Below are 501,373 nucleotides of genomic sequence, written 5' to 3'. Positions count from 1 at the left end.
CAGAAGCTGCATTATGTGAGGGAATGCACTATTTCATCCAGTCACAAATATCTGTAATAAGAGCAGCAGGGATATAAAACATTCCTGGCAATATACGTTCTTTTCATTTTTCTTCCAAGGTTCCCTCACAACGTTTTAGCAAGGCTTACAGCAGGCCTGGGCAAAATTCAACCCATGGGCCAAATCTGGCCCACCAAACCACCAGATCCGGCTCGCGGATGCAGTGGGGAGCCAAGCGGGTGCGGGGCCGTTTCTCTTTTAAAACTGTGAGCCAGCAAGGGGGGTGGAGGGGAAGGCTTCAGACGCTGCTCCCACCCCCAGCACAATCCCATTGGCCATATTCTGGCCAGAAACTGACCAATGGGAGCTGATTGTTTGAATAACAGGCAGCACATGAAGCACCACACCCTCCTCGCCTCTGGCTCATAGCTATTCACAGCCTGTGTGGGGGTGTGACAGTCTCCCTGCCTGCCTGCGAAGTGTGCTGGGCTGCCACTCAGGAGTCACTCAGGTACATTTCCTGGCCAGAATCTGCCTCTGCCACCCCAGCCCCTCCCTTCTCCTATCCTCTGCCCCCTGTTCCTGCCCCCTACTCCACATACCCAAACCTTCTGCCCCCCTCCTGCATCCATATTTGCAAGAGCTCTCAGGGGTCAGAATCCTGCTGTCCCTTATTTGTCCACTCAGCCACTTATCTGAATTAAAGTAACTTAAAATCATTTAATGAGTAGCTGGCCAGTCCAGTGCCCCAGATCACAACCCCCTCCTTAACCCAAACTACCTCCCTGACCCCAGTCTCCCGCCTGCACACCAATCCCTTACCCGAAGCTTCCTTCTGCACCCAACCTCCATCCCAGAGCCCACACTTCCTTCATTAATATAATGGAAGAGTGTGGCCCTCGACCATTTTCCAAAATCTTGGCATGGTCCCCATAAAAAATTATTGCCTATACCAGGTTTACAGGATAAACTGCTCTCCCTTTGGTGGCAATGCTTTCTGGAATATGTTTTGTCTGCCCCAAGATCATCTAGAACAGTGATGGGCAACCTAGGCTAGTGAGTGAGCTTCATGAGAGGCCTTCCTTCATCTCAGTGGGCCACAAGTGTGTTGTAACCAAGACAGTCTCCCAGGATTGGTTAGTTTTGTTAATTGCACTTGCATACCTAGAATTTGTGGGGTGTGCCGATGGAACTGCAGCAGTGCTTTGATTGGATGCCAAGGGATCATTTGGCTTTCACAGTCAATGTTTTGTGCATTCAGCATGCACCTCACTTCATGCATGTGTCACTTTAGTAATACCAGTAAGAAAAAAAATATGTGGATGAAAACCAGCAGAATCTGGCAACCCTCCACATGGGCATTATTAAACAAAATGCCTCTTGGGCCACAAATAGAACCCCAATGGGCTACATATAGCCTGTGGGACACAGGGTGCCCACCACTGATATAGAACTACACAGCACTTCACATGCAAGTCGTTTTAATTTCCCCTTTAAAATGTTCTGAGGGACTCAAATATATTCTGCTTTGCACTTCATATTTGACCAGCACCACTCAATCACAACAGTGACATCTTGTGCCAACTTTGCACAAGTATAAAAATTCCCTCTGTCATTAGTGAAGAATTTCCCTTTCTGAGGGTAAATTCCCTTTCTTGAGTAAAAATTTCAAAAATGCCTAAGTGACTGAGATCTGGTCTATATTTAAAACATAGGTCAACCTAACTACATTGCTGTGCAATATAGTTAGGTCAACCTAATCCTCACGGTAGACTCAGCTAGCTTAACCAAAGAATTCTGGGATCAACCTAGTCATTGTCTCTTCAGGGAGTGGATCTACTATAGTGATGGGCAAACTCCTTCCATTGCTGTAGTAAGTGCCTACACTAGAGCAGCAAAGACTTATCCTTAGGAACCTAAGACCTTGTTTCCACACAGATTGTGCGGCCTTAACTAGACAGGTATAAAGTCGTACAAGTGCTTAGACTGGTAAAGCTCAAGGGAAGAGAATAAGCTGTATCAATATGAGAGCATATATATGTATAAATGTGTCCACTCTACAGGTTGTTCCAATGTAACTATTTCAGTTTTTCTTAAAAGTATCAGAATCTGTACAGAATCTGTGAGTTGAACTTCCACTTTCAATAAGAAAAAAAAAAGTAGGTTGCTCTAAGATCTTGTCTGTAATACAAAGTTTTGTTGGCAAAAGTTATGCCACTTTAATTAAAGTGTTTTAATTGAACTACTGGTGCATGTCCATACTATGCTCTGGGAGTTGGCAGAGTGCATCCACACTAGCCTCTTGCATTGAGACAGAGAGAGTGCCCATGAGTAGCTAGTCCACTGTGCAATTGGTCACAGCAGAGTGTTTGGGAAGGGTTTGCAGTGCCTCATGGAGCAGGTACAACATCACATCATGTAGGCTTCTCAGTCCCATTGTTCCACATAGTATAAATTGTCAGCTGCTTTTCCGCTGATGTGAGATGGGAGGGCAGAAAAGAAGACTGTGACGGGGGGGTCGGGGTGGCAGTGGGAGAGAGGGACAAACAGAATGGGTGCTGAGGGGAGTGAGTATGTTGGTATGGTCTTTCTTTAAGTACAGACAACAGGCTGACCAACAATCTCTACCCCTCGGTCCGGAAGAGCAAGCCTGTTCCATTTACCTGCCTCCCTAGGATTCTGTGATTCCCTCCCAAGTTCTCCCATAGCCTCTGCCCAGAAAAGAATTCTCAGCAGCTTTGTGAGCTCTCCATGCTGAGTTTCAGAGGGGTGGCCATGTTAGTCTGTAACTGAAAAAAAAAATTAAAAAACAGCGAATAGTCCTGCAGCTCCTTAGAGACTAACAAAAAATGTAGATGTTATCAAGAGCTTTCGTGGGCACAACCCATTTATCTGAAGAAGTGGGCTGTGCTCACGAAAGCTCATGATACCATCTATGTTTTTTGTTAGTCTCTAAGGGTATGTCTACACTACCACCCTAGTTCGAACTAGGGTGGTTAATGTAGGCAACTGGAGTTGCAAATGAAGCCCGGGATTTGAATTTCCCGGGCGTCATTTGCATGTTGCCGGGCGCCTCCATTTTTAAATGTCTGCTAGTTCGGACTCCGTGCCCGCGGCTACACGCGGCACGAACTAGGTAGTTCGGATTAGGCTTCCTATTCCGAACTACTGTTACTCCTCATGGAACGAGGTGTACCGGTAGTTCAGAATAGGAAGCCTAATCCGAACTACCTAGTTCGTGCCGCGTGTAGCCGCGGGCACGGAGTCCGAACTAGCGGACATTTAAAAATGGCGGCACCCGGCAACATGCAAATGAAGCCCGGGAAATTCAAATCCCGGGCTTCATTTGCAACTCCGGTTGCCTACATTCACCACCCTAGTTTGAACTAGAGTGGTAGTGTAGACATACCCTAAGGTGTTACAGTACCAGTCTTTTTTTAAATTTCGCCATGCAGAGAAATGTCAAAGTAGCAAAGCAGTTCCTCCCTTTCATGCTCCGCACCATCCCACAGCAGCAGTCTGCCTATTGCCACATTGACGAGTTGCTCTTTACTGCTAGACCAGAGCAGAAAATCGGGCACAGCTGCCAGAATTTCTCCGAGCTTTGAAAAGGAAGGAGTGCATGCCTGCAGGGCAGCCAAAATCAAACCAGTGAGCAGTGTGGTCACAGCAAGCATTGTGGGATACTGGGGGAAGTAAGTTATCTACTATATATTTGAGAATATTTGCCTGGCTGTTTGTTCAAGAACTCCTCTGAAATGGTAAGAGAACCTTTGGAGCTTAGTGCATGAACCTCTATCACTTGAGCTAAAAATCAGCTGGCTCTCAGCTAAGGCTGTAGAGCACACTCGTTCTTTTGCTCTGTAAGTCATCTAAATGCCACTACATGGGGCAGTTAATCCTGTGGGTTAAACTAGGACCACCAAATGTATTATACAGTTTCCTCTTATAATTTAAAACAAATTACATTAAATTTAAATTTAATTTAAGGCTTGGTTGTGCCAGGAAAATGGGATGTACCTGGAATTGAATTGCTTTTCATAAAACCATACAGAAAAGAGACAGAATCACCAGGCAGTCCTGTCCCCCCATCCCCTCCCGCTTTCTGGGACTACCCTAGCCCAGAGCCTCCCACCTTCCAGGAACCTTTTAGAGAGGGTGAGGAGGAGGGGGCTGAAGCTCCCCTCTCCAAATTCATATGGGTACATTGCTGACTGTTCTCATTTGTCAGGAAGCGAGGGGAAACTGACCAGTTTGCTGCATTTCTCACTGTGGCTGAGGAGTGCAGGAGGCAGATGAATCGGGACCTGCCCCTGCTAGGGGATATGCACCCCTCCCCTGGCTGTGCTTGCTGAAGCTGCAGCTGCCACAGACACACTTCTCACCTGGCCCCACGCTGCTGCAGTTAGGGCTAGCCTGACCTCCAAACCCCTCATCTCCAGCCCCACCCCAGAGCAATGATTTAAATGAAGCGTGTACATTTCATTTTATTTCCCAAAAAACTAAAATTAATTGAGTTATGGACCCAAGCAACAGTAGTAAATCATCTAGAACTGATATAATGAACAGCAGCATCTATATTGACACTTTATTTCTTTAACCATGCTGCAAAAAGTTTTATGCCTCTCCATAGGGTGGCTTTATTTTGTTGGAAAAACACCAGTTTTCTGCCAAAAGTAGCTTTCTGAGGCTATATCTACACAGCAGCCTTTTGCCGGCAGAGAGTATGCTAATGAAGCGCTCATTAGCATTTGTCATGCTGTCATTTGCATATTCTCTGCCGATGCTTTTTGCGCAAGAGGTTGTTGCGCAAAAACAAGCCGTGTAGACCAGTCCATTTTACGCAAAAAACCCACAACCTTTTGTGCAAGATCCTTATGCCTTAAAAAAGGAGGCATAAGGATCTTGCGCAAAAGGGGGGAGGTTGCGCAAAACAGACCCATCTACACAGCTTGTTTTTGCGCAAAAAGCATTGGCAGAGAATATGAAAATGACAGCACTGCCAGCAAAAGGCTGCAGTGTAGACATAGCCTGAGGTATACTCTTCTACTATTTTGTCAGCAACAGGCAGCTTTGCCAACAAAACTTTGTAGTATAGACAAGGTGTAAGTCAGGTGCACCTTGTCTACCAGCTGTACACACAGAGCCCTGGTCTACACTAGGAATAATAACTCCCCTTATTTTGAAATAACAAGCGGAGCATCCACACTACCAAGCCTATTATTTCAAAATAAGGAGCTAGTTATTTCAAAATAATAACTCCTGCTTTCCACAAGAATAACGTTTATTTTGAAATAGTTATTTCAAAATAGCAGTAGTGTGGACACTCCACAGTTGCTATTTAGAAATTACTACTCCCCAGGGCCATTCAAAGTAATTAGTCCCCAGTGCTTTCTGGGGCTCTAAGTCGAGGTAGCACATCCACATTAAGGCTATGTCTAGACTGCAAGCCTCTTTCGAAAGAGGCTCTTTCGAAAGATACTTTCGAAAGAGCCTCTTTCGAAAGAGAGCGTCTAGACTGCACGTTGAACTTTCGAAAAAGCGGCTTGCTTTTTCGAAAGAAAGCATCCAGTGAGTCTGGATGCTCTCTTTCGAAGAAGCCCTATTTACATTCAAGAACGCCTTCTTTCGAAAGAGGAACTTTCGAAAGAAGGCGTTCTTCCTCGTAAATTGAGGTTTACCTCCATCGAAAGAAAAGCCGCGTTCTTTCGATTTAATTTCGAAAGAACGCGGCTGCAGTCTAGACGCAGGTGAGGTTTTTTCGAAAAAAGGCTACTTTTTTCGAAAAAACCCCTGAGTCTGGACACAGCCTAAGGGAGCCTGTCTTCACTAATTTCAAGGCTTCCCTGTAGTGTGGACACGCTATTTCAAAATAGTTATTTCAGCAGTTATTATTTTGAAAAAGTTATTTCAAAGTAATTTCCCAGTATAGACATGCCCATAGTTATACCAGTATACTTTGTGGACACTCGTAGTCTCATGTAAGAGTGGGCCTTTGCTGAGTCAGCTTCAGTCCCTTCCTAAGAGATATAAACTACCTGTCCACATGAAAGGTTATACCAGTATAACCTGATGATTCATACCTTAACTTATATCCCCCCACCCCAAGAAAAAAATCCCCACCTTTTCCAGGTAGAGAATGCTTGAAGGAGCTTTTGACAATTTTACCCTTGCCCATAAATTGCACAGATTAAGCTAAAGGTATTTTACACCAGTATAGTTCAACCTGAGTGAAACTTTGTGTGGACACTTTTAATTTGCTATAAATATAGCTTATATCAATTTCATAAAGTGACACAAGAGTCTCTTTAAACCCACTGAAATTTAAACCAATGTACTTTTGAATAAAGACAACTTTTATTAGTCGTATGGTCATTTGAAGACCAAACAGTGACATATTGTGGATTCAAAAGAGAAAAAGTATGTTGATAGCACTAAAAAATACACCCCTAAACCACGAATGAAACTTAGGGTATCTGTACACAGCAATTATACGCTCATGGCTGGCCAATGGAAGTTGACTTGGGCTCATGGGGTTTGAGCTAAGGAGCTGTTTAACTGTGCTGTAAATGCTTAGATACAGGGCTGGCATGCAGGCTCTCAGACCCTGCAATGTAAGAACATCCCAGAGCTCAGGCTGTAGCCAGAGCCCAAACATCTACATGGCACTTAAACAGTCTCTTGGCCCAAACCCCATGAGGCCCAGTCAGCTGGCATGGTCCAGCCGTGGGTGTCTAATTGCAGTGTAGACATACCGATAGACTACCTCAAGAGCCCAGATGGTGCCTGGCCAGTTAGCACAAGCAGAGGCAACTTTATAGTTATTAAACATAACTGACTTTGGAGCTGGGCAGGAATCCAGAGACTTAGCATCTGGGTGCTGTAATTGCCCAAAGCAGTATAACATAATGGAATACTCCACCCTGGCCTCTTTTATTTGTTTTGTATTATGAATTATTTAAAACAAAACATGTTCCTAATCATCTGGCCTTCTCTATATATTTTACAATCCCTTTCTCACCCAGTTGAGGGACATTTTGTAGGGAAGACGGTGGGAGATAAGTTTGAGAAAAAACAAAACTTAATGTCTACTTTAGGAACTTGTTATTACATTTCTTCTACGTTTATTTACTGATAACTGTGGGCCTGATCCAAAGCCCACTAAGTTAATGAGAAGACTCTTTGGATTAGCCCCTAACTGCAGTATATGGAAAATACTTATTACATTAGTCCAATGAGATAGGGGCGTATTTGTTACAGAAATATGGGTTTCCAGTACTGTGCAATTAGGAAAGTACTCTATAGTTAAAAGTCTGTCATTTGCTAAGATCTCTTTTTTTAGTTATTATACAAGTGAATTCATTAAAAATAAAGCTCAGTACACAATCCAAAGAGAAGAGGTAAGGTAATAATTAAGAGAATTGTGCAAACTCTTCACCTGCCTGTAGCAAAAGTATAGTTTGCAAGCAGCTATGTATTAAAAGGTTTGCCAGGCTACTTTCCCCCCATGAATAAACAAGTTCTTGACTAGGTGAGAAACTCATACCTCCTTTGGATCAACTCTCTCTCTATAAGTTACACCCTCTGGGGAGGAAGTGGGGAAATCAGCAGTTGGAGCAAGAGGCAAAGAAGGCCATGGTTGCTTCCACTCCCAAACCTGGAGAGCCAGCAATCCCTCATCAGAAGAAAGAAAAAAATACAGAGGATGGAAAATACCTTCAGTGACTTTTAAATACCAGCACCAACTGTTTGTCAACTATGACACCCCTCTCCCTCCCCCCAGAACACACACACACACACACACACACACACACACACACACACAGAGAGAGAGAGAGAGAGAGAGAGAGAGAGAGAGAGACTGAATCTATTTTTGAGTAGCAGACAGACCAGAAGAAGGGTGTATTGGGACACCAGTGGGGCATGCTGGTTGAGGCACCTGAACAGAGAGGCATGGAGGAGGATGACTGGGGGTGTTAAAAAAGACTACCCACCACGTTATGTATTTGTGTTACTTTGTTTGCATGTTGCCTATAGATTACTGGCTAATGTCTTGTCTATGTAGATCATAAGCTCTACAGGACAGGGTCTGCATCTTTCTAGGATTTTGTACAGTGCCTGGCACAGTGGGGCTTCAACTGTGATTGGGCCTTTGGGCACTACTGCAATATGCTAACAATAATGTACCCAAGTGACCCTCAGAGTGCCATGGAGAAATTGAAACATTTGTGCCTAATGTTTTTTTTTCTGGACATTACCACTTTAAAGTAATGATGTAGTGGCAGCATACTTAGCCCCTGAGGTGTGAAGAGGCTCCTTATATCACTCTCTATTGCCCCACCGCCCATCTCAGGACAATAGCTGCAATAGCATTGAAGAGAGCCACAGAAATGATTGCCATAAAACACCCTAACAAACCAACCAGCCAAAACAAAAAGACACCAAGGGAAGGAGTAAAATGGGGAAATGAAGGTGTTGGGGGCACAAAGAGAGGGTCAAAGAAGAATCCCTTCTTTTCAGCAAAGAAAAAAGAATACTAAAGATCTCTTTCTTGTTGCTGCCCCTATTTTCTAAGCATAGAAGAGCCCAAAGATAAATAATTATTTTAAGGAAACAACCATAGTATCATATAATTATTCAGCCAAATCCTGGCCCTGGATTATAGGGAGGTACGTAAGTCCTAAACAACTTCCTAAATTGGCTGTGCAGGGGTTGGCCAGTCCCTAGTACAGGATCTGTGAGGGGTCTGCTGGTAGAAGCTATGGATCTGTTTGGGGGCTGGAGAAGCCCAGCAAAGGCCCCCCCTCCCTCCGATTCCCTCTACCTAGCTATTTAGATGGGCCTCTGGACATCAAGCTCACAGGTATGGTGACATGTATTCCTGCACACTGAGAGGTAGGGAAGTGCTATTTAACAGACTGGGAACTGGTGCACAGTGAGGTTTTATGACTTCTCCAAGATCACACAGAAAATCTGAGAATTGAACCCTGGTCTCCATGAATCTTACTCCCATGCCTTACCCAGGCAATACCATTCAGAACCTTGATTCCATCTCTGTTTTACGCTAGGCTATGGCGGGTGCAGCAGTCCCTTCAGCCCTGCATTAACCCTCTCCATAGTGTGGGGAGAAAAGAGGGCTGGTGTGGGTTGTGTGCAGTACCTGGGGGCTCTTTTCTCTCCCAACTACACCACTTTCCTCATGTAAATACTATGTTAGCCCAGCTGCTCACTCTCTCCCCTCCCCTATCTGAAATGTACTGCCTCCCATCTCATGTGGGCACCAGACCATCTTGCCAAAGAGTATATCAATAGAAAGGGCTATTTAGCTGTGTTTGTGCAAGAGCTGGTAGAGCACTGGGTATGCTTCACTGACATCAGGGGTGGCTGGTGAGGGAAGGTGCATGTCTCTCATATCTTTAAGAACACAGGACTGATCAGAAAGCTACAAGCAGGCAGGGACTTTTTTCCTGATTAATAGGATTAGCAGGTTGACATTGGTGATGTTGAAATGCCAACAGTGAACCTGGGGAGCCTACTCCTTACTCCCCTGGTCATGAGTCATCACTAGCCACTTGGACAGCACCAAAGAAAGATTCAGCTATCTGCTCGGCAGGTGCATAAAGACAGTTGAATGTGCTTTTGGTAGACTACTTACCAGACTGGATCTCAGTTAAAAAAAAAAAATCCCAATGGTTATGACTATCTGCCGCATCTTGCATAAAATCTGGAAGAAAGGATGGAGAAATTGCTGCAAGGGTGGAGGGAGAACAGCTGTCTGTTGAGTTTGAAGAGCCAGATACAAGGGCTATCAAAAGAGCTCAATGCAAAGCTATACAATTCAGGGAGATCTTGGAAGACCAATTTAACAGTGAGCCAAAGTAATGCGTTGTGATGGACTGTGCTCCAAATGCCCCTGCATTTTGGGGGCCTTTAGACATTTGGTGGGATTAGTGCACACCTATGAACATAACATTGCCAATGCACCTATTAATGTTATAGTGCTTACTATGCATTTATGAATGCTACAGTACATTTGTCACTGATCCTACAGGTTGTGTCTCAGTGTACAATATCACTACTTTCACTGTCACCAGGCATTACGCACCATATGTTGGAAACCAATAAAGATTAATTACTTCCTAAATAATTGAGTTCTAGTGACAAAAACAACTCACAAATTCTGTGCAAGTTAAAAGCAAATACATTAAAATCTTAATAAATGTATGGAACAGAGTGTAAAGAGGGGAAAGGAACATTCATATGTTCAGACGTTCCAGGGTACATAAACAAACTGCTCTGCATAGTCCCCCTACCTAACTCTAAAGAGGAATGAAATATAGATAACTTCTCTTGTTGTGCCACTACCTCTTCCATGTCTAGTACAAGTAAATTAATGACAAGTCAATATCTGTATCCTGCTAAGTTGAGAGCACCATTATTATAACGGGAAATCAATGTACACACTTACCAAAGGTTCCCGTCCCAGCATTGGGCTCACCCACACAACTGCTTCTGACTGGACTGCAATGGATTCTCCAACAGGTCCTATCTTACAGCTTAGAGGTCACATCTCCTCTACTGTCCTCCTCTTCCCCCTCCTCTTTGCTGTTCCAGCCAGGTGCCTGTGACTTGGGCTTCTCAGACATATCCATGGATGTGTGCAGGATAGTGGTGGTGTCTCCCCAAAGTATGGCATGCAACAGTTAGTGAAAGCAGCAGGCCTGCAGCTCCGCACTGGATTGATTGTTGGATTCTCTGGACTTCTGATATGCCAGCTGCAGTTCCTTAAATTTTATGTGACACTGCTGCTGATCCTGTAAACCCCCCCCCCCCCCCACACACACACACAAACACACACACAATTTGCTTATAGATGTTGATGTCCCTACATCTGGTCTGTAGCTGTGCTTGCACAGCCTCTTCTCTCCACAGGCCCAAGCGAGCCAATATTTCCTATCTACTCCAGGCATATCTGGTGTGTCTGGCCAGCATGGTCAGCTGTGCACTACAGTGTGGAGCCACTACAGGTGTGCTCATCAAGATGCACTATCACAAAAAGGCATTTAAAAAATCTGCAAGTTTTTAAATATGTGGGGGGGAGGGCTTCTCAGTGACTCCTGTGCACTGATGTTAACAACTGTGACCAGAGCAGTCACAGATATTGTAGAACAGCTTCTGGAGGACAATTAGACCATAAGTAACATAGTGTCTACACTCGCTCTTTGTCGATCAGTACAGTACAACAGCCATGGTTCAATATTGTTCGGGAAGGTGGTGTCTCTATGTCAGTGTAATGAAAAGCTTTTATCAATAGGAGCCAAATTTAAGCAAAAGTTGATGCAAAGTTGTACACATCAGTCTAGCTTTGTAGTGTAGCCCAGGCCTTCGCTGTGGAGGTCAGCTCCCTGACATTAATTAATAGTTTTTTCAACGCAAGTTTTACAACAGGTTGAGCAGTGAAAAGTAAAACTTTTAACACAGTTGGCTCAAAACAATCCCATGTGGCAAAACTACTCTGGCCTATCTGAAAAGGCAACTTAGTACTGCCCAAAACAGTGGAAGTTCACATGCGCTTGGGTTAGAGAGAGGTCTGCTCAAGTGCATGTAATTTGTCTACAGAAAAAGATACAAAAGCTACTTTTAAAAAAATATGTTGCCATCTATAGCAGACTGGGAGGTGTTACGAATATAATGCCACATACTGACCTAAATACTGCTGAGAGATAATAGCTATTAACAGACAACAGTGAAGGGGAAAAATAATCCCTTCATTTGTGAGTTCAGATCATTTCTCCTAATTCCTTATGCTGGATGTTTCCATCTGTGCATTGTATTATTGACCTGAATTTTGCCAGTTCTTTTTGGCTGGAGTTATGTTTTATTTGCATTAGGTATTAAAAAAGACTCCAGAAAATGTAACAGTAGTCTCTGGAGTGAGTAGATATGGATCCCAAGGATATGACTGTTTCACAACAATGACTCATGGCAGGGGATTGGATGCAGGAAATAAAGACCAGTCTTTTCCTAGCACTCCTGGGTCCCATATTTATTAAACAACCCTTATGCCAGAAGAGAACAGAGACAATCATCCCAAAACACTGTCACTAATTAACTGTATTTAAAACAAAATAACAACCAACCAAACCACCCTCCCCCCAAAGTTTTGAAAAAGCCCTGTGTTTCCACAGAACATTCTGCTTTGATCATTTTTGTCAAATAGGAAGTGGCTTATCTCTCCTTTCCAGAAACAAGTTCTGGTATAGAAGAGCTCCAGAAACTTGTCAGTCTGTCCAGGAAAAAATATTGAATTAGCAACCAATGCCAGAAAATTATCTGAACCCTCAGGAAGAGAGAGGGTCTTTTTTTAAAAAATCAATTCATTTGGCCTTGCAGCCTCATTTGGCCTTGCAGCCTCTATCTGATTTTTGATGCTCAGCTCAAATTCATGGATCTGATGGGTGTATTTTCAAAACCTAATGACAGTACCCTTAACGATATACCATCTTCTTTCTAGAGGTTCCTTTTTTAACTGCCAAATAAGCATTTATCCTACTAATATAAAAGGCATCATAGTTTATTTTGTTAATTTGTTATTAAAATTTAACAGAGTAGATATGATTTCTAGTAGATGGAGGACAAGGCACAGCTTTGACCCTGGTTATGATTTTGTTTAACCCCCTTCAGAGAAGCACAGTCACTGTGCTTTAATATACAGCCTGTCACCACCAAACCTGTTAGTGTACATTATGGACTAATAATACTAATTATATTGTCAAACAATTCAAACTGGGTAACAATACAGGCTCCTCTGAAATGAGATGTGCTGTAGGTAATGAAACCCACTTTTCTTTATACAGTCACAAAACCCTGATTGTGCAATCTGATGTTAAAATAAATAATGGGTCAGATTTCCCCCTCCTACAGGAAAACACAAGGAGGGAGAAAATCTCCAGGTGTTTCTCCCTGTAGAGTTTCTTCTAAATTCTTCTGGGGGGGAGAGGTGGGAGAGTACTCCCTCTAGACAGGAGAGCCCCTAATCTTAGGACGGGTGCACACACATCTGTGAAAATTTAACACAGCTCAAGAAATTTCTGCTGGCTAGGGAGGGGGAAGATGTACGTCTCTGTGGCCTAGCAACCTATCACTTGTGGATCCCTGACATGCAGAATGGCCTCTAAGGGGTCTAGAGCATGTGGAAGGTGAGATGGGCAGGAGAGGGGGCAACGGCTAGGGAGACTACCCACATGCCTCTCCATGAAGGAGGTGTGTGGTTGATGTTCTGAGGGGCCCCTCTGCTCATGGAGCTGAGGAAATGTAAGAATTCAATCCACAGCTCAGTCTTCAGTAGAATGTTAGTTTCCTGCAAGCCTTGTACAGTATTACAAGGCTCTATGATGACAATGAATCTAGCCCATCAAGAGCAGCAAGCTTAAGAAGTTGGGGCCATGACTTCCAACCAGCTCATTTTGTTAAGTGAGCTCTCTCTCTCTCTCTCTCTCTTTGTAAACAAAATTCTGATGAAGCCAGTGGAACTCTGTCTTTAATGGGTCTGGATGGTAGTGGAATCACTTATACTATGAGACCTGAAATTGGGAACAGCTTTGTGACTCTTGCAAATGCAGGGTTATAGAAGTTGAAAGAGTCGTGCAGATGGTTTCTTTAGTCTGTCTCTGTGCTAACAGCAGTAGTATTGGTTACATGAAGGCAGGCAAATGCAAGGAGCCAAAGGAGGAGGAATCAAAACACCACAGGGTAGGGAGACTGACAGGAGGAAGGGTGTGAGCAGGCCCATTGATGGAGGTGTGTGTGCAAAGGAGACAGTTGACATGTAGCCCAACGTCAGCATCTGGAGCCCCAAACCCTATAAATTGCTGCCAGAGCGCCATGCTGCACACTATGGGCAGTGCTCAGGGATGGGGAGTTGCCACGCTCTGGGCGGCACTGAGGGCTGTGGTTCCCAGTATTTTTGAATTTTGCCATTAGCGGTGGTGCCAGAAATGCATCCCCAGTAGCCTCCCCAGGAATTGAAATTGTGAGGGGGGTTGAATTTACAAGGGGGGTGTCAGGGCCATTGAAGGTGAAGGTGGGCTGTATGGCACCATAGTTCATAAAACTGGGGGTGTGTTGGGGAAATTCAGGGGGGTATACGCCCCATGGAGGGGAGGGAGGAGGGAAATCCCTGGCATCCACCATAAATGGCAAGGGTTTCTTGTACACTGATGAGGAAAAAAAATGTCCTAGCCAGGTTGTCGGCTGGTATACATCTATAACTTCAGTGGCGGTAAACCAGTTTGCACCAGCTGTGGACCTGCCCTCACATGTCCTTTCTAAAAGGGATGCTACACTGATAGCTTGATTGGTGTTCCCTATTGTGCCAAGGGACTGAAAGGGAGCTGTTGGATGTTTTCTCATTCTCCTGGTTTTGATACAATTTACTGACAGTCTGTATGCTATTTACAAACATGAATTATTTTGTACTTTTCTGCTGCAACGCTGCCATCTGCTGGAAAAAAACATCAAACTTTAACTTTGCCCAGGGAGCCCTTAGGTTATAGGAATAGCCTACCCTACATCTTTTACATTTCTGTGGGACATTTAGATATAGAAGTAAACTTTGCATGATTTTCTCTCCTGTGTTCATAACAGACCTTGGTACATCCTAAAGGTACATTCACAATGGGCCTGATTCCACTCTCACTTATACTGGTGTAACATCACTGATATCATTAGCATGATTCTGATTACACGAGAGTAAGTGAAAGCAGATTCAGGTCTAGAGAAATCCATATAGAATTCAAATATCTTTCACACAAAAGCTGAATGGCTAAGTCAGTCATGCCAGGACTCAAATCTGTGGTTTGAGAGAGGTTACATACGTCACACCTGATAGCCAGTGAGCCATCCCCACTCCTATAAAGCTAGTACAGTAGTTGTAATTTGGTGACTAGTCTTGCCATAGAAATGTCATTTTGGTAATAGAAAGATAATCATGGAAACTACAATGAAACTAAGGAAACTTTCTGACTGTTCATCGAAACTGTAAGAAGATGGAACAGTGCTAAATACTGGGCAAATACATTAGCTTATATCTAAAGCACTTTACTGTACATTAAAAAAATCCTAGAATACAAAGGAGAACAGTTAGTTCATTCTAGTTACTCTCTGCCATTTCAGATATACAGTGAACAACCATTCTTATTAGCCAGAGCATGATGTACTGTAGAGTATGGGCACAATCTCCTCCCATGGTTGTAAATCAGGTATAACCACTGTAGCCAGTGCAGTTGCACAGTTCTAATACTGGTATTATAAGGTCCTACGTTTACTTAAATGCTGACCCCTGTTGTTGATTCCCTCATTATTAGTCTGTTGGAAATGATTGCTAGACATGAACATGCTTTTATCTGCACTATATTGTATCATGTGAAGCTCTCTTTTATTGCCTTCGATCTTTTTCATTCTTTTTATTTCTTTGAAGAAATGCAGGATTATTATCCTAAACATTAGCCAGCTGGCATGCTGGGGGTTCCTTTGCTGCATTCAGGGGTTTCTCTTTTTCTAATCCTCTCTTTATGGATAATCCTTTTGCTACATTCTAATGATTCTTGGCTGTGGAATGTGTATTGTTATTACTACCTGTTGACTGGAAATTCACTTTATTTAGTGTAGGTGGTGCTAATTGTTTGCTAATGAAAATCTCACAGAGATCAGGATTATGTTGGTCTTCATGTTTACTGTGCTTCCCTCCTACAGCCAGTCTTTTTAGATTTCTTCATTATTTTTTACTTTTAAATATTAAGTCTAATTCTACATTTGGGGCCCAAACCTGCAAGGTGCTGTGTGCTTCCAAGAAGCATTGGGTGCACTCAACTCCCATTTAAAGTCAGTAAAAATGGCAGGATTTGGTATTTTGTAAGCTGGAGATTGTGTGCATGCAAGTGTATGGGCACAAACACAATGAATTACTTCAATACAAATACAGGCAGTCCCCGGGTTACATGGATCCGACTTACATCGGATCCCTACTTACAAACGGGGTGAGGCAACCCCGTACTAGCTGCTTCCCCCCAGCAAACCAGGGAGACGCGAAGCTAGCGCCCCCCCTCCCCCAGCAGACCAGGGAGACGCGGAGCGGCTTTTCTCAGCAGACATCTCAGCTTGAGAATAAAGGACTGAGGGAAGTGAGGTGTGGGAGAATAAAACTGAGCTCTGTTTGGCTAGAGATTCCCCTACAATATGTACCAGTTCCGACTTACATACAAATTCAACTTAAGAACAAACCTACAGTCCCTATCTTGTACGTAACCCGGGGACTGCCTGTATAGCCTCTGTGGTAATAAACATGGTGACTATTTAATTGCAGAAAGCAAAAGGACATCACAAGGTCCTTTTTAAGGTGGCATTCATTTTCTCTCCTTAAAAAAGTTTAAGTTTTTTCAGTTACAGACTATCCATTTGAATCTTTTTAATTTCCTGTCCTATTTACTTGAAACCGCAGATGGAATTTAGGTAGGAATATTGTAATTTCCTAAATTGGCATTTGGTCAGCATTCTTTGGCTAACTTTTCTACACTTACATAAATTATTTGTATTCCACTAAATGCCTAGAACCTTCAGTCAAAATCCAGACCCCATTACTCTGAGCATTATGTACACATGCATTCACAAGGCAGTCCCGGTTCTAAAGAGTTTACATTCTAAATAGACAAGACAGATCAACAGAAAGAGGCAGATGAAAAGCAACATCAATGCCAAAATACAGAATTTGTTAGTTACATTTCCCTTAGTCCCTGACCCCCATTAATTTTTTCAAACCAAACACACTCCCACACTCATTATATCATGTGGGGCAGCCAGCCTCTTTTCACCCAGTTCATTTAATGAAAAATGCTGCAGGTGCAGTCTGGTGAAAAATCCCAACACTCCAAAATATTTTTATATACACATATCAGGATCTCTAAAGAAAGTGTCAGGATTTTGGTTTGGTAAAATGAAGGTGAGACCCAAGGCAATTATCTCCACATAAAAGCCTCTGTGAATGGGGTCCATTGCAATTTGAACATATCCTTAAACAAATATGTAAGGACTCCTTGCTCCCTTTCATTATCATACATCAGTGTGCACAGAAGGGAAGAGTTTTGCCTCTGCAGAAGCTATTCTGTGGCTAATCAATGAGGCCCCAATTCCAGGCTGCTGGATAAGAGGATAAAAGGGAGCAGGATGAAGTTGTGTGAGCTCCTTTGGATTCTTTCCTACTTCCATTAACCTGAGAGAGAATGTAGAGGAAGCAAATATTATGTGAGGCTGTATTAATGTGTCCTGGATTTTCCCTCTGGAGAAACCAAGGTAGAGGAACCTGTGGAAGGAGGTGTGGTGTTTGGGGCCTGGCAGAGAGATGTCGAAATTGGCACTTCTGCATGGAGAATCCATGTGGATATTAGGATCCATGAGTTTATAGGATTGAGCTCTGGCTTCTTCTGCAAAGGGTAAACCTCACCCTGTGATGGTACATTCCTCAGAAACACCAGATCATCCCAATAGTGGAGAAAATTAGAGCCCCGAATAATTAATTTTAATTAGAATTAAGCCTGAATTAAACCCATGAGTCTAGATACCTCCAAACTCTGCAGAAGCTCAGATCTGGATCTGAATACTGTGACTCAGGTTCATTTCCAATTTTACAAATACACTTCATACAGTATATTAGGTATTTTCAGGTGATGCAGAATTCTGTGGCATCAACAACCTCTCAAAAATGCGGCACCATGTCATGAGCTACTAGCACAACTTTTACAACTTCCGCAAAAGCATCTGTGCCAGTGTAGACGCTCTCTTGCGCAAGAAAGCTCCGATGGCCATTTTAGCCATCGGGCTTTCTTGTGCAAGAAATTAACGTTGCTGTCTACACTGGTCCTCTTGCGCAAGAATACTTGTGCAAGAGGGCTTATCCCTGAGCAGGAGTATCAGAGTACTTGTGCAAGAATCACTTATTTTGTACATTACAAAGTCAGTGTTCTTGAGCAAATACTCGCAGCCAGTGTAGACAGGCGGCAAGATTTTGCACAAAAGCAGTCACTTTTGTGCAAAATCATGCCAATCTAGACGCAGCCTCTAAGTATTTGCTTAATACTGAAATGCTGTAAGTGATTATTCCTTCATCAGACTGTAGACCTTTAGAAAGTCCTTTTGACAACTGACTCCGTAAGTACAGAGTGCTATGGTACCTTGCTATATTTTATTCAGCTGATCTGTCCATAATGAAAATATAAATGTCTTTAATTTTATTTTTGCCAGCTGCCATTGCCAATTCTGCAGGATGAATTGCTCCTGTATGTGGCGGATGGCGCCAGGCCAGTCATGTGCAACCATATCATTCATTTACTCATTTAGGTTTAAACCTAGCAACATATTGGCACTAGCTTTTGAGAACTCTGTGAAGGTTTCATCCCCTGAACGAGCAAACGGCTGAAGGGGATTGGCATAATGGGATGTGTTTTAGAAGTAAAATCCAATAGACAGGCCAGTGAGAATGCAGCATTCTGTGGCTTGCTAGACCACTTGAGATTAATAGAATTTCTTGGAACCTTGCGTGGAGATTTGGTTATTTTTCCCCTTAAAATTCACCAACTAAGTTTTTCTTGTTGTTATAGCATAGTTTTAATTCTACTGAACTCTGCACCGGCATTTTATAGACTAGAAATGGACAAAGCTCTCACTGACCTAACAGTGCTGGTATGGGGCTGTGCACCAGTATGCCAGCACTCCAGAGAGAGCTGAAGTAACACGTAAAACAAGGGCAGAGTTAGATTTTGCTGCATGGATTTGCTAAGGGAGATTGTAGTGGGAAAGCAAAAGAGACTGAAGGGCCCTGTGTTGACAAGTAGCTATAGGATCAATTCAAAGCTAATTTTCCCATAATTTAATACCACTGAAATTTAGTTTAGTGGAAAAAACTAAGAGGCCAGATCTTTCTCCACTGAGGGAGCTTTATAACAGATTTTAGAAGAAGCAGGGGGTAAATCTTAGGTAGTTAAAGATATCTGCCCAGAGCAGTGCAGCTATAACCAAGAAAAGATTTTTAAGAGATTCAGGAAATTTTACTTGTTACATGGTCAGGATCTAAAAACAACTGCATCACAACTAACAATAAGTATTTCTCCAGGTTCTAACTTCTATATATTCTGATAAAAACAGAACTAGTAAGACCATATGTAACTGCACTATATGGTGACTTCCGTTATTACACCTCATAAGAAGAAAAAAGAAAAGAAAAAAACCTTTTCTATTAAGATACTTGGCTTAGTTGCAATTCTTAGTTCACTCAATTGTTTGTTCAACTCTGGTAAATTGGTCATTATTAAATGAACTTGTACTGCAAAGCAACAACTCCACTATGTCATGCCATACCGGAAGCTATTCGTGGGACATACTTGTGTAACAAGCCACTCTATCCCTAGCATCTGCCCTAGGGTCTGTCTCTGTTTCAGTCATTGGCCAGTTCCCAGAGCTGTCAGGTCACTGCAGTGACCCAGCCTATAGCTCAGTCCAAAGTTATGGACTCAGTTATGTTGGAGCATAAACCAAATAGTCCAGTAAAGACAAACACTGTCCTCCTCTTATGTCCAGCTTCTAGCCATCCAGGGCTCTAATCTGACCCACCATCCTCTTTTTGTCAGCAGGGGTTGCTGTACCCCCTCACTAAGTGGCAGCATCAACAGTCTCTAAGACCTCATCTTAACAGCACAGGTCGCTGCAACCAATCACAGGATGTGAGCATCCATCCATCCTTGCTGATGAGTTCCTGGCCCTGGGAACCCTAAACAATTGGGCTATCACCTCACTCACCCCCACAGCCCAAACCATCCTGTCCTCTTCCTTGACTGCCAGTGCTCCAGCTGCCCTCCCGCTCTTTATAGAGCATTGATATCCATGTCTCCTTTCTTCCTTGTTCAGCCCTTTCTACTGAGTGACAGACAGATCTTTTTTTCCCTATAGTCCTGCTTTTAGTCACCTGCCCCTTTGTCACCCATCTTGTCCATCTTCTCCATCTCCCCAACTATACGTATACAATAATGGGGACTAATTTAGCTAAAACCACTCAAGAGAGAGATCTTGGAATAACTGTGGATAGTTCTCTGAAAACATCCACTCAATGTGCAGGATCAGTCCAAAAAGCAAACAGAATGTTAGGAATAATTTTAAAAAGGGACGGAGAATAAGACAGACAATATTTTAATGCCTCTGTATAAATCCATAATATGCTCACATCTTGAATACTGTCTGCAGATGTGGTCACCTCATCTCAAAAAAGCTATCTTGGCATTAGAAAAAGTTCAGAAAAGGGCAACTAAAATTATTAGGGCTTGGGTGGCTACCAGATGAGGAGAGATTAATAAAACTGAGACATTTCAGCTTAAAAAGAGGAGGCAAATGGGGGGATATGACAGAGGTCCATAAAATCAAGACTTGTGTGGAGAAAGTGGATAAGGAAAAATTATTTACTTGCTCCCATAACACAAGAACAAGGGTAAACAAATGAAATTAATAGGTAGCAGGTGTAAACCAAACAAAGGAAGTATTTCATCGCACAACGCACAGTCAATCTCTGGACCTTCTGGATGTTGTGAAGACCAGGACTTTAACAGGGTTCAAAAAAGAACTAGATACATTCATCTAGGTCCATCAATGCCTATTAGCCAGGATGAGTAGGAATGGTGTCCCTAACCTCTTGTTTGTCAGAGGCTGGAAATGGATGACAGGAGAGGGATCACATGATGATTACCTATTGTGTTCCCCGCCCTCTGGGGCATCTGGCATTGGCCACTGTTGGAAGACAGGATACTGAGCTAGATGAACCTTTGGTCTGACCCAATATGGCCATTCTTATGTTCTTATGTACCTGGGAAGACAGGCTAAGTCTGGGACTGAGACAGCTGAGACCCAGCTCTTATAAAGTGCCAGCACAATTTGTGACAACTTTTTTAACTTTACAATTATGTTTCTGCAGGTGAAACATTTGTGTATTATAGTTTTGGTGATGTTGCTGTAAAGGGATTGTCTTTGATTGCCTCCAGCCTTTAAAAGGTAAACTCCACTGCAATTTATCTTCCAAACACACTAAACATTCAAAGCTGAATGTATCTCCTTTTCAATCTAAGCATATTTCCATGGATGTGAGTACTTGGATCAGTGGCTTTCCTTCTTGTAGAAACAAAGCTTCAAGTCTCTTATTTGGATGTATGCTCCTTAACCACTTCCTTTTTATTTATATGATAATGTATGTCTCTATGCTATCATGGGAAATTAGTTACTTTATTTTGGTGAAGGCAGAATCTTGTTAGGCATCCCTGGAAATTCTGAATCTTCCTTTAGAAGACCACCTGGTGTTGTCATATGCTCTATAAGATGCAATATAAGTCTGTCAAGGTAAATCATATAATCTCTATAATTCTCCAGTGGTCTCCTCTTCACAAATGTTACTATTTTTGCAGGGGGAGTCTCAGTGGAGAAACTATGACTGAAATTCTTTAGTGTTCCAATGATGCATCTGACTGGATTTAACATGACTCTTTCTTTTTCTAGATCTTTGGAGTATTACACAGATCAGTATCATGTTCTTCCATGGTAGTTCCAGACATCAATATCTCACTCATAATGGCTGCAACCCCATAAAGGCTTCCATAGGTTTAATCTCCTTTCCTTTAAGCACTTCTTAAGGTGGATGAATGAATGCCAAGAAGTAAAAGCAGGGGAAGCTGTAGTTCTGTGACATTAAACACAATTAGCAATTAATGTTCTCCAGTTTTATCTGCCAGTATCCTGATCTGGTATCCAGATCCGACAGACTTGGAGCTGCCCTGTAATAATTTTTGAAGACTGTAGGCTGACTGAGCGATTGGGATATTTACTGAATGAAAGGGGACTCTCTCCAGAGAAAGGGAAGTTCTTTGGAGAACCAGACTGGGACAGAGACTCAGGTGCCTAAGGAAGACAGCCTAGGAAAGCCTAACATCAGGGGATGGAAAGCTTATAGGCAAGATAGCGATGCAGACTGCTTATTGTATAATTTTTTTTCAATGCTTTGTTCCTCTCTTATTTGAAGAACGTTCTGATGTCACCATATACCACTATCACATTCCTGAAGGGAAAAACACAGCTGCCAGAACTTAGTCAGACCTGCTTGGTGAGCACAGTCAATTCTCAGAGTACTGTACCCCAGGGCTCTCTCTCAGGGTGGAGGAATTGTGGAATTCCACCCCAGAATAGGTAAAGGAATGAAGTCTGACCCCTGAGAAGGTACAGGGAGACCAGGAAGGAGACTGAGGCACAGCTAGCTCTGTAACTATGACATTAGATGCTAAAAATCTGGACAGAAATCAGTTTATTCACAACTGCATCAAACACAGGCACCTGGGAATGCTTTTGCTTGATTACCTTGATCAGGTTTTTCAGGGATCCAAGCAGTTACAGCTCTTATTGGTCTGGTGGAAAGCAACATAGAATTTTAGACATTTTGCATGCTGCATATATAATGGCTCACAAAACAATGAAAAACAAGACTTATTGCTGGTCTCCTCTGATGATTTTTTAAACCCTTTTATTAGCAATCATGGACATGATTCAGCAAGATTTACACCCCAGTGAGTTTCCATCTGGAGTCAATTGAAAGTTGTGAACGTAATGAAGGATTTTTTTTATGTATGGAGTGTTGTGCAGTTGCTTAGGTGTGTTATGGGTTGTGGGGTGGGATTATTTGGTGTTGGTCTTCACATGATGAATTTGATGGTCCTGCTCTTTTATGGAAAATGCTATGTTCCTTCCTGCCAAGCTAGATAAGATGTTTTTGCATGTGCCAGCTAAGTGAGGGCAGAGAGCTTAGCATCAAATCCGAGATCAAAGATAGTTCTGTGCTTAAGGCACTGGCCTGGGCATCAGTAGTCTTAGGTTCAAGCTTGGTCAAAATGCTCTGTTTCGGTGTATCTTGGCTCCCCTGCTATGAAATGGAGATACTGGTCTTCTCTGTCTAGTTTATAAACTCTTTGGGGCAGGTACTCTCCTGCTGTGTGTTCTGACAGGGCCTAGCATTGCCTGATCCCAGTGGAGTCCTCTGGACACCACTGTAGTGCAGTCCTCTGGATACCACTGTAGTGCAAATAATAGCAATGAGCTGCAACTTGAGTGGAAACATTTTAAAAGTGAAAGGCCCAACAACACAGTTGTGTCTCACACTCTGTGAAGGCAAAATGCAGGACAATGTAGCACTTTAAAGACTAACAAGATGGTTTATTAGATGATGAGCTTTCGTGGGCCAGACCCACTTCCTCAGATCAAATAGTGGAAGAAAATAGTCACAACCATATATACCAAAGGATACAATTAAAAAAATGAACACATATGAAAAGGACAAATCACATTTCAGAACAGGAAGTGGATGCAGAGAGGGGGGGGGAGGAAGGAAGGTAAGTGTCTGTGAATTGATATTAGAGGTGGGGAGAGTGAGATGTTTGTGAGTTAATGGTATTAGAGGTGATAATTGGGGAAGCTATCTTGGTAATGGGTAAGATAGTTCGAGTATTTGTTCATTCCTTTTTGGAGAGTGTCGAATTTTAACATGAATGACAGTTCAGAGGATTCCCTTTCAAGTGCAGATGTAAAAGGTCTTTGTAGCAGAATGCAGGTGGTTAAGTCATTGAGAGAGTGTCCTTTCTGGTTAAAATGGCAAGAAACTGTTTTTTCTTTGTGATCTTGTCTGATATCTGTTTTGTGGGCATTAATCCTTTGGCGAAGTGTCTGAGATGTTTGTCCAATGTACATAGCAGACGGACACTTTTGGCACAGGATAGCATAGATTATATTTCTGGATGCACAGGAATATGTGTTCTTGATCTTATAACTCACTTGGTTAGGTCCAATAATGGTATCAGCAGAATGAATATGTGGACAAAGCTGGCAACGGGGTTTGTTGCAAGGGAAGGTACCAGGGTTGGTATTAGTGTGGTATGTCCTGTGGTTGTTGGTAAGAATCATCTTCAGGTTAGGTGGTTGTCTATAGGAGACTATGCTCATCATCTAATAAACCATCTTGTTAGTCTTTAAAGTGCTATATTGTCCTGCATTTTGCTTCAGCTACCCCAGACTAACACGGCTACATTTCTATCTCTGTGAAGGCAGAGTGCAGTACTGTCCTCAACATGTTTACAGCTTGGCTGAACAACCAAACACATGCCAGTTCTACAGAAGGTTCAACTAGATTGGTCCCTTCTGGTCTTGGAATCTATGAAACCAAACTAAGTGGGAGCAGAGGATGTGCTTTCTAATGCCATTGGCTAGAAACATAGACAAAGCTAAATGTAGTGGGGCAGGAAATAAAATCTGGCTAATTTTGAAATACCTTTTAATCACCTAGCTGCCTTTCCTACATTAATGCAAAGGCTTCTGAATGGAGCAATTTTTGCTTCCCATTATAGTAATCTTCTTGCTATTAAATGCTCTTTTTTCCCCTTCTCTACTTCTGACCTAAATGACTGATGTGGAGACACATGACTGGCTTGGTGAAATCAGGCACTTAGCAACACTAAGACCAGATGCCCACTGAATAGAATGCCAAAGAAAAAGACTGGCATTCTCCATGTTTTGGAAAGATGATTGGATCTGCCGATTCCATGGCAACCTGGTTTGCAGGAACTTGAAGAGCATTGTCACGGTCCATAGAATGCTGCATCCAGTAGCAAAGCCTTTGGATGCTGAGTCTAATAACTGCAGTATATAGTCCAGCCATCACTACTGCAGAGCTGCAGTAGTCTATACGAAAAGCTAGTTTATTTGCCTCTGTTTTAACAATGGTGACAGTCACTCTTTACTGTGTGCTGCCCATGATCAGCATTTTGTGAGAGCAAACAGGCCATGTTATATAGTTTATACTTGTTCTATCCGTTCTCATTCCTTCTGCACAAGGTTTTGGGCATGCAGACTACAACACAAAATTACATTAGATTGCAGATCAGTCACACATGAGTGCACATGGACTCTCCCAAGCATTGCTTATCTTGCGATTTTATCACAAGTCTCATAACAATTGGTATTTTACTAGGAGTCCCGTCTTCTGGAGCCAAAACTTAGCATTCCTCCTGGGGGACCTGGCATTGGCCACTGTCAGAAGACTGGATGCTTGGATAGATGGACCTTTGGTCTAACGCAGCATGGCTGTTCTTATGCTCTTAAGACATTAGATGAGAGTCTCAACTTTCATTTAAATACAGTGGTAGGTCAAGATTAGAATGTACCCAAGTGTACGCTAATGAACCAAAACCATATGGTAAATAAAATGATTCCAAATTTAATATTTTTTAAAATTGATTAATTGTTAAGGAAGCATCGTGATTTTTTGGGGCCTGGCTCATGATTTTTGGAAATGAGAGGTAGGCGATACTTTACGCTGAAGACAAAGTTTAGAATTCCACACACAGACATTTTTTTTTTCTGATTTGGCATCTTTACTTCTCAGGGAAAAGAAGAAACATTTTATCACTTATCAGCCACTACTACTAGTCACTCAATAGTGGTAATAACTTATCTGACTAAATGTTCTGTTCAATCTTTGGAGTCGTGTGGTACAGAGATCTGTCTGCAAGTACAGTAACTTGGCTGGGAAAACCGACTCATTTGACAAAGTACTGAATAAGAGAGAAGATGGTAGCAACGTTTAGTCTCCCATGACCTGGGTGGATTTTTATCAATGATCTAGAAAGATGTATTAGGAATCCATTCCCCAGCCCGATGCACATTATTATACTTACTTTACTGAAAGAGGGAGGAACGATTAAGTAATTTTTCCAAGACTATGCATTAATTTGAGATTCAAACCCAGAAGTTTGACTCCTAATCCTTTGCTCTCAAATTGATAATAGAATCACAGATATCAGAGTTGAAAGGAACCTCAAGAAGTCATCAAGTCCAGCCCCCTGTGCTGGAAGGACCAAGTAAATCTATATAACCTTTGACAGATGTTTGTCCAACCTGTATTTCAAAACTTACAATGATGGGATTTCCACAACCTCCCTTGAAAGCCCATAGAGTTAGAAAATTTTTCCTAATATCTAACCTAGATCTCTCTTGGTTCAGCTTACGCCCTCTATTTTTTGTCTTACCTTCAGCTGACATAGAGAACAATTGATCAGCAGCCTCTTTATAACAGCCCTGAACATATTTGAAGACTGTTATCAAGTTCTCCCTCCATCTTTTCTCAAGATTGAACAGACCCAGTTATTTCAGCCTTTGCTCACAGGTTAGGTTTTCTAAAGATTTTACCACTTTTTCTTGCTCTCTTCTGCACTCTGTCCAATGTATCTGCATCTTTCCCATAGGCTACGTCTAAACTGGCATGATTTTCCGCAAATGCTTTTAACGGAAAACTTTTCCGTTAAAAGCATTTGCGGAAAAGAGCGTCTAGATTGGCACGGACGCTTTTCTGCAACAGCACTTTTTGCAGAAAAGCATCCGTGCAAATCTAGACGCGGTTTTGCGCAAGAAAGCCCCGATCGCCATTTTCACGATCGGGGCTTTTTTGCGCAAAACAATACCGCATTGTCTACACTAGCCCTCTTGTTGCAAATGCTTTTGCGCAAGAGGGCTTTTGCCTGAACGGGAGCAGCATAGTATTTCCACAAGAACACTGACAATCTTACATGAGATTGTCAGTGTTCTTGCGGAAATTCAAGCGGCCAGGGTAGACAGCTGGCAAGTTTTTCTGCAAAAGCAGCTGCTTTTGCGGAAAAACTTGCGAGTCTAAACGCAGCCATAGTGTGGCACACAGAACTGTACACAGTTTGCCTTTATCTAGTCATCTGGGACCTTGTCCGTCCTCTATGGGTTCATGAAGATAATTGGTAATGGTTCCAAGATTACTTCAATTGGTTCCTTAAACATCCTGGGATGAATTTAATCGGCTTGAACACATCTAACTTATCTAAATGTTCTTTAATTTGTTCTTTCCCTGCTTGGGTGATGAGTGAGATAGGATGGTTCAAGCACTGGACTGGGACTTAGGAAATCTGCTATATACTTCTTGCATGGCCTGGGCCAGTCTCTCAGTAATATTTCATTTCCTCAAGGTGCTCAGATTGTTTGAGTGATACTTGCATTCTATAGTCATGTCTGGTTGTAAGCACTCTAATCACACAAACCCAAACACCCGTGTCCCATCCCTACCACAAAGCCACATCTCTGTTCTGCCCCTTCTTAGATGCCCCATCCCCACTCAGTCCATCACCACTTCCTCCGTCACTTGCTTTCCCACATCCTTGCTCACTTTCACGAGACTGGGGCAGGAGGGTGGTGGTGCTGGAGGGGTGTGGGTTCAGCCAGGGCTGGGGCAGAGGGCATTGGAGTGTGGGAGGGAGGTCTGGGCTGAGCCTGCGGCAGGAAGTTGGCATACAGAGAGAGCGCAGGTCTGGGAGGGAGTCTGGATGTCGGAGGGGGCTCAGGGCTGAGGGAGGGGGTTGGGATGCAGGCGAGAGGTGACGGGTACAAGGTCTGGGAAGTGGTTTGCAGAAGTAACTGGCATGTTAAGTTCTTAGGCTCATGACAGCCAGGTGTCTCCACATGCTGCCCCTGGCTACAGGCACAGCTTCCGCTGCTCCCACCCAGTTCCCAGACAAAGGGAGCGGTGGAGTTAGCACCTGTGGTGGGGCCTGGGGAAACCCTCTGGCTGCCCCTGCAGCTAGGAGCCAGACATGCTGGCTGCTTCCGGGAGCTTTGCCGAGCCAGAGCAGGCTGCCTTAGTCCTGCTGCACCGCCAACTGGACTTCTGGCCTAAAATCTCCCGGATGGTTTCTTTTTAAATCTATATACTTTATTTAGTCTGCAGAAGAGAAGAGTGAGGGGGGTTTGATAGCAGCCTTCAACTTCCTGAAGGGAGGTTCCAAAGGGGATCGAGCTGGACTGCTCTCAGTGGTGGCAGATGTCCAGCTCTTAGGCTCAGGACAGCCAGGTGTCTCCACATGCTGCCCTTGGCTACAGGCACTCCTCTGCTGCTCCCACCCAGTTCCCAGCCAAAGGGAGCTGTGGAGTTAGCACTGAGCAGACTGAGGCCAATTCCGGTAGACTCCTGGCCACTCTGGGAGGATTGGCAAACCTGAAGTCATACTGGCCATATACATATCTTGAAAGATAGATTACTCCTGGAAATACCACAAAGATCAGGGCTAGATGGTGGTGAGTTGTAGTTGGCAGAATTTAGAACTCAAAAATAAATAAAAACAAAAGGTCAAATCACATAGTTTGGCTAATGCAGCAGTTTCCTCTGAAACTGCCTAAAACTTGACAGCAAATGTATTACGTACTGAAGGTCAGGACTAAAATGGATTGGCAAAGATATGCCGAGGCACCTTGCACTATGCCAGGCATACCCAAAGCTGGAAGCTCTCTCTTCAGTAAACATTATAATGTCACTCATTGCAATGAAAGGAGAAACCAAAATTGCAGTCGAGTGGCTCTACAATGGGATGATTACAATACAGAGCAAACTATTTCTAGCAACAAAGGCCCCGAGCATATTAATTCATTCAGCTAGTTGCATTGTGTATAATTCTTGCTTACACTTGCTGTCATGCATTGGAGTTAAAATTTACACTCCTATTGATGTGAGCAGATATTTTATATAGACTATTTTGTTAGCCATTTTGCTTCATAATCATTAATCAAATTCCTAAAGCAGCATCATAAGGGGAACGGAGATTTATTTGCATTATTAAGATATTCTAACAGTGTATTTGTGTGTGGTAACAGTTCTGCTAAAATACGGCCCTCTTGTTTTATGACAAGTTACAATTTTCTTGTAATACTAAACTGCAGTTCATCTCAATAATTATGCTAAATTAAGTAGTCGTGCATGTATAGGAATAAACAGTTTTAAAATGCATTAAAATAAAGCTAAGAATGTAATTTAATCTCTCTAAAGCCAAATAATGTCAGAACTGGGACTGCTGCTCAGTCCTTCACTCATCCTGTTAGGCTTACATATAGAAACCCCACTTTCTCCAGGCCTCCTGGATTTTGAACATATATTTTAAAAGATGCTGAGCAACGTTAACCATTAATGACTTCATGAAAAACTAAGGACACTCAGCACCTCACAGGAGAGGTTAAATATCCTTGGGGGATGAGCTGTAGTATCTCAGCAGTTCATAGACAAGCCCACAGAGTGAATTTAAGGCAGAATTGGGCAAATACAGCACGTGGGCTGCAGCCCACCAAGCCACCAGATCAGGCCCTTGGATGCAGCAAGGAGCCTCATGCAGGCTGCCTGCCCGCCCCCTACACACTGGTGAGTAAAGTAGCTGCCACAGGGCCCTGTTTAAACAGGTGAACAGCTGGAGCCTGGGGGAAGGAAGAGAGGCTTCATGGCTGGGAACTAGGTGGAAGCAGTTTCTGGCCAATGGGAGCTGTCTGTTGTCAACAGGCAGCTTGTGAAGCACCTTCTCCCCCTCCCTTAGGCTCATAGCTATTCAAAGACCATGTGGCCCCCACAGCCAGTGCAGGGGTGGGGTAGACAGGGAGCCTGCCTGAGAAGGCTGCTGACTGGGAATTAAGCAGGTAAGTCTCATGGCCATAACCTGCCTCTGGCATTCCAACCCTTTGCCCTCCCAAATAACACAAACTTTCTGTCCTCCTCCTGTACTCATATCCTCTCTCAGATCCTGCACCCCAATCCCCTGCCCCATGTCACAGCTCAAATCCCTGCACCCCAGTCTCCTGCCTACAGTCACAACCCAAACCCAGCACTCCTTCCTGCACCCCAAGCCCTTGCCCCAGGACACAACCGCCTCCTTCAGCCAAACTCCCCACATCTCCTCCTGTACCCCAATCCCTTACTGCAAGCTCCCTTCTGTACCCAACCACCATCTCAGACCTCGCACCTTCTCCATTAATATCATGGAACAGTGTGGCCCTTGACCACTTTCCAAGTTCTTGGAGTGGCTCCCCATCAAAAATTATTGCCCATCCTGCTTTAAGATGAACTGTAAAAGGAAAATTTTTATTAAGTCTCCTACTACCAATTCTCAAGGATCCAAAAGTCATGAGTCAGACTTCCCAAAATCCTGAGAATTGGGGTTCTTTTCCTTTGCCTTCTGGTTTAGTAAACTCTAGGTTTAAGAAAAGCAAGAAATATCATGGAAGTGCAAACATTACATAGTCTTTGGCATTTTTGAGTAGCAGCTGGAGTAAGAGGTTTCTTACTCCTCATTTGAAGGGAAAGGGGCATCAAATTTCACACAAGAAAAGCTTTTCACAAGTATCTGCCAGGTCCGATTATACTAATGTTAACAAAAACATGCAAAAAGCAAAGGTCAAAGTACAAACTTTAGACAAAGCTAGACAACTATATGCATATGGCAATACCTAAATAATGGCCTGATTTATCAAAGGTGCAAGTAAGTTTCACCAACTTAAGACCCTTTTAAAGTCCCATATAAGCTGTTCCACTATAAAGCAGCTATGAGATGCTGTGGCTAGCAAAGCTATATATGCAAATAGAAACTAGTTATCTTTTATGTCCTTCAATGGGTGATCTGAGCCCTTGTAATTCATAGCCATGTGTTTCACCACAGGATTTGCCCCCACTGCAAAATCATGCTTCAGAATCTCAGCTTTTATATGTAAAAGAAAAAACATTTCTCCCTTGCGTGGTTATAGAGATAACTTTGTGTACCTGAACTGAGTGTCAAGTAACTCAAGGGGTATTGCCTACCTGATGCTGCAGAAAGGCTGGAAAGGAAAGTTTTCTGTTTGTAATTGGAGCTTCTGAGATGCATTGTCCCTATGTGTATTCCATAGTGAGTATGCAGGTGCTCCACATGCCTGACTCTGCAAAAATTTGGCAAGCATCATCTGCTGGTCTTTGCCCTGGCTCTCCTAGTACTCTGCAGCAAGGGTATAACAGGGAGGGTGGACTGACCATCTCTTTTGTTCCAGCTCTACTGTGACTCTTGCCACGATCCAAAAATCATGGGGATTAAGGGCATGTAATGAAATACAGATAAAAACCACACATCTGCAATGGCCCCTAGCTGAACTCCAGGTACAAAGGTAAATAACTTTACTTTCTTCTTGGAGAGGGAAGATAGCCACCAAGGTTTCTTGAGAGACTGGGCTCTTGGAGTTTGGGAGCCCAAATCTCTCATACAAACCCCCCTTCACTATTCTTACTATTATGGACTTGCCCAGAGGCCTCCATTGGGATTTGGGCCCCATGAATTGATCTAAACAGATAAGTATTATTGGCATTGTACAGATGGGGAACTGAGACAGAGAGTAAATGATTTGTGAAAAGTTACCCAGAAAGTCTGTGACAAAGCCAAGTACTAAAACCATCTCTCAAATCCTGTTCCAGCATCTTAATCACAAGACCAACCTTCCTTACTGGTGGCAGAAAACGACCTTACATTTAGAGGGAAACAGCTTCTGGGGGTATATGGACCTCACCAGTCTCCTCAACATACACCCCTTCTCCCCAGTGTACGGACTGTGCTGGGGTGGGAAGCTCTTGCTAGTCTTGACTCCTCTCTGCACTGGCTAGAACTCTCATCCCTGGCAACAGGGCTGCACAGGGAAGCAAAAATAATAGCGCTTTGGGGTGTGTTTTTGTTAAGAAGACCCATGGGATGCAAGGAATGTGTGTCCACTTCACAGCTTGCCCATCCCCCCATAGCAAGGATCCCATACCAGTGAAGGGGCCAAGAAGCATGATGGAGGTTATGAATAGTATGATAGTGCATGGAGCCCTAGTGAAGGATCAGGGTTCACTGGATTAGGCATTGTGCAAACACAGAACAAAATGATGATCTGTCTTATATAGCCTAAATTCGGGTGTAATTGTAGTATGGGTGGGTAAATCAACACTAGCTTTCATTGAACTAGTGAAGGTACAATAAAAGGGAGGTCATGTTGGCACTGAGGATACATATTCAGGTTGCTGGCACATGCCATCACATCTTCCCATTGTTACACACACCACAACTACATCCTAATATGTGGTGTAGACATACCTGAAGTATAAGGCAGGAAACAACAGATGCAAGTGCACAGCATGTTAAGGAGCAGTCACAAGATGCCTAACCAGATCTAGGAGAGACCTGTACACAAAGTATTCTCTTACCTAGTCTCTGGACTGATGTATGCAGCATTGGACTGTAAAAGCTATTAGACTGGGATAATGGATCAAAAGCCAGAACATTGTTATCTTACAGTGTTTTTGAAAGGTGTCATGAAATCTTTAAATGAGGCACTATCACAACAGTCACTTAACAAAAAAAAAGAGGTTAAAGTAGTTTCGGTTACTGAACCTGCTGCTAAATCCTTTGTGAATGATTGTGGTTTTGCAACCATTTATATTTAAAATGGTTTCTATTTGCTGTTGCTGTGAGGAGGACCAATACTTCTTAATGACTTCTAACAATGGGAGGTACAAAAACTCTGACAAGTGTTTTTTTAAAAAACATAGTCTCTTTAAATATCTACCAACAATAGGCAGAAGGAATCTTCGTATATTATCTGAAGGTCAGAATTTCTAGGATTGGACACACCAACCTCCAGCATCATATTCTTTGGCAGGTCTGAGCCTCAAAGCCCGAGATAATGTTTGTAATGCAAATGGTAACAGACGCTTACCTGTAGTAGATCTGCTGCAAGCCACTTAATAAACAGCATGAACTATTCTAATAAACATGTTTTCTTTTTACTTCTTCAAAAAAAGGAAATGGTTTCCCTAGAAACCATTTTTTCTGGTAAATAAAAAAGTCACTCTTCTTAGTTGGATTTGCCTAATACTGCTGAAAATGCTTTAATAGGCATCAAAACATAATGATAGGCTATGTGCTTCTGACTGTAGCTATGGAAAGGAAACATTTATAAAAAAAGGAAACATGACAAATACCAACAACAACAAAAAAACCACCTAAAAGGGAACATTTCTCCAAGATGTCTTCTTTCAGGAGGAAAAGCAGAGCAGCAGACTGTAGGTTCTTTCAGTCACAATAGTCAAGCCTGCTAAGGGGCAACTGTTCCATGGCCTGGCAATCTGAAAGGGCCTGGGACTCTCAGCCATCGCAACTACTGCTGCAGCAGCTGGAGTCCTGGCCCTCTTAAATTGCCACTGGAGCACCGTGTGGTGCACTCAGGAGATGCTAACGGGCTGGCGGGAGGAGAGGGGATGGCAGTTCCAAGCGGCACTGAGGGCTGGCTGACCCCACCCCACCCCTTCTACCAGAGGCTCTGCTTCTTCCACAAGCACAGAGCAGCCAGCCCCCAGTGCCCAGGGGCCTGGCAAGTCTTTCTACCCCCTGATAATAGAGAAGTTATGACTGTCATTTTTAACTCTGTATCAGAACTACTAAAATAGGCACTTGCTGATTAAAAAGGATTGTAATCATTTAATTCTGACTGTAAAAAAAGCATGTAGATGTCCTCTTTGGAATATTTCTCTCCTCGGTGCCTGGTCTGACTCCCACTGAAGTCAATAGGAGTTTTGCCACTGTTTCAGTGAGAGCAAGCTCAGCCCTTAAAATCTGAGAAGTGAGAACTCTGGATCCCACAGAGAACTATACAAAGCCAATGATATTTGCATTTAGTGTGATCTTGTAAAATAACGGGAGGAGTTATTTCTGGGGCTACTTGATTTATCCAAAAGCAGTTTATATAATGCTTTTGGTCTATTTTCATTATCCAGCAACAGAAATATCATAAAAGATCAGACCCTAAATTATTTCAGCACCATAATTGGCACCTGACAGGATGTGCTTTCTGAGGTTTGTCCAACTGAGTCTGAAGCAAGGCTGACAAACCTGTTTTGACCCCTTGCTTTGTGAACCAGAATCCTAGAGGATGTCAGAAGGAGCACACAATTTGGGGATCTCTTTGCTAGCCAGTTTTCGCTGCAGAGCCATTTTTCACATGTCCTAAAAATAACAATTGAAGGCATTGTTAGAAATGGTTAGTTTTTGAAATGCGGTACTGTACTTTAATAGCAAAGATTGAACAAAAAAGATTTAGAAATGGACTTCATGATTCTATTTCTCCTCCTAAGATTCTCTATTAAATATCAGAGGAAAATGGGAGCCCCATTCTGTACTTTCTGTTAACAAACAGAAAGTGAAGCTTTAGATCAGCTTCAGACCATCTCCGTGCTGCCTAGATTCTGGGCTGGCCTGGTGAGGCCATTAGTGTAAATTAGAGGAGTGCCCAGGTTTTCTCAGATTTCTGGCAGCTTTGTAAAGCATTATGTTGTGTTGCTGTACAGACTTCCTCTCCTGTCCCGGCACACCTTCTTCTGGGGTTGCCAACTTTGTAATCATGCAAAACCAAACACTCTTCCCTTCCCCTTCTCCCTCCGGTCTCTCCAGCACTCACTCCCTTCCCTACTCTCACTCACTTTCATCAAGCTGCGGCAGAGGATTGGGACGTGAAAGCACCTCTGAACTGTGAGTCTCCACTGACCAAGGACAACAATTGTGAGTGGGTTGTGGTGGAGGGAAAAGTGAGGGACATGTTAAAGAAACATTTCTTTGTTGGACTGTGGTTTATATATATATGTTCTAGTAGGCCAAGATATTTTTAAATGCATTATTCACCCAGCTTGTTATCTTGAGAGATCATTATCTTGGAATTTCTGTAGTAAACATTATAATATTTACAGAAGAACAGCCATACTGGGTCAGACAAAAGGTCCATCTAGCCCAGTATCCTGTCTTCTGACAGTGCAATGCCAGGTGCTTCAGAGAAAAAGGAAATGAACACAACAGGCAATGATCCAGTGATCCATCCCCTGTTGTCCAGGCCCGGCTTCTCACAGAGACTAGAGACACTCCTTTCATCTCTGCCCATTCTGGCTAATAGCCATTAATGGACCTGTTCTCCATGACCTTATCTAATAATTTTTTTAACTTTGTTCATAGTTTCGGTTTTCACGGCATCCTCTGGCAAAGAGTTCCACAGGTTGACTGCATGTTGTGTAAAGAAATACTTCGTTTTGGTTTTTAAAAAATCTGCTGATTTTTAATTTCATTGGGTGACTCCTAATTCTTGTATGTGAAGGATTAAACAACATTTTCTAATTCACTTTCTTCACACAAATTAAGATTTTATAGACCTCTGTCATATCTCCACTCAGTAGTCTCTCTTCCAAGCTGAAAAATCCCAGTCATTTTAATCTTTCCTCCTGTTACATACCCCTAATCCTTTTAGTTGCCCTTCTCTGTACTTTTTCCAATTTCAATATATTTTGGAGTATTGGATAACCTGTCTTCAAACACTATTCAAGATGTGAGTGTATCCTGGATTTATACACTGGCTTTATGATATTTTCTTTCTTATCTATCCCTTTCCTAATGGGATCCCTTTCCCATTAGCTTTTTTCACTGCTGCTGCACACTGAGTGAATATTTTCAGAGAACCATCCATAATGACTCCAACATCTCTTTTTTGTGAGTAGTGACAGCTAATTTAGACCACAACATTTTGTATGTATAGTTGAGATTGTATTTTCCAATGTACTCTGATGCTCCCCACTAAATTCAACACACATACCCCCAATACACACACTAATTTCAATTCCTGGGGAAAACACTGCTGGAAAGAGACCTCTTGAAGTCCTGTCTTTGAGAACAGTATCAGCATTTATCCTGGGTGAATTTTGATTCATTTCATATCTTTACTCAGCTTTTAATGTGTTGGCTCTCCAGATTATGAGATTCAGGAAGAGATTTGCTGCAGTTAAAAATGACTGAACTTTGGGGGGACATGATCCAAAGCAATGACTAATAGAGTTACATTTTTCTCATTTGTTTTTTCCTAAGATGCAGCCTTTCTAGGGGCTATTTGAGGCATTCTATAGATTTGGAGAGCTGTTTCCCTAGATGGCATGGGTGTCATTTTGGATAGGAGCTCCAGATACCATCTAAACTGTCTAACGTTGTATTTTTCCCTTTTACATTGTCACAAGGGGGTGGAGACTTTTCATATGTCCAGGTTCTGCAATCAATTAAAACCTAGCTGCCATTACTAGGAGTTTCCAGTCACATTGCAGACCATCCCATTCAGGAGGAAGGAGAACATCCTTCTTCCATAATTGTTCAGTTGTCTCTTTCATTGCCATTCTCTGACATAGAATTTAGACTAGGTCAGTAACCTAGTCAATTACTAAGGAGGCAACAGTTAGTTACACTAGAGAGGCATTTGCACCAGGGGCAATTCCACTGAATTCAGGGTTAAAACTAACAGTAAGACATTTCATCCTGAGGATGAGCAAAATTCAGTGTACATTTGGTAAAACAGTGTAGATGATTGAAGACAGAAGGTCATCCACATGGCTGTTGTGTTTGGAGCATTTGAACAATTAATTTTTGTAAGTCTACTGAATTATAAGAAGATTATGTGCTGAATAGTGTAGTTATATTGGGCACCTGCTGAATAGGCAGCATGAATGTTAAAGCACTTCATGGCAGCAAAGCATAAATCTGTTGCTTATTACTGTGTTAGGAGGGTATTGTAGTAGAAAAACATACTACAGCCAACAGCATTCCTGAGAAGTAACGGCCCCATTTTGTCAAACTGACAGGTTTGGGGGAGTAGTTTGACTGCAGCAGACCCCCTTGAATATCTTGCTTGGCACAGGAAAGAGGTGCAGAGAGAAATGAACTTTATTCAACATATGAGACTCATTGTGTCTCCTTCTCAAACCTCCCCCCTGTTTAACTATTATGTAAACCATTCTTCATAATAAGCAATATTCCTTTCCACCCTCACCACAGAGAAGCAACTGTAGTTATAAATTCTTATAACCCAATTTACCTCTGAAATATTCCTATACCGCCATGTGGTTGGCCCATATTTGCCTAGTAGCACAATCTATTATACATAATCATAGAAATATAGACCTGAAAGGGACCTTGAGAAGTTATCACTTTTAGCCCCCTATGCTGAGGCAGGACCAAGTAAACATAAGCCATCCCTGACAACTGTTTGTCCAATTTGTCCTTAAAAACTTCCAGTGATGGGGATTCCACAATCTCCCTTAGAAACTTAGTGCAGAGTTTAACCACCTTTATAGTTTCCCTAATATCTAACCTAAATCTCTTTGGATGCTGATTAAGCCCATTACTTCTGCTACCTGCAGTGGACATGGAGAGCAACTGATCTTGATCACTGTCCTCTTTATAAATAGCCCTTAACACATTTGAAGAGTTATCAAGAGCCTGTTCAGCCTTCTTTTTTCAAGACTTAAATGGTAAGTTTTAATTTTTCTAATAGTTTAGGTTTTCTAAACCTTTTACCATTTTTGCTGCTTTCCTCTGGACTCTGCAGTTTATTCACATCTTTCCTGAAGTATGGCACCCAGAACTGCACACTGCACTACAGTTGAGGCCTCACCACGCTGAGTATAGAGGTCAAAGGTCTTCCATGGCTTACCTGTGGCACTGCAGAATATCAGCCTGGATCATATTTGTTGACTAATCCACCGTAAACCACAGATCCTACCACCTAGCCAGTTATTTCTCATTTTGTAGTTGTGCATTTGATTTTTCCTCAAATACAAAATGGGAAATAACTGGGTAGGGAGTAGTGGAGAAGATCCCAAACTGAATACAAGTCAACAAATAGGATGTAGTTGCGAAAAAGTGTCATATCATTCTGGCGTATATTAACAGGAGTGTCAAATGGGACACTGAAAGACCATGAGCTATATTCTGTTCTCAATCACAGCAGTGTAAATTTGGAGTAACTCCACTAAAGTGAAAGTTTGGATTTATGCTAATGTAACTGAAAACAGAATTTGTCATCCTATATTTCCTATTATAGAGCCCAGTCCCATTAATGGGAATTGGAGCATTCGGCACCAAGGAGAATCAATAGGGATGATTAATAACAGCCAACATAGAGCAGAATTAAGGATACTATAAAGACCTTTGCACTGATTTGTTGTTGTTGTTGTTATCATTGTTCTTGTGTCTTCAAAACTGACCTTAAAGTAACAGGTGAAGGATTTCCCCTGCAACACATTCTAACAGGTGAGAATTTAGACACCTGTAGAATAAAATCTTTGATAAGAAGTTTAAATCAACATAGGTTTGGCTAATGAACAGCAGTTAGGAAGTATAATGATTACTTAAGCTAAACTATTTCCTGTGAAGCTCACTCTGCTGCTAAAATGACTCACTACAACATAAATCCACAGTGGGGAGGACCTAACTTAACGACAATTACAATGAATCATGTGACTTCTACAAACAATTTACTCTGTGGGAAAGTCCCTATCTTGCAACTACCAGTCTTTCATTGAGCCTTGTTTTATTTTTCTTTGTCACAGCAGGGGCAACATTTTCCTTTCAGTTACACGGGTGAAATCCTGCCTGTGTAAATGTGGAGAATTGGGCCCCAGGAAAGGAAACAGATGTTATTCCTTTGGAGTCCAGAAAAGGGCACTGTGCATTGATGTGTGGGGGTGGGGAATAAGGGAGTTTATACCAGATAGTTTCTAAATTCTGTGTAACACTGATGTGTGAGAAGACTGCTGGCTGGAGATTGAGTAAAAAGAGAAAAAGTGAACTTATTCAACTGGATTAACCCAGGATGGAATTAAAAGGCTGAGAGCAGAGATGGCTTTTTATTCACTGACCACAGTGAGTTAGTGCCTCCCTTAGGAAGGGACAGTTTGCTTCTCTGTCAAAGTGAGATTTAACAGTTAGTACATTCCTAGGGGTGCCATATGATCAGAAATTAATTTGATATATATGCAACTGTCATTTAGTTTGACTTCTTTTACCCAAGCACAACAGGGCTTTGTTTGAAATCAGTCACTTGTCCAGTCCAGTGGATCCACGTCAGTGGGTTCAGTATGTTACAGTTATGGCAGAAATTAGCATATAAAATTTTCTCTTCCAAAATTAATTGGATCCCATTATACTGGAGCTATTTAATTATTATTGACACAGGAATGTGGTGCTCACAAATATTAATTACAGCACCTAGCCCATAACATGTACATTCCATGCCTGTATTGCCATTAACTAGCTAGTTTTAGTACTAACATTCCAGCTTTCCAAAATATTACAGTAAATATTTGTGCTGTGGTGTTCTGTGCACATCAGAGAAATAGGTGTAATCACTGTAGGGAAGAAATGAACAGGTCAGCTTACTGAGCATCCAAAGTTCTATGTCTCAGTTTTATAGGTTTAGTAAGAGTAAGGAAAATATGATACATTTCAACAGAGCCTCTTCCTCTGAAACTATAGTACAGGTCATCATCCTAATCCTAGTAATCATTACTCCTAGTATTCTTGTCTTATCTGAAAGAGTGTCCTCATCTTGAATTTACATTTTATAATTTGAAGAGCAACTTCCAATTTAGAGGATCTTAGCATTAAAAGACTGTTTTGGTGAAACATGACGATTTGGTGACATTGAAACATGTAATGAATTCATGTCAGTTTTGTTGAAATCTTTCACCTGAGGGAGAGGAGGAACAAACAAACCTAATATTCCGGGGGGGGGGGGGGGGTGCTGTTTTTTGCATTTTCAAGAGAGATATTTTTTTTTACTCAAAATTGTTTAAATATTTCCTTTAACACTATTTAAAATTGTTTTTTACAAAAGTTAAATGCTGTAAATCAATGAGAGACTTTTCTGGGTTAAACTAAATGTTTTGTTTGGCCCATAACTATTTTTTTCTATTTCTCAGAACTGACAGCAAACTGAAAAACTATGTTTGCACAATTCTGTGCAGCTCTGCTCCTACCACTGTGGCAATAAGTGAGACCGGGGGGGGGGGGGGCTCTCTTTTGACCCTTTTTTATTCATTTCTCAGACTAGCTGTTGGGAAGTAAAAGGCAAATTGGAATTTTAACCCATGAATGATGCTACTCTTTCTATGATACAGCAGTCTAGAACTGTTGGATCAGGTCAGAATGGAAGGGAAAAGTACCTAACAAATAGCAAGAAAAGTGTTGGCATTAAAAATGTGGGTGATTGTCAGTTTCCCAGATTAAGATTCCATATCATGCCAGGAATAGGAGTATGAAAAGAAATATCATTAATGTGTCAAAAGAATTATTAGTTATTCTACTTTTTAGGAAAATACGCCAGCAGTTGTTAAAACACAAGAAACAAGTTCGCATATGGACACCAGAACTAACATCAGACTGCTAATAGTTTGAGTGAGGACCATATTCTTTGATGATGAGCACATTATAAGAATTTGCATAGATATACCACTTCTAACTGATATAGCCTAGAGGCAGAAACATTTACCAGTAGAAATAGGCCAAAATAAGAGTGATTTATTCAACATTTCCCCTAAATTTGGGGGTGGCGCTGAATAAAAAGGGACCATAATTCTAATATTTGCAACTATGATAAACTAGTCTGTAACTGTTGGTGTCAGTCTCATTCAGAAAGTGGGTTTAGGTACAAGGAGGACAAGAAGCTTCATGGGGACACATCTATACTGCAGGGCAAAAGTTGAATTAAGATATGTCACTTCAGTTACGTCAATTGTGTAGCTGAAGTCGAAATAGCTTATTTTGGCTTTTGGCGCTGTGTACACAGTGGAATGGAAGGAACAACACTCTTCCTCTGACTTCCCTTACTCCTCGTGAAATGAGGGTTACAGGAGTAAGACGTCCTCCTTAACAAAATTATTTCAAAACAACAGCTTGCTGTGTAGATGTGCACTGTGTTATTTTGAAATAACAGCAGTGCTGCCATGCAGACATACCCTACACAGCAGCTCATGGCCCCACCCTTGCTCTGTCTCTTCCCTCATTACCCTCAGTACTCCACCCCTATCACTCAGCTGTTGGGTATGTAAAAAATGATGAGACTGTGACCATGTGTTCTGGCACACCTGTAGGGGATACAAGATGGAAAATTCAGGAACATCCACTCAGCAGCATACAGGCAAAATGTAAAGCCATGTGTGCAGAGACATTAATATTAATCCTATAATTTCTAGCAAGAGAAGGCAGCGAGGACAATTCTGTGGTTTCACATGATGTATCTCTTCCATTGAACAGCCTCATACCTAGGAAATGGCTGTTTCCTAGGTAGGGTAAATCTTGATATGGAATACTGAGTACCAAATGTTGTTTTACCAAGAAAGACCCATTTTGAGGGTATCATAGCCAATACTGAGGTTTGATTTTATATAGTTTCATTATTCTTGGCCGGCTGAACAACCTCTGCCTATCCATCCCCTGTACTCCTCCCAGAGGAATATATTATTCCTTTGAATTTCTACCATAATAAAAAGAAGCACCCTAACACACATTACATAACTCATTGTTTATGTGCACGCTGTCTTGAAAGTCTATAGGGTACCACATTTATGTTATTGTTTCAAGGCCAGTATAGTCAGAAATCTTTGAATACAAAGAAATAAAGCCAGTGCCTCTGAAATTCTTTGCTATAGTCAGTGCCAAATCTATTTAAAGGGAAGACTATGCAATTAAGGGCTTGTCTTCATTAAAGTGGCTTTGTATTCTCTACATAATTCAAATTGAGAGAGTCATTTCAATGTAAAATTCAGGTAGAGAAAAAGGCACAGTAATTTCTACCTCTCCGTAGTTAATTGAGGTCAAGTCCAGATGGGTAGTATAAGATTGATCTCTACTAGCTACATGTAAAAACAACATGTACTTCTTTATCATGGAGACTGTGTCTACACTTGCACGATCTTGCAAAAAGTGGCCGTTCTTGCGCAAAAACTTGCTGCCTGTCTATACTGGCCGCATGTTCTTGCGCAAGTAAACTGACATTCTAATGTATGAAATCAGGGCTTCTTGCACCAGAACTCTGATGCTCCCACTCAGAATAAGCTCTTTTGCGCAACTGTTCTTGCGCAAGAGGCCAGTGTAGACAGACAACATGAATTCCTTGTGCAAGAAAGCCCTATGGTTAAAATGGCCATCAGAACTTTCTTGCTCAAGAGAGCGTCTACACTGGCAAGGATGCTCTTGAGCAAAAGCACATCTCTTGCCAAAAGCACATGCCAGTGTAGACGCTCTCTTGTGCAACTACTTTAACACAAGAACTTGTGCACTAAAGAGTTTTTGCGCATGATCACGCCAGTGTAGACGTAGCCTAGGATTTTACATCAAGCTAGCTAATTTGGTACAACCCCACTTCCATCCTCTCCCCTTTTGCAGTGAAGACAAAATTTTGATTATCATATTACAACTTTCAGGAGCATAATACGGACCAGGACTTCAGTCAGTGAGGTTAAGGGCAAACTGAGTTCAGCTACTTGTGGCAAAAGTATACTGGAGTGACGCTTCAACAACAATGGAGCGGCACCATGCTTACCAGGATATGTCTTTTTCTGCATTGACTGAAAAGTTACGCTCAGCGTCGTGCTGAGTAACTTGACTCTTCAGTTATGTTTAACTCTCTCTGCCATTGAAGCTATCCCACTTTGGATAAATACTTAAATGGTCATTGGGACGGAGAGAGGGTGAGAATCATAGGCACCATGCTCTACGGCTGGAGCATCCACTGGAAAAAATGGTGGAAAAGTGGCCCCTCCCTGCTGGCCCCTACACGGAGTAGCCATGGCTAGGGGAAAGGGGTCGCCTTCTTGCTCTCTCCAGTAGGAAGCCATCCAGGTATGCCTGAGCCCCACCCCCCTGAGCCTTTCCAGCCCTGAGTACCCTCCTGCACCCCAAAGCCCTCATCCTCAGCCCTACCCCAAAGCCCAGAGCCTGTATCCCTTCCTGCACCCCAACTCCTAGTTCAGAGCCCTCACACCCTTGTACCTCAACTCTCTGCCCCAGACCTAAGCCCTTTCCTTCACTTAGAACCTCTTGGCCTGACTCCTGCCACATGAACTTGTTTACGTGCACCAATGTGAAAATGGTGTGTTTTGCATATCACTTCCACATTGGTGCGCATAAGAGAATTCATTCCACTTAAGAGTGGGAAAAATTAGTAGGAGCACTGCCTGCTGTCATATTTGCAAGATAAAAGGCTCTTGACAAGATGTGGCATTTCGTTGAGCCCTGAAGCAATTAATGTATTTTTGTGGAAGGCATAGATCATGTTTTCTTCTACTGTAGACAATGTAGACAAGAAGGAAACCATTCATATTTCACAGTGCTGGGACAGTGCTTTTCCTGTAGCAGCAAAGAAAGAAAGGACAGACTGAGGATGCATTACCAGGAAGAGTTGTTTAAAGGACCTCAGGAGCAAGATGAGTTGGACTGGCTGAGACAAGAACACTGTAACCATGATAGAAAAAATATCTAGAAATCAGACAGATCATGCCTGACTAGACCATAGTGGTGGATTTTTGAAAAGTAGATGTTTCCATGTTAATACACAGGACTTGAGCCTGAGCATCTCATGTAATCATTCACAACCTGAACCAAGCCAGTGTAAAACGCTGCCAGACCAGGATAACAACACTTTACATCCACTTTGCACAGGTGTAAATAACTATTCATGTTAAATAGGTTCATGTTTTAACCCTAAACACTAATAAAATATTTAAGTTCTTTTATGTAGTTCAAACACCTCCCTCCAGCAATTTTCATCTCCCCAACAAGCTTTTGTAAAATAACAATCACAGCACTGTCATTATTAACTTCCAGCATTTGGGCCAGATTTGTCAGTCTGTATTCAGGGAGAGGTCATAGAATCAGAGAATTCTCGAGGGTCCTTCCAATTCTAGAGTCATCAAGTCCAGTCTCCTGCCCTCATGGCAGGATCATGCACCATCTAGGTCATCCCTGATATGTGTTTTTTTAACGTGTTCTTAAAAATCTCCAAAGATGGAGATCCCACAATCTCCCTAGAAAATGTATTCCAGTGCTTAGCCAGCCTGACAGTTAGGAAGTTTTTCCTGATGTCCAACCTAAATTTCCCTTCCTGTTAAAGTTAATGAGAATCTTGCTGGCAAAAGGACTATGGGACTGTGTCCACATTCTCTCTTCCTAGTTTTTGGAACAGAAGGCTGGTTTGCTTCGGGAGCAGTGCACACTTGGCTTGTGGGGATTCATAATTTAACTTTATATAAGCATGGCTCTCAGTGATTCATGTTATTTGACTAAAGGAATCTGCATGCTCCAATTTGAGGGGATGTGGTAGGGAGTGTGTGGATGCATGAAACAAAATGGATTATGAATTTGAAAATTGCCAATTATGTTGCATCACACAGCTCAGAGCACTGGCACAATGATAAACCACCATCCAGATTTTTCAGCTTAAATGGCTTTACATTCAAACAAGCAAATTAACCATAAAATAAAGGGGGGGGGGGAATATTCGAAGAAAGAATAAACTGCAGATAATAAGTACCAATCTGGTGTTGAATGCAGCCCAAGATACCAATTGTTTTAAGTCACGACAAAGACAGCTGAATGCTCATCTTGTGGATACAGAGCATGGATGATTGCTTGCCATGAGTATCTTCTCTCACAAATAACAGTTTTTTCGCTCTTAATTTTCTGCTAAATTGGAAGCTAACTGCTTCCCACATTGTCATTGGAACACCTGCAGCTGTGCTGGATTGCTGCGCACCATTTCTTTTAGGTAAAACAGCACTCCGCTTCCTTCAGCTCATCATTATGCTGATGTCTTCCTTTCATTGCACTGCAGCACTAATGATTCAGGCAGGCTGGTCAGTCATTAAGTGACAAGCAAATGATACCGTATGCAACGTGTGACTAATCGGTCTGAACAAATGAAATCACAGACTTGCTTTTCCCATCATTCATTTCACAAACAGTAGCAATGTGGTGCACAGCAGGTAGTTCAGTTAAAACCAGCCTTGTAAAACAAATTTCGTGCAGCCGTTTAAGTGCATTGTGATGGTCTGATGCTTCAGCTTGGAGGCTGTGCCCAAGGGAATTAAAGATTTGGGCAGAGGGAAATGGGGAGGAGAAGAAACCCTCAGTGCATACATTACAGTAATTGAAGGTTTGGTGTCTTATTGGTAAGTTTTTCGTTTGCATGGATCTCAGAAATGACTATTGGATTAGCAAGCCCAAAACATACAGAACGTACACAGAGCTCATCAGGAAAGAAGAAGCAACACTTTAAACCGAGGTCTCTGAATGTGCATATTTAATATTGAGGTATAAAGACAGATTTGGTTAATCAAACTGTTGCAAATATTTCCTGGATGTTAGCATTGATTAAACATACAAAACTTAACTTATCTGCTCTTCTACACCTAAAACCCTCAATCCACTGGTTTTAATGAAGTGGTTTTCCTTGCAAAAAAAGCCAAAAACAGTATTAAAATAATAAATGTAATAGATTTACATTTATTGAAATCAGAGTTTCGCAAAACAATTCCATCATTGTTAGAACATTATAAATACTGACAGAGGCAGTGGTTATCCAAAACCATGGTCTGATTGGCCACCTGGGCTGCTTTGGTGATGCCCCAGCTATGCCCAACTGGGACCACATGGCCAAGGAGATCAGTTCAATATGTTAAAAAGAGCTTAACAGATATTTTGAAGCAAAAGAGTGGGGAGAGCTAGAGACTATTTAACATGTTTATCAGTTACCTGGAGAAAAAGAAAGGTGATCTCTCTCAGAGGTCACAAAGTCTAGGGAAGTGGTAAAAAAAGACAACTCAAGAAGGATGTTGGTAAACTGGAGAAGATTTGGAGAAGAGCCATGAGAATGATTAGAGGATTGGGAAACATGCCTTATAGTGATAGACTATAGGAGCTCAATCTATTTTTCTTATCAAAGAGACGGCAAAGGGGGTGACTTGATCTTAGTTTTTTAGCACCTCCATGGGGAACAAATATTTGATAATGCACTCTTCATCTAGCAGCCAAACATATCACAAAATCAAACGGATTGAATTTAAATCCAGGTTGATATATACTAGCAATATGGTGCATATTTTTAAACAGTGAAGGTAACTAACCATTGCAACAATTTGCCAAGAGTTGTGGTGGATTCTTCATCTCTGGGAATGCTCTAGTTTAAACGGAAATTAATTCAGGGAAGTATTAAGGCCTGTGTGATGGAAGAGATCAGATTAGATGATCACAGTGGTCCCTTCTGACTTTTGCTATTAGATTCTAGATTATATAAACCCCTTAGGCAGTGCACTAATAAGCTACTTATGCTTTTTTCAGAAAACTGAAGGTGCCTTTTCTCAAGAAATTGCCTTTGGTCTCAGTATTAGAATCTGGTTAGTAGAAAGGACCAAATCAGTATGGCTTAGTCTAAAGTCTCTCCAGTACTTAATTTCTACATAATGTACAGGTAGACTCTCATCGCTGAAAGACACAAAAGAAATCCCTGTGCCCATTAGGTTACTGACAGTTAATGTAGAGGGCAGCTTGTGGGGGCAGGAGCTGAGGAGAGGGCAGATGGAGGTGGAGAGAAGAAGCAGCTGAAGGCTTGATCCTGCAAAGTACTAAGCACTCTGTCCTTGCTCCAGCAAAACACTTAGCAAGTGCTAAATTTTAAGCATATGTATAGTTCCATGGAAATTAGCAGAGCTGCAGTTACTCAGCACCTATGAAATTTAGGTAACTTAAGTGCCTACATAAACATATAGGAGCCTGGCAGCCAGGTTTGAAAGTGTTAACATTAATTTATTGTTTTCCCTGTATGGCTTTTGATGATCTTGAAGCTAAAGCTTTGCAAAACCTCCCTGTCCGGAGCAAATAGGGATGCTACAAAATGTGTTTCAGTTTTTTGTTTTGTTAAGGTTGTAAGCAGTTGGGGTAGAAAAGAAAATGGGTGCATCTACACTGCAGGGTTTAACTCAAAATAAGCTACGCACATTGAGCTACACCACTTGCAAATAGCTTATTTCGAAATAGGGAGCGTCTACCCAGCACTTATTCTGAAATAGAGCACTCTTCCTCCAACTTCCCTCACTCCTCGTACAATGAGGGTTACAGGAGTCGGAGTAAGAAGCCCTCCAGCTTGACAGCATTTTAACATTATTTCAAAATAACTGCCTGCTGTGTAGACACGGAGTAAGTTATTTTGAAATAATGTTGGTGTAGATATACCCAAAGAGATTTTGCCTATTTCTATTGAAGGGTTAGTTTCTGTAACATACTCTAACATGGGATTTCATATTTATACTGTTTATTTCCTCTGCCAAAGAAAAACAAGCACTGTAATGGTCAAAATACTATGGTTTTATATGGGACTATTTTGCATGCCCTGTACTGTATTTGACTCTTGATCTTAACATGCTTTTCCATTCCAGCACTTATTCAGGCCAATGCGTGGGGCAGGGAGGAAGGTGAAGAGTACAAACACATCCCCCATGGTCTGCCATGGTCCCCCAGGGGACCGATTCCAGCCAAGCTAGGACAGCGCGCTATACCAGCCTCCTTCTCCAGTGCTTCGGCCAGCTGGGGAAAGGCAGAAATGGTGAGCTACACCAGCCTCCCACCCTCGTGCTCCAGCCAGCTGGGGAAAAGCAGGGGTTGATTCCCCCCTTTCTCCCCCTCCATCAGGATGCAAAACTTGGACTGTTCTGTGCTGATGCAGCTACAGCCAGCCCTCCTCACTCAAAGTAAGGAACGGTCCCTGTGCTGATCTCAGTGAAGGGCAGTGCGCAAGAATACACCCCCCTCCCACTCACACGCCAACGCTTGACTTGGACCATCCTGTAGTTTGCACAGACATAACACAGGCAGCAGGCTTGGGCTTTTTAAAGATAGTTGTTGTTTACAATTAATAATTTTGCAGTACAATGCAGGATGTCCTTACACAGACTAAATAAGGAGCTACAGAAAACTATACATGCGTATCATGTCTGCTTTCCAAAGACTGAGCTCTTGGGGAGAGCGGTTTTGGAATGAGTATTAGGGATAGACTCTGTGAGCACCTGGGTCACTAGGCATGAAAGATGACATTTCACATGCTGTGCACCAGGTTGGGCTGTACAGCACAAAAACCTGTTAGCCACTGCAGCAGCTCACAACACTGTTTCAGAGTCATGCAGGGGGGAAGGGCAGGAAAACATACATCAAGGTTCATTAAATGGCGAAACTTGGTATTTACAACACAGGCACAGAGCAATTTATAACCAGCCACATCACTTAGAGCCGGGGCCCCATTCTCCTCCTCTTCACCTCACCAAGTCAGTGGATTTACACTGCTGATGACTTACTGCAGGGAGAGGACTTCTGGCCAGGTTTCCTTTATGAGCCTGCTTTGAAGAAATTCTGATTAGTCCTAGCTACCCCAGGAGTCAAAGGGAGTGACAGGTGCATCACACCTCTGAAAGACAAGCTCTTTATGAAGCTCTCTATGCTTCACCCATTCAATTTTGGGACACATTGCCAAGCTGCATCAAGGAGCCCTACAACCCATTTCCCCACTGTTGAGCACCTTGTTTTAGTAAGGGTGTGCACAATGCCACCAACTTCCATGGGCTGTATTTTATACCCTCTTTGCACACGATTGCACGTGTGTAAGTGGCAACACAAGGTGCCAGAAATGCAGATTTGGACCTGCTGCATGCAACAGCCATGTGCTCTGTTGTGAGAAAGGAGGATTTTGCACCTCTGGTTGCTAAGAAGTTTAACAATTATTAATAAAAACTACTATATCATACACTTCTATAGCCTCTTTCATCCCAGAGGAGAGTTACATCTTTACAAACTACATATACACGTAAGTCATGGAAAGGCAGCATGTCTTGGGGCAGAATGAAGTCAATGTCACATCAACACTACACAACAGTTTAGGTCAGGAAGTAGAGGAGAGTAACCATGTGAAACTGAATAGGGAATTTAGAGAGGCAGAATATTAATCTTTAGCTATTAAACAGACCAGATGGATGAGTTAATATCACAGGTTACCTCACCTTGTCTCTAATATTTTGGGACTGACATGTCTTCAGCTACATTGCATACTAAAATTAGCTCTCAGGCCCGTACGCAGGAGGGATACAAAGGGTATGAATGCACCCCTCCATGGTCAAAATTCAAAATGATCTGGACAAACTAGAGAAATGATCTGAAGTAAATAGGAAGAAGTTTAATAAGGACAAATGCAAAGTACTCCACTTAGGAAGAAACAATCAGTTTCACACATACAGAATGGGCAGTGATAGTCTAGGAAGGAGTATTGCAGAAAGGGACCTAACTGGGCTTGTTTAGTTTAGAAAAGAGAAAACTGAGAGGGGGCACAATAGCGGTTTTCAAGTATTCAAAAGGGTATTACAAGGAGAAGGGAGAAAAATTGTTCTCGGCCTCTGATGATAGGACAAGAAGCAATGGGCTTATTAAATTGCAGCAAGGGAGATTTAGATGGGACATTAGGAAAAACTTCCTAATTGTCAGGATGGTTAAAAACTGGAATAAATTGGCTAGGGAGGTTGTGGAATCTCTGTCACTGGACATGTTTAAGAGCAGGTTAGACAGACAACTATCAGGGATGATCTAGACCAGTGGTCCCCAACCTTTTGGGGCTGCTGGGCACCCGGGGGCAGGACCACTCACAGGCTGTGCGTCTGGGGGCGGGGCCACGCATGCGCTGCGCGGCCGGGGGCGGCACTGGCATGTGCCGCAACCCCGGGCGGAGGCTGCCCAGGCGTCCGGGGCCAGCACCGGCATGTGCCACAGCCCTGGGTCAGGGGCCGCCCATGTGCCAGGCGTCCGGGGCCAGCACCGGCATGTGCCACAGCCCTGGGTCAGGGGACGCCCATGCGCCAGGCGCCCGGGGGCAGGGCTGGCCCAGCTTGCTCCACAGGTGCATATAAATGGCCCAGCAGACACCATGGCGCCAGTGGGCACTTCATTGGGGACCACTGATCTAGACAGTGCTTGGTCTTGCCACAAGGGCAGAGGACTGGACTCGACTTCTCGAGGTCCCTCCCAGTTCTAGAATTCTGTGATTCTATGATCCCCCATGGTCCAAATTCAGGCTGAGCTGGGGCAACACGTTGCCCCAGATTCCCTCCCCGGTGCTCTGGCTGCCCAGGGGAAGGCTGGTGTTCATTCCCCTTATTTTTTGAGGGTTACAGGATCTTTTGAAACAGGGCATTTCTGTCGAAAGGTCCCCGTCTTGACTGTGGTTTTTTTTTCGAAAAGTGGCTTTTCGAAAAAAAGCCGCAGCCACCATTATGCAAATGAAGTGTGGGAAATTCAAATCCCAGCTTTATTTTTAATTTCGATATGTCTAATTTACATCCCTTTATCGAAAAAGGAATGTAGTTTAGACATACCCTCATAGTATTAAGCTTAACCGGCATGTTATATTTTGCTTAGTAACTTCCTTCACAGGTGATAAGTGACTACAAGTGATGGCAGACACTAAGTCCTACTTTGTATACTTAATAAAATCACTTTTGTTGATTAATAAACCCAGTATAAATAATTGCTGCCTGGGGGTGGTACACAGCTGTGCATCTCTCTCTTTCACTGATAAAGAGAGTGAACAATTTATGAGCTTTCTCTGTATAAACTTTATGAAGAGTAAGATGGATTTATCTGGGGTTCTGGTCCCATTGGGGTTGGGGGCTGTTTCAAGTCCCTTTGACTAAGCCTTCCCAGGGCTGAGCTGATCTCAGTATCTGTGTTGCCCTGCGACCCCAACTCTTTGCCAGCACTGGAGGAAACCAGAGGGTGTGGTTCACCAGGAAAGGGTGGTGGGGCACCCCAAAGGGCAGGTAGGCAGGCTCAGTGGTATTTCAGCACATAAAGTGACAGGCTCAAGAGGATCTCTGTAACCAACCCTTGCACAGGACAACAAAGGGTGTGTTGGAATTTTTGTTTTAAACAAAAAGATTTCAAACTTACGATCAGTATTCAGACATTTCCAGGAGCCTTCTGATTCATTCTCTCTCCTTTGAAAACTACTGGCATTTAAAACTAGAAATACAAAGGAAGATGCCCTCACTGCTTTCACTCAGAGAAGAACTTATTTGTATAAACCTTTTGTGGTTTAATTACAGGCCATTCTCACAATAAGTCCAAGATACATTCCAAAAAACTTGGACTTATAGAGAAACAACTTAATGCAGGGAATTTTTTTCCTGCAGCTGACATCCATTTCTGCAAATTGGTAGAGTTTTTTTTTGCGGGGCGGGGGGGGGGGGGGGGAGGGGAAAGGTGTTGTGCAACTTAAGAGCGGGGAATGGGAGGACTTTAGTGAGGAACAGTTGTATATCGGGTCAACCTATAGCAGAGACACGCTGAACTCCCATCTTTTAGCTATTTTTTTTTCCTTTGGTTAAGAAGTCTCCTCATTGGTGTGTGATCTTTCTATCTATGCATATTAGATTTGGAGAGTGAGGTAACCTCAGGGCTGTCCTTACCCATATGCAGAATATGTAGCTATGTAAGGTACCCCAAAATGTTGGGCACCATTGGAGTTTCATGTCCACCCTCTTCTTAACCCTGTTCTGTGTCTATGCTTTCTCCGAAGAGCATCTAGTTAATTTAAAAGTGAAAAGCCTGCCAGACCTATTAGCAGAACATTGAACCTGTGAAAGAGCCATTCAGGTGGTAATGAAACCATTTAACAGGCATTTGCCAAATCCAAGTATATACTGTCAGTTTCTAAATTGACTGTGTTAGTCTATAGGACCTCAGTTTAAAATTTGCTTTAAAAGGGCATGTTGCTGAAGAACATAAAATCACATCTCTCAAAAAAAATCACCCCCCTAGGAGTGCCATCTGGGGGCACCAGTTTAATAGTAAGGATGGTCCTGGGTAACTTGCAACAATTTCATAATTCAGGGAAGTAAAATATCAGCCACACTGTTTTTCCAGTTCGCAACAAATACAACATAACACATTTTTGGCTTCTGAGTTTTCAGTTTAGACCAATATTTTCTAGGAAAGACCTGCAGAAATCAAGCAGCTAAAATAAATACATCAAGCTGAAAAATCTCCAACCTTTGCTATGCCACTATTACTGGTCATTTAGCATTATCCCTGCAACCCTTCCAATTGCTTTTGGATTAAAATATAATTCTATTATTGCTTATTATTTAACACTGACAATGTCCTCAGCAGGTGCTGTGCAAGACACAAAGACAGTCTTTGCCCTGCAGAGTATATGAACTAGAAGGTTGAAAGAGAAAATAGGACACACTGGGAAATCAGGAGCAAGGAATACCAAGTTATTTTCTTGTGATTATGAACTCACAGTTTGTGGGCATTATCTAATAAGTGCATTTTAGGAGGGATTTGAATGTGGTGCATTTATATTACAGTTTTTAGTAGAATTACTAATGGCCCAATCATGCAAACCTTACCTGGACACGAGTAAGTCTATCTAAGTCAAAGGGAGTATTTTTCCTGAAAAAAGACTGAAAAGTCAAGCCCTAAATATGAGTATTTTTGAGAAAGAAATAATGGAGAACACCTACTACTATCTTCTATTCGCTCTTCATGCATCACAGTGGTTCTAGGGGGGGCCACATTAAATGTAACCTGTGAAGTGGGGAGAAAGGTAAATTGGTTTGTGTGACCTCTGCTTCTTCGTAATATACAGCCTCTTCCCGACTTATGAACTGGTTACGGACCAAGGAATTGGTCCTAACTCGGTTCATTTGTAAATCAGACCCCATAGAGTTACACATGACCGTGCTATTCGTAAGCGCAGATCGTGTTCGTAACGGGGTCTGCCATTTACAACAGCTTTGGTCGTAACTGCGAATGGTCGTAAGTCGACCGTTCGCAACTCGGGGACTGGTTGTTTAAGGGCAGCATGAAGATACTGTAGCACGTAATACTGGTAGGGACCTCACGAATCATTGAATCTAGTCCCCTGTCATAATCTGGTTCATAAATTTATCCTGTGGAACTGATACCATAAGTGAGAGGAAGACAAGAAATGGAAAACTCAGTAACTGGAGCCACAAGAAATTAACAGATCTGATTAATGCTTTGATTGGTTTGGTTCTGTTCATACCTACTTAATACAAATGTCTAGGATACACTTGACATCATGCTTCTTTGCTGAGGCTACATCTATACTGCAGCCTTCTTCCGCAAAAGCTTATGCAAATGAAGCATAGAGTAGAATATCGCCTCGCTTCATTTGCATAATTAATTAGCTGCTGTTTCTGCGCAAGAATCTTTTGCGCAAAAAGGAGCTGTGTAGATTGCTCCCTTTTGCGCAAAAAACCCCTCTTGTGCAAGAGCCATTCTTCCTCATTTTTTGCTGGTCTGAGCTTTTATTTACTGAGCCACAGGCCTCCAAAGCGTTTTGAACATTCAGCTTCAATATTCAATCCTTAATGCGTGTGCAAAAAAATGCAAGTCTCCCTGCTGGTAGCTCAAAGGGAGACTTCACTTACCTTTTCAAACCCCCTCCTTTACCACTATTCTTTGCGTTCCCCTCATCTCCCTCCTGTACTCACATTCCCCCCTTCTCCCTAAACTTTTCATGCACTCCCATCCTCCTTTTCCCTATATATCTGCTCCTGCCCCAGCACCGCACCTACACCTCTCCTTTCCCAACTTCCCTCTAGAACTCTTCCACCTGTCTTCAGCTCCTCACATTTGCCTGTTCCCTCAGAGTACTGGCAGGCCCCTACTATAGAGTCATAACCATTTTTCCCTGGTGAAACCTTGGCTTCAGTCTTATTGACAAAAATGGAAATTTTGGCAACCAACTTTCCTGAGGCAGCGTAATTTCCACGTGCAGAGACTTCAGGAAGTGGTGGCCATAGTGCCTCGCTTTAGGCCATTAAGACTATGGGTGATGGCAGTCATATAGAAAAAAGACCAACTACAAAATGAGAGGCAAGAATAAAGAAATCATGTGAAACTCCAAATATCACAAGACATTGTTTATATTCCTCACAGGCTTCCTCAAGGCCTGCCAGGGCTGAGTACCAGGAACTCTGGGATAGGTATCTAGAGTACAATGCAACTTCAGTGGTACAGCATAACACAAGTGTGGCTATGGAGCAAAGCAGATTGAAAACCATGGGAAGCATGAAGACACTGCAACACTGGTCCTTACACAGATGCTAAACTATCAGTTCAACTTACAGCACAGATCTCTAGAGTAAACACAATCCCAGCTACAGTCTAATGCAATATAAGTAATGTAATATTATGAATCAGACACTAAGTGGAATTGCCCTTTCTCCCTGGGTGCATGTCCCATTTTCTCTGTCTTTAGTCAAAAAGAAAGTTAATCCTAGTAATTTCAGATCACTGGTTTAAAGAGAAAATAATCTGTAGAATGAATACTCTTAGTCCAGGTCTACACTGGCAGAGAAGATTGATGCAAGATATGCAAATCCAGATATGTGAATTACATAGCTGAAGTCGATGTACCTTGCATCAATTTTCTGGGGTGGCCCCACAGTGAGAGGTCAACGGGAGAAATTCTCCCATCGACTTCCCTTATTCCTTGTGACAGCGAGGAATACCAGTGCCAATGGCAGTGACCTGAGTGTTCAAATTAGTGGGTCTTTACTAGATCTGATAAATTGAACCCCGGAAGATTGATCACCAGAGCAGAGATCGTCCAGAAAGCCTACCTGGCTTTGTACTTGCTACTGCTCTATTTTCTGAATTCTACCACATTACAGGAGTCTCAAAAACACTTGTTTGATTTAGTTCTTTTTAAAATATATATCAATCACAATGGCCTGAAATTCACAATGGAAGTGACAGCTTTAGTTTCAAATCAGCTAATCGCTAAAATGAAATATCCAAATTGTAAATAACAGATCTATGATTTTACATGACATGCTACAAAACCTATACGCAGTGAGTACAGCCAGTCCCTGACTTATGAACGAGTAATGTATCAAACAGTAGGACATAACTTGATCAGTTCGTAAGTCAGATTACATTCACTTACGTATGGCCGCGCTGTTCGTAAGTGCAGATTTCGTTCATAACTCGGGTACTGGATGTATACGAAGCTGGTCGTAAATACGAACGGTCGTAAGTCGATGCGTTCGTAACTCAGGGACCAGCTGTATGTGACTTTTACAGTATATCTATACTACAGAGAAGATTGAAGCTGCCGCTGTCGATCTTCCAGAGCTCAAATTAGCGGGTCTAGTGAAGATACACTAATTCAAACTGAGAGAGGTGCTCCGGTCAATGCCAGTAGTCCTGCTTCCACGATGAGTAAGGGAAGTCGAAGGGAGAGTGTTCCCTCTTTGACTTCCTGCAGTGAGGATAGTGCCAAAAGTTGAGTTAATGTACTTCAACTTCAGCTATGCCATTAATGTAGCTGAAGTTGTGTATCTTAAATGGACCTTATCCCGTAGTGTGGATATAACTTTAGAGAGCAGTGGGTTGTTATTTTTGCTATATTAAACACAGAAAATAAATTAGACAGGCCACTTCAGTATTTGTCACAACTAAATCTCTGCTTCATAGTTGCAACAGGCAGAAGGGTCAAGGTACAATTATAAACAGAGAGCTCCCTCCAAAAAATAAAGATTAGATCATGGTTTACTTCTCTTTCCAAAATTTGTGTTCTTTCCTCCCCCCAAAAAATCCTTCTTTTTTTCTCTTCTTGAATCCTGTCCTGACACCCTTTAATTAACACTCTTTTTTTGGTTGGCATTACGTACTGTAGGTTGCTGGCATGACTAGATTCCTACCCCTGCAGTGTTATTAGGCACCCTGTGGAGCACAAACAAAAAGCCCCAGAGCGCCTGACCCAACTATTTTCCTATGAATAGAACACCCTTTCTTTATTAAGATAAAGGAGGCATGAGAGTGCCTGTGTGTTGTTTGGATAAAGGGGAGATATACATGTAGGCATAAATATAGTGTGTGTTTTAAGGCACGTTTCTGAATACAGTATATTGCAGATTTAGGGCGACCATATTTCTTAATGTTAAAATGGGACAGCTTGAAGCTTGCAAGAGCTGCCCTTCTTATGCCAGCCTGGGCTAGAGTAGCTTGCCAAGCCCCAGCCAAGCACTGTGCCACTCGTGGCTGGGACTGGGGCTAAATCAGAATTTTCAGCTAGCCTAGCACTGGCTTCCTGCTGGCATCCACTAAGTGGGTGCAGCAGCATCTCCTCCCAGTGAGGTACCTGTAATATAGCAGTTTCTGGGGGCATTGCTGAGAAAGTCAAAACAGGGCCAATTTATGAGAAACAGGGTTCTGTACAACCCAAGACTCTGGGTCCTTCACTATGAGGCACCAAACCAGACACACAGAGAACTTCTGTTTGCCACACTGGCCTGTAAAAGTCCCACAAGCAATTCCCTCAAACACTCCAGCTTTCCCTGTGCCACAATCAGAACTGCACCTTACACTGATGAGAGGTTATGAAACTCAATCTCACCAAACCTGAACAAGTTCTACAGATCCCAAAGGACCAGCCACTACTCACTAGGTGGGCTACACCTGCTGCTGTCTCTCAGAAGCACACATTTAAATTTTAAAATACCAGTACAGAGCCAATACTCATAACATCACATACAAAAATCATACAGGCATATGAATAGCATGAACAGAATCAGCAAAGCATAAACTTTCAATAGATACCTCACATGGCCCACTTTGCACAGAATTTGGGGCAAACATACCACAGTGGGTGCAACAACGATCGTCATGTTCCTCTTAACAATCCAGTAATATCACAGTACCCTCTGCTGTCTGTACTTGTGCTGTCTAGAATTCCTCAGGAGGGCAGGGGGATCCAGCCATCAGTGAGGACAAAAAGGTCAGTACTGTATCCCAACACATCCCCAACCACATTAACGGACGAGAGATGCAAAGAGGAGAATAAACTTTCCCTAGACTTACCCCCCAAATGACCCTCAAAGGAAAATTGATCTAAAAAGATCATGTGACATGAATTAAAAATATTTGCAAAAAAGGCTTTGTCTACTCTTAACACGTACACAGCCATAGCTAGTATCAGACAAGGCGAAAAACCTCATACTCCCTACTAACATTATTATCTCCTACAGACACAGCTAGAGTGCTTTGAGCAGTGTAGTTAGCATTGTTCACAGAGGTGATGTCTGGCATATGCTGCATCTACACTTGTGGGCTATGCCAGCATAGGCTCTGTAGGGTAGATACTGCTGTATCTTTGGCTGTATCTGCTTATTTGCCCTCCAGAAACCATTTAGGGCAGGGGTGGGGAATTTCAGGCCTGGAGGCCAGATGTAGCCCCCAGCTTGCCTTGATCTGGCCCCCGAGGCTCAGGGCTTCCCTCCTAGCATTGGGGAACCTGTGCCTCCTAAGGGACTGGAGCACACAAAATCTACTAGGCTCTGGTGTGCGAGGGGAATGCAGGGAGTGTCTTTCTCCTTCTCAGTCATGGGCCACGTCAGTGAGGGTTTGGGGTTTGTTTGTTTTTTTTTAGCTTCTCACTTGTGCGAGGCCCCTGACTGATTTTTCCATGGGTCAGCGGCTCCCTACCCAAAAAAGGTTTCCCACCCCTGATTTAGGGCCAAATAGTATCAGTATTGCACTGACCTACATTGAGGGCTATGTAGAACTATCCAGCCCCAGAGAGACAGCCCATGGAAGGACTGTGCCATCAACTGAACGGGGAACAGAATCACACCTGTTCTCTGCTGGCAGCTGAGCCTTTCAAAGCACTTAACTCTTCTAACACTGTAGCTAAGAAATCAAGATAAGTGAGCTTCGTTAAAACTCCTAATTTAGCCCTCAAGGAAACGGGAAAGATGAAAATGCTGGCTTGGCAACATGCAAATCCTTTTCAAAGACACAGCTGGGCCAGGTGGGTGTCAGGAAGAGCATCTGGGCAAGAAAACACATTAACAAGAGATGCTGGGGGTGGAGATAGAGAAGCAAGAGATGCTGGAAGGAGCAAGGCAGCTAATGATTCAAGAGGGGGAGAGCAGCAAAGCTGCTCCATTATTCAATCACTCTGTAATGTTCTGCTAGCTCCCCTTTCTCTTTATAGCAGTGAGACTGCTGCTCGGGTACCGCTACTGATCATAGCTGTGGCGGTATGGTATAGGGAGAAAGGACAGCTTTGGAACAGGTGGACTGGAACCTGCCTACATTTGATACTCCATAATCAACATCTTAATTCTACTTGGCATTTAGTCAGCCAGGGCAGATCCCATATCACTGGTGTAGCGTTAACTGGCAGATGTGCCCTACAGTAAGTCAGGATGGAGAAATGGCTTATTTTGCAAGCTAAGTTTTGTTCTCTGGGATTACACAGGCTTCCACTTTATTTTCATATACATTCTGCAATTTGGTGGCTGGCCCCTGTAAATGAAGCATATGCAGCTCCCATGTACCAGAATAAACACTCTCTGTTTGGCCAGTTAAGAGTGTTATGTAAGCCTAGGTGCAAACAAAAGACATCCTTGGAGCCTGGAGGAGCTCATCTCTGGGGAGCTGCTGAGAGCTCTCTACCTCTTCCTGGAAAGAGAGAGGTGCTATCAGGAAGCCAGGGGATGGACAAGCCAGTTGCTCTACTTCCTGAGCCAGAGCACCTTGGCCAGAAAAGGATGAAAGCTGAGAGCAGCAGCAAGAGATACCAACTGGCTTTTAGAGACAGAGACCCAGAGACTTGTATTATTGATATATTAAATACCAGGGCTTGTATTTAATATATTAATGGATTATTGTGTAGGGATCTGTCACATGCATGGACTTTTATTTTCTAATAAATTAACCCCACAAGGGTTTGCACTCAGAAAGTTGCTTTCAACTATCTTTGGGGACTCTGGAGAAGGGAAAATTAGGCATGCATGATGGTCAGGCTGTAGCAAGTGAAGGGTGCTCCAGCCAGAGCAGCCCTATGACACTCTGTTAAAGATGTTGAGGGGAAAAAAACACAGGTGAAATCCTGATGCACTGAAGGAAGTGGGCATTCTATGGTTGAATTCAACGGAGCCAAGATTTCACCCTATATTTTGAACTGTTAACATCAACATTTTTTAACTGTTCAAATTAAGTGACTGGTGAAAACTTAGGGGCTGCGTCTAGACTAGCATGATTTTCCGCAAATGCTTTTAAGGGAAAAGTTTTTCCGTTAAAAGCATTTGTGGAAAAGAGCGTCTAGATTGGCACGGACGCTTTTGCGCAAAAGCACTTTTTGCAGAAAAGCGTCCGTGCCAATCTAGACACAGTTTTGCGCAAGAAAGCCCTGATCGCCATTTTCGCCATCAGGGCTTTTTTGTGCAAAACGGTTCTCAGTTGTCTACACTGGCCCTCTTGCGCAAAAGCATTTGCGCAAGAGGGCTTTTTCCCGAACGGGAGAGTCATTGTATTTGCGGAAGAACACTGACAATCTTACATTAGATTGTCAGTGTTCTTGCGCAAATTCAAAGCGGCCAGTGTAGACAGCTGGCAAGTTTTTCCGCAAAAGCAGTCGCTTTTGCAGAAAATCATGCCAGTCTAGATGAAGCCAGGTGGTTTAATTGATCATTCTTCTTTATTTTTAAGATAGCTAACTGCATTAGCAACATACACTGCTATAAACATCATGAAGATAATTTCGTGTGCGATATGTTCTCTTTTGGAACACTTAGAATGTCAGTTACTTTGTTTACTGTGGGTGGTTTTTTTTTAGCTCTGCTCCCCCACTATCTCACAGCTGCAGTTAGTGACCACAGTTTAACTGAGCAGCACTTCCCCTACTACTATGACATCTGCTGAGATGGTATGGCATGAGAGCTGCACTGTAACAGTTCTCTCCACAGAACTGTAGGCTGTAAAGTGCATTAGTTGTGTGAATTACACAACAACAGCTCCTGGGTTCATGCAGTGACATCCTCCTGTACGTCGTTGTGAGAACTTTATCCTCTATTACCATACCACAGTATCAGATTCAGACTGAGAATTACTGAACAAAAATATAAGATGTTATGAAGAGGAGAAGCATAACAGTTAAGTAGCAGATAATGGTTAGAACTAGACCACTACCTATAGGAAGGTTTAGGCTCTAAAAATGGCTCCTGTGTAATTCTTGGAGAGGACGAATAATCCAGTGTTTAACACACCAGACTAAGTCAGGAAAGTGAGGTTCACTTCCTGGCTCTGCCACACACTTTGGGGATGACATTGAGCAAGTCTTTTTATTTGTGTTTGACCCAGAAGATAAAATGAGGATAACACTTCTGTCCTTTCTGTCTTTATACAATGAGGGTTGCTAGGCAGGAATGGTCTTGTTATATGTATATACAGCACTGAGCACAATGGGACTCTCACGATTGGGACCCCAGGGATTAGATATTTTAATCCAGTCAATGGAGAAAGAGAAAAGAAAGGGGGGAGGAGAGAGATTTTCTAAACTTTAGTAGTAAAAAAGGAAAGGTGCGCTTAGGGAAGTTAGTCACAGAAAGTACCAAGGTTTGTGGTGTCTTCTCCTGCCAGAATCTCATTTGATGTCTTGTGTAGGGCAAGTTAATAAAGGGCATCATTCTCCCTCACCTCTCAGGCCCATACCATTAGTAGAGCAGTAATCTATTGTCCAGTGATGCTCTTAGGACCAGCTGCCCTTGTGATCTTATTCAGAAATGGGAAGCCTTGCAGTATTATGAATCCCTTCATGGGATTAGAAGCCAGAAGGCGACTAACATCTAAAGTAGGAGGCAGAACATCTCATCCTAGGCAAAGCTTTCAGGCTTTGTGGGCATCTTTGGACTCCATTTACAAAGGGACTTAAGAGCTTAACTGCCACTTTAGGCACCTGAGTCCCAGATTTAGGCATTACTGATATGTTCAGCTGCCACTTATAGGTGCCTAAACTCACCCTGTACCGAGGTGTTTCAAGTTCTCTAGCTGCCTATGTTGGTGCCTCAGGATATGTACACTGCTGCCTTTTGGGTACCCCTGACGCCTCACTGCTGTCTGAGAGTCAGGGAAAGATAAGCAGGGACCACAGGGCCTCTGTGATAGGTGTGTAGCCGCGCTACACGGGGTTCGAACCAGCGGGGATTTAAAAATGGCGGCTCCCCGCTTATGCAAATGAAGCCCAGGGAAATTCAAATCCCGGGCTTCATTTGCCCGTTCGGTATGCATACATTACCCCGCTAGTTCGAACTAGCAGGGGTAGTGTAGACATACCCTGAGGCATGGGGAGTCACTGGGCCCTGCACTTCCATCCACAGTCAGATGTGACTCTCAGGCCACAGGTAGAACAGAAGCTTTATCCGTTGACAGAGATACAGTGTAGAACAGATTTGTCAGCACAGTAATCAAAAGAAGTCAACACAATCCACCTTGAGGAGAGGGGGCTAAGAGCCAACTGTTCTGCCCCCATCTAGAACCAAAGAGCTGGAAAAGACCTCAGAAGGTCATCAAGTCCAGCCCCCTGCCCAAGGCAGGACCAATCCCAACTAATTCAACCCAGCAAGGGCTTTGTCAAGCCGAGACTTAAACACCTCTAGGGATGGAGATTCCACCACCTCCCTAGGTAACCCATTCCAGTACTTCGCCACCCTCCTACTGAAATAGTTTTTCCTAATGTCCAACCTAGACCTCCCCCACTGTAACTTGAGAGCATTACTCCTTGTTCTGCCATCCATCACTATTGTGAACAGCCCTTCTCCATCCTCTTTGGAACCTCCCTTCAGGAAGTTGAAGGCTGCTATCAAATCCCCCCTCACTCTTCTCTTCTGCAGACTAAACAAACCCAAATCCCTCATAGGTCATGCACTCCAGCCCCCTAATCATTTTGGTCGCCCTCCGCTGGACCCTCTCCAGTGCGCCCACATCCTTTCTATAGTGGGGGGGGCCAGAACTGGACACAACATTCTATAGGTGGCCTCACCAGAGCCGAATAAAGGGGAATAATCACTTCTCTGGATCTGCTGGCAATGCTCCTCCTAATGCACCCCAATATTGCATTAGCCTACTAGGCTACAAGCAGGGGCGGCCCATGCCTATAGGCAAACTCAGCAGCCACCTAGGTGCAAGGTGTATGGGGCGCCAACTTCCCTGTCACTTCCCCTTCCCGTAATGCCTGGTGTCGGCCCCGGAGGATGAGCGCGGGGATTTGGCCTCCGGGGAGGCACGCGCCAGCTTCCCCTGTGCTGCGGGAGGGGGTTTGGCCCTGGGGGAGGTGGCACGCAGGGGTTCCCTGTGACGTGGGGGGGGTGTCAGCCCCAGGGGAGGCACACGCTGGCTTCCCCTGCGCAACGGGGAGCGGGGGGGTTCGGCCCTGGGAGAGGCTTGTGCCGGCTTCCCTTGCGGGGGGGGGGGGAATCCTGGAGGGGGAGAGGGTGCAGGGGACTCTCTCCCCCCACTGGCACCCCACTTCCTTCTCCCCAGCCACAGAACTCCATCCCCAGCCCACCACAGAACTCTACCCCCAGCCCCCCTCTCCCCAGCGATGTTGTGGTAATGGCAGTTAAAGCAGGATAGCGTAATGGACTATTTTTGTTTTGTAATAATAAAAATTATAATTAACATTTGTAATGCATTTTTATTTGAAATCGTACTGAAATACCGTCTAACTGTCGTGTACAATTCTATTCTGAAAATTTCGTGTTTCTATTTTAATCTGATCTCAGAAACATTAGTTGGACGGTCAAACCGAATAATTATGCCTGTTTAAATAAATATGCTTAAAAAACATTACATAGAAAATAGGGGCAAAATGTTTCCCAGTTTACCAAAAACCTCAGTCTATATCTGCCCTTGGGGTTGCGGGGGGAGCCCGCCTATTGTATGGTTTGCCTAGGGCGCCAGTTGCTGGCAGCTAGTCTAGGGCCGCCCCTGGCTACAAGAGTACACTGCTGACTCATATCCAGCTTTTCATCCACTGTAATCCCCAGGTCTTTTTCTGCAGAACTGCTACTTAGCCATTCAGTCCCCAGCCTGTAATAATGCTTGGGATTCTTCCGTCCCAAGTGCAGGACTCTACACTGTACTTGCTGAACCCTATCAGATTTCTTTTGGCCCAATCTTTTAATCTGTCCAGGTCACTCTAGACCCTATCCCTGCCCGCATATTCACCTCTCCACCAGCTTAGTGTCATCTGCAAACTTGCTGAGGGTGCAATCCATCCCCTCATTCAGGTCATTAATAAAGATGTTGAACAAAACCAATCCAAGAACAGATCCTTGGGGCATGCCGCTAGAAACCGACTGCCAACCTGACATCGAGCTGTTGATCACTACCCATTGGGCCCGACAGTCTAGCCAGCTTTCTATCCATCTTACAGTCCATTTATCCAATCCATACTCTCTTAACTTGCTGTCAAGAATATTGTGGGAGACCGTATCAAAAGCTTTGCTAAAATCAAGTTAGATCACATCCACTGACTTTTCCATATCTACAGAGCCAGTTACCTCATCATAGAAGCTAATCAGATTGGTCAGGCACGACTTGCCCTTCATGAATCCATGTTGACTATTCCTGATCACTTTCCCCTCTTCTAAGTGCTTCAAAATGGATTCCTTGAGGATCCTCTCCATGATTTTTCTGGGAACTGAGATAAGGCAGATTGGTTTGTAGTTCCTTGGATCGTCCTTCTTCCCTTTTTTAAAGATGGGCACTACATTTGCCTTTTTCCAGTCATCCGGGATCTCTCCCGATATCCATGAGTTTTCAAAGATAATGGCCAAAGGCTCCACAATGACACTTGCCAACTCCCTCCGAACCCTCAGATGCATGGGGATAGCAAGTGATGGAGAGGAGGAGAATAGAGAGAGCAGGGCTTCAAGGAAGGGGTGGGGCTTTGGGGGAAGGATAGATCTTGGCTTATTCTGACATTTAAAAAGTGATCTTGGGTGTAAAAAGGTTGGAGACCACTGTCATAGGAGAACATCTGCTCTGTAAAAAGTGCCCTAGTAATAAGCACAGTAGCCACTAGATGGTGCTGTAAGATTCCTATTGCACAGGTGAAAGTTGCACATTTTAACTTTGAAATTTTCCCTTCTGCTTTCTACTCTCAAAACTAGAGAGGACAGAAAAATATCACTCCAATTAGTACACCTTAGTACACTCTTCTCCATGCAAAACTCACCAAATCAAGATAGGATGCTCCGTCTTATCCCCCTCTAGACCCACTACATTTAGGAACACCTTTTGTGAACATTTTTTTTTAAATGTCTTAGTATGTAAAGCACATTTTTATTACAAATACATTTGTATTATAGCCTTTCTGTAGTAACAGTACTTTCTGTTTTAGGCAAGAAACTGGTCACTTATATTCAAGGTACATTTGAGTGGCAATACAGTATGTGATATTTCTGTAGCTCCTTACATATGAATATCTTAAAGCACATGTTCATTAACTGAGTCTCAAATCCCCCACCTCCCATAAAGTAATATTATCTTTTAGACCGTAAAATCTCCAGGAAAGGGTCTAGTTTAACTTGGACTGCACTAGGTACATCATCATTTCATGCCCATTCTCCAGATGAGAAGACCAAGAGACATACCTAAAATGGCATAGGAAGTCTGTGAAAAAGCTGACTGGAGACCCCCGGTCTCCAGATTCCTGCTGCGATTTAAAAAAAAAAAAAAACCTTAAAAAACAACCAGGGTCTTGTAGCACCTTAGAGATTAACCAAAAAATTCTGTCAAACTCCACCTCGCTTTTACGCAGATCCCTGTTTTTATAAAACACCAACAGTTGAGTGAAGTAAAGTGCTACCAGCTGTAGGACTGCCATGTGATTAGGACAAATGAGAGAATTTGAACACAGAGTGAAATATCAGACAAAGAACAAATGAAGATTTGACTTCATCCTCTTTATCAATAATCATTAGTGGTTCCAGCCAATCTTTCTCCTATATTTCCTGGGACTGAAAGAAATAGGAATTCACCTCTTCTGAGGTCCAGTCATAACAGCTACAGTTGAGTGTTCTTTCAGAACATAAAATTCTATTCCATGGGGGAAAAGAAGTTATCTTCTGCCTGATCACGGACATATCACAAAGGACTAGAAATACTAGTGTCACTGAAGTGTGGCATTGTGCAGGGCTGGGAAACAGGGAACCAGCCAGCAGACTCTGGCAGAGCTGCAGGAGGGGCAGCAGAATGGAGGCAGCCTTAGAATAAAGACGCACAGTGACCACCTGTTCAGCTGGGCTCCAGGAGAGTCAGGGAACACAGGTTTCTCCTCTGCCCCGAACCTCCCACTGGCCAGTGTGGCTGTGTGCCCAGACCAGTAGGGATGCTGTCCCAGCCCCTCCCCTTCCCACCATAGTGAATCTGTCTCCTTAGTTTCTAGCACGACACTGTCGCCTCACCTTCCCAGTAGGCAGGGTAAAGAGCAAGATGTCCAGAGACCACAAGTCAACAGAAGGGCTGCAGGGTCCTCCGCTCAGCACTGCTGGGCCTGTCGATCCCAAGAGAGAGCAGAGTCAGGGTTTGTGCAGTGCCCCAACCCCATTGCCCAACAATCGCCTGTGCCAGCTTACCCATGCACTGCAGGGCCCACAGATGGTGTTCATTCAGAAAGGGACATGTTCTCATCAGGCAGCTTGTGAGGCCCTCCTGTGGCCAGCCACTGTAAGAGCCACCCAGGTCCCACCACAGGCTGAATCAGGTCTTGGGCAGCACTCGCCAAATTAGTGGGGGAAAAGCAGCTGCCCACTTCCTCCCCCCAGGGCCGGATTAAGGCATGGGCTAGCCGGGCAGCCACTCAGGGTGCCAAACTATGAGGGGCTCCTGATGGCAGCTGTAAGGGGTGTGCAGTGCCCCTTATAGCTGCCACCAGGTGCCGCGCTCCCGGCTCCCGGGCTGCAGCAGCTCCCAGAGGCCACCCTGTAGCGGATGTCCGGGGCAGGGGCACCGTTAACCCCTGCAGCGCCGGCCAGCAGTGCCCTCCCCCCCGTGGCCACGGGGCCCTGCATGGCCAGGCTCGGCCCGCCCCGGGCGGCCCTGGGCTGCGCTCCAGAGGCACTAGCTGGGCTGGGCCAGGCACGTGCGTCCTGCTGCCGCCAGCTCCGCACGCCCTCCCCTACGTGCTGGGCGGGGCCGCGCATGTGCCCTCCCCAAACCCGGGGCGCAATTGAACTGTCTGCCCAGGCCGCCAGAATGGCTTGGTCCGGCCCTGCCTCCCCCTCACTGCAGAGTAGTAGAGCCCAACTCCCACCCCACCAGATGCGCCTGGTGGGGAAATGCTCTCCCCACCCACAGAGAGGAATTTGCTCCTGCCAGTCAGCACTGACTCAGACCTGGCAGCAGGGCAGAAGAGAAGCTGCCCATTGCCCCAGAGCATGTCACTGACTCGGCGCAAGGGCAGGTCAGACTGCCTCTCCCAGGAATTTGTACCTTCACGCCTCAGTGCACAATGCCCAGGTTATGGAGATAACGTGGAGGAGGAGAAAGGAGAAGCATCCCCAGAGCCCCACCAAGCATGGTAGTGGGGCCATAGGCCTGACATTTTGTATTTCCAAATTTAGTGCTTTTAATTACGTACCTTCTGCATGTCCAGTCTGCACAATCTGGTGGCATGCAATGGAAAACATGCTCTATTTTCTTTTATAAGAAATGTTAGAAGAATTTTTTTCCAAATGTCATTTGCTACATTTGGGTTCAAGGAGTTTGGCTAGAATGGGTGAGCAGAGAGAAGAGGGAGGCAGTTGAGAGAGGATGGAGCAAGGGGGCAGGGCTTGGGTGGAGCAAAGGTGGAGAATGGGTAGAGTCACAGGTTCTGGAGCTTGCCTCCTCAAGGAGCAACTTTATCTACTACATGGGTCCCAATATGGAGAGGGGGACTTGAGGAGGAGGGAAGGATGCTGTTCAAGCCTTGACTACCATGGAAACAGTATCCAAGAGACAGGGAATGCCAGAACTTCGTTGTCAAAGCAACAGTATCCAATGACACAAAGCTGTTGGAGCTTGTGTATTTGGGGAATACCAGCTAGGTTACAAGAGATGCTGGATCTTGCTTACCATGGCAACACAATAATAGAACATAAGACCATGCTGGTCAGACCAAAGGTATCCTGTCTTCTAGCAGTGGTCAATGCCAAGTGTTTCTGAGGAAATGACCAGTCCAGGTAATCAAGTTATCCCTCCCCTGATGCCCATTTCCAATTTCTGAGAAACAGAGGCTAGGGAAATCATACCTGCCCATCCTGGTTAACATGGATAGATGTACTCTCCAAAAATTTAGGGTGATTTTTAATCCTATTAGTCTCTCGACCTTCACAGCAATCTCTGGCAAGATAAGAAAGGCTCCCAACAAGGTCCCCAGTTCCTAATAAATTGTAACCCCCTCCTCTCTACATCCATGATTTAAGACCCTGCAGTTCTGCCTGTCTAACTGACCTGTGCATGGAATTGGAAGCATTTCAGAGAATGCTACCGTGAAGGTCTCAGATTTCAGTGTCTTACCTAGGCCTCCAGGACCTCTCTTACCTCTCCCTATGTCATTAGTATGTACCTGTACCACAGCCATTGGATCCTCCCCCTCTACACATAAGTCTGGCTACTAGTATTGGGATATCCTCAACCTTCACAATGGGATTTTTCTAACCCTGCCTCGTTTTCTCCCCCACCCAGGGAGAGCATACACTCCTCTGAATTTTCCCATCTTTCTGCGAGTGGTCAACTGCAGTGTTGCCAGTTTAGTCATCGGTTGGAATTCTGAACTGAGATGGAAACATTAATACACGATTTAAAAGCACATACAGTATAAAATACAAATGCCTGAAAATGCATACGTTTGAAATGTATGACAAAAGACTAGCTTCCTCACACAGCTGTTGCTTTTTATGGCAATGTCGGCACATTCATTTCAGTCATGTTAACCAACCTAATAATTTCAAATTATGATTTATAGGAAAGGTCTGAGTGACTGCTAGCGATAAGCCATAGGTGGCAGGAAGGCTACAGGACCTTCTCTGCTGAGGTGTCCAGCAGACAGACCTGTTTCCCCCAAGGAGATCAGTTTTGGCAGCTAACTTGTTTCTGTGCGGTAACTCCAAGTCACACTTCCCCTTCTCACGAAGGCTTGTGGAAGCCCCTCAGCTACCAGCATGGAGGTTGACATGGTTCTCCAGAGCCCAACAGGGTTAATGAGGAAGAACAGCTTCTGAATGTGGCTTCAAATACAGGCTGATCTCCAGTTAGTAATTTGAACTGATGAATCAGGCCCATATGCAGCGGGGTACAAAGGGTGTGAGCGCACCCCTCCATGGATTCCCAAGTAAGCATCCTCCAGCCAGACGGTGGAAGACAGGAGTGGCGTGAGTGTGCTGCCTGAGCCTCCCTCCCCCATACTTCAACTGGCTGGAGGAAGGCTGGGGCTGATTTCCCTCAGGAAGGGGGAAAATCAGCCCAGCCTTCCCCGAGCCTGCTGAAGCATGGGGGAGAGAGTCTTGGGAAGCGCACTGTTCCTACCTTCCCCCGGCTGTCTGGAGCACGCTTACTTGGGGGACCTTGGATGGGGCACTTGCACCCTCGCAGTCCACATTTACAAAAAAAGCACACACCTCGCACAGAAATTCCTGCATACAGGCCTGGAAAGACACATCAGCTGCATCTGTGACAACCCACACCATAGACACATTCAATGCTTGTAAACTGAACCCCAAACAAATGGCTTCTTGTGACTTAACAGCTTCCCTCAGGCTGCACCGTGTCCCTCGAGCCGCAATATCCTGAAATGGAGGGAGGCTTCAGTCACTTGATTGTATCATCCAGGCAACACTGTCCTGCAAGGGAAGGTAGCCACGATGGTGTCAGAGAGAGGGCTTTGAATTTTTTAACCAATGGATATTTTTCCAGGAATTACTAGGAGGAGGTGGGATCCACCTAACAAACAGAGGGAAGATCATCTTTGCAGGCAGGCTTGCTAACCTAGAGAAGAGGCCTTTAAACTAGGTTATCTGAGGGTGGTGACCTAAACACTGAGGTAAGTAAGGAATTGGAATACTGGGAGGAAACATAAGGAGAAGGGGACAATAGGGGAAGGCTCCTGATTCATACTGAGAAAGTAGGGCAATTAACTAGTTATCTTGGGTGCCTGTATATGAACAGAAGAATAAGAATTGGAAGTCTGGCCACAGTTAAGGAACTATGATGTGATTGGAACAACAGAGACTTGATAGGGTAACTCACATGACTGGAGCATTGTCATGGATGGGTATAAGGAAGGACAGGCATGGGAGAAAAGGTGGAAGAGTTGCACTGTATGTAAGAGAGCAATAGGATTGTTCAGTGCTCCAATATGAAACTGGAGAAAAACCTGTTGAGAGGCCTTGGATTAAGATCTGAGTGCGAGCAACAAGAGTGATGTGGTGGTGTGCATCAGGATGATGAGGTAGACAAGTCTTTCTTCAGACAACTAACAGAAGCTTACAGATCACAGGCCCTAGTTCTCATGGGGGACTTCAATCACCCTGGCATCTGCTGGAAGAACAACACAGCTGTGCATAGACAAATGTAGGTTTGTGAAGAGCATTGAGGACAGCTTCCTTGTGCAAATACTGACAGGCGTCATGCTCCTCTTGACTTGCTTCTCACAAGCAGGGAAGAATTGGTAGGGAAAATAGAAAGTGGATGGCAGTCTGGGCAGAAGAGACCATGAGATGGTCGAATTTAGAATCTTGACAAAAGGAAGAAAGGATGCAGCAAAATTCAGACCCTGGATTTCATAAAGGCAGATTTTGATTCCCTCAGCGAACTGATGGGCAGGACCCTGAGAGGCCAATAGGAGGGAGAAAGGAGTCAAGGAGAGATGGCTATATTTTAAAAGAGATGGCTATATTTTAAAAAAGCCTTATTGAGGGCACAGTAACAAACCATTCAAATGTGAAGAAAGAATAGCAAATATGGCAAGGGACCAGCTTGGCTTAACAGAGAAATTTTGGTGAGCTTAATCACAAAAAAGAAGCGTACAAGAAGTGGAAATTTTGAGAGATGACTAGGGAGGGTCATAAAAACATTGCTTTGGCACATCTTAATATGAAATGGGCAAGTTCTCTGTCTGGCACAGAACCATTTGTCATCCTAGGTCCCGTTGCAGACACTATCCTTTTGTTCCGTGTTTGTGCAGCACTTAGCACAGTGGGGTCCTTGTCCAGGACTATTGCTCCTAGGTACCGCAGTGATACAAATAAATTAGTAGTAATATCATCTTCTCAGTACTTCATGCATGCTTGGTGTTGCCAAACCCAGCCAGTTGTAGAATATTGTGCATCACCAAGTTCAGCTGCATTTACATCTCCTCCTCTGCCCACATGGAAATCAATGCTCACACATTTGATTCAGGACAGCTGGCAACATATTGGTAGAATAGTCTCATCTGAGACAAACAGGCAATAGCATCACTGGGTCACAGAGGCAGTAAATGATTATGTTGGTTGCAGAAAAAAATATCATGAAGCCAAACACATTGGTGGATATAGTACTGTTTGTACGGGTAAATGGCTTCAGGCCATCCTGACTCTCGTGAAGAGGAGTGAAGAACAGAAAAGTTCTTACCAATGATTTATAAGTCTCTCACAATGCTGCCATCTGGGCAGCTCTCCTCTCCCTATAGCTTCTCAGAAGTGGATCAGCATTTTGACTCTGCACAATGTAGCCAGGCTCATGCTGAGCCCTTTTGCCACTAGTTAAGTTATTCTCATGCTGTCAAACTTGCATAACATGATTACCAATGTATTCCAGAGACAAACAAACAACTATGTGCATTAGACCAAGGAAAAACAGCTCTATGATAATGATTCCACTTAATATTTGACTCTTGGTTCATGAGCCTTTTAGGGTAGGTGGAACTGTAGGAGGTGGGACTTGGCATCACCTGGCCTAGAGAGACTCTCTCCATGAGTAAGAGAGCAAAAGAGTAGTTCAGCATCCACCCTGCTTCTCTTGCTTCCTTAAGACTGCCAGTAAGGATAACTTCTGTTACTTGGTTAAAAGTCTCAGAGGGATAGCTGTGTTAGTCTGCAACTGAAAACACTTAAAAAAACAACAAATGGTCCTGCAGCACCTTAGAGGCTAACAAAAAATGTGGATGGTATCATGAGCTTTCATGGACACAACCTGCTTCTTCAGGATTGGGTCCATGAAAGCTCGTGATGCTTTCTACATTTTTTGTTAGTCTCTCAGGGCACGTCTACACAGTAGGGCTAAAGCTGAAATAAGCTATGCAACTTGAGCTATGTCAATTGTGTAGCTGAAGTTGAAATAGCTTCTTTTGGCACTGTCTCCACAGCAGGAAGACTGAGAAAGAGCACTCTTCCTCTGACTTCCCTTAGTCCTCATGAAATGAGGGTTACAGGAGTCAGAGTATAAGAAGTCCTCCAGCTCAACATTATTTTGACATGTCAAAATAAACTGCTTGTAGTGCAGACAGGGACTATGTTATTTCTGAATAACTTCAATTATTCTGACATAACACTGCGGCGTAGATGTACCCTAAGGTGCTGCAGGACCAGTCATTGTTTTTTTAAATTTTGTCTGTTACATGGATTCAGCTCATTCCATATAATCCAAGTAGCTGTTAGATAATAACTTCAGTCCTATTACCAGAACCTGAGTTTGTTCCCTGGAGACAGAAGGATCTGTATGCCATCATGATGGCCCTGAATTATTCCATACCTAACTTTCCATCTGTACTTTCAGGACAGTACTAAAGGGTGGATCTCAAACTATTGTTAACATGAGCAGGGATCTGGCTATCTATGATGAGTGGGAAGCCATTGGTATACTACTTCCTAGACATCCAAAATTGTGGAAGAGACTAAGCAGCAGAATGAGGAATTTCTAAAGCAGTCATACTCAGAACTCAGAGGCTCAGGAATTAAATTAGTAATCAACATTATCCAAAAGAGCCACAGTAGTGTGAAGTCACTGTTTCATTATTACAGTCCTATTCTTATTTAAACAGTATAACAGGGGAAATAATTTAAACTTTTTATATAATTCTCACACAGCAAAATGACTAACCAAATATTATTTTACCAGATACACTAGTTAACATAGTAAATGCATCCTGATTGATTAATAACTTAGATCAATTAATAATTAAATCAGTATTTTAATATCACATGCTGCAAAGAGCTACAGGAGACATATTAAAGAAGCCACTTGCGGCTCATAAGGTTAAATCGGAGTATCACCATTCTACAAGGTACAAGGATTTAGGTTTCCAGGGGTCTTAATCTGATTCATTTCATGAGCACTAGATTTGGTTAAAATATAAATCAGAAGAAAAGTTAGTTTTTGATTGGAAGGACTTTAAACCCTATAAATAAACAGTCAGTGCAAGTAATGCCGGGGGGGACGACCACGCTGCTGTATGAAAGAGGAAATTGAACAAGTGTTTGGCGACACAGAGGCCATGCACTGCCAGCCAGAGAGGAACAATGACTAACACTTGATGCTCTGTGTATTTGAGATCAGCATTTGTCTCTGCTTTATTCTAGCATTTATTTTTGTCCACCTTATAATTGGTTTACTGAGCAGGCATCAGAGAACCAGCCATGCCTAATATCTATCAGTCAAATTTAGGAGAAACACAATCTGGAGTCTAGTCTTAGCTCTGCGTGAGCTTGGCCAAATCAGTTTGCCTCCACTTCATGGGGCAGGTCTAGGCTTGCAGTAGTAGATAGATACTCAGCTAGCATGGGTATTAATAGCAATATAAACTATGAGGCACTGCTTGGGTGAGTGGAGTAGGCAGACATTCCAGAATATACTGCATGTGGTTTTCTACAAGACCAAGTAGTTCCTTTCGTGTCTCCACTGTGGAAAAAATCCTGCAGCCTCCCCCATGTCAGAGCCTTTCCCCACTGCAGTGAAAGACTAGCAGCCAGGAAAGGCAACAGAGAAATGCTCTGGCAACTTCTCGACATCTTTAACTACCATGTACAGCAACACATTACAGCGTGGACTCAGCCTGCTTCTCTCTGTCACATGCAGCTACACAAGCAGAGACATAACTTCTTCATAAGTGATGAGCTTTCGTGGGCCAGACCCACTTCCTCAGATCAAATAGTGGAAGAAAATTGTCACAACCATGTATACCAAAGGATACAATTAACAAAAAATGAACACATATGAAAAGGACAAATCAAATTTCAGAACAGAAGGGGATGGGGGGAGGTAAATGTCTGTGAGCTAATGATATTAGAGGTGATAATTGGGGAAGCTATCTTTGTAATGGGTAAGATAATTAGTGTCTTTATTCAAACTTAGGTGTAAAGTGTCGAATTTAAGCATGAATGACAGTTCAGAGGATTCTCTTTCAAGTGTAGTCTAAAAGGCCTTTGAAGCAGGATGCAGGTAATCAAGTCATTGAGACAATGTCCTTTCTGGTTGAAATGGCAAGAAACTGTTTTTTCTTTGTGATCCTATCTGATATCTGTTTTGTGGGCATTGATCCTTTGGCGAAGTGTCTGAGACGTTTGTCCAATGTACATAGCAGACGGACACTTTCGGCACATGATAGCATAAATTATATTTCTGGATGCGCAGGAATATGTGTTCTTGATCTTATAACTCACTTGGTTAGGTCCAATAATGGTATCAGCAGAGTGAATATGTGAACAAAGCTGGCAACGGGGTTTGTTGCAAGGGAAGGTACCAGGGTTGATATTAGTGTGGTATGTCCTGTGGTTGTTGGTAAGAACATAAGAACAGCCGTACTGGGTCAGACCAAAGGTCCTTCTAGCCCAGTATCCTGTCTGCTGACAGTGGCCAGCACCAGGTGCCCCAGAGAGGGTGGACCGAAGACAATGATTAAGCGATTTGTCTCCAGCCTCTCTCCATCTCTCTCCAGCCTCTGACGAACAGAGGCCAAGGACACCATTTTATCCCCTGGCTAATAGCCTTTTATGGACCTAACCTTCATGAAATTATCTAGCTTCTCTTTAAACTCTATTATAGTCCTAGCCTTCACAGCCTCCTCTGGCAAGGAGTTCCACAGGTTGACTACACGCTGTGTGAAGAAGAACTTTCTTTTATTAGTTTTAAAACTGCTACCCATTAATTTCATTTGGTAAGAATCATCTTGAGGTTAGAACTTAAACATTTGAACTATCTCACCCATTACCAAGATAGTTTCTCCAGTTATCACCTCTAATACCATTAACTCACATACATCCCACTCTCCCTACCTCTAATATCATCAATTCACAGACACTTATCTTCCTTCCTTCTCCCCTCCCTCCGCATCCTCCTCCTGTTCTGCAATGTGATTTGTCCTTGTCATATTTGTTCATTTTTTTTAATTGTATCCTTTGGTATATATGGTTATGACTACTTTCTTCCACTATTTGATCTGAGGAAGTGGGTCTGGCCCACGAAAGCTCATCATCTATTAAACCATCTTGTTAGTCTTTAAAGTGCTACATTGTCCTGCATTTTGCTTGAGGTTAGGTGATTGTCTATAGGGCTGTGTCTAGACTACATGCCTCTGTCGGCAGAGGCATGTAGATTAGACAGATCAGCAAAGGCAAATGAAGCCGCGATTTAAATGATTGCGGCTTCATTTACATTTACATGGCTGCCGCACTGAGCCGACAAACAGCTGATCAGCTGTTTGTCGGCTCGCCGCTAGTCTGGACGTTCCCCCTGTCGACATCAAAGCCCTTTGTCGGCAGCCCCGTTATTCCTCGTGGAATGAGGTTTACCGGGACTGCCGACAAAGGGCTTTGATGTCGACAGGGGGAACGTCCAGACTAGCGGCGAGCTGACAAACAGCTGATCAGCTGTTTGTCAGCTCAGCGCGGCAGCCATGTAAATGTAAATGAAGCCGCGATCATTTAAATCGCGGCTTCATTTACCTTTGCTGAACAAACAAATCTACATGCCTCTGCCGACAGAGGCATGTAGTGTAGACGTACCCTAAGAGACTATGGGACTGTCTCACAGAGCCTCTTGGAGTTTAGTATCCTGTTCCAGTATAGACTGTAGTTTATTGATAATGTGTTGGACAGGTTTAAGTTGGGGGTTGTAGGTGATGACAAGTGGTGTTCTATTGTTGGTTTTCTTGGGTCTGTCTTGAAGTAGATGGTTTCTAGGTATTCGTCTGGCTCTTTCAATTTGCTTTTTTATTTCTCTGGGTGGGTAGTTGAGGTTTATTTGTCCTTTTCATATGTGTTCATTTTTTTAATTGTATCCTTTGGTATATATGGTTGTGACAATTTTCTTTCACTATTTGATCTGAGGAAGTGGATCTGGCCCACGAAATCTCGTCATCTATTAAACCATCTTGTTAGTCTTTAAAGTGCTACATAGTCCTGTTTTTTGTTTCAGCTACACCAGACTAACATGGCTACATCTCTACCACTATACCTTCTTCATCTGTGAGTAGCAATAAACCACCCCTCAAATACCATCTGGTCCTGGTGACTTATTACCGTTTAATTTATTAGTTTTTTCCCAAAACGTCCTGTACTGATACCTCTGTCTGGAACAGTTCTTTTTAGGTCACAGATCTGAAGAAGGACCCTGGTGTGGGAAATCTCCCTTACATCCTCTGCTGAGCACCAGATCCACCTGTCCTGCCCCCACCTCCACTGCTGCCTTTGAAAGAGAGAAAAGGCAACAGCACAGAGGGTAAGGGAGGCAGGTGGGAGCCGATACATGTGGGGAGCCGGCTTTTAAGCCAACTCCGCACGTGCCAGCTCCACAGACTGACTGCTCCCCCTTGCTGCCTTCTACAGAGGCAGCAGGGGCAGGCAGGAGCCAGTGCTGGGTGGAAGCCAGCTTAAAAGGCTCCTGCACTGGCTCCATGCTGCTGCCTCTTTCAGCTCCACACAGACAGGAGCTGCTGAAGCATAGAGAGGCTCTCCAGGATAGGGGCTGCTGCCACCCTGGCTCCCCTCGTGGACCTGCTCCTGCCTGATAGAGAGGCAGCAGTGCTGGGTGGCAGGGGACTCCTTGGGAGTGGGGCCAGGGTCGCATTGGCTGCTGCCCCACCTTCGGGGTAGGGATATAAGCGACTAGTCGCTTCCCTCCCTTGCTGCATGTAACAGAGAAAGGCAGCAAGTGGGGAGCAGGAGCCTGTGCTAGGAGGAGCTGGCTTAGAAGCTAGTTCCCTCAAGCACTGTCTGTATGAGGTGGGGCAGGAGCATGGCAGGGAACTGGCAGTGCTTCTGCCTTTGAAATGTAGCAAGAGCAGAGCTCTTGCTATATTTCAAAAACAGAAGTGCCACAGGGAAGCGGGGAACGCAAGCAGTCCCCCGCTAACCCCATGCTCCCTGCTTTTGAAATGTGGGGCTCTTGTACTTTTTAAAAGCAGGAAGCCAGCAGAGGACTTGTTTGAGGAAGCGCCTTTATCAACGAATCAGGTAGTCAATGGAAATTCCATCGACTATTCGATTAGTTGATTAATCTAAATTTTACTTCTCTACATCGGGGACTATCAACTAGTCATGTAACCACTAACATTTGATGCAGTTACACAATTATTCAATTACATGCTCTTTAACATCCTTGCTTCCAAGTCTCAAATGAGTAGGTGGTTAGCAAATGGCAACGAGAAACACATGCACTGCAATGTTGTTCTGAGAAAGTCTGTTCCCACTGCTCACAAGATTGTTACTTTGATTAAACAGAGTCAGATCAGCATCATGTCACTACCTCAGCAAGCCAGGGATTTTGTTCCTTAAACTCACCCATATAACTCTGCATATGATTGGAGGAGCCGTCCTAGAACAAATGAACACTCTATAGCAAAACTCCACTGAGATCCTGATTCCAAGAGTAACATATCAGCAAGAAATGGCCTCTGCCCATTAGCTTCTATAATTGCATATGCACTTTCCATCATACACAGTCCAATGGGAAATGTGTACAGAAAAGCTGAACAGCTATTCCCATGAGTCTATTTACATGAGATTCCAAGACAAGTCTAATAAACTGCGGATAGATCACAGAATAGCTTCTCACTGTGGCATTCTCCCCCTTCAATCCCTTAATATCACTTAGGTATCATTTTAAGATTAATTAAAAAAAACCCAGAGTGCAGTTCCGCCACTAGATTTCAGAGGGGTAGCCATGTTAGTCTGTAACATTTAAAAAACAAATAGTCCTGCAGCACCTTAGAGCAGGGCTACTCAACAGGTGGCCTGTTTGTTTGTGGCTCATGGTGCAGTTTGAGTTTTACACACGGATGGGAGCCAAAACAAAAAAAGAAGTCAATATAATGGTCTTCTGTTGAGATGCGTTTTAGTAGTTAAATTCCTGAACTGTCATTGCTCATTAAAAGTGCTGTGGAAATCAGTAAATATTGCAGAACTGACTTAAATGGGGACTGTGTGTTGTGTAGTCTTGCCTTAATCTTTGTATACATGCCCGTCAGTGTGAAAGAAGCTATTTACATATATTTGCATATATATTTGCATGTAGATGCAACCACACTTAAGTTGTGGCCCTCGTCATGTGCTGTGAGTATCATTGTGGCCCCCGGAGCTTCCAAAGTTGAGTAGCCCTGGCTTAGAGACTAACAAAAAATGTAGATGGGATCAACCACTAGATGTCACTGACGTCTGAGATTTTTGCCAGCCACAAGCAGCAGCACACTAATAGGAAAGAGAATTATTTAAGACATGGGTCTTAACTCATGGCCCACAGGCAATCTCCAGCCCAGAGCATATTCACAGTCTGGCATGGGAGACCTGCAGGAGGGCATGCCCGGCCCTAGCCTCCAAACCCTGCCCCTTCCTGCCACTGACCCATCATTTCTGCCCCCTCCCCCCCTCAGGGATGCTGCCTCAGGGAGTACTGGAGCAGGGCCTGGTGTGGGGCAGCAGCAGCAGTCAGGCCCCACCACATGCCGCACTTGGTGCGCACACTTGTTTTGCTTGCCTGTGGCTCCCACCCCTACAGGGAGTTCAGGGAGGCCTGATCACAGCTGCCGCCCCACTGCGGCTCTGCAATTTAACTCCCCTGAGCAACTAATGAACTAGTTGATGGAAGTTCAGTCGATTAGCTGATTAACATCCCGTGTCTCTCAGGGGGTGGATTGTAATGGGGGAGAGGGTGGGAAGGCACAGGGCTTGGGGAACAGAGAGAGGCATACGCCTCCTGGGTCTCAGGCTGGATTATGAATATGCTCCAGCCTGTAAATGGCCCACAGGCTGAGTTTGAGACCCCTGATTTAAGACAAGGTGGGTGAGGCAGTATCTCGTTGGGGTAGGGGATAAGTTTGAGTGTCACAGAGAAGAAGAGCTCCGTGACGCTCAAATTTGTCCCCTCCACCAACTAATAGACATCCCACCAATAAAAGTGATTACATCACCCACCTTGTGTTTCTCAAGGTCCTGGGGCCAAGATGGCTACAGCACTGCAGACAAGTTCGTTTCTAGAAGAGTTGTTCTAGCCAGCACCTCTGCCCTTTGATGTAACCAAAAGGAGCTTTAAAATTCTTAGTGCAGTTCCTCTTTAGCTCAAACAATGGAAAGATTTCCTGAGCCCAACAGATGTATCTGGTCCTCAGAGGGGATCACCACAGAAGTCTCTGTGAAAGTCCTGTCCCAAACTTTTTGAAATTAGCTCATAAAAAGCACTGAGTGCTAGTGATTCTTAATAATGAAATGCAGCATGCATCTCAATCTCTCTAGTTCTGTTGGTAAGAAGCAGCCATGATCTTGCTTTGCCATATTCATGTTGCTGTTTCCTTTGAGGTTCCCCTCAGTGCAGCATGTTTCTTTCCATACAGTTCATTTTCTAGTAATTTGTCCCAGCTGGTGATAACTGTCTCAAGGGACACTTTGCCACACACTTTAAACAGGTGAATTCCTTCAGCATCAGTTTCCTCTAATGAATGCTCTTCCCTACTCCATTTCCCTTGGGAGGCAATTCCACACTCCAGGGCAGTTCACTGTCAAGAAGTTTTCCTGAGTTTACACTTGCTTGCTTTTAATTTAAACTCATTAGGCCCAATTACCAGACTGAGAGTCATCACCAAGGTGTGGGGAGTCATGGGACCCTGCTCCCCCACCTGCAGCCAGATGTGCCTCTCCACTAGCAGCTAAAACAGAAAATGTATTGGTTCAGAGGGATACAGCGGAGAACAGACGTGTTAGCACAGCAACTTGAAGCAGTCAGTACAATCCATCTTGGGGAGAGGGAGGCCTAGAGGTAGGACTCTGGGTCTCCTTCCCTGTATCCTGAGCCCATAGAGAAAAACTCACACTCAGCAACCAGTCCCAGTCCCCACGACAGCTGCACCTCCTCCCTCCCAGTCTCAAGTTAGAGATCCTCTGCCATTTTGTACATGATGGGAGTGGGGCAGCCTCCCTTGGTGGGAGACACGCCCAGAATTCCTATCCCCAGCTAGCAGTGCCCAGGAAACTTAGGCACACACATGGGATTACCACTGGATGGCAGAAATCACATACAACATAACAGAGTGAATACAATCCCCACTTCATTACATGTTTACATCATGCTTTTCCTCAAAAATCTCAAAAACCACCATCAACTCACTCTCACCTCATTAACACCGAAATGGAACTGTAATGGTAGCAAAATATATAAGCTTACGCCACATTAAGTGTTACATCTCCCTCCTTTGTTCACAAATATATAGGGGCACATCTACACTTCACTGTTATTTCAAGATAACGAGCGCTATTTCAAAATAATAATGCGAGCATCTACACAGCCATTCTGTTATTTTGAAATAATTTTGAAATAATGGACGGCTAATTCCGAAATCTGTAAACCTCATTTTACAAGGAATAATGCCTATTCCGAAATAGCTGTTTTGAAATAAGGTGTGTGTAGATGCTCCACTGCTATTGTGAAATAAAATGTCCCTGGTGAGGGGCTAAGTTATTCCACCCCAGTGTGTCCTGTGGCTCTAAATTGAGGTAGCCTGTCTACATTAGGGGAAGCCTGCCTCCGACTAATTTTGAGGCTTCCCTGTAATGTGGATGGTCTATTTCGAAATAAGCTATTTCAGAAAAACTATTCCACAATAGCTTATTTTGAAATAAGCGTGCAGTGTAGACGTACCCTAGGTTGTATCAACTATCAGTTACTACAAGGCCTTTCATAACAATCTAGCAATATTGAGCTCCATTAATCTTGCCTCATAAATAACCCTGCAGTCTGGTTTGGTGGGAGCGATAGAGCGCTGCGGCTCTTAGGAAAGCTACTGCTAAGGGGAAACTCCTGTGTGTTCTCTGTGGCAAATGTATGTACCTTTGTTTATTCGTTTTGTGTTTGCAAGCTTGGTCTAAATAAGTAGCCTGTGTAATAGCCTCTCTGAAAGGGCTTTATTGTGCTGGCTTATCACTCCCCTATCACTCTGCCTAGAATGGGTGTTTTTGTCCTTCTCTAGCTATGGGACTAGACCCCAGAGATCACCCAACATCTGCATTGAGCCTAAGTGATCCTCCATACAGAACCAGTGCCTTTGCAGCAGCTTAGACCTTCTCCTCAGCAGCATGGTTCTAATGTCAGAGGCTTTTGGTTGCAGCTGCTTGAAGAATGAACTTAAAGGGAGAGTAACTGTGTGTATAAGAGCTGTGAAAAGTAACACCAGCCTAGGCTATATTACCTGATCTCTGCAAGGCTGCAAGGACAACACCGTAGCTGAAGTGTGATGATCTAACCTAAGCATCTGCTTTTATACTTCTTTTGCATGGACTCTTGGAACTCCTTTTCAGGTGGCAGGTCAGGATCAGGAGAAAAAGGAGAAGGGGGAACACACTTCAATAATCCATAAAGCCCTTTTCTGCACAAGAGGACATGATATTTGCATTTGTCCAGTCTCCAAGCACCTCCTCAATTCCCCATGATTTCTAGGAGAAATATGTAGCAGCTACTTCCCCTAGTTCTTTGGAATCTATTGTTGCATGCATTTCTACTCATCACAATCTTGGCTCCTTCTGTACTGTAAGGTGGGTGTGATGGGAACTGGCTAATTTCCAGTCCTAAGGAGTGATTGCTGGAAGACACAAGTTGTCCTGGGGAGGCAAGAAGGACATCGTTGGTAGGAAGCAGGGCAAAGTTTGAATTCTTCACAAGAGTGGTTCTGTACTTTGTCTCCCTCCTCCTCTAGCCTCTGCAGTTACAGGACTCTGCTGCCCTTGTGCAACTTTGTCCTGAGAGTTGGGATTGGTGGAGAAATTGTGTCAAATGTGGGAAATGGGCTGTGCAAGAGAGAATAAAAAACGAATGCTCTCAAACACTGATTTTCTCATTATACTATTGTCTACTGAGCTAGGAAGTGCTTTATGAACTCTGGTACTGGGAATCCTCACTGCTGTTACAGCAAATGATGCTGCTTAATAGCAAGAAACCGATCACAAGCTGTTCAGAAATGCCATGTCCAGCTCTCTTATAATGCATTTTTCTTCCTGTTTCTTTCATCCATTAAGTGATTGCAAGCCCTTAGTCTCAGCATGGTAATTGGCACTAGAAGTAGTGCATAAATCCCAGGGCCCCTTCTAAAGGAAGATCTGAGTGAATATGTTTCAATTAGAATAACAAAGTAGGATCTAGATCTTTCCCAGGATTAACTTTGGCTAAATCGTTTCATCTTTGTTTTGTTTTTCTTATTGTAAAGTGGGAAGAATGTGAACTAATGATTTGTCTTCGCACAGTTATACTAGTTTAATCTGATTTTGTTAAAATTGTGCAAGTGGTTGTGTGAACAGTCTAAATTTAAACCAAATTTATTTTTAAATCAATCTTGTGGCACGTTAGGGTATGTCTACACACCAGCGTAATTTCAGAATCACTGATATTATTTTGAAACAACAAAGTGCTTGTCTACACAACAAGCCATTATTGTGAAATAATGTCAAGCTGGAGGACTTTGTACTCCAACTCCTGTAACTCTCATTTCACGAGGAGTAAGGGAAGTTGAAGGAAGAGTGTTCTTCCTTCAACTTCCTGCTGTATAGCCAGCGCCAAATTAAGCGATTTTGGCTTCAGCTATGCAATTGACGTAGTTGAAGTTGTGTATCTTAATGCGACTTTTTCTCTGCTGTATAGATGTGCCCTTAGAGACTAACAAAAATATGTATATAATATCATGAGATTTTTGTGGCCAACACCCGCTTCTTCTGTGTTAGTCTCTAAGGTGCCACAAGACTACTCATTCCTTTTAAAGTTACAGACCAACACAGCTACCCCTCTGAGACTTTCAGACTTATTTTGGTTTATTTTAAATTTATTGGGCTGAGTTTAAATCTCAGCCAAAATACTTAATTCAAACAGAAATAAGAGTATCCACACAATGAGTTGCCCTATTTTAAATAAGGCCTTGTTTACACTTTTTGTACTGCTTTAAGTATGTTGGCTTGAAACTGATATAGGGAAGTAGTATAACCTATATTGGTGCAGTTATACCAGTATAAAAGGTGCTTTTACCATTATAGCTTATTCCTGTAAATGTAAGGGAGTAAGCTATATTGGTCTAAGGGTGCGTTTACACTGCACCATTTTTCCAGAATAACGGCCTTTATTCCAGGAAAACATTACTAGCGTCCACATAGCAATTGCGTTATTTTGAAAGAAAATCGCAATAACGGAGGGCTTTTTCCAATGTTGGTAAACCTCATTCCACAAGGAATAACACCTCTTCTGAAAAAGCTCTTTCGGAAGAGGGTGTGTGTGGATGCTCTACTGCTGCTATGTCAAAATAGCTCCTCACCACGACCATTCTGAAGTTATTCTTCCCCAGTGCCTCCTGGGGCTCTAAATCGAGATAGCATGTCCACATTAAGGGAGCCTGCCTCAGACTAATTTTGAGACTTCCTCGGAAGGTATCTTCTGGAATAGCTTTTTCCAAAATATGCTTGCAGTGTAGATGTACCCTAAGAAAGCTTTATACCAATATAACTGCCCACAGTAGGAACTGTACCAAAATAGGTAAATCAAAAACTGTGTTTAGACCAGGCCTAAAATCACTACAAGTCTGTGCATAGACAAGGCCTTACCTACATTATGCCTTGTCTACACTTAAAAAAAAAAGGTCTGCTGTCATAGTTACTGTTAAAACTGTCCTAGAGTAGACAATTATTCTGGCATAAAAACATTTCTGCTAGCATACTTCACACCATTTCCCTAAAAGAGTGATTCTCAACATTAATACGCATACCCCTGGGGGTACATATACAAAGGTCTTCTGGGAACACGTCAACTAATCTAGTGATTTGCTTACTTTTACAACAGGCTACATAAAAAGCACTAGCAAAGTCAGTCCAAACTAAAATTTCATACAATGATTTGTTTATATTGAGCTATTTATTATACACTGAAATGTAAGTATAATATTCATAGATAATTTGGAATATAATCATGATATGGTAAAAATGGGAATGTAAGAAATTCATCAGCATCAGCAATTCTTCAGCGTGCTGTGACCAACTTCTGTATTGTATGTCTGATTTTGTAAGCAAGTATGTTTTTAAAGTGAATCAAGGAGTATGCAAGACAAATCAGATTCCTGAAAAGGTTAAAGTAGTCTGGAAAGGTTGAGAGCCTTTGCCTTAAAAGATCAAGCTATACCAGCAAAAATCACTTCTATGCCAGTATAAATGCACCTTCACTGGTCTTTGAATCATGATCAGTGGAACTGAAATCAGGGCACCCAGGGAGAATTGATGGGGCAGCAGGAAAACAGGGAACATAGGGAGTTAGAGAGGAAGCAATGCAATCCCACAGAGCAGTACATAGGGTTTAAAAGTTCACTTGTTCAATTTAATTGGCATTCAGCTTCACACTTTGCAAATGTAACAAGGCTTACATCAACATAGCTCTCGGGGTAGAAAATTTACCCCATAATCAATATAGTTACGCTGTTATCAATTTTAAATGTGATTGAGGCCATACAGAAGCATTGTGAGGATTACATACTTCATGTCTGTAAAGCACATTGTTCGTGCACAACACCCATATAAATGTTAAGAATTTATTGTTTTTATCAGCAGCCAGATTATGCTGAACTGATCCAAGGGTGTGTAATGGCAGAGCATGGGAGTGTGCATGGCCCCTCAATGTCTAGCACAGGAGTTGTGTACAATTACATTATCCAGACTATGGCAGGGGCTGCTCCTTTCACATGTTACATGACATACAGCTCTCAGCAAACGAAGCAAGGAGCAGTGATCAGGGTCTGCACAGCTGATCAGACATACTGAGAGAGAGTTTGTGCACTGCAGCCACTCACCTCAGGTAAGTGCCTCATAGGGGCTCACTTTTGTCAGCTCTCAGCTTTGCAGTCTCTTCCCCCCCTCCCCCCAGGTAAAATTTCAGTGACTCAGCTCCCTGGCCAAGTCGCGCACAGTCCATGTATGATCTACAGACTCCTTCCAGGATGCCACATTCAGGAAGGGGTCTGTGTATGCCAATTCCCAGTGCCTGTTCTGGAATGGAGCAGTGCCCCTGGGCTTCACTCCTGGAGACTAATCAGTTGATTAGGGCCTATCCTAATAGCTGATGCCTTTCTCTGCAGCTCTGAGCCTCCATGGGCTGTCTTTTATCAGGGCACTCAGCTACTTCACCTGTAGCAGGAGGGGGGAACCAGGCCCACTCTCTCTACCAGGTCCCAATGCTGAGACCCTGTAAATAGCAGCAACTTTCTGCTTTCCTTCTTCAAATTTGTTCTTGATGCTGTTCCCTGGACCTCCTCCCTGAAGTCCCAGCACACTCAGCTGCCCCTTTACCTTGGGCTGAAGTCTTGAGTCCCAGCAGCCAGCCAGGAGCTCCTTCCTTGCTCTCCCTGTCCCTGCCAGCACCTGCTGTCTTCTCCAGCAGACAGGAGTACCTCCCACACTCCTCTAAGCAGTAGTCACCAAGCAACTGAATCTACTCCGTCCAGCAGCAATTTTTATATAGGAGCCTGGAGGACTTGATTGGCTGCTCCCTGCAACCCCTCTCTAAGTGGCTGCTTCTCATGCATCCTCTCTAGGAAGGCTGGAAGACTCATCTATTTGCTTTTTTCCTGGGGCTGAGTAGGACTGTGAGGCCTCCACTGGGACGTTTTGGGCCTAATACACTCCATTGCAGTTTAGCAAACCCCACAAAGTAGAGCATCATAGAAGGCAGGCTGTACCTGTGCACTAGAGGTTCTTCTGAGGCAGAATTTCTCCAAGAGTTTACTCTGTGAATCAATTCCTCTCATTGGGCTGTGCTGACAAGGCACATCTTAGGCCTATGTTATTATTTCTGCTTCTGACACTATTTGGAAGACATCTTGGTTCCATGTGAACTAGCAAGTACTGATGAGCAGATAAGAGTGAATGGATCTGAATGAAAATAGATTTCTGACACACAAATCAGGCTCACACCAGAATGGAATTCATAAATTGCACTGAACGCGTACTGCATTTAATGACCAGAGTAAGAGCATAAAATATGCCATTTGGGAATAATAACCACATGTGGTAGGCATGAAGGCACAGAGCCCAGATTTTTTTAATGTAGTTTTATATTTTGAAAAAGGATTAAAAAACACTTGAAAATGCAAGATAAATGCAACAGTTGTTTCTACAAGTTTCAATCTTGTATTGCCTGGCCATTTTGACATATAAATTATTGCTTACTAGCTCTCATAAATACACAATACAATATGTACAAGCATGAAATATGAAAAAGAAAACATTGGAAACAGTGGAAATTTTTGGTAAATCAGACTAGTTCATACATACCGGTTCTCGTAATGGTGGATAACTACTAGCTGTAGTCCCTGAGAAGACAGGTAAATACCTTGATTTGGGGTTTTCCACTATTTTATTGTTAATACAGGCTGACAGCATTATGGCACTCCAGTTAAAGAGAATATAACAGGCAAGTGTTCTGACCTCAGTTCACAGACTTCATCCCAGTATTTCTTAACAGTGTAATAAGAATACAATAAATAAACTATGCAAATAAATATTATTACTGTGCTAAAAAGTTTAGTATTTACAGAATTATTTGTCTTTTTCCCCAGCATAACTATTTTAACTTGGTTTTGGCATCATGTAATGCTTTTTTGCCCTTGCCATCTAAGTACAACTTGTTAACTATCTAGAATTGGGCTGAAATCTGAAGCACTCACCATAGAATATCTAGATGTACATTGCCAAAATCTGCTCTTCCCTGGTGGTTTTATCTAATAATGGCTGTGGGCTACACACACACACTCACTCTCTCTCTCTCTCTCTCTCTAATCTGGTGTGTGACTGTGATTGGCTAAGATATAAGATTTTCAGTAAGTATCCTAAAATGGCATAACAGTGCTATTATTTGAGGGGATAGGGATTAACGTTCACAGAATTGCCAGATCTAAAAACTGGGGAATGGGTGCAGACATACAAAATGGGAAAAAGCTTAGGAAGGAGTACTGTGGAAAGGGATCTGGGTGTGATAGTGTACCACTAGCTAAATATGAGTCAACAGTGTAACACAGATGCAAAAAAGAAATCATCATTCTGTGATGTATTAGCAGGAATGTTGTAAGCAAGACACAAGAAGTATTTCTTCCTTTCTACTCTGCATTGATTAGGTCTCAGCTTAGTACCGTGTCAAGTTCTGAGCACCACAGTTTAGGAAAGATGTGTACAAATTGGGTAATCCCAGAGAACACCAAAAATTATTAAAAGTCTAGAAAACCTGGTCTATAAGGGAAAACTAAAATAATTTTGTTTGTTGTGTCTAGAGAAGAGAAGACAGAGGGGGACATGGTAACTGTTTTCAAGTACATAAAAGTTTGTTGTTAGGAGATGGGAGAAATATTTTTCTTAGCCTCCAATGATAGGACAAGAAGCAATGGACAAATTGCAGCAAGAGAGGTTTAGGTTGGACATTAGGAAAAAGTTGCTGTCAGGGTGGTTAAGCACTGGAATAAATTGCCTAGGGAAGTTGTGGAATCTCCATCATTGAAGATTTTTTAAGAGCAGATAAACACCTGTCAGGAATGGTCTAGATAATACTTAGTTCTGCTATGAATGCAGGGACTGGACTAGCTGACCTCTCAAGATCCCTTCCAGTCATACAATTCTATGCTACTCCCCCCCCCCCCCCAGTCCCCTCCATTTCTAGAAAAAGTTTCTAGTAAATAAAGGCCTATGGGGCTCCGTTTCATAGTGTTCTTTTTTTTAATCCTCACAACCATCTTTCCTTTGATGCTTGCCAGTCTCCAGGAAGGTTCCACTTCAAAATGGGCACTCTCCAGGACTTTATTTGCCAGAAACTTTTGCTGAAGATTCAGGGTTGTTGCCTTCCTATTAATACTGTGGGTACAAGATGAATATTCTCTGCACAGTGTGGATACATTAAATACACTTTGCCTTTCAGAACTCAAGATGTATTAAGATAATAAAGACTACTATGTAAACCGCTGAAGTTTGTAGCACGTCATATAAAATTACATAGCATGACAATGTTTAGAATTTGGCATTTAGTTGACAGATTTTTTAGTTTGACTGCAAACCTGAGCACAGAGAGAAGGATCATTCCTGCCTTTCCATCACCCACAAAGATATTTTACTAGCAGAGAGGTATAAACTACTTCTACCAAAGCTACAGTAGAGCAAAAGACAGGTTCTAAAATCTTTACTCATACTGAGTTGTATTTTACTGTGTACTTGCCCTGCTCATTTCAAGTATAGCATTGCTCACTGAATTAGGATACTGAATCAAGTCTACAGTGAAGTTCATTATAGTAATGCCACAATTAAAAGCTCTCAACAAGGGGGAAAAAAAAAATCAAGAACCAGTGATTGGCTTAGTTAATGAATCCAAGGAGGGGACTCAAAAATTTCAGTGAAAGTCAGAATTACAACAACAACAACAACAACAACAACAACACATTATTTGTGATTTATGTTTTTATACTGTAAAAATTAGTTCACTACAGCTAGTGTCCTGACTTGAACAGTTTTGGTCTGTTTGCACAAAACAGATATTTACAATACGTGCACGCAATCTACAGCAGAACATAGGAATTTTTTACTCCATGGCCAGCAAGAGTTTATTTTTCTTCTTTTTACTGAGTAAAAAGATTTCTTTTTAAAAAAGAAAATTCATATTGTATTTGATAATACCAAAGTACAAGCAAATACATTTCTGAAACATTTGTTTCCTTTACATTACTGTACAATGTTTCACAGATGGGGAAAACTGAATACATTTGTTGGATTCCCCCTCCCTCCCAACTTCTGAAACTACTTGTTAAAACTTCTTTTTTCCATCCCTTTAAATCACAGATCACAATATGATGAAGAACATGCTATTTCAGTCACTCTGGTGGACCCAAATGGCAACAAAGGAGCATTTTCATGGAAGTCTTTCTTGTGTGTTAAACACATATACAGGCAGGCGCCTTCACTGTCATTGCAAAGAAGCTTTTTTTATAAGGCCCATTATAATAAATTTTATTTACCATGAAGCACATTACATCAGATATAGCATATACTAGATTATTTCAGGGTTTTCCTTAACCCTGAAAAACAACATTATGATGAAGGGGTTCTGCAGACATGTATACATCATGAACGTGACTTTAGAAACATACTCCTTAATGCCAATGAGTATCAACTTGATTTGTACAAATGAAAATTGGGGAGGGGTGGTAGAAGAGAAGTATTAGAAGGAAATAATGTAGAAAGCTTATTCAGGTTTCATACATGTGGGTAATGAGAACCTGTAATACATGAATTATGCTAAAAAAATTTCTCAATACTAAAAGCATATGCTCAGCAAGTTAGTTTTCACTTTCTACAACAGGATATTTGCTGATCTTTTTTAAAGTAGTAGGATGACCTTTCAGTAGGTGAGCAGGAGACTATAGTCCAAGAAGTAAAGCACTGAACTCCCTTTTTTATAACCAATAGCATATGAACTGCAGAAGTTAGTGACAAAGCTAGGCTAACTGGAGGGGGAGTACATAATAGAGGTTTTTAACCTGTACATTTTAGGTAGGCAAAAAACAACTCTCACTGAATTGCAGTCTATCCTTTCAGTCTCGCAAAAGAAGAAATGTGTATTTGTTTCCATAATCTGAGTCAGGATTAGACTGATCTTTTTACTGCCTGCTATGAATCAATTTCTTAAGAGGAAGTGAAATTAGGAGCATTTCAAGTATCAACTACTGTTGGCTTGACCACCAGTCAGGACACACAACTGCATTAACACGCAACACTGTCTTTAATTTTTATCTTTCTATTCTGAGACATTTGCTGTTTTCTCCCATAAGACACTCCCCTGGAGTCAGAGCGTTAATGTGGGTTGCACAGTTTCTGTTTTTTTGTTTTTTGGCAACAATCAATACTTTGGCAGCCTCAGATTAGTGAGGTACATATTGTATGGTGAATTGTGAACCCCCATGTCACATCCTGTTGCTTGCTGGTATGTTTTGTTATGGTGACATGATGCTTCCTTTCCTTCTAATACTGGCAGAGTCTTATGTTCACATAAACCAAGCTTTTTAGCTTAAAAAATGCTGCTCCTCTCCTTCATTTTCTGATGATCAATGGAAATGATACTATCCTTGCCCTGAAATGCTGTAAACAGCTCCTTTTCTTGCTTTGCTTGATTTTGTGTGTGTGTGTGTGTGTGTGTGTGTGTGTGTGTGTGTGTGTGTGTGTGTGTGTGTGTGTGTGTGTGACTACTGATAAAACTCAGTAAACTGTTCTCATATAGGGAAGCAACATGCTTGGCATAAACATTCACTTAATTAAAAGTGTTGCAGTTTCAAAGTTACATGAAGCTCTGGGCGTTCACGCTCGAGGCTCTATCCGGTGAGAAAGCTCAAACAGCATTTGCTGGTTGTCAATGACGTGCAGGTGATAGACATGTGGTTTCAGCTCTTGATTCTCTTTTGGAGGAACTTCACTGCCTAAAGTTTGAGAGAAGAAAAGGAATTAAATCTGAGAACAGTTTTCTGATTGATTTGACATTTTTCCAAATGGGAGTCAAACTTGCCACTAAAAACGGCAAGTGCAGCATATGAAGGTCCAAGGCATCTGCAGAGGACTTGATGCTCAACTGAGAAGATCCTTATCCTCAAAGGGAGTGAAAGGGAAGAAAGTTCTAACCCCAGGAGACACAGTGCTCTGAAACTGCAGCTGGTTTTTGTCTGCTTGCTTCCTTGTCTGCATGCTAGTGACACCAAGAGGAGCGGGGAGTGGGTAGCATACAGCTGGATTTCCTAATGTTGGAAGTATGCTCAGCAATCCCTCTGAGGCTGATTTAAGGGTATTTAATGCTAGTCTGTCAGCACAAACAAACCTTGGCACAGGCTGAGGATCTGGCCCTTACTGTTTAAACAGCTATAGCACAAATGTGGCATAGCAAGTGGATCTCTGAACCACTTCCTTCACATCAGGTGAAATGTGACAATGCAGAATAGACAAAGGACAACTCTTCAAATATTTTTCATATATCAGCTATGCCTTTGATTTCAGTGAGGTGGTAGAAACAAGGGACATATTACAGCTGTTCCCCGAGTTACGACCACCTCCACTTTCGACCATCCGCACTTATGACCAAAGTGGTCGTAAATGCAGATCCGAGTTACGAACGGCGATCCGCGCTTATGAACAGTGCGGTCGCCAAGTAAAGCTATGGGATCCGAGTTACGAACACTTCGAGTTACGGACCAAGTGTTGGTCCATAACTTGTTCATAACTCGGAGAGCAGCGGTATTTCACAGGAGTTCCCACAGTAGAGTGGCTGTAACCATGTGTCAGAGGAAAACCAAACAGTGAAAAGACAACTCATATGGTAACAAAATTACCATTAAAAATCCTGGAACCAATAAGCTTCTTATCACTGCTCTCTTAGCTGCTTTTGTTTAATCAATCTCTATCTATACTTTATCCATTAAGAATGTAAATTCTTTGGGGGCACTAATGTTGTTCTCATATTTGTCTATAAAGTGATGAGCACAAAGTTAGCATAGTGTAAATAGTAACATGACATTGTGAGTTCAACCAGTTCTGTATGCCATTATAACAGACATGACTATGCAGCACCTGTCCACACAAGATTCACAAGCACCTGGGTGATTTGTAAAACATGGCAGCAAAAATGAACAAGAGATAGATACAGTGGTGTAGGAAGTTATAGGGAACTTTATAGCTCTCAGGAAGACAGCTATAAGGTTCCATGTTTTCAGGAACTGTGTAAAAACACTGAAAATTATTCAGAATTCAGCACTTCATTAGCACCTGAAATTACAAAGGGCTGAATTAGTATACAAATGCTAAAGTTGCTATGCCAGATTTCTGAAGGACTCCTTTTGTTTTCTGGATTAAATATGGAAAAATATTATTTCCATTAGAATCGCATTTCAGTATTACTTATCTACACAATTTTCTAACACATACAATTTTTGGTCTGTATACTTCATTTGTAAGATAGAGTTATAAGCAACAACATTATCTTTTGCTTAGTTTTATTTGAATTCTGTTCTGTGGTAACATTCCTGAAAGCTAAATATATCCATTGAAAAAGGAAGTAGTCAATAAAATCTTAATAAATATCCAATGAATTCATTTTATGCTAAATGAATTTAACAGAAACCAGTGCTTACAGGAATAGCTGCATAAACTGTTTTTTTAAATACCAGCTTCATAATAAGGCCAAGTTTGTGATAAAATAAAACATACCCCAAATCAGCAGATTATGTGACAAATCTTTGGCATTAAACCTGGATTTATGCCAAGACACAAATATTTACAAAAAAGCAAAGATGATTTTTAAAGTTCATTAACGTATTTTGCAAAAGATTTGCTTAAAAAAATTAATTAACTCCACTGAATGAGATATACAGGTAAATATTTGGGTTTAATCAATGTTTCCTTTTAGGGTTTTGATTAACAGAGTGAAAACAAGAGAAGATGTACTTACCAGCTTGCTTTCTTTTCAGTGCATGTGGGAGTAACTGGTTCATAATTTATAAACAGGCTTTGTACCCTTAAAAGACTGCAACTATATTAGCAATGTTATAGGCCAAATTTTCAGCAAAACTCCATAGCGGTATATGCACACCCAAAATGGGTAACTATGGCTGCAATTATCCTTTTTGTATTCCCCCATGAAGATTTTCATATCAGCCCCCATAGGAGATTTCAAATACTATAGACATGGTTAGGAAAGACTGCAAAGGCGTGGCTGAAAAAAAAGGTAACATTTATTCTTCAAATTAAAAATTTCTAGGTTAAGGCTAAAGCACAGGTTTGAAGTTCCTCCTGGTAGAGTGTTTTTGGTCTTATTGTGGCATTTATTTTAGTATTTAAATCAGAACATTACCACTATCAAAAATACTGTGGTCTCTTCATTCTCTTTTGTATAATTGTAGTCTAAGTCATACAGAGAACAAGAAAAAAGTTTACAGATATTCAATTGGTCTCAATGGACCACTATGAAAATCCACAGTGATATTTCACCTTTCATTTAGTGAGATGCCAATAGAAGTTTGAATCAATTGCTGAAGAGAGTTCGTGTAGGAGACTGCACTATATCTCCATCCTAAATACACCACTAGTTATGGGAAGCTATAGGATACCTGATAAGATCACTAGGTAATCAGAGGTAATCAAGATTTTTTCTGCCCTTCTGATGCAGGCCTACAAAACTCAGATCTTTTGTAATATCACAGGTAGATGACCATGGATCTCAGTATTTTGTGCAAATCTTGTGGGTTTTTTCTGCAAACAATTTGGAAAGTAGCTTTGATTGTGTTTGATTTGTGGAGATGATTTTCACAGCATGGTCTGCCCTCCTTATAGGTTAAAACAAACAGCAAATATGTTTACTGTAAAAGTAAACCTGGACCATGGGAGAGGAGGCAGAGAGAACTGGAAACAGGTCTTTTGATATTACTGAGCATTATGTATGTATGTAACTAGAGATAAATAATAAATGGACTACTCACCACTTTGGTTATTCCTGCAATGTCTCAGTGATCGGACAGTATCAGCAATCATGTGCTGTGAAATAAAGCATAGAAAATATCAGTGCAGAAATCTGATGGGCCTCTGTTGCTTGAAAATCCTTCCCTAGCCTCACACTTTGCAAGAGCAATTATTAGCAATAATGGGAAAGGAAGGAGGCAGGAGACCTTTAGTTCAAAGGGTAAAGGGTTGTAGGGTTTTTAGTTCAGTGTTAACACTTCATGAACAAGGTTAGTTCTTTCAGAATCCTTTTACAGAAGGATTTTGTTGACACACATTGATAGGGGCTCCAAAGGAATCCATGGAAATGGACAATGAAAAAAGGGTCATTTCTCCATTTTCTCTCAACTTCTGTACTGAATTGGCTGATTCTTTCTCAGTGTATGGGAGAGTAAATGGTTTGTAAGTCATAAGCATCCTTGTATTGTTATTAAAACTAAAAAGAAAAAACTACATTATAGTTAAGTTTTCAGCAAATCTTTACTACCTCTTTTTACAGCTCCCGTTATCTATGGCATGGTAGTGATTTGATAGTTGGTGATCTTAAATTCTTTTTATCATACTGCTTGCTAGGCAAAAAAGCTGTAGACAGTTGCTCAGATTAAACAAAGAAAAAACTTTAAAATTTTGTTTTGATTTTAATGTCAAATCTTTAGTGGATATCAGTTGAATTAGTTAAAAGATAACAGAGCTTCATTCATTTTCACAAGTGGGGATCTGGTCCATTATATTTCTTATGCGTGTTTTCTTTTGACTGAATTTACAATCCAAAAGAAAGAGCATATCAATTTGAGTCAGAAGCCCTTGACTGAATATAGTGACTAATTTAAAATACTGCCTGCAATTAACAATAGCAATATGGCAGCATATGGAAACTGTACAGGCTGTTCCTGTGCTTCCCTCAAAATTCATCAGAATTGGAAAAGATTAGCTACCCAGAGCAGAGGACTACTTGTTTTTAGAATAGTGTATGATTAGCTTGGAATGATGTAGCATAAATTCATTTCTCCACTACCACAACATGAATGGTTTACCATGTTCCTTCACAGACTAGTCTATCATGAGAACAGCTGAGTAAATGCTTAATGAAGACTTCATGTTCTTTAATACCTCAGTGACACAAAATCTTTTTTTTCCAATCTGTGTTCCATTTACCATGAAATCTCTTAACATCGTTTCCTTGCACTGATTAAAACAAAGTCCTAATGAAAGGTCCTAAGTTTGCAAGGTCAATTTCTTAAATCCTTTTAGAGCTTTAACATCCCATTGTTCAGCTGCTATTGTTGCATCTTCTAGTTTACATCCCATATTTTCAGTTTGGCTTCAGAAGTACAGGGAAATTGACCATGTAACTCACATTGCCCACTATGCTTTGTTGCTTGGTATGGGCTCGATCCAGCTGAAATTAGCTTCTGTTACTGATGCCCCAGGGAAGCTCTCTAATGACTGATGCCATGTCTGTACTACAAAATTAAGTTGACCAACTTATATTGTCATACATGCTGCAGTAATTACATCACTGGCACATATCTGTGCTTTGCTCCATGTAAAAACAACAAGCAGTCCTGTGCACCTTAGAGACTAACAGATTTACTAGGTCATGAGCTTCCGTGGGTAAAACCCATTTCATCAGATGAGTTGGAATGGAAATTACAAATCCCAGGGTAGATAGAACAGGAAAGGCCCTGTCAGTTGTAGGGCCAGTGTTAATTAACCTAATTAAGTCAGGGTGGATATGTCCCATTCATAGCATTTTGAAAGAGCATCTAGACTACAACCAGTACTTTCGAAAAAGCAAGATGCTTTTTCGAAAGAGAGCACCCAGGCAGTCTGAATGCTCTCTTTCGAAAAAGCACAGTTTGCATTACATAGCGACTCTTTTCAAAAGAGCACTTTCGAAAAAAGGGGTTATTCCTAGTAAAACGAGGTTTGCCACAGTCTAAAAACTGCCACGTTCTTTCGATTTACTTTCGAAAGAATGCAGCAGCAGTCTAGATGCAGGGAAAGTTTTTTCAAAAAAAGGCCACTTTTTTTGAAAAAACCCTGTAGTCTAGACACATCCCAAGCGCTGACCAACACTCCTCCTATCCATCACACCACCACTGAACATTGCACTAGGACCCATAAGATCCCTCCCAACAACACTACAAGAAGAATTCTAGGTGGACTCCTCCTACTGGTCAAAATGAAGTCTGGACTTCTACATTGATTGCTTCTGCAAATGTGCACAGGCTGACATTATGAACAATCAACATCACATGACACAGAACCTCAGCCGTGAAGAATGAAATGCTATCCATGTACTCAAAAACAGCTCTGACAATCAAAGAGGCTGACAAAGGGGGTGCTGTAATAATCATGACTAGGTCACATTACGACCAGGAGGCTGCCAGGCAACTCACCAACATGACATTCTACAGGCCTCTTCCTCTGATCCCAGTGAGGAATGCCAAAGGAAACTACATCCTCTGCTCAAGAAACTCCCTGCTACTGCTTGGGACTAAATATATGGAGACACCTCCTCCCCCACAGAGAGTATGCTATCTGCTACCCAAGATCCATTAACCTGGAAATCCCAGATATCCCATCACCTCAGACACTGGCATCCTTACAGCAGGATTATCCAGCTATGTTGTAGAATCACACTCCCATCCAACATTATGATACCAGGAAAACCCTATCGAATTACACTTTACATAAAGAATAATTTATTTGTATTAATGTTTAGCTTAACTTGAATGTATTCATCCTCTTGCTCTCATACCCAGATCATACAGGTCCGCTGATCGGGGGAGGGAGAGGGCAAAAGGGGTAACTGCCCCAGGACCTGGCAATTCCAAAGGGCCTGAGGTTCCCAGCTGCCGCTGCCACTGTGGTAGTGGCCATAGCTCCAGGCTCTTTAAAGCGCTACCGGAGCACTGCATGTGCACTACTGGTGGCTCGGAGGACTGGGAAGGGGGAGGTGGGCAGGTGCAGTGTGCTCCTGGTAGCATTGAGAACTGGCTGCCTAATTCCTGTCCCTTCTGTCCAAGGGCCAGTCCCTTCCAGGAGCACAGAGGCAGCTCTCCCCCCACTCGCCCACGGACCAAGCAAGTCTGTCGGCCCCCCTGCCCAATCATAAACGTGCTTTTAATTAAAATACCCGGATTTAATGATGACTGTCAAATTGGGGTTACCTGCTGCTGGGTACCATGAAAGGAAAAAAAGGCATCTAAAGTCTGAGGAGAGAGAATATGTTTGAGAACTCACACTTGTTCCTATGATGGGGCAGTGCACTCTACAGGTGAGTGATTTGTAAAGCACACTCACATGTTGTGTATTAATTGACCCATTTAAACTCTACTGAATATAATGCTGAAAGGGAGCTGGTGGAGTTCATGGAGAGAACTAAACAGGCTGAGGAGTACAATGCATGGGTATCACAGCATGAAACATTAACACAAGAGTAGGAGAGAAAGGGAATATAAAGAGAGAGGGAGGGAGAGAGGGACCAAGAGAAGCATAGATTTCCCCACAAAAAAAGAAGTTGAAAAGGACAAAACGTACATACCAGCTTTTCAAAATTAACAAGGTTATCCAGAAAAGTTTTATTTCCTTCATGGATGAACGTTACATCTACAAAATTTAAAAAGAAATTTATTACATATTTATTAAATAATGTCATGGGTTTTCTTCAGTTCTTTTAGATATAAAGGAATGGAATGATGACAAAGGAGTAATAAAACAAGGAACAAAACTGCCTCATAAGAATTGATACAATGTAATGTTTGTGTTACAGGGCGCAAACAATTATCACTAGATCTTCCATAAAAAATAGAAAATTTATTCATCTTTGGCAATATTAAATGTGTTGACAATCAAGAGAAATGTCAAGTACAGAATGTGAATCTGTTACTCACTAAACAATCTAAGGACTTCCAAATAACACTATCAAACAAGAGAGATGATTCACTCTGCTATCCAGGCCTCAAATAAAAAATACAATGGATTATGGTGGGAAGGGGAGCACAGTAATTGACCATGCATGGTTTCCACCCTTCCTCCCTGAACACTATGAATCACCTCACTATCTGTAATGCTAGAGATTTTAGGGTAGTTGAGAGAGGGGTGTGGCAGATCCATGAACACAGAATTCTGCTGATTAAATTCTCTTTAGGAGGAAGAAGGGACAAATAAATGGCAGAGACTATGATTTTCCTTAAGTAGCTCTGCAAGTCAACTCCCTCTATTCTCACACACTTTATTACTATGAAAGCAGACAAACAATAAATACAATCCATTGAGCCAAAAATCACCCTGCAGCAAGAACCAAGATTTAGCTCTTAGGAAATAAAATGGCTATTTCTTGCTCCACATTGACACCTTAACTTCAGACCATTTAGTCTGCTGAAGGCAAGACTACAGAGGTTGCAAGGCCATATGATAGAACTGATACTTTGACCATGAAACATATCTACCTAAGAAACATGCATACTGGTGACTGCAGCGATAAGATGCTTTTGTGGCACCACTTTATTAAGGCGATGGGATGTCACAAATACACTCTCAAGGTGATGGCCATGTTTCCAGTTGACAAATGGCCGTCAGAAATTGGGCTGTATGTATCTTTACATGGAATCCTGTGAAATCTCATGCAAAAAGACAACAAACCAATTTGTCTGCCATTATGTACCAAGGCATTTATACCGTGCTTACTTCTTGTGGTATCTCAACAAGCCACTCAGTCCCCTTTACCAGGGCAGGTGGAAGAGAACCTCAGTCCCCATGAAATTAAGTTATAGGACTGCAAATATGCAGCTGAAACAATGAACATCTTTCTTTTCAACAATCCCAGAACATAAAAACAGTCAACTGATTTACTTTCTTTTGTTTCAAAAATTCACTGTTAGGTATCAGCCTAAAGGGGATTTTGTATTTACTTATAGTGGAAATGCTTAACTACTTTATATGCTGGTGAAAACTCAGCTAGAGTACATTAGGCAGAGCACTCTGTATTTGGAGTGATGTAGAACTGGCCACTCCAAAGATGATTTCTGATTCAAGCGAAGCAGGATGCCTGCCTGAATTTCCTAGCGTCTAGCACAAGCACGCCTGCTATTGCATTCATTCATGGTGTGCTGGCTGCTCCCAGTCAACGAGACAGTGAGGACATGAATGGGACATTGCCCTCACCACCTCCCTGTCTGCTCTGGGGCACCCTGTACGCCCCAAGGGAAAAAAAGAGGGCACTATTCCCATTCCCTCTTCCCTCATACTTCCATTCTCTGCACACCTGCATGAGGACCATGCATGAGCTGTCCCTAAATGGCTACATATATTTATGATCACAGAAAGAAGAAAAAACAACGATGTTATGTGATGTTCCTGACAGTGCTAACGAAGAAAGGCTTTGTAGTGAAACCAGAAAAGCCAGAATAGTTTGATTCTGTACTTATTCTGTGAAGACTACTCAACTTTGCTGCTAACAGCAAAGAGCCTAGATAAATTCAGTGGAGCAAAAAATTGCATCCAAGCCGTGTTATAAGGGTGAAACACTGGATTTTATTAAATATTTGAAAAATCAGCCAGATTTTCAAAAGCTGTGTCTGTGCTGTAACAAGGTTTGGTGTTTAATTTTTCATAATTAGAGTGAGAAAAGATTCTTATTGCTTTTCTTACCTAATCAGACGTAAATCTATTTCCTCCCCATATTGTTTTTGTTCCTCTTTATGGCTATGTCTAGACTGCAAGCCTCTTTCGAAAGATACTTTCGAAAGAGCCTCTTTCAAAAGAGAGCGTCTAGACTGCACGCGGAACTTTCGAAAGAGCAAGCCGCTTTTTCGAAAGAAAGCACCCAGTGAGTCTGGATGCTCTCTTTCGAAGAAGCCCTATTTACATTCAAGAACGCCTTCTTTCGAAAGAAGCACTTTCGAAAGAAGGCGTTCTTCCTCGTGAAATGAGGTTTACCGCCGTCGAAAGAAAAGCCACGTTCTTTCGATTTAATTTCGAAAGAACGCGGCTGCAGTCTAGACGCAGGTGAAGTTTTTTCGGAAAAAGGCTACTTTTCCCGAAAAAACCCCTGAGTCTGGACACAGCCTCTGAGTACTATACTTTGCTATTCATAGAATCACAGAAATATAGGCCTGGAAGGGACCCTGAGAGAGTATTTGTGCCAGCCTCTTTTAGCTGAGGCAAGAGCAAATAAATACACTTAAACAGAGACCATCCATGCCAGGTGTTTGTCTAATCTGTTCTTAAAAGCCTCCACTGATGGGATTCCACAACCTCTCTGGGAAACCAATTCAAGTACTTAACTATCTTTATAGTTAGAAAGCTTTTCCTAATATCTGACCTAAATCTCCTTTGCTGCAGAGTAAGCCCATTACTTTTTTTCCTACCTGCAGTGGACCTGTAGAATAATTGATCCAAGTCCTCTTTAAAACTGGCCTTAACATATGTGAAGACTATCATCCACCCCCACCCACCCTCCGACTTCTTCTCAACACTAAACATGCCCGGTTTTATTATAACTTTTCCTCACGGGTCAGGTTTGCTAAACTTTTTATTATTTTTATTGCTGGCTTCTGGACTCTCTTAAATTGTCCACATCTTTGTTAAAGAGTGGCACCCAGAACTGGACACTACTCCTCCTGAGACTTCACTAGTGCTGAGCAGAATGGGACAGTTACCTCCCATGTCTTATGTCTGACACTTTATTTAATGCATCCATTATTATATTAGCTTTTTGGGGGGCAACTGCCTCATATTGTTGATTCATATGCAATGTGTGATATACCAGAGCATACAGATCCTTTTCAGCAGTATTAACTGCCTAGACACGGTTTCCCAAACTTTATTGCATTGTGACCCCCTTCTGACAGCCAAAATTATTACACAATCCAGGGACTTTTGCTTCAGCCCTGGTGACCTCATTAAAATGGAGTTACGAACCACTTTGGGGCCCCAACCCGCAATTTGAGGGCCACTGCTCTAGGTGCTTACAAATTTGATGGTTTAAAAAAATGTGTTCCAGTATCTTTCCAGGTACCGAAGATTTGCTCACTGTGATTCTCCAGGTCCTTTCCCACTCCTTTTAACAAGAAGTGTTATGTTTAGTCTTTCCTAGTTCACTGGGACCTTACCCATTCTCCATGAGTTGCTGGACATAATCATTAACAGTTCTGAGAATGCTTCAGATAGTTCCCTAAGTACCACCAACATGAATTTCATCAGACTGACTCGCATTCATCTGACATTTAAATATTCTCTGACCTGTTCTTTTTCCTGTTTTAGCTTGTGTCCCTTCCTCCTTGTTGTTAATAATAATGAAAGTTAAGATTCTCTTCGCTACTTTTAGTAGAAGTCAGAGACAGGTCATGGGTAATAAACAAAAATTCAAAGAGGCCCATGACCTATCTCTGTCTTTTTCTAAAAATAACTGAGACAAAATGGGGCGGACAGGCTAAGCCATGTGGCTGTATAGCTGCCTGTTAAGCCCTGCTCTGGGGTTCAGGGCTGTGGCAGGAAGAGATGCCTCTCCCCAACTATGGACCTACCCAGTGCTTTTTTTATTTATATAAAAAAAAAAAAAGTGCCGGTACTCCATGGGAAAAGTTTTTGAGCTCTGACTGGAGGTGCTGGCACTGCGTCTGGAGGTGCCAGTACTACGTACCAGGCAGTACCATCACAAAAAAAGCACTGGACCTACCAAGGCAGGAGATGTGCTTCTCCCCACTAGCCCCAACCCAGAGCTGTCAGGGATAGGACAGAGGTCCCCTTCCCTAGTCTACCCTGGACCTGTTTGTTAAAAAAAAAAAGCAGACTAACTCCAATGTTGCTGCTTTCACTCCTCCCTTTTATTTTAGACCATTAAATCTATCATTTCGCGATCACTTTCACCCAAGTTCCCTACAAACTTCAGATTCATCTCTGGTAATTACAGTGAAGTCTAAAATGGCTATCCCTATCGTTACTTCCTCCATTTTCTGAAATGAGAAGTTGACTACAATACATTCCAACAAGTTACTGGACATTTTGTGTTTTACCGTATTATTTTTCCAACAAATGTCTCAGGACTTCACATCTTGAGCATTGGATTTTTTGGAGGGGTTGCTCATTATTTCTAGGCTATTAACATTATTGTAATGTGTACTGTAACAAACAACACTGACGCATCTAGGTTTGCATACTCAAAATTACATGGATTAAAAGAGAGGAAGAAAAAAAATGGCATTATAGAGCTCATTTGGATTATCAGCCATGACAATGCCCCTTTGAATAACACTTTTTACTTATGAGGATTTTGTAATGAAATTCTGGTATCACATTTTATCATAAAGATGTAAGAATACACTGTGGCAATACTAGTTGGGTACGTGGTTTGATATACAATATTGTATTGCTGGGTCAAACATCATAATGTATTAAGGCAACATCAGTTTCTATAGAAGGGGTGGGAAATCTTTTTGGGGTTGGGGGCTGCTGACCCACAGAAAAATCAGTCAGGGGCTACACACAAATGAGAAACAAAAAACCTAAAAAACCCTCACTGTTGTGCCCCCAAATGAGAAGGAGAAAGGCACTCCCCCCCACATTTCCCTTGCACACCAGAACCTAAGGGGAGCTAGATTAGAAGATTTTTTTGCGCGCTAGCTCCGGAGTGGGGTGCTGGTATGGGGCTGGAGTGCCAGTACAGGCTCCCCAGTGTTGGTGGGGGGGGGGGGGGAACCCTGACTCTCAGGAGCCAGATCCAGGAAAGCTGGGGTCGCATCTGGACCCCGGGCCTGATGTTCCCTCCACCCCCACTCTAAAGCGTAGGCAGAGAATAGACCATAAGCATTCAATGGATTTATTTGATAGTTTTTGCCCTCTCTGTTTTAGAACTCTTGTCTTGTCATCCATTGAAATATGATGACACCAAAAGTAAAATTTCCCTGTATATATACAAACCCCTCAGAAGACTGGGGACCTGGGGACTCAGACATTTTTAGCCTGTCTGGAGAATTTTCCCTTGAAACATTTTAAATGTATGCAAATTAATGGTACTAGGGATGTTAAATTTAGACTATTCGATTAGTGGATAAGGGCGCCTCTGCCTTTGAAGTGTAGCAACAGACCAAGGACTGTTGCTACACTTCAAAGGTGAAAGCGCTGTGGGGCGCATGGGGCCAGCGGGGGACTCAAGGAGTCCCGCTGATAGAGGCAGCAAGGGAGGGGTGGGGAGCGACTAGTCAACTAGTTGTTCACATCCCTAAATGGAACCACAGAGAACACTTCCAGAATACAGGGATATCAAATGAATTTGTCATGATCAAAGATAAGATGGTAGAATACTTGAAATACCTACCACTTAATTGGCTATTTAACTCTCTATGTTGAATAGGTTGCTCATTGTCTTTTTCAGAATTCACAGAGTGCAAGGGGTTGACTCTAAAACCCTTTCCAATCACAAGAACCATGTATATTTGACAGATAAATGGGAGAGATTCTGATCTCAATTAAATCCAGTCTAATATTTATTAAATCAGTGGTAACCTCTCCTTTGGTTGAGTATGGTTCAACTTTTCTCCGTTTGGTATCCATAAATGTTGTTTTCATTTATCATCCACATCCAGATGGTGCCACTCAAGAGACCTACATGCTATCTCCCCCAACCCCAACATTTCACACTAACAGCTCAGAGGCAGTATTACAGTAGGTGACTGGGAAGGCCCTAAGTTTCAAAGTGTTTGAAAAAAAAGTCATTCTTACGCATTTTTAAAAGGCAATTGTTCATTATCCAAATCAAGTGCCACTGAAGTCTCATACATATTATTTCTATACTTACCATGAAACAAATTGTAGAAAAAAATTGCCTAACATTTACTGTAACTAACCATTACACGTTTCTGTAGATGGAATTACATGGCAAAGAAAGGCAGACAAGATTTAACATTACCTTTCAGAAGTAAGGGCATGAAAGGAATTTTCGGAGACTTCATTTTCTTGAATGCATCTCTATAGGCTTTGTGATTCAGAGAAGGGTCCTGAAAAATCATTTTCATAATAAAAGAGGAAAATCAACAGACTATAAAAAGAGCAATTCTAAATCCATTATAGGCTTCTGAACTGAATGTGATTTAGATATAAAAGGGTCCTTGGGAAATGAGGTAGATAAAGGTTTCCTAGGAGAGGTGACTTAGTAAACTGAACAGGAAATGTAAACAAAGAAAGAAATAGAAATGATTATGTTCCTGTGCAGTAAATGGTTTCAATATAGGATATAGCTACACGAGATATTCAGCATTTGACTGTTCTGTAATTTCCCCACATAATCTCTGCGAGCACTATCTCTTCATCTTAATATCTAAAAGAATCTGTCCAAAAAAGTGCCATTGATGCATCTTTGCAGTGGAGAATTAACCCATTAAACACTTTTTTCTTAAAGAAAAAAAATAATGGAAAGTGGCTGAGCAGTTCTATGCAATGTAAATACTATCATTCTACATCTCAGTACATGCTATTAAATGTTTTGGGAAATATTTCTAACTTGAGGACATGTAATTATTTAATAAGAATTCCTATTGCCATGATTATTCTAAAATAATCATTAAAGAACAGATTTTGCCATCATTACTCAATTCACTGATAATCTCTCTAATCCCATAGCAGCCAAAACAAATACTCATGCTGGGTAGTATCTCACAACACAAATAAGGGTGGCAAAGTCTGGCTCTAAACTTTTGATTTTCCCTTCTTTTTATGCTGATTCTTTCTACAGACTTTTACAAAAAAATTCGTAATACCTTTTGCTGTGTATCAAAAGATTGGTGATTAGCTACCATGACAATGGAGTTACTTCTAGATTTACACCAGAAAACCAAGCACAGAATTTGGCTTTTTATTTTCCCCTTTGTCAAGCCACAGGAATGCCGGGTGAATTTAGCCATTTCTGAGACCATGTCTGCACTACTGAGATATGTGCGGACTGTGGCAAACCATGATTGGAGAAAGACACATCTAAACTTTAGACAATGTTAGGTACAAAAGAAATAAGTTGAAGGGGAACAACTAGGGAGCTAAACTCTTCTGGCACTAGCACTGTACTTACTGTCAAACTTTCAAGTTCAGTGAAGAGTTTCTTAAACTTCCCAGGGATTTTCTATGGTAGGGGGGAAAAAGAAAGAAAACGGGACTAAAGGAATCATATATGCAGAAAAACACAATTTTTCTTTCTGATTGTGTCATGTATAAAGTGTCAAATATCACCAAGCCACTTCCCCCATTCAATTATCATTTTTTTCTTAGAACTAAAATCTCTAGTTATGAATAATATTTAGAGCGATACTAATCAATTAGATTTAGCAGTCTTGCCTTTTGAGAGCCCATGTAGTCATGATTCTTTTATGAAAATTGCTTCTGAACATCTATTTTCATTTTCTCTACTAATTTCACCTCTGCTCCATTTGTCTTAATACATTTGTGGAAATGGAAACAACACAGATTGAAAATTTAGATATTCAATAATTTGGTTGCAATAATCTTCTAATTCTTTTCCTAAAATGTCGGCTCATGGTCTGATCCTACATGTCAGCGGGCCAGATTCTGGTCTAACACTAACTTCACTGGTGTAACTGAGAAAAGAATCAGGCTGACAGACTACTATGATGAATATAATCCTGCAAAATTTACTCAACATTTTTAAAGGATGTATCTGCGCTGTATGATTAAAACACTAGCAACTGCATACCTAAAATAACTGCATATGGAATTGCACTCATAAGATTTTAGCATCTTGAACCAGAGGGAGTTAGGTGCCTTCTTAAAACACTGTATATTAACAACAAAAATAGTAGGGCATCCTTGAGGATGCAATCATCTATTTAAGAATGCATAGGTTGGTGTATAACTGGTTGTGTAAACATAGGTTATTTAATTTGCATGTATAAATAATCATGATTAATATATAAGCATTGCTTTCTATTTCCTAGAATTCAAATTACTGATGCATACAAGCTTTAGGTGTTTGAAATTTTTCTGTAGCAAAGTTCTGCAGATTGAAAGAATGCCATGTAAACAACTGTAGTTACATGTATTTTAAAAAGAAAAAACTGTGTGTGTGCATTTCATAATATTTCTTCACATGCAAACACACAGAATGTATAATAAAAAGACACCTTTATCCACTGCTGATCCATTAATAAGTACTGTACTTGTTCAGATAAATAACACATTTTATTGTTGAAATACATCAGAGGCACAGAATAGATTGCCAAAGAAGCAAAACTGCTGCAGTTCTGCTGCTGCAGAGTAGGCATGCATGGTAGCTTCTAATAATTTCTGGACCTTTATGGATAACTCTTCTGATCTTGGAGATCTTTCTTTGCTTTGTCCTTATTTAAAACTTCTGTAGAATACATTTAGATATACTAGTATTCATAGGTGGTCTGCATTTATAGGTAATGTAGACATCTATATACTGACCTCCTCCCATGCCAATGTTCCCTCTAATTTTTCTCATCCATCTGCAGACTAAATTTTGTTATGTGCACCAAGGCATGTGCAGATGTGTACCACCAGTAGAAACACATGCTGCTGGCTATATGCATTCTGGTAATCAGCTGGGTGGCATCTGAATCTCTCTAGGGTGGTTGCCCAAGTGCTCAGCTTACAGGGAACACTAGATCCTCTCTCCCTCTCCCCGCCCGCCCCCCCCCACACACACTTTCTTTACACTTGAAATCAACATCTGGGCTATGTCTACACTGGCACCCTTTTCCGGAAATGCTTAAAACGGAACAGTTTTCCGTTATAAGTATTTCCGGAAAAAGCGCGTATACATTGGCAGGATGCTTTTCCGGAAAAGCACTTTTTCCGGAAAAGCATCCGTGGCCAATGTAGACGCGCTTTTCCAGAAAAAAGCCCCAATCGTCATTTTGGTGATCGGGGCTTTTTTGCGGAAAAGACTACTATGCTGTTTACACTGGCCCTTTTCCAGAACAGTTTTTCCGGAAAAGGACTTTTGCCCAAACGGGAGCAGCATAGTTTTTCCGGAAAAACACTGACAATTTTATAGTAGATCGTCATTGCTTTTCCGGAAAAGCAAGCGGCCAGTGTAGACAGCTGGCAAGTTATTCGGAAAAGCGCCTGCTTTTCCGGAATAAGTGGCCCAGTGTAGACACAGCCGTAGAGAAAAGAAAAAAAAACCATCAAAAACTTGTGAAATATATAGTTTTAACAAGATTGAAAAGATACAAAGATATGGCTTACCTCCCAGGTTTGAGACAGCCGGCTGACAGATGCAGTGTTGAGACCCATAACAATGGCAAAAAACGAGTTCAGATTTCTTTGGGCTTTACAGCTGTAGAATAATGATTTTTTTAAAAAAAATCATATTACACTTTAATTTCCTGTCCTCGGAGAATAATAAAGCAATTGTGATGGGAAAGATATCCCAAGTTATCCAATCCAACTTTCCTGCACTAATATAAGATTGTTCTTTATACTAAAACCACTACTAGTCTTTTACCCCAGAATGATTCCTTACCCTCTATTGTGTTGTTATATAAATATTTTCACCCTTCAGTATCATCTTTTCTGTAAGCTCTACATATTTATTTCCCTTAATTTCTCTGTTTACAGTCAAGGCATTTTTGCCATTCTTCTTTGTCATAATTTATCAACTATCCACCCCACCCTACCCCCTCACTCAGAAAAAAATGGAAAATTGTACATGGCACTTGAATGCTGATCTTATCAATAAAATATGTGTGTGTGTGTGTGTGTGTGTGTGTGTGTGTGTGTGTGTGTGTGTGTGCGTGCGTATATATATATATATACATATACATATATGTGTGAGTTTCTACCTTCTCTTTTCTATTCTCTCATGTGATAGTCCTTCTATTACTGTATCCGATGTATTTATTTATAACATCACACTTGGACTTTGCCTTTAATTTGTCATTTCTTATCATGCAATAACCTTCTCTACAATGCTGCTCTTAATAATCTTATGTATGTTTCTTTGGGTTTGTATTAGTATTCCCTAGTTCTATTACTCTGCATTTATCTAAATTAAATCTCTCATTATTGTTTGCCCGTAACAGTAAACCCTTTAGATCATTCAGTATTTTTTCTCTGCCCTTCAGTGTTTTTGCAGTCCCCACAAAATTTATTATTGTCTGCAAATACAATTAATGTTCAATTTACAGATACTTCTGGATTATTAGTTAGCAGTGGACCCTATTATTGATGACTGAAATTCTGCAGTCTCTCTAATTTCATGTTTTACAATATATTCCCCGTTTACTTTTAGTCCATTAGCAAATATGCAATTACAAACTATAGTTTGCTATCAAAACAGTATCATTCCACTTTCTCAAGCAAGACTATCAAAAGTTTGACTATGAAAATTAGGGGATTGTGTTTTAAATGAACATTAGGCACATGAGTAGTCCCCCTGTCTTCAATAGGATTATTCATTTGAATCATGATAAGTACAACATTAATGCAAAGGTAAAATTCCCTCTTCTGTTTCCCATTTACCATATCTCGGTCTTACAACTTTAACTTCACATTGCCATAAAAGATAATTAAATCAGACAGACACAGATACCTGCTTTATATCCACAAGTACCCGTATCCACTAATGGGCTATCCCTGGCTCATTTTTTCAGATACAGATGTACATACCAATTTTGTATCTAGAACCCTGAAAATTTGTGGCTATCTTCTTTATACGTGCAGGTATCCACATCTGTGGATGTGGACACAGATAACTGCAGATCATTTTTGCAGATACAGATACCAATTTTATATCTGCACAGGACTCTACAAATTAGTGTTACCAAGGAAGCCAGTGAGCCACCTTAAATCTATTCTTATAGACAGAATAAGAACAAAGTTAGTAATTTATAGGCTTGAGAATGAATGTGTTGCTGGATAGCACAAAACTTGCAAACCGAAACAAATTGCATTTGTAAGTACATTATATTGGATTAACAGAGTGCACTTCACCAAAGATATTGCAGCAGCAGCAAATGGACTTCTGTATTTAATTGCTTCTCTTGGAACAAATTAAATCAAGTCAATTGGTGAAAGGATGGATGTGTGAACAAATTATACATTTTCTATGAATGTGAATATTCACATAGTGCAGAAGATCAACAAATGTATGATAGAGGTGAGGAGAATGGCTGCAAATAGCTTCACTACCTTGGTGGCTAAAACAGGCGAGATTATAGAGAAAGGAACTATGTGTACAGTATTTATTTATATTATATTCAACTGGCATGCAGTAAAGGCTAGTAATGTCATTAATGGAGCAGCAATAGCACACCAGTATTCTCATTTAAAATTTGGCAAATGTAAGCAATTAAATTATAAAATAATTCAGTTAAATTAAGCCCACTCTAGAAGAGCAGACTGCAATGGCTCAGTATGAATAGTCTCATCTGTGTAGGTATGATTTTAAGATTAACATTGCAAATGAGTTTTGATGAGTCATCAAAAACATTAATGAAATAGCTGGTCTTTTGCAGGTCATGTGGCAGGTGCACTGGCTGAGCTGAAAAAGAAGACTGGAATGGACAGCAACTATCAAGAAACAACACTTTAAGAAAAAAAGAGATTGAAAACTGATTGAAAAAGTGGCCAAATATGATGACATGAAAGTCTGTAGTGGGAGCCTTTGCATTCCTGTGTGATATCTACTGGTGACTGATCTTCGCAAATCAAACTACACAGCCACAAGAGAACACACAAGAGGCCATTATATCATTGTTTGATGCAAAGGACAGCCAGATAGGTGAATACGTGAACAGCACACAGTGGCACTGTGGGTTTGGCCAGTGTTTGTTAATATTGTTATTTATAAACAGTGATAAAAATAATTGCCATGACTTACCAATACACCGGGGTCCTTGGCAAGGCGTATGGTGGCAACCCTGGGCCCCAGAAAGGGGCGGGGCATCAGGCAGAAGGAGTGGGGCGGAGAGCTCCAGCAGTGATTTTAAGGGCATGGGGCTTCCAGCTGCTACCACAGCGGCTGCAATCACAGCAGCTGGGAGTTGTGGACCCTTTTAAATGTCCAGGCCCCAGGATAGCTGCCCCTTTTGCTTCCCCTTCACCCCCACCAGCAGCCTGGGGGAGGAGGCAAAAGGGACAATGACATTAAAGCGCTGATGAGGGGAAGCAAAAGGGGCAGCAATATTAAAACACTGCTGCAGCAGCATCTTAAGGAAGGTCCTCTTTAAGTGCTGCCATGGCAGCACTTTACGATCTGCAGTATACAGGCTGCTACTAGTGGTTTTTTCTGGTATGCCGGACCTGCCCTCCTTACTTTCACCTCTATTTATACATTTGTGTGTACATCACGCTTCCTAAACATTTACAGACAAACAATGATAAACAACAAATTCCTTTCATCACTTCCATACCCTTCTCCTGCCCTCCAAAAAGATAAAAGCTGTTCATTGAAGATTCTAGTTTCAACTTTAGTAACTTACTGGGCAGCAATCTTGATGAATTTTTTCACTAGCTGTACACGTTTACAGAGCTGGCTGCAAAGGAGTATCTCTGTGGCCACCCAGAGCTGCACTTCATTGCATCTTTGAAGAAGAAGACTAAGATTTACAGTGTTTTCACCACTGCTCTGTCTGCTGAAGGTGAAGTATATTAGCTCTTGCTGAAAGACAATTATCGTATTATTAGAGCTTTTAACAACTGTCAATAAAGTTCAAATTATGTAAAATTTAATATATATTTTTAAAATTAGATAAGAAATGTTTGATATTTATAAGGAGTGTTTTTATCAGTGATGAGTTAATCACAAATGATTCAAAGTTCTAGTATGGAGATTAAAGGCTCATTGAAACCTCTTGAGTTTGGATGCGGGCTAGAAATCTTTCACTGGGTGTTTTTATGAGATTGCCTGCAGTTTTACTTCTAATCATGGCTGAAAACAGGACAAGAATAGGCTGCCTTTTTCAACATTTCATCATTTCTAGTTACAACCTAACAAAAAATCACATCTGAACTCCCCACCACCTTAAGAAAGTTCATTTCAAAAACGGTTCTAAAAATAGCCAGTGCTTCAAGGAGCAAAAATGGAAGACTCTTATTTTCTTCTCAACTACCAATCAGTAGTTTTCAGGTTTCGAAACTAGAACTTGTAAGTTTCTAAATAGAACTTAGAGGAAGGATCAGAGAACAGAGCTAAGATGAAAGGCATAGAAGAGGTCACATTTCTTCCCTTTCTTTTCATTGAGGCACCACACTTTTCAGTGGGTGAATCACTACGATCTGATTTTGACATTTTTGTTGACTGGCCCTATCCTCTCCATCCACCTCATTCCTATGAGGCTTCTGGATTACTCAGGACCACACTTTGAAAGGACCACTGCAATGCCCACTGAAGTCTGTGGAAAGGCACACAGGGTATTAGAAAGAGCCTTAAGAACAATTTTAGAATCATAAACGTAAGGCTACAAGGGAACCTTGAGAAGTCATCAAGTCCAGTCCCCTTCACTGACTCAGGACCAATTAAATCTAGACCATAAGACAGAAAATATATTACCTCTATATAAATCCATTGTACATCCACATTGTCAATACTACATACAGATGTAGTCATCGCCATCTCAAAAAAGATATAGGAACCGGAAATAGTTCAGAAAAGGGCAAACAAACATGATAAGGGTTTTGAAGCAGCTTCCATATGAGGAAAGATTAATAAGATGGGCACTTTTCAGCTTGGAAAAGAGATAACTAATGGGGGATATTATAGAGGTCTGTAAAATAATGGCGGTTGTAGAGAAAGTAAATAAGGAAGTGTTATTTACTCCTTATAACACAAGAACCATGGGTCACCAAATGAAATTAACAGGCAGCAGGTTTACAACACACAGAAGGAAGCACTTCTTCACACACCACAATGTCATCCTCTAAAACTCCTCGCCAAAGGATATTGTGAAGTTAAAGACTATATATAACAAGGTTTAAAAAAAAGAGTTAAATAAATTCATGAATGATAGGTCCATCAATGGCTATCAGTCAGCAGAGATGATTACCTGTCCTGTCTATTTCCTCTAAAGCACCTGGCATTGGCCACTGTAGGAAGATAAGATACTAGTCTAGATGGACCTTTAGAATGACCCAGTGTGCCCCTTCTTATCTTCAGTAGGGAAATCTAATGTATATACACAAATACAAGGAGTATGGGAAAATACTCCCAGTTTCTCCTGTATATTAGTCCATGACCTAAATTATGACTTCACTGGCACTAGGGAAACTTTGTGGGATACATCTCATGACTGGGATATTGGTATAGAGGCACCTTGTTCAGGAAAGACAGGCAGGAAAAAACAAGGGAAGAAGTGTTGCACTAAAGAAATCAAGATGATCCAAGGTGAAGCACAATTTGCAGATGATACAAAACTACTGTTCAAGATAGTTAAGTACCAAGTAGACTGTGAAGAGTTACAAAGAGATCTCACATCTGATGAAGTGGGTCTTTACCCATGAAAGCTTATGCTTCCATACTTCAGTTAGTCTATAAGGTGCCACAGGACTCCTCGCCGCTCTTTTGAAAAAGCGGCTTGCTTTTTCAAAAGTACTGGTTGTAGTCTAGATGTTCTTTTTTGAAAAAGGCTTGCAATCTAGATGTAGCCTATGATATTGCATCAGTTTCCCCTGCATATAAGATACAGTAAATTTTTCATCAAGATATGTTCTCTTCCCCATTTCTAGCATATAGTCTAACTTCTAACAACTTTTTTTACCAATATTTCTGCCTTTGATTAAAACCCCACAACTATATGGACAATTAAGATACAGCTATTGTTTCTTACCTCATGAATTGAATTGAAGAGACTCCAATCAAAGTTTGTTAATTCTAAGGCAAGATCCCATGTATTAATTCCCAAAATTCTCACAGCCCTTTGTAGTGATTCTTCATTTTCGGCATATGGATTCTAAGTCAGTGAACAGAAATAAAAGAATCCTCAGCAATTCCCAGAGACTCTGCCCAGAGTTAGCTACTGCATTGATGTAAAAACCCAACATTGAAAAAGTAATCTTCCCTGAGTGCACTTAATATTTTCAATCGACTGTTCACCTTCAATGAGTTACAGACAGTTTAAGAAATAGAAGAATATGATCAATGTCTTATTGAATTAGGTCCTCACTCTTTTTAATATCTGATTATGAAACACTGACGAGGCAGACTTTGTAATGAAAGCAAAATGCTTGAAATAATTGTGGCCTGTGATCAGAACTAATGCTCCAGCAAGTTTTAAAACTAAAAACAATATTATGGTGAGTTCCATAGGAAACAGATCAGATTTACAGTACAGTATATACATATAATGTACCTACAGCCCAGAATGCACATTTACAAATTACATAAAACTATAAATTTTATGCTGAAAAATGGCTTACTTTGAATACAACTGTCAGGCAGCAATAAAAAACATTGAGGCCTAATTCACAAAAGTTACTTACATATATTACTGTAGAACTCATGAATACCACAGGGGCGAAGGATCATTTGCTGTTTCTGTTTTTCTCACCTGGTTTTTATGTCATCAGTCTAAAATTTGGCATGACTAATTTGCCCAGATGAAAACTGATTTCAAGCAGTTGAGCCATTATTTTAGTGTTTCTTTTGATAATTATAAAATAAAAGGTAACTCTTCCCTCGCCCCAAAACTCTCTGTAATTAATGTAACTAAATTGTTTAACACTTGCTAGGGACTTCTTGCCACTATTAACATTTTTAAAAGTATCTATTACTCTGCAAACAATGTGGAAGATACATTATGATAATAGTACTGAAGCTTTTATGGACACACTAATCCAATAAAATGCAAATAGACATTTCTCTTGCATCAGACAAATTCATGAAGTCTAAATTAAACCGATAATATGCCACAACCACTAGAATACTCATATATTTGTTTATATATACTTGCAATGTCATCAGAAGATTGTTGAAAAATTAATTTACTGAGAGAACCTAACTGTGATTAACAGACATTGATCTATTGTACCACCCCCAAGAGATAATCTGAGCAGGATCGCCACTGGTATCATGGTTCACTTTGCCCAGTTCCCCTGGCTGATTTGATCCCCTTTGTGTTCTTTGTGCAATAGCCATCCTAGAGAAGAACAGATGCTGAACTCTGCAGTGTGTGGAAAATCCTATTATGCATTGGCCCTACAAAGGTAGCTGAGATGCACAATCAAATAAGGCTCCTTACACTGGCTCTCTCCATCCTGACCCCATTTCCATCCCTGCACAGGAACCCAGTACTATCTGATTTTTAATTTTTCTCTCTTAACAAATGCCAGCGAGTTAACCAAACCCTTTAAACAGGTATAAAAGTGTTACCCTATTTGATACATTACATAATTCCACTTCTGTTTAATAAAGACACTCAAATTCAGGAGCATTTATTTTAAAAGGTGTAATTAGCTCAATAAATTATAGTAAAAGACTTGCCAGTTATTTATGCTACAGCTGCCTTTCTGCAAATAAGTTCTGGCAAGTTTTCTTATGGAAATTGGAAAAAGTAAAATGCACATTGAAAAGTACCATTAGGGAAAAAAATACTAGTCCTAGTCTTGGAATAACACGTCAACCATTATACAGCTTTAGATCATATAGTCTTACCAAAGTATCAGTCAGATCTTTTCTGTAGACAAACATACGACTGGTTGCTTCAAGAGATTTTGAGAAAGCCAGGTCATTTGATTGTAGTTCGTGTTTTTCTTTAAAAAAATATATAAGTCAGAATACAAATCTACACGGTACATAAATAACCAGGTTCCACATGCAAACAAATGCCTAAAGCTTATTTGCTTTAGCAACTGCAACCAAATATTATACATAGAATTTAGTGATTTATTCAGCCTGTTCCCATTTATTCACCATGCTTGAGATACCATACTGTTTATGTGATATACAGTAAATACAATGAAAGCAAGATGTCTTTGAAGCTGAATGATCAAGTCTATGCCACCTGCACAAGAACTTTCAACTCCTCAGAAGTAATTAATAAATTTACATTTGAACCACTGTTTACAAGGAGTAAAAAATTGTGAATGAAAACATCCTAGTTTCTTCAATCATTTCAATAAAAATTACACCACTAGGCTATGTCTACACTGCAGGGGTTTTGTGCAAGAAGTCTTTTGCAGAAGAGTTCTTGCACAAAAACTTCTTGTGCAAAAGCACGTCCATACCTGAAAGCATATCACTTTGGGATGTACTTTTGCTCAAGAGAGTGTCTACACTGCATGGACGCTCTTGTGCAAGAAAGCTCTGATGGCCATTCGCACCTGTGCTTTTTCAGATAGGCTCTATTTGCGCAAGACACCCCTGCGGAGTGTCCACATATGCCTTTTTGTGCAACAGCCACAGCGCAAAAAGGAGTTATGCCTCGTAGAAGGAAGTTTACCTACACTGCAAAAAGCCCTCTGTTCTGCCATTTTACTGTTGATTTACTTGCGCAAAAGAGGTGTGAACACTCTGCGGGTTTTTTAACAAAAACAGTTGTTTTTGCGCAAAAATCCTGCAGTGTAGAGGTAGCCTTAGTGTTTACGTTGCTGACAGAAACAAAAGTTGCAGCAGATCTCTTCTCAACTCACAGAAATGTTATTATAACCAGGAAAGGGAAATACATGGGAGTAATGTACAGTCCGTGCTACTGATAGCATAAAACTAATTCACTCAGTGCTTTCAAAATGAAGGTGTTCTTATATTATCAAGACGAAGAGATAACAATTTGTGGCTTTCAAATGTAAATGAACAAGTGACATTCCTATTGTTGATTTTTAATTAGTTTTGAAATTTAACAGACAAGTAGTAGTGATTATTATTTTAGTATTTTATCTCAAACCCAGCATATATATGCTGTAGATAATCCTATGCTTCATTATTTTATGAACTGTTAGTTTTCCTTAGCTAGCAAAACTAGCCATGAATTTATCACCATTATTATTTTGCAGCAAATCCTGCCTCCTCCTTGCACAGATGCAGCAGAATCATTGTTGTTTTGCAATACTGAGAAGGCACTGCAGGCATGTTGGAGTACAAGCAGGGGCATGACAGGTATGTCTGGAAATTATGTGGATCTGCTGGCCAAAATTCCCATGTAAATGTGACAGCACTGCTGCACCTCAGACACACTCAGGGTTGCTGGGACAGGATGTCACCCTTTATCACCCATGTGGGTACTATGCACAGAGTTGGTTTGTTTTAAATCTATTCACTGGCCTCTTTTATAGTTCTTATTTTTAAGCAACTAGATAAATCATCTTCTTTGTATTCACTAACAGTAATAAAGGAAGACTATAAGTAAAACAGCTTCCCAAAGGACTGACAGACACCTAGGGAAATGATGGGGACAGGCAGGTCAAATAGATCAATAGTGTCAGCCTGTAATTGGTGTGATCTTCCTTGAGAGAGACAATAAACCGTTCTCTGTTAAATAAGAAAGACTTTTTTAGAAGCTGCAAGCTAGATAATTCCAACAGCATTTAGTCAAAGACAATATTACTTGGATTGCTTTGAATACCTACATTTTCCACATTTTCTTTCCCTCCCCATTTCTCCATTTACAGAAAAATCTTAACATCCCCGTAGCCCACAATTTTACTCTTTTTAAAGAAAGTCATACCTTCACACCTTCCCTAGTTTAAATATGAAACTAGGAGGCTTATCTGTGGAAAAAGCCTTATAATATATTTCTAATCAGCGAAAGTCCTTTGCACTCCAATCCTGGTGAGAAAATACAATAAGCTACTGTACCCAAGAATTAGCTGTTGTCATGGAAACAACTCTCTGGAAGGCAGCTCCTTATTGTTACTATGGTCATCCAGCTGTGGACCCATACTGGAACAGTTACATCTTTGCACTTGAAAATGTCAAATATCTTTTTATAGATGAGATACTGTAAAAGGTTAGATGAACAAAAATTATTTACCTCCAGAGAATGTGACAGTAACCAGAGTCAGGTCCTCCTCTGCATGCTGGATTTTTTCTGCTACAATTTTCAGGATCTCCTGAACTGACGTGGATACTTTAGTTTTTATGCTGACATACGAATGTTCTGTTATATACACACGGCAGAAAACTGCACAAAGAAAGAAAGAAATGTCCATAAATAGACATTTATAGGAGATAGAAGAATTTCACAAAATAAACTGTGGCAATGCCTTGGCTGGTTCGGTTTCTTGCCTTATTCTGTTTGATTGTAATTTCTGACAGCAGCAGGCACACTAACCTCTTAACACAAACAGCATATTTTCCCCTTTCTCCTATCCCTGTGAAATCACAATGACATATTAAAAAACAGTATAGTGCTTCACCAACACACAGTTAGAAGTCCTATTGTAGATATTAACCACAGAGCAGGTACCCCATATAACACTTTTATTTTGGATGTTTTGAAGACAAGTGTCCTCTCTCTCTTTCCTTTTCAAGCTCAGCAGTTGATTCTTTTGTTACCTTTTTTCAGGATCAGAAGAATCATAATTCTTTCTGTACAACTCAGGTCTTCCATCGTTCTTATTTTGTACTTTTCCTTTTAATCTGAACAATGAAGCTCTAAGAGTGCCTTTTTTTACAGTCTTCCTCAATCGATCCATCCATCAAAACTTGTCTAGCTAGCCGTTCAAATCTCTCTCTCCCCCCCCCCCCCTTACCATAGTATCTTAGCAGATGTGGGGGCTATTCTCACAGCAATACAATTCAAATACAGATCTCCTTCCTAGATCAGGTTACATGACACCTGCAAAGGACTGGCCTGAAGAAGGACCAAGTGCCTGTAACATCTACTGAAGTCAAATGGACATTCAGGCACTTAACTCTCAGGATTAGATCCTAAAGCAGGGGAGGGCATAATTTTTGAAGGGAGGCTATTTCACAAATTTCCGAAATGATTGTGGGCTGCCCCAAAAGGGGTAAGGCCTTGGGCGGAGCCTTTAAATAGCAGGAGTTGAAACTGCTCCTGCCTCATTGGCAGCTCCCAAGCAATGCATTAAGAAGCTAGGGTGGAGCTGCCACAGGCTGGATGAAAGGGCTAGGTGCGCTGGTTAAGGATTTTAACTAACGAGTAATTTACTAGTTGAGTAGTTGATGGAATTTCCATCGACTACTCGAATAGTCAATAAGCACTTTTGCATTTTCCAGGGGTTCTTGTGTATTTCAAAGTGGAACCACCCGCATGAAGCCCAGAGTCAGCAGCGTGCCAGCTTTGAAATGTCTAGGGACTCATGTGCAAAGTGGAAGCACTCTCATGGAGCACAGGGTCAGCGGGAGACTCCCCAGCTGACCCTGGGCTCTGCATAGCATTTCCCCGGAACCCGGGGTTGGCTGGGCACTCCCCAGCTGACTCCAAAGCGGCAGCACTGCACAGAGCCTGAAGTACCCTCTTTTTCTCCACCTTTGCTGCCTCTATCTAGTAGAGGCAGCAGGGGGCAGGGAATCAACTAGACTATCCGATAAGCACGGATAGTCGACTAGTCCTTAACATCCTTAGGGCTGGTTTCAGCCCTCTGACAGCTTCTTGCCCAGCCTTGTCCTAAAGTAATAATCTTTCAGCTGGGCCAAGGAGAAAAAATTCAAAGGTGCATCTTGGGTCCATCTTTGGGTTTGTCAGCTCAGTTAGCGCCTCTCTTTTTTCTATTACAAAATTTCAGGCATCCAGGTTTTGAAGAACTGAAATCTTAGTCACTTGGATTGTGTTAGTAATAGAATCATAGAATCCTAGGGTTGGAAGAGATCTCAGGAGGTCATTGAGTCCAGCCCCCTGCCCAAAGCAGGACTAATGCCAACTAAATCCTCCCAACTAGGACTCTGTCAAACTGGGACTTAAAAATCTCTACAGATGGAGATTCCACCACCTCCCTTGGCAACCCGTTCCAGTACTTCACCACCCTCCTAGTGAAATAGATTTCCCTAATAATCAACTTAGACCTCCCCCACTGTAACTTGAGACCATTGCTCCTTGTTCTGCCATTTGTCACTACTGAGAACAGCCTCTCTCTATCCTCTTTGGAACCTTCCTTCAGGAAGTTGAAGGCTGCTATCAAATCCTCCTTTTGCTCTTCTATTCTGCAGACTAAATAAGCCCAAATCCCTCAGCCTCTCCTCGTAGATCATGTGCTTCAGCCCCCTAATCACCTTGGTTGTCCTCTGCTGGATTCTTTACAATTCATCCACACCTGTTCTGTGGTGGGGGGCCCAGAACTGGATGTAATACTCCATATGTGGCCTCAGCAATACCAAATAAAGGGGAATAATAACCTCTCTAGATCTGCTGGAAATGCTCTTCCTAATGTAATAGAGGAGAAACATTGCAGCAGAGATGTATAATCAGTATCTCAAAAATGACGTATTCTGTCAATGAAGCTCACTCCCAGAATGGTCTTTTTTTTTTTTTACTCAATTTGGTGTTTTATTAAACATGTTTTTTTAAAAACCTATAATTTACCCTTTTTTCCTATAGACAGACTCAGACAACAAAAGTATAAAGATGATCTTTTCTCTCCTCCACAAATGAGATTTATTTCGTCATTACTGACAGATGTATACAGCAACAGCTCTGCCTCTGCTTCACAAACCTTTACAACTGCAAGGCATTTTCATTAACTTATGCCACACTAGAGGACATTGGTCAGCAACTTTCCTTTAGTAAAAATCACAACTTTCTTGTTTTAAAACAGAGGAAAAAAGAGAACCTAAGTTTTAATCCTTAAAAAAAAATCTCATAAATTGATGTAAGAATTGTTGTTAGCCTGTCTCTGTTGCCAGGTAGTAAATCAGGCATTCATCCTGTGATTAAATCTCTCTTTGGAATAGATGCAAGTCATGAAAAAGTACACATGGACATGAACGTTATGATACCTGCTGTTAAAAAAATAGTAATTGACAGGACTGTTTGACTTCCATATGGAGAGTGCTATCGAGCCTGCCTACGATGGTTACCAGAAAAGCCAGTGATTTTCCTCTTGTCTGAAAGGTCTTCCCCTTCTCCAGGATTCTTGTCATTTTCAGGGAGACCAACAGTAAACAGAATATTTAATTTTAAATTGGGCCAATAACATCTCCCTTACTTTAAATGGATCCAGACCACCCTATATGTCAGGTACTCAAAAACTATCATCTTTATTGCCTGCCCAAACTATTTGCCACTCATATATTAAATAGCAATCTGTGGTTGCTATTACTATGGGACCATGAAAGTCTTGAGATGCCATGCGGCAACTCCTGTAAGAAATGCAGAACTGAACGCCTAGCTTACAGGAAGTAGGGTGTGGAGTAAGTTAGCTTGAAATCACCTTTGTGCTCTCCAGACCTTGGTCTGTTCCCTGAGCTGAAGGGGCCTCCAGCATAATTTAGGCCAACCTGGGGGCCTGTGTAGATTACAGTAGCCTTCCCAAGATGCCCTAGTACTGCAGCATCTACAGCCTTGTCATGTCCCATGTTGGCACACCAAGGATGGAAGTCATAGATTGTGTGCTTTAGTTCCTACTTCAAGGAAATCTTCCTCCAACTACATATGGGGCTGTGAAGGTCCCTGCACACCACTCTGGCCCTTTTACACATCATAAAGGGCCAGAGCAGGGGTGAGAATCACACTCATAATCTTTTAGAGGCTGTCTCATGGGCCTGATATCCCAACAAACCTGAACATCAAGCTAAAAGTTAGGTAGCTTAAGGTAATCCTAAAGAGCTATAAAATAGCCCTAGAGAGCACCACAGGGAAATACTTCTCTGATTAAAGAGCACAGTTAAGATTACCCTAAATGAGCATTAATTATGCTCTGATCAGAGTTGTAGAGATGTTTGGCCTGCTATTACCGTTGATGATTACTAAGTCACTCCTATAATATTTTCTAAAGCGAGGGACTTCACACTGGTGGTCTCAGATTAAGCACAAGTCTTTGTACACACTAGTTTCAGCTCACTCAACAATTTGGAGTCATGATATAATTGTCCTCACTCCTCTGAAGCTGTCAATGCATACAACTTCACTTTACTGTTGCATTACCAACAATGAAGGCAAAGTACATTTTGTAATGGATGATGTTAACGTGAAGGGGCGTGTTGCATTCCACCCGCAAATAAGTATAGGAGAAGAAGGTTGTAGCAATGGATACTGGAGTAAGGAGCCCTCAGGGGACAGGAATAATTAGCTTTTGCCATCTGGAGCCATAACAAGAGTCTGAAAATAAAGTCCGAATCCTTGCCAGCACTCCAAAGAGATACATACCTTTATTATGAGATGCTGGGGTGGTGAGGGGATGAAATAAAAAAAGAGATCACTAAGACATGATTTTACAGCTGAAACTCTGCATACAGCATCAGGTAAAAATGTATTCTCACTGCATTAGATCTTTCTTTTTTATATATTTCCAGGTTCTTATTCAGAAGCTGTAAGTTTGAAATTGAAAATGTTCCTTACAGGGAAGAATTTATGCAGAAATATTCTTGTACCAATATTTAGCGGTGTCGCATTGAGCTCTCTCTCTAAGACTTCTAACTCATACTTACTTTCCTCTGTATCATTCACGATTCCTTTGTGCTGGAGCCAGTTCTCCTTCAGACTGAATTGGTGGAAAAAGGCTTTATTCTAAGACAGAGTAAATAAATAAAAAAAGAACAATGAATGTATGTATTCCTGTCTTTACAAAGCAATAACTGCATGTAGAATGCTCTAGGTAAGTCTAGCCAAAATGTGTGTATAGGAAAACCACTCATCCATTCTTGGAAAAATAAAGTGGGAGTTGCCTTATTTAACAACGGTAAAGGTGGGGAATTCCGAAGAAGTTAGACATGTCTAGGCTAAGCAGTGAAAACATTGCAAGGGACTCTAATCATATTCACTGTTCATTTTCTAAATAGCAACTGTGAATTGGCCTAGTTAGCAATTTTTCTACTATCTCATTTTCTGCTTTCTACATTTCCAAAATAACGTTTTAAGCTTATTACACACTTCAGCTTCAGTCCAGTGAATTTCACGAGCACAGCAATTCACTGCCATGCAGCTCTTATGCTGACATCCCCTTTTTTCATCTTTTCCTTCTAGTTAAATAGGCACAAATTCACATCTCTCTCTCTGTGTCCCTGTCACAGCACAACTCCCTTTTCTCTGACTGACTACTGGACACTTGTAGTCAATGTCTTTGCTAGATTTGTGTGTGTCAGTCTTCCTGAATTCAAACCTGTATCTATCCAGCCAGGAAGAGATATGCCGTTAGGCTCCTATTGGATTCTGACAACTCAAAACATGTTGTTAAAATGCTAATAATGTCACAGCCACCTTAGGCCAGCATGCACATCTGAAAACAGATCTGTGCTGGCAGGGAAAAATAAAAGCTTTTAGCAACCTCACAGGCTTAGACTCACTGATGTGTCCTGTCATGTTTTTTGCCAATAGTAATTTTTAATTAACAGGGGAAGCCAAGAGAGGGGAGGGGAGGTAGTGAGCAAGCAATCAATGTAAAAGTCAAGTGTGCATGCCCCATATTACCTTTCTGTGAGGTGAATATTCATCCACGGTGCTGAAACAAAAGGGATAATCTGAATTATTCATTCGATCAAAAAAATTAGAACTGGATTGGCAGCCAGCCAAAAGTTTATAACATAATATAATCAGCAATAAAATTAGTGCAGAGTTCCTTCAGTGTGAGAGAAGGACACCCGGTTCCACCCAGGAAGAAGTTAGTATGTCATAGGATCAATCCTTAGCATACTGTACTAAAAGCCGTTGGGATAGATCCTAGCTTAAACTATGCAGTTTTACGTCGGTTCAGGTGTACGTTTACACAAAGTGGTTCCTGTCAAAACATCCGTTAACATATTTCAGTGCACACAGTGTAAGTGCAAATTGGTTCACTATGAACATTCACATTTTTATATGCCAATACAAGACAGACACAGACTAGTGATTAGATCAGGGAATTTGAATCAGGAATTCTGGGACCCATTTCTCTTGCTGACACTAAGGGACAAGTTCAAAGATTATATGTAAAGTTAAAACTCCTTAAAACTCAGGGCTTGTCTACATATGCAGCTATTTAGTAATAGCTATGCCTGAACAATTCCATGCGTGGACACACTTATTCTAGAACAGTTAAGCTAAATAAATGCAAGGCACTCTTGTTCTGGAATATGTGTCCCCACAACATGAAGGGGTCTGCAAGGAGGGGATGGGCCGCCCCAGGGACAAAGGGGGGCCGGAAGGAGGCGAAAGCACCCAGCACCGGAGGGGTCGGTCTGTCCCGGCCGTACTACACGCCGCCGGGGGGTTGCTTCCGGGAGTGGGGCGCAGGGCATTGCCAGGGCACGAATGCTCCCAGCCACCCGGGCGCCCCACTGATTGGCGCTTTGCTGTGTCTCTCTACTTAATTGAAACATATCAATTCAAATGTCTTTTAAAACATAATTATAGAAAACAACAAACTTGCCATACTAGTTGCAAAATAGGGTTCAGTAAAGGTTTCATGGTATTGCAAAAAGTCCCATCCCCTCACAAACAATACCGAGACCTCTATTATATTTTCTACTGCAGCCCTAGGACAGTCAGGCTGGAGCTGTCAGAGGGTGGGAGCCCTAGAGTTCAAAGTCACTGGAGAGTGGGAGAGCACGCTGGAGCTCTGAGCTGCTGCAGGCATTCCAGTGCTTTGTGCTGCGGTGAAGCTTTAACATCAGTGGATAGGAGAACCTTTTGTCTCTCCATTTTGTCAGTTATTTTTAGTAAAAGTCAGGGACAAGTCACAAGCTTCCATAAATTTCTGTTTATTGCCTGTGACCTACCTATGATTGTACTAAATACAACAGTGACAAATGGGCCATATTGTCCCACACTTCTCTATTCCGCAAACAGTCTCACTAAAATTAATGTGGGTAATTGTATAGTACCTTACTCTAGAATATGAGAAAAATTGGAATAGTCTGGTCTTTTTTAAAAGAAAAGATTACTTATGCAAGACAGCTGTTGCTTTCCTTGTATTGTAGTCATATTACTTATTCTTTTGTTTTTCTCTGTGCTAGAGAAAAATTTTAATAAAAAGTAAATTATAGTCACCAAAATGAGGGTTGACTAAAATAATCAATACTTACTGACGACGATGCATTCCAAGTATCTTTTGAAAGTCTTTTAATTCCTTCTCAAGTATGGGATATTCATATACATCATCTAACACATTTCTGTATATTGTCTGAAAAATAAAAAAGGTATCTGCACATATCTGATGACAAAGAAATATTATACATCGTATCAGCTACTTCCATCAAATCAAGCATAACCCTAATAAAATAAATTGCATAAATGTTTTAAAATGGGTTCTGTAATCTAGACTGTTCCTGTTTAAATAACCAAACTAGTCAGTGTCTGGCGGCTGTATAAATAAGCATGAAAACAGATCATACTATCATCACTCAATCAAAACAATGATAGCAATAATTATGAATCAATTGATTTTGACTACTGAAATTGGGAGTATTTTCATTTATTTTCTGCGTTTACACCCAAACATTTTCTAGTCCTAAAATCTCTCTCACAGAAATGACAAGATGCTCCTGGACTTCAATCAACAAATAAACCTTTTTTTTTTTTTTTTGCGCCACTTCCTAAATGTGATTATTCAGATCCTTTTGAGAACTTCAATTAATTTGGACCTTAGGTATAAAGATTAACATATTATAATGATTGAGACATTGAAGTCATTATACAGGTAAACCTTTTCTTTTTTGATCTTCTATTCCCATCCAGAGCTGTTGACATAGTTTTTCCTGGCTAACAAATGGAGACTATATTATCTGAAGGCCAAATGATCTGCCTAACTTTAGGAACTGTGAGCATAAATAAGTTTGGCCTGCAATTTCATATTAGAGATGTAAAATCCCATTTAATCAGCTAACCGGTTAAATGGGGGGAGAGGGGAGCCCACCTGGATCAGCCCCCAGCCCATGGGGATGCTGGCCCCGCAGGGAGCTGCTTGTTAGATGGTTCATACCCCTGTTCATATGCAATTTTTCAGATGCAATTTAGACCATTTGAATGTTAGCAGCAGAAGAGGTATTGTTATAGTGCCTCAAGCAGAGATTCGGGCCCAAATTGCCTGGCTCTGTAGACAAATACAGAACAAAGAGATAGCCTCTGCCTCTTTCAGACTTACAATACAATTATAAACCAACATTTAACACATTATAAATTCCTGTTGTGGGCATAGTTGGTGCCCCACTCCTAGCACTACTTTACACATGGAATGCCCCTGTAGCAGAAGCCCTGAAGCTTCTACTTCTATGTGCACTGCGCCAGGCCCAAGGAACTCAAATGGTAAAGAAGCCCAGAACTTTCTCTAAGATTAGTTTAGCACCGCAGGGTTCTTAAGTTTACCGCTAGTGAATCCATAACTGAAAGTGTTCCCAGCCAGATCCCCCAAAAGTGAGTTTTACTTCAGGAAAGGAGAAGGCGCTCAAGCAGTCTCCAGAAGTAGGGAATAGCTCTATCCCAACATAACATTACTATTTTAATGACAATCAAGTACAGTTGTATTTGGAAGTCACTGAGGCAGGAGAGTTGGAGCTTGTCTGAATGGTGAGTTAGTCCTTATTAGATGGATTGTTTTTGGCCAACAGGAGCGGAAAATTTTGCTGAAGGGAGGGGCAGTGAATGAAGCCTCCTCCCTCCCTCACATACCCCCGCCCTCCCTATGCTGGGGCAGAGCCACATGGAGCAGCCTGCTCAGCACACAGGCAGGGAGTCTGTCTCAGGTTGCTGCAGAGCTGCTGGCTGGGAGCCACCTAGGTAAGAATTTCCCAGCCAGAGCCTGTCTCTGGTACTCTACCCGCTTATCTCCTCCCCAACTACCTGCCCCAGGCCACCCCTCAAATAGTCTCCCCACCTCCTCCAGGTCACAACTCTCTCTCAGACCCTGCACACCCCTGCTACATCCCTCCCCCAGGCCAGAATCCTTTTCTGCACCCATACCCCTACCTGATCCTGTATCCCATTCCCCTGTCACCACCCAAACCCTCTCCACCCTCTTTCCCCCAAGTTACAACTCCATCCCAGACCCTGCATCCCTTTTTTCACACCTCCCCAAGGCCAGAATCCTCTCTTGCATCCATAACCACTCCTGGACACTCCACCCCAAACTCCTGCCCCAGATCATAACCTCCTCCTTCACCCAAACTCCCTCTCAGACCCCACACTCCTTCCTGCTCCCCAGTCCTCTATCCCAAGCTCCCTTCTACACCCCACCCACCATCCCAGACCTCGCATCTCCTCCAGAGAAGTGCAGCCCTTGACCACTTACCAAAATCTTGGTGTGGCCCCTCATTAAAAATTATTGCCCACCCCTGGGTTAACAGGTACTTGTGAACTTTTAAGTGCACACCAACAGAGTCCGCATAGGCTACTTAATGCGCAACACACTAGTGTGCTCCTAAAGTTACACTTTGCTGATGTGGACAAATGCCTCATGCAGGCAAACCTAACAATCCTTGCTCACAAGTAAGGCAGAAATTTTGGACATGTCTATAGAAGGACTTACTGCATGTCAAAGTGGAATATAAACCTACTATGCCAAAGCATACCACATACTAATGGTCTGAGTGGGCCCTGCTGCTCATCTGCACTAGGGATGTTAAAGACTAGTCGACTAGTCTTATCGGATAGTCTGTCGACTAGTCTATTTCCCTGCCCCCCCTTACTGCCTCTATGAGATAGAGATATGAGATAGAGGCAGCAAAGGGTGTGGGAGGAAGGAGTACTTCAAACTGGATCAGCTGTGCGGTGGCTGTCCCTTTAAAACGCCACCTCTGGCAGTGTAGCATGGTGCCTGGGATCAGTGGGGGACTCTGAGTCCTCCGCTGACCCTGGGCTCCATAGCTTTGAAATGCACAAGAGCCCATACTGGGGACTCTTGTACATTTCAAAGCAGGCACACACGTGCAGCCTGGAGTCAGTGGGACTTCCCGGGAGGAGTTCCGCATTCCTCCTTTGAAATGTACAAGAGCCCCCCCCACACACACACACTTCCCCCCTGCTCTTGCAGAAGTGCCTATCAACTAGTCAAGTACTCGATGGAAATTCCATCGACTACTGCATTTTAACATCCCTAATCGGCACTAAACATTCCTAGTGTGCACTGACGTATCTGTCATGCAATAAGTCCTTGTGTAGAGTGGTCCCTTCTTTCCCAAAAATGCATCAATTAGCTACCATATGAAATAATCAGTTGAAACTGAAAAATCACCAAGGCATTCAACCCCTTTTATGTAGAAGGTGACTTACTTATACTGCTTCCATCTATCTACAGAGAGAACTTATGCCCACATCACTGAACTAGTACAAAATATCTCAAAGGTAAGAAAAAATATGCCCAATACCTTTTTTGTTTGGGATTTTCAACACACATACCTGAGAATTTGTTATTTATAGCATATTATTGTGCATCAGTGATTATTACGGTACCTTTAAAAATTGCTTTAAATGTTCATCTTCATGTGACCAGTCTTTGTAGAGAGAAGTCCACTGAGATACCAGATGCAAGACTTTTCGTTTTCTACAGGGAACATCTGAATTTTCTTCCTTGCCTTGATCATTTTTAGCACAATAGGTACAAAAGGTTAAGGAACAGAAGCATCATTAAACTTTAGAAATTAAAAGAGGAAAAAGAATTGTTAGATCACGTAATCCATTCCCCTGGTAGTGCAGTACTTTTCACTATACCAGGGGTGTCCAAACTTTTTTCAAAGAGGGCCAGATTTGAAGAAGTGAACATGCGTGAGGGCCGTCCCTGCACTCTCAGCCCCAAGGCGGTGGGCCCGCGGGGTCGGAGGCGGGCGGAGAGCGCAGGGCACGCCGGCCTCACGGCGGCCTGGGGGCAGGGCGAACCCGCAGCCGAGCGGGGGAGCGGGGCTGCGGACGTGCCCTACTGGGCAGGCTCTAGGACCGCGGAGGCCATGGGCGGCGGCGGCGCGGCCGGAAGCGGGGCGCTAGGCGCACCAGTTCAAAAGAGCGCCGGGGAGCCAGGAGAGGGGGAGGAAGCGGGGGCCGTATTAAACCGGAACACGGGCCGCAATTGGCCCGCGGGCCGGACTTTGGACATGCCTGCACTATACTGTATCGTCTTAAGAATTTTATCCTCCAGCGTAGAGTGGGAAATTGAGAAGGGTTATCAAGTTTTACGAATGAAATACATTACAGAAATGTCAGCTGAGCTGCTATGCTACCTAAATATATTTCTCCTTTATAGACTGTGTACACAATTCTGTAAGAGGAAAACCAGTTTAAAAGGAATGACACAATATTGAGTCTCATATTTTTGGTGCAGCAGATGTAGATGCAAACATGATTTACTGTCAGAAGTGGGAGAAGGAATCATTCAATACAAACATGATATTTTGGAGCATAGGAATTCTTTTTGTTCACAAATATATAATTGTGTGTCAGCTGAAATCACACATTTAAAAAAAAAAAAGTAAGAGGAATCAATTTCCACCATTTCTCCTACAGTCACAATGCAAGTAAATACAACAGGAGAAAATTGCCACATCACACAATCTACTTATTTCTGTGTCTCACCTATTTTTAATTTCCTCAAGTATAAAACAATCATTTCTTTGCATACTTCTGCACCTCATCTTATAAAAACTGAAACTTGACAAATAAGCTCATTTTATAGTAACAAGCTCAATAAAACAAATAGTCCACATCATTTGGAGGTAGGTTGAACTTTTTGTTGAAAAATGTTTTTCCCATCTTTGAAGTGGGATACAGAATATATTGTACCATATCCTTAAAAGATTGGTCATTGTAGGAAATACACCACTCATTTTCTCCTTAGCACATATTAAAATCTAAAAATTATATAAAGATATGAGTATTTTTAGAAGCTCTCTATATTAGAGGATGCGCAATCTGACTAAAAGTTAAATCTAATTTTGTAAGGATATTTTGTAAATATCAGCTTAAAGCAACTTATACTTTTTTTAAATGCACTGGATTGAACTGTCCCATGGCTGCCAAGGGAGGGGGCAACTTTGATTTCCAGATGTGTTTCAAACATTATATTTTAAATTATATACATTGAAACTCTCTTAACCAGGATTCTCTGGTCCGGCACAGATGTTGCAGGAGCAGAGAGTCCCAGTGGAGGGGGCCAGTGGCACAGATTCCTGCAGGGCTGACTGGGTAGAGGGCTGCCCTCAGCAAGCTGATAGCAGGGGCATCCATTGCATGGCAGAGGGACTGCCCACTGGAGTTGGGAGACCCAGTACAAGGCTGCCTGGTGGGGCTGTAAGCACCAGTGGCTCAGTGGGGCAGAGAGCTGCAGTGCGCGACTGTAGGCGGGACCCAGAGACCCAAACATGCGGCTGCCCTGTAGAACTCGTAGCCCCAGTGTGGTGAACATGCCTGCTCTGAGGGTTCCGGAGTCTCAACATGCACAGCTGCCCTGGAAACCAGTCACATCCCGATTAGCTATACACCTATAATATTCTCTTAATACGTGTGTGTGCGCGCACACATGCGTGCATGCGTGTGCATGCAAGGGGGAGAGAAAGAAAGCAAGCCCCATTCTGGAAACTTCTTGAATTTTGAGGAAATTTCCAGTTTGAGTGTCTGTCTCTCGGTAATGGGCAGGATGCTAATTTAAACATGCCTGAATTTAGAGAAATTTCAGTTTTGAATAAAAATCCTAATATAAATTCCAAAGCTCAGGCCTTGATTTGTGTGGATTTGCATGTTTTAGGCTATAGTTCCCTTTTTTAGCATTCTAATAAGGAACACCTATAAACATATACATACTGGATAATTTATAGTTAACATTAGCATGTAAAAGCAAGATTTATCCTCCAAAACATCCAGATGGCTTTTCTTAATAAGATAAAACTTTAAATATTGTTACCCCCTTGTGGCACATTTCATTATGTGATATAATGGAAAATATGAAATGTCATTTATTGCATCATTTCCTTGATTCCAAGAAAATGATAGTCAGTGGACTATTCAAATCCATCTCAAAGATATTCCAAAGAAGTTTTGGGGATAAGACTGTTTCAGAACTTTGCGTAAAATTTTCTGTGTACTTGATTATATGGTTTTGTTACAATATTTCATTTTTCAACCCACCTAACTGGATGACACATATTTTTAAGGTGATGTCTTCCCTTTCCTTAGTGGTAGCTTGATGCTAACTTTCTGAGGGAAGAAAATGAAATGGATTGACTATTTGTGGCATCTCAACAAACTAGATATATTACCAACTAAGCAACTATTTGGATTTATAGCATATTCCTTAACCATAACTTAAAATGTCCTTATACCGGTCTCAATTTAACCTCTCTTATACATGGATTAATATTAAAGCAAACCTACTCAACACAATATTGTATAGCTAATTAGGACCAGATTGATACCTGCCATTGAGCAAACACTCATCAGGGTAAGGACATGGGATTGGTAAATGGAGTCTCTTCTACGTGGGCTAGAAACTTTTATATAGGCAAAACAAATGGTGTACAAACCACCGAATGAAGTCAGGTAAGAGATGAGACTCAGAGCCTGGAAAATCAATCTTCTGACATATCAATCAATGACACTATTTTGGTGCATGAAGGGAATCAGGGTTCAATGATACCTTTGCATAGTGTACAGTCTGAACTCTTCTGAGCCCTGGGAGGGGTTGTGACTCCTGTAGGAAATACGATGAAATCTATAAATACATCAATCTTTCAGTTAATAAAGGATATTGCCTCAGCAATGCTTGGCACAGGTCATCAGTTGTCATGAAGACCGTGTACGTGAGAAGGAAGTCATCAAGGAGGGTATCTGCAGAGAAAAAACAAAAGAATCAAAAGTCCAGTAAGTTTCAGAGGTAGGAAGGCAGATACCCAGTGGTGCTAATGTGCATGCCAGAAATATGACTTGTTAAAATATTCAGAAGATTCGAGCCCAAGAAATGTATGTGTGTGTGTATTTAGCAATTGTAAGTTTGAAATAATTCACAATATGCTGTCTTTGAGAACATGAGATCTTTATAGAGACATCATAAATGTTCAAATTACCTGTAAATCAGAGAAAACTAAATCAGGCCCTTTGGATAACACTATACATTGTAGGGTTTTAAATAAAAATTGTAAAGCTTCGTTTATAGATCTTTTCTTGCACTGAGAGATGTGAGATTTAAATGGCATTTCATCAATTTAGTAAGCTGAGTCATTTCCAAAAGAATTTATTAAAGCTTATGGCAAGGAGATGGGCATACAGAAGAATGTAATGGGCTTTTGTAGCTTTCTTTTAAGGACTGCTGGTACTATTAGTGAGCAGCATAATACTTGCAAAAACAAAACATGCTGCGATGTATAAGCAGGACTGTTACAAGTAAGACAAGAAGTAATTCTTCTGATCTATTCCTTATCAGTTAGGAGTATCTGTGTGCCACGGTTCAGGAAAGGTGTGGGCAAACTGGAGAATATTCAGAGATGAGAACAAAATGATTAAAGGTCTAGAAAACATGACCTGTGAGGGAAAATTGAAAAAATTGGGTGTGCTTAGTCTGGAGGAGAGAAGACAGAGAGAATATAACAACACTTTTCAAGTATAAAAAAGATTGTTACAAGGAGGAGGGAAAAAATGTGTCCCTTTTAACCTCTTAAGCAATGGACTTAAATTGCACCAAGGGAAATTCAGAAAATCTTGACATTAGGAAAAACTTTCTGTCATGGTGACTAGGGTCTGGAATAAATTACCTAGGGTGGTTATGGAAGCTCTGTCATTAGATATTCTTAAAAACGGGTTAGACAAACCCGTCAGGGATGGTTTAGATCAGAGGTGGGCAAATACTGGCCTGTGGGCTGTATCTGGTCTGTCAGAGTTAGCCCCTAGCAGGTCCCCACTGCTATATTTACCTGCATCTATGCAGGTATAGGCTATTGAAGCACCCACTTGGCTATGAATTGCTGTTCCTGGCCAATGGGAGCTACGGGAAGCGTTTTCCCAGTCCGCTTCAATTCTCAACATTCCCATTGGCTAGGAACAGCAATCTGCAACCAACGGGAGCGGCAATCACCAGTACCTGAGGGGAGACAGGTAATTATAGCAGCAGTGGTTCACCTGAGGCTGCAAACTGCTGCTGTTTTATTGCCCACCCTGGTTGTATGCAGTATCCTGGCCTAAAAGATCTCTCAAGGTCTCTTTCAGTCCTAAAATTCTGATTTTCTGCACCAAAAGAAAAAAAAGGAAGGACTTGGCAACAGAGGAATTACTGTTACATTAAACATAAATGGGTATCATTTCCACTCCAGCCCTCCAGAAGATTACACCTTGAGTATGGCCCTCAGGCTTTGGAGTGGGCTTTCCTAGGGCACAGCCAGAGAATAGCCATTCTACTTGGTTTAATCCCACCTGGAAAGAGCAGAGAACGCTGTACAAGACAATGTTGATTCTCTTCTCATTATCTTACATGGAAGTCTATTATGTCTGGTTTTAAATGTGGGGTAGGTGAATAGAGATGTTGTCATAGGAAACATGCATGTCTCAGAATAGTAGTCCTTATTTTACTCTCCTTCATAGTATTCTGCACTTAGACAACTGTGTGGACAAGTCTAAGAACCTTTACCAGCATTCTGCCTTTCTCATCTACTTCTGAGGACATGATTTCTGACATTAAAACTATTAAAGCAGACATTAAATGGGAGACGTTCAGAATACAGATACCCAGTTTTACTTTCTTAATTTAACATTTGTATTTACTTTTTTACGGAATGAAGAACTAAATTTGAAAAAGACTCATAACAATACAGCACAGATGCTATTTAAAAATCTGAGATGACTAGCTCAATAGATAATGAACACCAATCCTATAGTCATGGTATACAAAATATTCCTGTTGCCTTCAAAAAGTCTAACTAGATAAATGCATTTACCAGTCAGTTCAGAAACCAGTCAAGAAAGACTCATGATAAAAAGATACACATTTAAAACTACTGGCTTGTATATTAAAACTAGGGATGCAAAATAAAAAACCAACCAACCAAACAAAAAAAACAGTTAAAATAGTAAAGTAACTGCCAAAAATTGTAACATTTGCACAGTTATACATGCTGCAGTTTCTGAAGCATAAGGCATAAACTGTAGAACCTGCAGCACAGACGGCTCCATGGGAGCAGGGCTGGGAGCTGATGTGCACTGGGAGCTAGCTTATATTATATATGAACTTATACTATAAGCCAGCTCCCAGTACGTAGTGGCTCCCGGCTGCCGACCCCGCTCCTGGGGAGTCAGTTACACTGCAGGTGGCAGCCAGCTCCCTGGGAGCAGGGCCGGCAGCCAGGAGCCAGTGTGTGCCAGCGAAGAGAATCACTATAACAAAAAATGATAAGCTGATGCTTAATGGTTAACCTCAGTTAACCATGGTGACACTCTTTCATCCCTAATTAAAATCATGCAATTCTTTAGACTATATATTTTACCATTTATTAAATTTTATAGAAATTAATATTTTTGTGTAAAAAGCACATATCTCAAATAAAAAGGCATTGTACAGAGCATGCATTCTAGATAAAAGTGATATCATTCATTCTGATCCATCTCTTTTGGAAGATATAATGCAACTATTAATGTGAAAGGTGTTTTGTTTTGTTTTAAATTCTTTGGAAACTCTTATGCATGGAATCAAGAATTACACCTGATCCCATATCCTAGTTTTTTACAGTACAATTGTAAAATGATCTTTATGGAATACAAAAAATGCATTTACAACAGGTTATTTCCACAAAAGATATTATGAACAGTTATATCTACAAGCAACATGTGAATTCCTACCATGTATAAATAATGGGTTGACATTCAATCATGAAACTTTGGCGAAACTAGAATTAAGAACTGCCTATCTGAAATTTAAAAGAAATGAAATTCATATCAAAAGGCTTTTACTGGGTTAATGCAACTAAGAAAATGCTGTAAACTTTATTATACTAATTAGCAGGGTGGCAGACAGATTTTGCCAGGCTCTGTGCAAGGTGGGTTGAGGCTAACTCTGGGCCCCTGGAAGGGGTGGGGCCTTGAGCAGAAAAAGGCCTGGCTCCAGCAACGATTTAAAGGGCCCCAGGTTCCAGCTGATGCTGTTGCCCCCCGTTGTCAGCAGGCCTGCTACTCAGCACTGAAACCATTGATCTGAGATATTGTTTTAGACAGCTCCTTGTCTTGTCTGTTAGGTTCTCTAAGATCAACAACTCTATATTTTAACATTATAAAATAAATATACTGCTTATTTTGGGTAGAAATAGTGTTCAAATTGAAGAGTTATTGATGGGAAGATTTGCATTTTCTAGCCTTCACCCTTCCTCAAATAGCTTAAAATTGTTTATAATCTCTCCGTACATTTTAAAGCTTATGATTCACATCTAATCTACACACAAGAAAGTAAACACACACAGGACAGACATTCTTGCCATCGCAGTTCCATGACTTTTTCAAATGGCTGCTTGGAAATCCAATCCAATACTGTGATATAAGAACAGCCATACTCGGTCAGACCAAAGGTCCATCTAGCCCAGTATCCTGTCTGCCGACGGTGGCCAATACCAGTTGCCCCAGAGGGAGGGATCACTACAGGTAATCATTATAGGATCCCTCTCCTGTCACCCATTTCCAGATAAACAGAGCCTAGGGATACCATTCCTACCAATCCTGGCTAATAGCCAATGATGGACCTAGCCTCCATGAATCTATCTAGCTCTTTTTTGAACCCTGTTAAAGACCTAATCTTTATCACATTCTCTGGAGTTCCAGAGGTTGACTATGTGCGTAGTGAAGAAAAACTTCCTTTTGTTTGTTTTAAACCTTCTGCCTATTAATTTCATTTGGTGACCCCTAGTTCTTATGTTATGGGAACAAGTAATTAACTTTTCCTTATTCACTTATACCTGTCATGATTTTATAGATCTCTATCATATCCCCCCTTAGTCTCCTCTTTTCTAAGCTGAAAAGTCCAAGTCTTTTTAATCTCTCTTCATATGGGAGCCATTCCAAACCCCTAATCATGTTTGGTGTCCTTTTCAGAACCTTTTCCAATGCCAGATATATGCCAGATCCTCAACTAGTGTAAACTCAATGTGACCTCAATGGAACCTGGGTAATTCACACCAGTTAGGGCTCCACCCCTACTATAAAGCATCTACTTTTCTCTCCATGTACAGAAAAGATTTAGGTGGGTTGTTCCTATCTTCTAATTCCTCCCCAAAAAGGAGATATATCACTAAGCAAAACAAGTATATAGGGAGCTAGTGTGCATGGGTATGTGTAAATAAAAGCAAACTCTGAACATTGACAAGAAACATTAATAAAATAGGATTATTGCAGTGCATCTCTGCAATGCTAAGCCTCTCTAAATTGTCTCTCAACTTGTTTAGAAATTGAACCCCCTGAAGGAATATTTTTAACAAAAAGTCTACATGCTACATGTAGTCCAATAATAGATTCACTCATCTGTTAAATTACTTTAACAAGTAAGCAAAGGAAAAGTGCTTTTGACACTCAACATCCTATAACAGTAATTTAATCTAAGTACTGTACAGTAATTATATTTAAAACTCCCTACACTCAAATTCCCCAATGTATCATCATTAACTATAACTATATATTTTCTATTCAGATGTGATCTCATTTAAAATAATTTTACACAGTACACAAACTCTATGTCAGGGATCCAAGAAATAAATGCACAGCAGTGTAATATATGTAATAACAAGCTTTAGTGGAACTTGAAGCTAAATTACTTTAATCTTTGGAACTCTAACATTTGAATAAGGGCCACAACTGAGTGAACACTGCAAAAATGTTTTCAAATAACTGTTTGGATTTTGAACTAACTTACTTTCACCAGGATCATATCCTTTGTGGTTCACTTTGTGTGAAAATTTGTTTAGTTGAGTTTACTAGCATAAATGTTGGCGGAAAGCAAATGTTACTGCTGCATGCATGAGTATGAAAACAGAAGTGTGATATATGTCATATGCCTTACCAGACTAATCAAAATTAAACAAAACCATGACTGTTTTTGTAGGAAGATATGAACATCCAGCATAAAAAATATGATGTTTAAAAAAACCATGGTAGCTGGTGAAGGTTTGTCCTAGAGTCCCATCTAAGTTTATTCTTAACCAGCTAAACATGTTTAAAACATGACAACTCTTGTCCACACCAATGACAAATTAACATTTAAGATGATGTTAGTTAACATATTTTCTACTATGATGTATTTTTTCAGTCTAGACAAGGCCCAAGACAGCTCAGATAGCAAATATAAAATATCGATATGTTCGCAGTCTACAGAGAAATCCGTATTTGTAAAAAAGCTCCTTGAATACTTTTAAACAGCACAGATAACCTGCAAGCAGAAAGAGAGTCTGTCACATAAATTATTCATTGCAAAGTATTTGTTCAGCTCTACTAAGGACATTTACATGAGTACAGTTTTGAAGGAGTAAGGGTTCTAAGTGTACAACTCAGTTTGATCAAATATGAGGAGAAAGCTTTTCAGAATTTTCTAGTTGAATAAAAAAGAAGTCAATGCCAACCAAAGCACAGCTTCTTTTACAGTAATTCTACAAGCCTCTAAAAGACAAGGATACTTGACTTTGAAATATACACAACAGCTTTTAACTTTCAATCTTTCTTCTCCATAAATATATAATACCTTCAACATTTTGTATCCTGATCTTATCTGAGCTGATACCTTTCCCAGCTCTCAAAAATGTTTTCTAAGATTTTCAGCAAAGCAGTGGAAATAAAATACATACTATACATATTTGAAATGGCATGACAGACTTTTGTACAAAGAGGAACTACTTTGTTTGTACCAAAACCTATGATGCAATTTCTTTCTAATTATTTTTTAATGACTGATGACGAAAGGAAATGCTTAAATAAAACAATCTGTATGTTAATAAATAAATGCTTAAATAAAAACAATCTGTATGTTAGCTACATGACACCTGAGGTGGCTGCTTCAGTACACCTCATGGCAAGGCCAGCCCTAGTCTTATTTGTCTTCTTTCCAAGGTAAGGAATCGCAACATTTTCCATTTCTTTTCATGGGAGTGTTTTTCCAAGCCCCTGATTGTCCTCACTGCCCTTTTCAAAATCTGCAGTACAGGCAGTCCCCGGGTTACGTACAAGATAGGGACTGTAGATTTGTTCTTAAGTTGAATCTGTATGTAAGTCAGAACTGGCATCCAGATTCAGCCGCTGCTGAAACTGATCAGTTTCAACCGCAGCTGAATCTGGATGCCAGTTCTGACTTACATACAGATTCAACTTAAGAACCCCAGGCGTCCCCAAGGCAGCTGCTGCTGAAACTGATCAGCGACTGATTCCAGGAAGCCGGGGGCAGAGCAACTCTGCCTCGGGCTTCCTGTAGTCAGCCGCTGGTCAGTTTCAGCAGCGGCTGACTTGGGAACGCCTGGGGCAGAGCAGCTGGGGTGCTGCTGGGTTGCTCCAGTAGCGCCGCTCCTCGGCGCTACTGGAGCAACCCAGCAGCACCCCAGCTGCTCTGCCCCAGGCATCCTGATTCAGCGCTGCTGAAACTGACCAGCAGCGGCTGAATCAGGACGCCTGGGGCAGAGCAGCTGGGGTGCTGCCGGGTTGGTCCAGTAGCGCCGAGGAGCGGCGCTGCGGAACCAACCCAGCAGCGCCCCAGCTGCTCTACCCCAGGTGTCGTGGGAAGAAAAGCCTGGTCTGCTGGGGGGAGGGGGCACTAACTGTGCCCCCCTCCCCCAGCAGACCAGGTAGACGCGGAGCAAAGTCGTGGAAGATGCCTGCAGCGGGACAGCCCAGACGCGCCGCGGTTGTCCCGCTGCGGGCGGCCTCCGAGGCTTTGCTCCGCGTCTCCCTGGTCTGACCAGCAGACCAGGGAGACGGGGAGCAGCTTTTCTCGCCCCGGAGGACGCGGGCTGCGGGACCGCAGCTCATCTGGGCGTCCCGCCGCTCCCGTCCTCCGGGGCGAGAAAAGCCCTGTTCGTAACTGCGGATCCGACATAAGTCGGATCCGCATAACTCGGGGACTGCCTGTATCCTTTTGGAGATGGGGTGACCAATACGGCACACAAAATTCCAGGTGAGAACACAGCATTGATTTTATATCATGGCATTATAATATTTTCTGTACTATTTTTCATCCTATCCCTCATGCATCCTAACATCTTGTTTGCTCTTTTGCCTGTAGCTACACATTTAACAGGAACTGTCAACAGTGATGTCCTTTTGTTTGTCCCTTTCCCAAGTTGTTACAGAAGGAACAATAATTTGACCTTCGGTGTTTTAAAAATGTTATTTTTGGCAAAAGTGTAATGATCTATAAACTGAGTCACATAAACACAGGCCTACCGACAGGGAGAACAAAGAGGGTAGTTGCCCCTGGCCCAGAGATTCAATGGGGACTGGAGCTCCCACCCACTGGAGACTGCCCTCAGCATTGCCCCTTCTGCCGGAGGCTCCCACACCAGGGCCCAAGGTGGCTGTTGGCCCCGCTGTAAACACCATGGCTGCGTCTACAAGGGCTAAATTCTATTCTTATTTACACCAGAGCAAATCTAAAGTAACTCCACATGAAGCTTTTGTGCTGCAGTAACTCATACCTTGTGCTTTCAGGCATATTAATTTTTTTCTAGTTTTTTGTTTTCATAGACACATTATAGACAATATGCAAATATTCTAAAACTTTGGACTCATGCCATTCCCCTCATTAATTTCGTGATTCATCCTTAGGGAAGATTAATGTATTGAATTATGAAAATTATAAATTCCACAGGAAAAGCGTCATTCAGTTGTAGGTCCTCATGGAACATACATGACATTTATTTTTCATATTTCATTTACAAGTGATGAGTGTGTGTCAAATCTCAATGTCTTAATGTATTTGCTATTCCAATCAGTACTAGTTCCATTTCTGAATGAAAAGGGGTTGAGTAGGAACTTCAAGATTTGCCCCTATACAAGTCTAGAAGATTTACCCAACATTACTCAGGTCCTTAACTCAAATAATTTTTGCTTTTTGAAAAATAAAATGAAAATGAACATGAACATGCTTCATTTAAATAATTGCTTGGAGTGGGGCTGAGGCTGGGGGGAGGGGTTCATTATGCAGGTTGCCCCAGGGAGAGAAGACTACCCCAGCCTGCTCTCACTGCAACAGCTTGGTGCCAGGTGAGAAATGCCTGTCCATGGCTGCTCCAGCTCCAATGGGCACAGCTGGGTGAGGATTACATGTCCCTGGAAGATGTGGTCCAGGTTCATCTCTCCCCCTGTGCTCCCCAGCCAGAGTGAGGAATACAGCAAACGGCGCACTTTCCCCTCACTTCCTGACAAAGGGGAACAGCCAGCAATATCCCCATACAAGTCAGGGGTGGAACGTCTGGAATTTCAGCCTCCCTTCCCTCCTTAAAGGGCACCTGGGAGGTTCAAGGCTGGAGCAGTCCCAGGCAGCAGGGGAAAGGGGTGTGTAACCCTAGCCAGTCCCTTTGTCTGGTGATTCTGTCTCTTTTCTATATGGTTTTATGAGAAGCAATCCCATCCCATTTTCCTGGCACAACCAAAGCCTTACCTTGCTTTAAGTTATACAGCTGTATAGGAAATCTGGTGGTCCTAGCTCTTACCGTTTTGGAGGAATTCTTGAAAAGATAGAGGGACGGACAGATAGACAAACTCAATATACAGTAGATTATATCACCCTAATCTTGCAGAATTAGTCATTTTTTTATCCCATTTAGTGAGCCTCAATGTGTAGCTTTTACACAGATAAAAATTCTACTGAATTTAATGGGTGTTCTTCCTGGGCAGGAATTCAGGTTTCAATAGGAATAGTTAGAAATATTATTACTGTTCAGAAGCATTTTAAACTTGCTGGTCTTTTACAGCTACCATAAGACAGCTATAGCTGGGCAAATCGATCCTTGTGTTTCAGCAGAAAGGATGCTGATTACTTACTATTCTATAGGGAATAATGATTTTTGCTATTTTAAATATTCACTTATTGGGCTGAAAATATTTTACATGAGACCCGCAGCAAAGATTTTTAGACTTGCAGCGTGTTCAAGCTTGATAGATTTTTGTCACCTCTCTAACTCCCTTCCACAAAATGAGAAAAATTATAATCACGCCTCCAGGCAGAATCCATCAGTTTCTGAACATGTTTTGGTTTAGAAAATATCATGCAATGCTCTGAAACCTTTCAGCAGTGCAGATGCATGCTCAGGAAGTTGTAACTAGAAGTCAGTAAATTGATTGATCTGAAGAAATGGAAAAACAATTTCTGGGCAATTCTTTTCCATAGAAGGGTCTGAATAATTTGTAATCCCACTGTAATTTACTACATATCTACATTTGTCTCCTAATGTGAATGGTCAATGAAGAATGGTGTAGTTAGGGTTTGATATGGTCAGAGGCTGAGCATATCCTACGAAGAGCTAAGTAGTCTTAACTTCCATTGAGTTCAGCAGGTATTGAAAGCACTCAGTACTTTGCAGGATTGAACCCTACTCTAAAATCAAACAGGCTGAAAATGCTTCACTGACATAGACCCAGTATGAGGCAAAAAATGAAAATTATCTTGAGACTGAAAGGTCATTGGAAAAAGAACATCAATACATAATCTACTGAAAAGGTATTAAAATAATTACAGTAATTATGACATCTAACTACTGATTCACTGAGATTTCTATGTACAAAAATAATGAGCACATCATTTATTTCTGTTGTTAGTAGTTGAATATCAGGGCATGATGTTTAACATGTACCACCAGAATATTTTTATTATGAGATAAAAATCAGAACTTAGAACAACATATGGTCATCTTTAATTTTTTTTACATTGCTTTAAAGAATTAAAGAATTTGAAGACTTATTCAAATATATTTTGTCTGATAAGGTAAAAGATCATTTAAAGGTGCATTCCAGTTGCTATTACCATATGTATTGGAGCAGTTTCTTATTTTGCTAGAACAAGAGAAAGCCCTGAAACCACAGGCCAATGACAAATGTCAAACCTCTTTGACTTTAATGAAGTGCAATTATTTTCCAGCTAGTCTTCTTCTGTAGATTTTCTGCATGTAGGATGTGACTCCAGTGATTAATATGTAAATATAATGTTGCTTTTTGAAGTTATTACTACTACTTCTAGTAGGTTTGGAAGTATTAAGGGAGGAAAAAACCTACAGTATTCATAGTGTGATACTGTCAGTATCACTTAATATTAAATAATGTTGACTAGAACACTGGAGTTCTCCATCAATTTATAAACACTGCCATTAAACTGAATATTTTTTAAAAAATGTACTACCATGGTTACAATACAGAGAGTATTTAATCAGAACAGGAAACTTCCAAAAGATTGCAAGAAAAAATGCAGATCCCCATCTTTCACTGACTGGTTATATTAGGTCAACCAAGCTAGGTTTTCCTGGAACTATAAGTGTAATTTGACATCTATATTTGGGGCTAGCAACTCTAGTCAGGCCAACGGGACTGCATGTGTACGTGGAGAAGAGGGAATTCTGTGCCTTCCTCTCCTGCCTGCCCCCCAAAATGACCATGCCTGGGGCAAATAGAAAAGACAAAAGAATGATATGGCTCCTTTTTCCCACTGCAAGCCACTTGTCTTGCAGTGCAGGGGAGATAGGGACATGGCAATAACAGCATGGATGGATGACTTGCCCCCACTTGTTGATCCCCATGTAAATGAAGTAAACCAGCCTCAAAATTCACCAGATGGTCTCTATGAAAGTTATAAAAGTGAGTAAAGGGCAAGGTTCCAGCTTCTCACTCCTGCCTTACAGCTGGACTTCACTGGGCACTTGCCACCTCTCTGTGTCCAATCATTCAAAGAAAACCAGCCATCAGCTGCAGGGACTGTCTGGTCCTCATCAGTGACACCATGATCAGGTGCCACAGCTAGTGCCAATGCCTAAATACCATTCCAACTCTTGACTGCAGTGGCAGGGGAACGGGGGAAACAGGCAGTTGCCCCTGGGTGCCACCCTAGGGGGTACCAATTTAGTCCCCCTCCACTCCTCCTCTGCCCGCCGATGGCAGCAGGAGCCTCCTCCCTGCCCCCAGCCCAACCCTCCTCCATCTCTGCTGGCAGGTTAGTGCATGCAGGTAACCAGCCCCAAACTGGAGGCGATGGGGAAAGATGTGGTACAAGCCTCCCCCTGCCACACCCAGGGTCAGGCTCAGCTGTACGTCGGGTTCAGGGCCCCGCCGTGCAGCCATAGCGCTGAGGCGGGGAGAGGGCGCGCGGGTGCACACATTCCTCCTCTGCTTCCACTACGCCTCTGCTTGACTGTCAGTGTCTCCTCCTCACATAGCTTCTGACACACCTGGTCACAGAATCCCTTGTTACTAATAAGCACTGCTCTCTTACACACTTACTGCCTTGACTGACAGCAACCTATACAAAAAGGTAATCAACCACTTCTGCCATTACAGTACCAGTCTTGCTGATTGATACATAGTAGAGGATAAGGCTGCCATGCCATCAAATTTCCCATGGCTGCTTTCTTCCAAACTCTCCTCCACATTCTTAGCATGACGACTCCATTGGGAAGACACACAGAAAATTAGGCAAGATAACAAGCAAGGGTTCAGGACAGGATGGACAGGCTGACAGTCCAATGCACAGATCGTCATTTGTGATATTTCCTTTGCCAATACACTGGCTGCACACTGGTCCTTTCTGAGGTACTGAATGGGACTTGGCTGTCCTGCCATATTGGGTTACTTGATTCCAACAGGAAGCATGCCCAAGTAATACAAAACGAAATATACTGCAGGAAGTGCAGGTCCTCTGGTGACTGGCCCCTTCCATAGTTCACCAATGTTGAGTCAATATTTCACTTTTGGATGTGATTCCTAATAAACGTGGGGTGAGTTTATGCTGACATCCCTTTTCTTACACTAAAGAGGCCCTGTCAATGACTCATCACCCATGGACTGCAAAAAGCCAGTATTAGTCATTTGAATGGGTAAAGGTTTGTGAGGGTAAGACCCTCCTTACCAAATGCAACACTAACCTTACCTTGTAGGTTCTACTATTTCACCCTGGGCGTTTTGATTTATTAAAGTTTTCTTTGAAGTATTTGAAGTAACTTTTTTGGAACAGTAGATCCATATGCTACCATGACCCCAATCCTGCAAAGAATTATGTTGCACGTGCTTAACTTTATGCACGGTCACATAAATCTTTCCTATATTAAGGGGCTCTGTCCCAAGGAAAAACCTGCTATGGGGTAGTTTGGGAAGCTGGTATGAAAATATTCCACTACTATTTAAATTACTTATGAACATTTTGTAGAAAGCCCCAATATCCCATTAGTGTCTGTAAAAAGATTACCCACTATTACTTTGACTCTCTTAACAGCCTTTTTTCAAAGTCTGTGAAGCACAGATTCCTTGGAACAAATCAAAACAAATGAGCACCATGGATGGAGCCTACAAGGTCATTCATAAGATTGATGCATACTCTTTCCCTATCTGGAGAGCAGATTCCAAGATATTTTTGGGCCCTTTCCTAGTTTTAGCTGTGAAATGTTACATAAATGGAGGGAGAGGTAGCATGTAATACGTTGTGAAGTAGAAACAGTGTTTAACATACACATGCAAACAGTATTCTGAGGAAAGTTAAAGCATAAAGACTGCTGTTCCTTTACTATTAATTACAATCACAGGGAAATGGAACATTAGAAAATATTGCTTATGTACAGTGTGCTAAGAAAACCTGACAACTTCAAATTGCAGAGCTGATATCACACCCTCATACTGATAGTGTAAATGAAGGAAGTAACAAAGGTCCCTGTTGTAATGTTTAAAGATGATAGAGATAAGACATAATCAAGATAAACATTATTTGTATTGTAGAGGCCTAAAAGTATTAAAACAACTGTTAGCGTGCAATTTCACACAGTGGCAGACAGTGTTACTATACAAAGATCCATTGTGCTGTTTTCATTGTTCCCACTGCTCTCCTGTTCCATGTGATGGATTAATATCACACCTCGGTGAAGGAAATGCTTTTATTTTGATGTTATTCTAATTACATTTCTCTCTTTAAAGAGGTTTGATTTCAGATACTTAATTCAGCTATACAATGTTTATTTAGGATTTTTTTTTGGGTTATTTGATTATTTTCATTTAAATAAATTCTGAGTATTAAGAGATTCCTGAGTGGTAGCTTTAGATCAGGCATGTCTAAAGTCCGGCCCGCGGGCCAAATGCGGCCCGTGTTCCGGTTTAATATGGCCCCACAGGTAATTTGGCAATATCTATCTTTTATGGCCCCCGACGAATCCATATGTATTGAGATGAATACATTGTAAAATCTCAGTTAATGTCAGTTGGTCTAAATCAGTTATAAATATATTTGGACACAACATGTATACTTGGTGTTATGTTCCTGTTCATATTTTTTGAACTTAAAAGTTGACAGACAACCTTTACTACCAATAATAATATGTAATGTACTTTACAATGTTCCTGACATATATTTCAGCTTCCTGGATTTTTTTTTTCATCTGGCCTTCAGATATGAAAGGCAGAGTGATTTAACACCTGTTTAGATTTGTCATCCATGTGACGAAATGAAAAGTATGCCGTTTGCAATAAACTTTGCATAAAATAGTTAATTTGCATTTAATTTTAATGGTTCAAAGAATGTCAGGCAAAATGGTCGGCCCTCACGCATGTTCACTTCATCAAATCTGGCCCTCTTTGAAAAAAGTTTGGACACCCCTGCTTTAGATGATACTTTTTCCAAAAATGTGTTTCCACGTATGCCATGGTCCAAGATTTTGAGTTAGTTTGTTGACAGACTGATTAAAAGAATATAGAATCATAGCACTGAAAAGACTTGAAAGATCATTCAGTCCTGTCCCTTGTACTCATCGTAGAGCTAAGTTTTTACTAATATCCAACCTAAAACTCCATTGTTGCCACTTAAGCACATTGCTTCTTGTCCTATCCTCTGAGATTAAGGAAGCCATGTTTTCTTCTCCTAACAATAACCTTTTATCAGAGGAGTAGCTGTGTTAGTCTGTTTCTGCAAAAAAAAAAAAAACCACGAGTCATATAATACCTTAAAGACTAAAAGGTTTATTTGGGCATAAACTTTTGTCGGCAAAGACAACTTTGTCAGATGCAGCTACCACAGGACTCCTCATTGTTTTAACAACCTGTTAGGGACATAAAAACTGTTATTGTGTCCCTTCTCAGTCATCTCTTCTCCAGACTAAACAAACCCAATTTTTTTCAATCTTCCTTTTAGGACATGTTTTATAGACATTTAATAATTTTTGTTTCTTTTCTCTAAACTTTCATCGGTTTGTCTACATCTTTCCCAAAATGTGGCATCCAGAACTGGAAACAATACTAAGACCTGATCAGCACAGAACAGAGTAAATGAATTACTTCTTGTGTCTTGTTTACATCTCAGAATGGTGTTTGCTTGGTCTTTCCCTCCTCCCCTCCAGCAATGCTATACTGTTCACTTGCTTGTGACCTACTATGACCCCCAGTTCCCTGTCCACAGTACTCTTTGCTAGACAGTCAATTCCCATTTTGTGTGTGTGCAACTGGATTGTTCCTTATTGACTGCTTCGCATTTGTCCTTATTGCAGTTCATCCTATTTATTTCAGACCATTTTTACAGTTTGTCCAGAACATTTTGAATTTTAATCCTATCCTCCAAAGCACTTGCAACTCCTCCTAGCTTGGTATCATCTATAACCTTTATAAGTGTACTCTCTGTACGGTTATCTACAATTATAAGCCAGATATTGAACCGAATTGGGCCCAGGACTGATCCCTGGGAACCCTATTCATTATGCCCTTCCATCTTGATTGTGAACTACTGATAACTACTCTCCAGGAACAGTTTTCCCTCCAGCTGAACACCCACATTATAAGTAGCTCCATCTAGGTTGTACTTCCCTACTTTATTTATGAGGTCATGCAAGACAGTATCAAAAGACTTACAAAAGTCAATATCTATCGCTTTCTCTCCATCTAGTAAAGGCTTGTTACTCTATCAAAAATATATTAGGTTCTTTTGACACAATTTGTTCTTGACAAATTCATGCTGACTTATTTACCACCTTAACATGTACCTGTTATATATAGCCCCTACTTGCGGCAGGCCTGTATGCAGGGGTGTGTGCGAAGGGTATGAACCCCATGGTCCCCCAAGTTACCCGAGACTCCCTCCCACGTGCTCCGACTGGCTGGAGGAAGGCAGGGACAGTGCACTGCCCAATCCTGACACTCTGGCCAGCCAGGGGAAGGCTGGGGCTGATTCCCACCTCTCCCCAGGAGTGAGGCTGGGGCAGCCAGGGAAGCGGGCTGCTGGGCTGCTTTGTGATCCATTGGTTGACCGCTTGCCATCGACCAGTTGACCATGTTCAATATCTTGGATGCCCCTGTTATAGGATATAATTGGGCTCCGCTGGGCATGCCACAGGCATCGGGCAATTAGCTCTGCTTGGTAGCAGACTGTCTTTTCATTGCGAAAATGGCTACCAGTTAGGATGCCAATATAAAGCAACAGTAGACAAACTGATGAAACATATGTGTTACCTTTCCATCACTGACAGTTTATTTTGAAATGGCTATATACAGGCAATTTCACTGCAACTGGGCTAATTTCTTATATTGATATTATTTGAGTTTAAATAGTATTTTTTTGAAATTGGTTTTTAGGCACAACTGGAATATAAATGGAAAATAAGGGACCATTTTAAATTTAAATGAAAATTATTTAAAAATAAAACCCTTTATAAAAATGGTCCCTTATATTCCAGTTATGCCATTTTTTATTCATAACAAATTTAAATATCGCTATGGGGAGAAAAGAGTAGCAGGAAATACATTTTTTTTTTTAAATTATGGTCCACATTGACAAAAAAAGCATCCCCTCAGCACAGAAATTCCTGCATATGGGCCTGTGCTTATGGACTCAGTATGCGAATCCCAGACTTTCTTTTTGGGTGTGTGTGCAACCATGCATTTAGGGACGTATTTCACAATTTTTTTCATACTACTGCCTCCCAAAATTCTATTGTATGTGACAGGGAAAACTAGGAACCAGATTTACTGCTTGGTTTACATATGCTTCTGCAACATTATCCCCTGTGGTGAATCCCCTTCTACAACAAAGGAGTCTTCTTTGAGTAGGGGGGGTAGAATCATACCTCCTTATCTCAGATTCACTTAATCTGGCCTCATGCTTAAAAATATTGTTTGTATTATGCATTCAGAGATACAATATTAAATTAAGCTGGATTTCTCTTGGGTCAACTGATCCATCACCATGTACCACTGGAGAATACCAGCAACTTCAACATCACCTGATCTATCACTGTGCAATTCTACATGTCTTTTCATCCTGAGGTCATGTTAGGTCTACACTAGGAGCACTCTTCCAGCATAGCTATTATAGTATATATGGGCAAAGCGTGCCAAGTGCACTGTGCCATCATTCTACCTCCCAGTAAAGCAAATTTGCCAATACAGCTGCTTTTATACTAGGGATTTATCCCTGCCATAAATCACAGCTTATCACAGATATAGCTATGACAATTAAAGTCCATAGAGACATGACCTCAAAGTGCTTTACAAACTTTATTATTCCCCATTTACAGATGAAAATGAGGCAGAGAGAGGATAAGTGGTTATGCCAGGTCACACTGCCGGTCCTTGGAAACCCTGAGTATAGAATGCAGATACCCTTAACTCCCATTCTGGTGCTGTCTCCACTCTATCACACTGTCTACATGCAGATGTGCCTCGTGTTCTGCTAATGAGGGCAAGGAAACAAGTCTAGGCTTTGGGTGATATTCAGCCTCACCTGCATCATCAATAATTGATAGTGTCAAGTTTTAGTCTCAAATTATAGAAATCATCTGATACCGTGAGATTTCTGCAATTTGGAATGGTGGAAATCTCGCAAGATTTTAGCTACATCTGAAGTAGAACCACATAATATGACCCTGCTTCTTTGGAGTCCAATTCAAAACCAAAGAAATAAAGATTCAGAATAGGGGATTCCAATCCCAGCTACCATCCTCCTTCTAAACTGCAAAAGGAGTTGGCAATGTTCTCATCCATCGCTACCATCTACAATCTATATTGATTATGTGTTACTTTGGGGTTTTATTAGGAGATATACAATGTCAAATACTGGGACTACTGGAATCATTAATGTCTCTTGTATATTTAAAAATCTCTCACTAAAAACTGCAAACTGTGTGAACATCTATGTCACAGAGGTCCAGTGGTGCTAATTAACAAACAGTTCACTGTTTTTCACAAGCAATTCCTGAATCTGACCTGCAAACTCTCTGCACTTATGCTGCTTTCCTGGTATTTATCCCTGAAAGTTAGCATGTAGGATCTCTATGGAAGGTGTGCATTATTAATCACTATGAGATGTGTGCACAAATGAAACTTAAAAAAATAATGTAAACTTACTGAAAACGAAGACGTTATGATTTTGGAATAAAAATGAGTCACTGGAAAATCATGTGTGTTAGAGCTGGCCCATTCAAGTGGGAGGGAGTTGTCACACTTCTTTAGCTAGCCAATTATGTAACATATTGCTCGACTGTCCCCACTGCAACAACCCAGAAAAGTCAATGGAAAACCATCAGACAAGCTATACATACTGAATCACTTGGAAGTGAAAAGGAATGAGAGGAGAACACAGGGATTGCCCTACCTTGAATAAAGACAGAAAACTGATTCAATATCTCACAAGTTGGAGAGACACACTTGGCATTCATTCCGAGGAGATGCCTTGATGAGCAGAAGGGTTCTTTGGCTCCTTGGGGCTAGCAAGAACTACAAAAACTGAACTTTGAGGTGAGAATCTACTTGGATTAGATAGAAAAGATAAATAGGTATAGGCCTTAGTTCACATCTTACAATTTTGTTTTGCATGTCTGTCTCCATTTATGTCCATCACACACACTGGCTTCTGTCTGAATTGCTACTTTTTCTTAAAATAAATGTTCTTTTGTTTACCCAAATTGAAGGCAAAATCTGCGTGGGATACAAGAGCGGTGAGTTAAAGTGAAACTGGTTACATTGTTCCTTTGAGAATGGAGGATCTGGAATTTCTAGGTGTATCAAGATATCAAGGGGTGGATACCACAGGGAGGCAATCTGAAGAGTCCTGGAGGCTGCGTCTGCTCTCAGTTAGGAAGGCTGGTGGAGCCCAGAGGAGAGTGCTTGAGTGGCAATACCCAGCTGGCACAGACAAGATTCCCTGACACTGGAGGCCAGTGGCAACATGATGACACTCAGCTGTGCACCCCCAAGACGCATCACAATATCCAGTCTATATAATCAAATTTCTTGCAAAAATTGCCTTCATCCTCCCTCCCATTGTTTGGCATACTAACTTCTTATGTCTTATCTTACTTGAGACTAAATTCCTCAAGGCATAGCACTGCCTCTTACCATGTGTTTGTACAATGCTAGCACACCCAATCTGATAGGGCAGTGGTTCCCAACCGCCGGGTCGTGCTGCGAACCCTGGCTGCCGGGCCATGGTAGCTCTGAGGTACATCACTCTTGCTGTAGAAAGAGGCATGTCCTGCCCCGCCTCTCAGCCAGGGGCCGAGTCTCCTCCTGGCTGCAGAAGAACGCTTCCCTGCATGATGGGAGGGCTGCGCCACGCCGGGAAGAGTTCTACCTCTGGCCGGGAGGAGAAGACACACAGGGAAGCACTCTTTTGTGGCTGGAAGAAACCCTGCCTCTGCCCGGCACTGGTTGGCTGAGAGGTGGGGCAGGACATGTCTCTCCCAACAGCCATGGCAGGAGGGAAGTCACTGGGCAGTGTACCCCAGCCCCCTGCTGAGACATGGGAAGCAGCGCAGGTCTAGATGAGGGGAACAGAGCAGGCACTGGGGGGCAGGGCCATCCTTAGGCATATGCAGAGTATGCAGTTGCGTAGGGCACCACTCTTTCTGGGGCACCACTCTGCAGGGCGAGGAGGCCGGCAAGCTGACCCCGGCTGGAGAAGGTACCGGGCCGGGGGAAAGGAATCTGTCAACCTAGGCAGCAGCAGACGGGCGGAGCCGGGGCCGCGCCGGGGCCAGGGTCCCACGCAGTGCGCTGGAGGGGGCAATGCTACGTCGGCGTGGCGTTGCAGTGCCATTTTTAAAAACAGCCAAGCAGCAACTTGGGGAAGGAGACATGCCAAGCGGGGCATGGGGGAGCAGAGCCTAGCTAGAGGAGGGACGGTCATCTTGTGATGGGCCAGGGCTGTGAACACCGAGCAGCCCAGCTCCAGGTCTGGCACGTGGTCTGGAGCCCGGGCTGCGGGGACTTCTGGGGCCCGATTGCAGCAGACTCCAGCCCTGCAAACTGTAAGGCAGAAGGTAGGCGAGGAGAGGGGAAGGGGAAAAATAGGGGGAAGGAGTGGGAGAGGAAGGGGCTTGTGCTGATGGGAGGCGGGCAGGTCAGGAGAAGGCACCAAGGGACAGGGTGGAGGAAAGACAAATGTGGGGGGGGGGCAAGTGGAGACAATGAGGAAAAGTGCAAGAGTGGAGGTGTCGGTGGGAGAGAGGACAGGGTGATGTTGGGAGAGGAGAGGGTAAAGACATTGGGGGCTAAAGGAGGGAGGGGAAGGTGCTGGAAGAAGGCCTGAGAGGAGGGGTGGGCATGAGGAAGGCAGGGATGGAGCAAGTCATGTGTGAGGAATGAGGGAATGAGGGGAACGTGAGGGGAGTCATGTGTGAGCACAGGGGAATGAGGGGAACGGGGGCAGAGGGTGGTGCGTGGGTGGGCATCGGGGAAAAGAGGGCAAAGGGGGCAGAGGCAGTGAGAGAAGGGGGAGGCATCAGGAGGGTGCAGGGGTAAGGGAAGGTGCAAGTGCCAGGGGATTCTGGGGGTGAAGAAGAAGGGCAGACACCTGCAGGGGAGGGACCAGCACCAGAGGAGAGAGGCAAGGCAGGTGTGTAAAGGGAGGTGTTAGGAGAGGGATGAGGAGGGGTAGCTCACATGATCAGAGTGGGGCTACTGGAGGAGTGGGCACAGGGGGGAGAGAAGGGCTGGTGGAGGGGGGCAGGTCTCAGGAAGGCTGAGGGCAGTGAGAAGGGCAGGAGTCAGGACAGCAGAGGAGGGTGAAGGGTTGGGAGGCAGCAGGCACCAGGGGAGTTGATGGAGCAAGGGGGGGAGACATAGCAGTAGAGGGGAAAGGAAGATATTTATTAATAACTTGGATGCCACAATGGCACATCCAAACAAGCCACATGAATTCAGTACTGGTGCACAACACAAAATTCATTCTGCTCATGGGAGGAAACTCTTAGAGAGAACACTTCCCCCAGCCTCTCTGCCCCTGAGTTAATGTCACACAAATTGGGTTAATGCAATTGCAAGACAGTGCATGAGGGGGGTTTGGTGGGGGCCAAACTAGTCCTTATTGGCAAGAGGATGGTGGGAAAAGTCCTTCGGGGCGGGGGGGGGAGGGGTCACATGACACCTTTTACTTTTGGTCATGTGTCCATCTTGCCCCCAGAGTGTTGCCTCCAGAGGCGTGGCTAATGGGAGTCAGGGGCATGGCTAATGGGGGGGGGTGTCAAAGAGTACATTTAAAAAAATTCTTTGGGTGCACACCCTAATGAAATGTGCTGCGCACGCCTATGACAGGAAGCAGTGGAGCATGTAACAGCAGGGCTGGGTCCTAGAGAGCTGAATGCACTGCTTGCAGCACAGTCTGAGGGAAGGGATTGGCTGCTGGGGTCTCTCGGAAGGGGAGGAAGTAGGGGTAGAAGAGCAAGTCAGGCATAGGGGCACCAGTTTAATAATCCCACCTAGGGCACCATAAATCCTAAGGACGGCCCTGTTGGGGGGGCTAGTGCTGGGGGGCTCTGGATGCTGAGCTAGTAGTGAGGGGGGCTATGGAGGCAGGGCTAATATTGGGGGCTGGCGCTAGGGGAGGCTCTGAGGGTATTAGGTGCAGTGGGGCTCTAGAAACAGGAAGCTGGTACTGGGGGATCTTATGGGGGGCTCTAAGTGACAGGGGGTTGGCACTGGGAGGCTCTGAGGGCAGGAGGTTGGCAAGTGGGAGGTTGGGTGCAGGGGACTCTGGGATCAGTGGCTGGTGCTGCAAGCTAGTGGAGGGGCGGAGAGCTCTAGGGATTAGGGTTGGCATTGGAGGTTCTGGGGGGCTGGGCTTTTGGCCGACTAGTAAGGTTATTAATATATTCATCTTTTGCATAATGAACATGCGAATATGCAAATAAAACCTTCCCAGCCAACCAAAAGTTTGGGACTGAGTTTGCTGGTCCCCAGTATCAAAAAGGTTGGGAACCACTGTGACAGGGTACTGTTAGCAAAACCTAAACCCTACCTCTGTCTCCTCCATCACTACTTTATGTAAGTAAGTAGTTTCATGAAATTGTCTGATTGTTTAGTTCTCAAGATATAATCAAATCCACATTTAAATGTGCTGCTTGATAACAAGCTGCATTCCTTACAGTTAAAAAAAACCCCAACTTAGTGTGCACCCTCATTCACCCCTCCTTCCAAACCCTCCATGCCCCCTCACTCTAAAGAAGCCTCTAGTCTCCTGCTTTTCTTGGGGTATCTAGAGGTTAGGAGGATGATGAACAAGAAGAATTGGTCCTGCCTAGAGCAGGGGGCTGGACTTGATGACCTTCTGAGGTCTCTTCCAGTTCTATGGTTCTAAGATTCTATAAGAATTGAGGAAAAACTGCATTAATCTATCAAGGATTTATAGGAAATTCCCTGAGTTGAAATTTGCAGTTGTTTCTCTCTTACAAAAGGAAGAATTAGACTTGCACACCTTCAGGGCTTATCTATACAAACATTTAGTTCATGGCAGGCTCAGGTGTGAATTTATCCTGCACTAGCCTGCTCCTGACCAACTAGCCATATAAACCCTGCTGATGCACACTAATAGTTCTTTCTGTTCTTTGATCTACTATTACGGCATCACAGAGGGGTAGATCAAAGTTCATAAAGAGACTGTCAATGCATGTCAGCAGGGGCCACACCAACAGTTGGCTATGGCAGAATAAATTCACACCCCAGTTTGTCATGAACTGAACATTCATGGAGCCAAGTACTAAGATTCATTTTAAAATATATCGTTTTCAAAGAACACCTTGAAGATATAATGGATTATTATGTAAGTGCAGGCAGATAGACTCTATTCTTAGCTTGATACGCGGATATAGCACTCACTGATGCCAAAAAAGAGCTGTATCCTCACAAAGTGAAACTCCTCCTACTTCCTAAAATGTTATTTACATATGTTCTACAAGTGGTTTTGGAAGACAAGCACTTATAAACTTGCTCCATCCTAAAGCCAATGTCCCCCAAATTCAGTACAACAGCAACGTGTAAAGCACCACTTTGTGAAAGAGTCTTATTTACAGGTATAGAGACTGGAATCTTAGAAATCACAAGGACAGTGGCCATATAACTCTGTCCCCAGCAATGTGCCTCTGCCCTGTTGTGGAGAGCCTGTTTTAGCCGTGACCAGGGCAGTTTCCATGGTCACTCTGTCCTTTTCCACTGAGAATTACAAGATGGTTGTTATTTAGTGCTTAGTGAAATAGTGGCTGTTTGACATGGACACCTGCCTCCATTAACTCATTTCACATAGGCCATGAAATGGTCATGAACTAAAACTTACAATAGCAATGATCTATAAGAAAAAAAACTCAGTATCTAGTTACTCTAGTTACAGTATCTAGTTACTATAGAATCATAGAACCATAGAACTGGAAGAGACCTCAGAAGGTCATCAAACTTTTGGTTGGCTGGGAAGGTTTTATTTGCATATTCGCATGTTCATTATGCAAAAGATGAATATATTAATAACCTTACTAGTCTAGTGCCAGGAATCATCCAGTCCCCCTCCAATGCTCTTTGTTAATAAGCATAAAGAGGCATGACAACATGATATTTTAACGTGTTAGAAAACAAGTGGATTGTGCCAAGTTTTGAGGTACTAAAATTGTTGCTTACTGATACCGCAGATCTCTTGTGGATATACACTCAAATAGGAAGACAGCAATTCTCTAGCTGGCTATTATGTAACTATCTTCAGAAACAGCAAGCTTTACGTGCTGAGATGTGATGAGATGAGGTAAAACAGCGACCACTTTAGCATTCTAAATGTTACCCTTCGCCCATAGCTAGAGATTTCCATCCTATTCCAGGATACTTCTTCAAATATTGAAAGCTTAGAGTTATATTAATGAAAGAATCTGACGAACACTACTTGGAGTAGGTTTTTTTGCAACCAGCCAGTTTATGGTGGTATAGTCAGTGTGATGTACTGACATCCAAAACAACAAACAAAATCACATAAAACAAGGCTGTACATTGATCAGAGGGATAGAGCTCCAGTTTCCATGCACAAGACTTTCATTATTATGTTGACAATGGAGCTCTAAAATCACATTTAGGAAAGACAAATCCTGATGCCTTTTTTGCCCTATCTGCTTAATGTTTTTGTTTATCTATTCTATCCATTTCATAGATCCCTACAAGTAGATCAACAAACACCCACAAATACTAGGTAATACGGAATGAGAGAGAGCTGAAAGAACAGCTTTGACTGTTGATTCCAGAAAAGCCCTACGGGCAAGAAGAAGATGGTAATGGAATTAGAAGGTGGGACATAAAGGAAAAGAAAGAAAATTAAGAAGGGCAATAAAAAGTCACAGGGGCTTCATTTAAAGGCTCATATTTCCCGTGTGTGCAGTATGACCTCTCTGTGTTTACATCTCTAATTTTGGCAATTTCCAGCTCTATCAAAGTTCACATTCTAACAGAATAAATCACAATTGGTTCAAAATGTTGTCACAGCAAAACATCAGCAAATGCTTGTCTGTGACAGATAACAAAATGAACTCAAATTATGACTCCTGTTTTGACTACATTGATTTTGGAACCATTTACTTTGCCCCAAAATTCCTCTGGCTGCATCTCCCAAAAGCCAACGTAAAATCACTTTTTAATTTCAGAGACAGGTTACTGAGGGTTTGCTTTGGAAAGATGTGACAGTTATTTATGAGCTGAGAGAAAATTATGATTTCAGTGCAACTCTGATTGCTATTGGAGATGTTGTCACAATCACAAGTCAAGCAGCTATTTCCACATTATTGTCTCAGTAGCTAGTGTTGTTCTAAAAGTTTCCTTTTGCTAGAACTAGTAACAGTAAAAAAAGATGGGTAACTCTGAACATGTGATGTTTCGGACTTCCTGATTTCAAAAAGCACTATTTCTTAATCCTCTAGAGGACTAAGCACTAAAGCATATATTATGAGCGCACACAGAAATCTAACGTTTCAAATAAGTGCTCTCATTGCAACCATCCAAAATTAAACAGAATGTCTGAATTCTCTGGTCTGCATCATCTGCCTAATTTCTACTTAAACTGGCTAGATATTCCACAGGAGAATTATGACCTGTGTAGGAGTAATTTCTGCCTGTATGGCTGCTTCCTATGTAAGCTGCTCCCTCTGTCCCCAGCATTTGAGAAGGGATGTGGCACGTCACAAGACAGTGTGTGATGGAGCTGAGCTCTACTACAGCCAGGGTAAGTCTAGACTACAAGCCTCTTTCAAAAGAGAGGGTCTAGACAGCAACCAGTATTTTCGAAAAAGAGGGCCACTTTTTTGAAAGAGTACCCAGGCAGTCTGGCTACTGTCTTTCATAAAAGCACTGTTTGCGTTCAATAACGCCATTTTTTGAAAGAGCACTTTCGAAAAAAGGCGTTATTCCTCATAAAATGAGGTTTTCCACAGTCAAAAAAACTGCCACGTTCTTTCCATTTAATTTTGAAAGAACATGGCAGCAGTCTAGATGCAGGTAAAGTTTTTTCAAAAAAGGCCACTTTTTAAAAAAAAAAAAAAAAAACCTGTAGTCTAGACACACTCCTAGTGCTCAGCTGGTGTAAGCTCAGACGTGCCTGCTTATGGTGAAAGGCAAGTTCAGAAAGTAGCATTGGGCCCTACTAGCTTCCACGGGAGCCGAGTGGTAGTGGACTAGCTCCCTATGGCCACCACCCTTTTGGTATCCAACCTGAAAATCTGTTTCTCTTGCATCAATTTACATAAGCCATAGTAAGGCTTTCACAATGCTGATTTTGTACACTTGTTTCAGACTGTGCTGCACTTGAGGTATTTGGTGTTGAAGAGCAATTCACAATATTACAGGTCTGATGGATTCTAAAGAAATTTTTAAATGTCTAACTAGTAATTTGCAAATTATATAAGCAGAATTAATGTAAAACTCCATTTTTATCAATAATCACAAAAACAATTTGTGAGCAGAGAGTTTTGGGAGAGAGGGGAACTTTTGGGTTTCCTTTCCTTTCCTTATATTATTATTAATATAAGGTCTTACTATAGAAAAGCTAAAGTGAAGTCTGCGGGGAAAAAGCAGTTGTACCAGTATAGTATCCACAAAGATCTCACAGATCAGTAGTAATAGACTACAAGTAGAATCTATGTTCAAATAACTGAATTATACTTTGGCTGAAAACAAAAACAGCACTGCTCCTAATCACAAAAGGCCAGAATTTCAGCTTCTATATGTTGCAAAACTGTTTGAACTGTAGCCTCGTTGGGATTTCTGGGTAAAAGTGGGGAGAGATTTTAAGAGCAGGGGAGTAAATTTAAGTTATAAAAATATTTTCAGGTTTTTACATGAACATACTTTAAGTTAGTGTAGATCCTTATTCTATGAGTGAGCCCCTCCTTCATATGCTGTGGGTGGGTAATGAATGTGCTCTTTTTCATTTCTCAGAAAACGGTCATCTCACAAAAAAATCATTGTACTAAAGCAACTTTGAACCCCGACTGCACTGGAAACATTGAAATTCCCTGAATACAGTGCATGGCCTGTATTCTCTGAATGAAATATTCAGTAAGTATTTCATTATATAGTTTTAGGTGTTTTCAGCATACTTATATAATTCCAACTCCCCACTCCTCCCTAATAACAAACTTATTTTCTAATTAACCTTTAGAAGGCTCAATTCACATGTTATATAACATTGCAGGGCAGCCTGAGAAAGAAGCTCAATGTTCTTTCATATTAAATGACTTCCTACTTAAATAGCGATGGCAAAAGGTGCTAAAGTAATGCAGGACATTAACTACAAGCATCCTTTTTTATCTCAATGGGCCCTCCTTATGTTCCTTTGTGTTGTACAGGAGCAACACAAAAGGAAAACTGATTATCAGGCTTTGCTTTTCAAAACCATGCACTCCTGGGTAATAGTTTCATGCAAGTGGTTTCTCAGGCTATGTCTACACTTGCACTTGATCGACAAAACTTTTGTTATTCACAGATGCTTAACCTCCCACCCTCAACGAACAACAAAGTTTTGCTTTGGCAATTTAGAATGTGAGCTCCCCTTTGTCAGCAGGAGCACTCTGTTGCCAACAAAGCAAAATCCCTTCCTTGGGGGTGGAATTATTTTATTTAAAAAGTGTGGACAAACAACATTCACACATACTAACTTTTAGCAACAGAGCTGTGCAGAGGTGAAAGTAAGCAGGTGTGCAGCTCCGGCAAGACCTGCCTGAACTGCGGCAAAAGCCAGCAGAGAGCTATTTAAAGACCTGGAAGGGACCAGTGTGGCAATAGGACAATACCTGTAAGAAATGTAAGTTACTTTTATCGCTGGGACTGTGTCAACACAATCTTGTAACTAAAAGCTGAATACACATAATCTCCGGTAAAAAGCCCAAAGGATAAAGCAGGAGAAAGGGAAACAACACCGCATTAGCAGGTGGATTGGAGTGAGAATCAAAGCCCTAAGAGAGCAGATTCATGGTAAATGATGTAAAGGCTGTCTGAGGACACCACAAGAAGGAACTGCCAGTGTGCAGTTTTGTGACCTCTTCCATTCAAGGAACAAGACTTGTGTACATTCTGCACATAAAAGATTTGCATTGACAATTACTCTGCTGTGTCTCCACTTTCTGCTCTAACAGCAAACATCCCAAGCCCTCAAAATCTGCTGCTGCTCAAGAAAGGGGAAACACAATGTTTCCCCCACTAGAAGTGAGAGCAACGATCCCACTCCACTGTATGTACAGACAGTCCCCGGGTTACGTACAAGATAGGGACTGTAGGTTTGTTCTTAAGTTGAATCTGTATGTAAGTCGGAACTGGCATCCAGATTCAGCCGCTGCCAAAACTGACCAGCGGCTGACTACAGGAAGCCCGAGGCAGAGTTGCTCTGCCCCGGGCTTCCTGGAATCAGCCGCTGATCAGTTTCAACAGGCTGAATCTGGATGCCAGTTCTTACATACAGATTCAACTTAAGAACCCCAGGCGTCCCCAAGTCAGCTGCTGCTGAAACTGATCAGCGGCTGATTACAGGAAGCCCAGGGCAGAGCTCTGCCTCGGGCTTCCTGTAGTCAGCGCTGGTCAGTTTCAGCAGTGGCTGACTTGGGGACGCCTGGGGCAGAGCAGCTTGGGTGCTGCTGGGTTGCTCAAGTAGACCCGCTCCTCGGTGCTACTGGAGCAACCCAGCAGCACCCAAGCTGCTCTGCCCCAGGCGTCCTGATTCAGCCGCTGCTGAAACTGACCAGCAGTGGCTGAATCAGGATGCCTGGGGCAGAGCAGCTGGGGTGCTGCCAGGTTGGCCCAGTAGCGCCCAGAGCGGCGCTACGGGACCAACCGGTAGCGCCCCAGCTGCTGTACTACAGGCGTCCGGAGCAAAGCCGCGGAGCACGGGGGCAGCAGGACAGCCCAGACGCGCCACGGCTGTCCCGCTGCCGGCGTCCTCAGAGGCTTTGCTCCCCGTCTCCCTGGTCTGCTGGTCTCCAGCAGACCAGGGAGACGCGGAGCAAACCCCGTTCGTAACTGCGGATCCGACATAAGTCGGATCCGCGTAACTCGGGGACTGCCTGTATTGCTATAATGCATCATTATTAGTTGAGGGGCCAAATTCAGAGCTGAAGTATAAGGAGTTTAAGTTACATATCAGTATGTGGGAGGAAAGGGAATATAAGAAAGTACAGAGAGCCTCGAATCCCTTTCACCCAGGTTTTACACTGTGCCAATGAGACTACAGCTAGGCCTTGAGGGGCACAAACTCCCACAGAGGTCAGTGGGGGGTTATGGAAACTCAGGGAACATAGGACTGAGCTCCTTCTGTAGCAGATCACCAGTGTTCTAAGAGCTACAGATGGAAACATTAAACATTGTTTAAAAAAAATGTAAATTTCTTTGACTTCCTAGAATTCTTCTTTTATTGGTACCAAGCAGATTTCTGTAACCGGGGTAGGGGAACTCTCCCCCTGCAATTATATTGCCTGAGAAACTAGCTAGCTTTATTCAGTTTAAATCCCCTCAAGTAGATCATCCTACCATAAATTGAATCTTTCTAGTCTGGCACTCTCTGGTCCAGTAACAACTGGGGTCCAGCATGATTTTAGTAAGCCAGATATTCACTTATCAAGTTTCATGTTCAAGTTTCCTGCTATCCCATAAAATCTGTTTACAGCCACCAGTCCTAGCTCTCTGTGTTCTGTGCTGTTATTAGCTCAAATTTACCCCAACTGTGTTCTAAGAACCCAGTAAGCAGTGGAAGTGTTGGTGATATGCTGGACAATATTGATCTCCCATGGTTCAACAAATTCTCTGGTTCAGCATCAGTCAGGTCCCAAGGGGGCTGGACTAGAGAAGTTCAACCTGTAATTCTGAGGCTTCAGCTGACCCAATAACTTAAAAACCACCAGTACTTTACTGGCTAAAGGGCCTGTAAAATTTTAAATTTGCGCCTAGGATTGAAATTTATTTGCAAACAACTCACCTTTGCTATTGTAACACTTTCTATTACCATCTTTACTGTCAAAAAAAAAATCTGTTATAGTATTTAATTTTCTTCTCTCTAGCTTTTAGAGATCAGAAAGCATAACATTTATAATCTATAGAAGTGAAGGAAAATACTGGCTTTTTTGGGTTAGAGGTCATTCATATTGGGGGCTTATTTTTTTCAATAACTGAAAATATAACTGTTAAACTCTTATTCCTCCCTATGAACATGAAAATAAAAACTAAATTGTCATTCTTTTGCCCTTTTACTTTATTATGTTTTCTATGAAGTTTTAGGAGAAATGAATGGAGACTGGCTAGCTATCTTGGATCATCAAGTAAAGGGCACATTACTATGTCTTCAGTTATTTGGGAAGGTGGATTGCTGTCCGTTAAAGACGATTGTACAATCTTACAAAGGTAATAGTTCAAATGACTCAGGACATGTCATTACTCTGCAAACAAGATCACTGGTGAATGTATGTTGGTGAAATGGGTAAAAATTGTCCCTAATAATTAGTAGAAGTAGCTTCAAGCAAACAGAGGAGGCGTTGAAGTTACTATGATGCAATATGCTCTTCCTCTAGCTTTGCCCAGACAATAAAATCTGAACTTCAGCTCAGCTTTGATTCCTCTCCAGTGGCTGAAGAATTTAAACAGCATATTGTAGCTAGTATTATTGTTTGTATTTCGGTAGCACTCACAATGTTTCTGAAATTAAAATATAAATGAATACAACCCATGCTCTCAAAATCTGATAAAATTAGAAAACAAGTGACATGAGAAACAGACATTTTCTAACTTGACCTCCACTCACATGACCTGGATCAGGATTCAAAAAGTTAATTCTCCTGTCATATGACAGAGGACGCTACCTACTGACGCCAGAGGCTACTTTTACAAGGAAGGTCACATGGTACAACACAAGGACAAATAAACAGGGAGAGGAAGAGACAGGTTTTGATTGGCTTTGATGGTGAGGACAAGAAGCTTGAACTCGATGCAGTGAAAAGAGGGGGATGGCCATGATCAGAGAAATGGGCAAGAAAAATGATTTTCACAGTTCTGTTTCTATATAACGGAGGAGCTGATACGTGTGCGTTGAGGAGGCCAGTGAAGGTGATTATATTCATCAAAACGTCAGACAATAATCATCTGAACAAGAATTAGCTGTCTGAACAGAGAGAAAAGGGCAAAGATTAAAGACCCTGTGGAGGAAAAAAAGAGTAAGATTTAGGGTGGACAAGTGGGCCAAAGGAGATGGAATTCTTTAAGATATCCCCCAGGGCAGAGGCCAGAATGATAGGGAGGGTGGCACTGTCTCAGGGATGGGAAAGTAAGGAACTCAGTGATGATCATGTGACATTTTAGCTGACAAGTAGATAATTTGCAATGTGGATTTGCATGGAAGCAGATAGGTCAGGTGTAGAGAAACAGGTTTGAGAGTTATTGGTATAATGAAGAAGGTTGATGCCAGGTATGATGAGTCCTAAGCAAAGAGATAAGGGGCTGGAAGAGATGAGGCTGGAAGAGATGAGGGACTGGATCTGAACACTGAGAGATCGTCACAGACAGTGGTAGAGAAGGAGAAGCCCCACTCCCTCACACAAACACACCAAAAAGGATGCTGATGGAATCACCAGGAGGTTAGGAGGACACCCAGAGAAGGAAAAGAGCTCTGAAGAAAGGTATGACAGTGTTGAAAGCAGCAAAGTACTCAGTAGGATGACCCACAGAGAACCTGACATTTGGCCAGCCTGAGATCATTTGAGACCCTGGTGCAGATTAATCAGGAAGCATCCCAAGAATTAGCACACACTAGAATTATTCACCTTACTGAGTTGCTGGATATATCCTCTCTTAAAGAACACACTAGAAGGATATCCCTAGATGATTTTAGTGATCTCAGAGATCATTTGAAAGAGGTCTTGGTGCCAGAAGTTTCAGGAAGTTCAGTAGTCCATATGGTTCCCCATTGTAGAGGTCAGCAACAAAAATGAAGCCCCTGGAAAGTGGTAGACTGTAGGCTATTAAAATAACAAAATGAGAAGAATATTTTCCCTCTGATTGCAGAGCCACTGGCTCTGTTGTCCTCTAAGAAGGATATGTATAGACTGCTACGAGAAACCTGCAGCTGGCCCATGCCAGTTGACTTAGGATTGCCAAGAAATGGACTCTAGGACAATATGAGGTGGGATGGTCCCAGAGCTCAGGCTCCAGCCTGAATCCAGACATCTACACTGCACTGAAGTAACCCCCTGGTTCCCCACCCCACCCCAGCCCAAGGTTTTCCTATGTAGACCAGGGTTTCCTAGCCTATGGGGTGGGACCCAAATATGGGTCACCATTACATTTCAAAAGGGTCACCAGGTGTCTCCTCAGGTGGCTCTTAAGGAGCCATTCACACATGTTTTTGAATTGCCCTGGGTCACCAAATCTTCCTGAACTGTCAAAATGGGTCCCCACCTGGAAAAGGTTGAGAACCGCTGGTATAGACATTGCCATAGGTGCTCCTACAAGGAAATGCATGTACTTGCTGTTCAGCCAACATCCCATATTTTCACACAAATGTTTGTGATCAGGAAGTGGTTCTAAGGTGGACTTGCACAAATTTTGAGAGGTGTCCTCACTGTACCTTCATTTGAAAATGTATCAACCTAACTCAATTTTTAAAGATAAACCCTATATTAGTGTATAATTAGAAGGTAAACAATAACCGCACATAGACAACCATGTTGTCATGTAAATGCAGGTCCACAGGTTTAGGACAGGACGTTTCATTGTGATCATGGAAATCTGCATCTATTGTCAGACTCTAAATTCTCAGTTTCTATACAGTACTCAGCTTATATTGACCACACTGCAGAGCTTATACATTCAGCTTAGAAAGCTATATTATCATCTCCTTACAGCTAGTTTTAAAAGCAATTTTTCATCCATACTCTAGCACAATAAAAATATGCTAATGAGCAGCTGAGCTGGTACCCCCATGGGAGAAAATAAGCAGGGTGGTAAAACTGAGATAATAAAAAGTCAAGATGTATTAGATATCTAATTTAGTCAAGCCAGCAATTCTTTGTACATAAAAAATAAACAGAATATTGCTGGAGACCTCAACAGTCTCCAGTAGGAAGAATTAAGAGGTTATGAACAAAACTAACAGCAGCCTACAGGAATGGGTAGCTAATCTCCCCAAATCTGCATAAGCTACTGTGCTTAAATGAACTTTTCCCTGATCTGAATTACTCTATTCTTTCATGCACCACTCCTGTAATTCAGTCTCATGCAAGTACCTTTATACACAACACTATTATGATTACACCTGAGGAAGCAGAACAATCAGAAAGCAATGCTTGCTCTGCACAAAATATTAATATCTAGGCAGACAGAAGCAGCGCTAGACACATTATAATAATGAGCCAGCTTGCATTTCTTTTGGCTTATTTTCTAGATAAAGTATGCATCCCTGGTAAGAAAACACATTCTATACAACAGTAAACTACTAACTTGTCCTGAGAACCCAACACTAAGATTCCTATGGGAGTAACAGATGTTATTTATACATTTAGTCACTGTAATCCCTTTAAACATGTTTATTCTTAGTAATCTCATTTGGTGTGGGGCATATACCCTAGCATCAAGCATATGCAGTTTAACCCCAGTGGGAACAATAAAAAATACCAACTCCATTTTCAGCTACCTACATTTCATAGCCCTTTAGCAGCATTTTGAAACTATGAAGGCTTGATCTTGAGCTGACACTTCACCAGCATAACTACATTCACTAAAACTGTACATAGATTTCAGGTTGTAGGCACTCTTGATAAACTACCAAAGGAGCTCTGGTGACAGCAAACTGTGCATTTAGCCAGGAGATCAAGCTGCAAAATACACTACATGTCAAGTAGCCTGATCAATATAATAATTTGCTCCAGGCTGGAACAAATTACAATCTCTAGTTGAAGACAAGCATTACATTCTGTTATATGTCTTGTGTTTGAAGGAAGTTTGTAAGGCGTTTTCATGAAGCAGCAGATATTCCAAACATGCTTTGCTGATGGCAAAATCTGTATTTAGTTAGAAGACTGTACTGCTACATAGTGTCTCAAGTTGTTTGATCAATATAATAATAGCTGCAGGCTACACAGAATCATAGTGTCTGGTTGAAGAGACACAAGTACCATATAATATACACTGCAGCTTGTGCAATGTAGGCAACAGTGTAAAGTCATTTATTAAAAAAAGAAGTTGCTGTGAAGCATGTAGCCACTGAACAGTTTCATTAATTGTTGACACTTCTGCCCAGCGGCTATGTGCCCTAGTTCACCACATTCTGATTGCCGAGTTCTCGCATTTCGTCCTTATATTTGACATCTGGTAAGAAGGCATTAAGTCAGTTGGCTTGCAACAAGGACTAGTGAGAATTTCAGAGGCAACAAAAAACAAAACAAAACCCCAATGGCCTGGATTTGATTTCCTTCTGATGAACACAACTAAAATATCACCTGGCAAATAGAGCATGTGAGTTTAAATGCAGCACTTAGAATACTTAATAGCAGAGGTCATTATATGCAATATTACATGCCAGCTTGTCAGCCAAATGTACAGGCAGTATCACAAACAGTAGCAGACGACACAGAAAGCTGTGTTTAAAGAACAGAATCCAATTTGTACCTTACCTGTCTCTTTGTCTTGGACTGTTTCTAGGTGCAAGTCATTCAGAAGGTGCTCCAAAATCTTCTCTGGAGTCCCTGATACCACCATATATCTGTCAGAAAGCAAAGAATCCACAGAGTCATCCTCAGTTGAAGACTGTGAGCGGCTGCTCCATTCATCCTCCTCATCCTCTTCATCAATGTATTTAAAATAAGGCACATCAAACGTAGGCAAGGCAAGTTCCCTGCCTAGAAAGGCAGCAGAATCCTTTCTATCTAAATGAGGATCAAAGACTCTCAGCCTGGAACTTCCCATAGTGTAGGAGTTGTTAACAAAGGCATTCCCTAAATGCTACAGTATCTTGCCATCTTATTTCTTAGTATCTTATTTGCTAGTAACCGAGTCCATCTGGCTGCTGAAAGCTCTGCAGTCAGCTTGTGTGTGTGTGTGTCTCTCTCTCTCTCTCTCTCTCTGAGCGCCCAAGGAAAAAACTCTTACCTCCAATCATTCTCGGCACTCCCTGATGTGGGGGTTGGGCTATGTGACGACACTTTCCTAAGCACCAGAACATCTTGGTCTTGTTCCTTCACTTGAATAGTAGACACTTCATCATTCTGCTTTAATTTGGGGGAGAGGGAGGAGAGATAACAGAAAGAGAAACTGGTAAATTCTCATGGGACTTGGTTAAAAATTGAAGGAGCTGATTACAGCTGTATTTTCTCCCTATGGAAGCTGCTACACACTTCAGTCTCTGCCCATGATTTACACTCAGAAGCTTCACAATGCATCAGGCATCTGGGCAGATCTCTCACATGCCTTTTATGTATATTAGCAGAACTGAAATGAGAGAGAAAGCAGTGTTCTTTGTAGAAGTATATAAATTAAACAAAAAACAAGTTTAACACATTCCATTGTACAGCTGAAATGAAGAAAAGGTTCCCCTTTGTGATGTCTGTTACTAGTTTTTAAGCACAGTATATCTGAGGGTCATTCACAGTACCAGAAATGTATTCATTTTCCATTTGAAGAATGCATGTTTCACTATTTAATTAAACTGCAAAACTGCTTACGATAGTCACAGAATTGCAAACACTTCACAGCACTCTAACAATAGGTAACTTACTACTCAAACAAAATGTACTTGCTGTACTTATGTTTAAATAGAGGCAATAAAACTAGTGAGATGAAAGGCATTATATATTTCTAAGCCTCTATTTGTATTTTGCATTCAAATCTCCCTCCTTCTCAACAACCTTTTAATTCTAAAAAACAAGAGACCAGCACAGGAAGTTAAACCCAGTGAATGTCCATAGTTTGAATCTCAGCTAAATTGAGATTTGGACATTATGGGTCAGTGAACTGACTTTCTTCATCTCAGCTCCCTCCCTTAGACAAGGAAGGGCTAAACAATCATCTATTTCTGCTCATATAGCCTATATCCACAAGCACAGAGCAAGTTAAGCAAGCTGACTGTGCAGCGTATGAGATGAGGGTTTGCTGCTGACTGAGCAGCGTGCACTGAAACATAGTGACTGACGAAGAGCTTTTGACCACTGAGAGATTCTGCTGGCAGACCCTGCCATAAGTGCATGAAGCCACACAAAGAGGCAGGAAACCTATGCAGAGATATTTCAGCTACTGCTGCTGCAGTTCTGACAATTTATAAAAAAATATCCAACATGGTAATGGTATTTTGCTTTGGCATTACACTGTTCAGTAATTATTGTCTGGAGCATAGATGTAGCTGTGTCTGTGCCAGGACATTGGAGAGACAAGGTGGGTGAGGTAATGTCTTTTCTTGCAGTTTGCTGTGATGATGGGAGTACCTTTCCAGACATGAAGGAGATCTCTGTGCAGCTCAAAAGCTTGTTCTTCTAACCAGAAGTTAAACCAATAAAAGATAATACCTCATCCATCTTGTCTTACCATTCAGTAAACCAGACACTAATTTTAGCCTGTTTTTTAATCAATAAAACTAGCACTTATGTATCAACTGTACAGCATCCACAATCCATGAGAAGAGTGTGGAACTGGGAGGCTGAGGGAGCAGGAGCAGTGTTCCCTGTAAGCTGAGCACTTGGGTGGACATCCAGGAGAGATTCATAGGCTACCCAGCTGATTAACAGAGTACCCAAAGGACTCTGAGCCAGCAGCATGTCTTTCTACTGGCGATGCCCATCTGCACATGCCTTGGAGCATATAACAAAATTTATTTCACACATGGATGGAAAAAATTAGAAGGAACATTGAGCGGGGGTGCTAGTGTCCCTGCAATGGAACTATTTTGGGGGCTCTAGGGGAGCTGGAATGGCCACAGCAGAGCTCAGGAGCAGGACCTGGAAGGGCTGAAATAGGCCTAGAAACAGATAGATCTGCCTCCTTCCCTGTCTCAGAACCTCTCCTCACTCTTCCTATCCTTCCAAACCTCATCTATCAGCTGATGGACAATCCTAAAATATAAGGAGATTTATTGAAAATAATGTTTGTGACAGCATACAGCAATGCAGCTTTATCTTTATAGTTAGCTTTTTATTTAGCATTTTAATATTTATTTTGTGGCAGCACACATAGGCTGTGATCCTGCATAAGCACACAGGAAGACATAATCCCTGCCCCGAACAGCTTCCTATCTAAGACATTTTTTTTTATTGGTGACACCATGGAGAATTGACTATTAAATTTCTTGTATTGCAGTGTTTCTCAAATTGTGCTTCGCGAAGACATCTCCAGGGGCTCCGCGAGGCTGACAAACTGGAAACATCAATAGGTACAACACATACAATCAGTGGACCGCTGGGGCTCCACATAAATTTTTACGCATGTTAAGGGCTCCGGAACCCAAAAAGTTTGAGAACTGCTGTTGTACTGAATCAGTTAACGTCAGGTATTCATTGCAACTCTCCAAAGGAGCATTAGAGATGAGCCACACTATAGGAATACTGAGGCATAACTGTAATGCCCTATTTTACAAGATGTAATTTTTGTTGACTGCACATTTACAAAGCAGCAATGAAGGACAATAAAGAGAGAAAAGAGCACAAAAACAATTAATGAAAAGACGGGTCTATACACACAAAACACTCAGGGTACGTCTACACTAGTTCGTTAGTTCAAGCTAGGTAGGGTAATGAGGACAAACGGAGTTGCAAATGAAGCCCGGGATTTAAATATCCTGGGCTTCATTTGCATGTTCCTGGGTGCTGCCATTTTTAAATCCTCCTTAGTCCGAACTCTGTGTCCGCGGCTACACGCAGCACGGACTAGGTAGTTTGAATTAAAGATCCACTTGCCCTCATTATCCTACCTAGCTCGAACAAACGAGTTAGTGTAGACGTACCCTCAGACACCTTCTAATCCTGATACTCCTTTCCCCTGAATCCATTGATATACTGAAGTGCAGTACATATTGGGCATATGCATGATGCATAGTGGCATTAACATCAGTGGACCATTGATGCACACATATTTATGGAATGGGTGTGTAGTGTGTGGGGGTGTATATTAAATTCATGCACACATTGTGTAGAACACTAGTGGCCAGCAATGTTCCCTGTAAGCTGAGTGCTAGGGCAGCCATCCAGAAGAAATTCAAATGCCGCTTAGCTTATTAGCAGAGTGCCCACAGCTGGCAGCTGTGGTTCTAATGGTGGTGCACATCTATGCATGTCTTGCTGCATGTCACAACATTTATTCCACACTTGGATGGTAAAAATTAGAGGGACCATTGGTGGGCAGTGGTGGAGGCAGAAGTCATATAATAGCCGTAGAACACTAACAATATCTTATCCTAGGAGGATATAGTTTTCACTTTAAAATCCTACTAAACAAAAAGCATTTCCAATATCAAAATAAACTAATGTTTAAAATCTCCATTAACCACTTGGATAAGAGTATGAAAATGAACTGCATAGTGCTCAGATAATAAAGTTTTAACAAGGTTCTTCCTTTCTGTCTTCTTTGCATATTTATTTCAAAGTACACAGAATGACCAGGGGGCCAGTTTTTGGATTTGTAAAATGTATTAATTCATGACTCAGCTTATAAATAGAATAAACAAAATCACATGAAGACAGGAGAGACATATACAGTATTAGGTTTTAAAACACTTGTGTTTTCAAGGTTAAATGCTATTCGTTTGAAAATATGTAAAGATGAAAGAATGTTTCTCCTATTAGAATCTCGTATAGTTCAGGAAATAATTAGTGCATGTTGGAGGAAAATAGTGAACCAATTCCACCATCAAGCTGCCCTTCCTATGTCCATATGGAGGAGAGAATGAGGAGGATAGACAGCTTAAGTATTCCAAAGTGAGGGCAGAGCCATTAGCAAGACTATGCGCTCTGTAGATTACAACAGTGAGAGTCAAGATGCATTTCTGTTAATAGTCATTTTAAGTTTTCATATTCAAAATATTTAACAAGAGAGAAACACGTAGTGCTCTTTACAAAACAACATACAAGTACTGTCTAACTAATCTTCACCATACCTTTGTAAGTGAAGCAGGTGTGTAGCAGTATCCTTATTTTAATCAATGTCTGAAACCAAGGCAAAAAGACTGCCCAGAGTCACCCTGCAAGTTGCAGCAGAGTAACAAACTTGCATTAATATAATCACATAGCTCAGAGCATGGAAAAGCCACACCCCAGAGAAACAGTGATATTGACCTAACCCTCAGTGTAGATAGTGCTGTGTCAATAGGAAGGTTTCTCCGATCAACAGAGCTACCACCGCTTGGGGAGATGGAGCATGGGTAGCATCTTCACTAAGAGTAGTAGTAAGCATGGACATGCCATAAAACTCAGCTGTTCCTGACATCCCAGATTCAAACTCCTTTCACAAGATCACAGCTGTTACTTTGGATTTCAATTATTTGACATTCACTCCACCCCAGAACAGGGGGGGAAATAATGAGTAATAGCTGATTTCCGGGTTTGTTTGGTTATGTGCTTTTGTAGAGGAAGAATGGCCTAGAAGAGGAGAGACCACACAATGAAGAGTAAGGAGCTCCTAAATTGTGCCATTGACTCAATGTGTTGCCTTTGGAAAGTCACTTACCCAGATTCCATGTTTCACAGTTTTCCCAGGAACAATGTACCTTAATTTTTTACATGGGTACTGTAAGAATTAATTAGTTGGTGTCTGCATAATACTGTACAAGTAATAACTATACTTCATGTTTGCTGTGCTTTTTAACAAATTGACTCTTGAAATTCAAGTATAGCATACCTGCCGACTTATAATCACTCCTACATGCAAGCTAATTATGGTCAAGATTTTCAAATAAACAATAAGAACTATTTTATCTGGCATCATTTTTAATCAATATTATAGTCAATTTTCTATGGATAGAATTCATTTATCTGCTATTGAAATAATCCATATTGTCTGCATCGTGATTTAATTGAATAGAAAAAACCTCCCATTTAATTTCAGCTTCTCTGTAATTGTAGAGTGCTATAAATATTTATATACATAAGGTAACTAGACAAATGGAACACCCTACTTAGTTGGTCTTCAGCTGTGTAGGTGTCTTCACAAAACTAGGGATATATGAACTGATAGCTATGTGAATGCCTAAGGATATTCAAGCACAAATAACAGTGATGAAAACAACAACTGAAGGAGTGCATGTTTCAGCGTTGCGGACATTTCTGCATTGATTTTTCTCTGTATTACCAGAAATTGATATGGCACTGAAACAATCCAAACTCTAGTCAAATTCACAGAGAATGGAAACAAACAAGGTTATTTCCCAGGGCCACAAGCCTTAGAGAAACCCAGTCACTCTGTCCTCCAAGACAGTTTTGGCTTTTTACAAGAAACCAATGTGCAGCATGGACTACTCGCTTCCTTCATATTAGAAACATTCAAACTAAGGAGGCTTTGGTTTTGCAAAGTATCATAAGTTTGGTTTGTTTGCTTGTTTTGCAAAGGAATGTTTTGAATTTCATTTTAAAAGTTTTTTGGGAGAGGTTGGAATCAGAGGGGAGAGGATTTTGGGTTAGATGTTTGCTGGGTTCATCTTTGAATCAGCTCCACTTCAAAAGGCAGAGGCATATTTGGTCTTACAAAGACTCCTCTGTAAGAGTTTTGGTTTTCCCAGCCAGGGTTGGGATGAATCCAGACCCCATTTAATCTGATCCCCAAAGCTCCGGTGGGTTTGGTTGGAGGCATGAATTCAGTTTGGACTCATTCCTGCTCCTATCTGCAGGGTTCACTCTTTTCCAGCACCATTACCACTATCAAATTGTGTCCAGTAATACAATCTGTGAAAGCCATCCTCTTTCACAAAGACTATCTGCTTCTAAATCACATATATTAGCAAAGGGCAAGGACATTATGTTTTCATCACATAAGTTTGGTAAAACTGACTCAGCACAATCAGATAATGCTGATCACTTCTTGCTTCATATCTTCTGATGCTGGTGCCAGCATATATCCTTGAGTGATAAGGAAACAGGTATACGCTGGGAACGATGTATCGAGCCTATGCAGGTATCAGTCTAATCCACACTACAGAGCAGTAGAAGGTAGAGAGGTATGAGGAGGTAGAAAAGGGGAACCAGCATGACTGGTGGGCCTATGACAACCTGGATCCACTGGGAGCGGTATGCAGTAGCTGCAAAGGCTACTTACAGTGATGGCACTTTGAGGAGGATTCTGTCCCCTTAAGTCCTATTGTGCACGGTTGCACAAAAGCTACTTACATATGCTTGCACTGAGCTCACGATTTAGGCCTAAGAGTTTAAACTGTTGGTGTAGAATATGGCACTGGAGGATGGATAGGCACTTGTATAAAAAAATTAAAGATGCAAGTATGGCATGGAATGTGTTCAGGCAGATAAGAGGGATTGCCCCTAGCAAGGAAAAACCTCTGTATGAGACTCCATTGCACAGAATCTTTCCTAACTGAATATGCATATTTAAGGGTTGCACAGCATCGTTTCTGCTAACACAAGATGGCACAAGCAAGAGACAAAATACTACACGTTAAACCTCCCTTGTCTGGCACCCTTGGGACCAGACTGGACCCAAATCAGGGTATTTGCCAGATCAGGGAAGGTCAATCCCAACCTTCTGTTACTGGTGGCTGGTCCCTGGGGATCCCCTGCTCAGAACGCTAAAGCTCTGTCCTTCCCTGATCTGGCAACACTCCTGGTTTCAGCCTGGAGCACTCATGGGGAAAAAACGGCAGTCCCAGAGCACCTATAGGGTCACCGATGCTGCTGGGAAGTTGTCTGACCCGGGGTGTTGTCTGACTGGGGAAGTCCAAATTACAGATTGCAAACGGATATTAAAAAGACAGGAAAATGACAGCATTAAGATTCCATGTGTAAGGCATATAGGAAAGAATTTCCCTACTCTTACCTAATTTTACCTGAGAAGATTTAGCACAGCAGTTCTCAAACTGTAGGACACACCTCCCAAGGGAAAGTACAGGAATGTATTGAGGCAAGTCTGAGGTATGCGCTTTATTTATTTTTAAGAGCTCTGTCAGCTCCAGATGGCTGGTGCTCATGCAGAAGGGCCATGCACACCCAGAAGGCTGGAAAAAGGAGACCACCACCCAGGCTCAGACTCTTCTTCCCTACATGCCCTGCCCCTCAGATTCAATCCCTCAAATAGAAGGCAGGCCAGGTTCCAACTCTCCTTTCGCCCTCGTCCCCCTGTCCCTCAGCTGAAGCGGGCAGGGCTCTGGGTGGCAGCCTCAGTGATACTGATGAATATCAGTTTCTACATTGCCACCTGAGCTTGGCCCGGCCTGCAGCTATTGCTTTCTACTCTGCCTTCCCAGCTGGGTGGCAATATATGTATTTGTGGGAGTGGGGGCATAAACAGCACAAAGAAAGGTGGCTGGATGATAAAAGTTGGAGAACCACTGCTCTGGTTAGTCTCCAAAATCCAAAAGCCTTGTCACTTGGCCACAACTGGGAAGATCATAATAAGGATAGCAAAAAGCACATCCCTGACCTGAAGGCCACTCCCCTGCTTTAAGGCACAGGGACCCCATAGCTTCTCAAAAGAAAAGATCATCAGATTTTTTAAAATATGGTAAAACCAAGTATTTACGCCTTATCTCATTCTTAGAAACGGCTTAACAATTTTAGCTGGAATTAAAAAGTAAGCCTGAGGTAGACACCCAGGATTAAAAATTTCAGCCCAAATGGTTAAACTTCAGCAAATTTATAAGCAACTGAAATCATGGTCTTATAATGGGAAACATTGGGCAACTTTTATACTAGGTGTTGCTACCAGCCCCACCCATAACACTCTATACTCTCACATACTGTGCTATATATTCATATGCATATACAGACAGAAAAATACACACACTAAAGAAGGTAAATTTAGATTTTACTATCTCCACACCAAAAATTAATCCCAGAAGGGGATCTCTCTTCAGCAAGATCCATCACAGACTAAAGATTGTTGTCACTTCATTAACTTTTTCATTGGAATAATTACTGCGAAAGCACAGTGTTCGATTTCAAAGCAACTATAATAATAATCTGAAATAACTACAATGGCTAGATGCTTTGTGGGAATCTTCCACTTTATTTACCAAGAAAGTGGAAAGGAATTTATTAAAAATTATAATGGAAATAGGGAATAAAACCTCAAGTTGGATTTTCCAAGATATGATAACGTTTCATGGTGTGCCAAAGCATATCAAAGTCATAATAGATTGACTTAATTTGCTTGCAGCATGTTGAGAATAATATATTCAAGAATCACTGGCATAACCAACTCATTGCGTGAAGGACAGGTCACTGATACATAATGATCTGGATCATTTGGTAAACTGCATGCAAGATACCATGTATTTTAATACTGCTAAATGTAAAATGATGCATCTAGGAACAAAGATTGAAGGTCATGCCTACCGGATGGTGGACTTTGTCCTGTGAAATAGTGACTCTGAAATAGACCTGGCAGTCACAGTGGATAATCACCTAAACATGAGATAGCAGTGTGATGCTGTGGCTAAAGAGCTAAAACAATTCTTAAATATATAAAATATAGGAGTAGGGTTATTATACTATCTCTGTATTTGGTCTGGGAGTGTCTGCCACTGGAAAGCACTTGGCCAGCTCTAGCATTAACTATTCAAGAAGGATGTTGATAGAGGGATCACAGAAGAGCCACAAGAAAGATTAAAGGATTGGAAAACATCCCTTTATTAAGCTAAATACATTAAGTTTTTTATTTTGTCATTAAAGAGAAAGTTAAGGAAGGATTTGATCTGTTGATAAGTACCTACATGGAAAGCAAAAATGTGATAACAGGTTCTTAACTCTAGCAGAGAAAGACATAACAAAAATTCAAAGGCTGGAAAAAGAAGTGGATAAATAGAGCTGTGTGCGGATATAAAAAAGGAGAGCTACATTCAATCCGCATCCATCAACCTGTGATGCACCCCGTAATCTGCTAGCCATCTTCTATGTGCAGCAGCAAGTTGGGTCACAAGAACTAATAACGTGGGCAGAGTGGAACTGAGTGCATGGGGAGGCAGGGTCTTGTAGGGAAGAGGTGGTGTGAGGGCAGGGATTGGGTCTTGAGGAGAAGGAGCTTTGCAGGAGCAAGAGAAAGGGGCCCATGAGCAATTGCAGCAGCAGTATGTATTGCATGATATAGCAGGGGAGATTGGTGGGAGCACAGCTAGTGCTACTGGGCCATGGTGGGGACACTGCTGATGCCAGATGGGCCTGATCTGCTGGATAGGAAGAAGTATGGCAAGAGGGTGCTAGTCAGACCTGACTCCACCGTCCCAAATTTCAAGGAAAAGCAAACACGTGTAGATAAGGAATCACCCGAAACATTGCTGCTTCACACAATATTTAATACAACCACACACACAACATACAAATGGAGAAGGGAGTGGCCAAACGAGAACAAAAATCTGCATCTTTTCATTCTTTTTTAGGTTACCTACTATATTCTAACATTTGTAACACTACTCTTCTTTTGGATTATATGGTAATAGCTTATTTCCATCATAACCAATTGGTAAATCTACCTCAGAACTCTCATTAATTCCCCAGAACAAAGAAATGCTGTTGGCTTATGAAGTAAATTTGTTTTGATGTCTGACTATTCTTAAAAACAACTGAACAAACCACAGAACAATTAAACATTTCAGATTGTGCAACTACAAGTGATCCCATCAAAATGAACTCCTAGACAATATTAACAGCTCCACTGCAATGTAATGCTCAGACATATCTGGAAGTCTACATTCTGCAGAGCAAAATGTGACTATTGTGAATATCAGCATTCATCAAATGGTGGTGAATCAAACAAGTTAAACTCTTATCTAAAAATATTATCAAAATATTATACCTCAAGGAGGATTTTGTAAGTCAAATAAAATAATGTACGCACTTTGCATTTACTTTAACAATTGCTGATGTTATCATCCTCTTAGTCACCTTGTCACAAAAAGAGCACATTAATAGCAAGCCTGCCATTAAAGAAGAGTCAAAAGAATAATGCCGGCAAAATAGAGCAGACACACAATGTGTACTAGGGAAAATCCCTCCCTCAATGGACAAACATCAAAGCATATTGGCTCCTTACCAATACTGGCTAATAAGTATTGATGGATCTAACTTCCATGAATTTATCCAATTCTTTTTTGAACCCTGTTAAAGTCCTGGTCTTCACAACATCCCCTAGCAAGGAGTTCCACAGGCTGACTGTGTTCTGTGTGAAAAAAAAAATCTTCCTTTTGTTTCAAACCTGCTACCTCTTAATTTCATTTGGTGACCCCTAGTTCTTGTGTTATAGGAACAAGTAAATAACTTTTCCTTGTTCACTTTCTCCATACCTATCATACCTTTAATCTCCTCTTTTCTAAACTGAAAAGTCCTACTCTTTTTAATTTCACTTCATATGGCACCTGTTCCAAACCCCTAATCATTTTTGTTGCCCTTTTCTGAACCTTTTCCAGTATCAATATATCTTTTTCGAGATGAGGCAACTACAACTATAAACAGTAATCAAGATGTGGGCGTACCATGGATTTATACACAGTAAGATATTTTCTGCCTTATTCTTTATCCCCTTTTTAACTATTCCTAACAATGTTTGCTTTTTTGAATGTTACATTGAGTTGATGTTTTCAGAGTCCAGCAAGTGTTTGCACATATAACTTAGAGTACAACTAGCTGGACTGCAACTAGAGACTATTGTATACACTTATGCTTATTATTTTAAGTGTACTACACTAAGGTCAAAAGGCTCTAAGGAAGTTTAAGGCTCCATTGTGCTAAGCACTAAACTTCCTCAACATCACACAGAAGACGAGTGGCAGGCAACACTGTGAACGCAACCAGATCTCCTGAGTCCCAGTCTTGGTCTTGCCTCATGTGCTAGCTAGGCAATGCTGCCTCTCACATCTTAAGCACTTTACTGGTCTGGGGCCTAAATGAGAGGGAACATAAGAGTAATTAACTCCATACAACTCTTTGTTGGGTGATGAATAATAGCTATTTATGAAAACTGAAGAATAGGCATTTTCTTCCTTCTCCCCTTCCCATATACATATACTTAATTGTTATTAGCAGATGCAGCCAGATAACGTGAAAGTGTGCTACCAACTTGGGAAGGACAACCTAGGGGACTCTCACTTCTGAACCAGACTAATGGTAAAAGAACTGATTTGGGCATTGTGGAGAGAACAGATGCTAGGGCAGAGTTCATGCTGTTCTCCATCAGCGCCTACTGTCTGGCTGTGCACCACTATTACCACTAAACTTCTGAAATAAGGTGGTGTTGAAAGACTTGAGCACATGAAGTTGTTACATGGAAATAAGTTTGAGATGCAGACAGACAGATTTGTATTGCAAATTAAAAGGATGGATTCCAATCACTTCTTCCTACAGTGACTCCCTCTTAAATTACCATGATGGTCATTACAGTTGATCAGAAATTATCTAATGTAAATAGTTTCTCTCTCTTAAAATACCAGTTGATCTAAATCAAAACATTGCAGGATCATTTTGATTTGCCATCTTGATGGAAATCATGCTTTCTTGGCAACTTGCCTGGGGTTGCAAAAGTGGGGACAGACTTTTTTTTTTTTTTAAACAAAAAAATCCCATCTCAGTTTTTCCAAAGACCGCATTTTTTTTTCTTTTTCTGTTCCATGGGAAATTTCACTTTTCTTTCAGTTCCAAATCAGAATGAAAACAAATTTTGGACATTCAAAATTTCAAATAGGGCAAAAATTCCAGTTTCCTTCCACCCAGCCCCAACTAATTTGATTGATTTCAATGAATACTTTATCAGACCTTAGTGGTTGTGAAGAGAGTAAGGGAAATACAATATACTCTAATATCTGGATATCCAAGTATAAGAGGAAGAAAAGAGAATATTCCATAGTAAAACCAGGGATCTAAGATACCCCTTTATTCCAGACAGTCCTAGTTTCAGAGAGATTTTATGCTATTTAAATAGTCTCATTTGGGGGGGGAGGGAAATCACCTGAAGAGGCTTCACTGGATATAAAATAGACTCACTTCAGGAGCAATCTCAAAACAGAAGCTAGAACAGTGAAATTACAGAATTTATCTGGGTATCTAGGGAACCAGAGAAACAGCTATTTCATATTCCATTTGGAAGCAGACAGCTTCTACCATAGCCCATCATTAGCTTTCACACATGAATAGAAACCATTTAGAAGATGACACACTCATGTTTAACTTGTCTAGTCTTTCAATGTAGGGTAAAATTCGTGTTAGTGAGTGGATGCTATACATGGAATTGGGACACATTTCCATTGCAGATGAGGTCTGAAACTCAACACACGCACACTCACATATCCATACCCTTTACACATCACTTCATAATTTGGTCAACTGAAACCAAACATGTTGAATATGATTTTGGCCAGACATGCTATATATAAAAACTTTTATCCATATGCTTGTACGGTGCCCATAATCATAGTGCAGGACACTTTGCAACAACTAAAATAAACCCACAAAAGATTCTGTCTCTCTCTCTCTCTCTTCATCCTCTCCTCAAAAGGAAGGTTTAGGTTATGACACGGGAGAGTTTTAGACCTGATTTCCACAACTGTGGTACAACAGCAGAGAAAGTCCCTCTCCTATGGTGAGAAAGAAGGGCCTGCAGTTAGTCTGCTTACCTGCTGGGTTAGCCCCCAGATGACCTAATGATCACAGCTGGGCCCCAACGGAGCCATCTGATTGGCTGAGGGGATCAGCAGACTTGCTGTTAAGACCAGTAGCAGGGTGCTGGCTGCTCAAAACATTTGCCCATGGCTGTTTCTTTTTCCTACTTGTTCCCAGCCCTGTTCCTGCCTTGCCTCTTTCCAGGTAGCTCAAGCTCAGATTCCTGAATTTTACTCTGACATCTGTTCGCTGACTCTGGCTCTGACCCTGGGCTCCTATTCCTGGCTATTGACTCCTGCTCCAACCACTAGGCATGATTGCCCATGTCCGGGTCCCTAACTTCTTCCTCAGGGTTGACAGTTCCATTGTTCCAATGAAAAAATGAAAAAATATATACACATACAGGCAGACAGACTGATACAAACTTTATATTTCAGCACAGATCTCCAAAATTAGAATTTGCCCATTAGTTTTATGTGCTGTTCCTGACATTTATCACAATCTTGTGGGGAGTGGGGGGGGCGGTTGAGTGTCTGTTCTCAAGAGGGCCAGCAGCTGATGTTTCAAGATATAGCACTCAGCAAAAACCTATACCAGAATCAGACTTGAAAGTCACAAAAGGTTTAAGATAAATTTTAAAAAGGAAAATACTGCATAAATCTCTCGATCTCCAATATCAAGTAATGTATAACATATTGACACTTTTAATAGCCCCCCCAACATAATAGAATACTCTGAAGTATTGAAAACATTGTGTATGCTAGTGAAAAATGATGCTAATTTAATGTTTGAAATAAAATCACTTCATTCAAGTTGTAGTTATGCTACAGTGCAAACAGTAGCAGCCATCACCTGGGGTTTAAATAATTTATTGTGCGAGCTTTAGTGTATGTTTTTAACCATAAGCAGCAAGATAGTATTTTCAAATTTCTTTTAAGAATAGCATTAAGTTCCTCTCAGTGTAATTTCCTTGGTTACAGTGGCTAGTTTATATTCCCCCCTACATAGCCTGAAATGACTATCCTTTTACTGATGTTTTCTAATGGCTGTTTTCTTATTAATTAATTTTTGAATGTAAATCACTCAAATATAGATGAATCACTAATCATCCTCAGACTTGGTAGTGAATCCTGAGCCAACAACAGAGCAGAACATGCAATATGTATATCAAAAAGAATTGAAGAAAGGACTTGAAGGAAAACTAAAAATTATTCTCTTTACTCAATATCTGGGGACCTAATTCTACATTTCTTACTTAGGAATGCTTGTTGACTTCAGTGACTGATTTCTCACAATAATGGGAGCAAGATCAGGCTGCATGCAGAGTCCCCTCAACCCTCAAATATATTACAGAATATTTCATCTGAATACTGAAATGATTTAAATCAAACCTCCACCACAGCACACAAACACACTCATGACTCAGAAGTCCCCCCCCCTTTTTTTTGCCAGTGACTACTACACCAGTCATACATAACACAAAACAATTTTAAAGGTAGAAGTTAAAGTTATATAAGAAAGAAAAACAGTGTTGAAAAATTATACCAAAAGAAAAAAATATAAGTTCAAAATTGTTCTTGCATGCCTAGGTGTGTAAATATATTTCCTAAATTTTTAATTAAATGTTCTTTTGAATAAATACATTTACAACAAAATAAAAACATTTTGTACACTATTATACAATAGGTTATATTCCCCTCCTGCTTTATGTTATAATTAAGAATTAATATATTTAAGAATTTCTCTTTTGTTCAAGCTAGAATTGTTTATACAGCAGTATTTAGTTCTAAATTAAACATGCACTGTAAAAAGTGATAGTATAAATGATGGGGGGGGGGGTGTCTTCTTTTCTCCAGGCATTGCTTTCATTATATAGCACAGTTGTGTTAAACTTCAGAAAGGGGATAAGTTAGATTTAACAAGGACAATCTGAATCTTTATTCAAGATATGAAATAAAAAATGCACAGTTACCATGACAACTCTTAAAAATCACATGGTGTCTGCAATGAGATGCAATCCATCTTAAGTAAACACTGGTTTGTGTTTGTGTGTCCTGCACTCTACAGTATTTTTTTTGTGTGTGTTTTTTGTTGTTGTTGGGTTTGGGGTTTTTTTGAGGAATGCATAGCAGTAATCTAACATTTGCCAGATTTTGCTTAGTCTTCTATAACAAGCTGGTAAAAAAATAATCAAAAGTGTTATTTATTGTTTTGGATAGCTTATCAGAATATGGAGAATGCTAACAACTCTTCACCTAATATTTTATTAGGATTCGCGTGAATTCAGATTACTTAACTGATGAAACCTTATGGTATTTTGTTACCTCTCAAAATCACATTGTATCTTTGCCAACAGAAGACAATGCAAGATGGCACTGGAGAAAGTGCTCACAGAGATAGTCTGTTATTACTTATAGTTAGCATAGAATAGATCCTACTCCCTCACACCCTTTGGGGCACCTAATCTGCCCTACTTCTTGTGTATCCCAACTCTCAGCAGATGAACTTCTTCAAAGAAAATCTGTCATTCACATCCACAAATGTTTTAATCAGTCCTGTACTACACAGCCACATGCATCCCTTGTCTAATTTTCTGTCTTCGCTCACCACCCAATCAATAGTAAATCCTTCCCTATCCATTACGCCTTAGGGCAAGGTCAGTCTTTTTGTCTGTGTTTGTATAGTACCAGCACAGTGGTGTCCTATTTTACTAGTTCTCCTAGGTTCTACTGTAATGTATATTAATAATACTTCACCATAGATAGTGCCACTGACTTCTGATTACCGATCACTCCTCACCTGATCTTTTCCTCATAGAGCAGGGGTGGGCAATAATTTTAAGCAGGGTGGGCACTCCAAGATTTTGGCAAATGGTCAAGGGCTGCATTCTACCAATTGAGTTCGGGTCTGGAACAGAGGTTGGGTGCAGAAGGAAGCTTGGGGTAGGAGGACTGAGTGCAGGAGGGGGTGTAGAGTCTGAGAGTGAGTTTGGATGAAGGAGGGGGTTGTGATCTGGGGCATAGGCTTGGGGTGCAGAGTCCATGAGGGGGTGCAGGAGAGGATTCTGGCCTGAGGAAGGGTCTCAGAGGAAGGGGGGGTTGTGATCTGGGTTAATGGGGTGCAGAGGGTTTGGGTGATGACTGGGGCAGGGGAATGGGTTGCAAGGTCAGGGAGGGGGTACAGGTCCTAAAGAGAATTCTGGCCTGGGGGAGGGTATAGAATGGGTGCAGGGTCTATGACAGAGTTGTAGCATGGGGAAAAAAGGATACAGAGAATTTGGGTGGTGGTCTGGGACAAGTAGTTGGTGGGGGGGAGGGGGCAAAGGCAGGCTCTGGCTGGGAGACACTTACCTAGGCATTTCCCAGTCCACAGCCCTGCAGTAACCTGAAGGCTGCGCAAGCTGCTCATGTGGTTCTGCTCCAGCAGAATGGCGGGGAGGAAAAGAGGGAGGAGACTTCATTGGCTGCCCCTGCCACCAGCAAAATATCTCTGCTGCTAATGGTCAGAAGCTGGCCAATGGGAGCTGAGAGATTTTGCTGAGAGGCGGGACAGAGCACAAAGCCTCCCTCCTCACTCCTAGAACAGAGCAGCCACATTCAAATCAGCTGCCGCTGTACTGTGCTTAAGGGTCCCAACGAGGCAGCCGTGGGCTGGATCCAGTGGCTTGGCAGGCCGGATGTGGCCCGCTGGCAGCCTCTTGCCCACCCCTGTCATAGAGAAAGCTTTTCCCCTATAATATCAACTTCCTTTTGGCATCCTGGGAATTCACAGGAACAGGACTGTGCCCTCCAGCTTCACAAACTGCATGAACATTCTTGCACGCTTCTGCTCAGCTGCATAACGGGCTACTTCAGGAAGTGAACTTCCTTCACAAATCTATCATCTTCTGTTCCCATTGTCTTCCTCTTACTGCATCCCATCACCACAAAATGATACAGCAGTTTATCACTGGTGTGCAGATCTGTGATGAACCCCCAACAGAACTTTTATTTTGATCAACAACTTTAACCACTGCTCTTAACTATTTCCCTTCTAACTTCTACTCTATCTTCCCACAGCCTTATGATATATCTGTCATCTCTCCTACCCATACACATGACCGTAGCCTTGATCTCATCATCAACAGCCCTTTTTCGCCTCCTTTCCCTCCACCCCCCGTTATATTTGTAAGTAAGGCAGACTGGGTCACTGATTTTTTTTCAAGTTTGATAATTAAAACAAAAATGTGAAAAAAAATGAATCTGGGGTTGGCCCAAAATAGAATGTTTTCATTTTTCCTCAGCAATACCAAAACAATTTTTTTTCTTTTTTGTCATTTCAGTTTTGGGTGTTTACCATTCCAAAAATTAAATTTGTCTACATTTCTAAATGAAATGTCCTTTCAAAATGAAAAGCTGAAACATTTGGTTTAAAAACAAAATTTTTAGACTAAAAAAAAATCAGTCCTAACTATTTGCCATTAGTATTCAATCTATTTATTCAATCCAAATTAGCAAATAGTTTTGGTCAGCTCAAAACTGCATTTTTTGGCAAATAAACTAATTGTCTGAAAAAATTCACCCCGCTCTATTTATAATCTCATCCACACATGCATCTCTCTGACAACGTGCGTCTTCCTGGTTACATTTAAATATCTTTACAGTTTCATGCCTCAGAAAGTCACCCTACCTTGTCACTCTCTTAGGAACCTTGAGCTCAGTGACTTTCCAGATTAATTTTCTGTCTTTTGCTAACTCTTCTTTCCCATCCGATTGGTTATTGGCTATTTGATCTGTATTTTGACAAACAAGGAGAGACGCTCTCAGAGGGGTAGCCGTGTTAGTCTGTAACTTTAAAAACAAAGAGTAGTCCTGTGACACCTTAGGCCTGGTTTACACTAGGACCTTAGTCTGAAATTAGCCCCCCAAGGTCAAATTGGTAAGCGATCCATCCTCACTACCAAGCCCATTATTCCGGAATAAGGGGCCGTGGAATTCAAACTCTGTAATCCTGCTTTTCATGAAGAATAATGGTATTCTCAAACTTGTAAGTCTGAAATAACATTAGTGTGTATGCTCCAGTGCTGCTAATTCAAACTAATTGGCCTCCAGGAGGCCTCTTGCAACTCCTCAGAGCACTCTCTGAGACTCTGAGCCCTAGGTAGCGCGTCCACAGTAACGGAGCCTGCCTTGGACTACATTTGATTCTTCCCCATAGTGAGGACACGGAACTTCGAATTTGTAAAATCGGGTAGCCAGAAGTCAAATTTCGTAAATTTGAAATAATCTCCTAATGTAGACATGGCCTTAGAGACTAACCAAAATATATAGAATCAAGAACTTTCATGGGCAAAACCCACTTCATCAGATGAATTGAAGTGAAAAAAAAAATAGAAACATATATAACAGCAGAAGAAGTGTGTCAAGAAGAGACAAACTCCAGAATTCTTCAATCTTCCAGAGAACTGCTAAATAATGGCATGATAAAGAGAGATGTGTGAACAAATGGTCGTCTTAATTCCATTAAAGGGGCCACACAGTGTCTAAGTGCTTAAGAGAGACAACTAATGACTCTTTCTTCACTTTGTTCATACTTCAAGAAGCTAGTGCCAGAGTTAAACATATGGCAAAGAACAACGAGAAGTCCTGTGGCACCATAGAGTTGGCCACATTTATTATTAGGTCAAGAGCAAATAAAAAAATTGGTTAGTCTCTAAGGTGCCACAGGACTGCTAGTTGTTTTTAAAATTACAACTAACATGGCTACCCCTCTGAGACTATAGCTACATCTAGACTGCATTGCTTTTCCGAGTTCCCGGAAAAGCAATGCTGCGTCTAAGAAACACGTCCGCTTTTTTGAAAAAGCAGACACGCTCTTTCGCCATCCCTTTAAACCTCGTTTTATGAGGAAGAAGACACGTGTCAAAAGAGCATGTTTTTCCAAAATGTGGCACCGTGCAGACATGCCAAATTTCAGAAAAACCTCTTTTGACAGAAAAGCGGAAAAAGATATGCAATTTGTGTATCTTGTTCCAACTTACCTTTGTAGTCTAGACATAGCCTATATGTCAAAGAGTTCGCACATCACAGTGCTTGACATAGCCAAAGAAATACAGTACTACCTCAGAGTTATGAACTGCCCAATCAGCCACTCAACTCATTTGAGATCAGGCAGCAAGGATTAAAAATGGGTGAAAGTACCTTCAAATTCTCACAGGTACTGTCCTATCACAACCTGGGTCCCTGCCAGCTCTTTAAATAACTCCCTGATGGTTTTTGACGCATCTCACAGCTCTTGCTGGAGCTGCGCACCTGCTTACTTTCACCTCTGATTTAAGAAAAAACCTGCAACATATGTAAATGCCTAAAAAAAGGGAAAGCAACATTTTTCTTCCTCTTAATAAAGTTTAAAAGCTGTATTAAGTCAAAGTTTCATTGTCAACTTTTGAGAGAACAACCATAGCATTTTGCTCAGAGTTAGGAGCCTTTCAGAATTACGAACAACCTCCATTCCCAAGGTGTTCTAACTCAGGGGTCCTACTGTAGTAATTACAATGAGTTATTTCAAATCCCGTATTGCAAACAACACTAGGTAAGAAAAAAATATATGGTGGCTTTAGAGAGAGGTGTAGCAGAATCCATTTTTTCCCTAATTGTATCAATTAATACCTGTTTTTATTTAGAATGATTTGTTTACATTTATCCATATTTATTTAAACAGCTGCTGAAAATTAAGGGGAGGTAGGACTAACATTGCTGACCACAAGGCTGAAGGGGACTCCGTGAATAGCCAATGACCCCAAAGACATCTGTGTACAAGATGCAGAGGTGGCTGAACTCTTGGCCCACTGAAGCACCAACCTCTGGCAAGGGCTGCAAGGAGAAGGAATACCCCCGAGCCATGGAGTGCTACTGAACAACTCCCATACCCAGAGACAACTCCCATACTTACTCTCTAACCAGCAAGTAAGTGACTGGGACAGAGCTATAGAGGCCTCCCTATGCTGGTGCAAGGCCCATAGCACTCACTCGCTGCAAGCACATTGTAGGGGGTGCTCTGTGACTGCTGGGCCTATTTCCGCTCCTGCCTAGTGTCACGCATCCCGGCAGAGTTCCACAGGATGGCATCCACTGGCTCCCTGGACAGCTTTGAGTAGCAGCGGGCGCTGTCTGAGGTTCTCTGCTCAGTGTCCCCCTACAGTTGCCTCATTTTAAACCTATAGTCCACACAGTAGTACAAGGTGGCAGGTGGGAGTCAGTCTGCGAGTTCACTATATGTTGACATCCCTAGTTCACTGTCTCATATAGTGGCACTTAGACCACTTTCAGAGAGAAAGAATGTGATTGTTCTACACAGCCTTAGCTGAGAGCCAGCTGGCTTTTAGCTCATGCTGTAGAGGCTCATGCAGTAAAATCTGGAGATCCCAGGTTTGGTTGCACCTGTCAGCATTACACATGCTCCTAATTATAGACCAAAAAAAAGGTAAGACTTGCACCAGTTACCTGTCTGAAACTGGGTCAAGCTCCACTGGCATAAACTGTGCCCCCTTAACTATACTTGACCTTATACAGATGCAGTTACTTCAGAGGCTGCCCGTTTATTGATGGAAATGGGCATATTTTTAGTGTAGATGAAGCCTTAGACTCTATAGTCAAGTACTGACCTGTAACTTACACTTGTCATCTCTCAATTTGTCCAACTGAAACTATGCAAGTCAGACCACTTTGGCAGTATACATACATCTGCACTGCAAAACAAGTTTTAATTGATGGGTTTTAAGTAATCTCCATATTCACAACATTCTTTAGAAACCTATCTTTGTAGTAACCTCTCCCTTTTCTTATCTGAGTCTTAACTGGCACAAATGATATTTTCAGGACAGTTATCTAAATACTGCCACCAGCACCACAACTTTCAGGATATTTGAAGACAGCTCCGCTCCCTCTACCACCTCCAAGAAATGACTTCAACTCTCCCTCCAAGGAAAATACTATTTTAAATGTTAACCATTTTGACAGTCAAGAGATTAAAAGGAGCAATGACAGTCAATAGAAAATTGTGGGTTTTTTAAAGGGGTTTTGGTGAGCTCAAAGCAGTTTCTGTGAACTCCAAATACTCAACAGAATGACCACAAAAGCAATTGATATTTTTAAACTTCAGAATTTGTTTGTTTGTTTTCCTGATCAGGACACTTTGGTATACTTTCACCTAGTTCTCTTGCTAAATAATTCTCTAACCCCATGTTATTATTCCTATGCGATTAAACCCATTTGGTGGAAAAGATTTAAGCACTTAAAAGAGATGAACCAATATAAGTCCAGATGCTAACTCTAACTAGAATCAAAAGGTCTTTTTTTAAATTTATTATGTATGTCAGGGAATTAGGCGCTTACATGACTTTTGGCAACCATTTTGCATGATGAAGTAATTTTTTGCAGCCTTCATTTTTATAAAAGCCTTAGCCCGTTTAGCATTTTTTCCTATGCACTTAAAAATATAATACCAATGATGTAAATCAGATCTATTGTCTAAGGCAAAGAAAAGCATTTTTTTTTTTTTTTTTTTTTTGTGGCAAGCACTTAACATGTACATAGAAAAATCGGGAGAGGGAGTAGTACGGCAAAAAAAAATAAAAAAAACCCAACCTTGAACAAATTACTTGTTATAAAAACAAAGATAACATATGCAATTTTGTATTATCTTCTGTGCTGCAGAGGAAAAATTACCAAAATGATAAATCCCCACTATGTGCAGTATTATTAGATCTTAATTAAGGTTTATTCATAGGTACAGTGAACTCTCTACCAGTCTGTACAGATCCCCTTCCATCTGCTAGAAAACACTGAATAATACTGGAATCCAGAAACTCTCAGCTTTAATTAATATGAATTATATAAAATGAGTAAAGGTGATAATAACTGTTCACATTACAATGGCAAAGTGCCCTTGGGAGTATGTTCATAGTTCATTTGGATTGCAGTATTTTAATTTGTTCTTATTGTAGGCAGATCATATACTCAAACCCATGTGCTCAAACTTAGTGGATGAGGACATGATTTTCACTCTAATTCACTAAAACCCTCTTCGGCCATTCCTTATGTACTACTTAGGTACTTATATAGCCCCCATTGCCTCTATCTGAATTCCTCAAGCATTTTAGGATTTAGACTCAGATATCCCATGTGGCAAAGAAACATGTTACTACTCCAATTTACAGATGGGGATTTAGACACAGAGCTTTATGGCAGCATGTAGAGTACAGATACTGCACATAGAGTTGCCAGGTGTCCGGTATTGACCCGGACTATCCGGTATTTTTGCCTCCTGGCCAGTAAAAAAAATTCAGAAAATACCAGACACCTAAAATGTCCAGTATTTTCTGATTTTTTTCCCTGCCAGGAGGTGAAAATACCGGACACCTGACAATCCTAAAACACACTCAGAAACTGGACTCAGCCCCCAGACTCCCCCCTGGATACCATGCCAGGTCCTCCCACCCTCCTCCCCATTTACCTGGTTCCAGTCTTGTGGCTGGAGCAGAAAAACAAGATGGCTGCTGGAAAAAAGTCTCTTCTTAAAGGGCCCATGTTTGTTTTTTTGTGGTTTTTTTGCTTGATAACTGCCTGTCAGGTCCCCCCCCCCTTTTTTTCCCCTTCTCTCAACAACTTTGGTCCTCCCCCCCCCCCTTTTTTTTTTTACTCAACAGAATTTTTTCCCGGTGGCTTTTTTTTTGGGGGGGGGGGGGGGGAGATCCAGTATTTTTGGTTAAACCATCTGGCAACCCTAACTGCACATCCACCTAACACAGGTAGAAATAGCAGTGTAGATGGTAAGTCGTAGCTTAGGCAAGTATATGGTCCTACACACCTGAATCCTAGGGCAGGGGTAGCCAACCTAAACCTGAGAAGGAGACAGAATTTACAAATGCACATTGCCAAAGAGCAACAGTTACATGTCACCAGCAATGATCATCTCCCCACCACCACTCTCAGTACATCCCGCTCACTGGCAGCCCCACCGATCAGCTCCTCCTTCTCCTCTTCCTCCTGCCCACTGTGATCAGCTCTTTTTCAGTGGGACACACTAAAGAGGGGAAGCATGGGTATGACAGGCTCAGTGGAGAGGGTAGGAAGTGGCAGGATCTTTGGGGGAAAAGGGCCTAGAGCAGAGCTGAGGGTTGAACAGTGAGCACCTTCCGGTCCAGTGGAAAGTTGGCAACTGTAGCTCCAGCCCTGGATTTGATACCTATGCAAGGAGCCACATATTAACTTCTAAAGAACCACATGTGGCTCTGGAGCCACAGGTTGGCCACCCCTACCTTAGGGAATACACTCTACGTGATTCTGAACTCCCAAGCAGTGCTGACCATCTGTATGCCATTTTTAGCAGAGCTCTAACCCATTGCCTGAACCGTAACCCTCTGCCTCCCTGCTTCCAGAGCCTTTCAAACCCAGTAAATATGGACACAGTCTGCTTCTCAGTGTGGCATGTAACTACTCTACCCTACCCTATGCCATCGCAAGCATAAGCAAGGCCTAAATGACTGGCCCAAAGTCACTACAGAAGTTTGTGTCAAAAAGAGAACGAGAGCTGAGTCCTAGACTAGTGCCTTAGCCACAATACCATCCCTTTCTCTTGCATGAGCAATAGCAGCACCCAGCCTCAAAGGGTTACAAAAGCTAACGAGGTCACCTAAGTGAACATATAGTATGCAACTCTAACTATCTCTGTGAATGCCTGTGTGTGTTGGACAATGACTTAGCAGAAACGTTAGCTTTGTGACATTTCAGGAAGGGGATAAAGATGCATTAAAGTTTACATAGAAATCCAGCATGAAGTCTGAGACTCACATTTCTGTTCAGAAACAGCGTTCTTTCTAAAGCTATGTCTACACTGCAGAGTTTTTCTGAGAAATCGGAGGTATCCCAGAAAAACTCTGCTGTGTCCAAGGAACAAAATTTTTTTCCGAAGAGCAGACATGTTTTTTCAGCATCCCTGTAAACCTCATTTTACAAGGAAGAAGGGATGTTCTGAAAAAGGTTTTTTTCCCCAACATTTGGCCCAGTGTAGATGGGCCAAATGTCCAAAAAGCCTCTTCTGAAAAAAGAAGCGGAAAAAGCTATGCAAATTTTTCCAGAAGAACTGTGTAGTCTAGACACTACTTTAACTGTGCGCTTGAGTAGCCACCGCCAAGGAGAGATTCAAATGCCATCCAGCTAATTAGCAGTGCGCCCACAGCTGGCAACAACTGGCAGCATGTGTTTCTAGTGGGGGTGCTTATTCACACATGCCTTGGTACACACAACAAAATTTACTCTTCATGTGGATTGGAAAAAATGAGGGAATATTGCTCAGAAAGGCTGAAAAAATTTCCTGAAATAATTCAGAAACATCTGAACACAAAGCTAATGCACTTTCTGGCAAGAGGGAACTGATGAGTGCTGTCACTGAGTGGGAGGTGTGCAATACTTTTTATAAAGTATTATTCTTTTACTACCACCCTGAGACTACATGCAAATCACTGGTTATTGCTACTCTATGAAATAAGAGCCCATAAATACTCCTTGACTGTGATCAGTCTTGCTTTGGGCAATATAGAAGTGTTTTCCCAAGCTCACAGTTATCTGATAAATCAATATGTACAGTAAATGATATGTACATAAATCAGTACAAACACAATTCAGGGCTGTTTTTTCTTAAAATGTTTCTGTCTCTGGTGTATTTAGTACAGTAGGATCTGTGAGCAAGCCCCAAGCTCCCGACCGAGCGGGGGAGGTGTCTGCCATATCCTTAATGAAATCTTGAGAATGCCCCCATATCCCTCCCACTGCTCCCATGAAGCCTCAGATCAAAAACACCATTATCCTGAATGAGTAGGATTAGCTGGTCTCCCTATGGAGTATGTTAATGTCACTGTTCAAATGGTGAGATGAATTGCTGTTAAGCTACTTGAGGCATTCCTCCCACCTCTACCCCTCCCCCTGGAGCTGAACATGCTGCATTCACAACACTGTAGGCCTGCACTGTGTCAGTCAATGAGAGTCCTGGACATAGAACAAAGTAGACTATATCTGCTGTGAAGGAAGATGGATTTACAGTGATGGTGATTTTTTTCCTCACAAAAAGCAATCCATCAAGTCTAGGAAATCCAGAGAAATCTATGTAGATATACCAATATAGCATGGTGACTTGTCACCTATAAATCCCATATTAATACTGAGGGTACGTCTAGACTACATGCCTCTGTCGCCAGAGGCATGTAGATTAGGCTACCAGACATAGGAAAATGAAGCGGCGATTTAAATAATCGCTGCTTCATTTAAATTTACATGGCTGCCACGCTGAGCCGACAAACAGCTGATCAGCTGTTTGTCGGCTCAGCACAATAGTCTGGACGCGCGGGTGTCAACATCAAAGGCATTTGTCGACCACCCAGGTATGCCTCCTGGGATGAGGCATACCTGGGTGGTCGACAAATGCCTTTGATGTCGACACCCGCGCGTCCAGACTATCGCGCTCAGCCAACAAACAGCTGATCAGCTGTTTGTCGGCTCAGCGCGGCAGCCATGTAAATTTAAATGAAGCGGCGATTATTTAAATCGCCGCTTCATTTTCCTATGTCTGGTAGCCTAATCTACATGCCTCTGGCGACAGAGGCATGTAGTCTAGACGTACCCTGACAGACTGTTTAGACAGGATCAGTCAATTGCACTACGAAGATTCAAAGTGTTATGACTTCAGAGACAAAACCAAAACCTCCAGCCAATTTCCATCCACGATTGAACGTGATGTTTCAGATAAAAGGTAACCTAGATTTGATTTTGCAAAATCAAAACCCAACCAACAAGGATTTGCACTTGCAGATTCAAATCATGGTCTCTTTTTGATCCCAGCTCTGATCATTTCCTTTCCCCCCCAAAGCTAGCTAGTTCAGCATAATTATCTACTTAATGTAAGCTAAAATTATACAATTCTGTATTGCAAAAATTAAACTTTATGCGTGGCATGTGTGTGTGTTTGTTTCACTGCTTTATGTTGTGATCGTGGGTTGTGTGTTGTCAGGAGTAGCCTGAGGACGGCTGCGGCAGCTGGCGCCCCAGGCAGGCGGCACAATTGGCACACCCGCCTGTATGGCCGGGATGTCATCACGGGGCGCCCCGTGATGTCATCATTGGGCACCCGGAGCAGCGGCGCTCTAGGCAACTGCCTAGTTCGCCTAGGCTCACGGGCCGCCCCTGTGTGTTGTTAATACTAGGGATGTTAAAGACTAGTGGACTATCCGATAAGCTAATGTTTATCGGCTAGTCAGTCAACTAGTCAATTTCCCCCCCCCCCCCCCCCCCCGTTGCTGCCTCTATCAGATAGATAGAGTCCCCAGCTGATCCGGGGTTCTGCTGAAATGCCGTGCTGAAAATGTATAGGTTACAAGTCACTGGTTAGCCTTAAAATTGTAATATATGGTCTTACTTTCTTACTTACTAACTGCAGAGAGAGAAAGAAAGACACACACTGTCAGGACTCCTGGGCTCAGCTCTGGAAATGGAGTGGGGTCTAGTGGGTTACAACAGGGGGCAGATATATTTGGGCTCTATATTAAGATAAGAATGGTCATATTGGGACAAACAAATGGTCCATTTAGCTCAGTATCCTATTTTTCAACAGTGGCCAATGATGGGTACTTCAGAAGGCATGAACGAGGTGGGGGGGGGGGAAAGAGTGCATTCATCAAATGATCCATCCAGTCGCCCACTCCCAGGTTCTGACAAACAGAAGCTAGGGACACTATTCCTGCCCATTCTGGCTAGTAGCCATTGATGGGCCTATTCTTCTTGAACTTATTTTGTTCTTATTGGAACCCTGTTACAGTCTGGGCCTTTCCGCCATCTCCTGGCAAAGAGTTCCACAGGCTGACTGAAGAAATAATTTGTTTTAAATCTGCTGTCTATAAATTTAATTCTTGTGTTGTGTTAGTGAAGGAATAAACAGCATTTTCTTATTCTATTTTTCCACACCACTCATGATTTTCTAGACCTCTAACATAATCCCGATCCTTTAGACATTTCTTTCCCAAGCTGAAAAATTCCAGTCTTGTTAATCTCACCTCATATGGAAGCTATTCCTTACCCCTAATCATTTCTGTTGTCCTTTTTATACCTTTTCAAAATCCAATATCTTTTTTTAAACTTAAAAAAATGAAACAACTACCCTCTGAATCTTTTTTTTAGATGGATTGATCAAATCTGCATACAGTATTCAAGATGTGGGCATATCATGACTTTATATAGAGGAAATATGATATTTTCTCTCTTATCTATTCCTTTCATAATAATTCCCAAAACTCTGTCAGTTTTTAGACTGTCACTGTACCTTGAGCAGACTTTTCAGGGAAGTATCCACAACGATTCCAAGATCTCTTTCTTGAGTGATGACAGACCGGTCATCTGGAGAAGTGGGCTGTGCCCAGGAAAGCTCATGATACCATCTGTACGTTTGTTAATTTATAAAGTGCTACCAAACCAGTTTTTGTGTTTTAAGTTTATCCTGTACAGATTAACTCGGCTTCCCCCTGAAGCATTTAAAAGTCTGACATAGGGTTGCCAGATGGTTTCAACAAAAATACCGGACACACTTGACATTACATCATAATCTACGTTACATCTTAGTTAGAAAATACCGGACATTTATATTTTCTCATTTATATTTTCTCAATTTGTTTCCCAAACAGAAAGCTCAAATACTGGACTGTTTGGTTCAAAACCGGACACCTGGCAACCTTAGTTTGACAGTACTGGTCCAAATTCAAATCCCAGCAGCACAATACTCCCTGCTACTCTTCTCACCCCTTTCCCCAACTTTTAAGCACCTGTCAATGTGACTAGCCTTTCATTATTCTTAATCAGCTGCCTCCCTCTTTTAATAACAAACTCCCTGCCCCAAAGGCAAAGCTGCAAGCAGCTCACACTCTACTGCAGTTAAGAACTGCCTTTGGAGTCAGGGCATGCAGCTTTAAGCAGACCTCAAGAATGAAATCCAGGGATTCAAACTCGGGAGGGGGGCTACTGTTGCCCTAGGCCCCCAATAAATGGCGCCCTTGCTGTGCAAGTCCTCAGGTGATAGGTAAGCCCCTAAATAGTTCATTCCAGCCCTTAAGGTTTTGAAAATCCTTTTAAGGTTTGATGTTCAGCAGTCTGCTGAAAAAGCAATAGATGCCTTTAACCTTGCTATTCATGATCTTCCCAACTGAGGTCGTTCAACAATTTTATAAGTAACCAAATGAAGCCTTAGTGGGTTTTTTCCATCTAGTGATCTCTATTCTTCTCACAATTCAGAGTATTCCATATTTCTAAGTGAGCACATCAGTGAGAGACAAAAAGGTTGGAACCCCCACTCATGCTGTTTTTTGAAAATTAATTCCATAATGGACACCAGGTCAGTGCTAATTTTAAACCCTGTTTCATGTTTTCACATGCAACATCCAATTAAACTTTTTAGAGCCTATTTAAAATGGAATTCATGGGTCTGCACTTGAGACCTCGTTTTCATGTGCTGTGAATTAGAAAACAGAGGGTACTATATAGAATATTTGAAATATTAATTGGGAGGGGGGGGACGAAGATCCCTGCATTGATTTAAATTATGACAGTCAGCAAAGATTCATTAGGGGCCTAGTTCTTCATTCCCTTGCTCTCTGTGCTTCCATTTACATCAATACAAAATGAGTGAATAATGGACATTACATGTCACAGAATTCTCTTGCAGCTCACACAGGGGCAGTGTGTTACACTCACTTTGCAAAAATAGTCTCTGACTACACACGGATGCAAGGCAGTAGAGAATATGCCCCCAGGCCGTATCCTGCTCACACCATGGAATCCATGGAAAAACTCCCATTAATTTCAATAAGTCCAGAACTGGGCTTAATAGGAGATCATGTTTAGCAAACCAAGAGACCACAGAGAAGAAAAAATGGGCACAGTTTGGGGGACTTTGAAAATGTTTGTGATAAAAAAAACAAGAAAAAAAATCTACACAAAAAGGTAAAGCCAGCTTTCCCTTTCCATTTTTTTCTATGGAGGAGATGAAAGAAGCAGAAAACTCATTTCAGGAAGCAAAAAACTGTTGATCTGAGAGGACTTACCCTCCTCTCACAACCATGCTGCTTCCAAAGAGACCTCTCTGCAGCTGGCATTCTTGCAGTTAAGGAAAGTAGTTTGTATGAGGGAGTTCCTGGCTGGGCAAGGACAAGTTTTAACAGCAATATTACTCAGCTATCCTCCAGGAAAATATCCCGTTCATGTTTTTAAATCTTCTTAGAAAGACTGGGGAGGTACTAGCAACACAGCAGCACCTGGGACCTAATAAAGCTTTACACTTTGAATTTCTGTCTATGGCCAGCTGCCTCTATATCTGTTTGCAATGATGTAGCTAACCTCAGCTACAAGGAAGGGACCTCTGATAACCTATCGAGGTCCCTTCCAGTTCTAGTATTCTATGATTATTAACCTTCCATTTAGCTGTCTCCCTATATTTAGGAAACTAATTTATTTAGTTTAACAGAAAAACATGGATGATTCAGTTCTTTCAAGTACCCTGCATTTGTGTGGAAGTAACTCAAGATGGAAGGAAGTGCCCAGTCTAGTGTCAGGGTTATAAGGAATTTATTACTGTAATATATCAAAAATGTAGAAGAAAGAACATACAAAATGTTGTGAAATTTCCTTATAAAATAAATGTGGAGATGAAATAGTAAATACAAAATAAGGACAGCTTTTAAAAACTGATTACCTTGAAATTCATGAACTGACAATTCTGCTTCTCTGGGAGAAATAATATTAATTCATCAGACTAGAAACATAAGCAGATTAATGATTTCGCCAATTCAGCCTACACAGATGTATGATAAGAAATCTAGGGACAAAAATAAGAAAGGGTAATATAGCTAATCACGACAAAACAATGAGCGGGAGAAAGATATAGGAGTTTAACTGATAGATTAAATTTGAAAAAATTAGTAAAAAAATTCTAGGAAGCATAAATAGATCACTCACAATAAAGCAGGAGGAAAATATTCAATCCCTGTATTGTAAAAAGGCTACTAATTAAACAGAGAAGGCATTATTAAATATTTTAAGAGCTTAATTTATTTTAAAGGGACAGAGAAACTTGGTCTACATGCTCTGGAAAACAGAATTTTACAGAAGTCTACAAAATGTTGTAGTGTTTTCAATACTACCATTTACTTAGAGCACAGCAAAATTCAAATTCTAGAAGCATTTTTAAATGACAGTGTTTGTTCAAAGGGGTGTTAAGATGGGAATTAGATTTCCAACTTAAGACACTGCAGGAAACTCTTCCTTGTGGCTCTTGCCTTCTGACAAGTAAGGGGGTCGAGGGTGGGAGGCTGGGAAATGACCCAGGAAGAAAATAAAAAGAATGAAACCAGGTACTAGGATATGATGAAACAAACTTAGCTCTTAATCATGTCTGAGACTTTCCCCCTTAATTGGCCATAGTGTTGGACAGGATAGTCAGATAAGCCCAATGAATCGCTAGATTGTAGCTTCTTTGATGCATGATCTAACTTTTATTCTTTGTACAGCATCTAGTACAGGCAGTCCCCGGGTTACGTACAAGATAGAGACTATAGGTTTGTTCTTAAGTTGAATCTGTATGTAAGTCGGAACTGGCGTCAGCCGCTGCTGAAACTGATCAGTTTCAACAGCGGCTGAATCTGGACGCCAGTTCTGACTTACATACGGATTCAACTTAAGAAACCCAGGGATCCCCAAGTCAGCTGCTGCTGAAACTGATCAGCGGCTCATTCCAGGAAGCCTGGGGCAGAGCAACTCTGCCTCTGGCTTCCTGTAGTCAGCCCCTGGTCAGTTTCAGCAGCGGCTGACTTGGGGACGCCTGGGGCAGAGCAGCTGGGGTGCTGCTGGGTTGCTCCAGTAGCGCCGCTCTTCGGCGGCTGAATCAGGACGCCTGGGGCAGAGCAGCTGGGGTGCTGCCGGGTTGGTACAGTAGCGCCGAGGAGCGGCGCTGAGGGACAAACCCAGCAGCGCCCCAGCTGCTCTACCCCAGGCGTAGGCAAGAAAAGCCTGGTCTGCTGGGGGGGGGGGGAGAGGGGGCACTAGCTGCACCCCCCCCCCCCGCAGCAGACCAGGGAGACGCGGGTGGCGGGACTGCCCGCATCCTCCACGGCTTTGCTCTGTCTCCCTGGTCTGCTGACCAGGTAGACGGGGAGCAAAGCCGCGGAGCACGCCCACAGCGGGACAGCCCGGGCGTGCTCCGCGGCTTTACTCCCGGTCTCCCTGCAGACCAGAGAGACGGGGAGCAGCTTTTCTCGCCCCGGAGGATGGGGGCGGCGGGACTGCAGAGCATCTGGGCGTCCCGCCGCTCCAGTCCTCTGGAGCGAGAAAAGCCCCGTTCGTAACTGTGGATCCGACGTAAGTCGGATCCGCGTAACTCGGGGACTGACTGTACAATCAGGTCCTGCTCCATGACTGGGGCTGTCAGGCATCACAACAATACAACTAAATAACCAAAGATATTGAATGGAAAATCAAGACTCAGAAGGCTGATTATAGATAGGAGAATTCTACTTGGGGCAGTGAAAGAGTAGGAGAAGTTATTGTGCTTGTCTCAGTCTTACAGCAATAAAGGTCTGGTATGATAAAGTTCTGTTCAGCTTCTTAAATGAACGGTTCTCTCTGTATTTTCTTCCTAACACACTCTTCCATTCAGGATGCAACACATTTTTACTATGCTATTTCCCACCGAGCATCTGAAAGCAATTTGTAAACATTCATCAACTGCAGTAAGACTCATATCTCTGCAAAGTACCACCATGAACAGTTCTGACTCCTGGCTTAATATTTTAACCCCTAAACAACATCCTTTCTTCCCAAGGCTTTTGAGCTATTGTCGAATCCAAGAACAATGAGTAATCAATCTAAACTAACTGAAAAGAAGGAACAGCACAAGCAGTATATATCTGGAATTTCCTTCTATACAAAATAGTTAAACATTATGGAATATTAAATTACTAATAGCAGCAATCAGTAAAAGAGTTTTAAGAGTGGCTCACACACATGGAAGAAAGAAACTACTATGGAAATACAATAACTCAAAGGAAGGGCTTGTATATCCTGGTATCCCGTAATTCCACATGGTGCTACATTATGCTGATAGCACAATGGGTGAGCACAAATTTTACTCTTCTTAATGCTCTTACTTTTGCAAAAACTAGGACCTTGCAAGACTTTGACTGTTCATTCTGCACAGCTTGTAATAGGCTAATCTTCTCCAAAGCTTTGCTGGCACAAATAGGATTTAATAGAAATATATAAATTAGTGCCATTCGTCCATTCAGTCCAAGGTCTCTGTGTTATCTGAGGACAATGCAGAACCAATTATGATAATTATGGGAGCCAAAAGTCATATATTAGCAATTAAACTCACCCCTCAGGTCTGGATTAACAATTAGGTTAACTAGGTAGTAAGGGCCAACCCATGGAGAGAACCAAGCTGAATGATGTTTTATCCCTCTGCACAAGGTTGCAACACCACTCACTCAAATCAGGCCTCATCTGCCACCCCCACATCATGATGGAGAGGCATCAGGGTCAAAGTGGAGTTGACAATGGGGCAGCTGATGTTGCTGCTGCTATGGGAGTAGCTCCTGCATCAGAACTTACCCCGAAGGCCTTGCCTCACTTCCAACAGCCTACATTCCTCCAGTCCACAGGACTTGTTCTGTGACAGCCTCAAGACCAGCAACAAGTCCAGAGAGCAGCAAGGAGGCCCAAACAGGAAGCTAACTTGGAGAGGAGCAGCAGAAAGCCCTGGATAGGGGACAGGGAAGGGCAGACTTTCGATTTTGTAGACTCCAGTGAATGATTAATCTGACCTGATTCCCTTAATGTAGCCATCACAGGCAGAATGGACACAATAACTCTCTATTTTGCAAAGTGACTTTCTGAAGCTGAAGCACACATCAAGTTCACTGGTTGTATGTGGATGTCATTCTAAGCCATTATTTTAATGAGAATTTCCAATAGTCTACTGTTAACTGAAGGGCAATTCAGTTCTACATAAATGCAAGGCTACTGCTTCGTTACATGAACAGATACCTCTGGATATGTAGGCTGTGTCTAAACTACATCCCTCTGCTGACAGAGGGATGTAGATTAGGCACATCGCTATTGCAAATGAAGTGGAGATTTAAATATCCCGTGCTTTATTTGAATAGAAATGGCCACCACTTTTTGCCAAGGCGGCACTTTGCCGAGAAAAAGCAGCAGTCTAGACAGGGATCAGTTGACAAGGAAAGCCTTTTCCAACCGATCCTGCAAACCTCATTTCACGAGGCATAAGGGATCGGTCGGAAAAGGCTTTTCTTGTCGACCGATCCCCTTCTAGACTGCTGCTTTTTGCTGGCAAAGTGCCGCGGCAGCAAAAAGTGGCGACCATTTCTATTCAAATGAAGCGCGGGATATTTAAATCCCCACTTCATTTGCAATAGCAATGTCCCTGCCGACAGAGGGATGTAGTTTAGAAACACCCATACTAAGACATTCATTTTAGTTCATTTGTAGGTGGACAGGTGGACTGAAGGGAGCATTCTGAATCCATCCTATTGTGTCATATCTGGGAGTTTTTAAAGGAAATCACCAAGTATTAAGTAACCTTGAAGTCCTACATTGTTAATCTTTTTTTTGTCAAACCTTTCATGCCTTCAGTCCAAACACTAACATATTTTAGTGAGCAAATTATCTGTCTTATTAATGAAAATGCTGCTTTAAAACTTTTTTTATGGATAATTCCATGTCAATTAACTAAATCACTGTAAATATGTTGTGGTTTTAAAAACATAGCTCTACTTTTCCTCCTTAACCTGGCTAATAACCAGGATTAAAACAATAAAACAAATATCTGTCTTGGTGGTTACTATATTTATTATACACATGGAATTCAAAGAAGGTTTTCATACATTTTCATACCATTTTTCTAGGTTCTACATTAAAATCCAGTATTAAAACAATCTCACTCTGAGAAGACAAATTGGATAGTTTGGGAAATATTTAGCACTGATAGAAAGTAATATTTCTTTATTTAGTATGAACAGACTGGAGAACTGTGTATGTATTATTGGTGAACATTAATGTTAACTTGCATTAACATACACGCAATTGACCAACCTCCATGAATTTACTAACTTGATGAGAGGGATAGTTACCCCAGATTATTCCATAAAAACATTTTCAGATATTTTGAGTAATCTTTTCGGTTTCATTAAGGTAGCATACAGCCATTGTAAGACAATATAATTAACTTGTGTTTTCTCTTAAGGATGACTATAAGTAAAAATTTCAGCTAATTAATTCAGTATTTTGCTTAAATTAAATATTGGAAATATGTCTTATGAAGAGATTTGAGCAGATTAAAGCTGACCAAACCCCCTATCCTGAGTACACCCATTGGGCAGAAGATGTAATTGTTTAAAAACAATTATAAGACATATAATGAATAAAATGTTAGTTCAAAATATTTCTTCCAAATGTACCTAACAACTCTAGACTATAAAGCTGTAGATGGTAAATTTAGGTATAAAAATCTACATTCTATTCTATAATTGATGCCAACAATAAGTTAACTATAATTTGAAAAAGCAGTGTCATTTTTATGGCTGAACTGTTCAGTAACTCTTTCCAGATTTATTCTCTCTCAAGGTAAATATTTTTCTTCAGCTGATTTTGTTGATATGAGGTGGTGTTTAAATGATATAAAATTATGAACATCTAAGTCTAAGCATAGTCGATTCTAAATTTCCATTAGTGTGGCGGTGCTATCTACAGGCAGTCTCCGGGTTACGTACAAGATAGGGACTGTAGGTTTGTACTTAAGTCGAATTTGTACTTAAGTCGGAACTGGCGTCCAGATTCAGCCGCTGCTGAAACTGACCAGCGGCTGACTACAGGCTGACTACAGAGTTTCTCTGCCCCGGGCTTCCTGGAATCAGCTGCTGATCAGTTTCAACAGCAGCTCAATCTGGACGCCTGGGAGAGAGCAGCTGGGGCGCTGCCCGGTATGTCTCCGCAGCGCCGCACCTCAGCGCTGCGGGGACCAACCTGGCAGCACCCCAGGTGCTCTACCCCAGGTGTCCCCAAGTCAGCTGCTGCTGAAACTGATCAGCGGCTGATTCCAGGAAGCCCGGGGCAGAGCAACTCTGCCTCGGGCTTCCTGTAGTCAGCCGCTGGTCAGTTTCAGCAGCGGCTGACTTGGGGACGCCTGGGGCAGAGCAGCTGGGGTGCTGCCGGGTTGGTCCAGTAGCGCCGAGGAGCGGCGCCCCGGGACCAACCGGCAGCGCCCCACCTGCTCTACCACAGGCGTCCGCGACAAAAGCCTGGTCTGCAGGGGGGGAGGAGGGGTGCACTAGCTGCGCCCCCTCCCAGTAGACCATGGAGACACGGGCGGCGGGACCGAGATGCACCACAGTGCCAGCGCCCGGGTCTGACGTGGAGCAAAGTCGCAGAGGACCCGGGCGGGACCGCGGCGCGCCTGAGCGGTCCCTCCGCGGCTTTGTTCTGCGTCTCCCTGGTCTGCTGGGTCCCCCAGCAGACCAGGGAGATGCGGAGGACCTGGGCAGCAGGACAGCGGCGCGTCTGGGCGGTCCCGCCGCCCGCATCTTTCGCGGCTTTGCTCCGCATCTCCCTGGTGTGCTGGAGGCCTCCCCCCAGCAGACCAGGGAGACGCGGAGCAGCTTTTCTCGCCCCGGAGTACACGGGCGGCAGGACCTCGGCGCGTCTGGGTGGTCCCGCCGCCCGCATCCTCCGGGGCGAGAAAAGCCCCGTTCGTAAGTATGGATCCGACATAAGTCGGATCCGCGTAACTCGGGGACTGCCTATACTTACAAAATATTATTAAAAATTGCCAGCTTGCAATTGTGTTAGCCAAAAGATGATGATAAAGATGCACAGAAAAGCAAGATTTCCAAATATTATAAGTGTTTTCCTCAAAGGACCATATTCTATCTGATAAATGTTTGTTCTATAATATTAATACTTAATGGACTAGCCAAGTTTCATTCACTTGTGAAAGCATTTTAGTGGTCTTATTGCACTATATTAATTGATGTACACATGTACCTCTCAGGATTGAATGGAATATCTTATTAATGTATTTTATTTACTTCCAAAACACGTTTTTTATTGAATGTCATGGGGTAGAGCATGCCACTATTTCATACATTTAATCAGTATAATCCACTCTATCTTACTCAGAAAAAAACTAGTACTGAAGCAATCATATGCTAGATGGAGTTCACTAATAACATCTTTTATTCTAACACATTAATGAGTAGGAATTTGATAGCAATATATGTTGTTTAGTTTTATCTATAGGACTGTAAATATCATTACATTACATATTTTACAAAATGTTGTTCATAAAATACTTAGTCAGCATGATGTTTTATATATAAAGCCTTCATGGTCATTCATCAGTGAAAAAACCCCACACTAAGGAAGCTTACAAATGTAAAGTTTAATTGAGAGTTAAAATTGGACAGACACAGACAACCTCATTAGAATATTATAACTGAAAATGACTAAACATACATTAGTGTGGGAATTTAGACTTACACACACACACACACACACACACACACACACACCCTTAATACAGGCAGTCCCCGGGTTACGTACAAGACAGGGACTGTAGGTTTGTTCTTAAGTTGAATCTGTATGCAAGTCGGAACTGGCGTCCAGATTCAGCCGCTGCTGAAACTGACCGCCAGTTCTGACTTACATACAGATTCAACTTAAGAACCCCAAGCATCCCCCAAGTCAGCTGCTGCTGAAACTGATCAGCGGCTCATTCCAGGAAGCCCGGGGCAGAGCAACTCTACCTCGGGCTGCCTGTAGTCAGCCCCTGGTCAGTTTCAGCAGCGGCTGTCTTGGGGACACCTGGGGCAGAGCAGCTGGGGTGCTGCTGGGTTGCTCCAGCAGCGCCGCTCCTCGGCGCTACTGGACCAACCCAGCAGCACCCCAGCTGCTCTGCCCCAGGTGTCCTGATTCAGCCGCTGCTGAAACTGACCAGCAGTGGCTGAATCAGGACGCCTGGGGCAGAGCAGCTGGGGTGCTGCCGGGTTGGTCCAGTAGTGCCCAGAGTGGCGCTGCGGGACCAACCGGCAGCGCCCCAGCTGCTCTGCCCCAGGGTCCACAACAAAAGCCTGGTCTGCTGGGGGGGGCACACTATCTGCACACACACCCCCCCCCCCCCAGCAGACCAGGGACATGGGGAGCAAAGCCGCAGCGGCAGTGGGGTGCTGCGCCTCTTAGGCTTTGCTCTGGCAAAGCCTCAGAGGCGCGGGACCCCGCCACCGCTGCGGCTTTGCTCCCGGTGTCCCTGCTCTGCTGGGAGGGGGGGGGTGCAGCTAGTGTGCCCCCCCCCTCCCCCAGCAGACCAGGCTTTTGTTGTGGACCCTGGGGCAGAGCAGCTGGGGCGCTGCCGGTTGCTTTTCTCGCCCTGGAGGTCGAGGTGGCGGGACCGCTGCCTGTGAGCTCCGGGGCGAGAAAGCCCCGTTTGTAAGTGCGGATCCGACATAAGTCGGATCCGCGTAAGTCGGGGACTGTCTGTATGTTCTTATATTGTCAATAATAGTTCCAGAGTTCCACGTTCCCTTCCACACAGCTGTCGCATAGTGTCCACACCATACCCCTCCTCCTGGCTACTTGCTTGATATGGGTCAGAAATTTCGTTCTCATATTTACCAGTTCAGACCACAACCCGAAACCCTTCCACACTTCATCTCATTGTAGGCTAGATCACAGACTCTAACATCTTACCTGCCATAAAACAAGCAGACAGAACAATCTCTGGTTCTCCAGAAAACCCAATCTACCTCACATTCAACCATTTGTAGACAGATCAGAAACTCCATTATATTTATATATTATCCACATTTCAAATATGAATCATGGATCCTGCTCTCCAAATGCAGATCAGATTTACATCATCTTGATAACCCTAGACAAAGAGGCCACATTTGGTGGGCTACCATAGTCACTAAAAAAAACCTCCGAGCCTCCTCTTTCCGAGAAGAAAATACATAAGTAGTAACACACATCTAGGATATATTATCTTAACGTTTGCTGTGAATGATATTGCAAATTCCAAGGTTGTTTTAATCTTATGATATCTCCATAAGAGGTATCATAACTGGTGAGATGGAGTCAATGAAAGTAGCCTAGGGAAGCTTCACTCCAGATTTCCTGACCTTTGAATATTTACTCTATGTGAAATCTAAAAAGATTACTGTTTTATTAGCTTCCTTTTACTCAAGGTGTCTATATTTAAATTTTTAATTGTATTAAAAGTTCTCTTGTCTGTGTATCTGCCTATAGGATAATTAATTAGGATTCCATTCAGATCAAAAATTCCACACAAGGCAAAAAATCCTTAAAGTTAGAACTTCTTAGAAACAGTTTATTTTCTACCAGCAACATAACAAAGTATCTTTAGGAACAAATTCAAAAAGTTACTCTCAAAGTTTCATTAAAACATACAGTTCTGCTAACCAATGCAATTTCTGCTTAAAGATTAATTTAGAGCCAGGCTATTATAGTTAATTGTCTGCTAAAGGAATGCAATAAAAAGTGTTGGAAGAAGCGCATGGAAAGACCGTATATGCATTTCAGATATAACATTTCATTTCAGGAGGGCAGATCATCCATGAAGATACTGTTGAGCACTGCAGGAGAGAAGGCTATGTGAAAATTCATTGCAGTGATACTTACAAAGAAAATGGTGTCTTGTTGAGAACACAGAACAATGCTAAATAGAAAAATTAATTCCCTCAACTTTAGTGTCTATATGGTTACCCATTAGGATGCATTTCTAAGCACCTGCTATTTTATACACATTGCTTTGAAAGAACACCACGTCCAGATGAATGCTATTTCTTTAATATTTCAAATAAAAACAGAGACTAGGCAAAACCCTACACCAGCTCATTTGCCATAGCTTTCTATAATGTAATCATACATAGGGCTAGATTCTAATCATCCTTAAGCACATGAAGTTATCCTTTACTTGGTGAGCAGTCCCATTAAAACCTATTGGCTAGATGATTCCTTAGATGATATCTTACAAAGGGAAGTGAGAAAGGCCCTTACCCCTCTACATGAGCTATGTAGACCTTAGGTCTGGGCACAAAGGAGCAAGTGGGCACTATCACCACTTATTCTGCCAAGCCAAAGTACATAGTCAAGGAACGGGCATAACCGCAGCCTTGACTTAGCCCTTAATATGACAGCCAGCACAACTGAGAAAACGTCACTATTGTCATAAGTAGTAGCTCATCCAGGCCAGCAGTGAAACACAAAATTCGCATCTCTGGAGCAAGGGGAAGAAGAGGGTAAACTGTGTGTCTGGAGGAGTGTGGTCTCTGAAGGTATTTTTACACTGCAGTTAAATACCTTTGGCTGGCCCATGCAAATTGACTCAGGCTCATGAGGCTCAGATTAAGAAGCTCTTTAATTGCAGTGTACACATTTGGGCTCAGGCTGGAACCTGGGCTCTAGGATGCTGCGAAGTGGGAGGTCCCCAAAGCTCAGCTGGCAGCCTGAGCCTGAATGCCTACACCACAATGAAGTCAGCTGGCACAGGCCATGTGTGAGCTTTATATTGCAGTGTAGACATACCCTGAAGTACAATTCTTCCCATTATGCAGTGTGTACTCCCCGCCCAATAACTGCACAGAATGGTACTACAGGACATGAATACAGGCTGCCGTCTCTCAAGGAACTGAAGCAGACACTCTGCTAAAATATGGCAGCATCAGCAAGATAAGCAAAAAAATTTCCAAAGAATAAAGAGTTAAGAAAAGGGAAGCACTTACACTCCTTTCCACTTTTAGAACTGTGTTCCCTGCTGTGCAGGGAAATCACAGACTCCAGTACAACAGTGGACACAGCTGTCAGCCTATGTCAACAGAATGGCCAAATCAGCAGCCAAGATACCACTGAAGTTCTGCAATATCATTATCAAAAAGTATCTGGTCCTTAAACCTGTTCTCTTGCTGCATAATCCTAAAATCCCAATTATAAACCTTTAGTGGTACAAATTTGTACTTTCATAAACTCCTAAACATTCATTTGTGTTTTGCTAATATAGTTTAAAGATATTTAAATTATGTCAGATACCTATAATGTGTGGATACACCAAGATCAGTTCAATTTGATCCTGGCTAATTGCTGTCCTCCCTTGGGTATGCTCTTTAGTATAATTACATATTTAACGTCAAGAAAAAAGTCATCACATTCTCCAGTAAGATTTCATCTATACTTTTTGCTTTGTAGAATCCATACATTAGTGTTGACTGACTTTTTGTGAGGGATCAGAAAAATCACTCTGCTTAAGTAGAAGCCTCTTTGTACTACAGAGTAAATAAAATCGGAGAGACACACACATGCATTTCAGGATTCAAGAGTGTTGTGTTATCTCTCCCCTCTTCTTTATAAGTTTTAAATTAGTATATGACCAAAAACAGTATTTCCCATGAAACAAAAACTAAAACAAACAATTTGTAGCAGGAACATAAAATGGTTACATGGTGCCATCTGCAAACCAGGTAGTATTTTAAAGCATTCTCAGTCTAAAGTTATCATTTGAATAAATGCTTTTAGAACCTGGGAGCAGCAGATTACTATTTTCTTTGGTTGAGTCAAAGTAACTTTGGTGAATACACAACAACAATAAAAAAGAAACCATAAAAACACCCTAATTAAACCCATCAATTATAATTTATGTTGGATAGTTCTTATTAATATTTTCTGCCAAAATATTACAGAAGCAGAATAATATTCATTCTGGTACTCAGACACATGCTCTTAAAATAATCTGAGAAACATATCTTTAAAAGAAAAGAATTTCACAAAAATGACCAACATTTTGTCAGAAAACATACTCTGAAATCGCTGCCCTTACTGAAGAATTGCTTTATACTTGCTATGAGCTAACAAGATTTATCAGTTGTTACTCGTATTACTATATATACAAATCTTATTCCATTTTAATTTTGTGAACTTGAAGGAGGCTCATTTGACAGGACAGAACAGCTATAGCTCAGTTTATAGTGAAAACTAAAATACATATTTGTTTATTTTAAGTTTATAATGAAGTAGAAAGCATCTCTCCTTCCCCTTCCAAACAAACAAATGAAAAATGTCTTACTTGTTCCGTCTTTTCTGGTTCTTTTCTTTCTGCCTGCAAAAATTGACAGTTTTCCCTTGCCAGCCTCTGGACTAGTTCAATCCGTCCAATGTCATCTCTTTCCTGAAGCTTGCACAAAACCCCTGCCTTGAGAGTTGGAGAAAGAGCAAATAAATACTTAAATCCACAATCCCAGGACATGACACTGCCACAAATTTAACTTTACAATAAGTACATCTTTTGTATCATGTTCACTGTAATTCTGAGCTTTTTGCTGAAGTGAAATAAAATAGTTGCTTCTTGGGAAACAGCACAAAAAGTTCTCAGGCACCGCTGATTTACCCTCCGTATCTACATTAGGAGATTGAAGGCAGGGCTAGCTAAATCAACTGCTATTGTATGTGACTGATATGCTTGTGTTTTATTTGTTCCTGTCAACCTATTTCCTGTTACATAAGAGAACCATAGCAAGAGGTTAAAAACTCCTGGGAAAGTTAGCCAGGAAGAGTTCTGGAAAAAGGGATGGAATAGAATCATTCCTAAAAATAACATAGCAGAACCTCCCATTTTTCAAATCCTACCACTTCTTTACATACATAAGCTAGAGCATTTAAAAGAAAGTTACACAAAATTAATTCCATTATAAAAAGGTATATATGGTGTATTCATTAATTCTTCCATCCTGTTTAAGACAGACAGTGTGGCACACACTAAAACTAGCACTAGATGACAATTATTTTGAAGATAAAATACTACTAGTTACTCTAGCTGATAGCTACAATGGTATTTATATTGATGGTATTTTTAGACTACAGCATTGCTATCTGTTTGTAAAAATGGCAAATATCTTGTGCCTCAGAGAACTTACAATTTAAGTATATGTTTTTTGTTGTGTTTGTACAGCACCTACCACAATAGGGTTCTGGTCTATGATACTACGATAATTCAAATAATTAATAATGATGAAAGCCTAGACATACTGTGCCACCAAGATTTCATACTCATAGACACCCTGAAAACTCACCTGAGCTCTTAATGTAAAATATTATTTGATATTGACTCTCCTCTATGTATATGTTGCTTACTGCAAAATCAGTGACTAATCAGGTTCTGTCATCATCCATGATTTGATCACAAACAAACCCTCTGACTTTACTTGAGTAATTGAGACCAGGCTGGATGACGTTGCAGGACCTTTATTAGCCCAGATGTTTCCTGATGGATATCAGCATGAACCTTGGGAGGTTCAGGGAGAGGATGTGCAAAGACAGGAGGTTGTGGGGAGGGAAGGAAAAAGAGCTTCTGCCCTTTTTACACTGTATAAAGGCAGCCTGAAAGAGCTGTACAGTGCGGAAGGAAGGGTTTAAACACAAAATCTGCACACACACCCTGTCCTCTCTCGTGTGTAAATTCAGTTTATCTAAATCTCTGACATATGTAGAACTAGGAAAACTATAGTATCACAAGAAATAAGAGAAATGTCTGGCCCACGAAAGCTCATCATCTAATAAACCATCTTGTTAGTCTTTAAAGTGCTACATTGTCCTGCATTTTGCTATGAGAAATGGGAAGCTGATAAACTGAGGAGGAAGAGATTTATATTCAGACTATATAAATATCTGATTTCTATATGATTGTGTCAATACTCCAGCGCCTAAAAGAACATTTAGGACAAAATGATGCCCATTAAAAATTCATCACTTAAGTTGTAACAACCCAAAGGGCTCTCCCTCCTCCACCTCCCCCGCCCCCCAAAAAAACCCCAAAACACTAACCATTCTTCACTAGCCTTCTCATAGAATATAAAGAAGATGGAGATTTAAAGTTTCCTGGGAGGTTACTTTTAAACACAAGGAATGTCCCACTTTAAAAATGGACTCATAAGAACAGCTCATCTTTTGTACTATATATTTGCGGGGTCCTTGGAGCAGGTAGTGAGGGGCTAAGCTTGCAGTGCTATCAATCTGCTTAGGACTCCAAGCTGCATGTCTCTTTTCATCTGAGATGGACAATGCCATCTCATAGCTTCCAGTGGCTGCTAAGATTAGGACCTTGATTGGAGTGGTCTGTGTGAACTTCAGACTAGACCAAATGGAATTTACATTGTCTGGCTCGAGGAAACATCAGTGGGAGTCAATGGAGGTACCATCTACCCTTTTGGTTCACTCTTCCTGTTGAGACCAAGGTGTACAACCTAAGGATTCTATTGATTTCATGGTTATACTTTTGTAAGAAAGTAGCAGCAGCAGACGAGTGTTTTCCCCCCCCATCTACTTTTGTCAAGATGACTTGGATCTTTCATCCTGAAAGTGGATTTCACCACTGCTGAAATGCCTTTCCCATCTGCAGATTTGATGGACCTCTGGACATCTATGCTCCATAGTCCACATTGGCTTCCAAACTAGGTACAATTAAAAGTGACCTATAAATCCACTTTTTCTCCAGGCCCAGCAATTCAAAAGGACCCAGGGTTCCCGGCTGCTGCCTCTACTGCACCAGTGGTGTGGCTGGAGCCTCAGGCAGCACATTCCCGGTGTATCTGAAAGGCTGTTGATCACCCTGTATAAATCCATGTAAGATTCAAACTGGACTGCCTTAAAGGTAGTCTCTCCATGCCTTCTATGTTCCATTCCAACAAATGAAATCACCAGAAGGGCCCACAATAAAAAAAAAAACTATATTTAAAATGTCTATGAACATAACAATGGTAATACTGGATCAGACCAAAGGTTCATCTAGCCCAGTATCCTGTCTCCCGACAGTGGCCAATACCAGATGCCCCAGAAGGGGTGGACCGAATACAATGAGAAAGTGATTTGTCTCCTGCCATCCATTTCCAGCCTTTGACAAACAGAGGCCAGGGACACCATTCCTTACCTCCAGCTAATAGCCTTTTATGGACCTACCCTCCATGAATTTGTCTAGCTCTTTTTAAATTCTGTTATAGTCCTAGCATTCACAGCCTCCTCTTGCAAGGAGTTCCATAGGTTGGCTCTGTGAAGAAGAACTTTCTTTTATTAGTTTTAAACCTGCTACCCATTAATTTCATTTGGTGTCCTCTAGTTCTTATATTATGGGAACAAGTAAATAACTTTTCTTTATTCACCCTCTCCACACCACTCATGATTTTATATACTTCAACCATATCCCCCCCCAGTCTCCTCTTTTCTAAACTGAAAAGTCCCAGTCTCTTTAGCCTCTCCTCATATGGGACCCGTTCCAAACCCCTAATCATTTTAGTTGTCCTTTTCTGAACCCTTTCCAAGGCCAAAATATCTTTTCTGAGGTGAGGCAACCCTATCTATACACAGTATTCAAGATGTGCACGTACCATAGTTTTATATAGGAGCAGTAAGATATTCTTAGTCTTATTTTCTATCCCTTTTTTAATAATTCCTAACATCCTATTTGCTTTTTAGACTGCCGCTGCACACTGCGTGGACGTCTTCAGAGAACTATCCATGATAACTCCAAGATCTCTTTCCTGATTAGTTGTAGCTAAATTAGCCCCGATCATATTGTATTTATAGTTGGGGTTATTTTTTCCAATGTGCATTACTTTACACTTATCCACATTAAATTTCATTTGACATTTTGTTGCCCAATCACTCAGTTAGGTGAGATCTTTCTGAAGTTCTTCACAGTCTGTTTTGGTCTTGACTATCTTGAACAGTTTAGTATCGTCCACAAACTTTGCCACCTCACTGCTTACCCCTTTCTCTAAATCATTTATGAATAAGTTGAATAGGATTGGTCCTAGGACTGACCCTTGGGGAACACCACTAGTTAACCCTCCCCATTCTGAAAATTTACCTTTTATTCCTACCCTTTGTTTCCTGTCTTTTAACCAGTTCTCAATCCATGAAAGGATCTTCCCTCTTAACCCATGACAACCTAATTTACACAAGAGCCTTTGATGAGGGACCTTGTCAAAGACTTTCTGGAAATCTAAGTATACTCTATCTACTGGATCCCCCTTATCCATTACCCATTTCAAAGAACTCTAACAGATTAGTAAGACATGATTTCCCTTTACAGAAATCATGCTGACTTTTGCCCAACAAATTATGTTCTTCTACATGTCTGACAATTTTATTCTTTACTATTGTTTCAACTAATTTGCCCAATACTGACGTTAGACTTTCCGGGCTGTAATTGCCAGGGTCGCCTCTAGAGCCCTTTTTAAATATTGGCGTTATGTTAGCTATCTTCCAGTCCCTTGGTACAGAAGCTGATTTAAAGGATAGGTTACAAACCACAGTTAATAGTTCCGCAATTTCACATTTGAGTTCTTTCAGAACCTTTGGGTGAATGCCATCCGGTCCCAGTGATTTGTTACTGTTAAGTTTTTCAATTTGTTCTAAAACCTCCTCTAATGACACTTCAATCCAGGACAGTTCCTCAGATTCATCACCCACAGAGGATGGTGCAGGTTTGGAAATCTCCCTAACATCCTCAGCCATGAAGACTGAAGCAAAGAAATCATTTAGTCTCTCCGCAATGGCTTTATCGTCCTTGATTTCTCCTTTTGTATCTTGATCGTCCAGGGGCCCCACTGGTTTTTTAGCAGGCCTCCTGCTTCAAATGTACTTAAACATTTTGCTATTACTTTTTGAGTTTTTGGCTAGCTGTTCCTCAAAATCTTTTTGGGCTTTTCTTATTGCATTTTTAGACTTAATTTGGCAGTGTTTATGTTCCTTTCTATATACCTCACTCGGATTGGACTTCCACTTTTTAAAAGATGCACAATGAACATTTTTAGTAAAGGGCACAATATAAATGCACTGTCCCCTCAATGAGTCAACAAATGTTTTTTGACCTTCAGCACGTCACAAACCCTTGGAATTAATTAAAAAAATAACTTTAAAAATTGAGGGAGTAATTCTATTAATCCCTTCCAGAGCTGGTGTTTGCCTACCAGAAGCCTTAAAAAGAACACTGGGAGTGCTAAGCAGGAACTAACAAATACTAAAAAAGTAAATAGGGGGTCCCTTTGAGCAGCGATGGGCACTAAGCAATTGTTTAATTCTGCTAAGTGTAGCACCCAACACTAATCCATTAATATTCACTCAATTTGTTAATTAACAGTGTGGTTTCTCTTCCACAAATATGTTTAGAGACCATACAGAAAACAGACAACAACAGACATTAACACACATGTGCATTGTATGCACACTTTAACATTAAAGATAAACAACGACTTTAAATTATCCAAATAAAGAGTTTAATTCACAGTGTGCCGAATTGTGCTCTCTGAAATATCTATGTAATTCCCAATCAAGTCAAGAAAATCTGCCAAATGTCCAACCTTTTCTCAATGGATTAAAATAGAATAATTATCCCTTTCTTATGTGTGTGAGCAAAGTGAGATCAGAAAAAAAATAACTCTATACCTGATCTCATTACCTATACCATAAAAGCAGTATTTGTTCACATAAGCAATTTCAAAGGATTACATCACTGAGTTCCAAATAATAGCCAAAAGGGAACAATAGATAGCTTATGAATTACTGTTCTTTTATTTAAAGTAGCAAGGAGAATACAATAAAATATGCTTTACTGTGGTTTCAGCAAAAAAGAAATACAACATAAAAAAATCCTACGGAAATACAGGCATAATCAATATTGGAACTAGACAATATTTTAAAATTCAACCTTAATTTGACTGCAGTAATTAATGCCAACTATTATGAAAAAAATCAGCCCTTTATATTAATTAAAACAGAAGATATAAAACTCCACTTGCTATTCTGATTTCTTCAATTATTCTGACTTTCTATAGTACGTGGAATAATTTTTCTGCTAACTAATGTAAGTATCCTCCAGGTCAACTAATTAAGTTATTATGATAGCTTCTGAAAGCTGTTTATGAAGACAGAATAAGATTTTAATATTACTGGTAATTTTTACTTAGCAATACAGATTTAATTTTCAAACAATGAGTTTAATGTTGTCAAGCAAAAAGGCTAGAGGCCAGCCTTTCTGTCTGCAAGTACAATTTACATCTGCATTTTGTATCCCAAAAAAATCCTGCAAGTGCATATCTTGATATCTGCTCCTCTAACAGGTAACTAGAGGTGCAAGTACTGAGACTAGCACCTACAATTTACTTGGGTGCAAATTGTGTAGGTGTGAATTGTTCCTGACTTTAATTTAATGGATGTCAAAAGAATTAAGAACTTTATAGCTAATTCATGGCATAAAAATTATTATAATTAAAGGTGTGTATTTAATTTTCAAAATAGCACAAGAGACTCCACTGTTCCACCTTACACAAAAGAAAAATCAATTAGTCACTACTGGGGTTTGAAAAGCAAAGATGGTGGCTCCACGAGGTTTGTTCCAAAACGTACCCTGGAAAATATTCCCTAATGACAGGCAATATTTCTGAAATTAATCAACTAGAAGTGACATTAAAGTGAAATAGGAGATTTCTAGGCTGATAGGAAGACATTATTTTCATCACACTCAATTTTAAAAGTCACTACGCTTGATCCTTGTCACCCTTACATCAGTGCAGGACCTCAATGGAGTTATTCCTGGTGTACACCACCCCAGGAGCAAAATCAGCCTCTGCCCCTGCCACCATTGTTTCTGAATCTTGCATTAGAATCAGTGTCTCTTTATTTTGCTCATACAAACAATGTCATTTTTACAGTTTTCAAGTTTATCAACCTGAAGCCTAAGGAGCCTATGCCCAACTCCAGCAAACATTTCTGCTTATGTTTTGTATATTACTCACATATGTAATCCCACTGCATTAAAAGGCAATACTGAAGTACTTACAGCTAAAAGACACACAGAAGTGTTTGCAGGACTAGGGCCTAATTTACAGTAGTAGTAATGTCTGCTCTTCAGATATTATCCTCGAGCTCTATTACTACCACAGATCATTTATTTGTGTAATTGTAAACATGCTTTACGTCTGCCAAACTTGGAAATAGGTTTGTACTCACGCATAAGATAAGTGAACTGCATATACTGCCAATATATTATTACTGTTTTTATAATCTCACACTCTAATCTTATTCGCTTCCTGTTTATTAGTTCTTAGCATGTGTAATGACTTTTTTTGTTTTTGAAATCTTTGTTAAAAACTTGAATGAACATTCAAATAAATTAATTCTGATAAGCAAGCAGAATCAGACAGAAATACACATTAAGATGCACATAGTAGCTGAAGTTTTGGTGCCAAAATTTCACTCTAGGTCTTTTCCCTTGCTCTCTAATGTGTTTTTTAGCTGCAAATCACCCAACCTCCTCACGCAGATTTGAACTAAGAATAAAAACAGGGTAACACACAGGCATAGTAATGGAATTACAAGCTGCAGTGGAAAATTGGGACATTGAAAAGTTTTTGAAGAATTTTAAATTTTCTTTAAAAAAAGAATGCTTAGTCCAGTGGTCACCAACCAGTAGATCGGGATCTACTGGCAGATCTTGGAGCCTCCGGCAGAGGACCCTGACTGGTTTGGCCAAGAGGCTATCAAGCATCAGCACTTCAGCTGCCCCTCTCCCCACTGCTGTGCATCTTGTGCCCTTTGCCTTGGAGCTGTCCCCTCAGGAGTCCCCTGCTTGCTGTGCAGGGCAGGAGAGGGACAGGAGGGCGCTGATGTCAAGGTGCCCCCTCTTCAACCCTGTATCTTGAGAGGGGACAACAGGGTTTGGGGTGGAGGGAGTTTGCTGGCTGCTTTTGGGAGTGGTGCAGGGCCAGGGCAGGGGTGAGCCTCGCTTAGCCCCACTGCACCCCTACCCAGGACCCACCTGAGGTAAGCAGGGCCCAGCTTGGAGTCCACATCCCAAAACCCTACCCCAGACATAAACCTCATCTGGCACCCGTAGCACCCATGCATCTGAATGCCCCCTCTCCCCCAGAGCCTGCACCTAGAACTCCCTCCAACACCTCAACTGCCTGCAGTTCAGAGCCCCTCTCACACTCCAAATCCCTTAATCCAAGGCCAGAGCCTGCACCCCAATCCTCTGCCCCAGCCTAGTGAGAGGGAGGAAGGGGTGATGGAGTGAGCAGGGGCAAGGCCTCAAAGAAGGGGCACAAAGGAGGCGAGGCAAGGGAATTTGGGTTTCAGGTAGATCTTGGATTGCACTTAAATTCAAAAAGTGATCTCAAGCATAAAAACCACTGGCTTAGCAGGTCTACTTTTAGTGTTTGGAGCTCATGTACTATTGTGATGGCGACGAGGAGTCCTGTGGCACCTTATAGACTAACTGAAGTGTAGGAGCATAAGCTTTCGTGGGCAAAGACCCACTTCGTCAGATGCATGTAGTGGAAATTTCCAGAGGCAGGAATAAATATGCAGGCCAGGATCAGGCTGGAGATGATGAGGTGATCCAATCAAGGAGGATGAGGCCCACTTCTAGCAGCTGATCTGGAGGTGTGAATTCCAAGGGAACAGAAGCTGCTTTTGTAGTTCGCAAGCCATTCACAGTCTTTGTTTAATCCAGAGTTGATTGTGTCAAACTTGAAGATGAACTGTAGCTCAGCAGTTTCTCTTTGAAGTCTGGTCCTGAAGTTTTTTTGCTGCAGGATGGCTACTTTTAGATCTGCAATTGTGTGTCCAGGAAGATTGAAGTGTTCCCCTACAGGTTTTTGTATGTTGCCATTCCTAATATCAGATTTGTGTCCATTGATTCTTTTACGTAGGGACTGTCCTGTTTGGCCGATGTATATAGCAGTGGGGCATTGTTGGCACATGATGGCATATATTACTTTGGTGGATGTGCAGGAGAATGTACCAGTGACAGTATGGCTGATCTGGTTAGGTCCTGTGATGGTGTTGCTGGTGTAAATATGTGGGCAGAGTTGGCACCGAGGTTTGTTGCAAGATGGGCAACAAACTTGTGATGGGCACTCTGAAAAGCCCTCTATAATAGCCAGATACATGGATTTCAGATTATAAACAAGTGCAGAAAGGTCTTCTTGGATATGTCTAGACTGCAATGAAAAGACCATGGCACCAAGTTGCAGAGCGCACGTCCAGTTGGCTTGGGCTCATGGATCTCAGGCTACAGAGCTAAAAATTGCAGTCTAAATTCTCCTACTTGAGCTGTGCCTTAGCACAGAGATCCTCCCTCCTTTCCAAGTTTCAGAACCTTGACTCCAGACCTAATGAGAATATAGGCATTGCTATGTTCAGCACAAGCCCCACAAAGACGAATCAAATGATCCAGGCTCTGAAAAGTGGTGCTGCAGATTTGTCTTTGCCAAACTCCTACTGAAGGGCCAAAGAGCAATCAGGATGAAACTGGAGATCTAAAAAAATGGCAAGATATGGGTGGGGAATAGTAATAGAGATGTAGCTGCGTTAGTCTGATCTTGCTAAAACAAAAGGAAAAACTATGTAGCACTTTAAAGACTAACAAGATGGTAATTTCAGGAAATTGAACAATATTTAGGAAGAGTAGATGATCTGGGTATATTAGAAGATCCCTATAATTTCTAAAACCCCTTAAGAGGAGAGAAAGAGACAGAAAAACAAGTTGATGTAGATTAAAAATAATCAGGACCGATACAAATATATTTGACTTTGCTGTGCTTATATGTAATATTTTGAGTATATGTGAGTTTAAAACCTCAAAGATAGGTGTTCAGAATCCACACCTACTTAAACTTATTAAAATTCCATCTGGATGCCACATGCATATACAAAAACAACTCAATCTGAAAATAAAGAGAGAGAGATGGGGGTATTTTTTTACATAGAAAGTCAGAAACTGATAGCTTTCTTTGATAGGATAACAAGCCTTGTGATAAGGAAAAAAGCAGTGGATGTGATATACCTAGACTTTAGTAATGCATTTGACATGGACTTGCATAACCTTCTTATCAATAAACTAGGGAAATACAACCTAGAAGGTGTTACCATAGGGTGGGTGCATAACAGGCTGGATACTGTTCACAGAGAGTACTTATTAATGGTTCACAGTCATGCTGGAAGGTCATAAAAACTGGGGATCCACAGGGATCTGTTTTGGGACTGGTTCTGTTCAGTATCTTTATCAACTATTTATATAATGGCATAGAAAGTACTATTATTAAGTTTGCAGATGATACCAAGCTAGGAGGAGTGGCAAGTGCTTTGGAGAATAGGGCCATAATCCAAAATGATCTGGACAAACTAGAGAAATGGTCTGAGGTAAACAAGATGAAGTTTAAGTAGGACAAATGCAAAGTACTCCACCTTAGGAAGGAATAATCCATTTCATACATACAAAATGGGAAATGACTACCTAGGAAGGAGTACTGATGAAAGGGATCTAGGGCTCATAGTGGACCACAAGCTAAACATGAGTCAACATTGTGACACTGTTGCAAAAAAAAAAAAAAAAAAAAAAAAAAAAAAAAAAAACCATGATTCTGGGATCCATTAACAGGAGAGTTGTGAGCAAGACACGAGAAGTCATTCTTCTGCTCTACTCTGCACTGATTAGTCCTCAATTGAAATACTATGTCCAGTTCTGGGCACCACATTACAAGAAAGACGTGGAGAAATTAAAGAAGGTCCAGAGAAGAGCTACAAAAATGATTAAAGGTCTAGAAAACATGACCTCTGAGAGAAGACTGAAAGAATTGACCTCATCTAGTTTGGAAAGGAAAAGACTGAGAGGAGACATGATAGCAGTTTTCAAGTATCTAAAAGGGTGTCACAAGGAGGAGAGAGAAAAATTGTTCTCTATGGCCTCTGAGGATAGGACAAGAAGCAATGGGCTTAAATTGCAGCAAGGGAAGTTTAGGTTGGACATTAGGAAAAACACTGGATTAAACACTGGAATAAATGGCCTGGGGAAGTTGTCGAATCTCCATCACTGAAGATATTTAAAAGTAGGCTAGATAGACATCTGTCAGGGATGATCTAGATGGTGCTGGGTCCTGCCATGAGTGCAGGGGACTGGACTTGATCTCTTGAGGTCTCTTCCAGCTCTAGTATTCTATGACAGTCAAGATACTACCAATGAACTCTCTTACAACCTCAAGATCACAAGTTTTATTCCAAATGTGATCAGTCTAATGTAAATGACTATGGGAGATAAGCTCTAGCACAGTTTCAGTTTCATATAGGTTACTTGCTTAGAACTTATGGATAGTCTTTGTCTAAACGGCCATGAAAGAGGAATCTTCAATTTATGAGTCTGAAAAAATGTCAAATAGATTATGCTTATAAATTTACCTGTTCATCAGTAGCATATTTGAAGTCTTTTGGCTCTTTTGTTTCCTGGTTGCTGTTTTCTTCATTTTGATGAACTGGTAAACCAAAAAGAATATTGAAATCAGATAAGTTTAAAACATAATGGAAAGCAGCATAGTCCAGGTTAGAAGGAACGGGAAAATTAAGAGAACAAGATTGTAATCCTAGCTTTCTCGTTAACTCAGAAAGATCTTGGACAAATCATTCAGTGTCCTATTTTTTCCAGACTGTAAAATAGAGGAAACGTACTAATTATTCAAATTAATAAATAATAATTAATAAACATATGCTCTTGACAAAATGGTGGATTTTAAGGAAATAAGAATCTTATCCAGAAATTAAATTTAAGACTTGGAATTTCATAAAGAACAACATTTAAAGGTTAATGTCTTTCCTTTCATTGAATTGATGATAGTAATTTTTGACAAAATGCAGTAACCAGACATATCCTTCAACTCACTTTCTGGAAAGTTCTGTGTAAACAAAATTCTCTCAAATTTTGAGTACCAAAGAATACCACTTTTCATTAAAGCTGCCTCCAGAAATAATAATTGCAGAGATTAACATTTTGAAGGTTATTTTCCACTGGTTTTGGCTCAACTAACATTGTTAAACAGCAGTAAATTGTGCCAGAAAAAAGCTGTAATCCAATATTTTTTATTTATGCAAAAACACACTTACTAAGTTGAATGTATTAAATCTGGAAAGGTCTAGGTCAGTGTTATCAGTTTGTCTGAATAAGCAGTGTTTCTATTTAGAAGAATGTACTATATATTTCTGTGCAGCATATCATTGTATCATGTTCAGGACACACACATAAAACTGGCTATATTTCAATGCAATTAGCTAATACTCTCTCTGAAGTATGATGTATGAGATGCCCTACAATCTTTGCTGATAAAAGATGTGAGAAGTGATTTTCATTCTGATTGTCTAAAACTCTGTTTTTGTTAATGACTATTTACCTCAAGGATATGCCTACAGATAAAAAGCTTCCCCAGCACAGCTGCAATTGTGCTGCTGTAGAGCATCAAACACTCAACACAACAGGAGAGGTTCTCCTGACCCACTGTAGTTAATCCATCTCCCCAAGAGGCAGCAACTAGACTTTGGAAGCATTTTTCCATTGACCTAGCACTTTCTACACTGCAGATTAGATCCATTTAGCAACATCCCTATGGTGACCATATTTTCTGAACCAAAAATGCCCCCGGACTTTATTAGCCATGCCCTGGCCTCTTTTGCCATGTCCCCTGACCCCTAAGGCCCTGCCCTCCTACCACAGGAAGTCCCACCCCTGGAGGTAGTACTTCGGAGTCAAGATTGACATGACCGGAAGTAAAGGGTGTCCTGTGACCCCCCCTCTAAGAACTCCTCCCACCATCCTCTACCAACAGGGATGGGTTTGGGCCCCACAGGATGCCTCCATGCAACTACACTATATGCAAGTTGCATTAACCCAACTTGCATTGCATTAATTCTTAGAGGCTGGGAGTAGCTCTGTTCCAGTGTTCTCAAATTTTTGGTCCATTAACCACCTGACTCAGTGTAAACCTTTCCGCAGACCACCATTTGCTAATGCAAACTCACCATTAATTACATAATTATGCAGAGGCCATAGGAGTGCGCACAGGGTGTGCCGGGTATGCCCAGGCACACCCTAATGTCTCGGCCTGGCTAGCAGCTGCTGGAGGAGGGGGGGGGGGATTTGAGACGGGGTACCACAGCCCATCACTTTCCCCGCAGCCATCTATGGGCACTTTGGGGCAGAAAGTGCATGTGTGTGGCGGAAGCAGCTGGGATTGAACCAAAGACGCCACCCTGAGCTGTTTTTTTGCCCCAAGCCACACACGGCCCAGCAGCACCACACGGCACCCATTCTGCACCCAGGGTCCTGGCCCAGTCCTCGGCCCCTCCCATCCCGGCAGCACCGCGTGGCGCCCCTTCTGCGCCTGGGTTCCAGCCCCAGCCTCGGCCCTGGCCCAGCAGCACCCTTCTGACCCTGGGGCCACAGCCCCAACCCCAGCCCTGACCCCATCCTCAGCCTCGGCCCCATCCCGGCAGCAACGCACGGTGCGCCTTCTGCGCCTGGGGCCGGGATTCCAGCCCCAGCCTCGGCCCCAGCCTGGCAGCAATGTGCGGTGCCCCTTCTGACCCTGGGGCCGCAGCCCTGGCCCCGGCCCCACCCATCCCAGCAGCACTGTGCGGTGCCCATTCTGTGCCTGGGAGTGCCCCCGCCTGGCCCAGCCTGGCCGCATCGCCCCTTCTACTGACGGGGCCTCGTCCTTGGCCCCGCCCGGCCTGGAAGCACCGCGTGGTGCCCCTTAAAGTAAGGCACCCCAAGCTAGGGCCCGGTCGGCCTGTAGCTTGGGCTGGCTCTGACTCGAGCCCGGCAAGCTGGAAGGCAGAAGATGGCTTAGCCTAAGGTAAGGGAAAGGGAGAGGGGGAAAATAGGCAGGGGTGGGAGAGGAAGAGGCCTGTGCTGAGGGGAGGGGGGCAAGTCAGGAGATTAAAGGGGAAAGCACCAAGGAACAAGGTGGAGGAGACACAAATGCCAGGGGGCCAAGTGGAGACAATGAGGAAAAGGGCAGGAGGGGAGGTGTCAGTGGGAGTGGGGACAGGGTGATGCTGGGAGAGGAGAGGGGAAGGGTATTGGGCATTTGAGGGGGAGGAGGAGGTGCTGGGAGAAGGCTTGAAAGAAGGGGTGGGCATGAGGAAGGCAGGGATGGAGCAAGACATGTGAGGGCACAGGGGCATGAAGGGAACGGGGGCAGAGGATGGTGAGGGGATGGCCATCAGGGAAAAAGAGGGCAAAGGGGGAAGAGGCAGTGAGGGAAGGGGGAGCACCAGAAGGGTGCAGGGCTAAGGGAAGTTGCAAGTTCCAGGGGATTCTGGGGGGGAAGCAGAAGGGCAGAGACCTGCAGGGGAGGGACCAGCACCAGAGGGGAGAGGCAGGGCAGGTGTGTAAAGGGAGGTGTTAGGAGAGGGGATGAGGAGGGGTAGCTCACATGATCAGAGTGGGGCTACTGGAGAAGTGGGCACAGAGGGAAGAGAAGAGCTGGTGGAGGGGGGCAGGTCTCAGGAAGGCTGAGGACAGTGAGAAGGGCAGGAGTCAGGAGAGCAGAGGAGGGTGAGGGATTGGGGGGCAGAAGGCACGAGGGGAGCTGATGGAGCAAGGGGAGATTTGGCAGCACAAGGAAAAGGTAGCGGTTTATAAGATATTTATTAATAGCAGTGGCACATCCAAACAAGCCATGTGAACTCAGTACAGGTGCACAACACAAAATTCATTTTGCTCATGGGAGGAAACTCTTAGAGAGAACACTTCCCCCAGCCTCTCCGCCCCTGAGTTAATGTCACACACATTAAGTTAATGCAACTGCTGGATAGTTGCATGGGGGGGGGCGTAGTGGGAGCCAAACTAACTTCTATTGGTAGGCGGATAGTGGAAAAAGTCCTTAGAGGGGGGTCACATGACACCTTTTACTTCTGATCATGTTTCTATCTCTCCCCGAGAGTGTTACCTCTATAAGTGTGGCCAATGGGGGTCAGGGGCGTGGTTAATGGGGGTCAAAGTACATTTTAAAAAAGTTCTTCGGATGCACACCCTAATGAAATGTGCTGCGTATGCCTATGGCAGAGGCATTTTGCTAGTGCTGCAGCTGGGGAGAACGGTTTAATTTAAATTATTAAACAGATTAAGCATGTTAACACTCATGTTTGTTTATAGAACTTTATTTTAAATAAAAAATAAAATATTAATTTATGTCCAACACAAAAGGTTTCAATGTTTTCTTTATTTATGGCCAAGGTAGGGAACCTTTTTTGGGTTGGAAGCCACTGACCCACAGAAAAATCAGTTGGGCTCAGGGACCACACAAGTGAGAAGCAAAAAAACTCCCAAGTCCCCCAACCCTCACTGATGTGGCCTCAACTGAGACACCTCACTCTGGCACTCCAGCCCCATGGGGCAAGGGGAAGAGAGGACTGAGGTTCAGGGCTTCTTGTGGGCCAGATTTACTTTTCTGGGATTCCAGAGTTAGTGGATTTTATGGAGCCCGCTTAGGCTCTGCGATGGGGACAAAAATGAGGGGTTCAATGTGCAGGTCAGGGCTGCCAGTGTGTGGGATAGGGATGAAGGCCCAGGATCTGGGTGAGAGATGGGATGCAGAAGGGGGCGCGGTTCTAGTTGGGTGGTAGGGTTGCAGAAGCAGGTTGGGGGTAGGGTTTCTGGCCAGGAGGGAGAGTTCAGGAGCAAGGGAAGGTGTCAGAGCAAGCTAGAGTGGGAGGGGTCTTGGCGGAGAAGAATGAGTGAGAGGGATTGGCGTGTGGAGGTTTGGGCATGAGGGGGGATGCTCACTGGTTTCACACCCCCTTGCAGTGGCAAAAGCCTCTGGACAGCACACTGCCATTCTCCCAAGAGAATGGAAAAGGGGGAGGGAACTCAGCCTCGCCCCCCCCCCCCCCCGCAATGCAAGGGTGGGAAAAGAGAGAGCAGCAGCACATAGAGTGCACCTGCCGAGCTGAATCATGCTCTGCCCCACCCCTGCTGGGGCTTAGGCAGCAGTTCGAAGCTGTGAAAGTCTGGGAGCAGCTCTGCCAGGTTTTGCCTTGGACCTACCTGGCCCTCCTGGCAGCAGCGGCCGCTGCACTAACAACCGGCCTGGAGCAGGCGGCAGTTGCACAGCCGGACTGGGGGCCCCATGTGCTAGAGACAGTCCTGCAGGGGGAGGGAAGGGGCCATGCAAGGCACGGTGGTAGGGCAGTGGGTGGCCACAAACCACATGCCACTGGAAGCCAGACTGGCTGCCTGCCGGCAAAACTCTAATGGAGACGCCTACACAAAGGGAAGAGAGGCTGTTGCTGCTGCGCCACGGTAGGGGAAATAGCAGTGGATGCAGCCATTTCTCGGTCACTTCTTTTCTGCAAGCCGGTATTCCCACCAAGTAGTAAAATGCCCAGCGGGACACTTCTCTAGCTGATGGGGACACTGGGACAGAGTGTTTAAAATCAGGACAGTGTATGGTCAGCGTGTACATCACTCAGGGAGTTGTTTAGATATTTGCTCCTTACATTTAATTTGCTAGTCAAGAAATATGTCTGGTACTTGCAAAGCGCACACAGCATGGATGCAGTTTATATGCACAAAACTGCATTTTGTACCACAATCTACCCTCCCGCCCTCCATGAGCAATGTTCCTGCTAATGTTTTCCATCCCTGTAAGGAACACATTTTATGTGCACTGAGGAATGTGAGATGTGCACTACCAATAGAAACATATGCTGCTGGCTTTGGGTGGCTATGGGCACTCTAACCAGCTGGTAGCATTTAAATCTCTCCTGGGCACCTACCAAGCACTCAGTTTACAGGGAGCACTGCCCAAAAGCAAAGCAATCTATACTGGTTTTGTTGATACAACTGCATCTAAACTAGGGACTTCTGCCAGCTAGAACTACACATCAGCACATGGAAGCAAGGGTGCGGGGGACGCTGCAGCACTCTTCAGATTTTGAACCTCACATCAGGATCCTGGCTGTCCATTCCAGGGCTCCTGGTCCCCAGCCATGCTGCCTCTGGGAGAGGGGGAGGGATCTTAGCCACCAGCCTCTGTCTGTCCTGAGATCCTAATGGCTCCACTGTGGACCCCAAGGCCCAAACCATTGTCCCTGTGCCCAGGGCTATGCAGCCACCCCCCAGCTGTGATGGTCAGGGGAGTGGACAGGGTGAGGCAGCAGACTGTAGCTCAGTATCCCATCCTAAAAATTATTCCAGCTCCACTACAAGCTACACCAGTCATATCATACTTCTTTCAAGCCTCTGACCCCTGTCGTATGCTGGAAGAAGTCTACAGGGGTATGTCTACACTACCAACCTAGTTCGAACTAGGGTGGTTATTGTAGTCAATCGAAGTTGCAAATGAAGCCCGGGAAGTTGCAAATGAAGTTCCACGAGGAGTAATGGTAGTTCAAATTAGAAAGCCTAATTCGAACTACCTACTCCGTGCCGCGTGTAGCCGCGGGCACGGAGTCAGAACTACCAGGGATTTAAAAATGTCGATGCCCGGCAAGATGAAAATGAAGCCCGGGATATTTAAATCTCGGGCTTCATTTGCAACTTCGATTGACAACATTAACCACCCTAGTTCGAACTAGGGTGGTAGTGTAAACGTACCCCAGTATAGATGTGGGCTCAGAAATATGTATTCCAGAATACTTATTCCAGAATAACTCCTTAATCTTTTTCTGAAATAATAAAGCCCATACATGGAGGTATTCAGGAATAGCTGTTCTGTTTTAAATTCACACCGTATCAGGCTTTGAAATAACTTTGTCTGCATAAACAAGCCTTTAAGTACCCTGCAGCACCTCAAACCCATTAATTTTAATTAGAAGCTGAGAAAGCTCAACGTTTAAATCCAATCCATTGGATTCAATGATTGTTTAAAATGGGAAATATGCAGAATGAAACCCCTGAAGCAGGGTTTCCCAACCTATGGGTTGGGACCCAAATATGGGTCGCCATTACATTTCAAAAGGATCGCCAAGTGCCTCCTCCCCCCCCCCCCCCCCCGTTTTTGAATTGCCTTGGGTCATCAAGTCTTCCTGATTTGTCAAAATAGGTCCCCATCTGGAAAAGATTGAGAACCGCTACCCTAAAGGTTTTTTTTTTTTTGGTGGTGGTGGTGGTGATGGGGAGGGTGTGTTGAGTTCACACTGTTTTCCCAGCCCTCAGAAAAGAGATAAGGATAACCCAAACTGCTTTTACTGAAATTTTACCTCACAAAAATACTCCTTGTATACTCTCTCCCTGCTCCTTGCACAGCCATGAAACACCTGCCACAATTTGCCCCCCAAGGATGTCCCCCTAAGAATCACACTTACAATGGCCTCAAAATCAAAGTACAACTGGAGAGTTTATCAGCCATTAACTACAGCTTCATAATTTGTGCATGAAGTTATTGCATAATTTATCTATAAACATTTAAAAAAGCAAAACCAGTCTCTTACAGATATCACTGAATAACTCAGAAAATTCTGTGTACACCAACTGGTTGTCACACGCTCAGGAAAAAAAAAAGAGTACGTGTAGTGGCAGAACTGAACTGGGAACCTCTGGAGCTTAGTGCATGAGCCTCGTCTACAGCTTCAGCTCAAAGCCAGCTGCCTTTCACCTAAGACCATAATAAAGCAAACTCATTCTCTCTCTTTTTCTGTAAATGATCTAAGTGCTAATACATGGGACAGTGAACCACACCCACTGGGTATGTAGATTACACAAACACAGACACACAGTATTTCTCAGCTGATGTAAGATCTCATAAACAACTCAAACATAAAGCAAATATATGTCTTTATATTGGAATAGTCTAATGCCCTAATGGGCTTTTGTGTATATAGCTGAATTTCAGTTGTAAAATGAAAAAAAAAGGCAATAATTTCCCACGTTTATTAACTTTATGTAAAAATAAACAAACACATTGCCCCTGAGAATTCAGCCACAGCAAAAGTGACCAGAGAGTAAGGGTACGATGGGAAATATTTCCCAAACAAATGTTGATTCTGGGACAGTTCCTAAAATGCGACTTGCACGTAAAAAAAATCTGCGTATTCTGAAACCAGGCCAAACACTTCCTTCTATGCCAGTATAAACTATGCTTCTCTCTTCACGATATATGTAGTCCTGACTAAGGATGTTAAAATGTGGTTAACTGACTAGCCAACTAGTTGGTACGCACTTTTGCATTCCTCCAGCAGGGGCTCTTGCACATTTCAAAGGAGGAATGCGGAATGCGGAATTCTGTGTATAGCCCGGGGCCAGCATGAACTCCCGCTGACTCCGGGTTGCACACGGGTGCCTGCTTTGAAATACAAGAGCCCCCCCTGGGGACTCTTGTGTGCATTTCAAAGCAACAGAGCCCAGGGTCAGCGGGGGACTCTCAGTCCCCCACTGAACCCAGGCTCCAGTCTACACTGCATGTTGCTAGGAGCCCAGAGTAAGCAGGGGATGCCCCAGCTGACCCCAGGCTCCTCGTGGCATTTCCCTGGAACCCGGGATCAGCTGGGGAGTCCCCTGTGATCCCGGGTTCCACTGCCGCAGGGATCCCAGTGTCAGCTGGGACTCTCAGCTGACTCTGGGTTCCAGGGAAGTACTGTGCAGAACCCGGCATCAGCTGGGGAGACCCCAGATGACCCCAGGCTCCTCTGCCCATTTACGGGTGGAGGCAGCAGTTTCAAAGGGGAAGCTGCCGCACACCTGATCAGCTGTGTGGTGGCTTCCCCTTGATACTGCCGCCTCCGCCCATTTTAAAGGGGCAGCCTTGGAGCCTGGGGTCAGCTGGGGACTCCCCAGCTGATCCCGGGTTCCGGGGAAATGCCACAGGGAGCCCAGGATGAGCTGGGGAGTCCCCAGCTGACCCCGGGCTCCATGGCTGCCCCTTTGAAAAGCCACGTGGGGGTTTCAAAGTGGCAACACCACTTTGCTTCTCGAATAGTCGACTAATCTTTTACATCCTTAGTCCAGACCAGAGAAAATACTTTCTTATTAAATACTAATAAGAATGAAGGCATCGCTTCTTTATTAAATCTGCACATATTTGACTGATATTATTTGTGCATCAAAGGTTTGAGCCTAGCGGTAGAAAAACCCACAAACAAACGTACAGTAACCAATCCCTTTTACCTAAAGCTTTTACGTTCTTTAAACCTACAGCAAGGTCACTGTGAATGACAGAAAGTGAAGGTGTTAAGGGAGCATTAGCTTGCTAATGTTCATTTCAAAAATGGCTATTTGCAAATTAGTTTAAGGAGTTCAGAATGTTAACTGTAATGGTCATTTAAAGATCACCAGGCCAAGGCTTGATTTAATTTCCTTGCTCCCCTGTGAACTACAGCAGGGACCTTTCTAATGCTCAAAACAGAGAATTCTTCTAGGAGCAACACTGGTATTTATACACACAAGGAATTATCGTTCTTGCTAAGTAAGGTTTACTTAATTTTTTTTAGCTGTTTTAGAGTGAAATAACCTACTTTAATGGAAGACACACTTAAGATGCACGGTAATTATGTATCATTCATGTGTCATATCATTATGCATCATCTTCCAGCCCTATGAGTCTATGATGTGGCTAAAATTAAGTTTGGGTCAGCACTTCCATTTTAAATCCCTGTCTTCCAAGGGTCTGCCAATCATCCACAGAAATCAGTTCTGTGAAACCTGCCATATAAAATATCAACCCAGCAAGGATTTTCTGGTTTGTTTCTTCCTCAATTTTTGGCCAAAGGCATTAGGAAAAGTAATAATTTGCTCTTTTTTTCCCCATTCAAAACTCAATTGCTTTATGGTAGGTTCAACATGACCCATAGCAAAAATAATTTATTTTAGTCAGGTACCCCAGAACAGGGGAGGAGGGGCCATGAGGCCATGGCCCCATAATGTAAGAGCAAGTGAAAGGGGAGGAAGGGGAGGAGAGGAGCGAGCAGGGTCTTGGGAAGAGATGGGGTGGTGCAAGGGGGTAGGGATAAGGGGCAGTGCAAGGGTGGGGAGAATGAGGGCAGGGATTCAGGGAGAAGTGGTGAGGGTGGGACTAAGGTTGCCAGATGGTTTCAACAAAAATACTGGACACACTTGACATTACATCACAATCTGCATTACATCTTTAGAAAATACCGGACATTCATATTTTCTCAATTTGTTTCCCGAACAGAAAGCTCAAATACTGGACAGTCCAGTTCAAAACCGGGCACCTACCAACCCTAGGTGGGGCCACAGTTTGGGAATCAGTTGTTTCGCCGCCACCGCCCGCCCTCCTCCCCCTCCCCCCCCCCACACACACTTTTAGGAAGCTTCAACCTTTCCCCACATTCTCTTTTCTCCCCACAGACATACAAACATTGGCAATTTAGATCTATTTGAAGTAACATTTAACTGCCCTTAATTTTTCAAAACATTGCATGCAGTGTTGTTAAGAAATATATTTTTACCAGACCAACTTCTGTTGCTTCTGTCACCAATGGAAGTTGTTCCAATAAGAGATATTATTCCACCCATCTTGTCTCCTTAATTTTTCAAAAGCAACATTCTAGCCAATAAGATTTGCAAAGCTAAGACCACCACAACTTTTTCCCCAATAATGTCTGTCTCTCTATTCCAATTAAGACACTCCCTCAGGCTGGATAAGGCATTCTGTGTGCCAACAGCACTGTCAGTGCTCCCTAATTTCTGTTGCTCCTGCTGTCTCACTTTAATGAAAAGTTTAATTTAATACATTGGGCCATTACAAGAATTTCATCTGTATATGACTGGCAGCTAAGGATCACATTTTCAGTTGACATCAACCCGATTCTTCCAGATCTGCTTTTGCAAGTGCACAGTCATATCAAACTACCTGATCTATGCATTCCAATGACCGTGGGCATGCACAAATGTGGGTTCATTGATGGCTGAGCACAAAAAACTAGCAGCCACAATTTCTGAGGACAATTTAAAAAATGTGGACCCGAAGCATGACTTAGTATCTTCTGTCCTTCTAAACATGGTCAACAAGAGCTGCTGGGTACTAATTGTGATGGTACCCAGGACAGTGAGTTACTTCCCACCACAACTTCCAGCTTGAAAGAGATTTGCTTATGCAAAACTGGGTGTCAGCTCCCGACACCATTAGCCTGTCAGCCACCAAGCACTTTCTTCTGATCTTCACTAAGCCTTCTCTTGCCATGCAGATTAATAATAGATGCACTCCAGTCCTCAAGCCCCTTTGAAGTGTTTGTAGGGACTCACAATAAGAAATTGCCCTTTTAATAGTTTATATCTAACAATGTGACATTATATATGTAACTGCAGCCCAATTTTTATGAATGGGATTTGGATTAACGTGTTAGTAACCTGTTAAAATTACCTTTCAAGAGTCTGTTATAACTTTTTTTTAAAATCTTTTTATATATTGTAACTTGAAACCCCATTTTAAACTTTGTACTGCCTTAACTCTGTTTAAAATTAGGCATGTGTCTATGTAAAAGTGTGAAGTGGGTGTGTATGTAAAGGAATCAGTTCCTGAAGTCAACCTGTTAGAGACCAGCTGCCAGTACCACCATGATGGCTGAAGAACAATGCAAGTGAGCCCTGCAAAAGAACCCACCCAAGAAAGAGAGAGAGACAAAAGCTCCATCAAGAAAAGAAGATCAATGTCCCATCTGCCATTAGGGGATGGCTTATGGTCATACGATGTCCTGGGGCTGTGGGACAGCACAAGATCTATGGACTAAAACATACAAAAAGATTGGTGCGAAACTATAGAATTGGGTCTTTCGGTTCTACAATCATTCTCCAGGAGCATCAGTGCGCACTAACATGACCCAGCTCCTCTCCTCATGTCTAGATTGCCTGGCCAGTTGAATAGCATGAGCAACTGAGACTGGTAATTATGTCACATCTGCGTATCAGTGTGTGTACGTGGGGTGGGTAATTTTAGTAGCTAGGCTAGTTAATAAATATGCTGCCTTCACAATAAACGCAGCATATTGCCTTACCCACCTCACAAGACTCTGGTAGCTCTAATTCAACAAGTATAACATGTTCCCCCATAGCATCTATGGTTCTCAACCTGTGGCCCAATCACTACAGAACTGCAGCCCATGTGACATCATCAGGGCCATATAGGTAGTATGGGATGGTAAATAGAATGGTATGGTACATAGGATGAGAGCTGCTAGTCCCTTACCCACTGAAGACTCAGAAGCAAGGGAACAGCACACACACCACCTTGTATGAGTCAATTCTTGATCAGCCCCTAAATTAATACCACTGCACTGAGAGATACTGAAAGCAATAAGAAGTTTATCATCAAAGATTCAAGAAATAGTGAGTAAGGATAATGGAAACAAAAGGTTACATGCCAAATAAAAAACACAACATACTTTGCACGAAGACTAAACTGTTATGCCAAACTCTTCTGTAATGAACATTGTCTCACGCAAAGCCTATTGCACCATTTTCAGATAAGGCTGGTTGTGATCTCATTTTCATGAAAGCAAATGCACATCCCTATGTTGACTTCAAATGTAAATGACTCTTCACTGTGTTAGCTTAAAATGCTTAATTTACATGCCAACAGAGATCATTTTAAAATATTTTGTTTGACAGAAAGCCTCCCTGACTAGAGAGCTGGTCTGGGAGCAGAGAAGGGACTACATTTCCCAGCATTCATTTTGGCGCTAGTGGGGGGGAAAGGGAGGGGGAAGCTGTGAGCCATGCTGTGATTGGAGAGCTTGCTGCTACAAGAGGCTAGTGCTATGTATGGAGAACAGGTGTGCACAAGGAGTAGGTAGCTTTGGCTCAGATCTCACCCTCAGAATCATAGGGTTGGAAGAGACTTCAGGAGGTCACTGAGTCCAACCTTCCGCTAAAAGCAGGACCAACCCCAACTAAATTCCAGCCTGGATTAGAGGTGCTAGTGGCCTCAGTTCACCCTAAAGAAACAATTGGGTGGACTGAGTGGACAATGCACCTCTGTCTGAAGCCTAGCAAAGGAGATATGTGGCCCCCACCAGGAGAGGTTAATATGATAAATAAGGAAGAACCTTGGCGGCCTGAGGTACAATAATGAATACACAGGAGGATTTGACTATTTCCACAGCCATGGAAACAGAAACAGGCTTTTCCTTTCCAGGTTTACCTACTACTCAGAAAGGGAATCTATTACCTTCCTTCCTGATTTGAACAGGAGTACTCAAGTCTAATGTGGGCTGCTGTCGCATCATTTTCCAAATCAAATACTAATCCATTGTAATTTGCTGTAGAAAAAGTAGGATAAAGTTCAGTAACAAATGCTGGCATCTGGGACTGGAGTTGCTATTTTTAACCACCATTACCTAAGTGTTTGGAGGTTTTCTTCTTTTTCATCTTTAAAAAATACCACAGTAATATTGCATTGGTGATTTCCCCACAGAAACAAAGAGTAGAACATAAGAACAACAAAGACATCTCAACTTTTCTTCATTTTTCCACTTTACTGCATGCTGGGGGTAGGGATTTGTTAGAACTGATCAGATATCTGCTGGCTGTAGAACTTTATTGAGTTGCGATCAGGACCACACTGATGAAATAGGGTGGTCCTGGAGATATGGCTATAGAATGTCTGGATAAGGAAGGAGGTAAATCTATGGGGAGTTCCCCCTGAAGTGATCACTGTACAATTTCTGCTCACTGTGGACACTGAGTGTACAGCTCAATGAGAAAAACTGGTGGCAGAGGAAGCTGTGTATAGCAGTAAGTACACTGTTGGAGAGGTGTGTGAGCAAAATGAATAAAATGCCTCAGACTCTGCCAGACCAGGCCCATACTCAGAAGGGGCCAATAATGATTACATGGGAGCCCATAAATATGTTTGGCACCAGGCCCACAGAATGTTAATCCAGACCTGTTAATATGGACTACAGCTTTGGAGGAAACCAAATTTTCAAACATCAGAGCTACTCCTTTTAAAAAGTAGATATGATGCATTCAGAGTAATGGGTTTTTTTTAATAATAGTATGATTGTGACTTTGTAACATCAAACATTTGTGGTCTAGCAACTCTTGAGTTACCATTTGGTCAGTAATTTTATATTTTAAACACATCCATTGCTACATATCATCACAGCTTCTCAGCGCTCCACACTGTTATTTCATTGTTGGGAGAAAAATGACATTAAGTCACCTTTCCTCTCCTTTGATCCTTGAGCCAATTTGCACAAAGCTAGACGAGCCTTGAGATTGCTCTTATTTAAGATAGCCATACACAACTAGAAATTATTGGGACAAAGATATACCCTGGCCCCACTCTCCTCCCAAGACACAGTCTGCACCAGCAGCCAAAAAGAGACATAGGTTCCCCAGGACAGGAGTTCTCAAAATGTGTGTTGTAGTCCAGGGGTCATGAAGTTGTTATGTGAAAGGGAAGTCGGGTCACAGCTGTGAGCTTCTAAATTCAGCTTTGCCTTCAGCTTTTATAATAGCATTACATATAAAAATGTGGTTTTAATTTATAAAAGAGGGTCATACTCAGAAATTTGCCGTGTGAAAGGTCACCAATGCAAAAGTTTGACAAACACTAGTCTAGAAACTACTTGAATAATCCTCCAGTGACAGTGGAATTCTCTAATACAGTGGTTCTCAAAGTGCAGTCTGCAAACCACTAGTGGTCCGCAGCCACCTTCCAAAGTGGACTGTAGCAGGAGCTCTCCCTCCCTCCTCCCCCATGCTCAAGCTGCCACTGCAGCCTCGCAGTTGTTGCACAGCCATGAGGCTGCAGTACCAGCTTCAGCCAGCATGCAGAGAGGTGACAAAAGCAAACCTGCACACAGACCACAGAGCTACATGCAGAGGAGTGCTGCTGCCATGGTTAGAGCAGCACATCTCTTGGTTGGTCGCATGGGGCAAACAGGTTGGGCTGCGCAGGGCTCAATGGGGCAGGCTCTCATGGTGCATGAGCAGCCAGCATCCCCTCCCCTTCCAGCAGGCTGGGCTGCGCCATGCCCAGCAGGGGTGAGAGGAGGTGACACGGACTGAGGACCCTGCACATGCAGAAAACAGGTGTGAGCTTGAGGCCCTTCAGGGCTTTGCACCTACTGGGACTCAGTCTGGGGGAGGGTCCGAGCAGCAGCTCATCCCCCAATGGTGCCATGAACTGGACCTCTACAGTATCCCATCCTCTGCAGAGCCCGCCCACCCCTGCCTTGCTCCTCTGTGCCCAGCCTCCCTGTCCCTCCATTTCCCTGACCCCCACTCTGAGCCACCTTGACTCCAGCCCTATTCCCAGGAGCATCCTGCCCCCCATCTCCCTGAACCCCCTCAGCCACTCTGCCCCCCAGCATTAGCCCCAGGCACTCCTTGCCCCCCCCCCATCTCCCTGCCCCTGGCCAAACACCCTACCCCCAGCCTGCTTCTGTACTCTACCTCCCACCCAGACCTTGCACCCTCATCCCCTTCTGCACCTCACCTCCCTCCCATGTCCTGCACCCCATCCCTATCCCACTCACTGGCAGCCCCGTCCCACACACTGAACCCCTCATCTTTGTCCCCACCCCAGAGCCTAAAGGGTGGTCCATAAAATCCACTAACTCCAGCACCCCCAGAAAAGTAAATCTGGCCTTAGGAAAGCCTTGAACCTCAGTTCTCCCTGTTCTTACAAGGGCTGGAGCACCAGAGGAGTGAGGTGTCTCAGTTGGGGGCCACATCAGTGAGGGTTGGGGGTTTTGGGAGGAGTTTTTTTGCTTCTCACTTGCATGGTCCCCAACTGATTTTTTCTGTGAGTCAGTGGCCCCTGACACAAAAAAGGTTCCCTACACCTGCCAGAAACAAAGAAAACATTGAAACCTTTTGTGTTGGACGTAAATTAATATTTTTTTATATTTAAAATGAAGTTTGATAAACTAAAATGACAAAGTTAAGCGCTTATTCTACGTGATTTAAATTAAACCATTCTCACTAGCTGCAGCACAAACATAATTATGCCTGAGCCAATTTACAATTAACAATGAGTTTCCATTAGCAACTGGTGTTCCACAGAAAGGTTTGCATTGAGCCAGGAGGTGCATGCGCCAAAACATTTGAGAACCACTGCTCTAATGGATGAACTGGAATTCGGGTTATTACATTAGCATAGCAGTGCAAAAGTAGACAAAACATGAAAAGTAGTAGATGATATGCACATTTCCAAATGTCCAGGAGAATTGGGGTATTTGATTTTATAACACACAGTCAACAAAGGATGGAAGGGATGAAAAGACGGACAGACAGCCACAGAATGAAAATATATAACCTTTCATTTTTAGTATTCAGTTTAACTTAAGTGGCAGCTCTTTATTGTGTATACTCATCCATGTCCAGAGTGGCCAGATCCGTGGAAATCTGCATATGTGGAGGCAATGCATGGAACCCATGGCATTCAGCTCTTCCCAGAGATTCTGTTGTATTTACAGCAACCCAGCTTTCTTTGTTTTGTATTTTAAAAAGAAACTTTTAATTGCAACCAGTTCCCTTCTGGGTTGCAGAGATAACTTTCACAACACAAACCAATGCACTATCGTCATACTGATTCTGCAGCCAGCCAGCCTGGAACAATAACAGCAGGAGAGGTGCGAACTTCCTGCACTTCGTTTAGTAGGGTGTGAACTTTGATGGCTCATTATTTAAATATTTACACATAGCTGCCAGCACCATACTATGTATCTCATGATAATCAACATTTTTCTTAAATCCCCAGCACCTGAAGACAAGCAAAGATGGGATTATCTCTTCTCTCATTTTAAAAAGACAAAATTTCTAGTCCTTATATTTGCAGAGCAGGGATTTTCCTCCCCCCCCCCCGAATTTCCCCAAACCCCCTCCCCCCGCCCCCCAGTATTATGAACTATGGTGCCATACAGCCCACCTTCACCCTCACAGTCTCATCCTTCATCAGCCCTGACACACACACCCTGTAAATTTGAACACACACACACCCCTAATTTCAATTCCTGGGGAGGCTACAAGAGAAAAGCTTGAAAATGTAACCTAAGTGCATTCTAGAGCAGGTATGGGGAACATAAGGGCAATGGGCTAGATCCGGCCCATTGTTTAATTTCATTTGACCCGCAGCCTGTAGGTTCCCTACCCTAGTTGGTAACGAGGGTATGGGGCTTTGTGTTATTTGCCGCCAGGGCACAGGAAAAGCAGCAGGGATGGCTGTGCCTCCTCCTTGGCACTGGCCCCGCCTATGCTGGGCACATCTGGACTTCTTGTCTTGCCGCTGCTGCCCTGACCAGCCAGCCCAACACTTCATTAGCACATCCCTTCTTCCTGCCCAGCCCCAGAGGCAGGGGCAGTCCCAGGGAAGGCAGCACCAAGTCCTAGCAGTGGTCATGGACATGGACAATCAGAAGTTCTAGAAGAACAGGTCCATCAAGCTATGACTGACAGGTGAGGAGAGACAGGGGAAGCCCCAGGACCATACATGAGCCCTGTGCTTGATCTGCTGCAGACTTCAGCGATGGGAGGAAAAAATGGAAAGGCAGAGAGAGGGGCAGTAGTAGGGAAAGAGGAGTCGGGGGCAAGAAATGGGCTTTGTGAGGAGAGAGTAGGTGGCTGGGAGTGAAGCCTGGTTTGGGGCTGAGGTACAGAGCTGCATTGAGGAGAATGTGGAGGTGGCTCAGGAGGTTGGGGCAGAATTGGGGAAAGGGGACTGTTATGGGAAGGCAGGCTAAGGTGGGGAGTAGCTTGGAGGGAAAGGAAAGGTCTGGTTTGGAGGGGAAGGCAAGTGAGCTAGTGCAGTCTGTGTGGTAAGAGGGAGAGCAGACAGAAACTGGGAAAGGTCCTCTCTCTATTTTCTGACCTCTGCAAGTAGCAAGCCATGCTGGAGTGGTGGGTAGAATTGAGCTCTCTCTCGATGTGTATTTGAGACTGACTCTGCATCTTAAGACTCAAGTCTGAGGAAAAACTAGAGACTGTTCTCTCTTTCTCCACCCTCTCCTCCTCCCAAGACACAGCACTGTACTTTCCTCTCTCCTTTTGCCACACCCACAATCTTGTGGCTTGTGTGTGGCCCAACTGATTTTTATTGTGGATCAATGGCCACCGATTGAAAAAAAGGTTCCCCCTCTCTGCTCTAGATGCATAGAAATCAGGACCCAAATTTATGTATTTATTTAAGAAATCTCATGTTTTTTTAAGATAGTTTCATGATTTTTTTGAGGTCTGACTCATGATTTTGAATGCCTGGGATTTTGATATTGCTTGTTAATCTTTGGGTATGCTTCACAGCCCCTCTATTTACCCCACGCATATGCGGAGGGACAAATGAGCTCTAGGGTGGCTTGGTTGCTATAGCAACTGTGAATAATCTGACTATATTATAATGACTGTGGATGAATATTAATATGCCAGAGAGGGATAATGAGCAGTCCATATTGACATTATTGTGGGAACTAACATCCAGATCCTTCAGTCTGGGCGAACCATACTTAATTCCAGACTAGAGATGAGTGAGAGAAAAATGGGGGGAGGGGGACAAGGAGCAAAGGTACAGTCAACTCTTTGCAGCTCTCAGAGTTTGGGACTAATTTCAACCAGTCCAAACTGCCATCCCCCCATCCATCCATCCTCCCAGTCATACTTATAGATATGTCTGAATGCCATGAAAACACAAGAAGCTATAATACAAGATATTGACAATTCCAAGGGGGAAAAAAATCTCTTGAAAACAGAATTTGACCACTTCATTCACAGTAACCCTCTGATCTTTTAAATATGCAGCTTGGAAAACTCATGGTTAACATGATTCTTTTAAGTAACAATAGTGAAATTGCCTTTAAGCCTTTTCACTCTTCTCTGCTATTTATGCATGTGCATATGCAAATTACCATAGTCAATTTCCTTCCACCAAGTACCAGACATATCTCTGAAACAGTTGGCAGGCCCTTGGGAGAGTGCTGCCCAGACAGCTGTGCAATCAACTGAGTAAATCAGCTAATTAAAAAAACCAAAGAGATACATAAAAAATATTAAAAGAAAGAAAGAATCCTGCTTAAAGCATCATTTGATAACTTTGTATCTAGGAATGCTCAGCAGGCATCAGACAGGATAGATGTGTTTGTAAACTGTAGATTGAACAACTACACTGATAACAAAGATGTTTCTTTTTTTCCTAAACAGCGTTTGAAGGTGCTCTTGATATTTATAGTTTGTAATTTAAATCAATTTAAATATAAATTACTCCAGTCTTTTGTTTGTTTTAAGATGACAAGACTGTGAAATGTAGCCTTGATTTCATATCTCCTGTGTGCAAATGGTCATTAACTTTTGTTTGACCTTTGGTGTAGAACTAATATTAAATTTGCACAGAAGGTACTCATTATAGTGGTCTAGTTTCCACAAAGAAAATAGTCCCCAAGGGTCATACTCCTCAAAACCATTTCTCATATCTCAAATGGGAAACAGGATCTCTTTCCCGTCCACTGCTCCAAAAAGCAATAATATTCCTCTCATTCTGCAGAGTTTTATCAAGCAGCAGCAGATAATAACTATGATAGGCCTCTGAAATCTAAAGAGCAAAACCAATGTCAGTAAAACAGCACACTGACAATTTAAAAAATATAGACTTGGTCTGACACCACATTAGGGAGAGAAAGGTTCATTAGTGTTCAGTTCCCCTCCACTGGAACTGAATGACCTCAACAGAGACAATATCTCAGTTCAAATAATTGTTAAGCATAGAAACATTGGTATCAGATGATCATTGTTATTTCAACAGGATGGTAATATCACATATACCAAATTATGTTCTAGAATTCATATTGAAGAAATGTCTTCATTATGATTATTACATGTATTGTGTATCTAAGTTTTGTTTACCAATACCTTCTGACTGACCAGTCTCAGCTGACTTCTGAGGTGAATTACTTACGTTTTGTTCCATTTGACTACCCAAATTCCACAGAATATGATTGTGCTCTACAAGGACTTCATTTGAGAAACATACCTCTGCTAAACAAGCTTTGCATTTTGCTTACTTTGTAATAGAGACTAATTACTGATATGCTTGGAATTTGTAAGTCTGATTCTCCATTGCCTTGCACCTTGTGTAATTATTTACTGCACTGCAAAGTGAGTGTAAATTGCTCCTTTATGCACAAGTAGAAGATTTGCACAAATATAAGAGTCTACACGGGTGGCAGGTGTAAGAGGCGGGGCAGAGAATGCCTTTCCAGACCTCACCCCCTTCAATGCATCTCCCCCCAAGGCTGCCTGCGATTGAGCCCTGCTAAAGCTGGGGGTATGTCACCAGCTCTCCATAGGCTGGGACTGACAGCCACCCTCTGTCCCTCTCCCCAGTGCTCTGGCAGGAGAAGGCAGGGGCCGTGCACTGCCCACTCTTCTCCTCCCCCCCATGCTTCAGACAGTGTTGGGGAGGCTGGGCCCGTTCTTGAGCTGACGAAGGCTGGGTGTAAACCATATGATGCTCATAGTGGTTCAGAGTGTCATACGATGACATATTGCGCTTTTAGGCTGGTGATGGGGAAGGCTGGGACTGCACACCGCCCACTGATTGAGCTGCTGCTGAAACTGACCAGCAGCGGCTGAATCGGGGATGCCTGCAATAGAGCAGCTGGGGTGCTGCCGGGTTGGTCTCGCAGCGCCGAGAGGTGGCGCTACGGCACCAACCCAGCAGTACTGCAGCTGCTCTTGGGGACGCCTGGGACAGAGCACCTGGGGTACTGCCCGGTTGGTCCCGTAGCGCTGCCCCTCAGGGCTGTGGGACCAACCCGGCAGCACCCCAACTGCTCTTGGGGACGCCTGGGGCAGAGCAGCTGGAGTGGTGCCGGGTTGGTCCCGCAGTGCCAAAGGACAGCGCTGTGAGACCAACCCAGCAGGACCCCAGCTGCTCTGCCCCAGGTGTCCGGATTCAGCCTGCTGGTGAAACTGACACTGCTGGTCAGTTTCAGCAGCAGCTGAATCCCGAGGCCTGGGGCAAAGCAGCTGGGGTGATGCCAGATTGGTCCTGTAGCACCGCCCCTCGGCGCTGCAGGACCAACCCGGCAGCACCCCAAGCTGCTCTGCCCCAGGGGTCCCCAAGTCAGCCACTGCTGAAACAGATCAGCGGCTGATTCCAGGAAGCCCCAGGCAGAGCAGCTCTGCCTGGGGCTTCCTGGAATCAGCCGCTGAATCGGGTACGTTTGGGGCAGAGCAGCTGGAGTGCTGCCGGGTTGGTCCTGCAGCACCGCCCTTTGGCGCTGCGGGACCAACCCGGCAGCACTCCAGCTGCTCTGCCCCAGGCGTCCCCAAGAGCAGCTGGGGTGCTGCCGGATTGGTCCCGCAGCCCCGAGGGGCAGCGCTACGAGACCAACCCAGCAGCACCCCAGCTGCTCTGCTCCCGGCTTACCCGATTCAGCTGCTGGTCAGTTTCAGCAGCAGCTGAATGGGGGAAGCCTGTCCAGCTGCCCCAGCACTTCCAGGTTCCTGATGGTCCCGGACCATCATAAGTCCCGGAGCATTGGATGCCGGACTGATGGAGTTTTACTGTATTTGGAGAAGTCTCTGTGGGTCCCCCTCTCAATATTCTATTGACAAATGCCAACTAAAAGTACATGCAAGACCCTCTTTTTCGATATTGACTATCTTTTAGTTCACAGTCAAACCATCACAGGCCACCAAGGGCAGCTAGCACCCACACATTAACCTAAACAACTAAATTACAAGCCTCGGGACACTAAACTATTATATGCCATACGAAAAGAATATGAGGAACTGAGGAGCACCCGCATCTGAAGACTATACAATGGCAGGAAACTGATCCAGATGAACCTGGCAAGTGAGCCACACCTCATATTGCAGAGGAAAATGAAAAGATCACTTCACTGGGTTCAACTGGCAAATTCCTTTCCAACCCCACATATAGTGATCAGTTTGAATCTGAGCATGTGATCAAGAACAGCCAATTAAACACCTTAGAGAAAGAATACTCAGTTACACTTCAATCCTATGCCCCATCTCCAGCTGTGGCCAATTCTGAAGCTTTAAAAAAAAAAAAAAAAACCGACCATAAAACAAATACCTAACACAAAATACTTCGGGGGGGGGGGGGGGGGGAGGGGAACATGAAGCCTTGAAGTCTGAGATGCAGCTCACTTTTGTCCACATCTGTGACCCTATATACAAAACACGTGTCATCCAGATAATTGTGTTGTATTATTCATTTCTTATGCATAAATTCCTTATAAAATCAAACAAAACAGGACAAAGTTCTTCCATGGTGTAAAAGGTTGCTCCAAACTCACTAGAGCTCTCCTATGACATTTTTAATATACAGAAATTGTGTATATTTTACATATTGTAAAATAGAGGAAAAAAAGGAGCAGCTTTGTTGTTTCAGGTATAATACATTTATCATGTGTATTTAATGTTACCTAGTGGATCTTTGAGCTCACAGCACAGCCAAGGGTTGGAATAATGGAGATGCAACCTGAGAGGAAAGACCACTTCATGTGAGCTTTCCTGAATAATACAGAGAACTGCATTCCTTGGTACTAAAGGGAGCCACGTCCAAACTTTGTGAACCAGAGGGAGGTCTGCTGCAGTGCGTGACCTTTTCAAAATCATGAAGATGCTTGGGTCAATCTTGTACATGCTCCCTCAACTATACAACAAACTGTGGTGATTTGAAAAGGCCATTTCAGACAAGTCAATATGGCTGCCCTTTACTTCAGGAAATGCAACCGTTTAAAGTACAATATTGCTGGTTGTGGTTTTAATTGTATCTTTTACTTGCTACAATGCAGTGAAGTTTTTTAAAAGATCTACAGATGTTGCTATTCTTTTAGTTTGTTATTCAGCAAGAACTGTCAGAGTGCAACACTAGATGGGTGAAGGGGAGCTTAAGATAACAGTACCTAAGGGGGAAGGGGCCCACTCCTATACCATTGTTTTGAAAGATTATTTCTCCAGGAATGGTGTTGAATGTTACTCTGAACATTTGTATGAGAATCCTATCTCATTCCTAACACTCTTCTAAATTTGACCCTGATATTTAAGAACTGAACACCCAAAATAATTGAAAAGTGGAGTGAAATAAGGTCCTGGCTTAAGAAAAAAATTAATCCACTGAATAAATCCACTGAAAAACTCCTTAAAAACAAAAGGCAGTGAAGTTTTAGAATATCAAGGTCACAAGTTAACGTTTTCTCATGTGTTCAAACTTTTTCCAATTTCTCCACAGGGCAATATGTACACCTTACCCACCCCACTGTATGCTGCTGCAATTTTGTTCTATAAAGTGGAATAATTAGTTTCAGTCCTCACAGACTTTCAGCTACATAAAAAAGCCAAAATGAATTAGGTTAATTTCACACTGCAGGTACTACATCTATCTTCAGCTGTCAAGGTGCCATAGCTTTCAAGAGCTATAAATTCAAAAGAAATTTAAAATGTTTCAGGGGCTAAGCACATACACTCAAGTTTTCCACACTCAAGTTTTCCACAGTCCATGATTTTTAGGTCATCTATGTTAGCCAATATGCTTTTACCTCGTTTTGAAAATTGATAGATGAAAATCTGTATGAAACTGATGATTTTTGTGTCCTATACAATGCTAATAGTCTGTGTTTAACAAGTAAATACTAAAATAATAGTTCACAGATGATTTACACGATACCATTATGTTCTTGTGACAAATAATAATTATTTCAAACTCTTCAGTCTCTCTCTCCTGTGCCACCTTTAATTTTTGGAAAACACCACATTATGGGAATTACCAGTGTAGCTCTATATTAAGCCTTTTCATATGTTATAACTTAGTACAAAGTCTTTCCATATATACTTTTTATATAGAAACTTTGTATTGAGTCTTTGTATAACGTTATAGTCCCTAAGAATAATTAAGTCTTCTCAACATCGAACTGATCCACAGAAGCCTAGTTCTTCCCTTTCCCTATCTAACTCACCTGGCCAGTGAAGTTAGGGGGAGCAACTAGTTAGTAACAAGACAGAATGTGCTTGTATGTGTGTGAGTGCGAGTGTGCAATATATCATATGCATATGATACTGTGTTGACTAATAATTGTATTACCAATAAATGTGATGGTTTTGCCTTATCCCAGTGAAAAAGATCCAGTGCAGTTTTCTAAGCACAACATTTTGGTGGGGAATTGTGAAAGGGAGAAGATACCAGGAGCACTTACTGGGTAATGAAGGAAGTATAGAAAAATTATCATAAACCTTGAAAAGTATTGAAAAGTGATCAATCTATCAGGTGTGCATATGCCTGGCTACAGAATCCCGGGGTTAGGAAGAAGGATTAGAGTCCTTGTTTCCTCCTCACTGGGCAACGGTGCTAAGAGAGACTAGTAAAGAAATTGTTTCTAGGTATCTATCATCTCAGCCATAGAATCGGGGAGGTTTAGGAGCCTTTCCCTTGCTCTCAAATGGTTGTAGAAAATTGGTATAAGCAGTGCTTTTTTTGTTTTAAAAAAAAAAAGTGTCGGTACTCCAGGGAAAAAGTTGTTAAGAAAAAAATAACAAAACATGGCCCCCTTTAAGACATGCGGCCCAGCCAACTGTCGGATATTTGCATACAGAGGTGCCGGTATGCTCCGTTCATTCCAGGAAGCTCTGACTGGAGGTGCCGGTACTGCGTCTGGAGGTGACGGGCAGTACCATCACAAAAAAAGGACTGAGTATAAGATACCCTCAGGCATAGATCCCATCAATGGCTATTAGCCAGGATGAGTAGGAATGGAGTCCCTGGCCTCTGTTTGTCTGGAAATGAGTGACAAAGAGGGATCACGTGAGGATTACCTGATGTGATCCCTCCATCTGGGGCATCTGGCATTGGCCATGGTCGGCAGACAGGATACTGGGCTAGATGGATCTTTGGTCTGACCCAGTATGGCCTTTCTTATATTCTTACGGGAGGTAGGAGAGTGGAAACACATGGAAAATGATGTTAAAATTTGGGTTCGAAATTGCATTGGATAAAGCCAGCCACTGCATTACCAATCCCTTATGCATCAAAGATGAATAGGTCCCTGGCATAGAATCCAAACTGATTACATAGACAAATTGCCACAGAGCCAAGAGGGATTTCGGTATTTACTAGTAATCATAGATGCCTTCTGTGACTGGGTAGAGGCATTACCCACTAGAAGAAACACCACAACAGAATCTGCAAAAAAGTTATTTGCTGAGGTGATCTGTCGGTATGAAACTCCCGAGATAATAGATTCAGACAATGGAGGAGCATTTGTAGGAGAAATGTTTACCACCTTGTTACAAGCCTTAGGCATTAAACAGAATTTCATCTCTCTTTATTGCCCTCAATCATCCAGGCAAGTAGAGCACATGAACTGCACTGTTAAAGAAGCCCTATGGAAAATTGTGAGAAATACTGGGGAAAATTGGCCCAATAAGCTGCCTTTAATTCTGGCAGCTATCCGTAGTAGCAACTGCGTGAAAACAAAAATACAGCCATTTCAAATTCTGTTTGGACAGCCGATGAGGCTGATGATCGATCCTACACGGCTGGTTTAGGATTGGGGAAACCGATATGGTAATACAGCAGCATGATTATTTTCAATGGCTCAATTACAAGAGGACAAATTGACCTTGCAATTCTGGATTAACCAAACTATTGACAAAATGAATTACTAGCTAAGCACTTGGTGAGCTAGCCCAGGCTAGAGAATTAAGGGAGCACAGTGCTCCCAGAAACCAAGGCTTCACCTTGGGATCCTGTCACACTATTGCAGTATAAAGCACCTTTTTACAGCTGTAACTGCCTCTACACTAGAGATACTGAATTACACCCCTCCCCTCACACCAGCAGCATTTCCTGCGGCATTTCCCGGGGAGACTGGGGTCAGCTGGGGAGTCCCCAGATGCATTTCAAAGCTCTTATGCATTTCAAAGCTATGGAGCCGGGGACTCAGAGTCCCCAGCTGGCCCTCGGCTCCCCGTGGCATTTCCCCCCACAGCATTTCTCCCCACAGCTGCCCCTTTGAATCACACAGATGCATGGTTCAAAGGGACAGCTGCCTCACAGCTGATTCGCAGATCCGTTATTCACCAGCTGTCCCTTTGAGCCACACATCTGCGCGATTCAAAGGGGCAGCTGCGTGCAGCCTGGGGTCAGCTGGGGACTCCCCAGCTGAACTCAGGCTCCTGCCGCATTTCCCCAGAAGCCAGTTGATCCTGGGTTCTGGGGAAATGCCGCAGGAGCCTGGGATCAGCTGGGGAGTCTGCAGCTAACCCCAGGGCTCCTGGCAGCTGCCCCTTTGAATCGTGCGGATGCATGATTTAAAGGGACAGCCGGCGAATAACTGATCTGCGGATAAGCTGTGAGGTGGCTGTCCCTTTGAACCATGCATCTGTGTGATTCAAAGGGGCAGCTGTGGGGAGAAATGCCGTGGGGGAAATACCACAGGGAACCACGGGTCAGCTGGGGACTCTGAGTCTCCCGCTGATCCCGGGCTCCATAGCTTTGAAATGCACAAGAGCCCCCACTGGGGACTCTTGCGCAGGCACCCGCGTGCAGCCCAGAGTCAGCGGGACTTCCTGCTGGCCCTAGGATGAATGCAGAGTTCCACATTCCTCCTTTGAAATGTACAAGAGATCCAGCTGTTGTACATTTCAAAGGAGGAATGCGGCAGTGCATAGCTACTAATCAACAAGTGAAAAAACTATTCGATAAGCAAATGCTTATCAGATAGTCGACTAGTCTTTAACATCGTTAGTTGGGCCCACCCGTGCACTCAGATTCAGGAAGTAGAGTGACTCAGACCCAGCCTGCTCTGCTCCCCATGGGTCCCAGCTGAATCGCTCCATTTCACTGTGGTGGCAGTGTGAGTGTGGGGTGAGGGCGGGGCCGCCATCAGTGTTTCCTCTAACATTTTCTATTCTTGTGCGGGCTGAAATTTCTTATGTGCAACACCAATACAGAGGTAGTGTATGGATGTGCACCACCAGTACAAACAAAAGACACACACACACACACATGCATATTTTAAGCAGTTCGTACGTGTGGAAGAAAATATATTAAAACAAGACACCTATATCTAGTTGCTGTGAGGTACCCTTAGAGACTACAAACGTGGTGTATAAAGATACAGTAAGGAAGAGTAGAAGCCCCAGAACAAATTAACACATGGCTTCAGGGTTTGTAGACAGATGCATGTTTCAAAGAACTTGCAAATAAGTTTTCATGCTACAACACTATCATCACTCCCAGTACTTGCTACTTCTGACTCATAAGAGCCAGAACTCTACCACATAGTAAAGATCTGGCCTTAATGCAGTACAGTTTACCATTAATTAGTAACACAGGATTTAAAAAAAAATAAGTTCTGAGTTTTAGATAGCTGCTACACTCCAAAAAAATCTGTTAAAAGAATCTTTTTCTTTCTTAAGTCATTAACACCGCTGTAAAATTTGAAATGCAATCATGAAAATGTCCTCCTAGCACACACACCCATACAGCTTTCCTTCCCTCCCTCCAACCCAGCCTAAACGAGAGGACTTCAGTCAGGACATCCCGAACAAACTGCCCCCTGCCTCCACCTCACTGCACTGATTCCAGCATCCACTCACCCTCTCTTTCCCACACCTACCCCATGCAGTCAGCCCTTTACCTCCCCCTTCCCAGCCCAGGAGGGTTGAAGAGACTGCTGGGTTGGTGGCAGGGCCGACCCGAGCCATTCGCGCGCCCCGGGAGCGCAGCACCACCCCGGGGAGTGCAACGCATGCCCAGCCCCACCCCTGGGCGCCCGGCGCATGCATGGCACCACCACGGGCGTGCGGACCATGTGTGGTGCCACCCCCGCCCAGCCCAGCAACCTCGCGTGGCGCCTCCTACAATGGGGCACCCCAGGCGGTAGCCCGGCTTTCCCGTACCTTGGGCCAGCTCTGGTTGGTGGGTCTGTCTATCTGTGCCTCCCTACCTCTCTTTTTCTCTCTCCCCTGTCTCTTTCTCTCCCACCCCTCCTTCTGTTTCTCTCCCACCCACCTTTCTCTCCTCTGGCAGACAGGACTCTCCTCTCCCCTCTGCCTTTCCCCCTAAACTAATTATTTACTCTCTCCCTTCCTCCCCCTCCCCCCCCACCTTATTGCCTCCTTATCTCAACTGCTTATCTCTGGGAGCTCTTCAGTTCACATGTGGTTTAGCTGCTGTTTACAGACACCCTGCCCCCGCCAGTCAGGGACACAGGAAGCTCTGAACCTCTGATCAGGGTTCAGAAAATAGCTGCATGGCTGCAAAGCCAGGCAGCTTAGAGGGAACTTTGGCAGGGCAGCCACTGCTGCCAGCATCAGGAAAGAGGTCTGATGGAAGTAGGGTTGCCAGGTGTCCGGTATTTTTGGCTCCTGTCCAGTAAAAAAATTTCAGAGAATACTGGACACCTCGGATGTCCGGTATTTTCTGAATTTTTCCCCGGCCAGGAGGTGAAAATGCAACCCTACAACCCTACAAACGACTCAGTGCCCGGCCTCCCGGCCCCCAACACAAGAGACCTAGGGGAAGGTCTTCCCCCCCCCCCCCCAACAACTTTGGTCTCCCCTCCCATTTTTTCCCCCTTCAACAGAATTTTTTCCCGGTGGTTTTTTTTTTGGGGGGGGGGGGGGAGGGGTTCGGTATTTTTGTTTCAACCATCTGGCAACCCTAGATGGAAGGGGTAGAATGGAATGGGGAGGCAGATAAGCAGGATGGAAAGAGATGGGGCATGGCCTGGGACAGTCAGAGGGCTGTCCTGGTCCCCGCGCCACCCTAGGGATGGATTTGCACCCTGGAAGCTGCATTTTTTTGTATATAAAAATCCCTGATTTCAGCTCACTTCCTTGTCTTCCGTCCCTTTTGCATAAAAGCAGAATATGTAACTGCACAGTGTACTGGGCAGTATATGAATCCCGGCTACTAGACTGAAAATTTGTATTGGGAAATATCAGAAATGGCAGTTAATTGAGAATTCAGGTTAATTGAGTGCCAGATAACAGAACTTTTACTGTTCAACTTAAATTGTAGTAAGTCTACAATGAAGAATTAAATACTTTAGTAAATAACGGAGGACAATGATATTATAAAAGTCCCAATAAGGCACAATTGTCTGTACTTACCTGACTTTCTTGCTTTCAGAGCAATGACAGCAGCCAGTTCTTTCTGTACCTAACACACAAGAAAGAGAGATGATGGATATAAATATATAGTCAAACAGAAAAAAAATGTGGTCTTAGCAAGCATATTGTTAATCTTCAACTATTCATTGCACATAAGAATAATACAGATGTTTCACTAGTTTGTTTCTTCTGCTTGGTTTTGAAACCTGACCCATGTTTTCCAGCAAATCTATTTTTTTTTCAACTGGGAATGCTGTGACTTTGTGATTTTAGTTTCATGTAAACTTTGCATATTCCCTAGAGATTAAGCCATTCTGTTGACTGTGGCATATTATTTGTTTTCTCTGCAAACTTCTTTTCATGCTTCCTTACCTCTCTATCAAATGTTTTCCTTCTGCAATTACATTGCAACTCTCTATTAGCTTTGTGACTTGGGACTAAGGTGATTTCTCTGTGCTGGAGTTGGGCTGAGGCTTGCAAGCAAATGCTATGTTTTAATTATTCAATAACATCTCTTCAGCTCAAAAAGATTGTTTTAAGACCGAATAAGAGATCCTCCGGAATAGGGCTTTATTCCGGAGGATCGGGCCAGTCTAGACGCTTTTTTCCAGCTTTTCCCCAAGCCGGAAAAAAGCGGCGGACATCTTTATTTAAATCCCGCGGGGGATATTTAAATCCCCCGCAGATTTCCCTATTCCGAAGTTTAAAATTAGCATGCCCCTTTCGAAAAAGGGGCCAGTGTAGACGTAGCCTGCATGTATAGTGACCATCTTAGCTGAGGGCATATTGACTTCAGCCATGCTAAAAGTGATAGGAAAATTGAGGCCATTTTGAAATAGGGAAATTTCACAAGTTCTGAAGTCAGGATTATCAGATGGCATGAGAGACTTTTTAAAAAGCAATAATAACCCCCTCCCTCCCCCACACACACACACACACTCCTCCCTCCCAAAAACCTCTGAAGATTCACAATTAGAAACAGAATAAGTCACCCTAGTGTCATGCCTAGGCTCTGAAGTTGTCCAATGTACATAGCAGACGGGCATAGATTATATTTCTGGATGCGCAGGAATATGTGTTCTTGATCTTATAACTCACTTGGTTAGGTCCAATAATGGTATCAGCAGAATGAATATGTGGACAAAGCTGGCAACGGGGTTTGTTGCAAGGGAAGGTACCAGGGTTGGTATTAGTGTGGTATGTCCTGTGGTGGATGGTAAGAATCATCTTGATGTTAGGTGGTTGTCTATAGGAGACTATGGGTCTGTCTCCCAGAGCCTCTTTGAGTATGGTATCCTGTTCCAATATAGGCTGTAGTTTATTGATAATGTGTTGGACAGGTTTAAGTTGGGGGTTGTAGGTGATGACAAGTGGTGTTCTATTGTTGGTTTTCTTGGGTCTGTCTTGAAGTAATCTATGCTATCATGTGCCGAAAGTGCCCGTCTGCTATGTACATTGAACAAACATCTCAGACACTTCGCCAAAGGATTAATGCCCACAAAACAGATATCAGACAAGATCACAAAGAGAAAACAGTTTCTTGCCATTTTAACCAGAAAGGACACTCTCTCAATGACTTAACCACCTGCATTCTGCTACAAAGACCTTTTTACATCTGCACTTGAGAGGGAATCCTCTGAACTGTCATTCATGTTAAAATTCGACACTTTCCAAAAAGGACTTAAACATTTGAACTCTCTCACCCATTACCAAGATAGTTTCCCCAATTATCACCTCTAATACCATTAACTCACAAACATCCCACTCTCCCTACCTCTAATATCATCAATTCACAGACACTTACCTTCCTTCCTTCCTTCCCCGCCCCCCCCCCCCCCCGCATTGCCCTCCTGTTCTGCAATGTGATTTGTCCTTTTCATATTTGTTCATTTTTTTTAATTGTATCCTTTGGTATATATGGTTGTGACTACTTTCTTCCACTATTTGATCTGAGGAAGTGGGTCTGGCCCACGAAAGCTCATCATCTAATAAACCATCTTGTTAGTCTTTAAAGTGCTACATTGTCCTGCATTTTGCTTCAGCTACCCCAGACTAACACGGCTACATTTCTATCACTATTCCCCCAAAGGATATTTTATTGAGCAAATCAAACTGTGGTAAGGATTGTTTCAAGTCCATATTTCCATTAGGAATGACACACAGATCATGATGGTGGTTTGAGAGAGGTTTTCACTTGGAATTCCTGATCTGTTTTACTAGTGTTATGCCTCTTACCCTCCCTGGCCCAACACCCATATTCCTAGCCTGCTAGAGCACTTGGTATGAACCAGCCATGGAGCTTTTCCGTATGTTTGATTTGCACTGCTGAATGTACTCTCTTCTGTGAGTTTTCCCTCTCTATGATATTCAATATGGCTACGTCTACATTGGCCCCTTCTTCGGAAGGGGCATGCTAATTTTGAAAGTGGGAATAGGGAAATCCGCGGGGGATTTAAATATCCCCCCGGGATTTAAATAAACATGGCCGACGCTTTTTTTCCGGCTTTGGGAAAAGCCGGAAAAAACGTCTAGACTGGCCCAATCCTCCGGAATAAAGCCCTATTCCGGAGGATCTTTTATTCCCTCTTCAAAGTAGGAATAAGAGATCCTCTGGAATAGGGCTTTATTCCGGAGGATCGGGCCAGTCTAGACGCTTTTTTCCGGCTTTTCCCAAAGCCGGGAAAAAAGCGGCGGCCATGTTTATTTAAATCCCCCGCTGATTTCCCTATTCCCACTTTCAAAATTAGCATGCCCCTTCCTAAGAAGGGGCCAGTGTAGATGTAGCCTATTTGTTTTGAGTGGCAAGAGTCTGTATGCAAAACAGCTTCTGACTCACATTCAAGCTGTATCCTCTGGCAGTTGGTTTTAATGGATCTCTGCTTATATTATGACCTATTACTAAGGCTGTTATTTCTGCAGGTTTCTCCCCCAACTGGAGCTCAATGAATCTTGCTCACCTTGTTGAATGTTTTAGTGAGATTTCATTTGTAAAAATCCAACCGAATACCTTCCTGGTCCATCTATTCCACACAGCCCTTGGTTTAGACCAGAAGTGGAGAACCTACGGCCCAGGGGCCAGCCCCCAGTTTGCCTGGATCTGGCCTGAAGCTCAGGGCTCCCACCCCCCGAATTAGGGGCCCTATATGGGTGCTCCTGCCCTCCTACTGGCCCACTGTGGGGGCTGGACCACACAATCTACTAGCCTGGGCCTCCCAGGCTCTGGTGTGTGAGGAGAATGTGGGGAGCATCTTTCTCCTTCTCGATCAGGGCCCACATCATTGTGGGTTTGGTTTTCCTTTTTTGCTTCTCACTTGTCTACTGTCTGACTGGTTTTTCTATGGGTCAGGGGCCCCCCCAACCCAAAAACCTTCCCCACTTTGGTTTGGACACTTTCCCTGGGGGCACAAACTTGCCAGGAAATTTAGCCACCCTCATCATTGGCCAGCATGGGGAAGAGAGAGGAGACCAAACTTTGCAGTCTCTGCTGCCCTTCCAAGTGGTTCAAGGACAGGACAGACCCTTTTCCAAAATTAGTCTTTCCTTTAGGTGCATCCCACTGTCTGGATCAGCTTTCTTATGACAAATACGGTGCTGGGGAACAGGGGAACCCAGACCCACTCTCGAGTCTGGTTTCCAGACCAGGGACACTGATAGCAACTCTCTAATGTCCCCAGAATCAGCTGCATGACAGCCACGATTCCCTGGGCCACTTCCCCATAGCCTTTCCCAGCACCTCCCTTACTGCAGGCTTTTTCTCCTGATATCTGATAGCATGTGTACCTCCACAGCCCCTTCTTACACCCACCTCATTGTGCGCAGTGAGCTGGCAGAAGGGGAATCTTTTAAATCAGTACCAGCAGGTTCTTAATTGGCTCCAGCTATCCTGATCAGCCTGTGTTAATAGGTTCTGGAAAACCCCTGAGTGACTTCCTGTGTCTTAATTGGCCTGTCTGCCCTAATGGATTCTGGCAAGCTCCAGACTGTTCTGGATTAGCCCTTTTTAGCTTACCATGGTAAAATACCTATTTAATCTGGAGTTAATATACTTGCCTTCCCTTACTCTCTTGCAGCCATCTAGCCTGACCCTATCGCCTTGCTTAGGGGCATCTAAGAAATCAATGCCTAGCTCTAGCTTCTTACCAGTGGCTTCTATACGCAGTGACCAAGTTCCTCCTCTCTCTGCTCTTAAATCATCGAGATTGGTTTGGGGACAAAACAGAGCCACAGTTTTGTTGTTTTGCTCTTGCAGGCTAAGTCCCCTAACACCACAATTAGCGTGCTCTGAGAATACAAGACGCCGCCATGTGCCTTAGTTCAGGCGAGGGAATGTACAGGCTGCACCTCTATAAACCAGGACGCTCTGGTCTGGCACCATCAACCTCAGCCTGGACCATTCTACACGAGAGATCCATTTCCTGGACACCACAGTACAAATCAACAATGGAAAATTAGACACCACTCTACAGAAAACCCACCGACTCATACAGTTACCTACATGCTTCCAGCTCCCATCCAGAACACACCACACTATCCATCGTCTATAGCCAAGCCCTTTGATACAACCGCATCTGCTCTAATCCCACTGACAGAGACCAGAAGCTTCAGGATCTCTACCAAGCATTTATAAACCTCAACTACCCAGCCAGAGAAATAAAAAAGCAAATTGAAAGAGCCAGACGAATACCTAGAAACCATCTACTACAAGACAGACCCAAGAAAACCAACAATAGAACACCACTTATCACCTACAACCCCCAACTTAAACCTGTCCAACACATTGTCAATAAACTACAGCCTATACTGGAACAGGATACCATACTCAAAGAGGCTCTGGGAGACAGACCCATAGTCTCCTATAGACAACCACCTAACCTCAAGATGATTCTTACCAACAACCACAGGACATACCACACTAATACCAACCCTGGTACCTTCCCTTGCAACAAACCCCGTTGCCAGCTTTGTCCACATATTCATTCTGCTGATACCATTATTGGACCTAACCAAGTGAGTTATAAGATCAAGAACATATATTCCTGCGCATCCAGAAATATAATCTATGCTATCATGTGCCGAAAGTTTCCGTCTGCTACGTACATTGGACAAACATCTCAGACACTTCGCCAAAGGATTAATGCCCACAAAACAGATATCAGACAAGACCACAAAGAAAAAACAGTTTCTTGCCATTTTAACCAGAAAGGACACTCTCTCAATGACTTAACCACCTGCATTCTGCTACAAAGACCTTTTTACATCTGCACTTGAAAGGGAATCCTCTGAACTGTCATTCATGTTAAAATTCGACACTCTCCAAAAAGGAATGAACAAACACTCAAACTATCTTACCCATTACCAAGATAGCTTCCCCAATTGTCACCTCTAATACCATTAACTCACAAACATCCCACTCTCCCTACCTCTAATATCATCAATTCACAGACACTTACCTACCTTCCTTCCTTCCTCCCCCCCCCCCCCCGCATCCCCCTCCTGTTCTGCAATGTGATTTGTCCTTTTCATATGTGTTCATTTTTTTTTAATTGTATCCTTTGGTATATATGGTTGTGACTACTTTCTTCCACTATTTGATCTGAGGAAGTGGGTCTGGCCCACGAAAGCTCATCATCTAATAAACCATCTTGTTAGTCTTTAAAGTGCTACATTGTCCTGCATTTTGCTTCAGCTACCCCAGACTAACACGGCTACATTTCTATCACTATCCTGGATCAAAGATTCCCTGGGCGCTGCAAGGGGCCGGGGGGGGGGGGGCAAGGGGGAGACGGAGGGGAGGGGAGGGCCCAGCACGTGGCTCAACTGGACTGCCTGGGAGGGCCAGGAGCTGGGAAGCTGCCATGCTTCAGAGGGTAGGGGGGCAGGAAGCTTGGCATGCAGTCCAGATGAGCTGTAGGGAGAGGATGGGACTCGAAGCTGAGAAGTCCAACTGGGAAGTAGGATGGGGCCAGCGGCAGAAGGGCCAGAAATTCTTCCCCTTGGTCTGGCAAAATCCCTCAGCCGGGACTACTCAGGTAATCCTATAATATAGATTTATACTACTAATATAGACATAACATATGCACTCTTAGCCAGTTATGTTCCATAACAAATTATTTAGTGGGAAGTTTTCATTAAAATTCTGTAAAAAGTTGTTCCATGGTACTGAATCACATGGCTTATGATTCAGGACGAAGGGTGATAAGTGCTCATACTTCAAAATGCTCAACAGTGACAAGGCATCAAGGCAGTTTCAGCTGGAAATTCTGAATCTGAAAGATACACGCACACACATCCCACTAGATTTATGTACACTAAACAAGGTATTGCCAAAACCTTGTTTTTCTCTACTGGATTGAGACCAGAAGCAAGCCTCCAACTACCACTGGAAATGCTGAATGAAAACATGTACATAAGTAGACTTGAAAAAAAATTCTCTAGCTTCAGCTGAGGCTGCTAGGTCTTATAAACGGCCTGATTCTCCCAAATGTTGAGGCCCTTCAGTTTCCACAGAAGTCAAGTGGACTTGAGGAAACCAAGGACCTTTTTGGACTTGGCCCATGGTGTCTAGACTTCAATCTATATGCTCAATGGGCTTATTTTAAATGCTATTTCAGTGATGTTTTGGATGGGTACTTAATTCCTATGCTCCATTTAACATAATGAAATCTCTGGATAACAATCATTTACCCAACACACATGGGCAACCTATTATCTTACTTCTGCATAAACACCTTCAGGCAGAATTGGTGCTTGCATGTCTTATGGAGACTTATCTGGACTTAATGTAAAACAGTGGTCACCAACCAGTAGATTGGGATCTACTGGTAGATCTTGGAGCCTCTGAGAGGTGATCCTGATTGGTTCGGCCAAGAGGCTATCTAGTGCCAGCACTTTAGCTGCCTCACCCCGCACTGCTGCGCACCTCCTGCCCTCTGCTTGCAGCTGTCCCCTCAGGAGTCTCCTGCTTGCTGGGCAGGGAATGGAGAGGAGGGTGCTGATGTCAGGGTGCCCCCCTTCTCACTATGTATCCTATCTCCACAGAGTAGACAGGGGACACAACAGGGCTTGGGATGGAGGGAGTTTGCTGGTTGCTTTTGGGAGTGGTGCAGGGCCAGGGCAGGAACGAGCCTGCCTTAGCCCCACTGCACCACCACCTAGGCGCCACCTGAGGTCAGCAGGGTCCAGCCAGAGCCCACAACCCAAAACCCTACCCAGTAATGAACCCCCTCCAGCACCCAAAGCCCCTGCCCTAGCTCTGAGCACCCCTGCATCCCAACACCTTCCCAGAGCCTGCGCCTAGAATCTCTCCTGCCCCCAACTGTCTGCCCCAAGCTCAGTTCAGAGCCCCTCTCACACTCCAGATCCCTTAATCCAAGACCAGAGTCTGCACCCCAACCCACAGCCCCAGCCTTGTGAAAGAGGGAGATGGAGGGCGGATGGAGTGAGGCCTCGGAGAAGGGGCATGGGTATTTGGGTGTGAGGTAGATCTTTGACTGCACTTAAATTCAAAAAGTGATCTCATGCTTAAAAATGTTGGAGACTACTGATGTAAAATACATGTTTAAAGCAGTAGCTGTGCCTATAAATTACCATAAAACCTGAGCTATTGAATATAAAATTTGTCTCAAGATTGCCCCTACAAACCAAACATGCTAGCTGAATGGTATCCTGTTGGGAAACAATGCAGATTTTTAAAAAATGTAGAGGTACTCTTGTCGTCCTACATGTCCAAAATACAGCAGCCTAAAAAGACCATTCTTTTGAACAATTTAGTACATTATTCCATCCACTGCAGTTATGTGCTACGCGGAAGATCAGGAGCCTAAGTGGGCATAATTAAGACACACACACACACACACACACACACACACACACACACACACTTATTTATTTTAGATATACAGGCAGTCCCCGGGTTATGTACAAGATAGGGACTGTAGGTTTGTTCTTAAGTTGAATTTATATGTAAGTCGGAACTGGTACATATTGTAGGGGAAACTCTAGCCAAACATTTCTCCAGAGCTCAGTTTTATTCTCCCATACCTCACTTCCCTCAGTCCTTTATTCTCAAGCTGAGGTGTCTGCTGAGAAAAGCCGCTCCGCGTCTCCCTGGTCTGCTGGGGGGGGGGGGGCACTAGCTTCGCGTCTCCCTGGTCTGCTGGGGGGAAGCAGCTAGTGCGGGGTTGCCTCACCCCGTTTGTAAGTAGGGATCCGATGTAAGTCGGATCCATGTAACCCGGGGACTGCCTGTATAGATATTTGGGATTGCCTAGATTTAGTGAAAGATAGGTCTCGGATAATCTTAAAAAAGTCAGAACTTAAAGTCAGAACTATGAGCTTTTTTAGAATTATTTTGAATTCTTTATTGGATTAACATTACCACTTCTATATCTTTTTATCAAAAGTTTGATATAGGCGTCTCTGTGATAATGTTTTGAATGTGAATTTAATCCGTAAGAAAGGCTGACTATTCTCAGAATCTGAGAGAATATTTGCATGAAATGTTCTCAGGTTAGCCAAGACAATGCACAAACACTCAAGAGTTTAATATGTACTTTAAAAATCCAAAGTAAACACCATTTGTGCTCTCTGACTGTGCTGTTTGTTGACTTCCCAAAGGATGGGGAAATTGCTTCAGATACACTATATAAACATCCTAATGGTCAGTTTTGCACCATCACAAAACCTCTAAAAGCAGGTTTGGAGTGGGAAAGTCAACCACTGGACTTGCATTGATAGACGCATGCAGGGCAACTAATTGCATCCAAGAGACCGTGACTCTGGGCAAAGTGTAAGACATTGTAGATGGCTTTGCACAATGGGCTTCCCTAACTGTGATAGGGAGATAGATGGCACACATATTCCAATTCTGGCACCAGACCATCTAGCCACTGAGTACATTATCAGAAGGAAGATTTCTCTATTGTTGTCCAAGTGCTTGTGGTTCATCATGGGCATTTCATGGACATTAGTGCACGATGATCTGGAAAGGTACAAAATACATGTATCTTTTGGGACACTGGCCTATTCAGGAGGCTGCAAGCAGGGACTCTCTTCACAGACCAGAAAAATCACTGTAGGGGAGGTCAAAATGCCCACTGTGATCCTGGGAGTCCCTGCCTATCCCTTCATGCAATGGCTTGTGATGGGGAATCTTGACAGCAGCAAGGTGCAGCTCAACAACAGGATGAGCAAGTGCAGAATGATTATTCAGTGTGCTTTTGGCCATTAGGTGCTGCCTACATGAGAGGCTGGACCTGGCTGATGACAGTAACCATAGGAATAGTGACATGCACTGTACACTCCATAACATTTGTGGAGAGAAGGGTGAAAGCTTCACTCATGGCTAGACCGCTAAGGCTCAGTGCTTGGTGGCTAGATTTAAATAGCCAGAGCCCAGGGCTATTAGAGGGGTGCAATGTGGACCATGAGGATCAGGGAGCCTTGAGGTAGCAATTTGAAGCTGAAAGCCGCTAACGTTTGTTACTATGCTCAGGAGCTCAGCACCGGTGATACTTAGGAGGTGATGGTGATTGGTGTGGACTATGTACTGCGATGGTATAAGAAAATTCCTGTTGCTTCACAGGGCCCTCTTTGCTTTCTGACAATGGAATGAAGATTGCTTTCAAATCAAAACAATTATTTTATTAAGCAACAACTAGAAGAGGGAGACAAACAAAAACCCCACACCAGCACTGTGGAGAATGGGAAAGGGAGAGTCTCAAGAGGAGATGTGATCCCAGGACAGTTGAAGATTTGTGTATCTCCAGGTATCGTATGCAATCTTGTCCTTTTTAGCTCTGCTGAAGTGAAGTGGCTACTACTGAGAAATGGGTGTTGAGTGCAACGGGATGGAATGTGACAGGTCAGACGAAGAATGCAGCAGGTACTGACCGGAGCCAGCGTGATGGTGAGTGTGTATTGGGGTGGGTACAAGTGGGAAATGGGTAAGAGTTGTGTGACATATGCTGTAAGAGAGGGAAGGCATAGAGCTACATGATTTGCAGTACTAAAAGCCCAAGAGCATGTCCACTTGGTGCTACATAATGTTTTTGAGACGCTCCTCTTTCAGTACCTTTTCTCTTTATTCTACTCTTCCTTCAATTCTCCCCAGCCCTAAGCTGTGGAGTGCAACATAACGCCATGCAGAATGTCCTCTCTAATTTTTGTGGCCATTTTCTAATCCCATGTAGTAATTCAGCCAGGGACTAAAAAACAGGAGGCTGAGCTCCCAAGGTCATATCTGTGAAGCCAAAATGCAACATTTTACAGCAGCTCTATTGTTAGCAACACACAGGCCAGAGAATCAGTGTCTTAAAACACAACCACTAATTTACATACCTATCACTAACTAGTTAAACCCAGGCAAGCACACATGAGCCATAAAACCCCCAAAATGGTAAATAACTGCAGAGGAATACAATGTTCAGAACAGTGCTGGGCAGTGGGCACATGGCTCTTAAGAACCAGCATTGTATGAGGGCACTAAAATCGTTACTGTCCTCACACTTTCCATAGCTGGCTTTCATTATAGAAACTTCCATAACGAAAACCAGCTCTCTCACTGCTGAGTGAAAGCAAGAATCAGGGGAGGGTGTTCAACACCACATCTTCTGCCCTAGCCCTTATGCAACTGACCTGCATGCAGCAATGGTCTCCCTCCCCAAGGAGCAAGAAACAAAGGAGCTCTGCCATAGAACTCATAACAGTGGATTGCCTATCATCTCCATGAGAGTTCTGTGAAGATCTCCAAGGCATATTCCTGTGACATGAAGGTGTCCATCAACACCATATTCCACCACTCTGGCTAGGCATGTGGTGGTATGCACATCCAATGGACACAAACCAGCCTTCTGTAAATCCCTCCCCACCAACTCAGCATACAAAAACAAGCCAGCCTTCTGAAATCTTCCTCCCTCCCCAACAACTCACTTCAGTGATTCCCAAAATCAAAGCCACCCACCAGGGGCTTCCCTTCCTGTTTCACCAAACTTTGATCACGGTGATGGGCTAGTCACTTCCGGGGTAAAGAAGAGCTCCTTAGCTACATGCTGCTTTCAGTCTCCCCACGCCCCCGTGCATGATTTCCTCCTCCTGTCTCAATTCATTCATGGTTTGCCTCCCATGCCTTGTGATAGGTATTCTGCAAGGTATTCTGCAGCTCCTTCACTTTGATCCTTCATTGCAGGGTGGCCCAATCATGGTCCCTTTCCATCATGCAGCATGATCTCTGTCCATAGATATCATAATTCCTATAGTTCGAGCACAGCTTGGACTAGACAGTCTCCTCTCCCCAGACGCTGATGAGGTCCAGCAGCTCAGCACTGCTCCAAGTGGGGGGGATCACGTGGCTCATGGAACAGCCTGGTCATCTGGAAAGATGCACTGAGACCACTGCACATGTTGCTGAGCAAACAGAAAGGGGATTTTCCAAATTCCCAAGAGATTTAAAGGGTGGAGCTGATGGTTGGTCATCTGAGGGCAGGAGAGTAGAGTTCAAACGGATGACCAGAGAAGTGAGAACAGGCATTGTGGGAAAACTCCTGGAGGCCACCTGTAGCACTGTAATTAAACAGAGCATCTACAGTGGCACCATGGCACTGTAGCCCCAGGGCAGAAAGCGGTACACCTCTTGTTGGAGTGATTGTTACACAGCACTGCAACTATGCAGTTTCTGTGTACAAAGTTGCTTTGGCACTGTGTACACTTTGGGAGCTTCACTGGAGAAAGCTGATTTACTGGGCTAGTGTAGACAAGCCTTTAGATGTGCTTCTGTAGCATTTTAAGTGTAGACAAGCCTGAAATTAGTTTCATGTCTTTTACAACAGTCTCTGCTTTTAGAGTATTTTTTAAAGTAACAATTCCGCGGGAAATAAAATCATTTGCAGTTGTTTCCTGCAGTCCCACCAAACTTGGCATTCTTAACAATAGCTATCTCTATTATCTCCCTGAACCATTGTTTTTAAAAAGTGTGCATTTCCCTAACTAATCAGTTCCAGACTGGCTGAGTCATCAAGAGAAGGCAAATTGTACAATAATTCTGAGAAAGCAAAAGCTTCCAAAAGAAACAATACCTGGTAACAAAAGCCAATGGGGAGCAAGGAGGGAACAGGCCAAGAAAGGAAGCTAAACTGCAGTTAAGAAAAACATTCTATGGTAGCAAAGATTTTATTAAAAACGTACATAATTAGTTGTTTTGCTATTAGTAAGGTTTAGTTTAAGGCCCATTCTGTGTCTGAACGGTTTACCTACTGGTAATTGTGTTTTATTCTATTTATACAATAGCTGAGTCTCTTTATTTGCATTTCCAAGATTGTTAACGATATTTTTATTGCATCTTCCACTCTCTAAGACACATAAAACATCAAGTAGCTGCTAGATCGGTGAAGAAATTGTATCTTTCAATGGCCATTAACTATAATTTTTACCCTATAAATGACTGATACTGTGATGCCATTTTCTATCTTTTGAATATACAGACTCCTCATCAGAATTCAGTTCTGTGTTAGTAGAAACAGGTGCTGTTCTATGCATGGCCAAGGCAGCTTGTACCCTTATAATCTATGACAAACAAACAAAGTTACCTCTCAGATTGTCCAGAAGCATTTACTGACCTAGAAACAGTCTGAGTGACTCTTAGATTCAGCTCAACTGTTAACTCATACAAAATATTATTCCTCTGCTCTGTTGCTGCTCAATTCACAGTTCTCTTCCCAGTGTTGTGTTCTGTGCGTTACAGCGAATATTCACACACGTCTTATTTGGCTTGAATCCTTTGTTGTAACCAAAAGCCCACAAGACAAATGAGATATGTTCAGGTATAAAGGCATCGCTCAAACCTGCAATATTCACACTGGTATTTTTAGCGCACTCTCTCACGCCCTGCTAGTACAAAATGGTCTACCTGGGCTGGGAAGCTCACTTCCAGATGCGGTGTAGACACATCCACAGTGCATAAGCCCTTCATGTACCTATAAACTAACTAAAGACCAATAAGTAACATTCACAAAAAACATTGGGCATGCTGATCAAGAAAGGACCATTTAAATTAATTCATGAGTTGTACGGTGCTAATTATGTAGTACACTTAAGGCATAATATGTAAAGTTCTCCATAGAGTGGAAACAGAGGCTACTAGATAAGTGACTGAAAGCCTATGGTGTCGGAGAACAGGCCCGAGGGTTTCCCGAGTGATTCTGTTCCTCTACTCAAAGAGGAGCCAAAATTCATTTGCAGATATTAACCTAACTTATGAAGGATTCTGGTTGGACTTTGGCTTGGCTTTGCCCTATTAAGCCAACAATTTCTTGTGCAGAAGATATATATTTCTCTGTGGCTGTACAGGCAAACTATTATTTTATGTATGAACAGGATGAGAAAAAGTGATCCCTTTCAGAACATCTGGAGGTGCAGTTGAGTGTTCTTCATTTGCCTACTACAGTTGAACCTTTTTTAAAAATCCTTTCCCTTCATTGTAACCATCACTGTTCCAAGCTCTGGAGCACTCTAGCAATAATAGGATTACTCACATTCTTATAAACAACGAGAAGTCCTATGGCACCTTATAGACTAACATTTATTGGAGCATAAGCTCCATGACATGCATCTGACAAAGTGGGTCTTTGCCCACGAAAGCTTATGCTCCAATAAATCTGTTAGTCTATAAGGTGCAACAGGACTTCTCATTGTTTATGCAGATTCAGACTAACATGGCTTCCCCTCTGATACTTGTCACATTCTTATAGTTAAAGACATAATTTAATATTGTGATGGAGCATGATCCTAAAGGTGCTGAGGAAATCTGACTCAAATTCTTAAGATCAATATTTATTCCTGTTTCACTGAGTGGGGATTTTTAAACTTGTGCTTGTTATCAAATAATCATTCACTGTTTCTCTTCTGGTTAGGGGAAGGGCAAAAGGACTTACTGAGAGTAGTGGTAATAGAGCTGGTAGAATTTTTTTGAACTTTTTTCAGACTGGAAACTTTTTTCAGACTGGAAATCTTTACTACAAAAAAAAGGTTCTCTAAAGTTTAGAAGAAGAGGGCAACAAAACTTGACAATGGAAAATGTATATCGTGTTTCAGTTTTGGGTCTTTTAAAAAGGAGGGGCACACAGAAAAGTTTGAAAATGAAAGTGTTTTAAACCACAAGTTTTCAGCAAGAAATGAAGCAAAAACATTCCTTTTAAAAGATGCATCATAAAAACTCCCATTACCCCCCCCCATTAATTTTCTGATGCACTCCTATTGTTAGCATTTGCCTAATACTTACTATGACCTTATCCTTATGTTCTTGCCAGTGCTGCCCCCTCACCTTCCTTAGCTCATCCTCATCTTTGTGCTTTTTCCCCCTGATGCCTGAGATTCTTAACCTGAGTCATAGACTCTCTGCTATCTGCATTATGATTTAAGGGAGTGATGTTAATTCAGTCTAACTTTCCACGTTCCTGGCTGCACCAGGGGAAAAAAAGCATGTGTTTTACAAGATAGCTGACACACAAAATCCTGGCACCAACAGGGTTGCCTGTAATCTTGCCCTCATGTAATTCTGAGGTCAACCCTAGGGGGACATCCAATCTCACAGCAAGAGAAACATCTGGCCAAATTCTCCTTTCTTTTACACACAGGCTGCGGTAAATCGGCATGAGATATGCTACTGAAGTTACCTGAACAATATAACTGAGGTTGATGAAATTAGATTCACTTACCATGGGGTCTACATCACACTGTGTAGACAGGAGACACTCTCCCACTGACTAACTTACTCTTCTTAGCTAGGTGCAGTACAGAAATCGATGGGAAAGCACTCTTCCATCCATTTAGCAGGTCTTCACCAGGGCCACTAAATTGATGATGCTGCAGATTGCAGCAGAGCCAATTTAGGTCCATAGTGAAGATGTGCCCTTAGTTTAAGTGACAAAAGAATTGCTCTGAACAGTTAGGATAATACACCGACACCATCTTCTCCTTCCCATGAATTTCTTCCTGAGACAAAATTGTAATGTCCATTTTGGCCCTTTGTCCTACTAACACACTGTTTTAATTTGAAAGGATCCATAATTTGATATTTCCAATGGGATCAGTACAAACTTTGAGGAGATAATCTTACCGCAGATGTGAGGCGAGCAAGAATTTCAGCATCAGTCTCTGCTGTGTCTTCGATTTTTTGACCAGGCCTTAAAAATAAAAATAAAATACAGTTATCCTTATTTTGTGCTTTTGTTTGGAGATTTCTTCATTCCTGGAAAACAAAGTGACAAAAGACCACAACATGCATAAAAGTGAATATAAAAATAACAATAATTCTGGCAGTAGCACCAGCGTAAGCCTTCTCTCAGTGGTTGTCAAATTTTCTATTGACAAAAGTCACAAAGTGTTGAAGAACTGCTCTTCAGATCAAATAATGAAATAAATTATATTCTAGCCAAATAATTGTAAAAGGAGAACTTTATCTCAATTGCACATTCAAATGTATATTTTTACCCACTATAAGTGTACTTCAGCATCATTTTCTACATACGAAGGACTGTTCGAGAATGCCATCTGTCAAACAATATGCTTTGTTAAAAATGTGAAGCTCTGTCTTATAAAGCTGTAGGTTCACAGATATAAAAATCAGAAGATTCCAGAAATAATTGATATATGAAGCTATGAAAGCTAAAATAATTAACAGTTAGATGTTCCAAGTCAGGACTGAATGGGAGTGGCATTCAGATTGCAGTTATTTAACAAGTGTAAAAGAGTATGAAAGGGTTATGTTACAACTAAGATGATAAATGGGGTCTGGAGAGTGGAAAAGAAGATAGTGTAAAAATCATTTCCCCCTGTCCTTGGGGCCCTATGCAGAGGCCAGTCACAATACAGAAGTCCAGGATTAGGTAAAACTTCCACATTTCCCAAAGAGTTCAGTGAAGAGTGAGGGGCAGGGCTATACATTTGGCTTTTCCATTAGCATTTTACTCCTCTTTACACTGCTTTTTCCATTTGGCCTGGTCTATCAGTTCTCATAGTATTTGTAACTAGATTTTTTCTCCTCTTTTTCTTCATTTTTGTGCCTAAAACGAATAAAAATGTATCTAAGGTGCTGCAAAACTGTGTGTTGTTTTTAAAGTTTTTCCCATTACAGACTAATTTAACTACCCCTCTGAAGCTAATAAAATTACAGATTGAGTTACATTTTCAAATCCACAATGTCCTAACTGGTTAAAAATTAAGCCAAAAAAAAAAAAAAACCTCCACCCTATCTGTCTTGTTCTTCGTTCATTTATACATTTTTCACGTGTATCATATTCGTGTCATTATACACTGCAGTAACAGATGTTATTATACTGTACAATAGCATACATGTAGTTATGTTATTCATTTGCAAGAATGTTTGTGTTTTATTTCCAAAATAAAATGCTAAGCCAAAACAAACAGATTTGTTTGGTACATACAGAAAAGTATTTACTCTGCCCACACATTTAAATGCATTTTCTTTTAAGCAGAAGGGTTACTGTGTACAATTATTTAGACCTTAATTTGGCATTTTTCTTTTGTACTATGTAAGTTGCCTTGCTGAAACCTCTATTGAACCTCAAAGAAGTCTTATTAGAAACGGAAAAAGAAATCAATCTGGAAGGTAGGATTATTAACATAGGAATTAAAAACCCTTCTCTTTAATAGAAATAGGGTATGTCTGTAAATCATGCAAGTAACATTAGCTGCAGTTTACTGTAAAACAGATCACAGGTAAATGGAATATTCTGGCTTCGAATAAATCATTTAATCAGTCTTATGCTTTGACATATTTAAGGAAGCAGCAATCTGTGGGAGCTAATGCAAAGACTGAAAACTCTGAAATAGGAAGCACCTACTTTATATTTAATAACAAAACTCTTCCTGCAGAAAACACAGTATGAGGGGGAAAGCTGCCTGAGGAAAAAAAGGCTTCAATGACAAGGTTTCCAAAAGAAAACCACCTTCTACAAAGATTTGAATGTGAGGAGGAAAAAAAACAGATGTATGTGAGTAAATAACTGTACGACACCAGAAGATAAGTAACTGCCTACACTGGAAATGATAATACTAGAACTGTATGTTATAAAATACTGGCCTTTTCTAGCAATGTTGAAGTGAATTGAATGTCTCCTTAGCTAGATCCTACCCGTTTTCCAATAATTTCTCTCCGCATTATCATTCAAAACAGAACTTTCTGGTGTATCCTTTTGACCGAGAACCTTCAGGTGAACAGCCATGAGTAAGTGGCCTGATTTTCAGAATGACTTAGGACTAGTGCTTTTTTTGTAATGGTACTGCCCGATACACAGTACGGACACCTCCAGTCACAGCTCAACAATTTTTTTTTAAACACGAAAAAAGCACTGTTTAGGACCACAGCTCATACTGAAATCAAGATGAAGTGCCACTGAGGTCAGTGAGAGGTAAGGGAGCTCCATGCCTCAAACTCAGGCCGTTTATTTTAATGCCTAAATGTACAGAGATTTTGATGATCAATTGTTGGGACATAAAACTTTGGTCCTTTCACATGGGCCCTTTTATGCTATTTCTAGTATCTTGTATTAGAAATCTGCTTTAGGGAAGATCCTCTTAAAATCTGAGAAAAAAGTCACAGAAAAGAGTTTCTCTAACAGCAAAAGAGGTTAGCTATAACTCAGACTCATAGACTTTAAGGTCAGAAGGGACCATTATGATCATCTAGTCTGACCCCCTGCACAACGCAGGCTACAGAATCTCACCCACCCACTCCTGAAATAATCCTCCTACCTATATCTCAGATATTGAAGCCTTCAAATAGTTTAAAGACCCCAAGATGCAGATAATCCTCCAGCTGTGATCTGTGTCCCATGCTACAGAGGAAAGTGAAAATCCTCCAGCGCCTCTGCCAATCTACCCTGGAGGAAAATTCCTTCCCGATCCCAAATATGGCGATCAGCTGAACCCTGAGCATGTTGGCAAGACTCACCAGCCAGATACCCAGGAGAAGTTCTCTATAGTAACTCCTATCATCCCTCCATTGGTCTATTTACCACTGATAAAAGGTCAATTAATTACCAAGATCATGTTCTCTCAAATCATCCCCTTCGTAAACCCATCTAGCTTAATCTTGAAGCCAGATAGGTCTTTTGCCCCCACTACTTCTTATAGAATAACTGATATTCTATAAACTAGATTAAGGTTGTGGTCATGGGAAGTGACAGAATCTGTGACTTTCAGAGGCCTCCATGACGCACTCTCTTTAGCCCCAGTGCAGTGGAGTAGGAGGGAGCTGTCAGCCAACAGCCCCTCCCACACCCCGTAGTTCCCACTGCCTGCCACTATAGGAGGCAGGCAGGACCCTACAGCTCCCAGCCACCATGGGCAGACCTTAGCAGAACCCTTCCCCTTCATTCTCAGACACTGTGCGGGGGAAGACCTTGGAGTCCAGTGGCAGTGGGTACTGGACCCTCCTTCCTCCCCATTTTTTCAGGGTTTTTTTTTTTAAATAAAATTCAAGGACAAGTGACGGGCAATAACCAAAAATTCATGGAAACCCATGACCTGTTTGTGACTTTTACTAAAAATATCAATGATGAAATCTTAGCCTTCACTCTAAATAAAAATATTTACTTGTAATAAAAAAAAAAAACCAGAATGGAGGTCTCCCTGTGCTAGGGATTGTACAAATTCAGTCTCTGCCCCCAAAATATCTCATACTCCAAACAGATACAACAGGCAAAGTATGAGAATGAAAACAGAAGCATAGAAAAGTGAAGTGACTTGTCCAAGGCATCAGAACAAGGTAGTACCAGAGCTGAGACTAGAACCTTTGTCTCCTGACTCCTGCTTGGGTGTCCCTACACATACGCTAGATGCTGAGTTTAGCAAACATGTCAATACAAGGGATAACCCTAACATGCAAGCCGTTACATGTCTATATGATTTTGTAGACAGTCATTTTTACACAGGCATTTAAAGTCAGCAAAAGTTCTTAAGAAAAGGTACTTACAGATTGCATATAGAAGTTCTGGTTGAAGATAGAGGCACAAGCTGCAGTAAACGTTTTACACCATTTTGCCATCCTTCATCTCTTTCGAATTCACAGAAAAGGTAAGTACATTCATCAGCTGAGAATTGGTAGAAAACATGAGTGTCTTGAAAACAGAGTTGCCTGTCCACTATTTGAAAAAAAAAATGAAATAGCTTTTAAAGTTTTTTTTTCTACCAATTTCACTCACCCATGCATAAACATATTGAGTGCTAACTTAATGCTTAGTTTGATAACCAAGGACAAAAATCTTAAAACTGAATTTTGAAGCAATTATAGAGAGTCTGGCTTGAATTAATTCCATCGAAGTGATGCAGCCAAAAGAAAAAAAATCTCAGAGTGACAGAACATACAGGGGACTAGAGTGTAAGATGATGGAGTCTTGACGCTTCAGGAACAGTGAGAGCTCTGCCTTTAAGGGCATAACAGTCAGAGAAGTCTTTCACACAGCAGATTCATGAGCATTGATTTACATTAGCCTCTAGGTCATTTCTTCAGCTGAATGCCTCTCTACAGGATAGCAAGATCATAGGCAAGAAAAGGATACATGAAAACAGGAGGGGGAAAGCTTCAGGAAAAAAGAAATACTTAAAAAAATAAACACAGAGATCAAATATTTTACATGTTAATTCTCCCTTCACAATGCACACATGGTAAATTCACCCCTTTTAAAAAGGGGCTAGATTCAGTACCACATTATGCCATTTCTGCCAGCTAGACCCAGAGCTCTCGCACCATAATGCCCATCCTGCAGGAGAACATAATAGCATGATGTTTCTTAGCTTATGCATCAAGGAAAGAACCAAGATCTCTACAGTTAAAAGCATGAGCTGCTACAGCTAAGTCAAGGCTCGCTAGCTTGTACTGTAACAAATTCCTATCCTCAGCAGAACAGGCACAGAAGGAAACATTTAACATGTGCATTGAACAGTAGGTTACATAAGCACAGAGTTTCTAAAGTCCACTTTGAAAGGAATGGGGACAACTCATTAGCACAGTCTCAAAAAGGCATGGGTAGGGAATGGGCACGGACAGGATGGGCTGCAGGTGCACTGATTCAGTGGCTCTGGAGCCCTGGATACAAAAAAAGCCGTCTTCCCATGGGAAAAAATCCTGGAACGTGGCTACTGATGTCAACATCACCCCCCACATTTCAGATTTCTAGGCCAAACTCTGCCCTAGTTTAATCTGCAGTCAATGGGGCAACACAGAGAGGAATGGTGAATTTTGCCCAATGTGGTTATCAATGAGTTAAAATTACTTCTTCATCTGCTGTACTGTGTTCTCTAGTTATGAAAAAAGGGGGAAGCACAGTAGTTACTTTAAAAAAAAAGAAAAGACACCTGATGAACTAGTAATTTACCGTTACAAAGGCATTGCTGACCTGCTGAAAACAATGCATAGCATGTGAAGAAAAGAGAAACTTTGAAATAAACATGCACATGATCTGCAAAACTGCAAATAGGCAACTATTTCTAAAAAGCAGAATAGAAAAAACTGTGTCTGGACCAATTCATATCTTGTAATAACTAAATGAAACATCACATGGATAAAAGTCTATACTAAATTAATATTAAATGAAGTGACCTAATTAGAAAGTCTCCCAGAAAACATAAATTTCATTCTATGAATGAAAGCCTGACTGATAGCAGTAGTACTTATTTCTATAACACTGACCTGATAACACAATTCCCATATCCAGTAGGAGCTGCCATACACCAACTGCTGTAGATCTGCACTTAACAAAAGGACAGTGCTCCAACAGCCAGTCTACCAGTTCTGATCCAACACAGCTACTCCTTTAAAAAAAATAAAAAAATCAGGATATTTTATTTCAAATTCATACTGTATTCCACAACATTGTTGTTTGACTGACTATCTATGTAAAATCAGTCATAAGGTGTTCTGAATAACTTTATGCATCGGGTAGTAATAAATACATTTGCCTATCCAGTTATCTCCTGAAAGGCCATCCTTAGACAAATTCGTTATACACGGCTGCATAGGGCACCAGAAAATTTGGGGGGTCGTGGGTCTTACTGTCTACCCTTCCTATCCCTGTTCTGATCCTTCCTGCAGGCTTCCTCCACAGCTGGCTGCTGTAGCCTGGTGAGTCTTCTTCCAGAGAAGATCTGGTAACATAAAAGTGAAAAAGCCTCCTAACCTACTAAACCTATTAGCTCAACACTGGAAGTACAAGAAAGCCCTTAAAGTAATAATGAAGCCATTTAAAAGGCATTTGCCAATCCCAAGATATACGCTGTCAGTTTCTGAATTTACCAATACAGGCAGTCCCCGGGTTACGTACAAGATAGGGACTATAGGTTTGTTCTTAAGTTGAATTTGTATGTAAGTCGGAACTGGCTCCAGATTCAGCTGCTGCCACTGAAACTGACCAGGGGCTAACTACAGGAAGCCGGAGGCAGAGTTGCTCTGCCCCCAGCTTCCTGGAATCAGCCTGATCAGTTTCAACAGCTGCTGAATCTGGAGCCTGGGACAGAACAGCTGGGGCGTTGCCCGGTTGGTTCCCACAGGACCAACCCGGCAGCACCCCAGCTGCTCTACCCGAGGCATCCCGCAACAAAAGCCTGGTCTGCTGGGGGGGGGGGGGGGGAAGCACTAGCTGCGCCCCCTCCAGCAAACCAGGGAGACCCGAGCAAAGCCTCCCAGGCGGCGGGACCCCCGCCACCTGGGCGGCTTTGCTCCTGTCCTCCTGGTCTGCTGGGGGGGGGGGCGTCCAGCAAAGCCGCTGGACCCCCCCCAGCAGACCAGGGACACCCGAGCAAAGCCGCCCAGGCGGAGGCTTTGCTCGGGTGTCCCTCGTTCTGCTGGAGGGGGTCCAGCAGCTTTGCTGGACCCCCCCAGCAGACCAGGGGGACAGGAGCAGAGCCGCCCAGGCGGCGGGGGTCCCGCTGCCTGGGCGGCTTTGCTCCCGGGCAAACGAGCAAAGCCGCCCAGGCGGCAGCTTTGCTCGGGTGTCCCTGGTCTGCTGGGGGGGTCCAGCGGCTTTGCTGGACCCCCCCAGCAGACCAGGGAGACCGGGAGAAGCTTTTCTCGCCCCGGAGGACACGGGTGGCGACCCGCCGCCCGTGAGCTCCGAGACGAGAAAAGCCCCGTTCGTAAGTGCGGATCCGACATAAGTCGGATCCGTGTAAGTCGGGGACTGCCTGTAGAAACAGTTGTATCATGTTCTGAGTAATAATGCACTCTAGAGGACCCTTGTTTGAAATATTTAATTGTGTGTTGCTGTAGAGTATAAAATCACATCTCTACAAAAAAATTGTTGCATAGATTTTTAAATGCACAATCTGAGTATTCAGCATTAGCCTTAAATGCTTGGATCTTCAGATATATTGTTTTTTAAATAATTTCTGCAGAAGATCACCCTTACCTAAAATACAAGTAAGCCCAGGCTGACAGCTGGCATGGGGTACTCATTTAATAAGATTAGATTTAGGTTGGACCTCCCTTATCCAACCCCCTCAGGACCTGATTGGTCCCAAACAAGGGGATTTGCTGAACAAGGGGAGGTCCCTCCCAACATGACCCATGCAGACCCCAGCTAGGACTCCAGCTGAGCCCCACTGCTGCCTGCCCAGCCATGGCTCCTTAGGCTGGAGCTCCATGGCTTCTGGGGCTGTCGGCCCCTGCTACCACCCAGTAGCAGGGGCCAGAACTCCCTGCTGCCTCAACACAGGGCTCCTGGCTGAGTCACACCACTATCCTCTCCCCCTTCCTCCCACCATGTGGCTGACCTCCTTACTCCTGGACTCTGAGGTCCAGGAACATCTGTTGTCTGGCCAAAACAGAGTCCCAGGCAAGGGAGGTAAAACCTATATGGCCTCAATCTGTTGGATGATGACCATCTGCCTCTAACTCAGAGGCGTCCCAATTGGGACATCACATACAGCAATATATTAATTTCCCACAAACAAGGTGAAGTACCTATATTCTTGAAATGCAAAGGCTTTGATCAACTTAACAAAGGAAGATGTCACATGACAATTAAAAATTGTATTCTACATCATTAGTGGCTTTGTGAGATAAATGTATGTACATAACTGAGCATTATATTATGTATGTACAGTATATATACTAGAAGATTTACCTGGAGTTAGTCAGATTCTTAACTCAATTTCTGTTTTTCAGAAAATAAAATTAAAATGGAGATATTTCATTTGAATCATTGCTCTGGGTTTAGGCTGGGGATGAGGGGTTCAGTATGCAGGCTTCCCCAGGGAGAGAAGACTACCCCAACCCTCGCACAACTGCAGCAGCTTGGGGCTAGGTGAGAAGTTCCTCTCCATAGATCTAGCGGGCACAGCCAGGAAAGAGATGCATCTCCCCTGTCTGGGGCAGGCCCAGGTTTGTTTGCTGCCCGCACTCCCCAACCAGAGTGAGGAATACAGCAAACTGCACAATCCCCTCACTCTTTGACAAAGGGGAACAGCCAATCACATCCTTATTTGAATTGGGAATGGTAAAGCTTCAGCCCTCCCCCCACTCTCTCTAAAGGGCATCTGGGGGATGAGAGGCTTGGGGTTGGGGCAGTCCTAGGCGGGGTGGGGGGAAAAGGGAGCACTCCAGCCTTCCAACTGACTAGTGATTCTGTATCTTTTCTGTGTGGTTTTATGAGAAACAATCCCATCCCAGACATAGCCTGTTGTCTTAACATAACAAAACCCTTACCTTGATTTAAGTCATCATGAGGAAGTGGCATACTAAATTCAGTAGTCCTAGCTCTTACCATTTCAGAGGAGTTCAACAAGCCCACACACAGACAGACTCTCTCAAATATATAGAAGATTTTTTTGTAAATAGATCAATGTTGAACATGGAACTAGCCAGCCCGAATATTGAACCTTCAACCTCATGCTTAAAATTCTTCTTCATTATAGATGTAAGCAATAGAGCTAAGCATTATAATACAAATAATCTTGACTTGGGAGCGGGGCTGAGCCTTTTTATTAGGATTTCTTTGCATTACTTGCAAGCAATAGCCTCACTTTTAAATTTGACAAAAATAAACAATCTGCATTTTGTTTTTAAACACACCACTTGAATTAATGGTATTAAAACAAAACCCTGTGATTTTTGCATGATTGAAAACAGGAAGACGACTTGCACTGTTGCATGATGTGGTTATACAGTCTTCATTTCATTGTCATGATATTGTGTAAATTACACTTAGGATCACTATAGTAAGAGAGATGTAGCCGTGTTAATCTGATCTTGCTGAAACAAAAGACAGGACTATGCAGCACTTTAAAGACTAACAAGATGGTTTATTAGGTGATGAGCTTTCGTGGGCAAGAGCCACTTCCTCAGATCAAATAGTGGAAGAAAACTGGCATACCAAAGGAATACGATAAAAAAAGTGAACACATAAAATTGACAAATCTGATTTTAGAACAGAGGGATTACCACCATAATGAAATATGGTAATATTCAGATGCTTATTTATTAAGGGAGCTAATATAAGCCTACTGCCCTCAAATTAGGGCATAAACCAACACACACAAAAAAATACTGCAATTAAAGCAAATTAACATTGTTACCTGCAAATTCCTGTAAGGCACACTCTGTCTTTAATCAGCTCAGAAGCTTGAACTGTAAAAATATTCCTGAGAGCTCTCCCAGCACAGGATGAACTCTCTCCATAAATCTAAAATGAAAAGAGAAATTGGTTGATTATCTAGATACAGAAAGTTATAAACACTTAAATATACAGTTACCAAATTAAGTTAAACTGGTATAAAATTGATTATAACTCATGCGATGTGAGTCTACATCTGGCTTTACACCACAGTAGCTACAAAGATTTTAAATTTTCTAATAGAAACAAGCCAAAAATTGTACAAGTGGCTCTAACTGCCAGCTATATTCATATATTATCAAAAGCCAAGATTAAGCAAGGGAAACAAAATAATTATACTTCCTAGTTCCTACTAAGTTTTTAGAATGTGGAATTAAAACAGTTTTAAAAATACCTTGCTTGAAGGATTTTCCAGGTAAGGATTTGAAATGCGTCTGGACAAGTTCTGTAAAAGAAAGATCGATAATATCACTATCTGTAACCAAATATGGGAGATAGAAGATCTTTCTTTCTCTATCTGTTGAAACATGTTTTTAAATCATTTATAAATTACTGGAGGTATCCTCTGTAGCAGTGGGTAATAATTTTTGATGGGGAGGCACTCCAAGATTTTGGAAAGTGGTCAAGGGCCACACTTTTCTGTGGAGGAGGTGCAGGGTCTAGGATGGTGCAGAAGGGCACATGAGGTAAGGACTGAGGTGCAGGAAATGGGGAGGTCTGAGAAGGAGTTTGGGTGAAGGAGGGGGTTATGTTCTGAGGCAGGGGATTTCGGTACAGGGTCCGGAAGGGCGTCTGGGTGCAAGAGAGATATCTGGCCTTGGTGAGGGGTGTAGGAAAGGGTACAGTGTATGGGAAGGAGTTGTGACCAGGGACAGGGGGTACAGAGGGTTTGGATGGTGACCTGGGGGAGGGAGTTGGGATGCAGGAGGGGCATAGGCGTGCGCCGGGTGTGCCCAGGCACACCCTAATGTCTGGGGCCAGCCAGAAGCTGGAGGAAGAGGGGGATTTGTGACAGAGTACCACAGCCCCTCACTTTAAATTCCCCGCAGACAACTACTGGGCACTGTGGGGCAGAGAGCACGCATGCGTGGCATTTGAGGACGCCACGCAACAGGTGAGAGGGGAAACACCGGGAACTTTAAAACTCAGCAGCCCAGCTCCAAAAGCAGCTGGGGCCCGACTACAGACGGCAGCCTGAGCCATTTTGGCGCCCCGAGGGCATCGGCGCCCCGGCCCTGCAGCACCACGCGGTGCCCTGGCGGTGTCCCCGCCCCATCCTACTGCACGGCACCCTGGGGGCGCCCCTCCCCAGCACTGCAGCTTGGGCTGGCTCTGACTCCAGCCCTGCAACTGTAAGGCAGAAGCTGAAGGTAAGGGGGGAGGGGAGAAATAAGAGGAAGGGGTGGGAGAGGAAGGAGCTTTTGCAGTGGGGGGGGATGGTGGAGGAGGAAGAAAGGGAAAGGGGTGGAAGGGGCTTGTATGGACGGGGGAAGGGAAAGAAAAGGGAAGGCACCAAAGGGACAGGGTAGAGGAGACAAATGCTAGGGGGCGAAGTGGAGACGATGAGGAAAAGGGCAGGAGGGAGGTGTCAGTGGGAGGGGGGACAGGGTGAAGCTGGAAGAGGAGAGGGTAAGGGCATTGGGGATTGGAGAGGGAGGTGCTGGGAGAAGGCTTGACAGAAGGGGTAGGCATGAGGAAAGTGGGGTTGGAGTAAGTCATGTGTGAGGGCACAGGGGCATGAGGGGAATGGGGGAAGAGGGTGGTGAAGGGGTGGGCATCAGGGAAAAAAGGGCAAAGAGGGCAGGGGCAGTGAGGGAAGGGGGAGGCACCAGGAGGGTGCAGGGGTAAGGGAAGGTGTAGGGGCCAGGGGTTTCTGGGGGTGAAGCAGACGGGCAGACACCTGCAGGGGACGGATCAGCACCAGAGGAGAGAGGCGAGGGAGGCGTTAGATGAAGGGATGAAGAGGGGTAGCTCACATGATCAGAGTGGGGCTACTGGAGGAGTGGGCATGGGGGGCGAGAAGGGCTGGTGGAGGGGGTCAGGTCTCAGGAAGGCTGAGGGCAGTGAGAAGGGCAGGAGTCAGGACAGCAGAGGAGGGTGAAGGGTTGGGGGGCAGCAGGCACCAGGGGAGTTGATGGAGCAAGGGGAGGAGACATGGCAGCAGAGGGGAAAGGTAAAGGTTTATAAGATATTTATTAATAACTTGGGTGCCACAATGGCACATCCACACAAGCCACATGAATTCAGTACTGGTGCACAACACAAAATTCATTCTGCTCATGGGAGGAAACTCTTAGAGGGAACACTTCCCCCGCCCCTCTCCCCCAACCTCTCCACCCCTGCATTAATGTGTCACGCATTGGATTAATGCAATTGCAGGATAGTTGCATGGAGGGTTGGTGGGGGCCAAACTAATCCCTATTGGTAGGAGGATGGTGGGAAAAGTCCTTGGGGAGGAGGGGGGTGACATCACTTTTTACTTTTGGTCATGTGCCCATCTTGCCCAGAGACAGTTACCTCCGGGGGCAAGGCTAATAGGGGTCAGGGTGTGTTTAATGGGGGGATCAAAGTACATTTTTAAAAAATTCTTTGGGTGCACACCCTAATGAAATGTACTGCGCACGCCTATGAGGAGGGGCAGAGGGATGCCAGAGGCAGGCCCTATCTGGGAGGCACTTATATAAGTGTCTCCCAGCAAGCAGCCCTCCCAAGGCAGGCAGGGCTCCCTCCCTGCTGTAGCCCCAGACTACTTGAAAATGCAAGCTGCTCTCTCTATATGGTTCTCAGCTCTGGGAGGTGGGAGCGGCTTGCCCTTTCCCCCCCCTCCCATCCCCCAGGCCAATCTCTCAGCTCCTTTTGGTTTGTTGTTTCTGGCCAATAGGTGCTGAAGATTGGGCTTGAGGTGGGGAAATCACACGAAGCCTCCCCATTCCTCCAAAGCAAAGAGGCATATGGAGACGTCCTCGCTTAATCTGTGGCTGCTGCATTCCTGAGGGTTCTGGCACAGTGTTCGTGGCCAGATACGATGGCTTGCTCACCCCACCTGCTCTGTAGCCTTCTAGTCCTTTGTGCGTGTGTGTTCACATCATAAAGACCTGTAGTAGGACCAGTATTTTTTAATCATCTGAAAAGGGAGGTGAACAGTAGGGTAGCACTATGCAGCTGATGCAAAATTATTTAGGTTATTTGGGACCAGAGTAAACTGTGATGAACTTCAAGAAAGACCTAAACTAACTAGATGAATGGGAAACACGAAGGGAAAGTTAATTGTTGATAAATGCAAAGTAAGGCATATTGGTAGGGAAAAAAAATTAAAACTACTCATATGTTTCCAGAGTGCTTACTTGACTATCCACTTAACTAGTAAAGGGACCTGGGTGACACTATAGACAGCGATCAATAAGACATTAAGGCCATCTATAAATCAACAGCATGTCTAATGTGTAGTACTTGTTTCCCTCATCTCAAAAGAAAAAAAATCACCACTCACCCTAAGATAACATTCAATTGCATTATAAGATGGAAAATTCAAATGGGTTCAAGGAAATTTTTTCATGAAATGCACACAAATTGTGGAACTCACTGCTATGAGAAGACATGGAGACCAAGAATTTAGCAAGATTCAAAAAAGTGACAGGATGTTTACAGGAAATCAAAATATCCAGAGTTCTCATCATTACCAACAATAATTTTGGAAGGAATATTTAATGTGTTGCTGCAGGGCTTAGCCACTCTATTAGAGATCAAGATGAAGCCCCTGCTGGCTATGGGTTTCTTACATCAGACTCTGCTGAATCTAGTTATGTACAGCGCTAGACAGGATAGTGGACTGGATGTCTATTTGTCTGATTCAGTGTGGCATTCATATGTTCTTAGAAGCTGCCCACCATACACTTAAGCTCAATTTGCAAATGCTGTCTAAAAATCCCAGAACTGCAGGAACAACAACTTTGCAGGTCAGGATAAAGGTGCTCTGGCAGAACAGTATTAGGTAGGTTTATCTAGGTCAGTGGTTCCCAATCTTTGCGAGCATCTGGACCCCTTGTCAATCTATTAAAATTTCATTGACCCCCACCATGGGGGAGGAAAAAAAAGGAAAAGAAAAAAGTGAAAAAAGAAAAAAGAAAAAAGAAAAAAATTGGGGCCCAATCCTTACTTTTAAACTTTCCATGGATCCCCTGCAGTACCGTCATGGACCACAGGTTGGGAACTACTGATCTAGGGAAATATGCAACTGCTGAAAACTTTCTCTGTTTACACATGTAGACACATGGGGTAGGTGACTCCTGTGTAGCTGACTGTTTCCCCCTCCCCCAGCTGCTGCCTCCAAAAGCTATCAGAGGCAGCAGCGGAGGATGGGAGGAAGGATAGCAGGAGCCAATGTTTGTGGGGAAATGGCTTTTAAGCTGGCTCCCCACAAGAACTGGCTCCAACCAACCTCCCCTATCCCATGCTGCTACTTATGTATGCAGTACAATGGGAGGGGGCAGGTGGCTCCTTGCACATACCAGCTCCCACCTCCTCCCCCCACACTGTGCTGCTGCCTCAATAACTCTAATACAGACGTAGCAGGGCGGAGGAGGCTGCGTCTAACTGTGCACATTAGACAGTTACCCCGGTCTCATCAGTTAACCATGTACACATTCACATCCCTAGTATAAGGATTGCATTGAACATGTACGAGCATGGGCAAGGCAACATTATTAATGCCTTACTTCATGAATAGACCAAATCTGCATAAAAACATTAAATATAAATTGTTAATGAAAAAGCCTCATATGAAAACACTACAGCGGTTACTGAACACATTTCAGAACTACCTCATTTTTTATTTATTTAATGGAACTGAAGAGACAAAGAACAACTAGACAACACTTCTTTCATTTCCAAAGCTCATTACAAATATTACTCTGGTTCTATGATCCTTATGTGATAGGAGGAAATTCAGGAAGCAAACAAAATGAGACTAAACCTACTTTCCTTTCTCCCATATTCCCCCCCACCCACGCAAAAATATCATAAAAACACCACTCGCTCTAACATGCATGTTATTACAACATACTGTAATGCTTCACCTGACTTGTTTTCCAAATCTTTTGTGTAGTTACTGATTCAGTATCTACAAACCTCACTTATTGTAGCTGTATATCCAGTTTAAGTTGATATCCTCTATACTCTGAACCGGACACTGACAATAATATTATTTGTCAGCTGGCTAATAAATTAGAATACATAAGACTGCAAATTCTCACAATTCCAGGGAAAATTCCACCGTAGGCAAGGACAATAATGCTTCACTGAAGTAAACCTACACTACGGAATTACATCAACATAAGTCATATCTGTGTACAGGCACAGCAGTTCTTTGATCAGTGTTACATGTCCACAATGTCAGCCGTGCATGTCCTCACCAGGAGTGCTTACACCAATTTAACTGTCATTCCTGGGCTTCTGAAAGGAGGCAGAAGTTAATCCAAGCAATGCAGTATCAACACTAACATCATATTGATAACACTACATCAACTTAAATACTATGCCTGTCACAGTGGGGGGAGGGAGGGGAGAATGATTAAGTCTGTGTAGTTGGCAAGTTACATCAATGGGAACAATATTTTAGTACAGATGCTTAGAGATTGGTCAACATAACCAAAATACTTTTTCTCCTTGCCTGAAAGTTAATTTTAAACCCCTATCAATACTGTGATATTAGGCTGCCAGATACAGTAGTGGAAAAATAGGGAATCAATGAAGTTGCATGTACAAAAGGGCAGGTAGACTGTAAGTGATACAACCTTGGGTGGAATACTGTAACCTTTAATGTCAAGGCTTACCTCACAGGAAATCCTGTTCAAGAAAGAATTTCATATTAATTTTCCACTAAACTATAATAAATTAAGAAAGTTCAGTATTTGCAATTAAGCATTTTTATGCTACCAAGTTAGAGCAATACACCTGAGCTGAAAGATTGTAAACGAAAGGGACTAAAACAATATAGCATAATTGTAAGGATACAAGAAATAAATCAGGAATGTAACTATAGTGAGCCTGAGACAGAGGAACCACTGCATTTTGCCTGGTGGGTAGAGCTAAGCCAGCCCTGCCTCCCCCATGCAGAAGCAGAAATGAGGACCAGGAAACGTTAGAGGGAGTCCATCTGGTCAGGTAGGCCAGATCCAGCAAAGGAGGCAAATATCTCTAGCCCACTGCAGGACTTTGGACCAGCCTTAGCTACGTGGCACTCTGCTCCGGAGGAGACAAACTGGGGAAAAATTGCCGTGACTGCTGTCCACCATTTACCCATGAGGAGACATACAACGACAGTGAAGCCACACCCATTAACCGTGGTAGGAATAGTTCCAAACACCAGACGTTAGCCTATTTCTTAGAGGATCCCTGCTGCCCCAGTTGTGACACTTGCCCTGGGGCCTGGTGGAATAGGGTGGGCCACAGCCTCCCCTGCTACCAACCTCAACCATAGGTGGCAGCCTACTCATCTTAGGCCAGATTTGTGCCTTGTTTGTGGTTTGCCCCAACCAGAAAACTGCAAGCCCTTCAACTGTTTGCCATCTGCCTTAGCCAGGGAACTAGGATAAAAAACTGCTCAATTGCTTACTGCTCTGCCCTGCTTAAAGAACGAGAACCCAGACTATAGTTTTTGTCTGCCCTAACCAGAATGCCCAGGCTAAAGACTGCTGGTTACTCAGCCCTGCCCATCTTTCATTCCACCTATGTTTGCAGTGTCAGCTCCTAGTGTAAACAGTAACTAAGCTGAAATCTGGTAGCTCAACAAAGATCTGATGATAAAGTAACATCTACTTTCTTTTGGGTGATGACATTAGAAGGAAACACGTGTGCTTACATATGTGCTTTACAGATTGTGGCAAAGTTATAACTTGTGCCCTTGTTTGGAAACAGGGCCAAGGTTGCTGTAAAGCAGCTCTGAAAGTGAACAAGTTATTGTTAACTAAAGTGGTAAACACTTGTACAGTTTCACAATCAATATTTCATACTGCCTTGTAAGTTCTAGGAGCATATAGATCTAAAACAAGACTGGGTATGCAAGCCTCTTGAACTGCACTTAGTCCATACAATGTGTCATAAATGCAGCAGTTTGCTAGATAATTGAAAATATTAATCAGATTCTCAGATTTGTCAAAGTAAGTTAAAAGGGTTGACTATTCTAGATCCATTAAGAAGATGACCCTGATGAATTGCCATGTACGTAAATTGACCAAAATATCTTATTCCTTTGCTCTAGATTGGTGTTTCTAACACAGAAGGAAAACAAAGTTAAGAACCAATTGACATGAGTGAAGCTCTGTTCTGAGGAACTCAGTCAAAAATCTAAGCAAAGTTACGTTTCCAAGTGTTATTTTCTGCGGTGGCTATTATTTGATTCTAAAAAACTGAAGGTTATATTGAATTAATCTTCTAACTTGCTAGAAAATCATAGTTCAATATTATTTCTATCTTCACATATCCTTTATTAAACTTAACAAGAAATAGTTTGGTAGCACTTTAAAGACTAACAAAACATGTAGATGGTATCATGATGCTACCATCTACATATTTTGTTAGTCTTTAAAGTGTTACCAGAATATTATTTGTTTAAGTTTATCCTGTACAGACTAACTCAGCTACCCCCTGAACCCTTTATTAGTTAAGGATAGTTAATAGAACTAAATTTTAATGTGAAAGTCCTTTATCATATAAGGAGTCACAGGTTGTGTAGTGAGGAAGGCTGTTATCTATGGGACCTCTGCCTCATGTAATCTAGAAGCTGGAAGGTGAAACTGAGTGCCTGAAGACAAAAATTACCTTTTAGTGAAGGCAATAAAAGGCCACCTAGCAGAACTGATTTCTCTGCCTCTGTCAAACTTTCTACCCTGAAATCAGAATTTTGGCAGGTGGACATTAATTGTGCAGCATCTGGCAAATTTCATTGTCTTTCTAAGATTGAGATAACAATACTCTTACATTTTCAGCTCCCCTACAAGAAGATCTCTGTTAATATCTGTAAAGCACTTGGACTTTGGTGATGACTCACTATAACAAACATCAATAGAAATGTATAATTCTGTATTCAAAGCAAAGTTTAGGTATGTAGAAAGTAAGACCATACTCTAAATCAGGGCTACTCAACTTTGGAAGCCCCAGGGGTCGCAATGATATTAACAGCCCATGCAATGGGCTGCAACTTAAGTGCGATTGCATATACAGTACATCCAAATACATATGCAAATAGATTATTTCACACTGACAGGCGTGAATACAAAGATTAAGGCAAGGCTATACAACATGCAGGCCCCATTTAAGTCAGTTCTACTGATATACAGGCAGTCCCCGACTTATGTCGGATCCACAGTTACGAACGGGGCTCCCCCGGAGGACACGGACTGAGGGACCTCGTGGTCCTGCCGCCCGTGTACTCCGGGGCTTTCTCCGCATCTCCCTGGTCTGCAGACCAGGAAGACGCGGAGCAAAGCTGTGGAAGGGCTCGGGCAGCGAGGCAGCCCAGGCGCGCCTGAGCTGCTCTGCTGCCGGCTTCCCCGAGGCTTTGCAAAGGTGCGGAGAGGCTCGGGCAGCGAGGCTTTGCCCGAGCCCCTCCCCCCGCAGCTTTGCAAAGCCTCGGAGAAGCCGGCAGCGGGACAGCCCAGACGCCCCGCGGCTGTCCCGCTGCTGGCGTCCTCAGAGGCTTTGCTCCCCGTCTCCCTGGCAGACCAGGGAGACTGGGAGCAAAGCCGCGGAGGACCCAGGTGGCGGGACCACGGTGCGTCTTGGTCCGCCGCCCGCGTCTTCCTGGTCTGCTGGGGTGGGGGGGGGGGGGCGCAGCTAGTACGCCCCTCTCCCCCCCCCCCAGCAGACTAGGCTTTTCTCCAGACGCCTGTGGCAGAGCAGCTGGGGCGCTGCCGGTTGGTTCCGCAGCACCGCTCTGGGCGCTACTGGAGCATCCCAGCAGCACCCCAGCTGCTCTGCCCCAGGCGTCCCCAAGTCAGCCGCTACTGAAACTGACCAGCGTTGACTACAGGAAGCCCGAGGCAGAGTTGCTCTGCCCCAGGCTTCCTGGAATCAGCTGCTGATCAGTTTCAGCAGCAGCTGACTTGGGGACGCCTGCGGTTCTTAAGTTGATTCTGTATGTAAGTCAGAACTGGCGGTCAGTTTCAGCAGCAGCGGCTAAATCTGGATGCCAGTTCCGACTTACATACAGATTCAACTTAAGAACAAACCTACAGTCCCTATCTTGTACGTAACCCAGGTACTGCCTGTATATAAAATGCAATATTTACCCGATCTCCACCTACATGACAGCACTTTTAATGAGCAATGACAGTCCAGGAATTCAACTATTAAAATGCATCTCAACAGAAGACAATTATATTGAATTGCTGTTGTGGAACATGTTCCTAGTGGAGGCCATTTTCAAAGGATCCCACCTGCGGGCCGCATGTTGAACACTGCATAAACCCAAACTGGACCATGGGCCGCAAACAAACAGACCATGGGCCGCATGTGGCCTGCGCGTTGAGTAGCTCTGCTATGGTTGCCACGTGTCCGCTATTGAACCGGACAGTCCAGTATTTGGACTTCGTGTCCGGTAAACAAATTGAGAAAATACCGGACATATAAATGTCTGGTATTTTCTAATTAAGGAAGTTTTTCTGCATTTTCCGGGCCTAGCTCAGCACCCAACAGAAGCCTGCTCAGGATACACGGTAATTAAAGGGGCTGCAACCGCATTTTGGCTCCACCACTAATCTCCAGCCCCCCAGCTTTCCCTGGTTACTCCCCGGCACATTTATTTTTTGCTCGACAAATTTTTGCCCAGTATTTTTTTTAAACCATCTGGCAACCCTAAACCCTGCTTTAAATTATCAGGCTAAAAATAAATATTTCAAAGCTGCCTTCCTTTCTTAGTGCTGCCAGTCCTGTGCATGTGATGAGCATTGACTTCGCTATCTAGAAAAACTTAAACAAATACTTCTGCAGCACCTTAGAGATGAACAAAAAATGTGGACTGGAATCATGAGCTTTCGTGGGCACAATTCACTTCTTCAGATGAATGGAGTAAGGGGTCCAGGATCCAAATAACTAACAGAGAAAGAGAGGGGATGGAGAGGAAAAGAGAAGGGGAAAAATATATATTGTCAATGAGGCTACGTCTAGACTACAGGGTTTTTGCGGGATACCAGAGGTATAAACCCAGCTACATCCAAGGAACGTGTTTGCTCTTCCGGAAAAAAAAAAAAAAAAAAAAAAAGCAGAAGAGCAAACTCACTCTTTCGGGGAGCCCTTTATGCCTCATGAAAAGAGGAATACGGGCTCCGCTGAAATTGCGGAGCTTTTTCCGAAAAGCCCCGTAATCTAGACCTAGCCTTAGAGAGCAACCATGCTAGGTGAAAGGTCCCAAGCATGTGCACGCTAGCTTTGCCTTAGCTCAACATACAGGATATGGCCTTGTGTCAGTCCCTTTATGAAAAGTCCCTTGTGTTACAGCCAAACCGCAATACAAACCTTCTGTAACTTATTATAATAAACATATTATAAAACCATAAGGAAATATTAAATCTATGTATCTATAGGCAAGCAAGCAGGTTAGCCTTATAGGCTACAGTTATGCTTTATTCGTATCATAAGCATATTTTCATAAAGAATATGGATTGGAATGTCTCAGCATATATTAGTTGGGGTCCTGGGAAAAAATAGTATATGATCATGCAATTCAAGACTTAATTCTTGTGCTTCTGAGGTTTCTTACAGCGATTAGAAAAATGTCCTGTCGGCGTGGTTAGACACTGGAATACATTGCCTAGGAAGGCTGTGGAATCTACATCTCTGGAGATATTTAAGAGCAGGGTAGATGGTCATACCAGGGATGGTATAGGCAGTGCTTGGTCCTGCCGTGAGGGCAGGGGACTGGACTCAATGACCTCTCGAGGTCCCTTCCAGTTCTAGTGTTCTACAATTCTATTTATACATTTCTTGCAAATTTACTTAAAGTCCTTTGTTTTTTTTAATGAAAACAATAGTTAAATACAAATAGTATAGTGCAGGAGTGGGCAAAATCAGGGCCAGGGGACAGATGCAGCCCACCAAATATTTCTCTAGGGCCTGGTCAGCTGATTAGCAGAGGTGCATACTTACAGCTGGCAGCATGCCACCTTGCTGCACCCCATAGCTGAGCTGCTCCCAGGATTCTCCTGCTAGCTGTGCAGAGAAGACGGGAGTGCTGAAGTCAGGGTGTGCCCCTGTACCCCTTCTCTGCAGAGCAGGAGTCAAGGACAGGGAGAGAGAGAGAGAGAGAGCAGAGCTGCTCCAACCAATCATGGATGGTAAGTGATTCAGAGAAGTGACAGTCTTAAGAGGCAGTACTCTGTTGCTAAGATTTCTCTGCTCCTGCTCTCTCATACACACACTCTTCCTCCCTCCCCCCCATACTCCATCTCAACACAATGGGCAGGGTGGAGACAACAGAGCAGAACGCCAGCTGTTGGCTTGGCGTCAAGCCCTGAAGACAGCAGTAAGGTTGGCAATACCATATCATGCCATCTTTCTCTGCTGCTCTTGGTGGTGGCTTTGCCGTCAGAGCTGGACTCCTGGCCAGCAGCTGCTCTTCTCCAACTGTCCAACTCTGAAGCGACCACCCTTGCCAGATACAGCACAGAAGTAAGGGTATCAGTACCAGCGTCTCCCCTACTATAACCTAACATTGCGACCATCCCAAAACTCTTTGGCACAGGTCCCCTACAATTACAAAATCATGACACTTCAGATTTAAATAGCTGAAATCATGACATTTATGATTTTTAAAGTTCTATTACCATGAAATTGACCAAAATAGATCACAAATTTTGTAGGGTCCTTGGTATGACCCATAACAACTTAACAAGAGGCTCTGAAGTGTAATCAAGACAATCTACTTGAATGTAAATTTTGAAGAGATGTCACAGGCCAGCAATAATTAACCCATTTATTTGTAATAAATAATCAAGGAAAAACTTTAACAAATAGTCTAGGAACACCTTAAAGACTAGCAAAATATGTAGATATCACCATGAGCTTTCGTGGGTATAACCCACTTCTTCAGATGAAATCAAAGGTAGGGTAGATTGTCAAGTGTATTTATCTGTCCACCTCTATCTTTCAGAGGGGAAGCCGAGTTAGTCTGTTACAGGAAAAAAAATTTAAAAAAATAGTCTGGTAGCATTTAGTTCTGGACTTCCAACACTCCAGTCATCTGAAGAAGTGGGCTGTGCCCATGAAAGCTCATGATACCATCTACATGTTTTGCTAGTCTTTAAAGTGCTATCAGACTATTTGTTGTTTATGTTTTACCTAATTCTTGTTAGAGTATAACAATGTGATCTAATTAGCTTATAGATGCTAATCATGTTCCTGTATCAATGCTTCGTTACTGTATTCGGTTTACTGAAAGATCAAAAGGAGATATCATTTAGATGGGACTTGTTGTTAGCAGTATTATCCTAATTTCTCGTTGAAACTGCAATCTCACATAGTAAACTACCTGTGAATGATTTTGACAGTTTGAATGGCTAATTGCCTTATGTTAATGAATACCATTAGCTTACTTGTATATGCATTGGAAATAGAAGATTAGCTTCACAGCAACATTCTGCATTGCCCATTCTTCATCAGCGAAAGGTCCTGCTGGGACAATTGCTGTCAAGAGCCTTATCACCTTGCTAAAGGACTATAAAGAAAAAGCCCCCACTGCACCATCACTAGAGTGCTTAAACTTTGAAAGTGGAAAAAATATAATTCATAAGAATGAGATCTTCTAAACAATTACTGTATTTAGAATAACCTTAAATTATCAAAATACAGGACTATGTAGCACTTTAAAGACTAACAAGATGGTTTATTAGATGAGCTTTCGTAGGCCAGACCCACTTCCGCAGATCAAACAGCAGAAGAAAATAGTCACAACCATATATCTGGTGTAGCTGAAACAAAATACAGGACTATATAGCACTTTACATTTCTATCTTAAATTATCAAAGAATGTAAACAAAGCTACACCCGGACTGCCTATAGAACTGTAATTTCTAAATGGATTCCAGAAAGACACACACTCATTAGCAGCCTCACCATCTCAGTTATGCAACTGACATAAGAACTTTCATATATCTGTAAGTATATTTTTCCCCTTTTATTCATGTCTAAAACTAAAAGTTTTAACAAAGGATTGGCAGCTGTGTGACTATTGGGTAAGATTTCTAACTCATATTGACCTGGGGATTAATGTCCAGTCCTTTGGAACTGGTGGATATAACATATTGTAAGTCTGGTTTTCAGCAGTTACTCACTATATTAGTTTATATATAAGTTTTTCCTGTTACAGACTAACTCTACTACCCCTCTGAAGCTTTTATATTAGACCAGTCTGTTTAGTTGAATGTTGAGCACTCCAGCTCTTGAAGGGAACTATATTCAGCTTCCTGGTAACTAGTGGTATTACAGAAGCTCTTGGCTACTAGCATGGTGACTCTAAAGAGAGACTAAACCACCAGTATCTGGGACCATCTGCCCTACTCCTTGCAGTATTCCCCGATTAAGCATTCTTAGTGTGGCCCATCCAGGCACATGGAGGCAGAAGCACTGCTTGGATATGTAGAGAGCCAAGCAGGATATATAACCCAAAGGTTCTGGTACAGTTTGACTTGCCTAAGCAGTTCCTCTCAGTCTACACTGGGTGGGAAAAAGGGCCTCCATGGGCCAGATTCAGACTGCAGAGGCCCTGCTGCTCCCCTGCCCCAGGCCAATCAGGGCCTGGGGGTGGGGGAGCTGCATGAAACTGCCTTCACCCTGCCCCAACCCTGCAAGGAGCCCACCGCACTTCAAAGTGCCACATGCTCCTCGCAGGGCGGAAGGAGGCTTCCCCCACTCCCCCACTCCAGGCCCTGATTGGCCTTGGGGTGGGGGAGTGTGCCAAGCCTCTTCCAGGGCATGGGTGACTAGCAGGAAGGGGGGGGGGGGGGAGGCAAAAGGGCTGGCTCATCCCCAGACCAATCATGATTGGTCTGGGGTGGGTAGCCCCGCCCCTTACTGTTTAGGTCCCGCCCCTTCTGGCGTGACCCAGATGCTACTTCAAAAAATTTTGAAGTGGCCCCCCAGGCAAAAATTATTGCCCACTCCGGTCTACACTGAGAATTAGAGTCATGCAGTTTATGTATTCCACATTCTGCTGTAAGCCTTGTGAAGTGTAGGCATACCCCTCCCAATATACCAGTGACAAGACCCTGAAATCTAAGAGACCCAACTTCACAGCTCCTCTCCACATAGAACACGAAGGGAAATTGAGCCTAAGTCTCCTATAGGCCATGTGAGTGCCCCAACCACTAGGCTAAGGCAGTACTGCCACCACCTCCTTCTCCTCCCACTACCATTTTGTGAAGGGTATTCATTCTGAAAAGCGTTGACCAAAATGATTCTGCAAATTCATGTTAAATTCCCAAACAGTTTGGAGCTACCATAACTGCATTTTTCAGTGTTTATGTTAAAGTAAAAAAATTTGAACTGCTCTAGTGATAATGGCAGAGCTTCCCAGTGAAAATTCGACCACCATATATTCTAGCACTGCTCAGCACAAATCTAAGAACACATCCTGGTGCTTAATGTCTCAGTTTACTAAGTGCTTTGTTAAATCAAGGCTTAATCCAGTGGCAGTGGCCAGCAATCTGTCTACACGTGCACTCCCAATGTAGCTAATACTAGAATAGCTGACCGAGCATTAGCAACAGCAAAAGTTTCAGGTTGTGTGCACACCAGGGACTTTAAGGTTCAAACATTCTTGTCCTTTCTACTGTGAGCTTGTAAGGCTGTCAACTCACATTTCATATCCTCTATGGTGTCCTCCAGAAAAATAAGGAAGGGAAAAAAACTTTATATTTCTAATATTTGTATAGACACACATAAGCAGGTAAGTAATTTTTTAAAATAAAAGCCTTTTTTGCATCTCAAATAAATAAGAAAAGGCATACATAAAAGATTCCCCCCTTTGCAAATGACATTTTTTTAAATGAACACAAGTTCTACACAGAACTAATTGAAAATTGTTTGATTACTTTTCTTCACAAACAATTCACAAAATACTCAAATTTATTCTTACTTTAAATAATGCCCTGATCTTACAAACGTGCACATATTTAGCTTTCTACAAACAGTACCAGCATTCTTCACATGTGCAAAGTGAAGCATGTGCACAAGTGTTTGTGAGTTCACAGCAATACTGCCCTGATCCAACACTGCACTGAGTAGTCCCAATTTTTTAAATTAAGCATGTGCCTAAGTGCTGTGCTGGATCAGAACCCATGTCCTAGACATAGATATAGTTTGAAAACAATTCATTGAAAATACTCAAACTTCAAAACTAATTCTGCACTGCCAAGTCTAGTTGGCAGTAGTGTTGGTCCTGCTCCCTCACTGGAGGACTTCTGCAACTGTCCAAAGAACAGAAATTGCAAGTGTAATTACAATAGAATAAATACATTTAAGATACTCTTTCAGCAAACATTTGAGCATTCAAGCTTTAAAAAAAAAATCCACTTTTAGATATTCCTGCTCTAGACATTCAGGGACAGCAAACAAAAAGAGTCATAAATATGGCTGAATTGAAATTCACTTTCAAAATTCAAATAAATATTAGCACTACGTTTCCCCTCTATCACTCTCCCTTAGCCATAATATTGCTGTGTTTTTAAAAATTCAGCATGGTTATTTTTCTCCTCAGGTCCTTCTAGACAATAGATATATTCCCTCTCTCCTCAATATCTGCCCCCCACAAACCTGAAAATCAAATCAAAACAATGCCATTCTTCATAAGAAAATAAATTACTTTGATCTTTTATATTCCATTCAGATTAGCCTCAGTAAAAAGCAAATCATTAATCTGTTAATGCCATTATAATGTTAAAAAATAATATGACTGTCATCTAGCTGTGGTTTTAATTAATATAGTTTGGTGGAGTTATAAGTAATTAGCCAAAAAAATTCCGTTTCACTGCAGGACTGAGTGAAACTTTGAAATGAAGCTTTGTTGTATCTTCATGCCATGCCCTCTAACAATGAACTTTAAAAGGCAGCAATTTCTGCATGATACAATGATCATTTAGTCAAAATGCTTAGTCATTTCATGAAGAGCAGCAGAAAAGGGGAAATTTGCTGTATATCATATTACTTCACCACATTCAAGGCGGTATATTGTTATTGTATGTATGTATCAAAACAAGAAGCTCTATACAGAAATATTTGCAGTTTGTAACAAACGTACAATTATGCAACAGTAAAATTTCATGGGATACAAAAGTAGTCCTGATTCCAATCTGTCTTCAGGTGGCAACAAATATTGCTCTTCATTGCTAAGGTATAGAAAATACAGTAGGTGTAGTTCTGGAAGTTCTCTGACTTTCAGAAGATACAATGTATACAATATTACACAACATGCTTTTGTCCTTTTGCTAAAAGATATTTGTAGCAAAGTGCAGGGGTAAGCACCACTGCCAGAATCAAAGCATAATAGGAAATGATCAATGGAATATGTAAATCAAATATAAAAATATTTTTAAAAGTAAATATTTAATTTCAAACTTTTTAAAGCGTCATCCACTGAGGTGTTAAATGAGCAGCCAAAAGGCTATAAAATGAGAAATCTGCTGGGTTTTTTGACACAGGGTTTCCAGGTGACATTTTAAGTTTTCTGAAGATAATCAAGTGGACCATTAGCACAAAGCATTGGCTCAGATTTTTAAATAATTTTACATTAAGGAAGAACAAAAGTAAAGATAAGTCTCCATTAAAAGGCACAGCATTCTCCTCTGGAACAGACAGCAACAACTCTGAAAACAAAGTAGCAGTTCATGCTGCAGAGAGAGTTTTTAATGAATTTAACAAATCCAGTATAAAATAAAACCAACCAACCAAAGGCATTAGGGTTTTATGCCATGTAACAGAGACCCTTTTAGGCTTTCTGACACGTATCAAAATGTCTCAAAACTGATTTATGTCAGTTCACCTACCTATTCCATTTCTTTGCAGGTTATCTTTAAACAATATTCCATTAATTTAGAAACATGTGCTAAATTGCTAATACCCCCATAACCAAGGAAGACTTAGCACATGTGGAGTACATTAGGTCTGATCTTGTAAGCAAAACCTCCACAGGAGTGAACATGAGTTTCTACCTAAATAAATGTTGCAGGATTGGACCAATACCACGTCATTTTACTGGGATGGAGGGAGAGGGCCCTGGTTTGGCTCCAGTGAGCACAAGCATGGCACATGCAGAGCCCCAACCTACACCAGAATTTGCTCTGTGCCTGTTTCCCCTCGTCAAGTGGTTAAAAACTTTGAAATGGAGAACTGCCATGGTAGAAAGAGGAGAAGCCTGAACTGATGATAGAGCTTCACCTGAGTCAAGGAAATGTTGGGAGTTAGCATCCAGGCACATGACTATCACCACACTGCCTTCTTGGCTCCAGTATTCTTTCCCCAGTCTTCATTTCTCCTGCTGTTTTTAAGATTGCAAACTCTTTGGGACAGGGAGTGTGTCTTCCTCTGTATTTGGAAAGTGCTCAGCACAGCTTGGGCAATATCAGGATCCAACAATAATCATACTTATACATAACTTTTGCCAAAAGTGAAAGTATAAAACTGAAGGACCAGATAAGGCTAGGTGGAAAATTTAACTCCATCCCTTCAAAGTGACGAAGACACACTTAGGCTTTAGAAAACAAAACAAAGCATCTCACCCAGTTTGAATCTTGAGTTACCGCAAGCCAAACTAGCTCTGGAAAAAGACAGTAATCTTACAATACATAAACAACTAATCCACTATTTTTATTACCCTGTCTGGCTAGCCTGATGAAAGATGAATTGCAGCATTCACTGAATGAATTGTGCTTACAGTCGCATCTTTTGCAGTTTTGCATAAAGAGCTTATCAATGTCAGTCTGGTCCTTCCCTGCCTGGCAGCAGTGTTCCTGAAGCACACAGCAGCTTACTGCTTCACCAGAGCAGCAGTCACTCAGCAGACTGCTCTATACCATATTTGTTCCTCTTGAGTTCGTTACCTAAGAGACACAATAGATTCTCTTCCAACTGGAACCCAGGTTTTCTGAGTCACGACACAGTCACTCATATCATTAAGCTGAACTAGGGTTGTCAATTTTGGCTGGATATATTCCTGGAGGTTTCGACTCATGACAATCTTTAATGAAAAGGATTAATCTTTAAAATCCTGGAGACACCAGAACAATCCCAGAGGGTTCTCAACCCATCCCAAAACTGCAATACATATTTAATTTTATTGCATTTATTTTAATCTGGCACATGCTTCATATATTGCAGAAGCATTAAATTAACATTAATAATTATTTACAGTGCTTGAAACATGCAGAGGAGAAGACATAACCAAAGATTGTGAACAATCTAATTTCAGACTCCATGAAAAGATTAACAGAATAAGGAATATCTGCCGGGGGGGGGGGGGGGGGGGGAGGACAAGGATTATGTGAGGACTTATATGCTTTTTAAGTATAAATTACAATTTTGAGGGGTCTTTAGTTGGCCACTTTCTTATATGGCTCACAAAAGTGCATCTTGAAGAAACATCTAAATAAGCAGATGCCAGCTCCACCAAAGTACTCCATGAGTAAGAACAGCATAGTGTGCATGCAGGGCACACTCTCACTCTCTCTCAGATTGGGGGAGAAATGAACAAACAAGACAGAAGCTGGTGCTGTTGGCATAAATAAGTGTCATGTGCAACAACAAAAAACACAGTATTTTTATATATATACACACACACACACACACACACACACACACACACCCTCCTTCCCCACAAAGGATGTTCTTGACACACACACACACACACACACACACACACACACACACACACACACACACACACCCTCCTTCCCCACAAAGGATGTTCTTTGAAAGAAGGAAGCTTATTACAGCAGAATTCAGTCCAATGATATCAGGTGGTATCAAACAAGTAAAGCTGCAATTCTGTCACATGTATTTTTAGTTAAAAAAAGTCAGGGACAGATCACAGTAATGAACAAAAATTCACCAAAGCCCACAACTTGTCACCGACTTGGGCTGGGGACAAAAGAAAGCACTACTGTGGCTGCAGCTGTTCCAGCCCCACTGCTCCTCCTGCCACAGAGGACCCAGGGACCTTGTCAAAGGCTTTCTGGAAATTTAAGTACACTGTATCTACTGGATTCCCCTTGTTCGCATGTTTCTTGACCCCCTCAAAGAACTCTAGTAGATTAGTAAGGCATGATCTCCCTTTACAGAAACCATGCTGACTTTCATCCAACAAATTATGTTAAGAATTTAATTGTCAGACACATAGATTAACTACAGTTTCAACTAATTTGCTTGGTACTGACGTTAAAATTACCTATCTGTAATTTCCAGGATCACCTTTAGAGCCCATTTTAAATATTGGCATCACACAAGCTATCTTCCAATCATTCAATACAGAAGCTGATTTAAAGGATAGGTTACAAACCACAGTTGTTAGTTCCATAATTTCAGTTTTCAGAATTCTTGGGTGAATGCCATCTGGTCCTGGTGTTACTGTTAAGTTTATCAATTTATTTCAAAAGCTTCTCTAATGACACCTCAATCTGGAACAGTTGCTCAATTTGCCACGTAAAAAGAAAGGCTCAGGTTTGGGAATCTCCCTGACATCCTCAGCGGTGAAGACAGAAGCACGGTGTTAATTTAGTTTCCCCGCAATGACCTTATTTTTGAGTGCTCTTTACCTTTAACTGCATACCTTCAAAGTGACCAAGACACACTTAGCCTTTAGAAAACAAAACATCTGGGAAAAAGGCAGTAATGTTGCAATATAACCAAGTTAGTCATTTTTAAAGGAACTGTCAGTGTAATTTATTTATAAATATGATTGAAATATGGAGTTTAAAAATTACATGCTTTCATCATAGCACACAGTATATTCCTTTTTATAAGTTTTTTAAAAAAACTATTACTGCTATTGACTAGTTTATGTTTTATGGCCACGTATCTGAGTATTAGGTCTATATGCTCATCAACCCCAAGAGATGGATTCAGGTCTGGTGTAAATTGTTCAGTTCAGTATCCCCACCCTAAAAATAGCTGAGGAGAATATTTGATACTACTACAGCAGTTTCTTCTCCCTCCACTATTTTCCTGCCATAAACTTTCCCATAATGTGTTTTGAAATTATTGAGCAGCAGAATTAGGTCTATTCTACAATTACAGTAAGTAGGTTCTGAAAGGACTGTTTTGTTCAGGAACAGACAAATAATTTTCATAGTCATTCATTTCTACGGCAGTGAATGCATTTCCAGTATTTAATATAAAACCAAGTACTACATTAGCAGCTTTGTCTCTTCACATCATTTTGATTATGCTTCAATATGCCATGTTCTCTCTCACTTAAATAGCAAGTTTAACAAAGATCAAAGAACAATTCTCAATGGTGCAACACAAAAGCTTCTTGAAATACATTTTTAGAATCTCTGGTAAAAGAATTTGTATATTGTGTCAGTTGGATTTGTTTCAAGTTTTGCCTTACAGATCACAGAATCCTAGGGCTGGAAGAGACCTCAGGAGGTCATTGAGTCCAGCCCCCTGCCTAAAGCAGGATCAAACCCAACTAAATCATCCCAGCCAGGGCTGTGTCAAGCCGGGACTTAAAAACCTCTAGGGATGGAGATTCTACCACCTCCCTAGGTAACCCCTTTCCAGTACTTCACCACCCTCCTAGTGAAACAGTTTTTCCTAATACCCAACCTAGACCTCCCCCACTGCAACTTGTGACCATTGCTTCTCATTGTTACTACTGACAACAGTCTCTCTCCATCCTCTTTGGAACCTTCCTTCAGGAAATTGAAGGCTGCTATCAAATCCCCCCTCACTCTTCTCTTCTGCAGACTAAATAAGCCCAAATCCCTCAGCCTCTCCTCCTAGTTCATGTGCTCCAGCCCCCTAATCATTTTGGTTGCCCTCCACTGGATGCTCTCCAATGTGTCTACATCCTTTCTATAGCAGGGGGGCCCAGAACTGGATGCAATACTTCAGATGTGGCCTCACCAGTGCCAAATCACTTTTCTAGATCTGTTGGAAATGCTCTTTCTAATGCACTCTAATATGCCACTAGCCTTCTTGGCTACAAGGGCACACTGTTGACTCATATCCAGCTTCTCATCCAGGGGATTATCCACTGTAATCCCCAGAGCCTTTTCTGCCAAACTGATGTTTAGCTAGAAAAAAAAAAAACAGTCTTGCAGCAACTACAAAATATTTAGAGGGTATCATGAGCTTTCGTGGACACAACCCACCTAGCCAGTCAGTCCCCAGCCTGTAATAGTGCTTGAGATTCTTCTGTCCCAAGTGCAAGACTCTGCACTTGTCCTTGTTGAACCTCAGATTTCTTATGGCCCAATCTTCCAATTTGTCTAAATCACTCGGGACCTTATCCCTACCCTCCAACGTAGCTACCTCCCCCCCTAATTTGGTGTCATCTGCAAACTTGCTGAGGGTGCAATCCATCCCCTCATCCGGGTCATTATTAAAGATATTGAATAAAACCGGTCCACGAACCAATCCTTGGAGCACTCTGCTTGAAACTAACTGCCAACCAGAAATCAAGCTGTTGATCACTACCCCTTGAGCCCAACAATCTAGCCAGCATTCTATCCACCTTACAGGCAATTTATCCAATCCATACTTCCTTTACTTACTGGCAAGAATTATGTGGGAGACCGTATCAAAAGCTTTGTTAAAGTCAAGATATATCACATCCACTGACATCTCCATGTCCAGAGAGCCAGTTACCTGGTCATAGAAGGCAATCAGGTTGGTCAGGCATGACTTGCCCTTGATGAATCCATTTTGACTATTCCTGATCACTTTCCTCTCTTTCAAGTGCTTAAAAATGGATTCCTTGAGGATTCCCTCAAAGATTTTTCTGGGGACTGAGGTGAGGCTGACCGGTCTGTAGTTCCCTGGATTGTCCTTCCCTTTTTTAAAAGATAGACACTACCTTTGCCTTTTTCCAATCATCCAAGACTTCTCCAGATCTCCATGTGCAGGGCTCGACAAATCATGCCACAGGTGAGTAGATTACACCTCGGAAGAGCCGGTGCAGAGCCATCTGTGCACGAGCAGAACGATCTGCGCATGCACAGAACCACACGGCTGGCGAGTAGAGCTCGCCGCCGCTTGGCAAGCCCTGTCCATGAGTTTTCAAAAATAATGGCCAAAGGCTCTGCAATGACATCTGCCAACTCCATCAGCACTCTCAGACACCATTAAATCTGGCTCCATGGATTTGTGTATGTCTAATTTTTCTAACTACTTCTTAACTTGTTCTTTCTCCACTGAGGGCTGCCCACTTCCTTCCCATACTGTGCTGCCTAGTGCAGCAGTCTGGGAGCTGACCTTGTCTGTGAAGACAGACCAAAAAAAATCATTGAGTACCTGAGCTTTTCGCACACCATCTATCACTAGGTTACCTCCCTCATCCGGTAATGGCCCCACACCTTCCCTGGTCACCCTCTTATTGCTAACATACCCGTAGAAACCTCTTATTACCCTTCACATCCCTTGCTAGCTGCAATTCCTCTTGCACTTTGGCCTTCTTGATTATACCCCTGCATTCTTGAGTAATAAATTTATACTCCTCCCTAGTCACCTGTCCAAGTTTCCACTTCTTATAAGCTTCCTTTTTGTGTTTAAGCTTACCAAGGATTTCACTGCTAAGCTAAGGTTGGACGGACTGAAAAACATCTTCCAAACATAACCAAAAGCAGGGGTGGGGGAGGGAATGTAACTAGTTCTTAGACAGTTAGGTTCTAAGACCTAGAACCTTGTAAAAATATTGTATTCTATATACACACATAAAATGAAAAAATATTTTATTCTTTAAATACACATGGCTTCATTTTTCAGGAACTGATTCATAAACACAAGAACAAGGGAACATTCAGTGGAATTAAAATTGTGAAATTCAACCTTGTTAAGAGGCATGGAACTCAGTGCCACAAGATGTGGTTGAGGCCATAAACATAAGATTCAGAAAGGAATTGGACATTTATAGGAGTAACAGGAATATCCAGATTTACAATGAATGGCTAATGCTAACAGGTTTTGTAGTAGGTATTTAACCTCATGCTTTGGTATTTAAGAAAGTCTCTAATTATAGGAAAATAAAAGGATACAGTAGCATGGAAGACATGTTACCCAACATTCGACTAATACTTCAAAGTAAGGTCTAAGAAACCTTACAGCTATTGCTGGATGCTGTCAAAGACAGGATACTTACTAGATGGGCAAATCAGTGTAATCTAGTATGGTAGTTCCTATATTACTTGTCTACCACTAACTTAGTTGCACGTGTATGTGCAGTACCTCTGCAGCTCCATCTTTTTAATAGCTATTTGTGTTTCAAAGAACAGCAAATATCCTAACGTGTTTATATTTAGAGCTACATTTAAATTAAGGCATAAGGGATTTGAAGAAAAAAATTAAATTATATAGGAATTCTCAAACTAGCTATGTAAAATCCCGTGTAACTGGTTAATTGGTTAAAGGTGAAATTTCATGTTTAACCAGTTAATTAATTAAGGGGGGGGACGCTCCCCTGCCTGTGGCCCACTGCCACAGGCAAGGGCTGCTCCAGATGTCCAGAGCAGACCCTGTCCATGGCTGGCCCTGTGGGGCTGGAGCAGCCTCCTGCCCATGGTGGTTGGGGAGCTGCTCCAACCCCACCAGTTAGTTAGAACTGGTAAACCTCACCCATTAAGGGTGACACCAACTGGTTAATCTTTCACATCCCTAATTTGCACCAGTTAGGACTGAGAAGACATTCCAATAGAAGAGAGAGGCAGAACTCCTGCAATTTACCTTAGAATATCAACAGCTCTGATGTTTGTCCTGCCAATCTGAAGCATCACTATTGATCTACCATGATTCATTCAAGTGCAAAGAAAACAAATTAAATAGAATCAGTAAAATCAATTTGAAACTCATTTATGTTTTAGTATTGTTTAATACAACTAAATACCTACTAAATATCTCTCTCTCTCCCCCTCTCCCCCGCCCCTCTATTCTTTAGCTTAATAAAAACATATAGCAAGATATTTGTTTCATATAGTTGGTTCCATCAACTTATTTCAAAAGATCAGTATTTATTAATTAAGCCACTGCACATGCCAGTTATGGAGGTATTCTCAATGTCGCTTCATATACACAGAAACTAAGGTACAAAAATTAGATCACTGTCCAAAGTCACACAAGTTTGTAGTAAATATTAAATGCAGTTAAATCTCCTGACATTTTTCCTTACCTGCAGGATCATCTATCATTCTTCTTTTGTAAGAGAGCCTTCTTTATGTGTGTGAGTTCTCTTTGGCCCTTTCTAAACTAGATTATACTTAACTGTGTTATAGATGGGATTGAAAACTGTCTTAGTTATAACAGAAGCTGTGTTCACACCTAATAAGTTACATCCCACTACCTATAATGAAAGAGTAAATTTCTGAAAAGCAACTTAAGACTAGTTTTCTGAAGTGACTTGGGGCTTGTCTGCATAGCCTTGCAGCATGGACTACAAAGGCAAGAACTGCAGCACATATTAAAGTGTTGTGCTGTAACTACTCAGTGTAGATCCAGCTATGATTTCAAACAGAATTTACATTAACATAAACTAGGTACCTTTTAGTTCATAGTACAAGGTCTGCACAGGACAGTTACACTTCAACTCACACTCCTGTAATCAATACTGTGGAGCCACATAGACAGGATCTTAGGAGTCTAAATGCTTAAGCTGCTTTTGAAATTGAGAATTAGACTATGGGTAAAGTTTCCAAAAGCACTTATGACAAGTTTGGCTAATAAGTTTTTTTAAATGTATTTGTTCACGCAAGCATGCCAGGTCAGTAAATACTGCTGGAACATGTTTGCTGAGCAGTGCTCAACAACCATTTATCCAACATGATTAGAGCTAACACAGTTCAGAATTAGAACAGCCAGCCACTTCACAATTTATCTTTCCTAACCCAAAACATCCCTCACTTAGGTAAAACACACTGCATTCATAATATTCTTCTTTGGCAAACAACTGCTAAAGATCCCTCTTTTGTTTGTTAAGAACTTACACTTAGCATGAGTTTGACCCTGCTTTAAACCATGACGACAAATCTCATATCCTCTTATACTCAATTCAGTAATGGACTTTCACGCGTCACGTATTGTGAAATCTCAATGCACACTAGATGTACAATGTAAAGTAGATGACAGGCAAATTCAAAAATTAGTCTCCTTTGTGATATGGTTTAAGAGCCCACACAAAGAGTGATACAACCATGGTTATTTTAATAGAGTCTCCTCACCAATGCCTTTGCCAATATAGCCAATTCATTTTATATATGAGCACACATGGGCAACATACATACACATCTACAAATAAGTGTGTGTGTTATTTACATTTACACACACCCTGATAGTTTTCTAACAGATCATGAACACTCCTTTTTCTCCTTACCTCTTCATATTTCACTTCACACACTATTAAATTGCACCCACCTATGGGATAAAATGCAGCGCTGTTTAACAGTGCACAACAGCAATTTATTCTGGATAGGATAACCATTTACTATCTGAAATTACATGGGGGAATTTTAGGTGGAAGGAATGCAATTACCCATGTCAGAATTTGGCCATGATGACAGATTAAATACACTTATTCTTGAGAAAAATGCCATGAAATCTTTAGCAATTACAGATGGTCAGGACCTCAATTTTAAGTATCTTCCAAAATAGTGCATCTCTGTGACATGATGCCCCTAGTACTGACTATAGTTATCTACTAAATCACCATTACTACTTTCTGCAGCCATACAGTTAAGAGTTGAAGAGACCCTAAAGCAAATAACAAGCACTGCTTTTTAATGCATGTGAATTCAAGACTAAAGAAATAAAGTACAGATGTATTTATCCAACCTTATTTACTGACAAAGGATGAAAGTGAAACAGGTACAGTGGTTGGAAATGATTTGTCCAAGGTCAAATAGTAGGTCAATGGTAGAGTCAGCCCTATAAGTTGGATCACACAATTGAGATGGTAGTTGTGGTCCCCTGTTCCAAACCAGAAACTAGACTAGAAAGCATGGAGGAACTGCAGAGTTGGTACACCCCATGAACACAAGTTTGAGGGATTATGGATTCCACAGTACACAATCCCACCTATTTTCCTACAACAAACCTATTTAGATAGTCACAGGAATGGTGCAGATTTAACTCCATACTTTGTTTTGGCCAACTCATAGGCTTGCCAATTTTCTACTAGCCAAAAATGTAACACCTTTGCCCCACTTCTCCTCCAATGCCCCACCCCTTTTGAGGCCCCACGTCCTGCTCGCTCCATCCCTCACTCCCTTGTCTCCTGCTATGCCCACTCTCTCTCACTCGCTCATTTCCCTGGGCTGAATCAGGGGCTGGGGTGTGGGAAGAGGTGACGGCTCCAGATAGGGTGCAAGTCATGGGGTGGGACCAAGGGATTTGGAGTATGGAAGGGGGCTCCAGGCTGAGAAAGGGAGTTAGGGTGTGGTAGGAGTAATAGGTTCTGTGCTGGGGGTGCAGTCCAGGGTGGGCCCAGGGATGAGGTATTTGGGGTGCACGAGGGTGCTCTGGGGCTGGAACTGAAGTTTGGAGGGCTGAAGGAGGACCAGGGCTGGGGCAGAAGATTGGGGTGTGTGGGGGCTCAGAAAGGTACAGGATCCAGCAGTATTTATGTAACCCACACAGCACACCTACTAGGTGTAGTGCATATCCCTTGTAGTGGTACTTAGACCACTTACAGAGAGAAAGAATTAATTTGCTCTACAGCCCTAGTTAAGAGCCAGATGGTTTTTAGCTCAAACTCTAGACTGGCTCATGCACTAAGCTCCAGAGTTCCCAGGTTTGGTTCTGCCTGTCTCGTGTTACCTTAAACAGCTCCCAGAAGCAGCAGCTCATCCTCTCCCCCTGCAGCTCCTACACGCAAGTATGCGGCTCTGTGTGGTACCCTATCTGCAGTAGCTGCCCCCACAACTCCCAATGGCCACAATTCCAAGACAATGGAAGTGACAGGGACAGCGCTTGGAGTGGAGACAACATGCAGAGCTCCTGCTGGCTACCCCTATTCATAGGAACTGGGGGGAGGCGGGGGAGGGACATCCCAGCTGCCTCCTTGGAGCTTCACAGCATGGAGGCTAGCAGGGAGCCTGCCAGCCCTGCTGCACAGCACCGCCAGGCAGTCAATCACACAGTCACCAGTGTGACCAAAGCCAAGGGGATCCCTTTTCGACCAGGCATTCCAGCTGAAAACTGGACACCCTACCAACTCATCATGTTGATTAGTTATTACAAATTTACGGCACAAAATCCATAAGTTAAACCTCTCTAGTCCAGCACCCTCAGGACCTGACCTTTGCTGCATCACAAAATTTGCCAAACTATAGAAGGTCAAAATTGTCTAGCAGCATTACCAACACTTCCATGGCTTACTAGGCTCTTAGAAGACATTTAGGGGTAAATTAGAGCTAAACAACAGCACAGAACATGAAAGCCAGGACTGGTGACTCTAAACAAACTTTATAGGTCCATGGGAAACTTGGCCACACACATAAGCAGACACATATGTGGCTAACTAAAATCATACTAGACCACAGATGTTGCCAAATCAGAGTGCTGGACGAGAAGTGTACAGACTTACAATCTTTCATTCAAACTCAAACAAAACTTGTAATGAACAATCCAGCCAAGGAAAATAGAAGGCCTTTAAAGATATGGAAACTAGTTTCAACACAAATTTGTTCCTTGTATGCGAACATCAGTTTAATTATGATAGGCTAGCGTTGTGGGGGCAAAACATTTGTTTTATTACTGTTAAAAAAGTTACTGCTACCTATTTTCAACATCATTAGCACAAAAATGTACATCTTGTGCTGTAATTTCCTCAAACTACAGAATTACTATGGCACTTCCAGCTGAAAATGTTAGCGCCTAATACTTGATGAATTAACACTAATTTCTGCACAGTCTGTGGTAAAAAAATGTTGTAGAAACTTGCTCAGCCACACCATCTGAGAAATCTACCATAAACTAACAAGCATTGTACATTTGCAGTAAACAAACATTTTAAAAAAGTCAATGATACAACTCCACAAAGCATACTTAGTTCATTTATTTTGAGAGATGTAGTTTAAGGGACACTGCCAGCTCCTATTTGAACAGACACCCAACAAGAGCCTTCAAAAGGTAAGGCCAATGGAAATTTGTTCATGGCTTTCCTTTTAATTTCATTTCTTCTGTTCTTATACAAACACTTCCCTGGTGGGTTTCCAAACCAAACACTGCTGCATTGCACTACTGCATGAGAACCTATAGGTGATGTCAATTCGAAACAAATGCTGAAAGAAAAATGAAAGTGACTATATTATTTTATCATCCAGAGACAAATGTATAAAAGTAAACAGAGTGGAAAGAAAATGCATTTGTAGCTGTCTTTCAGCTTTACTAAGTGAAAATGTTATTATTAATGCAGAGGAACAAAATCTGCTTACAAAAAAAAAAAATGAAGAGGCCAAGTTCACTAAAGACAACGTGCAGCCTGAGACAGATTCTCAGGGTGGGGAGAAAAAAAATGGATTTAGTCTGCCTTTGTGCTTCCACATATTTTGGTCTGCGCAGCACCAGTATGGTATGGACAGATGAGACAGGGAAGATGTGATACAGGAGGTTCTACTGCTACATGGAGAAGGTATCTTATGGCTATGTCAGTCTAAAGATTAAAATACTGTTTGTAAAGGTAGCTATAGAACTATTGCATGATTAAGGGAAGGTTCTACTCTATGTATCACACCCAATCAATATTTCCCACAACATGACACATGATAATCTACTATACATGTGAGAGAGAGAGCGAAAGAGAGTGTCTGTCCAAGAACTCCTCTTAAGTGGTAATGGCTAGGACCACCAAATTCGGTATGCAGCTTCCTCTGATCATAACTTAAAGTAAAGTTAAGGATGTTAAGAAGCAGGTAACTGACTAATCATGTAATTGATACAAATTGTCAATAAGGGCCCCCGCTGCGGCTCTGCAGTTTAAATGTACTAGGAGCTGGGCACACAGGCAGCCCGGCTCTTACTACATTTAAACCGCAGATCCAGATTGGGGATAGGTCCAGGCCTGAGGAGTCCTGGCTCCTGCCGGGTCCTAGACCAGCGTGCCTCTGCTTCCCCTTCTTCTCCCACCCTGCACCACAGCGACGGTGCTGGAGGGAACCGGCTTTTAAGCCAGGTCCTCCCAGTACTGGCTCCTGATTCACCACAGGGGGAAAGCAAGTAGTCTAGCAGTGACTCGACTACCCAATAAGCCTAGGCTTATTGGGCAGCCAACTCATCGACTAGTCACTTACCTCCCTCAGGTAAGGTTTTGGTCATGCCAGGACTATGGAAATTGCCTGGTATACAATTGTTTCTCATAAAACATAAAGAAAGGAGTCTGCCAGTAGACACTCTTGTACTGCAGAATGACCACAGATGGGCAAGTGCATCGGTAAGAGTAGCCAGCTAAGGACTCTGGATGTTGCCAGACACCATACACAAGGTAAGGTTCCCATGTGGGTGAGCCACTGCCCCAGCAAGCCTCAGGGATTGGCCAGTCTCCTGCATCCCAAAACCCTGTCCTGAACCCCCAGACACTGATTAAAAGGAGTAGGAATCCACCGCAGACACAGGCTGCTCTCCATGACTGGAAGAGACCCCGTCCACAACAGGCTCCCCATGGGGCTGGAGCAGCTCCCAGCTTCTGGCAGGTGGGGAGCTGTTATAGCCTCCATTGGTTAACCTTAAGTCTCAACCAGGTGAGGCTTGCCAATTACCAGTTAGCCATTCACATCCCTATCCTGCACTGAGCCCCTCCTCACCTCTCAATCCTGAGTCCTGAATACACCCCCCCCTCCCAGCCCTTTGCCCTGAGCCCCTCCCACACACACATTCCCAAGTCTCTGCCCTGACTCCTGCACACCCTCAGTCTCCTGCCCTCGAGTCCCTCCTAGAGGACCCAAGCAACACCAGGTAAACATGCTTGTTGTAAATATTCACAGTTTTGTCACTCATTTTGAAATAGTTTGTATTAGAAGAAAGTTAAAAATAGACACAGAAGTTACACAAGAATGGCCATACTTGTCAAAGCAGGATGCTGGGCTAGATGGGTTAGTCATGTCAGTGCTGGATGCTTCAGGGGGAATTAATAGCGAAAGACAATATTCCAGCGATCTATCCCCTGCAGTCCACTCCCAGCTTCTGACAGTTGGAGATTTAATTTCCTAGACACTATTGTGGTCACCACCCTCCCAATATTTTAATTTTTGCTCAACATCTCATGTATTACCAGTTACAGCACTGGCATATCAAAGTGTTACTGTGAAACCTTTAGTAGGAGCTGATTACAACAGGAAAAATTTAGCAGTGTGCATGTACACACACGAGAGAGTATTTTTTAGTCCCATAATAATACCTGCTCCGTAACCTCAAGCAGTGTTCATCTCAGTGGAACTTCGAAGTCAGTAAAATTCGAGTTTTAAAGCAAGTGCAACCATTATTAGTCATTCCATCTCTATAATGCTGACAGTTATACAGTGATAGTCTAGTATTTTACTTTGCTCAAATTTCAGTGTTTTTCCAGAGAACAGAATACCGTCTCATACTTATTATTAATACCCTCATACCAAAAACGCCCAATAAAGTCAATTGTCTAAAAACAGACAATAGTGTTTATAATTTTAAGATATTTAGAGCAAAGCTCCCTCCTCCTCTCTAATCCATAATCTGTACTGTATGTTCTGCACTTGTTCCAGTAACTTAAGAAAAACTGAATGCAATGCAAGGGCTGCAATTAGCCAGTGCAAACCATGCAAAAGAGAACTGCCTCCTGAATGGAAGATTCTTGCCCTTAAACTGGGTGATGCAGAACATACAGCATGTTCTTTCTTTGCTGCCTCATTTACTAAAATAAAGATCACAAAGCCAGAAATGCTGAAAATTCAGGCAGCAGAGGTTCTGAAAGGCACTGAACCAAACTGTAAGCCCAGTATAGGATAGAGCACACTTCAAGCCAAGTTCCAGCACCTACGCGCAAAATTCAAATTTTTTTTCCCTATGGGAGGGAAAATACAATTACACTTATTGCAAGTACAAAACAATGTGATTGTATCGTACAAGGTACAAATAAGTATAGACTGACTCCAGAACAAACAGAAATCCCCAGAACCAGATCCTGCAGCTATAGCAATGACTTCACTACCATTAATAGCAACTGTAGTGAATAGGGCTATTTGTGTGAGTAAAGCTATTCCCATTCCCAGGTGGTTATAGGACTTAGTACTGGAATATTAAATAGAGAAGACAGGATGCACTCAAAAGTCCAGATTAATTTTTCAATGCACCCTCTTTTTTAAGATGATCACTTTTCTTCCATTTTTCCCTACTCAATGGAACCTGAGCTGTGGTACCTCACAATTGGGAGAGTCCCAGAGGTCAGACCCCCGCCCGAGCCCAAACATCTGCAGCACAGTTAAATAGCCCCTTATCCTTAGCTGTGAGAGCCTAAGTCACCTAACATGGGCCAGACATTGGTATATAACTGATACATACCCAGAGAGGCTCCTCTCAATCCAGGAGAGCAAAATAACAGCAAAATGCGGCTGTGGGTTCCTCTCACCCAGGAAAAATTTTCACCATCCAAATAAATTTTTATTTAATCTAGATTCAGTATGCTCTACTTCGTGTCTAGTTATTTACCAGATTTGCATATGCCAATGAAACACTAACATTTGGAGTCCTCTAATAGGTCTTCTCTTTCAATGCAAAATTTCACCTGTCTCTGAAATTAAGGAAATCCTGGTTAGAGACAATCAATGCAGGTGAGGAATATAGAGCCTGGTTTTTTTCCTCCACTGAGCTGAGGGGGAACATGCATATTTTATATCACCATATCGAAAGTAATTCTAAAGCAGTGCTTAGTCACACCTGTCACTGACTGAAATTTGGAATTAATCCTTGAATATTCTATTGTCTAAATGAGGCACTAACAAAACTGACATATCAAAGAGATGAAAATATTGACTTTTTTTACATATGTTCACAGATTTTCATACCATTCTTTGTGTTTCTCTGTAATCCAAATGCTTTATTTCTAATTAAAGAAAATTCCAGCAGCACTTATTGATGAACAACCTTAAAAACTTCAAAACATTTAGCTCTTATACTTTGCTGTGTTAGATCGCAAAGCATGGATCTTTGTATCATTATTCCCATTTTATAGTACAGAGAAACAGATTAAGTGACTTGCCTTTGGTCACATAGCAAGTCAGAGTCAGGAACAGAACACAAGTCTCATGGCTACTAGTCCTATGTATTATTCAGTGGGACATAATGCCTTGCTAAAAAACAAAACTAACAAAAAGGGATTTTCACAAGTCCGTTCACTTGAGAACAATTCCACTGCCTTCATATTAGATGGTTTTCAAAGTGTGGTCTGTGATCATCTCGCAGGTGGGCCTTGGGAGTTTCACTGGTACTCCAGCCCTGTACCCACCCTGCGAGGTTGGAGTGCCAGCACCGGCTTCCTGCTGAGGGAGGCAGGGAGCTCTGAGACTCATGGCTTGGATCCGGCTTGCAGGGGCAGGAAGCAGCTCCGTAAGCTGGAGGATTGGCAGCACAGGAAACTGCTCACCCAGTGGCTTTCTCCACTGCTTCCATTGGCCAGAATCCTGGCCAATGGGAGCAGTGAGGGGGCAAGGAGCCAGGTAAGCACCTCATCCTCATGCCCAACCCCTATCCCTCAGCCCACTCCTGTACCCACCCTCCTCCCAGACCTTGCATTCCTTCCTGCACCCTCCATCCTTCCCAGACCTCACATCCCCACTACCTCCTGCACCCATTTTCTCATCATGGGTGGTTGGCAGGTGGTCTGTGGAAAGGATTGCATTGAGCGGGGAGAGCTGTGACCCAAAAAGTTTGAGAACTACTGTACTAACCACTGCAAGCAGAGAGAGGTGACCAGTTTGTTCGAGAAAGCATACTGAAAACAGCAGTTTGGGCATGTGTAGTGGCATGGCATGCTTAGGGATAGCCATTGGAGTGCAAGCCCACCCAACCTCAGGTATAAACTCAAGTGGCTAATCCTAACTGCTACCTGTGTCGCCGTGGCCATCCTGTTATTTTTTGAACAATCAGCTTGAGCAGAGATGACATATCCGACTTCCCAGGCTCAGAGGCTAGCCCCCAACTGCTGTAGACATACCCTAAGAACAAATTAGTAGTAATACACTGATAAAGCTGGATTGTTCCCTATGGATTCACATACAGAAGTCACACACCTCCTTTCAGTGTCACACCACTGAAGCTGCTTAGGGGTGGAGCTTCATAGGTATGTCTGCCCTACACAGATCTGTGTCTGGTTAGTCAAAATCATGCTAGCAGGGTGCAAGCTTGCACTGTGGACACTGTAGCAACAGCAAAGACTTAGAAAGCCACTCAAGCTCAAACCTTGGGACCAGGTAGGCTTAACATCTTGATCTATCATCCTAGCAGCAACATTCACACTGCTATTTTTAGCACACTAGCTCAAGATGCACTAGCTAGAGTCTGCATATGCAAGCTGGGAGGTTCACTCCTACAAGCAATGTAGGCATATTCATAGAGTCCTGGGGGAATGCAAGAATGCCATTATCTTGCTCCTCAGCAATACTCAGATCAGAGCGTTCCAGACAGATGATACAACAGTGAGCTCTACTGCTACATTGTATGGGCCACATAGCTCCTACTGGAGCCTTCCACCATATATGCCAGCAGCAGCTCTTCTTGCAGCAAAAATCCTTGCAGTTCCCAGAGGTCTGTGGGGGTGGTAGGGTCTTGGATGCTCAGAAATCCACAACACCCATTCTCTTCTACTAAGACAGAGCTAGAGAAAAACTGCAAGGTGAATCAAAGATGACAGCAATCTGGCTCCTGACTAGGGATATTAAAATTAATCAAATAGTCAACAGAATTCCCATCAACTATTTGATTAGTCAATAAGAGCACCTTCACTTTGAAATGTAGCAAGAACCCGCCCACTCCTCCACACTGATCTATGCAAACCTCTGCACATGTGGGGCACTCCACATCCATCTGTATTAGCTTGTATCCAAGGTGCTAAAAACAGACTTGCATTAGCACCTGTTGTGCCACTGGCACTGAGAAAAGTATAGTCTAGTTGTCAGAGGATGACTGGGGATTTTTGGTTACATTTCTGGCTCTGTCACATACGCGCTATGTGAACCTCGAAAAATAATTTTAACCTTTCTATACTTTGATGTCCTAATCCCAAAAAAGGGAATAAATCCTTATCTTGCAGATTAATAATGATTAAATTAGGACAGTGAAGATTCTTTATTGTGCTTTGAGATCTTCTGATGGTGCCACAGAAGTGACATATCTAGAACTGTCTAGAAATTTTCCCACAAAATATGTTTTGAGAACACGTTGATTGGCTGAAGCCAAAACTCACAGGAATGTGCCCATTTCAACAAAACTTCCATTGTGAAAGATTTTGCAGGTCCAGGATGGAATTTCTGCTCCAGGAGAGACACCCTGGCCAAAAATAGTCACTACAGGCTGGTGTCCGAAGCACTGATTCACATCAGGAGCTTGAAACTGAATCTTCCATAACCACTCTAACCACTACTAGCCCATTCGCGTTGGGGGGTGGGCCTCTCCCCACTCCTTTTTCTAAAGAAATTTCAAAGGGCCTCTTTGGCCCCACCAGGACACATGCGGGCAGCTTGAAGGGCAGAGAAGCTAGTACCCAGGCAGCCCAGGGGGTAACTTCCAGAGCGATTCCTGTTTGCTGCGCATCCCCGAAGCACTGCTTGAGGGCGAGAGTAGAGACTAACGTGCCAGCTAAAAAGCCCCCCTCACGCCAGACTGGGGCAGACCACACAAGACGCGCCAACCTGGGGCAGCATTTGACCCTGCCAGGCCCTACCACTCTCCCATGCAGCAGAGCCCGTTTGCCGGTAGCTCCCAGGGCCGGCTCTTGCGGGAAGGGAGAAGGCGCCGCGCTCCCTGGACAGGTGCAGGACACCTGCAGCGGCGACTCCGGAGAGCCCCGCCCCCGGGCCCAAGGGAGTCAAGCCGCACGGGGGGAGAAAAGCGGCAGGGCGGAGTGCGGGGGGGCGGAGGCCGCTGGTGCCCCTGAGCTATCAGCCTGCAGCGGAGGGGGAAGGGCCGGGCCAGAGGGTCACTCACCCGGCCCCCGGCGGCGGGGTCTTTCCTCCGCAGCGTGAGCCCGCTCCGCAGGCGGGCCGGCAGCTCCCTCAGCTTCTGCCGCAGCTGCCCTGGCGGCGGCTCGCGGTGCTGCCTGGCGCTCGGCCTGAGGCTCAGGGCGGGCTCCGCGCTCTCGCAGGGGGGCTGCATCCTGCCGGAGCCCACGGCCATCCCGCAGCGCAGCGGCCCCGGCTGGCTCGCCGCGCGCGCCCCGCTGCCACTCACGGCTCCGGGCGCTGCCCTGCCCGCTGGCGGCAGCGGCGGCGCGCACCTCTGCGCTGCGCGCGGGGCTGGGGACCGGGGGCCCGCTGAGTCATCCCGCAGGTGCAGGAAATGCTCGCGCCGCCAGGCTCTCTCCACCTATTCCCTCTCGCCCTGCGCCTCCCCTGGGGACACGGCTCCCTGCCCGCCCAGTGGCTGCGGCGGTGATCGAGCGCAGGTGAGTGGTAGGGCGGGGAGTAATAAAGTCCTGTTAACTGCTCGGCTTCTAGCATCCGCCCACCTCCCAGCGCGGCTACAGTGCCGCTGGGGGCAATGCTAGCGGCGTCAGGGGGCCAGCGGTAGCCCCGGGAGAAGAGCTGGGCAAAAAGTTTTCAGACACAACCCTCCCGCGCCCGCACACACACACTGAAAAATGCAGCTGGAGGTTGACCAAGTTGTAGCTTCCATGCGAAGAAGAAAACGTCATAGTAAAGCAGAGCCTCGATGGTCTGTGGCGACCTTCTCAAATTGACACTTGATGGCGTTCCCTTTCCAAATGACTTTTGCTCTCGAATGTGACTTCCATTTTATGGAAACAGCTAAAAAAAAAAAAAACCAAAACCCCTCAACGGCCTTGAAAACTAAACACACGTTTTGTGTCAGGTAAATCAAACCATTTTGGTTGGCCCCAAATGTAATTCTTTTTGTAACATTTTGTGTTGGTTAAACATTTTAATTTTAAAAACGAGCAGTTCTGTGGCACCTTAGAGACTGAAAACATAATAGAGAGACGCCATGAGCTTTTGTGGGTAAAAAAGCTCATTATTCTCTCTATGTTTTGTCTTGGTCTCTAAGGTGCCACAGGACTACTGGTTGTTTTTAAAGTTACAGACTAACAAGGCTACCTCTGAGGCATTTTCATTTTATGTCAACCTAACAAATACCTTTTTAAAAAAAATTTGGTTACCAAACTGAAAAATCAATTTTTCATACAGGTCTAGTCACATCCTCTTCATTTGAGCAGGCTTGGATGCTTAAAACTCTGGCAGGAGCTCCAAGTCTTTGTGCTCTCTCATCCCTATTACACCCACTCATGGAGCTGAAACTTGGTGATAATGGTAGGAAAGTTTAGCAATATAATCCTAGTACAGACAGGGCTTTAGGAAGTAAGGAATCCAAATGAAATGAGGTCTGAGTATTTTGCTCTACTACAGTGGTTTTCAATCCCCAAATCTCACACTTAGGAAACATTAATGAATTAAGCCTCATAGAACCTTGGAGGGGGAGGTATTATCCATGTTTTACAAACATGAGTAAAATTTCCCTTATGTGAGTAAATCATTGACTTGTATCCTGTAAAAGAGTCAGGGTCCAAGAAATTGAAGCACTTATCACTGACAGAAGTGGGAAAAGAATTGCTCAATTGCTTTCTCATGCCCTTTATCCTTTTTGTCTAGATAGAGTGCAAAGTGAGATAACATGGCGCTGCTTATATACCAGCTTCCAGTTTGTTTCAGGCAATGCTGCCCTACAACAAACAAACAGATCTGAGGAATAAAAGTGTGCTGGCTTGTGTGTTCTATTGTTTTCTTCAGAAGTGTACTCTGTCCTACCCTCCTGCTGCATTCTTAGTGCCCGTCACTGTTAGGGACTGATGCTGGGACTATCTGCTGCAGGATTACCATAGATCCACCTCTCCGCATATCAGTGTGAACTACGCTCAAAAGGATTGTGGATCTCTTGTTTTTATTCTGGGTAATAGTGTGCTCTGTCCAAGTATTCAGGCATTACTATAATTACAACTATTGTAGTTACTGCTATTACTTCCAGTTATACTTCTGTGTGTTGCATTAAATAATTCATTTACACTTTTCAAAGTGCATTGTGGTCATTTGAATAATAATACAATCAGAGCAATAACTAGAAGGAACAAGGTTAAATTAAGAAAAGGTAAATGTAGGTCAAAGCTCAGAAAAAAATGTCAACAGGAACATTTGAATATGTGAAGCATCTCCTAAGTAAAGTGTTTCTTGGAACATTTAAAACTAGGCAGACAAACTAATGGAAAATAGTGATTGGAAAATATACATTGGAAAATAATACTGCACTGGCAGGGTGATGGACTGGATCTGGATGACCAAATAGGTCTTCTCCATCTCTAACTTTGCAATGGGAATTAAGAGGGAATATTGTGCCTTACCTAAGGAATATGGAACCTTAGTTCACATCCCTGTAAAGGGTCAGTATATGTATTGTCCTGTCCTCTAATGGCCAGCTCCCATATTCTTGAAAGCTGCACAAAATGAGGTTTTGACCCCATTAAAGTCAACTGCAGTTTTGCATATTTAGAATCAGGGAGTATTAGAGGTTTTGGCCATTTTGAATTGTGTTTGTTTTCTTTAACTCTTTATCGCAATCAAAAGAAATGCTATAATATAGTCCAAGATGCTTCATGACCAAGTGTATTTAATTAGTTATGTAATTAGAAAAATTGCAAAACACAATTATCTTGAATTAGACTCTTCCTGACAAAGCATAATAAACATTCATTTGAGACTTAAAATGTTCTGGCTTTCTAATGCTGTTAGGATAATCAATAAATTTTTAATTAACTTATCTCTTTGGCATTCATTTCAATAAAAATGAAGAATTATTGTACAGAGGTTTCAGTAACAGAAATAGTCATTGGGATATGGGGAGCCACTGAACATGCCTATAACAGCTGATGTCCCTAAGCCAGCTTCTCCTAGATGCCCCTTAAATAGCTTGCACCCAGCTCTGCCAACCCTGACAGTAAATCCTCTCAAAATAAAAGAAGACTTTCAAGAACACAAAGTCTGCACTACCATATCCCTTTCATTCTCCCAGGCATGCCTCCTGGACCAGAGCTCCATCTCATTCTCCCTGATCTGGAGAAGTCAGGCAATGAAGTAATTCTCTTCTTGCCATTTACTCGGGTTTGTCTGTAGTGGTTAGTGAAGACACTACCTATGCCGACAGCAGAGCGTCTTCCAGTCACATAGGTACTCCTCCTCAATGAAAGGCAATAGCTATGCCAACAGAAGTCCTCTTATTGACATGGTGCTACTGTCTATGTTGTCAATTAGATCGGTATAACTATAAAACTTAGAAGTGTGGCAGTGTAGTGCAGTCTCTCTTATGAGGGAACTGACAGATCATATGCTGGTCTTCTTCCCAGAACGCATTTTTGGTTGTCTGAGAAAGAGGTTCCCTGCACTATACTACAAGACTCCTGGTCCTGGGCCCAAAGGAGAATAGTAGCCTGGAGATACCATTTTTTCAAAAGTTAACTGTTACTCCACTTTAAGCTCTCTCATCAACTGCCTCTATCTTTCCTCAGGTCTTCTGTCATCTCCGGAATTCTTTGAATGAGGTCATCTGACCCCTGAGACTTCATCTTCTAGCCTCAAAACCGTGCCAATGCCTTTTTGTATCCTTTATTACTAAGACTTTAAAAGACGTCCGGTAGGGTGTGTGGGGGAGGAGGGGGTTAGCAATACGTCTTCCATGAAAGTCAAGGGTTTGCTTTGAAAATCTCAGGCTTTGTCTAGACTGGCCAGTTTTTCCTGGAAAAATCAGCTGCTTTTCTGGAAAAACTTGCCAGCTGTCTACACTGGCCACTTGAATTTCCACAAAAGCACTGACTTCCTACTGTAAGGAATCAGTGCTTCTTGCGGAAATACTATTCTGCTCCCGTTCAGGCAAAAGTCCCTTTTGCGCAAAAGGGCCAGTATAGACAGTTCAGATTTGTTTTGAGCAAAAAAGCCCCAATTGTGAAAATGGCGATCGGGGCTTTTCTGCGGAAAAGCGTGTCTAGATTGGCACGGACGCTTTTCTGCAAGAAGTGCTTTTGCGGAAAAGCGTCCATGCCAATCTAGACTCTCTGTTCCGTTAAAAGCATTTCTGGAAAACCATGCCAGTCTAGACACAGCCTCAATATATATGTCTTAACACTGAAACAAAACCACAATGTTCTCTGTCCCTGTCTATACTAGACCCAGCAGGTTGCTTAAAGGATGCAAGTCCAGGTATCTAAATAATGTCACGAGAGTCAATATACAGGGCATCCCTGCTATAAGTCGCCCTGGTACATATCCATTCCGCACTAAAGTTGTTGACGCTTGCAGGAACTGATGCATTATAAGTCCTCCCATTCCCCCCTCTTAAGTCATGCAAAAAAAACCCCACCCCAATTTGTGCAAATGGAAGTCAGACATGGGGAAAAAATTCCCCGCTTTAAGTTGTTTCACTATAAGTCCAAGTTTTTCCAATGTATCTTGGACTTATAGTGAGGCTGGCCTGTACCTCAAACGAAGCTTGGTGCTGTCTCCACAGTGGGAGGTTGATGGGAGTAAATGCTTCTAGCTGCTTCCCTTACTTCTCATGAGGAGTAGGAGTACCAGCACCAACTAGGGGCAGCCTCAGCATTCAATTTAGCGGGTCCTTACTAGGCCAGCTAAATCAAATGCCAGAAGAGTGATCTCCAGTACAGCCAGTGGAGACATGGCCTCTATGACTGTTGTTCTAAGTCTTTTGAGATGGCCACTTTTTCCTCATCTGATCATTGGGTGGGATTCCATTTTTTTAAATTATTTTATTTGTTGTGCTTTTGAAAATTATCTAGTCACAGCACTGCCTAGAGAGAATTGTGGATTTGTAATATATACAGAAAATATCCCTTAGGGACTAAGCTGAAAATGAGGTTATAAAATGCCATCCATCCTAATTGAGTTGGGGTTATTCACACATTTTGTTTCATCTTTATAATTTCAAGTTATCTTATTGACTCATATGCCTTTGAAATAATTGCAAATATGTTCTCTCTCTTCATACTTCTTTGTCACACCATCTGAACTAAGCAGCAAATGAATGGCCAGATTGCTTCCCGCCCATCATGAGTGGGACCAGAAAACGCTCTGTGCTATTAGTTCTTTAACATTTCAGACTAAGACATCCCAAAGTACACTAGTGGGTTAGTGAGTTTCTATTAGTATTATTGGAATCTGAATTATTGCTCTTTCACATAAGAATTTGGAATTTTAATACAGGCAGTCCCCGGGTTAGTACAAGATAGGGACTGTAGGTTTGTTCTTAAGTTGAATCTGTATGTAAGTCGGAACTGGCGTCCAGATTCAGACACTGCTGAAACTGACCGCCAGTTCTGACTTACATACAGAATCAACTTAAGAACCCCAGGCGTCCCCAAGTCAGCTGCTGCTGAAACTGATCAGCAGCTGATTCCAGGAAGCCGTGGGCAGAGCAACTCTGCCTGGGGCTTCCTGTAGTCAGCGCTGGTCAGTTTCAGCAGAAGCTGACTTGGGGATGCCTGGGGCAGAGCACCTGGGGTGCTGCTGGGTTGCTCCAGTAGCGCCGCTCCTGGGTGCTACTGGACCAACCTAGCAGCACCCCATCTGCTCTGCCCCAGGCGTCCTGATTCAGCCGCTGCTGAAACTGACCAGCAGCGGCTGAATCAGGACCTGGGGCAGAGCAGCTGGGGTGCTGCCGGGTTGGTCCAGTAGTGCCCAGAGCGGGCGCTGCAGGACCAATCGGCAGCGCCCCAGCTGCTCTGCCCCAGAGTCCAAAACAAAAGCCTGGTCTGCTGGGGGGGGGGAGCACACTAGCTGCGCCCCCCCCTTCCCAGCAGACCAGGGACACGGGGAGCAGAGCCTCTGAGGCTTTGCTCTGGCAAAGCCTCAGAGGGAGGGACCCCGCCGCGGCTGCGGCTTCAGTCCGGAAGCCTGTGGTCTGCTGGGGACGGTTCCCAGCAGACCACAGGCACCCAGATTGAAGCGGCAGCAGCGGCGGTTCCCCGCACCTCTGAGGCTTTGCTCTGGCAAAGCCTCAGAAGCGCGGGAACCCGCCCGGTGCCCCTGGTCTGCTGGAGACGGTCTCCAGCAGACCAGGGGCACCGGAGCAGCTTACCAACGGGGCTTTCTCGCCCCAACTTCCGGGGCGAGAAAGCCCCGTTCGTAAGTGCGGATCCGACATAAGTCGGATCCGCGTAAGTCGGGGACTGCCTGTAGCTGCAAATTATTTTGCAGCTAATACTGTCATTTGGTAATTTTTAAGAATCACTGGATCTGTCATACTGAAAGGGGCAAAACTAATCTAAATACATTTAAAAGTCATATGAATTGCTTTGGACACAACATAACTGTACCAAAATAAGAGGAACAATGCATATGCTGTGATATCCATGAATTGCCATAGCTAATGGACCTGGCAACTCTTCAGTTATATTTGTCATTTTAACACCCTAGGAAGAGTATGTCCTTATGACCCCTCAGGGAAATTAAAACTCTTATAGTTCTCACTGACTGTCTGGCCCTCTCTTATCCAAGCAATTTTGTCATTGTACTATTGTTCATTCCCTTACATTCCAGGATTACACTCTGAGGCGGTTATGATCCTCAGTGATGTTAGTTCATTGTGTTTTTTTTAACTACATGCAAATTTTACAATGACAAATCATTAGTAGCCTTGAATTTAAAAAAAATCCTGGAATCAGTAACTGTCATGATAGCTGTAATAAAAAATCCAAAAATACAATGGGAATGGAGAGTTTTGTTTGGGTTTCTTGAATGTTTCATGTGACATTTCATATGTACATTTATTTAAAAGATTGCAAGGGCCATTTGTGCCTTTGAAAATCTCAGTTAGGTATAGAGAAGTAATAGTGTAGTTGATTAACCAATAAGCAAAAGCTTATAGGCTAATACTATAGATTACACGCATTTCTCCCCCTTCCCCCAGTAAATTTTTTAGCAGGCTGGCCAGCAGCATGGCTCAGTCCCAGGTTGTGCTGGGTCCAGGACCTACCCCTGCTGCAGCTCTGCATTTAAAGCTACACAATTTGCGTAGCTCAAATTGTATATCTTATTTCGAGCTAAGGATAGCAGTGTAGATGCACCCTGAGAGACCGGGGGTGGGGGAGAAATCACGTGAATAATGTGAATGTATTGCCATAAACATTAGGATTTTAACTATTACTGTATTTTAGTGCATATAAGCCGCAGGTTATATGCGTTTTTACAAACCCCGCAAACCCCCTCCCCTCCTGTGGTTTACTCAGGTGGGGAGTATACAATTGTTTTTACTCACCTGGTGAGTTCCTGCACAGCTGCCAGTCTCCGGGTGGGAGAGTGCTCACCCCCTGGTTCCTGCGCAGCCACAGGAACCAAGGGGATGAGTGCTCCCCCACCCAGAGGCTGGAGGCTGGCAGCTGCACAGGAACCAGGGAGGTGAGTGCCTGCAGGAACCGGGGCGTTTAGACTGGCTAATCCCCGCCCCTCCTCGGCCCCTTCCCCAGGCACCGTAAATTATCTAATATACCCTGGCATAGTTTGAAAGAAAAGTCTTGTATACCCTGTGGGTTATACTAGTGTGCGGGGTATACAAGATTTTTTTTTACTCAATTCAGAAAAACTGTGGGGTATATTCGGGTGCGGGGTATATTTAGGTGTGGGATATATACGCTAAAATATGGTAATCCATCTCACAGAAATCTTATTTCTAAAAAAAATGTTTAACAAGACTTTCTTCGGGCAGTTAAGCTTGGTTACTTCCTGCTGAATAGGAATGCTGCAGCTATTGAGTAGCAAACCTGAGGCTCATACTGGAAAGGAAGTTAAAATCTACTACACTGATGAAGTGTACTTTACCTATGAAAGCTCATGATATAATGTATTTGTTACTGTAAAGTGTCACTGGACTGCTCATTGTTTTAAAAAATTATGATAAATAATTTCTAATCATTTCTAAAGAAAGACTAAGTTCTTATTTACACAAAATCTGTATCAGTTTAACTGTTTCAGCCAGGGATGTGGTTTTCTACCAATGTAGTTAAATCAGTATAACCCCTTGTGTAGACACAGATAAACCAGTACACGGTTGCTTGTACTAGTATAACTGCTGACATAAGCACCTTTTTACTGGTATATCTACACTAGTTTAATCAACCAATTCACTAGCCAACATAATTTATCAAGACAAAAATTATATGTAGACAAGTCTTAAGGTCCTAATCCAGCAGTACTTCCAAGACTTTACTGTATGTTTTGTCCATATAAGAACTATAGGACTAGTCTTTAAGAGGGAATGGAAGAGAGTTTTGAAAGAAGTTACTCTGGCCCATGTCCACAAAGGTTCTTTGTTGCCAACTCTCCAGATTTAGGCATCTTAAGTCCCATTTTAAGGCACTACCTCAGGGGTGGGCAATAATTTTTGAATGGGGGGGCAACACATTTTGAAAGGGGAGCACTTCAAAAAATTTTGAAGTGGTCGCGGGCAACCCTGGAAGGGGCGGGGCCTCGGGCAGAAGGGGTAGGACCTTTAAATAGCAGGAGTTGAAAGGGCTCACATCTCCCCTGCAGCTCCCAGACAACACATTAGTGGGGGGCAGGAGCTACAAGCCTTTTCAACTCCTGCTATTTAAAGGGTTCGCGTCTAAGCAGCCATAGGGAAGATGCAAACCCATTAATTATAAACAATTGGAAGGGCTTGTGCATCCCTGGCTCCCAGGCAATGTGCTTTCATTGGGGCTGGGATCTGGGAGCCCTTTCAACTGCTTCTATTTAAAGGGCTTGCGCCTTCCCCATGGCTGCCAGGCAACGGCAGCTGCAGGGAAGGTGAAAGCCCTTTAAATAGAAGTTGATGAAAAGGCTCACATGTCCCCTGCTCCCAGGAAGTGCATTAGGGGGCAGGGACAGAAACTGCCATGAGGGCTAGATAAAAGAGCTAGGCGGGCTGGATTCAGCCTGCTGACAGCCTCTTGCCCACCCCTGCACTAGATCCACAAGACTCCCATTCACTTGCAGCCCACCTAAGTCTGTAGGTATCAGAACTCACTCCGTGGCCTGAACTGGAAGGAGCTTAGGTCTCTACAGCTTCAGAAGTGTTTATGGAATGGCCAGGGAAACAAACCAGGAAAAACTTCTTGTAAAGGACCATAGGGGCTAACGCTCTCCCTTCTCTGGAATGCTCTGGCAAGTCAGAACAGGGCACATCTCCTAGATTTACTAAATCTTTCATCCTATCAATTTATTATGATTAGGATTTTGCAAGATAGCTCTCCTTCAAATTAGCATGCTAAAAATACTAAATGTTTCACGACAAGGAGCCCTGTGGCACCTTATAAACTAACAGATGTATTGGAGCATAAGCTTTCGTGGGCAAAGACTCACTTCAGATGCATGTAGTGGAAATTTCCAGAGGCAGGTATAAATATGCGGCTTCCACCCCATCAACCTCAGACTGGACCAGTCTACACAAGAGATCCTCTTCCTGGACACCACAGTGCAAATAAGTGACAGTCACATAAACACCACCCTATACCAAAAACCTACTGACCACTATGCCTATCTTCATGCCTCCAACTTCCATCCCAGACACACTACACGATTCATTGTCTACAGTCAAGTATTAAGGTACAACCGTATTTGCTCCAACCCCTCAGAGACCAACACCTACAAGATCTTCACCAAGCATTCTTGAAACTACTATACCCACTCAAGGAAGTGAGGAAACAGATTAACAGAACAAGACATGTACCCAGAAGCCTCCTACTACAAGTCAAGCCCAAGAAAGAAACCAACAGAACACCATTGGCCATCACCTACAGTCTTCAGCTAAAACCTCTCCAATGCATCATCAGTGATCTACAACCTATCCTGAACAATGATCCCTCACTTTCACAGGCCTTGGGAGGCAAGCCAGTCCTCGCCCACAGACAACCCACCAACCTGAAGCAAATTCTCACCAACTATACATCGCACCACAGTAATTCTAACTCAGGAACCAATCCATGCATCAAATCTCGGTGCCAACTCTGCCTACATATCTACACCAATGACACCATCACAGGACCTAACCAGATCAGCCACACCATCACTGGTTCATTCACCTGCACATCTACCAATGTAATATATGCCATCATGTGCCAGCAATGCCCCTCTGCTATATACATCGGCCAAACTGGACAGTCCCTACGCAAAAGAATAAATGGACACAAATTAGATATTAGGAATGGCAATATACAAAAACCTGTAGGAGAACACTTCAATCTCCCTGGACACACAGCAGTAGATTTAAAGGTAGCCATCCTGCAGCAAAAAAACTTCAAGACCAGACTTCAAAGAGAAACTGCTGAGATACAGTTCATCTGCAAATTTGACACCATCAGTTTAGGATTAAACAAAGACTGTGAATGGCTGGTCAATTACAAAAGCAGTTTCTCCTCTCTTGGTGTTCACACCTCCAGATCAGTAGGCCTCACTCTCCCTGACTGAATTAACCTTGTTATCTCTAGCCTTATTCTGGCCTGCATATTTACACCTGCCTCAGGAATTTCCACTACATGCATCTGATGAAGTGGGTCTTTGCTCATGAAAGCTTATTCTCCAATACGTCTGTTAGTCTAGAAGGTGCCACAGGACTCCTTGTTGCTTTTGCAGTTCCAGACTAACATGGCTACCCCTATGATAAATGTTTCATGTGGCACCCAGATGGTTTATTTAGTGGTCTCCAGAAATGTTCAATTTTCAGACATTTGAGAGTCATTCTGGCTCTGAGATAGAAGCATGAGGTCCCCAGATTGGTTCCTCCAGCGTACCATTGTTAGCTCCTGCCAAGGTGAAATCCTTGCATCCTTCTCTGCTCCAGTATTGGGCACTGGAACCCTGGCTAGGTTCCCTTGGAGTACCCAGGCTCCTGCTGATCCTGGCTCAATGCTTCTGTGAAAAACTGTTCACAGACTCACACTGCTCTCTCAGCCCTTTGATACAGCTCAGATGTTGATTAAGCAATCCCCTGATCACCTTACTCTGACCCCCTTATTCTGGGAAGCAGCGAGTCAGTTATGACACAGGTGGGGCTGCCCCCATCTTCCTTTCCAGGGGCAAGTCCCCCTAGGACAGTAAGCGTCACAGCTGCTAGTCAGCCACTACAGGAGACCCAAAACAACCACAGTACAACTCCGATGGATGGACCAGCCGAGCAGAGGCAGGAGCCATCCAATTGCAGGAGTTTTCTTTGCTTTTCTTGTTCTATGCACTCCATTGAATCGCCTCTCAGAGAATGCACCGTAATACACATCCATGTGTTAAGATGTGTATTATTTTTAGTAAACATTCCCTCGATTTCACAAGCGCTGTACAAACATTGTACATGGCAGTATGTCCATTACAGTCACTACTGGTTATTCAAAAAAGTGAATAACTTCAACCAAAGTTAAGTCTGTCAGCTGCATTTGTATGATACAGGAGTTTCACATTCCTTGTCCCAGATATCAATAATGCACATGAATAAATTATACAAACAGCGCATTCATTTAGCCCCATCACAGAAAAATAATAGCCAGTAGATTGGAGCAATAGCATCTTACTAAGAATTTGTACGTTATGGCCAGAACCAAACCTTTCTCTCCCACCCCTATTTGTCCTTTTCCTCTGTTGTGCTGGCATAAATCATACCATTAGTCTGGAAGCATAGAGAAGGTGATCTGTTTATGCAGCCAACCTATTAAAACTCCCCATCTAGCCATCAGTCACACTCGCTGGGCAAAGCCAGAACATTCAGGATCACAGTTCATGTTCCCTGCCAGTAAGCAAAATAGGAGGGAAAGAATAAATTACTCCTTTAGCATATGGTTCAGCATATTAATGATTTCTGACCAAAATCTAAGCAAGAAGACAACATTTAGAAATTAAAGTTCTTTAAAAGATATGAGTTATATTTAGTTCTGCACCCCAGGCCAAATCTACACTGGGAAATTTCAGCCCAGTATATCAGCTCCCAGCATTGTAGCTACCGAGGCAAAGATCATGTCTACACTACAGAGAAGATCAACCCTTCAGAGGTCAATCTTTTAGCATTTGATTTAGCAGGTTTAGTGCAGACCCCCAAATCTAATGCTGAGGGCAGCCCCCACTGGCATCCTGTACTCCTTATTCTGTGAGGAGTAAGGGAAGCCAATGAGAACATGTGCTCCCATTGGCTTCCCACAATGTAGACCCTGTGGTGGCTCAGCTTAAGGTAAGCCAAAATCAGCTGTGCGTTTTGTATAACTGGAGTTGTGTACTTTAAGCCGACCTGCCTGGTCTAGTGTAGACCAGGCCTCAGTGAGCACTAATTCTGCAGTTGCTATGCTATAGGTAAACCATCTCAATGAGAAATGTAAAGCTTGCTGTGCTGATACAGCTCTGGGGGCCACTGTGGACACTTGAATTTTTTGCATCATTGTGACTGGCTTCCGGAAATGGCCTATAATTCCTCAAGTCCACTCTGCTCTTTGTTTGGAACTCCTCTGTCTGCCCTGCAGACATGTGCATATCCCTTTTCATAACCTTTTGGACAGCCTGCATGCTGTGCTGATCTGCTCCAGGACACGGAGCAAACCAGGTAGAATGCACCTGCTGTTGAACGTAGAGACAGGTTTCTGCGTGTGTGTTTGAGAGAGAGAGGGAGGGAGACAGGAGGGGGGCTAAGATGTTGGGATTCCCCCCTCCCTCTATCTCTGCAACAGAGGTAGCAAGAAGTGGGGGTGTGGGGGGGAAATGTGAGTAGTCAACAAGATTAACCAATCAGCCTAGACCAATCAGTTAGTTATCTAGTCAACTACTCGTTGACATCCCAAATAGTAATTGAATCCATAACCAGTTCTCCAATCAAGAACGGTACGCAGCAGTTTGTGTCCTGCAGTCATTGCTGCAATTGAGATTGCAGTTAGATGAGCCTCCTTGGATCTGTAATGAAAGACTGCTAGGCTCACAAATACCTTCTGGAGGGTTATGTTGGTTTTAGTGAAACTTAAGTCCCAGGTTTCAATGAATATTTCACACCTCGTACAGTAAAACTTCAAATGGCTGATTGTCGGGGGGCTCCCCTCTATTTGGGGTTACCACCCCCATCCGGGGCATAATTCAGACCACTTGGTCCTAGTCCGAAAGTGCAATGCCCCTTTATTAGGGGAAATACGGCTCACTGGCCTAGTCCTTAGTACCCAGGCTCTGCAGCCTAGTCCTTTAGCCGAACCCCCACTCGCCGGGGTTCAGGGCAGGAGGGGGGGCCCAGGCCCTCCCTCTCCACCGGGCCCCGACCCAGGGCCCTATCAGCAGCGGGTGGCTCCCACTGGCTCGGCGGGGGTTCCTCCCTGCAATGCGCTGAGCCCTCAGGGGCTTCTCCAGCTCCCTGCCCTGGGTCGCTTCCTACCCCCTGCCCCCAGCCCGTTTCGGTCCCACCTGCTGGCGTGAGGCGGGTGGCGTTAGCAGCGTTTCCCCAGTCAGCGTCGGGGTTGGCGGTGGCCAGTCCGGTGCCTGGGTCACGGGGGGTCAGCCGGCGGCTCCGTCGTTGGGGTCGAGCCCGGCTTGGGCCTGGCAACTCCCTCTCTGGTGGTCCGGTCTGCGGCTCGAGCGGTTGGGTGCTAGCTCCAGCTCTGGCCGCGGTCTGCCCCTCCTGAGCAGGCCTGCAGCCTTTTGTACCTTGGCTCCCCTGGGAGCATGCCCAGTAGGGCTGTGTGGGTGGGGCCCTCTCTGCCCCCAGTGCCAAGTGGTTGCCCTGAGCTTGAGTGCGGGGCAGGGCCGCCCCGTCACACTGATAGTGAAGTTTCACTCAGTTATAATTAAGGATAAGATATTCTCATGATTACTTTTGGTAAAAGTCATGGATAGGTTGCAGGCAATAATCAAAACTTCACAGGAGCCATGACATGTTTGTGACTTTTACTAAAAATAGCAGGGGAGAAGAAGGGAGAAGTACAAGTGGCTGGAGTGAAAAATTACAGCTGGAGTCCCATTCAGGGGAGAAATGACAGACCAAGTCCCACTGATCGGGGCAAAAGAGCACACCCCTACCCCTGACAACTAGAGCCAAAGAAGTGATGGAGATCTGGTAAAGTCATGCAATCCATGACCTCCATGACTAAATTGTATCTTTAATTATAGCTAGGGGACTGCACCCTCTGCTTGCTATGCTTACCTGTCTCCCTCTTTCTGGCTGCTTTTGCTTTGCTGAGAGAGCCTGTTGATGCTCATGACGTGACAACATCATTCTGTTGCCTAGCAGAAACATTCTGTCATCCAGCAGGAAAAAACTTTTATATATATAGAGCGGGAGAGATTATGCATCACTGTATTAATCCTCTTTCAGTTCAGCAAGCACCAGAAATCAGATAAGTATTCCAATGGAGTTATCACCACCTTCCCTTCCCTTGTTGCTTCTCTAAATGTCGCCACATATCATAGGAATGGGGAAAGGAGGAATGGCTATCTCCCATTCTCATTACACCTGCTTTCAGTGAGTAAGGCTAAGGCTTTATAGAGCAACTTCATCCCCCAGCTGCCAGTGCAACCTGCAAATGCACTAGGGATGGAGAAGAAATCAAGTTCAAACCTTTGCTGCCTGCCAACACTGTAAGGGTGAAAAAGGGTGGGGTCTGAACACATGCTTGTGATTTGCTGAATGGGGATGTACTTAATTATGCTTACATACTTTGCTGAATTGGGGCCCATAGCAGTAGATTTCTATCATTATCGTAACGTGTTTGAGCCTGCAACATGTAGCAGAGTGCGTCTGAATCTTTCACAGTATCACTTGCTTCCAGAAATGCTTGGAAATTCTGCTATCATATTTTTTCCAGTTCTTTAGCAGGTTACCGTTCAAATTGAAGGATTTATGTGGCTTCATTTGCCAGAATTGTTTCTGCCTGACACCATGTAATAAAAAACACACGCAGACATGCTAGTGAGAAAGTAAGATTCTTTGAGGCAGAAACTTTCATTTTGTTCTGTGCATTTTGTTCCTCATTTGCACAGTATCTAACACCATGGGTTCTGGTCCATGACTGTAGCCCCAACGGGCTAAAATAATACAAAGAGAGGATTGGTTGATGTGATTGCAGAGTTACTGACCAATATCATTAAAACTCATGGCAATCGAGGAAGGTCCTGGACTATTGGGGTGTGTCTAGACTACATGGGCTTTGTCGATGGAGCCATATAAATTAGTTTATTTGGCATAGTCAAAGAAGCGGGGATTTAAATAATCCCTGCTTCATTAAAATAAACATGGCTGCCGCACTGTGCCAACGATCAGCTGATCGTTTGACTATGCCAAATAAACTAATTTACATGGCTCCATCGGCAGAACCATGTAGTTGAGACACATCCTTGGAAAAAGGCAAATGTAGTGCCCATCTTCACAAAAGGGAAGGAGGACAATCCAGGAAATGACAGACCAGTCAGTTCACCTCAGTCAAAAAAAAAAATCATGGAGCAGGAGCTCAAGGAATCCATTTTGAAAAACTTGGAGGAGAGGAAGGTGATCATGAATAGTCAACATGGATTCACCAAGAGCAAGTTATGCCTGACCAACCTAACTGCCTTCTATGACTAGGTAATTGGCTCTATGGCTATAGCAAAAAGCAATGGATATGATACACCTTGAGTTTAGCAAAGTTTTTTATATGGTCTCCCACAGTATTCTTGCGAGCAAGTTGAAGAAATGTGGTGTGGATGAAAGGATTGAAAACTGGCTAGATTGTCAGGCTCAATGGGTAGTGATCAATGACTTAATGTCTAGTTGGCAGCCGGTATCAAATGGGATGCTCCAGGAGTCAGTTCTTGGGCCAGTTTCGTTCACCATCTTCATTAATGATCTGGATGATGGGTTGGTTTGACTCTCAGCAATTTCGTGGACAACACTAAGCTGTAGGGAGAGATAGATATGCTGGAGGGTAGGGATAGGGTCCACACTGACCTAGACAAATTGGAGGATTGAGACAAAAGAAAGCTGAGGAGGTTCAGCAAGGAGAAGTGCAAAGTCCATGGAAGAATCCCAAGCATTACTAAAGGCTGGGGGGTAGGGCCAACTGGCTAAGTGGCAGTTCTGTAGAAAAGAACCTGGAGATTATAGTAGACAAAAAGTTGGATATGAGTCAACAGTGTGCCTTTGTTGCCAAGAAGGCTAACATCATATTGGGCTGCATTAGTAGGAGATTGCCAACAGATCGAGGGAAATGATTATTCCCATCTGTTTGGCACTGATGAGGCCACATCTGAGTACTGCATCCAGTTTGGGCCCCCATTACAGAAAAGATTATGTTTGTAAAATGCCCTTTAATGAATTAACCTGTTAAATAATTAAATAGGGCTGGGTTTTGGGGTGGGAGGGGAGGCTGCTCCAGCGATGGCAACTGGGAGACTGCTCCAGCCTCTTCTGGTTAATTGTAACTGGTAAGCACCAGTTTACCATTCACATTATAGGCTATATCTACACTACAATGATCTATTGGAAAAAGGTACGCAAATTGCTTTTCGGAAAAGCCTCCTCTTTTGGAAGAACCCTTCTTCCTCGGGGGAAGGAGAAGATGTTATGTTTATAAGAAGCACATGGGATCTTTTTCAGGGGAAAAGGCAATACGCTGTGTTTATTGAGAATACAGTAGAGAAGCAGTTAGCATGTTTTATAAAGACAAACCCACATACACACACACACACACACAGGTCCTGCAGATGGTGCATAGTTACCAGTCCATGGTGGCTCAAGTCAGGCTTACTGACCAGGCCAAGCTGACTGAGGGTATGTCTACACTACAACGTTAATTCGAACTAACTTAGTTCGAATTAGTTAATTCGAACTAAGCTAATTCGAACTAACGGATCCAGACTAAAAAACTAGTTCGAATTAGCATTTTGCTAATTCGAACTAGCATGTCCACATTAAGTGGACCCTGAACCGGGCTTAAGGATGGCCGGAAGCAGTGCCGGCAGGGCATCAGAGGAGGACTTAGAGCGTGGAGATGCTGTCTCAGGCTAGCCAAGGGCTGTGCTTAAAGGGTCCCAACCTCCACCCCGGACAGACAGTTCTCAGGGGTGCCCCGCTTGCAAAGCAGTCCTGGCTTGGAGTGCCCGGACTACCCACACTGGGCACATCACAGCACTCGGCCATCAGCCCGGCTGCACTTGCCGCAGGCTGCCATCTCGGGAGAGGGGGCAATTCGGGGGCTGCAGGAGAGCTTCCACTCCCAGAAGCCCGCAGAGCCAGCTCAGTCCTCCCCATCGGGGGCTCGTGCCCCATTCCTCCCTCACCTACTTCCACTTACCCCTCCCTAGCCCCCCTTCCTGATGTACAAAACAAAGATAACGTGTCTTCCAAAATGGAATCAGTCTTTATTGAACAAAACTGGGGGAGACTGGGAAAAGGAGGTGGGAGAGGGGAAGAGAGAGGCTGGGAGAGGGGAGGGCAACTAAAATGATCAGGGGTTGGGAACAGGTCCCATATGAAGAGAGGCTAAAGAGACTGGGACTTTTCAGCTTAGAAAAGAGGAGACGGAGGGGGGACAGGATAGAGGTCTCTAAAAGCATGAGTTGGGTGGAGAGGGTGCATACAGAAAAGTTCTTCATTAGTTCCCATAAAGAAGGACTAGAGGACACCAAAGGAAAGGAATGGGTAGCAGGTTTCAAACTAGTAACAGAGGGTATGTCTACACTACCCTCCTAGTTCGAACTAGGAGGGTAATGTAGGCATACCGCTCTTGCAAATGAAGCCCGGGATTTGAATTTCCCGGGCTTCATTTGCATAACCCGAGCGCCTCATTCCACGAGGAGTAACGGTAGTTCGGACTAGGAAGCCTAGTCCGAACTACCTAGTCCGTGCCGTGTGTAGCCGCGCAGCACGGGGTTCGAACGAGCCGGGATTTAAAAATGGCGGCGCCCGGCTTATGCAAATGAAGCCCGGGAAATTCAAATCCCGGGCTTCATTTGCAAGTGCGGTATGCCTACATTACCCCGCTAGTTTGAACTAGCGGGGTAGTGTAGACATACCCAGAAAGTTCTTCTTCACAAAGTAAAGAGTCAACCTGTGGAACTCCTTGCTGCAGGAGGCTGTGAAGGCTAGAACTGGAACAGAGTTTAAAGGGAAGTCATGGAGGTTGGGTCCATGGAGTGGTATTAGCCAGGGGGGTAGGAGTGGTGTCCCTGCCCAAGGTTTGTGGAAGGCTGGAGAGGGATGGCACGAGACAAATGGCTTGGTCACTGTCTTTGGTCCATCCCCTCCAGGGTCCCTAGGGTTGGCCGCTGTGGGCAGACAGGCTACTGGGCTAGATGGACCTTTGGTCTGACCCAGGACAGCCATTGTAAGCTCAGGGCTCAGGGTCGGGGGTCTCAGTGGACCCCCTTGATTCTCTTGCACACCTGCTCCTGGGTGGCCAGGCTGGCAGCTCTCGTGCCCTAGCCGGCCACTTTCCTGTGCCTAATGCGGAGATCGTGGACAAGGTCCATGATGTCCACACTAGCCCAGGCGGGTGCCCGCCTCTTGCGGTCCCGGGCAAGCTCCCGGGAGCCGCCAGGCTGGTCCCGGGAAGAGCGGGAGGGCTGGGAGGCATCGGGTGGGTGGCTCGATCCGTGCCAGGTGCAGGGTCTGCTGGCTGGGTGCTGGCAGGCTTGCACCTGGCACGGGCACCGTAGCCAGCCCGTGCCCCTTTAAGGGGTCCAGGGCCGGGAGGGGAGCAGACGAGTTTCCCTGGTGTTGGCCAGAGCGGCCACCAGGGAAACCTGGGAAGGGCTAGCCTCCCACTAGTTCGAATTAAGGGGCTACACACCCCTTAATTCGAACTAGCTAGTTCGAACTAGGCTTAATCCTCGTAAAATGAGGTTTTCCTAGTTCGAACTAAGCGCTCCGTTAGTTCGAATTAAATTCGAACTAGCGGAGCGCTAGTGTAGCACCTATGAAAGTTAGTTCAAACTAACGTCTGTTAGTTCGAACTAACTTTGTAGTGTAGACATACCCTGAGTGAGGAGTTGGGGTTCCTCTGAGACTCCTCTGGGGCTTGGCTTGCAGGACTGAACTCAGAGTATGTCTACACTTGGCAGGGTATGACTACACTCCTCAATGAGGCGTACCAGTTAATTCAAGGGAAGGGTTTTAAATCGGACTACCACGTCTACACGTGGCAACTTAAATTGGGCGACCGGCATTTTAAAATGGCGACCAGCCACAAATATGCTAATCAAGCACGGATTTATTTAAATCCCGTGCTTGATTTGCAACTTTGGTATGCTTCATTTCACATACCCTCAGAGTCCCATGGCAAGAGCTTCCTTTTTTATACATGTAAATTCCCATTTGAGTCTATGGGGTTTGTAGTGTTATGCTGCCATCATCCACCTTTACGAGGTGTTAACCTGTGTTTTTGGGAGTTATCCTGTGATGGTGATTGTCAGGCTTCCCATCCTTGCCTCTCACTCTTGGTGGGGTCTCTGACTGTCTCCAGGGTTCATTAATGCGGCTAAGTCAATTCAGCCTCAAGACACAATGCATGTTTCCTTGTTATCTTCAAAGTTTCCAATTCTTCTTGATCACCTGGGTATCTGTGATGGCTTTCACTCACACACACCCTCCACTCACACCAAACAATTCTACTGAGTTTCAGACAAGATCAATAGTTAACTTAGTTTGTGAATGCTAACGGAGAGCAAGGTCTTACAGTAAACATTATCTAATCATAAGAGACTAATAGAAGCTACAGAACTTATAAGCAGGGCTTGACAAATAATACAATCTACTTGCCCGTGGCGAGTAGATTGCAACCCAGAAGAGCCAAGTTCGAGCGATCTGCGCATAGGCAGATTGCCGGACAGCACGGCTGGCAAGCCCTGCTTATAAGCAAGTCATTATACATAAAATTATACATCATACTTATAGTCTTATAACCAATACTAACTAAAATATACATTTTTGCTACAAAGACAGAGCTTCTGAAAGAGTGCATCTGCTTTTCCGCAAAAAAAAAGCAGAAGAGCAAATGCATTCCCTGGATGCAGCGGAGTTTTTCCAGTGTACCTTTGAAAAGGATAGCCTGAGAAAGGATGTGGACCAACCAGAGAGAGTCCAACAGATGATAACAGAAATGGTTAGGGGCCTGGAGCACATGATTTATGAGCACAGGTTATGGGAAATGGGCTTATTTAAATTGCAAAAGAGAAGAATGAGGGGGGGATTTGACAGCAGCCTTTAACTACCAGAAGGTGGGTTTGCAAGAGGATGGAGCCAGGCTATTCTCAGGGGTGGCAAATGACAGATTGAAGAGCAATGGTCTCAAGTTGCAGTGGGGGAGGTTTAGGTTGGGAAACTATTAGGAAAAACTGTTTCACTAGTAGCATGGTGAAGCACTGGAATAGGTTACCTAAGAAGGTGATGGAATTTCCATTCTTAGAGGTTTTTAAAGTGAGGCTTGACAAAGCCCTCACTGGAATGATTTAGTTAAGGTTGATCCTGAACTGAGCATGGAAAAGATGACCTTCTGAGTTCTCTTACAACCCTAATCTCCTATGATTCTATGGAATAAATAATAATAATCCCTTAGGGTATGTCTACACTACAAAGTTAGTTCGAACTAACAGACGTTAGTTTGAACTAACTTTCATAGGCGCTACACTAGCACTCCGTTAGTTCGAATTTAATTCGAACTAACAGAGCGCTTAGTTCGAACTAGGTAATCCTCATTCCACGAGGATTAAGCCTAGTTCGAACTAGCTAGTTCAAATTAAGGGGTGTGTAGCCCTTTAATTCAAACCAGTGGGAGGCTACCCCTCCCCAGCTTTCCCTGGTGGCCACTCTGGCCAACACCAGGGAAACTCGTCTGCCCCCCTCCCGGCCCCGGACCCCTTAATGGGGCACGGGCTGGCTACGGTGCCCATGCCAGGTGCAAGCCTGCCAGCACCCAGCCAGCAGACTCTGCACCTGGCACGGATCTAGCCACCCACCCAATGCCCCCCAGCCCACCCCCTCTTCCCGGGACCAGGCTGGTGGCTCCCGGGAGCTTGCCCGGGACCGCAAGAGGCGGGCACCCGCCTGGGCTAGTGCGGACATCGTGGACCTCGTCCACGATCTCTGCACTAGGCACAGGAAAGTGGCCGGCTTGGGCAGGATAGCTGCCAGCCTGGCCACCCAGGAGCAGGAGTGCAAGAGAATCAAGGGGGTCCACTGAGACCCCCGACCCTGAGCCCTGAGCTTACAATGGCCGTCCTGGGTCAGACCAAAGGTCCATCTAGCCCAGTAGCCTGTCTGCCGACAGCAGCCAACCCTAGGGACCCTGGAGGGGATGGACCGAAGACAGTGACCAAGTCATTTGTCTTGTGCCATCCCTCTCCAGCCTTCCACAAACCTTGGGCAGGGACACCACTCCTACCCCCTGGCTAATACCACTCCATGGACCCAACCTCCATGACTTGATCTCACTTCCCTTTAAACTCTGTTCCAGTTCTAGCCTTCACAGCCTCCTGCAGCAAGGAGTTCCACAGGTTGACTCTTTGCTTTGTGAAGAACAACTTTCTGTTACTAGTTTGAAGCCTGCTACCCATTCCTTTCCTTTGGTGTCCTCTAGTCCTTCTTTATGGGAACTAATGAAGAACTTTTCTGTATGCACCCTCTCCACCCAACTCCTGCTTTTAGAGACCTCTATCCTGTCCCCCCTCCGTCTCCTCTTTTCTAAGCTGAAAAGTCCCAGTCTGGGGGTGGAAGCTCTCCTGCAGCCCCCCAATTGCCCCCTCTCCCCAGATGTCCGCCTGCGGCAAGTGCAGCCGGGCTGATGGCCAAGTGCTGTGATGTGCCCAGTGTGGGTAATCCGGGCACTCCAAGCCAGGACTGCTTTGCAGGCGGGGCACCCCTGAGAACTGTCTGTCCGGGGTGGGGGTCGGGACCCTTTAAGCACAGCCCTCGGCTAGCCTGAGACAGCAGCTCCACGCTCTAAGTCCTCCTCTGATGCTCTGCCGGCACTGCTTCCGGCCATCCTTAACCCCGCTTCAGGGTCCACTTAATGTGGACGCGCTAGTTCGAATTAGCAAAACGCTAATTCGAACTAGTTTTTAGTTCTAGATGCGTTAGTTCGAATTAGCTTAGTTCGAATTAACTAATTCGAACTAAGTTAGTTCGAATTAGCGCTGTAGTGTGGACATACCCTTACTTCCTGATAACTGTCACATGATGAGTCAGCATTACAAAAAGAACTGTCAGAGAATTAATTGACTGTTAGAATCATACTATGTTGTATGTGTTTTATTTTCAATTATGCTGCATAAAGGACAATTGTACATCTACTAATGCAGAACAATGCTGCTTTGTTTTCTGAATGATGGCAGGTGTGATGAAACAAAGAGCTCTTTTGATGATATTTGGTGCTAAGTCTCCAAGTATAAATCATCTCTGAATTATCGGTTTCAAAAGTTAATCCACAATGTTCTATAGTTTCCTCGAATCACTTTTGTTTCTGTGAAGAAGGGAAAATAGAATGTGAGGAGGAACCTCCAGCACTTACTACTGTCATTTTATCTAAGCAGAAGGATGTGGTCAATTTGGGGGACATAACAGTTTTCTAAACCCTTTGCTTGCATTTTCCGGCTGGAAATTCTTTACAGGCTCTCAATTCCCACATCTCAACTTTTCACTAATAAAAAACAAAAAGGGAACTTGCCTTTATCTGAGAAAGTCAAACTGTATAGGCAGAAATAGATGTCTTGTGCTATAATTGTGTATTGAGAGGAGTCTCACCAGGAGAAGGAAAAGTTACACTCTAAGCCTGGTTTCTCAAAGGTGGCCACCATGGGCAGATTTTCTTGCCCCGAGCACTGATGAGCTGGGGGAGTAAAGCAGTGGACAAAGCTGGAGTAGGAAGTCAGTGAGTTCCCCATCCAGGCCCACTGACATGGGGCCAAAGGAAGTAATTTCCCCAGCACCCAGTGATTCAAAGGGGTCCACAGCTCCTGAATGCCACCACTGCTACTGCTGCAGCAGCTGCAGCCAGAACCCTGGGCCCTTTAAATCACCACGGGGGTGCTGCACTGCACATTCCACACAGATCTGAGGGATGGTGGGGGGTGGGGCAATGCCATGCTCCAGGTGGCTTGCAGAGCTGGCTGCCCTGGCTCTGCCTCTTATACCAGAGGCCCCACTCCTTCCAAGAATGCCGAGCCACCCCCTACCCCCACCACCACCTTGCCTAGGGCTGGTGGGGCCAGGCTTCAGCCCTAGGGTGGTGAGTTGTAGGCTCCAGACATGGGGCTTCACACTCCATTCCCTGGCCATGTGGTGGTAGGCTCTGGACCCACATACTACCACCAAGCTCAGTACCCTGGGCCTTTGCTACCTCCCTCAGTGCCCCTGTCCCCCGCTGTTCCCGTATGCACACATAGGGTTACTAGGTAGCTTCAGAAAAAATACCAGACACACTTGATTGGGGGGAGAGACCAGCCGGGAGGGAAGTGGGACAGGCCGGGAGGAAGGGGGGGGGGGACAGGAAGCAGGGCTGGTCACGGAGGGATTGGGGGCAGCGGGGCTGGCCAGGGGAGACTGGGGGAGTGGCTGGCAGGAAGCAGGACTGGTCAGGGAGGGGTCGGGGGCAGCAGAGCTGGCCGGGGGAGATCGGGGGGGGGTGGCTGGCAGGAAGCAGGGCTAGCCGGGAGGGGGGAGCGGGAAACGGGGCTGGTCGGGAGGGGTCGAGGGGAGCTGGGCTGGCCGGGGGGAGAGCGGGGAGGGAAAGACTTGGCCAGCAGGGAGCAGGACTGATCTGGGCACATGCAGATGCCAGGACGCTGCCCGTCCCGCACACGATTCCGGCGAAACATGAGCGAGTCCGGTTACGGCTCCACAACGCACTTGAACAGTGCTCAGGAGCATGGTCATGGCTTTTCCTCCTCCCCGGGTGTCACTCCTACGTCAGATGCAACCGGAGGCTCCCAGCACTGATTGCACCCCGCCTCTGCTAGGCTTCCATAGGGCGCCCAGCCAGAAAACCAGAAAATACCGGACATTGCACATGTATGGTATTTTCTGAATTTTTTTACCGGACAGAGGGCCCAAAAACCAGACAGTCTGGTTGAATACTGGACACCTGGCAACCCTATCCACACACACATCATCCAAGGCTTAATTTGTCCCTGGGCTTGCCACAGCTGGGTAAATTTGTGGTGAAAAGTGATATTTGTATGTTACTATCACTTTTCACAGCAGTCTTAGTAACTAGCAAGTCTTTAAAACAAAACAAACAAACAAACAAAATACAAGCAACCAAGAAAGCAAAAAACATAACAAGAATAAAGAAAGAACGTGCAAAACAACTTTTTTGTGTTTCTATTCTGTTTAGGTCTAGTAAAGCTTAGACGCAAGTATACGTTGTCTTTATTGTTGAATCTGCAAAACAAATCTAATATATATACATGTCTATGATTTGGACATGTATATGTGCATAAAAACTGTCAGAGTGTCCTCCAGCAAAAGTTGGTGGAGGCCACCAAGAAACAGTGAGAACCCCTGTTCTAAGCCCTAATTCCATTGGGTTAATTTTGTTCATAGGACCGGTCTGTGTTTGTAAAACTTGCACTTGTATAATAAATGGATTAAGTGACAGAGATGCAAACCCATACCCCAGGCACATATAAACTGTTTCACATTTCACTTCTACCAGTTTGTCTTACTTCAGTAAATTGCTAGATTTTAACTGGTTTAAATCCATGCCCATTAGAGGTTTGCATTGGTACAAACAAGTCCATGCAAAAATTCATGAGTAGCCTAATCCTTTCTGCACCTACAAACGCTATATAAAATAAATGTACTATTAACTTCACCTTCAACCAGGTTCTCTTTTATAACACTTTATAATATATTATAAAAGCCATGGATTAATATAACTATCCATTGTAACTTTATCCATCTGTGACTGGTCCACCGGGCCCCACACTAGAACCGGCAAAGCCTCCTCCGCTTTTCCGGTGGGTGGAGGAGGCCACGCGAGGGAGGAGATGCCACGCCGCCAACCAAAGGCACAATGCTCGGGTGCACGGGTGATGGGAGGGGGTGGGCTGAGCCGGGGAGAGGCCAATGTGGCAGGACATCAGGGCCGCGGCCCGTGGAGGGGGGGAGAGGCGGGAGAACTGTGGGACTCCCAAGAAGACGGAGGGATGCCCCAACCCAAGAGACGGACTGGAGCAATGGCCGCCCTGAGAGGACCGCGGCAGTGTCGAGGAGGAAGAAGCCTCGGAGACTCCGGTAGGAACAGTAGGCAGAAAGCGGAGTGATAAAGACAGTGGAGGGGGAAGGAAGCAGCCAGGGCAGGGCAGTTTTGGCGTCCGTGGGCTGACGAGTTTCAGGGGAGCACCGTGTCAGCTGGGTAGAGAGTTATCCATCCCTACTCCTTAGGGCCTCAGGCTGGGGCCCGGTGGAGAAGGAGGACCTAGGTCCCCTTTACCCCTTCCAAACAAAGGGAGTGCGCTTGCCATAGACGTTCAGGCAACAATCAACCTACCATAACAGACCATTGGACTTTAGCCCTACGGGGAACTACGAATTCATGGGAGTTTGGGAACGACTTTAAGGTGGTCAGTCACCCGGGACCCTGCCCGAACTCACAAGTAGGGGCACCCGGCCAAACCAAACCACCACACAATCATTATAAAGGACTTTCTTTTTAGACCACTCAGTCTTAAGAGGTGGCTCATAAAATTGAAAAGGACCTGCAATGTATATAAATACTGCTATTTGTCAGTAGAATACAATGCATGTTAATACAATGTACAGTCTATACTATTTGTTAGGGATACATTCAATACAGTTCTTTTCTTAACTGGGATGCTTCAAATGTTGTGTGCAGTTATCAAGAGTGAATGGGGGCAGAATAGCACTTCATTATCACCAAATTAAGACTGGAGAACAGAGCACAGCTCAAATGCTGCTATTTACTGTTTCTCCAGGCAATAATGCACAATCTGTCTCCACTATCTCCTATTGGAGAGAACAAGATTCCATCAGGCAATGAAATATGAGTCAGGCATTTGCCATATTCAGAATTCCTCTCTCAGGCAATAAAAAAAGTGTTCTATGTGCTGTGTTAGTTATCTGATGAGGTTTTTGTGTTGCTTGCCAGTCTATGCTCTCAAATGTTTTTAATGCAAATTAAATCTTCCTATTTTATCAAGACATCATTTTTGAACACACAGGAATTTTTATTTGAGGGTGTACGAGCAGGGCACCCTCAGTCGAACGTGTGTTTAGATGCCCCCACTCGTGTTCTCCCCACCTGGGGTAGGTCCTCAGTATCCCTTGCTAGCTCTGTCCTGTTGCCAGGCACTTGGTTCGCTCGCTATTGCTGGTCTGTGGTGGTAGGAGGGTCTGGGCCTGCCCTCTCTCATGGGCCCCAGCCCAGGGCCCTAAGGACAGGTTCGCTGGAACCTGTCCAGCCAGTGGGGCTAACACCCGCAACTCACCGGCTCACCAGCTCCAAGCCCTGCCCTGGGCTACTTCCTACCCCACAGTCTCTCCTTAGACCCACTGCCATCCCCGGGTTTCCGACTCCCTGTCCAGGGGCTGCCACGCCCGGGCGTGCTCCCTCCCAGGTTCCTCCTCTCCTCGGGTGGCCTCCTTCCTCCCTGCCTCCTACCTGGGTGTCTTCCTTCTCCCGGGTGCCCCCCCTCTCCTACCTCTTCCCCGGGTTTAAATGTGCTGCGCCAGCGTCCTCCCGGCGTGATGTCAGCCGCCACGCACGTCACGGCTGACATGCAGCCTGCCCGGCTCCGGCACACCAGCTGGCGTTCCCTTCTGACCCCTCCCCCGCCTCTCAGCTGAGAGGCGGCGGCGGTACAGGGGCCACACGCCACCCACACTTCCTGGAGCATCTCAACACACATGGCCTGGAAACAAGCAGGCATGGGAAGGTGCCAGCCAGGCCAGAAGCCTGTGGGCAGCAGGCAGGAATGGAGTGGTTCAGCTTCCTACTGTGTCCGGCACACACTGGGTCCGGCACTGGTAGCATCCCATGGAGAGAGAAATTCTATCCCTGTCCACTGGTGGGGTGGGGTGGGTTTGTTACAGAATTGTTTGCTATTTGTATAAAATGGTCTGTTTGTGCACAATTATGAATTATGTATAATGAATGAGCAGGTTACATCTATGTATTAGCCTTGCAATGATATCATCAATGTTTGTATTATTCAGATGTCATCAACTATAATGGTTAAACTTGTATTGTTGTTGCTCTGTTTATTGTTTTTGTTCTGTTTCAAATGTGCATGAATATTCATGTGTGGAACATCGTTACATTTATGAATATTCATAGGGTGAACAGTTGCTCATATATATATTAATGTGTTTATTTGAAGGACCAATCAGTTTAAATCTATGTAAATTAGCATCCTCTGTCAGCCAACCAATTTGAAAGAACCCCTATGCATAATGCATGAACCGTACCTATAAAAGTCTGCACCGAGCCCAAAGTTGCCGTTGAGTAGGGGCGTCAGACTTAGGCATAGGTATAGGTCTAGGCATAGGTGAGAGAGAGAGAGAGAGAACGAGATGCGTATTGTCCCGTGAAGATTGAGTGCATAAGTTAGAATAAGATAAGAGTACAGACAAAGCGGAAGGTTTTGGTCTATCCATTTAGATTAGGTAGTTTAGTTTTAGATAGGTTAGTTTTTCGTCGTCGTGCCTGTTCGTTAGGTTTGCGTCGGTCCATGCACGTCAGCCGTCGTCGAGACCGTTCATTGGGCGCGTCGAGGTTTAGTTAGGGTTAATTTAGGATAAGTAGGTTAGGTTAGCTAGAGTCTATGTCAACCATCGCCGGTTCCAGCTGCCCCGAAGCACAGGAAGAGTTGTGACCTGTGGAAGACGATCATCGCACTCAATTCCAGCTGCTTCGTGGGACTCCTGGCCATTCCTCTCCAAGAGCCCGTAAGGACCTAAGGATCGAGGTCGCCAGCTTCAGTGCTGTCAACCGCCGTGGGACTCCTGGCTGTTCCTCTCCCTAGGCCCGAAAGGACCGACGGATTGCAGGTTGCCAGCGACACTTCCATTGTCTCTGCGCCGTAGACTCTGTGGTAATTTTTATGTGTTGTGACTAATTGTTTTGCTTTTTTGATCTTTTAAAATATAGTCCTGTGGTTGAAACTTATTAAATTGTCAGTAGTAATTTCGAGCGCCACATACCAATTAAAATTTAGAGAAACCCAATGATAGATGTGGGAAGTGGGTCCGCATTTGTAATTTTCTTATAGGTTAATCAGGCTAATTGGCAATCAATTAGTGAACACCCTTACCTTCACGCGCCAGGTAACAGGTTGGAGGGAGGTGTGTGTGAGCAGCAGGCACTGCTTGCCAGAGAGAGTGCCAATGGGTTCTCCTCCTCTTCCTCCTCCTGGCAGGTTCCCATGCATGATATCAGTCTTCTCTGCATCACCATGCTTGATTGGGAGCAAATGCTGCCTGAATGTGGGCATGACTCTGGGCTGTGTGTGGCATTTCTGTGTGGTTCCATGATTCCAGACAACTTAGCGGTGGCTTGGCATGGAAATGTGTCCTACCACGGAGGCCAGAGTAAGACAGGCCTCTCCAGGCACCTCGTGGGAAGGATCAAGAGGTTTCTGTGTGAGTGCGTCATGGAACTGAGTGCTCCAGACTGGTGCTCCATTTGCAGACACATGAACAAGCTGTACTCTGACCCCCACGCCACGTAGGCTGAGAGGGGAGCACTCAGCCTGTCACCTAACCCTGCTTGTAGATAAAGAAAGGTAGAGAGCTCACCAGAAATGCCTTCCGCAGGGTCGTCGGAAGCCTGGGAGATGTCCTGGGATGGGAGGGAAGAGGAGGAGAGAACCGGCTCCAAGATGAGGAGCAGCTTCTGGCTCTTGGGCATTGTTGCCTGCCTAGCCTTCTCCTTCTTCTCCTCCTCCACATCGTCATCCTCCTCCTCCACGACCCACCCTCCTGCAGGCTGATGCCAGACCTGTCTTGGCCAGACTCAATGACCATAGTGGGGGAGGTGACTGGCCCCCCTCCCAGGATGGCATCCAGCTGTTCATAATAGCGGCAGGTGTGAAGTGCTGCCCCAGAGCATCCACTCTGCTCCCTGGCCTGTTGGTAGGCCTGGCAGAGCTCTTTTATTTTGAGCCTGAACTGCTACAGGTTCCTGGTGTGGCCTTTCTCTGCCAGGCTGCTGTCGATGTCAATGTTCCTCTTCTTGGTCTGAGGATCCTGGAGGTTGGACTCCTCCCACACACCTCAGTGTGGTCCAGGATCCCCATACCAGCAGTCTAGGTTGGAGCTCTGGGCAGTGGAAACTGTCGGAGGAGACCAAGTGCTGGCAGGCATCGGAGGGTCTGAGGCAGCGTTGGGGGTACTCATGTCTCACAGTGGTGCTTGCTTGCAAAGGGCTGGCAAAGCTGGGAATGTTGGACAGGCCCTTCTCCTGATCCTGGGACTTTTAGCGCTTTACAGGAGGAGAAGAACAGTTGAGATGCTAGGTGTGGCCAGTGTGGTCAGAGCTGACAGCTGCAAGAGGCCTTCAGAGGCCAATTAGTTGGAATTAATAGCACTGGAGCATCCACACTAACGATATTTCAGATTTACAAGATGAAAAGGAGGAGCACAGAGTTTGAATTCCAAAATAATGGGCTTAGTAGTGTGGGTGCATCGCTTACTAATTTGAACTTGGGGGGGAGGGTTATTTCAGGCTAAGGTCCTAGTGTAGACCAGGCCTTAGTGAATAGTTAGTTCTCTTTAGTGGGGAGTCCAAACGGCAATACAAGCAAATTCACCTTTTGTGAATGAGGAATTTTTTAAAATGATGTTACTATAGATTAGAGTTAGTCAGAAATCTAACTGTCTCTGCTGGGAAATTCCAACATTGATTTTTTTTTCTCATTCTGAAAGATGAAGAAAAGCCAAAGCTTCAAAATTTCCCATTAAATTAAAAATCTGAAAAAATTAGATTTGGGACCATAAAAATCTTTTGGTAATGTTGAATGGGTTCAAATGGATGAGGTAAAAACATGTTATTTGATTTTATCTTTTCAATTAGACTTATTTTATATTCAGACATTAAATATATCAATGTATAGCAAAATTAAAATATTTAAATATACTTAAATATCAAAACAACATCAAAATAAAGTGTTTTTCTTTATCAAAACATTTTACCTCATTGGACTGACAATATTTTGATTTAGATGTATTTCTGTTTTTTCAAATGTTCTGTCAAAAAAAGTTTTTGACCGGCTCTACTGTAGATGATGCTGAAGCAATAATTATGTGTTGGGGCAGAGGAGGTCCCTAGTAGAAATTTTGCACTGATGTGAATAGTGATGCTATAGTGGACCAGATGTGTCACTGTGTTCTAGCCCATGCCAATAGATAGTAACCTATGTATCTACACTGATACAGCTCTCTGGGTATCTTCTCAAGTCAAACATATGGTCAGGATCCCAACAAGGACAGTTGGAGCCAAGGGTCAGAGCAGGAGCAAACCTGAGGCTGGAGGTAGTGAAGGAGTTCATAGTCAGATTTAGACCAGGGTTGATACCAAGAGTTAAAATCAGGTTTCAGGGTCCAAGTCAGGAGGCAAAATCCAAATCAAACTGAGACCAAGCAGGGAGCCAAAATAGTTGCGGCAGCTACAGACGATCCATACTATTGCCTGGATACTTTCTGTAATGCCCTTGGGCTGTTGTCTGTCAAACTCTGCATGTGGAATTTATCATGGTCTGTATCCACAGCAGGAACTGGTGGGCAAGAAGGTTACCATGGCAGGGGGAATGATCAGAGCTTGCTCTTTTCTCAGGGAGCTCCTTTTCTACTGAATATCCTTAATTTGCTGCATCAAAGCTCTCCTCATGAGTTAGAGAAGCAGTAGAAGAACTGATAAACCTTTCTAAAATGACACAAGTGAGGGATGTGTTGATACACATGTCAACCCCTCACTGACAAAAGAGCATTTACAAACCATGCATCTCTTCAGCTATAATTAAGTGGGTCTGTGACTAAATGGGAAAAAATAGTTGCAGTGGAAATCTATTCTATAGCTTGTGGTATTTTCTTAGGCAAATAAGAGTGAGAAAACTTACAACTTTGTTATGGACTGAATCATTCAAAGTTAATTTTATATTTTTATAAAGTTTAGTGTGCATTTGTAAAGTAATGAAAGTATAATCCTTAAAGTGCAATTTTTTAAAATGTATACAAGCAAGTACAATGCAGTTACAATTTCATATGAAAATTCCTTATAATTCTTAAATAATGCAAATTATAAATTATTTCATTTATTTATGTAGTTTTTATATCATTTTCAGTATCACAGTATCAGAGCACCTTCCTGTACAGTAGTAAGTCATATGCCTAACATCTGTCACATCTGTCACATGCAGTTTGTTCAATTTCTTTCATGATTATTAGTGATTTATTTTGTCTGTTTAGATTTTGATATATAAAAAGCCTAATTTCTTTTGTTAGAGACATTCAAATAAACAGGAAGTTTCTGTCACCCAGTGGTGACAGTCACATTGATCTGAATTCTTCTTTAGTAGATTCCTTTTTTTATTAATAGATGGTAGATGGCTACTTTTAATTAGTAGGATTTCTAAGAAACCAAATCAAACCCTCATTCTAAATGACTAAGTAAAACATTTTTGTACAGATCCTTTGGGAAAAAACCTCGTATCCAGTTTTAATTTTATTTAGTATCGCCAAATGTAATTTGAACCACTGTTCTTTAGGGATAAATTCAAAGACTTTAATTTGTGAGAAAAATCTAACCAATGGACTGACTCTCTCATTCACTCACTCTCTCAATAAGGTCAAAGCTAAAAGGAGAGAACCAAATTTGTCCTTTTAAATACTAAGAGGAATAGAAAAATCTGTCATTCAAAAAAAATTATTTTTCCAAAGAGCTAGTTCCCTTCTGCATAAATAGTGTGAGTAAAGATACCAAATATTTAATTGAAGGGGGGTCTTTTACTTGCATTTCAGTGCATCTTGTTGTGTGTAATAAAGATTTATTTTAGTGACAGATGAGAATAACTTTGCAATTAGGACCACATGCTCATTAAAGCCTCCGACCCAAGTACTTGGACTGGACAATGGACACATACCCTGGCTGGGGGAAGAGGAGCTTCCCATGCTCTTATGCATCTTGGTTATGGAACAGAGGATTTATGCAGCAGTGGATGCTCTGACTTTGCTCCCTCCCTTCCCCCAGTCTGTTCTCACACTGCTCTTATGTGCCTCTGTTTCTCTGCTGCACTAGAAAACCCCACTGGGTCACATGGAGAGGGTGAGCACTCATTGCACTGCTCCCTCAAATCCTGGCCCCTTGCTCAGTGCTAGTTCTGTTGCCTTTTGCAGAATACACCAGTGCAGAAATTTGAGGGTTGGAAGACTTCCTTCAGTTATATATGAATGGTTGACATTCACATTACATAGGCAAAACTAAAGGAAAAACTATGTAGCACTAGTTTTTCCTTTTGTTTTAGTAAGATCAGACTAACACGGCTACCTCTCTATTACGATTACATAGGCAAGACTGTCTTGGAAATGGATCTGATCAATGCAGCTCACAAAGGAGTGCATTCACAAACTTATTTAGCATCGATCTTCAAAGCAGTGCCCTCAAGCCAAAACCAGAAAGTCTACAAAAGGTGCGCCTCCCCTAGCTACAATGTACCATACCATGCTCTGTCAGAAAGATAGCAATAGAAAAAATCTACCTTAACTAGAGTCAACAAAGGCATTGAAGTAAACTCATCTAGATTCCCTGGGAAGTTTAAAATACTCCAGTGAATATGAGAGAAACCTTTCTGCATGATATATAAGTTTATTAATACAAAAGCTGTAGAGGTTTCATCCAAATATTTGTTTTATCTCACTGTAGCTTAGTGTGGCAATGTTCTACAAATTAATCCTGCTTTACTGTCTGTCTTCAGCTTGGAATCCTTTCCTTCTATTTTATTAGAAGACGTATCTGGCATTACCTGGATCCGGCCTTGAGGGTGAGACGAGGGCTGTGCAGGTGCTGGGACCGAGGCTATGTCTACAATGCATCTCTCTTGAGCAAAAGCCTATGCTAATGAAGCATGGATTAGCATATTGCTATACTTCATTTGCATAACTAATTAGGGGCCATTTTTACGCAAGAGGCTTTTGCGCAAAAAGGAGCTGTGTAGACGGCTCCTTTTTGCGCAAAAACCCCCTCTTATGCAAGAGCCGTTCTTCCTCATTTTTCTACCGGACAGAGGGCACAAATACCAGACTGTCCGGTAGAAAACCGGGCACCTGGCAACCCTACCAAAGCTATCTGAAATCATCATATTCTTAACATATATTGTTACAGGCAGTTCCCGGGTTACGCGGATCCAACTTACGTCGGATCCGTACTTACGAACGGGGCTTTTCTCGCCCCGGAGGACGCAGGCGGCGGGACCGCCCAGATGCGCCGCGGTCCCGCCGCCCGGGTCCTCCGCGGCTTTGCTCCGCGTCTCCCTGGTCTGCTGGGGCTCCCTCCCCCCCAGCCAACCAGGGAGACGCGGAGCAAAGCCGTGGAGGACGCGGGCGGCGGGACCGCGGCACGTCTCGGTCCCGCCGCCCGCGTCTCCCTGGTCTGCTGGGGGGGGCGCAGCTATTGCGCCCCCACCCAGCAGACCAGGCTTTTCTCGGGGCCGCCTGTGGTAGAGCAGCTGGGGTGCTGCCGGTTGGTCCTGCAGCGCCGTTCCTCGGCGCTACTGGACCAACCCAGCAGCACCCCAGCTGCTCTGCCCCAGGCGTCCCCAAGTCAGCCGCTGCTGAAACTGACCAGCGGCTGACTACAGGAAGCCCGAGGCAGAGTTGCTCTGCCCCGGGCTTCCTGGAATCAGCCGCTGATCAGTTTCAGCAGCAGCTGACTTGGGGACACCTGGGGTAGAGCAGCTGGGGTGCTGACGGGTTGGTCCCCACAGCGCCGAGATGCGGCACTGCGGGGACTTACCCGGCAGCGCCCCAGCTGCTCTGTCCCAGGCGTCCAGATTCAGCTGCTGTTGAAACTGATCAGCGGCTGATTCCAGGAAGCCCGGGGCAGAGCAACTCTGCCTCGGGCTTCCTGTAGTCAGCCGCTGGTCAGTTTCAGCAGCGGCTGAATCTGGACGCCACTTCTGACTTACGTACAAATTCAACTTAAGAACAAACCTACAGTCCCTATCTTGTACGTAACCCGGGGACTGCCTGTACTCTCTTTGCTTAGTATATATCTTTACTAAGCAAAGTTTTCACAAGCCCCCCCAGCATCTGAGCAGTCAGCACATTTTAAACAGTAACAAAACAGTATTTCTCTCCCTTCCCATAGATAAAGGTAAATCGTCTTTACTAAGCAAAGTTTTCACAAGCCCCCCCAGCATCTGAGCAGTCAGCACATCTTAAACAGTAACAAAACAGTATTTCTCTCCCTTCCCATAGATAAAGGTAACTTGCTTAGAATTTTTATATTTTATTTTTTCCTAAAATATGTATGTAAGAAAAGTGATGAAGGTGGCATAAGAACCTGAATAATAGAATCATAATTTAAGCATGTCACTTCCACCTTTAACCATAAACAGATCTGGTATTCTTTTTAAATCTTTCACTCCCCAATAATTTAGTAAATTGCAATGTTTTGCCTGATATCAATGAATATTTATATTCATTTTAACTGTTTTGTTAATTTTCTTTAAAAATATTACAATGGCTGAATTTAAACTGAGAGGATACAATGATAGTGTGTGGTGCTGCACAACATGACTTTTCTTTACCCTGCACCTTTACATTGCTAAAGGTGTGGAGGGGCAGCTACCATTTTGTGAAGCAGTGTTGATGCTGGCGAGCAGGCAAGCAGATTCCTTAGAACAGTGGTTTTACAACTACTCGTTGCGACCTAGTTGTGGAATGTCAGGCACTGGGTTTCATTGCTGCAGGGTGATCAGGCAATGATTGGGGGTTCTTAAAGCAGGCTTCCTGCCTATCTTGGCACCGCAGACTACACTGGGCAATGAATATTTGCTAGATAATGTTGCAGAATTCTAACTTTTTTTCCTGTTGTACTTTTAAGTTTTTGCAGGATTATATTACTTCTCACTGTGTATCTGGTATCAGAAGCAATTGGGATAGAGCAACAGCATATGATGTTCTTGTGAAGAATTGTACCTGATATACGGAATGTATTCAGTTAAGATCCAATTCCATTCCTGCATTCTAGCTGATGCTGAATTTGAAATACTTGTTTTGTATTCAGTAACTTTACCAGGGATTTGTGATTTTCCCCCGTGCCTTTTCACCTGCACTGTCTTTCTATGGGCAACTGCGAAGGACAAGACAGGAAACGCTTTTAGAAATGGCATTTTCAGACACATGTCAATTTGCCGCAAACAGTTGTTACTAACCATATGTCCGAGTTAAATTCAGAATTATATTTTGCTTTTAATTCCCCCCACTACACTGAATGCTACTACACAGAACCATAACCCATTTTTAATCTTATGCAGTTTATATCAATCAGTGAAAGCTCATTTCCTTCTATCATTATTAACAAAAATAATAAAAAGGTACCTTTGTAATTGACAGTGACTTGCAAGCATTTATTAATATTTAATTGTTTATAAAATATGTTATTCCCTTATCATATCTCTGGTAATCAAATTCCATTTTCACTTGTACATAATTTATATTTTTACTAAGCAAACTATTCACAAATCCCCCAATATCTTAGCAGTCAGAATACTTCAGATAGTAACAAACAATATTTCTCTCCCTTCCCGTAGACCAAGGAAACTTGCTTAGCAGAATTTTTGTTTTTTAGTTTTCTTAAAATCTGTGTGTAAGAGCAGTGATGAAGCTGGCATAGGAACCTGAATAATAGAATAAAATAAAACTGAATGGACTAGATGATCTGTGTGCCTTTATGCGGCTGTGAAGAACAAGAACTGTAGGAAAGCTAAGTTGAGGACAGGCATATATTTATTTATGGTCAAGAATTTGTTAACAACCAATGTTCAGCCAGCCCTCTGAAAAATCAGTTCATTTTACATGGAGCAAGATCATGTTAAAACAGGACAAAATAATGCATAATGTATCAGACTATGGAGAATCTGTCACTAAAGGGCCCTGTCAAGTATCAGGACCCCAAAGTGTGAGTCATAGTTCTAGGCTGTGTTCCAACCAATGGTAAAGATGCATGTATTTGAAGCTGCTAATTGCTATCTTATAGAACAGGTCGAATATTGCATAGCCAGAAATCACAAACATTATCTGATATTCTGCCTGGCTCTTCAGATTTGATCAAGACTGTGTTCTTTTTTATTTACTATTTGTAAACATTTGCACAAATGGGATCTTGTCTGCATGAATGTCTGAGGAGTTGCTGTTCTCCACATTCGCATGTTAACAAGAGACAGATCTTACCCTTTCAAGGCGTTCTATAAGCAGTCAAGCTGCCTTCCATTTCTGAGAAGAGCTCAGATAGGGAGAAACATCAACTGTTACTTGGTCCTGATAGGGCAGGGTTAACATTGGAAAGAAAAGAATTGGCTTCTGTGTGTATGTGTGTGTGTGTGTGTGCGTGCGCGCGCCATCCACCCTCTTTATTTTACATATTGCATAAGTCCCACTGGGTGTTTTGTTTACTAGAGCTCAGTGAACCAAATTCAGCCTTAGCAGACACCACTAGTGTCTGTTTATGTGGGAGCTGAATTTGGTCCTTTGTGACTACTTCCTGGCACTCTCTGCAGCATCATTCAGGCTTTGCTAGAGGTACAGCCACAGAGTTGGTTTCACAGAGCTGAGTTGGTTTACTGCTTGGCTACGTCTAGACTGGCATGATTTTCTGCAAATGCTTTTAACGGAAAAGTTTTTCCGTTAAAAGCATTTGTGGAAAGGAGCGTCTAGATTGGCACGGACGCTTTTGTGCAAAAGCACTTTTTGCGGAAAAGCGTCCGTGCCAAGCTAGACGCGGTTTTGTGCAAGAAAGCCCTGATCACCATTTTCGCCATCGAGGCTTTTTTGCGCAAAACAGTTCTCAGCTGTCTACACTGGCCCTCTTGCACAAAAGCATTTGTGCAAGAGGGCTTTTTCCCGAACAGAAGAGTCATTGTATTTGCGGAAGAACACTGACAATCTTACATTAGATCGTCACTGTTCTTGCGCAAATTCAAAGCGGCCAGTGTAGACAGCTGGCAAGTTTTTCCGCAAAAGCATGTGCTTTTGCAGAAAAACTTGCCAGTCTAGACCCAGCCCTTCAGTATGAATTTAGATGATATTAAAAGGTGCATTACTTTTTGGACTCTTCTCCCGTGTAAATACATATTTTACATTTGTCCCATAGTGCATACATGCACTATACACCTGTAGGAAAAACACTTCTAAGATTTTTTTTGAAAGTCTGTTTTAATAACATCCAGGATTCAAACAAATATGTCTGTCTTCCTTCTTTCCCTTAAGCATCCAACATACTCTGAGTCTAGATTAGAACATTGGCATTTTCCAAAGGGCGATTTTTTTAAACAAATTTCCAAAAGCATTGAGCTCAGATTATAGGTTAATCCTCTGCCAAATTTCACTATTCCCTGTCAATGTATTTTAGTTAAACGACTCTTCCCCACTGCTCAGAGTGCCAAAAAAGCTCTAAACTCTTTGTTCACATTCTGAACCACCAAGTTGTTTGGAATGATTTTTTTAGACCTGACAAAAGTCAGCCAGCCTGGAGCAAATACCAGTAATAATTACATAAACTTCTGAACTGGGTATGCTTAGAGAAGAAATGTGGACAATCTGTTAACCATGGTTGTGTTACTGCAGGTGTTGCTATAATAAAATATGCAGCATAGATCAGTAACTAACCTTTTAGCAATTCTAGTTTAATCTTGGATTGATGTGATGTGTAGAACTGCATGCTACATGTCTCCAATGTCCCAAAAGTACCTTCAAAAAGATATTTAATGTTTATCTTATGACTTATTCAGAATTTTCCATAAAGACTCCTCCAACATAATACACATAAAAAGCAAAGTATAATCAAGAAGTAAAAATTATCTTTTTTCCAGTTCAGTTATGCAGTAACCCGTATCATTAAAAGTCAAACCAGTATCACAAACAGCTGTCACTGCTGCAGGTCTTTTACACTTGATTTTGTAGATTTGACACATTGTATGATGTTGTATTATGTTCTGTTCACACGTTGATAGAGAGCATTGCTTTTTAGTAGCTGGTAATTACTTGCAATACTTACTAAAATTAATGTTTAACTAATTCACATGGAAGGAGAGAGAAAACTCATTGTGCACAAAATAATTACTGCATTCACCACTTTAATTGATTCCTTCATTTTGGTCACCACAGTTCAACAGATTGTCCCAAGACACCTTGAACCAGTAATGGATTTATAACGGGTAAAAGGATTCTTGTCACGTTAGGTAAAACAATGCCTAACTCAAATATATCAGGAGTCCCCTGAAAATCATTTAATTAATTTGCCTAGTGGCAAGGTCCAAGATTCAGTGCCTGACTCTTTCGTATCTCATACGCCATACAAACTGGGAGACCCTCAGGGCTTGTCAACACCTAGGAAAGTTAAGGTAAATGAACTAAAAGTGTGAAGTCAATGCACATAAATTAAAGTGCATAAAGTTAACTGTTAAATTATAGCAAATTAAGACCACTTTACTCTGAAGTAAAACACCCACATGGCAGTTTAATGAATTTTATGTGCATTGTTCCTAATGTTCCTACGTATCCTGTAAACATGCAGACCTGCCTTCAGTTCAATTGTGGGGAACAGGACTTGCATTAGGAATGTGTGTGCATATACAGAATTAATGGAATAGAAGTTTAATGTTATGCAGGTGGAGGGGGAACCTGCTATCTGCCCAGTCAGGATCATGATAAAAAGAGCTCCTCTAGTGGACTCAGTTTATCACGGCCCAGATCTGTTAGCATAAAGCACTTTGCACTTCCCACCCTGCAGCACTGGAGCCTGAGTAGTATTCGTCACATAAGAATGTCAGCCAGTCCCTGGCATGGGGGAGTTCTCATCATTTAGGGTATGTCTACACAACAAAGTTATTTCGAAATAACTGTATTAGCGTCTACACAAGCCAACCACTATTTCTAAATTAATTTGAAATAGCGGAGGGCTTATTTCGAACTTGATAAACCTCATTCCACAAGGAATAGCGCCTATTTTGAAATTGCTATTTTGAAATAAGCGCAGCATTGACACGGAATAGGGGCTATTTCGAAATAGAGGGCCTCCAGCCCTTCCCAAGGTGCCCTGCTGGCCACTCTGGCCCCAACCAGGAAAACTCCTCTCCTCCCCTGCTCCCTGGAGCCCTTAAAGGGGTAGAGTCTGGCCACAGTGTCGTCAGCCCAGAGCCAGTATTCACTGCCCCTGACCCAGTGGCCCCAGCATGAGACAGTGCCAACCAGCCCTCCATCACTCCCAGGGCCCCAGATCCCAGGAGCCTTCCAGGGGCAGGAGAAAGCAGGCGCCTTCCTGGTCCATGGTGGAGATCATGGACCTGACTGAGGTTTGGGGGGGATGCCTCCAATGTCCATGATCTCCTCACTAGATGGAGGAACACGGCCGTCTATGGCAGGATGGCTGCCAGCCTGTCTACCAAAGGTCACATCTGAACCCAGGAGCAGGTTCGGATGAAAATTAAGGAGCTATGGTAGGCCTATGCCAGGGCCATAGGGGGCAGCTCCCAACCAGAGGCAGACCCAGAGAGCTGCCCCTATTTTGATGCCCTGGACCACATTGACCCTGGGGCAGAGGACCCTGACCAGTACATGGAGGTGGAGGAGGAGGGCCAGGAGCCACAGGAGCACGGAGGGAGCATGGCCACATGGCAGCCAGGACTCCTGAGCCATCCCAGTGGACCTGTTGCCGGTGTTATCCGGGGAAGCAACAACATGTGAGTGCCATCACTGTCCCCTTATGGGGCAGGGGGAGACACGTGGGCCTTGTTGACCACGGATCACGTAGCAACCTGTGCACATGCAAGCACATGCCGTGCCACCCCTGGGCACGTGGCCCCAGCTGGCTGCCACACAGGAGCCCTGGCCTGTTAGCCACATGCATGTGTGAAGAGACATGACATGCTCCTGGCCCCAGGGTGGGACACAGCAGGTCACCCTCCCTCCACAAGCCCCCTCTACACAGAGACAGGGGACATCTCCCTCCCACACACACCCACACTATATACAGCACAGGGGCATGGGTGCAGTCCCGGGGCAGCTCCCACTCCCAGGGATAGCAGGCCATCCCAAACATGGCCTCTGTGCAAGCACATTGGCTCTGATGGTGTGGAGAACTGTTGTCCTCGCCTTGCAGAGGTGGGGTGGGCTTCACCCACTGTGTCCCCAGAGATAACTGACCACTTCTCCTGTTTCTCCACAGCCGCAACAGCTGCGAGTACAGGGCGCACCACACCACCCGGGACATGCTCCTGCACCCGAGGACTCTGCAGGCCCACCCGTGCTGTGGAGGGGTACCAACAGGAGCACCTGGGAGCACTGCGAGCCTTGCACCGCACCATCAACCACTGCGTGCAGGAAGACTTGCAGCTCCGGCGGGAGCAGCTTGCCCAGGGCCTTGCCATCTGCGAGCACCTGAAGACCCTGGTGCAGAGCATGCTGCCTCCTGCCACTCCAGCCCCTGCTGCCTCCCCAGCTACTGCTCCTCCTACCACTCCTTCTCCCTCTCCTGCTTCTTCCTCCACAACCTCCCCATCCCCCCGGGATGCCAAGGCCCCCGCACCCAGGGTACTGGGAGACAGTTGGGCCAGCGAGACCCCCAACCTGAGCCCTGAGCTTCTCCTCCACCTTCCTCCCCTTGCCTCCCCCTGCCAGATCCCTCCTCCCGGGTTTCCCTCTCCCATCCTCCCTCCTCCTCTCTCCCACCTTCTTTCCCCAGTCTCACCTCAGTTTTATCCCCCCCACTCCAGTTTTGTTCAATAAAGAGACTTTGTTGTAATGAACACATGTTTCTTTTATTGTACAGCAGGAAGGGGGGTTAGGCACGAGCATGTGGGAGGACGTGAGAGAGAAATGAAGCACAAGCTCCTAGTGGGGCACACCAGGGAGACTGTTACTGACTGCAGAACATGCTGCCAGGCTCACAGCAACATGTCCAGGAGAAGCACCAGAGTGCCCAGGGGCGACTCCGGCTCCATGCTGCAGAGTGCTGTGGTTTCCTGAGTGAGGGTAACCAGGGCACACAGAGAAAAAAATGTTTTGCTGTCCCTCAGCAACGTAGGCAAGCAAGCAGGGGGAGAAAGGGGGATTTCTTTAAGCACAGGTCTCAGATAGCCTCAGGCAGCAGCCACACAAGGTAACTCCTGACCTGATGCCCTGCCAGAACTTGTTCCGGCTGGCCTTAAATGCGATTCAGTGTCCAATCAGTGTGGATGTGCTATTTTGAAATAGCAAAACGCTATTTCAAAATACATTTTGGCTGTGTCTACATTGGCACCCTTTTCCGGAAAAGGGATGCTAATGAGACACTTCGGAATTGCAAATGCCGCAGGGGATTTAAATATCCCCCGTGGCATTTGCATGAACATGGCTGCCGCTTTTTTCCGGCTTGGGGCTTTGCCAGAGAAAAGCACCAGTCTAGACGGGATCTTATGGAAAATAAAGCCTTTTCCGGAAGACCCCTTATTCCTGATTTTAAGAGGAAAAGGGTGCCAATGTAGACACAGCCTTTGTGTCTAGACACGTTATTTCAAAATAAGATATTTCAAAATAACATTGTACTGTAGACATACCCTCAGGGATTTCCTGCCACAGCAGAATTGTCAATACTGTCTGCATAGCCCCTCACAAAATGACGAATGCCTGACGAATGAGGCTGCAGTTTCAATTGGTTCTGAAAAATGACCTCTTCAGCAAAAACACCAGGCCGCTCCTATGCTGCTCAGAGGTAGTGGAACACAGAAACAAGATCCTTGTCTTCAGTGTGCCGTGCTGACTGTGGATTCTGTGGACTCTCCGGGTGCATCTACTATTGCATATCTTATTTCAAAATAGTTTATTTTGTACTTTGGTGCTGTCTATACGAAATAACCTGCTATTCCAAATCATCCCTTATTCCTTGGGGTATGACGTTTACAGGGACATCGGAATAGCGAGCCCGTTATATTTCAAAATAACAGGCTTGTGGTGAAGACGTGAGATAGCTATTTCAGGATACCCCGGTGTCTCAAAATAGCATTGCAGTGTAAATGTAGCCTCTATGTCCTTCCTTGGATCAGTACAGCCTGTAGTTATAACCTAGGGAGGGGACAGAGAGCTACCAGCCCAGCATTCAGTTAGAGAGGCTCAAAAATTTGCATCTTTTGGATAGTGAATGGGAGAACCTTTCTGTCCTTTCCCCCAAATGCCCCATATTGCTGTTGTTGTGCTGCACGTATGGTAGCCATCTTTTCCAAAGGGACCGGTCCAAGCCATTTGCCTGAGCCCTCCTCCTATCCTGTCCCCTGTGGGGCTGGCCCAAGCTGCTCACCAAAGTCCTGCCTGCTCCGCACACAAGGCTGGGGTTGCTGCAGGCTCCAGCCTTGCCTGCCCCTTGACTAAACCCTGCCCCTACACAGTTCTTCTGCACCCTGCTTTTTTGACAAAAGTAGGGATTTTCTCCATTTGCATTTGCCAGCTGATTAAGCAAAGAAGAGCAAGTGGCACAACTGCCCACTCCTGCAAAAAGGTCAGGGTCGCTGGGGCAGAGCTGACAACAGGGACCATCCTGGCCAAAATAGAACATATGGTCACCCTAGTTGCAAGGGAATCCCCTTTCTATTTGTTTGTTTGCTTTGTTTTAGTGTGGATGGAGGTAAGGGAGGGAAGTCAATTATCAGGTCACATGGACTCATAGCTCATCTTTTATCCGCCTTATCACCATTACCGAGCAGTGAGACAGAAGAAGTCTGGTAATCACAGCATCCTTAACATCCCTCCTTTTCTGACAGTCAGAAAGTAGGAAAGAAATCACATTAGGACACTGGGGACTTGCTCAGGTTATAACCATTCCCAGAGCCCATATGCTATATGTGGTCACAGACACCAGCCCTAGAAAGGGCAGCAGCTATGGATGCTTCATCTAGTATTTTACGGCTACCGTAGAAGAATACTGATGTGAAAACCCTTCAGATTCCCAATGGACCTAGGATCAGTAAAAACATCTGTTGGCTACATTTCATGTGTATTTTACCTAGGGAGTTTGAACTTGAAGAATTCCTTGAGGTTCTATGCATTTGCAGCATTGTTCAGGTTCAAAGAAAATTGGACACAAACCACTTTCATGGAAAATGTGATGTGTTTGTTGTGAAATCAAGTGAAGAATAATTCTGGAGAGAGGGAGAGAGAGAGAGATGACACAGGAGACATTCCACACAACTGTCAACATTTGACAGAGCCCAGATGGAGAGGCTTAAACTAGAAATGAACTAGCTAAAAAAGCAGCTCAAACTGTTTGTGTATATTGATACAGATCAAAATAATCCCATCTGCTTTCACAAGAAATCCCAGCCCCAAATTTTTGTAGGCCACTTGTTGTTGGTTAGTGAATGCAAATGGAATTTGATTCAGGGCTTATTTTGAGTGCAATTGAGATATGAGTCCAGTGTTTCACACAGCAACACAGAGGCTAATTTTGATAAGTATTTATGAACATTTTCATTGGTATTTTGTGAAGCTTGAATGTTAACGTTTCCTTATTTAATATTAAAACCTTTGTGCTGACATCTAAATAATTAAATGCCAATTCAGACACACTGGATTTAGAAGTCTGTCAGCTGACAGCTTTCTCAAAGCAAAGTGCTTATTTCTGCAAATTTCTGAATTAATGAACTCCTTTTAAAATGTAACAAATATTATAATATTCTTCCAGCTTTTAACTGCTTCTCTCTGCAATTTATGTCATTAACACTGAAAAAAGGTGTTAGAATTGACTACTCATAGTACAATACTTCACTATTATGGTTCTTTTCTTATTCCTGGGTGTGATGTTATGAGGATTCATCATCTAATGTAGAAACAGAGCAATACAAGTTGCAGGAACCTTATTTAGAAGGCTATTCCCCTTTATTTGGCTCTGGTGATGCCACATCTGGAGTATTGTGTCCAGTTCTGGGCCCCCCACTATAGAAAGGATGTGGACACATTGGAGAGGGTCCAGTGGAGGGCGACCAAAATGATTTGGGGGCTGGAGCGCATGACCCATGAGGCAAGACTGAGGGATCTGGGTTTGTTTAGTCTGCAGAAGAGAAGAGTGAGGGGGGATTTGATAGCAGCCTTCAACTTCCTGAAGGGAGGTTCCAAAGAGGATGGAGAAAGACTGTTCATAGTAGTGACAGAAGGCAGAATGAGGAGCAATGGTCTCAAGTTACAGTGGGAGAAGTCTAGGTTGGAATTTAGGAAAAACTATTTCACTAAGAAAGTGGTGAAGCACTGGAATGGGTTACCTAGGGAGGTGGTGGAATCTCCATCCCTAGAGGTTTTTAAGTCTCAGCTTGACAAAGCCCTTGCTGGGTTGATTTAGTTGGGATTGGTCCTGCCTTGGGCAGGGGGCTGGACTTGATGACCTTCTGAGGTCTCTTCCAGATCTATGATTCTAAGGTTGTAACATTGCTTTCAAGGGCCACATTCTAAGGGTACGTCTAGATTGCAAGCTTCTTTCAAAAGGAACATATTTAGGAACTTTAGCCTCTACCACAAGCTGGAGGCTGGCACATTTTTTTCCCAGCGGGACTTTCACGTGGGAGACATCCAGATGCCCGCCCTATGTGTGTGACAAAATGAGAGCACTCACGTGATGATCCCTCCCTGGCATCAGATGATGTCTGGGAGATCTCCAGGGCCTGGGGCACGGGCTCCAGGCTGAGGGTGACGATGCTGCCAGTGTCATCCTCCTCCTGCAGCTATTGTTCCTTGTCATTGTAGTCCTCCTCAAGGAGCTCCAGATGGGTGAGCAGGGATATCTCCACACCTGAGTCCACCAGTACGGGTGGAGAAAGGGATTCACCATCCCCCAAGATCTGGTGCAGCTCTCTGTAATATGGGCAGTAATGTGGGCCTTCCCCGGAGAGAGACCTGCATTCCTTGGCCCTTACATAGCCTTGGCATAGCTCCTTCACCTTGCTCCATACTTGGTCCAAGGTGCGAGGAGGGTGTCCTCTCTGGGCCAGAGCCTTGGCCATCTGGCCATATGTAAGCGGGGGAATGGTCCCGTTATTGTGGGGAACTTTCCTGGCTTCTATACACCCCGGTGAAATGAACCAGCGAAAGGATCTGAGTCCCCGCTCCCACTTCCTTTACCCCACGGCTCCCCCTCCACTCTTCTGAGTAGCAGAGCCCTTGAAACCCCAACAAGGCTGGGCCCAGGTTTCCTGGGGCTTAATCCCTGACCTTGTAGTCACTAGGGGCAGGAGTTAGGGTGTCCCCACTCCGAGGTGCTCTCTTTACACTGCAGGCCTTCTTGGCCCAGTGATCACTTCATAAGGTTCAAAGCAAATACAATTTATTAAACAACAACGGATTAAAGAGAAAAGAATAAGAAAAAATGAGACTGGTTAAATGAGAACACACAGCCCTGCTCTGTAGCACAGGGACATCAAAACAGCAGTCTGCAGAGTGTAAGGACAGTTCACAGTCTCTTTCTTAGAGGCCCTGGATATGCTGCAGGAGGGGCTACAGGCTGGACATGCTAGCTCTGGTAGTGACCACACAGTCTCAAGCTCGAAGTGGCCAGACCCCTCTCCCAGTCCAGAGGCTTTCCCCACACTTTGCTGGTCCCAGGTGCTCACCACATCCAGCTGCAGGCTGTGCTGCTTGGCCAGCTCCAGCTCCTTGTGTTGCTTCTCTGTTCCTTTTTGCTCTCTGAGCCCTGCCAGTCTGCTGCTCAACACAGGGTCTGCTCTCCTTGAGTTGTGTATGCCTGGCTCTGCTGCTACAAAAACTGCCCCTCAGCACAGCTTGCACTCCTCTTAGCAGTGTCTCAGCTCTCTGTTCCTTTTGCAGGACTTCTTCATACAGCTTGCACTGCTCTTTTCAACTCTCTGTCTTTGCAGGACCTCTTCTGCACACAGCTTGTTTGTTCAGACCCAGAGCCAGAACAATCCCAGCTCACAGGGAGGACAGGGCCTGGCCTCTCCCCTTCCTCACTGGCCTGTCCAACCTGTCAATCAGGCTGAGCTGGAGTGTTGGCTGCTTTCCATTGTCTCTGGGGTCAGTCAGTCTAATGAACTCTTCCCCTTCAGATACTGCGAGCTGGCAAACCAAAAACTCCCACAGAGTTTTAGTAAGGGGTAACAGTCCCCTTACACATAGATGTTGGCATTTTGCCTTTGGGAGTGGAGATTCTGCATTATTTCATCCTCCTCCCACAGCTCCAGGAGGGTCAGGATCTCTGTCCCGGACCAGAAGGGTGCCTGACATTTGGTACCCCTGGGTGGGTCCTTGGAGCCCTGGTGCTGCTCTCTGTGTGGGTCAGGGAGGTCTCGGGGGGCTTGTGGTTGTGCAATGGGTCAGCAGGCCTGTAGCAGTTAGAGGTCAAGGTGCTACTGCGAGGATGGCTTCCTGTCACAAAGCTAGTCCAGGGTGCCTGCATCTTAAGAGCTGGCAGGAGACAGGAACTATAGAGCTGTGATTAGTGTGGATGGCATGTCCACCAGGGCACCTGTGCTTTTTCCTGGACGCTTTGTCTTTCAAAAACACTCCCTCTTCTGCATCCACACACGCCTTTTTCTGAAAGAGCTCTTTCAGAAAAGGCGTTTTTCCACGTAGAATGAGGTTTACCAATGTTGGAAAAACTCCTGCATTCTTTCAATTTTCTTTCGAAAGAACACAATAGCAGTGTGAATTTATATCCTGGGGCTGTACTGAGAGGAGATTTGTAATCCTACCCTTTCCCTCCCCTACCCCCCCCAAGAAAAGTCCTGATGAGGAACCAGGAGCAGAAACTGAAGAATATTTTACTCCATTTTTAATGCTTATAATGTAGGAGTGGGAGGGATTTTTGTTCTATGAACCAATGGAAAAGTTATTACAAGCCCTGGAGTCTTGCATGCATAGATGATGGGTAGTATAGGCATGGAAGTCTGTATCTCCCCAAACAGCCTGGCATGGCCCCACCCACACTCTGCCTATAGGCCCCCTTCTGCAGGGGCGGACTGGCCCGGCGGGATACCAGGAATTTCCTAGTGGGCCGTCGTCCGGTGGGTTGTCGTGTCCACATGCTGTTGTCCCTCACTCGGAGCAGCTCTGCATCCGCGCTGTATGCAGCACATAGAACCCGACCCGCCACCTGCGCCGCATGCCAGACATGATGCAGGAGGTGGGGCTTGAGGGGCACGCAGGGGTGGTGTCATGGGGAGGGCGGTTCTCAACCCATTTCCCGGGCCTCTTTTGATTGCCAATATGCTCCTGCCCTCCTGCCTGCTTCAGTTCCCTTCCCACTCTTCTGCAGGGCTGATGAACACCAGGCCCAGGACTGGAGGTGCTGGGTCTGAGGTTAGGAGTGCCTCAGGAACCATGCCACCAGTGTAATGCTGGGATTGCGGGCATTGCAGGGATCTCTCTAGCTGATCTGCATCCCTGATAATCTGGAGCTGAGGGCAATCCAGTCATGCCACTTGCCCTGCATGCTGGGGCTGGAAGTGCATGGGGGAAGGGAAGCTGGCAGTCATGGGGCATGTGCATAGGACTCAGGCAGGAGAAAAGGGAAGAAAGGTGAAGGGGAGGGTTGAGAGGTTGGGTAGAGAGAGAGGATATGGAGAGCCTCCCCCAATGGTATGGTCACCTGCCACCTAAGCTTGCACACCAGCACCTTGGATCTCACTGGCCTTCCTGCTCCTCCAAGTGGGATTCAAAATGGCAATCAGGAAATACAAACATTAAAGAAATTCCTGGGGCATTCCTATTTGTTAAAATCATCACCTTACATTGCCATGTCTGTAAGTACACTGCTCTGTAACCCCTCAATGGTGTAACAACCCACCTGCAACCAGCAAACTGGCCGAGGGGAGGTGGAAATATGTTCCATTTACAAATCTAGTCAATTTCAATAAAAATGAAGTCCATAGGTGACAAAATAATTTCTCCAAAATTCAACTGAGGTTTGAACTTTAGTCCTGAAATGTTGTGGTGGATGGGGGCATAGTAAGAGAGATAGCAATGGAGCTCTGTGGCTGCGTCTAGACTGGCAAGTTTTTCCGCAAAAGCGTAGGACTCAGGCAGGAGAAAAACTTGCCAGCTGACTACACTGGCCGCTTGATTTTGCACAAAAGCACTGACATTCTACTGTCCGAAATCAGTGCTTCTTGCGCAAATGCTTTGATGTTCTCATTCGGGCAAAAGCCCTTTTCCGGAAATGCTTTTGCGCAAAAGGGCCAGTGTAGACAGCTGAAAACTGTTTTGCGCAAAAAAGCCCCGATGGCGAAAATGGCGATCGGGGCTTTCTTGCGCAAAACCGCGTCTAGATTGGCATGGACGCTTTTCCACAAAAAGTGCTTTTGCGGAAAAGCGTCCGTGCCAATCTAGATGCTCTTTTCCACAAATGCTTTTAACGGAAAAGTTTTTCCGTTAAAAGCATTTGCAGAAAATCATGCCAGTCTAGACGTAGCCTGTGTGTATTCATGCAGACGTAACAGGCTAAGCCACTTCGAAGATAACACAGCAGCCTATTGATTCCCTCATGAATTCTGATTCAACCACAGGTGGTGATAGCTGCAAATTGTTCCTGTGGCAGGAACTCCACATGGATAGTCACATTCCGGGGAAGGACATGTTTTCCCGGGCTACTAGCATATGTTGTTCAGTCACTGTATGTTAAATACTTCAGTGGCATACACTGCTTTTTTACTGCTGGCAGCTTGGAATAATGCTGCTCTTTGCCTGTCAGGCACCACAAAAGAAGTGTTTTGTCCTCCAAAATGTGGAATGCCTAAAATGATGGAGCTTCAGGGGGTAGCCAAGTTAGTCTGTCACAAAAAAACAACAAATGGTCTTGTAGCACTTTAAAGACTCACAAAACATGTAGATGGTATCATGAGCTTTTGTGGGCACAGCCCACTTCTTCAGATAGAAAACTGTTGTAGCACAGCCACCAATTGCTCCTCCTCCCTCATTTTTCCACAAATACTTCAATTACATCCACTCTGTAATTGCGTTCTTCTGAAAGAAAATCGAAAGAACAGAGGGGGAGTTTCGACATTGGTAATCCTCATTCTCTGAGGAAGAAGCCTTTTTCCGAAAGAGCTCTTCTGAAAAATGTGTGTGGGGACAGGGAAGAGGGAGAGGAAAAAGCACAGATGCCCTGGTGGTCGCTCCATCTATAGCAATCACAGCTGAAATGCAAGATAGCGTCCATTCAATGTGGATGCTATCTTTCAAAAAAAGAGATTGCTTTATGGATGCACTTTTGCAGTGTGGACGCTCTCTTTCAGAAGAAATTTTGCTGGAAGATCTTTTCTGGAAAAGATTCTTCTGAAAGAAGCCTGCAGTCTAGACATAGCCTCAATCTGCTGACTTGTGTCCCACTAACACTGAGTTGACATTGCACAATAGACATAACCATTGTGACTTGCATCCGAGCTAATCTTAGTATTGAGACTAAAAAAAGGGTTGGTAATGCAATTAACAAAAGATTGCTCAGTATTAGATTACTAGTCCACATTACTGTGTACATTAAACCTTTGATATCATAGTACTTTTTGGTAAAGCACAGATTAAAGACAAGTCGATTGAAATATTATTTACAAAATCACTTAGCTAGATCCCTCTCTTATCTTATTCCAGTTAACAACATTTACACACAATTAGGACAAGCTGAAATTGGCTTCCAATGAGAAACAAGCTAATTAGTTGAAATACAGTAAAAAACAGACCCTTTTCATTATCTTAAAAAAAACAACAATTTAATTTCCTCACACCCAATTCCCCCTTTTTTGCACCTTTATCAATTTACTGGTTCTCAGTTCAGAGTGGACAACTAAAAAATTGTGAGAAAGGCCATTCCTATACAGCAGGACTACTCAACACGTAGCCTGTTTGTTTGCAGCCCACGGAGTAGCTTGGGTTTACGGGAGCTAAACATGCAGCCTGTGGGTGGGATCCCTATGACATGGCCTTCACAACAGCAAGGAATCTCCCAGGTAGGGTGAGCATTCAAAAACGCAAGTGGACAGTCTGGCTGGAACAGACAGCTACAGGTCTTGGTGTTTCTAGCCCCCAAGGAGGAAGTGCCGGAAGTGCCAGGGCATTGTGGGCAGTGCTGGCGGCTTAGCCTTGTGGGCAGAGCCTGACAGTTGCTGACTGGCTCACACTGGCCTTGTTTGGGTCTGGTGCTGTGGCTTAATCTTTGTATTCATGCCCATCAATGTGAAAGAAGCTATTTGCATATATATTTGCACGTATATGCCACTGCACTTAGATTGCAGCCCTTGGCATGTGCTGTGAGTATCATTGTGGCCCCCGGGACTTTCAAAGTTGAGCAGCCTTGCTATACAGGTTGAACTTCTCTAGTCCAGAACACTCTGGTCCAGAAATGTCCATCGTGTGGAATGATTTTAGTTAGCTGGATGTCCACTTTTCATGGTCATGGCCAAGTTTCCTGCAGTCCCATAAAGTTTGTTTATAGCCACCAATCCTGGCTCTCAGTGTTCTGTGCTGTTATTTAGTTCTAATTTATCCCTAAATGTCTTCTAATAGCCCAGTAAGCAGTGGAAGTGTTGGTAATGCTGCTAGACAATACTGACGTTCTATGGCCTGGAAAATTCTCTTGTTCAAAATCAATCAAGTCCTGAGGGTGCCAGACGAGAGAGGTTCAACCTGTATTATATCCAATACAACCAAGACCTTACTTTTCTATGCCTGTGTTAAAGCAGATTTGAAGGTTTTAAGCACTGGAAATTCTGAGCCATCTGTCCATTGAGTTCTAGGCAGACAATCAATGAAAATGACAGAATCAGAGAGAGTGTGGATTTTCTGACATTTTGATTATTATCAGCAATGTATCTATGTCTGAGTATGTACATTTCATAAGCCCCTTCTTTCCCTACTATGATTTCTCTATTTGAGATTAGCCCCACATCCCTGCAGCAAATAGATAAAGTTAATCATAGCTAATTCAGGAGCAGACTGACAGACTCAGTCACAGCCCTGATTGCCACATGTCAAGACCCTAAGATGGTTTTAGGCAAGATACCAGCAAATGTAGGTGAATTGGTTGGTTTGTACTGGAGAAAGGAAGGGTGGGGTGTAAGTCTCAGGAAATGAAAACAGAGCATTGAGAGGGAGGAGCATAGGCATTATTATTTGGATGTCAGGGTGATCAGCTAGAGATGATTGTACTTGGAAATAGGTGCTAGGGATCAGATTGGGGAGTTAAAGGAAAGAAGATTGGGACTGTGGGAAAAGAGCATTTGACTGGAGTGTGTGAGAGAGAGAGGCAGGGAGGAACGGGATGCAAGAAGAAGGACATATGCAAAGTGAAGCGCCACTGCTTTTAATGTTGCTCATATTAATTATCACCTGCCTTGTGCTCTGCATGAATGCTTGTGAGACCCCCCTCCCCATACACTTGTGACAAAGTGACATCTTTGGCCCTAACCAGGATTGATGTAACATAAACCCTTTGACTAGCAAAGTGTCAGTGAACAGTTACTGACAACCTGATGTAGCTGAGAAGGCAGACGGCATCACCGCTGCTTTCAAATACACACTAGGAAATGGCTCGTTGTTTCCCCCAGTTACACTGGTGTTCCTATAAGCATTTCTTTAGAAACAATCATTTCTAACACGTGCATTGTTAATTTAACCAAAAGAAATCTCCAGATATTTCATTTAAAAAAAAAAAAGATGGCTGCTTGGAGGAATGTGGCCAGGGTTGGGGGGGGATCAGATTACCAGCTGAAATGTGGTGCAGGTTGTCAGCAAAAAGCCTCTCATTGCCATCTGACAATTCATGAGAAATGGGTTGGTAGCTTCTGCTCAATTCAGAATTTTCTATAACAAAATCTGCCATTACATTTAGCACCGATTGCTATCATTTGGGCAGCTACAGAAGAGAGGCCCTGAACTGAATGGGCACAGAGACAGAAATATCCTCTTAGCTCCAATGAAAGATATTCTCTCACCTACCTTGTCTCTATCAAGCCAATACAAAACAATTGGCAGGTTGACAACATTGTAATGCATCATGAGCATTGGGAGAAACTCTGGCTTGGGGAGGGTAGCCCCCCAGCCCTGCCCCTTCTGCGCAAGGCCCCATTCTTCCCCACCCACTAGAGTCCAGCCCCCACTGCAGCTTCTGGCCTCTGCCCCAGGCTAGTGCCTCTAGCCCCCACCTCCAGTCCTGGAGAGCTGCGCTAGCAGCATGGCCCCATTCCCCTCTCCTGGTTTTGGAGCACTGGAGAGCTGGACAGTGCAGCCCCAGCCTCCTCAGGCAAAGCTGCTGAGCCCAACCTAACTTCCAGCTGGCACAACCCCTCTGGTTGAACTGCCAGCACCAACCTGGGCAAGAGGAGCAGCTCTAATGCCAGGAGGATGGGCAGCATCTGCCTGTCCCACGGGCCTGAAGGTGGAGAATGGGTATGGCAGTTTGAGAAAGCAGAGCCTTTCTGTGCCTATGATACCCATCACCCATGTTCATGAGAGTAACTGCCAGAGATTTAATTACAGGGGGATTGAGGGGAAATAGGGCTAATAAATAAATACATACAATTAAGAGAATGTGATTAGATTTGCATCTTATTAGAAAACATCACATTACCTTTATTATTTTTTCAAGTTACTCATGTTATTAAAATCTATAATTCTATAGCAACCCCCCCCCCCCCAAAAAAAAAACAAGACCGTAGGAGGAGGTGTGTTAATGTAACTGCAATCTCAAACAAAAATCTCTTGTGAATCAAGCAACATCCCAACCAATCAGCGGCACAATCCATTGTGTAGTGAGCAATATCTCAAGCAATCTGATGCACAATTTGATTTATCCAACAGAAAGCTTCAAGTTGTCTGGTTCACAAGCTATTTGAACAAAGTACTGGATAGCTGTGACAACTGCATGGACTGTTACTGTGTGCTGATAAAAACTTTATTGAGAACAACCCAAAAAAGGCTGTCAAGTTGCCTTTCCTGTTGTATATGACGTGTTCGATTACAACCCAGCTAAAACTGCCCTGCAGAACAGGATGAGAACCAGCCCTGAAGGTCAGACATACACCGGCAGGCAATCTGCCATAGACTTCAGACTATTTCCGTCATCAGACAGCTGTATCATTCTCACCAGTGCCAACAATTGTTAAAATATCAGTAATCAGCAAAGTGTTACTGTTTCCACTATGGGCAGATGGTGAGTAGTGTACAAAAGCCTAAAAGAGCTTCAGGCCCCGCTGGCTGATTATTTTCAGGGTAAAGCCAGAGCTCAAATTCACAAAAGAATAAACCTTTCAGGACTATGTGACACCTAGAAAGGGCAAAAGATGCAGCCTGGAGCAAAAGTTAGGCTGATGAATCCAGACATATTTCATGCTGCTAAGCTCCTACTGTAAACACCTGATAGATATATTGTACATACAATTTTTCATTGCTGGAATAGTTTAAAACAAAGATAAACTGATACACTTTTCAATGGAGTAATGATTTTTCTTAGTTATTTTCTTTTTTCCACTCCTGTGGAGATTCATTGGGTTTTAAATACTATTTAAATGCAAATTTCAAACTAAACCAAACCATATTATCCTACCTCATAAAACACAAACCTGGTTCTTTGAACTATTGTCAGGTGAACACCTTTATGAGAAAAACAGTAATCAATACAATTCCATTAAATGTAGTGCTGAAAACAAAGGCAGTATTCTTTGGAGGGTAGCTTTCTAACAGTTGACTTCTTCCCAGAGTGTGCTGGAATTCAGACCTCACTGAATAAAAGCAGCATTGAATTAACGATTTGGTGTCTGGTAAGAGTTTTGAAGATGAAAGGTTGTACTATGTATATATATCTATCAGGGGCTTAGTATTATTTATTTTAAAGATCTATATGGAAATATTTAGGTATTTTTTTCATACCAAAGCAACCCTGATGGACTTCAACCATGTAATTATATAGAGTTGCAGAGGATGTAAGATCAGGGCAGAATTTGACCTTTAATTTTTTTGAAAGTCTTTTTACCATCTATCAGTTTTTTGCCTTTAAATTCTACCCTAAAACATGTAAAACTAAATCAGGAATCTATTCATGTTACATACACAAATGAAAGTTATTACATTCCACAAACAGCAGATTTCCTTTACCTGTATCTTTCTCATAAGCTATAAAATATTACAGATACTCTTCCAGACACCAGGGAGAATAAGTGTCAACATGAAATGTAAAGCAAAATTTTATACGGAATAAGGGTATGGCCATCAGAGATTCTATTAAAATTATTACTCCACTAAATAATTAATTAAGTACATAGGCCCTTGCTGCTGGCTTTTCACAAACTTATGATTTAGAGTCACCAATAAATAACTGTGGTGATGTCAAAAAGAAAGAGAAGGATATACATACACTGTAGGTTTTGAAGAGATTCTGTTTTTATCAGTAAATGTGAGTAATCATTCATTCCAACATACATATGCAAAACAAAAAAAATCCATTGATAAAAATCAAAATTACAGATAAACTAACAAGGAAAAAATTTGCTTGAGAACTTATTGGAGTTTGATTTAAGGCCATTTACTTTGTATATTTTGACATGCCATGTAGACAATTTGTGTTGTAACAGTGATCAAGTTTTAACTTTTTGAATCACATCTGCTATTAAATAATTATCGTCCAACTCCCCCATTTTTCTGACCAACCACATAATTTCTCATAATTTAGAAAATGTAAATAGATTGATATAATTAAATGTTTAAAAGTAAATGTTGATATAACCATCACAATTACATTAAAAAAACAGTACACAGCAATGGGATTTTCTTGACATAGTGAAATACTGGCTAGAAAGCTGCAAATCAATGTAAATCATCCTGGACAGGTAGCATTAGACCACATCATGGGCTCCTTAATAATTATATGAGGTCTGGCTCTCATGCATTTATTAAGCAAATGGCTGATATTTGCAAGGATCATAGCCAATGAACCTTAAATACAGAATAGCTAAAATCAATCATGCACATATCATCCATGGAAGAATTAATCCAGAAGACAAACTAGAAAAAAATAATCAGCAAAATGTAGGACCACTTCTTAGATTATATAAATTCCACTTTGTCAGACATTTCCTGAAACACATAAGCAACATGTATCATTATCCTTTCATGAAAACATACATGTAGGTGGCCCTTATTAATGTATATGGACATAATTTGTAAAACCAGATCCTTGATGGTATCCATAAAGTTTGTAAAGCTCTCATCCCTTGGAGAAGACGTAAAATTAAATGTGGTATTAGCCAATGCATTAATACATTGAGCTGATACTATTTACTACTTAGATTCACCCCTATATGTATCCACCTATGTACTTTCTATGCAAAATCTTAGGCTGTGTCTAGACTACATGCCTCTGTCGTCAGAGGCATGTAGATTAGACACATAGGCAAAGTCAAATGAAGCCGCAATTTAAATGATCGCGGCTTCATTTAAATTTACATGGCTGCCGCGCTGAGCTGACAAACAGCTGATCAGCTGTTTGTCCGCTCAGCGCGCTAGTCTGGACACTCCCCTGCCGACATCAAAGCCCTTTGTCGGCAGCCCCGTTATTCCTCGTGGGAAGAGGTTTACCGGGGCTGCCAACAAAGGGCTTTGACGTCGGCAGGGGAGCGTCCAGACTAGCACGCTGAGCGGACAAACAGCTGATCAGCTGTTTGTTGGCTCAGCGCGGCAGCCATGTAAATTTAAATGAAACCGCGATCATTTAAATCGCGGCTTCATTTGACTTTGCCAAACAAACAAATCTACATGGCTCCGTCGACGGAGCCATGTAGTTTAGACGTACCCTTAGAGAATAAAACTGAACTTTTAAAAAGAGTTTTGCATCAAAGACTGTTTAGCCAGATTGCTGAATCTGCTCTGCTCTGCAAAATAGATTTAATCACCCAGACAAGAGGCTGCAACATTCAGGAAATCTAGGGTATAGTTTACTATCACTGGGGATGCAGAGGCAACAGCAACCAGGTTTTATTGTTATAGTAAATTCCCAACACCTAGAAATGTGCCTATCAAATGTGCATCGAAGGTCTCAAGTTAAATGTTCTCCCAGCACTAAGAGTATGTCTACACTCCATAGTTTTGTTGGAAAACAGCTGTTTAAAAAAAAACTTCACTTACATCCACACTGCAATCTCATTCTTCCACAAGAAAATCAAAAGAACAGAGGGGTTTTTCTGGCATTGGTAATCCTCATTCTATGAGGAAGAATCCTTTTTGTGAAAGAGCTCTTTCAGAAAAAGGAGTGTGTGAACGGGGAAGAGGGAGTTTTTTAGGAAGAAGAGGAAAAAGCACAGGTGCCCTGGTGGCCATTCTGTCCATTGCAATCACAGCTTACATACGAGAGAGCGTCCAGTCGATCTGGATGCTCTCTTTTGAAAAAGCAGATCACTTTTCCAATGCACTTTTGTAGTGTGGATGCTCTCTTTCAGAAGATATCTTCTGAAAAAAGCTTCTTCCAAAAGAAGCCTGTAGTCTAGATGTAGCCATACTGAGGAAAACTGAGGCATTTTACCACATTAATCATGATTCCTCAAGCCAGCTGCATGGGCTTGTGACAGCACTAAATATTCATTCCAAACACATACAGGTGTTGGGTCTAAAGGCAGGGGAAGGTACAGGCCAAATCTGGTGGAAACTACATTTTCCCCCTGAACTACCCATAGCCATCTCTTTCCGTCATCCCTCAATCCTGCTGAATCTGTCACATATTCCCTGAATTCCCCCCACTCCCTCACCCTCCCAAATTATTCTTATTGGCATTTAAAAATTATCTTTTTCCAAAGTCCAGACCGGGGAATGTCATCAAGTTGAGTGCAAGGCCTTACAAACTCAGCCAACAGTCTACTTGGCTCTGGAAGATACCGTACCAAAGAAGCACTCCCAGAAACTGTTTCATTACTTTCCATGGCTGAATTTCAAAGCCAGCATTTTTCAGCTAATTCCCGGCTGGTTCACTGTTTAGTTCCAAAACCAGAGCTACGTTCTATTTTCTTCCAACTCTGCTCTGCAGTGCTATGATGAGGAGCATTCAGGCTATATCAAACGGGGTGAGAGGGAAACCCAGTCACATTCAGATACATGTGTTTCACAATCAGTTTTTAAGCAGATGTTCTATTGTCGTAAGAAACATCATGCCAGTGGGTTGGACTCTGCAACAATGAATATCCAAGGATGCAGTGACAATTGTACAGGATTGATTAAACTTCCTATATGACCTCATTCAAAGGGCTCTGCAGAGGCCAGATAAGGATCAGAGAACGTTGGCAGAAAGCCTCAAAAGGGAAAGGAAAGGGAGGGAAGGGACTTTCTGTAATCGTGCACTTTTTTCTCCGGTTTGTGCTTCAGAGCACCTGCAGTAACCAGACACATTGTGAGGCTTTTATGGATGTTCTTAGTAGAGTTAAACAAAGAGAGCCAAATAGGTCATATGTAGGAACAGAAGAGCATGGGCAACCTTGTGACCTTTTAATAGTGCACTGTAGAGCTGAATTCCGCCTCCTCCTCTCCCCAAGTATTTGTTTTAGTTTAAGTCAGTGGTTCTCAAACTTTGGCCCACCTGGGTCAATGCAAACCTTTCAGTGGAACACCAGCTGCTAATGGAAACTCACCGTTAATTACATAGTTACGCCCGAGCCATTTTGCAAGTGCTACAGGTAGGGAGAATGGTTTAATTTAACCAGTAAGAAAGGAATTATTCATTAATATTATTAAACAGACTAAGCGCTTTAATTTTCTCATGATAGTTTTTCAAACTTCATTTTAAATAAAGTAAAATATTAATTTATGTCCAACACAAAAGGTTCCCATGTTTTCTTTTTCTATGGCAGGGGTGGGAAACCTTTCTCCAAAACCCTCCAGCCCTCACTGATGTGGCCCCTAATTGACACACTTCTATCCTCTGGCTCTCCAGCCCCACTGGGCTTCTGGCTTCCCCGAGGCCTGATTTAGTCTTCTGAGATTCTAGGGTTAGTGGATTTTGTGGACTCCCCCAGTTTCTGGGGTTGGAACAAAAATGGGAGGTTTAGTATGTGGGACAGGGCTGCCAGTGAGAGGAGTGGGGTTCAGGATGTGGGCAGGAGATGGGATGCAGGAGGGGGTGAGGGTGCAATGTCTGAGTGGTAGGTAGGATGCAGGAGCAAGCTGGGAATAGGTGTCTGGCCGGGGCGAAGGTGCAGGAGCAGACTGGAGGTGTGGGGTCTTGGTGGGGAGGTATTTAAGGGAGCTATGGGTGCAGGGGTTTGGATATGAGGAGCATGTGGGGGGGCACTTACTTGCCTTGCACCCTGTGCTGCTCCTAAGCATGACCTCTGTGATGGGGCCTACCTGTCCTGCACTACAGGACAGGGGGTAGCCTGGGCCCAGTTAGCTGAGAAGGCCCCTCCTCCACAGCACTGCCAGGCATGCTCCCTGGGGCGCATGGATATAAAAGCCCAGGGAGACGCTCAGTCAGGGGGGAAGGCCTCCAGAGGGGAAGGAGCTGAGGCTGGATCTCCCTGCCAGTCAGAGCAGCCAGCCAGGGAGGTGTGGACCAGGGAGCAGTCGCCACTGGAGCTACAGCAACAGGCCCAGGAGGAAGCTGATACTGGTGCTCCAACCGCATGGTGGGGGGATGGGGAGGGTCAGACTGGAGCACCAGCGCAGGCTTCCACTGAAGAGGGTGTGAGGGGGCTGAGCTCAAGGCATGGACCACCTGGAAGGTGGCCATGGACCACAGATTGAGAACCATTGGTTTAAGTAAATACTTAACACTTAAGTAGCACTTCTCATCCAAGGATCTCAACTGTATTTGTAAGCAGTAGCTAAGCTCTACAACACTTCTGAGTGGCAAGTAATATAATAGCATGTGCAGAAAAGGATTTCAGACCTACTCAGAACTGCTCTACACAAGAAAATTATGTCATCTTAACTATATTGCTCAGAGGTAGGAAAAACCCATACCCCTAAGTAGGGTAGTTAAACCAAACTAATCCCCAGTGTAGACAGAATTCTTTCATCGACCTAGCTACCATCTCTTGGGGATGTGGATTACCTACATTGGCGGGTGAACCCCTCCCATCGGTATATGTATTGTCTACACTACAGTGCTGTAGCTATCCCGGTATAGCATTTCAAGTACAAACAAGCCCTCTGGGTATGTCTACACTACCCTCCTAGTTCGAACTAGGAGGGTAATGTAGGCATACCGCACTTGCAAATGAAGCCCGGGATTTGAATTTCCCGGGCTTCATTTGCATAAGCGGGGAGCCGCCATTTTTAAAACCCCGCTGGTTCGAACCCCGTGCAGCGCGGCTACACGGGGCTCGAACTAGGTAGTTCGAACTAGGCTTCCTAGTTCGAACTACCGTTACTCCTCATTCCACGAGGAGTAACGGTAGTTCGTGCCCCGTGTAGCCGCGCTGCACGAGGTTCGAACCAGCGGGGTTTTAAAAATGGCGGCTCCCCGCTTATGCAAATGAAGCCCGGGAAATTCAAATCCCGGGCTTCATTTGCAAGTGCGGTATGCCTACATTACCCCGCTAGTTCGAACTAGCGGGGTAGTGTAGACACACCCTCAGTTAGTTAATCCTCACTCAGGCAAAACTGCCATTGGCTTCAATGGGAGTTTTGTCCAGACTTGGGATTCAAAGCCTTTAGGATATAGTTCTTAGTATTTAGAATGTCCTACAGTGATAGTTTTAATTATAGTGATTCTTACTATAGTTGGCCTACATTAGCCATAATCCTTAAGTGGATATTGGCTGTGTCTGTTTTGAGAGTGAAAAATAAAGCATAGTGGATTGGCAATAGCTCACCTTAAGGTCTGATTTACTTTGAAGAAAATGTATAGATATTATGCATTCACAATATACTATTAGGTAGTATATTGTGAATCCTGGAAATGTTGTTTCCTTTTTACAGAAAGGTGAAATGACTTGCTAAAAGCCAAATAGCAAATCACTGGCAGAGTCAAGAATATATGTAATCTGGGGTAAAATCCTAGCCCTATTGAAGTCAATGGCCAAACTCCCACTGATTTCAGTGGCTTCTGTTGTAGCCATATTACAGAACACCAGGTTATTTTGCGAGCAGCTGTTCTATTTCTGACTGATAAGGCATTAAAATACTTGGAATACAGCTTGAAAGGAGATTTATATTATGCTTTTAAAATTGTCAAATGAAACAAGTCTAATACCCACTTCAAAACAAGCAGAGGACAAATGTTTATATTTCCCCATATTATCATTCCTATATTATTCATGGCTCCAATCCTGCTTTCCTTAGTGAGGAGAAATTATCATTGGTTTCAACTAGAGTCACAGTTTTCCTTAAATAAAGACTACAGAATTTTGCCCTATAATTATTACAGTATTCAATTCAAATAGGGCTGAAGAGTTCCATTAAACTTTTAACTTGGATCTAACCATCTCATGCTGTTGTCTATAAGATTTTTTTGTCTCATAAAAAATAGTTTATGGGTTAGCAGGAAGGTTTTATGATACAAATTATAAGAAATCCACTCTTCTTAAATATGACAAAAATGTCACTACAGCCTCTCTCCGAGTTACGAACAAGTTACGGACCAACACTTGGCCGCAACTTGAGCTGTTTGAGTTACACGCGACTGCACTGTTCGTAAGCGCGGGTCGCATTCATAACTCAGGGACCGCCTTTACGACCGCTCCATGGGAGCTTTGGTCGTAAGTGCGAACGGTCGTAACTCGACCGTTCGGAACATGGGGAGTGGCTGTATATGGTCTCATTTGATAAGCTGTTTTCTAAGTCAAGGAAAATGCAACATTTCAATTATAACACAGTGAGAAATTATCACTAGAACAAAAAAATGACAGAATCTGTGTCCCTCGTTAGTTGGTATTAAAGAGATAATGTCATTGGAACAGAAAGTGGCACAGAACACATTTGCAGTTTTGAATATGTCAGAACTATTTGCTTTAACAGAGGTTTTAATTAAAGTTTAACTAAAACATTTAATTTGATTAAAAGCATGCACACTGAAGCTGGCCATCCTCATTTGGATTATGTCTGACTGAAGTTCAGCACGAAGCACAGATAGTCTGCTATAATGGAGGTTTAATGAAAAGTAATACAAGGAAATTAAAAAACTAATAATATTGACGCTCTAATTCATTTGTTAAAATTAGTCTGTTACATTTACATCAATTCCAGAGATAGAGTGCTCTCCTATGTGTGCACACCCACACCCACAGACACACAGTCTAATTCTGATCTCACTTTCACCAGTGTAAAACAGAAGAAATTTTTACTGATGTTATGGATGTCAGTGAAATGGAATTAGCATATAGCGTGTGATCAAAATCAATTCTTATATAACTGAAAGACTGAAATGTTGGTCACTGTCTTCTTTGGTTATATGGTGATTATAGAAACAAACTGAATCCAGAGATGCCCTCAGATGAGGAATTCAGATCAGATAGGAACTGAATTGCAAAGGCCAAAGGTATTGAGGTCCAAAATTCCAGTTCAGCCCCATCTCTAAGAATATTAGAAATGTTTCTCCTACACTGAAGCCACCTGTATTTAAAACATCCTTAGCTTTATCAATAAAAGATCAGTTTACACTATATCAGTGCACTCAAATTCTTCCATCCTTATTCAGGAGAGAGTACTCCATTGCTTCAATGGGACTTTTGCCTCAATGACTTCTCAGCAAATATTTTTCTTGAGTATGGACTACCAATTTCATTTCAGAATGAAACAAGCTATATAAATAAGCTAATGAATTAGAACAACTGAAAATTCAGCTTTGTTGCCTATATTCAAAATGACTCAGAAGAAAAACGCAAAACTCAAACCCAATTTCAGCCTTCTTGGAATTTTGAAAAAAAAAAAAAAAAGACTGGTTAACTTTTTCCCACTATTATTTTTCCTTGATGAGCTCCATTGCCCTTTCAGGTGCCAGACTGACTGGCAGCAGGAAATACTATAAATTGCATAAGGAAACCTGTTCTAGTGAGATTTCCAGCCCAAATTTTGAAGAACGAAACAGTTCACAAAAGCTTTGGGTCAGTAACCAAACTATTCTCAGTGTTTGCTTTCCTGAACCCAACCCCAAACCTTTTGAGATTCTCCTCATCACTATATTTTACATTGATGTCCCCACCACAGCATAAATGTCCATTTTAAATTATCTTAATTTTTCCATGTGACTGCAGGATTACATGATATTTCTGAGTACGATGACTTCCAGTGATTGTCTACAACTCTGTGTTGTTACCTTCCTGGCTATTGTAACCCTTCTCCTAGCTGGTAACATAGTTGTCAACTAGTCATTACCAAGCCTGCATTGATTTACCTTTTGCAAAAAATAGAGCAGAAGCAAAAGGTGGAAAATTCTGGTGTTTGCTGGGAAACTAAAACAGTCAAATTTCAATAGAAACATCTTAAAGAAATGTCTCTTCTCCTTCAATTGAAAATGACATGTGTGAATCGTATAGAAATGTTTCCTATAAAACAGATTATTTATTGTAAAGCCCAAATGGAGAGCAGATAACACTCTTTTTAGTATACTTCATTGGCTGAGGCACCTTAAAAGATGATGGGATCTGTTAGAATAGTAACAGAGGAAAGTCTCACAGAATTACTGCATCACTAGGGAAAATTTCTGAGTCCTAATCTACACTTAAAAGTTTTGTCAATAAGAGCGAAAGTAGCACAGCTATGCCAGCAAAACCTTCTTGGGCCTTGTATACACTTACTGAGAGATGGGTGCTGCGGGGATCAATCACCCGGGGGTCGATTTGTGGGTCTAGTAAAGACCCACTAAATCAACTACTAATCATGCTCCCATCAACTCTGGTGCTCAACTGAAGTGAGAAGAGTAAGAGGAATTGATGGGAGAATTTCTCCCATCAGGCCCCCACAGTGGAGACACCGTGGTAACTCAAACTAAGGTACGTCAACTCCAGCTATGCTATTCATGTAGCTGGAGTTGTGTACCTTAGTTCAACATTGCATCCTAATGTAGACCTGACCTTAGTGTAGAGGCAGAAAAAGTACTTTTCCTGATATAGTTACATTAGTCCACCAAGTGAATTAAGTGATTTTGGCAAATTTGCTTATATATCAATATACCTGTGTCTACAGTAGAGGTTTTTGCCTCATATAAATATTGCACTCCCAAAAATATCCCACCCCTTACTGACATTATTATACCAGCAAAAGTTTGTAGCACAGACCTAGCTTTAGACTGGACCCATTTGTGTTAAAACTATTTCAAACTTACAGTGTCTGCAAAAAATCATTTGAAACATTTCTAGCTTTTTTTGTCAGTTCAGATTGTTTTGGGTTTGTTTTTTAAATTGGCACAAAGATTTTTTATGGGAAGTCATTTTTCAGCCTCCCAACCTTGCATTATGTGTGTTTTAATATGTTAAATAACATACTATTAATAGGTAAGACCCTATTAGTTTGAGATAATATCCTATAGTCAAAAAAGTGGTATTGCTGTTCAAACTAGCAATATCTGGCCTACCATTAAAACAAGCTAAAGAACGCTTTTAAACTGCTTTTATGCACAGATGTGCCTCTGCCTAGATCTCTAATAAATGTATCATTTCACTGTGTCTAAGTGTCTATTTAAAAAGTTAGTAATTATTTGATATGGTCCCTTTTAAGATGGACGAGTGAGAAGCAGTTTAGAAATAGAATTCAGGCTAGTCTTTCTGGGGGCAGATCTGTGTTCAAGTTCAACAAGCACTATTAAGCTAGCCCCGTTCTCCAAGTGCAGTCTCTTCTGGTCTAGATAATACTGGGTTCTGCCGTGAGGGCAGGGAACTAGACTTGATGACCTCTCGAGGTCCCTTCCAGTTCTAGTGTTCTATGATTCTATGATTCTTTATGTACTAACCTCAGCAAATATAATGTTCACTTTGGCATTTATCTAGCATTGTGAGATAGAACCCAATAATGTCATTCTACTTCTTTGCAGTCCTTTCCTGGAACATTTGTGGCATGCTGGAAATTGTGTGGTACCAACTACAGTCAAAAGTTTTATTCACACAATTCCATGATTAGTACCATTCTTCTAGTACTAGATCATATGAAAGAACAATTACTTATCAATCACTCAGCAGCAAAGCCACCACCCTCTTCCTGCTGGGGCACATGTCCCCACCCCACTTTTCCTGCCTCTTTGAAGTGCTATGGCATATTTCTTGCTCAAAGCATCGGCCTTCTCTGTTCTGCTCCTTGGAGATACTGTTGCTTCACAGCAAAGCTTTCCCAGAATGCTCTCTGCTTTTGAAACATGCACCAAGCTTGCAATTCTTTCCATCTGCATGAGTGCTCTGCTGTGGATGTATTAATACAATACACCAAACCAGTGAGGTGATGCATCAGATACAAAAAGAAGAAGTCAACAGAAGACAGACCAACAAACTTTTTAAATTCTGTAGATCATAACTTGTCAGCTAGCCTGATCTTTAACAAAACGTCAGAAAAGCAGTTAGCCAGAGGTAAGCACCTGCACTCCCTTCAGCTTTATTTTGGTGCTATAAATTAGACTATTAGGGTATGTCTACATTGCAGAGATTTTTTTCAGAAAAACAGCCATTTTTCTGAAAAAACTTCGCTTACCTCCACACTGCAATCACTTCCTTTTGAAAAAAATTGGGAAGAACACAGGGTTTTTTCTGACACTTGTAAACCTCTTTCTACGAGGAAGAAGCCTTTTTCCGAAAGAGCTCTTGTGGAAAAAGGCATGTGTGGACAAGGAAGAGGGAGTTCTTTCAAAAGAAGAGGAAAGAGGAAAAAGCACAGGTGCCCTGGTGGCCACTCTGTCAATCGTAATCATTGCTTAAATGCGAGACTGTGTTCATTCAATGTGGATGCTATCTTTCAAAAAAAGCAGATTGCTTTTTCGATGCACTTTGGTAGTGTGGACACTCTCTTTAGGAAGAAGGTTTTTTTGGAAGACCTCTTCCGGAAAAGCTTCTTTCAAAACAAGCCTGCAATCTAGATATAGCCTCAATTAGTAACATGTTTCCAGTTTTAACAGGTGGCTTCTGGAAAAATGTGGCCCCTTAGCCTGCAGTAAACCCCATGACACAAAAATACACATGCTTTACAGAAGAGGGGGTGAAGGACTGTGGAATCTATTCAGTTGTTTTCACATTTAAACAAACTCCTCGTCCACAATGAAGGAGGGAGGGAACAATACTGTGCAGAGAAGCTGGGCAAACCTACTGGAGACGTAAGATTATTGTTCAGAACAAAGTATACAGCGAATTATTAGTCTGGCACATCATTCACATAGGAGAAGGGAAATGTGTATGAAGATATAGGTGGGGAAAGGACTACAGTCTGGGAAATTAGCCCAACCTTCCCTTCAGTTTGACAGCAGAATTTTAACCAGGAGCAGAGCCCCTATTGCCCACTCCAACGTATCTGAGCTATTAGTACAAGAGTTCAATTTTAAATAAATGCAGAAAACATTTTAGACAATCTGTCTCCTCTGGGCACTTATCTGAGTAGCCTTTTCTCCCTCTGGGTATCTTCTTAAGACATTTTATTTCCTCTGCCACAGTATTTCGTTCATTAATCCCACAGCTCACTCTGCATTGGTTTAATCAGAGATTGAAGTGGGATGCTCTGGCTGAGGAACACCTGAAAAAAAATAGAATATTTTAGTGCTCTGGTTTTGAAATATGTGCATTTCATTACTTTGGGAGCCAGAGTCTAGTGAAGCAAAATCAAAGTGGCGCATTTCTTCTGTAGCAGCTAACACTGAACCTTTGGCTATATTCCATTTCAATCAAAAACTTATTTTCTGAAAGATAGCTTAGCAAAAAACCTTCCTTAAAAAGGAAACTGTTGTCTGAGAACAGATGCCTGGATATTTCCAAGGGCAGCTTCTTACTTCTTAAGCCCAGCAACGTATACTATATTAAATTACTTTTGTTGCATTTATTTGGGTTAAATGATACTAATGATGTCCCTCTACACAGAGAGGGCATTGTTTTAACTTCTTGAGTTTCACACTGCCTGCGTCTTCTGAGGCCACACAGGGGCCATGTGACTATTCAGTGAAACAAGGGAACATTTGGTCTAGGTCCATAAGGTCATTTTTATAGGCATGCACCAGATATCGCTAGAATATCAAATCAATTACAAGATCTATATCTAACACTTGCTCTAATCATGTCAATTCTCTCACAAAAAGCAGTATGCTTAGGAGATTTTCTATTAGATGACTCCTGGTGGCCCAGGGTTGTGCAATCACAGGTGATTTAATATTGTTTTAATATATTAAACATTTGTATGACAGTCATTCTGGGAAGCACCCATCAGGATCTATGCAATCAAGAGCAGCATCTGGCCCATTTATTAAAAACCTGACCTTGTCCCTTTAATATTTATTTCGCGTAGGTATCAAGAAGGCACAGTGATTCAAGCTCCCAGCACATTTAATCCATCTTCTCATTAATATGACACAAAGCTGCAAATGTGAAACCTTAAGCCTCTCTCTTGAGGATTTAAAGGGGAGAGATTCAACAAGAATCTAAGTAAAAAGATGATCTTTCACAAAATGGACTTTAATAATTGGTAGAATATTTGTGTAGCTATTTTTTTAAATCACTCCAGGAATATGAATTAATGTAGTCCCATATACAATTAAGAATTAGTGTGTTTTCACTGGGCCAGATTCACAGAAGCCAAGGCAGGGTAGGGAAGTATAAATTATATATCCGTGTGCAAGTGCAGTCTCCTGGTATTGCTAGCCCTAGCCTCTCCTGGGGTTTTTCACTGAAGGGGGGTGGGTTAAGGCCATGTCCTCTAACATTTTTACACCCAAGATCACTTTTTAAAATTCAGGGTAACACAGGATCTACCCTGCCCCTTTCCCAAAGCCCTGCCCATACCCTAAAGCCTTGCCTACTCCATTTCCCCGACAACACACACATCACAACACTACTCCATCACTTGCTGTCCCCCACCCTCACTCAGTTTCACTGGCCTAGAGCAGGGGGTGCAGGCTCTGGGCCAGGACCAAGGGGTTCGGGTGCAGGAAAAGATGAGGAGTGCACCGAGGGAGTTATGGTGCAGGAGAGGACTCCAGACTGGGGCAGAATTTTGGAGTGCATGAGGGGGTAGAAAAAGAAGTGCTGGCTCTGTGAGGGACCTACAGGCTAGGGCAGAGTGTTGGGTGTGAGAAGGTGGAGAAGGGGTGCTCCAGGGTGGAGCAGAGTGTTAGGGTGTACAAGGAGGTAGGAGGTGCTGGCTCTGGGAGCAGGGTCAGGGCTAGGACAGGAGTGTACGAGAGGGTGTGTGGGTTGCCAGGTGTCAGGTATTCTACTGGACAGTCTAGTTTTTGGGCCCTCTGTCCGGTAAAAAAAAAATCCAGAAAATACCAGACATGTGCAATGTCCAGTATTTCCTGGATTACTGGCTGGGTGCCGGACGGAAGCCTGGTGGGGGCTGGGGGAGTGGCTGGGAGGCAGTGCGCGATCGGTGCTGGGAGCCCTGGCTGCGTCTGACACCTTGGGGAGGAGGAGAAGCCCTGTCCCTGCTCCTGAGCAGCATTTAAACATGCACCTTCATATATGACTGTAGATATGAACACCATTCAACAAGCTAAATTCAGTGAAACAGGAATATGGTCCAGTCAGCATTCAAAGTAAAAATAGTTGTTAATGAGATGAAATGGAGGATCCTAAACTCAGCAACAAACAGTTCTGTAACTAACAGAGTACTGACTTCTCATTTCAGGTGATGAATCGTTGTAACATTTCAAACCCTTTGTTCTACATTTAAATATTTTAATATTAATATATTCTAATGCAATCTCAAGTGAATAATGAATGATAGTTGAGTGATTTTTTTTAAACCAACCTCATACACATATGCCTTGGTCTGACCTAGTTATTCTAGGAAAGAGAATAAAAAAGGAAACTTTACAAAATGGCAGCAAGTCCCATTTACCAAGGGTTTTTGATGCCGACAGACCAGCATGCCTGCTTATACTAACATGCCAGGCCTCACGGAACACTGACAGATTCATAACTGAAAACCAGTCTGGCTTACCTGTGACTTAGTGTCGTTAAAATAGGTATTAATATTATAAGATTGTGTTTAGACTATATCAAATGTTGATAGGTTGCTGCATGTATTAACCTTACTTACAATATATATACCCCATGCACTAAGGTAATACTTAAGTGTTTGTTCTATAACTGTAGAGTGTTTATTTTTGAAACTCTGTAACTCACCAAAAGGAAAACAAACAAAAAAAACCTTTCACCTAAAACAAAATGCTGGATTCCTGCCCATCAAAAAGGCCTATTAAATCCAACTATGCCTTTGTGGAAGAACAACTTTGTCAATTGCTCCCCCCATTCACACATAAAGAAGTTAGGTGCCCAGTCAAGTCAGGCTGGACTTGAGGTAGATGGATGATAAAAATACCTGACCAGAAGGAATTGGTTTTTTTTTAAATGTTGCTTGGACTCTAAGGGCAAGGCTACACTACAAAATTAGGTTGTCCTAAGTTACATCAATTTATGGCTAACACAGTAAGGCTTAATGTACACTGCCAAGTTTTGTCAACAAAAATTATGTTGACTCCCAAAAGATGACAAAACAAAAATCATATTGACAGTGAGTAATGCTCCGTGGGTATATATCCCACAGTGTCATGTTGTGGGAAGGCAGAGCTGATCACATCTTGGGATTCCCTCCTCGTTTTCTCACAGCCTCCTCAGCTGCCGGGAGCGGCTTCATGAGTAGTTCTGTGAACTCTTTGTGCTGAGGAATGCCAAAACAGCACAGCAGCCTGCCCACTTCCCCACTGCAGCTAGCTTGTATTACTTCACTGCCACTGCACTCTACACAAGTGCAAACCTTAAATACATTCAGAATCTGGCTAACATGCAAAATGTGATAACCCATTTGCAAGGTGAAGAATCCGTCTCCAAGTTTGTTCCATAGGTGCACTATGATCAACCTACATTGTCTATTGTCTTCCAAATAGAGTTAAAGGTGGTGGTTTTGACTACATTTTGCTCCTCACCACCATATACGGTGAATTCCCACTTAGCCTATTAAGTTCACGTTAAAAGGACTGTCACAAACAAGCGAATCAGGACCGACATATTCAAAGGACAGAGCAAACTGAATGCTGCTTTTCTTCTTCCCCACTGCAGCAGCAGTCAGCTTGCTGCTATATTCCTAGTGTAGGGCAAAACGGAGCAGTCCGATGATTTGTTCTTTGTTCCCCAAATGGAACAGCAGTGGCAGTCCTTATCAGAAGCACTTGCACTGATTTAAACTGCCAGTGTGGGGCACTGTGGGAAGGTTTCTGAAAGGCTGCAACACAGGCTAGGTCTAGACTGCAATGTTTTTGTGGAAAAAGCTACACAAAATGCACTCTGAATTTTGCATAGCTTTTTCCGTTCTTTTGTCAGAAGAGGCTTTTCCGACATTTGGATAGTCTAGACTAGGCCAAATGTCAGGAAAAATAACGTCTTTCGGAAGCCCCCTTATTCCTTGTGGAACGAGGAATACAGGGGCTTCCAAAAGAGTACATTTGTTCTTCCACAAAAAAAGCGGAAGAGCAAACGTCTTGCCTTGCCGAGGAACAGTTTTTATCCTTATCCATACACAGATTAGACAGCTGTGTAGGGCACACAAAAGGACCACAGGGTCTTAATGTCACCCCACCTCTTCCTATCCCTGTTCAGTGGCTCTGCTTCCTACAGAGAGGATCTAGTTAACTTAAAAGTGAAAAAGCCAACATTGAACTTGTGAAATAGCCATTCAAGTATAAGGAAGCCATTTAATGGGACATTTACCAACCCCAGGTATATACGGTCAGTTTCTGAATTTACTGTGTTTGTCTATAGGACCTGAGTTTAAAATATTTCATTTGTTGCTGAAGATTATAAAAATCACATCTCTACAAATTTGTCATCCTTCCCCGTTCTACATTGCCATTAGGCATAGGGGCGCCAGTTTAATAGAACTGTATAGGGCCCCATAAATCCTAATAATGTCCCTGTGTAGAGCTGGCATATTTCATCAGCTCTATTACGATCTAAAACCCAAGGCTGCAACTCATCTGTGTGTCTTGTTAGATCTGAACCTCGTAAGTGACTCTTATTTTTCCCAATTAATAAATATTTAATTTATTATAGGCTTGGCTATAAGTGTTGTCTTGGGTGTGAGAGCTAAGGTGCAAATTGACCTGTGGTGATTGGTTCTTTGGGACCGGAAATAACCTGAATGTTCTGTTATCTTTGAGGTAAAGTGACCATCTATCACAGAGTCAAGCTTGTCTGGGTAGGAATGTCCAAGGGGACCATCTGAGATTCCATGTTAAGACTTGAAGTGTATTGCCTGACGTGTTAACATGTGTAACTTGATTGGTAAAATAGTCTTACAGAACTCACCAAAGACACTGACTCTGTGGGTGCCCCAAGTACTGCTGAACAACCCCTTCTCTATCCTCCCAGTGCCTTCCACCTACTACAGATCAGTTATTCTGTGGCATGCGGGAAACACTGGAAGAGCGAGGGAGGAGCAGGGATGGGGCATCCTTAGGGGAGGGAGTGGAAAGGGGCAGGGAAGAGGCAGTCTAGGGATGGGGCCTTGAGGGAAAGGGTGAAATGGGGCTGGAGGCAGAGCATGGGTGGGAAGAGGCAGGGTCGGAGGAGTACCCTCTCTCTGGGTAGAGAGGAAGTCTGCACCCATGAAACTCACAAAATCCCAGGTTGGGCTTTTTATATAAGAACCAAGGGGGCTTCCAGACCGCCTGAGTTCCAGGACCAACTAATGCTACCTAGTATAGGGGAAAAGCTCACACACCCAGCAGGATCTCAGGTAAGAGGAACTGACTAACCATCCTGCCAGATCGAGTGAGCTCTGATGCAATCCTCTATCTGGCCAGAGGTGGGGCTATTGCATCGACACGCCGTCTCACACGGAAAATCACACATTCCTAGAATATCAGACATTCTGACACTTCCAGGAATGGCAGCACCCACATGACTTCGTATACCCATTTTCAAAAGTGCACAGCTCTCTCTCACCCTCTGGAACTCACACATGTAGTCAAGACTGCTGGTAAGGGCAGACTGGGGCCCTGTTTAAAATGGTGTCACCCATCTGACAGACAAAACCACATCCAGTCGTCTCCCAATACCTGATGTGGGGGTCAAACTTGCCAAAAGAGGACTGTCCAGTATAAAACTAGAGAAGTAGCCTCCCTCTCTATGAGGCTGTAAATAGAGGAAGTTGCTAGTAAAAGAAGCTTTCAGACCCACAGGAAGCTTCTTCACTGAAGACACTTCCTCTGTCCCCCTTTCCTCAGCAGTCTAGAAAAAAGAATTCCTTGGCCCTGACCCCATTATAAGTGATTGGTTTGCTCTCCCCTTGCTCCGCTGTCAGAGCAGAGATGCTGTCAAACTACCTTTCTGTCTCCTACAAGCTGTGCCGAAAAGACCCAACATCAGATGGAAGTGGTTTCCCCTTAGTAGAAAGCACAATGTTGTTACAATACAAAATCTAAGAACAACCCTCATAACATATTTACCCTAGATACCACTGGTTACAACTGTGTAATTGTGCTGTGTAATATTGTTGGCTACAAAAAGCACTTTCTAAAATATATTTTAATACAGTAATAAAGGCTTAGCATTCTTCTAATCAATATAGACCTGATTCTTCTGTGCCTTGCAGCTTGTTTGCCCATTTACACCAGTGCATGTATCTAGCTATCCCTGGTTTCAGCGTGTGGTGAATTCTGATAGACAGCATTTTAAAATTCACACCACACAGTAGTAAGCTGAGTACATGAGGAGCCGGACAATGGTCCCCTGGTTTAAATCATGTGCTAGTTCTTATTGGTTAAAGTGCCAAGAGTTAAACCATTTGTAATGCAGGCAGAAAGGGACCTGCTTTTAGAAATGCCATAGTGTACAAACAGAAGCATTTGAACACAACTGGATATATCACCAATGAAAATACATATAAACAGTTAATGACCTTTAACTTTTATGCCACAAAATGCAATTGCAGTTGAATGAAGTCTCACTCCCAGCTCCCTTGCCTGTATGGCATTTCCAAGATTGGCTCTAACCCTTAGCAAAGCTCTTTAGTACTGCCTTTCTCTAATGCTCATTTCTCAGTTTCTGCTTTCAAGTCACTGTCTCCCTTTTTTCTCCCTACAAAGTATTGTATCTCTGTTTCTGCTCCTGCCTTATCGCTTTACTTCTCTCAGTGCTGCTCAGCACTCTGCTTCATTTTGAAAGATGATGCTTTTCTCTTTTTTTAACACTGTTTGCACAAAGGAAAATAATTTTTGCTTGCTAGTCAGTGTAGTTAATACACAAGCATCTTGGAACAGAATTTAACTCATTATACATAATTACAGCACTGAAAAGGACTTCCAAGTAGCTCAATGAAGTCATACTATTGTTCCTAAACATTTCAGATTTACAGCCCCACCTGCCCTTTTAGTAAGTGACATCTGTGCAAGAACAGATTACACATGAATGCTTACAAGACCTATATTTGGGGCATGAGTGACCTTTCAAAAAATCCACTTCAGTGAAGAAATTTCAAACCAATAAAAAGCAGATGGATTCAAAATGTGCTTGAATGGGTTCAACTCTCCATATCAGGCCATTTCAGCTCACAGAGCATCCCTTTTGTTTTTCCCTTTTGTACTTTCAAATCATATTGACGTCTCCCTTTTACATTCTTTTAGAGTCACCTTTATTTACAAAATAAATAAATAAAAATGAAAAGATCTTAGTAATCTTCAATAATGTCTTAAATTTTCATATCAAATAGATCCTGTTTTGATACTTATCACCAAAATATGTTAACACCTCATGAGTTAAATGAACAATCCTATTTCCCTCTCATCCTTTCCAAGCAGATATGTGTAGTAGGAATTTATGTATTTAAGGAGCATGGGGGGAGGGATTAGGAGGAGGAAGGATATTGTATTTTCAAGTGAGAAAAGTTATTGAGGGTAAGCTATACGGAAAAGGAGATTTTTTTATTAAGTTCATTGCAGATCTATAGGTATTCTTAACTCTTTGGGTAGCCAGTTTCACAGGAGACAGAACTAGACTGTGGAATATCTGTCTCCTGCACTCAATAGTCTGCTCCTATTTGTCAATAGGTTACATTGTTTCAAATTAGATGTAGCTGTTGTGTAAGGTCATGGTGGGAGAGGTGGTATCAGGTAATTAGGATCTACCCCATGAAGGACACTAACTATTAATTTGTAAGTTTATGTCATCTTGAGAGAAGGGACTAGTGCTTCCTGTTAGGTAGTCAGATTGCTGATAGTGAGATCATCCCACACGAAAGTGATCTTCTCTGTGAAGTAAAATAATTTTTGCAGTGAGTGTGTTAGTTTCAGTGTTTCCTTGGAAACGGTCTACATCAGTGTTCCCTGTAGTCTGAGCACTTGGGTGGCCACTGAGAAGAGATTTAGGAGCTGCTCATCTGATTAGCAGAGCATCCATAGGCTATGTCTACGCTGGCGGGTTCTTGCACAAGAACATCTTGCGCAAGGGTTCTTGTGCAATAACTCTTGCGCAAGAACACATCCACACTGCCATGTGCTTTTGCACAAGAGCATCCATGGTGGTGTGGACGCTCTCTTGCGCAAGAAAGCTCTGATGGCCATTTTAGCCATAGAGCTTTCTTACGCAAGAAACCTCTGCCATGCGTCCACACTGCCCTCTTGCACAAGAGCTCTTGCACAAGAGGGTTTACACTTGTTAGAAAAGAGCACAGCTCTTGTGCAAGAAGCCCTGTCTTCTGACACCTTACTGTAAATCTTCTTGCGCAAGAGCAGACGGGCAGTGTGGATGCTCTGCGGATTCTTGCACAAGAAAGGCCATTCTTGCACAAGAACCCGCCAGTGTAGACATAGCCATAGTGTCCACAGTCAGCAGCATGTCTTTCTACTGGTGGTGCCCTTCTGCACAGGCCTTGGTGAACATAACAAAATTTATTCCACACATGGATGTACAAAAAATTAGAGGGAGCATTAATGTAGCTATATGCTACTGTAACGGGGTGGCGCCCCGCCACCTCCGTTCATCCCTCAGTGTTCCCCACCGCCTCTGCAGTGCTGAGACAGCTGCGATTTCAATCCCCCGTAGCCGGGAGGGAGGATAGGGGGGTCCGGGCCCTCCCTCTCTCCCGGACCCCAGCCAAGGGCCCTAGGGTCAGGATCAGTTCATCCTGCCCTGCTGGGGGAGGGGGGTGCTGGCCCGCAACTCACCAGCACGCCGGCTCCTTGCCCTGCCCTGGGCTGGGCTACTTCCTATCTCCTCCTGCGGGCCACCCTGCCCTAATCCCGGTGCCCCCGCTCCGTCTCTCCCAGCCTCCGGCTCGTCTCTGGGCGTCCGAACCCTCTGCTGCTCGCACCGCCTCGCTCCTCCCCCCCCCACTGCTCTCCACCTTCCTTCTCCTGCTCTCCACCTTCCTCCCCTCTGCCGGAGTCAGCCGGCTTTTTGAAATGTCCACGATGGCGTGCGGACGTGATGACGTCCCACGCCACGTACACAGGCTCCTCCTCCCTTCCCCTTTGCCAGCTCCCGGTCAACGGGGGATCCCTGGCGCCGCCGCTCAGCTGGGCGGCGGCGGCTGAGTATGCGCCGCATGTCACCCCCGGGTCTCGAGTCACCCCGAAGAAGGTCAGGGCGACCGCTGGTTTAGTGCTGGGCGGGCTCACCCTCTCCAGGGGGGGGCTGACCCGCTCCGTCACAGCTACAAAAAGTTCTTTCATTGTACGTTTTCTGCCTCCATGTTGGAAAATCAGTATCTCCTATGGCAATGGCATAGGTTTTCAGAAACATCTTTTATACAAGTCTGTTTGCATCAGAGCATACTTTTCCTGTACTGACACTTGAGAGATGTGTTCTGGTCTCATGTGAACCATGTAATTCAAGGATGATCATTCATGACAGCAGTGGTGGAAATGGATGATTTCCAGCTATTGAAGTCAATGGCAGTTACATTTAGCAAATTGCATGTTTTGGATCTTGCACTGGGGACTTTTCAATGGCACAACAACTGCAGTTGCATCTTATGGAAGAATACTAGATTTCAGTACAATACTTCACATTCTTTAGTAGTCATGTTTTAAAGAAAATACCTCAGAGTTTCAAATAATAATTGTCCAACCAAAACTTAACCCAGAAACCACCATTTCAAATAGAGAAGAGGCACAAGAATAGGGTTTCAATCCAGCCCTCTTTTATTCTATGCAATCTGATTGGCTGCACAGCTTGTGAAGTCAGCATGCATCAATGTTGTCAAGGGTTTCACAGTATGCAACAGTGCATATCAATGTGGTTGAGGCCTTTATGAACCTCTAACTGTTGCAGTTATATTGTAGAGTGTTCTGAGGTTTGCAAAAGTATTGTTCAGATGAATAATTTATACTACCCCCACACAGAAGTGAAATGGTAAATCTCACTCTAATTAGCAAAGTTGAGTCTTGGTTTCCAGAGATCATACTAAGATTTGTTTTATAAATATCAGTGAAAAAGTTTTAAGGTTTAAACAAAATTTAAAGTATCTTATTAAAGGATTTGTTTTCTCATCACACTATAATGGGGTATGGTCTCCATTCAGCACTTGCCCATCAGGGTGAAAAAAATAATGACATGCCCATATATTAGAGAAAGTTTAGTCCCCTAGAACTGTTGAACTCTGCTGCTATACTTCTAGCAGTCACTCCACTCTGCAGTTCACTCCTGCATGTCCAACTCTCTTCCTTCCACTCTTCCTGTTTTTTGGCTGATTTTTCAATGCAGGGCAAGGAAGTAACTAGTTTAGGTGTAGTAACATAGTAGCCCATGTGAACTTGTTTCTCAACAAACTGATGAGAGAGTTGCATTATTCTCATTCCTTGATTCTCCTAGTCCTATTATGCTTCAAAAAAGCTGAACAAGTTTGTATTATCCAGTATGCCAGGTGGCAAACTATCCAAGCACTGAAGGTCAAGATTTTCAAAAGTCGCTACTAACATACAGTGTCCAAATTTAGACCACTAAGATTCTCAGATTGCAGATGCTCAGCACTTTATTATAATTAGGCCCTTACAAGCTATTACCAGGACCTCCCTCCAATTGTTACACCCATAAATTACTAGTCAATCATGAAAAACTTGGCCAAAAATAACTGATGTTATTCTGAAATAACTTAGTCTGCATCTACACTACAAGCAGTTATTACGACATAATGTCAAAATAATGGTGAGCTGGAGGACTTTTTACTCTGACTTCTGTATCTCTCATTTTACGAGGAGTAAGAGAAGTCGGAGGAAGAATGCTTTAATTCGGACATCCTGCTGTGTAGACATTGCCAAAAGCCGAAATAAGCTATTTCGACTTAACTACGCAACTGACGTAGCTCAAGTTGCATTGCTTATTTCAGCTTTAGCCCTGCTCTGTAGACTTGCCTTAAAGTGCCACAGGATTCCTCATTGTTGCTTCAGTCAGAAGTAGTCAAACAAGCCATTAGCCAGAGGGGCACTCCAACATGATGCTTCTAAGCTATGTAGAGGTTATCAGTATAGCACTCCCAACCTTATCTTATTCATAGAATTTGAGATCTGAACTCGGAGACTCAGTAGTGCAATCCATAGACCAGGGCTGGCCTCATTCTGCACACATCCATAACTTTTTTGCATAGGTGTATGCTTTGATCACAAAGATCATGGAGAGTCAAAACGAGAAAGAGGAAAAGGCAGCCAGCGATGTCTAAAACCAGTGACTAATGACCATCCTCTACTGCTTTCCCACCAAGGAAACCAGAGAGTTCAGTTCTTCCTTTCTTAATCTCTGTCTATGGGAATAAAATGAGGATCAAACACTGGAGAACTCTATTTGTAGACATGAACAAAAGTAGTCAATTGCTTAACAAGCATCTCCATCTGCTATAAAATTATTTCTTATATAACAGGTCTTGATTACCACTTGATACTGTAGTCATGTATGACCAATTTCATGAAAGGAAACACTATGCATTTTTCATTCTACAGTATACCAACTTCTGCTTATACATAGTGACCACCAGTAATGTTACTGACCTCAATCTTAATCTGCACTTAAGGTTAATACCATCTTATCCTCAAACTGAGTTCTCAACACTAATCATGTTTTATTAGTGCTCCTGACCTTTAGGAATTAAATTAGGAAAAGACATTCAGAATAAGTAGGAAAGGAAAAATACCCAGTAGAAATAATCATTAAGAAGTTTAATATAAGGGAGGTAGGTTAAGATTTATGATATGATAAGCATAAAACCAGAGAACACTTCAGTTTAATCACATATGTGAAGCAAGTGATGTGAATGATAAAACTAGGAGTAAACAAGCTAAGATTGATTGGAGTGAGGATTTTATATCCCCTGAAGGCAAGAAACATTTCTGTCTAACCTTGCACTTGATTTTGCACCAGAAACTCAAGAAGTTGAATCAGAATGGTAGGGACAATAGTTGCAATAATGGAGGCTTAGTAGGGAGTTGTCAGAGAAGGGTGTATGTAACAGCACACATGCTATGTTCTATTGAAAGGGAAGAACAACGACATACAACCGTGACTATGCACATTAGTCCTAAATTGTAAGACAAGACTCCTGATTTATGCAATGAATTGAAGTAGTGTTTTTTGAATAATTTTAATAATGAATTATCTTTTGGGGTTTTTTTTTAAATAATTCTGAATGCACCACTATGCGGAAATGGCTCAGGGGTGGTTGGTGTTTGTCCTGCACCATGTAATAACTTTCCAGAGAGGCTCAGGAGCCCAGTAGGAGGGATGTCTATTTGGGATGGTATAGCCAGCTGAGAAAGTCTACCCTACAAATATTTACCAACAAAACTTGCCTCCTGTTGGCACAGTTTTGCATATATCTACACTCCAAATGGAGTCCTGACAATACCTGAACTTCTGTCAGTGAAGTTAACCACTTCCCTGAGTGACAGAAGTCTCTCCTGGTATTCTTTTACTGAGACAATGCTTGTCTGGATGCTGTATTATGTGTACCAGTAGACACATTCCTCCAGAAACAAGCATACAATGCCACTGTCCCGCAGCAGTGAAAGTTCTGGTAGAATTTTGAACTCTGATACCCACGCAGCAAAAAATATGGTGCTGTCTGCCAGACTTTTCTTGTCTATACTATGAACAGCTAGATGTCATAGTGAACAGGTATCCCACCCATGAGTAACAGCAGATAACTTGTGAGACCCAGAAAAAGCACCAAAGTGAGGAAGATCTTGCTGAGGAGGGGGACATGGAGAGTTCAGGTCCAATAAATGACTGAGAGCTTTTTAAGACTAAGTTGAACTCAGAGATAACCTATTCAGTGGGGATTTATCATGTGATTTATTGCCCCTGTTAATGCACTTTTTTTCTCAATAGCCTGAGAAATTGTGTTCCCATTTCCTTCCCTGCTTTTCCCTTCTCAAAATGGCATCTGACTGCATGTAGTCAGGGAGCAAAGGAATTCTATTTTAAAGTAGATGGTTCATTTTAAGAGCACTCACTGTCAGTACAAGGCAAAAAATATCAATAGAAAGAAAGCAGGATATATAATTTTGCAAATACCTCATGTGCATTCATAGCACGTGCCTCTGCAGGCAAAATAATTTAAAGAAAATTACAAAATGCAATTAATATTCAGTGCATTCAGAACAAAAAAAAAAGAAATATTTCCAGTGACTGAAAGCTACATGAACTAACACTTGAACATTCAAATTAAACACACTGAGAATTCAAAAGAATGCTTGCAAGCAAGTCAGTAACTGGGCATTCAACTACAGAAAAAAACATTAACAATATTTGAGTCTAAAACAAATTACTTTCTAAGGTCTGATTCAGGAAAGAGAACGATTTGTGACTGGTTTGGGGAGCTTGTCTTGGACAAACTCACAAAGCTTCCTAGCAGTCATGACCCTCCTCCACTTGCAGAGATGCAAGTTTGTCTTAACCCAGAAGTCTTTCCTGTCCTAAGAACATAAGAACGGCCGTACTGGGTCAAACCAAAAGTCCATATAGCCCAGTATCCTGTCTGCTGACAGTGGCCAGTGCCAGGTCCCCCAGAGAGGGTGGACCAAAGACAATGACAAGCGATTTTTTTCCTGCCATCCATCTCCAGACTTTGACAAACTAAGGCCAGGGACACCATTTCTAACCCCTGGCTAATAGCCTTTTATGGACCTAACCTCCATGAATTTATCTAGCTCTTTTTTAAACTCTTTTATAGTCCTAGCCTTCACAGCCTCCTCTGGCAAGGAGTTCCACGGGTTGACTATGTACTGTGAAGAAGAACTTTCTTTTATTAGTTTTAAACTTGCTAACCATTAGTTTCATTTGGTGTCTTCTAGTTCTTGTATTATGGGAACGAGTAAATATCTTTTCTTTATTCACCCTCTCCACACCACTCATGATTTTATATACCTCTATAAAATCTCCCCTCAGTCTCCTCTTTTCTAAGCTGAAAAGTCCCAGTCTCTTTAGCCTCTTTTCATATGGGACCTGTTCCAAACCCCTAATCATTTTAGTTGTCCTTTTCTGAACCTTTTCTAATGCCAAAATATCTTTTTTGAGGTGAGGAGACCACATCTGTACTCAGTATTCAAAATGTGAGAGTACCATAGTTTTATATAGGGACAATAAGTCTTATTTTCTATCCCTTTTTTAATAATTCCTAACATCCAATTTGCTTTTTTGACTGCCGCTGCACACTGCTTGGATGTCTTCAGAGAACTATCCATGATAACTCCAAGATCTCTTTCCTGATTAGTTGTAGCTAAATTAGCCCCCATCATATCGTATGTATAGTTGCAGTTATTTTTTCCAATGTGCATTACTTTACATTTATCCACATTAAATTTCATTTGTCATTCTGTTGCCCAATCACTCAGTTAGGTGAGATCTTTTTGAAGTTCTTCATAGTCTGCTTTGGTCTTGACTATCTTGAACAGTTTATTATCGTCTGCAAACTTTGCCACCTCACTGCTTACTCCTTTCTCTAGATCATTTACGAATAAGTTGAATAGGATTGGTCCTAGAGCTGATCCTTGGGGAACATCACTAGTTATCCCTCTCCATTCTGAAAATTTACCACTTATTCCTACCCTTTGTTTCCTGTCTTTTAACCAGGTCTCAATCCATGAAAGGATCTTCCCTCTTATCCCATGACAACCTAATTTACACAAGAGCTTTTGGTGAGGGACCTTGTCAAATGCTTTCTGGAAATCTAAGTATACTATATGTACTGGATTCCCCTTGTCCGCATGTTTGTTAACCCTTTTCAAAGAACTCTAATAGATTAGTAAGACATGATTTCCCTTTACAGAAACCATGTTGACTTTTGCCCAACAAATTATGTTCTTCTGCGTGTCTGACAATTTTATCCTTTACTATTGTTTCAACTAATTTGCCCGATACCGACGTTAGACTTACCGGGCTGTAATTGCCAGGGTCGCCTCTAGAGCCCTTTTTAAATATTGGCGTTATGTTAGCTATCTTCCAGTCCTTGGGTACAGAAGCTGATTTTAAGGATAGGTTACAAACCACAGTTAGTAGTCCCACAATTTCATATATGAGTTCTTTCAGAACCCTTGGGTGAATGCCATCTGGTCCCAGTGATTTGTTACTGTTAACTTTTTCTACGTGTTCCAAAACTTCCTCTAATGACACTTCAATCTGGGACAGTTCCTCAGATTCAACACCACAAAGGACGGTGCACAATTTAACTGAACTTTTCAAACAAGTAGTTTGGGCTTTGCTCACACATTTTTAGCCAGATCAGCTTTTTTGCTCCTGTCCTGCATAGCAGGACACTTTTCCATGCCACCCACGGTGAGCTCTGGGAGGAATGGGACTGGTGGGATATGGACCCAGGCAACCATGAGCCATCTAAAGCTACTACTGTTTCAGGACCTTTGGCCCTGTCAAGGGGCAGGACTCATCAATGCAACGCCTCCTACTGGTCACTCGGAAATTAGCTCCCTTCAGCCCTGGAGTGCCCCCTTCCAGCCAGAGTCACGCCTGTGGTTCCCTGTTAATGGCTCCACTACCTTGTGTGAGAACCCATATCCTTCCCAGATGGTAGCATCTTTCTCTCTGGGTATTTCCCTGCCTCACACTCTGCGGTCCTCCCTCCCAGGGACTCGCTAATCCCCATAACCACCTTGCCCCAGTGACCCTAATGCCAGTCATCATCTAGTCCCTGCATCAGGGACAAACTGCAGTCTGAAATGGACACTCATCTTTGGCAAGGGGATGTGGACCTGCTGGCTTCTTCTATCCTGTCTGTTTCCCTGCAGCCTTAGTTCACTCAGGCCTTGCCTCAGGCTCTTCAGCCTGGGAGAGAGGTCAGGCCAGCACTTCCCAGCTCCGCCTGCCTTTTCCCAGCACTGTTCTGTCTCAGGAAGCCACCAGCTTCCCTGGCAGCCAAGTCCCTCCTGTTCCCCAGCCAGAGCAAGACTCTCTCTCTCTCTGCTCCAAGAGCCCTTATTTATACAGCCACAGATGGGCCCGAATTGGCTGTATCTGCCTCAGCTGTGAGCTCCACTCTCTCAGTCCTCTTTCAGGGCTGGGTTTGAACTCTTGACTGGGCCACTGTGGAGGGCAGACACCATATCACAAGCCCTTATAGGCAATATATTTGCCAGGTCCCCTACTTGTTATAATATGTTTAACATTGTTTACTATACTTTCCCAGAAGTTACGGAGGCTACCAGCTCCTAACAACCAGAGGGATTGAAAAATGCACACCATGTTGCACTGTTCCACACCCCTGAAGTAAGCAGTGGTGCGTGTAACCTTGTCCAGATTTTTACAAACCACTACATGGAGAAAATTTTAGGGAGAATTGCCATTTATCTTTTCATGAGGAGAGGCTGAGGAACTTGGGTCTGTTTAGTCTGCAGAAGCAAAGAGTGAGGGGGGATTTGATAGCAGCCTTCAACTTCCTGAAGGGAGGTTCCAAAGAGGATGGAGAGAGGCTGTTCTCAGTAGTGACAGATGGCAGAACAAGGAGCAATGGTCTCAAGTTTTGGGAGAGGTCCAGGTTGGATATTAGGAAAAACTATTTCACTAAGAGGGTGGTGAAGCACTGGAATGGCTTACCTAGGGAAGTAGTGGAGTCTCCATCCCTAGAGGAGTTTAAGTCTAGGCTTGACCAAGCCCTGGCCGGGTTGATTTAGTTGGGATTGGTCCTGCCTAGAGCAGGGGGCTGGACTTGATGACCTTCTGCGGTCTCTTCCAGTTCTATGATTCTAAATTGCTATATCAACACCTGAGTACTGGCAAAACTTTCTAGAGTAGATAATGCCACAGAATAGGCTATACTGCACAATGAGTAATAGAAGTGCTGAAACAGTATCTTGGGAGAAGCAAGCATCTGCTATCCAGTGTACAGAGAGATTTTGCTTTGAATGTTCTGAGATACTTTGCAGCACCTTAATAGAGGCTTTCAGAATCATCTCAGAGGGAGTTTAAAATCACTGTAAAACTCACTCCTCCCAATTAGCATAACAAAGAAGGTGATGGGATCTGGTCACTTTGATTTGCATAAAACAATAATGAGTTTTAGGTTTAAGGCTTTAAATAAGTAGAAAATAAAGACAGGTTTCATAGCAGTAGCCATGAGAGAATCTAATGTGGAGGACCAAAAGAGTGGAGATGGGGATAATGTAGTTTAAATTTAAAGAGTGGAAAAGTCCCCTACTAATTCTCTGGCAATTCATCAAAGGTGGGGCCACTACCTTGTTACCCCTTTTTTGATAAAACAAATTGCATAATCTTAGACAAACCATTATTGAAATGCTGTAGGTCTAAATCTTGAAGTAACATCATGACGTATAAGTGGACTATTTGGACCATCACCAAGGTCTGAATCCTGCACCTTAAGCACTAAAAATGTGAATCTTTACCATGTGAGTTACCTTAACTGGGAGCTGGAGTAAACTATTATTCTCTTATATGGGCCAAGTGATTGACAGTTAACAGAGTTAAGCAGAAGACGATGAAACAGAAGTCATGGTCAGTACAACTATCATTTTCAGTGAGAAATATATTCATTTTGTAACAGTCATATAACTCTGGATACCATCACTCTGGCTATGAGTTTTTTCTACACCACAGAGCTTTTTCGAAAAAATGTCACTTACGTCCACATTGCAATCATGTTCTTTCAGAAAAAAACAATCGAAAGAACAGTGGGAGTTTTCCGATATTGGTAAACCTCTATCTACGAGGAAGAAGCCTTTTTCTGAAAGCTCGTTCAGAAAAAGGCATGTGGGAATGGGGGGAAAAGGGAGTTCTTTTGGAAGAAGAGGAAAGAGGAAAAAGCACAGGTGCCCTGGAGGCCACTCCATCTATAGTAATCACACCTTAAATGTGAGATAGTGTCCACACTGAATGGACGCTATCTTTCGAAAAAGCACATTGCTTTTTCAATGCATTTTGCAGCGTGGATGCTCTCTTTCTGAAGAAGTTTATTCAGAAAATCTCTTCTGGAAAAGCTTCTTCTGAAAGAAGTCCGCAGTCTAGACGTAGGCTTAGCTTCCAAGAGTTCTGTCTGAATGAAAGCCAGATTGTGTAGGCCACTACTGATAGCAGCAATAGGTTTTGTCAAGGAGGCCAACAGACTTGCTGGGCCTCTGGACAAGGTACAGATCTATGCTCCCAGAACCTATGGGAAGGGGTGAATTTAGGGCCAGCCAGCCCTCAGCGCTGCTGTGTCTCCCTCATTCCCTACCCACCCCCCACCCAGGCAGCCCTCAGGCCCTTCCAGGGCATGCTCTGTGATGCTCCAGTAGCAATTTAAAGGTCCTGGGCTCCAGCAGGAGTGGTGACAGCTGGGAGCTACCGGGCCCCAGGGTAGTTGCCCCTATTGACACACACCCTTTGTCGGCAGTCCTAGGCTTCATACAGAGCACGACACTACAAGTTGCCAACCAGAGAACTACCCTTGAATCCCCATTCATGGCCCTAACTGACTTCCCTACCTGCCTCAGTGACTTTCTCTTCTTCCTTTCACCCTCTCCTTCAGCTTTGTTTTCTGGCTTGCTGACTAGCTTGCATGCCCCAGCAACATTGACAGATCAGTGCTTGTACTAACTCCAGGGTTGCTGGATTCTATTCGTAAAATTACAGACTTCCTTAAAAACAGCAGGCATTTATTGAAGAAAATAACTACAACACCAGAACTTGAATTCTCTTTGTTCAGAGAGGACCACACCCTACCCAGATCCTAGCACACTGAAACATCCAGTGGCTGAATAAGATATTGCAAATAAACATATCATTGCACTGGGTGCCACACTGGCTGGTATATGAGGAACCAGTGAATCAGCCAGATAAAATAGGTAAGTCAGGCACAGCCTGCCATGGACATCACATCAGTTGGTGGCAGCGATGGTTCCCAGTCCTAGATCAATTGTAATACCTTACAGGGGTTTACATTGTACAACTAGTCCTCCTGTTTCAGCTTATTAGTCTCACAGAGGCTACTGAAGCTAAACTGGGAGGTTTTAGGCCACCAAAAGTCTGGCAGCACAATGAAACTAAGGCAGGTTCTCTGCCTGCTCTGGCTCTGCAGCACTCCCAGAACTGGCTGGCACATCCCTGCAGCCCCTTGTGAGGGGGAACAAAGGGTCCCTGCATACTGCCCCTGCCCCAAGTGCCAACTACACAGCTCCCATTAACCAGGAACTCTCCCACTTCCATGCACCAGCTCTGAGCTCCCTCCCAGCGCTTGTACCCCACAACTCCTCCCATACCCTTGACTCCCTCCCACACCCCAATCCCATGCCCCAGGCTCAGCTCAGAGTCTTCTCCCACAATAAATCCCTCAATCCCAGCCCAGAGCCAGTGCCCACTCCAGCACCCCACCCTGCAGCATCAGCCCACAGAAAATGAGCAAGGCAGGGGGGAGAGCGAGCAATAGAAGGGGGAGGATGGAGTGAGCAGGGCAGGGGCCTTGGAGAAGGAGCAGAACAGCAGTGTTTGAGTCTGTGTGGTTACACACAATCTGCAGCAATGTTGGGCTTTGGTTTTAGAAATGTGATGATTTTTTTCTTTTCCTCTTATTTCATGTGAGACTTCAGTAGGCAAGAAGGGTATCTATTAGGGCTCGATGACAATTTTCCATCCAAACTGTTTTTCAATTGACAGTTGGATTTTCCACTAAAAGAAATTTGTTTTGTCTCTTGACATCTGGGTTTGGGCTCGCACTGCTTTCATTCAGCTTCTCTAACTCCTTCCGAGAGGGAACAGCCAGCAAGCTAGCACCATCTGGTGTTCAGAGTGCATTAGGTTCACACTGATTACGCATGGAGAACTAGGAGTTTTCTTCAGGCTATACGCTGAATAGAGCTCACCATGTTATCAGCTAGTCTCCTATGTGGTGGCTCCAAACTAGACTCATAGACTCATAGACTTTAAGGTCAGAAGGGACCATTATGATCATCTAGTCTGACCCCCTGCACAGTGCAGGCCACAAAATCTCACCCACCCCTCCTAGAATAATCCTCTCACCTATATCTCAGATATTGAAGCCTTCAAATACTTTGAAGACCCCAAGATGCAGAGAATCCTCCAGCTGTGATCTGTACCCCATGCTACAGAGGAAGACGAAAAACCTCCAGGGTCTCTGCCAATCTACCCTGGAGGAAAATTCCTTCCCGACCCCAAATGTGGCGATCAGCTAAACCCTGAGCATGTAGGCAAGACTCATCAGCCAGACACCCAGAAAGTTCTCTATAGGGAGAACTAGGGCAGATTTCAAGACTACTGAATACTATACAGCGTGTCTGGGGGAGAGTACTGCTGAGTACCACCATGGTTCCCTGCAGAAGAGAGACGTGGCTGCAGGATGGCTCTTCTGTCTTACAACCACATTTCCCTGTCTGTGCAAAAATTCACAGTCAGCTGGCCATGAAAGACTGGGAGAGGGGAGAGAGGACCTCGGGAGAGTTGGGCAAAATTAACACAACGGGGTGTGTAGCCTCTCATCAGGAACAGTGCACATCCACAATAGAGCGTGCTCCAATGCTGTCTCACGTTTGCCCCCTCTGCCTACTCTATGAGCACAGCTCTGAAAGGGGGTACAGTGTTGCCAACTCCCACAGTTTTATGGAGAGTGTCATGTCTCACACTTGCTTGTTTGTTAGCCCTATATAGGCCAATTGCATCTCCCCAGTCAAATAGTGTGCTAGAGATGTTCAGGTCTCCTTGTCTCAGTCTACACCTTCTCAAGTGACACTTTGGGTATGTCTACACTACCCTCCTAGTTCGAACTAGGAGGGTAATGTATGCATACCGCACTTGCTAATGAAGCCCGGGATTTGAATTTCCCGGGCTTCATTAGCATAAGCGGGGAGCCGCCATTTTTAAATCCCCGCTGCTTCGAACCCCGTGTAGCGCGGCTACACGGGGTTCGAAGCAGCGGGGATTTAAAAATGGCGGCTCCCCGCTTATGCTAATGAAGCCCGGGAAATTCAAATCCCGGGCTTCATTAGCAAGTGCGGTATGCATACATTACCCCGCTAGTTCGAACTAGCGGGGTAGTGTAGACATACCCTTACAGACATATCTGGTCCATTCACAAGACCCAGCTAACCCAGGTCCGTTCCCCTTGCCTGGTCACAGTCCCCTCCTGGCTGAAGTGCAGTGCTATGGACACCCCAGCTAGAGCACCACACTGGAGCCAGGAAAGTGGGAAGAGGCCAAGAGGAGGCAGGGCCTCAGGGCAAAGCACTGGCCGAGTGAGAGTGGGGCCATGGCGAGTGGGATGAAGTGGTGGTTGTTTCTGCTCTGTTCGCTTTGTTGTGTTGCATGTGATTTCTACTGTCGTGGGGTACCCTGTTTGTGTGCTTCAATTTCCCTGGGCACTGCACCAATAGTTAGGTGAGGATGGGAATTTCGATGTGACAGCCTTCGCCACCTACACAGTGGCTGATGCCTTCTGTAACCTGAGCCTGGCAGAGGGAGTGTGACCAGGTGACACCTTTTGCCTGGGAAGCTGGACAAAAGTGGAGGCGGAGCTGGCTGCAGGGGCACCCAAGCTGCTGAGTGTGAGTGACACTCCTTGCCTTGGGGGGCAGAGATGGGGGGGCAGGGCCATTGGCTCGGACCCTGGTTCTTCAAGACGGATTGTACCAACTGCTTCGGGTTCCTGTGCTAACACATCTGTTCTACACTGTATCCCTGTGAACTGATAAACCTTCTGTTCAACCTGCTGGCTACAGATGGGTGTAGGGACTGGTGGATTCCCACATATTGGCTACAGTATGTGCACCAGTGGCTCCCCTATTTGTAGGGAGCTTCCAGCACTACTGGCTGACACAAAGGCAATGAGCCAGAGCACCTCCAAAGAGAGGTGACCTGTGCTACATCTGACATTTGCTTCCTGCATGGCCAGCCTCTAAGCCTCCTCAAGCCTCTTCTACATGCAGTCCATCCATGATTACAATGCTCTAATCTCATTCACATTGCACTGTGTGGTTCTCTGTGCAGAATCTGTGTTTGTTTTCTATGCAGAACTCCCACTAATTATCCACTGTTCACATCAGAGGAAAGAAATTTGAGATTATAATGTAGGAAGTCCATTTGAACATATTCATGTTAGCCTGACAATTTCACTTTGGCATCAGGCACAGGCTACATTTACAATGTGCAACCAGTAGAGAGAGACACTCCATGCATTTGCTATTTAGAAGCAACCCATTTTTGAGAATGCAGGAGAATTAATTCTGCTAAGTAAATAATATCTCTAACTGGACAGAAATAAAAGGGGTGCCAGAGCACAGTGCCCAACCACCCAGAGTCTGGCTGCCCCCATGGAGACTTACCCTCTCCCCAGCGGCTGCACTTACCACAGCTGTCAGAGCACCCATGAGCTGCCTGGGGAGGGGGAAGCTGCTGCACCGACCTGTTGGCTCCTTCCCTTCAGCTCCTAGCAGGACTGGCCCTGGGTTCTACAGGCAGGGCTGGGACTGTGAACTGCTCAGGCAGCACCGCAAGGAGGAGAGGACGGGACAGTGGCTCCCCACGCTGCTGCTTTCCCCATCTCAGCAAGTTGCAATGCCCCGGAGCACAGCAGACACATTGCACTGCCTGTGCCTCACTGCGCCCCAGGCGGGGCGGGCAGGCACCCCTGCTCCTCCCTTCTCCCCCCTCTCTTGCCACATTGCAGACAGGACAGAGCAGCCTCCCGAGCACAAGCCCTGCCCTACCAAACACAGCCCTCAGGCTGCCTCCCCTCAAAGCCCCCAGCCTCCTCGCACTGCCCTCAGGCTGCCTTCTCAGCCCCCTTCCAGCCCCTCACCAACCTCCCAAGCACTGCCCTCAGGCAGCATCCTCCAGCCTCCTCATACTGCCCTCAGCCTCCTCAAGCTCCCCTCCAGCCTTCTCGCAGAGTCCTCAGACTGTCCCCTTGCCCCTCTTAGGCAGCTCCCTCAGAGTCCCATGCACACATCTCTCTCAGTCAGCCACACAGCCCAGTCTCCCTCAACACACAGAGCTCCCCAGCCTCCTCAGAGTCCTTGAAACAAGAGTGCACATTTCTCCAAGCTCCTCCTAGACCCTCTGCTTCCTTACAGCCCACCAGTCCCCACACTATACACACAACCCGTTACAATTGCTTTTAGTCGCCATAACACACACCCCTGAAGAAATTCCTTACTCTTCCCACAGGCTGTTTACAACCTCCTCTAACATAAACAGTAGGTTAGGTCAGGAGTCTGCCTAACCTCCAGCTCCACACACACACGTGCTAGAATTAACCCCCACTTGATGGCGCACAGCACACCAGGAGGAGAAACATGCCCTTGCCAATACAGCACCAAGTCTACAGCTGTTGGAGGAGACTGAAGACACCAGCACAAGGGGCTTTTTCGGGCAGGCAGGGTTCAGAATCATCCTTCTGGATGGCTGGGAGAGAGAGAGAGGAGGAGGAGAGCCAGGGCTGCCCCAGCCTCGGCCCTCCTTGGCAGCCAGGTGAGAGGGGAAGACCTGGCTGATAGCTGGAGAGGGAGGGGACAAGCCAGGGCTGCCCCGCTTTGGCCCAGCCCTCTCCAGTGGCCAGGGGGAGAGTCGGGGCTACCTACCGCCAGAAAAAGGGGGGTTGGTGAAAGTAGTGAGCAGGGGGTGCAGCCCCCTAGTCTACTATATATTTTAGAAACTTTTATCTGCCTATCTATCCATCTGTAAGTCTGCTTTTCCTAAACAGCAAGAGCTAGGACCACCAAATTTAGCGTGCAGCTTCCTCGTATCATAGCTTAAATCAAGGTCAGGGTTTGGTTGTGCCAAGAAAATGGGATATGCGTTGAATATGATAGTTTCACATCAGAGATTTGCTAGTAGTTATACTCATGAATAACCACATGGGAGCAGCAAGTGCCCCAGTCCCAGGAAGCAGCTGCTGGCTGGCAGCATGGTCCCCAATTGCCCCAAGCTGGCCTTGGGGTAAAGCCAGTGGGCAGCCAGTGTGGACTGCACCTACCCCAGGCTGGGTCCAGGGAGAAGCCAATGGGTGGGCCGCATAGCCCCCAACACTCTGGGTTGGCTCCAGACCCCAAAAATGCCAGGTAAGTTTTCCAGTATCAAAATATCAACTAAAATCAGGGATTTGGTTTTCTATTTTACCTAAACTAGTAGTTGATTTTATTGATCCATCTACGCTTGCAGTTGGAAAGGGGCTGTGGCCTGATTCTTCAGTCTTGTGCACCCCTGCCTACATGTGTAGAGTCAGTACAAATTACGACCACCATGGCAGCAATTTACAGAAATGTACATGACACCACAAGAGCGAGACAGTGGACATTGGGCCCCTGTGTGGCTCGGGCAGGCACAATGCCTCTGAGAGTGAGGGAGACATTCATGGAAGGGCGTGTTCATGAGGCTGTTATTGGATTAATGCGATATTTGGCACTGGGAAGGAAGTGGTCCCGCAAACTAGTACAATTATATTCAAGGAATGCACAAATTCCACTTTCTCTAAAGTATTTGAATCCCTCTTTAAGGATTTTTTTTCTTTCAAGGCTCATTGGGTTACTTATAAAGTTGAGTGAGACTCACCAGGAAAATCATGAGTGTCATTAAGGGACAGAGTAATATTCCCTCATTTTCAGCAGTCTGAGTCCAGTGGGAGTGCAGTGGAGAGTTAAGGTGACACTTGTAGAGATGGGCCCAAGCTGGAACCTTCAATCAGAACTGCTCTCCAGCTTCCTGAATTTTGGACAAGCTCAGCTCCATTTCCAAATCTGCAGTGGACACAAACCAGAGTCTTGAATCATCTCTCCAGCTTTTCTGGTGAAAGATACGGATACAATAGTTTTAGTGCCACCATCTGTTGAAAGTAGGATGTAATTTAGGTGTGATTGTGAAATGTATGTGGAGGGGTCATTGTAATTAGAGAGCCTCATTGCTATGGTGACAAGTGTTGTTTTAATTAATCAAAAATAAATATATCCAGTGGAATAACTGGTCTGGGGAAACCACTCACAACACCTGGATAATGTTTACACCATAAACATATATCGGTTAACATCTCTCACCACTTAAAATCTTTTCCTTTATATGCTATATGTTTTGAAGATGTAGCGATTGCAGCATCTTAGAAAACTACTTAAAGAGGAAGAAAAGTAGCAGAAGGAAAGAAAACCCACAATTAGATCTCCTGGCATTTTACTTTAAGCTGTGATGTCATTTGTGATCTGATCCAAAAAAATTTGAAAGGGAAACTACGTTGAAATGATAAATGCTTTAAAATGCAAAACAGTGTTATTACAATGATTTGGGGGGGACATTTAATTTTGTGAATGAAAAACAGATAAAAGAAAAATGTGCTTCCTACTCATAGAGCCTTTTGTATACCAAATATAATGAAGCTATGTCTAGAAAATTCCTTGTCGTTTACTGCAGAGCAAAGACATGACTTCAATGACATTCAGCACTAGCGATGGAATGGTCAGGCAGTTCCTTCCAAGCTTGATACCTGTGAAAATGGCACTAGCATCATTGTGAGCTCCCAAGTTAATTTTATGGGCCTGATTCTGCAAATAATTATATACATGTTTAGCTTAACTAGTTCTAATGACTTTTAGGGGTGAAAGTAACTTAACTTTCTTAAATTAAGGTGCCGTCATATTGCAATCCCCCCTCTGGAAGGGGTCAGGTCAGGATGTGAGGGGTTGCAATATAACAGTACATGTAAGAATGCAGGGGGTGGGGGTTGGATGTGGTGGAGTGTGAAGGAGCTCATGGCAGAGGGTTGGGAGAATAGATGACATGGGAGAAGTCATTGGAGCAGGTGGGTTGTGGGTGGTACAGGATTCAGGGCAGAGGAGTGGGAGATGTGGGGTCTCGAGGTGGGGATTGGGATGGGGGCCCTAGGGCAAAGGGTTGGGGGATGTGGCAGCAGCTCACAGCTGGGAATGAGGCCACCGTCCTGCCCAGTTGTGGGCTGCTGGATCCCCAGGACTAGCTAGAGTGATGGAGGCCACCCTGCCTGGCCACCCAAGCACCTGGGCTGATCATATCACCGAGCCCACCTTCCCCACTGAGTCCACTTACCTGCCATCTGGGGCACCCCACCACACTGTTCTGACCAGAAGCTCTGGTCTCCTTCCAGCAAGGCACAGCTGTTACCCCGCACCCCCTATCACAATTATTTATACTATACTATATTTATACTGATTTGAAAATAAATAAAAAGTGATTTTATTAAGTGTAAAAAGTAAGATTTAAGTGATTGCAAATAACAACAGACACATCAAAGTAAGTTACTAATAAACAAAACACACTAGCTAAGCCTAAGACACTAAGAGACAGTCATATATTGTAATTTCTCATCCCACTCCTTATTTCAGATAAAATCCTTCAAGCTAGAACTGATCTTTTTTCTGAACTGGGCTCAGCTGCTTCTCCCTCTCCCCAAACACTTGTTAGCATTCTTTTTCCCAGAGTTTTCTAGAGTTCTTTAGAGTTTCTTCATATGTCCTCCTTTGACAGGAGGTAGATTGTGAAGCTAGCTGAAGACCATTATTGTTAGCTACCCAACCCTTAAATCAGCTTTGGACTCCCCAAGGGTCACAATGATACTCACAGCACATGCCAAGGGCCACAAATTAAGTGTGGTTGCATATACATGCCAATATATGCAAATAGCTTATTTCACTCTGACAGTCATGAATACAAAAATTAAGGCAAGACTACACAACACACAGGCCAAGTCATTTCTTCCGATACTAATAAAATGCAATATTTACCCGATTTCTACCCATATGACAGCATTTTTTAAATGAGCAACGACAGTCCAGAAATTTAAGTACTAAAATGCCTATCAACAGAAAACGGTTATATTGACTAATTTTTGTTTTGGCTTCACAACAATCCGGAATTTAACTACTAAAACACATATCAACCCACACCACACTGTAAACCCAAACTGCACCCTGGGCCGTAACAAATGAACAATTGTCCCCCCATTCCCGTCAAAGAGTACAAAATTCAAGCTGGAGCCTAGCAGCAGGTGGCAAGACCATATGTCTTTATAGGGCTGAACACAGTTTAGGCTTACGGAAAAAAAAATATTTACAGACCATTGTCTTGAGCACTGGGCCATTGAGTTCCTTAAGTACCATTAATGGCTTTCACTACAAAACTTAGATAAATAAGCAGGTTTATACTTCATATTTCTAACTTTATATACTAAAATGATACATGTACTCAAATAGAATATCACATTCAGCAGATTTTCTATAAGAGCTTACATGTCACATTTTGCATCAAGTATATTTGAGTTACGCATATTCATATTTAAAAACATATTTCTATAAAAAATATGGGGGCATAGAATCACAGCATCTAGGAAACAATGTTAAAAATGCTGCAGGCTATTCATCACGAGTGTTTGTGCTGAAGCCGCAGAGAGAGTTTTGGGAGAAAGCTCAGGTAGGCCATATTTTCACTTTACGGAAGATCACCGCTCCTGCAATTGCTCTTCCGATGTTCAATTTAGTGAGTTTAGTCAAGACTTGTAAATCAAACTCTGAGAGTGCCCCGACGGTGTCCAATACTCCTGCTTTTGCCAGGAGTAAGAGAAGCCAACAGGAGCATTTGCTCTCATCAGCCTCTTGTGGGGTCTCCACCAAACTCAGCTTAAAGTAAGCTGACTCCAGCTATGCATTCCACACAGCAGGAGTTGTGTACTTTAAGCTGAGCTGCCTGGGCTAGTGTAGACTTGGCTTTAGTAACAAAGACTGAGAGTTTTGGCCTGATCTATAATAAACTTTCACAATCATTTCTCAAGGTGGCAGCTGAAGATCTTATTTTTTTTTAAATTGATGTTAAATTGAATTGACTTAAAGCCACTGATAATGCAATCATTCAAACACAGGGGATTTTTTTTAATTTTTAAAAGCCATACTCCAAACCTTTATGTTAATATTACAATAATGTGACTTTATTCTTCATTAAGTTAAAATCTTGTTAAAGATTAGGATAGCATGAGTGATTGATTTAGGAACCAGCTTTCAATGGGAATGTGTTAGGAGATTGCTACAGAAGGCTGTACAATTATTAATCTAATAATCAATTGGCAAGATATAGAACAGTTAATATTTTAAAATATCTGTAAAAGTAGCAGATGTGTGCTTTAATAAAGAGAAAGTTGGCTCAGTGAGTACCAGGCAGAAACTCCCTTATTTCCTGGCAAGCCACCATTGTGGTTTTATTTCACTGTTGCAACTTTCTACAGTCACAGAATTAATCACAGAATAACCTGAATTTCCGTTTCTTTTAACTGAGCAGATTCTTTACCTCTTCCCAAATAAAACAGGATATCAATCTTTCAGAATTTCTGTCCTACCTTTTGCAATGCTCCTGATTCATGTATTTTAGTTTTGGTCACTATTGTTGCAAGTGTACAATAGGATAATTTGTTCTGACCAGAAGTTGGTCTTAGGGCAGATTGTGAGGCAAGGTGACAGGGAAGGAAAGAGGGACTTTTTGGTGATCTACAATATTGACCAATATGTTTCCATTACTGCCTGCTTCCCATTATGTTGATGTCTTAAATTTTAGTTTAAGAAACCCATCTACAAATTTGGTTCCAAATAACGGTGCATTCTAGCATTTATCAGCGATATAATATTGTTACTGACTAACGGGCTGCCAGATTTTCCCAAAGTCTCTGATCTCAAATACACATGCCTCAATAAAAGTACTTGATGTGCTCTTGTGGGGGGCATCCTTTGTTACATACCACATGAAGTGCAGTGAAGATCTCAGTCTGACTTGAACTTATCTTATGTTGGGTCTGCATGTCCCAATCTCCAAACTCTGGTCATCTGAAGAAGTGGGCTGTGCCCATGAAAGCTCATACCAGCATCTACATGTTTTGTTAGTCTATAAAGTGCTACCGGACCATCTGTTGTTTAAGTTTATCTTAAAGTAACTTGCAAGGGAAAAACAAAATAGGGGGGCTACTTTTATTTTATGCTTCTTCATGATGTAGAACTATTTTAAAAGAAGTTTGGAGTTTTAATGAGGGGGAGGAGGAGATTTTTACATTGGAATTTCAGGTCTTGTTGTCCCAAGGAAACTTCTTGATGATTAGAGATTAGAGAACTAGGTAGATGATGATATGTGAAAGTGAAGAAGAGTGAAGGTTGAGCAACTGAGAAGATTTTAGTTAGGCTTGTTAAAGCTTTATGGGGTTTTCGTGGTTGTTTTTAAATATCTGCTTAACTTCCCAGACTATTTTAAAGGATGACTTAGTTACATGAGTCAACACTTGCAACCCCTTCAATTAAGGTATGAGAACTTGCAGAGCACATGCTCAGAGCCAGGGCAGTGGCTCTATTCCATAAAAGGGTCCCTCTACTCCGGAGACATCTTTTTGTGACCAGATAAACTAGCCTTAGCGCAGCAGAAAGCTGGTCTGATTCAGGAATGACTCTGCACCTGTATTTTCTCTAAAACACATTTCCTTCATTTGTGTTTAATTTCATGGTGAGAGCAATCTTTGAAGTAACTCCATAAGGTATAGAATTTAGATATTTTAAATCATAAAATAGCTTAATGGAGGCACAATTTTAAAGATCTTCCAGAGCTAAACTAAATAGTAACAAAGAAAATAAAATCTCACCCTTACCTAGTTTTCTTTAAAAAGACCAAAGCTGAGCTGCAGAAAGACATTCTGGGCATGTCTACATTATGGAGAATATTGACCCTCCTGAGCAGGTCTAGTATAGACCCCTAAATCAAACGCTGAGGGCAGCCCCCACCAGTATCTGGTGGTATTCATTTTGCAAGGAAAAAGGAAAGCAGATGGGAGAATGTGCTCCTGTCAGCCTTCCTCAGAGTAGACGCCGCGCGATGGTGGCAGGATGTGTAGCTGGATGGCGTACCGTAAGCCGACCTGCCTGGTTTAGTGTAGACCAGGCCTAATCTTCTTATCCTCACTTGGACATCTTTTTTGCCTTTAAAAGGCTCCATTGCTCTTTGTGGAAAAAGTGAACAGAAAAGTTTTATTTCCCCCTTCTCACAATACAAGAAACAGGGGCCACCCACTGGCATGAATAGGTAGTAGTATTAATACAGACAAGAGGAAGTACTTTTTCCACACAATGCATAATTAAGCTGTGGAACTCATTGCTATGGGATATAGCAATGGCCAAAAGTATAACTGGGGTTAAAAAAGTAGATACGTTCTTAGAGGATAGGCCTATTAATGGCTACTAGTGAAGATGGTCAGGAATGCAACTCATACTTTGAACAACCCTAAACTCTGACTGCCAGACACCAAGAGAAGATGACAAGAGTGAATCACTCTAATCATCCTGATCCGTACACTCCTCCTGACAGTCTGATACTGGCCACTGTCTGATGACAGAGTCCTGGGCTAGATGGACCATTGATCTGACGCAGTATGTCCTTAATACCCAGGATATCTGGCTTTCAGTGAGGGTGATTAAAGTGGAAGACTGAGGGCAGGTTATCAAACAGTTCCTCTCCCACGTCATTCTTAATCTCCCACTTCCTTTCATACCTCATTTCCAACTGTAAGCAGGATCTGAAGGAATGCTTCCATTACAGCTAGCTGGCATGGGAGAGAAACCCTGTCTGTGTCTACGTAAATAAAGTTTTCTCCTACCTTGCTTAGATGTGTTAGATATTCAGCAGATAGAGTGGTATTTTGCTCACTGTAATCAACTTAATTTGTGACCCAATACCAGCTAGGTTTGTATTAAATGCAGGGATAGCTAAAATACGGTTACCAATGTTTGTAATGTCGTGGGAATACAGGAAAGTAGGACTGTGCTAAATGTTCCAAATGAAAGGGCTCAGTTAGCAGAAAAAATCTGTCAAATGCAGGGGCTTGGCTTTTCAAAGCTCTGTGAAGGTGAGGAAAGGTTAGTTATTCTGGTCTGGAGGCTATATGGCTTCTCCTGCTTGGACTAGTTTGACCTGTCTTCTCCCCCTCCCTCCACTGGTTCAAAGAACAGCACTAAATCAGCATCATGAGGTGCCTCTCTTCTTATGTTAATTGTGTTGGAGTTGTTTGTTTTTTCCACTCTGCTTGCTAAAAGTTGAAATCATTGGGGCATTGAAATCATTTGAGATTGATGGACAGAAGTCACAGCCAAGGAGTGGATAGCAGCGGATGGTGACTGACAGCCAATAAGTCAGTGGCAGAGAGATGTGACGAGCGGCCAGCAGAGTGGCAGTGACATGACGAGCAGCCAGCAGCACAGCTGCAGAGAAGTGAGTGGAATGGCCAGCAAGGTGGTGGCAGAGAGTAGCCAGATGGCAAATGACCATCAGAGAGAGTAAGGTGTTTATCTCCCCCTCCACCCTCCACTCAGGCTGGGAGGTGAACTCCGTGGCTGCACCTCTGAATTCTGGGTCTGCCCTGACCCAGGGCAGTGACTGTTAGTGTGGTGCAGAATAGGGTTGGGCATGTGAAGGGGACATGTACATCACTGGACTTAAAAGCCTGAGAGGAAAAGGACACTGCCCAACCTCCTTGGGATGAGACTTTTACTTGTGGTTTGGTTTATGAACTCTGTTTGTGGTGTTTTCCCAAATCAATGCCAAGTTACTTCCCTTCCTTTTTATTAGAAGTTTCGTTTCATCCTGTGCTTGGTGTACTGGCGAGGGGGAAGCATTGCCTTTCAGAGGTACCCAGGGATGGTGTGTGAATTTCCCAGGTTATTGGTTGGGGGCTCAAGCCAGTTTTGTGTTGGAGGGATGGAGAAGAATCCCTAGATATTAAACCCAGCCCTGACTGCTGCTGGTTTTACCGGGCAGAAGGGTTACATTATAATGGCCAAAAGCCTCGTGAGAAATGAACCTTATTAATAGTACTGTACATGAATCCCTGCATTTTTTTTTACTGACTATACCAAATAAGAGTCATTCTGCTGACTTACCTCCTGATAACATATTGTACACTATGATAATGGTGTTCTCTCAGATACTCATTTTATTCTCATTTGGCAGAGTTATTAGGTTTCTGTGTGGGATTTGACGTGACTGACTGCCAACTATGCTTCATTCCATGCAATAGAAGTTACTTCCAACTCTTACTGGTCACTTTCAGTTTGCAAGGGCTAAAACAACATTGTCTGGAGCTTGTTCAAATGCTGCTGCTGTTGATTTACTGGAAAAGGATATTATCAGGAATTTAAAGAGAGGATATTTCAAAAGGAGACAAATTAAAGGCATTCTTTCAGTTCTAAACTCTGATGAGTCAGTACAACAAAAAGTGTACTCTAATGTGAATGGAAAAGTAATAAAAATGCCTCAATTTACAATATGAAAGGCTTCAGGGCTGACCCTCCTACTCCTCATCCCTCTCTCTCCTTTCTCCCCACAGGAAACCAGAAAAAAGTAGGAAACAACTGTCTACCATGTGCCAATTTCTATAACTCAGCTTCATTTTGTTAGTAAATGGACATACATGCTTTTTTTCCCCAGAGCACTGGGGATATGACAACATGGATTTCATCCAGAACACTCTCCAAAAGCACGTATGCTGATTAAATGATCAGGTTTTAAAATCTTACATTAACCTACTGTAAGCTGGTCAGCTCTGGGAGGGGCGTCTCCCCTTCAGGGTCAGTAGGTGGCCACTCCAACCCACTATGCCTGGATCAGTCTCTGAGGGGAATTAACATATCAAATAACAAGTCGGGGACCCCCACACTTACCTCAGGGGGGAGTGACAAAAGTAAAGAATAACAAAGGCAGCCTGGGTTTGGGCAGGCCAGCAAATGATACTCAGAACCCCAGCCCTAGTTCAGGGCAGGCCACCAAGTTTATGGTTCGGAAGGCCAGCCCTAGTTCAGGGCAGGGCAGCAGGTAACAATTGATAAGGCCAGCCCTTGGTCAGGGTGGGGCAACAGGCAAGCAGTCTATAACCCCAGCCCTTCGTCAGGGCGGGGCAGCAAGCAAATAGTTTATAATGCCCAACAGTTTATCAAGGCCCAGTCCATGTCCGGGGGGAGGGGGGGGGCACAGGAAAGCAGTTTGTAAGGTAATCTACACAATTGAGGTCTCCTTGTTCAGGAGGGTTTTAGGCAGCTCGCTGGCAATGGGGGAGGCTACCATCCAAATGGTGGGTGGTAGGAGGGGGACAGGCCCGCTCACTTCACTGTGGCCTGGCTTAGGGCCCTAGAGGCAGCAGTTTACCGCTGCTGGATCAGTGGGGGCTCCAGCCCGAAACACGCTGATCCGAGCATGTCTACGTCCATGCTGTCCTCTGGGCCGTTTCCCTCCGCCCCCTCAGCAAGTACCTGGCAGTCGTGTAGGTCTCCCGTGGAATCACAGAGATCCAGGTCCATTGGCCACTCCTCAGCGGCTTACAGAGTGTTTGGGAAGTCCGGGGGGATCTGATGTTCCTCCTGCTGTGCAGCAGAGGCCCCGGTAGTCCACACCAGCTCATCACCTCCCCAGGCATTTGCTCTGCTCCGTGGCGTGCAGGGGAGCCCTCTGCTGTCCCTCCGGGCTGCTGTGCAGCAGGGCCTGGTGGTCCATGCCAGATCTCCACTTCACCATGCCTTCGCTCCCCTCCTCGAGGTGTAGGGGACTCCTCTGGCCTCTTCAGTGGCCCCTGGCCTAGCTGGCAGGCTTTTTACCTCTCTGGTCCTGCCCCTTGGCTTCCAGCCAGGTGGCTCATTAGGGCCAGGCATAGCCCACCAAGGCTTTGTGAGGGGCGCCTCCTCTTCAGGGTCAGCGGGTGGCCACTTGGAACCACTGCAGCGAAGGAGGAGCAGGGTGCAAATGCTACTCTCCTCCTCTCTTCCCGTCCCTACTGCCTGCACCAGCCAGAGCTCTCCCCATCCTACCCAGCCACCTACCGCCTGCTGAGGCCCCCAGCTGCTGGACCTGCTCCCCCTGGACATTGCTGCTGCTGACTACCACCACCAGCTACTGCTGCCTGAGGGGAGGAGGAAGCCTGCCAGCCTCCCCCCGCCCACTCCAGAGGAAGAAGACCCCACCAGCACCCACCACCCAGAGGCCTTCCCCAACTGGCTGCCACCTGCCCGCTGCTGTACCACTTGCACCCCGCCGAGAGAGAAAAGAAGAGGACCACCACTTGGACTGTGGAGGGGGGTTATTTTTTGGAACTGAGCTTTTTCACCTGCTCTCGGGGTGGTGGTGGACTGAGTTGCTAAAAGGGGGGACTGGGGGAGAGGCACCGAGCCCTCCCCCCAGTCCAGTGCCCCCCCATACCACCACCCCCAAAACCCCCTCCACCAACTCCCTTGCACCTTCTGGACTCGCCCCTCGGCAGAGCTAGCTACTCTTTTCCCTTTCACCATCTGGGACTGTTATGCTGTAGCAGCAGGCGAGAACCGAGCCCCCACAAGTGCTCATGGGTGTGCTCTCCCCCTTAGACTTGGCCCCCCTCCCTCAGCAGTGTTTGGCTGGGGAGCCCTTCACCCTTGTTTTTCCCACCTTGTCTCCCACTACAGTAGCTTGCCCACCCTGCCCTGTTCATCAGTTCTGTTCCCCCCCCCCCACGTTTGCTGACCTGCCTCACCCCGCCCAGCCCCAGTTTGTTTGCACCTGCCCTGCCCGGGCTTAGCCTGCTGTAGTGTATGTCCTGCCTCCAGGCCCTTGCTTTGCCTTGCCCCGCCTTGCCCACCCGGCATTATCCCTTCCCCCCAGCTTCCCAGTAGTCCTCTGCTTCTACCCAGAGTACCTGGTCCTCGCCCCGAACGCTTGTATCCCTCCCCTTCATCCCCTTTTTAGTTACCCCCCCCTGCATATTGCACACCCCCCTTGATGGCCCCAAAGTCCTCTTTTGTACCCCAGTACAGCCAGAGGAGTTGGCCCCCGCCCTGCACCCATTACTTCGTCCCCTGCCCACCCTGCCAGCGCCCTCCTTCTCTGCTTCTAGCCTCGCAGGGAGGAGTGGTTGCTGACTCCAGATCCCTTCAGTTCCCCGCTTGTGTCCTATCCCTGTTAGCGCCCTCCCTCCCTGCAAACAGTCAAGCGGGAGGGAGTGGTTGCTTTTCCCCTCCCTCTCCCTACCTAATCGCAACTCCCCCATCCTTGTGTCCTCACCCTTTCCTCTAGCGCCCCCCTCCTCTGCAGTATCCTTATGAGGAGTAATGGCAGCTAGTTCCCCTTCCTCACTTTCCCCACAAGTGCCCTTCCTCTGCCAGCACCCTCCCTCCCTGCCAACAACTCAGCAGGAGGGCATGGTTGCTTCCTCCCCCCCTTGTTCCTTTAGCCCCCAATCCTTACCTTCCCCTCCCTCCACCCCTCGTTTTGCACCCTCCCCCTCCGCCTTCAGCCGGCGGGGAGGAGTGGCTGCCGCTCCCCTTTCTCGGTTTCCCCCTCCCCAGAAGTTTAGTGCCCTCCTCCCCAGCCTCCAATCTAGTGGGGAGGAGTGGCTGGCACTTCCCTGTGACCCACCCTCCCAATTGAGCACTCTCCTCCCCTGTCTCTGTTTCAGCCAGGAGAAGCAGTTGTCTCGCCTTCCACAGTTCCCCTACTGGTCCCCACCCTACCCCTGCTGGCTGATTGGTGGAGAGGAGAAGTAGATCCCTTTCCCCTTCCTCACAATCTCCACCTCCTCCAATGCCCACCCCCATCATGATGGAGGAGGTCCCAGTCCCCTTTCCCATCCCTGTAGATTCCAAAAGTCCCCCATTGCCACCGACCCCGCAGATTGCTGCGGCTGACCTCCCGACCCCTGACCCAGGTTCCACATCTGCCACGGCCGACACACCCCCTGATACTGGTGGGTCCTCCACCTCGGCTGGCAAAAAGGGCAAGGGGAGGAAGAAGGGCAAGGGCCCAGCCAAAAAGGCTAAGCCTCTTGTGGCCAAGGCCGCCCCGCCCGCTGCGGTCCCATCATCTGCCACACTCCTTCCTTTCCCTGCTGTTCCCCCCACGAGTTCTGGGGGCAATCTGCCCGCAGCCCCCAAAGTATACGCCCAGGTGGCCGCTATCGCCCTCCCACGTTCCGCCTTGTCATCTGCCCCAACCACCACCTCCAGCTCCATCCCGGGTTGCTGGGGCCCCACCCTGACCAGGAGGTGGTCACCACCTCGCCCCAAGTCGAAACTTACGTGCGGGCGTTGGTGAGGGTAGTGGGAGCCTCAGCCGTGGTGGCAGCCTCCAAAATGTATGGCAAGGTAGGCTTTGGAGGCTGCCGCCCAGGAGGCGGTGGAAAGGGCCCTGGCAGTGGGGGAAGCATGTACCCTTTGAACCACTGGAGGACCTGGGCATACAGGTGGTCCTAACCTCTGTCCCACCCTTCCTCCCCAATGCTGTTCTGTTGATTGCCCTCTCCACCCTGGGGAGGCCAATATCCACTATCAGCCCTCTCTCGTGACGCCTTCTGCCACGTCCTGTCCTTCAGCCGGCAGGTACACCTGCAGCTGCTGCCGGTGGCATGTAGCAGGGTGGCGTTAGAGGGGTCCTTCATAGGTCCCCACCAGGGGGCACTCTGGGGGGTCATTATTTGACAGGGGAGTCCCGGTGCTTCCTTTGCCAGGCGATGGGGCACATCCAGAGGGACTGCCCCTTGACCTGGTTGGAGGAGAGGTCCAGGCCCCCCAGGGCCCGGGAGGGTGCCAGCCTCAACACCGCTGGCCCCCCTGGTAGTCAGGCCTCCGCAGCTACCCCTCCTTCAACTGATAGCTCTGCTCGGGAGCCAGAGGCACCCCCTCAGGTGTGCCTGGGGGAGCAGGCCGGCCCTGCCTCCATTCCATCTGTCTCCGTGGGGCCCAAGGAGGAGAGGGTGGTGCAGTTGCTGCCGGGCAAGGGAGAGTGCTCCCCCCCAGGGGGAGATTTTCCTACTCCCGTCTCTCCCTCCCTTGCCTCCCTGCCCCCCTCAAAAACCATCTATGCCCCCTGGCTTTGCCCCTGCTGACCAGTCCTCCACCTCCACCTCCCCCTCGGAGGGCTAGACGCTCATTCAGGGGAAGCACCGAGCCCACGGTTTGTGGGCTCAATCTCCCCACTCCGATGAGGAGGATGGGAAGGCCCCCCCCCCCCAAAAAAATCCCAAGGGGGGCCAGCGCTCCCGAAAATGCCCCCAGCGAGCATCAGCAGGAGGCGCTGGACAAGGAAGTCGTGGCAGTGGGGGGGGGGTGCTGTTGTCCCCTCTGCGGAGCTCATCCATGAGGAAGTGTCAGCTGGAGCTCCCCTCGCCCCGGTACCAGCTGAGCCCCCCCATTACCACTGCTGAGGTAATTGTTGCCTCAGTGGCCAGCGGGGAGGGCTCTGGGGCCGAGGGGATGGAGCTTAGCTCCATTTTTGAGGAAATCAAGGCCCTGGGTCTGACCCAGTGGGAGGACAATCCTCCACCAGCCGGCCTCAGTCTAGGCAGTGACTCTGCTGTGCTGCCTTCTCCTCTCTCCACCCCTATGCCCCAGATCGCCAACCCTGTCCTCATGCTCGAGGAACCATTGGCCTGTCCGACTCGAGCGCCGGAGCTGAAGCCGCTGAGCCCTTAAGGCTAGGTCCTGAGCTCGGGGGCGCCCCCTCTCTCGTAAATGAGGCAGGGCGGCCATCTGCTTTTCCTGTTGGGGGCCCAGGAGAGAACACCTCTCTGGCCAATGTTGTGGTCATAGCTTTTGCTTCTCCACCTGAGCTTCCTGCTCCTGCCCCCCCAGTTCCCATTAGGGAAGTGCCGCACCCTGGTGGCACAGACCTGGGGGATCTTCCCCCTGACCTTGACAAAAGTTCTGGTCCCCTCGCCTGTCCTGATCCTCTCCTCCCTCTGTTAATGCCCTTGGTCCCAATCCCTCCCTCTATGAGCCAATTTCCAGCCCCAAGTCCTCCCCCGTTCCTGACCCCTCTCCCATGGGTACCGTTTTCCCCCCTTCTGTGCCTGACCCACCGCTCGGCCCTGAACCCATCCCTTCTCCTGCCCCATCACGGTATCTGCTTCCCCGTCACCCTCTCCCCATCCTCCCCCCACTCCTGCCCCTATGGTGATGCCTGCTCCCCCTCCCCTTCCAGCATCCCCACATCCCATTGTCATTGCCACCCTCACGGGGGTCGTCTCATTCCCACTAGCTGTGGGCGGCCCTCAGGGGGTGGTATTCATGTCCCCTGTCCCTAATCCACTTGGGGCTGCCATGTTCCCTTCCTCTTGCTCTCAATATCCTGCAGCGGTCCCTGCAAGAGGGTACGCCCCGCCCCTCCCTTCCTGCAAAACCTCCGTCTCTTGTTATTGTGCCCCTGTTCTGTGGGCGCTCCTGACATCCCCATCCTTGGACCCCCCAGCCAGATGCAAAATCTGCAGCCGGTCTGCTTTCGAACTGTGCCTAGAGAACATCTGCACATACTGGTTCTCCATACGATTCACTTCCTCACCCTCGTGTCCTGCCCTGATGCTAAGTGGCGGGACCATCTAAGACCGATAGAGGGTGGGGAACCCCAATGGGCCAGCGTGTATTCCACCCTAGTTCCGGGACCCATTGGGGACATCAGTTGGCAGCTCCTTCACAGAGCCGTGAGCACGGGCGTATACCTGGCACGGTTCACCCCCATCCCTTTTGCAGCATGAGGAAAAATCTGGTGCACGCATATCTGGAATGCATACAGCCCCTATTCTGGCTCCTCCAGAACCTCTTACTGAGGTTCTGGCTGCACTTTTCCCCACACCTCTTTATTTATGCACACCCTATCCATAGCCCCACAAAGTCACGAAACCGCCCTTGGCAACCTCCTCCTGGCCTTCTCTAAAGCCGCCATATATAACACCAGGAAGAGGATGCTGGACAAAGGGGTTCTCTGTGACTGTGGGGCCTACTTCCATTCCTCCCTTGTGTCACGTATCTGGGCAGAGTTCCTCTGGGTGGTGTCCACTGGCTCCATCGACAGCTTTGAGGAGCAGTGGGTGCTGTCTGGAGTTCTCTGGTTGGTGTCCCCATCCGGTTCCCTCGTTTTGAACCTGTGACCCACACCTCCTACCCCATTAGTCATTATTTGTCCCCCATGACCAGTTGAGCCTGGGTCTAGTCATCCTTCCCACAAGGCCTCAAATAGGAACCCACTCCTCCCACATATGTTGGAGTTTAAAAACTATTAGGAGTTACTAAGCCAAAAGTATGATTCACTCTAAAAAGAACTGGATCAAGGATTTAGAATATGTGCTCCAAATGTCTTTTAAAAGGCTTTTAAACCACCCCCTAGTATGCACAGACTCATTTCAGATCAAAGGTTGAAAAGTGCCCTTATGAAAAAAATGGACATAAATTATCCCTCCTCTCCCTCGTGGTTATAATATGTTGTATTCCTCATGATCATGGGTATTGCATTCTAGTGTAATCATTAGATTTTTGTGGGTGTTTCAAATATAAGAGAAAATGAAGGTTCTACAAAAGAGGAAACTAAAAGCTTTTTGTAGGGTATGAATGAGCCGGTAGTCATTTGGATGAAAATTAATAAGTGGAAGATGTATGCAGCTTATTCATGAAAACTAAAGGAGAGCAAGGAATTCTGAAGAATGTTTATACTTTTGGAAGGCTTTTTTACTTGTATGCAACTCATGCAATTACAAGAATAACAAAAAATATTATGAATAGTCTAGCAACACCTTAAAGATTAACTAAACATGTACATGGTATCATGAGCTTTCGTGGGTACAATCCACTTCTTCAAATGAATGGAGTAGTAAAAGTCCAGTTACAAGGCACAAATCTAAGGGTATGTCTACACTACAACGTTAATTCGAACTAAGCTAATTCGAACTAACGGATCCAGACTAAAAAACTAGTTCGAATTAGCGTTTTGCTAATTCGAACTAGCATGTCCACATTAAGTGGACCCTTAGCCGGGGTTAAGGATGGCCGGAAGCAGTGCCGGCAGGGCATCAGAGGAGGACTTAGAGTGTGGAGATGCTGTCTCAGGCTAGCCGAGGGCTGTGCTTAAAGGGTCCCGACCCCCACCCCGGACAGACAGTTCTCAGGGGTGCCCCGCTTGCAAAGCAGTCCTGGCTTGGAGTGCCCGGAGTACCCACACTGGGCACATCACAGCACTTGGCCATCAGCCCGGCTGCACTTGCCGCAGGCTGCCATCTGGGGAGAGGGAGCAATTGGGGGGCTGCAGGAGAGCTTCCACCCCCAGAAGCCCACAGAGCCAGCCCAGTCCTCCCCATCGGGGGTTCGTGCCCCATTCCTCCCTCACCTCCTTCCACTGACCCTTCCCTGGCCCCTCTTCTTGATGTACAAAATAAAGATAATGTGTCTTCCAAAATGGAATCTGTCTTTATTGAACAAAACTGGGGGAGACTGGGAAAAGGAGGTGGGAGAGGAGAAGAGAGAGGCTGGGAGAGGGGAGGGCAACTAAAATGATCAGGGGTTGGGAACAGGTCCTATATGAAGAGAGGCTAAAGAGACTGGGACTTTTCAGCTTAGAAAAGAGGAGACGGAGGGGGGACAGGATAGAGGTCTCTAAAAGCATGAGTTGGGTGGAGAGGGTGCATACAGAAAAGTTCTTCATTAATTCCCATAAAGAAGGACTAGAGGACACCAAAGGAAAGGAATGGGTAGCAGGCTTCAAACTAGTAACAGAAAGTTGTTCTTCACAAAGCAGAGAGTCAACCTGTGGAACTCCTTGCTGCAGAAGGCTGTGAAGGCTAGAACTAGAACAGAGTTTAAAGGGAAGTGAGGTAAAGTGATGGAGGTTGGGTCCATGGAGTGCTATTAGCCAGGGGGTAGGAGTGGTGTCCCTGCCCAAGGTTTGTGGAAGGCTGGAGAGGTATGGCACTAGACAAATGGCTTGGTCACTGTCTTCGGTCCATCCCCTACAGGGTCCCTAGGGTTGGCCGCTGTCGGCAGACAGGCTACTGGGCTAGATGGACCTTTGGTCTGACCCAGGACGGCCATTGTAAGCTCAGGGCTCAGGGTCGGGAGTCTCAGTGGACCCCCTTGATTCTCTTGCATACCTGCTCCTGGGTGGCCAGGCTGGCAGCTCTCCTGCCCTAGCCGGCCACTTTCCTATGCCTAGTGCAGAGATCGTGGATGAGGTCCACGATGTCCACACTAGCCCAGGCGGGTGCCCGCCTCTTGCGGTCCCGGGCAAGCTCCCGGGAGCCGCCAGGCTGGTCCCGGGAAGAGGGGGAGGGCTGGGGGGCATCGGGTCGGTGGCTCGATCTGTGCCAGGTGCAGGGTCTGCTGGCTGGGTGCTGGCAGGCTTGCACCTGGCACGGGCACCGTAGCCAGTCCGTGCCCCTTTAAGGAGTCTGGGGCCGGGAGGGGGGCAGACGAGTTTCCCTGGTGTTGGCCAGAGTGGCCACCAGGGAAACCTGGGGAGGGCTAGCCTCCCACTAGTTCGAATTAAGGGGCTACACACCCCTTAATTCGAACTAGCTAGTTCGAACTAGGCTTAATCCTCGTAAAATGAGATTTTCCTAGTTCGAACTAAGCGCTCCGCTAGTTCGAATTAAGTTCGAACTAGCGGAGCGCTAGTGTAGCGCCTATCAAAGTTAATTCGAACTAACGTCCATTAGTTCGAATTAACTTTGTAGTGTAGACATACCCTAATAGATTAGAAATGCCCAAGAAGAAATGAAAACATTTTGAAATAAGGAGATTGGATATGGCATAATGTTTAGCGAATGTGAAGTCAGAGGACCATGTAGCTGCCCTGCAAATGTCTCATAAGGGGATCCTTTGAGGAAGGCAGTTGACATTGCCATTGCTCGTGTTGAGCGAGCCTTCAGCGTGTGCAGAAGAAGCTTATTTTGTAAGGCATAACATCGTTTTATACAGGAGACTATGATTGTGGAAATGCGTTGCTCTGATAAGGGATGGCCCTTAGAGCACTCCACCGTGGACACTAGGAGGCTCTAAGATTTACAAAAGCATCTTGTCCTATCAATGCAGAATGCCAACGCTCAACGGATATCAAGGTATGGAGGCGTACATGCTGTGCTGAGGAGTGAGGTTTGGGATAGAATGTGGGAAGAACAATTGGTTTGTTTATGTGGAATTCCGAATTTACTTTCGGTAGAAAGGCAGGCTGAGGAATGCAGTATTACTCCTTGATGGGTAAACATTATATAGGGCTGTGACTCTGAGAGGGCAGACAATTCCCCAACCCTTCATGCTGAGGTTATTGCCAATAGAAAAATGACTTTCATTGTTAGGGTGTGTAGTTCTCCAGAGGCTCGAAGGGGGGCTGCGTTAGGGTATTAAAAACTAGCTTCAGGTTCCAGAGGCCTGTGGTGTGGGAAAAGGTTAGCCAACCCTTTCATAAATCTTAGTCATTGGATGGGAAAATACAGAATAGCCTTCCACCAAGTGTCGGAAAGCAATGATAGCCGCTATATGCTCTTTGAGGGAGGAGCAGGTGAGGCCAGAATTTAAGATATAAAAGATATTCATCACATTTTGAACTAGGTGCCAAGTATGAATCTAAGGCTGCGTCAGAACACCATGAAGAGAAGCATCTCCACTTATCATAGAATCATAGAATATTAGGACTGGAAGGGACCTCGAGAGGTCATTGAGTCCAGTCCCCTGCCCTCATGGCAGGACCAAATACTGTCTAGACCATCCCTGATAGACATTTATCTAACCTACTCTTAAATATCTCCACAGATGGAGATTCCACAACCTCCCTGAGCAATTTATTCCAGTGTTTGACTAGCCTGACAGTTAGGAACTTTTTCCTAATGTTCAACCTAAACCTCCCTTTCTGCAGTTTAAGCCCATTGCTTCTTCTTCTATCCTCAGAGGCCAAGATGAACAAGTTTTCTCCCTTCTCCTTATGACACCCTTTTAGATACCTGAAAACGGCTATCATGTCCCCCCTCAGTCTTCTCTTTTCTAAACTAAACAAACCCAATTCTTTCAGCCTTCCTTCATAGGTCATGTTCTCTAGACCTTTAATTATTCTTGTTGCTCTTCTCTGGACCCTCTCCAATTTCTCCACATCTTTCTTGAAATGCGGTGCCCAGAACTGGACACAATATTCCAACTGAGGCCTAACCAGCGCAGAGTAGAGCAGAAGAATGACTTCTCGTGTCTTGCTCACAACACACCTGTTAATGCATCCCAGAATCATGTTTGCTTTTTTTGCAACAGCATCACACTGCTGATACATATTCAGCTTGTGGTACACTATAACTCCTAGATACCTTTCTGCCATACTCCTTCCTAGACAGTCGCTTCCCATTCTGTATAGTGTGAAACGGATTGTTCCTTCCTAAGTGGAGCACTTTGCATTTCTCTTTATTAAACTTCATCCTGTTTACCTCAGACCATTTCTCCAATTTGTCCAGATCATTTTGAATTATGACCCTATCCTCCAGATTAGTCACAACCCCTCCCAGCTTGGTATCATCTGCAAACTTAATAAGCGTACTTTCTATGCCAATATCTAAATGGTTGATGAAGATATTGAACAGAGCCGGTCCCAAAACAGATCCCTGAGGAACCCCACTTGTTATACCTTTCCAGCAGGATTGTGAACATTAATACTACTCTCTGAGTATGGTTATCCAGCCAGTTATGCACCCACCTTATAGTAGCTCCATCTAAGTTGTATTTGCCTAGTTTATTGATAAGAATATCATGCGAGACTGTATCAAACGCCTTACTAAAGTCTAGGTATATCACATCCACCGCTTCTCCCTTATCCACAAGACTCGTTATCCTATCAAAGAAAGCTATCAGATTGGTATGACATGATTTATTCTTTACAAATCCATGCTGGCTGTTCCCTATCACCGTGCCACCTTCCAAGTATTTACAGATGATTTCCTTAATTACTTGCTCCATTGTCTTCCCTGGCACACAAGTTAAACTAACAGGACCGTAGTTTCCTGGGTTGTTCTTATTTCCCTTTTTATAAATGGGCACTATATTTGCCCTTTTCCAGTATTCTGGAATCTCTCCTGTCTCCCATGATTTTCCAAAGAGGATAGCTAGAGGCTCAGATACCAACTCTATCAGCTCCTTGAGTATTCTAGGATGCATTTCATCAGGCCCTGGTGACTTGCAGGCATCTAACTTTTCTAGGTGATTTTTAACTTGTTCTATTTTATTTTATTTTATGAAGGTAAGTATTCCATGTATTTGATTTTCTGCTATTTAACAGAATGTGTTTGACAGCTTGAGAACAGATCATTTCTGTTTGTTGGAACCAACCAGGTCCCAGGCCATCAGAGCAAGGTGGTCGAGTTGAGGATGCATCAATCACCCACGGTTCTGCGTCAGCAAGACATGACATCTGGGTAGATGATATGGAGAGTGGATCGACATATGAGACAGGTAAAGGAACCATGTCTGTCATGGCCAGAAGGGGGCTATTGGTATTACTGTGGCTCCTTCAATTGCTATTTTCTCCAAAACTCTGGGAATGAGAGGAGTAGGTGGGAAGGCGTACAGAAGATGGTGAGTCCAATCGCATAGGAAGGTGTTCCCCATAGAATTCTGTCTGATCCCGGCTCTTGAGCAGTATTGAGGGCACTTCTCGTTGCAATGCATGGCAAAGAGATCTACTGATGGGAACCATCCAGCGATAGAATATGGTATGGAGTACCTCTGGGTGCAGCTCCCATTCGTAGTTCGTGGAGAAACGTTTGCTTAGTGCATCTGCTGTGGAGTTCTATTCACTAGGGAGGTACGCTGTGATGAGCGTAATTTTGTGCTTGTTGCACCAATTCCATAAACGTATCGCTTTGGCGCAAAGCGATCGAGAACGGGCTCCTTCCTGTCTCTTTACGTAGTATACCGTGGTCATATTATCGGTAAGGACTTGAATAACTCAACCACGGATCAGAGGGAGGAAGTGCTGACATGCATTGAAGACTGCCCGCAACTCAAGGAGGTTGATGTGTAGAAGTGCCTCTTGGGGGGGACCATAGTCCTTGGGTTTGTTGGCCCTGTAAATGGGTGCCCCAACCTAGGAGTGATGCGTCGGTGGTAAGTTGCATCGTTGGTTGAGGGCAATGAAAGGGCATCCCGTCCATCACATTGTCAGGGATGGTCCACCAGAGCAACCAATTTTTTTACGTGAGGAGGTATTGTAACTCTCCTGTGGACATCTTGGCCATTTGGGATATATATCATAGCCATCCAATGCTGAAGACGTCGGAAGTGTAATCTTGCATGTGCTATGACATACATTGTGGATGCCATATGGCCCATGAGCTGTAGGCAGGTGAGTACAGGTGTCCTGGGATTGGTAGAGAGAACTTGTACCAGGTCCTGGATCGCCTGGAATCTGTTCACGGGTAATAATGTGCGTGCCTTGGTCGAGTCAAGGCATGCGCCAATGAACTGTATCGATTGTTGCGGTATCATGGACGACTTCGGGACGTTGAGTATAAGCCCAAGCGCCTCGAATATGGATCTTGTGGTGTTGGTTACATAAAAAGCTTCGGTGAACGAAGGTGCTCTGACTAGGCAGTCGTCGAGATAGGGGAATATAATGATTCCCAGTCTTTGCAGGTACTCCATGACTACTGCCAGTGTCTTCAAGAATACCCTGGGAGCCGACAAGAGACAGAGAGGCAGGATCTTGTATTGGAAATGGTCTGTGCCTATTTGGAAATGTAGGAATCATCTGTGGGCCAGGTGAATGGCCACATGAAAGTAGGCATCCTGTAGGTCGAGGGACATGAACCAATCTCCACTGTGCAGTGTTGGAAAAATAGTTGCCAGGGTTACCATCTTGAAGCATTGTTTGCAAAGGTGCAGATTTAAACATCAAAGGTCCAGAATGGGTCTCCAGCCTCCTGACTTTTTATGGGTCAAGAAATAGTGGGAATAAAAGCCTCTGCCTCTGAACTCATCTGGAACCTTCTCTATCACTCCAATGGTCAGGAGACAAAGTGCTTCTTGTTTTAGGAGAGACTCGTGAGATGGGTTCCTGAAAAGGGACGGGGTGGGAGGAGGCAGTGAAATGAAGGGTATGGTGTAACCTAAACGCAATCAGCTGTAGGACCCATCTGTTGGTGGTAATATGGGCCCATCGGCAGTGGAATGGCCTTAGACAGTGGTGGAACAGTGTATTCACAGCATAAGGATGGTTGTCTAGCAGTATGGTCCTCAGTTCGTCGACTGAGGCATCAAACATTCTGTCTGGTGTTTTGTTGGCCGGATGCTTTGGGCTGAGGTCTCCTTCTCTGTTGTCTCTGTCTGTTGCGTTGGGTCATTGGATGCAAGAACGGTCTCTGCCTCTGGTAGGGTGTGTATTTCTAGTGGCAGTAAGGCGGGGTGTACGTGCCTAGAGTTTTTAGTGTGGTTCGCGAGTCCTTGCCCGCATGGAGAACTTGATCCGTCTTTTCTGAAAAAAGACTCTGTCAAAGGGGAGATCTTAGACTTTGGACAGGAGGTCCTTTGGTACCGCCGCTTGTTGCAACCATGATGTCCTATGCATGACCACTAAGGTGGCGGTGGTCCACACTGCAGTGTCTGCTGTGTCAAGGGCTATGTGCAGGTCTGTCCTGGAAGCCTCATACTCTTCTTGTACCACCGCCTTGAGAATGTCACATTTGTTGTCTGGTAGGTGTTCAATGAGTGGAACCAGTTTTGAGTAATTGTCGAAATTATGATTGGCCGATAATGCAGTGTAGTTGGCCATCCGTAAGGTTAATGTTGCTGAAGAGTAGAGTTTTTGGCCAAAGAGATCCAAGTGCAACTTGTCTCCTTGTCTCCACTATTGGCTTTGAGCTGAGGAGCTTTTGCCCTCTGTTGTGCTGCATCCACAACGAGAGAATTTGATGGATGCGTGAAAAGGAATTCCATGCCTTTTGCAGGAATGCAATTCTTTTTATCTGCTCTCGTTAGTAGCGGGAGTCGATGCTGGCATTTGCCATAGGTCGTCCGCTATTTCTAAAATTGTGTCGTCGATTGGTAGTGCCACTTTGGATTGTTGTGATGCTTGGAGGTTTCTGAGAAGATAGTGCTGTTTTTGTTGTACCTTGGAAAGTTGAACTCGTTGACTGTCGGCTACCCTCTTGAACAACTCCTGAAATTGGCAGAGGTTGTCGATCAGTGATGCATCACCCGGAAAGTCTGTGTCATCCGGTAACAATTAAGACAAGTCAGTGGGTGAATGCCCCTGTGGTTCTTCATGTTGGGACGACTGCTGTTGCAGATCTGTATGATGTGGCATGGACGGGTCAGTTCTCGTTGGGGTAGGTGGTCTTGTTGTGGACAGAACAAGTGAGTGAGACCTGGTACATGAGGGTTGAGAGTGATGATGGGACAGTGATGGTAATGTGTCCCTGAGAGGTGTGAGCGACGTCTATCGTAACGGTAGTGCCTGGGACAGCGGTCGTAATAGCGCATGCTGTATGGGGACCTGGAGTAGTATCTGCTCCTATGTGTCCCATGGTATCCTGAATAGCTGAAAAGTGTAGGGGATCTGGGTGATTGTGACCTTCCCCTTGAGTGTGTGGATGAAGACGGCAAGCATCGGTGCCGATGGTGATAATAAGGTGAGGCGAAAGGAGAATAATGACTTCACCTTGTGGTGTGATGTCCCGGTGAGTGCCTTGATGAAAATGAATGAGCTGGAGATGGTGAAGGCAGTTCCAGAGAGAAGCGCATTTGCTCTGGGCTCAGAGAAGGCGTTGGTAACTTGTGGGGCTTTTGGCAAGTCTTAATGTGCGCCGGATATTGCTTGGATGAAGATGAACCTGGGGTTGAAATGTTCCTGTGCTGCAGCGTGAAGAGGCGGTGCCGCTAGTAAGCTGTACTGAAGTGCTGAGTGTGTTGGCAGTGCCGATGTCAGATGGCACACCAGAGCCAGTTGTATGGCTGGTGCCACTGCAGTTGGTGCTGCTTCAGTCGGTGCCGCCGCTGAGGTGGCTGTCAGCGCCGAGGTAGCTGTCGGCGCCAAGATGCATGCCGGTGCCAGCTCAGGGCTCAGTGCTGGCTGAGCTACGGCCGACAATTTCGGTGCCACATGCCTCGATGACGGCAGATTCAGGACCAATGTGTTGCGGCCCTGCTTAGTTTTATCGGGTCTGCGTGGGGGAAACGTACCCGAGGTGCCTGGCTTATCCCCCGTGCCAACACGCGTAGGGAGTAAGGACCATGAAGGAGAAGGTCTCCTCTTTGCATGAGTATGCTTAGGCAACGAGGGCCAGCATCTACTGGTTTCGGCAGTTTCTGTTGGGTGGGAGGAGTTGGTCTCTTGTGGCTGCAATGCCTTGTCAAACAAGAGCATTTTAAGCCGCATCTCCCTGTCCCTTCTAGCTTGCACCGTGAGCTTAGAACAATGGGGACATTTCTAGGAGATGTGTCCCTCGCCGAGGCACTGTATACATAGAGCATGCCCATTTGAGGCAGGCATCAGCTTGCGGCATGCGCCGCACTTTTTAAATCCGGGTGATCCCGGCATGACTCGTTAGCGTCTCTTGTAGTCTAGGGAGGACTAGGGGTTTTTTTTGTTGTTGTTTTTGTTGTTGTTCTTTAGTTTCAATGACCAATGTGTCCCCTCAGAAAAACATTAACTATAACAAATTTTTTTTAAGTAATGATATCAACTGTAAAACTAACTAGGACTATGCCTATGTAAACACAATATAACTAACTAACTAAACAATTTTTTGTGTCTCAATCCTGACAGGATTGCTGAGGAGAGAGCATTCACTCTGTCCGCAGCTGAGGATGGTCAGGAGGAACTGGCAGGAGCCGGACCATGTGCACACAAATGGCACGAAAGGCACGAGATGCACATCACATATGCGTGGTCCAGCGGACTACAGCTGGAAAAGATCTTCAATCTGTGGTGCCGGGACAAGGCTGACACCTACAGTGGAGCACCCATGGGACGCTGCTCGAAGAAGAATCTGAGAAGAAAACATTTTTGGAATAGATTTTCACCAGAGCATCTTTGCACTGGCAAAAAAAGAAAAGAAAAGAAATGCAGTTGAATCCAAATAACCCATTTGGGGAAATGATTTATTGGCTGGACAATGCAGATCTTTTATTTTATTTATTTATATGTGTGTGTGTGTGTGTGTGTGTGTGTGTGGCCCATTCATCTTGAGAGATGGTGGTAAGCAGCGACAGTGACAATCTATGAGTTGTGCCTGGATCTGCAACTTATTTCATGGCTTATGCGTCCAATATTGGATTTGCACAGTCTATTACAATAGCTACATGCCAATCTACTTCCGCTTTCATGCATCTGAGACTTTTTCCTCCATTCTTTTGCATGACTTGCACAGGTCCAATCGAAAATGACATGCCCTGTTGTAATAATTGTCAACAGGTGTTGCGATCTGATGACAGATTCCCAAGAGCTTGGATTGATGTTAAACTTTTTCATAGTGTTTACACATATATCCTTGAATCTTAACTTTGGCCTTCCTCTTGCCTTTGTTTCACTTGTTAGTTCACCAAATAGGATTTCTTTGGGAAGGCGTTTATCACTCATTCTCCTCACATGACCAAGCCACTGGAGTCTTCTGTTGTTAAGGATCTCTATGAGACTGGGTATGCCAGCTCTTGATAGGACATCTACATTTGAAACTTTGCCTTGCCACTTAATATTCATGATTCTGCAAAGGCAGCAAAGGTGGAAACTGCTCAATTTTTTCTTTTGGCACGTGTAGATAGTCCAGGTCTCAGATCCATAAAGCAAGACACTTAATATGCATGCTTGGTATCAGTATCTTTGTTTTCAATGTCAGTTTGGGATTGTTCCATGCTCGTTTCGTTAGTCTGCCAAATGTTGAGGCTGCCTTCCCAATTCTGATGTTCAGTTCTTCATCCATGAAGAGATTTGTGGTGACAGTAGACCCAAGGTAACAGTTGTTGAACCACCTCTAATGGACTGTCATTCAAAATGACCTTGGGTGATTGAGATACACCTTGAGCAAACACAACAGTTTTCTTCACGCTTACGTCGAGAGAGAATAGTTTACTAACTCTGGAGAGAGAATCCATCAGTGCCTGTAGCATGACTTCATTATGTGCGACAAGCGCTGCATCATCTGTGAATAGGAGTTCTCTAATGAGGACTTTCTTGACCTTAGTTTTAGCCTTGAGTCGTGTTAGGTTGTAAAGAGAACCATCTAACCTTGTGTGGAGAAATACATCACTGTGTGAGGTTAGAAATGCACAATTTAATAGGACTGAGAGGAATATACCAAAGAGGGTAGGAACAAGGACACATCCCTGTGTGACTCCACTCTTCACCACAAAGGGTTCAGATGTAGATCCATCATTGTACACTGTTGCTTTCATATCTTCATGAAAAGATATTATAAGCTTGAGTAGAGTTGGTGGACAGCCAATCTTAGTTAACACTTCGTACAGTCCTGATCTACTGACTATATCGAACGCCTTTGCTAAGTCCACAAATGCTATAAAGAGCGGCTTTCTTTGCTCTCTGCATTTTTCTTGTAGTTGTTGAAGAGAAAAAATCATGTCCAATGTTGAAGCCACACTGTGTTTCTGGATAGACTTGATCTGCGAGTTTTTGCAGGAGATTAAAAATTACACAGGCAAATGCTTTACCTGTAATGCTTAGCAAAGAGATGCCTCTGTAGTTGTTACAGTCCCCCTGATCGCCTTTGTTTTTATAGAGAGTAAATATGTTTGTGTCCCTCTTATCATGAGGGACCACTCCCACTCGCCAACATTTTATAAGTAAGTCATAGAGGAAGGGGATGAGGACAGCCTTGTTAGCCTTCAGGACTTCAGCTGGAATCCCATCATTACCTGGTGCTTTTCCACTGGAGAGAGCATCAAGTACTTGGGAAAGCTCTTCCACCATAGTCTCTACATCTAGCTCTAACATTTCTGGAAGAATTGGAATAAGGTTATCAAGTTCAAGTTGTATTGTGCGCTCATGGGAGTAAAGACTTGAGTAGTGTTCCACCCATCGGGGCATCTGTTGGTTTTTATCTGTAATCACCTGTCCGTTTAGATGTTTCAATGGAGCAACTTTGGTAACGTTTGGTCCAAGAGCTTTCTTCAATCCATCATACATGGTTTTCAGGTCGCCCATATTGAATGCTTTTTGAACTCCAGAACACAGATCGGCCCAATACTTCTTTGCACACCACCTGGATTCTCTCTGAAGAACAGATCTTGTATGGCAGAACTGATCTCTTGAACTTTGCCTTGTTTTTTTTCTTCGAGAAGAGGCCTGAGAATGTCAACATTTTCATCAATCCAGTCTTTGTTGGAAAATTTCTGTGTTCCAAAGGCAGATGTGGCACATTCATATATTGCAGCACTCAGCATGGACCATGTCTCGCTGACAGACTGCTGGACAGGTTTGTCTTCCATTTTGTGAGTGAATTCTTCCACACAGACAGAGCATTTCAGTGCACCTCTAGTACTGAGGGTGTTAAGCTTTGGTTTTCTGCAATCCTTTGACGTATGGAGTTTCTTTGGCGCAATTTTCACTCTACTGATAATCAAGATCTTTTTATAGTTCTAGTAATAGAGGACCAAATTCATTCTTGTTATACCTCTACTAACCCACAATGGCTGTAAGTTAACATTGGCTATTTGTCTGTATGCCTTCCCCCATCTTAACTAAGGTAGTTGCATTAGCTGGAATTTGTTGTCATTTTTAAAGGATAGCATTGGTTTTATTGATTACATTGCTTGTTCACTGCACAGAGAACAATCACTTACTCTTATGTTTGTTTCATTCTCCTTTCTGTCCTGACAATCCACCACATCAAATGTCATTTTCAGTATCTCTTACAACCCTTTAATTTCCTTGCAACACCATTACTAAGTACAAGAGGCAATACACAACATTGATAGTCCTCAGAATTTACTGTGAAGTCCAAGAAATATGGTGGGACTGCTTCTCTATCACCGCATAGCATGTGATTATTTGCACTAGTAAAAAGTTGGTGTACAGACCTACCATTCTGATTTAGTAGCATTGTACACTCCTTTTTCACTTACTTTGCACTAGTGCATCAATTTTTTTTTAACAAATGGTGCAGAATAATAGAGAATCAGCCCCTACCTCCTAATAGGGCAGGGATCATATTTTTGTGTTTATATAACACTATAAGGCCCCTGACTGGGACTCTGAAGTGGATTTGTATTATTAATGTGTTTAAATATACAGAGACGTGTCGCGTATGTAGATAGTGTCAATTAGAAGTAATGGACTTTATTCCAGGGACCCAAAAACTCTGCAGAGATGATACAGAGGAAGCTCCTAATACAGGCTTTAGGCTGAGCAGTGGTCATAGAGGATTCACTAGTAGTCTCATACCTTATCTGCAAATTGGGGTTGAATTCATTACATTCTACCACTTTGTGTAATGAAATTAGCAGGACATATTCCTCCCTCTATCCAGCCTGCATTGCATTGCTCTTCACTTCTGTAAAAATGCTTCGTGCTCGGCTAGGATTTGTTCTATATCAGTTCCAAGAACAATTTGTGTTCACTTCCACCTCTCACAGCAAATCTGGTAATCCACACAATGATTTGTTCCAGAGAACTTGTGTGTGTTCTGCCACGCCAGTTTATGAGTAACTTGTTGCTTTTTGAGAGAGATTCATGAGTTGGGCTGATGAGCAGAAAGTACGTGCAGAATTTTTACAGTGCACATGGGGCTATTCCTTAGAAATGGCTCACTTCTGACTTCAGAGGCTGACACAGCCAAATCTCCACAGCTCAGAACAGACCCTGGTACATGAATCATGAAACAGCTGAATACACTTCTCGGTTATGTCTCTGTTACAGCAGCATTCAATAGTAGTCAAATACCAGAGATGCACAGTAGGCCAAGAAGTATTATTCAATCATTTTAGAATCCAAACACAGATGAGACAGCCAAAAAAGTATGGAAACCCAATTAAACCTGAAAGGTGGGTGGCAGTAGCTGGTACCCATTTAAGCCCTCCGGAATCAAAAAGCGTCCCAGATGGTTAAGACTGACTATGGAACCTAGCAATAAGGTCAATTTCAGAAGGGGTCGAGTTTAATCACACTTCTGTGGAACACTAGTTAACACACTTTCTCTGTAGGTTTGTGTGGGATGCTAGGCATTAAGGAGCCAGGGATCACTGGGAGAGGTTTGTGTGGTACGGGGCACTGGGCAGTGGAGGGTCTGGGGGTGGGCAATGGGGGAGGTTTGTATGGTTTGGGATGCTGGGTATAGGATTTGTGGAGGGCACTGGAGAATGGTGGTGAGGGAGGTTTGTGTGTGGAGGCAATGGGGGTCTGTGTGTGGCACTGTGCAGTTGTGGTGGTGGAACTATGAGAGGTACCGGGCAGTGATGTGGTGGTGTGCAGGGCACTGTGCAGTTGTGGTGGGCATCTCTGACTGAGGGGATGCTGGGCATAGGGATCTGTGGCAGGCTCTCTGGGCAGGGGGCACTGGACAGAAGGAATCAGGGGGATGCTGTTGGGAATGCGGTGTGGAATACAGCTTGGGCCCATCCCCAAGGGCAAGAGCCATGCTGGCATCACAGGGCCAGGCAGGCCAGTGTGCATTTGGCAGCTGCTGGCTTGTACACAGTCCCCCTATGCTGGACTGGATGGAGTAGGACTTCCCCCATCACAACATACTCAGTTGCCTGTGGCTGGCCTCTTGCTCTGGGGGCTGGTCCCTCACTCTGGAAACCCCTCTCACATGCTTGGTCCATGGCCCCTTGCCTGCATGGGGTCCCAAAATATGTTTGTCACTGGGCTCACAAAAGTGAGATGCAAGAATGGCCTCTCCCCGATTTAAAGGGCTGGCTGAAAACTTGTATGCTGAGAAAGCATCTATAAAAAGCTGAATCATAGAATCCTAGGACTAGAGGAGACTTCAGGAGGTCATCGAGTCCAGCCCCCTGCCCAAAGCAGAACCAACCCCAACTAAATCATCCCAGCCACAGCTTTGTCAAGCCGGGACTTAAAAGCCTTTAAGGATGGACACAATACTTCAGATGTGACCTCACCAGAGCCAAATAAAGGGAAATAATCACTTCTCTAGATCTGCTGGCAATGCTCTTCCCAATGCACCTTAATATGCCATTAGCCTTCTTGGCTACAGGGCACACTGTTGACTCTTATTCAGCTTCTCATCCACTGTAATCCTCAGGTCCTTTTCTGCCGAGCTTCTACTTAGCCACTCAGTCCTCAGCCTGTAACAATGCTTGTGATTCTTCCGTCCCAAGTGCAGGACTCTGCACTTGTCCTAGTTGAACCTCATCAGTTTTCTTTTGGCCCAATCCTCTAATCTGTTGAAGTCACTCTGGACCTTATCCCTGCCCTCCAAAGTATCTACCTCTCCCCCTAGTTTAGTGTCATCCGCAAACTTGTTGAGGACGCAATCCATCCCCACATCCAGGTCATTAATAAAGATGTTCAACAAAGCCACCTCTAGAACTGATCCTTGGGACACTCCATTTGAAACCGACTGCCAGCCAGACATTGAGCCTTTGATCACTATTCGTTGGGCCCAACAATCTAGCCAGCTTTCTATCCACCTTACAGTCCATTTATCCAATCCATATTTCTTTAACTTGCTGGCAAGAATTGTGGGAGACCATATCAAAAGCTTTGCTAAAGTCAAGATATATCACATCCACTGACTTCCCTGTGTCGTCAGTGACAGTTACCTCATCATAGATGCTAATCAGATTGGTCATGATTTGCATGATTTGCCCTTCGTGAATCCATGTTGACAATTCCTGATCACTTTCCCATCTTCCAAGTGCTTCAAAATTTTCAAAGCTAGAGTTGAATGTGTTATGGTATTTTCTTTAATACTGTGAAGCTAATATAAAATCAATGTGTTTTGTTGGATAGTAAACACTTCTAGTGCTTAAAATTTGCTAATACTGCATCACATGCCCAAAGAGTGTTGTACCGTGAAATTATAAATTAGAATCAAATTATATACACAAATCAAAAGAACTAACTCCACTACAGAGGAAGACCCATATGATACTGCTCCCTTTCACTAATGAAAAGCAAACATAACAATCAACTAAGGGTATGTGGTCCTCTAACTCATAATCTCTCATAGCTTTCCTTATCTAAAGGTTCCCCAAATGAATAACACTGCACCATTTTCTGGGCTGACATTACAACTGGAAAGTAATCTCAGACAGGAACATTCCTGGTTGGGTGAGAAAACCCTGGAAAAAGGACGGTGTATCCAGGATAAAAAGTATAGAAAAACCTATATTCACAAAATTCAGAAAAACATGAATCAATCCTTGAGGCTGTGATCATATACATAGCTGCTGTAATATGCTACAAAGAAAAGCTGAAATGGGCTAAAAATGGGAAAGTATTTACCAGAACACCACCAAAGAAGAGTATATGGGGGAAGATGATATAAAAATCTATTTTCTAAGAAGCTGTTAATTACTTGAAAAACCACATGTTCAGAAATTGAGATATACTCTGTACAATATTAAATTACAGGAAAATCAAAAATAGCAATTGTTTGGAACAAAGAATTTGGAAGAATGACTCTGTGACTGTGATACATATCTGGTGTTTTGGAAACATGCATTCTGTTCCCAGCTCTGCCTTTGTCTCCCATCAGTATTAGTGTTTGATTATATATCTGTGACAGGGATGTTGCAAGGCTTAATTCAGTAATGCTTGAAAAAGATTTGGTGCTATGCAAATGCAAAGTATCATTTAACATAGTCCTGATCCCATATATCTTGTCTGGCGGTATTTAAATTATCTGTGTGGCAGGAAACACATTTATTTATTTTGTTTTGTTTTTTATGGAGAGCCTATTAACCCAGTACAATTGTCATCATATTGTTAGCCTGTTGCCAACTTGTTACACATGTTAACTTTATATTAACTATAGTCTAGTAGTGCTTAGCATAGACATTTCCCACTTTCCAGCTGAAACTACTGTCAACTTTCATAAGGGAATTGTATCAAATTTGGAGATTAATTGTAGCTCTGCAGTTTCTCTTTGAAGTCTGTTCTTGAAGGGGTTTTTTGTTGCAGGATGGCTACTTTTAAATCAATTCATCCACAAATTTGATACTATCAGTTTAGGATTAAACAAAAACTGTGAATGGCTAACTAACTACAAAAGCATTTTCTCCTCTTTTGGTGTTCACACCTCCACATCAGCTGCTAGAAGTGGGCCTCATTATCCCTGACTGAATTGACCTCATTATCTCTAGCCTTACTCTTGATTGGAACTCTTTTCTTATGCCTGTATATTTATACCTGCCTCTGGAATTTCCACTACAAGCATCTGACGAAGTGGGTCTTTGCCCATGAAAGCTTATGCTCCAATACATCTGTTAGTCTATAAGGTGCCACAGGACTTTTCGTTGTTCATACAGTATTATATTTTGTTAGACCCTGCCATCCACATTTTTTGGTTAGGAGAAAGAAACGGCCTAGTGCCATTGGTAGAGATGCAGCAGAACGGTTGCCTATGCCTGCCACTGACATTAAGGCAAGAATAGAACAGTCCTTGAGACTAATTATTGTCATCTTTTGGCTTTAGGATAAGGATCACTGTTGTAAAACTGGTGATAGATGTTTTAGGAGAATGTAATGATTATATATTTTTGCCTGATATAATTTTGTGCCTTTTCTGTATTACAAAGAAGTCTGTTGTAATAATGTTTTGGATGTGCATGAAGAATGTAGGTGCTAACTGGACAAGTATGAAGGCCACTGTGACATTGCATCTTCTCCAGATTCTTTATTGAAATATGTTTTTGAATATGACTATGCCTAACCCGAGTATGCTTTATGCAAAATGTGGCGTGTAACTTGTCATTGAAAAGCTTGTAATCCATTGAATGTGTATATTCTATTTGTGTGACTGTACCATTCCTGTATTTGCTGTTAGAAATGTGAAGTATAAACCTGTTTATATAACACTGCTGACTCATATCCAGCTTCTCGTCTACTGCAATTCCCAGGTCCTTTTCTGCAGAACTGCTGCTTAGCCAATCTGTCTGCAGCCTGTAGCAGTGCTTGGGATTCTTCCATCCTAATTGCAGAACTCTGAACTTGTCCTTGTTGAACCTCATCAGATTTATTTTAGCCCAAGACTCCAATTTGTCTTGATCACTCTGGACCATATCCCTACTCTCTAGTGCAGGGGTGGGGAAACTTTTTAGGGTTGGGGCCACTGACCCACAGAAAAATAAGTCCAGGGCTGCGCACAAGTGAGAAGCAAAAAACCCAAAAAAGACAAAAACAACCCCCCTCCCAAGAAAGACACCTGAAGCCCCTCTGATGTGGCCCCGAACTGAGAAAGAGAAAGACACTTCCCTCGTTCCCCTTGCACACCAGAGCCTAGGCTTGTGCAGGCTAGTAGATTGTGTGCTTTAGCACTGCAGGGGAATGGCATGGGGCTGGAGCATCAGCGTGGGCTCTCCAATGCTGGGGCTATGTGTACGCTACATTGTTCTTCCGGAAAAAGCTATGCAAAATGCAAACCACAATTTGAGTAGCTTTTTCCGCTTCTTTTTTCAGAAAAGGCTTTTCTGACATTTGGCCCATCTACACTGAGAGAAAGGTCGAGAAAAAAAACCTTTTTTGGAACAGCCCTTCTTCATAAAATGAGGTTTACAGGGCTGTTGAAAAAGTGCAACTGCTCTTACAAAAAAAATTTCAGAAGAGCAGACACATCCCCTGGATGAGGCAGAGTTTTTCTGGGATACCTCTAGTATCCCGGAAAAACTCTGTAGTGTAGACATAGCCTAGGAGGGGGTCCTGAGCCTCAAGGGCCAAATCCAGGCAAGCTGGGGCCCACATCCAGCCCCCAGGCCTTAGGTTCCCCACTTCTGCTCTAGTGTAGCTACCTCTACCCGCACTTAGTGTCATCTGCCATACAGCCGAGGTTGCAAGTCAATCCATCATCCAGATCATTAATGAAGATGTTGAACAAAACCACCACTAGGGCAAGCCACATGATACCAGCTGCCAACTAGACACCAAAGCATTGATTACTACCATTGAGCCTGACGATCTAGCCAGCTTTCTATCACTTTGCAGTCCTTTCATCCAATGCATACTCCTTTAACGTGCTAGCAATAATATTGTGAGAAACAGTATCAAAAGTTTTGCTAAAGTAAAGGCGTATCATGTCCACTGCTTTCATCATATCCAGAGAGTCAGTTATCTACCCAAGGCCAGAGGGTGTAGCAGTAGGAACCTCAGAAAACAAAACAGGAAGGAGGGGTACTGAATTTACGGATGCTTTCCTAATGCTTCACTGCCTTCCCCTCTGGAAATACGAGTACAGTGTTTCAGACAACTGTGGATTTTGGTGCTTCTTTGCGTTGCTTCAGACAGACCTGGGTTTTTTTGAGCAGGACACTTCCACTTTCTTTTTGTGTGACTGCGCTTCTGCTATTCAGTGTGCTTTTTAGGGAACTTACATCTGCAAAGACGTGAGGAATAGCTCATAAGCACAGAAGATTCCCCTCGTGTGAGTTAGACATGGCACTCAGATTGTGTGTATGGCTTACCGGAGTGGAACATTCTCTTCAGGCATTTATCTGGCGCTCTAGAATGTCACAATAATGCAGAATTTATCCTGTTGCAATTGCTATCCTGATCAATAAGCGTCTAGTCATCCAACATAAATTCCAACATTACACGTTGCTTTGATTTTGTTGCTTCTTACATCCAACAACTATGGCATGAGAGAAACATTGCTGATTTGAAAGACATTGCTGATGCCATCCACATTTGGCTATTTCAAAATTTGACAACGACAATTGCTAGCTTTCATTCATGATTTTTTTCCTGCTGGAGCCAAGCATTAACTCCTACACTCAAGAATACTCTTCTCCAGCTGCCCATGTTACAAATTCTGTCTATGGAAATGTTGTGACAGCTGTTTTACATATCACTCTTTCAGGACTGGAAGATTTCAAACAAAGCAGACAGATAAAACGGATGTGAAGTGACGAGATCTTGCAACAGAATTCTCTCTTTCATATTAAGGAAACTGAGGCTCATGACTTGACTTGTTTCCATTTTCAGTTGCGTGAATTGTCAGGGATTTCCATGTTTTTTTGAACAATGCTTCAAGTTTTTATTACTACTTCTTCTTTTTATTTTTAGTCTGTGACTGGTTGCAGTAAGTCCCTTATTCCCTAGCACCAAAGATAAAACATTCATGAGAATGACAAAACTTTCCAGGTGCAAAGTCTTCCATTTGCAAAACTTGTAGCTCAATTGTGCAGTAGTGTGAACCTGGCGGGCATATATGCGTGCTCACACACAGCATTTTTGTCCTCATTTGTCATTAATGTAAAAGGTGATTTAATATACAGGCAGTCCCCGAGTTACGCGGATGCGACTTATGTCGGATCCGCAGTTACGAACGAGGCTTTTCTCGCCCTGGAGGACGGGAGCGGCGAGACGCCCAGATGCGCCGCGGTCCGCCGCCCCCGTCCTCCGGGGTGAGAAAAGCTGCTCCCCGTCTCCCTGGTCTCCAATATGATAGGAGTTTAATAGCATCCAGGAAGAAGACAGAGATGTAATATAGAGAGAGAGCAGAATCTGTATTTTCCCAAGCATGGGCCACTTTAACCAGGCAAGAAGATATTGTCTTCCTTTCAAAAAAGAGTTCAGAGGCAGCTTTGCTATTTTTTCCTAATTAAACTATGGACAGTGGTGATATAAGTTGGTGCGCCCCAGTGCGCGACTCCAGTAACAAAAGAGCTGGATGGCTGAGACACTTGGATGCAAGAGGAGGCATGGAGCACTCCCAACTGGACCCCTGGGACTCCCTGCTAAACAGCAGGCAGGCAGATTAGAGAGACTGGCGGGGGGGCACTCTGCCACAAGTCCAGGACTGCCCCAGCCTGAACCACCCCCTTTCCCCCACTGCCTTGCAGCACCATTTGAAAGGGCAGGGGAAAGCCCCCCACCCACCAGATTCCTACAGGGATGCTGCTTGCTGTTCCCCTTCCCCTCAGGGAGTGAGAGCAAAGCACACAGCCTTTGCGCATTCCTCTCTCTCCTAGCTGTGGGAAGGAAGAGGAGGTGGTAGAGGAGTGAGTAGCCCATGATGGGGAGCAAGGGGGAAGCTCACAAGAGTCACAAAAGGGAACAGCAAGCAGCCTCCTAGTACAAATTGGGGGGCTTGAGCCCCCTACCCTCCCTAAATAGTGCTCTTGCACCCTGCACCCTCTATATCCACATATATTCCACCCCCTGCCCTGAGCCCCTCCTCACACCTCAACTCTGACTCCTGCACTCCACACATCCTCCCAGCCACTATAGTCCCCAGCCCTGAGCCTCCCTCACTCCACCTCACACTTAAATTTTTTTACAGGTATTATTGTATTGCAACCCCTCCCAACCTCCTGTCCTGAGCTCCACCACCACAGGGGAGGGGCCATACAATGGTACCTGTAAGAAATGTAAGTTACTTTCACTTCTGAATATGGATCAGATATGAAAGGGGGAAAGTCTGAGGTTTAGGGACCTTGAATCTGTAGAAAAATTATTTGTTAATGCACTTGGAGAACATCACTGGAATGCAGAAGCAAAGTCAGAGAAAACTGGAATTTAACATATGCACTTTCCTATATGCCTGAATTTTTCCAGGCCTTTCTCTAACTCTTTATTGTAAGTTTTTAAGCATGCAGGGATAAGAGGAAACAATTCAAAAGCAAACAGAAAGGCACTGATAGCCCATCCTGCTACAGAGATCACTCTAAGATGCCCCATTATAAATGGGAATAATGGTTATGTTCTTCGTGTTTTATCAAGTACATTTAATCATGGATTTTCTAACTAGTCTAAGTTCTTCAGGGACCTTGTATTCCTGGGCATGATAGCAATAGAAAAATTAGCATAATGGCCCAGATCTCGCCCCTCCAATAGCAGACACACAGAAAGGAACAGTGGGTAGGAGACAGAAGAACTCTTGGGGGATGGGATTTGCCTCCCCAGTGAACAAACAGGTCACGAACCTTTCCTAAACTTAGGAGGTCAGGGCCATCTGCACTGAGACACTGTGCCTGCCCCTCAGTTCTGGCACCCTGTGCCCCCAGCACCAGAGTAGCACAGATTGTTGGCTCTGTGCTGTCAGAATTCCCCTCTGGCAGCAATGGCCCATAGTATTTTAGGGGGGTGCTCTACAGAAGAAATAATACGTCACCAGATCCTTTCATCCTTTCCAGAAATCTCCACAAGATTAGTAGGTCACTGATATGTTTCCCCAATGACCCCAGTACAACTACTTCTCCCCTCCCCTCAGGCAGGGCGCAGAGAGGAGAGGGATGACAACCATGAAGGTGGCTGCGTCCCCCTCCATGTGGTGGAAAGGACTCATAGGAAAAGAATCCCTCCATGGGTGGATCTAGGAAGAATGATCTAACTAATAGTTTTCTCCTTGCTCACACATTAAAGGCAATGAAGCAATGTGGGCTGGTCTCTTGGGTCTGGCTACACTGAGATTACATAAACAAACCATGGCGCCAAATATCAGAGCCTGGCTCAGCTGAAGGAGTCACAGGGCTCAGGCTGAAGGGCTAAACACTGCAGCCCAGCTCTGGGACTCTTCCCCCAAAGGAACTTCAGCCTGGTCCAGACATTCACACTGCAATTTTATAGCCCTAGAGCCTGCCAGTCCAAGGCAGCAGACTCAAGCCAAGCCTGGCCATGTCACAGGTAGACATACCCTCAGGATGTAGACATACCCTCAGGTAGACATACCCTCATAATGTAGACATACCCTCAGGATTTAAGGTTTCATTAGGGTTGCTTTCTAGATCAGGGCCACTCAACTTTGGAAGCCCCGGGGGCCACAATGATACTCACAGCACAGGCTGAGAGCCACAACTTAAGTGTGGTTGCATATACATGCAAATAGCTTCTTTCACACAATGCCCCAATGCTCCCAACACCTCCTCCCTGGGGGCTAGAAATGCCGGCATCCTGTACCCATCTGTTCCAGCCAGCCCATCTGCTTGTGTCTTTCAATGCTCACCCCATATGGGAGACACCTCGCTGTTGTGGAGCATGTTCCCAGTGGAGAACATGTTCAAAGGATCCCACCCCCAGGCTGCATGTTGAGCACCACGTAAACCCAATCCACAGTGCGGGCCACAAACAAATGGGCTGTGGGTCACATGGGGCCCATGAGCTGTGTGCTTAGTAGCCCTGTTCTAGATAATCTTTTGCTCCTAACGGTCTTTCAAATGTCTTTGCATGATAGCCCCTGAGAGAGGAAGGTTGAAGAAGATGCTTGGGGAGAGACTTTGCATTCCTTTATGGTATGGTTGTACACAGACCTACAGAGATTGATGCAAAGCTGTGCATTTGCTGATGTTAACCTGATACTGCAATTACCCTGCTTTGTTTTTAGGTCCAGACTTCATTTTTGCAGGTGCCACCAAAATAGCATCTGCTGTTTTTTGCAATTCCGTTGCTAACTACTTCAGCAGTACAGAAACCATGGCTGGGGATCTAGGCTTTAATGAGATAAGAGTAATCCAAAACATGGTGCACAAGAAGCTAGACTCATTTAATACTGAATACTTAAACACTATGCTTGTACCTCTTGATATGCTCCAGTGACACGTGGTTTACAATTAGCTCAGCAAAACACTAGTACAGATACACTGCACTGTCAGGGTTCATCCTGCTCCCAATAGAGTAAATGGAATGTTTCCCTAATCCCTGTAGATGGCTCCATATGGAACCATTTTCATTTCTTATTATCTTCTGCTACAATACAGGCAGGGGTCCTCCCATCAGGGGTTAGAGTCCCCTGGGTTACAGGCATGGTAGAACTAACATGAAGGGAGTCCCTGCCCCAGAGTTGACGGTCTAAGATTTTGACCATATGGAACACGCAGTTAGAAAAGCAAAGGGGTGGCGGGGGGGAAGGAGTGGGAAGACAAGGGAACAGCAGAGCTGTTGTGACCATATGGTTGCATAAGTTAATCACAGAAGCCTCAGGGTCATGGATTGTAGTGGTCTGAAGGCAGCATAAGACTGCGGAGCGGGGAGGAGGTGTCAAAAAAGAATCAGAGGGGTAGCCGTGTTAGTCTGAATCTGCAAAACCGGCGAGGAGTCCTGTGGCACCTTATAGACTAACTGAAGTGTTGGAGCATAAGCTTTCGTGGGCAAAGACCCATGCAGCTGACGAAGTAGGTCTTTACCCACAAAAGCTTATGCTCAAAAAAGAATGACAGCTTTGTGAATTTCTATATTGTGCAATGTGTAAAACCAAACTTTTTTTAGCTGCATAAATATTATTTTAATTCACATCATTTATCAGTTATTTTTTCCATTACTCAGCTTCACCCTGAGACTTTTAGGTCTCATTGCCAGAAGTCCATTTTGGGGGCTCCCCGCTGCCTGGAGCAGCTCACCACCAAGAGTGCCAACCTTAAAAGCAGAGCAGACACACCAAACTGGTGGTATGTTCGATAATTAGATTTCACCAACCCAGTAACAAATGTGAACTCCCAGATCACTGTTACGTCCTTACAGAAAAGAAAATCACAAACAGTCCCCATAGGTTCTGCAGTCTATCTTGCCACCCAGAGATGCTGGGCTTACTGATAAATTGTCATTTACCTCCACCCACCCACAAAAAAAATCACAAAATGTTCAAGTTGCACCCTAGTCCCAAGACACCTGTCACCTACAACAGATCAATTTCTACTTCAGCTCTCACACCACATACAATGCTGTTGGCAGGGGGAAGGAGGGGGCTGACAATTGTCGGGCCTCAGGAGAGATGGCTCCATGCTCACGGAAAAGGCAGGGCTGGAGCCAGCCAACTCAATGTTGCATGGGCTCTGGCAGCAATTAAAAAGGGACTGAGGCTCCAGCTGCTGGGCAACTGGGAGCCCCAGGCTCTTTTGAATCAACAGGCCCAGGACAGTTGCCCCCTTTGCCTCCCAATGCCCAAAGGTGGGCCTGGCTGTTAATGAATCCTTAGTTAATTATAGATTTGGCTAACTAGGAAAAAGAAACGAGACTGTTATTTACAAATTAAAGAAAGCAATATACATACACCCAAATGAGTTACAGTCTCTGGTTCCAAAAAATGAGAGAGATGTAGTAATCTGTGAGTACTTTTTAGGGCTAACACTGGGAATGTCTGCCTTTGGTTTCTTAGTTCCAGCCCTTGTGAGAGTCCAAAGAGCAAAGAACTCATATATCAGGTCAGATATCTTTATTTCCCTTTTTCAGCATTAAAACTGTTGGGATGTGCTCTCTCACGTAGCATTTTAATAAATATAAGAGGACCATTAAACCAAGCTGTGTTATGATGGTCCACAATGACCAACTTAGGGTGAAGCTACACAACACCCTAAACTCAAAATAAGATATGCAATTTGTATCATATTTGGATTATATTTTGAAAAGGTTATCTACGCAACGCCAAATTTTGAAAAGCTCATCTACACAATGCCAAATTTTGAAATAATATGCTATTTCGAGACATCCCTTAACCCTCGTGGAACAAGGGTTACAGGGATGCCAAAATAGCATGCCCTTTATTTAAAAGACATGGGATAGCTATTTCAGGATACCTCCAGTATCCCGAAATAGCCCCTCAGTCTAGTCATACCCTTACACTGTGTCTACACTGGCACGATCTCACGCAAAAGCGACTGCTCTTGCACAAAAACTTGCTGCCTGTCTACACTGGCCGCGTGATCTTGTGCAAGTAAACTGACGTTCTAATGTATAAAATCAGGGCTTCTTGCGCCAGAACTCTTACGGGCCTGCTCAGGAAGAAGCCCTTTTGCGCAAGAGCTCTTCCAGAAGAGGCCAGTGTAGACAGGCAACTTGAATTTCTTGCGCAAGAAAGCCCTATGGTTAAAATGGCCATCAGAGCTTTCTTGCGCAAGACAGCGTCTACACTGCCATGGATGCTCTTGTGCAAAAGCACATGCCAATGTAGACACTCTCTTGTGGAAGAGTTTTTGCACAAGAACTCTTCCACGAAAGAGTTCTTGCACAAGAAGCTGCCAGTGTAGATGTAGCCCAAATTAGTCTTTATAGTTCCTCTGGGTAGGTGAGGGAACTACTTTTCCTTCTTGAGTTCATAAGTTCAAAGCAGGCATATTTACAGTTATAAAGCAAACCTATTTAAACATGTTCTTACAAGTCCAACAATGAACAATATTAACATATAGGTGAACTGACTGTGTTTCCGGCTACAAATTTTTTAGTGTTCAGCTGACAGCTACAGACTTGGCAAAAGTTGGCATCTGATTTATCAGCATCACAGACACATATATTAATACAACTGTTGAAGTCCATATAATGGTATTTTCAATGTAGTATTAACTTTGGGGGCGGGGTCCATAGAGATTAATGAGCTTAGTCTGTATATGCCACAACCACTGCTCATTACTCAGCATTATGGCATCTGTTGAAAGAAAATTAATATGAGCAACACCAACTTTTTCCAAGATTTCTGATGCAGCTAGCATTTGCCAGCAAAGTGCCAAAGTACACAGTTGGCTTGAGGAACGTGCCAACCCATGGGCTGAAAGCAGAAAACACAGGAAGTACCAACGCAAAGCATTTTACCTTGTCTTTCAGCTGCATTTGTAATAATTGTGTGAAGCTTCATTTAGTCAGACATCATCCTAAATAACTGAAAACCAAGCTACGGGACTGCAGACTGACTCATTTATGCAAGTACTGTACTATCCAGGTATTTTGTCTGAGGTACAAATTCCATTCCCCACTACTTCAATCTGATCTGCCAATCTCCCCCTCCGAGCAAGAAAATTCCACAGAGGCATAATAAAACTTTGAATGTCTCAATGTAGAGATCTGTTCAATCTGAATTTCAAAATCCATGCAGCATGCTTCAGTGCCAACTTTTGTAACCAGAGCTTAATGTGCACATTCAGGGTACGTTTATACTACAGAGGAAGATCAAAGCTGCCACTGTCAATCTTCCAGGGTTCAAATTAGTGGGTCTAATTAAGACAGCTAATTTGAACTGAAAGGGTTGATGCCAGTAACTCTGCTTTCACAAGGAGTAAGGGAAGTGGAAGGAAGGATGTTCTTCCTTTGACTTCCTGCAATGTAGACAGCGCAGTAAGTTGAGTTAAGCTACTTGAACTTCAGCTACGTATCTTAATTCGACTTTGTCCCATAGTGTAAATATACCCTCAGAGATTAACATTTAAAAGAAAATGCCTAGTGGTATTTCCCCTTCAATCTCCCAAATACAAAACTAACACATGCTCGCTTACTGGAAATTGATGTTTTGGGGGGGGGGGGGTTTGTTTGTTTGTTTTTGTTTTTTTACAGATGCGATGGTCACATCATCCCTTCCACGTTTGGGCATAATAGGGGGATGAAAAGTGCTCTTTTGCTGGTTGAAAGCAGCTGCTAAACATGTAGGCTACGTCTACATTGGCCCCTTTTCCGGAAGGGGCATGGTAATTTTTGAAATCGCAATAGGGAAATGCGCGGGGGATTTAAATATCCCCCGCGGCATTTAAATAAAAATGTCCGCCGCTTTTTCCCGGCTTTTAGAAAAGCCGGAAAAGAGCGTCTACACTGGCCCCGATCCTCCGGAAAAAAAGCCCTTTTCTGGAGGATCTTATTCAAAGTAGGAATAAGATCCTCCGGAAAAGGGCTTTTTTTCCGGAGGATCGGGGCCAGTGTAGACGCTCTTTCTGGCTTTTCTAAAAGCCTGGAAAAAGCGGCGGACATTTTTATTTAAATGCCGCGGGGGATATTTAAATCCCCCGCGCATTTCCCTATTGCGATTTCAAAAATTACCATGCCCCTTCCGGAAAAGGGGCCAATGTAGACGTAGCCGTACAGAAAGGAAAAAAGAGACCAGTGATTCTGGGTCATCACTTCTTCCCCTCTCACCTAATCCAAGAAAGCCTGCCTGCTGGAGCACTGCTCATATGGAACTCTGAATATAAGGACGTCCATATGGGGCCAAACCAAAGGTCCATCTAGCCCAGTATTCTGTCTTCTGTCAATGGCTAGTGCCAGGTACCCCAGAGGGAATAAATAGAATAGGTGATCTATCCCCTGTCGCTCATTCCCAGGTTCTGGCATACAGAGTTGAGGGACACCAATCCTGCCTATCCTGGCCAAAGTATTGGTAGGGGTACAGCTAATCCAAGGAGGACGGGGAGAAGAGGTTTTCACTATATAACAAGAATATATATATATGTCTTGCCATCCTTAAGAAAGTGAGAAGCTGACCAGTTGAAAAAAATCTGAGTAAAGATAAGAGCGGGAAAATAGGATGACATCATGGTAGGTATCTACTATTGACTATCAAATCAGCAGGAGGTGGTGAATGAGGGATTATTAGACCAATAACAAAAGTAACCAAAACAAGACCTGTTAGTAATGGGAGAGCTTTAACTACCCCGAGTTCTGTTGGAAAAGTAATAGGGCAAAATGTGAAATGTCCAATCAGATCTTGGAATTTTAAGACCGCTTCTTGTTTCAGAATGTGAAGGAACCAACTGAGGGAGGAGAGCCATTTTATACTTGATTCTGACTGACAGGGAGGAATTGCTCCAAATGTGAAGATTGAAGGCAATTCAATGCAGGGCAAAGAAAAAATAGTAAGAATAGTAAAAGGCCAATATGGGTGCCAGCAGGAGTACTTTAGTGACCTGAAAAATCAAAAAGGAATCCCACAAAAAGTGGAAACATGGACAGATTGCTAAGGAGTACACTACGCAGCTCTGAGTCCTCCAGCCCCTACCCCCACCGTGCAGCACATGCGCAGTGCCAGCCCTGGGCTCAGGGCGCGTAGGCAGCCCCCACCACCGGGCATGCAAGCACAGCATGTGAGCAGCCCCGCCCCCAGATGCCCAGCAGCCATGAAAGTTTGAGGATCACTGCAATAGGCAGCACACAGCTGCCTACGGCACCATGAAATTTGGGGCAATTTGGAGCACCATGAAATTTGGGGCACTACATGGCTGCATGTTTTGCATATGGGGAGGGACAGCCTTAACTTCAACCACCATTCTAGAGGACCTGCGTCCATGCTAATGATCCATAGCAGAGTGGACAAATGAATTTTCATTTTCATCATCTGAGTCAGATGCCAATTTTGGGCAGGGCTTGTTTGGGTTATGTAGTTTCTGCATCAGAATGTTGCTCTTTTAAGACTTCTGATAACATGTTCTATACCTCAGCCCTTTCAGAGTTTGGAAGTTACTTCAGATTTTTAAACCTTGGGTCAAATGCTGTAGCTATATGTAGAAATCTCACACTGGTACTTTCTTTGAGTTTTATCAAATCTAATGTGAAAGGATCCTTGAAATGAACATGTTCTAGGTCATCATCCAAGACTGCTATAAAATAAAATGTCTCTCTCCTATTCTGTTTTACCTGCTTTCTGCCATATAATTCTCTACCAAGGAGTTCAGCCACAAATTTAAAAAGTGTTTAATTAAATGTATTCATCATCAACATGGAAGCTTGTTCTCTGGAATAGTGTCTAGAACATGAAGGGGCATATGAATGTCTAGTATGTGGGGCACAAATATACCATCTACATTGTTTTATTGTTTAGTGCAGTTAGAAATGTTGTTACTTATGTTTATAAGTTGCATTCACAATAAAGAGATTCCACTCCAGTACTTGCCTGAGGTGAATTGAAAAAAAAATATACTATTTCTTTTATTTATATTTTTAAGTGCAAATGTTTATAATAAAAAATTTAAAGTGAGAAATTTACTCTGCATTCTGTGTTGTACTAGAAATCAATATATTTGAAAATGTTGAAAAACTCAAAATATTTCCAATTGTTATCTTAACGTGTTTAATCATGATTAATTGTGATTAATTCTCAAGTTAATTATGTGAGTTAACTGTGATTATTTACCCATCCTAATTGTAAATTTACATATTTTTAATTTAAACAAAGGTATAATAATGTTTCAAAATAAGACTTCAATCCTGCACAATTACATACATTTAAAAACTAAGTGTAGGATCAGAGACTACAATTCTAGGGTTTTTTAAACCATAGACTTAAATCGAACTTACTTTACTAGAAACAGCAACTAGTGAATGTTTATGCAGTCTCCATTTCAATGTGTTATTTAAAAATAAATTTTAATTGCATAAATCAACACAATTTACTAGTATACAACTACTTGGTTGCCAAACAAGGGTCAATTTGCAATACTTTAATTGCATTTTATATTTGTAGAGAACATAAAGAGTGAAATGTTGAGTAACTTATTTAGCCCAAAACTATTCCACATTTTAAAAAATGCAGTGATCTAAGTCAAAGAATGGAAATTTTCATTTATGATGCCGATTGCTCTGCTTAGCTCACTTTGACGCAGATTACTGCTTTTACAAAAATGTAGACCAGCTGGAGGGCAAACAGATCTTTTAAGTCTAAATGTCTCATGTTGCTCTTTAACTATATAGTGGCAGAGCTCAGGCTGTGCCCCCTGGGTCCTGTGCTTCCTGGCAGGTTTTTATGTGTCTCGGGGGCTCACAGTAACTCTACAAGTGCTTCTTGTCTTTCTCAAAGCCAAGGGTACTCCACTTCATAAGTGATTTTCATCATAGGCCAGTGACTAGTTTGGAGGAAAAACTCCTCCACAGTCCAGAGGTCATTTTCCCCTGTTGGTATCCCACCAGCCAGGGGAAAGGTTGGGGGAAATCCGGTCCCACCCATTTACTCCAGGTTCCAGCCCAGGGCCTTATGTGGCAACCCCTAGTGGGACACCTGCTCTTATCCCCACCGAATAGCAGCTTCTCCCTGGGCCACTTCCTCAACTGCTCCCTCAGTACCTCTTCCCTGGTGTCTTGGAAAAAAACCCCTCCTGCTTGCAGCCTGAGGTTTTTACCACCACTATTTGCTTCCTCTTCTCGAGTCCATCTTGTCCTTCCCCTGCCTTGCCTTTTATAGTGGGCCATCAGGCTCAGCTGGTGACAGGTGTTCCATGAGGCTGCGCTGCAGGTTGGCTCATAATAAGTTTCAGGTGCCTGCCTGACCTGATGGCTGAGCAGCAGTCTCTGGCAGCCTGTTCAGGGAACATAACCCCACACACCCAGCTACCTGTGTACCTACCCTCCACCAAACTCCTGCAGTGGCGCAGTTCACTCCTATTCCCAACTCTTGCCCCTTTTGCAGTGAAAGGGAGACCCTGGCGCATGTCTATCCTGAGTGCACCAGGTTACAGCCCTTCTTTCGGCTCCTCCAGAACCTGCTGAGGTTCTGGCTGAACTTCTCCCCCTCACCTATTAATCCACGCACACCCCATCCATGGCCCCACAAAGTCGCGGGACCTCCTGGTCAACTTCCTCCTGGCTATTGCCAACATGGCAATTTATAAAACCAGGGAGCAGAGGTTGGTTAAGGGTGGGGCCTGTGACTGTGGGGCCTATTTCCACTCCTGCAGCTGTTCACGCATCCGGGCAGAGTTCCACTGGGCAGCATCCGCTGGCTCTCTTGAGCTCTTCAAGGGGCAGTGGGCACTGTCCAGGGTTCTCTGCTCGGTGTACCCATCCGGTTCCTTTGTTTTAACCCTTTGACCCTCACATCCGTCCCTGTTTTTCTTTTTCTTTGTCCCCCAGAATTAGTTGGGGTCTAGGGCTCTTTGGATCCTCCCTGTAGGCTTGGGGAGGGTCCTTTAGATGTGGGCGGGCTAACTCCTGCCCACCTCCCGGACCCCAACAGGACCAAATTCCTGCAGCCCCCTGCTCTTGGTCTGCCACAATATATAAGGCAGCAAAAGCCCAAATTTCAAATTGTATGCCTATTCCTATTCATGACAACATTTAGGCTGCATCTAGACTGGCATGATTTTGTGCAAATACTTTTAACAGAAAAGTTTTTCCGTTAAAAGTATTTGCGCAAGAAAGCGTCTATACTGGCATGTGCCTTTGTGCAAAAGATTTGCTTTTGTGCAAAAGCATCCATGCCCGTGTAGACACTCTCTTGTGCAAGAAAGCTCTGATGGCCATTTTAGCCATCTGGCTTTCTTGCGCAAGAAATTAACGTGGCTGTCTACGCTGGCCCTCTTGCGGAAGAATATTTGCACAAGAGGGCTTATCCCTGAGTGGAAACGTTGGAGTATTTGCGCAAAAACCACTGATTTTGTACAATACAAAGTCAGTGTTCTTGCGCAAATACTCGCAGCCAGTGTAGACAGGCGGCAAGATTTTGCGCAAAAGCAACTGCTTTTGCGCAAAATCATGCCAGTCTAGATGCACCCGTAAAGAATGACTTTATTTTCAATACAACAAATAGACTAGTAGCACCTTAAAGCCTAACAAATTAGGTAGATGGTATCATGAGCTTTTGTGGGTGTAACCCACTTCTTTAGATGACTTGAAGTGTCAACAGCAATAAGTCCTTAGCTGGGAGCAAATCTTCAGCTAGCATGAATTGTCAGAGCTTCCCTGACTTTGACAGAGCTCTGACAACTCACACCAGATGTAGATCTTCCCCGTGAAATTATATTGTTTTAAAGCAGGGGTGGGGAACCTAAGGTTCAGAGGCTGGATCTGGCCCCCAAGGCTCTGGGTTTCCCCTTGGCACTGGAGAGTGTGTGCTGGCACTCAAGCCCCCACCCCCACTGTTCCCCTGTTGAGCTAAAGCGGTGTTTCTCAAACTGTGCTCCTCGGAGCCCCTGCAAGACATCTCCAGGGGCTCCGCAAGGTTGAAAAACTGGAAACATCGATAGGTACAACACATACAATCAGTGGACCGCTGGGGCACCGTATAAATTTTTACGCATGTAAAGGGCTCCGGAGTCCAAAAAGTTTAAGAACCGCAGAGCTAGAGCATACAAAATCTATCAGCGTGAGCCTGCCTAGGCTCTGTTGTGCAAGGGAAATATGGGGAGTGTCTTTCTCCTTCTCAATTGGGTGCCACATCAGTAAGGGTTTTTTGCATTGTTTTTGCTTCTCGCTTGTGTGTGGCCCCCGACTGATTTTTCTGGGGGTCAGTGGCTCCTGACCCTAGAAAGGTTCCCTGCCCCTGTTGTAAAGGTAAAAGCCTTCTTACTTCCATGGAGTTACATCAGCAGACCACTTAGCCCCATATAAATGAGTTTAGTAGTGTGTATCTAGTGTTCAGTGGGAAAATGCCCACATCATAAAAAGCACTGTGTTAACTAGCACCTTTGTCTCTCTAATTGCAACATTTTATTTACAGTTGATTGTTTACAGACCTTTCCTTTAGGAAACAAGCCCATTTCCCCTCAGAGTGTCTGTAAAAGCTTTTGGGGACAAACACACAGGGCTGGTACTGATACTGGTCACCACCTAACCCCCACTTTGCATAAGTTTTATTCCTAACAGTTTTATGACTACACCAAGTTGTACGGCCATAACTGGGTTTTATTATCAAATCAGGCATTCTTTTCTCTAATGCTTTCACTTTCACACCCCCAACTGTTTAATTCCTGCCAAATGCTCAAGTCCTCACTCTCTTGGCTTAAATTCTCATAATTCTTCAATGATCAGCTGAGTCTGGCTGCTCTGAGCTTACCCTGGTGCTTTTTCCCCCACTCATTCCTTAGCTACAAGTCCTGTTTTTTCTACAGCTACCCATAGGCCTTACTCCTTTCAGTGGCATTCAATTTACCTCTGTAGTGCTCTGCACCAGGAGATAGGTTGCTACCCCTGCCCCTTGTGGGTTTAAAACACCTGGGTGGTATCTACACTGGGCCACTTATTCCGGAAAAGCAGCTGCTTTTCCAGAATAACTTGCCAGCTGTCTACACTGGCCGCTTGCTTTTCCGGAAAAGCAATGACGATCTACTGTAAAATTGTCAGTGCTTTTCCAGAAAAACTATGCTGCTCCCGTTCAGGCAAAAGTCCTTTTCCGGAAAAACTGTTCCGGAAAAGGGCCAGTGTAGACAGCACAGTAGTCTTTTCCGCAAAAAAGCCCCGATCGCGAAAATGACGATAGGGGCTTTTTTGCAGAAAAGTGCGTCTACATTGACACAGACGCTCTTCCGGAAAAAGTGCTTTTCTGGAAAAGCATCCTGCCAATGTAGACGCGCTTCTTCCGGAAATACTTATAACGGAAAACTGTTCCGTTTTAAGCATTTCTGGAAAAGGGTGCCAGTGTAGACGTAGCCCTGAAGTTAGTGTTTGTTCTACCATGGTCACTAGAATGTTGGAATTATTATTTATGAAGGATATTACCACAAACATTAATTTAATCATCAATTCCTTTGTAATCCAAAGGACTCATAGTATTTATTCAATTGCCCTGAATGCCTAAAAAGCCTAAATCATAAGTCATTTACTACACCCAAACAGTAACAAAATATTTATAAAAAAATATTTAATCAAGCTGCTTACAAACAGGCTAAACTCAGGGTTACCCAAGCCATACTGACCAGCTCTAACTTGGTCTGGCAGGTACTAGCAATGATCTCTTTAGGGGTTTACAGATCTAACCGCTGATCAGCAGGGAGCAGAGGCAGAAAAACAATGAGAGGAATGTGATGAGACAGTACGAAATGTGCCATTCAGCACTACATACTTCAAATTAAAAAAAAAGAGAGTCAGAGACTCCCTTTTTGATGTTGCAACAGCTTTGCAATTTTATCTATAGCACTTGTACTTAGGAAATCAGTGAGTGTGGGAATGAAGAGTGCAGATGATGGATTATCCCTAGATTTCAATCTCCCTTTATATCTCTTGCCTTCCTAACAGATGTGTGTCTGTCCCATTGTATTTCTTTGGTATATAGGGTCATGCCAATTCTCTTCCAGAATATGATCTGAGGAAGTGGGTCTGGCCCACGTAAGCTCATCACCTATTAAACCATCTTGCTAGTCTTTAAAGTGCTACATAGTTTTTCCTTTTTGTCCTAATTGCATTAGTCATTTATTGAGTATTGCGGGCAAACTGTTATCGTCATTGCTTTTATAGAACCAATAGCTAAAGCACTTTCTTTCCAGACCAGAAAATTAAAGTGGGGGATGTGGAAATGCCATAGTGATCCTAGGTGATGCAGCCCACCTACCCCTTGCAACCCTGACCCATGAAGCCTTACATGGGGCACCTGAACAGAAGTATGGAGTGATTCAACAATAGGCTAAGCTGATGCCACACAGTTGTTGAATGTGCCTTTGGCAGATTGAAAGCAAGATGGAGGTGTTTCCATGGCAGGCTGGGCCTTTTGGAGGATCATATCCCTGAGGTGATGGCCATGTGCTGTTGCTCACATATTTTTAGAGTAAGGGTGAATTGTTTGCCCAATGGTGGAACAATGAGGCACAGCACCTGGGTGCACAGTTTGAGCAACCAGACACTCAGGCCATCAGAGAAGCCCATGCAGTGTCCAACAATATCAGGGAGGCTCTGAGGAACCACTTTGACAATGGGAGGGTACTGACATTTCTGTGTGTTGAGGTTGCTTCCCTGCCTCATCCCACTGCTCACCCTGAGCAAGGCAATACATCCTCTGGTTGGTCCATATTATTGCCCCTCCCCCAGCTGCAAAGAGCAACTTAGGACCCTGTATGGCTGCCACTTGCTCAGCCCTCAATCCCACCTACCTGCACAGCAACCAGGGCTGGCCCTACCATGAGGCAAACTGAGAAGGCCGCCTCAGGTGTCAGACTGTGGTGGGAAAGAGGGGGGGGGGCGCCACTAGGACCCAGAGTGTAGAAAATTGTGTCTGCTGCTGGTGCATATGTAGGTAGCAGAGCAGTACCATGAGAGGAGTACAATAGGAAGAAGGCAGAATTGAGACCTTTCAAAGTTTTAGCCCAGGCGAGGGACATGGGGGTGTCATTTCAGCTCCCCACCTCAGGTGCCAAAATGTTGTGGGCTGGCCCTGACAGCAACACGCCTGGCGTCTCTTCCATTGCTTCAAGACCCTGCATCTCTTCCACATATAGTTGCTGAAAGGCCTCACAAATATTGGAACCTGAGAACAATGCCTTGCTGCCTAGTGCACAGGCTGTCACTGGATGGACCCTCACCTCCTGGCCCTCTTCAATCTCATCATCAACTGGTGTCTGTGTCTCCAGGACACATTTTTTTTGCTCTGTTCTATGAGAACTACCCATAGGCTCCTGCGGTGTGGGCCTGGGTTCCCACCCAGGATTCCATCCAATTCTTTATAAAACCGGCATGTTGCAGGTGCAGTACCAGATCATCTATTTGCTTCCTGGGGCTTCTGGTTCACCTGCCAGAGCTCCTTAATCTTGACTCTGCACTGCAGGATGTCTCTCTGATATCCCTTCTCACACAGAGCTCAAGAAATGTGACCAAACGTGTTCCAGTCCCTACGCATAACACAAAGATGCTTTGTACAGAACAGGTCATGTAACATATCACTTTTATAGTTACAATCTGCTGAATGTATATGTCCTATTTTTGTGCATGTATCAGTCTTGTATGTGACATTAGAAATATGCAGTGTGGATCTGTTTATAGTTCTAATGAGAACCATTATTGATGCCCTGGATTTTCAAACCAATGACTTGGGAATGGTTGTGTTTCTCCTGTCAGCCCAAACTGTGGTTGGTTCTAGAAAGAATTCTGACTATGTCACTTGGTACTGGAATCCATCCCTGAACCTGGTGTTTTTCCATGGGGATGTGGGGTGCCGAACAAAGAATTCCCCTCCTGGGGGAAAGTCTATTTAAGGAATGGGAAACAATCAGATTTTGTCTTCAGCTGGCCTTTGAAACTGCCTGATCCACTCTGATGGGATTCTTGACAACTAAGAACTCTGAAAAGTTGTAGGCCGAAGCCAGAATAAAATCAACTCTGACTTGAAGCTCTTCACCTGAAACAACAGGTTATTTAGGATAAGCATTTGTATGCAACAATTTTCTTAGTGGATTAGAACTAACTAAGCATTTTTTGGACATTTTAATTTAGTAACTCTTTCATTAGACTGATTTCACTTTACCTTTTATACTCAATAAAACATTTTTGTTTATTATCAAGTAGGGATGTTAGGGAGTAGTCGACTAGTCAACTACCCAATAAGCATACGCTTATTGGGTAGTCGAGTGGTGTATCAACTACTCACTTCCCCACCCCACCCCTTGCTTCCTCTATGAGACAAGGTGGGGGAAACAGGAGCTGGTGCTCGGGGGAGCTGGCTTAAAAGCCAGTTGCCCCCAGCACTGTTTCCACGGTGCCACCTGTGGAGGGATAGGAGAGGGAGGCATAGGGAAGACTGTGGCAAAGCAGCCTCTGCCTGTGGCGGGCTGAAGCTTGCCATGGGCTGTGGTTGCTCTGGCAGCAGCCCCTGTCTGTGGGGGTTCCAGAAGGAGCTAGGCCCCCCTGCACACAGGGGCTGCTGCCATCAAGCAGCCCCTGTTTGAGGAAGCCTGGGATGACTGCATGCAGGGACTGCTCCAGCAGTAGCCCCTGGCCATGGCCAGGCCTGTCTGCTGCAAACAGGGGCCGCTTGACTCAGCACTAGCTGGGACTGCCGCTGGGCTCTTACTACATTTAAAATTCAGAGACAAAGTGTGGATGTCTCCCGGAGCTGGCACGAGCCGGGACTGCTCGGTCCCAGCTCAAGCTGGCTTCTGGAACTACCTCTGCTGTGGCTCTGCAAAGCAGCCCTTATAAGTTAATCATGTAGTCAATACAACATGTACATGAGTAGCCGGATAACTGCAATTTAACATCCTTATTATCAAGCATAAATAATTACTGGAAGGAGGAGGGGAGGGAGCAACCACTGTGCATATCTCTCTTTCATTGATTAAGTGGGTAGATCTTATTTGCTTTCAATGTGTAAAACCTTTACACAGGGTAATATAGATCTGTTTGAGGTTTTGTTCCCTTTTGGGGATTGGTTTCCTGGGTGCTTAGCCTTTATAAGTGAGCCCTCCAAGAACTGATCTGGTTCATTGTCTGTGGTGCTTTTCAGGGAGGCAGTAATTCCAACTTTATGCCTTGTCTGGAGGAAATCAGAAGATCTGGCCTACAAGGATAGGGTGGTGGGAGCCCCAGAGCGCAAGAAGGCAGGCATCAGTGGCATGATCAGCACACCCAGGTACAACCTTAAAGGGGACTTCTGTGATTCAACCCATAACACACATATAATGGGAAAAAAGTATGAAATCATATTTTATAGAATGGTTAAGAGAGTAGCAATTCTAGAGAATCTGAGGAGTGTTTCCCTCCCACACACACACATCAGATAATCTGGTCTGTTTCTCATTAGTGCTGTAACTTGGGATGCCAGAAAAAGCATGTTTTTTTCTCCCTTAACAATTGGAGGTCCAGGGTTCTGCAATGAATCCTAGCAAGTGAGAGTATGGAGATAAGCCTTATGTAATCCTTCTGCCGGGTAGTGCCAGTGGCATCCAGGGCCAGGGCCAATATCTAGGGGTCCATCTCACACAGAACCAGCTCGAACCCCCACCCAGTAGCCTGGGAAATTCACACACCCCTGGGCGCCTCTGAGAGGCAATGCTTCTCCACTCACAAACAGAGTCTGAGTGTGGAAAATAAACTTTTAATGAAAGAAGGAGAGAAGTCACCTGGCATTAACTTGGAAAAGTACCATAAACAGAGTTCATACCCCCCCCCCGCCAAGTAACCATCCCAGCTCCAAGGGATTGAGCAATGTCCTTTGCCCCTCAGGCTCACCAGTCCAACAAGGTAAGGGTTCCATTCACTTACCCAAACTTTCTCCGTACCCCACTACAAACGCCCCACTTACAGCTCTGTCCAGTCAGTGAGGATGCTGACACATCACCCTGATGACTCCACTCATTGAGCCTGAGGCAATTCCACCTTTGAGCTGCTCCTGTGGTCCGCTTGCTCCACCTGCCGCTGCACCTACCGGCTGCCCACCTGTCGTTCCCATCAGCTGCTCTGCTTCCCGCCTGCCACCGCTCCTACTGTCCACCCGCCTGTCATTCCTGCCAGATGCTCCACTGGCTGCAATGGGTCTTGCTCCAGGCCAAACCAGTGACTTCATCTCTTAGTGACCTAGGCTGGCAAGAGAGTCCAGCTGCCACTGGACTAGCAACAAGACTCCTGATGGAGTCTGCTTTAGGTCTATCATTAGACCAAGGTGGAGGGAGCGGAGGGGCGGGGGGGAAGGCAGGTTGAGCCAGTCTTACACCTCACACCTAGCAGGCATGAAGCAACCTGGCTCAAGCCCTTTCCCCCCAACTCTGTTCACTCAACTCTGGAATGGAGAGGCTTGTTCATCTGAGACCTCTTACAATGTCTCTCCTGTAAGCACTGGTGGCATATTTTACAGTTCCTACATTCAGGGATAGCATAATTTGTGACCCCACAACAGCCCAAATTAGTTACAGTACATCACATACCATTCTAACAACTGATCCTCCATCAGCCTGAATTGTAAATCCCTGGCTGAATTGGATTTACATAACCACATCTCAGATTCCTTCCCCATCCTGGCATGAGCTGTATTTATGTATCAACAGTTAACAGTTAATTATCTTGCAGAGCTAACCCATTTGAGTGAGCATACCCACCCCCAGGTCAGCTCTTTCCTTTTAGCTGGCTGATAGCAAGCAGTAGTTCAGCCCCTGCTTATACTTATATCATCATCCATCTATGTGTTCAAACCCATTTTTAAAAGTCTAATTTCTAGAAGTTAGGGTTCATCTTTATAAAAATTGTAGGTTATTAGAGGACCCTGCAGCTATATCAAGTTTTCAAATTAGGGTCCATTTTTCAAACCAGCACAGAGTTAAGTCTGCAAGACTCTGGGCTTGATTCTCCCTTCATTTGCATAGATGTGAAAAGTAAAAATTTTTCAGGAATGAAGTCTCAGGTCCTCTCTATACAAGTGGGATTTTACACATGTAAATCAAGTCCTTCTATCTTTTCTTAGTTTTTGTTAGGGTGCCTCTTACTATGGTAAATGGATTACCAATTACCAAATTTGCATACCCAATTTCAAGTGCACATGCAATTTTGAGGTTCATTCCTGCAAAAGCAAAACTTGCATGTTGGTTTGGGATCATCTAAAGGCTATCGCTTTTATAGCACCAAAATACTGACTTTATTTATTTACTGTTATTTGTACTACCCTCTGAGCCACAAACACAAATTGGGGTACTGTGCAAACATATTATAAAGAGAAGGATCCTGTCCTAAAAAAATCACAGTTTAATATAAGACAAAAAATAAGAGATGGTTACAATAAACAAGCAAAGGAACATTGATACAGTAACTGCCTTCCACATTATCTGCCTGATATTTTATGAAAAACTATTGAAGAAATCCTCTTTATTAATTGTATAGTTTAAAAGCATTTAGAAAATGGAAATTTTACATTTTGTGTGAAATTTCACCATATTTTATAAAAAGAATTTCCTGTGAGAACTTGAATTTTGTGGAGCAAGAAACAAATAATTTAATTCTCCACAGAACTATGTCGCCATTCTTCCACATACAGTAACCTCTCTAAAGTCATGAAAAAGCTTAATCTGCAAATGCTTTTCAGCCTAGAGATACACATCATCATGTAATACACCATTTTAATGCAGTAAAAAATAACAAGAATCAAACTGGACTTCTCCAGCGCCTTTCTGAGAAGCTCAAAGTGATTTCTAATTCATTAAAGTTCACATTTCTGTGAGGGCATTTGATATAAAAGGATTGTAGCTCCTGCTATGAAAATGTGCTTATTGTAGGAAGTAAAAAAGAATGTTATATATAGAAGAGATAAATAGATGGAACGTAATTATCAAGTTGATATTTGCTAAAGGTACCAGAGTTAATGCCCCTACTCTTGCCAAAAGCAAGTGGTCAGGAGCTCTGTTTGACATCTGATTATTAAAACAGCATTTTCTGAAACATAGGCTATGTCTACACCAGTACTTTTGTAAGTAAAACTTTTGTCTGTCGGGGTGTGAAAAAAACACACCCCAACCAACATAAGTTTCATGGACAAAAGCACCAGTGTGGAAAGAGCTATGTTGGTTAGCGATGCTTTCCTGCTGACATAGCTATCATTGCTCATTAGGTGTGGTTTACTTATGCCAATAGGGGAGCTCTCTCTCCTGTGAATGCAGCAGCTACAGGGGATACCTTACAGCAGCATAGCTGCAGCAGTACAGCTGTGATATTCTATGGTCCATAGTGCAGACATAGACTAAGTCAGGTATTTATATTGCCATTATTAGTAAGGTATCTGAGCGTTTCACAATCATTAATGAGTCAGCACTCCTGAAAGATAGGAAAATATTCATCTCATTTTACAGTTGAGGAATTGAAGCACAAGGTAGATTAGGTGACTTGCTCAAGTTTACAACACCCAGTCTGAGTACAGAACCGTGTTCCCTGTTATCTGAGTGCTTAGAAAGCCACCCAAGAGAGATTTAGGTGCCACCCAGCTAATTAGCAGAGGGCCCACAGTTGGGAGCATGAGTTTCTATTGGTGGTGCCCATCTGCACTTGCCTTGGTGCATATAACAAAATGTATTCTGCAAATGAATTGAAAACATTAGAAGGAACATTGGTCCAGAATGGAACCTGGATCTCAACTGCAAAGTCAGAGCTGTGTTTACAAGATCACCCTTCTATAGAGAATTTTAAACCAATGTTGTGCCTTTGATTCAGGAGCAACCAAGAGTGAAGCATGGCAACTACCAAAATAACTTCCTGCAGAACCTATTATCACCATGTTGTTTCAGTGCACACATTCACAATGTTGTCCTCACTATGTAAACACTATATAAAACATTCTGTTAAAAAACACTCATTTACCAAAACAGGGAGTCTATACTTCTCTAGACATTTCCCCGCCAACAGTGAGACCTTCTTTGGTGGAACAGGAAAGATGTACAGGCACACACTGTCAGGGAGAAGATAGACACACACACAAAAAAGTCTTGCATCACTGCCTCAGAGAGGTAATAGTTTCGTGATTCATAAGCAATATTAGGAGGCCAGTTGAACAATAGAAATGACAAGAGCTCCAATAACTCCTCAGCAAACATGACATCATGATGTCATTGGATTCATGTCATTAACATTGAAAACATCATGCAAATATATTGTAGCTATTATTTTGTTTTCAGTTATGTATGTCAGTTGTTTTTAAACAGTATTTATCTCTAAAAATACAAGAACAAATTCTCAACAGCCTACAAAATATTATCTACCAAAATTCTGCTTTTAAGAGCTAAAGCTCACTTAGAAAATGCCTCTGCTTCATGCAATGGAATTGTACCCTCTTAGACAAGGGCTGAATTTGAGCCTTTTGGTGTTCATTATTACCACTCTATATCTTAAAAGAAGCAGCATAATCATTTTATATTACAGGTTAAAAAATCTTTTGGCTGGAAGTCTACATTCCTAATACCCAAGTTAGATTTGAAATTACAATAATATCATCAAAATTTGATATTAACCATCTTCCCACATCCCCCACAGGATGAAGAAACCAAGCCTGATATTTCTTCACTACTGCAGCTTTGTTAGACATGACATTACGAGAGAGCTTTCTGTGGTACTCTGCATTATCCATTTCCACAAAATCTTTTCTATGCAGAAACAGAGCATCTGCGTCATTCTGGACATGACAGATAAAAATAACCCTCATTATATCCTAGCTTCTATTCTCAGTACTATTTAGAAAAAGAAGAACTAAACCAAATAAATAAATGCAAGACATACCACTGACCTGGAAAAGGACTAAATATAGGCCATTGCAGAAAGCTTGTCTCTCTCATCAACAGAAGTTGATCTAATAAAAGATATTACCTCATCCACCTTGATTCTATAATATCCTGAGATCCACATGGCTACAACAACATTGCATTGTAGATGGCACAGAATTTTAAAGACTGGTCTTTAGTAAAGACAGAAGGAGACAGAATTGCAAGTGACCTGAATAACCTGACACAATGGCCTAATAAGCTGTTTAATAAAACTTATGTATTAATGGGATTTGGTAAACAAATATACCAATATTACATATATAAAGTTGTTTATATATCCTACAAAAGGGTAATTTAAAAGCATCTAGGGAGGATCATGAACATAGCATTCATAAAATGGGAAGCTTAAAGAATGGTAATATTTTCCCAAAAGTACAACTAGACTAGAGCACAATAAACAGACCAGGAGGATTTATTTCAGAAAACCATAATGAAATTATAGTAGTGGGATAAAGCCAACAATATCAGGGACTGAGAATAAAGCCATTGCCTGTGTACACTGAGGACATAGACCTTGTAATTTGCACAGGTTTAATTCAAACTGTTTTTTAAAATGATTCAGTTAAACTGGCATAAACGCCTACTAAATGGACACTTACTTTCCTTAAAAGTGGTTTATTTCAGTTTAACTTCAATCTGTTCCTAGTTGACTTGGCTATATGGTCACTGGAAAAAAATGTGTTTTCATCTAGAGATGGTTATAGCTTGATGTGAAATTCTAGTGGAGACAAGGCAGAGGTATTTTTTACTTCAGTGTAGCTAGTAGAGATCAACCTGTGCACCTCTGCCCACCTGAAGCTGACCTCAACTAGTTACACTGAGGCTTTATTTACACTTACTAGGAGATCAACTGCACAGATTGATTTAGTGGGTCTAGTAAAGATCCACTAAATTGACCACTAATTGCACTCCAGCTAACTCCGGTACTCCACTAGATGGAGAGTAAGGGGTGTCGATGGGAGAGTTTCTTCCATCGACCCCATGCAACGGAGACATCATGATAACTTGATCTAAGATACGTCAATTCCAGCTATATTATACACACAGCTGGAGTTGCATACTTTAGTTTGACACTGCTCCCCTAGTGCAGAGCTGGCCAGTGATCTACATGTGCCTTCTCTTCTCTAGGATTTTATATTCAGATAGCTGTCTCATTGTGAAAATACATACAGCCTTCTGACAAAATGAAGTAAGCCTGCTTTTACACTGCAGAAACAATGCCTGCATATGCCTTTAGCTAAACTGATTCAAAGGAAGAGTGAGTTCTGATATACTGGGTAAGAAGCCTAATACAGAACTTGCAGTCCATGAGGATGCAGGAGAAATAAGGTGGCTTTGAGGTTGTCTGAGTTACAACCAAAAGTCTCAGAGGAGTAGCTGTGTTAATCTGTGACTTTAAAAACAACAAGCAGTGTTATGGAACCTTAGAGACCAACAAATATATTCTACCATGAGTGTTCATGGGTAAAACCCACTTCATCAAATGAATTAGAGTGAAAATTACAGAATCTAGGATATATAAAATCACAAAAGCAATTGCCTATCAATTGTAGGAGTAGTGTTAATGAAGCTAATTGAGTAAAGCTGAATGTGTCCCAATCATAGCTTTTGATGTGTAAATGTGAATATCAAAAGCGGGAGAAAATGCCTTTTGTAGTGCGTTAACCAGTTAATATATTTATTCAAGACCAAGCTGATAGTGTCAAACTTGCTTTCCTAGGATCACTGCTTGAGGACTGTGACTCTGTCATTGACATCTTTCTTGAACCAACCTCTCAGCCAGTATGACCCCAGTTATAGGGTTTGTTTAGGGTGGGAGGTCCTCACAGAGCAGCCTTATAGCTAAATGTCCACAGTAGCAGCACCTGGCTAGCTGGACAAGGGGCTTAGCATCCTCAGTTTGGCCCTTTTAGATGACATGATAGAGCAGAGATTAGAATCTCATCCATTAATTGTCGCTAGAAACAAAGGTTCAGATATTTGAGACCAGCTGAAATATGCTTAGCTCAGGGCAGTGTGGCTAAAGTGGTTTAAAGCTGGGGCCAGTTTGGCCCGCAGCATAGCTTAGAGCCACCTTAAAGGTGAAAACACATTATATTACCATTGATTTTTATAATTTTCATCAGGAGGGTGATGTTGTGAATGCTATTAGCTAGCAAATGATAAATACTCTGGACAACATTTGAACAAATCTTAAGTGTTTTATCCAATTTAGTCAAATTCTGACTACTGTATTGAAGCTGAACAAAAACTAGGGACAACATTTCTTTCAATTTTTTCAGAATATTTACCTAGTTTCTACCTCAATATTTTGAAATAAAACATTTTGGTCAAAAAAGGAGAAAATAAATCAGTAAAAATTGTATTTCGATTGTCTTCCTTTTTCATACATGGAAATTTCTAATGAATAGGAATGTCTCCTTGATATAAATGAAGACAATATTGAGCATGATTACATTATCCTGCCACGGTTTTCCAGTGCATTCAGACAGTTGAAACTTGTATAACATTTTTTATATAAATAGAAAAAAATGGTGTCCACATTCCATGTGATTCATCTCCTTGAACTCAAGTGGTTCAATAAAATTAAATATATTTTAAATATGGGAAAATTGACAATAATTAAAAACTATTGAATGCATGCCTATACTATAATTAGTACAGTAATTCCTCATTTAACACTATAGATATGTTTCAGAAAATGATCGTGTTAAGTGAAAACGTGTTATGCGGGGTCAAGTTTCCCATTGAAAATAATGAAAAAAGTGGGGATTGCATTTCAAGCAGTGGTGTCTGTTGCAACGGGAAACCCAGCCACCAGCCTGCAAGCGGGGGCGGAGGAGAGGGAGCAAGGTGTCCAGTGAGGGAAGCCCCACGCAGCTGCCAGAGACACGCCGACTGGGGGAAATTGTGTTATTCCGGGGACGGTCGTGTTATTTGAAAAACGTTTCCCCCCCCCAAAAAAAATCGTGCCATCGCAAAAACGTGTTAAGCGGGCATGTGTTAAATGAGGAATTACTGTATTATAATATTCTTAATAGTTTATTCAAAGCCGGTTGGCCTCTGCTGACATTTCAATTAGAACGTAATCCATGAGAACACTGGCCTCCCTCTTTCTGGTAATTATATGAAGCATATTTATGGTTTTATATAGGAAGATGCTAAAATGTATTTGCAAGCTTCTGTCTTCTAAGAAATTAGAGATAATAATCCAGCTTTCCATATAGCCATACAGCTATACGATTGAAATTGCAAAGATTATTTTTAAAATCTTCACTTTTCTTTGTGGTAGCTTGAATTTACAGTGGAGGGAACATTGAGAGGTCATCAGATCCCATCCCCTTCCCTTGTGGCAGGACCAAACACCATCTCAACCATACATGTATCCTGCTTGCTTCATTGAATGATTGTACAAGACATCACAATTTCCCAGAAAAGGCTGGAATAACAATAAGAAATGTGTTTAAATGAATCCATCAGCTCATTGTCTTGGCAGTAGTTTCTAAAGCAAACAAGAGAAGGAAATGGGATATAAAGTCTGGCAGTGCAGGGTGATGGAAATTTCATTCAATACAAAGACTGCTGTTAATTTCAGTGAGCTTTGGATCATGTTCTATGGAGTTGATTCTTCTACTTTTGAACTCAGTGACAACTCCCATTGACTTCAAAGGTGGAGGATGAGCTCTGTGGGTATAAAACTGATGCCCTCACTAGACATAATTACAGGTGACATTTGATGGTAACTCAGCATATTCTGTAAGTGGAACAGTTGCAAAGAGTGTAACATGGAGAGAGAAATTACAGACAAGTAGAAGGGTTAGGAAAGTTAGGTGAGTATCCCTTAAAAAAAAAAAGATTAAAAAGAAATATTGACTGATACAAATACACTTGTAAGAGGTGGATGCCCCAAAGGAGGTATGGCTGTCTCAAAATCAAGAAGAAACAAACAATCGGAAGCTTATAAAGCACTAAACATCAAGGGAATTTTATATAGAAATGCATTTTATATAGAAATGAATCAGTATGTATACCAGAAAAGTCTGCAAAGAGAAGCAGCAACTCTGAATGCAGTGGACCCAATGAATATGTTCAAGAGTGAAATCATAATGCTTAGTGCCTACAGCCATGGGTACTATATACAGAACCCTAACATAGATTAGATAGAAGTGCTTATGCATGCACATATTTTTACGTTCCTTTCTATTCGAGTAAGCTCTTTGGGGGAAGTATATGTATATAAACTATACATCATAAAAATGCTGAGTCTTTTGAGATGAACATCTGTATCTACCACATGTTTATATTGATTGCATTGTCCTTGATTTTCTTTCACCTCAGCATTTGTCCTTCTAACTTCTCTTTATCACACATTTTCAGAACTAACACTTTATGTTTACAACACAATCACAAGAAGAAACAGAGAAGTTTCTTAAGACAAGCGAAACTTGAAGTTAGTTTCAAAAGAAACTACTCCATTTAAAATAATCTATGGGCTAACTTCCTGTGGAAACTAGGAAAATCACTATTCAGTCACAATTCTCACAGAATGGGGCCTTTGACACAAACAAACGTTATGACTCAGTAAATGATCTCACAAGTTATGAATAAGCAAAAAATGAGAAGAAAGTCAACACTGAATACCAGGATATAAAGCATATACTTAGGTAGAAAATAGAAAACACTGCATCTTAGAGGCTGACATTTAAGAAATGTGTATATTTCATAATCATGAAAGAGGACAGATTGACAGCCCTGGAGATTGCTATGCTGCTCAGCCTCTGTGTACAAACCTTATCCTGGACCTGGAATAACCACCTGAATAAGTGAGGAGATCAAATTATCTCCATAACCCATCCCAGTGTTAGCCTCTGAGATTGACAAGGGTGCCAATTATTATTATTATACTTTGAACTATATGAGTACCGATCACTATGAATAAGAAGGATTAATTCATTTCACATACTGTAGATCACTTCCTAGATGGCAGGTGTTATCGGTTTCTGTCAGCACTGACATGGACTGAATTTGAATCAGTTACCTAATGAATGGAAATATGCTTATTTGCATCAGCTAAGAACCTTCCTATTGAAGTCTTAGATCTCTCTAGTATTTTTCATAGATGCATGATGTGTGGCTATCAGGCCAAATCACCTTTAAAAATTGTTGATGACATAGCTACATCAGACAGTGTTTGACCTGTGCTGGGCAAAGCCCTAGTGTAGATACAACTGTACTTCCAAAACAAAACAAATAAACAAATACAAATTAATAAATAATTATTCAGAAAGCAATCTGTAGCTCAAGGGTCTTCAAAAGGGTAACTGTCATCCCTTATACACTCGCCTCCTTTGATTTTGTGATAACTTTGATTGAGAAGGTACATGCATTACAAAACTCTGAGTATTTAAACTACCCAGTATTACAACATTCTTTGACAGGAGCTGTCTCTATGGCCTTTTTTTCCAATTACAGCAGCCTACAAAACAAGATTGGCTCATGAGAAACATGGCACTTGTCCAGAAGAGCAAGTGCCATACATTTTCCTATTGAGTAAACAGGCAAAACTGGAAAACCAAGGCACTACCTTTAAGATGACCAAGGACGACTCACTCAAACTAAAGGCTTCTCTCAAAATACCACAACTGAGACATAGACAAGCAAGGAAATTATTTTTGCATATAGAGCTCGTAGAGGTGCTCAGAGAGGGAATTTCTGACTGCCTTTCACAAGGCCTGTGGTTTTAAAATGATGAGAATGTGACACAAGGGGAGAAAAATGAACATGCTCAAGAACTTTTCATGCAAAAGTGCTCAAATGTCCCTAGAGTTCCCCTGAGAGCTGGCAAATAACCAACAAGCAAATTGCAATGCAGCAAAATGACTAGAGCCCTGCAAAGCCACAGATACCCACTTTATATCTGCATCTGCAGATGTGGATATCCGTGGTTCATTTTTGCAGATACGTATGCAGATGCAGATATAAATTTTGTATCTAGAACCCTGTAAATGCGGATATCCACTTTATATCCATTGGTATCTGTGTCCGTGGATATCAATGCGGATAGCTGCATATCAGTTTTACAGATGCAGATACAAATTTTGTATCCATGCAGGGCTCAAAAATTGAGTTATCTTAATGAAAAGAAATCCTTTAGTGCCTTGTGTACATTTTCAAGTGAAGAAATCCCTCTCGCTGTGAACTATGCTAATACAGGATAGTAAAGGACCTGTATCACAGCTGTGTCACAACAAGGTACATTACTTTAATGCTGCTTCATTCAATGGCATCAAACTGCTGGCTGAGGTTATCCATTTAGCTTCCATGGATCCTCAGAAGAGTAAAGAATAGAGTCAGCCCTGGGCATAAACAGGACCTGAAACTTCAGAGACTATATGTACAAAAACTGCTCAAAAGAAGCAAGTTTTGTCTTATTGAGGGTTCTAGGACTCCTTCACTCAATATTTACAGAGATTATGAACCAAAACTACATCAATGAAATGGGCTTCAATTCCCTCACAAGAGATAGTCAGCCATCAAATAATGGAGGTTCTCTTCCATACACTAGATTTCTCTATAGAAGCACAAAACCACATGCTTAGAATCATTCCTATTTTAATTAAAAGTACCGCATTATTCTATAGTGTTAGTATCAAATAACCACATCACAAACTGTAGTGGCTTGGATGATTACAATAGAATATTGGAGAATTTAAAAATAATAAGAATGTAAAACAAAACGGAGTAGAATATAGAGTAGCTTTAACAGTAATTAGTAACATTTCTATTCAAATATTTCTTTTCTATACAAACATACTAGTTATTTATCAATTTATTTTACATTAACAGACATCCTTCCTTTGCTGCCATTAGCATTGTTTTGCTTTTCCACCCTTGTTTGAGCTTCTTCTGAGCATGCATCTGACTTGTTCTGACTCCAATACCTCAGCATTGTTTAGAATGATTGTTTTGGTGGTATTACCATTTCCTCTGAGGGTAGCAAATTAACAACCCACACTTCCCCTTATCATTATGAAAAAAAAGCTTTTACATTCACAATTATTTCTGTGATCATCAATAATTTAAAAGGGCTGCAGGGATTAGGGTAGGGTTTTAAAAAGGTCTTGGTATTGGCTTCTCTCTGAAGCCATTTAAATTAACGGTAGAACTCCTATTGGTCATCCCAGAGTACAGAAAGATCAACAATGAGTACTAGGATGTATCTAGACTGCAGAGTTTTTCCGGGATACTGAAGATATCCCAGAAAAGCTATGCCATGTCCAAGGAATGTGTCTGCTTTTTCAAAAAAAATTCAGAAAAGCAGACACCTTTTTTTGGCATCTACAAGGAAGAAGGGATGTTCTGAAAAAGGCTTTTTCCCCCCAACATTTGGCCCAGTGTAGACGGGTCAATTGTCGGAAAAGCCTCTTTCAGAAGAAAAGCAGACAAAGATATGCAAATTGCAATTGGCAATTTGTGTATCTTTTTCCGATAGAACTTTGTAGTCTAGACACAACCCTGCTGAAAATCCCACCTTAACAGCATTTTTAACACAAACATATAGGTATTGTATGTGCTATATCCTACTGTACAGTTAACTGATGGCCTGTTAACACTCCTCCTTTAAAATGTGGTAACTATTTATGCTCAACAATATTTTCTACCCTGTATTTAGCTGTGACACTCTGAGGCCCCATCTATACAACAGACCTACAGCGGTATTACTATATTGCTCAGGACTGTGAAAAATCCTCACCCCTGAGCGACAGAGTTACACCAACTTAATCCTCCATGTAAACAGCACTACATGGACAAGAGAGCTTCTCTCATCAACCTAGCTATTTAGAATGTAAATTAACTATACAGACATGAGAAATTCTCCTATTGGCACAGAAGTGTCTTCACTTAAGCACTGCAATGGCACAGTTGCACCAGTGCAGCTACACAGCTGTAGCTCTCTATGCAAAGCCAATCTCAAAGTTTCCCAGACCTGAAGCTTGTGTCTCTCACCAACAGTACCTGGTACACCCATCTTGTCTCAATATCCTGGGACCAACACAGTTATTACAACAATACTGCTCAACTCCTTGCTACAAGCTAGTAATGAAGAAAAATGCCTAAAAGAATTCTATAAATATTCGATATTAATAATATTTGTAAAACAAAAAACAAAGAGGGATCTCAACTTCCAGGCTTACTGTCTGGGATTAATAAGGAACTTTCCTGTTGGGTCTAATTGTCCATGCCAGTTGCTGTTTGCGTTTTATGCCGTCTTCTAAATTAACCAATCTCAGAAGAAGAATACCTGACTAGATGGCCATGGGTCTGATCTGGTGTAGCAGTTCTAACATTCTGATACTTTAGATTAGATTATCCAATTTCAGTGTTACATTTAAATGTATGCATAGATCATATGAAATTAATGTTCTGCTATGCATAAAGGAGGATGGCAGAGGGCTTTGTGCCACAAAAGATTATTGCTCTGGCTATTCATCTACAGAGTTCAAACAGCTCCAATCAGATTTTTGGTCAAGTAAAAATGGAGTTTGGTAGTCTCTGCTCTGTGTCACCTGGAGGTCACAAACCACATTTCAGCATTGCAATAAATTAGGCACAATTACTACAATTCTTTTGGCCCCAATACAGGTGTGGGTGGGAACAAAGAGGGCAGTTGATTTAAAAGGCCCAGAGATTTAAAAAGGCCTGGGGCTCCAGGCTGCTACAGCAGCGGTGGGGGCGGATGGAGGCTGAGCCCTTTAAATTGCCACCAGAGCCCTGCACAGCATGGGCAAGGCAGTGGTGAGGGCTGGCTGGGGGAGGCTAGACCCTAGACCTGCCCTTTCTGCCCAAGGGCCTGCCCCTTGTAGGAGCCCAGAGCCAAGCTCCTCTCTCCCATTCCCTAAGGCCCAGTGAAGTCTGTCACCAGCCCTGCACTTTCCAATAAATTGCCAGAATGACACATTAAACACTGTAGCACTTTTTGTTAGAACAGTGGAATGTGTTTGGAAGAGAATGAAAGCATTGTCCGCCCTTAACACTTACTTCTCCAATGATACCCATAGAAAGCAAATTAATATTTTATTAATTATAAATTGATAATCTATATAAATTGTGCAGATGTCCAAACTCATTAACCATGAAATCTTATTGCAGTCACCTTGCTTTTTCTTTATCACATACTCCTCTCTCCCTGTTCTCCTTCATGTATGAAATGAATAGAGATGCCTATCTCCTAAAACTAGAAGGGACCTTACAAGGTCATTGAGTCCAGTCCCTTGCCTTCACAACAGGAGCAAGTACCATCCCTAACAGATTTTGTCCCTGATCCCTAAATGGCCCCCTCAAAGATTGAACTCTCAACCCTGGGTTTAGCAGGCCAATGCTCAAGCCACTTGAGCTATGCCTCCCCCCGTTACATAAAATTAGAATGTGTCTTTAGTGCAGGAAACATGTTTCTATGATTGTGTCCATATGAGAAAACTGGATCAATTTCAACAAATCAGTTTAGAAACTCATTTAGCAAAAATCAGTTTATTATAAGACACTCTTAAAACCAACTGAGATTGCCTACATAGTAGGCAGAATCAACTTACATAAACTTTTCAAGCCATTTAGTTAAACTGTCACACTTTTATTTTTTATATCAGGCCTAAATGTACTTTAAAATGCCAACCACAGCTGGAATCTATGAACATAATTAATAGCAACAGTAATTGACATTCACTGCTTTCTGCCATTTACTGTCCAATTTATCCTTTTGAGAATTAGAGTCTTTTTTTTATTTGTATATTTTGTTAGTTGTCAATTTATCTGAATAGTCTACCAATCAATTAGTTAAAGAATTAAATTGTTTCCTTTCCCTTAAAAGGTATCCTGTAGTGATTATTATATCATCATGTACAGAAGAGCAATTACTAAATATTTGTTTTCTCGCAAGAATGCATTTGTATCTTGGAACATCTTTTCCCTTAAATGCCAAGTGTGAAATGATTATCCAGGGCCAGTGGAGGAAGCCTTCTGATCTGAGTCATTTACTGTAGGCCAGAACACACTGTAGGGGGTTTTCTGACCTATTAATACTTTTCTTAATTCAGGCTTTTATAGTGAGCTCAGTTTCCTGAAGTATTTCACAATAGCATCGTGTACCTCTCTCATTAGAAATAGTTACTTTTCATTACAGCAAAAGAATTTTTTTTTCTTTCTAATACTGGATTTTCCCAGTGGCCAATGAATATAAATATACACAAGATCAGGGATTCCTTCAGCTCAGTCTGCTCTCCAGACCTCTGGCCAGCAACTCTTTAGAGAGAGCAAAGGGGAATTCAGGAGAAAGAAATGAATTATCTTCGGGGATGTAAGTAACAGCCTCTCATCTGCAGAATGAGCTAGTCTCTCCCACTGTCCTTTTGAGGGAGTGTGTCTGTGACTTAGCTGGCAGGATTTCATTCCACTCCTTCCTTGTCTATTTCCTCCTCTCAGGCTCTCTTTGGGTAGCAACAGCCCTCACAATGCTCCTGGGAGCCAGAGCTGTTCCCATCCTGGATTCCTCTGGGGAAGAGGAACTTGTTAATGATCCTTTGAGGAATTCGCTTGCAAGAAGCCCCCTGCTGCCAGATTGCGAGTCCTTGGCATGGCTACTGCACAGCAAAGCTGCTAAACTGAAGGATGAGGTGGGTAATACATGGAGGCCTCTGGGACTGGAATCCCAGTCCGAGTCCTGAGTTGATCGGATCTTTGCTACACTTGGCAACACAGAGGTTTTAACAGCAAACAGGACTATCTGGTGTTTCATGGTGCCCCCACCAGCTGTTTTATTTGGGTTCATGTTGTCATTTGTCTTGAGCTTGGCTGTGGAATCAGCATTTTGCTTGAAGCCACTTCTCTGTCTAGGCTGCAGGGTGATTTATGCACCTTTCTGATGGACAAGGCCTAAGATGAGAGGGAAGAGAATTCCTTTTAGCCCTGAAAAGCAGGCAGAGAAGAAGGCATGAATATCTTTGTTAAAAGTGAAGTGAGAGTGGGTTTGCACAACATGCAGCCTCCTGACCTTCTGTAAGAGCAAATATTTGAGACATGCTCCTTAGAAAGCATACCAGCCTGCATTAGTGTGTCCATGCTGTGTATCAGACAGACTAGAGCAAATTGTTTCTGATGGGAGAATATGAAAATCATAATTAATATAAAGTGATTTCTAATTAGAACCACATATTTGACTATTCTGCCAAATAGTTTTAAAAGCTGGTTTTAAAAAAAATGTTTTGTGGATACTTCAGAAATGCATTAGGTCTTTCTACTGACATAGTTCAGCGGTTGTATAGTGCCTTTTGCCTGAAAAATGCGCATGTGATTAAAGGTGTAATAAAACCTCTTTGTGTTTCTTCCCAGATGTGTGAGAAATTTACTGTGTGTGACAACAGTATGGAGATGCTTGCCCAAAATGATCTGAACCTCCCCAAGATCACAGAGGAAGATGGATGTCTACTGTCTGGATTCAATGAGGCAAGGAATCTATAACATTTATAATACATTCATAACCCCCTACACAGGGGCATATCTGAGGCTCCCAGGAGCATTGTATAAATATTGGTTAGTTAACTGATACATAGAAACAATATTGCCATCAAATAATTTTTCAGCAATAAGTAATTTCCTTACCCTTCTCTCATTGTAGGAGAAATGCTTGAGTGGAATCTCCAGTGGACTTTTTACATTTCAGACATACCTGGAATATGTACAAGAAACATTGATTACTGAAAAACAAAAAGTGGAATCCATATGTTATGGCACAAAACATCTGGCAAATACTGTGAGGCAGATGGTGAGTTATTTTTTTGTTTGTGCATACATAATTATTTTGACTTTGATTTGTAAAGGATCCAGAAACATAATGCTCTGAAAAATAACAGGAGACATAATGAACCCATTGGTTACAATAGACCCAAGCTGACTCTTCAACCCCTTGCTCTCAATATTTATTAGAAAGAATATCAATGATATGTTACAGATTTTACCAATATATTCTGACAATTAGATTTTTTCTCTCTTTTCTTGTTGTTATCCCTAATTTGCATACCAGCTCTAGCAAGTAAATGTATTATATTTTGCAAATGACTGGATTGATGACAAAGAGAAATCTGATTTCTGCTATTTTTTTCCCAGTAGCTGTTAGAATTAGGACTCAAGCCTGCAGTCTTTTCACACCCAAAGCTCCAGGGAAGTAAAAAACAAATACACTTACAGTGACCCAGAGAAAGACTAGAGAATACTTTTAACAAACGTCATAAATACTTAAAATCATAAAAGCAAGCTTTCAAGCAAGATTATATGGCATGATTAAAAATCTTCTATTTAAAATCAAATGTACAGGTTATAGAATTTCTGATAAACACAACCTATAGGTTAAAGAGTTGGAAGAATAAAAAGTGCCACCTACAGAGAAACACTTGCTTTTTTGCATCACAATTGATAACATTGTAACATTTTACAAAACCCTGAATATTTCTGGACTCAGAAAATTAACTGCTATTCAGTTCTAATAGCTGTTCTGGATATTTTGCAATACTGTACCTTGAAAGGACACACTAGCTGTGCTGTATGTTTTGCAAGACTTTAAAATGGAACTCTTTAAAATTCACTCCATTCCTGCAGTTTTTACTCCCACTAATAAATAGCTCTTCATGTGAATATATTCTTTATAGTCTATGGAACTAATGTGTGAATAAGAACCACTCAGATAAGCGAGGGTTGAAGGATCAAGAATTATAAAAATTATATGCCATTGTTTCCTACAAGGTGTTTTTCAATGCCTTGATAAGCCCATTGTATATGTAATATTCATTTTGTAACATATTTATGTTCATCATTTTTAGACTAAAGGGATCTGAACTACTTTTTCCATACAGTGATAGAATAATAGTCCTGTTACATGGACCATTGATTTCACCTGTATATATTGCAAACATTGATTTGTGGCCATTTTCTGTGTTGTTCTCTGACTGGGTGAACTCAGTGAGATTTTAGCCCTCATGAAAGTGAGAAACTGATTGACCTGGCTGAAACTAAATATGCCAAATAAAAAGCTCACAAGTAAAATGTTTGCCTGTGGGAACTAGGAGAGATCCTGGGGAGTAGAAACAGAGTCTTCCTCCCTAATTAGGAAGTGGGGCCTATGCTACTCATTCAACCAACCTGGCATTCCTGCTATTGACTAGGGGGAGGACTTGAGATTGTAGTCTGTTGCTCACCTGTTGTTAGTTTGTGATCGAGTAGATCCATAGAACCATTGCTAGGTCGGCACTCCCATATCCCCTGTGGTTCTGTAGAAAGCCTCCACACAGAACTCTGCAGCATGTGGCAAGGAATCAGAGATGTAACCATGGAGAAGTGTGCTCAGATTCCATCCCTTTATGTCATTTTAATGAAGAGGACATGCCTTTCTTATACAATTCAAGTAACATTAAAAAAAATAGAAGTTCCAGCTTATAGTATACTGTTTCCAGCATTTCTTGGTTAGCAGCTTGGATCCTGACAGGATGAAGCAAACACTGCTTGTTACAGGGCTTTGTACTTTATTAATCTCCCAGAATTCAGATTAAACTTTCAAAAGCACCTGAGTTCCATTTTCAGATGTGTCATAGTCACTTAAGAGCCTCAATAGCATCGACAATCAATAGGACTTAGGTTGTTAAGTGTCTAAGTACTATTGAAAACAGGACTCAAGCTATGACTATGCTACAGCTTAAGTCAGCATGAATTAGGTCTCTTAAGGGTGAGATTAAACCACCTCCCTGTGTAACATAAGCTATACCCACATAAGGGCCGGGGTGGACTTGATTAGCCTCATTAACACAATATATATATACCCCTGTCTCTGTAACTTCCACTCCAATTCATCTGAAAGCATATGCCTTCAAGCAACATGGATACAGTGGGGATAAATAAGTTGTAGGCTATATAGCCCTGTCAGACTATCTGCTGCCTCAATAGTACAGCAAAGAAAAGCATGTACTTCCTTCCTTATAAGCATATTTTACATTTTTCACATGTGTAGGCAGATCCTTTCCATTGAGAGCATTTTATAGTATTGTAACCAATATATTTTAATTTTCTTTTCATAGGTGAAAAATCCTGGTGCAGTGATCATGCCAGACCCAGCCACTCAGAACACACTTTTTGCAAAACTGAAGTCAAATAAAAAATGGATAGAAAAAATCACCACTCATCTCATCCTCCGGGACTTTACTTCATTCATGGAGAAAACCGTGAGGGCTGTTCGATATCTGAAAAACACCAGGAGTCTCAGTGTTTGAATGTTTTAATTCAGGCACATTCCTTCGTCACAAAATCTGTCATGTGGCAGATGACAGTGTAGTTCTATTTTAAGAACTACAAGTAACTGCATAAAGTATTTATATTTTATTAAGATTTCCTTTTACAAACGTATTTATTGTTTTTAAATATTTATTTTTTTAAATATTGTCTATTTATTTTTATAAGATTTAGAGCTAATTTAAACAGAGACTATTTTATTTCAATATTTACTACCACTACCTGTATTTATTACCTCTAGTTACAAGACAAGATGGTTTCTCTTAATATATAAAAAAATTCACTCGAGAGGGCTGTATGTACTATGAAAAAAATGGCTAATTTATGCTCTGAAAATGTGTGAAAGAGTATTTAACATTATTTATATTTAAAGAAAAATAAAAGCAGGTTTAAAAACAGACTAGTTTGTATGTTTTTAAATAAAAGTATGGCATTCTGATATAACCTATTTTTATCCCCAAAATTATTTATAATCTATTTTGCCTTCATTCAACAGCCCTTCTGGAAGAATATGTTTTGCGGGTTACTAGATCAAAGTTTCTAAATATATATATATATATACAGAGTCAATTATTAAAAAGAATGATAAAAATCAGCTTAACAGGAGTAAACTCTTAAGTCTAGTGGTTCTCAACCTGCAGTATGCTTTCAGCCCAATCAGCACACAACTGTGGTTCATGTTACATCTTCAGGCCATACAGGTAGTACCTATATATATATATATATTGTTTTGGCCAACATAACACATGGAGCTGCATATGTGGTTCACAATGGTAATTAAGTTCAGAACCACTTCTCTAATCCCACTGTTAGGGCATGTCTATATTACAGCGTTATTTCGAAATAAGAGGGAGTCACTCACCTGTGCAGGAACGACTGTTCTTCGAGATGTGTGTCCCTATGGGTGCTCCATTATTGGTGTCAGGTCGTCCCAGCACCGCAGATTGGAGTTTTCATTAGCAGTAGTCAGCCGGACCGCCAATATGCAGATCACACTTTGTTCCGTTCGTGCCCTTTTGATCATGCGTGTGGTCCTGCTCCCGCCAGTTCCTCGAGTCCACCCGGATAGCTTGAAGATATAATAGGAGATTCCGAAGCAGTGAGGAGGAAGGGTAGTGGAGCTCCCATGGGGACACACATCTCAAAGAACAATCGCTACTGCACAGGTGAGTAACTCCCTCTTCTTCTTCAAGTGATGTTACTGTGGGTGCTCCTCTGTTGGTGACTGTGTAGCAGTACCTGAGAACACATGGAAGGCGGGTCTTGGAGTCATGATTTAATCACCATTGATAGTACTGCAGAGGCCATTTACTGACCTTAGCTCCACTTTGAGGGATAGTATAATACTTCATAAAGGTATTGTTGGTGGACCACTCGGCATGTGTCTCTGAGGGGGGCTCCTCCAAAGGAAAGCCATGGAGGTTGCTACAGATCTTGTAAAGTGTGCACTAGGTGCTTCTAGAAGTGGTTTGTTCCATAAGGCATAGCACTTTATTATGCAGGAAACTATAAGTCTGTAAGTGCATTGCGATGAGAGAGGTTCACCTTTAGAGCATTCCGCCACCGAGATTAGCAGTCGCTTCAATTTGCAAAAAGTTTGAGTTCTATCTGTATAGAAAGCCAGTGCTCTGCACACGTCAAGAGAGTGAAGCACAGCCTCACAACAATTTAAGTCTGGCTTAGGGTAAAAGGAAGGAAGGATGATTGGTTCATATATGTGGACATCCGAGCAAACTTTAGGGATGAAGGAGGGATGTGGCTGCAATATGACGTTGTGTCTATTAAATGTGGTATATGGTGGTACTGCTATTAAGACCCTCAATTCTCCAACTCTGCGGGTGGAAGTAATGGCTAGTAGAAAAACTACCTTGATCGTCATTGTTGATAGTGGAGAAGTAGCTAGTGGTTCAAAGGGAGCATGGGTAAAAGTGTCCAACACCGTCTCCAGGTTCCACACCGAAGGTAGTAATCAACGTGGCGAGTACAGGTTGCAAAGACCTTTGATACATCTTTTGGTAAAAGGATTTACAAACACTGAACAACCATCTATTGAGTGATGGAAAGCGGCGATCACTGCCAAATGTACTTTTAGGGAAGTAAGGGCCAACCCCGCATCCTTCAGAAACAAGATATAGTCTAAAATGTTGTGTAGAGATGTTGTGCATGAGTCCAATGCTTTATCAGAGCACCATGAAAGGAATCTATACCAATTTTGAAGCTAAGTGGAATGAGTAGATTGTTTCCTGCTGTGCAAGAGGACATATTTTACTTGGTCTGAACACTGGAGTTCCCCTCTGTGGAACCAACAATGAGCCATGCTGTCAGTTGTAGATCATGGGGCTGTGGGTAGAGTAGGATTCTGTTGTTCTGGGTTAAGAGGTCATGATACTTGGTAAGGTGATAGGGTGGTTGAGGAGACATCCAATACAGATAAGGGAACCACGTCTGTCATGCCCAAAAGGGGGCTATGAGAATGATTGTTGCCCCATCCCTGTTGATCTTTTCGAGGACTCTGGGAATGAGGAGTGGGAGGGAATGCGTATGAGGGGTCCTTTCCAGTTGAGAAGAAAAGCATCCCCTAGAGATGTTGGTCTGACACCAGCTCTGGAACAATATTGGCATTTCGCATTCTTGTAGGAGCTGAAAAGGTCTATTTTCAGGCAACCCTATTGATGGAAGATGGGCTAAAGAACTCGTGATAGAGCTTCCACTCATGGTCTGGAGCAAAGTGCCTGCTGAGAGCGTCTGCAGTCATGTTGTTGATGCTTAATGAGTATGAAGCTCTCAGAGTGATTCTGTTGCAGATGCACCAGTTCCATAACCAGACTGCTACAGCGCATAGAGAACAGGATCGGGCACCCCCTTGGCAATTTATATAATACATTGTTGTTATATTGTCAGTAAATATTCTGATAGTGGTATCCTGGATACATGTGACAAAATGCATGCATGCATTGGAAAGGGCTCTGAGTTTCAGTAGATTGATATGTAAAGTAGTCTCCGAGGCATCCATTGTCCTTGTATTGGTCTGTTGCCCATATGAGCGCCCCATCCAATGAAGGAAGCCTCTGTAGTTTTATGGGTGGAAGATTGGTCTCGATGGAATGGGACACCTGCCAGAAAATTGCTGGGATTGGTCCACCACTTGAGGGACGTTTCAGCAGTGGGAGGGAGAAAAACTTGTCATCTCAGGAGGATATAAATGGATGCATGGCAGAGCTGGAGACATCGAAAGTGTAGGCATGTGTGATTGACTACATATGTTGTAGTGGCCATATGGCCCATGCGCTAGAGGCAGGTAAGTATTGGTACTGTAGGACTGGTCGTGACAGCAATGATGAGGTCTTAGATCACTTGGAATCTTTGTAATGGTAGGAATCTTTGTAATGGTAGATATGCTCTTTCTGTGTCAAGTCTAGTTGAACACCTATAACAGCGGTGGCCAAGGAAAAAATTGCGGCTCCTGACAGAGCCAGGACAAACCCAGAACTGCTCAGGTCAGCCAGTCTCACAGCCGGACTGCTCTGAGCTGCATGTGTGCTCACGGCCCGTGCTGTTCTGCTCATGGCCCCCAGCACACTATGTCATATCCTGCACGTGCAGGCCAGGTCGCACTCAGCGTTCCAGTCTGTACACGCTAGCAGCCAGCTGCTGAGCGCAGGCAGCGATGGCACCTCCACCTACAGGTGCAGCGGCGCGTCTGGCTCTGGGAACTGGGCATAAGATTACAGAGGGAGGGAGATGCCTGGCTCTGGAGAAGGGGTGGGGGCTTGGATTTGGGGGGTGCACATGGTGTCCCGGAGTCCCGGCCAGCACATGCTCAAAGCCAGCTGCTCAGCGCATGTGCCCAGCACCTGGGGAACGGCGGCAGCGACTGTCCTCTGAGACCCGGGCATAAGGTTGGGGCAAAGGGGATTGGATTACAGCAGGGAAGGGAGGTGTCTGGCTCTGTGGAAGGGGAGGGGAGTTGGATTGGCTGGGGAGAGAGTGTGCGCATGGTATCCCGGTGTCCCAGCCAGCACATGCTCAAAGCTGGCCACTCAAAGCACGTGCCCCAGCGCATGGTGGTAGCGGCAGCGGCTCTGGCTCTGGGCATAAGGTTGTGGGGAGGGGGATTGGGTTAGAGCTGGGAGGAGGCCCTGGCTTTGGGGAAGAGGAGAGGAGGGGGACTGGGTTAGAGTGGGGGGGATTGGCTCTAGGGGAGGAGAGAGGGATTGGGTTAGAGTGGGGGGAGCTGCTCTGGGGAAAGGGAGGGGAGAGAAGGGAGATTGGCTTAGAGCAGGGAGGAAGCCCTGGTTCTAGGGAAGGGGATGGGGATTGGGTTAGAGTGGGAGAGGGAGTAGGAATCCCAGTACTGCATGCCAGCTCCAACTTCTCAGGAAGCACGTGGCTGTCATGGAGAGCAGAGGAAGAGCACACCCTTCCTGAGAACTTGGAGCTGGCATGCAGTCCCAGGACTCTTACACACACATCCTGCAGAAGAAGGCAGCAGGGGGAAGGGCCAAGCGACAGACCCAGTTTTTCAGGAAGCATGCCAGCTGTTTATGGGAGATGAAGGGAGGAGAGAGGAGAAGAAAAGCAGCCCACGTGCTTCCTAAGACCTGGGATCCCCAGGTACTGGCCGAGCTGTCCCTGTCCCCTCTCCCAGCCAGATCCTTCCCCCACCAGCACCCTGCCCCTGCCCCCACCAGCACAATTGGGGCCTCATTAGTGAAGCTTGGATTTTTTGAGGGGTTGTTTTTTGCATCTGACTTGCCTAGGAGCTGGCTGGGGAGAGATTGTGGGTCTGCATGTGGATGGATGACCGAGGCAACAGGGTGGACAATATGCAGGCTGTCAATATTGATACCATGAGAGAGATAGTCATAGTAATACGCTGGCCTATATTCTGATATTCCAATCAGTTAGGAGAGGAATATCTGGATGAAAAAAGCACACTTGGGCTATGTCTACATTCATGGCTTCTTGCGTGAGTAATATACAAATGAGGCTAAGCGTGGAATATTACTGCCTCATTTGCATACCTAATGAGCCACCATTTTTTTCAGAAGAGGCTCTTGCGCAAGAAAAACGCTCTTGTGCAATGCCGTTCTTCCTCTCAAGTAATAGGTGTAACGGCATTGCGCAAGAGGGTTTTTCTTGCATATAAAGGGGCAGTGTAGACACTCCTTCTTGCGTATGCAAATGAGGCTTGACGATATTCCACGCTTAGCCTCATTTGCATATTACTCGCACAAGAAGCCGCGAGTGTAGACATAGTCCTATGGTCTGTATGATAGTGTGCATGCACAGAAGGTGACTTGGGTGATCCTCTTGAAGAGGATGGGGGTGATTGAGAGGTATATCTTCAGTAAGCTACAGGTGACAAATTGTAAGTCGGTCTATAATGTCTGCTTTGCCCATGTAGGTAATGCTCAGTGCTGCTCATTCATAGCGGAGGTGAGTGCAGTGAAGATGATGCAGAGGAAGGTGACGGAGCAAATGCTAACAGTTCCGGACTGATATCCCTTGCTGTGTCCGATTTTTGCCGTGCTTTTTTAGGTGCTGGTGAGCCAACCGGCACACACAGTGCCAAAGTTGATTCTGTTTGTACCTCGTGGCAGGAGTTATTTCCAGCGTCTTCGTAGGTGTAGATGCCAGCACCAATGCTGGTGGTGCCGGAATTGGCAGTGAGTGCCACAATGAACAGTGCCAGGATTGGTGGTGCCGTGATGGATGACGCCGAGGTGGCAGTGCTGCAGTGGATGGTGCAGTAGCCAGCGGTGCCAAATGATGAGATGGAAAGACTATTTATGGCACCAATGCAGTTTTGTGCAGAGATTTCGGCTCCCATGATGCTGGATGTTCCCGGCTTATCTCTTACACTCACCGGGCTTGTCAAGACTGGTGGAAAGGAGTGCGTATGCGAGGCTCTTTTACTTGTGGGAGCCAAGCCTGGAGAAATGGCTCTCCGCTTTTCAGCCCTCAGTGACTGCGACCTCGAGGTTGGCCGGGCTGGTTCTGAAGGTTATTGTCCGAGACAGAACATCAGAAATGGCTGCCCGTCGCAGGGAGCCATAGCCTGTAATACCTCTAAGGCTGGTATAGGGGGCTCTGTCTGTGAGGTGGAGTGTTTTCCATATAAGGGCATGTAAATTAATAATCTTCCCCTGCTCGCTCCACCCATTGCAGTGAAAGATCAGCCAACGGGCTGACTTGTGCTCAGGTCTGCTACTCCACCCACTGCAGCAAAAACCAACCTATGGGGTGATAAGTTCACAGGCAATAAAACAGGCAGGCAGCCCCTCTCTCACTGGGGATTCGCATCGAGTGAACGCCTGGCCTGATCACCCAGACGCCTTGCACCCCCCGCTCTTGAGTCTTACTGAGCGTACTCCGAGTTAGTCGACCCGAGTGGAGACAGTTTATGAGCATGCGACCGGTACTTGTGTTCCTGCTGTCTCCAGAACTGGTATAACCCCCCCCCCACCACCACCACCACCACCATCATCCCTATCCTAATTGATTTTTTAGTTGTCCTTATTGCTTGTCAAGTGACAGTGGCTAAAAAGTTACTAAGTTAGTTTATAAATAGTTGTGGTTTAGGTTTTTTACTGTTTCCTTGTATAAAGTTGTGTAAATAATCAGCCCTATGGACAATACCAGTGTTAATTCAACTGTTCCTAACCCCTGGGCAGTTATTGGGAATTATTGTGATTTAGAAAAGCCTCAGGGGATTGTTTTGTGTTGTCTGGCAATGTGTTTAATTTTTGTTCTGATGATTGTCTGGCGTCATCAAAATAAAATCAGTTTGTGCTTTTTAAAATCCCCAGTTGTGGTCTCATCCTTTCCGGCATCCCTTCGAACCTCGTGTATTACGGGGACTGACAGTTATAGGCTTTGTCAAAGAAAAATATTTATAGCCTAATTTCTCTGTCTCAGTGTGCTCTAAAAATGAATTTGGTGCAGTGGGCACATTTCTGAGGTACATGTGCCTTACAAAGACATTTTATACAGTCTGAGTAGCCATCAGACGCTGGCATAGTGTTGCTGCATGTGGCACACTTCTTAAAACTAGGGGAGCCCAGCATAGTGAAGGGTCTCCCTTGTCTATTAGAGTGTGCTCCTACTCTAAAGAATTAATAATTAACTACCTAAAGAAAACCCTTTTTTAAAAACAAGTAATTAACTATCATCTTTGTACTAAAAACTATTTAAAAAATGACTAAACTATGACTAAATACTAAACTAAGTTTTCTTCTCTGAATGGATCGTGAGGAGAAAGGGCTCACTCCATCTGTGACCAATGGTGGTGAAGAAGGAACTAGCGGAAGCCAGACCACACGCATGATCAAAGGGCACAAATAGCACAAAGCGCTAGCTGCACATGCGCGGTCCAGCTGACAACTGCTGATGAGAACTCTGATCTCCAGAGCTGGGATGACCTGATACCAACAGCAGAGCACCTGCAGGGATATCACTTGAAGAACTCATGTTATTTTGAAATAACGAAGTGAGCATCCACAAAGCAAGCCCATTATTTCGAAATTATTTTGAAGTAACAGGTTTCTTATTCCAGAATAATAAACCCTCATTTCACGAGGAATAACACCTATTTCGAAATTGCATTAGCATGAAGGCTCCACTGCTGCTATTTTGAAATAGCTTCTCCTCAGGACCATTCAAATTAATTACTCCCCTGTGCTTTCTGGGGCTTTAAATTGAGGTAGCATGTCCACATTAGGGGAGCCTGCCTTGGATTAATTTCAAGGCTTCCCTAATGTGGACATGTTGTGTGGACTTGCTATTTTGAAATAGTTATTTCAGGAGTATTATTCTGAAATAACTTATTTCCAAATACCCTTGCGCTACGTCTACTTTGGTGTGATCTCGTGCAAAAGCGGCCGCTCTTGCGCCAAAACTTGCTGCATGTCTACACTGGCCGCGTGTTCTTGCGCAAGTAAACTGACATTCTAATGTATAAAGTCAGGGCTTCTTGCACCAGAACTCTGACGCTCCCGCTCAGGAAGAAGCCCTTTTGCGCAAGAGCTCTTCCAGAAGAGGCCAGTGTAGACAGGCAAACATGAGTTTTCTTGCGCAAGAGAGCGTCTACACTGGCATGGATGCTCTTGCGCAAAAGTACATGCCAGTGTAGTCACTCTCTTGTGGAAGAGTTTTTGCACAAGAACTCTTCCGCAAAAGAGTTCTTGTGCAAGAAGCTGCCAGTGTAGACGTAGCCTTGTAGTGTAGACATACCCTTACACTTAGGTCAAAACCATTAGCAAAAACAACTATGGTAACTTGCCTCAAATGATCCAAATGCAGATGTTAAAAAAAAAAATCGCACGGTCAGCAAACAATCTACAGCAGCACATATAGAGGTAACAAGAGTCTTGACTCTTGGCCGAAGGGCAAAGGACAAACCCATTTTGGGGTAACACAGTTGATTAATAAGGTTTATTTCTGGAGTCTATATACAGGGCATCCCCTCTATAAGTCGCCGCAGTATAAATCCGTTCCACACTAAAGTCGTTGACGCTTGTTGGAACCGATGTGTTATAAGTCCTCCCATTTCCTGCTCTTAAGTCACACAAATAATCCCCTCCAATTTGTGCAAATGGAAGTTAGCTATGGGGAAAAAAATCCCTGTTTTATGTTGTTTTGCTATAAGTCCAAGTTTTCTGAAATGCATCTTGGACTAACAGTGAGGACGGCCTGTAAAACATTCTAATCAACACTTCTAACCCTATAATTAAAATGCATCAGGGAAAAGGGGAGAAGGGACAGATGGAAATTTCTTGTATCTTCAGGGTAAGGGACTGTCTCTTACCATACTCTTACAGAATCTAACACAAAGCACCTTACAATTTTATATTTATTTATTTGATAAGTAATATAAAAACATTTTCACTGTGTAAAATGCTCAGATACCATAGTTATACACTTAATCTAAAACCTACAGGCTGATTATGACATTTATAGCAGTCATACAGAAGAGCTTCTTGATTTAGTATTTTACAGGAGAAAGTATCTGGACATTTTATATGCACATCATTCATCTGTAATGAGTTATCAATAGACTTTTTCTTTTTATTGACTTGAGATTATAGATATGACAACTACCAAGCGACAAAAAATATCAGTCTAGAACCTCAGTAGGTGTAAATCAGCACAGTTCTTTGATCAGGCCAGTATACACTAGTTGAGGATCCAAATTGTCTTTACCACTTATATTATAGTAGTACATAGAGACTCCGAATGAAATTGAGGCTGCATTTTATTAGATATTGTACAGAAATATAAGCAGCAGCCCTCACCCTAAATATCTTATAATTTCATAATATTTTATAATCTAAATGTTTTAGAGCATGTCATGGATGCTCAAATTAAATGAGATTTTTACTCTAACTTTCCAATATATCATCCATCTAGGAGGCATACTGAATAAGGCATACACAGTAGGCAATAAACATATACAGACATCCTTTGGCAAGTGCACACAACACTAAAACATATGTGAATGATTAAAAATTATATGTACTCTACACTCTTGCAAGGTAATATTGGAAAAAGCAACTAGCTTATTGTTATTACAATTAAAAATATTATTTCTAATGCTGATGAAAGCTTTTTGCATTAAGTTATGCTACAGCCCCAGTAAGAGGAAGAGGCAAAAAGTGTTATCAGATGAGCAGTTTTACTCATTAAACTTGGCTAATATTTATAAAGTTCTTGGCAGAGACTTATGCAAATGTATGTAACTCTGATATATAGACATCACATGCTATTCAAACAAATTAATTGCAAGTAAATGTTTATCAAATTTACATACAGAAAGTGATTATGCCATTAAATTTAGGAATAAGACATAGAGCTGCTTAGGCAGAGGGAAGTTCTAAGATATACTGTACTCTAGCTCCAGATAGTTTTTCTCTTCATGTATTTACATGTTCATGGCAAAATCTCTGTGTGTTAACTTTACACAGAATTTTTCGAATGCTCAACACATTCACTTATCACTAATCAGTTTTCTCAGACCATTGGGGATACATTTGAGCAGCATGTGTAACCTATGCAACAATATCACCAGCCCCAAACAGAGAGGTAGGGAAAGCAAAATGCACAATTTTTGTATACATGCCACTTATATTTATGCTAAAGAAATATTTCTGAAAGAAAAAGAGCAACAAATACTCTTTTGGTAACTCCAAACTTCAAATAACTTTTATCAAAATATACTTAAAGTGTAACTTCACTTTTTTTCTTAAACTAACCATCACTTCTCATAAAAATAGTTCAGCGGATTGGGACACCACTTCCCGCAGCTCCCATCTTGTTAGGCAAGAAGCTTGCCTTAGCCTCACTTCATCACTGACTTGTAGTGACCCAGCTTCGGGTTTGGCTTCAGGAACCTCGAGAGATTGAGTCTGATTCCGGGAGAATTCTTGCAAAACTGGGAAGACAGGGTAATCCTACATCTCACACCTTCAGCATGTCATTAGAATGTCGTGAAGACTTTTTTTAAAAATACCTCTGAATGTCTAAGCAGAATGTCAGTAAAATAATGAAGGCTTCACTGCAACAAATATTGTAAACATTAAAGGTGAGAGGGAAAAAAAGGCAGGAAAACATGATTTACCTGATTATCTAGGAACAATGCAGGATAGAGAGAACCCAATCCTGCTTGCATTAAAGTCATTGCCAAAAATCCCATTAGCTTCAATGGGAGCAAGTCCACATTTCATTGTTAGAGGGATTTATAATACTACAACATATTTAATGAAGGCTCTATATCCTGTACCATATATGAAAAAGGATCTATTTGAGGGACACATTTTATTTGCCAATTGTACTATCCAGTGTCAAGTAGATAATTTGGCGAAGGCATGCAAGGTTCAGCTTTACATGTAATTTCAAGGTGACCAGCAATGGGCCTGTAACAAATGTTCCATGTTTTCTTTCCTGCCTGAAACCAGAAGGCACTTTGCTGTGCATGAAGTGCAATTTGGTGGCTATATTGGAAGAAAAAGTCATGGACAAATTGGAAAGAGTCCAGCAGAGGTCAACAACAGTGATTAGGGGAACATGATTTATGAAGAGAAGTTGAGGGAAGTTGAGCTTATTTAGTCTGCAGAAGAGAAGAATGAGAAGGGATTTGATAGCAGTCTTCAACTACCTGAAAGGGGAGTTCCAAAGAGGATGGAGTCAGGCTATTCACACTGGTGGCAGACGACAGAACAAGAAGCAGTTGTCTCAGATTGCAGCCGGGGAGGTCTAAGTTTGGATATTAGGAAAAACCACTTCACTAGGAGGGGGTGGTGAAACACTGGAATAGATTACCTAGGGAACGGGTGGAATCGCCATCCACGCCCTCAATGGAATGATTTAGATAGGGTTGGTCCTGCTTTGAGCAGTGATTTGGACTAGATTACCTTCTTAAGTCTCTTCTAACCCTAACCTTCCATGGTACCATTAAAAGATTCTTGGACTGGAAGGTTAAGTAGAATGCTACAGAGAATGAGAGAAGCTAAGGAGTTCCCAGATAGACAGGTTTGAGAAACATCAGTACCCTCATTTCAAGGAAGCCACCAAAAAGAGAGAGGAAATCAAAGAGGCTTGGTGACACATCACCACCAGAGGCAAGAGGTCACAACCAGTGTTCCCTCTAATTTTTCCCACCCAAGTGGAATGAATTCTGTTATGTGCATTATGTGGAGGTGATGTGTGCCACCTAACCTTCATATAGGTTCACTTAACAAAATTCAGTTGTCAAGGGTGGGATCAAGGTGTTCTGAGTTGCAGGCAGAGATTTAGGGTGCAGGAGTGAGTTCCGGCTGGGGTGGGGCTAAGTTTGAGGAGCTCAGGTCTGGGGTGCAAGAGCTCTGTCTAGGGGCATGGGTGGAGTGCGAGGAAGGCTAGAAATCCAGGCCAGAGCAGGGGAACTCTGGGTCTGGACTGCTCTAGAAATGGTGGTGATGGGGAGTCTGGGCTGCTCAGGCCACAGTGAGGTTGAGGGGGTGATATTCAGGGCCAGCCTGCCCAGGTTGTGGCAGGGGGAGGCAGTTCTCCAGGGCTAGGCTTTGCCGGGCTGCTCAGGCCTTGGTTGGTGGACTGCTCAGGGCCAGACCACTCTGGCCGCAGCAAAGAGGCTGCTCTGGGACCAGGGGGAAGAGATGCCTGGTTCAGGATCTCCTTCCTTCAGCCACCAGGCTGGAGGCTATGGCCCTCCTTCCTACTTTGCACCGGTGCCTTGAACAGCTGCACTGTCTAAGTAGGCGACTGTGTGGCCGCACAGCATACAGGGAACTTAGGTCACAGTAACATTCTACATGACTGGAAATGGACATGGGTGGGCAGGCAGTGGCCACCAGACAGAAGAGGGCCAGGAGGAAGTCCACACAGCTAAACCTTTCCAGTTGAAGCCAGGTCAATATAGAAACTGTGAAAGTTCTCCCAAAACCCAACTGGCTTGAGAGAGAGAAGCGGGATGCATAGATCACCTTTGTGCATGGCGGCTCAGTCCAAACTAATCAAGCAGGCATAAAAATAAATCTTGAACTGCCCCAGCAAGCTCTCATTTTGAGAATTAAAGAGGAAATGATCACAGAGTAAAACAAAAAAAAATAAAGGCTGATTAAGTACAAGTGATCATGACTTAATTACGTTTACAGAGTGCTAACAGAATAAAGTCCAAAGCAGTACAGGTTGCACCTCCCTGGTCCAGCACCCTCGGGACCTGACTGGTCCCAAACTAGGGAATTTGCCAGACCAGGGGAGGTCAAGGAGTAGGGCTGCTTTCTCCCTGGTCACCCTGGGGCTCCACTTTTACCCAGGAAGTTCCACCGCCACCCAAGACTCTGCTGGGGGGGAGGGGAGGTAAGAAGCAAGAGGGCTCCATTTTTTCCCTCATGACTTTGCTGCTGCCCCACCGCGCTGCCACCTGAGGCTCAGCACTGCACCCAGTGGCTTTGCTGTCACCAGGGCTCTGCTGGAGTTTCCATCTGGCTCCCCCCAGCAACCCTGCTGCCACTCCACAAGCTCCACACTCCACCAAGTGGCTCTGCTGCCACATGGGCCACGTTCCTCCTGGTAGTTCTACACTCCCCCTGCACCCCCACTGTGGTCCAGGAGGCTCTGCACTCCCACAAGCAGCCCCTCTGCTACCCGCCCCAGTGACAAGGAGCTCTGCTCTTTCACCTCCCTGCCCCCTGGAGACTGGGAGTTCCACACTCCTCCCAGCAGCTCTGCTGCCCCCAGAGCTCCATCTCAGCTCCCTAGATTGGCAACCTTCCTGGACCACATAAGTCATGGGGTCACCTTACAATGTCCCACCAGGGGTGTTGCCAGACCAGGGAATTCCACATCACAGAGTTTCAACCTGCAATATATGTGCTTGGTGCTTTAAAACAACCACTTTCATAAAGCTGAAGACAATTGAGCCAAATCAGCTGGATGGAAGAATTAATTTAGAAAAATGTGAATTGGGAATTGTTTCAAGAACACTTTACCAGATGTCCAGCACGCCACTATCCTACAAATGAGAAAGAAAGCTGAAACAGCCAAAACAAACGGAGCTGGTTTAGAGGAGAAAAGAAGGCAACTATAAAATAAAATATAAAACGAATGGAAGAAAGGGGAAGTCAATATAATGAATGTTAAAATAGAAGCTAGGAATTGTAGCCTGATAAGACATATTTTCCCTAGCCTATCCTTGATTTTTTTTAATAGCATGCTAGTAATGCAAGATGCCTACAGGATTAAATTTAGTTGTCTTGTATGACACAACTTTAACAGAAGTAAGGTGATATGGTTAAGATTTCTCTTAGTTCCCGTATTATTTTCCAATATATGTATTATGTAAAGATTATGAAAGGCCTTTTCAGTTAGTTTGACAGGTACTTTGAGAATATTACTCAATTTGGCCAGAACAAACATAAGCAGAATCTGCAAATTCCAACAAACTGAATTTACCCACCTCAACAGACTGAGGCGCCCAGATTTCCTGCACATAACCACAATGCTTCCCATTTTTTTCTCTGTTCTGGGAGTCAGTCCAAGAAGACGTCACATCTTCTCCTGTGCATATTCATAGACAACCCCCCCAAAAAATCCCTTCCAATCAGTTATAGGTACCCACAGCAATCTTAGGGTACCAGACCCAACTTTGGTTAAGAGATTGGACATCTGGGACATTTTAGCACCACAAGGGGAATATAGGCCCAAGGATAAAGGAAGTCACTCTGCTGCAGCCATAACTACTAAAACCTATCCAGAGTGTATATTATCTTCTCTCGAAGTCAGAAACTAAGTTCTATTCTTCTTCTATCTTTATATTTGTCTTGCTTCATTTATTCTAAGTATTTCATAGTCCACCTGCACCAAGTTTCCTCAGGCGAAGGAAAGCTGGTCCTTTCACTCTCAGCCTTTGAGGGAGATCTTGTGAGTATGAAATTCTGTTAGGTAACTAAGATCTGTATTCTTAGGTAAGTCCAATTTGATTTTGTTAATGCCATCCACAAAAGAAATTCAATTAATCTGTGTACTTGGTGGTATATATTTTTGTGGTATTTATTATAATTAATCCTGCAGCAATAGAACTTATTTTAATTGCATTTCCTGATTTGAAGTGAGACTGTCACTCGTCACCTGCAGACACTCCGGAGGGGAAATCTTATTGTTCCACCAACTTGTAACCAGAGTTAGGGAGGACGAACTTAGAATCACTGGTCAGACTGGCAAGCCTTACCCACCTAAATTCCACCACAATTCCTACTCAGGCTACAGAATTCTAGAAAATTGATATGAGAGGCAAAGGGACACAAAGATAAATCTATTACCAGCAGAGTTAATGTATCTTTAAAGAATTCCTTCTTGTGTATTAAAAAAAAATCCTAATAGAAATTGAATGTATGAAACAAAAATATTGGTCACTAAAACACATATTATTTATTTGTGCCCAGTTTACCAAACACTGCAAATATCTTTGTATCAGTAACCTGTTTTCTTCATTATTTATCAATCTCAATTTGTGTCTCATCTGCAAACTTATCACTGATTTTGCTTTCCCCATGTTCATTGATAAAAATGTTAAATAGTGTTAAGACCAAGAACCAATCCCTACAGGGCCAAAGAAAAACAACTTCTTAAAGAACAATATGTAGTCCTGTGGCACATTAGAGACCAGCAAATATATATATCGTATCATACAGCTTAGCGGACAAAACCCACTTCATCCAGCTCATCTGAAGAAGTGGGTTTTCCCACAAAAGTTCATGATACTATATATATTTTTTGTTAGTCTCTAGGGCTGTGTCTAGATTACATCCCTCTTTCAACAGAGGAATGTAAATTAGGCACTTTGAAATTGCAAATGAAGCCGTATTTGAATTTCCTATGCTTCATTTGCATAATCACATAATGGCGCTCTTTCGAAAAAGCACTCTTTTGAAAGTAAAACTGCGGTCTAGACCTGAGGTTTACAGGATCTTTCGAAAAAGCCTTCCCTTTTTGAAAGAACCGCATCTAGACCGCAGTTTTACTTTCGAAACTACTCCTTGTTTTTAGAGTTACATATTAACACAGCTACCCTCTGAAACTTCTCAAAGATGAATTCCCATTTACAATGACATTGAGACTTATCAGTTAAATGGATTAAAAGTTAGTTAACGTGTGCTATGTTAATTTTATACCATTATAGTTTTCTAATCAAAATGTTAGTCTTAACCAAGTCAAATACCTTACAAGTCTATGTCAATGTTATTATCTTTATTGACTAAACTTGTAATCTCATTTAAAAAATGAGTTTGATAAGATCCATTTTCTATAAACCCATATTGATTGGTATTTATTACGTTGCCCTCCTTTAATTTTTGATTAAGTACCATATCAGCTACTCCAGTATTTTGCACAGGGTTGATGTCAGACTGACCGGCCTAGAATTACCAAACTCATCCCATTTACACTTCAAAATATTGTACAGCATTAGCTTTCCTCCAGTCTTGAACCCCTTTAGTGTTCTAAGACTTATTGAAAAATCAACATTAACAATCAAGAGTATTCCTCAGGCGGCTGTTTTAAAACTCTTGGATATGAGATACCTGGACTTGATTTATAAATGCCTAATTTTAGTAACTACTCTTTTAACATCTTTCAGAGGTAATAGTGTAATGGAAAGAGCATTTCATATTATGATTGTATATTTTTCCTTAATACAGAAGAGAAATACTTATTAAACACTTTCACGTTTTCTACATTATTATTAATAATTCTATAATTTCCATTCAAAAAAGCTCTACTGAACAATTAATTTCATGTCCCAAAAAAGTATGTGCCCTCATTCTTCTGGTCGATTATCTCCTCTTGCTCTATATATCTATCTTCCAAAAGTAGAAAGTAGAATCTAGAAACAATGTATGCAAACTCATACCTTACCAATTCAGGTATTAGCCACTGCACAGCACACAAGTGAGGGCAAGTGCCCTTAGATGTTAAAGTAGACACTTGTAAAAATTAAAATAGTCATGCAACTCATCAGGTTATGGTCCATAATCCTGTGCTGAGGTTAAAAACAAACAAACAAAAAAAAACCACACCACATATTTCCAGGATTTTTTGTAGGTATCAGCATAGAGCTAGTTCCAACTCCCTCAAAAGATATTTCCAAAACTAATCAGAGATCATTATATAACTTATTCTATATTTTAGGCATTTTCAGTTACAAAGAATGCGTAAGTGTTTAATTACAATAAACCGTTAGAAATAAGTGTTTTGTGCTATCATCCAGACCATTGTTTTTACACAAGACATGCATGCAAAGATATAATTTTGCAAGTTACTAGGAGGCTGCACCCCCTGCTTGCTATGCTTGCCAACCCCCCTCTCTCTGAGGGTAGATGCCTGGGCAGGGGCAGGAGCAGGTGTGGGGGGTGGGTGTCAGGCTCAGACGGTGGAGGGGAGCTGGAGTGGCCTGGGGATGAGCACGGATGGTGGAGGGGATACATGGTGGCCCAGGGGAGGAGAAATCAGGCTTTTATGGTGGAGGGGACGCAGTCCCAGCAGCTCCTCCCAGGCTCCCCCAGGGCAGGAAGCAGGAGCCAGAGATGAAGCAGCCCATGCCCAGAGGGGACAGCACGGAGGCTAGCAAGTGGCTGAGGGCAGAGGCAGGTCTCAGCTTGACAAAGCCCTGGCCGGGTTGATTTAGTTGGAATTGGTCCTGCCTAGAGCAAGGGGCTGAACTTGATGACCTTCTGAGGTCTCTTCCAGTTCTATGATTCTATGAGGACGCAGATGACATCATCTCTCTCTATAAAAAAAATTCCTGTGGGACATTTCCACAAAGGTACTCTTAATTTAATATATGCTAAGAGTCTGTACTTGCTGTGATCACATTTCTACTTAAACATGGATTTTAAAGTTTTAATTTACAATATTTAAACACTATTGGCTATAAAGCTAGTAAGACTTTTCTAATAGAGCTGGATAAAAACAAGAAGCACATACACTTTGTTTTACAGCTGAAATGCAAAGTAGAGTATAAATACACTCCATAATTTTCATTTAATTGGGGTTTGCAAATAATGGAGAAGTTAAAAGAATATCTGATCAACTGGCAAAAAAAATTGTAAAATAATTCCTAGATTAATTTTTCTAAAACAGCAATTTATTATTTTTAAACTTTCATGGACCAAGTGTTCTGTTCCATTCACATTAATGACAGTTATGGTCTACATAAAAAAGACTGAATTCAGTCTTATGGTTAAAGCAGTCTTTAGAAAGTTAGTTTCTATAAAGCATATATGAAAAATATTGTAATGTTCCAGCTCAAACTTTAATCCAGATGTAGACTGTTCAGCTAAACTGTGGAAAAGTTTCTTGATTTTTACTACATTACATTCACTAACTTCAAGTTCAGACATTATGTTAGTGCTATAATTTTAGCAAACGTATCCAGCATACTTGTTTTTTCTAACACTGTCTTATTAAAAACCTAAGTTACAGATGCTTTAACATCCAACAGTGATGCAAAAAATAAGAATGATTAACATAAGGCTCACTGATATATAATCCTCAAAATCTGAAGACAATTCTGACACATTACAAAAGTAAGGTAATTACAACCTTTCATTTCATAAATAACACTCAAAGAACTAATCTTAAGTGATGGAAGATAGAACAGTCTGTGCTCAAAATATCACAATAATCAAGTATTAAAGATTGAAAGATCAAGTGCCTTAGAAGATAGTATGTCTCTAACCTGTTGCTAACTGTAATTAAGTCAAATTAGTTGGTTCTTTTCTTCTGAAACTTCAAGACATGCTCTGGTATTAAGGATAACACTGTAGATTAAGTCTAGACGGTTCCTTGCTCTGCTATTAGTGCAGAGGACTGGACTTGATCTCTCAAGGTTGCTTCTAGTCCTATGATTCAATTTAGAACTAGACATTCAATTTAAAAATAATTACTTTTTTAAACCCAGAAAAAGCAAGATTTCCCCATTATACTAATTAACCTTAAAAGATCAGAGACTATACACAGATTCAAACAATTTATTTAATTTCACTGTAAACCAAATAAGTTAGGTCAATAAAAATTCCATTTTGTTGTATGTACATCTATGTCATCAGGAAGCTGCTCAGGCTAGCTGATGTAATGTGATACAGGGTCCTCCTTCCCTAGCCTTGTGAAGGTCCACATCTCCATTTTCTCTGTCCATCAAATGGTTCTTTTACAGTCTGGCCAATCTTTCATCCCCAAAGCAGACTAAAATAGACAGAAAATTAACGTTAACATTTGCAATATATTTTGCAGTAATCAGGAAATAGCATGGGTCTTTCTGAACACAAGACAGTATGTACAACTATGGCTCAATGTATATTATTCCAGGGGGAATTCTGCACCACTGTGAAGAATTGTGCTCCTATCTCTCTTCTTCTACGACTTCTGCAGACACATTCAGCAGAGCTGCTCCAATCTAAATTATGCGATTGAGAGGAATATGGGGCGGGAGAGAGGAGACATTTCCCTTAAAAACAGAGCGTGTGCCTTCTCAGAAACTCAGCCAGCACACACGCTGTGTCACTGTCACATATACCCAGCCTGTTCTATGCTACCCTGTGCCACACACACAATCAGTCTCACACACTCTCCCGTCTGTGCCACAAGCACTCAACACGTGTCAAAATCTGTCTCTCTCACAGTCTCTCACGCACACTTTCTCTTTGTAGCCTCAGCCCCATCCCTTCAGCCTGAGGCACTGCCCTTTCTGGGGGGCCCAGAACCAGCAGCAGCTATGTCCCAAAATTTGTGACATGGCTCCCTCCCTTGGCAAAAATTACTGCCCCCCTCAGGGTAGAGAGTGTGGGTGTCTGGGGGTGGGAGGTGGGTGTCTTGGCTGGGAGATCACCCAGCTAGGATCTGGGAGGAGGGGAGGTGCAGGTACTGAAGCAAAGAAGGACCCCATGGCTAGACTCCACGGTGGAAGGAGTGCAAGTATCCAGGTGAGTTTCCACTCTACTCCTGTCACTGTAGGGTTTTTTTTAATATGTCTCTATTGTTAAAGACATACCTGCTGATAGGTATTTTGAAATTATATTACCAAAATAATTGAAATTTGTGTGAATATGTAGTATTACTTTGACAGATAACATTTTGCAGAACTTAAATATTGTGCACAGAATATTTTTTTCTTGGGACAGAATTTCCTCAGGAGTAGCATATGCACAGAATAAATGCTGTCCAAAGACGGTAGACAATAAAACAAAAGCTAGGTTGTCAAACATAAGACAGGCGTACAAAAAGCCTGATCAAGAGCCCAGTCAGATCAACAGGAAGATTTCTGGCTTCAATGGGCTTTGGATCAAAATGCATCTTCATGAACACTTGATACTGCACAAAAACTACATGGATTTTAATTAATACCCTTTAAAAAAAATTCTGTAGATTTTATTTTGGTGATAGTGGGATCAGTATTTTCACGCAAGTGACTGGGACATGCTTCATTTCCAAAATACAGATTAAAAAAAATGTTTATAGTGCGCAGATGCATTTTATTAGAATGAGGGGAAGATCTCAAAGTGCTATTGAGGCCAAACATGGAGATACTTTATCAGCAAACAAAATGTCCATGAAGAACTGAACTACCAAAGTTCATTTAAAATAACCCACACAAAGAAATATATCCTTTTTATTACAAACCTATCTTTATACAGATATTTTTCTTAACTTAATCTGTTATTTTTAGAATGTAGAATGTCCACATTTTCTTCATATTTCTGATTTTATTGCATTTCTGAACTCACTAATCCAGACAGTGGAAATTCTAAGACTAAAGCATTAAGTGCAGAACATAACTAATACATCTTCAAAAGTTCTTCTACGTCACTGAAACATGAATATGGAATATTCAGACTGCACAATTTAAACACAGCAAACATCTACTTTACATGACAATTAAGGCTGTCAACCAACTTTCTTAAATTTAATATATGTTTCAATGTTTCATACTACTGAAACATAACTCAAGTTCTCTCATTAGAAAAATTAAATGTAGTTTCACTTTGAAGTTTTCTATATGCCAAACTAAAATAAAATTCTTCAGGAAAATAGAGTACAGTAAAGTATTAAAGAGTTACAATTTGTGCCAGGAGTTCCACACTAATAAGCAGCCATACAAAAATATAGCAAAAGAAAATTTTATTACAGAAAAAGATTAGTTTCAAAATTCCAAATTTCATATGAAAAAACTTAAGATTTTTTTTAAATAATGTAAATATATCAATAGCATCTTCATATAATATCCCTTATATTAATCAGTTTCAATGAAGTATTACTAAGTTACTGGCATTGCAACAAAGACATCCATCAAGATTTTTCATTTTCTTTTATTCAGTATTTGAATGGTTTGTCTTCTTCCATAAACATCTTTTTTAAATAAATAGTTACAGAGAATACATTACAAAGAATACATAACAGAGGAGCTATGAAAACTCTAAATAAACAGTAAACGCCCATATCCACACAGGCTTGAGAGGGGAAATGTGAAGTGTCCCCAATTATAGTACTGTCTAAAAAAAAAATTCAGTAAAAGAATTCTGCATGGGTCGAGAGACACATATTCTTCCACCAATTGCAACATATGGAGACACTCTCCCACCATTTGTGGCTGCAGAGGACAAGGTCATGGGCTCCTATAGAGCTTGTATAGTCAGATGTGCTATTTCACACTTGTTGGACCACACTAGTGGTGCTTAAACAAGTTCTTTCAAGACTTACCAGTTCTCTATATTGGCTTTGGAAAAAGTTCAGAAAAGGGCAACAATAATGATTAGGGATTTGGAATGGGTCCCACATGAAGAGAGATTAAAAAGACATCTGAACCTAAAAGTTTTGTTTTCATTCCTAGCTTTCTGCATTGTTTTTGCATGTGTATTACCAGATCTATACATACCTCAAAATAGTTGGCGCAGGCATTCCAGGATCTGCACCTCTCTTAAAACCTGAAGTAACAAATATACACGTACATCAGCAGCAGCTAATCAAAACAAGGTTGGGGTTCTTGTCTCACTCTCAAATTTAGTTAATTTATAGAAGCTGGAAAAAAAAGTAATATACACAAAAATCCATACCCTAAAACCATTATAGAAACTTTAAGTTCTTCTCAATATTTTAGATTAGCAGTGGGGTCGAACACGCTAGCCACTAGTTACAAGTGGCTTATTTGTCCGGTTGAATGCGGCTAATTCACTACTGCAGTAGCCACTATCATGGCTATGCTACTGTTTCAGAACTGGTTGGACACCACAGGATTAGCATGTCCTGTAACCGGTGTTTTAATGAACTATGCCTTTGCACTAAACTTAGGCAGTTATTAACCTCTGTCATCCATGCTACCAGGGATGTTAGATAGCATGCAATCAAATAGTCATGTAACTTCATCAAATTTGATAGTCCCAGGAGCAGGGCTGGCAGCCAGTGCACTCCCAGCCCCATCTCCATGGAGTGTCTCCCCTTCCCTCCCCACCCCACCCCCACACATTCCACTGCTTACTCTGTATCAGAGGCACCAGCACAGAGTGGCACCAACCTTTGTCTGTGCAGGGGTCAAAGTGCCTCTCAGACAGGAGCTGAGCCAGACTCTGTCTGTGGTAAGTCCCGGTCCATCTCGGACAGAGCCTCCCCTGAGCTTTGATAGAGGTAGCCTCAACTCCTGCCAGCCCCATCCTGCTTCTGCTGGAGGCAGAAAAGGGGGGGCAGGCAAATCTGCAGAGATGGCACGGGTATTGGCTCCAGCCTGCCCCCTCACCCTCCATCCATGTTGCTGCCTCTATCAAAGCAGCAGCAAGAGTCGGGGAGGGTGTCAAAGGAGCAGGTAGCTCCATGGAATCCAATGCCCATGGGAAGCTGGCTTAAAAGCTGATACAGAGGCAGCAAGGGGGGAAAGAAGTATGGGTAATTGACAGGATTAACTGATAAAACCCAGACTTATCAAATAATCACGCAATTGTCTACATGTTGAAATACCTACATGTTACAACTATATCTTTTGTAATTTAGTACAGAAAAAAACATAACATTTACAGGAAGTCACTGGTATTACTTCTAGCTGGCATAAGCATCCCCAGCTGTTAGTCATAAGGTGACTGACTTACGCAGGGAACAGAAGCAATGGGCAAAGTTAATTTAGTGAAACAAGAAAGAACTGAAAAAAACCCTTTAAGGTTCCTCTAAAACGCTTTCATTAATAGGTCATACAACAAGATTTAGTTTTCTTTTAAGCAGGCAGGAAGGAACAGAAAATCCACTCAGGATACTGTAAATCAAAAGGAGTAAAGTATAAGGTAGGCCTATATTTCATCTCACACACGCAAGCCCTAATACATCCAAAAACTTAAATTGGTATGCATGGGTTTATTCGGATTTAGCAAATTATACAATTCTCGAAACAGCCACTCAAATCAGAGGTGGGGCGGAGCACCTGGATCCAGTCCCCAAGGCTCATGGTCCCCCACCCAGTTTGGGGAAGCCCATGCTGTAACTTCAGCCCCCTACAGTCTACTAGGCTCTGGTGTACAAGGAGAAAGTGGGGAGTGTCTTTCTCTTTCTCTGTCAGGGACCATTCAGTGAGATTGTTGTCAGCGGCCCTCTACTCAAAAAGGTTTCCCACTTCTATCATAGAGGATAGGTCCATCAATGGCTATTATTCAGGATGGGCAAGGATGGTGTTCCAAGCCTCTGTTTGCAAGAAGCTGAGAATGGACAAAATGGGATAAATCACTTGATGTTACCTACTCTGTTTATTCTAGGGATGTGAACGAACCATGTACATGGTTAACTGATGAGCCTTAATTAAAATGTTTTTCAACTACAGCCTTTACACTAAATTTCCTATTTGCTAAATAGTCAAAATTGCTTTTAAAAAGTATAAAAATAATATATCACAAACATACATTTTTTTCAGATTCCTAAATTTTCACATTTTATGTTAGAAAATGGCAAATGATGCATTTCTTAAATACTACGTTACTAATTTTTTTTAGTCATGATTTTTATCAAGCGGTATTAGCAGGGCTCGACAAACTTTGTAATCTACTCGCCATGGGTGAGTAGATTGCAACCCAGAAGAGCCGGGTTCGGGCGATCTGCGCATGCGCAGATCACCGGACAGTGCAGATGACGAGCAGGGCTCACCGCAGTTCGGCGAGCCCTGGGTATTAGAATAAAAACTACAATTCAATTACAAAAATGTGCAAAGTAATATTTTTATTTGTTTTTAATTAACTAACATGACCTTAATCAGGAGTGGGCAATAATTTTCCCTCAAAGAGGGGTGGGGGTGGAGAGAGAGAGGCACTTCATGTATTTTCATATAAGGTCATAGACCAACTACAGGCACCCAGAAGGGGAAGGGCCTCAGGTGAAAGGGGCAGAGAACTATAAGAGAGAAAGAGTGTGTGAATGTGAAAGAGACTGCGTGTGAGATACAGACTTTGAGACAGTGTGACAGAGACTGGGAGTAGGGATGTTAAAACGTGGTTAATTGACTAGTCCAGTAGTCAATAGGCACTTCCGCATGCCTGCTTTGAAATGTACAAGAGTGCCTAGTGGGGGCTCTTGTGCATTTCAAAGCCACGGAACCCGGAGTCAGTGGGGGACTCATAGGCACATGATGACTCTGGGCTCCATGCTGTGCTTGCATGCCACACGGAGTCCAGGGTCAGCTGGGGACCCCACAACTGACCCCGGTTCCACGCGGCATTTCAGCCCCGGGTTCTGGGGGAATGCCACGCAGAGCCCCAGTTGGGGACTCCCCAGTTGATCCCGGGCTCCGCGCAGCATTTCCCCAGAACCCAGGGTCAGCTGGGATCCCAGAGTTCTGCGGGAAATGCTTCTCAGAACCTAGGGTTAGCTGGGGAGTCCCTAGCTGCCCCCGGGCTCCCCGGCCCTTTGGCATTCTAAAAGGGCAGTGCCTCTGCACAGCTGAACCGCGGATCAGCTGCCCCTTTGAAATGCTGCCTTGGGGTTTCAAAGCAGCAGCGTTGCACAGCTGATCCCTGGCTCAGCTGTGTGGCACTGCCGCTTTGAAGTACCCACCCCCTTTGCTGCCTCTAACTTGAGGCAGCAAGGGGGGGAAATTGATCAGTCAACAGACTAGCTGATAAGCATTTAAAACTATAATTTATTTTAAAAAGTAGCTGTAGTTAGTTAAACTGATTCCTTTTAGTTCTCATGTCTTTTGAGATTTAAGAACAAATCAATCTCATCCTTTCACATTTTTATTCAAATGCAAAGTAACATGCATTAGAAAACATAATCCCAAATATACTATATAAAATAATGGGACCAAAATACTGGGAATCATTACAAAAGGAATAGATAAGACAGTAAGCTAGTAAGACAGAAAATACATTGCTTGTACGTAAACCCACAGTAGGCCCACATCTTGAATACTGTATGCATATGTGGTTGCCTCATCTTAAAAAAATACATATATTGGAATTGGAAAAGGTTCAGAAAAAGGTAACAAAAATTATTAGAAGTATAGAATATCTTCCATGAGAGATTAATAAAATTGGGAGTTTTTAGCTTGGAAGAGATAGCTAAGTGGGGATATGCGAAAAGTCTATTAAATCAAGACTAGTGTAGAGAAAATAAATAAGGGCCTTTTTATATATGACGAACTATGAGTCACCAAATGAAATTAATAGACAGCAAGTTTAAAACAAACAAAATCAAGTATTTCTTCATACAACATACAGTGAACCTGTAGAACCCTTTGCCAGAGAATATTGTAAAGGGCAAGACTATAACAAGGTTCAACAAAGAACTAGATGAATGCATGAACTATAGCTCCATCAATGGTTATTAGCCAGTATGGGCAGAGATGGTATCTTTAGCCACAATTTTGCCACAAGCTAGGAAGAGGTGACACAGGATGGTTCATTTGATGATTACCTCTTCTGTTCATTCTCTCTGAAGTATCATGTATTGGCCATTGTCAAAAGTAGGGATGCAAAAGCTTGTTTAATTGGATAACCCATTGACCAGTTAAACACTATGTTAACTGATGTGGGGGTGGGTGGAACTGAAGCAGTCTTCCCCACAGCAGGCAGGGGCCGCTCCTGCCCATTCAGAGCAGCCTCTGCCTGCAGCATGCCAGTACAGGCAGTCCCCGGGTTACATGGATCCGACTTACATCAGATCCCTACTTACAAACGGGGTGAGGCAACCCCGCACTAGCTGCTTCCCCCCAGCAGACCTGGGAGACGCGAAGCTAGCGCCGCCCCCAGCAGACTAGGGAGACGCGGAGCGGCTTTTCTCAGCAGACACCTCAGCTTGAGAATAAAGGACTGAGGGAAGTGAGGTGTGGGAGAATAAAACTGAGCTCTGGAGAAATGTTTGGCCAGAGTTTCCCCTACAATATGTACCAATTCCGACTTACATACAAATTCAACTTAAGAACAAACCTACAGTCCCTATCTTGTATGTAACCCGGGGACTGCCTGTACTCATCACAGATAGGAGCTACTCTGGCCAGGCTGGAGCACGCCTGTCCGTGGTGGGTCCTGCTGGGCTGGAGCAGCCCCCTAGTTGCAGTGGGTGGGAAGCTGCTCCAACCCCCAGCAGTTAATCTTTCACAACTCTAGTTGGAAGACAAGCTAATGGGGTAGGGGGACCTTCGGTCTTACCTAATATGGCTTTTTATGAAAAAACTGGATGCATTACCAATGTCGAACACAAGAATGTTATAAAACAGATTTTAGATAAATTATTGAAACTGATGAGCTGGGATAAATCTATTTAGAAATAAACTGTGACAAGTATATATAAAAATAGATAAAGCTGCTATGGAAATATGGCATGTTGCTTGTCAACATATTTATTCACTGCTTCCTTGACATATTTAATGTGTACAACAGTTGAAAGATTTGAGCAGTACTATAGGAATTGGGAGCAACTGTTAAAGAGTACATCGGGGGAGGGAAGGGAGAAGCAACAGAAGATGTAATTTTTCCATTACTTATTAATTATAAAACAAAGGCCTTTTAATCAGACTTACAGCCTACATTTTAATCACAACCATCACTGCTCTTTCCATGAAGTGGTGAGATAGAAAAACTCCTTTTTCTACAGCTAAACTCCTTTGGGCAAACACTTAGCCTCATTTGTTTTTTATATTTTACCATCATAGTTTGGTGCTAAGCAAATAAAGCTCTTTCACTGGGCATTGCATTTCTCTATGGCCAAATCTGTTCTGGCACTGCACACATGTCATCACAGCACAATAGCTTAGAGCTGTGGTGTCTTAAGTTCTGAAGCAGGAGACACTAGTAGCTACTGCTATAGCAAACTAGCCAGACTCAACTGGCCAGAGAGTCACATATGGCTAGCATGTTAGACACCTGGGCTGTAGATACTTCCTATACTGACAGAAGAATCCCCCCTCCCCTCCATCGGTAGAAGTGATTTACTTCTTCCAGAGGTGGCAGCTAGGTTGACAGAATAATCTTTCAAGCAATCTAGCTGTCCATACAGCGAGGGCTAGGTTACCCTGTGAGAGTTAGGTTACTAGTGACATAGCAAAGCTTCATCTAATTTTTAAGAGTAGACTAGAACTAACTCTACAGGTGGCAGCCAGAACCTAAGGCCTCATCTTCCTTGAAACTTAACATGTATAAATTACACTCCCCTTCCCCCAACACAGCCCTGCCCTAAAGCAGCGGTTCTCAAATCAGTATCCTTGGGCAGATGCATTAGTTTTCCATCAACTCATCAAACTCTTTACATAATTGTGTACCAGGCTACATGTTTCAGCAGCAGCCTCCTCTGCCCCTCCGTACAGGCATGCCTGGCTCTGCGAGCAAGCAGGTTTGGCAGGCAAGAAAACCCCGGCTGCTGGAAAGAGCCGTCTCTAAAGGTTATGACCCACCAGCCTAAGGAAACAGAGGACAGGAGGCCTAAGCGAAGCCAGATAACGTAAGAGCCCGGCTGCACCTTCCTGCCCCAGGGGCTTCTGGGTCACCAGCCCAGCCAATAGCTCCTCATCAGCTGCGTGGGGGGTGAGGGGACCAAACAAGGCCCCACTTGCCAGCAACGGAGGCAAAAGGCAGCTCTGGGCATCATGAGCGGTTTTTTCTGCCGCGCCCCCCGGAAGGGGCGGCTCTGGAGCCCGACAGGCCGTTGGCTCCCCACCACTAACGGCCGTTGGAAGGGGGAGATTCCGCCGCACGCGGGGCCTTTACCCCTCCCTCGGCCGCGGGGAGAGGGGCGGGGCTACTCTGCCCCGCGCGCTCGAGCCACCTTTTCCAACGGCCGCTAGAGGGGAGGAGTCAGGCGGGGCCACGCGGCAATAACCGCTAAGGGCGCGTGCCCGGGATCTCCCCCCGCCAACGGCCGGTGTGCGGATCCCCGCGTCCCTCTGGCGGGGCCGGCGAGACCAAGCAGCCGGTGGCTCTCGGGAACCGAGTAACAGAGGCGGCCCCGCCCTGGCACTGACCTAGATAGAGCACGATGGGGATGAAGCCCCAGCGGATGGCGAACTGGCCGCCCTTGAAGAGCTGCTGCAGCCGCTGCTTGGCCTCTTTGCTCAGCTTCGGCATCCCGGCAGCGAGGGAGACTGGAGAGCCGTGCGCGCGGCCGCAGCCTCTGCCGTCAGAAACTGCGCAGGCGCGGGCCAGGCGGGGCGGAGCCAGTGATTCTATATCGCGTGGCCAACTTTTCCCAGGCTAAACATTTCCCAGATCTGATGAAGAATTCCCAGATTATTTGTATATGGTATAAAGGCTATTTTATGTATAGTTAATTCATTGGTTTTATTATATATATAAAATCATTAACTCGAAATATACGAGAATAATGTTGATGATTTTATGATGCTCTCTATAATTAAAAATATAATTTTATTAAAGCTGAACTTTTCATCCAAGAATAATTATGTTTATATATCCAAATATCCTTAATTACTTCATGGATGGTATTTCATAAAAGGAAAGAATAATAAAACATTTTAATTATTTTACTCCTGCAAGATAAAATCAGTACAGTATACACTTCAGTATCATTTCGGTTATATATGAGAAATAAAGGAACTCATCAAATATAAAACATTTTCGTTTTTTATAAAATGAATAGAATGTTTAATACATAATACTTAACCATCACCATCCGTTTTACTCATCAGATGAGTTATGACTTGACTCCTCACTAGAAATGTCACACCATCATTAATATTTTTATCAGTCTGACCACCAGTTTTTCTGGCATATCCATATTCGTACATATTTTTATTATGTAAACTTAAATCATTCTTTGTAATTACAAAACTAGAACATTTATTTTTTTAAAGCTGATCTGACAATTACACTAGAATTAAGTGTTTTAGTTTTCATGTTACTCCTTTTCTTAGTTTTAATGTCTGTAACCATTGAAAAAATTCTCTCTCATTCTATATTTGAACGTGGCAATGCTAAAACCTTTTGAGCTAATTTACAAACATTTGAAAACATAAATTTTCCAGAAAAATGTTTCATTTTAGAAATTTCATGTCACATTTCATCAATAGGCTTATTCTTTACACATTCAATTTGATTTGATCCTAAAGAAAATGGCAAGGCTCTGAGTTCACTCTGAGCAGAGTTCACATCTATCTTAAATATTGCACGAAGTTTTGAGATAAAGAAAAAAAGATATCTACATCAATATTAAAACAAATTTTAGGATCTATAAATCCAACCTCTGAGAAAACAACTGAGTCAAGTGGCAGCATGCGCTACATTTCTTGACAACAAGTGATGTAATAATGCTGAATCACTTTTCTTACATTCATTTTCTTACATACATTACATACATTTCTTACATTACATGAGGATCAATACATTTTAAGTATTCCTCACATTCTGGACCAGTGTACATTTCATTAATTTTGATAAAATTAGAGGGATGCAACACATTAACTTTCGTTAATTCACGTTTTAGGAAATGTGGTTTTAAGTAATTTGTAGCAATTACTTTGAAAAGTTTCACTGACTCTAGTTTAATGCAATGAATGAGTGGAAATTTGCTTTGAAAGAGAGTATTGAATTTGTTCATGTAATCCAAAACATTTCAAAAATAGTAGGTAGGCTTTAAGTTCTGGATTACACATTGCATCATATATTCTTTTGCTATTGGACTTTTTTGATCAACACACTCAAGTTGTATATAGTTAAACAAGGCATCCCACAACACTAATATTCTATTTAAACAAGGGTGTACAGCTAACCACCTTGTTTAACTTGGTTTTAACATAGATAACTTTAAATGGAGAAAATATTCAACCATCTCAATTTCTTCTTTCTTTTTAACACTATGTGCTGGATAGTTAGTGATATTTGTTATAAACTGCTGTATGAAATCAGGCAAAACTGTAGAAGCTGAACTTGATATCCGGGCTGATGTATGGCAAATACATCTCAGCAAAACAACATTTGGAACATCCTCTCTAAGTTTAGAGAAAAGGGAATTCTTCGCTCCTATCATCAAATTTGCATCATTACAAGCAACACCCAAAAATTATTCAATGGGATATTTTTTTTGAACATTGACTCCTTGAATTTAGTATAAATGCCTTCCACTGTAGAATTTTTAGCATCAAGTTCAAAGAGTTCTAATAATTGACAGGCAACCCTATTGACCAATTGAGAGCAGTTTTTGATAAATCTGAATCGTCCGCAAATTTTTATTCCAAAGGAACGACAAAATGAACAGAAATTTTAATTTCATTGAAAATTTCCCAGAATTTAACAGATTTTCAAGAAAATTCTCAATTTCCCATTTTGACACCTATTACTCAAAAATTCCCAGAATTTGGAAAATTTCCCAGGATATAGAAACATTGGGTGGAGCTACCTGCTCAGGCACGTGCACACTGGTGAGACTGGGCGTGGCGCTGGCATCTCGTTCCAGCCTTTAAGTCCCGCAGCCTGCGCTGGCTGCCTCTGTGCTCGCCCTGGTCTTGCTGCAGCCATAGTCGTGCAACAAGGGCCAGGAGCAGTTACTGGCCCGGCTGGCAAGGGCACCATTTATGGGGGGAAGGGCAGGCAGTAGCCTTCCTCCTCCCTGAAATTGGAAGCCTTGGGTTTCATACCTGAGGTCTGCTTAACGCTGCATGCCTTGACTCCAGAGGCAAGTCTTAAGTGCAACAGCGTTTGAGCAGCTTGCAGCTTTGCCTTTGGGGCAGGGAGTTTGTTTTAAAGAGTGGAAGGCAGGGTGATTAAGCATAACAAAGGCTGGGCGTTAGTACGTTAGTGATTGAAGGATCATTATGAAAACATTGCCAGGTATTCCACTTAAAAGTTGGGAGGGGGGATAGGGATGAGTGTTGTGCTGCAGGGATCTGCATTTGGATCACTGCTGTTAAACTTCTCATAAATGTTCTTGAAAAAGGATCAGAGGGGTAGCTGTGTTAGTCTGAATCTGCAAAAGCGACGAGGAATCCTGTGGCACCTTATAGACTAACTGAAGCGTAGGAGCATAAGCTTTCGTGGGCAAAGACCCACTTCGTCAGATGCATGTAGTCTGATGAAGTGGGTCTTTGCCCACGAAAACTTATGCTCCTACGCTTCAGTTAGTCTATAAGGTGCCACAGGACTCCTCGTCGCTCTTGAAAAAGGAGTAAACAGTGACTAATCCAAAACTGACAGCAAAGAGTTACAAAGGGATTGCACAAAATGGTGTGATTGGCCAACACAGGGGCAGATGTAATTCAATGTAGATAAGTGCAAAGTAATGCACATGGAAAAATATAATCCTAACTATAGATACAAAAATGATCGGGTCTCAAATAGCTGTTACCACTCAAGAAAGAGATCTGTTCAATCTGCAGTGGCAGTCTAAAAAGCTAACAATTTTGGAAATAATTAGGAAAGGAATAGATAAGACAAAATACCATACTGCCTCTATATAAAATCATTACAGGCAGTCCCCGGGTTACGTACAAGATAGGGACTATAGGTTTGTTCTTAAGTTGAATTTGTATATAAGTCGGAACTGGCTCCAGATTCAGCTGCTGCCACTGAAACTGACCAGGGGCTGACTACAGGAAGCCGGAGGCAGAGTTGCTCTGCCCCCAGCTTCCTGGAATCAGCCTGATCAGTTTCAACAGCTGCTGAATCTGGAGCCTGGGACAGAACAGCTGGGGCGCTGCCCGGTAGGTTCCCACAGGACCAACCCGGCAGCACCCCAGCTGCTCTACCCGAGGCGTCCCGCAACAAAAGCCTGGTCTGCTGGGGGGGGGGGGGCGCAATAGCTGCGCCCCCTCCCACCCAAGCAGACCAGGGAGACCCGAGCAAAGCCGCACCCGCTGCCCATGCGGCTTTGCTCCTGTCTCCCTGGGGTGGTGGGGGGAGTCCCCCCCAGCAGACCAGGGAGACCTGAGCAAAGCCGCACAGGCGGAGGGACCCCGCTGCCCGTGCGGCTTTACTCCTGTCTCCCTGGGGTGCTGGGGGGAGTCCCCCCCAGCACCCCAGGGAGACCCGAGCAAAGCCGCACAGGCGGAGGGACCCCGCTGCCCATGTGGCTTTGCTCCTTTGCCCCCGAGCAAAGCCGCACAGGCGGCGGAATGACGCCTGTGCGGCTTTGCTCCTGTCTCCCTGGTCTGCTGGGGGGTCCAACAAAGCTGCTGGACACCCCCAGCAGACCAGGGACACCCGAGCAAAGCCGCCCAGGCAGCGGGACCCCTGGCGCCTGGGCGGCTTTGCTCCTGTCCCCTTGGTCTGCTGGGGGGGTCCAGCAAAGCCTCTGGAACCCCCTCCCCCCAGCAGACCAGGGGGACAGGAGCAAAGCCGCCCAGGCGGCGGGGGTCCCGCTGCCTGGGCGGCTTTGCTCCCAGGCAAACGAGCAAAGCCGCCCAGGCGGCAGCTTTGCTTGGGTGTCCCTGGTCTGCTGGAGGGGTCCAGCGGCTTTGCTGGACCCCCCCCCCAGCAGACCAGGGAGACCGGGAGAAGCTTTTCTCGCCCCGGAGGACACGGGCGGCGACCCGCCGCCCGTGAGCTCCGGGGCGAGAAAAGCCCCGTTCGTAAGTGCAGATCTGACATAAGTCGGATCCGCGTAAGTCGGGGACTGCCTGTATGTTTTAAATTTTGATACTTTCACTGGAAGATTTGGAAGATACTCTTTTTAATTTAAAACCTTTTATTTGTAATTTGTCCATTTCATTAGTGAAGGTTGTGTCCTGCCCTAAAGGAATTTCCAGGGAAAGCCATATTTAGCTGGCTTCCCCTTGAAATGATACAAATATAGCCACACAATCAAGAATAGACAATCAAGTAGTAAATCTTCAAAGCCCTAAAATAATTATTTAGAAGTGAGTGGTTATGCTAAATGAATAGAGAAGTAGTTACAATAGGGCGACAGTTAAGGGAATTAAGAGGTGCGGCAAATAAAGATGCAACGCTGCAATAACATTTTTAATGAACTGTGGTATATATAATAATTCAGTTAATAGTCTATATCTTATAACAATATAACAAAAATCAGTTTAAACATTCAACATTAAGCATTTAAAACTAAGCATTAGGGACATGGGTTAACCTGTACATCTCACCAGTAATGAGTGAGGTTTATTGGTTTTGGTTAACCAGTAGGGGCTGCAGCAGCTCCCCGCTGACCCTGAGTAGGGGGCTGCTCCAGCTCTGCAAAGCCCACTACAGGCAGGGGATGCTCCAGCCAGCTGGCTAGAGCAACCCCTGTCAGTGGTGGCCTGGCCTGGCCCACCGGCCACAAGTTACATGCTGTGGCTCCCTAGGAGTAGGACCAGCAGGGGCTGTCGGCCCATTCCTGGGGACACAGATGCAGAGCCCACAGCAAAGCCTCCTCAGAAGCTTTGCTTATGCCTACCCACTTCCTGGATTCCAATAGGACTTCATGCTTCAACCTAGGCCAGAAAGTAAGGAGTCGTTCATCTCTTCTTTGCATTGGGGATTTGCTCTAGTTAGGGAATCAGAGAGAACAAATTACACGTGATAGATCTGATGTTAGTCACAGTTGGGGTATGTCTACACTACCCCGCTAGTTCGAACAAGCGGGGGTAATGCAGTCATCCGCGGTTGCAAATGAAGCCCAGGATTTGAATTTCCCGGGCTTCATTTGCATGAAGCCAGCCGGCGCCATTTTTAAATGCCGGCTAGTTCGGACCCTGTGCCGTGCGGCTACACGCAGCACGGACTAGCTAGTTCGGATAAGGCTTCTAATCCGAACTAGCTGTACGCCTCGTGGAACGAGGTGTACAGCTAGTTCAGATTAGAAGCCTAATCTGAACTAGCTAGTCCGTGCCGCATGTAGCCGCGCGGGACAGGGTCCGAACTAGCCGGCATTTAAAAATGGCGCCGGCCGGCTTCATGCAAATGAAGCCCGGGAAATTCAAATCCCAGGCTTCATTTGCAACTGTGGATGACTGCATTACCCCCGCTTGTTCGAACTAGCGGGTTAGTGTAGACATACCCTCACTTACTGCAATACTGGAAGATGCTCAAATACTGGGGTAATGAGCATGTTGTAAGAACCTATAAAGAATAAATTCAGTGGAATAGTGACTGCCCATGTGTGTAGTTGCTTCAGAGCAGACACCCAGACCTTATTTTTCCCAAGCAACAAAGTAATTTTTCACCTCTTTTTAGCTGACAGCTGGTAACTATAACACATTAGTGAAATCCTAGTATGAACAAGGCAGCTGTACTTTTAAAACATGATAGCAGGTTGAGTGAACACTGGGGAGGGGGAAGGAGTGGGAGAGGATGAAACAAACAAACAAACAAACAAACAAACAAAAAAAGACAAAAGCAGGTGTGGTAAAATTGGGGAAGTCTCCAAGTTTCTCATTGTGGGGAAAGGGGAAAAACTGGCAGCAACGGCAGAGAACAGAAACAGGAAGTGGCAGTGCCTGGGAAGGGACTGACATTTTTCAGGAGCACATGTCAAGTCAAGATTTTCTCTAAGGCTGGCCCTGGCCCTGATCCCCTATAGCGTTTAGCCCGCTGGCTGTCATCCTTATAGACTAGGGATGGTTCCAAAGGAGGTTGTGGAATCCCCATCACTGGAAGTTTTTAAAAACAGCATGGACAGACATCTGTCAGGCCTAGATTTATGTGGTCCTACCACAGCATAGGAGGCTGGATCTGAGGATTTATTGAGCTCCCTTCAGCCTATGATTTGATTACTATTTTCTTACACATATGGGCTACGTCTAGACTGGCATGATTTTCCTGAAATGCTTTAAACGGAAAAGTTTTTCGTTAAAAGCATTTTCGGAAAAGAGCGTCTAGATTGTCATGGACACATTTCAGCAAAAGCACTTTTTGCGGAAAAGCGTCTGTGCCAATCTAGACGCGCTTTTCCACAAAAAAGCCCCAATCGCCATTTTTGCGACCGGGGCTTTTTTGCGGAAAACAAATCTGAACTGTCTACACTGGCCCTTTTGTGCAAAAGTTTTGTGCAAAAGGACTTTTGCCCGAACAAGAGCAGCATAGTATTTCCACAAGAAGCACTGATTTCTTACAGTAGAAAGTCAGTGCTTTTGCGGAAATTCAAGCGGCCAGTGTAGACAGCTGGCAAGTTTTTCCGGAAAAGCGGCTGGCCAGTCTAGACACAGCCATGCAGTTATACTAAGCTATTAAACCATTAGACGGAGGCAAGCATTGTCAGGCCTGAACACATCTTTGCTCCCAACAATGGGGATTCCATAATCTCCCTTGGAAGCCTACTCCATAGCTAAACTACTTTATAGAAGTTTATAATGTCTAGCCTGAATCTCTCATTCTACAGAGTAAGTACATGTCTTTTTATCACAATTAATAACAATGGAAGCAATATATGGATTAAAATTTAATCATTGAACCCTCATCTTTTTTGATGTCATATGCTATTAGGTCTCCTTCCCTGCTAAGTGGACCTACACTTTCCTTCATCTTTCTCATGTCCCTAATGTATTCACAAGACTTTTTATTAATGTATTT

General features: G+C 43.3%; 3 protein-coding genes and 3 long non-coding RNA genes across 9 annotated transcripts; 3 read left to right on the top strand and 3 right to left on the bottom strand.

The window, feature by feature from the left end:
• The first annotated feature begins 66,773 nt into the window (after positions 1-66,773).
• LOC112543912 (uncharacterized) lies at positions 66,774-120,204 on the top strand. 2 transcript variants are annotated; one of them, XR_012902000.2, is made up of 6 exons: positions 66,774-66,886; positions 68,619-68,745; positions 108,184-108,449; positions 109,198-109,308; positions 114,653-114,755; positions 120,069-120,204. It is a non-coding gene; the product is annotated as an uncharacterized LOC112543912 (long non-coding RNA). The 2 variants fall into 2 exon arrangements; XR_003087210.3 differs by lacking the exon at positions 68,619-68,745 and having other exon boundaries at positions 66,788-66,886.
• RAPGEF5 (Rap guanine nucleotide exchange factor 5) lies at positions 89,323-304,690 on the bottom strand. 3 transcript variants are annotated; one of them, XM_075922221.2, is made up of 26 exons: positions 304,310-304,690; positions 269,346-269,396; positions 268,914-269,020; positions 265,033-265,154; positions 263,317-263,485; positions 259,438-259,504; positions 244,329-244,377; positions 215,702-215,775; positions 204,540-204,665; positions 163,687-163,802; positions 163,212-163,300; positions 129,417-129,495; positions 126,136-126,280; positions 122,775-122,872; positions 121,183-121,213; positions 120,204-120,282; positions 115,630-115,779; positions 113,316-113,413; positions 111,493-111,615; positions 109,150-109,328; positions 105,914-106,004; positions 103,755-103,805; positions 102,603-102,690; positions 96,237-96,301; positions 92,668-92,722; positions 89,323-89,625 (listed from the first exon to the last, which is right to left on the bottom strand). In XM_075922221.2, the coding sequence occupies exons 1-26, from the start codon at positions 304,496-304,498 to the stop codon at positions 89,507-89,509; spliced, it is 2,610 nt and encodes an 869-aa protein (XP_075778336.2). In that variant the 5' UTR covers positions 304,499-304,690; the 3' UTR covers positions 89,323-89,506. The 3 variants fall into 3 exon arrangements, with proteins under 3 accessions (XP_075778336.2, XP_075778335.2, XP_075778337.2); XM_075922220.2 differs by having other exon boundaries at positions 163,687-163,805; positions 304,310-304,688; XM_075922222.2 differs by lacking the exons at positions 204,540-204,665; positions 215,702-215,775; positions 244,329-244,377; ... (4 more) ...; positions 269,346-269,396; positions 304,310-304,690 and adding an exon at positions 180,993-182,254 and having other exon boundaries at positions 163,687-163,805.
• Positions 304,630-331,205, top strand: LOC112543913 (uncharacterized). Its single transcript, XR_003087211.3, has 3 exons — positions 304,630-304,766; positions 307,890-307,979; positions 330,183-331,205. It is a non-coding gene; the product is annotated as an uncharacterized LOC112543913 (long non-coding RNA).
• A 130,886-nt stretch (positions 331,206-462,091) lies between these two features.
• Positions 462,092-466,298, top strand: IL6 (interleukin 6). Its single transcript, XM_075922218.2, has 4 exons — positions 462,092-462,253; positions 462,969-463,082; positions 463,255-463,401; positions 465,701-466,298. The coding sequence occupies exons 1-4, from the start codon at positions 462,092-462,094 to the stop codon at positions 465,890-465,892; spliced, it is 615 nt and encodes a 204-aa protein (XP_075778333.2). The 3' UTR covers positions 465,893-466,298.
• Positions 462,247-465,747, bottom strand: LOC112543910 (uncharacterized). The gene is made up of 3 exons (XR_012901999.2): positions 464,828-465,747; positions 463,239-463,305; positions 462,247-462,512 (listed from the first exon to the last, which is right to left on the bottom strand). It is a non-coding gene; the product is annotated as an uncharacterized LOC112543910 (long non-coding RNA).
• An 18,121-nt stretch (positions 466,299-484,419) lies between the features above and the next one.
• Positions 484,420-494,048, bottom strand: TOMM7 (translocase of outer mitochondrial membrane 7). Its single transcript, XM_075922219.1, has 3 exons — positions 493,882-494,048; positions 487,336-487,384; positions 484,420-484,649 (listed from the first exon to the last, which is right to left on the bottom strand). Exons 1-3 carry the CDS (start codon positions 493,982-493,984, stop codon positions 484,634-484,636), a joined length of 168 nt encoding a protein of 55 aa, XP_075778334.1. The 5' UTR covers positions 493,985-494,048; the 3' UTR covers positions 484,420-484,633.
• Positions 494,049-501,373: the final 7,325 nt, after the last annotated feature.

The sequence above is a fragment of the Pelodiscus sinensis genome, chromosome 2 (assembly GCF_052426305.1).
Source record: "Pelodiscus sinensis isolate ZL-2025 chromosome 2, ASM5242630v1, whole genome shotgun sequence".
Lineage (NCBI taxonomy): Eukaryota > Metazoa > Chordata > Testudines > Trionychidae > Pelodiscus > Pelodiscus sinensis.
This window is presented reverse-complemented; position numbering and strand designations above follow the sequence as displayed.

What these genes read in the sequence shown, in the direction of transcription:
- IL6 (XM_075922218.2), top strand. Translation starts at nt 462,092, where the DNA reads ATGCTCCTGGGAGCCAGAGCTGTTCCCATCCTGGATTCCTCTGGGGAA. An exon ending in TACTGTCTGGATTCAATGAG is followed by an intron (nt 463,083 to 463,254) that starts GCAAGGAATCTA and finishes CTCTCATTGTAG; the next exon opens with GAGAAATGCTTGAGTGGAAT. An exon ending in CAAATACTGTGAGGCAGATG is followed by an intron (nt 463,402 to 465,700) that starts GTGAGTTATTTT and finishes TTCTTTTCATAG; the next exon opens with GTGAAAAATCCTGGTGCAGT.
- TOMM7 (XM_075922219.1), bottom strand. Translation starts at nt 493,984, where the DNA reads ATGCCGAAGCTGAGCAAAGAGGCCAAGCAGCGGCTGCAGCAGCTCTTC. An exon ending in CCCCATCGTGCTCTATCTAG is followed by an intron (nt 487,385 to 493,881) that starts GTCAGTGCCAGG and finishes TTGTTACTTCAG; the next exon opens with GTTTTAAGAGAGGTGCAGAT.
- RAPGEF5 (XM_075922220.2), bottom strand. Translation starts at nt 304,498, where the DNA reads ATGGCCGTGGGCTCCGGCAGGATGCAGCCCCCCTGCGAGAGCGCGGAG. An exon ending in CTTGGAATGCATCGTCGTCA is followed by an intron (nt 121,214 to 122,774) that starts GTAAGTATTGAT and finishes CTTTTGTTTCAG; the next exon opens with CACCGTGGATGAATATTCAC. An exon ending in CGTGAATGATACAGAGGAAA is followed by an intron (nt 115,780 to 120,203) that starts GTAAGTATGAGT and finishes TTCTTTGTGCAG; the next exon opens with TTTTCTGCCGTGTGTATATA.